General features: G+C 48.4%; 14 protein-coding genes, 1 long non-coding RNA gene, 2 other non-coding genes and 1 pseudogene across 32 annotated transcripts; 7 read left to right on the top strand and 11 right to left on the bottom strand.

Annotated features, from left to right (window-relative positions):
• Positions 1 to 27,845: 27,845 nt before the first annotated feature.
• CEBPA (CCAAT enhancer binding protein alpha) lies at positions 27,846 to 30,462 on the top strand. Its single transcript, XM_045989381.1, has one exon. It carries the CDS (start codon positions 27,987 to 27,989, stop codon positions 29,052 to 29,054), a length of 1,068 nt encoding a protein of 355 aa, XP_045845337.1. The 5' UTR covers positions 27,846 to 27,986; the 3' UTR covers positions 29,055 to 30,462.
• Positions 30,463 to 88,921: 58,459 nt separating this feature from the next.
• Positions 88,922 to 105,543, top strand: SLC7A10 (solute carrier family 7 member 10). Of its 2 annotated transcripts, none has more exons than XM_045989015.1 (11): positions 88,922 to 89,139; positions 98,602 to 98,806; positions 100,715 to 100,866; positions 101,067 to 101,192; positions 101,262 to 101,415; positions 102,118 to 102,241; positions 102,324 to 102,427; positions 102,765 to 102,861; positions 103,030 to 103,179; positions 103,815 to 103,992; positions 104,285 to 105,543. In XM_045989015.1, exons 1-11 carry the CDS (start codon positions 88,989 to 88,991, stop codon positions 104,929 to 104,931), a joined length of 2,088 nt encoding a protein of 695 aa, XP_045844971.1. In that variant the 5' UTR covers positions 88,922 to 88,988; the 3' UTR covers positions 104,932 to 105,543. The 2 variants fall into 2 exon arrangements, with proteins under 2 accessions (XP_045844971.1, XP_045844972.1); XM_045989016.1 differs by having other exon boundaries at positions 104,235 to 104,426.
• A 125-nt stretch (positions 105,544 to 105,668) lies between these two features.
• On the bottom strand, positions 105,669 to 117,259 carry LRP3 (LDL receptor related protein 3). The gene is made up of 7 exons (XM_045989014.1): positions 117,036 to 117,259; positions 115,039 to 115,086; positions 109,819 to 109,957; positions 108,296 to 108,510; positions 106,791 to 107,907; positions 106,532 to 106,664; positions 105,669 to 106,318 (listed from the first exon to the last, which is right to left on the bottom strand). Exons 1-7 carry the CDS (start codon positions 117,106 to 117,108, stop codon positions 105,734 to 105,736), a joined length of 2,310 nt encoding a protein of 769 aa, XP_045844970.1. The 5' UTR covers positions 117,109 to 117,259; the 3' UTR covers positions 105,669 to 105,733.
• An 18,011-nt stretch (positions 117,260 to 135,270) lies between these two features.
• TRNAT-AGU lies at positions 135,271 to 135,344 on the bottom strand. The gene has a single exon. It is a non-coding gene; the product is annotated as a tRNA-Thr (tRNA).
• Positions 135,345 to 137,202: 1,858 nt separating this feature from the next.
• On the top strand, positions 137,203 to 142,058 carry LOC123931609. Its single transcript, XR_006816282.1, has 2 exons — positions 137,203 to 137,330; positions 140,230 to 142,058. It is a non-coding gene; the product is annotated as an uncharacterized LOC123931609 (long non-coding RNA).
• WDR88 (WD repeat domain 88) lies at positions 137,296 to 180,655 on the bottom strand. 3 transcript variants are annotated; one of them, XM_045988985.1, is made up of 11 exons: positions 180,029 to 180,655; positions 167,930 to 168,040; positions 163,079 to 163,167; positions 161,463 to 161,526; positions 158,829 to 158,967; positions 157,633 to 157,762; positions 151,894 to 152,081; positions 149,986 to 150,068; positions 148,652 to 148,720; positions 139,585 to 139,677; positions 137,296 to 137,469 (listed from the first exon to the last, which is right to left on the bottom strand). In XM_045988985.1, the coding sequence occupies exons 1-11, from the start codon at positions 180,587 to 180,589 to the stop codon at positions 137,296 to 137,298; spliced, it is 1,701 nt and encodes a 566-aa protein (XP_045844941.1). In that variant the 5' UTR covers positions 180,590 to 180,655. The 3 variants fall into 3 exon arrangements, with proteins under 3 accessions (XP_045844941.1, XP_045844942.1, XP_045844943.1); XM_045988986.1 differs by having other exon boundaries at positions 139,594 to 139,677; XM_045988987.1 differs by having other exon boundaries at positions 163,079 to 163,125.
• Positions 180,656 to 181,562: 907 nt separating this feature from the next.
• On the bottom strand, positions 181,563 to 228,672 carry GPATCH1 (G-patch domain containing 1). 2 transcript variants are annotated; one of them, XM_045989276.1, is made up of 20 exons: positions 228,360 to 228,672; positions 222,645 to 222,779; positions 220,649 to 220,734; positions 218,371 to 218,531; positions 217,608 to 217,705; positions 215,045 to 215,103; positions 214,425 to 214,667; positions 213,259 to 213,406; positions 208,046 to 208,125; positions 204,801 to 205,005; positions 202,308 to 202,604; positions 200,698 to 200,876; positions 200,107 to 200,234; positions 198,991 to 199,127; positions 198,282 to 198,448; positions 191,106 to 191,322; positions 189,201 to 189,308; positions 186,539 to 186,636; positions 185,269 to 185,417; positions 181,563 to 181,851 (listed from the first exon to the last, which is right to left on the bottom strand). In XM_045989276.1, exons 1-20 carry the CDS (start codon positions 228,430 to 228,432, stop codon positions 181,821 to 181,823), a joined length of 2,799 nt encoding a protein of 932 aa, XP_045845232.1. In that variant the 5' UTR covers positions 228,433 to 228,672; the 3' UTR covers positions 181,563 to 181,820. The 2 variants fall into 2 exon arrangements, with proteins under 2 accessions (XP_045845232.1, XP_045845233.1); XM_045989277.1 differs by lacking the exon at positions 228,360 to 228,672 and adding an exon at positions 224,484 to 225,013.
• Positions 228,673 to 238,238: 9,566 nt separating this feature from the next.
• RHPN2 (rhophilin Rho GTPase binding protein 2) lies at positions 238,239 to 299,045 on the top strand. The gene is made up of 15 exons (XM_045988456.1): positions 238,239 to 238,366; positions 251,883 to 251,998; positions 267,914 to 268,042; positions 270,393 to 270,468; positions 279,703 to 279,780; positions 280,164 to 280,288; positions 282,276 to 282,442; positions 284,798 to 284,985; positions 285,389 to 285,545; positions 286,946 to 287,065; positions 288,644 to 288,838; positions 291,234 to 291,310; positions 292,565 to 292,711; positions 292,986 to 293,141; positions 297,688 to 299,045. Exons 1-15 carry the CDS (start codon positions 238,298 to 238,300, stop codon positions 297,946 to 297,948), a joined length of 2,061 nt encoding a protein of 686 aa, XP_045844412.1. The 5' UTR covers positions 238,239 to 238,297; the 3' UTR covers positions 297,949 to 299,045.
• A 1,549-nt stretch (positions 299,046 to 300,594) lies between these two features.
• FAAP24 (FA core complex associated protein 24) lies at positions 300,595 to 304,115 on the bottom strand. Of its 4 annotated transcripts, none has more exons than XM_045988480.1 (5): positions 304,044 to 304,115; positions 303,719 to 303,837; positions 303,466 to 303,605; positions 303,126 to 303,278; positions 300,595 to 301,209 (listed from the first exon to the last, which is right to left on the bottom strand). In XM_045988480.1, the coding sequence occupies exons 2-5, from the start codon at positions 303,822 to 303,824 to the stop codon at positions 300,961 to 300,963; spliced, it is 648 nt and encodes a 215-aa protein (XP_045844436.1). In that variant the 5' UTR covers positions 303,825 to 303,837; positions 304,044 to 304,115; the 3' UTR covers positions 300,595 to 300,960. The 4 variants fall into 4 exon arrangements, with proteins under 4 accessions (XP_045844436.1, XP_045844437.1, XP_045844435.1 ...); XM_045988481.1 differs by having other exon boundaries at positions 304,023 to 304,106; XM_045988479.1 differs by having other exon boundaries at positions 304,009 to 304,094.
• A 294-nt stretch (positions 304,116 to 304,409) lies between these two features.
• CEP89 (centrosomal protein 89) lies at positions 304,410 to 369,348 on the top strand. 3 transcript variants are annotated; one of them, XM_045989142.1, is made up of 19 exons: positions 304,410 to 304,534; positions 306,295 to 306,401; positions 312,037 to 312,195; positions 314,731 to 314,920; positions 323,661 to 323,763; positions 328,873 to 328,901; positions 330,729 to 330,768; positions 331,857 to 332,075; positions 334,096 to 334,238; positions 336,864 to 336,914; positions 337,079 to 337,162; positions 339,132 to 339,235; positions 342,466 to 342,581; positions 345,428 to 345,608; positions 353,278 to 353,445; positions 354,349 to 354,490; positions 358,407 to 358,496; positions 362,926 to 363,095; positions 369,050 to 369,348. In XM_045989142.1, exons 1-19 carry the CDS (start codon positions 304,496 to 304,498, stop codon positions 369,204 to 369,206), a joined length of 2,292 nt encoding a protein of 763 aa, XP_045845098.1. In that variant the 5' UTR covers positions 304,410 to 304,495; the 3' UTR covers positions 369,207 to 369,348. The 3 variants fall into 3 exon arrangements, with proteins under 3 accessions (XP_045845098.1, XP_045845097.1, XP_045845099.1); XM_045989141.1 differs by having other exon boundaries at positions 334,093 to 334,238; XM_045989143.1 differs by having other exon boundaries at positions 334,093 to 334,238; positions 362,926 to 363,119; positions 369,050 to 369,179.
• Positions 334,530 to 335,121, bottom strand: LOC123931692 (annotated as a pseudogene).
• Positions 369,349 to 377,104: 7,756 nt separating the features above from the next.
• On the top strand, positions 377,105 to 398,077 carry SLC7A9 (solute carrier family 7 member 9). 3 transcript variants are annotated; one of them, XR_006816224.1, is made up of 14 exons: positions 377,105 to 377,194; positions 377,823 to 377,944; positions 379,817 to 379,964; positions 380,251 to 380,493; positions 380,696 to 380,821; positions 381,075 to 381,174; positions 382,100 to 382,144; positions 382,569 to 382,692; positions 384,017 to 384,120; positions 390,736 to 390,832; positions 391,802 to 391,951; positions 394,422 to 394,596; positions 396,377 to 396,491; positions 397,103 to 398,077. XR_006816224.1 is itself a non-coding variant. In XM_045987903.1 (13 exons), the coding sequence occupies exons 2-13, from the start codon at positions 377,849 to 377,851 to the stop codon at positions 396,439 to 396,441; spliced, it is 1,473 nt and encodes a 490-aa protein (XP_045843859.1). In that variant the 5' UTR covers positions 377,105 to 377,194; positions 377,823 to 377,848; the 3' UTR covers positions 396,442 to 396,750. The 3 variants fall into 3 exon arrangements, 2 of the variants coding, with proteins under 2 accessions (XP_045843859.1, XP_045843860.1); XM_045987903.1 differs by lacking the exon at positions 397,103 to 398,077 and having other exon boundaries at positions 396,377 to 396,750; XM_045987904.1 differs by lacking the exons at positions 377,105 to 377,194; positions 397,103 to 398,077 and adding an exon at positions 377,224 to 377,352 and having other exon boundaries at positions 396,377 to 396,750.
• Positions 397,103 to 463,779, bottom strand: TDRD12 (tudor domain containing 12). Its single transcript, XM_045987902.1, has 32 exons — positions 463,620 to 463,779; positions 454,998 to 455,156; positions 451,068 to 451,204; positions 448,998 to 449,117; positions 445,847 to 445,902; positions 444,860 to 444,945; positions 441,170 to 441,359; positions 440,529 to 440,621; positions 434,130 to 434,224; positions 433,417 to 433,493; positions 430,509 to 430,589; positions 428,692 to 428,752; positions 428,213 to 428,320; positions 425,250 to 425,435; positions 423,565 to 423,721; positions 422,937 to 423,064; positions 421,139 to 421,330; positions 420,786 to 420,914; positions 419,606 to 419,723; positions 418,868 to 419,007; positions 418,512 to 418,732; positions 416,100 to 416,199; positions 409,732 to 409,919; positions 408,589 to 408,799; positions 407,127 to 407,219; positions 405,054 to 405,226; positions 401,712 to 401,821; positions 400,032 to 400,092; positions 399,830 to 399,943; positions 399,592 to 399,745; positions 399,442 to 399,508; positions 397,103 to 399,024 (listed from the first exon to the last, which is right to left on the bottom strand). Exons 1-32 carry the CDS (start codon positions 463,641 to 463,643, stop codon positions 398,933 to 398,935), a joined length of 3,921 nt encoding a protein of 1,306 aa, XP_045843858.1. The 5' UTR covers positions 463,644 to 463,779; the 3' UTR covers positions 397,103 to 398,932.
• Positions 463,780 to 472,154: 8,375 nt separating this feature from the next.
• Positions 472,155 to 472,261, bottom strand: LOC123931926. Its single transcript, XR_006816347.1, has one exon. It is a non-coding gene; the product is annotated as a U6 spliceosomal RNA (small nuclear RNA).
• Positions 472,262 to 477,369: 5,108 nt separating this feature from the next.
• On the bottom strand, positions 477,370 to 484,326 carry NUDT19 (nudix hydrolase 19). The gene is made up of 3 exons (XM_045989383.1): positions 483,439 to 484,326; positions 479,254 to 479,461; positions 477,370 to 478,329 (listed from the first exon to the last, which is right to left on the bottom strand). Exons 1-3 carry the CDS (start codon positions 484,138 to 484,140, stop codon positions 478,124 to 478,126), a joined length of 1,116 nt encoding a protein of 371 aa, XP_045845339.1. The 5' UTR covers positions 484,141 to 484,326; the 3' UTR covers positions 477,370 to 478,123.
• An 8,733-nt stretch (positions 484,327 to 493,059) lies between these two features.
• LOC123931628 (regulator of G protein signaling 9 binding protein) lies at positions 493,060 to 494,304 on the bottom strand. The gene has a single exon (XM_045989022.1). The coding sequence runs from the start codon at positions 493,911 to 493,913 to the stop codon at positions 493,200 to 493,202; it is 714 nt and encodes a 237-aa protein (XP_045844978.1). The 5' UTR covers positions 493,914 to 494,304; the 3' UTR covers positions 493,060 to 493,199.
• Positions 494,305 to 494,995: 691 nt separating this feature from the next.
• Positions 494,996 to 552,136, top strand: ANKRD27 (ankyrin repeat domain 27). 4 transcript variants are annotated; one of them, XM_045987710.1, is made up of 29 exons: positions 494,996 to 495,102; positions 503,362 to 503,493; positions 510,448 to 510,558; positions 512,716 to 512,872; positions 513,610 to 513,764; positions 514,195 to 514,254; positions 514,341 to 514,394; positions 514,524 to 514,589; positions 514,680 to 514,756; positions 515,782 to 515,903; positions 516,546 to 516,624; positions 517,327 to 517,459; positions 522,374 to 522,466; positions 523,458 to 523,585; positions 524,351 to 524,433; positions 524,899 to 525,014; positions 525,414 to 525,506; positions 526,959 to 527,156; positions 528,805 to 528,864; positions 528,964 to 529,083; positions 530,089 to 530,133; positions 532,650 to 532,772; positions 537,329 to 537,526; positions 539,343 to 539,462; positions 539,779 to 539,940; positions 540,948 to 541,059; positions 541,973 to 542,051; positions 542,230 to 542,302; positions 551,287 to 552,136. In XM_045987710.1, exons 2-29 carry the CDS (start codon positions 503,392 to 503,394, stop codon positions 551,302 to 551,304), a joined length of 2,937 nt encoding a protein of 978 aa, XP_045843666.1. In that variant the 5' UTR covers positions 494,996 to 495,102; positions 503,362 to 503,391; the 3' UTR covers positions 551,305 to 552,136. The 4 variants fall into 4 exon arrangements, with proteins under 4 accessions (XP_045843666.1, XP_045843662.1, XP_045843665.1 ...); XM_045987706.1 differs by lacking the exon at positions 551,287 to 552,136 and adding an exon at positions 543,295 to 544,641; XM_045987709.1 differs by lacking the exon at positions 551,287 to 552,136 and adding an exon at positions 542,917 to 543,432.
• PDCD5 (programmed cell death 5) lies at positions 547,129 to 553,187 on the bottom strand. Of its 2 annotated transcripts, XM_045987712.1 has the most exons (6): positions 553,040 to 553,187; positions 552,172 to 552,209; positions 549,437 to 549,498; positions 548,616 to 548,707; positions 547,620 to 547,691; positions 547,129 to 547,307 (listed from the first exon to the last, which is right to left on the bottom strand). In XM_045987712.1, exons 1-6 carry the CDS (start codon positions 553,103 to 553,105, stop codon positions 547,260 to 547,262), a joined length of 378 nt encoding a protein of 125 aa, XP_045843668.1. In that variant the 5' UTR covers positions 553,106 to 553,187; the 3' UTR covers positions 547,129 to 547,259. The 2 variants fall into 2 exon arrangements, with proteins under 2 accessions (XP_045843668.1, XP_045843667.1); XM_045987711.1 differs by lacking the exon at positions 547,129 to 547,307 and having other exon boundaries at positions 547,636 to 548,206.
• Between the last annotated feature and the right edge of the window lie 14,316 nt (positions 553,188 to 567,503).

Raw genomic sequence — 567,503 nt, 5'->3', positions numbered from 1 at the left:
ATTCTGGACCGATGCAGAAAAGCTTTCATGAGCACAATCCTAGGCTCAGGCTCCCGCGGATGCAGATGAATATCTTGGAGGCACTTACACTGGCATGAGGAAGCCAGAGGAGCACACAGATAATAAAGAAAAGTGCATTTTGTGAGGTGGGTATAGGAGCTATGTGTTAGCTACTCACAACACTCCAACTTTATTTTATTTTTTTAAAAGATTTTATTTCTTTATTTGACAGACAGAGATCACAAGTAGGCAGAGAGGCAGGCAGAGAGAGAGGAGGAAGCAGGCTCCCCGCTGAGCAGAGAGCCTGATGCGTGGCTTGATCCCGGGACTCTGGGATCATGATCTGAGTGGAGGCAGAGGCTTTAACCCACTGAGCCAGCCAGGCACCCCAGCCACCCAGGCGCCCCTCCAACTTTACTTTTATTCATTTTTATTTTTTGAGGGAGGGAGCACTTGCAAGCAGGAGAGGATCAAAGGGAGAGAGAGAATCCCAAGCAGACTCCTTGCTGAGCACAGAACCCAGTGCTGGCTCGATCTCAAGACCCTGAGATCATGACCTTAGCTGAAAAGAGTCGGACGCTTAACCGACTGAGCCACCCAGGCACCCCAATACTCCAACTTTAATAATAGAGGCTGTGCTACTTATGTTAAATGGATTGAAGGTGGCCCAGCCAGCAGGCTGGAGGGGCTATGCTCCTGAGGGTTAATGGAGTTACAGAAATGGCTTACGAGAGCATCTCTGGGCAGAGATGGCTCTGGAGTGGGGGAGGGGATGTGCTCTGAATGTACATATAAGGCATCCCCCAGTAAGCTGCTTGGTTGGGGAATGGCATCTCCAAGGACTTGCTCTGGCAAGAGTGGACGACAGATAACCTGCCATCTGAGGTGCATGGGACCTCTCACCCGTAGGGCTAGCAGAACCTAGTGTTAAGAATAGGCATTGTTATTGGAGAATGTGGATTTGGATCCTGACTCCACTCCTTGCTGCCTTTTTTAAAAATTTTTCAAAGAACTTTTTGATTGTGGTAAAATGCAAATACAGAATTTACCATGTTTTCCCTGTTAAAGTGTATAATTCAGTAGTGGAAAGTACACTCACATTGTTGAACAACAGATCTCCAAAGTCTTTTCATCTTGCAACACAGAAACTCTACACCCATTAAATAATCACTTTCTACCCCTGCCTCCCCATAGCCCCTGCCCACCACCCCTTCTACTTTCTGCCTCTCTAAATTTGACTACCTTAGGCTCCTCGTATAGGCGATACCATACATCGTTTGTCTTTTTGCGACTGGCTTATTTCACTTAGCATAATGGCCTCAAGGTTCATCCAGGTTATAACACGTGTCAGCATTTCCTTCTTTTTTAAGGCTGAGTAGTACTCCACTGTATGGAAAGAAACACATCCTCAATACCCATTTGTCCATCAATGGAGATGTGACTTGCTTCCACCTATTGGCTACCGTGAATCACGTTGCTATGAATATGGGTGTAGAAATATCTCTTTGAGGCTTTGAGGCCCTGCTTTCAATTCTTTCGAAGCTGTGCCCGGAAGTAGCATTGATGCATCATGTGACAATTCTATTTTTAATTTTTTGAGGAACCATCGCTCTGCTTTTCGCAGCAGCTGCACCATCTGACATTCCCACCGGCCATGTGTCAGGGCTCCAAGTTCACTACATCCTCGATGACGCATGCTGTCTTTCTCTTTAAAAATGGCCATGGCCACCCGAGTAGGCAAGCCTGGATGTTCTAACACTCACATCTGATTTAGGAAGGGTAAAATTATAACCTGTACGTCTTTTCAGAAGGTTCTGAAAGTAGCCATCGTGAGTGGTTGGGATCGGCAGAAGGTCACAGTGTCAGAGAACCCGAAAGAGACAGCCAGAGCCATGGCTGCCCAGATGAGGGAAGGCTAGCGGAGCCACACCCAAAAAACCGTGTTTAGCGAGGGCTGCTTTCTACCACAAGTATGTAGGGAAAAGGCTGACGGGGTGTAAAGAGGAACCAAAGTTATTAAAAGAATGGAGGAATTGGCCCATAGCAAAGACGAAAGCTCCAAGGGGGAGTTTGGGTCATTGGTGTCCCCTGTTTACAAACACACGATGGGCAAAACCAGCAGGGACTTCTTTCTTGAAGAAAAGAAAGGCGTTAAGGAGAGGGGGGAATATCCTCGTGTCAGATCACAAAGGCTTAAAAAGAAGAATCTGGGTTCCATATTAGACAAAAATACTAAGATTAAGCTGTCCCTGAAAGTGAGGAAGTGCTATTTTTGGAAATCCCTCTGCTGAAAGTAGTTTTGTCTTATTGGAGGGAAAGTCAGTCTCTCTACAGGTCACTCAAATCACTGAAGAATGTTCCATCTCCGGCTTCTTGAATCTATATTTTTTAAACTTTGTCATTCAAAGCAAACAGTTCCCTGTTGTGAATTAAGTTCAGAAAACCCTCAAATTCCAAACTCAGCATGTCTGAAATCAAACTCGTACATTTCCTCCCGTCCCACTCAACCTCTTTAAAAACTCCCACTGGCCACAAGGCTTTCCCTGCCCAGGTGAGGCACCACCACACCTCCTCCTCACCTACCCAGCTGGGTGGCTTCTTCCAATTGGCTTTCTGAACCTGCCTCCTGCCTTCCTTCTCCCCTGCCCCAGATCTGATCCTAGCCAAGCCTGATCTATATATAGAGTGGCAGTGACTTCCCCTCCTATGAGGATTGCCCTGAGCCTCCACCCTCACACCCCCCCACCTCCATGCCCACCTTCAGCACTCCCAAGCCCCAAACCCGACCACCACTCACGGCTTCCCAAAGAATAACTCGAAAACGTTAAGATGGGCTTCAAGGCGAATTAACCTTTACCCCGTAAGCCACCACCGCTTCCAGGACTCACCCCAGGTGTTTTTAAAAAGTTACGCTATTGGTAAAACGATATTCTAATAGCAACAAACTTTCAAGGCAAAGATCTCCCACAATGCCATCAACTCTCTAAACCACTATTTCTACACATTCTTGTCCATAGGCTCAGTCCATGTTAGCAGGTTCGTAGTCGTGTCCCTAGACTTTTCTATCTTCCTATTTTACTTCACATGACATTGGGAACAACTCTCCATTTTGTTACGACCTTTTTCTAATCTCCCCTTTGATTTCTGATATTGCAAACAGTTGCTAAAATACCACCACGAGGGTAAATATACTCCCAGGCTGGTCATTTTATACCTATAAGATAGGTATATCTTTTTTTTTTAATATTTTATTTATTTGACAGACAGAGATCACAAGTAGGCAGAGACGCAGACAGCGAGAGAGGGAAGCAGGCTCCTTGCTGAGCAGAGAGCCCGATGCGGGGCTCGATCCCAGGACCCTGGGACCATGACCTGAGCCGAAAGCAGAGGCTTTAACCCACTGAGCCACCCAGGTGCCCCTAAGATAGATTCTTAATAGTGTCGTTTCTGGGTCAAGAGGGACATGCATGTTAATTTACTTTTATTTTTTTAAACATTTTTAAAAAGATTTTACTTATTTATTTATTTGACAGAGAGAGAGATCACAAGTAGACAGAGAGGCAGGCAGAGAGAGAGGGAAGCAGGCTCCCTGACAAGCAGAGAGCCCAATGCGGTACTTGATCCCAGGACACTGAGATCATGACCGGAGCCGAAGGCAGCGGCTTAAACCCAGGCGCCCCATGCATGTTAATTTTAATAGACGTTGCCAGATTATTTCCCTGGAGCATTGCTGCAATTCATGATTCTATCAACGACGTGTGAGAGTATCTGGTTTCATACATTCTCGCCAGCCACTCTTTTATTTGTCCCAACTTCATGAGCTTAGAGAAAAGCAGGGTACCTCTGTTTCTGCACATGCTTATTGGCTCTCTGACTTTCTCTTCCTGTGGAAATCCTGTTAGATCCCTTGCTCATTTTTCTATTGGATTTTTTTGTGTTTTTCCTCCCAAGTTGAGGATCTTTGAACTTGGGGATCTTCACTTTTCATCCACCACGTGTATTCCAAGGACTTTTCTGGCATAGATCTCTGGGGTTCCTTTTAGTCCTAAGTCAAGAAACTAAATACGCCTCATCATGTCACGGGAGAATGCGTCCGATCTGCTGCTTCCTTGGGTACCTTGTTCCATTGTCCATCTCCTCCTCAACGGATTAATTTCCTGCAAAAAGGAGTGATGAGCAAGTCCTTGCTGGTGTGAAAGGCTGGAGGTAAAAAGTCTAGGGTCCCTGAATGAATGAAGGGGTGGGGGGAGGAGCTCTAGATTGACAGCATGTGTCATTAGAGGGATGGAGAGGAGCCGGACCAGGCAGGAACTTGTAGGATTTATTTTAAGAGTAAGGGGAAGCTATGAGCTGGATTGTGTTTGGGGGAGGATGTCTGTAGCTGCTGGATGGAAGATGCATCGTAAGGAAGCAGGACAGGAAGCAAGGAGCCCAGCTGGGGGGATGTTGTGGTCCGTGGGAGAGTCCGTGGTTTGGACGAAGGTAGTGGCCCTGAGCATAAGGAGAGCTTGATACATTAACGCTGAGTCATAATGATATGGTCCGTAGATGATGCTACGAGATCAGACATTGAGCAGGAAGAGATAAGGACGCGTAGGGATCGACTCTGGGATTTGGGCTTAAATAAGTGGAGAGAAGGAGCAGATTGGGAGGGGAGTGCTCAGAGGAAAACAAGGTCCAGTCTTAGACCCGACAATTCTGAGCTCCATGGACAGGCAAGATGATAGAAGATGGAACTCAGACTTGGCACCGGGCTGGAGGCTCAGATCTGCAATTAAACAGCAAACATGGTGTTGAACACCAGGGGAGAATCTGAGGTCGCCCAGGAAAAGAGCATAGAGCGGGAAGATGGGGTTGCTGCTGCCTGAAACTTAGAGATAAGGAGCCGGTCAAGGAGACAGGGAAGCAGCAGGTGGAAGCCAAAAGAAGAAAGTGCTCCCACACAAGAGGCCGGAGATGCTGTCGGGAAGGGAAAGCAGGTGAGGGCCGAGGGCGGACTGCAGAGCGCGGCTGGAAGGCACCTGCCCAGAGCCGTTTCAGGGACACACCTGCTCTGAGGGGAGTCCACGGGGCTGTGTGGGCAAGCTGATGACAGGCGAGGAAGGAGCATGGGGACATGGAGACACCTTTGTCAAGAAACCAGTTGTGAATAAAGAATTGAGAAATAGGGAGGTGGGTGGAGAGGGTGTGGAATCGAGGGAGAAGCGCTCGGTTTCCCTAAGTGGCAAAAAGAGCGCGTGGCTGGATGCTCATGGACGGGCCCCTGCGCGGGGAGCAGGGGGTCCAGAGTAGGCGAAAAGGCCTGGACCCGGGCAGGAGGAGGCCACCTGCCTGGTCACAATGGAGGGGAGGAGGGTGAGACAGGCAGGTGAGGGGGTCCTATCCAGTGAGACTAGAGTGGGGTGCTGGCAGAGCTAAGACACAGGAAGGGGAGCAAGAGGGGAATGGGGGGGGTTCGGAGAGAAGCATTTATAGAACAGACGAAAGGACATGGCCCTTAGGTTGCTAAGAAGAGTGAAGAAAGAGCCCATCTCATGAAATTCAGAATACCGAAAACAAAGATAAAATCCCCCAAAACGGGGACGAAGGAGAGGGATTACTGGAGTCCCCACACAGGAGTGACCATCGTATCAGCCTTGTGTCTCGCTGGCAACACTGGCCACTATGAGACAATGGAACACCACATAGATCGTTCTGGAAAAACTGGTTTTTAAACCTAGAACTCTATACCAAGTCTGAGTAGCACCCAAATGGAAGACATAAACTAAAGACATCTTCAAGTCATCCAAAGATTCATAAAGTCACCCCCAGACAGTTCTGAAAATTTGCTAGAAGATGAATTCCCGCAAGTCAGAAAATGAATCCACGAGAAAGATACATGATACTAAAACCAGTGATAAGCAAAGAATCAGGGGATAGAGGGTGAGCTTATAATTAAATACAAATAATTTTTAAAATTTAAAGATTTTATTTATTTATTTATTTATTTTAGAGAGATAGAGAACATGAGCGGGGGAAGGGATAGAGGGACAGGGAGAAGCAGACGCCCAGCTGAGCAGGGAGCCCGATACAAGACTCGATCCCAGGACTCTGGGATCATGACCAGAGCTAAAGGTAGATGCTTCACCAACTGAGCCACCCAGGTGCCCGTAATGAAATATAAATAATTGCTGGCTATTTTTTTTTTTTTTTAGGACAGCCTGAAACTCAAATTCAGATCAGTTAACATGAAAGATGGTGGGGAAGAGAGGGAGGAAGGAAGTGAAAGTTCACTAAGTTCTTCATCTTGTTTGGGGAGGATGTAGATAGTGATAGAAAATATGAGTTAGAAAATGTAATCGTAATCCTAGAAGAAAAGATGTATAAATTCTGTGTATTTCAAATTCCCAGAGGGAAAAGAATGAGACAAAGGAAATTCTATTAACTCAGAGCAACGAAAAGTTTTTCTTAATGGAAAAAAAAAGATAAAAATATATATACTTCTATTCAGAAATATAAAGATAAAACCCAAAAGAAAATGGTATAAACCATTCTAAACATATTTCATTGAGGAACATGGACGAGTGACTTACTACAAAAACATAAGACAGGGCACCTGGGTGGCTCAGTGGGTTAAAGCCTCTGCCTTCGACTCAGGTCATGGTCTCAGGGTCCTGGGATCGAGCCCCGCATCGGGCTCTCTGCTCAGCAGGGAGCCTGCTTCCTCCTCTCTCTCTGCCTGCCTCTCTGCCTACTTGTGATCTCTGTCTATCAAATAAGTAAATAAAATCTTTAAAAAACAAAAACACAAAAACATAAGACAGTTTCTGAGCCGGGTTGCCTTCTCTTTTCCATGCCAATTGGACGGTATCGAGGAACACTGCTAAGCCTATTTTTATTAATAAATAAACCAATGACCATGGCTGCATAATAAATTATCCCAAAACTCAGTGGCATGAAGCAACCCTTTATTTTGCTCATAGGCTGTGTGAAGCAGGCACTGGGGACAGGACACAGCGGAGACGGCCTGCCTTTGCTCCTAATGTTTGAGCCTCAGTTGGAAGACTCGAAAGCTGGGTTGGCAGTTGGTGCCGGCTGTGGCCTGGGAGCCCCCTTGCCCCTCGTGTGGGCCTCTCCGTGTGGGCTGAGGCTGGGCCTCTCCACGTGGCCTGGGCTTCCTCACATGAGGGCTGAGTTCCAAGGGAAGCATCCCAACAGGAAAAGAGCCAGCTGGAAGCGGGAAGGGACACAGCATCACTTCCGTCTGTTAGAGATGAGTCTCTGAGGCCAGCTCGTGTTCTAAGGTGGGGAAATTAGACTCCACCTCTCGTGACAGAAGGGTCAAAGAATGTGGGGATGTGTTTTTCACAGTGAAATTGTTTATGATGAAATTTTAAATGTTCTATATAAACAAACTTTGTTTTTTTGAAGATTTTACTTATTTATTTTTGCGAGACAGAGAGAATGTGCACAAGTGGGGGGTGTTGGGGAGAGGGGGGAGCAGACTCCCTGTTGAGCAGGGATTCCCAATAAGGGACTCGATCCCAGGACCCTGGGATCATGACATGAGCTACAGCGGACACTTAACCGACTGAGCCACCCAGGTGCCCTCTAGATAAACAAACTTTAATTTTGTAATGGGATACCTGGGTGGCTCAGTCGGTTAAGCCGCTGCCTTCAGCTCAGGACATGATCCCAGGATCCTGGTATCGAGTCCCCCATCGGGCTCCTTGTCCAGCAGGGATCCTGCTTCTCTCTCTGCCTCTGCCTGACACTCTGCCTTCTTGTGCTCTCTATCTGACAAATAGTTAAAATCTTAAAAAAAAACCAAAACTTTAATTTTGTAGCAAACAGAGACGACATACAGTTAGCTATACAGACAGACATTTCAACATTAAGTCTTAGTGATTTGTCATTAACAAACTCCCTGTGAAGTTTTGCAAGTCTCCTTTTCTCCAGCTCTCAGATCAGGCAAATCGATGTAATCTGCAACCAAGAAAATCTAACTCTTTGTTATTTACAAGAGATATGGACGAAACAAAATCCAAGGATAAATGAAAAGGATAAAAAATATTTTAAAGGGTTGTAAAAAAAATACCAGATCTCTTAAGAAAAATAACTCAGAGTGAAAAAACATTAGGGAATTCAAATTCATTAACCTTACAAGTAATCAGGAAAACAGAAGTTAAAGCAACAATGAGATATCAAACAAATATTTTTTTAAAAAAGCTCTTTTGTTTTTATTTATTTATTTGACAGAGAGAGATCACAAGCAGGCAGAGAGGCACCTCACTGAGCTACCGGGGCACCCCAAACAAATAAAATTTTAAAGTACTAACAATGTCCGTGGTTTGTGTGACTGCAGAGAAGGGAATATATATATTCACTACTGGTGGGCAGGTGAAAATTTTCAGCTTTTTTAGAGGACAAATGGCAGTATCTGCCAAATTTCAGACCCCATACCTTTCAACCCAACAATTCCCCTATTACGTGTTCAGCCTACCTACGTCTTTACTGATGCAATACTTTACAGGAGGAGCTACACATAATGACATGGAAGGATTTCCAAAACACAGTGTTAAATGAAAAAAAGCAAGCATCAGAACAATACATACAGCATGAATCCTCTTATTTTTAGATTCCAGAAGTAAATTATGCATCTACATCTTATTTATGTTCATGCATGTGCAAAGACAAAGAAACATGTGAACAAATATTTGCATTAAGCTGATAACAGTGGGGGCTTAGTGGGTGGGTGGCTCAGTGGGTTAAGCGTCTGCCTTTGGCTCAGGTCATGATCTCAGGGTCCTGGGATCAAGCCCCGCATCGGGCTCTCTGCTGGGCGGGGAGCCTGCTTCCCCCTCTCTCTTTCTCCCTGCCTGCCTCTGCCTACTTGTGATCTCTCTCTCTCTCTCTCTCTCTTTTTCTCTCTCTGTCAAATAAATAAACAAACAAACAAATAAATAAATAAAATCTTTAAAAAAAAAAAAGCTAATAACAGCGACTTCCTCTCAGGACTGCAATAGGACTAGAATTTGGGGTTCGATGGCAATTTGGTGTTTTGTCCCTTTACATTTGGAGTGTCGTAAGTGTGAAATATACATATATTAGCTGTATAATTTTAAAAATGGTAAAAAATTATTAAAAAAATAAAACGAACTTTTCCCTTGTTTTGCAATGTTATCCGTAACTGCTTTATTGAGATGTAATTCCCCTGGCATACAATTAAAGTGTGCAATTTGGTGATTCTTACATTCACAGAGTTGTGCCACCATCCTCACAATTATAGAACATTTTCTTAAGCCTCAAAAAAGGCCACATACCCTTTAGCTACCACCTCCAATCCCATCCTCCCATCTTCCCTGTCCTAGGTAACCACTAATCTATTTCGTGTCTCCATACATTTGCCTATTCTGCACACTTCATATAAATGGAATCCTATAATATGTGGTTTCTGGTAACTACCTTCTTTCCCTTAGCATAATGTTTTCTCCTTTTTAAGATTTTATTTATCTATTTGATAGAGAGAAAGATCACGAGCAGGGGGAGTTGTAGAGGGACAATCAAACTCCCCACTGAGCAAAGAGGCCTATGTGGGGCTCGATCCCAGGACCCTGAGATCAGGACCTGAGCTGAAGGCAGAGGCTTAACCCACTGAGCCACCCAGGCGACCCTAGTCTAATGTTGTCCAAGTTCATCTGTACTGTACCATGTAATAATACTTCATTCTTTTTGTGGCCAAATAATATTCCGTCCTGTGGACAGACCACATTTTGTTTATCCATTCAGCAGGTGAGCATTTTGGCTGATTCCACCTTTGGGCTATTATAAATAATGCCACTGTAAACATTCGTGGACAGGTTTTTGTGTGGGTGTATGTCTTTAATTCTCTTTTTTTTAATTATTGTTATTATTTTTTAAGATTTTATTTATTTATTTGACAGACAGAGATCACAAGTAGGCAGAGAGGAAGGCAGGGGGGCGGGGGAGCAGGCTCCCCGCCGAGCAGAGAGCCCGATGCGGGGCTCGATCCTGGGCTCGACCCTGAGATCATGACCTGAGCCGAAGGCAGTGGCTTAAACCACTGAGCCACCCAGGCGCTCCTGTTTTTTTGTTTGCTTGTTTTTTAAAGATTTATTTATTTATTTGACAGAGAGAGATCACAAGTAGGCAGAGAGGCAGGCAGAGAGAGAGAGAGAGGGAAGCAGGCTCCCTGACAAGCAGAGAGCCCAATGCGGGACTTGATCCCAGGACCCTGAGATCATGACCCGAGCCAAAGGCAGCGGCTTAACCCACTGAGCCACCCAGGTGCCCCAGGTGCTCCTGTTTTTAATTCTCTTAAGTATATACAAAGTTATGAATTTGCTGGTCAAGAGGTAGACCTATGTCTAACTTTATGAAAAACTGCCAAGCTTTTCTCATTGGCTGCATCATTTTACATTCCCCCTGAGCATTGTCTATGAGTGTTTCAACTTCTCAGTGTTCACACTAACAGGGGCGCCTGGGTGGCTCAGTCGGTTAAGCATCTGCCTTCAGCTCAGGTCATGGTCTTGGGGTCCTGGGACTGAGTCCCTCACAGGGCTCCCTGCTTGGCGGAGAGTCTGCTTCTCCCTCTTCCTCTGCCTCTCCCCCTGCTTATGCACTCTTTCTCTCAAATAAATAAATAAATAAAATCTCCCTTTTTTAAATTTAATTTTATTTTTTCAGTGTTCTAAGAAGAAATAAAATCTCTTTAAAAAAATTCTTGCCAACGCTTATTATCTGCCTTTTAGATTTTAGCCATCCTAATCTTCTTGTGATCTGGTTTCTCATTGAGGTTTTTATTTGTATCTCTCTAGTAATTAATAATATTGAACATCTTTTCATGTATAACTTCTTTAGAGAAATGTTTATTTAGATCATTAGCCCATTTCTAATGTATTAATTTCTAAGTTCTAAGAGTTTTTTATGTATTCTAGATACAAGTCCCTTATCAGACATACGATTTGCACATATTTTTTCCAACATGTATGTTTTCTTTTCACTTTCTCAATAGGGTCATCTAAAGCACAACTTTTAAAATTTTGATGAAGTGGCTCAGTCATTAAAACGTCTGTTTTCGTCTCAGGTCATGATCCCAGATCCTGGGTTCAAGCCTCACATTAGGATCCTTGCTCAGCAAGAAACCCTCCCTCTCCTGCTCCCCCTGCTTGTGTTCCCTCTCTCGCTGTGTCTCTCTCTGTCAAATAAATAAAATCTTTAAAAAATAAAAATGAAATAAATAAAATTTTGATGAAGTCAAATTTATCATTTTGTTTTGTTGTTGCTTGTGTTTTTAGTGTCATATCTGAGAAATCATTGCCTAATCCAAGGTCATGAAGATTCACCCTGCGTTTTGTTTTCCTTTTAGAGTTTTTGCTCTGTCATTTAGGTGTTTGATCTGTTCTGAGTTAATATTTGTATATGGTATGAGGTAGGAGTACAACTTCATTCTTTTGCGTGTAGATATCCAACTATCCTATCACCATTTGTTGAAGAGACTGTTCTTTCCCCCACTGGATAGTCTTGTCACACCCTTGTCAAAAAATCAGTTTACCATAGATACTTGGGCTTATTTCTGGGTTCTCAGTTTTATTTTATTGATCTATCAGTCCTCATGCCATGACCACACTGTCTCAATTACTTTTGCTTTATATTAAGTTTCAAAATCAGACAGTGTAACTCCTCCAAATATTATTTTTCTTTTCAAGATTGTTTTGGCTACTCTAGGTTCCTTGAGTTTCATATACCTCAAGGATCAGTGCATCAGCTTCTACAAAGAAGCCAGCCGAGATTCTGATAGGGGTTGTTTTGAATAAAACAAACTTCTAAATGCTGTATTAATTACTATGTTGTTATTATTATTTTATGGAAAATGGGAATAGGGTAGCATTCACCAAGTGGCTTCATAACACAATTTCAAGAGTTAATAGATGTCAGTGTGTGTCATCATCTGGATCCAGAATTGCTAAATTCTCACTACAGTGCTTCTGAAGGAACCTTTCAAAGCTACTTCCTTCTCATCTATCTTCTCCTCTCCCAGTTTAAGCCTCCAGCATTACTGAAGCATCTTCTAAGAGTCACTCTGCCCTTACTCTGGTCTCCTCTAACCCATCCTCCAACTTGAAGTCAGGATCTTAGAAATGATCCTCATGACCCTCCTTCCTCCTTCCCCCACCCCTGCCCTGGCTCTCTCCTTTTGAAAAACACCTCAATGACTATCTATGGCCATAAAGATAAAGCTCAAATTCCTTAACATACGTATAAGGCTCTTCTAAGCCTGGCTTCTACTCATCTGCTTATCTTCAATCCCTCCTCAGTAATTCCAACCCAACTCTATATTTCAGGCATGCCAAAAATCTACGGTTCCAGAATACACCAGGTGCTCTGATGCCTTCCTCACGGGCACACACACGACCTTTGTCTGGAATGCCTTTCCCTCTCATCTCTCTGGAAATCTATGATGATGGTGATGATGATGATGATAAAACAGGCATATATTTGGTATTAAAATTTAAACCACAAGAAGTATATGAAATTGAAAATAAAAGATCTCCTACTCTCAACCTTCAGTCACATCATTTTGTTCTAACAAGTTTTACTTTATGTATTTTGAAGCTCTATTTTCAGGTGCATACACATTGATGACAATCATATCTTCATAATATATTGACCTTTATATCATTATGGAAAGCCCCCCTTTCGGATAATACTCTCTGCCTTTAATACTATTTTATGGATGTTTTTATATTTCTACCTATAACTTTATCACTCTAATCTTCTTATGTTTAAGGTTTACATGATATATCTTTTCCCACCCATTGATTTTTCAACCTGAGTCTTTCTATTTAAAGTGCATTGCTTCTAGACAGCATATAATTGGGCCTTGCATTTTTATCCATTCTGACAGCCTCTGCCTTTTAATTAAAAGACTAATCCTTTTTATTTAATATAATGATTTATATAGTTAGATTTAAACCTATAATTTTACTATTTGTTTTCTGTTCACCCCTCCTGTTCTCTTTTTCTGTTTCTGTTCCTTCCTTTTGAGTAGCTGAGTATGTTTTAGAAATTCCATTTTAACTTGTTTCATAGCTATTTTTTTGAGGGTTTTTTTTTAGTTATTGCTCTAGGGTGAAAAGATACATCCTTAATTTTTCATTGTCTGCTAAGAGTTTATATTGCACCACTTCACATAAAATGTAGAAAGCTTGCAATCATATAGGTCCATTTATAGCCCCTAAACTTTATGCTATAATTGTTATAATTATTACATCCACATACATTATAAACCCCATAATACCATGTTATATTTTTTTTGCTTTAAACAATTATTTATATTTTAAAGAAATGGAGGATAAAACTATATTTTATAGTTCTCCACGTATTTATCATCTCCAGTGATGTTCATTTCATCTTACAGATCTGGGTTTCCGTCTGGTTTCACTTTCCTTCAGTGCGATAGACTTTCTTTGGCATTTCTTGTAGTACAGGTCTGTTGCTGAGAAATTCTCTTAGCTTTTCTTTAATCTAAAAATGTATTTCACCTTTATTATTGAAAGATATATTCACTAGATATAGGTTTCTGGGTTGACTTATTTTGCCTACCAGTATTTTAAAGATGTTCCGCTGCCTTCTAGCCTCCTTTGTTTCTGATAGAAGTCCAGGGTTGTTTGAATGTTTGTTCCCCTGTATGAAATGTGTCGTCTTATCTGTCTACTTTCAAGATTTTGTTTTCATCCAGTTTCGACCGCAATGTCCTAGGTATGTTGTTGTTTTCAAGATCCCGCTTTGGAGTTTTCTGAGCTTTTTGAATCTCCAAATGTATGCCTTTATCAAATCTAGCCATTTCTTTAAACTATTTCTTCAAACATTTTCTGTCCCATTTTTTTCTCTCTTCTCCATCTAGGACTCCAATTACATGTATGTTAAATCTTCTGGTATTTAACCACAGGTTAACCACAAGCACTGCTCATTTTTCCCCAGTCTTTTTAAAAATGTGATCTTCGGGATGGATAACTTTTATTGATTTTTTCTTCAATTTCACTGAGTCTTTCCTTTGTCATTTCTTTTCTTCTCTTAAAACTCTCAAGTGGAGGGGCGCCTGGGTGGCTCAGTGGGTTAAAGCCTCTGCCTTCAGCTCGGATCATGGTCCCGGGGTCCTGGAATCAAGCCCCACATGGGGCTCTCTGCTCAGCAGGGAACCTGCTTCCCCCTCTCTCTCTCTCTCTGCCTGCCTCTCTGCCTACTTGTGATCTCTAGCTGTCAAATAAATAAATAAAATCTTTAAAAAAAAAACCTCTCAAGTGGATTTAAAAATTTCTAATACTGAAATATTCCATTTCTAATATTGATTTTTTATTTCTAGAATTTCTATTTGATTCTTCTTTATAATTTATTTTCTGTTGAGATTTTCTGTTGAGATTTTCTATCATTCTATGTATGGACAAATATATTTCCTGTATATCCTTGGGCATAGTTACAATAGTCACATTAAAATCCTTGTCTGCAATTCTAGGAGTAACTAAATGGCTCAGTTGGGTAAATGTCCAACTCTTGATGTCAGCTCAGGTCTTGATCTCAGGGTAGTGAGTTCAAGCCCTTGCTGGGAATGGAGCCTACTTAGAAAAATAAATAAAAACAAGTAAATAAATAATTAATATAAAAATAAAATCCTTGTCTACTATTCCAGTATCCGAATCATACTGGGGTTAGTTTCAAATGGTTGTTGCTTTTGTTTTGTTTTGTTTTATTTTGAATGACTGCTGTTTTCCTGTTTCTTGGTATGTTAGAGAGTTTTGATTATATCCTAGACATTGTGAATGATACATTACAATTACAATCTCTGGATTCTGTTCTGTTATGTTCCCTTGGGGCAAAAAAGAATTGATTTAGGTTTTAGCTTTGTGGTAAATCTGACTAAATTCACACTGTGAATTTTGTCTCTTCTTTGGAGGGTGGCCTCAGCTGGCTGCTTGGTGTCTGTCCCACGCCTGTGCAGCTTTGGAGTCAACCAGAGAATTGGGTAGAGTTTATGCGCAGAATTTGGGTACCACCCATCCATTCTTGGATCCCTTTCCCTACTTTCCAGTGACTGTTGTTGTCATAAATTGTGTCCTCAGTTTCATCAAGCCAATAATATTACAGGCTTCCTATCAGAATTTTAGCTGCCTTGCATGCACAGACTGGGGCCTGCCTTTAGGCTAACTGCTTCTTTAAAAGAAAGAAACTCTTGGGGCACCTGGGTGGCTCAGTGGGTTAAAGCCTCTGCCTTTTGCTCAGGTCATGATCCCAGGGTCCTGGGATCGAGCCCCACATAGGGCTCTCTGCTTGGCAGGGAGCCTGCTTCCTCCTCTCTCTCTCTCTCTGCCTGCCTCTTTCCCTACTTGTGATCTCTCCCTGTCAAATAAATAAATAAAATCTTTTAAAAAAGAAAGAAAGAAAGAAACTCTCTCTAATGTTCTTCTCTTCTAAGTGTCAACCTTCCTCCAGCATCTGCCTGCTTTTTTTGTTCTCCAGTATCTCTAGTAATTGATTTCATATCTCCAGTAGTTGATTTTTAGATTTTTTTGTCCAGAGCTTGTAGTTGGATATATCATTTTATTTTTGTTGACTGATTGTAAAGAAGTCTATGGCCAGGAAAAAAAAAAAAAAAAAGAGTGTGAGGAATCCCTGATCTCATTGCAAAAGGGATTTTGATGTTTAGTACTTATAATAAGGAATTTTCTAACACCCCACATTAGTCTTATTTTGTACCTTTACTGGGAAAGTTGATCCTCAACATTTAAGTGCTCTTAATGACTTATTGTATTTAGTCCTCACAACTCCTCTGTTGGGCAAAGATGGCTTTATTACCCCATTTTAGAAATGATAAAACTGAGCAAGAAAGCTTAAGCTGCTTGTCGAAATCACTGTGCATGAATGGCATTCCAACCAGCAACTTATTCCATTGTTGTCCTTCTCCATCTGACTATGAGACATGGCTCGGAAAGAGGGCAAGGTACCAGGACCAAGCCATAGCTGGAGAGAGAAGGTGGAAAGAGCCATCTGCGACTTTGATGGTGGCCCAGTTCTCGTTAGTAATCCAAGGCAGAGACTTATCCCAGCTGGGTATAACCAACAGAATCCACGCCAACTAGCTAAAGAGAATGAAATTAAAGAAGAGTTCAAGAAGATATTAAGAAGTTGGCAATACCTCTAGAAGGACCAGAGAATCCAGAATAGAGACTGTGTGGCCAGCTTCCATGCCCATAGCCCCCTGGACACTCTTGGCCATTCTCCCAGAGTGAAGTCCAAAGGCACCTGTTCCTTCACACCTCTCAGTCCATGCCCATGACTCTCATCAGTGTGTACCTTGTCAACTCTTCTTCACGGGCCTCATCCCAGCTGTGAGAGGGCGGTTCTAGCTGCTGCGTGGGGAGGTGGGACATTCCCAGATGTTGGAAGGGTGTTCTAATGGTGCTGGGGAACCAAAGAATTCAATCAATGTGCACATTCCATGTCAGTGAGCCATTGGGCAGATCCCGTGTGACCTGCTTTTCTTATAATAATTTCTCCCAGTAAGAGGCCAGAACAACCCCTTTCTATGCCGCCTTACTTTGAGTTTCCCTCGTTTAGAGAAAAGCCAAACTCTGTAAGCAGACAGTTTTATAGGAGCATGACTCATGCTGGTTTTTGTTTAACTGTTATTGTACCTTAACTATGATAAAATGCCTGCATTTGGAATGTAAGCTGGATTTTCTAATCGATTGTAATAAAAATCAGATTCTAAAGATACACTTGTTGAAAGGCTCCTTTTGCTCAGGGTCACTTCCAATTATCGACCAAGTGGACGAGGCTTTGTAACAGCATTTCCCTGGTTCCCAAGACTCTGTGCTGGGATCTGGGCCATGGGGGGTTATCTAGCCAAAAGGGAGTGTCTGGACAGCTTAGTGGCTTATGTGCTTTCCAAGTGACCTTTGGAATTTTGACTGAAAATGGCAGAGACGGAACCAATTGGAGCGATGGGAAGGGATAACCCTGCCCCGCCCACAGGCCCTGAACTGCTTTAATCAATATGGACAGGAAGAGCTGCTCCATATTTGGGGTAAATGAGTTCATGTTGTATGAAAGAATTTTACTGTAACTGATTAGTTTATAGATTTTCTGGGGGACAGCAATGAAAATAAAGTACTGTTTGAGCTGTTGCGGTCATTTAGTTCTGTTCAGTTTTGTAAAAGCTAAATTAAACTCCCTTCTTATTATCCCAAAACTACTGTTTGGGGGGAGTATTCGGTAATCATGCTTTGCAATTTTTGGAGCAATCCCAATTCCTCATTATGTAATTGTTGTTTAATTTTTTTTAATATATCTTAACGTATAATAAAAATTCTCACCCACTTGCAAGTCCTTCTCTAGTCTCCCTGTTTACGTGTCCTTCCTGAGATGTTCTAGGCCGAGATGAGCCTGTACGGAGACTCTCCCCTTTCTTTTTACACGAATGGGGACATATTATACACATTCTCCGCACTGTATATGTAAATGTATATATTCATATCCATGTTATATGCATATTTTATATGGATCATTATGTATGCATGTATGTATGTTATGTGTATGTGCATATTACTATATGTATGTATAATTGAATGTATCCGCGCTTTCCCATATGTGTTCATACAGATTTTCATCCTTTTCAACGGAGACATAGAGGTTTTTCTTTTAAAAAAAAAAAAAGATTTTATTTACTTATTTGACAGACAAACATCACAAGTAGACAGAGAGGGAGGCAGAGAGAGAGGAACGGAAGCAGGCTCCCCTCTGAGCAGAGCGCCTGATGTGGGGCTCGATCCCAGGACCCTGGGAACATGACCTGAGCCAAAGGCAGAGGCTTTAAGCCACTGAGCCACCCAGGTGCCTCTGAGACATAGAGGTTAGTTAATGAGCTGTCTGTCGTCACTTAACCAGTCTCCTATTATTTTTTTTTTAGATTTATTTATTTATTTTAGAGAGAGAGAGAGAGCAGCACCAGCAGGGGGAGAGGCAGGGGGAGAGAAAGAGAAATCCTCAAGCAGACAACCCGCTGACAAGCCTCGCCCATAGTGGGGCTGGATCCAAGGACACTAAGATCATGATAGGCTGAAATCAAGAGTCAGACGCTTAATCGACTGAGCCACGCAGGCGCCCCAACCAGTCTCCTGTTAATGGACAGACATTCTGTCATTTCCAGCCTTTTGCAAGTGTTAAACAGTGTTTTGGTCAATATCCATGTATGTAACATATATGTATATATGAGAGTTTATGGGATTAAATTTCTATAAGTGGAATTGCTAAGTCAAAGGAAATGGCACTTTCAAATTAGACAGGCGTTTTAAAGTTGTCCTCCAAAGAGTTTGGATCAATATATAATCCTGTTTCCTCCATGTAGCTGAACAGCATACTATCCAATGTTTTTCTTTCTCATATTATCCAATATTTTCCTCAACTGACTGGTGTAGCTTTAATTTGTGTATCTTTTATTCAGAGAATTTGTATTTTTAAACACGTTTTAAGATGCATTTATTTGCATTTACTGGTTTCTTTTTTTTAACTGATAAACTCTCTGTATGTGCCCATTTTCTTTTGGACTGGGATTCTTTGTCACGTGGATTTATAGAAGTTTATATACAAATACGTGTGCTTTTCTCATTTAAGATCAGGCTGACTTGTGAAACACAGAACTAGACGTGATTCAGGGTCTACGACTAGGTATGGTTCTCCGTATGAGCAAATTCACAGATCACACCACAATTTACGCTTGGAGCACATGTCTGGATTTCTCAATTCGGAAAACAGGGCCATTAAAAAGCATTTTGAAGTTATTTACAAAACTCTGCAATCCATTATGGCATTATATGTTTGTAGAGTAAATTAAGGTGACTTTAAACCCTTTTATAGTTTATAAAACTATAAAAATTATAAAACTGTAAAATTAGGGCGACTTAAAATATTTTTATAGTTTATAAAACTATAAAAGTAATAAATACATACTCCTCTGTTTAAAAAGTCCCATATACACAAGTGTATAAACAAAAAGAACAAGTTCTCTCCCGTCCTACAAAGGAGGAACCACTGTTAACAACTCCGTGTGTACCTCTCCTGACTTCTTTCTGTACCCGGACTATACATAGGTATTTAAATAATTTTTTCCCCAGAGAAGTAGAGGCAGCATACTATTCCCAACCTTGCTTTTTTCTTTCCAGGTAAGGATTAATCCTGGGTGCCAAGAAGGGTAACCTCTGCAACTCCTTTTTTTAACTCTGGAAGCTGACAGGACCTTACCGCAGCCCAAGCCGGAGCTGATCTCCGCTTTCTTGGGGAATCATCTAGTGGGCTACGGCGGAGGGGGTCTTTGGAGAGCCTGGGTAGCCCCCCCATGTGCAACTCGCTTCTCCTGTTAATTCAGTGTCTGTTTTACCCACAGTGCAGAGAGGCTCAGACTTGGGGGGAAACAGAGTAATAACCACAAGGAAAGAGGACTAAAGTTGAAGCCTTCATGAGCCAGCCCCAAAATCTCTTTCTTTGATTTTTTCTTTTTTTTAAAGATTTAATTTATTTATTTGACAGACAAAGATCACAGAGTAGGCAGAGAGGCAGGCAGAGAGAGAGTGGGAAGCAGGCTCCCGCTGAGCAGAGAGCCCCATGTGGGGCTCGATCCCAGGACCCTGGGATCATGACCTGAGCTGAAGGCAGAGGCTTTAATCCACTGAACCACCCAGGCGCCCCTCTTTCTTTGATTTTCAAAAGATTTCATTTCTCACCTCCTTTAAGGGTTTGCCTGTTTGTTTGTGTTTAAAGATGCACCTAGGGGTGCCTGGGTGGCTCAGTGGTTAAAGCCTCTGCCTTCTGCTCAGGTCATGGTCCCATGGGATCGAGCCCCACATCGGGCTCTCTGCTCAGCAGGGAGCCTGCTTCCTCCTCTCTCTCTCTCTCTCTCTGCCTGCCTCTCTGCCTACTTGTGATCTCTCTCTGTCAAATAAATAAATTAAATCTTTAAAAAAAAAAAAGATGCACCTTGAGGCTGATTCTTGGAGTCAGCAGGCAGAAGAAATGGAGTCAAAGCGGTAGGTGCGTGGGAGAGCAGGGGGAAGGGTACCCCATCTCCTGGGCTGTGGGGTTCTGTCGGATCTACACGCTGAAGTCGCCGCTGCCTTCCATGTGAGCCCGCAGGGAGGCAGGTCTGATCTCCCAAGTGGATCTGATGTCCGCTCCTGCCCCAAGGATGATGCCTTGCTCTCCCGGGGTGTCCTCCCCACAGTGCCCTGCAGGCAGAGGGTGCTCAGGAGCCAAGGCGCAGGGGTGATGGAGGGCTGAGCATTTGCACTACACAAAGGAGCCCAGTCCAGGAGGTCTCCACGCACCAAGCCTTGTGTCCTGGCTGGGCTGCATCTCTCCAGAGAAAAGGGCCCTTTTCCCTCCTGGCAAAGGTACTTTCTGCTTGGCCAAGCTCCCGGGGGCCACATCTGCCTGAGGGGCTTCTTTCGAGTTAGCGCAGAGGCCCTGTACAGATTCTCCAGGCCCTGACAGTCTTGCCTGGCAGGCCTTCAAGATGCTCTAGATGGGTCTACCGTGGGGGGAGCCCTGACTTAGGGGGTCAGGTCTTCCCAAGCATCTTCAGGGACCCTGGCTGCCCTCCTAGTCTTGGGAAGGAACCGAGTTCTGGGAGGGTGGCCGGGTAGCAGTTTTCTTGAATAGAATCCATTCTGTGTTCATTGGACAAATATTTGAGGCTCTCCCATATGCCAAGGCCTGTTCTAGCTCTGGAAATAGGCAGAACAGGACAGACAAGGTCCTGTCTTTGTGGAGCAGGCATTCTAGTGAGGGGGGAGGGGAGCCAGACAGGGCACAAGTAAAATAAGTAAACAAGACCATTTTCCAGAGAGTGCCAGGAGGAAACGAGAACACACAGTGGCCTCAGGAGGGACGGGAGGGACGGGGACGGGTTGGCTCGGGTGCCACTCATACCTCGGAGGAATCTCTTGGGGAAGGTGAGCCACGGATGACGGATGGCTGGAAAGGAGTGGCTCCAACGTCAGGGAGCAAAGTGCAATGCCCAGCGGCTGGGAGATGCTCCGCTTGGCAAACAGGGTAGTGGGGAGCCAGGAGCATGAGGAGAGGAGGAGAGAGCCAATTTCTGCAGGAGCTCGGGGCTAGGTTGAGACATTCATTGCTGTCTTCTCCCACATGCGGTGGGAGGGCACAGGGGTTGGCCGAGGTGAGTGACACAAACCAAGTGCCTGTTTAATGGGGCATTTGGGCTGCTTTGGGAGAGGCGGGAGAGCTGGAGGTCAAGGAGGCAGGGAGGACAGCAGGGAGACCAGTTACGGGCTACCGCCATGGGACCAGTGTAGAGGTGGGAACCAGGATAATCGGAGGGAGGCAGAGACGACGAGGGTTAAAGCCTTGTGCTGGGAATCTACTCCGGCCCAACAAAGGACACTTCCAGTGGGGCATGGCACAAAGGGTGGGAAGAGAAGGGGATTGTTGGCTGTCCCAGCACCACCATGTCCCGGAGATTCAAATTCTAATTTTTTTTTTAAGATTTTATTTATTTATTTGACAGAGAGAGATCACATGTAGGCAGAGAGGCAGGCGGGGGGTGTGGAGCAGGCTCCCCACCGAGCAGAGAGCCCAATGTGGGACTTGATCCCAGGACCCTGAGATCATGACCCGAGCCGAAGGCAGAGGCTTAAACCACTGAGCCACCCAGGCGCTCCCATCGAAGATTCAAATTCTAAATGTAAACTCGGCCTTCTAGGACATGACAGAGATGTATTTGTCAAGGCAGAAAGGTAGAACATATTGGATCTAAGAGTCTCTTCATCTGACTGATAAGTTTTAGTGTTTAAACAGATGGTATGTGGGCTACCATTCGATTTCTTGTCCCGGATCCCACAAAAATGTGGAGTGGGCCTGCCCACCTCACCCACTGTTTGCTTTCTAGTGTTCTCTGAATGTGGGTGGGGAGTTCTGGGGTCCATCATCTACCAAGGGCGTTTTCTAACAAAAAAGAATACAAGACTTTCCCCCTAATTTGCTAAATAAACACCATTAAGGCAATGGATAGAATTCTCCGAATTTAAAAAAAAATTTTTAAAGATTTTACTTATTATTTGTCAGAGAGAGAGAGAGGGCACAAGCAGAGGGAGAGCACAAGCAAACTGCAGGCAGAGGGAGGAAGCAGGCTCCTGCTGAGCGAGGAGCCCGATGCGGGACTCGATCCCAGGACCCTGGGATCATGACCTGAGCCGAAGGCAGCCGCTTAACCAACTGAGCTGCCCAGGCATCCATGAATTTTAAATTTCAGCTCAGTTTTCTCTTTCCTAAAATTTTTGGTGCCTGCTACTGTTTATCTGCCAGCAGTTGCAAGCAAATGAGGTAAACAAACAAGGAGGGGGAAAAGCATTCACACATCACAGTCAAAGAAAATTAAGAGAAAACTGGAAACCAGCTGATTCTCATGAACCTGGCAGCATAGATCTCCTACAGATCAGAATCCTCCCGGTTACGATTTCCCACGGCATACGTATAATCTAGTTACATTTCCTAACAGCTCCGTAATTTCTAGTTCCTGCTGATGCCTCGTGTGACTTCTGTGTGCTTTGCCCTAGAACAAGCCGAGAAATGCCTGCGTGCACAGGGGTAAGACGAAGGCGCAGAGACATTCAACTTGCCCAAGGTCACCCAGCTAGGAAGTGGTGAGGGAGGGATTGTAACAGGTCTGAAGGATCCCCCATATCACCAGGCCTCCTGCTGGGACAGGGTGTATATAATCTGATAAGGAATAAAAATGGTTTCTCCAAGTGCCCAGAGACTGTTGGTAAGAAACACTAGACTCTTGCTTGACTATGCCTTGAGTTCCTACACTATACCTGCCAATATCTAAAACATAAAACGAATAAGTGTAAATCTCATTCACCAGCGCATTTGTCCATAAAGAGTAAATTGCGCTGTGTTTTCGTGTCTACGTTTTAGGAAGATCTTTGGGGGTATTTTACTGAATCGCTGTGTTAGACATATTGTATGAGGTACTCATGGCCCCTAGTCAGAGCACAAATTGTCCTGGAAAGTGTAGTTCTTGTCTTCTGTCTTATCTTCATTAGGCCTCATAATTATCTCAATTAGTCCCGCTTGGAGTGACCGATCTTATATCCATTAAGCTGTTGATAAAAGAATCAGAAGGGTTGGGTTCCAGTCTCGCTCTTCAGAATCTGATTAAGTTTCACACTTACATATGAATTCTTTTGTGTGCGTTACATTAGGAAGCTTGGCTCAGAGTCAACCCAAAACTTCCCAGGGCTCTGTTTGTCTTCTCGGAATGGTCAGCATTGTGAATGACCCTAGACTCGGGCTCCATCCCAGAGCACCCAACACTCAGCACCACAATACGTGGAGGGGAGGGCTGTCCTCACCCCACCGGACCTTGTCCCCCAGCTCTGCCGAGCCTCCCTCCTATTCTGCGCTCACTGGAGCACAGTTCACACTTATGAAATGCATTTTCACCTCTGTTGCTGATTTTCTCCCTTGTACAAAAGACAGCCAGGGACAGAGCCTCTTCTCTCCTCTGGCCCCTGCGGGGCTGGAAGTCAGGCCGGGTGAGCCTGCTGCGTGTCTGATTGGGGCTGGGTCCCTGTCCCCCAGGCCTCCCTGCTGAGCCTATCTAGGCCAAAGCACACTGGAGAATTCTCCTTCGGGTCTTTCCTCGGGAATTGCCCAGTGTCATCAATTAAGACAAAAAAGAATAGGGAGCACCTGGGTGGCTCAGCGGGTTAAGCCTTCAGGCAGGTTAAGCCTGCCTTCCGCCCAGGTCATGATCTCAGGTTCCTGGGGTCATGATCTCAGGTTCCTGGAATCGAGCCCGGCATTGGGCTCTCTGCTCAGCAGGGAAACTGCTTCCCCTCCTCTCTCTGCCTGCTGCTCTGCCTACTTGTGATTTCTCTCCTGCTGTCAAATAAATAAATAAAATCTTAAAAAAAAAAAAAAAGAGTAGTAAAGGTGGTCGGAAGATTTCCATGCAGCTCTTATTACTGCTTCTGTCTCGATTCATCACGAGCCACGCAGCCGTCTCCCTCCCGAGTGATTCCAGCCAAGCTCTGACTGCACGCACGTCCTATCAGGCCACAAACCCCCGCCCGCCGTGGGCACCTCCGGTGGAAAGCGACTCCACCCACCCCGGGGTCTCACCCAGGAGCTGTAGCCAGGTCTTGTCACGGCTGGGAGAGCTCCAAGACTCCTGCTCCAGGCTCCTGGACACTCCCACAGCTCAGCCCCACAGACCCACCCAGAGACCACGACTGGCTTCCTCCTGTCCCCACATGTTCTCTTGCAACAGGGAAAACTAGATTACGGCCCGGTAGATCTTGAAGGCCGTTCCTGGGCGACTGTTCTCTTCTCCAGAGCCACAAAGCAGACAGGTAGGTGTCCCTGAGGGGTTTTTGGAGCAGCCACTCTATTTTCCCTGCATTGCATATGTTGGGGGATGGTAGCCCCAGCCAGAAGCCAGGCTTTCAGCTCCTACCCAGACTCTAAGTCCTGACATTCAAATCCATCCTTTCCTCCACCCTCCCCCTGGGGCCTCAGGACCTCGGATCTCCATTGTTTTTCCTATGGTCCACCCTCCCGTCTCTAGCTCCTACCACAGTCTCCTTTCAGGAGTCCAAACTGGATCACAGTGCTCACCTGCTAAGAGCTGAACAGCAAAAGCTTTTGAGATAGGCTCTGTCCTTACCAGAAGCGGCCTTGGCCGTGAACCCAGTCCTGTCTGTGGATCCAGCCTTATCTAGGCCCCTCCCCAGCAATCCCTGCACTCCAGCCCGCCACACATCTTGTCCTTTGTCACCAGAGCATGCCATGCACTCGCAGCCTCTCCACCTTTGCACCTGCCACTCTGTCTGCCCATCCTTCCAGCAAATCCCTGCTCATCCTTCAAGGGTGCAGCTCAAAGGTCTACTTCTGCATGAAGCCCTAACCACCTGTCTTAGCTCGGGCTGCCATCCCCAATTACCACAGACAGGGGGGGTTTTAACAACAGACATTGCTTTTTCTCACAGTTCTGGAAGCTGGAAGTCTGAGATCAGGGTGCCGGCATGGTCAGGTTCTGGTGGGAGTTCTGTTCCTGGCTTGCACACTCTGCCTTCTCTCTGCCCTCACATGGCAGAGGGAGGAAGGGAGGCGGGGGCGGGGGGGGGGGGGGGGAGGACAAAGAGAGAGAAATGTCTCCTTTTCCTCTGCTTATAGGGCCATGACTCCTATCAGATTAGGACCCCAACCTTACGGCATCCTAAAAACCGCATCACAGAATACAGTCATATTGGGGGTTAGGGTTTTAACCTACGAATTTGTTGGGGGGCACAGGTTAGCCCGGGATTACTCCCCAGAGAGGTAGTTGCTGCCTACCCTCAGAGAACCATATTCACCAGGGGAGGGTGTCCCTTTATTAGAGCACCTCCACTGGAGGTGTCCCTTTATTAGAGCCCTCATCCCCATTTGTGTCTCCCAAACCAAAGGACCAAGTGCTCCTGCCCCATCCCATCCCCTGCTCTTTTGGGATCACCTTCTCTGTGGGAAGGCCACTGTCTCATAGCAGACTTTGTGTGCCGACCTGTCTCCCCAGCTGCCCCTAGAACTCTGAGAGGGCAGGGCCACCTCTCAGTCTTCTCTGGGCACTGAGCTGGCATGGGTAGAATTCTGGTTCCACTGTGGGGGGGCCGGGGGTGCTGGGAGTGGGCCCCACTTGGTACCTCTGCCCCCCCCCCACACACACCACACTCCCTTATTATAGAGCCCTTTTTCCTCCCCAGTGCAGAGAGCATCTGCAGTGTCCTCCTGTCCTAAAAGGGGACATTCCTGCTGCCTATCCTGGCAACAGCAACCCTAGGCGGCAGACCAGGTGTGCATTCGAGGTACAGGACACCTTCCGGAGCCTGTGCTTTCCTACTACCCTGCGACGGACGGTGTTTTTGAATCGCAGAAAAAAAAAAAAGAAAAAGAAAATTCCACTGAGTGTTTTCGGGTTTCTCTCCAGGTCCCCACAGGGGCATGGTGTAGAAGTGGGTCCTGCCTCTGGCCCAGAGAGCGGATCCGGGCGCACAAAGGTTATTTATTTAATATATTTACTTTTACTCCCAGGTCAAAAGCTTAAAATACACTGCGTATGCGCTCTGGACCAAAAAATAACAAAATAAAAAAATGAAGCAGTTGGGCCATTAATCATTGGGAATATGTTGAATAGGAACTTGATTAAAGCACAGTATGTGTTCCCCAGACGAAGCTACTTCTTTACAGTGACCACAGTGGAAGCCTGGCCTCCCGGGGCCGGCTGTGCTTTTGCCGGGCCCCTCCTCGAGGGCTCCTGGGCGGGCTCTGGAGTCTTGCCAGGCTTGGGAAGGCCGCCGGCAGGGAGGGGGTCTTGACCTGCGCAGCCCGGCTTTTCTCAAACAGGCACACCTCCAACCCGCACCCAGGCGGTGTCGGGCTCCAGCTCACAAAGTCTTAAGGGGCGGTGGGAGGGGTAGAGGCGGGGCGACCTGCCGGCCCCGGAGGCCCCACGGGAGCCCGGCGGCGCCCCCCGCCCCCGCCCGCGATCCCGGGATAGAACCGCGAGGCGCCACGTGGCTGGGGAGACGCTCTGCCTTAAACCCATTCCCCCAGCAGCAGTGAATGCGGAGGCGGCGGCCAAGGCGCACCCGGGCCTGGCCACCTCGTTCCTGAAGATCGCGGGAACCAAGCGCCCGGCGAAGCAACGGCAGGGTCTCCCAGTAGGTGCTCGGATTCTGGGAGGCCGAGATTCCCGAGGCGCGGGTTCCCTCCACACCCCGCTCCCACCAGAAGGGGGATAGACAGTGGATCCCGATCCCGTTGACCGCCAACCCACGCTTTGGGATCGCTGTCCCGAGTCAATTTCGCCCCCTCCCTCTATGCGCCCCACCTCACCCCGGTACTCCAGCCCTGGAATCCAGCTCGGCCCGTCCCGCCAGGAAGAAACTGGCGGCCCAGGGGCGGGTGGCAGCGCCAGCCCCGTGCGCCTAGCAACCCTAGCGCCCCGGCTAGGAGAAGTAATTAAAAAGAAAAAGTTTTCCAGCCCAAGCGGACGAACCGGCCGGGTCCTCCAGGCTCCCCGGCCGCAGCCGCCTCCCATTCCCTCCGCTCCCTGCGGGGTCCTAGCGCCTGACAGTGCAGAGCCCGTGGGACCCCAGAGGACTGGGAGAGGCGGAGCGGGAGAGAGGTACTTCTGCGAGGAATCCGTGGGGTCCCCTGGAGATCAGAGATAAAGAAGCAAAATCACCCGCGCTCCGGGACGCTTCCCTCGGCCTCCCCGTGCCGCTGTTTGCGCTGGGCCACACGTCCCAAACTGTTCCCTGCCTCCCAGCCCCGGCTCCGGCCCCTTCTCCACGCCGCCGCCTAGCAGAGACGCAGGTTCCGAACCGGACTAGTTCTAGCGCCTCCGTAGCTCTGAGACCAAGACTGGCCCTCCACCTACCCCCCCCTACGCCCCCCCAGCCCCGCCCCGCCCCGCGCAGCGTCTGGGTGCTCCCGGACTCCCCGACCGTTGGCTGGAAGTGGGTGCCTCGGGGAAGCTAGAGGAGGGGGCCCAATCACCGACCACGTGTGTGCGGGGGCGACAGCTCGGCCCAGGGTGGGGCATCGCACGCGCGTCAGGGTCCGGCTGGCTGGGCAGGGGGTTAGTGGGCGTTGCAGCGGGGCCTCTCTGGGCCGGCGCTGTGCTCCAGCCCCACTCACCACCCTCTCCGAGAGGCAGGCGCTAAGACCCAGGAGGCGCCGCGCCGCCGTCGGACTCCAAAGGGCGACGCCCCCGGTATAAATGCGGGGCCCGCGCGGGCCTGGCCATTCGCGACCGGGAGCTGCGCGGGCGCGAGGGAGTCGGGGCTCCGGGTGGGCGGTGGCAGCATTGGCGCCCCGCGCAGGCTGGAGGCCGCCGAGGCTCGCCATGCCGGGAGGACTGTAGCTCCCCCATGGAGTCGGCCGACTTCTACGAGGCGGAGCCGCGGCCCCCGATGAGCAGCCACCTCCAGAGTCCCCCGCACGCGCCCAGCAGCGCCGCCTTTGGCTTTACCCGGGGCGCGGGCTCCGCGCAACCCCCCGCCCCACCTGCCGCCCCGGAGCCGCTGGGCGGCATCTGCGAACACGAGACGTCCATCGACATCAGCGCCTACATCGACCCGGCCGCCTTCAACGACGAGTTCCTGGCCGACCTGTTCCAGCACAGCCGGCAGCAGGAGAAGGCCAAGGCGGCCGCGGCCCCCGCAGGAGCCGCCGGCGGCGACTTTGACTACACGGGCGCCCCCGGGGGCCCCGGCGGCTCCGTGATGCCCGGAGGGGCGCACGGCCCCCCTCCTGGCTACGGCTGCGCGGCGGCCGGCTACCTGGACGGCAGGCTGGAGCCCCTGTACGAGCGCGTCGGGGCGCCGGCGCTGCGGCCGCTGGTGATCAAGCAGGAGCCGCGCGAGGAGGACGAGGCGAAGCAGCTGGCGCTGGCCGGCCTCTTCCCCTACCAGCCGCCGCCGCCGCCGCCACCGCCTCACCCGCACCCGCCGCCCGCGCACCTGGCCGCCCCGCACCTGCAGTTCCAGATCGCGCACTGCGGCCAGACCACCATGCACCTGCAGCCCGGCCACCCCACGCCGCCGCCCACGCCCGTGCCCAGCCCTCACCCGGCGCCGGCTCTCGGCCCGGCTGGCTTGCCAGGCCCGGGCGGCGCGCTCAAGGGGCTGGCCGCGGCGCACCCCGACCTCCGTGCGGGCGGCGGCGGCAGCGCGGGCAAAGTCAAGAAATCGGTGGACAAGAACAGCAACGAATACCGGGTGCGGCGCGAGCGCAACAACATCGCCGTGCGCAAGAGCCGGGACAAGGCCAAGCAGCGCAACGTGGAGACACAGCAGAAGGTGCTGGAGCTGACCAGTGACAATGACCGCCTGCGCAAGCGGGTGGAACAACTGAGCCGCGAACTGGACACGCTGCGGGGTATCTTCCGCCAGCTGCCCGAGAGCTCCCTGGTCAAGGCCATGGGCAACTGCGCGTGAGGCGCGGGGCGGCGGGACCGCCCTGGGGCGGCCGCTGGCTGTGACCCAGGGAGTGGTTTCGGGTCTCCGGATCTCAAGACTGCCCCGCGGCGCAAGCCGGGACTAAGAGATTCCGGTGCCGCCAGAAAGCCTGGCCTGCAGCGCGCGCCCCTTGCCTTCCTCTGCGCCAGATTCGGTGCGTCTAAGACGAGGGGTCAGGCGGTGGTTTCTCCCTGCAGGAGGGGAGAAGTGCCATGGGGCTTAGCCCGAAGCCCTGGCAACTCTAGTATTAAGGAATAACCTTGTGCCTTGGAAACTCAAACTCAACGCTCCGATTCCTACCGAGTAGGGGGAGCAAATATGTGCCTTGTCATTTTATTTGGAGGGTTCCTGCCTCAATCGTGAGGCTGCAGGGCCCCAGGGGAGAAGGCAGTGTGCAGGCCCAGGGCAGAAGGGAAGGTCCAGGGAGCAGAGATCCTGACAAGCCGGCCCTAGCCGCTCCTCCAACGCCTGTCCTTGGAAGGGAGGAAATACAGGGACTTGGAAGGCTGTTCCCCTAGTTCTGCACGAAGGTGGAGGGTTCCTAGTTCCTTGCCTCTAATCTCCCAGCCTTCAACAGGCTGGGCTTCCCTGGGCAGAATTCACTTAGATGGGGGTCACCGGGTGACCCGTGGGAGCCCCCTGCCCCCAGTCAGACCAGAAAGCTAGGGCATGGGTTACCTCTCCGGACATGTGTTCATGGGAGTGGCGTCCTGGTGGCGCAGGGAAACCTAGAGCTATGGTCCGGGAGGGCGTGGGGGCTGGGGTGAAGGGACCCTGGGACGAGCTGCCTTGTCCTGTTTGTTGCCAGCATTGCCATACAAACACGGAGCACAATCTGTCCATCCCAGAGGGACCGAAGTTATGAGAAGCTTTCCAAATATTTTGCTTTATCAGCCGATATCAACACTTGTATCTGGCCTCTCTGGGTCCCAGCGGTGCCTTGTGCAATGTCAATGCGCACGTCTATGCTAAACCACCATTTTATTTGGTTTTTGTTTTGTTTTGGTTTTGCTCAGATACTTGCCAAAATGAGACTCTTTGTCAACAGCTGCTGCAAGGGGGGTCTGCAGCTCTCTTTCCTTTTGGTTTTTGGGGATTGCTTTTGCCCCCCGGGGGAACCAAAGAGGTGAGGTGGGCTTCCTCTTTCCCTGGGGGGAGGGGACCTGTGGGCCTCGGTGCCCTCTGGCCTGGGCCGCCCACAGGCCTGTCCCCCCAGAGGCCCTGGCTCCTGGTCTGGAAGGGAGGCGGCATCCAGCCAGATCGCTGGGGCCGGGAGCAGGGAAGGACAGCTTGGTTCTCTTCTTTGGGGGAGAACGTAGAGTTTCATGCTAGATGTTTTATGTATTATATCTATAATATAAACATATCAAAGTAAATTTTGGTGTCTTTTTAAAACCAGAAAAGCTACTTCCAAGGTTTTCTGTGGGCCAGGTCACATTTGTAAGTAATCACAGCATATCCCCTGGCTGAGCTCCTGACTTTCATCGGCTCTCCCATCCTGAGCCCCTCTGTACATTAAGGGGGTGACTTCTCCCAACCAAGGCAACTAAATGGCAGAAGGAGGGCAGGCTCCAAGCTGAGAAAGCCCAAAGCTGAAAGAGAGAGTCTCCCAGGGGGTGGGGGGGCACGTTTGAGGGCGGTTTACAGGACCTTGATGTGGCCTCCCGTGGGCCCCTGGGAGCAGCAGGGGGGCTCAGAGAAGGATCCTCCTGCCTGACATGGCCACGGGCTCCCTGGGACTTGAACAGGCCTGGTCCAGTGGCTCCAGGCTCCGGGAGCCCTTCAGCCACGTTTGCTTCTAGATCATTCACAGATCTAGCCTCTGTAGCAGCCTTGCTCATCCCTCTCCTGCCATCCCCACCGGCAGGACCCTGGGAGCGCAGGGAGAGGCCTCAAGCAGGTGCCCCTCCCGCCCCTCTCTACTTGCTCTGGGCTGTGTGGCTGTAGCCTTCCCCAGCAGGGCCCCAAAGGGCAGCCTGAAGGCCAAGGACCCCTCTGCCCCACTTTCCATTCCTTCTCCAGCCAACCCCAGGAAGTCCCTCACCCAGACCACCCGGCAAGGAGCCAGCGCCAGCACCCGCCCTCCCCACTGTGCCCACCCTGGACCAAGTCCCCAACTCAGACGACTGCCCTGTGAGGACAGGCGCCCCTGGTGCCCCCTTGGCAGCAGGGATAGCCAACCAGAGGGGCCCACGCTCACGCCTGATAGAACAAGGCCTGGCAGGAAGTAGCACAGGGGGCTGGCTGGCCTTTCAGAGTTTACTGTCACTGAGGGTAAAAGGCGGACACTCTTTACCTTCTATTTTCACCCCCAGAGGACTCACTGGAGCAGCTTACGGTGTATGCCACTGTGGGCTGGGACAGTTTCAAGAAATTACACACGCCTTTTCAATTCCGACGGCTTTAACTTTACCTGCCCAGTGTGGTTAACAGGGGTGCCTTGCCCCCTTCCCGCCCCGGCCCCCGCCCTCTCTGTCCTGTGTCTTGCCGCCTCCTCGCCTATGGCTGCCTTGGCAGAGGAACGGCCACGAGCCCAGTGTGGAGGCGGCTGCCTGCCCCACCGCCCTGGGAACCAAGGAGGCAGAGCCCCACCGCCTGCCTAAGGCCTAGGGCAGGCCCCAGCTTGCTAGGCCCCAGCAAACCCTCTCTGAGTTCAGTGCTAATTCCAGTTTTTCTTGTTTGAGGGGGCCAAACCTCAGCCTCCCCCTTTGCCCCCAGAACAGATCCCAGGATGAGCAGGGGAGGGCCACCCCTCTGGCCTGCCCTCCTCCCCCTCCCCTCCTACTGCCTCTTCTCCCTGGGTTTCCTCTTTCAAAGCTGTCAGCCTACTAAGAGGCACCCCTCCTGCTGTAGGCCCTGAGATCCAGGGCAAACTTTGTTGGGGGCAAGACCGATCCCACCAAAGCCAACCCCAGGGAAAGAATGAGGCCAGCGTGGGGGGGGGGGCAGGGACAGAGCAGCAGGCGGAGGGGAGGGGGCAGTGTGGGGTGAACATACCAGCCATGCACTCTGTGCCTGGCCAGAGGGGCCCCCCTGGGGAAGAGCTGCTCCTTGCCACCCACTGCTTCCTGTAGGGCCCCCATGGTTCCCCTCCCGATTGCAGCCTTTGTGAAGAAGCCCTCCAAGAGCCTGGCACTGAACACACCCCAAGCATTTATTAGATGCCTACTGTGTGCCAGGGCCATGCTAAAGATGGATCACTCAGCTGGAGACAAGCAGACTTGACTCCTCCTCCCCGGAGCTCACAGTCTTGTGCTCCCAAGATGTGTTTTAAGTGTGACAAGTACAGTAAAGGGAAGCTCGAAATGTGACTAGATGCCATCAGGGAAGGCTTCCTGGAGGCAGCAGTCTGATCCAAGACACGGTCACGGACCCAATCCGACATGTCTGGATGCCTCTGCCTCATACTCTCTCGGGAGTCGTAGCAGGGACTACCTCGGTGTCCCTCTAGGTGGGCCATCTGAGCCTGATGGCCCCTGAGAGCACTGTTCAGAGGAGCCAGGCTCCAGGGAAGAGCAAAGGTAAAAGGGAGAGAGGGAAGTGTTCCTTTGCTGCCAGATGCCTCCTGATGGTTTAGCACTGTCACGATGTCAGCCTTATCTCCTGGATCTCCTGGGAATTTGTGAACATGGGGTTTGGCCCTGACACCTGTGATGAGCCACTGGGACTGGTGAGGAGTGTCTGCCCCTCCCAGCTCTCCCGCCCCCTCCTTCCCAGGCAGGAACCTGCCGGGCCTCCTCCGGAAGCTGTTGATTTCATGGGAGGACAGGGGGCAGTGGGGAGAGAAAGGGAAGCCGGTGGAGGAAGAGCAGAAACCCTGACCTTGCCCATCCATGAGGCCTGTCCTCCCAGGCACCCACAGCCTTTCTGCAGACACGGGGTAGGGTCCTTGCCTGGATAGCGGCTCTGCCTCATCTGTTTAGTTCCTATACTGGCGGGTGGGGGAAGGCCTTTCTCTTCCTTAAATAGAACTAAACCACCAGCACCTTTGAAAGATCTTTCTTGTCTCCCTGCAAGATTATACAATCCCTCTTCTCTTGACGCCCACCCCCACATCTCCCCTCCCCCAGCCCCTCTCTGTGTGTGGAGCATTTGACGTAAGCAGGGACATAGGAAAGATACCAATTCACTATCAAAGCATCCTAGCCCCATCCCAGAGCAATTAAAAAGCCAGATGGAATCTCTGGGAAAACGGCATTAATAACGCGAACAATCTGTGCAGGCCGGCAGGGACCCAGGAGCTGCGGGCGGGGGCGGGGTGGGGGGGCTGGGATGCAGGAGCGTGAGTTCGCGGCAACGCGTCATCCACGTCGTGGCCGGCCGGCGATGGGGCCATCTCAGGGGTATGCCTAGATCTGGCTGCAGCTGGGCTCTCCCCTCCAGCCCCCTGCAAGGCCCGCTCTGCGTCCGGAATCCTGGTGGCTGCAGACAGAGCCAGACAAATGTGGAACCCATTACTCAGCCAGCCACAGCCTCCGCCAGCCCCATTCTGGCACCCAAGAGCTTTGCTTCCCTTCACTTTTGTTTTTATTTATTGTTTTTCTAGCCTTCTGGCCCCACCCACTGGGAACGGGACTCTCCACAGGATAGCTTCCAAAGATCCCCTTTCTCTTCATTCGCTGTGCCCAAGCCCACCCCATGCCTGACAACAACAGAAGGTGGTGGTGGGCACCCCATGGGGCCTGAACCCTAGAGGTTTCCCTTTGATCGCAGAGTGGGTGGGCACTTAGGGCAAGAAGCCCAGCTGCGTTCTCAGAAGGAGGCACGACTGCTAGGGGAGCAGGGCACCGGGGTTCACACTGCCTGACTGCCTTGGGGGCCCCAGGAACTGGACAAAGACCACAGAAAAAGGATCTTCTGCTGTTCAGAAGCCCTTTCTAGGCAGCGCCAAGAAGTAGGACCCTTTTTTTTTTCCTTTGGGGAATGGAAGTAGTCTTGTTTATTTTACTTAATTTAATTTAATTTATTATTTTATTTTGTTTAATTTTATTTTACTGAAGACCCTTCCTTATCCCCATACTCCAGACCATGGTTGGAGGCCCACCTGAGCCCAGCTAAAAGATACATAGTTTTCTTTTTTTTTTTTTTTCAAGATTTCATTTATTTGACAGACAGAGATCACAAGTAGGCAGAGAGGCAGGCAGAGAGAGAGGAAGAAGCAGGCTCCCCGCTGAGCAGAGAGCCGGATGCGGTGCTCCATCCCAGGACCCTGGGATCATGACCTGAGCCGAAGGCAGAGGCTTTAACCCACTGAGCCACCCAGGCGCCCCAAGATATATAGTTTTCTTATAGCAATCAAGTTGGGATAGAAAATGGTGGTTGTTTTTTAGTTTTTTAGTTTTTTTGTGTTTTTTTTAACATCCTTTGTGGTTTTTAAGTACCCAGAGAGCCACTTTCTGACCTTCATCGTCCCTGTCCCCACCCTCCACCTTCACCCTCACCCTCCCTGGAAACTTCTCCCCAAGGTCATCATGAATTCCTGCAGCCAAATGACATGAACTTGCCTGGGATCCTGCCTTTCTTGGCTTCCTGCTAAATTTGGCCTGCGTCTGGCCCACGGCAGGCCTTCAGCACATGTGTCTGAATGCATAGATCTCTCTGCAGCTCCTCTCTCTCTCCTTGCTTAAGAAACATCCTCATCCCCTCCTTTCCACTCGAGGGTCCAGGTCCACTGGGTTAGCCTGCGGTCTGCTCGAGGGGCTCAGGGGACCTGGGTTCACCATTATGGCAGCAAAGAAAGGTCTAAGAAAGGTAACCTGTCTGATTCTAGATAAGCCTCAAGATCTCTGTGTGATTAGCTTGGCACCAGAAGCAGCGGCTAGCGAGGCCCCAAGAGATGGTCAGCTCCATAGGGAGGGTGGACAGGAGGAGGCGGGCTTTCCAGAAGGGAGGAGAGGGCTGGGGACAGGCATTGCAGTATTCCCCAAGCTTGCAGAGCTCCTCAGACACACGGGCACCTGGGATCACGGCATTTCTTCTGTAAAACTCTGAAAGGTTTCTTTGTGTCCTTCCTCTTGTCCCCACTCCAGAATGACTGGCAAAGTCAATATTGAGGGACCACGGCCTGAGGACAGGATCACCAGTGGCCTAACATGGTGGCCTAGGGCCAGGGCATGTCACCCAGTGACCCAGACAGGGCCTCAAGGGAGCCATCACAGCCTGTCCCAGGCCTTCTAGATCTGATGATACTTCTGCTCCTTGGCAAGTAGCCACCAACCTCTCACCAGAAAGCCTCTCCTCCCGAGCAGCCTTTGTCCCTTGCCCTGCCCAGCCATGGAGGCCTCAGAGTCCCCCCTCTTCCTACCTCCCTCCCAAGCCAACCTGAGCACTCTCTCGTTGCCCCCGAGAAACCCTGGCCCGTGAGGAAACATGGCGGCCCTGCCCTCCAGTCCGTTGGGCAATGGTGTTGGCTGGACGTGGGGCATAACCCCTGCCCAGAGAGCAAGCTGGTGTCAGAGCTGTCTGCCTGCCCCCAGAGAGGCGCTGTGACCTTCCACGTCAGGTTCAGACCCGTCTGAAGTAGCCTCCTGGAGTGATTTACAATTTGCAAACACGTTTTATTTGATTCCTCCGTTTTGCTAGAGCAATTACAGTGACTAAGCATGACAAATCAGTCCCATCACGGTGTCTACTTGCTGTTAGGAAATGTGTTTGCTTCACAATTTTGCCTGGTGCGGCAACATTTTAAAAATAGACTCATTCACTGTACTTGAAGGCAATTTGTTCCAAATTTTCCCACTAATTTGATTTTAATCTGATATTTAAAATTCGTGTGACCACATTCCCACTGATTTATAGGGAATAAGCCTTACCTGGCAGCAGTTTAATTGGCCTTAACCCAGAAGTCCACAGGACAAAGGCTTTAGCCCCGAACAATTTGAAGACACCGGTGTCAGTGACCCTTAAATGTCTGTCTAATTCGGTATATGGCACGTGCCACTGGCCTGGGGCCACTAGCAGTGAGTGTGGGCCGAAGACCTCTGCCGCTCTCTTGCAGGACCCCGGCATGTAGTAGACCAACAGTCTTCTCCAGGGAGATGCGTGGAGCCCAGATGTCCTGGCATGGTTGGGGTCTGGGGGAAAGCCCTTGTTCCCAGGTGATAACTAGAAGTTTCCTCTTTCTCCCATCCCATGGTCAGGTTGGGTCCTGGGAGAAGGGCCATGCAGCTCCGGCAACAACTGTGTCCTGGCTTTGCCTGCTACTGACCGACCCTGTGGCCCTCACCACGTCTGTTGATTTCTCGAAGCTTCCGTCTCCTTTTAGGCAAAATGTATGCAAAACTAGCACCCCGTCAGTCATCCAATTGTTGTGAAAGGTAAACAGGCAAAACTTGTGAGACACTTGGCAGGAGGCAGGGTGGGTGGGGGAAGGCACACCTCGGTCCCTGAAAAGTCCCATGGAAGGAGAGAGTCGGAATAATTGGGACAAAATCCTTGTACCCGGAGTAACCAAGCTCCTGAAGTCATTTTAATGTTGCTTCGATTTGTTTTGGTTTTTGTGGGTTTTTTTTTTCCAGGCAGGGGTGCCTTTTATTTGCTTAGAAGCCACTTAATGTGATTCTCCCAGGTCCGGAGCCCTCCTGCCTGTGACCTTGAAGGCTGAGCACAGTGGTCAGATTCTCCTTCACTGAGAGCCCTGGGGCCAGCAAGGGTGTCCCAGGAGAAGGTTCTTGATCCAAGGGCAGACTCCTCGGTGATGACTTCTGGTCAATGAGAACATTCTCCCTGGGGTGTCAGCCTCCCCAAATCCTGAAAGACCACTGCCCCCCTCCCCCCGCCAACCCTGCAGACCTCCCGTTAACTCCTTTCTATTTGGAAAGCTGGGACCTCAGTGGGTGCAGTGGCCCTGACTCCCTCTCGCCGGTGGCAGGAGAGAAGGAGGACATGCCATGCGTCTTGGGGAGACACCTCCTGGCCCTTTGCCGCCCTCTGTTCCCCACCGGGTCCTCTCAGCTCTTAGCCAAACAGCTGGTTCCCGTTTGCCCGAGCCAGCTCGAGCCCAGGAAGTGAAGAGGGAGGCTGCCCTCTGCCCTGTGGGGAGAGGCCTGACTGGGATCCAGGAGGGGTGAGGAGGGGCCGCAGAAGCAGGTGGGAGGAGGCCTGAGCCAAGCTTCCTGGGAGCTGGGGCCACCGGCAGCACAGAGCTCTGGAAAGTGGCCTTGCTTTTCCCCTCGCTGCCAGGAATGCCAACATGAGAGTAGCTCAAGTTAAAGAGCAAACTCCTCAGGCAAGGAAGGCAGGTGGCTCTCAGGCCCCCGCCCCCCTCCCCCCTTCTCAGGCACAGACAGCAGCTGGATGGCACTTGCCGAACCAAGGGAGGGCAGCAGGTATGGAGAGAGGCCAGGAGCCCTGAAATCATCGGCCAGCCGAGCAGGGCAGCTGCTGGAGAGAAGGCAACCATGGGCTGCCGGCAACTCCCAGGGGAGAGGGGTACCGCCCGGGCACCGGTGCAGGTGTGTGTGGGGTACATTGGAGCCCGGAGCTGATCCCGAGCCTTGGGCTGCAGGAGCGTTCATGTCCAGGAGAGCAGAAGGATCCTCCCAAGAGCAAGGCCCAAGTTCACCAACGCTGGACCTCTATTTGCGGAGTGGTCTCACCTGGGAGAGGCGGAGGCCTGTGAGTCATGGGCCAGGCCCCTGAGCCCCAGGGAGGAGGGGACGATGGCTCCCAGCCCGAAATGTGTCAGGAGTGCGATGAGCATCTTGAGTGATACGCAGTTTATGTAATTAAGTGGGGCAGTGCTCTTCGGCGGGGCGTGTGAGAGACAAACGAGAAAGGAGAGCAGCATCATGCCCCGGTCTCCTACCTCCCGGGCGGCGCCCCAGGCTCAGAGAGAAGCCATCTCTCAGGACCGGCAACAAGACAGGGCAGGGTCCGAATCGGCACCTGGGCTCCTACACATGTGGACCGGTGGGAAGTTTGACCCTCTCCACCCACAAATCCACCCAGGGGAGGAAAACGCTCATGTTTTCCTAAGACTCTCTTCTTTGGCTTTAGTCCACGACAGCCTCCCCCTCCTCCGCCTTCACCCAGCATTCCTCGACTTAATTTACTTTAGTTTTTTTAATTTAAAAAAATTAAAATCAACTGCATATTATTTGGAACATCTTGGAGATGTTCAAAAATTGGAATGGCATGTCGGAGACATCGCAGAGCCGGATCGGGGTGGGGGGCACATGACCCCCCCCATCTTCCTGCATCATGGGCTGGGAGATGGCTGCAGTTGGTGGTCTCTGCTTTCCCCCATGAGACAAGCCTTTGTGGCTGGTACCACTAAAGCACAGCGGTTTGGAGGCACCTGCTGCCAGGGTGCGGGAATCTGGGACATCCCAGAGGGCCAGGGTGGGACCATGGCCTCAGCGAGCCTGCAGTATGGCTGCTCACAGAACTCAGGTCCCGATGCTAGTTACACAAGGGCTTGGCCTGCATTCCCGCCCACCGGGGGCGTGAGACCATGTGCGTCCTGTCCTCGCCACACACCTGCTGGGTGACCAGGCGCAGGTTTGGCAGCCTCTCTGTTTGAGCATGTCTCGGAGGAGTGCCGGGATTCCCAGAGGCAAGATGATGAATGGGTGTCCCTCCAGAGCAGATCAACCACAAGAACCTGATCCCGGGACGAGTCACACTGAGGAGGACTGGCACCAGACCTCCTGGAAGCCAAGAGGGGAGCATGAGTCAGAAACAAACTACCCGCCTGCCAGCCAGGTCACTCTTCTGCCCAAGAGAGTTCAGGGGTGGGAGCCAGAAGGCTGTAGGACCCAGGCTTGGGTGATTCCTCTCCAACCTCTGGAGCCCAGCTTCTAGATGCTTGCCATCCAGATCATAAGTGGTGCTGGTGGGCTGCACAATGAGGGACATTAGTGCTCCTTGGCCCATGTTAGAGGACCTTCAGGTGGAGCTGGCATCATCATCAAGCCGCCTTTAGCTATGGCAAGGAGACATTCTAGCATACTCCTCTTTAAATCCTCCTGCCCTGGCCAGGACCGGAGAGTAGCTGCCAGCCAGTCAGTAAGTCTCCCCCAAGTGCCCCTGAGAGCTCAGACTGGAGAGCAGGGAGACTGGGGTTAGAGAAGAGAAGACACACAGTATCTAGGAGGAGGATGTCTCCATTTGTACTGAATCGGGGAGGGACAGAGGCCTCCCTCATCCCACCCAGCCATGCCACTGCACCCCCCAATTGACTGTAGAGGGACCCTGGGGAATGGCATTCTGCTTTGTCCCAGTGACTGGGCAGTAAGGCCTGTGGGGGGAAGAAGGAAGAGGAAGATGCAGCTGAGGGTGAGCTGCAGAGGCAGAGACAGGCAAGAGCTGATTTCTCACCCATTCCTTGTGTCCTTGTGCCTTGTGTCTTGTGTCCAAGAACAGACTAGGTCCAGAATCTTCCACCAGCATCTTTTGAGCTCTGGGTTGTCTGAAACATGGAGTTCTACCACCAAACCATAACTGACCATTAAATGGCTCAATGTATCCCTTCAAGTATTCACTCATTGGTTCCAGAAAATTCTTGCCTATTAATGCTTAAAACACTGCCTCTACTCCATTTCCTCTCTCTCTCTTCTCCCTCGGGAATAACATTAAGCATACATTAGACCCTCTCTCTCTCCTTATCCCATGTCGTCTCTTCCTTACTCTCCTTTTGTCTCTACATTTTCGATCATTTCTTCTGACTCCTCTAATTCCCTTCTCAGCCATGCTAACTGTGCTATTAAATCCATCCATTGAGGTTTTCACTTTGGTCATTGTAGCTTTTATTTCTAAAAATTCAACATGAATCTTTTTTCAGATCTGCAATGTCACTTTTTATAGTTTCCCATCCTCTGCAGTTATTTTTCTTTTTTTTTTTAAGATTTTATTTATTTGATACAGAGAGAGATCACAAGTAGGCAGAGAAGCAGGCAGAGAGGGGGCGTGAATCAGGCTCCCTGCCGAACAGAGAGCCTGATGTGGTGCTTGATCCCAGGACCTTGAGATCATGACCCAAGCTGAAGGCAGAGGTTTAACCCACTGAGCCACCCAGAGGCCCCTCTGCAGTTATTTTTAAGCATGTCTTATTTCTTTAAACATTATTTGAATTGTTCTTTTACAGTCAATAATTTGAAGTCTTAAGGGTCTGTTTCTGTTTTCTGTTGATTCTTCTAGTTTCAATGCATACTGTCGTGTTTTTCTTGTGTGTCTGATCATCTTTGACCGTGCGCTGGTCATCGTTTAAGGGGAAAAAAAAAAAAGACGTTTGAAAGAAAAATTTGAGATTTAGGACAAAAGCACCTTCCACCAGAGAGCAATTTTTACTTGCTTCTGCCAAACATTGAGGAATACTGCTAGTCCAGGACCACCTTAATCAACCTTAAGGCTCGAGTTTCCCTGGCCCATCCAGATGAGAATTCAGATTGCAAGATCATATGAGGGCTGGTCTACTTCTGGTTCACCCTTATCCTGAGGGTGTAGCCCTTTGGAGTTCAACATCTATGTGGGATGGTATCTTATTATATGCCCCACCTGTGTGTGCCCTGGGGTTTGATATCTATCTTTTTTGTTCCATGAGGCTATCAAAATAGAACTCAGTTTCACTGAAATCAGAAAACACCTCAAGAAAAAAAGTGGCTTTTCTTCTTGCCTACCTGTCTGGATTCCTTTTTCCACTCTGTTTTGGCCCGGCGATTCCCTTTGACACGGCCAAGACTTCAGTACTTGGAATATATATATATATACACATACACACACATATATATATATTTTTTTTAATGTATGCATCATTTTTTATCTGATTTTAGTGCAAGGTAGGCCCAAGTAGTCTGGCCTGCCATCACTGGAAGCTGGAAGCTCTCCCTTCAGTCACTCAGTATTTTGGAGCGCCTACTATGTGCCAGGCACTGTGCTGAGGCAGAGAAGGAAATCAGACAGACAAAGCGGGCTCTTGGGGCACTCACCAACTCTCTAGGGAGACAGACAATAAACAGACAGTTACTCAATTGATTATTTCACTCCAGTTGTGACGCATACTGTGAAGTAAGGAAGTTCACGGGTAATGAGAAAGAGACTTCGCCTACTTTGTGGACTCAGGGAAGTTATTCTTGGGAATGTGACTTTTCAGCTGAGATCTGAAGGACCTGTAGGGATTTGAAAGTCACTGGGTGTTGAATCAAGAGAATCCAGGCAGAGGGAGCAGCAAACACGAATCTCAGAAGTGGGAAAGGACAGGACATTCTAGGTACATTCTAGGTACAGAAAGATGTCCAGTGTGGCCACAGTCCATGGAGCAGGGCAGGGGGTGGAGGCCCAGAGGTGAGGCTGGAGGTCAACTGCATCAGACTATCAGACTCTCACGAGCAGGGTTTCAGACTTCAGTCAACATCCCGAGTAGTCAGAGAGGGCACTGGGGTCGGGCTTGCTAATGAGGATCAATGTGCGAAAGGGTGGCGGGTAGACTCCAGTGGGCAGCAGGACATTTGTGAGGCCAGTGAGAGGGCTTAGTGGCACGGAGGGGAATGGATTCAAGAGATGTTTACAGGATAAAAAGATTCACCACCAAGCCTGACCACAGAATTATCCCAGAATGCCTCCCCCAACCATGCTGACTATTCTCCATTTGCCCCCTGGATTCACACCATAACTAGTCTCTGCCCTAGTCTGGGAGTCTGGCTCAGGTGGGCCACACCGAGGGCCTCCTGTGCCTCTAGGGCCCTGTTGGGTTAGGTCAATGGTAGGCACCAGCAGACCAGAGGGAGGAAAAGAGAGAGGTTGGGTGTTCCTTCTCTACTCTCTGCTTGCTTTAGCCCCCCAAATGCACACCCCCAAGGCTACAGTCTCCGTTGGGTAGCCTGGCCTCTGCCCTCTGTGGGCCCCATTCTCACGAGGCTCTGAGTGCCTTGCTTTGCCCCTTGAGCTTGATAGTGGTGACGGTCGCTCCTGTGGCTAGTCTCTGGGGAATTCAACATCCCTTCTTGATTCCCTCACCTCATCACACTCCCCACAAGCAGTTCCTTTGTTAACCTCCCTTCACTGGAACCATCAGGGGCGAGTTTGTTTTTCTGTCAGGGTCCTGAGTGATCACCAAACTCGGTGGGGGGGAGGGGTTATGGGAGTTTTTTGTTGGTTTTTTGTTTGTTTGTTTGTTTTCAAGAATCCAGGAGGCAAATCTGTCGGAGAACCCTGGAGGGGGGCCAGCCCCTCGTGGCAGCCAAGGGGGTGGCGTCAGAACCCACATGAAGGCCCGCTGCCGTCTGTGTTCCGTAAACAAACACCCGCGTGTGTGCACAGCGAGCCGGAGCCAAATGACAAACACGGCTGTGACGATTTTATAGAGCCCCAGTATCAGAGAGGACAGAGGTGATTAGGAAAATTACAAACATAGCCGGTGTCTTCTGTCTGGCCGCACAATCCGGGTGTGTGTCTGCTGGGGTGCTGCTCGGCATCCGCCTTCAGAGTCAGGGTCCAGGCATTCTGAGAAGAAGGGTCCGAGGGACTAAGGTCGAGGGGGTCTGGTTTCTGGGGTGACCGGTGCCGTGAGTGGTTCTGGGAAGGACCCCAGCTTGGCTTGGCTGCCAAGTTCCAGTCCCTCACTCCCCTCTGCCTTTCGCTTCCCGCCTCCTGAGAGGAAGTTCGCTTCCCTTCACTTTCACTTTGTAGATGGGAGCTGCGAACACAGGCATCTCCTCCGGGGTTGACAGATGCCAGAGATTCGTGTTCCCAAAGCCTGTGGGTTCATTCCCTCTCTCTCCCCACGCCTGCCTCCAGGCGGAGGCCTCAGGCACAGAGCCAAGCTGGGGGAGGAGAATGAAGCTTGACCCAATGGCTGAGGTTACCCGGGTGGTCAGGGAAGCCCCCCCCACCCCAAGGAAGCAGTGTTCAGTGGAGACCAGGGTGTCGAGAAAGATCCTGGCACTCCAAGAGCTTCTCCATGTAGGGAAACAGAGGAAAGTCCCAAGGGAAGGATGGAGGGGCTGGGGGAGTGGGAGGGGCAGAGACCAACTTCTGGTTTGCTTGAGGAGGTCCTGGTTTACTCCCACTGTTTTAGCATAACTGTTGATAGCATCCCTTCTAACCCTCAAAAAGGGTCCCTGATGGCTTAATAAATGACATTGTTACCCAACTTCAAGGGCCCAGGAAGACGTCCAGGTTTCATTTTAACTGCAATGGAAGCCATTGGAGGATTCCAACCCGGGGAGTGAGGATACCAGAATTTTCCTTCATTCAGCACATACCGACTGAGTGCTGGTGTCTCCTTCGCTCCGGGACACAGCGGTGAGCCACGCTCAGACAACCTCTGCTTACATTCGGGTGCTAGAAATGCCAACAAACACCCAACAACATTAACTGATTCTCCGCCGTTCTCAGTGGCCTCGGCAGGTCAGGGTGCCCGTGAGACAGAGAGAAAGATGAAGGTAAAAAAATGCCTTGCTGGTTCCTTTTCTAAATTTAATCGTCAGAACATCATAGACTATTTCCTGGGAAGTCTGCTCCCAAATTCACCCTCAAGGGTAGTGTCTGCAGGGAGCCACATACAGCGTGGGTCTCCCCTGACCCCCTCTCACCCACACATCCAGGCTTCGGTGGTTAGTGAGCCCAGCTGTGTGCTGGCTGCTTGGACGGGGTCCTCCTGCCAGGCTAGGCCTCAGCTCTAGGTAACCGGTCACCCACGCTTATAGAACCCCCAATCGAATGGCCTGAGCAGACAGGAGCCCCTGATGCTGGCACATCTCACCAGAACTCCTGCCTCTGTGCCCGGGACTCAGGCATAGAATGAGTGCAGTCGGGAAGGCAAACCATGAAAGGGTATGGCTTCAGGCATGGCTGGATCCATCAGCCAGACTATGTCATCAAAAGTCCTCTGTCACCCCTGCCATCCTTCGTGCCAACTCAGTCTCCTGCTGGAGGTTCCCAGTAACTCAAGGCCTCCAGATTGACACCCAGCAACCCAGAACAGAGCTCCAGTCTCCGAACAGTTCCATCTAAAGTCCTATAATTGAGTTCTGTTGGGACCATAGGCTCATCATGGAACCAGCCACTGTACCCCGGAGGATGAAGGAGGAACTGGCCAATCCTGAGTCACATCCTTACCACCCCCCACCCCCAGCAAATAATTTGGAAGATGGTCAGCCCCACCTACACTGCCTGGAATGAGAGCAGGGGAGGGGAATTTCTCCAAGGAAAATCTGGGTGCTGTGGCTAGAAAGGGAGAGGATGAGGCAGGAGAGCAGCTGGTGTCTGCTGTGGTGGCCAGTGGCCCTGGAAAGAAACGGAACTTGTGCAGAGTGAACCTTCTTTACCATTGCTTCCAAAGGAAAAAACCAAGTTCACAATCCTGGTGGAAGAAGGTGGTAGGTTTCTGCCATCGGCAAGTCCACGTGATTCAGATCCCACATTTGTTCCTGACTTGTGCCCTGCCTCAGGCTGCCGGCAGTCTCTGCCCGCGGGCAACACCAATCCCCTGGGCCCCAGGTTGTCCACGGGATCTGTAAGTCCAGCCCGAGGAGGCGGGGCTGCAGGGGACACGGTGCTGCAGGGGACACGGAAGAGACTTCAGAGGGGCTCTAGGCAGAAGCGCTCCTTGCTGTTCCCGCCCAACACCTGCCTGGAAGGAGATAAGGGGTGGAGAGCTATAAACTGAGGCCTCGGAAGCCCCTCGTGGGGGTCTGGAGCTCCATGGCCCTCTGAGTCCTCCAACCCTTGGGGTGGGGATTCTGCCTCCCCTGGGACCGGAGCTGGGGGGAGGATCCTGGGTGGGGGGACAGGGCTTGCTGGCCACAAGGGAGGTTAGGAGAGGACCCCTGCCCTTCTGGCCTCGGGGAAGGCTTCTTTTTTCTTCTTCTTCTTCTTTTTTTTTTTTTAAAGGATTTTATTCATTTATTTGACAGACAGAGATCACAAGTAGGCAGAGAGGCAGGCAGAGAGAGAGGAGGAAGCAGGCTCCCTGCTGAGCAGAGAGCCCGATGTGGGGCTTGATCCCAGGACCCCGGGATCATGACCTGAGCCGAAGGCAGAGGCCTAACCCACTTAGCCACCCAGGGGCCCTCGGGGAAGGCTTCTAAAGGAACAGGTTGCCCCTCATGCCCCTCATCACCTGTAGTCAAGGCTGCTGCTTGATGGTGCGGAAGGAAAGCCTCCCGCCGAGACCCAGTGGCATGCACACGCTCTCTTAAATCTCTCCTTGTACTCCATCAGCTGTTCCAGGGCTGTCTCACACCCGGCTGTCCTTTGGATGTGGGGTGGGAGGCTCCCTGAGCACCTCTGGACCTTTCCCAAATTCTCAGACAGTGAATGGCGGCTGGCAAGGGCAGGACCCACCATGAGGCCACCACCCTTCACAGCCACACTCCGGCCCCCCTGAAAGAATGGGCGGCGAGGTTAGTGGGGGGAAGGGAGAGGCCTAGGGGGTGAGCAGCAAGGCCTCCGAACCAGCCACAGCCCTCACCTCTTCTGGGAGGCTGACAGCCCCCAGCTCTGGGAAAGAAGGGAGCTGCGGCGGCCCAGGCTGGTGAGCAGGGAGCCCCGCCAGGGACCAGGAGGAGGGCTCTCTCAGTGTCTTCATGCCACAAGATGTAAAATAATCCCCTCAGCTCAGAAAAAAACAGAATTTTATGGCTGTCTGACTCATTTCCCACAACGCTAGGTTCAGTGCCCCCCCCAAACCCCACGTATAGAGCTTTTGTTTTGAAAAATAAAAAATATGTTGAAAATCTCAAGATGACTTTTAGCCATAAATAGTTCCCTTCCTCACCCTAGTCCCAGGCCCCCCTCACCTAATTTCCCAAACGCTGGCTGCCAGAGCCTTGAGGGGGACCCAGTCCAAGTGGGTGTGAGATGACTCTGGGCAACACAGCCCCTGGGACTGGGCCAGCAGATGTCCGCTGGGCACTGAGAGAGGCTGAGGGGCCCTGCAGGGAAGTGGGCCTCCCTGGCATCGGCTGCTATGCCCCTGATTCTCAGTTTTGGGTCCCAGGTGGGACCCAACAGCACCGCCACCCACTCCCAGCCTTGTCATCTCTCCAGGCCTGGGTGCCTTTCCATAGCTTCCAAGACGCAGGTAATGTCCGCTCATGGCTCTTCCTCCTGACCCCCTAGACTGGGGGGGAGTTCCACCGAGTGACCTCAGACCCCCAGCTGGGACATACCCTCAGCCCGCGCCGCTGCATTTTTCCTCCCCAGGTCGGTGAGGAGTAGCGTTGAGTCTCACTACCCCTGGAATCCTACAAGGGAAGCATAGGGGTCCTCCAGTCCCACAAATACATCGGGATTGTCGATTGCCTGCTCCATACTGGGGCTTGTCCTCCTAGCTGCCCCCAACTCTGCCATTCCTTTACTTTCCCAGCCATCCTGGACCGTGGGTATCGGCATCCCCATTTCTCAGGCAGGAAACAGCAGCAGACGGCACATGACCCGGGTCAGCTGAGGGAAGCCTCATGCTTTCTGCTGACTCCCCAGCCGCCCAGGAAGAGCACCCAGGTCGGAAGCGCGGGGCTCGGATGGAGGGCCTTCCCAGGAGGTCCCGGGCTTCTGGCGCACGGCATAGACACGCCCGGAGCACACAGCCCCCTCGGAGCCGGCCTCCCCTCCCCGCGACACAGCTGCTGCAGCCTGGTGCACTCGACGCCCTCCACGCTGCGCCCAGGTGGCCCCCACGCCTCACCCCCGCCCTTTCCCAGAGGACAGCCTCCAGAAGCCTCCGGAAGCTTCCTAAGAGTTACCAAGGGAGGGGAAACAGCCTGCAGCCAGGCAGGGACACTGACCAACACCAGCATCCATTGAACTGGGAACCCCAGCCAGGCAGGAACCCCAACCCATGGACTCAGGCTCCTCAGATCCAGGATGAGACAAAGTCCCCATCCCTGACCGTAGTGACCCCCACTTTGGCCCAAGACAATTGGTCTGTGGGCCCCCAGAGCAGGGTTTCCAGATGGCTGCCTAGGCCATAGGTCTGCCCATGGTCCACTCTGGGGTCTACCCCCGGGTTCCTTGTTCCCCAGGGCACCCGACCTCCACCTAGAAGCAGGAAGTGGCTGCAGGAAGCAGCAGGAGGGTGGGGGAAGGGGGCGTGGGCATCTTACTGTCAAGGGCTCTGCCAGTAGGACCCTGGGGGCAGCTGGGGACAGACATGGGGGGTGGTGTGGATCCGGATCCCCCAGGCTGGCTGGGCCACGGGCATCAGGGGAAGGGCCAGAGGTGATCTGGACTTCCTTAGCCACGAGAAAAATGACTCAGCTAAATTGAGGAAGATTTCCGTTTCGGCGGACTACTTTTTCCACTATGGTAAGAGCTTTTACCCACAAGCTCCAGAGGGGCTGGGTACCCCAGAGAAGGGTTTGGGGAGTTTCGATTTGAATAGTCAATGCTGATTCTTAATCATTATTTTGAAAAGACAGCTCTTGGTTTTCCAGCAGGTGGTTGGGTCCTGGGGAGCAAAGCCAGTGTGTGTGTGTGTGTGTGTGTGTATATGTGTGTGTGTGTGTTTGCAAGCAAGTGCATATTTGTGCCTTGAGGATGGGGGTGCCCAGGAAGAGGGAGACTTACCAAAGTCTTTCTCCTTGCCTGCTGGCAGGCCTGGCCCACGTCTGCAGAAATGACCTGGATTCTCCAGCCCTCCGAGCTGGTTGACTAGAAAAGGACTATGGACTACCCTGATTGAGGTCTAAGTGTGTGCCAGGCAGCAGGCTGGGCACTGACCCCCATTACCCCACACCTCTGGGAGGTGAGACCCTCTCCAAATATTAGGGGAGACTCCAAGAGGGAAAAGCCACCACAGACCCCCAGCCAGATGTGAACCCAGGCCACCTGACACTGCCCCCTCCCCCAGCCCGCCGCCCTTTCTTTAGTTCCTGGCATCTCCTGACACTGCCCAGAGTCACCTGCTGAAGCAGCTAGCAGCCCTGGATGCAGCGAGGGCCATAGGCTTCTGTCTAGGGGCCTGGCTCAAACCCCAGCCCACGGTGATCGGAAGCTGGGCCTGGCCCCTGTCAGGGCATCTCCACTGTGGCCCTGATTCCCACCATGCAACCCAGCCCCTCGGCCTGGGTGGCAGGTGTGGCCTTCCAAGAGTGGGGCCCAACTCTGTCCCCGCAACTTCCACCTTAGGGAGGATGAAGGCCAGCTGCTTTGGGCTCCCCTCACTTCTGGTCCAGCCCAGGAGAGCTTCCTGGAGGCAGGTGCCAGCAGGCTTTGGCCAGGATGACAGCAGTGAGCACGGTGAGGGCCCCCAGCACAGTGACCACTCAGGCTGGAAGGTGCTTCTCGCATCCCACCAGATGGAGGCCCTTGTGTCTGCTTCCACTCTGGCAAGATCCACGGCTCTGACAAGTTCCCTGTTTCGTGCTCCCCCTTACTGCGCAGGATCTTCCCAAGGGCCTCACTGAGGGGATGACGGGATGTAGGGTTCCTCTTCCCACAGCACTGCTGGCTGGACCTGGCTTCTCCTGGGGGCCCCTCCACCCCCTGCTTCCCCCTGACTCATGCTCTGAGCGGGGCTCAGTTTCCCAGCCTGAAAGGAGGTAGGAGTCCACGGCAGCCCAGGGCTGGGGGAGGAGCCTGGCCCTGGGCTCCAGGGATTTCAGGGAACAGAGCTGGTCCTGAGAGGTGTGGCTCTGCGGCCGGGGCAAGGGTTCTGCCTGGGGCCAGGACACGTGTCCTGGCTCCGTGGCCTCCCCGCGGCCCAGCCATCTGGCCAGCGTCCAGCCAAGCAGCCGGGGCTGCAGCAGCTGGGGGGCGGAGGCAAGGCCTGCAGCCCCCCTGGGTTGCTGACAGTTCCAGGGCAAAGGGCGAGAGGGCTGTGGCCAGACTGGGGAAGCAGGGCAGGGCGCAGCTTCAGGCAAGGGCCGGTGGATAACCGTGGGACTTGAGGTCTAGGCCTGGCCCCTCTCTAGGGTGCCCCTTCCCGGAGACGAAATGAAAGCATCGGAGAGAGGAGAGAGACCAGGAGGCGGAAACAGGGAAGGGGCTGTAACAGTCCACAGCCAAGGCAGGGAAAGGAAGAGGAACAGAGAAAGACACCAGCAGAAGAGCCACTTGGCAAAAACTCCTAACCAGCTGTGAAGAAGGCAGAGCCCCAGGGGTCAGTCAGGACCTTGAAGGTGGGCTTCCCTACGGGTTACCCCAGCTCCCCACCCACACAGAGGGCCCCTACCTTCTCCACCCCAGGGCTCACAGCTGATAGTGATCCGAGAGCATGTCACGCTGGTGCCATGTGTAAGCACCCCCGTGTGTGTCCTCATATAAGCATGGTACATGCCTGTGTCTGAAGCCCTCTGCCTCTGGGACTCACAACTGCCCAGGCATAAGAGGCAGCCTGGACCCCAGGACAAGGGCCTTCCCTGAGCCCGGCCTGCAAACCCCACAAGGCCAGCCCTCTTGGGCGCCATGGGGATCTTCAGTGGGGCTGAGTCTCGGCTCCTCCAGAGGCCCAGATGTCCTGTCTACCCTACGGTGGAGCCGAGAAGGTGACCCCTTCTCCTTGGGTCTTCTCTGCCTGGTGTGGTTCTTGGGCTCCCAGGAACCACGCACTCCCAGGTAGACAGAGGGCCCCACTGACCAGAGACTCCCGACTCACACGTTTGTAGAAGAAGCTCCAGGCCTCTGCAGGGGACAGAGAGTCCCAGGGCTCCCACAGTGGACCACAGAATGTTTCTTGCATGCAAAACTCAAGTGGGGGGGGGGCGCGTGCACACGTGTGTGTGTGTGCAAACACAAGCATGCACATTCACCCCCCTTGTTGTCAGCCTCTACCATTTACCACCATCTCCTCATCCAAAAACCCCTCAGTGGCTCCCAAGGGCCCAAGCTCTCTGCCTGACACTGACCCGACCTGGCCTGGCCCTTCCCCACACTCACTGACTTCCCCTTTGAGCCCCTCACTGCAGCTAGCTTTCCCTACCTGCCCTGTTCTTCATTCCTGTTTTCTGTGCCCACATGAGCAGTGTGTGTACCTGCCTTTACCGTGTTTGTGTGTGTGTGTGTGGCATCTTCTCCCTGCAGGCGGAGTATAGTGTGAGAAAGTGTGAATGAAGGAAAAAAACCTACCCAGTGCCCCTTGAGCAGGAAAGGCCCATGACAGCTCTTGTAATGGAAAAGCCGGGGGAGGGAGTGCGGGTTGGTACCAGCTTCAAGCACTTCTCCAGCCCAGTTGTGGAAATCCGTGCTCGTTATCAGCTCTGCTTTCCCTTCCATCCCTTTGGCTTTCCTACAGGCCCCCAACCAAGTAACCACAAGGCTCCCATTCCCCTGCTTTGCCACCTAGGAAAAAGAAACCCATTTCTGCAGGTAGTTCCAGCAAAAGTCTCGCGGCAGACATGCATTGGCCGTGCCCGGGGCACGTGACCCACTTCCGGAAGCCAGGGCTACAGCAGCCTTGTCTGTGCAAACCCGGTGACCTGAGAGAGGGAGAGGTCTGGTGCGCCAAAGGAGCACCAGGACGGCCCTAGAGGAAGGAAGTGGACGCTTGGCAGCCAGGGACGAGGGGTCCACAAGATGACTGTCCATGAGTCCTTGGGGTAGGGTGGGACGTGCGCCGTTCTCGTCCTCGGTCACCCCAAATGGGGTCCAGAATCCTGGAGCTGGCAAGCCCTGGATAACTGCCATTTTTTTATTGTACAGATGGGGAAACTGAGACCCAGAGAGTCAGGGCACTGGCCAAGGCTCACACAGCCAGTTAGAGGAGAGGTGGAGCTAGAACACGGACTGTTGACGGGTGATCCTGACTGTCGCTGGGGCCGCACACTGGAACCACTTACCTGGCCTGCCCCCGAGAGTCTGACCCATCACGTATATCCTGGACATCAGAGTCCACGAGAGTGACGGCGAGTCCCACTCCAGCCACAGGGGTTCAGCATCCAGGAGCTGTGCTGAGCCCCCAGATGACACACCCGTTGGTAAGCCCCCATCCCGAAGAGGCACTGGCCCCCAAGGCCGTGCAGAGACAACCGTGTCTCGGGTGGGAATAGGAGGGAGGCGGACCTGGCACAGGCCTCCGAGAGGCCAGAGCATCCAGACCACTGGTCACTGCCCCAGCGCCACCGCTGAAGAGGGGGAAGGAGGCCTGGACCACAAGGTCAGAAAAGGTCAAGGGGCAGAGAGGCCATGAGGGGCCCAGCAGGCTCCAAGAGGCTCAGGACGCTTGGCCAGAAAGGCCTGTTTACTCAGAGGCCCACGAGGTCAAGGCCCAGGCCCAGGGTTAATTATTAATGAACAGCCTCTGGACTCGTGGCTGCCCCATGTGGTGTGGCCAGAGCCCGGAGCCCCCGCAGCCCCCAACCCCGCCGGTCTCTGCCCTGGAACCCTCCCTGGGCCCCCGCTTCCCAAGGCACTCTCTGAAGCCCCCTGGGACACTTGTACCCTCCTCCCCAACTCAGAGCAAGCCTGGGCCCAAATCCTGGGGGCCCCTGAGGTGGGCAAAAGGGGACCCCCCGAGGTTCCTGTTACCTCCCACAGCCCAGCTCCTGGGCTACCAGGCACCACGAGGGTGGGAATGGGCAGAGGAAACCTCTTTCACAAGGAGGATCAAAATGGATGCGAGGGGTCGGGGAAGATTGTTTTTCTGGCAGGGGACAGACTTAGCGGCTGTACTGTTGGGGACAGACACCCTAGGCCTGAGCTCATGGGGCCAGGACTAGAGGTTCTTTGGGGAACCCCATGGGCACCCTGCTCAGGGACAGCTGAGATCCACGTCTTCGGCCTGGTTCGCACCACCTCCCAGGAGAGCAGGACCTCTGTCTCCCTGCGCCCTGGGGAGAGTTTCTTCCCCTGCTTGGGAGCTGGTGCTGACAGACGAGCCCAGCCCAGGCGCATTAGCGGCCTTTGGGCTGCAAATCCCCACTTTGTCCTGCAGATTAGGGCCTCACCGCAGGCGGGCTGGCTGCCCACCTTCTCCAGCCTCCTGAGCCCCACCCCGTCGGCCTCGGGGAGCAGGGGGAAGGCCACGCCCCCCCCTCCTGGCAGCCTTACCCTCAGCCTGACCCGAGATGGGGCGCCTGCAGGATGGGGGAAGGCTGGGATGTTGGGTTCAGCGGTTTCTCAAGGGGACAGTGTTGAGGGCCCGGGGCTGACCCCATGGGTTCACGTGGCCCAGGACTCTGCATTTCTCCAGAGCTCCTGCTGGAGCCAAGGCTCCAGGTCTTCCTGGAAGAGCCAGGGCTTCAGACAGCCTTTGCACGGAGCTCTCCTCGATCCTTCACTCCCTCTTAGACTGACAGCCTGGGAGATTGTCACCTTATCTGTTGAGGCCCTGGGGGGTAAAGGGCAGGAGGGACCAGATAACCTGGGCTGGCCCCGTGGGGGGATGAGGGACAGCCAGTGGGGAGGTTGGAGGACTGCCTTTGCTCATGCCTCGCTGTCTGTGGGGTGTGCTGGCCTCCTCTTCACACCTAGAAAGGGGGCTCCAGGCCAGGCCCCTCATCCCCGCCACCCCCAGCTACATGGCTGTGGTAGGGGGGCGTTAGGAAAGGACTTCAGGGCACGGCCTGTGGGATCGCTCATGGGGAAAGCCTTTCTGTATGGCCTCTGGAAGCCCAGCCTAGGCGGGCACATGGCCTGGTAGCCTTGGACAGCACAGGGCCCTGTACAACCCAGGCCCTTCAGCATCCACTTAGGACACAATTGTTCCCTTTCCAAGGCACTACTTCTCCCCAACCAGGAAATCCTGAAAGAAGGCTGCCCTTCCCTCCCTGAGTCAACACTTGCTGTGAAGGAGGGCGGAGGGGAGCAGGAAAACAGGCCCCGGGACTCTGCTCCAGGAGTGCGGGCCACACATACCCACACACACTCACCGGCACAGCTGTGCAACCAGGTATGCACACACGCACACACACAGACGTCCTCACGCACACGTGCTCACGGCCCCCCACGCCGCTCACAGTCACAGACGCACACACGTTCGGGCCCAGAGGTGCGCACGCCTACGTGCACACACACGAGCCCACACCTTGTCCCAGTGCTCATTCAGTCTCACACGTCCACTCGGACCCATGCACGCCCATCCCTTCCTGCCCCCAGAAGCCCGACACCTGGACTGGGTCCTCAAACCTCACCCAAGTTTCTGTCTTTGGGACCACGTGCTGCCCAGGATGTCCTGGGGCCCCTGGAAAACGGGGAGCTGGGAGGAGGAGAGGCAGCTGCTGGCATCCCTCAGGCTGGCCAAGCCTGGGCTGGGGCTGGAGGTGCCGGGGTGGGGGTGGGGGGGTGCTGGACCCGAGGCAGATGCTGTTCCCTATAGGTCTGAAAGGCTAGCTGGACCCCGGGGCTGGGCTGGCACACAGTAGGCCCTCAGCAGGGAGTGGGTGGATGACAGAACAACAGCCTGGTAAGGGTGAGAGGTGCTCTGTCTCCTAGGCCGACTAGGCCCAGCCAAGTCCCTGCCACCCGGCACCCGCCGCGCCTTCTCATTGCTGAGAGCCGGGCCCAGGTGAGCCAGCCTGCCTGTGGCTCCTATCTCCGGGTGGCGGGCAGGCAGCCCCGGGACGTGCCCACACATGGCTCCCCCGCGGCCACACGCCAAGCCAACGCCAGAGTCAGGCCAAGAGCAGCAGTCTCCGGGCCTGCCCACCGCCCACGGCCTGCCCAGCCTTCTGCGCCTGCTCCAGCAGGGAACCTGGCCCTCAACTCCCCGGCAGACTCCTGTCCATGCGCTGGCCTCCTGGTGCGTCTGGGGACGGGAGTCTTGCCCTGCAGTCCCGTCCTCGGGTCCTCACGCGGACAGTGGCAGCATCCAGGAGTCTGGGCAGACATCAGCGGGATCCCATTCCCAGGCTGGCTCTGCCCCTCCCCACCTCCACACTCATCACTCTGCCCCTCTCTCGGGCTGTCGCTCAGGCAGCTTGCTCCTGTCCCGGGGCTTGGCGCCGTGGTGCCCTGTGGATCTGTGTGGAGCTGGGGTCTGCCACTAGGGAGGCTCTCAGGAAGCAGCCCCAGTCACTGCCCAGGTACCTACACAGGTCCTCACGCTCTTCAAAATGGCCCCACTCTTGGCGGACCCATCGTTCTGCTTCCCTGTTAGTCCCAGGAGGCGGGAGCCATGTCTGTGTCGTCTACAACCTCCACGGGGCCTGAGGGGCAGGTCGCTGGGGGTCCACCAATGTTTGGTGGGTGAATGACTGACGGAGAGGGAAGGTCACCTTTTAGAGGTGGGAGCAGGTCTCTATGAGGCACGTTGGGGCCTTCTGGGGCCCATGGGTTCACTCCCGCCATCCAGGAGTGGGTTAGGGTTTAACCTTAACCTGAGTGGATTAGGGCTAGGGTTAGGACATGGACTCACCCTCTTTGCTCCCCGTGGGATTAGGCTTGACCCTGGCTTCTGTCAGCCGGGACGGAGAGCGGCCCCTTGTATCTAGTCTCCTGGGCTGTGGTCCCATACTCAGGCATCCTACCTCTCCACCTTTGTCTAGGACATTCTGATGCCTGGAATGTGTCCCCTGGCATCCCAGACAATCTTTCCACTGCTCTAAGGTACAGCCGGGTACCCCCTTCTCGGCCTCAAAGCCCTCACAGCACACACAAGCCTGAGGCGGCTCCCTGCTCTTCTCTCTGGCCGCACCCTTAGCCTGGCAGTGATGAGTGCCCGTGAGCACCTTCTAGGCACACCGTGGGTTTCTCTCGAAGTTCTCACCACCTTGGGCTGCTTGGGGGGGGGTGGGTGAGGGCCTGGCCAGAAGTCAGGAAGGCGACGGCTGGGCAAGAGGTCAATGAGACCGGTCAGAGGACGAGGAGTCCATCAGGGCTAAAGAAGCCCAGAGATGGGGCGCCTGGGTGGCTCAGTGGGTTAAAGTCTCTGCCTTCGGCTCAGGTCGTGATCCTGGGGTCCTGGGATGGAGCCCTGCATCAGGCTCTCTGCTCAGCAGGGAGCCTGCTTCCCTTCCTCTCTTTCTGCCTGCCTCTCTGCCTACTTGTGATCTCTGTCTGTCAAATAAATAAATAAAATCTTTAAAAAAAAAAAATTAAAAAGCCCAGAGATGGGAAGGGGTAACTCCAAACCCAAGAGCTAAAGGCTTGGTTAGCTGGTGACTTGGTTAGCTGGCAGGTTACTCAGCCCCGATGTGTGTTTGCGTCCTTCATCTGTTGACGCACAGCCCGTCTGAAGTGGGGGCCACAGGGAGGACTGACCAGGCCCAGCTCAGACAGGGTAGGGGAAGCATCCGGAGCAGGCTGGCCGCCGGGCTTGGCACAGCTGGGGCGATAACGTTGATTTTTACATTTTTTTTAACGGTGAGAACAAGTCAGAAGAAGAATCGTATTCCATGACCCATGAAAATGGTGTGAAATTTATAAATTAAGTTTTATTGGAATGCCGCCACACCTGGTTGTTTATGGACCGTCTGGATGCTTGTGCCCCAAGATGGCAGGTGACGGTCACAACAGTGCCTGAGTGACGGAGAGTGGGGTGAAGGGCCCTCGGAGAATGAGGGTGAGGATTCCGGGGGTTGCGGTCAGTCGCTGGGTGAGGCAGCTGTCCTCTTCTAGCTCACTCGTCCTTCACTCCACACTTTCTCTGTCCCAGGCAGGGGGTTGTCCTGATCCCCAGGACCTGCTCTCAAGGGCCACACACCCGGGGGGTCATGGGGACTATTTTGGGGTGAGAGGAGCAGAGTTCATAGAGCACAGAGGAAGGACAGGAAACCCGGCCTGGTGTGCATAGAAGCCTCTCCGGGAGGGGTGAAGCCCCAGCAACATCTTGACACTTCAGTAGAAATGTGCTAGGAAGAAAGGAGCAGGGAAAAGCATTGTGGGTGGAGGGAACAGCTTTCGCAGAGATGAGAACGACAGGCCTAGACCCGGTGAGCGTAGAGGGGAGCCAGATAATGGGGGCTTTTGGACGATCAGAGGTCACCCCTCATCACCAGCCCCACCTCACCCCAACCTGGGTTTGGCTCCAGGCTGGCAGTTGTGCCTGCCAAGGGAAGGATGCCAGGATCTGGCAGGTGAGGTGGAGCACTGAGGGCAGAGGAGAGGACATCCTTAGGACCTCACTCCTGGCGTCCTGCCCACTGCCAGGGTATGTGTGTGGGGGTGGGGGGGTACCACTGCAATGAGAGGAGACAGCTGGTGGGTGAGGTCTGGGGGCTCAGCCCAGGAGCGCGGGGGGGGGGGGGGGAGCGGGGGGGGGGCTGCCGGGACAGGGGCCACCTGGTCCTGCCCCCAGCCCAGGGGAGTCCAGGAACCAGGCAGGCTGCCACAGGAGGGGAGCCGGCAACAAAGGTCTATTCTTCAGAGTTTAAAAAAGTCTTAAGACCCGTCCAACTTTCTTTTGTTAGATGCTCCAGGACGATTCCGCTTTGGAGGCTGCTAGAGATACCCTCGCTGATAAGGGGCTGATTTGTGAAGACTTAATTATGGCCCCGAGCCCTCGAGCCCTCGCTGTAAACAATCGGTGAGTGTTTATTCGACTGCCTCCCCTCCCTGCTAACAGGGAGCACACACCAGGTGCCGAGTAGTGGGACTTGGTGACCCCAGATTCTGGGGTTCCCTGAGCTGTCTCCCCTGTGGGAGGAAGGCAGCTGAGCCCAGAGTCTGGCTGCCCAGCTTGGGATCCAGGCACCGCAGACCCCTGACAACTTGCTGCCCACCTGTAAGGGACAAGGATGGTCATCGGACATTAAAGGAGGAGACGTCAGGCCCACAGCAAGTGCTCAGGAAATGCCGGATAGCAGCGCTGGGGAGGTGGTACTGTCCCGACCTTGACCACGGCCACAGCCCCTGGGAAGAAACATCTGGATCCTTGGGTCCATCCTGGGCCGGCTGGGTGAGTGGTGAGGTGGCGTGAGTTGAGGTTCTCAGCAGCCCTGCCCACGTTTGCCCCCATGCCCCATCCCCAGACCACCCAGGGGTGTCTAGGAGGGGCCCAGGCCTGCATGTAGCAGCCCTTTTTACTGGCCTTATGTACCCCGGGGATCACGGTGGTTCCAAGGCGGCACGTTGGAGGACTGCCCTGTGTACCCTCCCTGGCACACGCCAGCATATCCTGCCTCCACGCCCTGGGCCCTGTGCAAGGCTGGGCCCCATACCCACCTGAGGCACCCCTCCCTCAAGGGCGGGCTCAGGGGCTCTTCGAGACACAGCTTACCTTCATTTAAGGGACAAACTCTGCGCAGCGTACTGGTTAGGAGGAGAGAGGCGGTGCCCTCTAGGCACGCAGGAAGGCACGCTCACCCAGGGAGACCTGCACACCCGCACACACGTGCACGTTCCACAGGATCCCACACGCTCACTGGGGCATGCACGCACCCAGGCACTCCCCCCACCAGGCCGCCCTGTAGCTCTGCTCCCCGTGGGGCCATGCTGCGTCCACACCCTGGGCCAATGCCTTGCTGCCCACGAGCAACTCTGTCAAGTTCTAGTCAAGTTCTAGTACGCCTGGGAGGAAGCAAGAAGACGGGGAGAGCGAGAGATCCTCCTGGCCCTCCATCTGAGGCAGGAAGGGGTCACGGGGGCTGCTCAAGGTCAGTCCAGCAGGACCCAGCCCACCTTGGTCCTGAGCAGCACTCACCCCCGAAGCTGCATCCAACTAACCAGCGAAGTTTGTTCAGGGAGACCTGCGGGAGGGGCCAGCTCACCCCTCCGTGGGCCCACCACATCCGGGGGTACAGAGCCCCTCTCCCCCTCCCTCTCCAGCTGGTTCTTGGGCCGGGGTGACCAGCCCCCCACTGGGCCTCCAACTGAGACCAGCAAGCCATTTTGAACCATGATGAGAAGAGGAAGTTCCTGTGGCCCCAAAACAGAAACAGGAAGCTGGGAGGGGGGTATATGGATAGGGAACGGGAAGGGGGACACGAGCACCCAGCAGATGTACCCAGAGCACCCTAGCCTGCCTGGGTCCGGCCTGTCCAGCCGTGTCTGGGCATCTCTGCCTGACCCCCGCACGGTCATCTTCGTCCATGCGCAGTTCCATCCCCCTGAAGGGCGGACTCATGGAGGCTTTCTCAGACACTGGCTAATTGTCCACCTCCCTGTGTTCGACGGTCCACGTGCATCTGGTTCTGCTGCGGGGGCTCCGTGCCCCCGCTGGAAACTTCCCGTCCACCCAAGCGTGTGTCTCTGGCCCCACACCTTTCCCTGGCCCCTGAGTGTTGCCCAGAGGACTCTCTGCAGGGCCAGCCCGACTCTCCTCCACCCACCACGTCCGTGTGACCACCGGACCACTCCCCTGACTGAGCACGCGACTGTCTCCCTGGCCGTGAGCCGGGTGACTCCAAGCCCAGGCTCTGTTTTCCCAGCAGCCCCGTCCCCAGCTCCGCCCTCGCTAGGTAACAGCACACAGGACTGTCCCAGGGCCCTCAGCAGAGGCAGGAAGCTGGGGCTCTGTCCCATACACGCCACTGCCTCGCTCTGCCCCCTGGAGCGGGAATGTCCCCTCTCTGCTATGTGGGGTGGGAAACGGAGGGTTTGAGGAACATACAGGACCCCCGCCCACCATACCCCTGAACAGAGAGATGGTGGGTGAGGAACTCATACCCATATCCATACCCATGGGGGTATGGAAGGCAAGAAAGCAGGGCTCACCCCGGGAGGACATAGCATGCGGTTCCTCCCAGGTCTGGAGGCTCCTGCAGGATGACTCTGGGTGAGTGGGCGGGGGCCGGAGCCAAGGGGCCAAAGAGACAGATGTCACCAATTTCAGTTCTGCCCCAGCTGGCCTGAGGGCGCTTGGGACTTCCCAGGGTGGAAGGACAAGCTGGGGGGCCAGGCCACGCGGAGGCAGGGCTGGGCTTGGAGGACCCCTTCCCCAGCCCAGCTGGGTGCTATCTGCGGGAGAGGCATCGGAAGTTCTAGGGATCCGTGGTGGGTGGGTATGTCCCCCTCGGGTCCCTCCTCTCTCCCTGAACCCCCATAGTAAGTCCCTCTAAGTACCGCTGCTAGTCAGCTCCAGCCCAAGAGTATGGCAACAGAAGACGTTCTTGGCCTTTTTGTCCCCACAAAGGAAGGCTTTAAGGGGACAGCTGCCCCAGGGGCATCTGAGAAACATTTCCAGAACGGGAGCGAGAGGGGCCAAGTGGATACCTCATCGGATGCCACAGCCTGAGGCAGAAACCCCAAATCCCCCCAAAATGTCTCATCTTCAAGCTCCTTGAGCTCATCCCCCAGAGAAGGAAAGTGGGGAGCAGGTGGGGTGGGCGGGTGAAGGCCCTCGCCTCCGCCTCGGCCCTCCCCTCTGGACCCGGCCAGGCGGGCGGTCAGCACCGGAGCCAGCGGGGAACCGGGCCCCCGGGCGGGGAGCGCATCTGACTGGACCATGTTCTTGGGAGATCAGTTGTGAAACTTGTTTCAAACCCCCAAACCACAAAAACGGCCGATTTTCCCAGCCCTGTTCTCACGTTTCTCAGATCAGCGGAGGAGTCTTCAGCATTTCCATCCAAGAGACGGCCGGCCAGCCACTAGGCCCTGTGGGGGGGCGGTGAGAAAATGGTGTGAGGAGACTTGAGCCCCGTGGAAACCCCTCCCGCATTCACGGGAAGCCCACGGTGCTCACCAATGCGTCTGTAAACGTGGGGTCCGAGAAAAAGGCGAGGCCTGGGCCTGATCATGAAAGCTAGAACTCAAGACTGAGGGACCCTAGAAGATGCTAGGACTGCCTTAGAAGGAATATTTGAGAGCACCTTCCGCAGGGGAAGACGGTACAGGGCTGGTGGACGGTCAGAAGCCAGAAAACTGGGCAGATGCCTTTCCATTTCCAGAAGGGTCACAGAGCCATCCCCCGTACCTGGTAGACAGCAGGCACACTGGGCCCCAGTTCTCTTCGTTCAGGGGCCGGTGAGAGCAGATAAGCAGCCTCTCACCAAGCAAGCATGAATCAGGGGACCCCCAGAAATGAACAGAAACCCGAGGAGGGACTCACCACTTTTCTCAGCTGGGGGGTAATGACGGTAAAAACCATCTTAGCAAAAGCTGTTGGTAGGTTCTGTGGATGAAAAGCTGTCTTGAAACTTCCAAGCCCCATTCCCGCTGCCAGAAGTGCAGGCCACCTCGTCTGGCTTTTCCGACCAGACGCCCATCCACCTGCCCCCAGATGGAGCCAAGGGAGGCTCCTCCATGTTCCACCTGGGGGCCCTGCCCCACCGCCCTCCTGCCTCTCGTTCTCACCAGCCACTCTGCCTGAGGGTCTGTCCTCTGCAGAGACCGCCGTCCCTCTCCCAGGCCTGGCTCTTCACCCTCATCGGCTGCCTGTGTCCAGCTGGTACAGAAACCCTGACTCACGTTCACTTCGGCGCTGAGGCCGCTGGGGAAAACGGCCAGCATCGGCACTGTGCCTGCTCCCCTGAACCTTCCCCTGAGCTGTCGCGTTTCTTTCAGATGCTATCCAAGAGGTGCTTGATGCCGCTGTACTTGGCGGACCTGGGACCTGGGACTAGTTCTCCGAGGCCAAGGCCACGGCAGCCGAGTCCAGGAGGCTGGCATTGACAGCGATCCTACCTGAGGGGCAGGGCTGGGGGCCCACCAACTGGTGAGGTGCGTGGAGCACCCGGAAGACAGCAGGCGTGCGTGCGTGCGTGCATGTGTGTGTGTGCGTGTGCATGTGTGTGTGTCTTCCTGTCTGTGCGTCCTCCTGAGCTTCTACGTGGAGTTTCTGTGCATGGTCTGTGGATGGATTAGTGTGTCTCTGTGTGCACACCTGGGTGTCCATGTCTCTGGGTGTGTTTGTACGTCTGTCCACACCCCTGTCTGGCGTGGCCAGGTCCAGCCCAGATACTGGACAGGCGGGGGAGGCCGTGATCTTGGCCTCATTGTCCACGGTCTGGAGGGTAGTAGCAAGTAAGGACTCCCTCCCAGAAAAGTGTAGTCTCTGCGGGGACAGGAAACCTCGCGCCGTGAGGGCAGAGTGTGGGGGCCAGGGCCCGGAGACAAGGGACCTGATGGGGCCCCTCAATGCTCTGATGGGGTGACATGAAAGCTGGGTGAGCAGAGGTGTGTGCGTGTCAGCCAGGTGGGAGGCAGAAGAAAGGTTTCCAGGCAGAGGGAAGAGCATGTGTTGAAGCTGGAGCACTAAGGGGTAGTAAGGAGATTTCGGCTGGGGGACAATGACAGCTGAGGAGCACAGGGGCGGTGGCAGGGGTGGGACAGAGTGGGGGCCGGAGCTAACACACAGGCCTGGAGGCCACAGTGACAATGGTGGGCTGATCCTGAGGCCCTCCGGACAGCTTGGATAAGCAAGTGGCCAGTCCCGTGGCTGTTTAACGGGGCCCCTTGGTCTGCTCAGAGAGCAGGGCTGCAGGGTGCCCGGGACGAGGCCTGAGCAGAGCAGCCACCCAGGGAGGAGTGACGGCAACCAGGGCCCAGGGATGGGCTTGCAAAGGCAAGACAAGGATGAGGTGTGAGGCTTGATGATGGGTGAGATATGTGAGCGTCCCAGAGGCTCTCCTGTGTGAGCATGCCTGTAAGCGTATGTGCACAAGTGTGAGTGTGCACACGCCTGCAGAGGGCTGAGGGCCAGGCCCTCTCCAGCCTCATGCCCGTGTCCCCACAGCCTTACAGCGGACATGACAGTGACGGTAAGAAGGACCCGGTGTTGCAACTGCATTTCCTCTCGAACCCAGGGCCGCCCGAGATTAGCTGAGAGCCCCGTGTGCACCGGGCGATAACACCCCCACTCCCCCGTTTCCTAATCTCTGATTCATTTCCAACTGATAACAGGATGAGGGCCCGTGGGCAGCTAAGAAATGCGCCAGCGACGTCCCGCCAAGCGTGGAGCCAAGCTGCCCAGGGGGGTGTGGGGGGCTCTGGACAACAGAGACAAGAAGATCAGGGACAGGGTGAGCATGGGGGGGAGACAGGACAGGGGGACAGGGAGACAGACACAGACGCAGAAGAGCCGGGGTCAGGGTAGGGTGATGAGGAAGAGAGATAAGGAGGGAGAGAAACATGGACAGCAACAGCCAGCCAGACAGATGTATAAATATAGACAGAAAGGAGATGGGGGTCCCGGGGTTGGAGGAACTTAGTGAAGAGAAAGAAAAGCAGAGAGACAGAGAAAGAGAGAAGAGATGACCCAAGTCCAAGAGAGATGGGGAGAGTAAAAGGAGGGGGCAGAGATAGAATGTGGGGGCAGGGATGTGGGGAGCTGGGCTGACCTGGCCCTCCCTGAGCACAGCCCAGGTCTGAGCACAGCGGGGAGGGCAGGGTGCTGGTCCTGCTGGCTTGAACCTGCCAGGCACAGGCCCGCAGTGGGTCCTGGGAGGCAGGAGCAGCAGCTCCATCCCCTACACCCCACTCCACACCCACCATCACGTTCCAGGGAGCCCAGTCCCCTGAGATCCTCAGGAAGAGAGGAGAGGCATCCTGGGGACTTGATAGAGCCAGGCTCCCATCCACAGGGTTCAACCAGAGCAAAAGGGACAGCGTAGCCCCCACACCCAGGGTTTCTTTGTATCCCAATGGGGTCTGGTGGGGCCAGAGTGAGTCTACAAAGTCAAGGTGGGGTGGACGGAACTCAACCCAGAGGAAGACGGCAGGGACTCGCAAGCAGGGGGCCAGCAGCCCTCCTGGCTGAGCCTGGTGGGGAGCCAGTTGCCCCTCTGTTACCCTCCTGGACCAGGCACTCCTCTGGGCTCAGCACCTGGGCTCATGCTCTGCGGTGCTCAGAGGAAGGAAGGTGGGCTGCGGGGACTGTGGAGTCCCGGCCACCTCCCTCGCAACTCAGGCTCTGCTCTAGTCCTCTCCCTAACAGGGGACTGAAGGTACACACAGCTGCCCGCTCTCAGGGGCACGAGGGGCACAGAGCAGGCTACGGGGCTCAGGCCTTCCTTCTGGGAAGGATGGGGTCCCCCAGAGCAGCCAGACCAGGGGCAGAAGCCTCCCCAGAGCAGAAGGGGCCGTGGGCCCACCCTCGGCGTCTGGGGGAAGGCAGAAAGAGGTGTGTGAACAGGACAGGCAGCGTCTAGAGATCACGAGAGGCAGGGAGCAAATACTCAAGCTCTGGTGGGCAGAAAGGAACTCCAGGAGCCTCCCCAACAGGGGCACCCGTGGTCCCATGCGGTTTCAGGGAGTCCCTCAATCCCCAGGGCCTCCAGCCCAGGCTGGTGAAGGACAGCAGGAGAAGTGCCCCACCCGGGTCCTCCTGGCCAAGGGCCTACGGACCAGGGAGGGCTCGCCTCGCCTCCTCCCTGGGGTAGGCCAGCCACCCCTCTGATTTGCCGTGCCCGCCCTGATGCCCTGACTGCCAGCGACCACAGGAAGCGCTGCCCTAACGCAGCACTTCCCTTTTCTGAAATCTGTCCCCAGCAGCCTGGTGGCCAGGGAAGGCAGACTTCCCGCTGCCCCCACCCCTGGGCTCTTCCCACCAGTCACAAGTGGTTTGTTCCTGAGTTTCCCTGGGCAGAGGTGACCTTCTTGCCTCAACCACAGATCAGTTATTTATCAGAACAGGAAAGATGGCACCAGAGATATATCGTCCCCCAACCCAGGAGGGCCTGGCCTGCTCCAACGACCGCATGCCCGCTCCCCACATCACACGGGGCCTGCTCCCCACATCACACGAGGAAGTGTGCCCAGCGCGTGCAGGCCGCCCCGGGGAGGGAGTGGAGCAGGAGGGCTCCTGGGCAGGTGGGGCAGAGTGTGTGACCGACCCTAGCCCCAGGCCCCGAGGAGGCTCTGCAGTGAGCTGGGAGCAGTGTGGGCCTCTGGTATTCTTCCAGGTCCCATAAAACTCACCCCTCCACAGACGTGCTCTCGGCCTGCGGCAGGTCCTAGGGCTCCTCTGTCCTCCCCCAACAGGGAACACCCTGGGGCCCGGGTGTCAGGCTACTCTCCTGCCCATAGCAAACATAGGGCTCATCCCCTGAGGATTCAGGACCCACTTGTGAGAAAGGGCAGAAGAAGCTTTTGAGTCTCAGCAGCGTTCCTACTGACGTTCTAGGTTGGGTAACGCTGCGGTATGGTTAGGGCTGTTCTCGGCTTTAGAGAATCTTTAGCAGCGACCCTGGGCTCTGTTCACTAAATGGCAGGAACATTCCCCTCCACCACCACCATCACCAGTCACAACGACCAAAACTGTCTTCAGACATTGCCAAATATTCCCTGGGAGGACAGCGTTGTCCCACGTCAAGAACCACTGATCTAGGTACAACGGAAGGCCCCGGCTGCCGAGGCTAGAAAGTGTCAGGGCTCAACTGGCCTCTTAGAGTTTTGTGCTCGAAGGTCATGGTCTGAAGGGATGGTAACTGGTCAGAGTCTGGGGATCTTGGAAGCAGGAGGGTGTGTCTGAGGAATCTGTGTTTTGGGGCTCCCTCTGGGGTTCTGGGCATAACTGTGTCACAGAAAGGGGGGCCGGAGAGGGGAGCCCCTGGGACTGGAAGGGAGATGGTGAAGCTGGGAGGTTTCCTTGGAGGGGAGGTAAGATGTGCTACTGGAGGGTATAAACTGAGTCGCCTTAGGCCCAGGGAGGCAATCATTTTTGATATAGGACAGAAAGAGTGGGAAAGACTTTAGAATCAGGGTAGGTGTCCTGGATTCCCCGAGGTGGCAAGCTGGAGCTGACCCCCTTCCAGAAAGCCCAGGGCTGAAAAGACTGTCCCATGCAAAGGGGACTTGCAAAGCTGACAAGAAAGTGCAATGAAGCCTTCCATCTGAAAGTCATCACCTTTGAGAAATCAAAACCCTAGCCAGAGCCATGAAGAAATGTGGGATTCAAATGATGCAATCCAAGCCTTCTAGGACCCCAAATCTAGAAAATAACATAAAAACAGATATAAGACCATGAAAGAAACTCACTTCCACTGACTTTGTATGGGCACTTACACAGCCCAGGATAATGACCACGGGGGGGGAAAAATCCCAATAAAGATGAGCTCACAATAAAAAGAAGTCACGAATCACCCCAAAAAGCAAATCACTATGTCAGCAGGAGATCTTAGATCTAAAGATATTAGTGCAATTTGAAAAAGACGACATAATACATAAATTTTAAATTGTCCAGGAGATAGAAGAGGGAGTAGGAAACATAATGAAAATATTATCTAAAAATAAAAGGCAGTTAGATTACTAAGGAAATGAAATAGTCATGAAAGCGTAAAGTAAAAATTCAGGGGACAGATTCATCACAAATTAATGGTGGGCAAAGGGACTGGAAAACTGGACAACACGTTTGAGGAAATTTTGTGAAATGCAGCACAGAGACATAAAAACAAAGGAAAGTGAGACTGTAAGGATCTTTGAGGAAAAAGTCAAGTGGTTCAAAGAAGTTCAATGCATATAATAAGAATTCCAGAGGTGAAAACAGGAAAAATTCAAGATGTGATGACTGAGAAATTTCCAGAACTAAGGAATGAGATATATTGCAGTATATTGCAATAAAGCAAGTCAAATGACATTTTTTGGTTTCCCAATGCATATAAAAATATGCTTACACTATGCTGCAGCCTGTTAAGCGTGCAATAGTATTATGCCTTTAAAAATGCACATATCTTATTTTTTTAATTTTATTTATTTACTTGACACAGAGAGAGAGACATCAAGAGAGGCCACAATCAGGGGGAGTGGGAGAGGGAGAACAAGGCCTCCCATGGAGCAGGGATCCTGATGCAGGGTTCCATCCCAGGACCCTGGGATCGTGATCTGAGCTGAAGGCAGATGCTTAACGACTGAACCCTGCAGGCGCCCCCAAAATGCATATATCTTAATTAAGAAAATACTTTATTGCTAAAAAATGTGTACTATCCCCTGAGCTTTCAGCAAATCGTAATCATGGATCACTGTAACAAACATAATAGAAATGAAAAAGTTTGGAACATTGCAAAAATCACCCAAGTGTGACCCAAAGATACAAAGTGAGCAAATGCTGTTGGAAAAATGACACGGACAGGCTTGCTCAACACAGGGTTGCCACAAACCTTCAATCTATTTAAAAAAAAAAATGGTATCTCCACCATGCAGGAAAGTGAAGCATAATAAAATGAGGTATGCTTGTGAATGAGGAAGAAATGAGGGCTTGTGCCAAAGGAAGGACATTTAGACTGACAACAGACTTCTCATCCACAGCAATGGAATGCCAGCAAAATAGAGAACGACATCTTCCAGGTGGTCAGGGAAGTAACTTTCCACCAAGAACCCTCTACTCCACTAAACTAAAATGGCATAAATAATCGGGTACAAAGAAATGGGCTTGAGGCAAGATCTGGGGTGAGAAGTTTCTGTTCATTAGGTCGGGAGTAGGATGGATGGTCTTCAAACCAGGTTGTGGGTGGCAGTGCAGAGTGGGAAAGGTGGGCTAATCTGGTTTTTTGGAGGGTGGCTTCACTTTCCCTAGGTCAGAGACTGAGATCTAGTCCGGAGAAGAACAACATCAAGTGGCGAGAGAAGCCCAGGATCTGGCAAGATCAGGAGGGTAGGGTCAAAACTACAAGTGACCCTTTTCACCCCAGAGCTATGCTGGCTTCCAGGGAGACCCACACCTTCCCTCTTCTCCATGTGACCCATTCCTTAGACTCCACTTAGATGTTACCTTCTTTGGCGTTTTCCCCAACCCCTCACCAGACACACCTTCTCTCCCTGTGAACTCCCCTATGAACTGTCTTAGATAATAATATCTGGACTTCTATGTTCTCTTTCCCTATGAGACACCCACCCGGGATCTGTGGAAACTCACCTGTGCTCCCCACACAAGCTTCTCTGGCTCCCTTCCCTGGTGGGCAAGCCGGAAGTGTGCACACTTCGGCCACACTCCAGCTGCCTTTGGTCCGAGAAAGGCTTCCGTGGAGCCAGAGAACCAGAATGCCCACTACTGCCCAAGGAGCGCTCTGAGAAGCTCCCATCTCGGTGCCTGAGACACGGGGTCAAAGGATCCTCTGGGTTGCCCTGCAGAATGGAGAGTAAAGGGTCAGCAGCCTATTATGGCCTAGGCCAGCTGTCATCACTTCCTATTGTCCCCAGCCTGTCCTCGGGGAAGATGTGGGGAGGAAGTCCCAGTCCTACAACATACCAATCCTTGGATGCAGAAACTGTCCATTCACTCACTGCAAGGTCCAGCATACCTTTTCTGACTGCAGCTGAAAGTGGCAACATGGGCCTATGGACTGACACCCAGTCCACTTAGATCTGGGGACTCAGATAACTCAGATCATCTAGTTGGTGTGGCCTATATCTTGGAATCACTGTTACCTGGCTCCCGTCTGTTCTTGAGACACTCCAAATCTATCCCTGCCACAGGGCTTTTGCACTGGCTATTCCCTCTCCTGGTACACAATTCCCCCTTATATGGACTTGGTCGGCTCCTTCCAAGATTCGAGTCTTGGCTCAAGTTATCACCTCTCAGGGCTGGGCCTCACCCTCCTTATAATTGGTTCCTTGGCTGAAATAGTCCTAAGTTCAAGTCCTTAAACTGCCAGTGATTGGCTGTGGGACCTTGAGCAGATCTCTGGGCCTTGGCTTCCTCATCTGTAACCTAGGCCTCCCTGGCAGGGATCCTAGGGAGATTAATTGGAACAAAGAGCAGATGCCTTCGGCAGAATTAAGTTCCTAAGGGTGCCCCATAAGAGGTGTGGATCAGGAGGCGGCTGCAGACTGACAGGGCCCCCAGGCTGGAGTGGGCTTTGGCGGGGTTGGGGGTGGGGGTTAGTCCAGCTAGGAAAGCAGGGTTCCCAGCAGCCGTTGGCGGGTGACTCAGGCCCTCCAGGAGCGGCCACCCCCAACCCGGGAAGAAGGGCAGGCAGCACCCGCCTGGCACGGGAGACCACTTCCTGTTTTCATCCCATCCCGGCTGTGCGGACAGACTGGCCTCCACAAGGGCCAGAGCTCAGGGTCTGCAGCTGACCAGAAGGGGGACCGGGGGCCTATCAGATCCAGGCATGGGGGCTTCCTAAGAGAAGGGACCCCTCGCCTTCAGCACCCCATGGGGCTCTGTCCCCTCCTGGATCCTGTACCTGGCAGGGGGCTCCCCTCGGGAACCCTGAAGACCTTTCTATCTTGCTGTGTCCAGCTCCTTACTCGAAAGACCCAGCAGCTGCTACCACTGCCATCATTGGCCCCCTGCTCTGCCAGGAGGGCAGGGAGGGCACCCCGAGAAACACCGCATCAGCTGAAGCCCAGCATCTGCTCCTCCTTTTGCAAGTCTGGGCCCCAGGCAAGGAGGGGATAGCAGGCTTGATGCTGCAGAATCCCACTGCCCACCATGCCTGGCCTCTGGGAAGACCCCCACAGACTGATGAAACCCAGCTCCTCCTGGGACCCCGCCCACACCAGACCCCACCTGCCTTCAGTACCCCCGACCCTTCACCTCATTCACGTATGGCCCTGGAGGCATTCGCGTTGTAAAGGAGCCTTGGGTAATTTGCAACAGAAGAATCTGGCTCCGGTGGTGGTGGTGGAATGTCCAGCAGAGGGAGTGGGTCAGAGGTCTCTGGGGCCCTGCTCTCCAAGAGGGACCTCTGTCTCTACCAGCTCAGGCTGGCCTAGCCATGGGGTCTGGGAAGGGGCCTCTTCATGTCCTGGAGCAGAAGGTGGGTCTTTGCCCAGGACCCCTGTTCTGGGCGCAAGATGTGGGGACTCCTCCCCCTGGACTCCTGTGTTCCAAGCCGAGTCATCACCTGGGTAGCTCAGTGGGTTAAGCCTCTGCCTTTGGCTCAGGGTCCTGGGATAGAGCCCCACATCAGGCTCTCTCTGCTCAGCAGGGAGCCTGCTTCCCTTCCTCTCTCTCTGCCTGCCTCTCTGCCTCCCTGTGATCTCTGTCTGTCAAATAAATAAATTAATTAATTATTAATAATAATAAATTATAAATTAAATGAATTTAAAATATTATTAATAAATTAATAATAAATTATAATAAATAAATTAAATAAATAAATAAATAAAATCTCTAAATCTCTAAAAAAACCTCTAAAAAACAAAACAAACAAACCAAGCCAGGTCAGCGGGGCAGTGGCTTGGGAGACCACCTCAGATCAGCCATGACAAAGTACATGGGGAGTCAAAGACAGGGACTTTTTTGTGCCCACCTGCCCCCCAGCGGGGTGGAGAGAGGTATTTCGCCCTGGAGGAGGCAAGAGGTCCCTCAAGGCAGTCCCAAGGAGGTGACAGCCCCCACCCTGAAGGTTGCAGGGAATCCTTCACCCCTTGCCCCAGGCCTCAGCACCCAGCTGCCCACCCCCAAAGTATGCCCTAAGCCCGCAACCACCCCATCCCCACCAGACATCCTTCCTGGAAGCACCCACTTCCCCTCGAATTTCTCCCGTTAGGCATTAGGCTGGGGACACCCTGTCCTCCCTGAGCTCCAGGTTCTGCCAAGTGGAGGCTGAGGAACCTCTGAGATGGTGGAAGGCTTGTGGTGTCCCAGGGTCCCCGCAGGGGGACTGGGCCTCTCTGAGTCTGCGTGATGGACGTGGGCTGGCAGAGCTCCGACCGTGTGCGTCTGGGGGCCGGTGTTTGGTGTGTGTGTCAGTGTGTGGTGTGTGTGTGTGTGCGTGTGTACCATCTGTGTGCATAGGGCAGATCGTAGGGTTGACCCCCTGGGCTGGGTGTCTGGTGCCAACACTGGGACTCTGCAGGGAGCACCAGGGGCCCCGGGGTGCTCGTTAGAAGGAGGAAGAGCTGAGGTTCCCCCGTGCGGCTGCAGAGCGCCGTACCCCCCCACCCCGGCCTCACGTCCTCACGGGGGTGCAGGGCATGACGGGCACACCTCAGGGGCCGGGGCTCTGGCACTGTTCGTACCCCACTCTTCTGTCCACATGTCCAAAACCCCAGGGGCCCGGCGAGCCACACGTGTCACCTCTGCAGCCCAGGCAGGGTCCTGGGCGACGTGCAGGGAGAAGAGCGTGGCTCACGCCCACGCCCCATCCCCTGACCCTCCGCCCTCGTGGCTCAGTCTGCTCTTCCGCTGGGATTTCCTACGCAGGGGCTGGTGACTCCCAGCCTCCCAGATCCTCGGAGCAGTGCTCCGTCTCCGGGGAATCTGTCATCCTTCCTCTGAGGCTGCGTTCGCTGGGCCTGGGTGGGGGCACCAGGCTTAGCCCAGGGCGGGCAAGGAGGCCTGGCTCAGCACAGGGAACTCGACTGTTGTTCTTCCTGACCTGAGTCCCGCACCCAGGCTGTTCCCGCCTGCCTGGCCCAGGTCCCAAGTACAGAAGAAACTAGGCCCCCAGACAGCCCAGAAAACTGCCTGGGGTGGGACGGGGGTGACAGCAGGATGGCTAAAGGCCTCAGAAGGCTGTGCTGGGGGGTACCTGGGTGGCTCAGTGGATTAAGCCGCTGCCTTCAGCTCGGGTCATGGTCTCAGGGTCCTGGGATGGAGCCCCACATCGGGCTCTCTGCTCAGCAGGGGGCCTCCTTCCCCCCCTCTCCCTCTGCCTGCTTCTCTGCCTACTTGTGATCTCTCTCCTTCTCCCTCTCCCTCTCCCTGTCTCTCTCTCTCTCTGTGTCAAATAAATAAATAATCTTTAAAAAAAAAAAAAAAGAAAAGAAAAAGAAGAAGAAGAAGACTGTGCTGGGACCTTCTGGATGCCCCAACCCCACCCACTGACATCAGGATCTGCTGCCCACACACGTACCCAGCCTGTGCCAACATGACCAATCTTCTGCCTCAGGCCTGGTTGTCCCTCCTGGCTCCTGAGCAAGGCCCAGGGTCCCTGCAGGGGGTCAGAATCCCTCCCCTGCCCCCCCCCCCCCCGGCACCTCCTGGAGGTCTAAGGGGAGGCAGGAAGAGTCGGGGGAGAAGAAAAGACTCCACGACCCTGGGGTCAGGCACACCTGAGCCCACTTCCTGGTACTCTCCCACGTGCCTCTCTGTCCCTCCTGCAGATGCAGAGAGACCCAGAGGGCTGCTGGGCCCCATGGCTCTCAGAACACCCGAGTGGGGGATGGGGTCTCCTCTTAGAAGCAGGAGCCCTTAGAAGCAGGGAGACACTCCAGGTACCAAGAAAGGCCCCCAGGTAAGGATGACATGTTGTGTGACTGGCCCGTCCTATTGTCCCGGCCAGACTGTCTAGGATCAGAGTCTTAGGACACGTAGGAGCCCAGGACCCCCCACACTGCCTTCCAGGGTGGTTTGGGGGATTTCAGTGGGATGACGGCTTGCAGCAGGCTGGAAGGACAGGCCGGGGAGCCCAGAGCAGTGAACTTCCAGCTGAGCTAAAGGGGTGCAGCTACTTTGGGGGCCTCTGCGCAGCCCCTTCCTCTTTCCCGGCTCAGGGCCGCTGAGACCATGACTGGTTAGGGGGACTGGCTGTAGGGAGGGAGCCCGTGGGATAGGAGGACGGGGTCCCTCCCACCCCCCAAAGGCTTATGGGCTTGTGCCCTGGCTATGGGACCATGCCTGGGTACATACTCCCTAGCCTGGGGGTTCATCTCAGCCAGGACCATGCTAAGGAGGGACTTCGGAGCCTCAGGCCTGTGGCCTGGGGCAGAGTAGTTTGTGGGGGGTAAGGAGGGACACCTTTGTCAGCCTCAGATAGGCGAAAGGACCCCCAGAGTCCCTTCTCTGTCCTCCCAAGGCCCCCGGGGCCCCAGAAAGGACCCAGAAGGGACCCAAAACCCTTCACGCACAGCCTTCGGCTGTTTGGCACATTCACTCCAGGGTCCAGCCCGTTCCCCTGCCAGGGAGGCCCCAGGGGCAGCCGCTGACTCCGGCCCTGAGTGTGGCGTGAAGAGAAGAGGCTGGGCCTTGGAGGCTGACCGCCACACTCCCTTCCCCTCACGGCCTGTGCTGCCGCCCGGGGTCACCTCACCTCAGCCACCCCAGAGACCGGGGCAAGGATTGGTGGAAAGACAGATGGGTTCAGGGGTCACAGTGTGTGGCCGGGTCAGAGGTCAAAGATTTGCTGACAGCAGGCTCAGAGGTATTGATTCTATGGGGGAGGTGACTGAGTTCTACCGAGGGCTGTGGGCACGGGCTGGTGTCAGCGAGCTGGACACAGCAGAGCCCAGAGCAGGCCCCTGGGGATGAGGGCCCGAGGGCTACAGAGCACCCCTGTCATGGCTCTAGGTCCCACGACACACAGGGGCTCAGGGGTCACACCCCTGGGGATGTCAGTTATTGCTCTTGGGCTGATGGCCCAGCATGCCTGGGCCCGTGTGGCCAGGGGACAAAAGGGACCAGGAGGTCTTGTGCCCCAGCCCCCAAAGCCCTCAGAGGTTTGAGGTGACTGTCACTAAGGCAGCTTCCCCTTGGACAGGACAGCAGGATGAGGGCTGGACTGACTTCCTGGGGGGAGGCGGTGACAGCTCTAGGGACCCTCAGCGCCTCCTGCGTCTTCCCTGCCCCAGGGAAAGGGCCTGGATGCTTCCAACACGACAGCACCTCCAGCGTCAGGCAACCCCCCCCCCCCCCCGCCTCAAGCCCCACGCCCCGCTCACTTCCACGGGAGGCAGGCGCAATCCCAGAACCCTTCCACTCCAGAGAGATGTCCCCGAGGTGGCCAGATGCTCAGCGGCCCCTTCCTCCTCCCACGAACATCCAGCCACAGGCCAGGCTGGGACAAGACTGGCCTCGAGGGGAGGAGCTGCTGTGACTTGGAGGGAGAAAGGGCACCTCCCCCAATGGAACTCACCCCAAAGGTGTGCTCCTCCGTCCCCGCCTGGGGAAGGGGTGGGGAGTGGGTGGCCGGGCGCTAGTGCGTGTGGCGTGTGTGTTCTGCATGTGTGTGTGTTTGTAGGTACCAAGGACACATGTGAACATGCGGTTGTGTGCACGTGTGAGCTGTGTGATTCTGCGCACACACGTGCACATTCCGTGTGTGTGTGTGCGCGAGTGTGAGTGCACTCACATGTGCTTGGCCCGAGCCGGAGGCTGGGCTGGCCCCCTTCCAGGCGCTGACTGGAGAGACACTCCAGCTGTCCCTTGGAATGGCTGGATCTGGGCTTCGCCAGAAACCCTTACCCGTCCCTGTGGCCCCAGCCCTGGCAGCTGTCCGAGAACTGAGGGCTCCCGACCAGCCCTCGCCAAGCAGGCTGCACGGCCAGAGGGCAGCTCTGTCCACTGGGGAGGCATGTGGTGGCCCCTGGCACAGGGGACCTGGGCGAGAGGTCACTGGCACCGAGGCAGAGGTACATGCCCCTCCAGCGGGGGGTTCTGGAGCTATCCTTGACGCCTCCAGGCCTGGCTGAGACCCACCTCCCAGCACTGACCCTTCCTGGGAACATCAGGTAGTGCAGACGGGCTTTACAAGCCACCAGGAGAAAGGGCACCCTTCACTGCAGGGCTGTCCCCCACTCTGCAATGAGCAGAAGGCTGAGGTCTATGGTTCCAAACCATGCTCCCCGGAACCCCTGGGGGGGGAGTCCCTTCAGGTCCCTCCAAGAGACTCCCAGAAGTTGATGCTGCCTCATCTTCCTCCTCGAAAGAGCACTGTTTTTTAAATATTGGGCTTTTGAAGATATTTTTCCCAAAATATTTTTAAATTCCCAGGCCAGGTTTTGCCCTTTTATCTCTAGGAGTCCATTTATGAGGGTACAGGAGCCAGATCATCTTCTTTTAAACAATTCACTGAGTTTTTACCCCATCACCTCCTGCTAGGTGTTCAATACTACGTTGAGGTGGTGGGGGGCGTTCCGATTTAAATACCTCTTGGAAACCAGCCATCAAATGCGATTTGCGGTTCACAGGAGCGTAAAGCCAGGACAGATCCTCTGTGGTCGGTGGGTCGGCCACCTTGGTCCCAATCTGACCCGCCACTTCCAGCTGAGGTTGGTCCTAGGAAGCTCCTTAGGGAATGGGGGGCCACCACGCCCTCTCCTATAATTCCCTCCAAGGAAGGTGGCAGGACCCACAGCAGACCTGGCAGAGCGTGACAAAGCCCGGGGACCGCCGGGGCCCTGCTCGAGGAGGGTGGATATCCCGTGATGGCCAGATGGGGTCAGGAGGGATGGAGACAGGTTCGTCCCCACTCACATCCATGAATTCTTTCATTCAATCATGCCTCGAGGGTTTGTCGCTATGTGCCCGGGGTTGTCACTCCAGGGGACAAAATGGATCATTTTGGTCAGGGAGAAAAGCAGGACTTCGAAGGGAGGCGATGTGATTTGCAAAGGAAGGGACAGAAAGTACTTCCTGAGAAGAGGCGATTCGAGCAGCTCTGAGGGAACTGAGGAAATGAGCCAAAGATACCTAGAAAGAACATTCTAAACAGAGGGCACCCTGAGTGGAGGGGCCCCGAGGCAGGCGTGTGCCTGCTTAAGGAACAGTGTGTCTGGAGCCAAGCAGGTGGCAAAGAGAACGGCGTACAGGGTGAGCGAGGTTAGGGGGCTGCATATAAGGTCATTGCCATGGTAAGGTCTTTGATTTACTCTGAAGAGTGCAGAGACACTGCAGGGTGGTAAGCAGTCAGAAGACTTAGGACAGGAACCCTGTCACCTTTCCTTCGGCCCTACCTATGCATCCCTTTGCTCCCAGCCAAAAAGACCATCCAGGAGCCTGGGAACTGAGATAGACCAGCCCTGCCCCTGTCTGCTCTGGGGAGAGCTCGACCCGTGGGGAAAGGTTCTCCAGGGGTTTTAGCTGCTCCTCAGCCCACTGGGATAGGAGGGCTGGGTCCTATTAGATTCCCCCCCTGGGCTGTGGTGCCTGTACTTTACCAGCCACGAGCAGGTCCGGATGAGAGAGGCCCTTCAGCCACATCCCAGCAGGAAGATGCAGAGGGGGTGGCCTCTGGGCATCTCACCCCCCACCGAGTGTCCTTGGGGAGAAGAAGGCATTGTGGCCAGGAGCCCTTTCTGGTCTCTTTCCTCCCACCCTCCAACCTCTGTCCCTGCACCCTGTCCACACAGGCCTCCGTGTTTCACTAATAACAGGTTTGGCTTCTTCATGCCTCAGGGCCTTTGCACATACCGTTCCAGCTACCCTGAATGTTCTTCCATCTGGTGTTCACACACGTAACATGTGAACATGAGCCTCCTCTTTGCCTGCTCATAACCACCCCCCAAAGTCGCCATCCCCACAGCCCTCCCCGTTACTTCATCATCTACGTCCTCTGTGACTGGGTCTCCATCACAAATTCTCTGGTTAGTTTATTTGGTGACTTCAACATTCCGTAGCTCCCAAGCTCCCTGGGGTGGAGTCCAGTTGTCTTGTCTGTGGCTGGATTCCCAATGCACGGCACACAGTAGGTCCTTGCTGAGTGCGACGCGAATGCGCGGGTGAATGGGCAAATGCATCCGCGAATGCATGGCGGGAGGGCGGGGCCTGGGTTTGAGCGGGCTCAGGGAAGGCTGAAGAAAGCTGAGTGGGGCTTGGGGAATCTAACTGCCACGCCAGCAGAAAGCAGGCCCTCTGCAGCAGGGCCGGGTGAGGGCGAGGGAGGTACCCAACCCTCCCCCCCACCACCCCGCCCAGCTATGCCCTCAGCCTGCGTCTGTGTGGGCAGGAGTCACAGGCAGGGCAGCCTCCACGGAAAATGTCTCTTCCTGGCTGGGGCTTTGCCATCCCCCAGCTCGACACTTCTAGTGGATGATCGGACAGACCCAGGAGTGCTCCCACTCTTTGGAGTGGACATACCTGGGAGGACACAGGGCTCGGGCCACTCACTTGGAGCCCTTCTTCTGTCCTGTGAGCTGGTGTCCTGGTGACACCTAGTGGCCGGTGTTCCCGATGCACTGTTTCCCTGATCCCCAAACTCCTTCCCCGGATCTGTCCCCCACAAGAGCAAGGACACTCCTGCCCCGAGTCTCCACCTACTCACGTTCTCGCAGTCCCCACCCCCCGAGCGGGCTCTCCGGGGCTCCCACCCACACATTCACTCTCACACCCTCTCTCAAGGCTCATCCCTCCCACACACCGTGACAAAGCCACATGGGGCCGGCCCCTTGCGGGGACCCTGAGTACCTCTGGGCCGAGGGTCTTTTTCCAGCGCCTGCAAGGACCAGCTCCTGCCCTCCGTCCGCACCCTATCCCCAGGTACATCGTGACCAGCTAGACCACCCTCGGGAGGGAGGCCCGGAGGGCAGACCTGACTCTGCCCCTCTCCTCCCTCTGGGCCTCACAGACAATAAAAACAAACGTGGGGCAGAGGCACAAGACTAAGGTCGAGAACCAGAGAGAACCCAGGAGGCTGGCGCCCTGACTAGAAGCCTAGGGAGAACCAACCCCTAGGCAAAGCCCACATGAACAAGGGAGGGGACCCTTGAGGACAGCAGGCAGGGCAAAGGGATCTGGGAACCAGACCTGGCCCCGGAACCGGCATGTCCACATTGGCCAAGAACAACTTCAGCCAAAGCCAGGGCTGGGCTGTCTGCGTCATCAAGAGGAGCCTGAGGAACTGAGGGAAAGGCGTGGTAGGCGGGGTGCCTGGAGCCAACCGAGGCAGGGGGCACGCATGACAGAGCAATGCCTGGAGCCTGAGACCCCAGACTCCACGGGCCTGAGAAGACCCAAGGCAGGTACACCCCCAGCCTTCTCCATGCCACCGGGAGAGGAAGACCAAGGTCACTTTCCCCGTTTCCCAGTTGGAGGCCCTGGGCCTGGCAACAGAGACAGGACTCACTTCCCAGGCAGCTAGGCCCCAGGGTCTCTACCATCTACATCCTCCCAGGACCAGGCATCCCTCACCACTGTGCACCCAGCCCTGCCAGCTTAGAAATGGCCTTGGCCACAAGGGCACCCATCCCTGACCCTCCCCCCACAACCGGCCTCCAGTCCCTGCACCGCACTGAGAAGCTGGTCCAGCCAGCAGATAACCACAGGAGAGGACGGAGTCTCTGCCCAGTGCTGAGGAGAGTCGTGAACCCGGGTCGGGGATGCGCAGGCTGGTGGGCGGATGACGAAGACGGTGAAAGCCAGCCCAGGGGCCTTGAGTCACTGCCTGTGCCCAGTGCTCTGTGCCCCAGGGACACCTTAGTTGCTGGGAGTTCAGGCTCCACAAAGGGTAGGCACCAGGGGCTGGAATGGAGGCCAGCCTCCTAAGGCTCCTAAAGGAGCCTCCTAAGCCTCCTTTCCCCTGGGTAAGAATCGGAGTGCCCCTCTGCCTCCCTAGTGTTTTCCCTCAGCCACACTTGGATTGGAGCCAGTCTTCCCCAGTGGGCACTTCTGGCTGGAGAAATCCCAGTGTCCCTCTAAAGCTGCTCCCCCCCATCTCTATAGGAGAAGGGGGCCAAACGCTGGGCAGGGAGACAAGATTCCAGGCCCCCACCCCGGGCTGCTGTAACCCATCGCTCTCCTAGATCTGCCCCTTAGCTTGAAGCCCCTTCCAATTTGGTGGGGGGACACAGGAGTCCTCAGTGAATGAAAATAGAATGGAACAGAACCACAGCCTCAATCATGCCCCCTTCTTGGAGCCAGACTCTGATGATGGCGGTGGGGATGGGGCAAGGGACGGAGGCGAAAGTGATTTGGGTGGATGTCACCATGGGGACTGGGACACCAGGAAGGAAAACCTGCCCAGCTCATTGCAGGGAAGGGGGCGGCTCAGGGAGGGTTCCCCGGAGAAGGACGCCTCCTTCTGGAAGAGAAAATTCCAGACTCAGACGGAGTTGCCAGGTAACCCAAAGCAAAAGATGCTGAAGAAAAGACGAATCCCATCCCAAGCCGCTAGAAGGGGGGAGGCAGGACTTAGGGAGCAGCTGGAGGGGCAAGGTGGGCGAGGACAAGGCGGGAGCATGGAGACAGCGGGGGCTGTGGCAGCCATGGACCGGTTGTCCCTGCAGGAGCGAGTGAGGAGGCGGCGACAGGCCCCGCGGGAGAAATCAGGACAGCAGGTCTTACGGAGTGTGCAGGGAAGGGGCTTCTGGGCATCGCCGCCCGGACCCCTGGATTGGAGAACCGGGGAGGTGAGAAGCCTGCCACAGAGACTTGCTGCTCCCCCCGGGGAATTTCAGAAATGGTGGGAAACGTCGCCATGGAAACGGGGTGCTATAAGCATTTGCTGGTTGTGGGGGGAGGGCCTGGGAAGTGAGCGGCATCCTGCCCAGCAAGGGTGATTTCGCCAGCTGGGGGTCTGGAGATGGCGGGGAAGCCGCCAGAATCCTGGTAGCAACAATCAGAGTCTGGAAGCTTCCTCCACTTTCCAACACAGAATTTCCTAGGGATACAACACACCTGAACGTCTAGTGGAGATGCAACCTCGTTTCCTTTGGAAATGTACCAAGAGCTGTTTGCTGGTTGGAAAAATCAGGTCCCTGAGACAGCACAGTGGCCTCAGCGGGCATGCGAGCCTGTCTTTGCAGAGGCTACAGCCCGGCAGCTTCTGTGTGCCCCGCATCGGGTCCTCTGGAGGTCAGACCCAAGTGGTCTTCAAAAGCAAACACACTTTAGGAACTTACACGTTACTTTCCTTTTATTTCTCCCTCGTTTTAAAGTTAGGACATTATATTGATTTTTTTTTTTTAAATTATGAAGGCAAGTTATACTGGCTACAAATTTTATTTTGGCAAGAAGATGTTTTAAGATTCTTTACAGAAGGGGCAACGAGTCTGATTGGATGGACCAGATTTAGGTGCTCCTGGGAGGTGAGGGATAGGGAGATGAGGAGAAGGAACACCCCAGGGTTCTTGCCTGAGCAGTGGAGTGAGGAGGTCTCTGGATAAAGGTAAGAAGGGAGGCCTAAGCCAAATCTATGCTTGGAAGTTGCCCAGGGCACTCTCGGCCCCGCCCCATCTCCTCCAGACAATGCCCGGTTCCCGTCCCCTGACCTGTCCCTGGGGACCCCACCTAGGGGCAGTCTGGAGCTCCCTGAGGCCCTGAGGACCCTTGATTCTCATTCCTCTCTCTCTGTGAGAGGAATCCCAGGAAAACACCCCGTCTCCATTTGGGAAAGGTTTCCAACAGACTGAAGGGCCCTGGGTGATGATGCTGGATGGACCGGAGGCTCCCAGCCCCACCAGTGACGCATGTCAGGACAGGGGCAGAAGGAGAGATTCACAGCCTCCTCTGTTAGAGATCTCAGCCCAGCCCACCCGGAGTGGCCGGTGCCTGTGTTCAGAGAGGTGGTCCCAGGAGGGCGGCCAGGGGACAACAGTAGGATGACCCTTCTGACGCTGAAACTGTTCCTCTTCAGACCATTCTGGGGGACACCCAGGACCCTGCAGGCCCTATCCAAATAGGATCCCTGAAGAAGTGGGACCCCGTTTCTCCAGAGTGACTCAACCCCACAACCCAAGGCAGCCAGAACCCCTTGCCCTCCCCGCCAGCCCTGACACTGGTCAGCACAGCCAACATCCCCACAGGAGGGGGACCTCGGAGTGGGTGGCTGGTGGGGGCAGCCCAGGGGCCGTCCTGTCCAGCGCATCATGCTCAGACCTTCCATGTGGTCCCCGGGTGATGTTCCACACACAGTCCCCAAGTCCCCCGCAGAACTAAGGACAGTCCCCACCTGTGGAATGACACATCCCGCAGCATCCGGGGACCCGATGCATTCTCAAATCCGAACAGGACCTGGGGATGTGCAGTCTCGTTTTTACGTGTAAAGTGCTAGTTTGTTCGAACTACGCGCTAGAGGCCCTCGGTTTTTTGCAACTGGTGTTTGACCTTTCTTGGTGTTTTGAGACACCAGAGCTCCTCGGAGGGGCCTGCTGGGCACCCGCTCCCCTCCAGTGGTACATATTCCACCGCCCGCGCCTTTCCCAGGCCCACGGCCTCCCTGCCTCTTGGGCAGGTGGGGAGGCTGGGGGCCCTCGGGCCTGCAGAGCCCCTGCCCACCGGGCCATGGTCGGCCTGTCAGGGCGGCTCCACTGAGCTGTGAGAAAGGCCGGGGCCCATCAGATAAGGCTCTGGGCCCTCCCCACACCACCTCCTCCACGGCAGGCTGCTCTCTTGCCTTCCAGTCCCTCCCCAGCCCTGGCCCAGGCAGGTGCGCTGCACGGAATGAATTTCACTACGAGACGTCTCTGGTTTCACTATGAGTTTCCTGACCCAGGCCAGGGCCCACAGCCCCGGGGGGCCTCCCCTGTGTCTCTTGGGCCCAGGAGGCAAGCGGCAGGAGGGAGCCCTTGGGAAGGACTTCCCTGCCTCCAAGATGACTCCAGTGGTCCCAGGAGAAGCTGGGTCCTGGTCCCAGGAAGCCTGTCCTGCCCTGCCCAACCCCTTAGGACAAGGCCCAGCAAAGGCTTGGATTGATTATTTGACATCAGAGAAAGGCAGGCCACCACTGGGATTCATCCCAGGGAGAGGGAGGCTGCCCTCTGGTGGCACCCTTTTGGAATGGCAAGTGTCCTTGAGAGAAGGCCTCCTGGCTGGCCAGCGGGACACTTCTGGGAGGACCAAGGGAGAGAAGAGAGCCCAGTTCCACAGCAAAGACCCAAAGCCCCAACTTCTCATGTTTCCAGCTGGTCCCTGTTCCCACACCTGTCACCGACAGGAGCTGCACAGGGCCAAGCTTGTAGGGACCTCAAGGGAGAACAAGGGTGATATAGGAAGACACAAGAGTCCCAGACCCCCCCAAAGGTCACCCGTCCCCTCCATTTCCCTCTTCTGGCCAGCGGGCCCAGGAACCCCTGGTTCTGGACAAGTTGTCTCCCCACCCCCACACCCAGGACAGCTCTGGGCCCTGCAGATTCCTGTACCTCTCCCACTTAACCTCACAGATGCTAAATGACTCCTTCGGTTTAGAAGTCAGGGCCGCAGCGGGACCAGGTCAGACGCTGGGCATCATCGTGAAAGACCTACTGTGTGCTGGGAGTAAGGCCAGGCCTCTGCCTTCGAGGAGGATCTGGCCCAGTGGGGGAGAGAAGCGGCACACAGAGCTGGCCACCTGGGCACAGAATAGGGCCGCCATCCAGCCTGAGGACCAGGGGGCTTCCTGAAGAAGGCGACAACCAGGCTGACTCACAAGAGACAAATAAGCATACAGGTGGGACGGGGGAGGGGAGTAGGGCCAGCAGGGGACCCACACCTGCACGGGCCCAGCTGGGGTCAAGGGCCTTAAAGGCACCGACCCCACACTCCAGCTTGCTCAGCCTCCCTGGTTTACACCTGTGATCCTGGTGTACACGCACAGAACCCCCTTTCATTTTCGAAAGTGTCCCAGGGCCGTCTCCCTGCTGAGGTAACAGCGTGAAGGACTGGCCCGCACCCCAGCTGGCTGCACTGAACCAGGCCGGCTGAGTACGGTGAGGGGGGGTGGGCCTCGATTTGCCCTCTGGAGATGTCCTGGGCTGGCAAAGAAGCTGCCGTCAGCACAGAGGAAAGGGTGGGTGGCAGAGAGTGTCAGGTGCCTGGGTTGCGTGGTACGGAGTGGTAAGACCCAAGGTAGGGGCAGCCCGAGTTCGGGAAGTAGAGACAGCAAGGAGTGGGCGAGGACCCTATGGGGCAACACAACCTTCCTTGGTTCATTCTAGAAGCCCCACATGCGTAAATTGACCCCTTAGTCCTGGCCGAGGGGGTCCCTCACCATAGAGCCCCCCGACACACACACACACACACTGGCCACAATGTCACCAGCATCAAATATGAAGATTTTTGTTGTAAATTCAGTGTCATAGGACATTTGAAAGTGTGGTGACTCTAACTGAACAAAGGTCAGTTGTGGGAGAGGAACAGGTAATACAAGCACCGCCCCCCGCCCCGGCTGGAAGATGCTGGGCTAAGAGCAGTGAGTGTGTGTGTGTGTGTGTGTGTGTGTGTGTGTGTAGGAGGTGGGCATAGCCTCCGCCTGGGAAACCAGAAAAAGCAATGGTACTTTCATAAAGCTAGCTTCCCCCAAATTACCAGGAAGAGCGATCAGGCGGGCACATTCCCCGTAACTGTGCTTCCTCCACTCTCTGCCCCTTGGTGATGTCTGAGAAGGAATTAGAAACATCTGGAAATCCCAGGTGGAGAAACGAGGTGGGGGGGAAAGGGCACCCAGGCCAGCCCCCATCCCAGGTATGTGCTCATGCCCAGTAGCCTCGGTCACTGCCCCACCTCCCACCCTTCCCCTCCCTCAGTTGACAGTGGCCTTCAGGACTGGCCTGGGGTGTGAATGAGGGCTGGACCCATGGCAGAGTTTCATTTATAACTTCTAAATAGGTAGCCCTGTGAAGGGGCGACTGGGTGGCTCAGTCAGTTGGTTTCGCCTCAGGTCTCATGGGTCATGGGACCGAGCCCTCCCCTGCTCCTGACTTCCTCCCTCTCCCTCTCCCTCTGCCCCTCCTGCTCATACTTTGTCTCTCTCTCTCTCTTTCTAAAATAAATAAATCTTAATATACATATCATTTGTACTTCTGCCCAGGGCCTGCCATTGTTAGACATGAGTTGGGGTTGTCCAGGGAAGGGGCAGAGGAAGGAGAGAGAAGGCAAGAAGGGACAGTCACAATGTCTGGGGCTGGGAACCCCATGAGACAGAGGCAGAGAGAGGTCCCCAAGAAGCATCATCGAAAAGATGCTTGAGACTGGGACAGGGAGGAGGGAGATCAGGGCGATCAGGGAGAAGCTGAGGTTGTGCGAGAGGATACTGGGCTGGAACACGGAAGCAGGGAGGGGTTGAGGCCAGGACGGCTGTGGGAGCCCTGAGAGGGCTTCAGTGCCCATGAGGAGCAGACAGAGAAAGAACAGGCTCAGAGACACCCCCAATACACACACGCACCAAGCAGATCCTGTCCCACCTGGGGACTCTGCCTAGGACACGTTGAATGTCCTATTCTTGTAAAATGAGTGGAACCTACCTACAAAAATATTGCACAAATCCTTAATGTCCTGCTCGACGAGTTTTCACTCACTGAGCATATTTTTATAATCAGCACCCAGAAAAAGACCTGGACTGTGACCGGCACCCCAGAACCCCCCTTCTTGCCCCTCCCTCAAGCCCTTACCTCCACGGGTGACCTCCACCTTAACTTTTAACAACATGCATTGATTTTGCCTGTTTTAGAACTTCAGGTAAATGGCATTACCTCAGAAAATAATATCACATTCAGCTTCTTTTGCTCAACATTATGTGTCTGAGATTTATGGACGTTGTGACCTGGTAGCCATTTGTCTCTCTGTCCATCTGCTCGATGCCCATTTCCTGTGTTCATCTCTTCTGCAACCTGAATGTACTCGGAAGTATTTATCCATTGTATGGATAATGGTTCAACAGGTTTCCAGTCTGGGGCTGCTAGGAAGAACACAGCCATAAATACTATTGTAGACGTCTTTTAGTGCACTTATACATTATTTCTTTTGGGTATATCCCTGGGAGTGACTCTTAGCCTGGAGCCTCCAGAAACAGTCTCAGGCAAAAGTTTAGGTGGTGTTTTTTGTTTTTTTTTTTTAAGATTTTATTTATTTATTTGACAGAGAGAGATCACAAGTACGCAGAGAGGCAGGCAGAGAGAGAGAGAGAGAGAGAGAGAGAGAGGAGGAAGCAGGCTCCCCGCCGAGCAGAGAGACTGATACGGGACTCGATCCCAGGACCCTGAGATCATGACCTGAGCTGAAGGCAGAGGCTTAACCCACTGAGCCACCCAGGCGCCCTAGGTGGTGTTTTTTAATTAAGGGATGCAATCACAGGGAATCAAGAGGAAGAGGGAAAAGGAGTGAGGAAGGCAAGAGAGCCGATATGGAGATGAGTTTCAGAGCTGGCCATCACGGGGCCCCAAAAGCATCCCCCTCTGGGCCCCAAAAGCATCCCCTTCTGGGCCGGCAAGACCCTCTCACAAGACACTTTCTTTTTTTTTTTTTTTTAAGATTTTATTTATTTATTTGACAGACAGAGATCACAAGTAGGTAGAAAGGCAGGCAGAGAGAGAGGAAGAAGCAGGCTCCCCACTGAGCAGAGAGGCCGATGCAGGGCTCGATCCCAGGAGCCTAGGATCCTGACCTGAGCTGAAGGCAGAGGTTTTAACCCACTGAGCCACCCAGGCGCCCCCACAAGAGACTTTCTAATGAATGTGATTTGTGACAGTCCATCTGAGACGAGGACTGGGAAGCATTTATCCGCGGGCTCCCATCCGTCATCACCAAAGATTAAGCCCAAGTGTGTTAACTCCCCTGCACTTTGGTTACAAGTTTGTGGGCGCTGGGGGAGATCCTTCATTATCTCACACCTCAGGTCTTGCAGAGAAGCCCCAGGGCATGATGGGAGGAGGCAGGAGGTTGTGCTGGAAATGGGAAACAAAGTAGCAAGGTGAGGAGAGAGGATCAGAGGTGGCACCCACAAGCAGCTGATGCAGAGGAGAGATGCTGGGCCATGGGCACTTGGAGATACAGCAGATGGTGCTGGGCATGAGGGCGCCAATGGACACCCTCCCCAGCACCGTATGGGAGTCCTGCATTTCTCCACACCCTTGCCAACCCAGGGGCTGAATTTTTTTTTTTTTTTTGAAGATTTTATTTATTTACTTGACACAGAGAGAGAGATCACAAGTAGGCAGAGAGGCTGGCAGAGAGAGAGGGGGAAGCAGGCTCCCTGCTGAGCAGAGAGGCCGACGAGGAGCTCGATCCCAGGACCCTGAGATCATGACCTGAGCCGAAGGCAGAGGCTTAACCCACTGAGCCACCCAGGCGCCCCCAGGGCTGAATTTTAAACCCTCTGGGGAATGTGCAGTGGTAGGTCTTTCTGGTTTTAAGTGGCATTTCCCTGATGACTAATAAGGTTGAGCACCTGTTCAGGCCCCTCGGGAATCCTTTTTTTTTTTTAACGAAACACCTACTTAAAGTCCTCTTCCTACTGATTTGTAGTGACTTTCATATTTTTTAGATACAAGCTCTTTATCAGATCTACGAATTGAAATGACTTCTCTCACATGGGATTTACTTTTCCCTCTCTTAATCACGCCTTTTGATTAACAGAAGTTTCTAACACTAATGGAGTCCAATTCTTTTTTTTTTTTTTTTTTTGCCAGTAGTGCTTTTTGTGCCTGTTTAAGAAAGTGAATCTATTCTCTCCCCTGTGTCTTCCTCGAGCTGCTTTGTTGTTTTTACCTCTCAGGCGCACACACTCCACTTGCACAGCCAAGGACTTTGTGTTAGGATGTGGTATAACATAGAGATAAAGGGTATTTTTTTTTCCAATATGGATACTTTCTCCATTGTTCCTCAATGTCAGCTCATGGATGGGTTTATTTCAACAACGTCTGCTTGGTGCCACTGGTGGGTTTGTTTGTCCTTGTACCGTTAACGCAGTTGCTAGCGGTAGTAAGTCCTCCAGCTTTGTTCTTCTTCATATGTGTTTTAGAATCCGCCTGTCAAATTTCACCACCCACCCCCCCTGCCCCAAATCCAAGCAAATAACAGCGAAACCCTTTGGGACCAATGTGAGTGCTTTGGGTCTCTAGATCAATTCTATAGATCAGCTTGAAGAAAACCAACATCTTACATTCTAATCCACGAACAGAGTATAGTTCTCAATTAATTTATATGTTTTACAGTTTCTCTTGGTGATGTTTTATAGTTTTCTGTGTAGAAATCGTACACATGGGGCGCCTGGGTGGCTCATTGGGTTAAAGCCTCTGCCTTCGGCTCAGGTCATGATCCCAAGGTCCTGGGATCGAGCCCCACATTGGGCTCTCCGCTCATCAGGGAGCCTGCTTCCTCCTCTCTCTCTGCCTGCCTCTCTGCCTACCTGTGATCTCTGTCAAAAAAATAAATAAAAATCTCAATTAAAAAAAAAGAAATCGTACACATAATTCACTACATTTATTTTTAGGTATTTTATTTTTGTGCTGTTACAAATTGTATTTTCTAATTATTGTTGGTACAAACAGATACAATTAGTGGTGTGCCTCGGTGGCTCGGTAGGTTGAGCATCTGACTTTTGGTTTCGCCTCAGGTCATGTTCTCATGGGTCATGGGAGTGAGCCCCACATGGAGCCCTTCATTGGGCTCAGACAAGGAGTCTGTTTGGGATTCTCTCTCTCCCTCTGCTGCTCCCCCTCTCGTGCTCTCTGTCTCGCTCTCTCATGCTGTCTCTCTGTCCCTCAATAAATAAATAAAATATTTTTAAAAGAAATATGTTTTTACCCATTGAACTAGTATCCAGTGACTTTGCTAAATTAACTAATTAACCTTAAATTTACTTGTTTTTTTATTTTTTTACCCAATATTGTCATATGTAAGAGATCGTTTTATGTCTTTTTTTAAAAAGATTTATTTACTTTGAGAGAGAAAGAGAGTGGGGGGCAGGCAGAGGGAGAGAGAAAGAAAATCTAAAAGCAGACCCCCTGCTGAGTGTGGAGCCCAAAGCAAGGCTCGATCTCACAACCCTGAGCCGAAATCAAAAGTTGGACACTTTGCCAACTGTGCCACAAAACAGTTTTATGTCTTCCTTTCCTATTTTCATGTCTTCCTGTTTCTTTTCAGATTAGCTTCTTTCCGTTAAAAACATGAGTTTATGTTTCCTCTATGTCTTTTCATAGTTTAACAACTCATTTCTTCTTGAGCACTGAATATCACTCAACTGTGTGAACAGACCACAGTTTATCCATTCACCTAGTGAAGGGCATCTTGGTTGCTTCCAAGTTTGGGCATTTTTGAATATAGCTATTATAAACATCCATGTACAGGTTTTTGTTTTCAGTTCCTTTGGGTAAATACCCAGGAGCAGGACTGTCAGATTGTATGCTAAGAACATGGTTTGTAAAAAACTGTCAAACTGTCTTCCAAAGTGGCCATACCATTTTCCGATACCCCCACAAGCAATGAATAAGCATTCCTTTGCTCCACGTACTCACGAGCATTGAGTGTGGTCATTGTTCTAAATTCTGGCAACTGAACGGTGAACCCTTTTACTTCTTTTTCTTGCCTTATTGCACTGGCTAGGACCTCCAGTGCAATGAATGAGTTAACACTCTGAAAGCTAACGTTCTTTCCCGTGTCCAGTCTCAGTGGAAAAGTATTTAACATTTCAGCATCAAACCTGATGTTACCTGTAAGGTTTGGGGGGTTTCGTTTGTTTCCTGCAGGGCTTGGGGTTTGGGTAGAAACCTTTATCAGTCTGAGGAAATTCTCTGCTGTTTCTAATTTGCTAAGAGTTTTTTGTTTAAATCGTGGATGACTGTTTTCTAAATCTATTCAGAAGTCCTTATGGTTTTCCTTGCTTTATTCTGTTAATGTGGGGATTACTGATTGAGTACTGGGGAGTACTGATTTAGAGGCAAACCAATCTTGCCAACTTTTTATTCCAATTGGGATTTGCAGATTGTAGTTCAATTCCACTAAAATGTCCTCTTGAACGGTGGGTCTGGACAATTCCATCCTACCGGTGCCCTAGAGTCACTCCTTCTCTTCAAACACATATTCCACATTTCAGGAGCCAGACTCAAAACCCACAGGCTCCTGGCCGATGCGTGGGGTTCGCGCCAACCCCTGAACGCACTAGCCCTGCGGGCTGGACCCTCTCCCGACAGATCCTAGCGTTGCAAAGGCAACTGGGTGGGGAGAGTGGAACCAGCAGGTAGACACCCCAACCCCCCACCCCACCCAGGGACACCAGGGCTCTCAGGAGCCGTTCCGCCGCCCCCACCCCGTCCCTGAGCGAAGCTCCTTTAAGAAAGCCGGCGGCTGAACGCGTCTCTGGGGCGGGAGGTAGAGGGCGCCAAGAATGCCGGACTCCGACGGGAGCGCGAAGGCTGAAGCTTCGCCGGTGGCCTCCCCCGCCGCGTCCCCCCAGTCTTTCCACCCGGGGTCGTCCTGCTCCTTATCCCCAGATCCCCGCCCCCAACTTCGAAGGTCCCTCGCCCGCAGCCAAACTCCCTGCACCGCCCCGCTCGCACCTGGATGCTCCGCCGGCAGCCCGGGACCGGACCCCACCACCACCCCCCACCCCAGCCTGGGGGCTGCCCGGAGGCCGTCGGACCCAAGCGGGGCCTTCCGCCAGCCCCGAGGCCGCGGGCAGGGGCGGGGTGGGGGGAGATGGGGGCGCCCGGAGCAGCCTCATCCACATGCAGGGGACGGCGCGGCGCGGCGGCCGCCAGGAAAGGACAAAGGCTGTTCCGCCGCCGGCCGCACCGTGCCAGGCTCGCCCCGCCCGCCGCCCCGGTGGCCCCCGACGCCGCCCCCCTTGTGTCCGCTTCGCGGGCCGGTACTGCACAGGCCGGACGGCTTCCGGGAGGAGGCGGCCTCCTTGTGACCCTGCACGCCCGACATCGTCCGCGACCTCAGGAGCCACAGCCCCCTTCTCCATGTCTCCTGGTCAGTTGAGGTGGCCCCGTCTCCTTGAGCCGGGCTGGACTGGTCTCTGGTGAAGGGCCCAAGTTCTAGTCCACCGAGCCCCCACTCTCACCTGTGACCCGGCATCTGCAGATGGGACCTGCCGGATGCAGCCCAGAGAGTAGCCGGACCGGGCGGGGAGATAGGTGGGGGAAGGGTTGGTCAGAACTTCTTCCAGGTCTCCCTAAAGGGCTCTGGATGAGGGTTAGAGGTCAGACTTCGGATGGTGGGTGCTTAGGGTCTCCTGACCCCTCCCAGAGCTTCCTGGACGCGCCCCTCCTAGAGCGATATCTCACCCCCCCCCACCCCCCCATCACCGTCTGGAAGCCAAGGAGGCATCAGAAAGGGTTTGGTTCTGGGCCTTGCCACTTGCTTTCTGATTCTCCTTAAGTTATCTCTGGGCCTCAACTTCCACCTGTAGAATGGCCGCAACCTCCACCCTTCCGTCAGCCCCCGCGCTCGCCGGGGCCGGCGCCAGGATTTAAGAAGTTTGGAAGCGCCGGCACGCAGAGGGTCCCAGTACACCGACAGCTACTCTTCTGGCCAGCTTCCTCAGTCTCCTTGAGGGCAGGGACAGTCTTGCCGTTGAGCTCTGTTCCCCCACCCCCACCCCCACCCCACCCCACCCCCACCCCACCCCCACCCCACGACTAGACGTAACTCAGGCAGCGGGAGGGCCTCTTCCTTAGTTCAGCTAGAAAGTTCTTCCTAGGTCTGCCCCAAGTCCTCTCCTTCCTCCCCAGGCAGAGGGGTGGGGGCAGTTCCCTTTAAGGGAGATGGGGGAGGGGGGCTGCCAGCCGGTCCTCCTTCCGCCCCTCCCAGGCCCCGCAGCCTGGGGGCCAGGGTCCGGGCCCAGCGCCAGCGCATGCGCCCGCCTGTGGGCGCTGTCCCGGCTGCGAAGGCGGCGAGCGCAGACAGACAGACGGACCGACGGACCCGCTGCCAGTCGGACAGACTGGGCAGCACAGGGAGCGGGTTCGCGGCGGTTGAGCGACATGGCCGGCCACACGCAGCAGCCGAGCGGGCGCGGGAACCCTGGCCCTGCACCCTCGCCTTCCCCCGGCCCGGGCCCCGGCCCCGGCCCCTCGGAGCGGGTGGCGCTCAAGAAGGAGATCGGGCTGGTGAGCGCCTGCACCATCATCATCGGTGAGAGAGGCCGCGGCGGGCGGGTGCCTGGGATGGCCGGTCTGAAGGCTCGGGGTGCACTGCTGCCCAAAACAAGGGCACCCCCGCTCCGGGCGCTCCTACCGATCCGCGACTGTGGGACACGTGAGGGGATGGCCAGAGCACCTGCGAGTGTCTCCCCTCACACAGCGGCAGGAGAACTTCTTTTTCCCTCCTCTCCAGGCCCCCCAAGGTTCTGCACCTGAGGGAAGTGAGGGCCCCATCCACCGCTAGAATTCCCCTGCTGCCTTTATTTTGCTGTGGGTTTCAGCAAGGCAGAATGCTCTCGGTTTTCTCATCTATGAAAGGGAGGTGAGGATAATCGTGCCTTGAGTGCCAGGAGCCCCGTAAGTGTGAGGACTGGATAGGCTGACCCAGGTTAAGACTCCGGGTTCTGGGCTGTGGCTCTAGTCTCCAGGTGCCATGCAACGAGTGATTTATTCTAAAGCAGGAGACCCCCAGTCCACTGTACACTGGACAGGTAGAGCCAGCCCCAAGGGGGAAGAGGTTCAGAGTATATGATTACTGCAAATTTTGGTGGCAGGACCCTGGGGAGAGGGTGGAGCCATTAGTGACTGGGGAAGCCAGCCACCGGGTGGGCACAGCAAGCCTGCAGAAAAAGCCAACCTTCTTCCTGGGCTGGGATCCCAATAGGCACTCACATCTTCTGGCCTCCTCTTCCCCACCAGAGTATGGGTCCCCCATATGGGGACTTCTGAGTAGCCACAGGACTCAGGGAACGAGCAAGTCATGGATGCTGACTCCTCAGGAACTAGGTAACCCAGATCTGTGTCCACACCGAGGGCCTCAGAGACCCTCCTGGGAGTGGTCGGGTCCATCCCGTGTCCCAGGAGACACAGACTGGGTGGATGGATCCCAGGCATCCGGACTGCTTTATTCTGTTGCCGGCCGGGTCTTCCCCTCCCCAGCCAGTGGGATCTCCTTGCTCACGCACCCACCGCCCACCTATCCTCACACCCCTGGAGATGGAGAAGGTTGGAGACTCAGGTAGGTGGACAGGGGTCTTCACCTCCTCCTCTTCTGCCCCCGCACGGGGAGCTCCTGCACTGGGGCTGGGATCTGGCTCTGAGCCACCCCCACACTCCCACTGGAAGTTGCCCTAGAACACAGCCCCTGTGCTGGTAGCATCCCTGCTTCACCCACTTGCCCCTGGAATGGAGTCTTCCATTAGCGGCTCCTGCGACATTCTTGTTATAGGACATCCCTCTCCATGATCTGCTGGGAGGAAGGACCGGGTCCAGGGGTTTAGCCAGGATACTGGCTAGAGTCTTGCCCTGGCCCACACCCTCTCCAGGATCTGTACTCCCAGGAACAGGAGGCACATGATGGAAGGACCATGGAGTCAAGAGGCTGGCCATGTCTCAGTCAGCTGCCGTGCCAGCAAGGTGCAGGGAGAGACACAGTTCTTCCGGGGCTGCCTCGGCAAAGCGGCCATCCTTGAGCTATATTTCTGCTCTGCTTCCTCCCACATCCTATCAGCTTCAGGTCAGATGGAGGCTGCTGGCTCCTCTCTTCTGGAAGGAGAGCCCCGGTGGTGGCCGTGGGAAAGGAGGAGTCTAGCTCCACCATCCCCTGGAGCCTGCGGGACAGACCTGCGCGTCCCAGCTCGGCCCTTGCCGCTCCCCCATTCTTCAGTCCATCCCTGCTGTTCCAGGTCCACTTCTCCCTCGGCCTCCAGACCCTGAAGTCTGAGCAGGGGTAAGAGGTGGCTTGGCCGAGGGTCGCAGACTTAAGAAGGGAACCCAGAAGACCCGACCCCAGCACGGGACACTCAGGGGTGGTCCGATGACCCTGCTGAGGGAGCTTCGAAGAATTCCAGCTGGCAAGAGATGGACAAGGGGAGAATGGATGTGGACCAGAGGGGACAGGACATGAGGGAGGAAGCCTCTGTGGGCTGAGTAAGGTCTGCCCAGCCCTTCCCACCTTATGCCCAGGAGGCCCCGCCCCCCCACAGTTCCTTTGTTACCAGCTCCTACAATTGCTCTCTCCAAAACTTCAAATAGCCCCTCCCAGAAGGTCCTATAATTCTCTCTCCTTGTACCCTCTGCCCCAGCGTAGGCCGAGGAGTGGGGCTTTCTGGAATGGGATGATTTGGAAGGGCTTTGGGCTGGAGGAAGACTCCACCTGAAGTGTGTTTGGGGCAGCACCTGCTGGCCCCAGCCAGCACACCTGCAGGGAGATGGGCCGGCCTTGGGGGGAGGGGAGCCAGCTGGGCGGGGCTCCATAAGACACAGCTGCATCTAATACCTCTTCTGAAAAACACCTCTTATTACATTATGAAATCGTGTTCTCCCTTTATCCCATTTGATTTTCATGCCCGCCTTGCAAGGTGGGAGTGTTTACACCCATTCTACAGACATAGAAACTGAGGTTGGAAGTGAAATGGCACTTCTGCAAGCAGTAGACTTGGGATTTGGAACCAGATTTGGACCCAGTCTTCCAGTTCTTCCAGTTCGGTGCCCTTCCCCGTACTGTTCTGGTGCTGGCCAAAATTGGGGCCAGATTCAAAGCCCTCAGTGGGGGAGGGTTGGGATTGACCCAGCTCCCCACTTCCCATGGATGGATGAACAAGCAAAGGGGCAAAGGAATCTCCCCAACCTCCCACCCCCGCCTGGGGCTGTGTGTACAGAATCTCTCGTCCTGACTCAGGGCCCCCAGACAGTGCCCTCTCCCAATCCACACCCAAGGAATGGGTGTGCCCAGGTCCAGCAGAGTGGGAATCACCCTGGATCTGCTGACCAGGCTGCCCCATCCTCCACTCTCTCCCTTCATCTCGGGGATCCCACCTATGCTGGTCTTTGTGTGTCAGGCTCAGGTACGTTCAGGGACTCAGAGGTCTGCTTCATGAACCCCATCTCCTTAGGTGACAATCCCTGCTCCTCCAAGGATGGGCAGGCCCCTCTCTGTTGTCTCCAGGCCTGGAGGCGGCTGGGCTGCTCAAAGGATGGCTCTGTCCACAAGCTCGGCCCCTCCTCATAGGGACTCTGAGAAAGACCCTGTCTGTGTCTCCCAACCCTGATCTACAGACGAGGAAACAGCCTGAGGCTGCAGCCAGCCCAGAGGCAGAGGCCCTCGGTGTTGGGGGCCGAGGCCGCTCTGGCCGCAAGGTGGGGGCCTGACAGCACTGGACACACTCATTCATCGATTCAACAATTAGGGGTAGAACAGGGCCAGGCACTGTTCTAAGTGCTAGAGACACAGCAGGGAAGAAGACAGACAAACGCCCTGTCCTCTTGGAGCTGAGGTTCCAGCGTGGAAGTCAAAGAGTAAATGACGAGCAGCCAAATGTTTAGCCAATGGGTGATGATAAGTGCTAAGGTGAAAAAAAAATAAGGTGGGGGTGGGAAGGGTGGTGGGGAGGAAATGAGTCAGGAGTGGGATGGGGCCCAGTTGGTGTGGGCTTTGCCGATTGCAGTGAGAAATGTGTCTCTTTGCAAGGTGGGAGAGGGCTTTGAGCAAAAGAGGGTGGGATTGGACAGGATCAGACAGGATGGCGTGAGGCGACATGGGATAGGGTAGATGGGATGGGATGGGAGAGAATGAGATGGGATGGCATGGGGTGGGAAGGGATAGGATGTAATAGGGCATAGGATGGGACGGGATGGGATGGATAGGATATGGGGTGGGATGGGATGGATGAGATGGAATTAGATAAATGGAATGGGGTGGGATAGGCTATAGAATGGAATGGAAGGATGGGCTGGGATGAGATGGATGGGATGGGATATTTGGGATTGGATATAGGATGGCACGGGATAGACTACGGGATGGGATGGAAGGATGGGATATTTGGGATTGTATATAGGATGGCATGAGATAGACTATGGGATGGAAGGATGGGATATTTGGGATTAGATATGGGATGGCATGGAAGGATGGGATATTTGGGATTGGATATAGGATGGCATGGGATAGACTATGGGATGGGATGGAAGGATGGGATATTTGGGATTGGATATAGGATGGCATGGGATAGGCTATAGAATGGGATGGAAGGATGGGCTGGGATGAGATGGACGGAATGGGATATTTGGATTGGATATAGGATGGCATGGGATAGGCTATGGGATGGCATGGAAGGATGGGATAATTGGGATTGGATATAGGATGGCATGGGATAGGCTATGGGATGGCATGGAAGGATGGGATATTTGGGATTGGATATAGGATGGCATGGGATAGGCTATGGGATGGGATGGGATAGGATGGGATGGCGCCCACCATAGAGAAGCAGCTGTGGGCACCAATGGTAGAAGCAGGAAGCCTGGTCAAGAGTGTACCTGAGTCCCTCATGTAAGAGATGATGATGTTTGAGAGCAGGGTGGTCACGATGAGGTGCCGAGGGGAGGTTCAGTTCTGGGTGTGTTTGGAAGATGAAGCCAAAGGATTTGTGACAAACTGGGGGTGAGGTGTGGGAGAAAGAGAAGAATCAGGGGCAACCCCAGGTTTGGGCCTGAGCCTCTGGAAGCCCGGTTTGCTGTTTATCGGTCCAGGAAGAAGGAGAGAAGTAGGTCTTGGGGGCAAGGTGTTGAAAGTCGGGGATCTCATTGCGAACATGTGAAACTTGCAATGCTGTTTGCTGAGTAATTAGGTGGATACCCAGGGTTAGTTCAGGGAAGAGGTCCATGCTAGGCATATAAATTTGGGAGTTGCCAACAGAAGCTGGGGGGACGGGTGGAGGCCTCGAAGGAAGGGTGTGTAGAAGGAAAGGGGCAGAGGCCCCAGGACTGCACCACGGGCACTCAACGTCTGGAAGTCAGGAAAGAGAAGGACCAGCAGAAGCATCCAGAAGGAGCAGCCCACAAGGTGGGAGGATGGGCAGGAGGCTGAGTGTGGAGGAAAGGCTTCACCTGCCAAATGCCACTGATGAGGCAGGCAAGATGTGGTCTGGGGATGGACAGTTGGGTCCAGCGGAGTGAAGCTCATCGATGACCTTGACCCAGCCTGGAGACTGGGCACAGGCGAAATTCGCTTGGCGGGCCGGGCCAGGCAGAGTGAGCTCCACACTTCTGCTCATCCCTCTCTTGAAAGGAAAGTGGGTTAGGCCGGAGGTGCCCGCGGGCCAATTGGCAATTCCAGACGTGTCCTGGAGGCATCCCCACTCACCTCCCTGGAGTTCTGCCAACACCCTCCAAGGGCACTTCTCTCTCCTCGGAGAGATGCCCAACACATGCTCATTAAGGACACACGTGTGTTTGGGGGACAGCAGGGCCCCCAAAGCGGAGCTCTGGCTGTTGACCCCAGCATGTTTGAGGTCCCTTGGGGAGTCCGGTTTCCAAAGACCAGGTTGGGTGGCCTGGGGTTTCTCCAAGCTGGAAGACATAGTGAGAATAATAAGCACTTCCTGGGGCCTCTGATGAGCAAGGCAAGGTGGGAGCGCACCCCCTCACTGCCTCCTCTCCCCGCTTCACAGATAAGAAGACTCCGAGAGGCCAAGTATCTTGCCCACAGCATTCCACCCCTGCCCCCACCACGAGGTATCTGGGATTCGAACCCAGATCTAGGGATCCTCAGCTAGCACCACGATCTGTGGCCTCGGGGACCTACTGATGGGAATGTGGAGCTCTTTCCCAGAGGCCTCATGGGTCATCCCCTAATGAGAAGGTGCTGGGATTCATTGCCCAGAGCAGAGGAAGGAGGCCTGGCCAGTGGCCAGCCCCTGATCAGACCCGAGAGCCCTAGAGCTATTCTGTCTTGGGCCAACAGGCCAATGTGACAGGAAGAATCCCCATTGTGGGCCTGCTAGCTCAAAGAGGCACAGCTAGGCAAGGCGTATGTAGATGACTTAGGCCTTTTGGGTTCTCTGTCCTCCGGGGGGTTCCGGCTCCTCATTGCAGCAGGCCGGGGCACCCATGCAAGGTGGCCAATGAAGAATCACTTCCTCACCATCCTCTCGGTACCATGGCAGTGGGCCAAGGTGGGAGGTCAGTGAGGGCTTCCTGGAGGTGGCGCAGCTTCTGGGAATCCAGTGAGCTGAGGAGAGTTCTGCCTCCATGGGGGACAGGGGCCTGTAAGCAGACTGTGTTTCCTTAGGCCTTCTGCATATGTGCAGAAAGTGTCTGCCCGGCCCAGCGGGGCCTCCACCAAAGTCAGGTTTGAACCAGCCCTCTGCTGCCCCCTAGCTCAGTGGCCCTACCTCGCAAACGGGGAAACTGAGGCCCAGAAGGGCAACGCTGGCCTGAGATCACATAGCTGACTCCCCAAAGTGTTTCTAGCGATGAGGGGTTGTGCCAGCAGCCTGGCCTGCCAGGACCTCCCGGCCCACCCCCAGATCAGACTGCACTTTGCCCCCATCCACACCCAGGGCAGCTGGCTCTTTCCACCACCATGACCTCCACCGTCTACCCTGTGACCTCCACGGTCAGCCCCTGCGTCCCAGAAATAGGTCAGCACACACCGCAACAGCCAGAAGAACAATGGCCCTTTCTTCGTTCCTCTGTGGAGCCGACTAAGCCCCATCAGGCCAAACATCTTAAAGTGATGAAAACCACCCAGTGTGGACTGCGGGGAGAGGGATGGGAGGGGACTGGGGGGGGGCTTCCTGGTGGCGGCTCACCTCCTCACCCACCTCTGTGGGAACACTGGCCCTGCCGCCGAGGACCTGCAGGGACCACAGAGCAGCCACGCCACTGGGTGAATGGAACCGCAGAGGCCTTGGAACCTGCATTTCTCCAGCCCGCTGACCTCAGACACCTGACTGGGCGCTCAGTAGAATCTTGCAGCCCATCCCGTGTTCCCGGGTTCCTGCCCCTCCTCCTCTTCTCCCAGAGCAGGTTCCCCCAAGGGCTGGGCTTGTCCACTGCTGTGTCCAAGGGCTGATTCCGCTGGACTTGAGCATGAGGGCTAAGAAGGGAGGCCTGAGCCCACCACCACTGGGAGGGCTGGGCAGACCCCCCGCCATAACCCTTACAGCTCCGTGGTCCCTCCTCCAGGTCTTCTGTAATCATTCAGATGCTGAAGGTCCCCGCCCCTGTCCCCAGTGTCCTCCTCCTGCCCTCTGCCACTCACCCAAGCTCATGGCCCCTGTGGCTCCTTGCAGAGCCCCACTCAGCCCACGTGGTCCCCAGAGCGGCCAGTGGACCTCAGTGGGGTCTTCTGCCACCTTCCGGCACAAACCTGGGGCGGATGCCAGAAGCTGTGCAGGCCCAGAAGGAGAGGCCCCCAAGGACCTCAGAGACAGCAACTGGCACCCATGTTCCTTTCAGCCACGTGGGCCTGCACTATAGGCCAAGGCCATGTGTCCACGCAATCACGATTCCCCGGCCCATCCCCCAAGTGCCAGCATTGGAGTCTTCAGCTCCTGGGCACAGGCTAGTGACACGTCCCTTTCAGACCCCAACCTGGGAGGACAGAATGCTAGGTGTGGCTTTCCCAAGGGCTAAGCCCATGAGGCCCCGCCATGCTGAACTCTAGAGAGTGCCGGGGTCCCCATGGGCTGGGTTGCTCGGGTCCCTGGATGCCCCCAGCCTGAATGCACCCAACTCCTTCCAAGGCCACCCAGCCCCCGCTGGCTTCCAACCTCACAGGCATTTGGCAAATCCCACTCCACCAAGCCCTGAGAACAGAGGCTGTGCTGCTGGATAGAGCGAACTCAAAGACCCTTTAGAAAGAGGAGCCAGGCCCCAGCCCCTCAGGGTAGGTAAGGCAGGTGGCCCCTCTCCCGCTGGAAGCAGGCTGACGGCTCAGCTTACCTCTGGGGGCTGGGGGACAGGAATTCTTTGGTCCTTATCTGGATGTATTTAGGGCTCCTGGGATGTGACTAGAAAACCAAGTGGGGCACCGTGGCCGTCCAGACTGGAAATCTGTGTCGGCTGGGGGTGGGGTGGGGGGGGTAGCACCGTGGACAAGGAATGCATGCAGATTGGCAGCCGCGGCCGTGTCCTTGGCCAGGCCCGCCTGTGGGCCTGGCAGGTGGAACAGGCAGGCTCTGCCTCCATGGGTGTACATTCTCCCGCCGGACCTGGCAGGTGGGGTCATCCTGTTGAGGGACAGAGCGTCAGCTCCTAGCAGCGTTGCTTTTTTATTCATGGGGCCTGGGCATTCTGGGATCATTTCCTCTTGGGCAGGTCCTCGTGCAAGCCACCAACGATGAGACCTCATTTGTGTGCACAGAGGGTGAGACCCAGGTCCACGAGAGCATTGCCATTTTTACCCTAACTGTCAGGGAGCTCACAGCTCAGTGGGCACTCAGTCTTGCTCACCCTGAGAACCTGCTCTGCAGACCATGGCTTGGCCCTCTGAGCATTCAGACTGAACATCCCCAGACGCTGCGGGTCAGTGGAGTACCCCCAACACGTGCCACAGTCTGCAAGACTCCGAGTCAGCCCAAGGACAGGGCAGGCCTCTGGTGACCCTGGCAGACTCCCTTCACGTCTGAGCCTCAGAGGCTGTGACCACCCCCCTCCTCCTCTTTGCAGTGCTTCTCTAGGAGAGCGGAGCAGAGATGGCTGCCCCCACTTCACAGATGGGAAAATCAGTCTTTCAGGTTAGGACATCGGTGCCGCTTTGGACATCGGGCCATCCGTGCACCCATTCAGTTTACTCGACAGATGTGTAGTGAGCACCTACTATGTGCTGGGGGCTGGAAGTGAGTGAGAGCCGGTGCAGCAGCAGACGCACCCACAATCACGCAAGGATGCCGAGTACGTCTGGGTCCAGCTGTGAATGAGCGGAGGGCTTCCTATATGGTATCTTGCCGAAGCCTCACAGAAACCTCTCGTACAGGTAGATCTTGAAAGGTGACCTGAGCCCCAGCTGAGGTTTCCCACTGTGGTGCTGGGATTAGAGCATTGACTCCTCTCTGCATCCAGCGGGCCGTCTCGAGGAGAGAGGCTGTCTTATACAGACCCCGGGCTGGCCGCGTCTCTGTCAGCCTGCAATTGCCATCCTTCCGTGATGGCTGTGGACCTTCCCCAGCTGTATAAATGCACTCGTTCCTCTCCCTCTCCCTCGCCCCACCAGCCCTTGCCCAGGACTGGAAATATTTCACCGGTGCCAGGAAACAAGGTCCCTTCAGCGTCTATGTCTGCAATCTGGGTCCTAGGTCAGGGAGGAGTCCAGCAAGCAGGTCCCTGAGCTGCTGAGCCCCCTCCCTCGTGTTTGCCCACCTGCTGGGAGGAAGCAGGGGGTGGGGGCGGGACAGAGGAACAAGAAGAACAGGACTCATGTCCTGAACTGGGTGGACGAGGTGCCTCTTCCCATGCCAGGGCCTGGGGTAGGGGAGATAATGAGCCCAGATGGGATTTGCAGGGTCTGAGGCCCCTAGTGGCGTCCACAGGCCTATAGGCCCACCTTCCCTCTCCTCCTCCTCCTCCAGGGAGCAGCCTGGGTTTCCTTTCCCATTGTGGCATCTGGGAGCCTGAGAAGGCTGGGCTGTCTAAGGGGATCCCAGACCTGATGCCTCCCCATCTCTCCCCACCCCAGGAAACATCATTGGCTCGGGCATCTTCATCTCCCCCAAGGGGGTCCTGGAGCACTCGGGCTCTGTGGGTCTGGCCCTCTTCGTCTGGGTCCTAGGTGGAGGCGTCACTGCCCTGGGCTCCCTCTGCTACGCGGAGCTGGGAGTCGCCATCCCCAAGTCTGGTGGGGACTATGCCTATGTCACTGAGATCTTCGGGGGCCTGGCTGGGTGAGTGTGGGGCACCAGCGGGGTCGGTGGGGGAGGGGATGAGAATCTGGAATGGAGGGTCACTTGGGCCCTGGACTTCAGGTTCTTCTTTTTCTCACATCTCAGGGAGGTCATGGGATGGATAGAGGAAAAGAGGGTGGGGATGTTGTGCAGTCTTCCAATGCCAGAATGGGCTGGACACTCCGGCTGGCCCCTTGACCTCTCTGTGCTTCCTTCTAAATGTTTCTTGAAGCCTACTCCCCACCTGGGTGATGCTCGCAACAAAGGAAGGGCAGCCTTGATTTTAGTCAACCCACATGTGTGGGGGGTGCATATAATTCCTACCAGCGCCCTGCAAGAGGGCCCCTTTAAATAGCCCCCACCCCCCACATTCTTTTATTCACCGATCAACATTAGCTGAGCACCTACTGTATGCTGAGGACTAGAGATAAAAGGATCTATCCCTGTTTTCAAATTGTTCACAGGGAAGAAGGGAGAAAGTCCCTCTGTACTTGGGGAAGACCTAGAGAATCCTTGCTTTGTGGTGTGCGTGAGGGGCAGTGGCCCAGCGGCCAAAAGAATGGGGTACCATCACCTAGTGAAGGCTTCTGGGAAAAACAAGATTCGCACCAGGGCTTAGAGGGCGAGCCTGATGCCTCTGGTATGGCCAGGGGCAGATCAGATCCATGGCAAGTGCCAGGGTTTGGAGGCCCTCGGGCTGCCTAGGGGCACAATGGGGGATTAGAGCGATTGCAATTATCCCGCTGAGCCATGCTGAGGGCGTGAATAAAGGTATAGGAAGATTCCAGAATCATCCAGAAGACAGGGTGGCCTGAGGGAGGGGTGGGGGCAGAGGAGGTGACAGCCACCTTCCCACTGGAGGGACTCCATGGGAGGGAAAGTTTTGGGGTCAGGTTCCCATGCTGGTGGGGTCTGTGGCATATCTGGGGAGATGGTCTAGTCTGGTCTGGGCAGGAGGGTGTCTGGAGTTCAGAGGAAAAGTCTAGGCTAGAGTATCCAAAATTTGGTTCTGGGAAATGTGGTGCGGGGCCTTAAAGGGGTAGCGGTAGATGGGGTTTCAGGGTGTGTCCATGGGTGCTCTGCTCTGGGGAGAGGGTCCTCAAAGGGGACTGGGACCTGAGAAAGCAGAAAAATTGGGCTGTGTGGTTAAGAGAATACTCGAGAAGTAGGATCGGGGGAGGGCCCAAGGCCCAACCCCAGGAGGGCCTGTCTTTTAAGGCTGGCAGAGGGGAGTAAGGGTTAGGCCACCGAGTAAAGGAGAGGACTAAGAGGAATCTACCAAGCCCGGTGGTCCAGGGATCACTGTGTCCCTGGATGCGGCAGTCTCCATCCTCAAGGTCTAGGAGACCAGACAGGGCCTCCTGAGGTTGCAGGCAGAGCCCCTGGGAAGAAGTTGGGCCTCACAACATTGAGCAGAGCCCGGGCTCGCACGTGGGTACTTCACAGTGACAATATTTGGCCAAAAGGGACATAAATCGCTCCCTAACCCCGGCCAGGGCTCCTCGCAAGGTCTGATCCCCCAGGGGCCATGGTTCAGAGCCAGCTACCTGCAGCCATGGGCTCTGCTGAGAGACCCCGCCGAAACCATAACCCAAGGTCCCGGGACAGCCCACCCCAGCTCAGGAAACAGCCCGTGGCCAGAGCTCATCGGCTATTAGAAAGGTGGCTGCTTCCCCAGTCCTTTTCAACACCTGCCCAAGGGCAGCCTGGAGCTCTCTAACCATGCTGAATGCCATCTCTGTTGCAAAAGTCCATTATTAGAACAGAACAGAAGCGGCCCTGCCTTCCTGGCGCATCGCACACCCTCGCCAGCCCCGGGTGCCGTGGCCTGAGGGGCAGCCCCCACCTGGGCTGGCTTGGCTGGGAGGACTCTGCTGCCTCTGCCAGTGGGGCCCTCCCTCGTTCCAGATTCCTGCTGCTCTGGAGTGCAGTCCTCATCATGTACCCAACCAGCCTGGCTGTCATCTCCATGACCTTCTCCAACTACGTGCTGCAGCCCGTGTTCCCCAACTGCATCCCCCCAGCCACCGCCTCCCGCGCACTCTCCATGGCCTGCCTGAGTGAGTGCCCACTCTGGGCCCGCGGCCTGCTCGCTGGTGTGGGAGGGCTGTGCATGTGCGGGAGGGGGCGTCCCTCCACCTGCCGGCCCCCTGGGAGCTCAGCCTCAGGAGGTGGGCTGCTGGGGGGGGTGCTGCCGCTCTCCTGCAGCCTGAGCCGAACTTGGCCATGGCCCACCCGCCCTCTCTCCCTTCCTCCCCAGTGCTCCTGACCTGGGTGAACAGCTCCAGCGTGCGCTGGGCCACACGCATCCAGGACATCTTCACCGGTGGGAAGCTGCTGGCCCTGTCCCTCATCATTGGCGTGGGCTTTGTCCAGATCTTCCAAGGTAGGGCCGGGGTGGGGCCATGCACAGGGTTGCGGCGACAACACTGACCCCTGACCTCTGGACCCCCAGGACACTTCGAGGAGCTGAGGCCCAGCAATGCCTTTGACTTCTGGATGACGCCCTCTGTGGGTCACCTGGCCCTGGCCTTCCTCCAGGGCTCCTTTGCCTTCAGCGGCTGGAACTTCCTCAACTACGTCACTGAGGAGCTGGTCGACCCTCGAAAGTGAGTGGGATGCCTGGCCAGGCCCCGGGAAGGGGAGGGGTGCAGCGGTGGGAGAGGCAGCCTCCCTGCACAGGCCCGCTGCCTCCTGGGGCCCCGTCTGGTCATCCGCCTGACTGTGCTGCTGCTGGGACACCAGTGCTCCCTGCGCGGCCGTGGGTGGGCCATGGCCCCTTGCCGTCAATGCATCCAGCCATCAGCATTTGGCCAAAATTTATGCGTGTGCGCACGATATGCCCTATGGATGAAGCCGATGGCTCCCTCTGCTGCTCAGCCAGGGATCCCAACAGTGAACCCCTGGGACCTGGGGCTGGGGCTGATAGGGCGTTCCAGGGGGGCCCAGGTCTGTGCACTGGACTCTAGGAGCACTTTGCAAGGATTTTTGAGGATTTTCAAGGCTGAGTTGGGCTGTATGCACTTTTCTCTTTGTGTACCAACAGTAGAGGTGCCCCTCGGGGTTTGATCTAGCCCTGCCCCCATCGGTCCCTCCTCCCACCTGCCAGTGCCCAGGCTCCAGCTGGGGGGCAGCAGGGGGACAGTAGTGCTGCCCCTTCCCTGTCCCAGGGCCCCCAACAGACCCGGACCCTGGAGATAGAGACTCCAACTGCTCCCTTGCTGGGTCCTCTGGGCTCCGCCTCCCAGCCCCGCCCCCCAGCCCCGCCCCCCATCGGGACTGATGCTGACACACCGCACCGCTGCCCCCAGGAACCTACCTCGTGCCATTGTCATCTCCATCCCGCTGGTGACCTTTGTGTACACCTTCACCAACATTGCCTACTTCACTGCCATGTCCCCCCAGGAGCTGCTGGTCTCTAACGCGGTGGCCGTGGTGAGTGGGGTCCCACTTGTGCCTGGCTCCCCGCCCACCCCGCTCTGCCTCATGCCTCCCCTCTTCTTCTGTGCCCACTCAGACCTTCGGGGAGAAGCTGCTGGGCTACTTTTCTTGGGTCATGCCCGTCTCCGTGGCACTTTCCACTTTTGGAGGGATCAATGGCTACCTGTTCACCTCCTCCAGGTGACTGGATTGGGGAGGGGCTCGGTCAAGGTGAGGCAAGGCAGGTGCGTGTGATCCGTGCCCAGGGGCCAGAGGGAGTCAAATCCTGCCTGGTGGGTCTCACGTGAAGCTGGGACGATGAACTCCCCAGTTACAGGAGTCAGACCCCATCTCTGAGGTCCAGAAAGCAAAAGGGAGGTGGGGCAAGACAGGGAAGAACTGCCCCGGGGGGCTGCCGGGGCCCAGAGCCAGGGTCAGAGGTGACGGCTCAAGAGGGAGATCACGGAGCGGAGGTCCAGGATCTGGTTGGTAGGAGGCCGGTGGCCGGACTCATGGCTGCCACCCATCTCTGTCCCAGACTGTGCTTCTCGGGGGCCCGAGAGGGGCACCTGCCCAGCCTGCTGGCCATGATCCATGTCCGACACTGCACGCCCATCCCTGCCCTCCTCGTCTGTGTAAGTTGTGGGGTCACGGCTGGCCGGGAGGGGAGCCGGGGCCACCCAGCAACGTGGGGAATGGCGAGGATTTGTCTCGGCTGTAGGGGGCAGCCCACAGAGGCAGTGGGGAGAGCCGGGGCTGATGGAGGCAGGTGGGAGGTCACGCTCAGCCTGGTCCTCTCCCAGTGCGGGGCCACAGCGGTCATCATGCTTGTGGGAGACACGTACACGCTCATCAACTACGTGTCCTTCATCAACTACCTCTGCTACGGCGTCACCATCCTGGGCCTTCTCGTGCTGCGCTGGAGGCGGCCGGCGTTGCACAGGCCCATCAAGGTGAGGCCTGGGAGTGGGACAGGACTGGCACATGGTCATTTGTGCACGGGGAGGGGGGGAGGGGAGCAGCTGAGGACAACGACTAGGATTCGAGTTTTAACCACGTGCCGGGCCCTGCTCAGGCTGTGTGTGCACTGATGTATTCAGCATCCCCTTCCACGAGGGGTTGCTGGGTGCACTCTCAGCTTCCAAACAGGAAAGTCAGGCTCGGGTGCTTGCTCCCGGTCACATGGAATCCCAGGAGCACGCACAGGACAGGAGACAGGAGACCCTAACCCAAGCTGAGTGCACATACTCTGTGTGCGTATAAGTCCTGGAGCCGGACAATGGCTCAGTTCCTAAAAAAAGTGACACACCGAAAAAAAAAAAAAAAGTGACACACCGAAAAAGACAGAGACGTCCAGCCAAATGTAAATGGCCAGGGACACATCGTTGCTGTGTGCAGCTCAGGGCCACGGAAACTTCAATAAATCCTCAACCATTTGGGACCCTGGCCATCCCCTGAGTTGGCTTCTAGCTTGTTGGGCTAGAGGGGGAGCCCTCACGTCCCAGCTCCCAGGAGCGGGTGGGAAGCACGTGGGACCCCCCCCCCCGGGGTGGGGGTGCCATGGGCAGTCCGGCTGGCTCTCCCCCAGGTGAACCTCCTGGTCCCCGTGGCGTACTTGGTTTTCTGGGCATTCCTGCTGGTCTTCAGCTTCATCTCGGAGCCCATGGTGTGTGGGGTCGGCATGATCATCATCCTCACAGGGGTGCCTGTTTTCTTCCTGGGGGTGTTCTGGAGAAGCAAACCAAAGTGTGTGCACAGACTCACAGGTGAGCTGGGCAGCCTCCCCATGGCGGTGGGACCCAGGGATGCGACCCTCTTAGGGGCTGGCCCTGGAGCAGACCCCCTCCCCACCCCGGCAGCTGCAGTGGCAACAGGATCTAGCTGTCACCAGAAGTCTCCTCAAGAGGTGACCCAGAGTCCAGGATCTGCCTGAAGGGAGCAGCTCCCTAAAGACCCCTGCCCCACAGAGTCAGACCCAGGGTCTATCTGTTTGTCCATCTGTCCTCAGAGTCCATGACACGCTGGGGCCAGGAGCTGTGTTTCGTGGTCTACCCCCAGGGTGTCCCCGAGGAGGAGGAAAATGGCCCCTGCCAGCCGCCCCCACTGCCCGCCACGGACAAGCCTTTGAAGACACAGTGAGACATTCGCGGAGCCCGAAGCAGCTGTTTCTGTTTACATGTTGTTTATTGAGGAAGTGTTTTTGCAAAATAATTTTTTTTTTTTGGATTTTTGTTTTGTTCTGTTTTGTTTTGTCCTGGAAAAAGAGAGAGAGAGAGAGAGAGAGAGTGAGATCCGACACTTGGAGGCCTAGGCTGAGGGAGCCCTGCAGATGTGGACTGGGCTCCCGATCGGCACTGCCCCACTGGCTTCTCCTGCAAAGGTCTATGAATAAAACAGGGCTGGTGGGTGGTGTGCTTGTCTCGGGTGAGTCCCCGGTGGCATCACTCGGTGGGGCTCGCGTGGTGCTGGCTGCGGGCGGGGCCCCAGCAGGCTCTGGAGGAGGCCTTTGGTGTTTGGGGGCTCCGCCTCCTGAGCTGGACACTTCTTCTCTCCCTTGTGGGGTCCGGAGCCAGCCCTGCCCCAAAGGAACGCCGGGATCGGGAGACACCTCCCCGGGACCCACAGGGCCAGCCCAAGGGTCAGCCACTCAGGAGGGTCTGGGCTTTTCTGTGGGAACTGCCTTTTGTTTTTGTTTTTTTCCATAAATCTCCGTGGAGTATCAGGACTTGGGAGCCCGTGGTCTCGCTCTGGTTTACAGGGAGAAATTGAGAGTCTGAGACAAGATGGGATGGATGTGGCCACAGTCAGCTGGTGCTCAGCCGCTGTCCTGGAAGAAAGAATCCAGCAGCCTTTCCCGGGTTGGGGTGGGGGGGTCCGGGGCCTGCAAGAGACCGTGGGCTTCCTCTACCCTGTGCCCACATTCCCAGCCATGCCCTCCTGCCCTCGAGATTAAACCCTCAGCCACAGGGCAGAGGGCAAAGGGATCCTGCCTGGCCAGGCCTGCACTGACACCACAGGCATGAGGACAGGGACAGAAGCCTCTTTGCCTCTCCTTTGGGCTGGCTGGGGGGATGGGAGGAGGGCTGAGCACCGGCCGAGGACCCTCCCCAGACTAGTCTGTTACACCCACAGTCCTCGTTTGGTCTGGCACTGCTCTGGTGCCCCGGAGGGTGAATGAAGTGAGAAGCCACAGAAAACTCTCCAGAGAGCCCTGCCCTAGCCCTCCTGCTCCCCGGGAATAGATTCCCAGAATGGAGGAGAAGGAGGGAGAGGGAGACCCCAGGAGGCCTGTCCCAGGGCTCCTGACCCTACCTGCCTCCTTGCTCCAGCCCCGTGAGCCCCCGCCCACCATGCCCACCAGGGCTGGGGCTGCCCATGCAGCGAGCCAGCGGCTGGGCTTCCGGGCAGCCTCTCTGCAGGAAAGAAGGACGCGGAGGCAGGGTAGAAATGACTGTGTATTCCCTGGTTACAAAGCGGGGCTGTGGCGGTCACCAGCAAGTCCAGCGGTCAGCAGACCAGCAGGGCCTCATCGTCACTGGCCTCCAACATTGGGGAGCAGGGCGGTGGGGGACTCCTGCAGACACCCAGTGGCTCTGGTGGGTGGGGGCCTAGGGCGCTGCTGGCAGTGGGAGCCGGGGGGTGAGGGTCCTGGGCCGAGCAGGGGTCCCGAGGCATGTCCCCAGGGGCCGGGCTGTCCACCGGAGGGTCCCTGCCGGCTTTTCTGTCCTTGTCCACCAGCCTGCACTCCGGGTCCCGCAGGCCCGAGGAGGGTGGCACAGCGGATCCCACTTCTGGCCCATGGCCTGGGGCACCGGGGGACCCATCCCCAGCCACCACGGGGCTGCCTGTGTCCGTGAGGGGTGCTGGGGGGTCCGGGGTGGTCCCTGATGCAGGCTGGAGGAGCCCATCACCCAGCACCGTCTGTGAGGTGCGTGCGGCCGTCAGCAGTGGGATCTGTCCCCGTGGCGCCCGAGGCCGGTGAAAGAGCCTGTTCCAGAGGCGGCCAAGGCGGCGGCGGGAGGGCCCTCGGCGGGAGGCATGCCGGCGCATCTGTCTCCGCATGGCTGTGCGAAGGTTCTGTAGCACCGAGGCCTGGAGGGCAGGGTGGATGGCGGACAGGGCAGAGGTCAGTGCCACCCCAGGAGACCAACTTGTTTCCCCCAACCTGGCCGTGGCACCCTCTCCCGCCTCCCTTGAGCCTGGGCCATACGGTGTCCGACCTGGCCCTGCGGTCTCCCCTTCTGGCCGTTCTCAGGGGTCCGCGTGGGAGCCTGGGTCTCAGGGCTCTCACCCTCAGGCACTCACCTGGGATGCACTGTAGACCGGGAAGTCCTCCACGGGCGGAATGAGGCCCTGGGCAATGAGCTGCCCGTAGGACGGGGGAGCCTCCCGGCGCACAAACTCAGCCTCCAGGCGCGTCATCTGGGTCTCAAAGGCCCTGACGGCAGCAGAGGTCGGGAGGGCAGCATGGTGGGGCTGGCCAGCACCGCACCCCACCCTCCAGCACCCCCGCAATGCCCCGGAGAAGCCCCAACCGCGGACGGGACCGCCGACACCCGCCCACCTGTACTCCTGCGTGCGCAGCGAGTAGAGCTTGAAGGCGCAGCCCAGCGCGATGACCAGCAGCAGGCCGCACACCAGGCTGCCGATGAGCGCCGCCGTGATGACCTTGCGGGGCACGGCCGCCAGGCAGCCGTGCTCGTCGCTGCCATCCTGGCAGTCCTCCTGGCCATCGCAGCGCCACGTCTCGAAAATGCACAGGTTGGTGCCGCAGTGGAAGGTGCCGGGCTGGCAGGAGAAGCAGTTCTTCTCGTCGGCGCCGTCCGGGCAGCTCTTCTGGTTGTTGCAGCGGTCGGCGGGCGTGTAGCACAGGCCGCTGCCGCCCTCGCAGGGGTACTGGTCCGGCGGGCAGGCGGGGCAGCCCTGCTCGTCGCGGCCGCTGGCGCAGTGCCACCAGCCGTCGCAGCGCTGAGGCTCGGAGAAGCAGCCCTGCTCACCCGCATTGCCCGCGGCGCCCTGGCTGCCGCCCCCGCACGGCTGCTCCCATGGGAGGCAGTAGCCCTTCACCTGGTAGGTGGCGTTGAAGCCGTGGCCGGCGCTGCGGGCGCGCGCGTGGTAGGCCACCGTGAGGCGGCCCTGCGCGGCCTCAAGGCTTACCGGCCGGTGGTTGCTGCGGTAGGACAGCGTCTGCAGCAGGCGGTCGCCGCGCTCGCCCAGCCCCTCGTACACCTGCACGTAGTCGTCGTAGCCCAGCCGCAGCTCCAGCTGCAGCAGCACGCGCCGCGGGTCCTGCGTGTCCACCAGCCACGTGCAGTGCAGGTCCGACGGCCCGCGTGCCGCGCCGAACAGGTCCGGGGAGGCGAAGGAGCCGTAGAAGCTGCCCAGGCGCCGGCCGCATGCCAGGTCGGGGCAGCCGGCCTCGTCCGAGCCGTCGCCGCAGTCCTGCGTGCCGTCGCAGCGCCGCTCGGCTGGCAGGCAGCGCGTGGAGCGCGCCCCGCTGCAGGGGAAGGTGCCCCCGGGGCACAGGCTGCCCGGCGGCTCAGAGGCTGGCGCCGAGCAGTTGCCCTCGTCTGAGCCATCGCCACACTCATCCACCGTGTTGCACTGCCACGGGCCCGGCAGGCACTTGCCGTTGTCACAGCGGAACTCGTCGGCCTGGCAGGACGCCTGGCCCAGCTTCCCTGTGGGGTGAAGAGCGCGGGGTGGACGGTCAGGGGAGAGCAGAGCCTCCCTCCCTGGGGACTCGGGCCAGGAGCAGGCAGGTGGCTTCTCTGTCCCAGCCGGTCCTCTGCAGGGCCTCTCCATGCCCACCCGAGGGGCAGAGACCCCTCAAACGCCAGGATGGCTCCCCCCTGACTTGAGCCAAGGGTGAGGGGTGAGCCGCCCACTCTAGCCAAGTCTGTGAAGTGGGGTCCATGAGCTCCAGGGGCTTCAAGGCACCCTGAGGCCCAGTCCCCCAATGGACAGGGCTTCTGGGGGAGACCCAGTAGGAAGTGGGCCAGGAGAGGGTGCTGTGGGGACTTGGGGAGTCCATGCACCCATGGTGCCCTGCCCTGCCGCCAGCATCACCTCGGATGTACGACAGACGGAAGCCCTGGGCCTGGCCAGAGCTGGAGGCATCAGAGTGGAAGAAGATCCAGACGTGGTCCCGGGCCGAGATGAAGGCAGGTGGGATGGCGGAGCCGCAGAGTCGGAAGGCTTCCTGGCGGGGTGGGGCCGCTGGACCCAGCATGAGCCAGTCCAGGGAGCACTGGTGGGACTCCTCCACGTCAAAGTTGCGGAAGCTGCAGGGCCAAGGAGAAGGAGGACCGCCGGGGTGGGCAGGCAGGCAAGGAGCCTGCAGACCTGAGCTCACGGCAAGGGTGGCCCGCACTCTGGGCCTCTCAGTGGGACCCCTGCTGCCCCCCAGGGGCCTGAGGGTGTCTCCAAGAAGCACCAGCACAGCTGTGGACAGCCCCACTACAGCTCTGTGAAGGCCTCGCCTCTGCCCTCCATCAGCACACTCAGAGCCCACTCTGAAGCCAAAGTGGAGTGGGGGTCAGAAGCCCCATCAGGGGCAATGCCTTCCCCAGACATGCTCCCTCCAAGGATCCAGATCCCTCCCATGCTAGCTCTGCTGGGCTAGACCCAGCACACACTCACAGGTCTATGCAATGAAGGACCAGGGAGAACTCGACAAGTGGCCAGTAAAGGTGGAATCTTTGAAGGGAGAGTGCTTGGGAGCCATGGCCCTGGGGCCACAGGGAAACAAGCACAGAGACCAAGACAGCCCCTGTTGGTGCCCATCATGCCCCTGTTCTTTGGAGCCAGGGAGAACCCGGGCCTTCTGGGCTTCGGCACCCTGACAAGATACCCCACAGCTGTCCCAGGCCAGGGTTCCAGACTCTGCAACCTGGATCTTCCCCGCTGATCCCAAGCCCCCTCTGCCCGTCCCTGCAGCTGGAGCTCCTTGGGCCCTTGCCTGGCTCCCTCTGCTGCCCAGACTGCCCCGAGGCTCCTGGGGAAACTCTGCTCTGGGCTCCATGCCAGCCTGGCCTCAAGCACCCTGCAGGATGAAGAAAACACTTCTACCACCTCAGAGCCGGCTGGGCCACACCCCAGTCCCCACGGCTCGTCTCCCTGGCCAGGCTGAGGGGATCCATGGCCCCACGGCCCCTCAGAGAGACTCACACAACAGAGGTCCAGCAGGAGAGGTGGCCCACTACAGGGGCTCACAGACACCTGGGGAGTTGGGCACGCTCACATGCTCACACATGTGCACACGCAGATGTGAACATCACCTGTACATACACACACACCTGCCCTGGGCACCTGTCCGTACACGTGCTCATGCACACAGACGTTCACACACACCTGCCCTCTGCACCTGTCCGTACATGTGCTCATGCAAGCACTCACACACACCTGCCCTCTGCACCTGTCCGTACACGTGCTCATGCACACAGACGTTCACACACACCTGCCCTCTGTGCCTGCTCATACACGTGCTCACGCATAGGCGCCCTTACACACGTGCGCACGCTGTCGCACCCACACTTCCTCAGCATGTGCTGGCCCACGGAGCTCCCTCCTGACGCCCTGGGCCCCCTCACCTGATGGTGATCATGTCCCCGCGGTCACCCTGGATGTACCAGCTGCAGTTGGTGCCCGGGGGGTAGTTGAGGGGCCAGGCTGGGCTGTAGATGACGCCGCGCCGCTCCGTGTGCTGCTCCAGCTTCCCACTGCAGGCGGCTGTGGGGACAAGAGGCTGGGAAGTGCTGGCCTCCCCTCTGGGTAGGAAGTGAGGTGGAGATGCCCTCTAGCCCTGCAGTGGCTTGAGCGCAGCTCTTCCCCGGAGTGGGATCAAGACAAGGACCACACAAGGGTGGCCATGGCCAGGGTGAGACCGAACATAAGACTTCACGGAAGTGTGTATGGGGGGCTGAGGACCCACAAGGGCTCAAGGCAGCCTTGGGCCCAAGCCCCACCCTGTGCACCAGAGGGTAGGTCCTATCCCCCAGCCCCCTTGGCCCCTCCAAGAAGCAGCCTCCTGGCCTCAGCTCGGTGGAGAACTCTGCACCCCTGGCCTGTCGGGCCTGCATGAGCAGTCCGCTGTGGTTCCTTGCCTGCCCCCACTGGGACAAATCCAGATCTCAGCCCCGGGAGGGGAGGGGCTTTGCTCCCCCAGCACGAATTGACCGAGTACCTACTAAGCGGCAGAACAAGTACAAGGCATGCTGAATAAGAGACTCAAAAGCCCCACTCCGTGGAGGCTGCAGAGAAAGCAGACGTGCTGATCTCCAGGGGGAGTGAAGATCATACGACAGGCCTGCACGGAGCCGATGTCCAGGTGGGGCCGGAAGCGCAGGCTGGGTCTGATCACACCTGTGTGGCACTGGGGTGTCATCCTGAGCATCCGTGGGAAGCCACTGGACGTCGATGTCATAACCAGACAAGGAAACAGGCTCAGCGAGGGTAAGAGCCTGCCCACGGCCACACAGCAGTAAGTGACAGAGTTAGGAGCACCCGTGGTCCCCTGGTGGGATCAGCCTCTCCCTGCTGGCCTTGAACCAGTGCATTTATGAAGTGTGGACCACCTGCTGCATCAGCGACCGGCGCGGGCTAGCATCCCAGCCAGCATGATCGAGAAATGCCACCAAGCCCAGCCCTGTGGGTCTCACTTTACCCACTTCATTACTCATGCCTCTGCTTCCTGGGGAGCCGGCCCAGCCAGAGGACTCCAGAGCCTACACTGGTGTGCCCAGTCCTTGCCTGGACAAGGCAAGGCCTCTGCACTTGACCATACCGGCCCCTTCCAGCCCCTGCAGCCCTTCACCACACCGCCTCATCTATGGTACAAAAGCCTGTGGTAAAGGCAGGGTCCATTATACAGATGGAGAAACTGAGGCCAGTGACACCACATCTTCACTCTCCCACTGCCTGGCCCCTTCCACTGTTGCCCTGCAAGCTGGAGTCTCTCTGCTGGCTCTCAACAAGACTCTTTGGGACCCGAGCCGGCACGGCTGCAGGAAGGAGACTGGGAGTAGAAATCCTCAGCTGCCTCCCGTCCTCTTAGGACTGTGACGATGGAGGCCCAGGTGATCCAACACGGTGACTAACAGGGAAGCAGAAGCCCCCGCCAACAGCTCATGAAAGCATCGAAGGACTAGGCGAGAAAACACCCACACTTGACCCTAAAACAAGGCTGGCCACCTGTGGGTTGCCATCAGAGCTCCGAGAGTCCCTGGTCAGCAAGGCACCAGCCAGACTTCCTGCCTGGCACTCACCCGTGGCCTGGAGGGCCGGCCTCCCTGATCCGCAGATTTCTCCCCTGTCAAACAGGAGCAGTAAGAGCACGCAGGAGGGGAAGGACTAGAGCCCCTTCCCTCTGACACGTGAGGCCATGGGCTTTGTGGACCTCACAGAGACCCTGGGTGCTGCCTAGGGACCTGGGAGGTGTGAGGTTACAACAGCCAGAAGAGGCTTCTCCTCCTAGACAGTGCTGGGCAAGAGGTTCATGGGCCAGGGAGCCTGGCACAGCCAGGGTGCCTCTTCCCCCCACGTCAAATCCACACAGTAAACCCGAAGTCAGGAGACTCGATCAGCCAAGGGAGGAAGCACCCTTTGTTGCCCTGTCCTCTCAGCCCCTAGGACAGGGCTGGGGGCAAAGCAGGGCCTTGTCACCTACCCTGGCTGGGAAGCCTTCCTCAGGCACAAAGAGAAAGGCCAGTTTCCTCACTCGTGAAGACTACAGGCATCACCTGCCCCAACGAGAACAGGCTTCTACCTATGTCTGGTCCTACTTTCCAGGTCTCTTGGACCAGCAGTCAAGTCAGGAGTAGACGACTAGAAGCTGCCAGCCCAGCTCTGCCTCTCAGCAAAGCTCCTGACAACATGTCCCTCCAAACAGCCTCCTCCTGAGTCTCCCCCAGGGCTGGCCCAGAAATTCGCACATAGGAGACAGCGAGAGATCATGATTTCTGCAGTCATCCACCTGGACCACGTGGAGTGCACATGCAGCAGGAGAAAGGACAATCCATGTGGGGCGCTAGGAGCTCTGGTCAGGGCCTCCTGACTGGACACCTGCTTGGCCTTGAGCCTGGAGGCGGTCCCCAGCTCACCCTCCGTGATGGCAGCCTCACTCCCAGTCCAGAATCCAGGCACAGGTGAGGGAAAGGCGTCACGAGTGCACCCTCAGGGCCCACACAGCCAGGCACGCTGTTCCACCCCAGGCCTCAGCTTGTCCCAGCAGTAAAACGGAGTCTGTGGGTGCTGCTTTTCTGGGAGGGTGGTTGGGAAATTCGAGAAAAGGGGCAGTCTCCAGGCAGACACTCATGTGCTGGGGGCAGTGGGGGTCCGGCATGCAGAGGTGTGGCTCTGACGGGGTGTGTGATGCCGGGTGGGCAGTGAAGGATGCTAGGAGGACTGTGTGTTTGCAGGACAGGATTTGGGGGTGTTTGGGGGCTTTAACTGCCAGTGACCTGTGTTTGCTCCAGCAGAAGACTCGGCCCTTGGGTCAAGGTGGGCTGCTCAAGGGGGAAGGGATGACCAAGCACTTTCAGACCAGCAAGTGCCCTTCTTTCGTGGTCCCAAGAGTCAGGAAATACTCCCGAGGCAGCATGAGCAAGGCCTGATGGAGCACAACTTGCAGATCCGCTTTCCAGAGGCAATGCGTACTCTGGACAACCTGCCTGCTGTAACTACACGGCCGGGAGCTGGGAGCCCCCAACCCGGCGCACCTGGGGCAGGACCGGCGCTGGGAGGCAGGCCCCGTGAGGTCTCCAGGCCGTCTACCCAGGCCCTCGAGAGTGTCTGAGCGGGCAGCTCAGGCAGTCAGCAGCTGGCGTCCAATGCTCTGAGCAATGCTAGAGGTACGGAGCCAAACTCCGGGAGACCTAGGGCCCCGACCACTGTCCGTGGCCATGCAGGCCGTGCATACAGCTGAGGCCTCGGGGATGCCACGTGTGGGCACGCCGGCATGAATGGCGGCCCCAGAGGTTGGGCAACATGGCCCTGCTAAGAACGACACCAATGCTGGCTAAGACCTACCGAACGTGCAGACCTGCATGCTGTCTTTCTCTCCCTGACTCTGAGCAAAACTTGTCCCTAGAACATCACTTTCTAAACCCGGGGCACAGGCACGTGGCAGACATCTTGAGGCCACGTGGCCACCCCCCACACCAGTAGGAGGGCTTTCCTGGGGCTCACATCTGTAAGACCTGACTCCCCTCCCAACCCCACCAGGTCCCTACCCTCCCACTCTCTACCAAGGCCACAGACCCCCGACCCCAGTCCCTCTCCTCCTGGAAATTGGGACGGGGCGACTGGGCAGTTCACTGCAGGGGCCAGGACACCAGGTGGCGCTGAGGCTGGCTTGGCGCTGAGCAAGTCAGGGCCCTGGGCCAGCTGCGTCAGCAGAGGAGGCCAAACTGCTGGGAGCAGGAGCCAAGGCGCAGGGGAAATCAGGAGGGAGCCCGAGGAGCCGAAAGTGAGAGATGGGCCTGCAAAAGCAGCTTCTGTGGGCCCCGGGCCTACCCATCCCAGAGACCACGGCCCGCAGAGATCCCTCTCCCTGAGCCAGCCGCAGTAGCTTTTGGCTACAAGGTCCTGAGTGGAATGAGAAAGCCCGGGTGCCTCCAGCCCACCAGGCAGCACCAGCAAACAAGTCACAAGCCTCCCACACCAGAGACCGCACATTCTCCCCAGCTCCCTAAGGCCCTTCTCATACATCTCCTGGTGGCCCCAAGGGCCACGAGGCCAGGGCTTCCCCATGGCAGTCCCCTCGGCAAAGAGCAAACCCCCTTGGATGGGCTCAGTCGCCCCTCCCATTCCTGACAGTCTTCGAGGTGCCTGGCACAAGGCCCAAGTGCAAAGATGGTCTATGGATGGTTGGACCCGCTGTGACAGACGGGGGAACGGGTGGAGTTTGGCCCGTGTTTCTTAGATCCTATAGGCCACCACTAATCCCAGGGCCCAAACACCAGCCAAAGTGTGAATCTCTGTCCAGCACACCAGCTTGCCTGGGGAGTGGTCTTGCTCAGACAGACCAGCTGAACCCAGGCTGAGCCACCTTCTTTCCTAATTTGCATACCAAGCTGGTATTTCCCTTGCCCTAGGTGATCCCAGGGCCAGGTACCAGGCAACCAGAGACCATCCCTATAGCCTCAAGCCAGCCAGAATTCTTCAGACTAGCCAGTCCTGAGCTGTTTTCCCAGCCCTGCCTTGCCTTTCCCACGGAAACTCCAAGAAAGGCTCTGGCCTGGGCCTTCCCCCGACTCCTGCATCTGCCTGACCTGGCGTTCTCCCTGTGGGGTGTGTCCCTTCCTCTCAAGACACATAAAAATCAAATTCTTCTGTCAATGGCATTGGCTTCTCTGTGTCATCACTCGGCCATACCTTGACAGGCTGAGTTCCAGGTATAACTTTAAAACAGGCTGGCATCTCACGGTGCCTCGTGGCCTCAGGGCACCCCACAGCCTACAGGAAGCACAATGTGTCAATTACGCTAGACCCGTGACAGTTTGCTAGTGCCATTAAGCCACCATGTGTCGTGGCCATGCTGAACACCTTGCTTTGTGTGCCCATTTGACCCTAATAACCGGGCTTTGAGGTAGGTCCCATTATTGCACCCATTCTACAGAAGAGGAGACTGAGACTCAGGGAGGTGTAAACTTCCCCAAGGCCAGATGACTCTTTCGTGATGCAGGAAAAATGCACAAGTGCTGAGGTTGGAAGGGGCCAGCTGACTGCAGGGGTGGAAGGGCCCTGAAGGCCCATCCTCAGAGGTCACTAAAACCAGAAGGGCAGGGAGGAAGGAGAAGCATCTGACTCACCTAAGGCAGGAACTGCGCTGCTGAACCGCCCGGTGAGAACGATGTTTACTGTGGGAGACACAAGGAGGTGTCAGTGGTGGGGGACAGTGGCGCTTGGGGCCCAGACACCTGCCGTGGGCCAACAGCAGCCCTAGATGGGCACAGCCAAACTCTGGGCCGCTCTTCATCTCACAGGGCCAGGCCCAGAGTGTTGCCAGAGACTTCCACTCCCACCTGGTCCTGCCGAGATGGGCAGAGGGGAGGACCCTCGAGGGTCTCGGGACCCCACCCTCTTCCAAAGAGAGCCAAGGCACACGCCTGGCTCCAGCAGACCACTCCTGCTGCCCTCCGTGGCTGCCAATTCTGACTTGTGTGGGAAGGGGTGTGTTTCTATCTCCCCTCTCCAGCTTGAAAACTCATGTGTGGGCCACCCTGGTTCGGCCTGGGCAAGGGCTCTGCCTTCAAGGCGGCCCTGACCTCTTGGAGGAATCCCTCTGAGGGGCCTTGCCAGCCTACCTGGTCTACCGGCAAGCCAGGGAGGGAGGAAGCAGTTCTGATTACCCCATTTTATAGGGATGCACAGATAGTAGGATTCAAGGTCCCCCTCACTATGCCATGCTGACCTTGAGAAGAGGGGCAAAGAACTTCCCTGCCACCCACCCCCTCAAGTATCCACCTCCATGAGCTTTGTCCTTTGCTTTCATCTGCGGCTTTCCTGCAGCGGTTTACAGGACCAGGACGAGGATACAGGCAAACTCAACTTCCCAGGGTTCAGGGTGCCCCCTTCCCCCAACATCAAGGATGCCAAGGGAGGCAGAGAGCATCTCTGCAGGGTCAGCCCCCACCTGGTGAAGCTGCAGGGGCAGATGCCCTCTCTGAAAACCCCAGGCTCTTCTAGGCAGAGCCCGGAGCCACATCTGGGAAGCCAATGGGCCTGTCCTGCCCTGCTCACCTGGGAAGCCCAGCACCCAGCAGCTCAGAGACCAGAGCACATGACCACTAACAGACTGGGCAGTGGGCACTTCACTGGGGGGGTGGGGGGGGTGGTCCCATCCATCACTAGACTTTCCCACGCCTGAACCAAGGGGCCTTCCACAGGACTCAGAGCTCCCTGATTCTGCACCCAAGAAGAGGTTGTAGCTAAAAACGGACAGGTTTCTTTTTCACTGTGTCCTTTCAGTTGCTTCAAGCAAACCTATTGGGCTTACAGAATCTTCACTAGTGTCACAGTAGGGTGTCCCCTAATGACCCCAGGCTTGGCTAATGGCCTCCCTCCTTCATCATGGTAAATAAAGGAGCCATGTGGGTTGAGGATTTAACTCCTTTCTTCCCCTCTCCCCCAAACAGGGCCGTGGAAAGGTGGACAGAAAAACTCCTGGACAGGGCAGGCATCCCTCCCACCCAGATGTCAGGCCTGGACAGGTCCCAGCGCTCTCCCCAAACACACCCCACTGGGCTGAACAGGCCTGCCCCGCTGGGTCTAAGAGACACAAAGGGAAGACAGAAGTCACTCTCGCAACAGCCTCCGGCCCCGGCATCCTGACCGCGGCTCCCGCTGACACCCGCCCCCACCCCCACCCCCACCCTAAGTCCCGGCAGGAAACAGTTCCTTCTTCAGGGGACAGCCGGCCGCAGACCCGCCCGCCTCGCCTTTGTCCGCAGCTCCGGAGGCCCCAACCCCGCCAGGCCCGGCGGAAAGCCACCGCCTGCCCACCCCGGCCCCCCGCACGGCCCCGCCGCCCGCACCGCCCGGCCGTCCCGCGCCCCGCGTCCCCCTGCCCCGGGCTCCACGCACTGTTCCGAGCCGGGCAGGAGACGGGGCTAGGCTGCCAGAGTCGCCTCCCAGGCCGGAGAGCGCGGCAGGCCGGGGGGCGCGGGGGGCCGCCCTCTCGCGAAGGGCCCGCTCCGGGAAGCCCCGGCCCGAGCCCGGGGGAGCAGAGCGGGGCAGGGCGGTCCCGGGCGCGACGCGGAGCTCGGAGGCGGGGGCCGGACCAGCCCGGCCTGCGCGGCCCACTCACCCAGGCAGACGACGGCGAGCTGAGCCCGGGCGCCCGGCGCCCCCTCCGGCCCCGCGGCCGCCCGCTTCTCCATGCCGGGGCCGGCCGCCCACGGGCGCCGCCTCCTGCCTCCCCGGCTGCGGCAGCGGCTGCGGCTCGGGCTCGGGCTTGGGCTCCGGCTCGGGCTCCCGCGGCAGCCGCCGGCCGGGTGCGGGCGGCGGCTCCGGCGGCGTCTTTGTGAGGCGGCGGTGCAGGCCCGCAGCGCGCGCGGGGCCACATCGGCCGCGGCGTCACGGGCCCCGCGGGGGCTCAGCGGCGGCCGCCAGGGAGGACCTCCGCCCGCCGCTGCCCCCGCGCCCCGGGCGCCTCGCCGCCGCCGGCCTGTGCCCGGGGGCCCCCGGCGCGCCCATGCCCCGTGGCGCGCAGCGCCCGCCCGGCCCCGGCGCCCCCCGGCCCACGCGGCGGGGTGCCGTCGCTGGTGCGTCCGTGGGTCTATGGGTCCTCGCGCCCGCCAGGAGCCAGGAGGCCGCGCCGCGCCAGCCACGTGACGCGCCCGCCGAGCCGCAGTGGCGCTGGCCGGGCGGGGGAGGCGGCGGGGCGGTCCGGGGGCGCGCGCCCCGCCTGGGTGCTGGACAGCTCCGCGCGGCCGCCCCGGCCGGTCGGCGCCTCCAGTCGTCCTCCGCCCTGCAGCCAGGGCCCCGTCAGCTCCCGCCGGGTCTACTCCGGGTCCCAGGAATACCCCCTCCCGGAGCCCGCGGGGCCGCCGTGGCCCGGAGGGGAAGAGAGTGGAGGGGAGGGAGGACTGGTTAGAAGGCGGCTGCTTAGGGAACCCCAGGGCAGGACCGCGCGAGGTGGCGCAGCGCTCAGGGCTGTCTGCCCGGTGAGATGTCCCTGTTCCAGCCCAGGGGCCCCTGGCATATCCCTGAAATGCATCCTTCTGTGCAGAGCAAAGCTTGTGAAGAGATCCGGGGGAACACGTTAGGCCTATGGAAATTCACCCCTTCCGGGACCCTGAGCCCACCTAATCACTCCATCAGGCCCCCGGGGAATGGAAAGGAGGCTCGCTTTTCTGGCTTGGGGCTGCCACCTGGGAGTGGTGTCAACCAAAGGGCTGGTCGGGAAGAGGCAGAAACCTAGGACAGAGACAGGAGCCAAACAGGGTCAGCCCTCCTTTCTTGAGACTAATGTGCGATCAGAGGTCCTGGCCTGGAGGCTTGGTATGAGCCCCCATGCCTGCCCCGAGCTGAGACAAGACCCCCTCTTCAGTTACCACCACTCCCTTCCCTAGTCTCTTCTTCCGAGAGAAGGTAAAGAGGAACTGATACTGTATTAGTGAAAGTTGTAGACCGTGTAACTGGCTAACTCATTTTTACTGTGCAGGCCAACTGGATTTTAATTTCAAAAAAAAAGGGGGGGGGAATACCTTTTCATTTTTCTGGGTGGGTGGTGTGTGTTCTCTCTCTTCTAATTTCTTTGGTGATTTTTCAAAAGCCGACTTCTTGAGACATGTAGCAAATGATTGAAGAATCAAATCACAAGATAAATGACTCATTTATGGCAAAGAGCGCGAGTCTACCATAATCTGGTTTCAGAATTTCCCGAGACTGCTGACTGCTCAAGTAATGGGCATTTATGCGTGGCAAAAATGTTCAACAGAATTGCAGAGCTGGCAGGGAGGGTCTGAAATTTTGTTTCTATTTGAGGATGCTTTCTAGATGCATGCTTTCCAAGCTAGGAGAGGGATCTATGTTGAACAGAGGCCACGGGGAGTCCTGCTGGAGCCTGAGGCAAAAAAAGAAAAATGTAAACCCCTGTATACGTTTATCAGAATAACCTCTCATATTCTGAACTGAGTGGAAAGATCAATAAAACCTCTACAATCACAAAGTTGCCCCATTTGTCCACACCCCATTGTCAACCCTCCTAAGCCCACGTGGCAGGGGACAGCCCAGCTAGCTACTGGGAACTTTGGGCTGGTTAGAAGCAAGTGTCCGTGGCACAACAGTGCAAGACCATAAAACAACCAAGCACCACTTACCTGACCTTAAACTTTTGATATTTTGCTCACTGTGGATTTTTTGCATATTTTTAAAAAATAACTTCTAAAAAAACATGGTTTGTCTTGATTCATGAGTTTTTTTGGCAGAAAGCTACTCCTTGCTCATATGGAGATCTGAACCAACTGACACCCCATTTCCAGTTTAGCGCCCTCTAGAGGCTGCCAACCCAGGCAGAGGCCTCACTCAGGTTCCCCAATGTAGCCCTGTTCTAGTCCTCACTCCCAACGGAAACTGCCACCTCTGGAATGGTTCCCGGCCGCCCAGTCTCTGCTGCAGGACTGGACACCCCCCACTCAGTGACCCTGCAACTTTTTAACCAACATGCACCCTCCGCTCCAGCATCAGTTGTAACCACGAGTTTTCAGTCTATCACAACCCAGGCTCTTCCAACTAGCTGAGAATTCAGTGCTAGAAAGAGGGTGATGTCAGTAATAGCCCCAAGAATTTGCACACCGCTGGGGCAGAGAGGGAGGCACAGGATGGAAGGGTCGAGGCAGGGGCTCAGGGTCCTCCTGGCGGGAAGCTGGTCTTCGGAGATAGGAGGAAGCAAACCTGCGGACACTCACGTGTATTTCATGAGACGCAGACTGTGGGCCACTGAGGCCTTCAGCTGATCTGCTCCAGGAATGAGGAGAGGGAAGGGGCACAGAGTTGTCCCACATAAACCTCCATCCAGAACAACGGGGTCATTGCCAATACTCATGTGCCTCAAGACCCCTGCAGGACAGGGAGGCAGCCAGGAAGGAGCTGGAGAGCTCCCCGTGTCTTCCTCCACCATTTGCCTGCAGGAAGACTCAAGTTCAAGCCCGCTCTTATCCAACTGGTTGCCAAGATGAATGGTCATTGTCTTTCTTGATTTCAAATAGTTAGAATTTACTTGGGGACAAAGGCTAAACGTGACTTCAGCAAGTAAAGCCAAAGCAGGTGTCTTCCAGAAGGGCAAACCCTTTCTTGTCCAAACTTCACTGTAGACTAAATACTTCTCACTCTGCAGCCTACACCTCCCCCTTGGGCCCCACTCCGTTCATGGTCACATCATTTACTGAGTCGATAATCCCTACTCCAATATCCCAACACCAATCCATCACTAAGTCAGGATGGCTAGTCCCTACCATGTATCTCAAATCTGCCCCTTCTCTCCATCACCGCGGCACCTTCCTGGCCCCAGCCATCATCTATTTCCTCTCTCGTCGATCTCTGCAGAAGCCTCCTACAAGCTCCCCTGCATCCTAATCAACACCTCACATTTTCAACGTGCAAAATGGATCATGTTCCCTGAGGAAAATACTCCAGAACGGACCTCAAGGTTCTTTTTTTTTTTTTAAGATTTTATTTATTTATTTGACAGACAGAGATCACAAGTAGGCAGAGAGGCAGGCAGAGAGAGAGGCGGAAGCAGGCTCTCTGCAGAGCAGAGAGCCCGATGCGGGGCCGATCCCAGGACCCCGGGACCATGACCCGAGCCGAAGGCAGAGGCCTCAACCCACTAAGCCACCCAGGCGCCCCGGACCTCAAGGTTCTTAACCTGAGCTTCATATCCTGTGGGACTAGCTCTGTCCATCATCCTCTCCAAGCAACCCCACCTGCCTCCAGCTCATCCTGGCCTTAGAACATCTCCACTATCCCCAGAGTGAATTTCTACTCTTCCCTCGTTCTGCCGGGAGGACAGCCAGGAGGCAGAGCGGCGAGCATTTGGAGAGCTGCGCTCAGCTCTGTGAGCAGCCCCTCCAGCATGTGGACATACTGACTGACCCCCCCAGGCTTCAGGCCCCCCTTGGGGAGAAGCACTCAAACCTCCAGGCCAGCTACTCACTTAAGTGATGAGAAGACAGTTGGGTCTACATTTTGAGCCAAACTCTCCTTAAACAGAACCTGTCCTTGGGCCCTTTCCAAGACCCGTTTCTGGGACCCCAGGGGAACCTCACAGGTCAGTGTCTCCTAAATGACAATTTCGCTCCCATATACATTAGAATCCATGTTTCTCAAATGGCATTTTGAGAACTCAGCCATTTCGGTAGAAAGTGGCGTGAAAACCCATGTCTGAGGGATTTCTGAATGGTACGACTTTTGGAACAGGATGACAGGAGGACAGGAAAAGAGGTAAGAGCAAAAAAATAGCTTTAAAGAACGGGAGTTAAATGGTTTATTTGAATTTAAAATACTAAAAATATCAGGAGCACCTGGGGGGCTCAGTCCGTTAAGGATCTGACTCTTGATCTCGGCTCAGCTCTTGATCTCCAGGTTTTGAGTTCGGGCCCTGCGTTGGGCTCCATGCTGGGTATGGAGTCTACTTAAAAAAGAAAACACTAAAATTATCAAAAGCACAGTAAAATACCATACATTAAAATGACTATAGTTCAAAAAGGGAATGGGGCACCTGGGTGGCTCAGTTGGTTAAGTATCTGCCTATAGCTCAGGTCATGATCCTGCAGTCCCGGTGATCGGGATCGAGTCCAGCACTGGGCTCCCTGTTCAGCAGGGAGTCTGCTTCTCCCTCTCTCTCTCTGGCCCTTCCCCTGCTCACGCGCTCGCTCTCTCTCTCTCACTCTCGCTTGCTCACGTGCTCTCTCTAGTAAATACATTTTTTTAAAGGGAGAAAACAAGAACATAACAAGAATAGGCGAGAATGTGGAAAAGTTAGAACCCTTGCACATCACTGATGGGGACGTACGATGGTGCAGCTCCTTGGAAAACAGGTGGGCCGTTTCCCAAAAGCTTCAACATAGAGCAGTCACGGGACCCAGCAATCTATCCCCCAAAGAATGGAAAGCAGGAGCCTCAGGGGGTCCTTGTACATGTTTATAGCAGTGATAACACACGATAACCACAGGGCTGGAAGCCACGCGGTCGTGAACTGGATAAACAAGACATGGAGAATCCTCAATGGAATATTCTTCTGCCCTAAAAAGGAAGGACATTCTCTTCTTTCTTTTTTTTTTTTTTAAGATTTTATTTATTTATTTGACAGACAGAGATCACTAGCAGGCAGAGAAGCAGGCAGAGGGAGAGGGGGAAGCAGGCTCCCCACTGAGCAGAGAGCCCGACAAGGGACTCGATCCCAGGACCCTGAGATCATGACCTGAGCCAAAGGCAGATGCTTTTAACCCACTGAGCCACTCAGACGCCCCAAGGAAGGCCATTCTGACACATGCTACAGCACGACTGAATCGTGCCAGACGCAAAAGGACCAATAGACAGCATAATTCCACCAATAGGAGGGACGTGGAGGAGTCAAATTCATAGAGACAGCAAGTCGAATGGTGGTTGCCAGGGGCTGGGGGAGGGGGGAAGAATGGGAAGTTGGTGTTGAGGGGGTACAAGTGTCTCAGCTTCAGGGGAAGGTAGAACAACCACGTGCATGTACCGATGTCACTGACCCGCACAATGCGAGTGGTTAAAATGGTAAATTTTGTGTTCTATATATTTTACCGTAGCAAAAAAAAAAATCACTAAAAATAAACTGGCAGAAGAGAAGTCAGGTTTGTGACCACTTTTCCAACCTGCGCTTCATGGGGTGTGGCGGCTAGTCTGGGTCCCGTTTTGGATCAAGTGTGGCTTCCTGGTGCCAGGTGCCCCCCTAGAGCCTTCGTCAGCCAGGGGATGCTGAGGGAAGAGCAAGGCTAGGGTCTGAGGGCCCACCCCACCCTGCCTGCTGACCCGGCCCCCACCACACCTGCAGACGTGTCCCTGGGGATGGGCTGGGCATGGCCACAGACACTCACCAAGGCAGTGCTGATTCTTATGACTTTAATAGACCAGCGGCAGTAAAACCATTTTGCCTTCGGCATTGAGCAGTAATTTAAAAATTATAGGCCTGGAACAGTGATGGTAAGTATGTCGTAAATGCACCACTCCAAAAAAAAAAAAAAAAAAAGAGGAAGACTTTTATTGCAATAAAAATGTTATCACCAGGTCACCCCTCGGTTTACATAACCCTCTCCACAGTAATTTTGGATGATGAGTGCAGTTCCAATTTTCAATCAAAGAGCTTCTCTCAGCCTTGCTGAGCACTCAGAAGTGCCCTGAAACAATAATCATTTGTGTATTGATTTGGGGGAGAATCAATCCAATTCAGTCCACCTCACTGAATTATTAATGGAGCAAAGCACATCAGAGCCCGGAGGGGGGTAACGGATGAGGTCCGTTCTTTAACCCTGTGGCTGCCAGAGGATACACGTGACAGGTTGCAAGAGTCTGAGTCCAGAGGGAACCCCAAGGCTGCCGGGATGGATTAGGAAAACCAACGGGACAAGCCCTCACACCCCCAGGCGTGGGTCCAAGTTGGGTAGGGAGGAGGCCAAGCTCACTTCCAGCCTCCAGGTGAGGGCCCTCATCCCTGTTAGAGCTCCTAGGACCCCCCCCCCCACCTCGGGGGACACAAGACAAATAGTGCAGTGCTCCCCACTCACTAGGGCTCAGAAATGCCCTCCTCCACATGGTGGGCAGCAAACCTTTATAATGGACTTAACGGTTGCATTTCAATCAGCTCATTTTACCCTATGTAAGCCTTTCTACCTCAAAAGGAAATTCTATGTCATCACCTTGAAAGCAGATCCAGACTCTTGCTGTAAATAGAGACCCAGAAATAGAAGCGGGACCCTAACAAAACATTGCACACTGTCTTGCCTGCACCCCTGTCTGTCTGTCTATTTCTATCTGTCCGTCTGTCTGTCTCTGTGTATGTGTGTTAATCTCCACCAAGGAGATGTAAGAAGTAGTCGGGAGCATTCAAGGCACAGCCAGCATTAAAACTGAGAATTTCTCCTCTGTCAAATGAGAAAAACTAGAGGAGAATTGAAGATCAAATAGTGTCCTTGTATTGCGGTTTAGAGGTATTTTCTGCAAGATGTGACAGTTGCGACCCAGACCATTCGGGTCCCACTGAAAGTCACCTCAACCATCCCACAAGTGGGAAAAGAGGCCTGATTAGGCACAGACACTGGAACTGACAGAGGCAGAGGATTCGATCTGGCTTCCCAGCTCACTCTCCATGCCACAGGCTTCTGAATTTTTATGAGCCTTGGCTTCCTTACCTTTTAATAGGGGCACGACAGGACCTACCTCCCCAGGTCATGGTAAGAACTGAAAGTGTTAATACCGCAAGGCACTTAGAACGGCATCTGGCTCAGAAGTAAACATGAGCCATTATCTGAATGCCCCCCTCTGGGAAAACTCCTATTCAGTCTTCAGAACCCAAGCCAGTCATCTCTCTGCCTTCCCCATCTCACCGCTCCTTCTCTACTTTGAACAGGCTTCTAGGGCCGCATACATCATCCTCTTGTAATTTACAGGCTCATGTTCATGGCCTTCCGTGTCCTTCAGCCATAAACTCCTTCCTAGAGGTGTTAGCATGCCTTCCACATCCCCATCATCCAAGGCAGCTCTGCTCACACCTAGTGGGAGAGAGTCAGCAAGTGTTGACCTGCATCAGTTGAAGCAGACTGTCGCGTGATTCTGGCTGTGTCCAGAAATACCTTCTTTCATCCTGCCTCTCGTGGGAAAGAAGTCCCACCAGCGTCCCTGAGAATCAGGCGACCCTGTCAGTGAATCCCGTCCCATCCCATTCTCCCTCCCTGACTCAACCAGAGCTCAGTTCGCATACTTCTTCTTCTTCACTGTTATACTTTTACTACATACATGTACCCATGGCCAACGGATCACAAGGCTTCGTGTGCTTTAAACTTGGATGTGAGGTACGACATACATTCATCTAGGAACCGTGAAAGTGCATGACTCCCAGTCACACTCCCGTGCGACTCCCAGCACGCTGCTGAGCATGGCAGGGCTTCAAATGTCAGCCCACTGCTGCGAGACTTGGGACCCAGCTAATGGCTGGCTGACAGCTCAGCCGAACCTTTCTTGAAATGTGCCGCGGTGGGAACCTCTTCCTACCTGCTCCTCCTCTCGGGCTGGGGTCACGTCCCCATCAGACCGGGCAGCTATCCCTCCTTTACTGTTCAGGAGTTTTTCCCCAGGACACATCTTACAGATCTAATCCCATTTGAGTGTCTGCTTCTCAAAGAATCCAAACACACGATTCCTTTTAACGTTTTCATTATTACTCGACTACACAGAATGCCGCCACCTGTGTATGCAATATATCCTGAGGACACTCACACAGTTTCAGTGTTTTCCTATTGCCAGGAATGCTGGTACCATGGGATGGTGTCTGAGCCGTGGAGATGCACAAGTGGGCTTTTCCTCTTAGGCTGCCGTCAGCGTATTTGTGGTCCACAGTGGCCTTCACGGATCCCAGACTCCTGGGAGTCATGCTGTTGTGGCCACCTCTCCCCTTGAGCATGGGCTGTGTCTAGAGATTCTTGTCTATGAGTAGCAAAAGTGATGGATGTCACTTTCAAGATTAGGTTCCAGAAAATCATGGGCTCCATCTTGGGCTTCTCTCTCCCACCACCTCTCACCAAGGCACTTGCTCACTCTGCAGGAAGCCATCCTGTGAGCTGTCCTGTGGACTGGTGGCAAGGAAGAGGGAGGTCCCCAGCCAAAGCCACTGAAAACTGAATCCCACCAACAGCCAGTGCGTGAGCTGGGAAGACGACCATCCCCCAGTGGAGCCTTTGGATGAAACTGCAGCCCCTTGACTGCAACCTCCGGAGAGATTTTGAATCAGAGGCACCCAGAAAAGCAGCTTCTTGACCCACAGAAACTCTGAAACCTAAAAACATATCAGTTTTTAAGCCACTAAGCTTTGTAATAATTTGTCATGCAGCAGTATATAACTAATACCAAATCTAAATGTATTCATAAGCATCTGCCCAACACTCCAGAGCTAGTAATTGCTTCTAGGCTCTTGCCTGTGATGAGGTATGGCCACTATCCTCTTATAATTAAAGTTTCATTTCATCCTCACCCAGCCTCAGACGTTTCTGAGGACAGTACCATCACCATGCTGGACGTACCTGCCAAGATCTTAACTCCATTGGTGCTTCCCTCCCTCCCTCTCTCTTTTCTTCCTTCCTCCCTTTCCTTCCTTCCTTCCTTCCTTCCTTCCTTCCTCCCTTTTCTTTCTTTCTTCCCTCCTCCATTGATTTTCTCTTTCTTTCTTTCTTTTTCTTTCATTCTTTCCTTCTTTCTTTCCTTTATTCTCCAAATATCTTTGAACCTTCCTCATGCACCAGGCAATGTTTTAGGCAGTTCCTCTCTTCCACAGCAGTGGAGGAGAGATCCAGAACCCTGCTTGAGGACTGCTGTGGGATGAATGGTGTCCTCCCCAAATATGTATGTTGAAACCCTAAACCCCAAACTCACAATGTGACTATATTTGGACATAGGGTCTTCAAAGAGGTTTAAATTAAGTTCCACCAAAACCATTGTGATGGGCTCTAATCCAATGTGATTTGTGCCCCTCTAAGAAGAAATCTGGACAGAGATGTGTGAGCCCATAGACAAAAGGACCGCTTGAAGACACAGTGAGAAGATGGTCTCATGCCTCGGTTTTCTTTTGAGGCTGCTATGCCCCTTGCCATTGCAAGAAGTCCAGAGGGCTATTGATCAACATGTTCAATCCTGCTCCCTGCAAGCATTAACATGCAGGTCACCCTCTCTCAGGTGCTGACTCCAGAGCAGAGAGAGCAGGGGCCGGAAGTGGGGACAAGCAGGGGAACAGCTCGTCCTTGGGACCACGCATTGGTTCTGCCAGTACCACGCTGGTGGTGCCAAGTCGGTTGCTGGGAGTTCTATGAACTGCCCCCCAAATGTCCTCCTCTCCCAGCAAATTTCCCCAGTGGCTAGGACACGGAGTGGTGCCCATGTGGGTAAAGGCTGTCTCCAGAGGCTGAGACTGAAGTTCTCCTGGGCCATGTGTCGGGACCCATGCCCAAGTCTGTCCCCTCAGCCACTCTCATGTAGAATTCTGGGGAGGGCGTGGAATGGTAGGGGGGAGCAAGAATTAGATATTTGCATTGCAGGGTGAGTTTGACAAAGAGAAACACCTGAGGGAAGGTGTGGAGGCAGGATCCAAGACAACATCGAAAAATATATAAACAAAAAATACAGCCATTCGATGAATTCACAGCTCACGGGGTGGCCAGGAGAGGCTCACAGAACATAGAAGTAATAGAGGCTTGTTGTAAAGAAAACAAACAAAAATTAACCACACAGACAATAACACTGTTATTTTGGCAAATATCCTTTCACCTACCTACAAAAAATCTCAGGGTGGCTCAGTTGGTTAAGCGACCAAATTCTGATTTCAGCTCAGGCCATAATGTCAGGATCCTGGGATTGAGCCCCGCATTGGGCTCTCTGCTCAGCGGGGAGTCCACTTCTCTCCTCCTCCCTCTTCCTCTTCCCCTCCCCCACTCACACACGTGCGCTCTGTCTCTCTAAAATAAATAAAATTTTTAAAGAGATTTTATTTATTTATTTGCCAGAGAGAGATAGCGTGCACACAAGCAAGCAGAGGCAGAGAGAGAAGCAGGGTCGCCGCTGAGCGAGGAGCGGGAGGTGGGACTCGATCCCAGGACCCTGATCATGACCTGAGTCAAAGGCAGCGGCTTAACCCACTGAGCCACCCAGGCATCCCAATAAAACTTTTTAAAAAAGATCTTATTTATTTATTTGACAGAGATCACAAGTAGGCAGAGAGGCAGGCAGAGAGAGAGGAGGAAGCAGGCTCCCTGCCGAGCAGAGAGCCCGACTCAGGACCCCAGGATCATAACCCCAGCTGCAGGCAGAGGCTTTAACCCACTGAGCCACCCAGGCGCCCCCCAATAAAATTTTTTAACTGTGGTAAAATCTACATAATATAAGATTTACCATTTTAGCCATCTGTAAGCGTCAGAGGCATTAGGTACCTTCACATCGTTGTGCAGCCATGACCTCCAGTCACCTCCAGTACTTTTTTTCTTCTTTGTCCCAACCTGAAACCTTGCATCCATGAAATGAAAACCCTGCTTCCCACTTCCCCCCAGCCCCTGGAAACCACCTTTCTGTCTCTATGAATTTGACTCCTCCAGATGCCTCGTGTAAGTGGAATTTGTCATTCCGTGCCTGGCCAGGCTACTTTTCTAAACGCACATACAGATTGCTTGACGGAAGCGGAGCCACAGAGAAGCACACTTTCGCAACTGTTTTTGCTTGGCAGTACAAGGACGGCTGTCGCCACGTTGGCATACAGAGCTCTGCCCCTCATTCTTGGTGCCTGCCCCGCACTCCGCAGAGAGCCCTCCGTGTCATTTGTCCAAGCCCTCCCTGCTGATGGACATTAGGTTGTTTCTAGTCTCTTTCCTGAGCCTTCTCAGTAAAAGACCTCAGTCTTCACCCCTACAAGGGGATCCGTCAGGTCTTTAAAATGAATGCCCACAGCGATAATTTCTGAGCCAAAGGGAGCAGTTGAAACACGGATGCCCATTGCCAGTGTACCTAGAAAGCAGAATATAAAAATGCTCATTTTCTCAGCATCTCTGGGAGTTACCATCAGCCTTTATATAACATTTTCTCCTATGGCTGGAGGAAAAAAAAAATCTCACTGCTTCAATTTTCTTCTATTCCACTGAACATCTATTCATATGTTTTCTTGGCCATTTGCCTTTCTTCCTCTGTGAATTGCCTATTTCTACTTTTTACAACTTTTTCAAGGAGAAAAAAATATTCAGAAATAGAGAGGTATGTGTGCTACCCTCAGGACCAAGACCAAATAAAACTGTGCCTCCTAAAGCCTCTCACGAGGGCACATTTGTCAACAGAATGAACGTGCCTTGAAATTCCTCCTTTAGCTGGTTTCCGGGGCATTTTATTTGTTCAATATGTGAATCATTAGCATCACAGCAGCTGAAATCATCAGAGCCAAGAAGCTTAAAGGTTTCCTTCCAGCTCCTAAATCTCAGATAACAAAGAAAAAAAGGCAAGTTATCTAGCACTGGAAACACAAATTTACATTTTCTCAGGTAGCTGAGGCCAAGTGCAACTTCACATCATGTGGGCACCTCGTGAGCTGTGTGCAGAGAGGAAGTCACTGAGATCCTTGGGTGCGCTTTCTTCCACTTGAATCCCTCTACTGTCAACAAAGGAAATTGTGTAAAACACAAGGGAGGCATGTGGGTGTTGTGTTTCTTGTTTTTTTCTCAGAGAACGAGCATCAGAAATGCCCACTGCAAAAGTTCATTCAAATATTTATTTAGATAACATTCTATGTCAATTAGAAAATGAAAAGATAATGTTTTTTACATTTTCCTTTGTTTTTTTTTTTTTTAATTTTTATAAAGAGGAGAAAACAAGCCCAATTTTGCCAATTTTGTTGGCAAGAGCCAAAGTCTCACTGGATTCCATCTAAAGTGTGGCCACAGGTAGCCGTGTTTGAAGTAGTCAAGTGTAGGAGGCAGAGAGAACACGGACACACTCAGAAGCACCACCGTGAAGTCAGTGTTCTGTCAAATCTAACTGCAGCAATCACAACAATGACAATAACAGTAATACTGTTCTCAAGGGAGTTGTCATGCCTTCAAGGCAACAGGTGCATTTTCTGCTCCAAGGTAGGCAAAAATCCCAAGTCATTATCCCCATTGTCATTGTCACTCTTTGATATGTCTCAGCCCCAAATTCAGATCCTCTCAAGGCAAGTCTTGGTGTCCTTCCTTACAAGAGCCTTGACCTGGTTGGCCTTGGAGCACCTTCTCTGTGCAAGATCCCTGTAAGCAGGAAGTCAGAAAGGCTTTCTTCACTTTCTGAAAGATAAAAGTGAGGAGCACTGGGGTGTGGCTTGGTCACAGCTGCCCAGCACTTAGACTAAAAAGGAAGGAAAGTAGCAGGTGATATGGAAAAACTCCCCTCTCTAGAAGAAAACAGGACGGTTTCTATGGACAGACATTTGAGCATTAGCATACTTTCAGCAGCAAGTCACAGAAACCTAACTCAACTCTTCCTCAGGGACTCTGGCCTGGGGTGTGTCCCAAAGCCTAACATGGGAATGTATGAGAAATCTGGCAGTAAACTCTGGGCTTTGGGTCTCTCATCCCAGCCCCTCTCCCTGAGCTCACAGCACCCGGGTCTGCACGTTACAGACACTCAAGTTCCACATTCTATGGAAGGGCTCTGATTGACCCAGCCTGGCTAGCTGCCCTCCTATATAGGTCATCCTGGGCCAGGTTCCAGCTGTGGGCAAGGGCTAGCACTGTCTGGTCTTGAAGTCCTGGGAATTGGCAACAAGCAGGAGCCATTCCTTGATATCCCTGCAGTGTGTCCTACAACTTGCCATGAACCTCTGAAACCAAAGTTTTTGGTTTGAACCCAGATTTTCAATTCACCTGCATAAGACTGGAAGGCTGTTTGGTAAATGTATGTTTAACTTTGAAAGAAGCTACCAGAGCTCACTGAAGAAGAAATGGATAAAGCAAATAATGTTGTATCTATCCACGACACTGATTTTTAATGGAAACTTTCCAACAAAGAAAGCTTCATGCCCAGATGGTTTTGTTGGTGAATTCTACTAAACAACGAAAGAAAAAGTCTTATCAATCCTACACAACCTTTTCAAGAGCATAAAATAGGAAGGAAACTTCCCAGTTCACTGTATGAGACCAGATTTATCCTGATACGAAAACCAGAGAAAGACTTGACAAGAAAAGAAATATGCCATTCATAGATGCAATATTCCTCAGCAAAACTGTCCAGAAATATATTAAAGCGATACTATGTCACAACTAAATGGAGTTTATCTCAGGATTGCAAGGCAGGTTCAACACTGGAAAATCAGTCTGCGTGATTTGTCCAAAATCCATAGATCTTTATACCACAAAGAGTAAATTTTACCGTGCGCAAATTTTTAGAAATCTCCCATAATGTCAGGGGAGTCCGAGATGAGATGCACACAGTGGCAAATGAACCTGTTCACAAACGGATGGCTTGAGCATACTCAACCTGGTGAGAAAGGGAGGAAGTAAGATGGTGTTTTGACCAGATTCTCTAAGGAGAAAGAAAAAAAGAACTAAACACAAACTTGTGTTGCAGTTGGTAATTTGTTTCTCAAACAGAAACAGGCTATGAATTCCAAAGCTATTTTACAGGTACAGTAGAGTTGAACAAATAAGTAGATATTTGGAGATGATATTGGAGATCATAAGAGGTTTTTAATTGACTGAGAAAGAAGTTACCAAGAAAAATCAATGGGGGGGGGATGCCAGAATGAACACCATGGTCCTAGACTAGAGTCAGAAATATCAATATGAACTCACTTGTTGAAGTACGCACACAGACAGAAATAGAGATACGTGTATTTGCGTGTTTAGAATACATACCTAGAAGTTTCTAACTCAGGGAGCCTGGGTGGCTCGGTTGGTTATGCGTCTGCCTTTGGCTCAGGTCGTGATCCCAGGGTCCTGGGATGGAGCCCCACGCTGGGCTCCCTACTCAGCAGAGAGCCTGCTCCTCCCTCTCCCTCTGCTGCTCCCTCTGCTTGTGCTAGCTCTCTCTCTCTTTTCCTCCACCCCCAACAAATAAATAAATAAATAAATAGAATCTCTAAAAAACACAAATAGAAACCAGTACACACTTATTAGAACGGCTACAATAAAAACACTGACGATACCAAATGCTGGTGAAGTTGCAGGGCAACTTAAATTCTCAAAACTGATGTGGCATTATGGAAAACAGTGTGCGGTTTCTCATAAAGGTAAACATACCCTTACCCTATGATTCAGCCATCCCACTTGTAGGTATTTACCTTGGAGAAATGAAAACTTAGATACACACATATCTGTATGTGAATATACATAGCATTTTATTCATAATGACCCCGGACTGGAAATAACCCAAACCTTCTTCAATAAAATCAACTGTGGTACAAAACAAAATGGAATATTACCCAGCAGAAAACAAGGAACAAACTACTGATACATAATAACAACATGGGTGAATCTCAATCTGGAGGAAAGAAACCAGACTCAAAAGGGTACGTACTGTATGAGTCCATTTATACGATGCTCTCTGACAGAAAAAACTGTGATGGACAGTAGATCAATGGTTTCCAGAAGCTGGGATTTGTGGAGGGGTTAACTCCTAAGGGGTTCACCACAAGGGATTTTGGGGGCTGATGAAACTGTTCTTTATCATGATGGAGGTGGTTATATGACTTTGTGCATTTGTCAAAACTCAAAACTACACACACACAAAAGGTGAATTTTATTAATGTAAACTTTTTTTTTTAAGATTTTATTTATTTATTTATTTGACAGACAGAGATCACAAGCAGGCAGAGAGAGAGGAGAAAGCAGGCTTCCCGCGGAGCAGAGAGCCCGAAGTGGGGCTTGATCCCAGGACCCTGGGATCATGACCTGAGCGGAAGGCAGAGACTTTAACCCACTGAGCCACCCAGGTGCCCCTGTAAACTATTTTTAATTAAATTTTAAAATTTGTCCAGTATATATGAAGCCAAAGCCCTCTCGACACCTCATCCCAGCTCTTCCCTACCTTTCCGGAAGTAACCACTAAAATGAAATTAACATAGGTTGTTGTTGTTCTTTTACATACTTACATGTATACACATTGATAATATACTATTTGTGGTTTTTTTAAGCATAATGAACACGATCACATTGCATATATCCTTCTTCCTCTAGTTTCTTCCCTCAGTAGTCAAGGGGATTTTCAAGGGTTCCTTCGGAGCTCTCTGAAGTCAATGGGGAGCAGATGCTGAGGAGGACACTGTGAGCTCCATCCACCCTCCCTCCTTCCTCTGGGCCCTCAATACCCCCCGGGGGCTCAGCCCGGGGTGGGGGGGAGCTGGCCAGCCACATCTCAGGGACCTGCCTGTGTGGCCTGTGCCGATCACCGCACATTTCTCATTCCTTCCCCTGGTCTCCAAGAACACATTCAAGGAAGACCTGAGGCCCCACCCTGCTCTCAAGACTCAGCCCAAGATTTCAGAGCCATGGAAAACTCTCCACCCTGAGTTATCGGGGGCAGTGGGCTGTCAGTCTGGAGCCACCAGCAGCCAGTTGCCCCCTGACATGGAGCCAACCGCAATGGAAGCAACCCTCAAGGGTTGGAGAATGAGCTCATCGGTCCTGAAAACATTGCTGGAGACCATGAAGCCACCAGCAGGAAGCCACTACCCCCTTTGAACTTCCCAGTGTCAGGAGCCAGTGAAGGGCTCGTTTTCTTCAGCTGGAGGAATCCTGAGGAACATGCATCCCACGCACCAACCACAGAGCCCGAAACCAAGCTTTGGCTCCTGGTCACCTGTCCCCCACCCCTACCCCTCCCACCCTGCCCAAGAAGACGCTGGCTTTAAGCCCTTCTCCCAGAGCCTGTCCTCATGCCCTCCACATGCCTTGACACCCTCCCCTCGGATTGGACCCGCCTCTCAAAGGTACTGATGGCAATGCAGTGATGTTAAAAGTCGGTTATTCCCTCAAGCAAAAATGGTGCTTTATGAAAACTGTGGCCGTGTCTGCTAACAACTCAGTCACAAGTACTGCTTCTCGAAACAACTCCTGTACCTCAGGACTCCCACAGACGTGCTTTCTGCCTACGTCCCATTTCCTCACACAGAGGATTAAAAAGTTGAGTGCTCGAGTATCTAGACTTAACAAAACTAATAATGTTTACTGCTTCACAAAAGACATTCTTAAGGGAAACTGACTTTTTCTTTTTCCCACAAAAGTGGTGGTGAAGAAGAAACACAGTGACAGCTGGGGTCCTCTGGTGCCCCTGCCCTGATTCCTGCTAAGGTGCCAGCAATTTTCCTCACCATTGCTTTCGCACACCACGGCGAATGTCAACATAGTAAAAAAGGCAACAAACATCTGTGCATCATTATGAAAATCGATTTGACCACCTGAAAGGGTCTTAGGTGCTCTTAGGGACATTTTGAGAAGAGCTGCCTTACACTATTTGAAAAGATGGACTAGTCCAAAAACCTCAGATTATGTAATCCAATCAAGATAATAGGATCCATTTTTTTAAAGTCATGTGTCGAAATGCCTACCATGTTTCAAACACCATTCTGTGCTTGGGGTATGGAGGTCAATATAGGCATACGTGGCTCCCTACGCCTTAGGGCTAAATTTTCTTTGAGGAGACAGACAATAGACAAAAAAGACAAGTTTAGATTATGAAAAGGCTATTAAAGGACAGAGTCAGTACAATGTGCTAGAGGCTGGCCTGGGGGAGTCCTTGTCTCCCCCAGGAGAAAGGCCAGGGGAGGTTTCCCAAGGCATACCCTTAAGGAAGGCTAGAAAATGAGAAAGCCCATTCCTGCAAAGGGCCCAGGAAACAGCATTCCAAGTACAACACACAGAAAACACAAAGGCCCTGGGACAGAAATAGCGTGGCATTTTTAAAGAACAGGAGGGGTAGAGTTAACCCAGGCCCTATTTCTCTTTCCAGCCTTTGCTCACTGCCTAAGGGTGCTCACCCAATCCGATGGGTTCAAGGTCATCCTCTGCATGCGTGGCTGAGGCCACAAATGCTTTTCTTGCTCTGACCCTCCCCGACAGCCAGACTTACGTACCCAACCAACATCTCCCCTTGGCCACCAAACAGGCCAGTGCTCAAAACTGACAGGGCATACCTCAGGCTAGCAGTAAAGATGCGCCAAGGAAAACCACAACCCCACAACGACTCAAGCCCTATTACCACTAAACTCACCTCTGATTGGATTGGGGAGGAGGCGCCTATCAGAACTGCAACTGACCCCCCCAAAACAAGAAAAGAAACAGACAATAACCCCAGACGCATGGGAGAGGTAGAAAGAGAGATGCTGCTTCTGGAGGAGATGAATTTGGCTCTTAGGAACACCGGCTGATCCCGGAACTGCCATCCCTACAGCTCCTTGGGACTGTCCTGTTGCTTCTGACATGAATTTTGAAGAGTCTGACTTGCGTGTTCCTGGGTAACTGTTCAAAATTCCAATGCCTCGCTGCACCCCCAGGGACTCCAGTACAATTGATCAGGGTCAGGCCCTGCGGCCCCTTATTTGTGCGGCAGCCAGAGCGCCGGGCCTCGGGGGTGTGCTTCCCACCTGGCGCCCTGGGGATACCGACTCTGATCGCCCTGCTCAGCCCAGCAGCGGGGGACGCGGACGCCACCGCCCGCGGAGACCTGAGGAAAAGACTCTGCGCTGGCAGGGGGCGGGCGAAACTGGCTTCTCAGGTTCACCTTTACACACACAAAGTGAGAGGGGCGCTAAACAGTCGAGCAAAAATGTGCACTGGTAAAAAGAGAGCCGGGACGCTCGGTTGAGGCACCGCTGGGATTCGAACCCAGGATCTCCTGTTTACTAGACAGGCGCTTTAACCAACTAAGCCACGGCGCCGCCCGCACGAACACCGCGAGAATCTGCTCCCCATCACCATTTATTCCATCCGCTGTGTGCGTGCGCATGCGTTCTGCCTGCAGCCGGCGCATGCGTGGTGTCCGGTTCGGGTCACACCCGGGGCTGGAGCGAAGGGGTCGGACGCGGAAACCCGGGAGCAAGTGGCGCGAGAGACGCCGGCGGGTGGGTCTTCCCGGTCTCTGTCGCGTCTGCCCCCAGGCGCGGAGCTCCGTGGCCAGGTGTTTGGGGGACGTCCGCGCAAAGTCGGGCCTTCTGCCCTCCAGACCAGGGGCGGGAAGCCCCCCAGCCCGTCCTGCGAGGTTGAGCCCCGGGGGTCGGGTCGGGGCTCACACCTCGCGGTGGCTCCGCGGTGAATAAGCCGCGCAGTGATCGCTCCGGCGCCCTGTGTCGGGAGGCGGCGGCGCTCCGGGGCCGCGCTCGCAGTCGGCGGCCCTTCCCGCCCTGCAGGCGCCTCCACCCGCCTGGCGAGACCGGCCCTTCCGTCGTGCCGCTTCTCCCAGGACATCGCGGGCGCCCGACTGGCCCTGCGGGACCGGGAGCTTCGAGGGGGCCCCCGACGCCGCCCGTGGGGAGGTTTGTGCTGCGGGAGCAAGCGGGGCCCTCCCCGCCCAGGCCTCCCGCCTGCTGCTTCTGGGTCTCCTCTCCCGGGCGCGGCAGGCACCTCGCCCCAACACTCGTTAGAGGGCCTGCGAGCAACTGCAAAACCAAACGCGGCGGCCCCCTTCACCCAACGGCGCCTCCGGCCAGAGAGCCTCAAACACGGAAATGTAAGTTTCTGCAAGTACGGACGCACGGGACGGGTCACTGGGGTATCACCTGCAAAGGCAAAACCCAAGAAGCCACGTGTGTGCCCATCAGTGGGGCACTGTTGGCACCTGCAGCCTGGCCGCGCCCCACAGCGGAGAGGGGGACGCATCTGTTCAGGGCGAGAGAGACTGCTTAGCAATGGGACTTCCCTTCCAAAGACAGCCCGGTTGCTGGGAGGGCGCAGAGTGGAGCTCTGACATGTTCATCCATCATGGACGTGAATAAATGGAGACATCCTGAACAGCCAGCCCCAGTCTGATCAGTCACCAGGGTGACGACTGAGGAGGGCAGCACCCAGCCCAGGACCTGCCCAAATAGTGACCAGCTTCTGGTGCCCCCCCGGCAGAGTTATGGGATGCCAGTCAGTTGACACGAAATAAACCAGGCCTGCAGTTAAGTTTTTAAGACAAACCAAGGGGCATTCTCCTGATTGACGGAAATCACGTGAGCCATACCAGATGGGAAAGGAAGCCCTTCCCGTTAACTGAAACCTTTGTGCCTTCCGAAGACATTGATTTGTGGAGTGTGGGGTGCACTGTGGAAGCAGGGGGAAGACTGTATACCCGCCTGGGCATTCTGGAAATGGAAAAGTCTGGGGTGGAGAGCATGAAACATTCCGTGATGGCAGTGCCCTCCACCCACCTGCCTCTGACCTTCCTGTGCCCTGAGTCGATGGCCATCTGGGAGCACTAGCCAGTGAGATACCCACAGTGCCTTGCCTCCTCCGCAGAGGGGTCCCACATATCTTCCTATTCATTTGACCAAGCTATCCTCAGGAGCTGTGTGTGCTGGCCTGGCTGCCTCACAGCACAACATCAGAGTCCAGAATGTGTTTGTAAAAGGAGACAGAATGAACACCAAGACATGAAAGCTTAGGAGTAGCAAAAGTGCTTCTAGAATTCACATGCACACTTGTTTTCTAAAGGAATCGAGATTTATTCTGCATGAAATCTAAAAACAGTATTTGATCCCCAAGGGGGCTGTGGAGCTGAGGCCGTGCCCCTGCCCCAGTCTGACACGCTCACCCAGGCTGCGTCCAGCCGTAGAGAAAGGTTCCTTCAGAGCCCCAAAACCTGCTCCACAGGGGACCCGTGCTCAAGTCAGTCAGCAATCCCAGTGAGCATCAGTCATTGGCGGTCGGGCTGCACTCCTGTGATGGTGAGTCTTGCCCTCCTAATGATGATGAGGCCTCTGTTAACGAGCCTTTTGCATCCATCCGGCAGAACACACATTTGGTGACCGTTTCAGAAAAGATGTCACTTTCGTAGTTGGAGAAAGGCCTGTCGCATACTTCACACTGATATGAAATGAGTAAAAGCAAGTGCTGGTCACAGGGAACCAAGGCATCCAGGTAGGATTCTCCCACCGGAGCCAACCCCCCCCTGGCCAGGCCAAGGCAAGAGCTGCCTCTCCGCTCTGTGGTCTCTGCCCCCACAAGCGTGGACGTTGCAGGCCACTGAGAGAGAATGCACACGGGCTTCTCCCTCTCTCCGCCCCACAGAAACTGTGCAGGTACAACCAGCCCATCCCCTGCTATGGGACTCCTGGGGGCAGGAGTGGCAAGCCGCTGGACAGTGGAGAGGACAGGGGTAGGAATCTAACCCCATCCTCTAACCTTCACAGAGCACAACTCTGGGGCCGAGGGGCTATCCTAACCCGACATCCCGGGGACCTAACTTACGGAAACATGAGAAGCAAGTAGGCAAGATTTCTGAGCAAAGCAGTACTTTCTGCTAGATGACGAAGGTGCTGAGCCTCCGCCTCCATCTCAGCCTGTTTCGGGCCACGGCGCACAGAGAATAGTGCCTACAGTAGCACAGCTCACCCGCCGTGCCTGCTTCCCACACACAAGTGAGCAACACCACAGGCCAGGCTATCAGGCCACGGGCAGGGGTCTCAGGGATGCCTCCCACAGCAGCATCCCCCTGCAAGATGACATGCCTCTGCGCCAGGCCTCTGTGCTCTGCTACCTTTGTCTACTCAGGGCACTAAGGCCTTTGGGAGAGGCAGCCACATCCCACCCAGGGCAGGCCCTCTGGGAAATCTGGCTTCTGAGGTTTCTTATATTGATTTTGAGCAAGACAAACGCAGAGGGCTCATCTCTGGAAGAGCTTCAAGTATGTCTCTTTCTTTTCTTTGTTTTGTAAGAAAGAGATTTGTTCCTTTACCTACCTTATTCTGCAGCATAATTTCCCATGGCCCAACCCCAAAATGGCAGGGCTCAGAACAGGCAGCCCCTGAGGGCCCATCCCAGGGGACAGGTGGAAGACAGAGGCAAGCACTGCTCTGTAGCCAGTCAACTTCTAGGGTCCAAGGGCCAACATGGCCACACAAGCCATGAGGACCAGCTGGCCACAAAGACAAGGTCCGTGTTGGTCCCACCCTTCATCTCCCTGCCCTACAGATTAGCCACTTCTAGCAGCAGCTCCTGGCTGGGCCTTCTAAGAGAAGACAAGCCTAGGTGGCTTCTCCTGCAGGGAAGAAGGACTGAGAGGACCCACCAGGGACTCCTCAAGCCTCTCAGGGTGCAGCCAACTGTCTATACTGCAAGGCCCTCATAGGGACTAGCCTCCAGCACCCAGGGATAGACTGTGGCCATCCCTGGCCAACACCTGGTGAAGCAGATGTGTCCATCCACCCTACTACCACCGTCCTCCACTAGAGAAAAACAAGCAGCTGAGCCCCTTCCCTGGGAAGGCACTGGGCATTGGGGGCCTGACCAAGGGGTCTGCTGCTAAAGCATGGGAGGCTAATGCCGTGTCCACCTGTGTGTCCAGCCACGCCCCTCTGACTCATTTCACTCCTCAGATACCCCAGGCTCACTCCTGCCTCAGTCTCCACACTGGCTCTTCCCATAAACATCTGCACAGCTCACTCCCTCACCGCCTTAGGTCTTCAACAAATGTTAACCTTCTCAGTGAGGCCTATTCTGGCCATCCTTTCAAGTGTGACCAGCAGGAGCACCTGAGTGGCTCAGTGGGTTGAGCAGATGACTTGATTTCAGCTCAGGTCATGATCACAGCGTCCTGGGATCAAGCCCGCATTCAGCTCCCTTCCCTCTCAGCAGGGAATCTGCTTGAGGATTCTCTCTCCTTCTGCCCCTCCCCCACCTGGTATGTGCTCTTTCTCTCTCAAATAAATAAAGTGTCACCAGCATTCCCATCCATTCCCCTTTCCCTACGTTATTTTTCTCCAAATTATTTATTGCTATGGGATGTGCGACATGTTTTTCTTGCTGCTTTTTTCATGGCCTCCTCTTTTAGAACATAAGTTCCCTCAGGGCAAGAATTTCAGTCCGTTTGTTCATGGTTTTATCCTCAGTTGCCCAATAAATGTTGGTTCAAAGGATAAATTCATTTGTGGAGGAAACTAATGAAAGCCTTCGTTGAGCTTAATATTACCCAGCACCAACCTGTTTCACCTTTAAGCCCAGGGCCTTTTTGTACTTGATTACCAAAGGAATTTCGTCAATTTCTTCAATATTCCATAGTCTCATGGTTTTGTCCTAAAACAAGTTAAACAGCAAACCAGCAGTCACAAGATGGGCCCCTTCAGCTGGGAGGCCCCAGGAAGGCGCACTGCATCCACGTTACAATGTGAAGAACCCCATCATGCAGAGGAGCAGAATTAGGGTGACCTGCTTCCTCCAGGACCATCCCGCCTTCTGCACCATCAAGTCCTACATCCCAGCAAACCCATTCCAGGGTGCAGAAGGTCCCACTTTTCAACAATGGATGTGGAAGTTTGAGGGAAAGGACAAAATCCCCACAGTGGCCCCAAAATAGGAACTGAAGGCAAAACTATTTTTAATGACTAATGCATATGCATAGGTACATGATCCACTTTCCATAGTTGCTGTCAGTTTTCCATGGCTTGCAGTTCACCCTAAGTTCCTGCTAATGGGCCATCCATGAATTCACACAGCGAAACTGCATTGTAATCGCAAGTGTTAATGGACTGCCTTTGATTTTACCTATGCAACTGGTATGCTGTGTTTCAAGATCTTGCTAGCAAAATTTTTAACACTGTGAATATTATGATCATGTTTTCTAATTAGGAGTTCCAATCGTGAAGATGAGAATAATTACAAGACCAATGCCACCATGACACAGACATCACCAGAAGCAGAGGCTGAACAGCTGTGTTTAATGACAGATGGCCAGACAAATAAAACTAGATTGGGAGCAGGGGCAAGGTGATAATTAACCAGCACAAGTCACACTGCAGGATATGAGGAAAAGAATTTGGAATTTAGTGTGGTGGAGAAGAGAATGTGAAAGTACAGATGGACACTGAATGTCACAAGCCTGGTATGAGACAGGCAAGTTCTAAATCAGTTTTTCCATATTCCAAAAAGACACAATGTGAAAGAAAATGAAATGTAAGCCATCCGGATTGGAAAAAAAGTAAAACTATCTCTATTTGAACATTACGTAACCTTGCATATATAAAATCTTAAAGAATCAACTAAAAAACTATTGGAACTAATAAATGAGTTCAGTAAGGTTTCAGGATACAAAATCAATACACAGAAATCTATTGTATTTTTATACAATACAATTGCAGTGAACAATCTAAAAGTCCAATCAGATACACAATTCCATTTAGAATAGCATCAAAAAGAAGAAAATGTTTAATAATAATTTTAACAAAGGAAGTGCAAAACTTACAGACCAAAACTAAAAAAAAAAAAAATATATTGTTGAAAGAAACTAAAGATGTAAATGAACAGAAAGATATCTCATTTTCAATAGATCAGAAAACTTAATATTGCTAAAATAAGAATAATCCACAAAATGTAATACAGATTCAACACAATCTTTATGAAAACCCCAGATGACTTCTTTGCAGAAATAAACACACTGATCTTAACATTCATATGGGGAGCACCTGTGTGGCTCAGTCATTAAGCATCTGCCTTCAGCTCAGATCATAATCTCAGGGACCTGAGATGGAGTCCCACATTGGGCTCCCTAATCAGAAGGGAGTTTGCTTCTCTCTCTCACTCTGCCCCTGCCCACCACTCGTGCACAAGCTCGCTCTCTCTCTCAAATAAATGAAATCTTAAAAAAAAAAAAAAGAAAAGAAACAAATACTGATTAGTGTTCCTAGCTAACATAAGACCAAAAAAGGAAAGAAAAGGTATACATATTGGGAAAGAAGAAATAAAACTCTTTGCTCACAGATGATATGATGGTCTATGTATGAAATCTAAAAGAATCAACAAAAATTATCTTGGAATTAATAAGTGATCACACTGGGTTGCAGGATACTATGTTAACACACAAAAATAAATTACTTTCCTATATGCCATCAATGAACAGCTGGAACTTTAAATTAAAAACACTACCATTTACACACACCCCCAAATAAAGTACTTAGGTATATATATAGCAAAATATGTACAAGATCTATATAGGGAAAACTACAAAACTCTTCATTAATACGAAGATTGAATATTGTCAAGATGTCAGTTCTTCCCAACTTGACCTATGGATTCAATGCAATCCCAACCAAAATTCCAGAAAGTTATTTTGCGGATATTAACAAACTGATTCTGAAGTTTTTAGAAGAGGCAAAAGATCCAGAATAGCTAGTATAATGACGAAGAGAGGAACAAAGTTGGATGACTGACACTACCCAACTTCAAGATTTACTGTAAAGCTACAGTTATCAAGACACTGGTATTGGTGAAAGAACAGACATATCATTGGAACAGAATGGAAAGCCCAGAAATAGGCCCATATAAACATAACCCACTTAACAAATGAACAAAGGAAATACAGGGGAAGAATTATAGTCTTTTCAACAATCGGTGTCAGAACAACTGAACATCCACATGCAAAAAAAAAAAAAAAATCTAGGCACAGACCTTACATCCTCCACGAAAATGAACACAAAATGGATCACAGACCAAAATGCAAACTTATAAAACTCCTAGAGAATAACATAGTAAAAAATCTAGATGACCTTGGGTTTGATGATGACTTTTAGATATAACATCAAAGACACGGTCCACGAAAGAATTAATAAACTAAACTTCATTAAAATTTTCTGCTCTGCAAAAGACACTGAGAGATAATATCTGTAAAAAACCTATCTGATAAAGGACTATTATCAAAAATCTATAAGGAATTCTTCAAACAATAAGAAAACAAAAAACCCAGTTAAAAAATGGACCAAAGATCTTAACAGCCTCCTCACCAAAAAAGGCATACAGATGGCAAATACACCTGTGAAAGATGTTCCACGTGATATGCAAATTTAATTTGCAAATCAAAGTAACAAGATACCACTAGCACTTATTAAAATGCCCAAAATTTGGAACATAAACAACAATAATGCTAATGAGGATGGGGAACAACAGGAGCTCTCACTCGCTGCTGACGGGAATGCAAAAAGGTACAGCCACCTGGTGGCTTTCCTGCAAAGCTAAACATCCTCTTACCATGAAATGTATCAATCAAACTCCTTGATATTTATCTAACGGAATTTAAAACTTATGTCCACAAAAAAAGCCCTCCACACGGATGTTTATAGCAGCTTTATTCATAATTGCCAAAAGATGCAAGCAACCAAGGTGTCTTTCAGTAGATGAATGGATAAACTGTGGTACAACCAGACAATGGGCTATTTGTACAAAAAAGAAATGAGGTATTAAGCCATGAAAAGACATAGAAGAAGAAGACATTAAGTCATGAAAAGACATCAAATGCATATTACTAAGTGAAAGAATCAGTCTGAGAAAAGCCATATACTATACACATCGAACTATACAACATTCTGGAAAAGGTAAAACTACGGAGACAGTAAAAAGATCAATGCTTTTTTTTTTAAGATTTTATTTATTTATTTGACAGACAGAGATCACAAGCAGGCAGAGAGGCAGGCAGAGAGAGGGGGAAGCAGGCTCTCTGCTCAGCAGGGAGTCTGATGTGGGGCTGATCCTAGGACCCTGAGATCATGACCTGAGCCGAAGGCAGAGGCTTTAACCCACTGAGCCACCCAGGCGCCCAAGATCAATGCTTTCCAGGGGTTTGGGAAGGGAGGGATTATAGTCTGTCAGTGTAGTTTCATCAGTTCTTCTAAATGTCTCACCTGGAGGGTGACACTGATAATGGGGGAGGGCCACGGATTTGTGGGAGCAGGGAGTATATGAGAAACCTCTGTACCTCCTCTCAATTTTGCTTTGGACCTAAAACTGCTCTAAAAACACGGAAGAGGGGTGCCTGGATGGCTCAATCAGTTAAGTGTCCAACTCACGATTTTGGGTCAGGTCATGATCTCAGGGTCATGCATCAATATTGGTTCTTTACGTGTATCAAATATACCACACTTAATGCAAGACATTACTACTAATAGTGGCAACTGGGGAGAGGAAGGGACTATATGGGAACTCTCTGTACTATTAGCCCAACTTTCTGTATATCTAAAACTGCTCTAAACAACAAAATCTATTTTTAAAAAAAGACACCAATACTCCTGAGACAATGGTAACTGATGAATTAGTTTGGGAATACTGCTCAAATGATCATCCATTGTCGTATCATTCCTTTGCTTGTTTTTATGGAATGGAATGTAGTCAGAAGAACAATGCCCATCCCCCAGAAGTCCTCACCATAATTCCCAGAAATTGTGAATATGTTAGGTGACATAACAAAGGGGAATTAAGGTTGCAGATGGAATTAAGTTCGCTGATCAGCTGATCTTACAATAGGGACATTGTTCTGGGTTATCCAGACAGGATAGACATAGAGATGAATGTCCTTAAAAGTGGACAACACAGGGATGCCTGGGTGGCTCAGTTGTTAAGCGTCTGCCTTCAGTTCAGGTTGTAATCCCAGGACCTTGGGCCATCCCAGGACCATATTGGGCTCCCTGCTCTGTGGGTAGCCTGCTTCTCCCTCTCCCATCTTGTGTTCCCTCTCTCATTGTGTCTTTCTCTGTCAAATAAATAAAATCTTTAAAAAAAGAAAAAGTGGACAACACAGTGAGAGAATATGTTCTATAGAAAAAAGGCACAGAGAAATACAATGTCGTTGGCTTTGAAGATACAGGAAGATGAACAAGCCGAAGAATGTGGTGGCTTCTAGAAAGGGTAAGGATATGGATTATCCCCTAGAGCCTACAGAAAGGAATACAGTCCTGTGGATGCCTTGATTTTAGCCCAGCAAGACCTTGTCATACTTCTGTCTCACTGAACTGGAACATACTCAGCCTTTGCTGTGTAAGGGATAAAGTTTATGGTGATTTATTATCGCAGCAATAAGAAACTAAAAAACTGAGTAATGTTCCATTTCCTAAATCGGCATGCGCAACTAAATGCAACTAAATGCCATGTGGGAGAAGAAAAGGAGGCAGTGATCCATCGGTGTTGACCCCTTGCTGTGTGGAGCTGTCAGAGGCCACCAACAATCCCTTTCAAGGTGATTTGCCAAATCCCCACAACCTAGCCCTTGAATACTCCCAGAAGCTGGGAGTTTCAGATCATCTTCTTGATTTCTATGAAGATTTTAGTGAAAATGCAGAAAACATAAAAGCGTGTTGACATCTTATCCGAATACAAACTAGACATTGCTCATCTATCCACATATTCAGCAGACAACGCCGATGTAAATTCTGGAAAATTCCATTCAGCCTATTAACTTCTTTCCAAAGCAAATGAAAAGAGCTCACCCGCTAAATGGACTGCACGTCATGCATACCACACTGCACAAAACTGTGGGATTTGCTCACCTGTGATGTTGGGTCTTTTTTTCTTTCTTTTTTTTGGGGGTGGGGGGAGAGAAAAAGAAAGCAGGGGGGGTGGGCAGAGAGAGAGGGAGAGAGGGAATCTTTTTTTTAAATATATATATATATATATTTAAAGATTTTATTTATTTATTAGAGAGAGAAAGAGAGAGTGAGGGAGCACAGGCAGACAGAGTTGCAGGTAGAGGCAGAGGGCGAAGCAGGCTCCCTGCCAAGCAAGGAGCCCGATGTGGGACTCGATCCCAGGATGCTGAGGATCATGACCTGAGCCAAAGGCAGCTGCTTAACCAACTGAGCCACCCAGGCGTCCCTAAAATATTTTTATTTATTTATTTGACAGATCACAAGTAGGCAGAAAGGCAGGCAGAGAGAGATGGGAGGGAAGCAGGCTCCCCACTGAGCAGAGAGCCCAGTGCAGGGCTCCATCCCAGGACCCTGAGATCATGACCTGAGCCGAAGGCAGAGGCTTAACCCACTGAGCCACCCAGGCCCCCGAGAGAGGGAATCTTAAGCAGACTCCCCACTGAGCATGGAGCCCGACTCAGCTCGATCCCATGACCCCAAAATCAGGACCAGAGCCAAAACCAAGAGTCAGACATTTGCTCTACCGAGCCACCCAGGAGGCACCCCCGAGGTCTTTCTTAATAGTTTTTAGTCGCCTTTCCCATTCCTCAAAAACTAGAGAAGCGCTTTAGAAAAATGTTGACTTTGTAGAAATGGAAGAAGGTGTGTTGCTTAAACATTTACCTCCAAGATGGCTGTTCTCACTGTCAGCTCTAAAGAAGATATTTAAAATGTGGGCCTGCCATAAAATTGTATGTTTAACGTGTGGCGTAAGAAGAATGTCCTCTGGGGGCGCCTGGGTGGCTCAGTGGGTTAAGCCGCTGCCTTCAGCTCAGGTCATGATCTCAGGATCCTGGGATCGAGTCCCACATCGGGCTCTCTGCTCAGCGGAGAGCCTGCTTCCCTTCCTCTCTCTCTGCCTGCCTCTCTTGTGATTTCTCTCTGTCAAATAAATAAAATCTTAAAAAAAAAAAGAAGAAGAAGAAGAATGTCCTCTGGTTTTGAAATGCATTGAGGATGAGAGTGGAAGAAAGGGGTTACAATAGAATTACAAGAAAAGGTATGGGGCACCTGGGTGGTTCAGGTCACGATCCCAGGGTCCCAGGATGGAGCCCCACATCAGGCTCCCTGTTCAGTGGGAAGCCTGCTTCTCCCTCTCCCACTCCCCCTGCTTGTGCTGCTCTTGATGCTGCTCTGTCAAATAAATAAATAAAATCTTTAAAAAAAGGTATACCGTTTCTCCAACATTGTTTCAGGATCTTCGAAGAGACCACAGTGAGCCTAGAGAAGGATGAAGTGACTGCCCCTTGGTTGTAGGTTGTGACAAAAATTCATACAGTGAAAATAGGGGTCACCTTTTTTTTTTTTTTTGGAAATAAGACAGCTTCAGTGCTTAAAAAAAGAAAAAATTCACCAGAAAATGGCAGTCATGCCAAATAAGACATTCATTCTCAGTCTCTATATCTGGGATCCAACGTTATTATCCCAAGTTCAAATGACCTCTGTGTTTTAAGGCCATTTCCCTGAGAAAGAGAGGCTAGAGTCACAATGGTGTGCACTGTACTTCAGAGCCTTTTACGGTAATGGCCACTTTAGTCACGGCCAGCCTACACCATCCACTCTTGTGGCAAAGGACCCGGCTGACTGACAAAATGCCTTGCCCACTAAAAGGTTTGCAGACTGAGTACCTTCGAACAGCTTTGGAGAGCCGGAAGTGAATTCCTGCAAATCTAAAAACCTGTGAGCTCTAGAGGGACCCTGAGGACTCCATGACCCGCGGCTATTGCTGAGAGGATGTTTTCGCCTGGTGGCCTCCCCAGGGCTGACACAGGAATCGTTGAGAAGTGGGCTTGGTAAGAGCAGAGCTGCAGGCCCAAGTGGGGTTCACAGTTGTCAGTGTGTGGTTTTGTTGCTACCTCAGCAAAAAGAAGGGCGCCCGGAGGCCAGGGCAGTCCAGGGCAGACTGTGCACCCCCTAAACTTAGGCCATGTTACATGTCATTTATAGCTTAATAAAGCTGGGGAAATAAATACATGAATAAATAGAAATATGTTTATTGAATCAATTATTGTGCTTGTATTCTTTTCTTTAAGTCTTACGTTTATGTATCTTCAGCACACATGATAATAAAGCCTACAACATTGGAATATCCAATGAAGACTTTTTTAAAAGTCCAAATAAATAGCCATAAGAAAGAAATATTATAAAATATATTATCAAATACATAAAAACATTATAAAATATAAGATATTTAAAAGAAACACAGGGTGCCTGGGTGGCTCAGTGGGTTAAAGCATCTGCCTTTGGCTCAGGTCATGATCCCAGGGTCCTGGGATCGAGCCCTGCATCAGGCTCCCTGCTCAGTGGGAAGCCAGCTTCCCCCTCTCCCACTCCCCCAGCTTGTGTTCCCTCTCTCACTGTCTCTCTCTCTCTCTCTGTCAAATAAATAAGTAAATAAAATCTTTAAAAAGAAACAAAATGTTTTATATAAAAATAAAAGCATTACAAAATATAAAACATTATAAAATATAAAAGTAAAACTAGTTCTATTATGAATTACTACTAATTGCTGCCGTTAAGTAGTCTAATTATTACTGTTTCAATACTTACATTGATGTAACAGAGAAGTAAAAAACACTGAATGAAATGACATGCATTTCAAATAAACATTCATTTTTCTTATTTTGGTTTGCACTTTCAGTTTTCTCCAGCTTTACTGAGAAAGAGTTGTCATAATCATCTTTCATATTTTTATATTAAAACAATAACACAGGCACCTGGGTGGCTCAGTGGGTTAAAGCCTCTGCCTTCGGCCCAGATTGTAATCCCGGGGTCCTGGGATCAAGCCCCGCATTGGGCTCTTTGCTCGGCAGGGAGCCTGCTTCCCTTCCTCTCTCTCTACCTGCCTGTCTGTCTACTTGTGATCTCTGTCTGTCAAATAAATAAATAAAATCTTAAAAAAAAAAAAACAATAACACATCGGCATAGAACTTCTATTAGGCGTTCTGTTATTATGGTATTGGGGTCGGGTGTGGCAGTGTCTGGGTTGGCTCTCTAACACGTTGGTCATGGCGGGCTGAGTCTTACCCATGGTCCCATGCACCCAGAAACCCCCAGACCACAGAATGGCATGGTTCTAATAAAGGTCAGCAGGAGGCAAGGTGGGACCCCCCCCCCCCACTACTCTTGGGCTCACCACACCTGAAAGACAGCTCTTGGGATACCCTTGGGCTTGCTCTTCTGGGCCATCAGCATGGGAATTCCAGAATATCGTGGTGCAGAGAAGGAAGGCCCACCTGGGAGCTCAGGGTGGTCTCTGCTGCTTCCCAAAGAGCTTGATGCCTTCCCCCCAAAAGCCCCCCGTTGGCTCCATCACTCACTGGTCTGGGCAGGCCCTTGCTCCAACAAAGCTCAAATGTCAATGGTCGCAGACGCAGAAATCCCTGGCAACTCCCCACCTAAGCAGACATAAGGACCTGCTTCCCACGGTCCCAGCCAGCTCCCTGCATTGAAGATGGCCTGGCGTGGTTGGGGGTGGGGGAGGGGGTGGTGGCGGGGCTGAGACTGAGCCAGCCCAGGAATTTAGCTTGACAGTAACACTTCCGTGAACACCATTTCTGAACGTGAGAGAGACTGCAAGTCACTCAGAGGTTGGCCACTTTTACCTTTGAAGCAGACAGGACCCATTTCTTGTTGTTGCTAATGGCAACGTCTGTCACCCAGTCACTATGGCCCTGAAGAAAAATAGAATTTCAACAAGCGCCTAGAAGAAAAACCTTGGTAAGCACAACAAAGACAAAAAGGCAAAGGCAGGACCCCAGGGATGCCTGCGTTTAAGAGCAACTAATTGTGCTTCCCGGACGTCACCCGTGACGTGTAACACGATGTAAAGGGTGTCAACGCACGTGTGCGTGATGGCACTGTGCTCTTTAAAACAGAACTCCAGCGTTGAGCAGGATGGAAGAAGAGTGACTGTATTCCCAGCTGGCCCCACAGCACCTCTTGCAGGCTCTCATTTGCCTTCTCTGTTCTAGGAAATAACCACTCGGAGGTCTTCCTGGAGAGGGGGCTTTTGCTTTGAGTCGCCGCAAACCTATCCCCTGTGGCCTGAGCAAATGGGGGGTTATTTTCCTCAGGTAAAAAGGAGCTCAGAGGAGAGAGATGCTTAATGATGTCAGGGCTCTGCGTCAGCATCTGGACCATTCTTTAACCTTAGGGAAAGAGATGGATGGCGAGCCAGTGTGGTATGGTAGGAGGAAGGAGAGCAGGAGAGGAGTGAAATTGCCATGTGTAACAAAGGAGGGGAGCTTGGGGGACCAAGATGTATGGGTGCAAGCCAAGCTTTCACAGTCAAACTGTGAGATCACAAGACCAGGGAGGCTTCGGGAATCTTGGGGTAGGGGGTACTTGGCACAGAGGTGCTGCTGTAGCCAGTCCTGGGACTGCCTAACCTCTCTGGGTTCCTGCCAGGTTGGGAAAATCCATCCCCTCATCATAGAGACACTTTGAGTCGAGTCTCCTCTAACTTGTAGGCAAAAGCACTCAGAGACCCACCATTCTGGAGCCCAGAGCTATCTGTGCATGCCTCGTTATGGCATTCATTTTTCTGCAGAGTAATTTCCACTGTTCTTAGACACTTTTCCACCTCTGAGATTTTGCATTTGTTGTTCCCTCTGCCTAGAATGCCCTTCCTGCATTCCTCATTCACCCAGTCTTTCCTTGCCTTCAAGTTCTCAGCTTAAATGCCACCTTCTCCAAGAAGCCCTCCCTGCCGACCCATTGTGGATTAGTCCTTGGGGTCTATCTCTTTCACATCACCCTGTCGTGACTTCTCTGTTCTACTCATCATGGTTAATGATCTGCTTGTTGGTTTCTTGTCTGTTCTTCCCCACAGAGGTGTCAGCTCCAGTGGGGACACCTAGATCTGTCTCACCCACTACTGTATCCCCAGCACCCAGCACCCAGCATGGGACCCTCTATCTGATGCTGACATCGGTACCTTCAAGGAGAGCTTCCGGTAGCCTTCTCCTACATCCCAGATAGCCACAGTCCTGTCGAACCCTCCAGACACGAGAACAGAGGCTACAACACAAAATGATAACATTTCAGAGAAGGGTGGGGGGTCATCTTCCCCTTCCCAAGTGCTCCCCCTTTCAGCAGGGTCAAAGCGGGCTGAGGTTGCATTGGTGTGATGACACCATGGTTCAGTCCAAGGACACTCCAATCCCTTCCTGGGGTGGTTCGATGATCCCCAGCCAGTTACAGTCCATTCTCATTATTCACGGCAGTGACATTCCGTAAAGCCACACAGATGCTGAAGTAGACAATGGTGAACAATTTCTCCTAGGGGACCTATAGGGTGAGGTTCCTAGGAGCCTCTCTGGTCCCAACTTTTCATTAACTGATCAATACATGACCTCGTTTTAGATCTCCTTTTGTTGAAACATACTGTAGTTGACACACAGTGTTTATTCATTAACATTAAATTCACGGCCATCAGTGCGGGAGCTCACGCCTGAACCCGGCTTATCCAACACCTGTGCTTTCCCTGTAAGCCGCGTCACCGCCTTCTCGCGCTGAGGAGCACCGGACAGCAAGCACTCCGGCCCTGGGCTTGGGGGCTCTTTAAAGAACAGAGTCACCAACCAAGTCCACCAAATGCAAAATAACTGGGCGCAAAATGGACACTTGCCAGAAAGGGAGTTGAAACAAGAAGGCAAAATAACTGGGCGCGCAAAATGGACACTTGCCAGAAAGGGAGTTGAAACAAGAAGGCAAAATAACTGGGCGCGCAAAATGGACACTTGCCAGAAAGGGAGTTGAAACAAGAAGGCAGAGGGCCGCCTTGTTCAACCGCAGCTGGGAGTGCGTGGGTAGGCCAACTCACACTCTTCGCTGCCCTGCGCGTCCACAGCCCCTGCCACATCACAAAAGTGCCACAAATGCTGATTTCAGGGTTACGAATAAATTTTATCCAGTATGGTAATTCACAAATGTGGAAGGCGTGAATAGGGATAATGGACGATATGCAACTCTGAACCCCAAAAATACAAGGGCAGAAACTGGTGGGATGCCCCCTAATGGGGTCTCACAGAGACTGCTTGTGAAGAGGTAAAGTTGTTCAAAAACACCCTAGCATTTTGCAAGGCAGCCTCTGATTGCTTCTGTACTGGCTGGGGGCCCCTGATACACACAGAGCAAGCCCCACTTCCCAAGAGAATGGAGGAGGAAAGCCATTGGCTCCTGAGTGTCGGGGACCGTCACTTCCCTCACTGAGGCTAGTGGCATGAGGGCCGCCTCCTGTCATCACCTCTGCTGGCATCTGTGCCTCTTCATTTGTCAACAATGCCCTCATTTCCGACGAGAAAACACCCCACACAATCCTCTCATTCCCTCTGGTTGGAGGGTACTGACTCCGACCTCTAGTTCAGGGGGGTGGGCGAGTCACTCAAACCTAGCCAATCAGAGCCTTTCATCTCCCGGTAAAGTGATTGGTTCCGAGGTAGGTATGTGTCCCAAGCTGAGCCAATGAAGCACTGTCCTGGGACTTGCACTAGTACCAAGGAAAAGAAGGGTCTCTCTTTCGCCAGGACTGGCTCCCTAACAGCACTGTCTTGAGTGTCTGGACCCAGCCACATCTGAAGAGAGATCTGCTCTTGGACTTCCCCATTCCAGGGGCTAGTAAATATCTTTGGCTGCGAAGCCACGTTAAGCTGAGTCTCCGCTACTTACAAACTTCTGCCTATGATGTCCCTCCTGGCTTGTGTGTTCTCATTGAAAACAAATCCACCCTCACCACTGGTGAGGAATTGCCTCTCTTTATGATGGCAAGTCCAGGGGAATGAAACACAAGATCTGCCCCAGCACTCCCATAGGTGTGAAATCTTTCCATGTGTTCATTACTCACTGTCTCTGGAAAAGTGGCAGGAGCTCACAGAACCTTCATGGCCCTTCATCAGAGTCACACAGGCTCCAGAGTTCCGAAACTCCCCCGTATGAACATTCCATATTTTTAAGGTTTTATCCCAGGAGCTTGTACACAGGAAATGGCCACTGAAGGTAAAGCAGCAGTTTGAGATTGCACTGGAATGTGCCCTGAAACACAGATGGAAGGGTGCATACATCAGCACCTCATGCCTGGAGAATCTGGGGACAGGGTTGAAGTGAGAGGCACTTCACTGTGACGTAATGGACATCATCCCTTTGATCACTGCCTACCATAGTCCAAATCTTTTTTTCCCCATTTTATAAAAATTTAAATTCTAGTTAGTTAACATGTAGTGTAATATTAGTTTCAGAAGCAGAATCTGGTGGTTCATCACTTACATACACCACCCAGTGCTCAACACAGCAAGGGTCCTCCTTTATGCCCATCACCCATTTGGCCCACCCCCCACCCACCTCCCTTTATCAACCTTCACTTTGTTAAGAGTCTCTTATGGTTTACTTCCCTCTTTCCTCTCTCTTTTCCCCTCTTCCCTTTTGCTCATCTGTTTTTTTTTTTTTTTTTTTTTTTTTTTTTAAAGATTTTATTTATTTATTTGACACAGAGAGATCACAATAGGCAGAGAGGCAGGCAGAGAGAGTGAGAGGGAAGCAGGCTCCCCGCCAAGCGGAGAGCCCCATGCGGGACTCGATCCCAGGACCCCGAGATCATGACCTGAGCCGAAGGCAGCGGCTTAAACCACTGAGCCACCCAGGCGCCCCTGCTCATCTGTTTTGATTCCTAAATTCCACATATGAGTGAAATCGTGAGGTATTTGTCTTTCTCAGACTGACTTATCTCACTTAGCATAATACACTCTGGCTCCATCTCTGTCATCACAAATGGCAAGATTTCATTCTTTTTGACGGCTGAGTAAGATTCCATTGTATATATATTACCAAGGTCCAGATCTTAATTGCTCTGACTATGCAATATTCTAGGATTTCTCAATCATGGCAACACTGACATTTGTGCTGCCCACAATTCTTTGTGGTACGGGGTTGTCCCATACACTGTAGGATGTTGAGCAGCGACTACTAGATGCCAGCAGCACCTACACTCAGCTATGACAACTAAAAATATCTCCAGACATTGGCAAATTATTCACTGGGGGACAAAACTGCCCCTGGTTAAGAACCACTGCACTACTTAGAGCTACCTGAGACTTGAGGGGAAAGAACATCAGAAAATCTGTTAGCAGTGGTCAACAGAAGAACAGCCCTTAGGGTCTTGTCCTGGGTCACACTTTCAAAATGGGTTTCTCCTGCTCACACTCCACCTCCTTTCTCTCCAAGACCTGGAGGCTCCTCCTTCCCCCACCCCTCTCTCACCACCTTCTCCCAGTGCCCTTCTGTTTTCTCTCCCACTCCCTTCATCTGTCTTCAGTCATTAAAGCATATTTGAATGCTATACATTGAGTTAAGTTTTTAGTTATTCATTCTCAATTTTTTTAAAAGACTTTATTTATTTGACAGACCAAGATCACAAGGAGGCAGAGAGGCAGGCAGAGAGAGAGGGAAGCAGGCTCCCCGCGGAGCAGAGAGCCTGATGTGGGGCTCGATCCCAGGACCCTGAGATCATGACCTGAGCTGAAGGCAGAGGCTTTAACCCACTGAGCCACCCAGGTGCCCTCCATTCTCAATTTTTTATGTCTTTTTTTTTAATCTGTCAGAATTTGGCTGTTTTTGTTTCCTTTGTGATCCTCCAAGTATTTCCCCCATGAATTTCATCTTCCATTATAAACAGTTTTCAAGAAAACCTATGAACATAGATGAGCATCTCCGAGTGGCCTGGATCACAAAATCAGTCATTTTACTTGAAGGAAAGCTTGAACAAAACTGTTTTTTCTATGAAGGGTTGGGGGTGGGAGGTTGGGGGAACAGGTGGTGGGTAATAGGGAGGGCACGTATTGCATGGAGCACTGGGTGTTGTGCAAAAACAATGAATACTGTTACGCTGAAAGAAATAAATAAATTAAAAAAAAAACAAAACTGTTTTTTCTAGAGCTCAGGCCGAGTTTTCAACTCTGCTTTAGTTCTTTGTAGTGCACAGACTAAAGGCAAAGGAGAAGAAATGTCAACTTCCCAAGGTTAGGAAAGTCAAACTTCCTAAATCCCTATGGCTATTAGGCTAAGAGCCACCCCAGCATATACTAGAGATGGATAAAAAGCCTTCGCCAGAATCCAAACACAGTGCTTGGGATTTAAACCAGGGCTATCTCTATTTTCCAGGAAAAGAGAAATTCCATTTCTCATAAAAGACTGTGGTACTTAACAACAGTTTGGGGAAAGTGCTTATGTTGCACTTACATCTGGGCAGGATGGAATTCATGCACTTTTCCCTATTCCTCCTGCTAAGTACCGCTAACAATCCTGGGCATTTATAAAGCAGAGAGGAGACGAGGAATGATGGAGATAAGAATGCAGACCAGCATGACATCTTGGGACCCAAGAAGGCATGCTGGGTGTTCCTAGCCTTTTATTTTCTTCACCTATCCTGTACTGAATACCAGAAAAGCCTGTAACCCAAGAAACAATGGGGACCATAAAAAGGCCCTCAAGAAAAGCCTGCTCTTCCTAGCCAGTTAGATAGCTGAGCAAGAGAAAAAATGTGTAGTCACGACCCATCTTATTCCAGCCAAACATCTCAGGAAAAATTGCATCCCATCCCCACCCCTGCCAGCAAGGTCCAAGAAGGAAGCCTTGACTGCCATCCTTGCCAGACTCTACTGAGATGGCCTGCTAGAACAAGATTCTAGGACTGAGAGTTTTCTAATATAATTAATACACACAACATCCACAACACAACAGGAAATCACTCATCGTACTAAAAGCCAGGAATATGTCATTGTGAATGAGAAGATAATCAACAGATGCCCAACAGGGAGATGACACAGACATTAGAATTATCTGACAAGGATTTTTAAGTGGCCACCATAAAAATGCTTCTATGGACAATTATAATCATGCTTGAAGCAAATGAAAAGATAGAAAGCCTCTGCAAGGAAATCGAAGATGTGACAAAGAGCCACATGGAAACTTTAGAACTGAAAAATAGGAAATGAAAAATTAAAAATTCAATGAAAAGGACAGAGAAAAAGAATCAGTGAATATGGAGACAGACAATATAAATTAAACAGTCCAAAAAATAAACTGGAAGGGAAAAAAAAAAAAAACCAGCTTGAGAGACTTGGGGGACTATAACAAAAGATTGCAAGTTTGTGTCTTCAGAGTTCCAGAGGGAAAAGGGGGTAAGCGCTGAAAAAGTAATCAAAGAGATTATATCTGAAATTTTACCAAATTTCGCAAAAGAAATAAACCCACAGATTGAACAAGCTAAATGAGTAGGACAAACCCAAAGAAATCTATCCCCTGACACAACGTAACTAAACTTCAAATGGAATACTTGATCTCTAGGTCATGAGTTCAAGCCCCATGCTGGAAGTAGAAATTACTTTTTTTTTTTTAAGATTTTATTTATTTATTTGACAGAGGTCACAAGTAGATAGAAGGCAGGCAGAGAGAGAGAGAGGGAAGCAGGCTCCTTGCTGAGCAGAGAGCCCGATGCAGGACTCGATCCTAGGACCCTGAGATCATGACCTGAGCCGAAGGCAGCGGCTTAACCCACTGAGCCACCCAGGCGCCCTAGAAATTACTTTTAAAAAAATGAAATTAAATAAATACTTAGTTAAACTTCTGAAAACTTAAGACAAAGAAAAAAAATCTTGAAAGCGGCAAAGGGAAATATAATTTGAATGGCAGGAGATTCTTCATCAGAAACCGTGAAGGGGTGCCTGGGTGGCTCAGGGGGTTAAGCCTCTGCCTTCAGCTCAGCTCATGATCCCAAGGTCCTGGGATCGAGCCCCACAACAGGCTCTCTGCTCAGTGGGGAGACTGCTTCCCCTCTCTCTGCCTGCCTCTCTGCCTACTTGTGATCTCTGTCTGTCAAATAAATTTAAAAAAAAAAAGAAAAAGAAAAAAAAAAGAAAAGAAACCGTGAAGATGAGAAGAAAGTGACAGGAAAGATTTAAATGATGAAAGAAAAAGAAGAAAGAAAAAAAACCTGTCAACGCTGATTTTTATATCTGGCAAAAATACCCTTTAGGAATGAATGGGAGGGGTGCCTGGGTGGCCCAGTCCATTAAGTGCCAGACTCTTGATTTCAGCTGAGATGATGATGTCAGTGTTGCAAGATCGAGCCCTGCCTGGGGCTTGCACTGGTCATGGAGCCTACTTGAGATTCTCTCATGTCCCCCCTCCCCCACTCCTTGTGCCCCTCCCTGCTCCTCTCCCTCCCTCTCCCTCTGCTCCTCCCTGCCTCATCTCTCTAAAATAAATAAATCTTTTTAAAAAATGGATAAAATGAAATTTTTATGTTATATATAGTTTTACCACAATTTTAAAAATGTGATATTCTCCCAAACCACTGAACTATACACTTGAAATGGGTGCATTTTTGACTGTGAATTATATCTCAATAAAGCTGTCAAGAGAGAATGAAAGACAGGCAGGAAGGAGGGAAGGGGAAAGTGAATGACCAAGAGGCAGGTAAGAGCGATTTTCCACTAGAGATCCTTTTTTTCCCTTTTAATTTTGTACTGTGTTGCACATTTTATATTTTCAAAAAGTAATTTACATACTTTGGAAATAAAAACATGCAAGGCCCCTTGTTCATAAACTAAGAATTTAAGGACGTTGACAGCAGCGCGTGACATCAAGTGTGGGTTACTCTGTATGGGGGGCCCTTAATCTCTTCCTTTATCTTTTCTTGCTAAAATCTACATTCTCCCCTCCCAAAATCATACAATTGGGTTGATCAAAAATACCAATAAACATTTTGCTCATTTCCCTTTCCACCCCCATGGGGAAAACAGAATGCAGTGGGCTGTGATGCCCACAGCAGGAACCTCGGCCACCTCCGCTCCCCACAAGCCTAACCGCCCCAGGGAAGTGGCCCACGGCACCCCCGACCCGAGTGTCCCTGAGAGTCCCTGTCAGTAACAGAGCATGTGCTGAGCACGCACTGTGGGGCCCGTGCTGAGGACCTGCATGTGCCGTCCTGCTCAGACCTCACCTCTGCTCAGTTTGCAGGTGAGGAATCTAAGGTCCAAAGTCACAGAGGGTACAAACCTGCACACTCTTAACCCCTGGCCAGATCCCCAAGGGACAGCCTGTCCCAGGCCAGCAGCACTCATCACTGAGTGCAGCTGGCAGGATGATGGGGGCATGTACGCATTCTGGGACGCTGCCTCCAGGGTCTGCTGGAGAGGACTGGGCCCCCACCCGGTGGGGGCCACCTGCCAGGGAACTCTCACGTGCCCGGAATGATCAGATTTTCCTTTTGCAGGAGATGCTGGAAATTCACATTTGGGAGGGAGGTGGGGGAGCTCTGCACCATGTTTTCCAGAGTTGGCTCACGTGGAAACAAATGCACCTGAGCCCTGTCCCCACTCACAAGCCACAGCTAGTGATGCCCACCACCCCCACCGCCTGCCTCCCTTCTTCCCTTTCTCCATCTCCAGCCTCCTCCAAGCACCCTTGGCCAAGCTGGGGATGCCCCACGTGGACACCCGATCACAGACCTAAGGTGTGCATGCAGGCCAAATCCAGGAGGGCATGAATGGGGACTCGGGCCCAGCTGCAGGGTGGGGCCCCTCCTCACTTGGTGATGGTAAGCAGCGTGGCCTTCGATGTAACATCCCAGATCTTGATGCTTTTGTCCAGTGAGACAGAAGCCACCTTCTGGCTGTCGGGGTCAAAGCAGCATGCTGTGAGAGACCGGCTGTGATGATCTGAGGCACAGGGAAAGCAACTCATTACCTAGCATTCCATGGGCCTCCCCCAGGGCAGCGACCATATCACAGAAACACAATTCCTGTTTCACAAGGCACTCTACACTCACACAAACATTTCCCGGGTGTCGACCGCGTGCCGGGCTAAGGCTGGCCCGGCCCTGAAAGGTCGAGGAGGGGCCTTAAAAGTTAACGGGGGAACCAGAATGGGAAGAGGACCCCCAGACGAAGGAACGGCAGATGCAAAGGCCCAAAAGTGGGACAGAGCATGGAGAAACGAGGTGTGCAGCTGGAAGCTGGAGGCTGAGGACAGGAAGAGGATGAAGTGAACACGGGAAGGAGAGAGGAATAGCCAGGGGACAGCACCCGCGTGCCAGGTCCGCGCTCAGCCAACAGAAACACAAGGTACACATGGGAAGTCGGCGTGGGGTGTGCGAACACTCCTGCGAGGTCAGGAAGGCCACCCAGCAATGTGTCGTTAATACAGACACCCCAGCGAAGGAGACAGGACGCAGAGAGCAGCCTTTCACTTCTTAACTTTATATGCTTATTGCATTTATTACGATGATTGTGTATTTTTTTATTATTTTACTTGGAGATAACCGTCAATATGCATGCGGTTGTCAGAAATAAGAAAGGGAGATCCTGTGGGCCCGTCACCCAGTTTCCCCCAATAGAAACAGCTTGTTTAAGTGCCGTACCGTATCACAACCAGAAAATTGGCATCTGATGCTTATCATCTTTATAACTGAAAAATACAGATAAAAATGTTATGAAGCTGAGCCTCCACTCAAGGAAAGGTTGGACTTTTAACTGTCCACGTGGCACTGGGCCAGAACACTGTTTCATCTACGACAAGCATGGGGCTAATCCTGTCATTAGCCTGAACCGGTGAGACTCGGGCCAGGTCTTAGCCACTGGTGTTTTGTCAGTGAGGGTCCCGTCTCTCATGAGGCGGCTCATTGCAGCCTCAACAAACAGGGCCACTGAAAGTCACTGTTAGTCAGGAGACAAGTGGCTGGTACCGCAGCAGACAGAACAGAGCAGGGCGCCCCTGCAAACTCACTTTTGATGTATGACACGGTGGTGGTGTTTTCTGCATCCATTATACAGATGGCCCGGTCCACATCCAAGGCTAAGACCACATATTTGCCATCAGGAGAAACTTTGCAGGAGGCTATGAAGGTTTCGTGATTGATCTTCCACTGAATAGGGCAACAATCAAAAGGTGATTTTCTCTCTAGCCCCTCAGTCCAGTAGAACTTTCTTGGATGACAGAAATGTTCCATCGATGCACCATCCAATACATTAACTAGTCTCTGGTCACACGGGGCCATGGGGTACTTGCAATGGGCTGGTGCAAATAAGGAACTGAATTTTATTTTATTTATTTTTTTTAAAGATTTATTTACCTGACAGAGAGAGAGATCACAAGTAGGCAGAGACGCAGGCAGAGAGAGAGAGAGGAGGAAGCAGGCTCCCTGCAGAGCAGAGAGCCCGATGCGGGGCTCGATCCCAGGACCCTGAGATCATGACCCGAGCCGAAGGCAGCGGCTTAATCCACTGAGCCACCCAGGCACCCCAAGGAACTGAATTTTAAATTTGGGTTGGTTTTAATTAATTAAATTAATCAATGTTATTAATGACTCTGTGTCCAGGACAGATGGACAAGGATAGGTACAGCATCTAGTGGAACTGGCCACAAGGTTTTCCTAATGGCCAACTTTTGTCCTACTCAGTAGCGTAGGCAAGTGTTTATTAAGTGCCCTGTGCCTCACACCATTGACAAGACACCACAGCCCAGCCCCTCAGGCCTCTCACATTCCCCCAGGAGAGGCTGGCAACAAACCTCAGGAAGGGGACAATGAGCCACTCAACATTCTAGGAAAGGAGGGCCTCTCTGTATGTTACAAATGATGGTATTGCCATCATGACAGTTATAAAATACACCCACAAATTCTCTGACAATCTTCCTTCCAAAAGGTAGAGCCTAATTCCCCACCCCCTGAGCATGGGCTGGACTCATGTCCAACAAATAGAATATGGCAGAAGTGACAGTGTGGGACCAGGTCATAAAGGAAATCGTGCCTTCCCCCTTGCTCTGTCTTGGATCACTCACTCTGGGGGAGTGAACTGTCATGTCCTGAGGACGCTCAAGCAGCCCTATGGGGGAGAGTGACTGAGGGCTCCTGACCAAAACCATGTGAGGGTGCCATCTTGGAAGGAGAGCCTTCGGCCCCAGTTGAGCCTTCAGATGACTGTAACCCCTGCTGACCTCTAAACTGTGACCTCATAAGAAACCTGAACCAGAACCACCCAGCTAAGCTGCTCCTAGATTTCTGTCAGAAAGTGGGAGATAATAAGCATTTGTTGTTTCAGGCTGTTGAGTTTCAGGCTAATTTGTCAAACAGGGGTGGATAGCTAATTCAGTTAGTTGGCAAGTGGCACGGATCGCTGGTGCACCAAAAATAAATCAAAGCACTAACAAGATGTTTAAAGAAGCAAAAGAAAAGCATCTCAAACAGCAAAACTGGCTGGAGACAAGAGCAGGAAGTGTACAAGAGAAGAAACAAACATTTGGAATAAACGCTCCAAGTCGGGAGTGATCAACGCTAGTCTCATTTTTCCACCAACCCAAGTGGCTAAAACGTTTTAAAAACCATGCTGTCTGGCTGGTAAGATAGTGAGTTCCCCTCCAGTGCAGTGGAGAGGAGCTGGCACAGATGTTCAGAGGATAATTTTTTAAAGGCCATGTTTCTATGCCAAATTAGCAGTAAAATCCAGCTCTATTTCCTTAAAAATATTGCATCATGTGTATAAAATATTACATGCCAAGTTTCCCCATCGTAGTGTTGCTTATGATAGAGAAACATAAAAACAGCCTTAATGTCCTATACCACGGAATAGTGCAACACAGCCTGACTTACCCATGCCATGGAATCCACACGTCCATGAGAAAGGATGACGTCAGTGTGTCCTTACCCACCATTTATTTTTGAGGGGAAAAAAAAAAGTCAAGATCCAGAAGGTATGCACAGAGTGATGATACTTTGCTAACAGAACATACTCACCTGTTTCATCTGGAAATGTGTGCAGACATAGGAGAAGAGATGTCAAGATATTAACTATAATGTCTGGGGTGTTTATGGTGAATCTAAATGGATCTTTGCATGGAGAAGAAAAGAAGGGCAAAGGGAAGGTGACGAGCTCCCTGGGGAGCACCTTCGGCAGGGCTGGGGCTGCGGGAGCACTGGACAGAGAGGGAGGGACTCTCAGGCTGGTTCGGATGGATGGATGGCGGCCCATCCAAGCTCCCCAGAACACTCGTGTTTTCACCACGTGGCCTTTGTCCCACGGTCTCCGCTCTACTTCCGGCCCCATCAAATCCCAACACCCCCATGGGGGAGAGAGACTTTTCCTGCCCAGTCCCCTCAGCCTGGAATGCCATGCCCCATTCTCCCCGACTCCCCCTCCTTGTATATCCAAACCCTTCCCATCCTTCCAGCAAAAGCCCTCCTCTGCCTGCCCCAAGAAGCTTTCCTTCCCCGATGTTCCCCGCCCCAATCACCTGGTGTCCCTGAGAAAATTCTCCTTTTCTGAAAGACTGGTTTCCTGTCCCACCCCAGCCTCCACCCCCAAAAGACCCCCTCCCGGGCCCAGTCAAGAGCCTGCACTGCCACGATGGGCAGACCACACTCACCAGCAGCTTGCCTGTCTCAACGTCCCAAGCCTTCACCGCTTTGTCATAGGACGCTGTGATAATTCTGCCAAGAAAATGACCCAGACAGTTACGGCTATGGGCTCTATGAAAAAAAAAATACATAGAAAATTCTTCATAGAGGAGCGCCTGGGTGGCTCAGTGGGTTAAGCCTCTGCCTTCGGCTCAGGTCATGGTCTCAGGGTCCTGGGATCGAGCCCCGCATCGGGCTCTCTGCTCGGCGGGGAGCCTGCTTCCTCCTCTCTCTCTGCCTGCCTCTCTGCCTACTTGTGATCTCTGTCTGTCAAATAAATAAATAAAATCTTTTTAAAAAATTTTTTAAAAAAAGAAAATTCTTCACAGAAAATGTAACGTCGGACCAAGATTGCAAGTAATGCCTGAATCTTTCTCAAGATGTTCCCTGAGCCCCTTCCATGACCTTCCTGGAAACAGATGGAACCCCACGCCAGGCACCACTGCTCCCTCTTCCTGAGTCCCTCAGCCACCCACATATGTTCCTCCATCTTCAGGGCATTAAAGGCACTGTGTCTTCTCTCCTGCGGATGACGGTCTTCTTCTGAGGGGACACCTACCACGGACCACCCCTTTCCTTCTCTGCTCACAGGGCTGTCTTTTTACAGAAACACTTTGACGGCTCACTTCATTCTAAAATGTTCTCTTGTACATTTAGTAATAACATAAATGTACCTTTGTCCATACTAATATACATGTACCTCTCTCCCGTTGCATGTTTCTGTGACAATCTGTGTGCCCCATGGAAGATGGATTCCCACGTGAGTTTTTACTGGCTTTGTAGCTGCTGCTCGGGGTACAAGCAAATCTATTTTAAAGCAAAGCCCCTTGGGACACTGGGTGGCTCAGTCAGTTAAGCATCTGCCTTTGGCTCAGGTCATGATCCCAGAGTCCTGGGATTGAATCCCTCATCGGGCTTCCTGCTCAGCAGGGAATCTGCTTCTCCCTCTGCCTGCCCTTTCTCACTCTCTGTCTCTGTCAAACATATGAATAAAATCTTTTTTTAAAAAGCACCTTGTGTTTTATTTATTTTTTTAAATGATTGTATTTATTTATTTGTCAGAGAAAGAGAGGGCATGAGTGAACACAAGCGGGGGGGGGGCGGGCAGAGAGAGAAGCAGGCTCCCCGTCGAGCAAGGAGCCTGACGCGGTAATCGATCCCAGGACCCTGGGATCACGACCTGACGCTTAACCGACTGAGCCACCCAGGCAGCCCAGCCCCTTGTGTTTTAAAGGCCATCTCATGTCCTGGCCTCTGTTTCCCCTGTGAGATGCCACCTAGGACTCAGTCCTCGTGGTCCCCCGCAGCTTCAGCTTCAGGCCATGGGTGAGACCATGAAAAAGCACCTCTGTGAGAGAAAGGCAGACTGGCTTTGTCTGAGCCACCACACACACTGTCTTTTCAGTACTTTTTCCAAGAGTGGCCATATCCCCTGGACCCTCACAACAGAACATGGGAACTGTAGGGACAGAGGTGGGAGAGGGGGAACGTAGCTGCCAAGAGGACAGAGCAGCGTCCCTGGCATGCTGCACACGGGCTTGCGCCCTCACTCCACCTGTCGAGTGCCAGACGAGGGAAAGGTCACCTTCTGCTGTCAGCTGTCACACTGCACTCCAAGACGGGAGCTTTGGGCTTGTGATCAAAATCCCGAATAATGAAGCCATCCACAGCATCCTCAAACCAACAGGAGAGAGGGAGAGAGAGAGAGAGGTCGCTGAGCTGCTGGTGGACATCGTGCACTGAGCTTGTGGGAGAGCCCCTGGTCCCATGCCCTGCGCCCTGCTCCAAAGGGCAAAAGAACTTTCTAGTTCTCCCCAGAGCAGCAAGGGCACCCTGCCCATCCCCCCCCGAACGCCCCCTCCCCTGCATAGGCACAAGACCCAAACAGCCCCTCTGGGGGGCAGGGCCAGAGACGATTTCCTCCATCTCTACTGGCCCAAGGGGCTTGGCAGAATCTCGCAAGACATTTCAAGAACTTGTTAAAAGTTCACACCCTTTGGCCCAGCAGGGCTACTCTGCATGGTCTCTCCTAATAGGCAGAACTATGGTCAAAGATGGGTGGGAAAAGTTCACCGGGCATTAGAGGGGATGCCCGGGCACAGCAGCCCGGGCCACCTCAAGGGAGCAGTTAAATGAGTTTCAGCATGCAACAGTGGGCGCCAGCCATGGTTAGCAAGCTGGCAGTTGGTGACTGGAGAATACGATGAGATCGAAGCCAGGCAATAACTTGAGAACAGGGAGAGAAGAAAACAGGGCGCCGAAGTGAAAAGCGCCCCTTGTGGCAGAGTTGAAATAGTTTCAGTTAGAAACGCGCCAGGAAAAAAAAAAAAGAAAGAAACCCGCCAGGAGCTTTTCAGGATAAGCTGCGGGGGAAAGTCCCCATGAAAAACAGGTTAATGGTAAAGCAATGAATTCCTAGAAAGGTGGTAGGTTGCTGGGTGACAATATGGAGCTTGGGAGCTTCTGGGCTGATGGGGGCAGGCCTGGGACAGTACTTCCTGACGGGCAGAGCCCACTGTGCGTTGAGAGCCCAAGTCGAGGGGCGCCTGGGGGGCTTAGTTGGTTCAGCATCTGTCTTCAACTCAGGTCATGATCCCAGGGTTCTGGGATTGAGTCCTACATGGGCTCCCTCCCTCTGCCTGCTGCTCCCCCTGCTTGTGCTGGCTCGCTCTCTGACAAAGAAATAACTAAAATCTTAAGAAGAAAAAAAAAAAAGCCCAAGTCGTGCTGGAGGGCAAAGAACCCTAAGTCAGGGGGTCCCCAAGACCACCCCCAGGCTCAGTGATTCTCCAGGACCCCCACCGGACCCTGCAGATAGTCAGACTCACAGCTAAGATTTACTACAGCAAAGGACACAAAGCAAAATCAGCAAAGGAGAAGGAGCCTGGGGTGGAGACCAGGGCAAGCCTCCAAGAGTCTCTCCCACTGGGTCACACAGGACACGGCTAATTCCTCCACCAACCCCATTGTGGTAACACATGTGATGTGTCATCTATCTAGGAGACATGCCTGAGCCTTGGGGCCCAGGGTTTTGGGGGGATTCTCCAGCATACACCAAAATCCAGACTCCCAGAAGGAAAGCAGGTGCTCGGCACGAACCACAGCTTATGCCAAAAGTCTGGGTAGCCTGAGCTTCTTTACCATTTAGCGGATTGCAGGACACCATGGGCCAGTCCGGCTCCCAGATACCGGCCAAGGCAGCCTCGCAGGCAGTCTCACACCTGCTATGTGAACCCCATTCTGCACAGACCCAGGCCCTCAACTCCCTCTCCGTTAAGACCTGAAACAGTGGGGGGTCGTGTTTGCGGAACCCAGCAGGCCCTAATCAGAGGCAGAGGGAGAGAGCAGGAATCCAAAGAGGCCTTTGCCAGGACAGGACACATCCAAGCCATAAGCCTGGGCTCACAAGTCTACTAGCTCGGGAGGAGAAAACGGGTCTGGGCAACCTGCGTGTCATCCAGCCTCCCTGGCTGGTGCGTGGCTCTAGCACAAACATGGAACCAAGAAAACGATCACTGTGGGGCCTGGGACTGCGGTCTTCGCAGATTCCCCGGGCAGGCTAAAGGCAGCCCTGGAATGGACCAGCGTCCCGCAGGGTCCAGGTGCAGCTTCAGCATTTGATAGTGACCCCTGCTGGCCAGGATAAGGAACGGCACCCGTAGACGGAGAACCCTTTTAGAACAGGTGCACTGCTGTGAAGAGAATCATTCCGTGAGAGGCAGATGGCAAACAAGCCAGATTTTGTTAGGGAAATCCAAAGCAGTGGAAATGTTTCTGTTTCGTACTGAATGTTTCTTTAAATAAATAAGTGCCCGCTTCACCTGGCATTGGGAGGCAAGAACCCTTCTGCGGACTCAGATAATTGACTCAGATAATTCAAGGCGGGGGGGGGGGGGGGGGGTGGCGGGGAAGAGGAACTGGTCAGAGTTTAAATGAAGGGGAAAGAGGAGCTTTTTTCCCCCCAATAAATAGTTGGAAAATAGGGAAATGTGACAATACCCACAGCTCAAGTTTAAAACGGTTATATAAACAGTGTTTCTTAATGGTCTCAATTTCGTAAACACGGGTATACATGTGGAAACAAGAAAAAAATAAACTTATATTCCAACATTCTCGTAGCACTTAACTCCAGGGTTGTGAAATGACGGCTCTTTTCCTCTGAGTTGCGAGAAAAACCACCAAAGTTGCTATTTCTTAATGACTGGTAAGAGGCATGCTGATACTTAGAGGGATACTGGATTAACAATGATTTTTCCCAGGGCACCTGTGTGGCTCAGTCGGTTAAGCATCTGACCCTTGGTTTCTGCTCAGGTCATGATCTCACAATTGTGAGATTGAGCCTCTCTTCAGGCTCCACACTCAGCACGGAATCTGCCTGAGATTCTCTCTCTCCCTCTCCCTCTGCCCCTCTGTCCCCCCCCCCCCACTCTCTCTTTCTCTTTCTCTCAAAAAGAAATGATTTTTCCCCCCAGCTTCTTCATACATGTGTGGACTTTGCAAACTATTCACAATGGTCCACAGTGAGGATGAAGGGAGCTTCCAAAAGATTAAATCAGATGCTTGGGTTCTGGGTGCGGCCCAAGAGGAGGGACAGGAGATGGGAGGTGACAGGAGTGGGGAGAGGAGGGAGAAGCAGGGGGACATTCTGGCAACAGGAGAAGGCAGTGTACTCGGCAATGGCAGGGAGGGCTCAGGAATGGCAGCGGCACTGGGGCAGGGAGAGCCATGGGAGGAGCCATCCAAAGGGCAAAGGTGAGGAAAAGAGAACCAGGAAGACAAAGGAGGACTTCTTGGAGGAGGTGTCAGTGGGGCTAGCCAAGGCAGACAACTGGCGACTCTGGTGGGGGCTGGGGTTCGGGGCATGATGGGAGGCACAGGGAGGGGCCTGGGGAAATTGGCAGAAGCAGGCAAGGCCATGAGCAAGGCTGGTATTGGGACACTGGGACAGGCTGAAGCGACTGTATCTTGGATACACTGGTGTGGGCTAGGCACCTGGCCACTATGTGGAACCAGGGACATCTCAGTGGATGGTCTCTAATCTTGGAACAACTAGAGAAAAACAAGAGGATGTCCCCTTTTAGACACAAGAGCCTTTTGGCCCCAAAACAGGCAGATCTCCCGTTTTAGAGACTTTTGGCCCAAAAGGGAGTCCTTCCACTGGTTCAAAAGGTGAGAAGAATGTGGAGGGGAGCTGAGCTGGCCAAGCATGATGCACACTTGTAAGCTGCTCTCCCCCTCCCCTGGGTGATGACAACCCACAGAGCCCCCTCACCCCTGGCTTCTCAGCCTCCCCAGAGAGTTGGGAAAGGCTTTAAGACTCTCAGAGGAACCGAAAGTGTTCCCAGAAGGAGCTCGTGGGCCGCAGCCAAGGTGAAGAGTGGATGCCTGTTGGGGCCGGGCATGGGCCAGGCTGGCCCTGGGGTAGCCCCAGCATGAGCTGGACCTGGAGAGTTTCAGGGAGGGCCAGGGGGTCACGTGATCAGCCAGAGTCACACAGCTGAATAACTTGGACCATCACCAAACCCTCCTGCTTCATCTGCCTGGCCCTGGTACTACCCACTGATGATACAGAAGATGACCACTGTGGTCATCTGGAAGGTGAGGAGCTATCCTTCACCTGATTACCCAAACCAGAACCCAGGAACCAGCCCAGATTCTTTTCTATCCCCTCTCGCCCCGGAAGCCAGTGGAGATGGCAAAACTCAGAATGGACTGTCAACCCCCCGGGGCCCAGACCCAGCCACACAGTCTTCTGTGGCCTGGCCCCTGAGGGCCATTGCCATCCCCTATCCCCGCTCCCTCATCCTCCTCACTGACTGGCAATACCCCCAGAGAGGCCTTCCAACACCTGCTGGTTATGCCCAGAGGCTTTGAAAAAGTTCTCGGTGGCCACATCTCTGCAACCTCATCTGACCATCTCACATCCCTCTTCCTTGTCCCCATTTCCGGAACGTTGGGGCACTGAGCCATACTCAAGCTTGCCCCTCCCAACCAGCCCTCATGGACAGGTCCCCGGCCTGGCCATTTTTCTGTCTTCTATGACCACCTAGGCCTGGCCATACCATCTCTGTGAACAGAAGTGGATTTTCCAAATGAGAAGGAGACCCAAAGAGAGGCCACAGTGCAGAGATCCCAGGCACAGTGGGAACTGTCCAACAGTAGGTGGGGCAGGGGGCCGAGTCCCGCCAGGGGTCCGCATCCCCCGCTCCTACTGTTTCCAAATCAACAGGCTGCCAGCAACCACATTAAATTCATCTCTCTCCAAAGGCTTGACACTAGGGTTGAACCCTCACTTCTCTTCTCCTTCTGCATTTTGCTCAGAAAGTTCTCTCCAAGTCTTTGGGATCCTTGAGCATCTGGGAACTCTCCATAAGATGGGGCCCAGCTTCTCTCCCCTCCTGGGATGTTCTCATCCCACCCACACCAGGCCACCTACCCACAGCTTCAGGGTACCGTCATGGGAACAGCTGAGGAACTTTGTGTCATCCGCACAGAAGCTACAGGAGCTCACAAGGTCCTTATGCCCCCTCAGAATTTTAAATGGGATCTGAAAAAAGAGAGAGACTGAATGAGTGCAGCAGGTTACAAAATACAAACTAATAGCGAAAAATCAATCATTTTTCTATACAACTGGAAAAAAAGAACTAAAAAAAATTCCATTAAAGGCATCAGAATAGGAATACATTTAATTAAAAAATATAAGTGTAAAACTGATACTCTGAAAATCACAGAACATTGTTGGAAGAAATTTTAGAAGACCCAGAGACATGAGAAAGCAGCCCATATTCACGGATTAGCTATTAGTTCACTATTGTCAAGATGAGAATACCTTCCAAGATGATCGACAGAGTCAGCAGTGTCCCCTCAAGATCCCAGCTGACCTCCTTTCCAAAACTGACAAGCTGATCCGAAAACTTATATGCATGCTCAAGGACAGCAAAATAGCCAAAACATTCCTGGAAAAGAACGAAGGTGGAGTACTCACACTTCCCAATTTCAAACCTTATCACCTAAAAAAAAGTGACCATAATCAAGACACAGTAGTTAGTTGCCTAAGAACAGACATAGGGATGGGTGGAACAGAGTTGGGAATCCAGAAATAAGCCCTCGTGTTTTAGGTCACTTGCTTCCTTAACAAGGGGGGCAAGCGATTGAAAATGGACAGATTTGTCTTTTCAACAGATTGTGCTGAGACAAATAAAATCCACCTGCAAAAGAATGAAGTTGAACCATTGCCTCACACCATCTACAAAGATTAACTCAAGATGGATCAAAGATCTCAACGTTAGAACTAAAACCTCAAGACTCTTAGACACACACATAGTTGTAAATCTCCGGGAACTCCCGTTAGACAGTGTTTCCTTAGCTCCCACGCCACATCCACAGGCAGCGGCAGCAGCAACAATGTGAAACTGGGCATTATCAAAATTAAAAACCTATCCTTCAGAGGGCACTATCAGGAAGGTGAAAAAACAGCCCACACAATGGAAGAAAACTTTTGGAAATCATATACCAGATGAGAGACTTGTATCTAAAATACAGAAAGAACGCTCAAAACGCAACAATAAAAAAAAAAAAAGAAACAACCCAATTTTAAAATAGGCAAAACATCGGAATAGGCATTTCTCCAAAGAAGGTATGTCAATAAGCTCTAAGCACGTGGAAATGTGGTCAACATCCTTAGCTATTAGGAAAATATAAATCAAATATAAGTTGAGGGGTGCCTGGGTGGCTCAGTCTGTTAAGTATCTGATTTTGGCTCAGGTCATGATATTGGGGTCCTGGGATCCAGCCCCAGTTTGGGCTCCCTGCTTGGCAGGGAGTCTGCTTCTCCCTCTCCCTCTGCCCGTCCCTCCACCCAAGCCCGCGTTTCTCTCTCTTTCTCAAATAAGTAAAATCTTAAAGGGAAAAAAAAAGACCATATTGAGATATACTTCATATCCACCATATACACTAGGATGTTACAATAAAAAAGTCAGATAATAACAAGTGTTGGCAAGAATGTGGAGGACTCGAACTCTCACACATGGCTGGTGGGAATGCAAAATGGTGCCATTCCTTTGGAACACAGTTCAGTAATTCCTCAAAAAGTTAAAACATGGGGCGCCTGGCTGGCTCAGTGGGTTGAGCCTCTGCCTTCGGCTCCGGTCATGATCCCAGGGTCCTGGGATCGAGCCTCACATCAGGCTCTCTGCTTAGCGGGGAGCCTGCTTCCCCCTCTCTCTCTGTCTGCCTACCTCTCTGCCTACTTGTGATCTCTCTCTGTCAAAAAAAAAAAAAAAAGTTAAAACATATGTGTTCATATATGATCCAGCAGCTTCACTTCTAAGTGTACACCTAACAGAAATGAAAACATGTCCACACAAAAATTTGAAAATAGATACTCATAGCAGTATTATTTGGAATAATAAAATAAATGGAAACCATTAGAATATCCATCCCCTGATGAACATAAAATGAGACATATTCCCACAATGAAATATGACTAAGCAGTATGACAGGAGTGAAGGACTTCTGATTTCTGGGCTGCCGTGCAAGAAGTTTGGAAACCACTGCTCCATTTGCACAACAAATTAAAAGCCGAGCAAACTGAGAAATCAACAACTCTTCCTAGATTTGAGTGCTGTCCTCAAAATTGGAGTAATGGGCAAATACAAAGAATCCCATATTATAGGTCAGAAATCCAAGAGCAGCAACCTCCACGGGAATCAGGCCCAGGATTGGGAAACCTGACCTGTAACAGACAAGTTGCTGGGAGTGCAGCATGGATAACGTTGAGAGTTAAAAACTCCAGGGGGACCCAGCCATGAGGGGCCCTCACTCACATTCATATTAGCGTTATCTCCAGTAGCAAACCTGGTCCTCACAGTGGCTGGAAGAGGGGGTAAAGAATTGCTTTGAAATATTCCATGCAGCATTATCAAAGCCTAACTGACCTGGGGGAAGGGAAATATTCAACCCTTGCCAGCGCTAGCCATACACATAGAAGGAAGGAAATACCCAGCTCCCAGCCGCTCTAGCCATCCAATCCCCCCAAACCTTAGGGTGGGGGGGAGGAAGTGCAGACTGAAAAGCACCCATGACATTCACAATCCTGAGGCAGAGCCCCACTGAAAGACTGAGACGTAGTCATAGGACTGTAGACTTCTTCTCTGCCCGCTACATATTACTAAAGGCTTATTTACAGCTGTTCCTTTTACCCAGTACATTATGTCTGGCTATCAGGGGGAAAAAAATGCAATCCGAAGAGGCAGAAAACATAGCTTGAAGAGAAAGCACAAACCTAAAAACAAAACCAGACCCAGATGTGCCAAGGATGTTGGAATTATCAGACCAGGAACTTAAACATCTGTGGTTAATATGCTAAGGGCTCTAAGAAATGTAGGAAACAGCACGGAATGTAAGCAGAGGTGGAAATTCAAAGACAGAACCAAACAGAAATGCTAGAGATCAAAAACACCGTAACAGATCAAGAGTATCTTTGATGTGTTCATTATTAGACTAGACATGGCTGAGGAGAGACTCTCTGAGCTTGAGGATATATCAATAGAAACCCTCAAAACTGAAAAGCAAACAGGAAAAAAAAAACACTTAAAGAAATGAGACAGAATTTGCCAGATCCAGGGGAGAACTACAACAGTGTAATATATGCACAATGAAAATACCAGAAGGAGATGAGAAAATGGAAGAGAAAGATTTGAAACAATAATATTTGAGAATTCCCCCCAAATTAATTTCAAATGCCAAACCACAGATCTAGGAAGCCCAGAGAACACCCAACAGGATAAATGCAACAAACAAACAAACAAACAAACAAACCCCACTATACCTAGGCATATCATTTTAAAGATCCAGAAAACTTAAGATAAAAGGACATTGCTGAAAGCAGCTAGAGGAATATCATGCCTTGCCTATAAAGGAGCAAAGATAAGAATCACATCCACCCTCTCAGAAACCATGCAACCAAGAAGAGACTATAGTGAAATATTTAAAGTATTGGGGGGGAAAATTCCACCAACCTAGAAATTTGTATCCTGTGAAATTATCCTTCAAAAGTGAAGGATAAATACTTTCTCAGACAAAGAAAAATTGGGGAAACTTTGTTACCAATAGTCTGTCTTGTAAGAAATGTTAAAATTTCTTTAGAGAGGAGGAAAATGATATAGATGAGAAACTCAGATCTACACAAAGCAAGGAGAGCACCAAGGAAGGAATATGTGAAGGTAAAATAAAAACTTTGTTCTTATTCTTAATTGATCTAAGTTTGTTCAAAATAATAATAGCAATAATGTTAAAAAATCAACAATGTATTATATATAATTGATATGATACATATTATTATAACAATATATTATATATTATATAATTAACATATGATTATATATATTATATATTTCATATATATATAATGAATGACAGCAATGATACAGTGGACATGAGGGAGAACTTAGAAATATTTTGTTATTTTAAATTACTGACACTACCCAGGAGTGGTATAGTTTTGTTTGAAAGTGGACTTGGGGGGCGCCTAGGTGGCTCAGTGGGTTAAAGCCTCTGCCTTCAGCTCGGGTCATGATCCCAGAGTCCTGGGATCAAGCCCCACATCAAGCTCTCTGCTCTGCAGGGAGCCTCCTTCCTCCTCTCTCTCTCTGCCTGCCTCTCTACTTACTTGTGATCTCTGCCTGTCAAATAAATAAATAAAATCTTAAAAAAAAAAAAGAAAGTGGACTTGGATTAACAGCAAATGTATATTGCAAATTCTTGGGCAACCACTGAGAAAAGAAAAAAAAGTGTATCTGATATGCTAAGAAAGGAGAGAAAATGGAATCACATTGAATGTTCAGTTAAAGCCTCAAAAGCTAGAAGAGTGGAAGACAAAAATAGGAACAAGAAACAAAAGCAACAAAGAGAAAACTGTAACAAATATGGCGGATATTCATCCAATTAGATCAATAATCACTTCGAATGGTCTGAATGCACCAGTTAAAAGAAAGATTGAATGGTCTGAATGTACCAATTAAAAGAGAGATTGTCAGAGTGGATGGAAAAATGGGACCCAATGATATGTTGTCTACAAGAAACTCACTTTAGATACAAAGACACATTCAGATTAAAAGCAGGAGTGTCTGGGTGGCTCAGCTGGTTAAGCATCTGACTCCCAGGGTCCTGGGATTGAGCCCCGCATTGGGCTCTCTGCTCAGCAGGGGGCCTGCTTCACCCTCTCTCTGTCTCTGCCTGCCACTCTGCCTACTTGTGATCTCTCTCTGTCAAATAAATAAATAAAACCTTGGGGCACCTGGGTGGCTCAGTGGGTTAAGCCGCTGCCTTCGGCTCAGGTCATGATCTCGGGGTCCTGGGATCGAGTCCCGCATTGGGCTCTCTGCTCAGCAGGGGGCCTGCTTCCCTCTCTCTCTCTCTCTGCCTGCCTCTCTGCCTACTTGTGATCTCTCTCTGTCAAATAAATAAAATCTTTAAAAAAAAAAAATAAATAAATAAATAAATAAAACCTTAAAAAAAAAAGAAATGCAAGATAGATTCTATTGACATTAAAAAGATAGTTAAGAGATATTATGAATAACTCTATTTCCACAAATTTAATCACCTGAAATGAAATAGACTAATTTCAAATTTGAAATGAAATGGACTAATTCCTGAAAAGGCACAATTAGGCAAAAGTCACACAAGAAAAATTAGACAATCTGAGTAGGTGTTTATGTAATAAAGAAATTGAAATAGTAACTAAGGTAATTAGTTCCAGGCCCAGATGGGTTTACTGGTGAATTCTACCAAACCTTTAAGGAAAAAATTACACCAATTCTCTACAATCTCTTTTAGAGGATAGAAGCAGAGGGAATACTTCTTAACTCATTCAGTGAGGCTAGCATTACCCTAATACCAAAACCAGATAATGACACTTAGAAGAAAAGAAAACTACAGACCACTATCTCTCATGACCATAGACATAAAAATCCTCAACAAATATCAGCAAATTAAATCTGACAATGTATAGAAAGAATTATACATCATCACCAAGTTGGATTTATCCCAGGTGTGCAAGTCTACTTCATTATTCAAAAATCAATTAATGTAATTTATCACATCAGTAAGCTAAAAAAGAAAAATCATATGACTGTATCAATAGGGGCAAAAAAAAGCATTTGACCAAAATCAATAGCCATTTATGGTAAAAAAACTCTCAGCAAATTAGAAATAGAGGGGAACTTCTCAGCTTGCCAAAGACTATCTACAAAAACCCTACAGTTAACATCATACTTAATGATGAGAAGTCCTGTCTTTCCACTAAGATCAGGTACAAGGCAAAGGCTTTCCCTCTCACCACTCCTTTTCAACATTGTCCTGGGACTTCCAGCTCATGCAATAAGACAATTAAAATGAAATAAGAGGTATAAGATTGGGAAGGAAGAAACAAACCTGTCTTAACGAACAGATGACATTAGCACCTATGTAGAAAATCCAAAAGAATCAACAAAAACTCCTGGAACTAATAGCAGTTTTGGCAAGACTACAGAATATGAGGTTAATATAAAATAGAAAAATCAATCACTTTTTGCTATGCCAGCAATGAACAAATGGAATTTTTTAAAGATTTTTTTAATGTTTAAAAGACTTTATTGGGACGCCTGAGTGGCTCAGTTGGTTAAGCCACTGCCTTCGACTCAGGTCATGGTCCTGGGGTCCTGGGATCGAGTCCCGCATTGGGCTCCTTGCTCGGCAGGGAGCCTGCTTCTTCCTCTCTCTGCCTGCCTCTCTGCCTGCTTGTGTGTACTCTCTTGGCAAATAAATAAAAAATCTTTAAAAAATAAAAAAAAAAAAGACTTTATTTATTTGAGAGAGAGAGACACAATGAGAGAGGGAACACAAGCAGGGGGAGAGGGAGAAGCAGGCTTCCCACAAAGCAGGGAACCCGATGTGGGGCTTGATCCCAGAACCTCGGGATCACGACCTGAGCCGAAGGCAGACACTTAATGACAGGTGCCCCAAGATTTTATTTTTTTTTTTTGAGAGAGAGAGAGAGAAAGAAAGGAAGCACAAGCAGGGGGAGGGGCAGAGGGAGAGGCAAACTCCCTGCTGAGCAGGGATTTCCCCATGCAAGGCTCGATCCCAGGACCCTGGGATCACGACTTGAGCTGAAGGCACACGCTTGACCAACTGAGCCACCCAGGCACCCCAAACAAGTGGAATTTTAAATTCCACCCTACAAAATTAAATATTTAGGCGTATATCAAACAAAATATGTGTAAGAGATATAGGAGAAAAACTATAAAACTTTGAGGAACAAAATCAAAGAATTAAATCAATGGAGATCTATTCCATGTTCATGGATAAAAAGACTCAATATTGTCAAGATGTCAGTTCTTCCCAACTTGATCTATGAATTCAAGGCAATCCCAATCAGAATCCCAGGAAGTTGTTTTGTGGGTGTTGACAAAGTGATGATAAAGTTTATGAGGACAGGCAAACGATCCAGGAGAAGAAGCACTGACACTACACCGCTTCAAGACTTACTCTAAAGATACAGGGATCAAGACAGTGTAGTACGTGCAAGGACAGAGAAACAGATCAATGGAACAGAATAGAAAGCCCAGAAACTAAAATAAAACCAACTGCTCTTTGATAAAGGGTCAAAGTCAACACAATGGAGAAATGACAGTCTTATTGCTGGAACAACTGGATATCCATATGTAGAAAACTAAATCGAAACATCCACCTTACATCCTTTACAAAAACACAAAATGGATCACAGACCTAAATGCAAAATGCAAATTTAAAAAAAAACTCCTAGATAATAATATAGAAGATCTAGGTGATCTCGGGTATGGCAATGACTCTTTAGATACAATGCCAAAGGCACGGTCTATGAAAATAACAACTGATGAGCTGGACATAAAAACTGAAAGCTTCTGCTCTGTGAAAGACAGTGTCGAGAGAATGAGAGACAAACCACAGCCTGGGAGAAAACATTTGCAAGAGACACATATGATTAAGGATTATTATCCAAAATTGTCAAAGTTTAGTAAGAAAAACCACCCAATTAAAAAAAATGAGCCAAGACCTTAACAGACACCTCACCAAAAAAGATATATGTGAATTACATGTTATTTTACAAATAAGCATGTGAAAAGATGTTCCACATCATTTGTCATCAGGAGTTTGCAAATTAAAACAACACTAAGATTCCACTACACACAGGGCTGCCTGGGTGGCTCAGCAGGTTAAGCCTCTGCCTTTGGCTCAGGTCATGATCTCAGGGTCCTGGGATCAAGCCCCGCATCCAGCTCTCTACTCAGCAGGGAGCCTGCTTCCCCCTCTCTCTGTCTGCTTGCCCCTCTGCCTGATTGTGATCTCTGTCAAATAAATAAATAAAATCTTAGAAAAAAAAGATACCACTACACACATACTTAACGACCAAAATCTGGAACACTATCAATACTAAATGTTGGCAAACATGTGGAGAAACAGGAACTCTGACTCATTGCTGGTGGGGATGCAAAATGGTACAGCCGCCTTTGAAGACAGTTTGACAGTGTCTTATAAAACTAAACATACTCTTCACATACAATGCAGCCATCATACTCCTTGGAATTTATCCAAAGGAGTTTAAAACTCTGTCTACACCAAATCCTGCACATGGATGTTTTTCCAGCTTTATCCATAATTGCCAGAACTTGGTAGTAACCTTGAAAAACCTGAAGATGTACTTTGGCAGGTGAATGGATAAATAAACTATGGTGCATCCAAATAATGGGATATTTTTCAGCGCTAAAAATAAAGAAGTCACCAAGCCATGAAAAGATACATGAGTCATAAAAAAAAAAAAAAAAAAACATTCAGGAAACCTAAATGCACATTACTAATGAAAGATTCAGTACATTCATTCATAGACTCAGGACACTCATTAGCAGACTTCAAATTACTAATGAAATTACTAGTGAAAGAAGCCAGTCTGAAAAGCCCACATAATGTATGCATCCAGATACAGGACATTCTGGAAACTATAGAGACAGTACAGAGATCAGTGGTTACCAGGAGCTGGGAGCTTTGGAGAGAAAACAGGCAGAGCCCAGAGGATTTTTAGGACAACGCAATTACTCTCTATGATAACATGACTGTACGCGTTGGCATATATTTTCCAAACCCACACAAAGTACAACACCCAGAGTGAAGCTGTCACGAAAACTGCAGACTTCAGGTACCATTGTAGGATCATCAGTTTTCCATGTATTTCACTTAGGGGAGAGCGTTCATGAGTTCATGCATGTGTGGAGGCAGGGGATGCCAGAAATATCTCCATCTTCTGCTCACCTTTGCTCTGAACCAAAAACTGCTCTAAAGAACAAAATCTATTTATGATACATAGAACATGTGTATTTATTATACACATATGGACTTTTTTTAAAAAAAGATTTATTTATTTGACAGAGAGAAAGATCATAAGCAAGCAGAGAGGCAGGCAGAGAGAGGGGGAAGCAGGCTCGCTGCCAAGCAGAGAGCCCAATCCCAGGACAGGGGCTCAAGCCCAGGACCCTGAAATCATGACCGGAGCCGAAGGCAGAGGCTTTAACCCACTGAGCCACCCAGGCGCCCCTATTATATGCATATATATGGACTTTTTTTTTAAAGTACTTTTTAAAAATATTTTATTTATTTGACAGAGAGAAATCACAACTAGGCAGAGAGGCAGGCAGAGAGAGAGGAGGAAGCAGGCTCCCTGCGGAGCAGAGAGCCCCATGCGGGGCTCGAACCCAGGACCCTGGGATCATGACCTGAGCCGAAGGCAGAGGATTTAACCCACTGAGCCACCCAGGCACCCCATATATGGACTTTTAAATAAAGGAAGTATGAGTACCTCCTGCAGCATGGATGAACCTCGAAAACATATAGAAGGAAAGGGAGCCAGTTACAAAAGACCACATGCTGTTTGATTCTCTTTCTAGGAAAGTTCTAGAAGAAGCAACTTCATAGAGACAGAGAGGGAATCAGTGGTTGGCTCAAGCTGGGAGGAAGGCCTGATGAGAAATAGGATGGGGCTTCTTTCCAGATGACGAAGTGTTCTACAGTGATGTGGTGCGGTTGCAAGACTCTAGGAATATGCCGAAACCCCACACTTTATATGGGTGAACTGCGCACTGTGTGAGCTACATCTCAATAAAGAGGTATTTTTAGAAGGGAGGAGGGATAGAAGAAGCAAACCTGAAATGGTCCACTGCCCACCCCCCATGGTGTGTAGGGGATGTGTGTCCCCCAGACGCGACCCCTTCTGTCATGGGTACCCGGATCCCTGGTTATTGGGCGGCCGCCTCCAGCTCCATGTTCTGCAGCTGCCTCGGTCTCCAGGCCCAACTCCTGGTTTTCAATCTCTCGTGGCAAAAACAGAGCTTAATTATGGGCATAAAAACCAGCAGGGGGGCACCTGGGTGGCTCAATGGGTTAAGCCTCTGCCTTCGGCTCAGGTCATGATCTCAGGGTCCTGGGACCGAGCCCCGCATCGGGCTCTCTGCTCAGCAAGGAGCCTGCTTCCCCCTCTCTCTGCCTGCCTCTCTGCCTACTTGTGATTTCTCTCTGTCAAACAAATAAATAAATAAAATCTTGGGCACCTGGGTGGCTCAGTGGTTTAAGCCGCTGCCTTCGGCTCAGGTCATGATCTCAGGGTCCTGGGATCGAGTCCCGCATCGGGCTCTCTGCTCCACGGGGAGCCTGCTTCCCTCTCATTCTCTCTCTGCCTGCCTCTCTGCCTACTTGTGATCTCTCTCTGTCAAATAAATAAATAAAATCTTTAAAAAATAAAAAATTTTTAAAAAAAATTTAAAAAAAAATAAATAAAATCTTTAAAACAAAACCACAAAACCCAGCAGGAACGGGGTGGGGGGCATCCATCAACCCCATTATCCTTTCTGGGGACGCCCATTCCGTGTTTTTTATCTGGGCATAGTACTTTCGGGGTTCACCAGGGAAAGAGCCCCTGAGGCGCTGTGGAGAGACGTTCCAAATACACAGAGACATATTCGGAGGCACTAACAAAAATGGCATATAGAAGACAGTCCAATTTTTGTAAAAACCACAAAAAATATCATTTTTTTTAATATATGTAGCATTGCTTCACTTGATCAATAAAGATGTCATAGCCTCATCGGGCCTTGATCTAGGCGCTGCAGGGCCGGTGGGAACCAAGGGGAAAGACCCCAGGTCAGGAGCGAGAGTCCAGGGCTCATGGGCATGGCAGACTCCTCCTGCTCCCTAGGGGAGTGGCATGGCAGTCCCACAGCCAGCACGCAGGGCCAGCTCAGGGCCCATAGGAACCATACAGGCCTTGACATCCACAGGTCACATGGCAGGCGGACAACAGGGAGATGAGCCATTTACAAAACAGAGCGTGGGGGGGCGGTGCAAAGGGAGATTTTTTTCTTTTTGCTGGAGGGCTCCCCCGAGTAATGTTGTCCTCAGAGAAGCATCATTTCTTGAGTCTTTGAAGGTCTGAAGAAAATATCCTTCTGTTGCCTTCACTGGGGATCAGCAGTTGGGTCAGGTAGAGAATGCTTAGGTCAGAAACTTTCCTCTGGGAGAAGTTACAGACCTTCTCAACTTCTGTCTTCTTCATGGGTCACAAAAGTCTTAGGTCAAAAAAATCATAAGCCACCTGCATGTGCATCCACGGGAGACTGGTTAAAGTCATTAGAAGACGGCCAGCTGGTGGGATACTACCAGGGAAAAGGAACAAGGAAGTTGCTTCTTTATGATATGGAAAGATCTCTAATACATGCTAAGTCAAAAATTTTAAAACTATGTGCATAAGGGGTCTAAAGTAAGGGGGCGGAGATATACACGTATGTACTCAGAAATGCATAAATAATCTCGGATACAGAAGAACCTAGAAACATTTCTTGCCTCTGCAGAGAGAAATGGGGCAGTGAGGGCAAGGCTGCTATGTTAGGGAGACCTCTTAAAAAAAAAAAAAGGCAAAAAAAAAAAAAAAGGCAGAACATTTTAAATCTATTGAATTTGAATATTGGGGGTGTTCTAGTGAGAACTTCTGTGCATCCTTTAATTTTACTCAAAAATCAGAATAAATATCGTGACTAAAAACGCTGACACACACTTTGCTGGGAAAGATCACACAGCCAGTCAACAATCCTCATTGTGGGCTCTGCTCCCACGTGTCCTGAGGGCCAGCCACGAAGCCCAGCATCTCAAGCTGATCCGTTGCTTCTGGGCTAACTGCTTCATGGGTAGGGAGGGCTCCTTCACTGTCCCTGGGGTATGCACTTGGCAATGTCACCACGGACACATTTGGAAGGCTCAGCCAGAAACCACAGTCTGGGTGGGGTCAGGATCCCCCGCTTTGGAACACTATCTTCCCCCAGGACAGCCTTGTTTTCGCAGAGACAGCAGCCCAGGGGCTTCACTGGGGGTCCCTGGCAAAACCAAGTGGCTCCCCACAGCTCCCCTTAGCCAGCTCACTGCGACCTCTCACGTATCGGTTCAAGTCTGCGTTCCTCACCCCCACCCGTGTTCTGACCTTGGAGAGGGTCTCCTGGTCGCCCCAGAACTTCTTCTCAGACTTCGGGTGCTCCTCGGGTGGTGGAGAGTCCTTGCTGACCTCTAGGGGGTCAAGAGGAGCCAGCAGCCGGTTCTGGTGCGCCTCCAAAGTCAACAGCTTGAAGCGGCCATAGGCCCTGATCACAGCCGGCAGTTTGTGGAAGAGGTGCTCAAGGTCGCTGGAGGGCATCAAGGGCAGCTTCACTCTACGCAGCTCGGACCGTGTCTTCAGGTCATCATCCAGGGATTCCGAGCACAAGGGGGGGGACGGCGGTTGGGAGGCCATAGCAGAGCCCAGCCTGTTGGTGGCCGGCACCCAGCACCCAGCAACTAGCCTGGCCAGAACGGCGGCGCCGTGCGCCTGCGCCCTGTGCCCTCCGCCGGTCTCCGCAGAATCACGTGCCCTCCCCAGGCCCTGCGACCGCCCTTCGTCCTCTCCACACCGAGCGCGCTTACTCCCAGAAAAACGGAGTTTGAGCCCAGGCGCAAAAGGGTTGAGGCCAAGCGTGTGAAACCAGCACCGCATCCCCATGGCCTCCATTTGGCTCTTCCTGGCTCCGTCTCGCAGGATGATTTCTGGGTAGCTCTCTGCCTGTGTGGGGGCTCCTGGCCAACCCACTTGGTGTCAACAACAGAGAAATGGACACTAAGTTACGGAATGGGCCCTGGATGAATTCAGATGCAGCTGTCCAGGGTGGGGACACACAATATATAAGAGCATGAAGGAAATATCTGTCACGCTGTCAGTGACAGGGAACAAATGTCACCCCTAGTCGGGTAGCAGCGCCACCAACAAGAAAAAGACTGGTTGGGGACACCTGGGTGGCTCAGTTAAGTGTCTGCCTTCTGCTGAGGTCATGATCCCAGAGTGCTGGGATGGAGCCCCACATGGGGCTCCTTGCTCAGCGGGGAGCCTGCTTCTCCCTCTCTCTGTAGCTCTCCCTGCTCGTGCTCTAATAAATAAATAAAATCTTTAAAAAGAAAAAATATGGGGTGGATATTTCCAAATACTAAGGGTTATCATCTCTGGGTAGTAGAAGCAGTTTTCTCCTTTCTACTTTGGAAATTGTTCTGCTCTTTCTATAATGTCACTTTGAACCCCTGCACTTTTCTCAAAGGTCTCATCAGTGCCGATGAGGCAGCACCCAAGCGGGGACCCAGGGCTGCAGAGCAAGGACCTGGAGACGGTAGGACCCAGGGTGTGGGCACGCACTCCCTGGCTCTAGCTCTTGGAAACTGGGACACTTTGGTGACATCTACCCTGAAAGGCTGAGGCCACCCGCTAGGATTGATGCTGGTGCTGGGCCACCCACTGGGCTCTTGGCCACCACCACCCACCATGAGAGGCAGGAGCCCCGTGCCTGAGAAGCAGGGAAACAACCACCTCCTTCTCTCCCACAAGCCCTTAATTAAGTCCAACTGTCCTTATCTGGACTCGGCTTTCTTCATGAACAAAATCAGAGAGAACCTTTCATTTTTCATTTCTTTTTAAAAGTTTCTGGAAATAAAAAAAATCAAGAAGAAAATAGAAAAATCCCATTTTAATTAAACTGTACAGTCTGAATTATTTCCTTTGACACTAACTGAAGTTAAAAATAGAAATCAATTTCTGCAACCTTTCAAGGCAGCCTTTGAAATGTCAAGGTCTTAAAAATTATTTTACAGCATGAATTTACATATAAATACAATCTGTACAATGTATTAAGCAAGCAATCAATGGGTTCCCATCACGGAGGAGATCTGGTACTGGGACAGGCCACGGCAGAATCCAGTTACTGCTTCCTTAGTGGAAGACTTTTCAGCCTGGAAAAAGAAATAAAGGAGAAAGGACAATTAGGGAAGAACTGAAAGCCAGACAGCTCGGTGGGGGCCAGGCATGCCGGACCTCCCCGAGTCCTGGTGGCACACGGGTACCCACTGAATACAGAGGAGGGCCACAGGCCATGGAAGCATCATTTAATCTGCCTTCTTCAAATGCTTCTCTGTTGCCCCCAGAACACACGGGGAGACTCACACCCCACACCTTGTATGAGGACCTGTTTATAAAAGCAAATTCTGATCCTGCTTTTACCTATCTCATGTAGGAGCTCTGGGAAGGAACTGGGGGAAAAAGAAAAGAAAAGAAAAAACATGTCTGTTTCCTGAGCTGACAGTCTTCAATCTTAGCTTTGGACACATGATGGCATTCATTGAGTAGAGCTGGGCCACACTGGCTCTAGATGCTTCCTCCACAGCCCGAGTAAAAAACCAGATGTCCCCAACAATAGAAGAGATGAATACTCTGTGGTCCCATAAAGGCATACCCCGCAGCAACGAGGATGAGCCAGCTGCCGCTGCTGGAATCACGTGGGGGACTCCCACAAGCCCATGCAAGAGTCCGACTCCACGGTTCCTTTAGCTTAAGTCCAAGCGTTAGGGTAATCAGTGGCAGCAGAGGCCAGTGGAGGGGCTAGCTGTGGGAATGGGGTAGGCAGGCTGAGTGGGAGGAGACACAAGTGGCCGTGGGCTGCTGGGGTATCCCTTGACTGGGTGAGGAGAACACATGCAGCTGAAGCGTGTGGCCTGTGCGCATATATGCATGTGTGTTTACAGCATTTCCTGAACCGTAGGATTCTAGGTCTATGAAGTTCTAGACTGGGCAAGACAAACTGACAGAGACAGCAAATAAGCCGGTGTCTTGGGGGAAAGGGGTGGAGACAGCAGACTGCGACTCCACTCCGAACAAAGCTTCACGATCCCAGAAGAAAAGCACCAGGGCCCTTCCCAAGAGTGACGCTCCATGCCAGGTGCTAGGAATGAAGATGAGACCCCTGTGGTTGTGAGCCTCCTGCCACACTTTCTAGAAGATGGGTGCAGACAGGCAACACACAGAGGGGAGCGACACACAAAGGACAGTGGGGGGGCCTTCCAGGCTCCCGGGGGAGAACCTAGGAGGCTCAGGGTTGAGGAGCGGTGGGGACCACCCCTGTAGCAACAAGGTTCAGATAAGGGCACACCACACTTCTGACCCTCCCTCCCTTGGAGAGAGGTGCTCTCAGGGGTGTATGAACCCTCCAGCCCTCTTCCTGTGCAAGGACATACATATATGTGCATGCAGGGAAAGCTGAAGGCCTGAGGACATTTGACCATCAACAGCACCGCCTGTATACGCTGTTCCACAGCTCTGGATCAGTTTTCCACTGCCGCACAGTGCCCACAGCATGCCCCTGCTCCGGCCCTCCCATCACGCCCTCCAGACGGACACTGATGGGCTTCCCCTGCAGGAACGACTCATCAGATGGCCCCAGATGCTTAAGGGTGAGACCCTCCAGTGTTGGTGAGGTTCCATGGGCCTGACCATGTGACCCAGCCTCCCTGGGCCTGGCTGTCCCACCTACGAGACAAGGGGCCCCAGGTGTCTGCCTCACAGGGGTGCATACAGATGAAATGAGCCATGCCCAGGGTGTGCTCCTCCCCTGTATCCCCCCCCCCCCGAAATGCTGGTGTGCAGGACGACAGGGAGACATGCTTACAAGGTCAGAGTAATTAAAACAGGGTCGACAGAACAGTATGGAAAGGCTAAGAAACCAGAGAACAGCGGCCCTCAGGTGGCTCAGCTGGTTAAGCATCTGCCTTCACCTCAGGTCATGATCCCAGAGTCCTTGGATCCAGCCCTGTGTTGGGCTCCTTGCACAGCAGGAAGTCTGCTTCTCCCTCTCCCTCTGCTCCTCCCCCTGTTCATGCTCTCTCTCCTTCTCTCTCTCAAATAAGTAAATAAAGTCTAAAAAAGAAAAAAAGAAACCAGAGTAGGGAACGGAGCAGGCCTGCACAGGGACTGAGTACCTGACCAAGATGTTCTTCCTTTAAAGAGCTGGTTCAGCGTGTAGCGCTGACATGGCCAGGGCTCACCCGTGCCTCTCCCCATTCACCCTGAGCCCGAAGCTGGACTTCCCCTGCCCAGCCCCATGGTGGCCAGGCCATGGAGCAGTGAAGGCTGCGACATCCAGGCAGAACCACAACCACCCCCAGCGCCACCCTCCACCCATTCCCTCCTAGGAGGGCTGTGCACTGAAGCAGAACAAGCTGGGGTCCTGAGTACCTTTCTTGGTTTTCTTTTATTAATTATTAATCTCTTTTCTTTAATTAATTAATTTTTATTTTAAGTACTCTCTACACTCACAGTTCCCAGTGAGCTCAAACTCACAACCCTGAGATCAAGAGTCACGCACTCTACCGACTGAGCCAGCTGGGCGCCCCCCTGGTTTTCTTTACCCTCCACTGTGCCACTGGGATGCGGGAATTCTTCCTCATTGGAGCTAGTTCACTCTCCTAATACAACTAGCTATCCATGTGGAGAAAGGGAACCTAGATGCCTACTTTACTCCGGTCACACACACACACACACACACACAAAATCCACACAGGTTAAACAAAAACAAAACTATAAAAGCGGGAGACTAGCTTACACACATATATAACATCTTGGGTTAGGGGAGGCCTTTAGGAGACAAAAATATGAAACATACCCCCCCATCCACAAACATCGGTAAAACTGAGGGCACCAAAAATTAGAGCTTTTGTACAACAAAGACAGTTAAAATCCACATGATAGGTAACACATTAGAACACAGGCGGTTCATATCTGGAATAATTCCTAAAAATCAGTAAAATAGTACCTTACTTGACTGACACAAGTAAAACAAACAATGTAACGGAAAACAACACTGTGCGAAGAACCTGAGCAAGTTACTCACAAGACAGCGTATGGGCAAAGGCTGTCCTCCAGCCACTCAACCCCAGTACGAGCCCCAGAAGCGCAAATTAGAAGTCAGACGCCATTCTCCGCTCATCGTGCTGGCAAACATTTCTGAACTGTTTGTAACTGATGTAATAACAAGGTGAAGTGGATCCAGCCACTTCCGGAAGTAATCTGGCAGTATTTCTTCGTTCCGCATGTTCATACTCGGTTGACTTACGCTAGATAAAATCATATTACTTATTTTTTAAATGCGCAGCAACAAAATGTGTGTGTACGTATGGTGTGTGTGTATGTGTGTGAAACACCGAACAAAAAAGTCTTCAAATACACAGGAAGCTGATGGTAGAGGCTTCTGGAGAGAGAGGTTTGAGAAACTGCTCAAGAACCACTTGAAGCTTTATCTGTAAGGTCTGAATTTTCACAGTTGCTTTCACAGAAAGCCTCCAGAAGGTTTCTGATGACCACTGTCCCGCACTGCCTACCTTCTCAGCAGCTCCTGCGGTGACAGGTCTGTAGGCCCCTCCTCATCGCTCTGGCTGTCGCTGCTGTCCGTACTCTCAGAACTACTACTCTTCTCTGACTTTTTATTCTTTTGCTTGCCTTTGTGTTTGTGCTTCCGGTGCTTCTTTTTCTGAAAAAGAACAGTGAGGAGGGGGTAGGGGTGGGGAGGACAGACAGGTGTTTCCCACCTGGCTTCCCACGGGCAGGCTAAGGAGGCATTTGGTTTCTGGAGTCATTCAAGAGCAAAGACAAAACACCTCATTGGGAGTGAGCCTCCTATGGGACAGCTTGGGACACAAGGCTGTGCGCACTCTCCAGGGATCACACACACTCAGAACTGGTCCTCCAGTGCAGACACAGCAGAACCAGGCAGATGCGGGCAGCACGCCATCTTGCCACTTAGCCGCCATCTTATCCCAGGTGACCCTGCCACCTTCCCATGACCTCACTGGTCCATGTCTTTAGGCATCTGTGATCAACTACATATCGGAACAACAAGCACGGTGGAAAAGCACAAAGAAGAAACCAGTATAAGGTCAGAGAAGTGCAGATACACTGGTAAGAAACAAATGACTTTGGTTTTCAACCCGACAGCACCAGTTGTTTTTTTTTCCTGTCACTACAAAGATCTTCCATCATCTTCCATGCTCAGGAATGCTTTCTGTCAGGTAGCCAATCGTGGAGCTGTTTGCCCCCCATTCCAACACTGCCCAGAGCACTCTGGGACCCAACACTCACATTAGCCGAATTAAAAGCCTGTGGCATCACTGAAACACATGGACCACAGGGGCAGAGGTGTCAGGGGAAAGCACACACACCTCCTTCAAGTTTCCCTTACCTCAAATAGCAAGCTATGAACCCAAATCTGTAATGATGACCAAGTCGTGGAGAAAAAATGTTCAAAATAATATCCTCATTTAATATTGAATGAATGACTAATTAATGTTATTCTATTAATAGTCAACCCTTACTCTAAGTATTCAACTGTCTTTTTCACAATGTTCACAATAAAAACTGTTCTGCGCGCAACTGAATCATTAGAATATTCTGTCTGAAAGAAAAACAAAGTTCTTGAAAATCGAAGCCTTACATGAATGTCAACATTTCTGCCAAGGTGTGCAGAGGCCTGCCTGCCCCCATCTGGCCAGGAGATGTGCAGGCCAGATGGGGGCGGGGCGGGGCTCGTGTGCAGGACAGAAGCAGGCACATCAGAGCCTACATCCCGTCCCGGGACCCCCAGAACGTACTCACCTTCTCTTTCCTCCGTCTGTGCTCTTTCTTGGTCTTGTGTTTTTCTTTGTTCTTTTTATGTTTCTCTTTCTGAGGTGCCTCAAGCGTCTGACGGACATCTGAAACGCAAATGTAACACACCCGTGAGCCGCTGGGGGAAATGAAGACTGACTGACTGAACTGGGAAGGGGATGCAGGTGAATGTTTAACATGGAGGTGGAACTCCTGCCCCACCTCACTGATAAACAAACAGATTAGCATGTCTACCTGGTGGCTCTATATTTAGAAACCGCCAGAAACCTCAGTACTCCACCGGTGTCCAACCAGTACCTGGACACAGCCTTATCTGCTGGATGAGTCAGATCGACCAGACTGCACAAGCCTTTCCTATTTAACATCCTCAGGCAAGCTCAGAGACACACCAGAGTCTGAACCTCAGCTCGAGGTTGCCAGCGGCGGTTCTGTGACCTTCCCTTCATTGCTCAACTTCTCCAAGCCTCAGTCTCCCTACCTATGAATAGAGACAGTAAGAATCCCCGCTCTCTCAACAGAGGGTTGGACCGAACCGGGCCCATGAAACCCAGAGCCTAGAATTTGGCACATAAATGTCAGCTCCTCTCACATCATCTACCCTTTATGAAAGCACATTATATATGAATTTGTCTCATAAGCTCCAGCACTAGAAAACAAGCATCAAAAGAACACAATGTATGTAGTCATCAAAAATGACCAATCGGGGCGCCTGGGTGGCTCAGCGGGTTAAGCCTCTGCCTTCGGCTCAGGTCATGATCTCAGGGTCCTAGGATCGAGTCCCACGTCGGGCGCTCTGCTCAGCGGGGAGCCTGCTTCCCCCCCCCATGACCACTTCTCTGCCTGCTTCTCTGCCTACTTGTGATTTCTGTCTGTCAAATAAATAAATAAAATCTGACCAAATCAGCAGAAATTAACAACAGTAGAAACAGTGTAGATCATTAAATCAGCTTTTTCCACCTAAAGGAAAGGTGTTTCAGAAGCATGGATATTTTCCAAACCCAGGTAACAGGTGCCTATAACTCTCCAGTCCCATCATTTGGTCAGATACTTTAAAATCTGACCTCCCGGGCGCCTGGGTGGCTCAGTGGGTTAAAGCCTCTGCCTTCGGCTCAGGTCATGATCCCAGAGTCCTGGGATCGAGACCCGCGCATCAGGCTCTCTGCTCAGCGGGGAGCCTGCTTCCCTTCCTCTCTCTCTCTGCCTGCCTCTCTGCCTACTTGTGATCTTTGTCTGTCGAATAAATAAATAAAATCTTTTAAATAATTAAAAAAAAATCTGACCTCCCAATCTTTTTTTTTAATGCTCATTTTTTTTTAAAGATTTTATTTATTTGACAGACAGAGATCACAAGTAGGCAAAGAGGCAGGCAGAGAGAGAGAGGAGGAAGCAGGCTCCCCGCTTGAGCAGAGAGCCTGACGCAGGGCTCGATCCCAGAACCCTGAGACCATGACCTGAGCCGAAGGCAGAGGCTTTAACCCACTGAGCCACCCAGGCGACCCTAATGCTCATTTTTTAAAAACCATCTCCCCTTGACAACCCATAGACAAAATCAAGTTATTAACTGTTACAAGGCTCTCAAGGATGGTCCGGAAATGGGCATAAGTAACAGCGTTAGATGTTGACACACTTATTTTAAGCTGAAGATCTGAACAACTAAAGCATATCAGAAATACATTCATCACAGCTCTTCAAAACCTCACACTTTTTTTTTTTAATCACCTCTTTGAAGACTGGCTTCATTAATCAGTATTTATATGTGGGTGCTATAGGAAACTATAAAGTAAATAACAGAAATATATCATCTATATTCCTGGGCTGGGTTATCAGATGTTTGCTAAGCTGGCCTTCAAGGAGAGGATAAGCCAGTCTAAATATTTTAACGAGATGTCGATTCAAGAGGTTGCTGACTGATCCTGGGGGAGGAGGATGGGTGGGGTTTACTTCTGACAGAATTACTTTTACTGTATTTGCTACATTAGCCAAACTGTAAAAAAAAAAAAAAAAAAGCCTCCGAAAACCCTTCTCCCTGCAATTCCTCACCTATCTTTGTGTCCTAGATTTTTACTGCTTTTATTTCTCAAAGTGACATCTGAGACGCTCAGGACGCTACTGTACTAAGTGTTAGGAAGAAAAAAACCTGAAAGGTTTCCGAGGCTATAAAGCAAAAGCTATCATTTAGGCACCCGGGGGAAGCGATGAGATTCAAAATGTGGCTGAGAACAAAGAAACCAGAAACAGATGTGTGGATTGTTTTCGATAAGCCCAGTAGTATACAGGTATTTTCTCTCCTTATGATTTTCTTAACATTTGCTTTTCTCTAGCTTACTTTACTGTAAGAATATAGTATAAAATATATATGAAATACATAAGAAGCGTTAACCAATTGTATATGTGATTGGTAAGGCTTCCGGTCCACAGTAGGCTATCAGTAGTTAAGTTTTAGGGGGAGTCAAAAGTTATATGGCAGATTGCCGACTGTGCATGGTGTTGGCGCCCCTAAATCCCGCCTTGCTCAAGGGTCAACTGTAGGTACATGGTTGGCCTTCTGCTGGATTACACGGGTAGAGGTGATAACACGGTTAGAGTTGTCGCAGCTCAGGGGAGATACAGGTGCTTACTCAACGGGTGAACCAAGGAGTTCTCAACTCACTGGGGCAGAAGACAGGAGGCAGCCGCGGGCCGAAGGCTTCTCTTTCGTCTATCTGCAGCTTTTGTATCGGGAAGGAAGGTGTAGGCTGCTGGGGAGCCGGCTCGCTAGCTGGAAAACACCAGGGTATTAATTTTGTCTATTTATATTAACAGTAAATACTATTATACTAATACTACTGTGTTTGGTTCTTCAATTAATACCTGTTGCCACCATATAACGTGTGCTTTTTTTCACCACTTTGCTTAACTAGCTCACGCCAGGCGCTGAGGATACAGCTGTGAGCATGAGAACCTGACCTCCCACCTTGTGGACATCTGAGCTGGGAAGTCAGTCACACAGAGCCCTGCAACCAAGTGCACCAGCGGCTGCAACACAGGGGTCTGCACAGCACATGCTCAGACCACCTCACTGACACCTGAAGGGTTAAAAGATGGCCTCAAGGAAAGATGTTATCTGAGGATAACAAAAACCTACAAACAGGGATCTAAGACTATGTCCCAGCACAGAAATTTTAACTTTACTCGAAATAAATTATCAAAGAGGGGAAAAGCTGAATACAAATAAATTACCATATTCACAGTAATAATCTCTTTTTTTTTTGAGGACTATGTTTTCAGATAGTAGAAAGAAAAACACAAAAAGTACCAAAAAACACACATCAAAGTATTAACGATGTTTACCTCGGGGAAGTGGGATTCCAAGGGACTTAAGCTTTCTCCGTTTATATATTTTTAAGCTTTTACAATTTAAGCGTAAATCATTTTGAAATAAAAACTAAGTTGGGTGGCTTTTCCCCCCACAGTAATGTGAAATAGTCATTTGCAAATCACATAAGAATAAACAGTATTTTATACCTATCCGTAACTTTTTGGTTAAAGGCACTAAAAAAATTACACCCAAGTCCACCACAGACTGACAGAGGCAAGCAGACCACCCAAAGGCTGAGACGGAAAATTTTGTTCACCCACCCAAGCATCTGGAAAGTCTCTCACACTTGCAAGTACCAAATGGTCTCCTTTTCTGTGCCAAAACTCCCAGCACGGGGAAGAGCCCCTGTATATCTCAGACCCAAATGTTGCCCATCATCCTAGTACCTCATCATCAAACAGGTAAAAAAAAAAAAAGAATCTATTTCTTAAACAAAAATTTTACTAGTTTTAAATTCTTCTCAACTAGGGTAAGTAGGAAAATCAATATTATCAAACACAGCTACCCTAAAAATACACCAGAAATTTATATCTGATGCCACCATAAAAATGTGAAAGACTGGGGCGCCTGGGTGGCTCAATGGGTTAAAGCCTCTTCCTTCGGCTCAGGTCATGGTCCCAGGGTCCTGGGATTGAGCCCCGCATCAGGCTCTCCACTCAGCAGGGAGCCTGCTTCCCCCCTGTCTCTGCCTGCCTCTCTGCCCACTTGTGATCTCTGTCTGTCAAATAAATAAAATTTTTAAAAAAATTTGAAAGATTTGGGGCACCTGGTTCACTCAGTGGGTTAAGCCTCTGCCTTCGGCTCAGGTCATGGTCTCAGGGTCCTGGGATCAAGCCCCACATTGGGCTCTCTGCTCAGCAGGGAGCCTGCTACCCCCTCCCCCTCTGCCTACTTGTGATCTCTCTCTGTCAAATAAATAAAATCTTTTTTAAAAAATGTGAAAGATTAAAACACCATTGTTTGCTAATTATCCTGGGTTAGAACTGCACACTAATGTTATGTGATGAGCACTGGGTGTTTTACCCAACTGATAAATTGTTGAACGCTACCTCTGAGACTAATGATGTACTACTATATGTTGGCTAATTGAATTTAAATTAACAACAAAAAAAGAACTCTACACCAAACAAAGAAGCAGCTTCTCTAGAGACATCCTCATATGTGATTTCGATCCCCAAAGCTGAAGTATCCACACACCGTGTGCCGCAGATGAGGTTTCCGCCAAGTCAGTTTCGTGGGAGCTTTTGAAGTCGTCGTCCCCAGGACCTGCCTGATCATCCTCGCTGTTGCCCTGCTCATCCTCAGAGGATGAGGACTTCTCATCAGAAGAGCTGGCAAAGATGGCCTTAAATAAGTCCATGGATGGGCGGCTCCCTTCTCCTTCAGTCTGTGAATCCACACCTTTGCTGATATTCTGTATTAACAATGAAATAAGAGTCAGGAATGAAGTAAAGGTGAGGGGAGCCAGACCTTCTGGACGGACAGACACACAGTCAGATAGACACACACACGTTTATGCTCAGGTACCTGGGTTCTACACCCATGCTCTGCCCAACTAAACGATGACTGCTAATGTGACTTATTTTTGTGATGTTTCTGATGCAGCTACTACAGAACGAGCCTACCGGTAGGAGCAGTCGAAGACTTTCCTTGACATCAGTCATGCATCAGAGGCAAAGGACCCACAAAAATGCAGGGCGGACTAGCACAGTGCCTCTGGCCTGCTTTCAAGAGTCAATCAAGCCTTCAGAGGCCCAAGATGAGAGGTTTATGAAGGTCGTATACTCAGATGAAATGCTGGTGAGAAAACCGGGAGGGCGCTGGGAGCACGTGGCTACCATGGACATGGAATTTCCCTCTATGATCACATGTGGCCATTCCTACAAGAAGCCCAACTGTGGACAATCAGTTTCGCCAGAGAGACATGCGGTGACTTGGGATAAACTCAATTAAATCAACAAGGAGCAAAGGCATGAAGAAGACACAACCCCTCCCCGCCAAGAGCTTCTCCCCAGATGGGCGTGGGGTAATCCAATGTGCTAAGTGCCAACAGCAGCGACCAGAGAGCCCCGGGTCTCAGAATCCACTCCAGTCCTTCCACTATGCCCCTCAAGAATCCAGGCCAGACAAGGGTTGACACAAGGACACATTCATAGTGCAAACGTGTACCGGGGGGGTTGGTCTGGACTCTCCCACCTGGTTCTCTTCACTCTCAGCGGGGTCACTCCCCGTACCTTGTCACCTCCAGTTTCTGGAGCAGAGTTATGAATACCCACAGGAGGAAAACTGGTACAAGACAGTGATGTTTGGAGTCTTAGAGTAAACTCTCATCCCAGAAAAAAAATTAAAGAAGAGAAGCATACCCTTCCCCACTAAAAATAACCAGGAGAAAGGACTGATTCCAGAGCTGGAATTGAGAAACAACACAAAGATGAGCCCAGACATCACTGTGCCCAAACAGCAAAGACAAACTCACGGAGTAAGAGGGACATCCCGAAAACACAAAGGAGTCAACCTGAAGGAGCTCCAGTCGGCCACACTAAGACCATCTGAGCACTGAAATAAGTAAGGAGAGTACTGAGTTAGCCCTTAAATAAAACAGGAAACCATGGGTCCACAGTTTGTTGAGGAACAGGATATGTATATATTTCAATGCTCCTTGATGGTCATTAAAATAAGTTAGTAAAAATTAGGAATGAATGAATGAATAAAAGTACGTCCTAAGTACAGAGGGGGGAAATTAATTAACTTTACCATGGAGAAGACTGGCAGACACCACCTTACTCAAGTGACCAAAGCGAGCACCAGCAACGGGACAAGTCGACACCACACACCACCTGACAGGAGGCAGTGCGAGCCCAGCCTTGGCCCCTCTGAGGTAGTCCCCCCGAAAGGGCAGAACCTGAATCTAATCCCTAGGAAACATCAGAGAAGCCCAAACTGAGGACACTCTACAGAATACGGGCCTGTAATCTTTTAAGCCTCAAGATCCTGCAAGACTAAGGAACTGTACCAGGCAGAACGAAACTAAAGGAGCATGACACTAAATGCTACAAGTGACCCCGAGCTGCACTTTCTGCCATAAAGGACATTATTAGGACAAGTGGTGGAACATGAATAGGTCCGAGGATTAGACACAGCAGGAATGCATGGGCACCGATTTCCAGACCCGGATGGACGAGGTACTGAGGTTCTATAGGGAACGCCCTGCCTTGAAGGAAACACAGCAGAGCCCGGCACCTGGTTGGCAACCTACGCTCATGGTTTGGGGACGAAAGTACCTAAATTATGTTTAAACTTCTGAGACTGCTTTAAAATTGTTCAAAATTAGGGCGCCTGGGTGGCTCAGTGGGTTAAGCCGCTGCCTTCGGCTCAGGTCATGATCTCAGGGTCCTGGGATCGAGTCCCGCATCGGGCTCTCTGCTCGGCAGGGAGCCTGCTTCCCTCTCTCTCTCTCTGCCTGCCTCTCTGCCTACTTGTGATCTCTCTCTGTCAAATAAATAAATAAAATCTAAAAAAAAAAAAAAAATTGTTCAAAATTATATAAGAAGTCAGGAGAGAGAGGCTGACAGGGAAGCCCAGAGACTCACAGCAACAATTCCCCAGGAAAGCCAGGAATCTGCCGTCTTTCTGGCAGATATGAGCATCACGTGCGCAGGCTGTAAATGAATGCCAGCTGGCATATACCCGTGTTCACAGACAGTTCTGGCCCTTTATGCTACACCAACTCAGAAAGAGTTTTCGAAGAAAGAAATTAAATAACCCAGAGAATGGAAGCCAGATTCCTAAGGTCATCTGGCTAATAAGTGAAAAAGCAAGAACCAAGACTTTTTTCAGGCAAACTTATCTAAAGACTATCTCAACACGATTTCTTGGAAAATCTAGAAGGCTTTCTCACACAACCACCACAGCACAGGGCCAGAATCCCTGAGTAAGGTTTTACGCCATTTAAAAAATAACAGGTGATACTCCATGGAGAGGATTCAAATCCTTGGTGGCGGCTCCTGCCAGGCTCTGACGGACAGGAACCCTCTTCTCTGACCAGAGAAGCTGTGGCCTCAACAATCTGGAGCAAATCCCACTCCTTTTTCCCCCTTCTTTCCCTCTTGCCGCTTGACTCCAGTCACAGATAAAGTCACAGGAAGTGTAACCCAGAGCAGGGAAACCAAGTTCCAGCCTTCTGATTGGAGGGTGTGAGGGGGAGCCTGAAAATCAGACACGGTCAAGAAGATCATGATGAGGAGCTCAAGAGAGTGATCCTAGAGAGTGTTTGTGAGCTTCTGGCTCTCCTCTGAGCTATACAAGTGTAAATCTGACTCTAAAACAGCAAACCAAAGATTTTGGTAACAGACCTAGGGAATTAACTACCAACCAGGTCCCAGACCAGCCACTGGGAAGTACATGTGCAGGAAAGATCTGAAGATAAAGAGTCTGAAAACTGGAATGACATTCGAACCCAGATGGGTTGGAACGTGTAGCCTGACCCTAATTAAGTCAACTGTCTGCTAAAACAAAACTTCACTATTCTCCCTAGAATTTAAACAAGACCTAAAGTCTCATAATACAATGTCCAAAATGTCAAATGTCTAGGATGTAATCCAAAATTACTTGATATACAACCACCAGGAAAACCTCAACTTGCAAAAGACAATCAACAGACAAAAGTGTTAGAATTATGTGGCAGACTTTAAAAGCAGCTATTACAACCGGGCTTCAAGGCTAAGGTTAAACAGATGGAAAAATAAAAAGATCTCAGCAAAGAAATAAAAGATATAAGGATAAACCAAATGAGAATTTTACAAATGAAAAACACATAACCAAAATAAGAAATTTACTGGATAGGCTTGATAGCAGAATGGAGACAACAGAAGAAAGAGTCACTGAATTTGATAACAGATCAATAGAAATTATCTGATTTGAACAGAGAGAGAAAACGGATTGAAAACAGAACTGCGGGACAATATTGAAAGGTCTAACATTTATGTCACCAGAGTCCCAGGAGAGGCGTGAGAGTGTGGAGCAGAAAATATATTTAAAAAAACAATGGCTGAAAAGGTCCCAGATTTGGTGAAAGACAAGATTCAGGAAGCTCAGCAAACCCCAAACAAAAGAATCTCAAAGAAATCCGTGCTCAGATGCATCATAATCAAACAGTAGAAAACCAAAGATGAACTGAAAATCTTGAGATCAGCCAGAGAAAAAGTCACATCATCCTAAGGAGAGGAAAGACAAGCTGAACAACTAGATTTGTTATCAACAATCAGGAAGGCCAGAGGGAAGTGGCACAACATTCTTAAAAGGGCTAAAAGGAAAGACCTGTAGACCCAGAACCCTATATCCAGCAAAACACCCTTCAGAAATGAATACAAAACACAGACATTCTCAGATGAAGAAAAAATTAAAAGGATCAGTTACTGGAACTGCTCTAAAATCTAATCAGGGTGCCCGGGTGGTTCAGTGGGTTGAGCCTCTGCCTTCGGCTAGGGTCCTGATCTCGGCGTCCTTGGATAGAGCCCCACGGTCCGGCTTTCTGCTCAGCAGGGAGCCTGCTTCCTCCTCACTCTCTCTGCCTGCCTCTCTGCCTACTTGTGATCTCTGTCAAGTGAATGAATAGAATCTTTAAAAAAATTAAATTTAATTTAAAAAATAAAAGCTAAATACATGGGAGTTCCTCAGACCGAGGAAATGGTAGGAGAGTAAGCTGGCTCTTCAGGAAGGAAGAGCAACAGCCATCCTAAATATCCAAGTAAATAACACTGATTATCAGGGGTGCCTGGATGGCTCAGTTGTTAAGCAGCTGTCTTTGGGTCAGCAAGGTCCTGGGATCTAGCCCCATATTGGGCTTTGCTCAGCGTGAAGCCTGCTTCTCCCTCTCCCACTCCTCCTGCTTGTGTTTCCGCTCTCCCTTTCTCTCTCTCCCTCTGTCAAATAAATAAAATCTTTTAAAAAAATAAATAAGTAAGTAAAAAGGATTATCAGCTCATCAGTTCTTTAAACATGTATAACAACTAAAAGCAAAAATCAGAAAACTCTCCTAAGGTTTTCAGTGTGTTTGCATGTAATACATAAGGCAACATCATAAAAAGCTAGGAGAGTAAAAGGACCTAGATGTAAAGATTCCACACTCCTCTTAGGATGGTACAATATCAACTCTAAGTAAACTGTGAAAAAGCAAGCATGTATATTGTAGAATAATCGTTTAAAAATAGATCTAGGGCGCCTGGGTGGCTCAGTGGGTTAAGCCTCTGCCTTCGGCTCAGGTCATGATCTCAGGGTCCTGGGATCGAGCCCCGCATCGGGCTCTCTGCTCAGCGGGGAGCCTGCTCCCCCCTCCACCTCTCCCTGCCTCTCTGCCTACTTGTGATCTCTGTCAAATAAATAAATAAAAAATTTTTTTAAATGTAATAAATGAATTAAAACAGTAGCCTAATAATTATTCAAGTAATATAAAAGAAGGTAAGAAAGGAGAAAGAGAGCAACAAAAAAGAGTAGGAACAGACAGTAAAGAAAACTGTAGACCCAAAACCAAATATATCAACAAATTACATTGAATGCTAATGGCTAAACCATACAAAGTAAAACATACAGATTATCTAAATGTATTATTAAAAAAGGACACACGGACAATGACATACTCTTTACCAAAAATCCACTTTAAACACAATGAAATACATAGGCTAAAAGTAAAAAGATAAAAAAATACATATTGTACAAATTGCCAAAAATAAAGAGTAATATTACATAATGATAAAAGACTTAATTCAGCAAAAAGATAAAATAATACTAAATGTGTATGCACCTAACAGGAGAGTTTCAAATACAAGAAGCAAGAACTTTGGTATAAAGTTTGGCAGTTTCTTTCTTTCTTTTTTCTTTTTTTTTTTGGGCAGTTTCTTATAAAGTGAAATCTATATGTGTACATTACCCAACAATCCCACTATTGGGTATTTAACCTAGAGAAATGGAAACTTATATTCACATAAAACTCTGCACACGAATGTCGAAAGCAACTTTACTTATGAGAGCCAAAAGCTGGAAACAACCATATGTCCTTAAAGGGTGAACGACCAAAAAACTGTGGCTCACCCACACAACAGAATAGCAATAAAAAGGAATGAACTATTGATATTACACTACTGATGAATCTCAAAGATACTGATATTGAGTGGAAGAACCCAGTCTCAAAAGGTTATATATGTATATTGTCTGATTCCATTTAAATAATATTTTGGAAAGAACAAAACTAGACAGACAGAGAAGAGATTGGTGATTGGTAGGCGTTTGCAGAGAGGGGAGGGTATGAAAGGAGGGAGTTTTTTGGGGTGATAGTACCACTTTGCTTCCTGATTGTGGTGACGGTTCCAGAGTTTTTTTTTTAAGATTATTTATTTGGGGGTGCCTGGGTGGCTCAGTAGGTTAAGTCTCTACCTTCAGCTCAGGTCCTGATCTCAGGGTCCTGGGATCAAGCCCCACATTAGGCTCTCTGCTCAGTGGGAAGCCTGCTTCCCTCTCTCTGCCTGCCTCTCTGCCTACTTGTGATCTCTCTGTCAAATAAATAAATAAAATCTTAAAAAAAAAAAGATTACTCATTTGACAGAGAGAGAAAGAGAAAGAGAAAGAACACACAAGCAGTGAAACAGTAAGCAGAGAGAGAGAAAAGCAGGCTCCCTGCAGGGAGTCCAATGTGGGACTCGGTCTCAGGCCCCAGGATCATGACCTGAGCCAAAGGCGGACATTGGCCAAATGAGCCACCCAGGCGCCCCTCTACAAATCTATATGTGTATAAAATCTCACTGAACAATACTTTTTAATGCATGTTCATTTAAAAAATAAAATAATAATTTTAAATGAGGCTAATAGAAATAAAACTTTTTATTAAATTCAACTTGTAACTATTAAAACAGTAATTTTTTAAAAACCCAATAGATATTTCCTTTATATTCTCCACAAAAGAAAACATATTGAATTTTATTTCAGTGGTTGATGCTGAGTGAAAGCCATTCCTGGCAGAGAAGTTTATAATCTTTCCTCATGATCAAAGATATGATTGAAACTACTGTAATGTAGATCAGGTGCCGGCAATTACAGCCTATGGGTCAAATCCAACCCACTGTCAGCTTTGTAAATAAAGTTTTATTGGAACATAGACGAACCCAATCTTTTTCACATTTCCTATGATTTCTTTCACATTCAACAGCAGAGTGGAGTGATTGTGATAGACACAATATGGCCCACAAAGCCTAAAATATTTAATATCTGGTCCTTCACGGAAAGTTTGCAAACCCCTCCTATCCAAGGATGACAAAGCACCATCACAGAGAAGGACAAATAGCACAATCAGCCTGGAAAGAGAACCTGGGACCCCCGCAATACCTTATCTGAGAGTGATTCCGTCACACGCTCTTCCTCTTTGATTACTAATGGACTGGACTCTTGTTTGGGCGGACCAACTTTTGATCTAGCCAAACTTAAAAATTCACTGATGGAATCTTCTTTCTTTTCTTGTTTAGATGTATCCCATCTGGATGGTTTTCTTGATTCTGAAAGGCAGGACACAGTTGTAATATCAGAATTAGCAAGCAAAAGGTGCCTGCATGGCTCAGTGGGTTAAAGCCTCTTTGGTTTGGGTCATGATCCCAGGGTCCTGGGATCAAGCCCTACATCGGGCTCTCCGCTTGGCAGGGAGCCTGCTTCCTCCTCTGTCTGTCTGCCTCTCTGCCTACTTGTGATCTCTGTCAGGTGAATAAATGAAATCTTAAAAAAAAAAAAAAAATTAGCAAGCAAAAGGAAAGCTCTCTATGATGGCTCTTTAATTCATCCCAGAACATCAGCAAACCTGTAGGTGCTGGGAAGGTGGCAGATGCTGAGGCATCATATAATTATTATATATATATTATATTCCCGACTTCAAACAGCAGACATCTGAACTCCTACAACCTGAGCTAATGTATTCACGTGAACAAGTCTCTTAACGGAGAGAGAGCTTGCACTATGTGTACCCTTAAGGCTTTACTTCTGTTTTCCCCATGGGACAGGGGTTGAGAACATGGTCAGCACATGGACCCAAGGAAGCCCCACTCACTATCGGGACCTTGGTGTTTTGGTACTTTTTCACTCGATGCTTGAGTTGTAGGCGAGGATGTTGTCTCTGGGAGCGTCAGAAAGTTGAAAACTGAGTATTTGTCACGTTTTACTCTTGGTAAGCCAACCAAAGTTGAACTGCGGGTTGAAAAGAAAACATACATATATAAATTTAATGACAACTCAGGTTATGAAATAACATCTCACATTTTTCACCACTAGCTCTTCTACCTGCTAAGAGGTCCCTGAAGGTTATTTTGCTTCTCAAAGCAGAATAAGAATTTGGTGGACTGACGTTAGGGCCAATGAGGTTTTCCCTAGTAAGAGCTCTAAGTTTTTTTCTAGTAAGACCTAGAATTTAACTTGGAAAATGTATTTCCAGAGTGCCTGGGTGGCTCAGTTAGGCATCTCACTCTTGATCTCAGCTCAGTTCTTGATCTTAGGGTTGTGAGTTCAAGTCCCGCACTTAAAAAAAAAAAAAAAGGAAAAGCTGCGCTGCTAAAAATATACCTAAATGTTCTGACAAAACCTCTGATACAATTTTATATGCTTTTTGGTAGTGTTTATAATCAAATAAGTATCAAACTTCTATAAAGAATTAACATAAGTAACCTTTTAAATGTAAACTCTAGGGGCGCCTGGGTAGCTCAGTGGGTTAAAACCTGTCTTCAGCTCAGGTCATGATCTCAGGGTCCTGGGACCGAGCCCTGCATCCTGCATCGGGCTCTCTGCTCAGCAGGGAACCTGCTTCCTCCTCTCTCTCTGCCTGCCTCTCTGCCTACTTGTGATCTCTGTCTGTCAAATAAAAAAATAAAATCTTTAAAAAAAAAAGAATTTAAAATAAAATAAATGTAAACTCTATGTGCATCATTAAAAAGGCAGCAAATTAGACATACCTGAGTTTTGTGTCTTCAATATGGAATAAAGTTTGCTTCCTCGATGTTTGCTTAATTTTTAGTAGCAAACCAACGATAGTTAAATCTACAAAATTTGCAACTCTAAGCATTTACAAGTAAAGTCCTCCAGAAAGGGGGAATTTATCTGAGTCGGTGAGAGGGAAAGAGAGCTTTAATATGGGAGAGTGAATACTGATGTAAGGGCAGATTTCCTCACTTACTCTGGATAAGGGTCAGGGACGTTAAACCTCTTACACAGAAGCTTGTCAGGGTGCCACTCAAATGTATCTCGGGTAAGCTTCCCGAACATCTTCATTTTCACAGCCGACTGCTTGTCGTTCACATCATTCTGAGAAAAGACATTTATTCTCTTTCATCAAGTGGTCACGCCATTAACCTGACTGCTCTTCCACTGAAAGTTTTCAAGCAATCTTTCAAAATTACAAAACAGCTCTTATGCCACAACGTTTTTTTGCTAAACTATATTGAAAGGTAAAAGCAGAAAATCAGTTCTTGTTCTATAATGCTGTGTATGTTGTGATCATTCCACTGAGGGACCTGAAATACTTCTTTTAATTTTAAAATTCAAGGGCGCCTGGGCGGCTGAGGTAGTTAAGCATCTGCCTTCAGCTCAGGTCATGATCCCTGGGTCCTGGGATCGAGGCCTGTATCTGGCTCCCTGCTTCTCCCTCTCCCACTATCCCTGCTTATGGTCCCCCTCTCATTGTATCTCTGTCAAATAAATAAATAAAATCTTAAAAAGTAATAAAATACAATAAAAATCATCAGGTAGGGACGTGATGGTGACAGACCTCTTGGTCTCGAGGGACTTCCACCTGATCTGAATCCTCCTCCTCCTTGGCATGCGTGAACCTGGAGGATAAGGTCGAATGGGAAGACACGTAGAGTAGAGCTGCCCGAGCAAACTCATCCCGCTCGCGGCCTCGCTCCCACTCTGTCATGCTGGGGTCCAGACAACGTTCCAGGGCATCTATGGAACAAGAAACAAGAAATTGCTTCACTCTTTGGGTGCCTGGGTGGCTCAGTGGGTTAAGCCTCTGCCTTCGGCTCAGGTCATGATCCCAGTGTCCTGGGATCGAGCCCTGCGTTGGGCTCTCTGCTCAGCAGAGAGACTGCTTCCTCCTTTCTCTCTGCCTGCCTCTCTGACTACTTGTGATCTCTGTCTGTCAAATAAATAAAATCTTAAAAAAAAAAATTAAAAAAAAAAAAAAGAAAGAAATTGCTTCACTCTTTGGAAGACCATAGGGCTCAAAGGAGAATGTCCAGTGGGTCCCACTGTATCCCTATAGATTTTACCAGAAGGGACACTAATCCTTACCCGGATTTCTGAGAGCATGGTAGGGAGTACTTGTCAGGTAATAGTGCTCTCCCCCTCAGCATGATTCTTGTGTTAATCTGTCTACCTCACAGAACAGAGAAAAACATGAGGGGCCTAATGCTTGTTAAATCTTCGAAGCCAGGAACTTGGTACCACTCCCAGACAGTGATAAGTTCATCCCAAGTATATTCCTAAGTTCTGGCAAAAAAACACTCCTTTTTCTAACTTTTTTTTTTTTTTTTTATTTAACAATTAACATCAGTGGGTGGGTTCTTAGCATGCAGTGAAGACACAACAGACCGTTATCTGCTTTTGAAAACTGATGTCTCAGGGACACCTGGGTGGCTCAGTCAGTTAAGTGTCTGCCTTTGGCTCAGGTCATGATGTCAGGGTCCTGGGATCTAGCCCCATGGTGGGCTTCCTGCTCAGCAGGGAGTCTATTCCTCTGTCTCCCTCTGCCCCTCCCCACAGCTTGTTCTCTCTTTCTTTCTCTCTCAAATAAAATCTTTAAAAAAAAAAAAAAAAGTAAGAAAGAAAAAAACCCAATGCCTCAGATCTGCTGATGACTCTCACAACCACTACTGTGAATGACAGCAATCCCTCTCCTCATTCTGCCCAAATTTACCCCATAGACTGGAGAGTGATTTTTTTCCCCCCTCGTAAGAGTCCAACAGTCAGCTACCTTTTTAAATCAAATTTTAGACCGTGATTTAGGGCTGGCTGATTAGGATTTTAAGATAAAGTAGGAGATGACCTTGTCTCTTGGTGTGAAACGCAACACTTATAGAAGGCAAGAATTTGCAAACAGTACACGGTCTGTGGTTCAGCATTAGCCATGGCCAAGGCGTGTTCTCTACTTAAGACAGCTATCTTTAGGACCCGAGATATGGAGAAACACAAACTACTTGTTCTTACTTTCTAAGATCAAGAGCCAGGGACTACAATCTTTGCACTGTTTGCAGCCGGACAAAGCCAAACACTGGCAGAGTGGGGGATGCTGCAACTTCAAATCCAGGACTTGGGCCAGAAGAGCAAGAGTGCTTCCCCCGGCAGAGAGGTGGGAGACCCCGACCTGGCACCTACCTTTCTGACCCCGTTTCATATTTGCTAAAAACTCTTCATATCGTTTTTGCTTTTCTGGATCTTTTGCGAAAGGTTTGAAGTTGCTGGCTCTCGTGGAGGCCGTCCCACCACTCAGGGCCAACTGCCACGAGCAGTGTCCGACGTCTGGAGAGGAGGGCTGGGGTCTGCTGCGTGAGGCATTCTGGGCCAGACTCCTGGCTTTGAGTTGAGCTGCTTTCAGGTCAGTTGCCTGCTTCATTTCCTTGATCCTCTCTTTGTCTTTTTGGGACAGAAACTCCAACACTGAAGTACTCGAACCTAACAAAAATAGTAACAGGAAGAGAAGCGAAGTATCCTAAGACAGCTACATTGACATGTCATGGTACAGACGTGTTCAATACCACAAAGGTATGTCGCTGGCGTCTTTCACACTTTCTCATCTGTATTCCTATCATCCCTGTGAACTAGACAGTGATGAAGTAACAAAACTCGTGTTTCACTGCGAACAAAAGTGCAGGCCAATGTGCAGATTACGGTCCTAGATGGTCCTAGCATGAAGGAGCTGACATCCCGGGCTTCAGATGCCAGCTCGAGCGGCCACCACCTGACAGTCCCACCTGGCACAAGCCCCGGTTCAGAGCCAGCTGTCCCTGCAGTGTTCACTCCTGTCACAGCACCCCCAGAGCACTGGCCTGGGCTGCGAGGACACCACGGACAGGGCCCTGCTGTCACTAGCTGGCGGCATGGACCTCAGAGAAGCCCAAAGTCAACCCCAGAGGATGGCTACGAGAGGAGGACCATAAAGGAAACAGGGTGACACCACCAAAGGAACTTAGAGACGAGGGCTGGGACTGGAGTGTGGGGAATCACTAGCACGTGTGGGGTCAGGGAAAGCCTGGAAGTTCCCTTCAAAGAGATCATAGTTGTGGTGAGTTAAGTAAAAGAAAGAGCTGAAGTTGGAGGGAAGAGCAGAGGCAGAAGAGACAGTGAATGTCAAAGCCCCAGTGGCTGGCACGTCACGGTAGGTGAGGTCAGAAGAGAGAAAGCAGGGTCACAAGACTGCACCTCAGGGGGTTATGGGAGAGAGGGACAAGACATGGCCTGAAAAGGAGGCAGGGCTGGATCACACAGCTTTGAGCAGGGATGGGGAAAGGGGGACAGTGTCTGGATTTGTCTTCAGTGTGAGAAGGACTGGAATGTTTTAAGAGGGGTAGTGATAACGATTCAGTCCATCCCGCTGCCGGTCAGGGGAACAGACTGCAGAGAGGAAGGCGGGGAAGTAAGGAGACCAATAATGAGGCCCCACAATGGTCCAGGTAAGGGAGGATGGGTGCTCGCTCCTGGCTGGAAGCAGCGGAAATGCAGACACGGTGAGGTCCCCCGCATGTTCGGGGAAGCGCTGAGAGGACCTGCTGGTAGACTTGGGGCAGGGGCAGGAATTAGGATTCCAACATTCTGGTCTAAGCAGTGGGTCACTATGGGAAGATCGGGGGGAAGAGCAAGTCTGGAATAGGAAGTGGGGAACCACAACTTCTGCTCTGGTCTATTATATTTGAGATACCTATTAGGCTCCCAATTGCCAAGTCCAAGTTCACCTCTCAGGTGGGTCTTTCTGTGCCAACCTGCAAGAGATTCTCCACGCTTGTCCACACTTTCAGATTCACTTGTTCCTTTTTTAGGCATTCAGGAAAGAGCTACAGTACCTTTTCTCCTGAGGAAAAAAATCACACGTTCCCAGGCTCTGTAGGGACAGGGAAGGCACCCGTGTCCTGGTCTATACCACTTCCCTGGCAATTATTCCCAGTCTGAAAACTGCTGAGCTTAAGACCAGGATTGAGATCTCAAAGGCACACCCCAACTTATGTTAGAGGACAACAAGTCTCAAGAAATATGGGATACAGGGGCACTGGGGTGGCTCAGTCGGTTAAGCATCTACCCTCAGCTCAGGTCATGATCTCAGGGTCCTGGAATTGAGCCCCATGTCCGGCTTCCTGCTTGGTGGGGAGTCTGCTTCTCCCTCTCCCTCTGCCTGCCGCTCCCCCTGCTTATGCTTGCACGCACGCTCTCTCTCTCTCTCTCTCTCAAATAAATAAATAAATAAATTCTTTTAAAAAGTAAGGGATATGTACACTGCTATCTGTGCCATTCACAATACACAGTTTTGTTCTCTCCGTGTGGTAATACTAAACCACCTAAAACTACCTAAAAGGTTGGTCATTCAGAAAACAACTGTCCAGGGGCGCCTGGGTGGCTCAGTGGGTTAAGCCGCTGCCTTCGGCTCGGGTCATGATCTCGGGGTCCTGGGGTCGAGTCCCGCATTGGGCTCTCTGCTCAGCGGCGAGCCTGCTTCCTCTCTCTCTCTCTGCCTGCCTCTCTGTCTACTTGTGATCTCTCTCTGTCAAATAAATAAATAAAAATCTTTAAAAAAAAAAAAAGAAAACAACTGTCCATTTTGATTTTGGTAACTCCAGTCCCTATAAATGTAATGCTCTTCACCTTCTTCATGGCACCTACCTTGAATGGGTGTTTCTCCCAGCAACTCCCCTCTCTTGGAGGCATTCAGTTGGTGCCTACTGCAGGTCCCCGGATCAGGCACTGGCTTTCCAGCTGACTCGGACGATACCTGGAGTAAGTGGGAGTTCTCTGAGGTTGCAGCTACCACAGGTCTGAAGTAATGTACTGGTCGATAGTCTCTTGGCAATTCAGGTGGTGGGTAAGTCTTTAAAACAAAACAAAACAAGAAACAAACCTCAGAAAAGACAGGCTGTGAGATGACCGTGTTTGACTTAACCAAGAAAACTCGTAACCTGTGAGTGTTGTTAAGCCTGCCTTCACTGGCCTCTGGTCCGGAGGCCACACTGGGCACAGCCCCTCCAGGTGTCCAGCCAACATCCATTCTGGATCTGGAGGGCCACTGGGAAATGCATCTTTGTAATGGCCACACATTTCTTTTTTTTTTTATTATTTTTATTTTTTTTAAGATTTTTTATTTATTTATTTGACAGAGAGATCACAAGTAGACAGAGAGGCAGGCAGAGAGAGAGGAGGTAAGCAGGCTCCCCGCTGAGCAGAGAGCCCAATGCGGAACTCGATCCCAGGACCCCGAGATCACGACCCGAGCCGAAGGCAGCGGCCCAACCCACCGAGCCACCCAGGCGCCCCTGGCCACACATTTCTAATGCTACCCCTGCCCACTTCTACAGAGAGATGCGAATATGTTCGTTCTGTGTGATAAGAAAGATGACAAGAGTTAACACAACATACTGGCTCACACGCAGAACTGGTCGACTGTAAATCAGAATGTAATTGAGAAAAGCATGATTTGAGACTTAGGGGAAAAATAATAACTTTAAATAAGTTGCTTTTCAATTCAGAATTATTTTTCTAATTATGTTTCAGTTCCAAATTAGAGCTTGGGGACTTATTTTTGGATCTGAGGTAGTTTTAATTCAAAAGCTGGAATTGCGATGTATTTGAGGAATTCGGGCACTAATGATGCCAGAACGGATACAGTACAAGAAAAGTATCGGGCACTTTTAAATCACTGTGCTAAACGGTCTTCCCTGCCCCGAGTCTAACAAATGTTATTTACAGACAGTCTTACACAAGCCATTTTCTAGAGTTTCCAGCTACCCGAAACCCTGACCTCTGTATCCAGGGCCGAACCAAATGCTCTCTGGCTGTGGTTCTGGGGCCCGGCGGCACACAGGGCTCCCCTGAGGGTTTACTGACACTGACGCCGCGTCCCACCTCACAGAGCTGGTGCCCAGCGGGGTCCCCAGGTGGCTGAAAGACGCAGTTGGGGTAAGCACCTGGCACCGCGACAGCCCACAGAAGAGGGCGGGCATCTCTGCCAGGAGATCTCATTTCTTTATGGTCTCAGCTTGGCCACTTTCTCGGAACGCGTGGACTCCCATAGCAGCTGGCGAACCCTCCATTACGGCCGTGACACAAAAATCCAGAGGAGCTGGGCAGCAAGTGTGCAGCCCGGCTCTTCTTAATGACCTCCGGGGGATTCAAAGCATTCCCCTCCCTCTGCTCAGTCTCTGCTGTTTGGCTTCTGGATGCAGAGGCTGGGCTTCTGGCCACGGTGTAGAAAACTGGCATGTCTGTGAAAGGCGAGGTGAACACAGCCCTTCTCTGAGTCGCTCCTGCCCAAAGCACTACTCCAGCAAGCAGTACTTCAGGGACTGCCAATGCCTGTCACCCCCGTCATGAACCTGGGTCACGCTAGAGTGAACTTGTGCTTGGCGCCCTCCCTGAGGGAAGGCTGCACTTGGGGGCCAGGAGTTGGTCCTACTGAGCCCCGGGTCAAGCGAGTACTTCTCAGCCTTTTTCCTGCTCTCCTTTTAGACACTTAAAAAAACAAACAAACCGTTCTCCTTTAATGTTACTTGACATTTCTGGCAAGAACGGCGGCTTACGATGGGCCCAACGCTGTTCTGATTATGTTCTGCTCATTGTTACAACACACCATCACAGCTAAACAAATCAAAGCCGCTGTAACCCAGAATGTGGTTCTTGAGGCTGCGCTGCCCCTGGCCTCCCCTGTTCTGAAGAACCACCGGCCAAGTTACAGGGGTACTTAACAAATGTTTGCTGAATGCAGAAACAAAGAGCAAATTAAAGTATGGAACCATCAGGGCACCTGGGTGGCTCAGTGGGTTAAGCCGCTGCCTTCAGCTCAGGTCATGATCTCAGGGTCCTGGGATCGAGTTCCGCATGGGGCTCTCTGCTCAGCAGGGAGCCTTCTTCCCTCTCTCTCTCTCTCTCTCTGCCTGCCTCTCTGCCTCCTTGTGATCTCTCTCTGTCAAATAAATAAATAAAATTTAAAAAAAATAAATAAAGTATGGAACCATCTAAAACGGGCTACCAGGGGCGCCTGGGTGGCTCAGTCATTAAGCGTCTGCCTTCGGCTCTGTGATAATCCTGGGGTACTGGGATGGAGCCTTGGGCTCCCTGCTCGGTGGAAGCCTGCTTCTCCCTCTCCCACTCTCCCTGTCTCTCTCTGTCAAATAAATAACATCTTTTTAAAAAATTAAAAATTAAAAAATGAAATGGGAGGCCAAAAAGGCAAATGGCCAGGAGCCCCACCTGAGCCACCAGCACCTGTCACCCCATGATGCCTCCCCATGAGCACATGGCTCTTGTGGGCAGAGAGAGTACCACTTGGCCTAAGCTGCACAACGATCTCACAAAACAAGACTCTCTGGAAACGTATGCAGAGCTCTCCATGGGGCTTGACCTGCAGGTATGTGGCCTCTCTCCCTTCTGTTTGCCTAGACAAGGAGTCCAGGGAACTCTGTCCACACTAGCCAACACTCTTCATGGCGTTCAGAAGGAGGCAGGATGGGGGCGTTTGATGACTTCTTGAAATTGTTTACATTTCCTTAAGTTACACTGCCTTTGGAATTATATCAATTCCATTTTCCCCTCCCCCCAGTTTGTAATGTAATTTTTTTTCAATGGAAATATAACCACTTACTTGGAGCTTGGATTCAAAAAACTAGCAACTTAAAAAAATAAGTAAAATATCAGCAATTAGATAATTTGGATGCAATGTGATTACTAACTGACATTTCTTATGCAGAATATGTTTACCTAGATACCTGGACAATCACTAGTAATTATATTATTGCTTTTTAAAAACAGAATTTATTTCTTCTTCAATCGTTAATACAACAGCTCAGATTACATAGCAGCAAATGTTTTAAGAACTAAACCAGTAAAATAAAGAAATAAATAAATGTTTTCCTTACTTTCTTTGAAGATAAAGGTTTAGAAGCCAAGGAAAATCCATCCAAAATTTTGCCAATGTATCGAAGATCTTTCTCTGATTCTACAAAATGATGTCATTGATTAATTTCAGAAACAGAGAAGATTACAGTAAGACAAAAGACGTCAGTTTCTTATCTCCAGGAACACAAATACTACAAATCACACATGATTAACTCGCAGAGATAGCAGTCAAGAGGAAAGAAGAATGATACGTCAAGCCATCACACCTCTGTTGACTCAGTGACTGGCAGTCTGGCCACAGCACCCTCGGCTGATTAGGTGGCCCCGGATGTGAGGCCACGACTCTCCCAGACAAGTATCTCAACACTGTTTCTAGAAAAAGTACCTTAGGTCCTAAGCTATGCCTAGGGGCACCAAAGAATAGACTCTGGAGTAAAAAATCTCAAGAAAGGGGCGCGTGGGTGGCTCCGTGGGTTAAGCCTCTGCCTCTCTGTCTACTTGTGATCTCTGTCTGTCAAAGAAATAAATAAAATCTTTTAAAAAAAATCTCAAGAAAAACAATCAAGAGGACAAGTGTGTTAAAAATAAAATCAGGGACGGGGCGCCTGGGTGGCTCAGTGGGTTAAGCCTCTGCCTTCGGCTCAGGTCATGGTCTCAGGGTCCTGGGATCGAGCCCCACATCGGGCTCTCTGCTAAGCGGGGAGCCTGCTTCCCCTCTCTCTCTCTGCCTGCCTCTCTGCCTACTTGTGATCTCTGTCTGTCAAATAAATAAATAAAATCTTTAAAAATAAATAAATAAATAAATAAAATAAAATAAAATCAGGGATGCCTGGGTGGCTCAGTTGGTTGAGTGGCTGCCTTCGGCTCAGGTCATGATCCCAGCGTCCTGGGATCGAGTCCCACATCGGGCTCCTTGCTCGGCAGGGAGCCTGCTTCTCCCTCTGCCACTCTGTCTACCTGTGCTCGCTCATTCTCTCTCTCTCTCCCCTTCTCTGACAAATAAATAAATAAAATCTTTAAAAAAAAATAAATAAAATCATAACCATGAAAGAGCCATTTCTAAAACCAGGTGAAGAACCAGGGGGAGACTATCCCCCCAATTTCCTTAGCAACTCTCCAAATAAAGCCACAGTAAGACAATACAACCAGGTTAGCCAGTAATCTAATCCCAGCTCATTAAAATGTGCTTTTGTTTTTTTGCCAGACGAAATTCTAACAAGAGATAAAGATCACCAAAGATCACTCAGGAAACAGAATGACCAATCCCCTCTTGACCTGGAGCCGGGTCGGCCATTGGTTATGGAGACAATCTCATGAATGGGGCTCTTTGATTCTCAAAGATTTCCTGAGCACAGTGGTTATGTCAAAAACCCGTATGCAGGGGAGCCTGTGTGGGCTCAGTCAGTTAAACATCTGGCTGTGGCTCAGGTCATGATCCCAGGATCGTGGGATTGAGTCTCACACAGGACTCCCTGCTCAGTAAGGAGCCTGCTTCTCCCTCTCCCTCTGCCCGCCTACCCCCTCCCTGGCTTGTGCTCTCTGTCAAATAAATAAATAAAATCTTTTTTAAAAAAAATCCATATGCACAAACTGCATTTTCTGCAGTCATAATTTCCTTCTGCATGACAACCATGAGCACGTACACAAGCTGGCTATCTGGTCCTGAAGCAGACATGGCCACCCACAGCACAGGTGGGACTGAAGTCTGCAGCCACTTATAATGCAACCCAGCCCTGTGACTATCCTTTCCCTACAAAAGCATCTTTTGTACTTCAACTCATGTTGAACTTCTGTACCACTTCTGAAGTTCCTAAAATTCTGTGGGGTGATTTGGGATTAATTTTCACACTCTTGGCACCCCTATGTTTATCTTATTAAAAAAAAAAAGAAAGAAGGGACGCCTGGGTGGCTCAGTTGGTTGGGTGGCTGCCTTCGGCTCAGGTCGTGATCCCAGCGTCCTGGGATCAAGTCCCACATCGGGCTCCTTGCTCAGCTGGGAGCCTGCATATCCCTCTGCCTCTGCCTGCTAGTCTGTCTGCCTGTGCTCACTCGTTTTCTCTCTCTCTCTGACAAATAAATAAATAAAATACTTTTTAAAAAAAGAAAGAACGAACGAAACAGGTGATGGGGATGAAGGAGTGCACCTGCTGTGATGAGCACCTGTTGATGTATGGAATTGCTGAATCTTTTCTTTTTAAAGATTTTATTTATTTGACAGACAGATCACAAGTAGGCAGAGAGGCAGGCATAGAGTGTGGGGGAAGCAGGCTCCCCACTGAGCAGAGCCCGATACAGGGCTTGATCCCAGGATAAAGGAACCATGACCTGGGCCAAAGGCAGGGGCTTTAACCCACTGAGCCACCCAGACACCCCGCTGAATTCTGTATGTTGTACACCTGAAACTAATATTATACTGTATGTTAACGAAACTGGAATTAAAATCAAATTAAATTAAAATTTAAAAGGGTTTCATACTCTTAGAATTTTGTATTCATTTAAAGCCCAGCAACTTTACGTTTATGAATTTGTTCTGAAGAAATAAAAAACAAGAGGCACCTGAGTGGCTCAGTGGGTTAAAGCCTCTGCCTTCAGCTCAGGTCATGATCCCAGGGTCCTGGGACTGAGCCCCACATCAGGCTCTCTGCTCAGCATGGTGCCTGCTTCCCTCTCTCTCTGCCTCTCTGCCTACTTGTGCTCTCTGTCCGTCAAATAAATAAATAAAATCTTAAAAAAAAAAGAAAGAAAGAAAAAACAAATGTGCATAAAGACAGAGCTACAGAATATTCAGAATATTTATTATAGCCATAGGGACCGTGAAAAAAAAAATGAGTCGTTTAAAAATCGAACATGAAGGTACCTGGGTGGCTCAGTGGGTTAAAGCCTCTGCCTTCAGCTCAGGTCATGATCCCAGGGTTGTGGGATCGAGGCCCACATCGGGCTCTCTGTTCAGCAGGGAGCCTGCTTCCCCTCTTTCTCTGCCTGCCTCTCTGCCTATTTATGATCTCTCTCTCTCTGTCAAATAAATACATAAAATCTTTTTTAAAAATTTAAAAATTAAAAAAAAAAATCAACCATGAAGATTGGCTAAATTTAGATTTACTCAACTTTAACCTTAAGGTTAAAACTATAGTTGTGCCTGGGGTGGGAGAGGAGAAGGGCCCATAGCAGAGGGGATAAGAGGAGCCTGGGGAGGTTGGGGAAAGTCACCAGTTCAGGCTTGATGAGGGGAAGGGTGGAATTCAGTCAGTAGGCACAAGGTGTTATATAAAGGAAAAACCAAGGATTTACCCCAGGAGGCAGATTTCAATATGTTGAAATCTATTACATAGTAATTCATATAATTACAAATCTATTATAGATTCGTAATTATTATGTAATCAATATACGATACTTGTATTATATAATACATATTAATATGATATAGTATTGTGTTACTGTATTAACAATACAGTAACATATTATATAATATATATATTATAATTACAATATACATAATTATAATATACATAATATAAATATAATACATAATTATAATATACATAATTATAATTACAATATAAATAATTAACATATTAGTATAATCTATAATACTAATATATTAATTTTTTCTTTTCCTTTTTCTCTTTTTTTTTTTTTTAAGAGAGGGGCTGGGGAAGGGCACAGGGAGAGGGAGAGAGGGAGACTTAAGCCGGCTCCATGCCTAGCACAGGGCCTGATGCAGGGCTCCATCCTACAACCCTGAGATCATGACCTGAGCTGAAATCAAGAGTCAGACGCATAACAAACTGAGCCACCCAGGTGCCTCACACATTTTCTTCCAAGTTATAAAAATACGTAGTCTTAGTAGCAAATTTTGAAAATAGAGGTAATGAAAAGGAAGTGGTAACACCAACTAACATTTGGGTGCACACTCTCCCAGCATCTTTGTAAAACCCTAGATTCTTTTTTGGTGATGAGGACAGAGGCCACTGACACTTACAGAGGCGCCCGGTGGGTCTTAAGCCTTTTCTGTCCGTTACCAGCCCCGTGGGTGTGCCCTGGTCATGCCCACTGTCCAAGCAAGGACATTGAGGCACAGGGAGATGAAGCAGCCTGCCCGAGACCACGGCTGAGAACTGGGCAGAGCCTGGGCTGGAGCGGAGGTGGTCTGTCTTCAGAACGTGTGTTTACAGCCATTAAGCAAACTACCTCTAAAAACTGTTTTGAGCCTTTTTGTCTTCCAGACATGCAAAATGGGTATCCTTTTGGGAAGTTACGCTTGGCTTACTTAGATTATTCCAACATGTATGTTTCAGATGTATTTTACAGGAGTTCAATCAGATTGGATGTGAGGACAGCTAGAAATGTCTCCATAGATGGTTTATCTCAGCAATCGCCTCCTTACTTCACTTAGGTGCTTCTTACTATTCTAACAAAGGACAGTCGGTGCTCTTTATTCAGTCTTTGGCCAGGTACTGTGCCCAGCATGGAGTTATGCCACTGAACCCTCACAATGACCCTCAGAGTGGATTTGATCGTCACTTTACACATGATGCCCAGAGAGATTATGAGCCTCACCCGAGGTCCCACCACCATCCAAATCCAGTCACGTGACACCAATTCACACGCTCCTCACACTGGCCCCACGCTATCTCCTCCCTACACCTTTTCTGGAAAGAAACACTGAACTACTACTTAGAACCATATGAACCAAATCCCTACAGACTCTGACTTGAAATCTAAGTTGTGTTGAGAGGTGTCTGTTTCCTAGCCCAACAAGAGCCTCCTAGGAGCCAGGGACTCAAGTGAGAAGACAGGCTGGGTGCCATGCTCCCCTTGCTGTAGGCCCCCACGCCCAGCCTCTGACCTGCTGCTTGAGCTGGCCTACCTTGGCCTGCTGCCCAGGTCCTCCAGCTTCCCTCTGACCCCATGCTACCTCTACCCCACAGCACAAGCACCTGCCCTCATACTTGCTCCCTGATTCCAGACATCTTCCCCCTCCCCACCTCAGCCTCATCTCAACAGCTGGCTCTGGCTTCCCCCCACCCCACCCCTAGTCCACATCTAACTTCTGCCTTACCCCCTGCACTGGGCCTCTCTTCTCTCCATTTTTTAATGGGGAGAATCCCTGCATCTTTTAACCACAACTCCCAATTCCACAGAGGCTGACACTCCAGCATCAATGCTGCAACCCCTTCTTCCTATAATACCCTGACATGTGGTCCTACCATCAGTTGTGGGTCTGTGGAATTACCTTTCTGACTTTTATATTGCCTGGGTGCTGTCCAGCCATACAGTCCATCTCCAGGCTCCTCATCCTTCAAAATGGTGTCATATTTGGATAAAGTTTCCGTGGCATAGATGTCATCATCTTCCTCTTCCAGGGCACCAACACCAAAAGCCTTCAAAAACAAGGTTCTGAACTGAGCAATTACAGGTTTTATGGTGTGTCTCCGTGGAAGGATAAAGCTACTTTAAGGATGTGACCAAACAGAACACATTAGCACCGCAAGATCACCAACAGACAAGGGAAGTGGGAGACTAGATCAACACACAGAATCAAGTCATAGTGGAAACAATGGCCAGAAGTGAATGCCAGGCCTCCAGGGGTGGGGCTGTCCTCTGGGCCCAGCGACAGCTACGGTCTGGGTCCTAACACAGGAAGGTGTGGAGAACACATTCAAGCAGCAATGCAGGAGGAGAAGAGGGTCTCCAAAAGAAGAAAGGCAGAATATTCCTCTACTGTTCAGTGTATCCAGGGCTGGTGAGCAAGATCTGAAGGCTACCACTACTGAAACAGCTATTGTAAGAACTCCTAGTCATTGTGGGACACGGCCTTCAACAAGTATCACTTTTTGTTTTAAAAAAACTGGGAGAAAACATGTATAGGGAAGAAAAGGTAATGACAAAATCTGCTAAATGTAATTTAAGAAAAAGCCTCTAAGTCAACTTGAGAGCACAGGCCATCAGGGAAAGCTCTCCATTTCCTCAAAGGTAAAAAGCAAGTCTCCCAAGTGAAATGTACACTCATGTTCCCAGTGTGGGGCTGGCAGCACTAGGAAACAGTCTGAGAGGTGGTAAAACTTGGACTTGAACTTGGAGAGACAGATTGCAATTGGACTATCAATTAAATCAAAGGGGGAAGCGTGCTTTTTCTGCTCAGCCCCACACGGGTGTGGGAAAGCAGTCCTCAGTCCTGGGAACACACAACTTCATCAAGAACATTAGGTCACAGGATGTCAGCAGTAAAATCAGGAAGGTGTGCTTTACATGTCTTCAGAAAAGACTGTACAGAAAACAGAACCACTTCTAAGTCTTCCTGTTAGTCAATGAATAATGAGTGACGACCGTATATATAATATGATATGGAAAGCATTCTCACTGTCGACGCTTCCATGTTTATGAAACAGAAACTTCTACCTGGCCTGAGATTCCCAGTTTTCTTCCTTTATTCACTCCAATCTCTCCAAGAAGATTGCTGGTCCCCTGAGGTCCCCCACCGAAAAGATTAAAATGTTCTCCTGAAGTTCCAAATAATGCTTGGTGGGGATCCAGGCCCTTATAAGCCAGTCCATGCACATTATCTTTAGGTGTGAAATCCACAGGTGTGACATCTTTGGGGGCAAAAGTCACATTTTCAGGCACGTAGTCATCATCTTCCTCCTGCTCACAATGACGAAAAAGTGCAATGAAGGTGACTCACTGACTGGTGCAAAGTCCTGTAAAATACTATTTTCAAATGATTAATCCCAAACAGAACATTGACCGAACTTTCTTTTCCTCTATCACAAATCACTAAATCAAGTTCTTGATCCTAACACAAACAGTGCCATTTTAACAATATGAACAGACTTGGATATGTATAGTGCTGGCATGTTGCTGAATGCATTCTCTGACATGAAGGTAGTTTTAGGGTGGGAGTATTTCACTGTAGTGGGATCCAACTGATTTCTAAAATTATTTCCCACCCTAAAATTTCATGTTCATAAGGAAACAGATGTTTCTATACCAAATTCAAGGTCAGTCATCCCATACAATACCTCAGATCCCTCAGAGCCTCCAGGGGGTAAGGCACAGCCATAGATTTTTACTCCAGGATCTACAAAAGAGATTTCAGATACATTGGTGGTAAGTGACTGAAAATAAAGAAACCGGAATTGCTGATGCTATTTAGAGGTTCACGGAAGCCCTTACGAAAGCTGCTCTGGCTCTAGGGTCAGAGACGAATCACTCAGGAATTGTGTGCCACCCACACTCCAGCAATAACGTGCTCCATGACTAACCACTACTGCCCCAGCACCACAGCGAACCCGAAGGAAGCTATTTCTGTCATCTGGCTGGGGAGACCAAGGGCAAGTAATCAACAGAAAATCACCCTGTCAAACTGTGACACAATTTTGACAGGAGTAGGAAATGGTTTCACGTGGTGCTAGCAGGAATACAAACTGGTACAATGCTTCTAGAAGGCTGTTATGCGTGACACACAGAAAGCCTTAAAATATAGTTGACCTTTTGGGAACGTAAACTGGTAGAGCCACTGTGGAAAACAGTATGGAGGTTCTTTGAAAAATTAAAAACAGAAACACCGGGGTGCCTGGGTGGCTCAGTGGGTTAATCCTCTACCTTCAGCTCAGGTCATGATCTCAGGGTTCTGGGATCGAGCCTCGAATTGGGCTCTCTGCTTGGCAGGGAGCCTGCTTCCCACTCTCTCTCTCTGCCTGCCTCTCTGCCTACTTGTGATCTCTCTCTCTCTCTCTCTCTGTCAAATAAATAAATAAAATCTTTAAAAATAAATAAAAAATAAATAAAAATTAAACAGAGAGACCACATGATCCAATAATTCCGCTACTAGGTATTTATCCAAAGAACACAAAAACACTACTTTGAAAAGATACAGGCACCCCTATATTTATTGCAGCATTATTTACAACAGCCAAGATACAGAAGCAGCCTAAGCATCCGTCAACAAACAAATGGATAAGAAAGATGGGGTACATCTAAGTATGCAATGGGATGCTCCACAGCCATAAAAAAGTGTGAGATCGTGCCATCTGTGACATGGACAGACCTAGAGGGTATTATGCTAAGTGAGATAAGTCAGACTGAGAAAGATAAATATCATATGACTTCACTCATATGTGGGATCTTAAAAAAACAAACAAATAGCAGAATCAGGTTTACAAATACAGAGAACAAACTGATGATTGCTAGAGGGAAGGAATCAAAACCGGTGAAGGCAAGTGGGCAATACAGGCCTCCAGTTATGGAATGAGTAAGTCATGGGACTAAAAGGCCCAGCACAAGGAACAGAGTAATGACATTACAACAGCATTGTGTAGTGACATATGGTAGCTACACTGGTGGGGAGCACAGCATAACGTTTAGACTTGTCAGATCACTAGGATGTACACCTGAAACCAATGTAACACTATGTGTCAACTGTACTCAAATTTGAAAAAAAATTTTTAAATACAGTTGACATTTGAACAACATAGGTTTGAACTGCATGGGTCCATTTATACACAGACTTTTTACAGTACAGTTAATGTAACTATATTTTTCTCTTCCTTCCTTCCTTTCTCTCCCTCCTTAACAATTTTTTTTCTATAGCTTACTTTATTCTAAGAATAAAGTATAGAATACATATAACATACAAAATATGTGTTAATTGACTATGTTATCAGTAAGGCTCCTGGTCAACAGTAGGCTATTAGCAGTTAAGTTTTCGGGGAGTGAAAAGAAATGTGGAAATATAACACTGTGTGTTAATTATACTTGAAAAGAAACAAATGAACAAACAAACAAATAAACATTATATGTGCATTTCCGACCGCCCACAGGGTTAGTGCCTCTACTCCATTGTTCAACAGTCAACAGTACAGGCATAAAACTTGACCCAGCAATTTTATTTCTAGAAACATGGAGCCATTAAAAAGTATGCTACAGGGGGGGCGCCTGGGTGGCTCAGTGGGTTAAGCCGCTGCCTTCAGCTCAGGTCATGATCTCGGGGTCCTGGGATCGAGTCCCACATCGGGCTCTCTGCTCAGCGGAGAGCCTGCTTCCCTTCCTCTCTCTCTGCCTGCCTCTCTTGTGATTTCTCTCTGTCAAATAAATAAATCTTTAAAAAAAAAAAAAAAGTATGCTACAGGGGCGTCTAGGTGGCTCAGTGGGTTAAAGCCTCTGCCTTCGGCTCAGGTCATGATCCCAGGGTCCTGGGATCAAGTCCCGCATCGGGCTCTCTGCTCAGTAGGGAGCCTGCTTCCCCCTCTCTCTCTCTGCCTGCTTCTCTGCCTACTTGTGATCTCTGTCTGTCAAATAAATAAATAAAATCTTTTTTTAAAAAAAGTATACTACGGCGCACCTGATGGCTTAGTCAGTTAAGTGGCTGACTCTGGCCCAGGCCATGACTTCAGGGTTCGCAGATCTAGACCTGCATCAGATGCCGGGCTCAGCAGGGAGTCTGCTTCTCCCTCTGCCTCTGCCACTCCTCACCCCCCTACCCCCCCACATCCGCTCATGTTCCTTCTCTCACTCTCACTCTCTCAAAAAAACAACAACAACAAGAAACTATGCTACAGAATGAATGGAAATCAATACACATACCAGGTTTCTGTCGGCGTGGTTTTCTCTTTACTCGAGGTCCGACTCCTTGTCCTTCCTTCCAACCCATTTTTCTCAGCAATTCAAAACCAATAGATAATCTAGGATATCAAGGTACTGAATGTGAACTTCCTTTTATGATACTAGAGGACAGTAGGAAATAAGCAGTCTTTAGGTCCCTGTCTAGCTCACACCCTTGTCGTGTCTGAGCCCTTAAACACAGCCCAGCCCCCCTCCACATGAGCCCCACAAGGCCCTGCCGTGCCAGCCACAGCTGACCAGATTTGGGTGCACGCCCAACCTGGGGAAGTTGATCGGAAGCCCCCTCTGCTGGGCCTTTGGAATGGACACCTGGGGACTCTATATGGTCCTTGTCAAGTCTGTGGCCTGGGAAACCATGCGTCTGAGGCAGACACATCAGGCCACACACCCAAGAGCAGAATAAGGAGATACATAGAAAGAGCGGGTAGGATGAGGCAGACAGGAGAGAGCCCTTAAGGCTTCTGAGAGAGAGGGAGGGAAGGCACCCCGGTTCCTAACAGCCTACCAGCCTACCAGCCTCCGTAAACCCCAACAGCAGAGCTACTCACTGGAGCTCTAGAACACACCATATGCAATAAAAATGTAAAGATCCTCTTGGCAAAACCCCCTTGTGCACTCAAGCTAGGCTTCTCCCACTTGTAACCAAACTACTCATAATTTATCATTATACATATGAGAAGCAGTGATGCCAAGATCAGAAAAGTCAGAATTAAATTCTTCTCACTTTGCTGGTGTTATGAGGTCATCAAGCAGAGTAGCTCCAGGAATGGGGGCAGTAGCAGCTGCTAACTGCCTGGCCTTTTCTCGTATTCTATCTTTGGTTTTGGAAGCAAAATCATCCGTGGTAACAATCGCTTTAGGTGCTATCCCAAATTCACTAAGATCCTTAAAAAAAAAAAAAAAATTTCAGACAGAATTACTTACATCATTTGGTAAGTGATTAACTGTAATACATCAGATGCCTTTATTTCTTAAAAGAAAAAAATATTAAAACTACACAACTGATGGGTCTGGCTGGCTCAGTCAGAAAAGCATAGGACTCTCGATCTCAGGGTTGTGAGTTCGAGCCCCAAGTTGGGTATAGAGATTACATAAATGAGTAAATAAAAACTTCAACAAACAAACAAACACACAAACAGAAACTACACAGTTGAATTGGCGATCAGTGGAGCAGCTGACTTTACATCTGACTTTGGCACCCTCGCCTAAGCTAAGGACAGTGGCAGAGGACAGGGCATGACAAAGGCCACTCAGTGAGCCCACAAGAGGCACAGCCAAGCTAGGAAGACAGGAAGTAATTAAAATACACTAATTACTTTTACAGTAAGTAAGTGTGTTCCTCTTGGACAATATTTCAAAGGTCAGAGTGCAGGGGGCAAATAGAGTCACAGCCAGCAAGCATTCCTCAGCGCACCTACACGCTACTTTGAAGTGTTATTGCATTTCCTGTTGGCTGCCTTTCCAGCAGTCTGTGCCTCTCCCTCGTTCCTCACAGAGCTCTGAAGTGTGCAGGTGCCTGCCTACCTCTCTGCCACCATGCACTCCCCGAGTGGCGTGCCGGTGCGTGTGCTGGGACCAGAGGAAGGCTAGCAAATGGGGGGGGTTCGTGTCTTTTCTAAGCCAGTCTTTGGAGTCCATTTTCTTTGCCAAGGACTGCCTTAAGAATGAGCAGGTAAAACAACCTGCCCAGGGCACCTAGGGGGGCTCAGTCGGTGTCTGACTCTTGGTTTGGGCTCAGGTCATGATCTCAGGGTTGGGAGATGGAGCCCCACGTTGGGCTCCCACTCACTGGGGAGTCTGCTCGAGATTTTCTCTCCTCCTCTCTCCCCTCCTTGACCCTGTGCGCTCTCTCGTCTTCTCTAAAAATAAATAAATAAATCTTAAAACAAAACAGAACCACAATCTGCCCAAGCAGATATGAGGGAAAATCCACAGCAGGACTCCTGTGAATGGTTTCCTTGCTCTCAAGGAAAGATAACCAAGGAAAAAAGTCCTCCTTCCAGTGGATATTGGCATCCTGAATGTGCCATCTGGAACTCCTGCTGCCATGGTGGCACCACGGGGAGAGCTAGTATGAGGACAAGCTGACTTGCAGAATATGGCTGAGAAGAGAGGACCTGGGACCTCGCTGACATCTAGACGTCTTGTTGCATGAGTCATGCTTCCTTATAGATTATGCTAGTCAAATAGGAAGGGGACCTCAGCTTGCCTCTTACCTGCAGCCTAAAGCATGTTAATAGTGTTTGATTTAATCTTTATCACAAATGAATCCACAACTAGGTTTTAAGGCAACAGAGGTTTAATTTTAAAACAAACTGGAGCCCATCCCGTAGGCCGGTAAGGCACCTCCCCCCCCACCAGTCCCAATTTACCCCTAAAACGGTGGCAGTCATCAATTGCTTTAATGATGGACCCAGATGCCTGCATATGGCTCCCTTTCGCTCTTTGCTGACCTAGTGGCTCCCGGTTCCTTCAACTGCAGCATGCCCGGCAGTTACTGCGGAAGATCCGTGGGCGCTGCACTAAGGGGGCTCCTGGGGCCTTGTCAAGGCAGTCTGCCTATAAACGACTTTCCGCTCTACTCTTTTTTTTTAAACAGATTTATTTATTTGACAGACAGAGATCATAAGTAGGCAGAGAGGCAGGCAGAGAGAGAGAGGGGAAGCAGGCTCCCTGCTGAGCAGAGATTCCAGACGTGGTGCTCAATCCCAGGACCCCGAGATCATGACCTGAGCCGAAGGCAGAGACTCAACCCACTGAGCCACCCAGGCGCCCCTCCTCTCCACTCTTAACTTTAGAAACTGGCCCCAGCGTAAGATGTTATCCCAGTGAACATGAATCCATTGATGTACAGAGCACACTAGTCCAAATACGTAACAAATAAAGCCTCGCAAACAAAGAAGGCATTGTCCACTGAACGTTCTGGGGAGGGCAAAGGTGCTACAATAGCTGAGTGTACACATCCCACTGGCTAAGTGGCCAGGAAAGTTCTGCATACCCACCTCTTCATCCATAAAATCTTCCGGACCAAGAACAGCTTTGTCTGCCCTGTTCTGTCGTGAAGACACGAAAGAAGAGGGTGTCCATCCTTGGAAGAAAAGCATTTAGAATATTACAATTTTGGTTTATAACTAAATTATTCAATAACACTGAAGTTATGGGCTGGAGACCCCCTGATACCTATAAACTCTTAGCTCCTTCCCATCTCCCGGCTCCTACGGACATAATTACATAACAATCAAATTATTACAGTGAACATGGCAATCTTTTCACAAGTAGATGTGAGTAAAAAGGTGCAAGGTCACCTTAAAAGGCAGGACTACTCTGAGACCAGCACGATAGCAACACATACCAACTTATTTAGCATATCGCCGGAATACTATGTCAGGGTACCTGAGTCAGCAGTGAAAGGGTGGCTAGAACCAGAGTCAGAGAAGCAACACAGGGAACACGCAGGGGCCCCTGGCCCGAGGACTCAACCTGGCTAATCTAAGGGCAGCTGCGCCTACCCAAGGCCCCCAGTTCCATCCCAGTCCCGAGTCCTGTAATACCACTCCTGCTCCCTGTCCACAGTCACCAAGCATGTGCCATGCTTACACCGTGAGAACGCTCTGGAGGTCAAAGGTGTCTGTATTCTAAGTGTATTCTAAGATACACTTTTTTAGTTTTCTCTACGACTGATACACCTCCTCTCTCATTTTCTACGAGAGTCTTATGGACCTAAGGAGTATAGGGAGATCCCCTGTTGGTCAGTGGGCAGAGCAGGTTTCTGGGCAGGCATAGGAGACACCCCCAGCTACCCAGGAATGGGGATCAGCTTTCCCAGGCTACTGCCTTCCTCCACTTTGGAGTTCTGTAGTCTCTGTCCTCCTCAGGGTAGAGATACTGCAGAGTATTAACCTATCACAGTCTCCCCGACAATCACTTGAGCTGGTCTTACTGCAGCGGACAGCGTGGCTATAACTGCAGCAGTCAGCAGTGTATCTGTGTCCTTCTTCCTTCACGAACCCTACCACCATTTTTTACATTTTAATGTTAAAAATAAGTACACTAATTTAATAGTGCCTTAGTCACTTCCCTTGGCCTTTCCTAATAGTAAGGCTGAGTATTCCGTAGCTTTTCTAGCATTTCTGGAGTAGACTGGTCAAATACCTTGATCATTTGCTCACTGAACTGCTCTTTCTGGATCCTGAACTTGAAACCACCTTATCGACCCCAACTATTTTTCTCATGTGGCTTGTTCTTGCTTTCCTGCACTGCTTTTTTCGTCTTTATTGTACTGTGGTTCTATACAAGTTATTGTATATATCTATAAAAGAACTGCTCCATCTTGTTCTTAACAGCTGCTACAGGAATTACTCAGTTCATCCTACCCTCGTCTCGGACATAAAAAAGCCATTTTCTTTCAGTTCCTATGTGAGAACGTTTTTAAAAACACGCATTACTTTAAAGAAAGCAGAGCTTATTAACTACTGCGTAATGTGAAAATTGTAACGACTTTTTCTTCAGGTCAACAGAGGCACTGACAAGTGCTGCTGTGGTCCTCAGTGTTAGGAGGGAGCATCTCTGACCCTCAGTGGCCTCATCCACACAGCAGCTCTGACACCTGTCCTCCTCAGTCACTGAGTCATGTGAGATGAAGGTTACCTGAGTGAATGTATGTGAAAGCAACTCTGTGTGTTGCTGGCAAGATGGGATAGACAATGGAAGTCATGATCATCATTTAAACATCTGGTTAGAATGCATCTTCTTTTTTTCTTTAAGTGAAGGAAAACTTTCCCTCTCGGATTGTAATGAACGACACACCAGTGGACTCTTGCAAACATGCCAAAGGCTGAAAGAACACAAAAGTCTATGGTGTGTGTATATTAAAGTGCTTAAAGAAGGTTTTTGTTTGTTTGTTTTGTTTTTAAAGGGAGAGGGGAAGAGGGGGAGAAACTTATGCTATTTCAGTCATTTGCTTCAGCAATTTTAGAGCTCCACGCAGGAAAATCATACCTTCCTTTGAGCCAACAGTGTTGAAGTACCCAGCAGAGAAACCTCCGCTAAACGCTCCATGAAATCGTTTGTATCTTCCTTTTTCATCTCTGACAGTCTGATCCTGAAGAGGAATTGGTTTCTTTGGTCTTTCACCTGAAAAAAATATTTCGGGTGAGAGAGAAGGGAATGGCGGATTAGAAAAACTTTAGACAAAATGTCATTTCTTAAACATAATGAACTGTTCACTTCTTGTAATTTCAAATAAGACAATTTTTTAAAAAGAGTTATTTATTTATTTGAGAGAGAGTGGTGGGGAGGGACAGTAGGAGAGGGAGAGAGAATCTGAAGCTGACCCCACGCTGAGCACAGAGCCCAATGCAGGGCTGGATCCCACCACCCTGAGATCACAACCTGAGCTGAAAGTAAGAGTGCTCAAGCGACTGAGCCACCCGGGCGCCCCCAGAAGTATAACAATTTTAACTACATTTTTTATTCCTAGGCTTTACCTGCTTATATAGTTTAGAAAGAAACATGGTATCAAGCTTCTTTAGAGTTCTAAGGCAAATATAGATATTTCTTATCTGCATCAGATAAACATTTTAGCAAGAATGGCCTGATTCCCACAAAATTCCAACATGTAAACTGAATTACATGCTGGTTGGTGGGGAGCTTCCAACAGATGGAGGTAAACTCTACCGGCAGCGCTAGAGACAAGTCGCTGGGCTGACACCTGACACGCAGAGCTTTGGGACAGAAGGAACACTTCTGTATCTCTTCTGGAACTTCACAGCACCCCAAGTCCAGACTTTTTCCTTTGATATTGCCTGTTTTCCCCAAATCTTAAGAGTTTCCTTATTTCTGGCAATCTCCTGATTCCGTAGTTACTACTCTTTAGACTTAATCCTTTTCCTGCTCTCCTGAACAGGGATGGGTTGCTACCACACACAAGCAAAAAGGAACTCAGTAAAGTCTAAAAGTTCCTTAAGTTTAAACTTCCAGGCCCTATGACATACATTACGGCCTCATTTTACCAACTGCAATTTGGAATTCTGAATCTATTTAAAATAAAAAGTAACCATCAAGTTATTTTCAAACATTCAGCACAGAAAGCAAGTAATAGAGCAGTTAATGGCGGGGAGTTGAGAGTCACAGCGCTCTCACCCGACCTTCCCAGCACCAGGACTTCCATCATCTTGACTTCTCTTTGCCCCCTGACACGAACAGTAATAGCTATTTCATAGAGTTGTTATGCAAACGGAGTAGGGTAATCCCTATAAAATGAACGAAGAGAGATACACAATAAACACTTTTAAAATACTAGCTGCCATTATTATTATTATTACTATTACTATTATTATGATATACAGTAGGAAAGCCCAGGTGTACCTGTTATTTCAATAATTAAGCCAGTTACTCCTTCTGAAGATGGAACAAAAAGTAGAGGAACTTACAGCTTTAGAGTCCTAAATTCTTCCTAGTAACTTTTGAGGTCTTTAAGTCATTTCTGGAGTATAACCCATAGCAGGGCAGTCAAAAGCTCAGGTTCTGAAGACCAGGAGATCTGGGTTCAAATCCCCCTCTCTTATTACTGCTAGCTTGGTGAACTTGGGCAAGTTACTCGAGCTCTCTAAGCCTCACCCTCTACAACTGTATAAGTAGGGAAGGGGGCGGTGGGGGGATGAGGTAGCTGAGTGATGGGTACTGAGGAGGGCATGTGCTGTGATGAGCACTGGGAGTTACACGCAACTAATGAATCACTGAACACTTCAACAAAAACTAATGATGTACTCTACAGTGGTTAACTGAACATAATAAAAATAAATAAGAAATAAAAGTAGGGTAAGGAACAGAACCTACCTGGTAGGCTGGCACACATGCAGAGGTCTGAGCACAGTGTCTAGTCATAGCGAAGCTCGGTCAATATCAGCTACAATTTCATTTCACTCTAAAGAGCTGAATCACAACTTGGGCCCCCTAATCCAAGATTGTCACTGTTGCTTAGAAATGCGTTTCCCGCGATCCACTATCACGCGGGCCCCTGGCATGATTCCTGGCTAAGGCAAGGTTTCTCAACTTCAGTGCTATCGGCAGTCAGCACTGGCTGATTCTTTGTGGTAGGACGGTCCCGTGCACCGTGGGACGGTCAGCAGCATCCCTGACTTGGAACGCCAGACCCCAGCCAGGAAGCATGGCGCCCCCCGCCTGGCTTGACAACCAAAAATGTCTCCAGACTTTGCCAAATGTCCACCGAGAGGCAAAATCAGTCCTGACTGAGAACCACTGGTTAGGGCCTGCCAATGGGAGGTGCTATTCTTACTCCGTTCTCAAGGTGCTCTTCATCAGGAGCAGGGATAAGATCTGCAGACAACTAGGTGGAACCTGTGGCGGCGGATCCTGAGGGCCGACCAGCACAGCCGGCAGGAGCCACAGAGGGAGACGCCACCTCTAATCACATCAGGAAAGAACTCTGGGGAGGAGGTGACATTTTAGCCAGGCCCTCTTATAATTACTGCTACTAATAACAACTAATCCCTTCTTTTCACACATATTATCTCACTCCTCCTACCTGATAAGGACGCTCTGATTCAGTAACTGCCCCCAATGTCCACAGCTAATAAGCACAAAGTTGCAATCAGATCTCAATTCTGCTTCCAAGCCAGGGACATCACCCAGACTGTCTTTCACCATGTAAGCAGTCCTGTACTGGGCTCTGGGTGTGGAAAAGCAACCACAACTCTGTCCCTGTTTCCAGGGCCCTCAGAGCCCAGCGGAGGAGACCTGAATATACAGGAACTCTTCCAATGATATACAAGAACCACTTCATAGTCTCCCTCATGAACAGGATCTGCTAGCTACTGATAGAGACACAATTCCCAAACAGAAGCATTAACTCCATTAGTAAACAGGAAGTCTACAAAGATAACATCGGATGTTTTGAAAAAGTAGTCTAGTCTGACTGGAAGGCAGGCCAGGAGCAGAAGCTGGAACTAGAAGGGCAGATAATGCAGAAGGCCTTGAACTCAGTGCTTCAGGGTTTGTGGTATGTCCTGGCAGTGGGGAGAAGCCACAGATAGTCTTAAGTGGGAGAGTCATAACGTCAAAGAGGAAAATTGTCCTTAAGTTAATCTGAGTACAAGATGAACCAGAGATGATGAGAACTCCAGAGGCAACTAAAGGATCTAATGAAAGAGGTAAGTACTGGTGCCCCCTTCCCTCCAGGCCAGAGAGCCGCTGTCTCTTAACCAGTAAACCTTCCTCTCAGTAGCAGCAACTTTAATTAAGAAGTAGAGTCCCTCCTCTACCAATGTTTATCTAACCTGTCACTAAAACTTCAAAGCAGAAGGAAAAGTGATTATTGGTCTAGTATGTTATACCGTAAAATGCACTCAGAGTACATTTACACTTCAAAGTGCATAGGAAACAATGACTAATCTTCAAAAGCTACCAATGCTGAGAAGTTAAAGAATGATCTTAGGCTGGGGGCATAAAGGGTCTACAAATCCAATGCCCCTTCCTTCCATTTCAAAAGTGTGGTTAGGTCATTAGACTTCATTTCAGATTCTGTGCATCATCAAAGAGGAAGAATTAGAAGAATGTAGGTCAAATAGTTGATGGCTTACAATATGTCACTCACAAGGAAACAAGTGTGAACCAGAAATATAGAAATGTATTAACAGCTGCCCAACCTGGCTGTAATAACCTTCACCCATGCATGTTTACCCCCTCCCCTCTTTCTGAACAGTGAGATCTACCAGTTTTCAAGGAATCCCATCCTGCTGTCCCAGGGTTCTCTGCCAGTTTGTGTAGGCTACTTCCTGTCTATATCATATAAGGTAGCACTTAAAAAACTCCTACTTTTGTTTCAACTAGATTCAAAACTCTTCCAATACAGGATCTTTGTCAACAAATTCTTTGAGATCATGAAGTCATGTGTTTGCCAGTAAAGCTAATGTGATCTTAGCTTGTGCTAAAGAACTACAGTCTAGGGCACCTGTGTGGCTCAGTCAGGTAAGTACCTGGTTTCAGCTTGGGTCATGATCGCAGGGTCCTGGGATCAAGCCCCGCATTGGGCTCCCTGCTCAATGGGGAGCCTGCATCTCCCTCTCCATCTGTGTGCTGCTCCCCTTGCTTGTGCTCTCTCTTTCTCTGTGTCTGTCAAATAAAATCTTTAAAAAATAATAAAAGTAAAAAATAAAGAAGTACAGTCTAGAATGAAGGACATACCAATGGTAGCCCTGCTCCACCAACTCTGGTCCCACACTTAGAGAAAGGCTCTGACAAATTGGGGTTTCAAGGACTTTAAACTGAATATATTGGGGTGCCTGGGTGGCTCAGTCATTAAGCGTCTGCCTTCGGCTCAGGTCATGATCCCAGGGTCCTGGGATTGAGCCCCACATCAGGCTCCCTGCTCAGTGGGAAGCCTGATTCTCCCTCTACTTCCCCTGCTTCTGTTCCCTCTCTCGCTGTGTCTCTGTCAAAAAAAAATTAAAATCCTAAAAAAAATAATAAACTGAATATATTAAAGGGTGTTGAGTGCAGTACAAAGATGTCTTAGAGGAAATGCAAGAGCTATCTTCAAACACCTAAGAAGCTTTCTTTCAGAAGACTAGTGTCCCTCTGTCTTTTGTAAGCAGAGAGTAGAAGTAGGACCAGCATCCAGTAAAACTTTCTAATGATTGGAACTGCTTGTAGGAAACAAAAGGGTAATCAGTGGAAAGTACAGAAGTACAACTAACCTGGTAAAATGTGGTCAGGGTGGAAAATAAGATCCCACCAACGGAAGGCTTGCAAGTAACTCCTAGCCACCATGCTTCCTTGGTCCTTCCCACAGGACTAGAACTGCCATCAGTCCTTACTGGGCACTCAATACATTGCTGAACAAATCAAGTCATTAATGGATGAGCCCAGAAACATGGGAGAGAACCTTACCTCACCTTACCCTCACCTCTATATTTCAGCAGCAAATCTGGTCTGCTCTGCCTTCAACCTACACCTCTACCCAGACCATTACTCATCCACTCCACTGCTAACACCCCAGTCCAAGCCTTCATCATCTCAAGACCTCTTTTTCTTTCTGCTAATCTCCCTCAATCAGTTTTGTTCACCACTCCCCAGCCCGCCTATTCTCAAAATCAAGGGCTAAATAATCTTTAAAATATACATCTCTCCCTTGTGTAAAACCCCGCAATGACTCTTCAACACTTAGTATAAAATCCAAACATCCTTACATTCTAAGTGGATGCAGCCCCTGCCTCCCCCTCTGACATCATCTCTACCAGTCTCCCACTGGTGTCGTCGGCTCCACCCACACCAGTCCTGCCTGTCCCTCAATTTGTCAAACTGGCTCTGACTTCAGAAATTTTGCACCCGCTGCTCCCTCTGATTGAAATGTTCTCCTACCCAAATCTTCATATGGTAGGTTCCTTCCTCTGTTTCAAATCTGAGCTCAAACGTCCTCTCCTAGGGAAGACAATACCCGACCACCCACCCCGGTTCTCACACGAGCCTGTTTCATCATCTTTCTGTTTCCCACCCCTCAGGGTCTCTTATCCATCCCTCCAGAACATGAGCACCCCAAAGCACACCGCATGTCTCTATCGTCTCTGTTCCCGACACCAGTAGCGAGAGAGCCTTGCCGACGGGGCCACCCGAGGCCCGGCACAGGGTTGAGCGGTTTTGCCCGGAATCCTGAACCTGTTTCTCACAGACCCCAGCGACCAATCTGGCCCGCACCTTCTTCCAGCGGCTCCAGGCCTGTCCCATAGCTGACTAAGTCCTCATCGCTGTCACTGTCCAGCGCCGCCATGCTGCTCCCTTCCGGGCTCCGCCCTCTCGCTACGGATGCCTCGAAGGGCCTAAAGTCTTCAGCCCTTTCTCCGCGAACCTAAACGAAACTGTGAGCGCAGGTGCAGGAACGTGCCGGCGGGCTGCCTCTCGCCTCGCGCTTGGTAGTTCTCCACCCAGTTTTAACCAGAGCCGGACGCCGCAGGAGTTGTCTCGGGGGCCCCGGCAGCCACGCCATCCCATCCTAGCTCCGCAGAGAGCCGGTCAGGAGGAGGCGCTTGGGAGAAGCTGGAAGCCACCCAGAAGTCCCGCCGTGGGGCTGGTGCCCGGTGTTGTATGCCCGCCCCCACCCGTTGGCCCCCGACTCCCACCCCCCAACCTCCCAGCCCGCAACCTCCGGTCCCACCTTCACTCCCACCCCCACCCCGCCACCTGCTGGGAAAGTGCCTGTCCTTCCTGATACGCACACGCGCTTTGCATATATCACTCTTAGGTTTGTATAGGTGGAGTCCACTTCCAAACCTCCGGAAGGATTCCCAAACTCTGGAACTCCGATGTCCATGGTTAAGGGAACTCGGAAGAGAGAGTGTGTGTGAGAGAAGAAGGAGGGAAGGAAGGAAGGAAGGAAAAGGGGAGAAGAAAAAGGGGAAAAGTATTAAAAAGAAAAAGACGAGAAAAGGGAAACAAAAAGCCAACAGACCTGTAAAAGGCTGCTGTGAGGGGCAGTGGGGACCCTCAGGACGTCCCTATGGAACCTAAAGAAAGAGCCATCTCTCAAATGGGGTGCTGTCATCCCAACCCCCAAACTCCTTTTTACAGAGGGGAAAGATGAAACTCAACTAGTAAGGGGTGAGGTTGAGATGAAAACCAGATCTGGAAGCCCAGGTTTTCAAAATGAGGGTCAGAAGCTGGCATGAGTCAGAATCACCAGGGTGTTGTTAAAATTCCCTTTATCCATCCCCCAGGGCTTCCAAAGCAGAATCTCTGGGAGTGGGGCTGTTGCTTGAGCTCTCACTCTGAGCACCCTCTGATCTCAAAGCCTTTGCGTTCACTCTTCTCTTGGCTTGGAATGTCCTTCTCCCAGATGCCACATGACTCATTCCCTCACCTTCTTCAGTTGTCTGCTCAAAGGTTACTCTCAGTGAGGTCTTCTCTGACCCTATTTTAAAAACAACCCCTATTTTCTCTGTGCTCAGTGGGGAGTCTGCTTCTTCCTTTCCTTCAGCCCCTCCCCCACCCCTAGTGCAGGAGAACGTGAGCCTGCTCACGTTCTCATTCTCCCCCCCCTCAAATAAACAAAATCTTTTAGAAATAAATAAAAACAACTCCCATTTTGCTACACTATCCCACCTTACCCCACTTTACATTTTTCCACAGCACTTCTCACCTTTAATACTCTATAATTTGATATACTTATTATGTCTATTGTCTTTCTGTCTCCATCCAAACTATAAGCTCCACAAGAACATTGATTTGGATCGGTTTTTCTTATTTTCTTTGCTGTATCCTCAGAACTTAGAACGTGCTTGGCACTGAATAAATAATTTTGAAAAAGAAAAGGGATGAATAACTAGCCATGTACCATAAATCATGGTTATGGTACATGACTTTAAAAAACAAAAGATGTTTTAAAACGAGTTCCAAAAATAGCCACAGAATTGTTTGACCCCTCCCACTGAGAATAGAGTCTATGTCCCCTTTCCTTGAATTTAGGCTCCATAACTGCTTGACCGAAAGATTGCAGTGAAAGTCGTAACAGTACCTCTCCTATACCCAAGCTTTAAGAAATTTGCAGATTCAGTTTGGGATGCTGGCCCTGGGAACCCAGTCTCCCTGCTGTGAGGAAGTTCAGGCCACAAGGAGGGGCTTTGTGTAAGTCTGTGACCTAGCCTGGCCCCAGTTAACCATCAGCATCTATGGCCAGATGTTTGCTGAGGGAGATTCGAAATGACTCCCGGTTCCAGCAGGAACTGCATGCATGTCTACAGCTGCATGCAAGACCTTGTGGCTGAGTTCAGTCACCTCTGGGAACCCTGAGAGATAACAGTAAGCTAACTGTTCATATTTTAAGCAATTATAATTTGAAGTAATTTGCTAACTAGGTAACTAGTTATAGGTATAGGTATACTAGAATAGGTAACTAGAATCACCCATGTGTTGGAATGGTCTAAGTCATTAAAAAAAAATGCTGGTGAGGCATGATCTCCAACATTTGTTGTTAAATGAGCAAAACAAGGGCTGAGACAGAGTACACAGGGTGCTGCCAGTAATAGTGAAAGAAAACACAAATAGCCAAATTTATTGTGGCTACTATATCCACAGTGTGGGTACATCCACATACGTGCTACGTTATGCATAGCATATCTCCAGTAAACTCCCTGAAGAAACCAGCAACAATGGTGGCCACAGATCAAAGGAAACCAAGGGTATGGGGCACCTGTGGCTCAGTGGGTTAAGCCTCTGCCTTCGGGTGGGTCATGATCTCAGAGTCCTGGGATGGAGCCCCACTCCCTCCGAGCTCTCTGCTCAGCAGGGAGCCTGCTTCCTCTCTCTCTCTCTGCCTGCCTCTCTGCCTACTTGTGGTCTCTCTCTGTCAGATAAATAAATAAAATTAAAAATTTTAAAAAAGGAAACCAAGGGTAGAAGGGATGCAGGTATACAACATTGTGCCATTCGAGTTTTTGCTTTTAGCTACATCTCTGAGTTGTTGGGGTTTTTTTCCAAAACATTTTTATGTCAGTGGCTCAGTTTTGATTTTAATGTATGTATTAGTGTGTACCAATGTACTTTTTGTTTCTTATAGCCCTGAAGGGCCCCGGGGTCATTATGAGTCTAAATGTAGATATTGACATAAAGAAGACTGGCGACCAATCCATACACCCAGACAAATCATGAAGGTCCATGATTTTATTTCTCAATTACCCAAACCTATTGTCTTACAGTTTATAGCTTTTAATGAGGCAAGAAAAAAACCAATAAAGTCATTATTGAGAGTTTTACTCAATTGCATCCCTGACAATCATTAGCATTTGGTAAAATGGTAAGAACCACTCTCTGATTCCTTCCTGATCGCTAAGGTTCAGGGCAACAAGGGCCCTTCAAAGTCCCTGTAGCTTCCTGGCTCAGTGGGTTGAGCCGCTGCCTTCCGTTCAGGTCATGATCTCAGGGTCCTGAGATCGAGTCCCACGCCGGGCTCTTTGCTCAGCGGGAGCCTGCTTCCTTCTCTCTCTCTCTGCCTGCCTCTCTATTTGTGATCTTGCTCTGTCAAATAAATAAGTAAAATCTTTAAAAAAAAAAAAAAAGAGTGGCTCTCAGTTGTCTCCTGGGTATTTTTAGGATGACTGGATGCTCCGTCTGTGACCCTCGTCCCTTACAACCTCATATTCCTGATTCTCAGCAGGAGGAACCTGAAGGCAACATGTGTTTTATACAAGCTGTAGCAGCCCAAATGCCCCAGACCCTTCCTTTCTTACTTAGACATGCAAAAAGGGACAAATCTCAGGATCTTATCAGAAAACTGCAGATAGGAAGATGTGCTGAATCACCTAGGTATGGAGTAATTTCTTCCTCGTGGTCCCATACATCAGTGCTGGTGGTGGGATGGTCATTTGTGACAAAGAGGAAACCTGCTTTACATACTTTGGAATCAGTGTCATTCGTTTTCCTGCATTGAGTTTTCTTTTCTTTTCTTTTAAGATTTTATTTATTTACTTGACAGAGAAAGGGAGAGGACAAGCAGAGGAACTGTAGGCAGAGGGAGAAGGAGAAGCAGGCTCCGTCACTGAGCATGGAGCCCTACAAGGGGCTCCATCCCAGGACCCTGGGATCATGACCTGACCCAAAGGCAGACACTTAACGACTGAGTCACCCAAGTGCCCTGGCATTGGATTTTCTTAGTGAACTATCACATATAGGGCCGCCTGGGTGGCTCAGTCGGTTAAGTGTTGGATTCTTGGTTTCGGCTTAGGTTATGATCGCATGGGCTGTGGGATGGAGCCCCATGCTGGGCTCCATGCTCAGCAGGGAGTCTGCTTGAAGCTTCTCTCCCTCTGCCCCTCCCCCCATTCGTGCACACTCATGCATGTGCACGTGTGTGCGTGCTCTCTCTCAAATCACTAAAAAAAGAAGTATCATATATATACAGAAAAGTGTACAAATCATAAGCACACGGTTCTACTCATTTTCATAAAGTAAACATATTCATGTAACAATAGGCAGACCAAGAAATGCAAATTTTCCGGAGTCCCAGAAGCAGAAAGTCCCAGAATGGACTTTTTTTTTTTTTTTTTTTGCCTGCTTTATACATTATATAAAATGGAATCATACAGTATTTTCTGGCTTCTTTTGCTCAATGATATCTCTGTGGGCAAAATATGTTGTTCACAACATATTCATTGCATTCATTTTCATTGTGTAAAATTTTTCATTATGTGAGTATGCCACAATTACTCATTTTACCATTGGGTTGATGGGCATGTAAGTATTTTCTAGGTAAGGGCTATTTTGAAAAAGACAGGGTGCCTGGGTAGCACAGTCGGTTGAGCACCTGCTTTCGGCTCAGGTCGTGATCCCGGGGTCCTGGGATCGAGTCCCACATTGGGCTCCCTTTGCCTCTCTCTCTGTCTCTCACGAATAAATAAACAAAAGTTAAAAGAAAGCGGGCACCTGGGTGGCTCAGTGGGTTAAAGCCTCTGTCTTCGGCTCAGGTCATGATCCCGGCATCCTGGGATCAAGCCCCGTATCGGGCTCTCTGCTTGGCGGTGAGCCTGCTTCCCAATCTGCCTGCCTCTCTGCCTGCTTGTGATCTCTGTCTGTCAAAAAAATAAATAAAATCTTTAAAAAAAAAGTTAAAAGAGGGCGCCTGGGTGGCTCAGTGGCTTAAGCCGCTGCTTTCGGCTCAGGTCATGATCCCAGGGTCCTGGGATCGAGTCCCGCATCGGGCTCTCTGCTCAGCAGGGAGCCTGCTTCTACCCTGCTCCCTCTCTCTCTCTCTGCCTGCCTCTCTGCCTACTTGTGATCTCTGTCTGTCAAATAAATAAATAAAATCTTTAAAAAAAAAAAAAAAGTTAAAAGAAAGAAAAGTGCAGCTGTGAACATTCTTGGACATGTTTTATCGTGAACACAACCCAAGCAGGCATTTCTGTGAGTTATCTACCTAGAGTTGGAAATGCTGGATCACAAGTTAGGCATATATTTACTTTAGATATATTTAGAAAATGCCAGTTTTCCAAAGTGATCCTAAGGATTTATACTCCCACGATGTATGAGATTCTGGTTGCTCCACATTGTCACCAATACTTGGCATTTTTTGCCACCTGCCACTCATTTATTTTACTCCTTAATCACTTCTTCTCAGTATGCCAAAGTAGCCTTCCTTTTAAATCACAGGAACAGTGTAATGTAGCATTATGTATGATATAGCACCAGACAGTCTAGCTTATCAGGCTGGTGACCTCTGAGCCTCAGCTTCTTCCTCTGTGAAATGGGCATGCTAAGTACACATTTCTAGGGTTGTGGGAGAACCAACTGAGATAATGCACACAAAGGGCATAGCACAGTGCCTGACATAGAGTGAGGATGCAGTAAACAGCTGCCTGTAAGACCATAGTTTATAGGGATGCCTGGGTGGCTCAGATGGTTAAGCATCTGCCTTCAGCTCAGGTCATGATCCTGGGGTCCCAGAATCCAGTCCAGCATTGGGTTCCCTGTGGAGCCTGCTTCTCCCTCTGCCTCTCTCTCTGTCTCTCATGAATAAACAAATAAATAAAATCTTTTTAAAAAGGGGTGGGTGGCGCCTGGGTGGCTCAGTTGGTTAAAGGACTGCCTTCAGCTCAGGTCATGATCACAGAGTCCTGGGATCAAGACCCCAAATAGGGCTCCCTGCTCAGCGGGGAGTCTGCTTCTCCCTCTGACCCTCTCCCCTCTCACGTTCTCTCTCTCTCTCAGATAAATAAATAAAATCTTTAAAAATAAATAAAAATAAATATATAAAATAAAGACCATAGTTTATAGCTAGGGAAACTGAAGCCACAGGGTGTTAAAGGATCTGGCCAAGGTGACTCAGTGGCAGAGCTTGCCAAGCCTGAGGTGGCCTCTGTCATTGGCATACTTCCATGGCACCATACGGCTTCAGTTCCTAAGAATTTTTTTTAAAGACTTTATTTATTTATTTGACAGAGAGAGAGAGAAATCAGAAGTAGGCAGAGAGGCAGGCAGAGAGGTGGAGAGGGGGGAGAAGCAGACTCCCCACTGAGCAGAGAGCTGGATGCGGGGCTTGATCCCAGGACCCTGAGACCATGACCTGAGCCAAAGGCAGAGTCTTAACCCACTGAGCCACCCAGGTGTCCCAGTTCCTAAGAATTTTTAAATAAGATTTGCAAAATCTGGTCTATAATTTACAATGAATTTTAGTCATGTAAGGATTACCTTGTAATTTCTGCTTTTAATTTGGCAAATTTCATACGCTTCTCCCAAAAGAGACGTACATCAGAGAAGCCAATGTTCCTTTTGTCAAAGAGCAGGTATTAGGTGGTGGGATTTGCATTTCCCTTGGAGGAACTGGGTCCCTGGACAGTCAAGCACTAGCCTCAGTCAGAGGGTAAGATGAGGACTTGACAAAAACTGTTGTTTGCAGTTCAGATTTTAACCTTATGCTACCTCAGAAATTCTCACTCCAGCTTTTTTGTTACGAACACAGGGGCTCCTTGGTGGGTCTTATGACACATACCACCAGCGGGGGTGACAAATTGAAGGCTAGATGTTACTCTCCTGCTGGGTCAGCAACAACAGTTCTCATTTCCTGATCATAGAGGGATCAGGGATATGGGGTTTCAGGCCATGGGACACCCCCCCCCCACATGAGCCATGAGAATACTAGAGATATCTGATCACACATAGCCCCAAGGGGTGACTCTTAGGTGGCTAGTGTGGCCTGCTGGGACTCACAGAAAAGTGCTCCTTTTCCTCTGAGGATGCCCAGGAGACAGCGTGAGGGTGGGCTGGTGTGTTTTTAACATTTTGCCTCTTTCTCTTGTTCTTCCTTTTTAATCAAAAAAAGCAGCTCAGGAAGGCAATGGTGTCAGGCTATATTAAATAACAGATTTTGGGTTTTGCTGTATTCTTTTTTTTTTTTTTTAAATAGAGAGAGTACCTGCCGGAGAGGGGAGAGGGGAAGGGCAGAGGGAGAGAGAGAATCCCAAGGAGGCTCCTCCTCAGCGAGGAGTCCCACTTAGGGCTCATTCCCATGACCTAGCGATCATGACCTGAGTGGGGGGATCATGACCTGAGCGGAAACCAAGAGTTCAATGCTTAACTGATTGAGCCACCCACACATCTCTGTATTCATTTTTTAAAAAAGATCTTATTTATTTATTTGACAGAGAGAGCACGTGAGCAGGGGAAAGGGAAGGTGCAGAGGGAGAAGCAGACTCCCTGCTGAGCACCGAGGCCCACATGGGGCTCCATCCCAGGGCCCTGAGATCATGAACCTGAGCGGAAGTCAGACACTCCACAACTGAGCCACCCAGTCGCCCCCCTCCCCATTCACTTTTTCCCCCCCATTCACTTTTATGTGTTATCCCCCCATAGGGCAAGATACCCCTGGTTTCCCACTTATGGTTATGACATAGTTGTGTTTTCAAATAAAGTCTGTTTAAATAAAGTGAGTAAATTTTAAGGAGACTATTAAGTCAGTAATAGTGCGAGTGACACATATATGTGACATATTGTAAAGGCAATTGGGGCTTCAAGGTGGTAGGAGATGACAAAAATCTGCAGGTGATAGGGAGTGACTGAAGTCGTTGAACCAAAACCGATCTTGCCCACTAACAGGGAGTGTGCCCTTTTGCCCACTTCACTCTGCTGAGTCTAGGCTTCTCCTGGGTCAAATGAAGATTATTTAATACTTTTATTCCCAAAGGGTCATGAGAATGAAACATAATCTCTCTGAACTTTCAGTGACTAGAGCGGAGGTTCTGTTATTAACTTTATTATTGGTAGTAGTAATAGTACAGATGAAAGAGGGAGTGACCTGCTTCCCTAGGATCCTTGAAACAGAAGAGACTGTTTTTTGTTTCTAAGATTTTATTTATTTATTTGGCAGACAGAGATCACAAGTAGGCAGAGAGGCAGACAGAGAGGAGGAAGCAGGCTCCCTGCTCAGCAGAGAGCCCAATGCGGGGCTCAATCCCAGGACCCTGGGACCATGACCTCAGCGGAAGACAGAGGTTTTAACCCACTGAGCCACCCTGTTTTTAAACTCGCAGCAGCACGTGATGCGTTTCCAAGGCAATGGATTTATCACAGGATGACCGACATATGCTGACATTAGTTTAATATTCATTTCTGACCTTAAGAGAGACGGGGAGTTTTTGCATCAATCAGAGTTTCCTGAACACCTGTCCTAGCCCTGAGCTGGTTAAGACTCTTTAGGTTCTTAGAATTAAAACGGTCCTTTCTAGAAACGCCTTTTCTTGGCTGCGACTCAGAGTTCTGCAGGCAGTGGTGAGGAGGGTTTTTTTTTGTTTTGTTTTAGGGGTTCTTTTGTTTTTTGTTTAACATTTACTCGATCGTTTATCCTTGGTTGTTGCCACTATTTACTTTAAAACTCTTGAACAACCCCTGATGCACACATTTCGCCCCTCTTCCCCTCCGCCGCTCACCTCCTCCCCCCGGTTTTTTGAAGAGAAGGAAATGGTTGGCTTGTTTTGAAAGCAGATTGTGTTCTGTTCTACCTGCGGCATCCACGGCGACCGCCAAACACAGCAGCATCTGTGCAAGTGTCCCTCGGTTGGGGGAGGGGGCTTAGGGATTGCAAGACCGCGGTGCGGGGGGGCGTGGCCCCGCGAGCTTTGGGGGCGCTTCCGGCTCCCGGCCGCAGGGTCTGGGCCCTCTGTTCGCCAGGCATCTGCTCCCCGAGTCCATGGGTCAAGCGGGGTGGGTGGGTGAGAGGGTAGTGTGAACCCAGGGGTCCCCCTTTCACTCCTAAACTAGGCGCGTCCTACACCCCAGCCTAAGGGGTGCACTTTGGTCTCAGCACTTTCGGCCAGTTCGAGAGAGAGAGCACGATCTGACCCCATTTTGCAGCTGAGAAAACTGAAGCTTGAAGTGGTAGTTAAAGGCACTCAAGGACATCCGCCCAGTCTCTGCATCACAAGATACTTTCTGCCCCCCCCCCCCCAGCGCGGTCCGCGACCCCCAGTAGGTCTGCCTGGTCTCTGCAGCGAGGGTGGGGGAAGAGTAGGGTTGACCGCCACGCCAAAAGGTCTGTCACCCAGTAAGGCCCGCAGGGGCGCAGCCAACTTTCCCTTAGGGTCTCCGACTCGGGCCCGGGTCCCCCCGAGCCGGAAGCTGTTTCTGGCCGCTCGGCCTAGGGTCCAGCACTCCCGCCGCGCCTCCTACGTGGCGTCGGGTTTGATCACAGACCCCGCGACGTTCGTGCTCCTCAGGGCGGGGCCAAGCCTTCATCCTGGAGCAGCGCGCTCACCCCCGGGGCTCCAGACAAGGGGCCGGGTCCCTAGCTCCGGCCTTGCTGCGGCCTCGGAGACCCCGGGCCCGCCTCTGCGCCACAGGGCTGACACAGTATCGAAGCCCAGATTAGGGCCGCGAGGCTCGGAGAAATCGAGCGAGTTGTCCAAGGGCTCCAGCTCTCTCCACCGCGAGCCGCGGACCTGGGGCGCGGCTCCGCCCCGCCAATCCGGAGCCGGGCCGGAGCCGGGGGCGTGGTCTCGGCGGACCCCGTTCTGGCTCTAGCGCTGCTAGCCTGCCCTGGGGCGGGGCTGAAGGGGTGGCCGCGCGGGCGGGGCGGGACCGGGCGGATCCCAGCGCCCTCCTGTGCCGACGCGCGGCGAAGCCTTGCTCAGTCCGCCCTCCGCGCCCGTACTGCAAGCATGACCGACGCTCTGCTGCCCGCGGCCCCCCAGGCGCTGGAAAAGGAGAGCGACAGCTACTTTCGGAAGGTGGGCGGCTGCGGGTGGGCGGGGAGCCTACCGAGAGCTCCATATCTGCTGCAGCCAGGCTGCGGAGGGGGGCTGCGGGAGTGCGCGGCCGGGGTCGACCAGGCCGGGAGGGGGAGGGGGCGCACTGGCCTGGGGAGGGCGGGGCAGAGGCTCCTGGTGTGGGCTCCGGCGGCGGTGTACCCGGCGGCACAGTGCAGGTGGCTTCCGGGGCTGGGGGCGGGGAGCTGTGCCTGGGGGCAGCCCCACGCAGGTGGCGGCGGAGGCTGGGGGCCAGGAGGGGTGCTTGTGGCCGCCCCGGCGGGCAGTCCCACGCGACCGGGGAAGGGATCAATGCCTAGTTTGGGGGACGCCCGTGGCATTGTGGCACGTTGGAACCGGAGCCCACCTTTAATCCAAGCTTTTGGTGGGGCGCGGGTGGAGATAGAGGGATCCTCCCCTCCCCCCCAAGTGGCTTGGCGTTCTCCTTTTGCCTCCAGAACGCTTTCAGTGTACGTTTCTTCGACTTTTAGAAGGCAGGGGAGATTTGTCGGTGGGTGGTGACCTCCGGAGTTGCCCCCTTTTCTTCCCGGAATCGCCTGGGAGGGAGTGCGCGCAGCAGAAGTGAGGGCGCGGCCTCGCCCCTGCTCATTTTATACCTGAGCAGATTTATCTGATTGTTGGAGAGACCCTCCGTGAGTGCAGGCTGCGCGGGAGCCCCAGCAGGCTGCTGGGGGCGGCGAGCCACCGGCCCTGGGATAACAGCCCGACCGCCCAGTCCCTCAAAAACGACCCAACCTTCAGGATGGGGGCGCCGAGATGCCCGCAGGTGGCCAGGCCTGCTGTACAAAAGATGCTTTCGAACCCGGAGGCACGGTGACACTTTCCACCCTGCCTCCTTGGAGGTTCTAGCGATTCTAAAAATAGCTTTTGGAGGTTGGCCAGCTTTGACTGGGTAGGGTGAAAGATTGTTGTGTGTGTGTTTTTAATATATAACTCAGGACAGAAGACGGAGTTCGTAATTATAAATAGGGAAGTGAAACTGCTTCCCACAGGACAATCAATTCTTAATTGTTAATAAAAGGCTAATGATCCAGTCGGTAAATGAACTTGGAATCTTTCCTTCTTCCACGTGACACAGCCTTTGGGCTTTGGCTCTTTGGTGAGGAGCAGTAGCCCCAGGGGATGGGCAGGACGGGAGGGGAACTAGAAACAGGTGAGGTTAGAGTGGGGGAAAATTCTTTTTGGTTCACTTGCTTTTAGCATTTTTAAAAAAAAATAGTTTTAAGGTATATTTAAGTTCAAAGATGTCATCATGGAATTACAGGATTATAACTTCTAATTATGGGTGGCATTTGGGACAGAGGATCACAGGCCATGGAATTGCAGAAGGAGGTGGGGCCTGGGAATCCCTAGATCTTGGTCCTAAGGCCCCAGAACCTTTCTGCCACCCTGACAAAATTCCTGTGTCGCTTCCAGCAAGTTGCTGTCTCTTCCCGGGACTTCATTGCCTCCCCGAATCGTTTGTTCTGTCAACAGGTGGAAGTCTGGAGCCACAGGAGCATTTGGGGGAAATGACAGAGGGAGGGGATCGATGGTGAGGGTTCTATCCCCACATCTTCTGGAACAGGTTTTCCAGGAGACGATATGCACGGGAAAGAGAGAGGATGGCCCTGCAGACAGGGGAGCTGGGACAGGTTACAAGGTTGGGTGTTTCTAGGTGCACTTTCTCTGGTGGTCAGTGGGAGAGAATCGTGGGTGCCAAATACAATGAAACACTGGCTGACGATTAGAAACATCTCTTTTGAAAAGGAGATCATGTAAGGATCGTTGTGCTGCATCCTACCAGCCCAAAGAGGGTTCTTTGTACCAGAATATTAAAAGGTGTTGACGTTGCACCGTTTCTCAATTGGTGATCTGAGCCAGTTTGACCTGAATGAAAGGTAGATGTGATAACAGGTGAAAGGGGGAGGAAGAGCACCTCAGGTAGAGGGAACAGCATGGGTTAAAGGCATGAATCATGAGCACTTGCGAGGGAATCCTCTAGGATGTGGAGGCTCAAGTGGGAACGAGGCTGTTCCGGGCCATGTGTCCTGCTCAGGAAAACAGGGAACCTCAGGGATCCATTCAGGTGTTTCAAGAAGGACCAGATGTGAAAGATTCATGTCCCGGAAAGCTGAGTGATCTGTGAGTGGGGGGGGTGGGGGAGAGGCCCCGGGAGGAGTTGGGGATTGAGCTCCCGGAAATTTTCGTCATCTCTGCCTTGCCTACTTGATACCATTGATGACTTCTCAGTCAGTTATAAAGTGCTGGGTAAATACAGCCTCACCGCCCATCCTAACCGCCAGCCTGCACCCCTGACTCAAACCAGGGGTCTAGACCCGAGGCAGGGATCCCAGTGAGGAGGTCAGAATGCTGAGCGACAGCAGTGGCTGTGGGGGATGGGAAGAGCTAAGGGATGGGGTATGGGGGGTGGGGTGGGGAGGGAGGTATCTGGGTGAAAGGGCAGCACCTCCCTGAGTTGGGGGAGCCTGGAGACTGGTGTAGGGCAGGTGGATTTGGGGCCTCCCATGACATATCCACGTGGTGGTCTCAGGGGGGTGTCTATTCTACAGACTTGACAAGCATGAGAGCACCCTGGCTGGAGATGCAGCTTTGTGGGGGGGGGGGGGAGGATGCCTCCCATACACCAGTATGGGAGGCAGTTGGGATGCTGTGAGAGGGCCCAAGACAGAAGGGACAAGCAGAGGGATGGGAGGCAAGCCAGAAAGGCTGCAGTGTCAAGGAAGCCAAGAGGAGTCTTTTTTGTGGAGAGGTAGGGTTGACAAGTCAGAGGTACACTGGAAGATACTGGATTTAGTTCTTTAGGGGCTTGTTAGCTAATGAGTGGGTAGAGTCGGGGCAAAAGCCAGTATGGTGGGGGGCAGAGGGGAGAAGGTCAGAGAAGGTGATAGTCAGGGCGGGGGATTAGAGGAGAGAGAAGGAGAGAGGCTCATTTCAGAGTGAGGATGTCTAGACCCTTTTTAAAGCATGTGGGTATAGAAGTTGGGGGCTGAGGGCAGGTTGAAGATTTGGGGGAACAAGCGATGGAGGGGTCCCAGGAGGTGAGGGGCAGCGCGGGGCAGCTGGGAAACAGCTGCTTTGCATCCTGGGTGGACGAGGACCCCTGAGACTGTCCTTGGGCTTGGGAGATTTGGGGCACATTCAGAGGATCCAGTTAATTGCTACTGAAATCAGGCTTCTCTTTTATCCTATTCTTTATCCTGTCTTTTTTCTCCTCCCTTTTTTCTCAAAAATGCCATTCTGCTCCATTCATTCAGAAAGCATTTCTGGAGTGACAGCTCTGAGCCTGACCCCTGTCAGACGCTGGGGCCGACTCTACTCGCTCAGTCTGGCTTCTGTGGCCGTTCGCAATGGACCTCTTTTCCTGGGGTGCAGGCAGTGCCGGGAGTCAGTGCATTGCCCAGATAACTCCAGCCATGCCTGAATAGGAATCAGCTTCCTTTCTTTAGAACAGAGAGCAAAAAGTGTGTTTGGTGGTGGGGGTGGGGTAGGGTGGGGTGGGGTCCGTGTCCATATTCAGAGCTTCAACTCTGTCTTGTGTGACTTGCATACAAAATGCAAACAAATTGCCCAAAAGTTCACTCTGCCAGCTGGGCCCAGACCCCCGAATGTACAAGGCGATCACTGGCAGAGAAGGTCCCTAGTAAATCAAGGTCTTCTTGGGGTTGTGTAGCACTTGGCTGTACAGAGCCCGAGGACATGGACACAGCTTGGCCCCAGGCCACCAGTATAGACTCTGGCCTCCTGGGGCTGGCAGCTGTGGTGGGCGGGAAGGGGGTGTTTCTGACTTAAAAACAACCAAACCCCACAGAAAACTTTCTGGTCTATGGCAGTGTGTTTCTCTCCTGTCTGGCTTCTCACTGGTTTTTCTTTTTTTCCTTTACATCAATATGTTTACATAGATGTGCAAGCTCTATTTACTATACATTACTTTCTTTTTTTTTTTTTAATAATATTTATTTATTTGACAGAGATCACAAGTAGGCAGAGAGGCAAGCAGAGAGGGGGAAGTAGGCTCCCCTCTGAGCAGAGAGCCCGATGCAGGGCTCAATCCCAGGACCCTGAGATCATGACCTGAGCCGAAGGCAGAGGCTTAACCCCCTGAGCCACCCAGGCGCCCCTATACTTTACTTTCTTAAAAGAAACACCAGTGGAATTGGAGCTTCCTTTTCCTCAACAGATTTTCATGCTCATCTTAATGAAAGTGTGTGGGAGAATAGAAGAAGGCTTGTTCTGGCTTCTAGTTAATGCAGAGGAATCTGAGTTTCCAGGGTTCCGCATCCTGACAGCAGGTCGTCCTATAACCCGCAGGAAATCCTGTCCGTGGCCAAGAGAAAACCAGCTGGAGAAAACCTTGAGAAAGCCCTTCTCCAGGGCTGTGGAAAGGCCCTAGATGAAAGGTCTTAGCAGCTTGTGGAAGGAGAGAATCAGGACAAAGTGCAGTATTGTCTGTCCTTATCTCTGTCTCTTCATCCTTTGGGAGCACTAATGACCCAAAATGAATTTAGCCCCATTGTTTTCACCCTGGAGCTGGAGGAGAAGTTGTTTCTTGTCCACAGAAACCTCCAGGCTGGATGGGGCCCCAAGGTTCACCATGTCCTGGTTTATGGTCTCTGTTTTCTCTGGGCTTCCTCAAGGCTCCAGCAGAGAAAGAATTCTTTTTTTCTTTTTTTCACTTTTACCCAGAAACTCCTAGTTCCTGCTCTGCACCATTCATCTTAGTGAAGTGTAATTCCGTGTTAGACACATGTGCACATTGTATAATTATGAGCACACTTGTGTGTGGGGAAGCTTTCTGGGTCCGCAGAGCACAGCGTGGGTCATGGGGACTCTTCAGCTCCACTTTTATTGGGTTGTGAGAACGTTCCTCCAGGTGTCTGGACCCATCCCCTTGGAGGTTGAATCCTTTTCCAGATGGGGAGGCAGGAGGGGTCTGAAAGTTGGTGGTGCTGCCCCCTCCCTCACCCCATACACCCCCGTGACTGAACCAGGTCCTCAAGGCCAGGCTGGCTCCAGGTGAGCATCTTGGTGAGCCTTGGTGAGCGTCTGCCTAGCTGCACGGGTGCACACCGGCAATGCAGACGCTGCGTATGACAAACACCTCTTCACACTGCGGGATCCTGGCCAGGAGGGGTCGCCTGGCAGAAGCAGAATTTCCAGGGTGACTCAGAGGAGAGTCAGCGTGATGGGCTAGCTGTGACACTGTAAATGTCCCTTGTTTCCTGGGGCTATTTGGATGAATCCCAAGACACCACCTGTTGATACTAGGCATTGGCCTTAGCCTTGTCACCACTTCCTTCTCTGGCTCACGTGTGCCAGAATCTCGTGACAGAAAGGCTGCATTGGAGGTGGCCGCAGGGGACAGTGGGACGGCAGGTGCAGCCCGGCCATAGGATGGGGTGTCTGGCAGAGTGGGTAGCAAGGGGTGCCGGCCGGGAGTGAGATCTGCCTGCAGCACCAGGGACAGGGGGAGAGATGGTGAGTCCTTCTGGTCTTTCCAGTCAGACCCACGTACTTCACTGTGGCCATGTGCCCTTAGCAAGTCCCAGGGTTTTTTTGTTTTGTTTTGTTTTGTTTAAGATTTTATTTATTTATTTGACAGGCAGAGATCGCAAGTAGACAGGGAGAGAGAGGGGAGGAAGCAGGCTCCCCGCTGAGCAGAGAGCCCAATGCAGGGCTCATTCCCAGGACCCCGGGGTCATGACCTGAGCCAAAGGCAGAGGCTTTAATCCACTGAGCCACCCAGGCGCCCCCAAGTCCCAGGTTTTGATTGGGTCATAAGAAGAGGAAAGGGCAGGTGATCAAGAACTGCCGAAGAAATTTCTTTGTCTCCGATATTATTTGTGTTATAAAAGTAACATGAATTATTATAATTACAGAAAAAAGTGATTATACAGGCACCTGCCTGGCTCAGTTGGAGGAACGAATGATTCTTGATCTTGGGGGTCGTGAGTTTGAGCCCCTGTTGGGTGTAGCAGTTACTTAAAATAAGTAGACTTTTTTTTTTTTTTAAAGGCAATTACAGAACTCTATTAATTCACAGACATATACCAGCCCTTACTCCATGCAGACGCACTCCGTAGATAAGAACTGTTAACTGTTTCTGAGTGCATCCTACCGGCTGAAATAAGCAGGTCATTGGTTAGTTGGGACTGAAAATATATTTGATTTGTGGAAATTCTGGTGTTTGTAAAAGCTTTGTTATTCATTGGACTTGTTGAAAAACAACTGTGAGTGGTACATAGGAGGTGTTAGTAAAGATTCATCCCAGCCTGTGGGAATGGTTGGGGATTTTTCAGAAAAGCAGGTGCTCCTCGACGTGCAGCCCTGACACCCAGCAGAGATCCTGGAAGGGCAGGAAGGCTTTTGAAAAATGCCAGACTTAGGTTTTAATTTTTATGGATATGAAAAACTTGGATTCTGTTCCTCCAGCCTGCCCTGAATCTCTAGCATGGTGAAAAGTTAAATTAGACGTGTGTGTGCGTGTGTGTGTGTGTGTCCTGCTCTTTCGGTGCTTTCTGGTTGGCAACTTCTGGCTAACTCACAAACAATTCTGTTTTACAGAGCTGGGTGGTTGAGTGGGGGATTGCGTAACTGGGAAGGAGTGAGAAAAGCAGAGAAAATATCTTTGTGCTGTAGGAGCAGCAAAAAGCACCCTCTTCTAGCTAGGAGACCCTGCCCCCAGCCTTATGCCTGACCTGGAGATCCCAGGTTTCACACTGCGCCTTCAGTGTGCTGCAGAAACATCCCCACGTGTAAGCTTTCTCTTTGGCTGGGTGGAGGAAGAGCCTGTGCTGGTTTTCTGGGGTGAGGGAAGCCAGGCGCCAGGCACTGACCTGAGTCTGGGTGCAGGGGTGCTTGTGGGGCAAGAAAGACTGCTCCATTCCCTCTGCATCTGCCATCTGGGTGGCTTGGCTTTTTTTTCTGCCTTCCTCGGGCCCATCTCTGCAGGTGTAGGCTGAGTAGCTTTTCCTTCCTGGCAAATTAAGTGCCTCCAGTTTGCACCTGGGTATCGCTTTGATTTATTGATTTTTAAAAAAGATTTTATTTATTTTTTGGCAGACAGAGATTACAAGTAGGCAGAGAGAGAAGGGGAAGCAGGCTCCCCGCTGAGCAGAAAGCCCGATGCAGGGTTCGATTCCAGGACCCCAAGATCGAGAGCCAAAGGCAGAGGCCTTAACCCACTGAGCCACCCAGGCGCCCTTGGGTATTGCTTTTAAATACTTGTTTCCCCGCTGAGCGATGGGACTAGGCGCAAAGGGCATGTTAGGGGGATGTTGACAAAGGGAGTTGTCACTTGAGGTGGATGTATTCTAATTAGGACTCATGAAAGAATTAGTTGCAGATGCCAGAAAAATCCAGTCCAAAATCACACATAAACACACTGTGGTGCATCCCTACAATGGAATTCTAGCAATGAGAAGGAGCAGGCCGCTGATGAGTGCAGCCATATGGGTGGATCCAAAGCATGATATTCAGCACTAAGCCGGACACGGAGGAGTCTTTACTATGTGATTCCATTTATCTGAAGTTCTAGAACAAGCAGAAGACTGTGGTGAGGGAAACCACGGTATTGGTGGCCCTGGGGGTGATAAAAATGTTCTTTTTGTTTGGAGTAGTAGTTACAGAGCTTATATGTTTGTCCACACTCATTGAACTGTGTATTTAGAATCTATGTGTTTTACTATGTGTAATTTATACCTCAATTTAAAAAGTAGCTAGGGCACGAAAGGGAATGCATTGGCTCCTATAACTGAGCAATCCAGAGAGAGGAATGTTTCAGGTCTGGATCGATCTAGGGCTCAAATGTTGCTACTAGACACTCCCCATTGGTGGAAAAGTCCAATGGGGAAAAATGGAGACATCTTCCTGATGGGTCCTGATTACCCTTTGTTAGGTGCCCACTGAGTCAATCGCAGAGACCAGGGACCTTCAGTTTCCAACTGACTAGGCATGAGGTCTGTGTTCTTCCTCTTGGAAATGAGATGGAGGAGCACTGAATTACCACCCTTGACTGTCAAAGGCTGTGTTGTGGGAGAGTGGGGGTGGGGGGTGGGACCAGGTCACTGTTCCCAAAGGATGCTAAGTGATGCTGGGAATCACTCAGCAGGGAAGCACGGGAACGGTGTCAGCGATTGGGGGCGTTGCAGCCAAGCTGTCCTGGCACCCCCCCACCCCGAATTCCTGCTGCTGGGTGCTTCCTGGCCCATCTTAGAGTGGCAGCAAGCAGGGACATGGGCTTCAGTCCTGCCCCCGCCCTTCTTTCCCCTTAGGATCTTGAGTAGCTCACTTAACCTACAAGCCTCAGAACTGTGGGGTCTCGGCTGCTGTCCCAGTGTCCACACCGGTGATCTGACTCCTGGGACGCGCCATATGATGAAGCTGAGGCTTCACTTAGCACACTTGTTTTTCTGGTTGTTGGCTGTGGGACCATCCTTCCAGCATCTTAACACTGGTGCAGAAGCCCACACCTTAGTCTGGGAAGGGAACCGGCAGACTCTGTGTGGCGGAAAGACTCACTTCCCTGTAGGACCGTGACCCCCTCGAGGCCAGGATAGCGCAGCCTCTGCACCTGCCGTTCTCAGTTCCCACGCTAAGCAGGTGTGACAGGTGCTGCCTGGAACTCTGGCACAACCCCCCCAGTTTGCAGTTGCTCAACGTGCTGTTACAAACCCACCGAGGAGGGAGGTAGGGGTGAGGACTATGGGTCCCCACCAGCAGAGAACCGCTGGCGGGGGCCACTGGATAGCTAGCAGCCTCTAGAGATGCCAGAGGTTCTTTATGGCAGTCTTGCCCAGATTTGCCTCCTGGGGCTCCCTGAAGCTTCCACGTAGTCTTGTGGGTTCCTAGTGTTTCCAGCTGGCCCAACATTCCTACCTGTCAGTAAGAGGTAATGTCGTTTTGGTTCCAATTACTCAGTCATATCTAATCCTAAGCATTCCTCTGTCTTATCTAGAAACTTGACTCCGCATCTGTGGGCCAGCCAGAAATTGGGTAAAGGATAGTGAGCTGGAATGGCCACTTATCTTAGCTCTGGGAATGTACATAAAGGAATTCGTTATTAAAGCGTCTCTGTAAAATGGAACACAGCTTGGGTGGAGTGTGTGGTTTTGAGTCAGATCAGACCATCCCTTCACAGTAATTTTGGAAAGCGTAGAGGAAAGAGGGGGGCCGTTATTTTAGAACTTTAATATTCGATTGGCTTCACGTTAAAAGACATGTCATCTTCTGCCTGCAAAAAGATAGTTTCCTGGTTTTTATTTTAAATCAGAGATCATTGAATGGTTTGAGAGATGTTAGCTGTAAGACCAGTCTAACTCAGATTCTGAATATATGTGTAATTTGAACTTGGGGGTGCTGCCTGGGGGCAGGTGGGTGGTGACCTGCTGACAAGTAAGAATGAGGAATCTTTCTGGAAGGAGGAACATGACTCCTTTCTGATCCTCTGGTCCAAAGGCCACTGATACGGGGACTCCCTGAGAAGATTAGGGCTCTGAATAATTTCTCCCTCCTTGGGGTGGAGGCCACGGGCATGGCTTGGGCAGAGCTGGGGCAGAGTTGAATGGCAGCCGCAGAGAAAGGGCATCTCTAAACGGAGTGCTGCCTGGCAGTTACCCCGGGGGGTAACCGCAGCCCCCCTCCGTGGACAGAACCTAGAGATAAGCTTCACAAAGGAATGGAGCCCTCACTCAGATCCTAGGGCTTTTTACCTCCCAGAGTGGGAAGCACACTGGTATGTTAAAGTGAAACTTTCATTCTGATCTTAAACTTTTCGGAGTGGAACATTGCAGTCCATATATTCTAGGAAATAATGAACAGATGACACAAGACAGTTCACTGAAGAGGCAATTCACGTGATCAATAATATATGAAAAAAAAGTTTACCAATAATAAATGCATATTGGGAGAACAGGATGCCTGTTGTTGTGTATCAACTTGGCAAAGATTAAAAATAATACTTTTCAGCAGTGGGTTAAATGCTGACTCTTGGTTTCAGCTCAGGTGGTGACCTCAGGGTCGTGAGATCGAGCCCCACATGGAGCTACATGCTCAGCACAGAGTCGGCTTGGGTTTCTCTGTCTGCTTCTCACCCCTGCTCTCTTTCTCTAAAGTAAATGAAAAGAATACTTTTCAGTTCAAAAATAGACACCTCGTTTGAAATGAGCCAATATCCGAATCTGTATTTCTCCAAGGAAGAATCACAAGTGGCCGATAAGCACGTGAAGAGCCGTTAAACATCATGAACCATCCAGGAAATGCAAATCCAAACCATATAGAGATCTCACACACACTAGGTTGTCTATTAAAAAAAAATAATAATTGGTAGTATTGAGGATATGGATAAATTGGAACCCTCACATACTGTTGGTGGGAATGTAAAATCATATAGCCACTTCGGAAAATAGTTTGACATTTCCTCAAATGGTTAGACCCAGGATTAACCATATGGCATAACAGTTCCACTCCTCGATGGATAGCCAAGAGCAAGGAAAAAAAAATACCCACATAAAAATGTGTACACAGATAAGCAGCCCTATTCATATAGCCAAAAAGTGAAAATATTCCCAAATGTCTATCAGCTGATGAATGGATAAATTAATGTGGAACATTCTTGTATTGGGGTATTAGTCAGGGACAAATAGGATTAGGGTACTGATACACGGATAAACCTTAAAAAATCATGCTACAGGGCGCCTGGGTGGTTCAGTGGGTTGAGCCGCTGCCTTCGGCTCAGGTCATGATCTCAGGGTCCTGGGATCGAGTCCCACATCAGACTCTCTGCTCAGCAGGGAGCCTGCTTCCCCCTCCTCTCTGCCTGCCTCTCTGCCTACTTGTGATCTCTCTCTCTCTCTGTCAAAAAATAAATAAAATCTTAAAAAAAAAATTATTAAAAAAATCCTGCTACATGAAGGAAGCCCATCTCAAAAGACCATGTTTTGTATAATTCCATTTGTATGAAAATGTCCAGAATAAGTAAATCTATAAAGACAGAAAGTAGAGGGGCACCTGGGTGGCTCAGTGGGTTAAGCCTCTGCCTTCGGCTCAGGTCATGATCTCAGGGTCCTGGGATGGAGCCCTGCATTGGGCTCTGTTCAGCAGGGGGCCTGCTTCCCCTGGTCTCTCTGCCTGCTATTCTGTCTACTTGTGATCTCTCTCTTTCTGTCAGATAAATAAATAAAATCTTTAAAAAAAAACACCAAAAAACAGAAAGTAGATTTGTGGTTGCCTAAGGCTAAGGGGGAAAGGGAGTGCCTTTCTTTCTTGGAGGGTAATTAGGCTGGTGCACCTGAGGTCTTAAAGAAGTTTTGTGCCTCTAGGTCTGTACCTCTGCCCTGGAAATATACCTTAAAAAATAAAGTAGAGGGGCGTCCGGGTGGCTCAGTGGGTTAAAGCCTCTGCCTTCGGCTCAGGTCATGATCCCAGGGTCCTGGGATCAAGCCCCGCATCGGACTCTCTGCTTGGCAGGAGGCCTGCTTCCTCTTCTCTCTCTCTCTGCCTGCCTCTCTGCCTAATTGTGATCTCTGTCTGTCAAATAAATAAATAAAATCTTAAAAAAAAAGTAAAAAAAAAATAGAGGTTTATAAAGATTCATCCTTACATATATGTATCAAATAATTATATATAATAGCAAATACATCGGGGCTCCTGGGTGGCTCAGTCAGTTAAGCAGCTGTCTTCAGCTCAGGTAAAGATCTTGGGGTCCTGGGATCGAGCCCCACATCTAGCTCCCTGCTCAGCGGGGAGCCTGCTTCTCCCTTTGCCACTCCCCCCGCTTGTCTTCTCTCTCAAATAAATAAATAAAATATTTTTTAAAAAAGCAGATACCTGGGGCGCCTGGGTGGCTCAGTGGGTTAAGCCGCTGCCTTCGGCTCAGGTCATGATCCCAGGGTCCTGGGATCGAGTCCCGTATCGGGCTCTCTGCTCAGCAGGGGGCCTGCTTCCCCTCTCTCTCTGCCTGCCTCTCTGCCTACTTGTGATCTCTTTCTGTCAAGTAAATAAATAAAATCTTTTAAAAAAAAAAGCAGATACCTGGAAGCAATCCGAATGTCCAACTCCAAGGAAATGGTCAGTCTTTTTTTTTTTTTTTCCAAAGGGGCATATTATGCAATCATCAAAGTCTTGGTTTTGAGAAACATTTCATAATAAAGGAAAGTTTCATGCTAGAGTAGTATGTGAGAAATTTAGATAAACGGTACGTGCCACTGTCAGAAAAGGGTTAATATAGTAGGCTTGAGGCTGTTGTTCTTGGAAGGCCTGCCTGGGAAGGTTGGCCCCTCCCTGGCATCTGGGAACCTGGCTCTCCCAGTGTTCCCTCCATCCCCTAACTGATAAGGTTTGGCTCACCTCCCCTAGGCCAATGGCACAGACCACGTGGGTTAGGAGGAATACCTGCTTTCCTCCTGGGAGTCTAGAATTTGGGTACATTCTAGGCAAGGGGTGCCTTTGTGATCAGGCCCCTGTAAAACCACTGGGTGTTGATTTTCTTTCTTTCTTTCTTTTTTTTTTTCAGTAAGTCCATACTTTATTCACATTTCCTCCGGTTTACCTAGTACCCTCCCACCCAGAGCACCACATCTTTTTTTTTTTTTTTTTTTTTTTGGAGAAATGTCCTATTCTTTTCTTTTTCTTTTTTTTTCTTTTTATTATTTTTTAAATTAATTTATTTTTTTTTTCAGCATTAACAGTATTCATTGTTTTTCACAACACCCAGTGCTCCATGCAATACGTGCCCTCCCTATTACCCACCACCTGTTCCCCCAACCTCCCACCCCCGACCCTTCAAAACCCTCAGGTTGTTTTTCAGAGTCCATAGTCTCTTATGGTTCGCCTCCCCTTCCAATTTTTTTTTTTTTTATAAACATATAATGTATTTTTATCCCCAGGGGTACAGGTCTGTGAATCGCCAGGTTTACACACTTCACAGGGGTGTTGATTTTCTAATGGGCCAACCTGGGTGGTGACGTCGGACACACGATGCATTTTTGTTGCTGGGGGAAGGAGGTTATGCTCTGTGTGACCCCCTCATGGGTGGGAGAAAGCATAAGGGAGCCTCCCTGTGGATTGCTCTAGAATCTACCCTTGTCCTCCCCCCTTGTGAACCAACTCTGTATCCTTATGAAGTTGCTGTCATACAGCTGTGAGCGCAATTACCTGCTGAGTCCTCTGAGTCTTGGTGAATTTGAACGTGGGCTGATCTTGGGCACTCCCAACACCTCACTAATATGAAAAATAACAATATGTGTCTAAAAATACACAGGCAGGGAACCAACATACAGTGGCTGTTTTGGAGTTGTGTTGTTATGAGTGACTTTTATTTTCTTTTGATACTTTTCAATATTTTGTGTATTTCCTGTTTTGATGTTACTCTTATTTTCAGAACAGGTTCATTTTTAAAACATTTCTGTTACATTCAGTGTTGTCATTGTCATGTTTAGAGTGGCTGACGTCTGAAGGGTCATCTCTCATTTTCCCTTAGGGTTGCAATCCCCTTGCACAAACTGGCCGGAGCCGACTGCAGAATCAGAGGGCTGCCTTGAACCAGCAGATCCTGAAAGCCGTGCGGATGAGAACAGGAGCAGAAAACCTCCTGAAGTGAGTGACCACTGGCTTCACTGCCTTGTCAGGGAGCCAGCCTCTCCTGGGGCCTATCCTTCCTGAAACTCTCAGGCCTGCCCAGTTTCCTCTCTAACTCTTGTGGGTTTTTTTTTGTTTTGTTTTGTTTTGTTTTTTTAAACTTTGGGGTCCCCTCCTTGTTGCTGATGCCTGGAGCAGACCCCTTCCTTGCCTAGAGCCTGATTTTATTCAAGACAAGTATTTTACCCAGCCTGTTTGTGTGATTGGCCATGGGGGAAGCCAGTGATCACATTCTTTTGTTTTCCCTGCTTTGTATGGGATGTGTCTGTCTGTTTTCTCTATTGCCTAGTGGAGAAACGATGCCTGGCTAGAATCACTGCTTGGTAACTATCTGCTGGATGTATAAAGGAGAGGAAGGCAGGAGGGAGGGAATGGAACATTTCTGTTGCCAGTGTCCATCCCTCTAAGGAGAGGCCCCAGTGCAGCCCCCATGGCCTTGGGGCTCTGAAGGGAAAATAATTACTTATCAAGCTTCGAACTCAGTGAAAATTCACCTGTGTCCTAGGTAGCTATAAGCTCCCCCCACATCCTTCAATGCCAGGCCAGACAGTGTGCCAGCTTCCTCTTGTTTCAAAAGAGTGCAGCCTTTCTTCTTCCTCCAGAGTTCTGGGGGTAGCTCTTGTCAGCCCCATGCCACCTTCTGCACTGGGTGGCCCCCACCGTGCCTGCTGCCTGGCCAAGTGAGACAGATGCCTCCTATAGCCTCAGAAAGAGATTGGGGGCGGGGGGGGGGGGCTCTTTCAGGGACCTGGAACCTATAAACCCAGAGGGAACCCGGAAACCTGGCAGGATATGAATCCTGGGTGTTCCCAGTGGGTCAGCTGTGTCGTTGGAAGCCGGTGAGCGCCCAGAGGTGCTCAGAGACTGTTGGGAAAAACAAATACACCAAACCAGGCTTCCCCTGCTTGTGCCATCTCTCTCTCTTTCTTTTTGGCAAATAAGTAAATAAAATCTTTTAAAAAATAAAATAAACAGGGTAAATTCATTTCTGTATCTCTTCCCTAGGAAAGATGTCTGAGATACTAAGTGGGGGGACAGGAAGGTGCAGGACAGTTTGCCTTGCTTATGTGTTTACAGGATTGGTATGTATGTTTGTTGGTTTTTGAAGATTTATTTATTTATTTGACAGAGAGAGACACAGCGAGAGAGGGAACATAAGCAGGGGGAGTGGGAGAGGGAGAAGCAGGCTTCCCGCTGAGCAGGGAGCCTGATGTGGGGCTCAATCCCAGGACCCCAGGATCACGACCTGAGCCGAAGGCCGATGCTTAACCGACTGAGCCACCCAGGCACCCAGAATTGGTATGTTTGCTTTTGTGCACACAGAGACTTCTTCCAGAAAAGATGAAGAAAGAAGCTCTTAGAGTCAGCTCTTGGGAGCAAGACCAGGAATGGGCATGGAGGTGACTCTTGTCATGTCCCTGCCTCCAGTGTTTGGATGTTCTTTTACAAAGTGCAGGAATTACTTCTCATTTTTATAGTGAGATCCTGCCAGTGCCTGGAGGATAACATCACCAACCACCTAAACCTACCACCAGCTCCTGAACAACCGTGCTGTGCGTAGGCATCAGTACATGTAGGCTAGCATAGAGTACGCAAGTCCTAGCGTGGTCAGGGTTCTGAAAATCTCTTCTCCAGCTACTTCTGTAACAGGGTGGAAGCTAGGCTGTGACTGGAGGAGACTGCGAAACTATTAGGATATTAGGACATTTCACCTTTTTTTTTTTTTTTTAAAGTTTATTTACTTACTTATTTTTAAGTAATTTCTACACCCAGCATGGGGCTCAGACTCGCAACCCTGAGATCAAGAATCACACGCTCCACCACCTGAGCCAGCCAGGCACCCCACTACATTTCACCTTTTAAAGTGTCTGGTAGGGCACCTGAGTGGCTCAGTTGGTTGAGCAACTGCCTTCGGCTCAGGTCATGATCCCAGAGTCTCAGGATCGAGTCCCGCATCAGGCTCCCAGCTCCACGGGGAGTCTGGTTCTCCCTCTGACCTTCTCCCCTCTCATACTCTTATTCACTCTCACTCTCTCAAATGGATAAATAAAATCTTTAAATAAAAATGTCTGGCAGCGGGGCACCTGGGTGGCTCAGTGGGTTAAGGCCTCTGCCTTCAGCTCAGGTCATGATCCCAGGGTCCTGGGATCAGGCCCCACATGGGGCTCTCTGCTCAGCAGGGAGCCTGCTTCCTCCTCTCTCTCCCTGCCTGCCTCTCTGACTAGTTGCAATCTCTGTCTATCAAATATATAAATAAAATCTTAAAAAAAAAAAAATGTCTGGCAGCGTCCTTGTCCCCAGAGAAGCCTGGAGCTGGGGATGGTCTGGTAGCTTGGGAGAGGCCCCCAGTTTCAGGAGAGGTGTCCCTGGGCTCGCTGTGCTGGGAAGGGAAGGCTGCGGATGCGTTCCCCTCCCCCGCCCCCCACTCCATCCTCCCTGGTGTGATTTGTGGTGGCTGGTTTTGGTTGAGACTTTGATGTGGCTAAGGAGGCAGGCGGGCAGCTCAGTGGCTCCCCCAGAGTGGATTGCCGTGGGTTGCACGGTTCGTTCAGCCCCTAAACGAATTTGCTGAGCACCTAGGAAGTGGCAGGCCTTGTTTGTGGTGCAAGAGGAGAAGGCTACGGGCCGTGCTTTCACGAGGCCTGATTTCCTGTGGGGGGACCTAATCCACAGCAGACAAGTCCAGTCATGTCAGAGGTGATGTTTTCTAGGGCGTCGATAAAAGGGAGATGTGACCGCGTGGCGCAGCCTTAGAAACTGGGCCAGTTGGCGGGGGGGCGGAGGCTCCTGTCTGACCAGGGGCCTTGGCATTTCTAAGGCAGGAACCAGGGTGGTTTTGTCTGTCTTCCTCTTTTAATGACAGCAGCAAGTACCCTCAGAGCCCCGGTGTTCAAGCTCTTTGTCAGGTTGGCCGTTGTCGTTAAGCTGGGAGCGTGGGGGCGGGGTGGGGTTGTTAATGATTTTCACAGTGGCCTCAAAGTTCAAAGTGGTCCTTTCTAGAGAATGTTGGGAGAGAGAACCCTAAAGGTATTTATTAATCTCATTCCGGCCGCACCAACGGTTTCCCGAAAACAAATAAAGTGTTCGGCCAAGTCCGGCTCTGGGCCTGTGGTTGTTGCTGGGCGGCTGATTGGGTGGCTGTCCCTGCTGCCAGGAGGTAGTTTCTCTCATAAATTGGGTGCCGCTGTCCTGTGTGTGCACCTGTCGGCCTTCAGGTTCTTAGGTGTCCCTCCACAGCCCTCTGATAAAGATAGGGAGTTTTGGGAGGGGGCACCTGTGTGACTCGGTTGGTTCAGTGTCTGACTCTTGGTTTCAGTTCAGGTCATGGTCCCACAGTCATGGAATTGAGCCCCATTTCGGGCTCTTGTGTTCAGCTTGGAATCTGCTTCAGATTCTCTCTCCCTCTCCCTCTGCCACTCCTTATACTCTCTCTTTCTTTCTCACATAAATGAAAATTTTTTTTTAAAAAAAGAGCATTTTGGAAGAAGTCCCCCAGATGCAGGAGGGTGGGAGTCCCAGTGCTTACCTGCATTGGTAGGGGGCTCAGCAGGCACTGAGAGGAGCCAGGCTTTTTACCCCTTCAAGGTCTTCTCCTCCTCTGACCTGGATCTGCCAAGAGTCCATGAGCTTCCTGGAGTTTGACGGGGAAGAGATCCGATATTTTTTAAATGTACTTTTCTAGGCTGAGCAAGGACAATATTCTCTCTCTTTCCCTAGCACCCTGTCCTCCCTTGAGTAAAGCTGGGGTGGAAATGTGATGCTGTTTCTCTGAAACAGAGATGGTCTTTGTGAGATTTAAGCACGTTGCCACGACATTCCGTTTTTAAATAACTGGCCCTTTGCATAAGGGCCGGCCATTCAACGTCTGTGGGCTCAGGTTCCCCTCTTGTACTGGTACCTTCTGGGCTAGAGCAGGGCTGGCCCACCGTGAGGTTTACAGGGGCTGAGTGGGCTTGGGAAAGACCGGAGGAGCTGGGCCTGGTGCTGTGAGGCAGTAGAGAGTGGTGGGGACAGTGGCCAAGTGCAGAGCATATGCTCTCTCTGGAGGGGCCGCCTGCCGTGTGCCTCAAGTGGAGGGGAGGACTGAGGTTCATAGGTCTGCAGGTTTTTATTTTTGTTTTTGTTTTTGCAGAAGATAGAGATCTGACCTTTTTCTCTCCTTTTTTCCTTTTTTTGAATCTTCTGGTGCATAGTTCAGTGGGGGGGGGGGGGGGGCGGTGTTGGGAATAACGCCCTGAGGACCAAGTGCACAAGCTTTCCCTTGACCTCGAGTTTGTAACCCCTGGGCCGGAGGGTCATGAAGCTCTGGGCCAGGGGTGACAGGGGTAGCATCAGCTGTAATAAGAGTGACTTGAGGTTAGTGGCTGCTCACATGGTCAGTTCTTACAGAGGCTGGTGTGTGTCTGTGCTGTGAGGTGTGGGAGCCCCCTTGGCCTTTGGGGCCCACAGCAACCTTGAGGCCTGCCTTCCTACCCTGGCTACACTGGGATCAGATGTCCTGCCAGATCCGCTGATCTGCTGCCCTCCCTGGTGGCCACAGGAGGCCACCAGGTGGTACTTGCAGGATTTGGGGTCAGATGGATTAAGGTCCAAACTGTTCCAGTAAGGTCTCCGAAGCTGGTACAAGTCTTTGATGCTTGTCAGTGTGGCTGTTCAAGGTGGGGGCAAGGGGGGAGGGACAAATATTTTACTAGAAGGCTTGGGAAAAAAAGTTACATTAAAGCAAATGGAGTTATATGGGTCAGCATTCAAAATTCACCTGCATCTTTAAGAGAAAACACCGACGTTAAAGAAATTTTGGACTTGAAGCAAAGAAGCAAGCCATAGTCACGTAGGAGCTAATTCTTATTTTTTTTTTATAAAGGTTTTGTTTATTTTTTGACAGAAAGAGAGAGATCACAAGTAGGCAGAGAGGCAGGCAGAGATAGAGAGGAAGGGAAGCAAGGAAGGGAAGCAGGCTCCCCAGTGAGCAGAGAGCCTGATGCGGGGCTCGATCCCAGTACCCTGGGATCATGACCTGAGCTGAAGGCAGAGGCTCTAACCCACCACCCAGGCGCCCACGCAGGAGCTAATTCTTAAGGTGGAAAAGGTCTCAACAGCTCCAAATTCAGGGAAAGAAGGTGTGGGTGTGGTCAGTACCCTCGGGAAATAATTGAATGTCGCTTTCTGTCCCCATTCACGCTTGTTGGGCCGATCACTCATAGAGTCAGTGGGAGGCCTTCTCATTCTTGACTTTCTGCAAGTGTGTGCGTGCTCTTTATGAAAAACCCAAGGGAAGAGGCCTTTCCTTGGAGGTCCAGGCCAGAGGGAGGCCATGGAGAACGTAAATTGGAGACTTGGCTGAAACACCGTCTGCCCCTTCCTGCTTGACCTTAAGGGCTGTTTTGGCTCTAACCTCAGTTATTGGGCCATAAGGTTCTCAGAGGAGGTTTGCAGTCAAGGGGAAGGTGAGAAGAAAGCCATGTTCTTCCAAGGAGGCCCAAAGAAGTGATTTGTTGCCATCTGGAAAGACCACCCAGATGCAGAGCATCAGTATTGAGGAGACCGAGGCTCTGGTTTTAATTCATAATTTGGGCCAGCTGATTCTATTTTCATAATGTTACCCTGGCTCTCCCCTCCGCCTGGACACATACGTCATACTCAATTGATTGACCTTATTTGAGAAGTCCCCTTTCGGGACGCCTGGGTGGCTCAGTGGATTAAGCCGCTGCCTTCGGCTCAGGTCATGATCTCAGGGTCCTGGGATCGAGCCCCGCATCGGGTTCTCTGCTCCGCAGGGAGCCTGCTTCCTCCTGCCTCTCTGCCTACTTGTGATCTCTCTCTGTCAAATAAATAAATAAAATCTTTAAAAAAAAAAAAAAAAAAAGAGAAGTCCCCTTTCACCAGCGAATCTTTGAAAAATCATTCTCTGTGCTAGAAGCAGCTTATACTCCGGGGTTGGTTTCCCATTTCCATTAGTCCTCATACCCAAAGGTTAGCATTGTGGAGACTGACCCTTAAGCCCACTCCGCGCCCCTTCCCTGGCCACAACTTTTCCAGAGTGACCCACCCAGAGGTCCATGTCCAAAGAGCAGCTCACTGATTTGTTGCAAATCCTAAATCTCAAATTGCCAAGTCAAGAGGGAAGAGAAGTGGTAAATCGGTATATAGAAGTGGAAAAAGTCCAATTGGCCTATTTAGAGGCTCTGCAGATATTTGGGTAAGGGTCTTAGGGTGCAGATTGTTATATTTAAGTTGGATCTACTCTATTGCTGAGAACCAGTCCCCCCACCCCCGCCATTGCTTCTAGAGAAGTGGTCTTTACTCTATTGTTTTTCATCAACTGAAATCTGTTGAGCCCCCACCATGTGGAAAAGACAATGCCAGTTCCCGGGAGAAAGAGAAAGAAATAGAAGGCAAAGTTCTTGTTCTCCATCCTAACTTCTGTATCCTTTGTTGGTCACGGGCCGCAGTTTGCCTCGGAGCTTCCTGGCAGGCCCTATGAAGAAGGGGCTGTGACTCACAACATATCAGACCCATTGGTTCCGCCAAAGGCAGACCAGTTGCAAAGAAGCAGCTCTTCCCAGTTTCTTTCCTTGTGTCCTTGTGGACATGACCGCCTAGTCAGTCAGTCACATTCTCAGAAACACCTGAGAATTTTACAGATTTGTGCAGATTTTACAAATGGCAGATTGTGACTTTAGTGTTTAACGAAATCAATTCAGGGGGTTGCTGTGGTGTTATAAAAAATAAATATCTGGGGGGTGCCTGGCTGGCTCAGTCGGTAGAATGTGGGACTCGATCTCGGGATTGTGAGTTCGAGCCCCATGTTGGGCATATTCTAATTCAAAATAAATGAATACTCTGCCTGGTTCCTCGCACAGAGCTCTTAGAACCCTTGGAACCTCGTATCTTCTGTGTGCAAATGGGGGAACAGGACCTTCAAAATGGTACTTTTATTTTTATTTATTTAATTTTTTAAAAAGATTTTATTTGTTTATTTGACAGACAGAGATCACAAGTAGGCAGAGAGGCAGGCAAAGAGAGAGAGGGGGAAGCAGGCTCCCTGCTGAGCAGAGAGCCCGATGTGGGGCTCGATCCCAGGACCCCGGGATCATGACCCGAGCCAAAGGCAGAGGCTTTAACCCACTGAGCCACCCAGGCGCCCCCAAAATGGGTCTTTTAACCAGGAAGACCAAACCTGGTAAGAGGATTGTAATTTATAGCACCACCCCTAGACTTCCAGGGAGGGGGAGGGGGCTAAAGATGGAGTTCAGTTGCCAATGGCCAATGACTTCATTGATTGTGCCCACATAATGAAACAGGGCAGCCTCCCTGCAGCCCCTCACAATGAGCTTTGGGAGCTTCCATGTTGGTGAAGACATCGAGGTGCTGGGGGCGTGGCGTGCCTGGAGAGAACATGGAAGCCGCTCCCCCTCCTCGGCCTGTGGGTCTGTTCCAGCTGACTGCTCTGAAGTTGTGTCCTTTAAAATAAACCACAGTAAATATAAGCAAAGTGATCTCCTGAGTGTTCTGAGTCATTCTGGCAAATTGCCATAGAAGGGTGTTGGGAGAACCTTGGTTTGTAGCTGGTTGGTCGCAAGTAGAGGTGCTTCCCCCCCAACCTTGTGACTGGCAACTGACATGGGGGCAGTCTTGGGGATACTGAGCCTTTAACCTGTGGGAATTCAGTTGAATTGAATTGAATTGCTGGGCACGCAGTTGGTGTCAGAGAATCAGAACAGGAGAGTTACTTTTAAAAAAAGTAAAAAAAGGGGCTCTTGGGTGGCTCAGTGGGTTAAAGTGACCTCTGCCTTTGGCTCAGGTCATGATCCCGGGGTCCTGGGATAGGCCCCGCATCGGGCTCTCTGCTCGGCAGGGAGCCTGCTCCCCTTCCTCTCTCTGCCTGCCTCTCTGCCTACTTATGGTCTCTGTCAAATAAATAAATAAAATCTTAAAAAAAAAAAAAAGTGAAAAAAGTAAGCTATTTTTTAAAAAAAATGGATGCCTGGGTGGCTCAGTTGGTTGAACGTCTGCCTTCGGCTCAGGTCATGATCCTGGGGTCCTGGGATCAAGTCCCACTTCGGGCTCCTTGCTCAGCAGAGAGCCTGCTCCTCCCTCTCCCTCTGCCTGCCACACCCCCTGCTTGTGCTCATGTTCTCTCTCTGACAAATAAAGAGAATCTTTAAAAAAAATAAAAAATAAGCTATTAGAAAGGGATCAAATATGTTGGGATATAGTGTATGCACGGCCAAGTTTGGTTTGTGCGACTTTTGTTTTAGGGGTATGTATGTGTATGTGTATATGTGTTGTAATATAAAATGTATTTGTTACGGGTAATCATGCTTCCCCCGCCCCCCACCAAAATCCCCAAACTAATGATATTTGCCAGACTGAGCTTCCAGTATCTCATTTTTCTGCTGGGAAGCCCAGACGTTGAGAGGATGGACCGAGTAGTAAAAGGGCAAGTGTCATCCTATTTGCAGCCAGGGTCAAGCATGGCTTTTTCTGAGGAGGCGTGGCCTAAATTTGTAGGTCAAGGAGAAGGAGTTCAGTGATGGGAAGGGGAGAGAGAAGAGAGGGAGTATACCTATAAACACATTGATGAGCTCAAATATGTGGCAAGGCCAGGAGAGCCCCGGCGCAGAGGGCAGACTGTAGGGGAAGTGTTTTAGTATTTTGCTTTCTGGGGGAAAGGTGAACAGGCAGTGAGCAAAGTGAGCCCATGACAGGTGACAGGATTTTCATCAGCTGGCGTGGAGAATGTGATCAGGTACTGTTTCTCTGGCTGGCTGGGCTCTAGGCTGATGACCCTCAGATGTCCTCATCCATGAAAGGAGGAAGTTCTAGTAGCTGGTCTGAGGAATGACTGAGGACCTGACGGGATGGTTCATGGGCATGTGCCCTCAAGGCCTGGCTCGGGACTTGGTTATTCTTTTTTCTGTTCCTTTTTTTTAGATTTTATTTATTTGAGAGAGAGAGAGAGTATGAGAAGGGGGAGGGTCAGAGGGAGAAGCAGATTCCCTGCCGAGCAGGGATCCTGATGCAGGACTCGATCCCGGGACTCTAGGATCATGACCTGAGCCTAAGGCAGTTACTTAACCAACTGAGTTACCCAGGCGCCCCATGGCCTTGGTTATTCTTTCCAGTGTTAACTTTTGCGTTGATTCCTAATCCGCAAAGTGAAGAGGCACCTGGAAAGTCTTCCAGCAGGTGTCCGAACTTCCGCTTTGAGGATTTGGGTGAAGTTCATACCTTCATATTGCTTACACCATTTAATTCTAGAGATCTCATTTTACTAATCCAATTTGCCAGTTAATGGATAGCTGGATTTTTCCCACTTTTTGTGTCTTTTACAAGTCATGCTTCTGTAAACATCACCCACACATCTTTGTTGGGATGTAAGTTTTCATTCCTCTCACATAGATTCCTAGGAGTAGATGACTCAGTTGTACGATAATATGTGTAACATTTTTATTAATTTTTTTTCAAAAAAGATTTATTTATTTGAGAGAGAGAGAGTGAGCGAGTGGTAGGAGGAGCGGAGGGAGAGGGAGAATCTCAAGCAGACTCCCCACTGAGTACAGAGTCCAACGCAGGGCTCAATCTCATGACCCTGAGGTCATGACCTTAGCTGAAATCAAGAGTTGGACACGAGCCGAAATCAAGAGTTGGACATTTAACCAACAGAGCCATCCAGGTGCCCCAGATATTTAACATTTTTAGAAACTACCCAGCTGTTTTCCAAAGTGCTGTGTCATTTACATTCAGCAGCGTGTGAGTTCCAGTTTCTCTACATCCTCCTCAATCCTTGTTATTGTTTCTTTTTTATTACTAGTATATGATATTAGTATTACTAGTATTACTAGCATTACTATTACTCGTCTAATCTCATTTTGGTTTTAATTTGTATCTCCCTATATTGACTCAAGACATGCAGCACCTTTTTGTGTGCATATTAAACATTCATATATGTTCTTTTTTTTTTTTTTTAAAGATTTTATTTATTTATTTGTCAGAGAGAGAGACAGAGAGAGAAAGATCACAAGTAGGCAGAGAGGCAGGCAGAGGCAGAGGCAGAGGGAGAAGCAGGCTCCCTGCCAAGCAAGGAGCCCGATATGGGACTTGATCCCAGGACGCTAGGACCATGACCTGAGCTGAAGGCAGCCGCTTAACCAACTGAGCCACCCAGGCGTCCCTCATATATGTTCTTTAGTAAAATGTCTATTGAAGTCTTTTGTCCATTTCATGAATTCAGAAAGTTGCAGGATACACAATCAATATACAGGAATCTGTCATATATCTATACACCAATAACAAATCACCAGAAAGAGAAATTAAGAATATAATTCCATTTATAATTGCATCAAAAATAATAGGGGTGCCTGAGTGGCTCAGTCGGTTAACATCTGTGATCAGCTCAGGTCATGATCCCAGGGTCCTAAGATCGAGCCCCATTCGTTTGGCTCCCTGCTCTGCAGGGCATCTGCTTCTCCCTCTCCCTCTGCCCCTCTCCCTGCTTGTGCTTGTTCTCTCTCTCTCTCTCTCTCTGTGTCAAATAAATAAATAAATACAATCTTTAAAAGAAAAAGCCATCAAATTTAAAAAATAAATAAGTAAAATAAAATACCTAAGAATAAATTTAACAGAAGAGATGAAAGACCTGTACACTGGAAACTATGACACGGATGAAAGACACTGAAGACACAAGTAAATGGAAAGATATACCATGCTCATGGATTGGAAGAATTAATATTGTTCAGATATCCATACAGCCAAAACAGTCTACAAATTCAGTGTAATCCCTATCAAGATTCCAATGGCACTTTTCAAAGATAGATAAAACAATTCTAAAATTTCCATGGAACCACAAAAGAGTCTGAAGCAGTTTTGAGAAAGAAGAACAAACCTAGAGGTAGCGTGCTTCTTGATTTCAAACTATGTTACACAGCTATAGTAATCAAAACAGTATGGTATTGGCATAAAAACAAACACACCGATGAGTGAAACAAAATACAGAGAGTGCAGAAATAAACCCGTGCATGTATGGTCAGTTAACTTAATACAAAAGAACCAAGAATGTACAGTGAAGACAGGATGATCTCTTAGTGATGGGGAAACTGGACCACTGTTTTACATGATACACAAAAATTAACTCAAAATGGATTAAAGACTTGAATATAAGGCCTGAAATCATAAAAGTCCCAGAAGGAAACATAGAGGGTAGGCCCCTGGACATTGATCATGGTGATGATATTTTGGATTTGACACCAAAAGCAGAAACAACAAAAGTAAAAAAAATAAACACGTGGACTACATCAAATTCCAAAACTGCACAGCAAGGACCATCAACAGAATGAAAAGGCAACCTACTGAATGGGAGAAAATATTTGGTAATCATCTACCTGATAAGGTGTTAAGATCCAAAATATATAAAGAACTTGCACAGTTCAATAACACAGAAACAATCTGATTAAAAAATGGGCATAGGATCTGAATAGACATTTTTCCAAAGAAGGCATAAGATGGCCAGTAGACACATGAAAAGATGCTCAACATCACTCATCAGCAGGGAAATACAAATCAAAACTGCAAAACCTCACAGCTGTCAGAATGGCTGTTATCAAAAAGAGAAGAAATAACAAGTGTTGGAGAGGATGTGGAGAAAAGGGAACCCTCATGCACGGTTGGTGGGAATGTAAATTGTTGCAGCCACTATGGAAAACATTATGGAGGGGCGCCTGGGTGGCTCAGTGGGTTAAAGCCTCTGCCTTCGGCTCAGGTCGTGATCCCAGAGTCCTGGGATCGAGCCCCACATCGGGCTCTCTGCCCTGCAGGGAGCCTGCTTCCTCCTCTCTCTCTGCCTAGTTGTGATTTCTGTCTGTTAAATAAATAAAATATTTAAAAAAAAAAAAAAAAGAAAACATTATGGAGTTCCCTTAAAAAGCTAAAAATGGAACTACCATGTGATCCAGCAATTCCACTTCTGGGTATATATCTGAGGATAACAAAAATGCTAACCTAAAAAGTTATATTCACCCCCATGTTCATTGAAGTATTATTTACAATATCCAAGATACAGAAAACAACCTATGTGGTGTATATACAGTGTAATGTTATTTGGCCATAAAGAAGCATGAAATCTTGCCATTTGTGACACCGTGGATGGACCTCAAGGGCATTGTGTTACATGATGTAGTCAGAAAGAGAAGTACCGTATGATCCCATTTACATGTGGAATCGTTATTTTTATTTTTATTTTTTTATTTTTTAAGAGATCTGTTTGTTTATTTGACAGAGAGAGACAGCGAGAGAGGGAACACAAGCTGTGGGAGCAGGAGAGGGAGAAGCAGGCTTCCCACAGAGTAGGGAGCCTGATGCAGGGCTCGATCCCAGGACCCTGGGATCACGACCTGAGCTGAAAGCAGACGTTTAATGACTGAGTGACTGAGCCATCCAGGAGCCCCATGGAATCTTTATTTAAAAAAAAGGTCATAGATACAGAAAACGGATGGATGCTTGCCAGAGTTGGGGGTTGGGAGATGGGTTAAGCAGGTAAAAGGGGTCAAGAGGCACAAACTTTCAGTTATAAAATAAACAAGTCTTGGGGATTTAGCATACAGTGTGGTGGCTATAGTTAATAATACTGTATGGCATATTTTAAAGTTGCTAAGAGCGTAAACTTAAAAGGTCTTATAAGAAAAAAATTCTGTAACTGTTGTGGTGATTGTTAACTAGATTTATAGTGATCATTTTGCAATATATATAAATATGGAATCATGTTTTATACCTGAAACTATATAATGTATGTCAATTGTATCTCAATTTTAAAAAGTCTTACCCGCTAACAAAAATTGTATGTCTTTTTATTATTTAATTAACAGAACTCTTTATATATTCTAGATACAAATTCTCTATCAGATATATAATTTGCAAAGATTTTTTCTCCCAGGCTTGGCTTGTGTTTTCTTTTTCTTTCTTTCTTTCTTTCTTTTTTTTAAGATTTTATTTTTTTATTATTTTTTTAGGTTTTATTTATTTATTTGACAGATAGAGATCACAAGTAGGCAGAGAGGCAGGCAGAGAGAGAGAGAGAAGGAAGCAGACTCCCCGCTGAGCAGAGCGCCCGATGCAGGGCTCCATCCCAGGACGCTGGGAACATGACCTCAGCTGAAGGCAGAGGCTTTAACCCACCCAGGTGCCCCAAGATTTTATTTATTTATTAGAGAGAGAGAGTACAAGGAGGAGGAATAGTGGTGGGAAAGGGAGAAGCAGGCTCTCTGCTGAGCAGGAAGCCCAATGTGGGGCTCGATCCCAGGATCCTGGCATCATGATCTGAGCCAAAGGCAGACACTTAACCAACTGAGCCATCCAGGTGCCCCTGAATGAGATTTAGAATGAGGTTTATTTTTTTGCTGATTATGCAGAAAAGAGTTATCAGAGCAGACCTGAGACAGCTATCCTTAGAAAGCCCACTTGCAAGGTTGGCCCCTGGCTGGTATCTGGAAACTTAATTTCAGGATAGTTTCCACCATTTCCAGAACTGATAAGAGGGGTTCACTGTGCCTGAACTGTTTGCACAAGCAGTGTGGTTTATGTTGAGCACCTGCTTTCCTTCTAGGGATCTGGAATTTTGGAACACACTAGACACAAGTGCCTACCTGACCAGTCCCCTGTAAAAACGTAGGGCACCATGGCTCAAATGAGCTTCCGGAGTAGATAGTGTTTCACACGTGTTGTCAAAACACTGCTGGAGGAGATCAGCACGTCCTGTGTGACTCTCCTGGGAGAGAGGACTCTTTGTAGTTTGTGCCTGGTTTCTTCTAGACCTCACTCCATGTACCTGTCCCTTTTGCTGTAATAAATCAGGGCCATGAGTACAACTATTTTATGAGTCCTGTGAGTCCTCCTAGTGGATCACTGAATGTGGGGGTGATCTTGCGGACACTGTTGAAGACTATCTTTCCTTCCTTGACCTTCCTTGTGACCTTTAACCAAATCAATTGAACGTAAATGTAAAGATTGATTTTTGGTGTTTATTCTGTTCCCTTGCCTGTCCTTACGTCAATACTACATTGTCTTGATTTCTGTGGATTTATAACAAGCTTTAAAGTCCAACACCCTAAATCCTCCAACTTTGTTCTTTTTCAGAATTTTTTGGCTTCTTGGTCCTTTACATTTCTATATATATTTTAGGATCAATTTGTCAATTTCCACTAAAAAGCTCACTGGGATTTTGACTGGAACTGCAGTGAACTGATAGATCAATTAGGGAATATGAACACCTTGACAATAGTGAATCTTCCAGGGGCACCTGGGTGGCTCAGTGAGTTAAAGCCTCTGCCTTCGGCTCAGGTCATGATCTCAGGGTCCTGGGATTGAGTCCCGCATCGGGCTCTCTGCTCAGCAGGGAGCCTGCTTCCCCCTCTCTCTGCCTGCCTCTCTGCCTACGTGTGATCTCTTTCTTTCTGTCAAATAAATAAATAAATGGAGTACTCATTGCTGGTAATGGAGGTAAAATTGATTTTTGTGTATTGTATCCTATGACCTTGCTGAACGTATTAGTTCTAGTATGGGTTTTGTGAATGCCTTGGGATTTTCTCCATACAACATCATGTCATCTATGAATCACATTCATCTATGAATATGAATAAGGACAGTTTTACTTCTTCCTTTCTAATCCAGATGCCTTTAATTTCTTTATTTACGTATTGCCACTGGTTTGAAGTTCTAGTACAGTAGTGATTGGAAGTGGCAGAAGTGGGTATTATTGCCTCGTTCCTGATCATAATGGGGAAGCATGACTTTCACCACTAGTACGTTTTCACTACTAGTACGTCAGCTTTGGGTTTTCATAGATGCCTTTTATTGAGTTCTGTAAAATTCTCTTTTATTCCTAGTTTGTTGAGAATTTTTTTTTGTAATTTCATTTATTTATTTGACAGATCACAAGTAGGCAGAGAGGCAGGCAGGGAGGGGAGGGAAGTAGGCTCCCTGCCAGCAGAGAGCCTGATAAGGGGCTCGATCCCAGGACCCTGAGATCATGACCTGAGCTGAAGGCAGAGGTTTAACCTACTGAGCCACCCAGGTGCCCCTTGTTGAGAATTTTTATCATGAATCTGTGTTGGACTTTATCACACGTTTCTTTTGTATCTGTTGAGAGGACTATGTGTTTTTTTGTTGTTGTTGTTGTTTTTTTTTCTTTTTTTTTCTTTTTTTTTTCCATTTTATTTATTTTTTCAGCGTAACAGTATTCATTCTTTTTGCACAGACTATGTGTTTTTTTAATCCTGTATCCTATAAATATAGTATATTCCAGTAATTGATTTTCGGATATTAAACCAACCTTGCAGTCCTGGGATAAGTCCCACTTGGTTGTGGTATGTAATCCGAGTTATGTTAAATGTTGCTGGTTTCCGCTTGCTAATATTTTGTTGAGGATTTTTGCATATATATTCATGAAGGATGTCAGTTTATTGTTTTGGTTGTCCTCCTCTCGTCTGAGTCAGGGTAAGACTAGACCTCATAGAATGAGCTGGGAGCGTTATCTCCTCCTCTGTTTTCTTACCCATTTCCTTTCAAGGGGATAATTGATGGTCTTTTGGGGGTGGCTGGGAGCAGTTCCCTCTTCTCTTCTCAAAGCTAATTCTTTGTAGGGGTGTCTTAAGATTCATGTCTAGCAGCTCATTGTATCAGCGACATCTCAGGTCCATTTACTGGCAGGCGTGGCTCAAGATGGGCTGGTTGCTGAGCATTTTGGAGACATCTGATCACCTCTGGTCCTCATACCTGCAAGGGAACCCTCAGGACTTCTTACAGGGCCTGGGAGGTCTGCTCCCCCGGCAGCTGGGCAACTTGGCTGAAGGCACTTTTCTCCCCCTTCTCTTCTAACAGAGTAGCTACGAACCAGAAGGTTCGAGAGCAGGTGCGCCTGGAGCTGAGCTTCGTGAACTCAGACCTGCAGATGCTCAAGGAAGAGCTGGAGGGGCTCAACATCTCAGTGGGAGTCTACCAGAACACAGAGTAAGTGGGGGCAGTGCTTTGGGACGAGAGGGATGGACCAGTTTGAGGACTGAGCGTGGCGTAAGAGTCAAGGGGCGAACAGATGGAGTTTGTTGGCAATACCTGGGGAGTTGGATGATAAGGCATCCAATTGTCCTTGGACCCACCTTGTGACATAGTTTTTGGGAAAAGCTGTGTGACTGGGTCAGGATGTAGCTCCGCCATGAAGATGCCCTTGTGGTTGGATCTGAGAGTCAGCCTGCTTGGGGGGGCGATGGGACGCACTGCCCTCCCTTCTTCCCCATCAACCTCATCACTGTGCATGGGGCCTTCCTGGGTCATTCTGTGGATAGGACACAAAAGCACACCAACTGCTTGACAGGGATCCTTGACATCAAAGATTAAGGGGACCCAGGTGAGTTCCCTGAGGAGACACTTCAGAAATGGGCCCTAGTACATCTTTGAGAAACAAATACAGTAATTCAGAAGCCTCCCCTGGGGAGTGTTTGTGGGAGAGCGGTATTGAGGCGGGGCCTTCAGAAAAGCTCAGAAAGTCTTCCCAAGGGTAGCTACCTCTGAAAGGGAGGTGAAATCACTTCGAGAGGCTCTGTGTGGGGAAGTGAGAGTTCTCAAAAGATAGGTGAGCACCAGGGGAAACTCAGTCAGTAAACAGTCCTGTGGATTCACAGAAGGATGACATTTGGGAACCCGGAGTCCCCTTTGGAATGTGCTTTTCCTGATTGTCCCCAAGCCTCTGCATGGCGCGTGGGGTGTTTTTTAGGGCTGGAGGGAAAGCGTCAGTGTGTGAAACCTCAGCTCTTCCTTCTGTGACGTCCAGGTGTCCTGCCTCGCTCACCCATGGGCTCCCAGTGTGGTTTTGAACACCAAATCAGAACACCTAGTAAAAGGCTTCTCCCAGCCTCCGCTGTGGTATTAAATGCCAGTGTTCTGCCCCGAGGTCGAAGTTCCTTGAGTAAGCGAGGCAGGGCCTAACTTTGCTGGTAAATGTAGGACGTTTCATATTCCCACTTGCTGCCCTAGAGTGCAGGGAGCCCCACCTGCAGAGACAGGCACGAAGGGCCCTGCGTGATTTAAGCGTGGTCCTCGCTGCCCGGGCGGTCCCCTGTGCCATCGGGAAGAGGGAAGAGAAAGATGTGCAGGTTCGTACTGACAACTTGGGTTCGCCTCTGCCCTCTTCCTATTTTCAGAGCAGATGGTTTCTTTCTAAGCACGGTAGATCTTTAAACATTTCTGTGGGGCAGGCCTGGAAGAAGAGGTCGGGCTGGGCAGATGAGAAAACACGAGGCTGGAGGTCATGGAGTTCTGTTAGCGCGGGGTTGGGGCTGGAGTGCCCTGGGTGCTCTGCCCAATTACAGGGAGAACAGGCCTTGTCTCCAGCCCCAGTGGGGTGAGGGCAGGAGGGTGCTGGGGCCCAGAGGAGAGAGGCACGGTCCCTCCTCTCTTCTTCGAGTAGGGTCCAGCTTTCCCTGCAGGCTTTGGGGAAGCCACGCACACCCAGGGTTGGATTGCGCCTGCTTTTATAGCAGCCCGTGGTTTCCCTGGGCCTCAGAGACAGTTTCAGCTTACAGCTGCATTGTCCACTCACCCTGCCCAGCATTCCTGGCCTTCTCCCTGGCTGGGCTGAGCGGCCCCAGGAGGTCTCCTATTACAGGTCAGGGAGCTAAATCTCTTTGCAAAACACACAGCCTGAGCCCCCTTTACTTCCTGTTAGCTCTGCCCCTGCCCCTAAGAATGTAGACTCAGGGTGACCTGTGGGGGAACTGGGTGGTCATTTGGGGCAGGAGCTGTGTGAGGGGCAAGTAGCTGGCCGGGGTGTGACAACAGGGCTGAAACTAGGGGCATTTAAGTGTCAAAAGGGGCCCCGGCCCTCAAGCCCTTCCCCGTGCAGGTGCTGGGACACCAAAGGGGATAACACCCCATCAAAGGGGGCCCTGCGAGGGCTCAGATTGGAGGGCGCAGGAGCAGTGGGGCCTGCCCTGGTGGGGAATGGGGGATGGGAGGTGATGAAGGAGGTCCCTTGGCAGGTGGTACGCCCAGGTCGGGGAGCGGTGCACACCCCAGACCCAGACCCTGCCACATGGGAGGTCCTCAGTGCAGTCAAAGAATGGTGGAAATCGAGACCTGGGTCAAGGTGGTAGGCCTCCTGTGTTAGGCTGTGTAGTCCAGAAGTCACAGGGCCCTGGGATTGGGCTTAGAACAGAGACAGGCACGTGACCAGAGGCATCTTTAGGGAACCTGAAGTGGTGTGTGCAGGATTGGTGTCTGGAGGTGGGGGGTGCTCTGAGCTAGGCTGCTGGGCGCAGAGCAGCTGGTACCCCAATGTTCACATACCTTGCTGTGTTCCTTACAGGGAGGCATTTACGGTCCCGCTGATTCCTCTTGGTCTGAAGGAGACCAAGGATGTTGACTTCTCTGTCGTTCTCAAGGTAAATCTCAAAGCACTGGACACTAGACTCACTGTTTAAAAAGACAAACTAGGAATTGTGTATCTCTTGCCAGTGGCCTTAGGCTCAGTGGGGCGAGTGTCATTTGAGTTCCGTAGGGCGCCCCTGGGCCCCTCAGCAAGACAGTGTTGTCTGTCTTCCTGTGACCTCACGCCGTCTTTGGTCGCTCCAAGGCGCAGGCCCCTAGAAGGCAAGTTAGAAACCTGGGTCCTCCCTCCCCAGGAGGCCAAGCCAGAGATGGTGCATGGAGGACATGCTTTGGAATTTAAAAATTTTACTCTATTTTAATTTTTTCTTAAATTTGGTAACCAGTGTAGGCCATGTTTATGGTAGAATTGCTAATTCTTTCCCCTAACATTTTATTATGAAAATTTCTAAACTTCAAGAAAAACTGAGAGGATTTTGTGGTGAATCCCTATATATTCAGTACCTAGATTCTGCTGCGAACATTTTGTTAGAGTTATCTTTTTATCTGTCTGTGCATTCCTGTATTGATAGACCAATCCATCCTGCTTTTTGATGTATTTCCCAATAAATCAAACATGTTGGTTAACTATCTTTAAATACTTGAATAGCTGGAAATTATGAGTAGTTTTTTTTTTTTTTCCCTCCATGAATTCCTGGAGATCCAGCCTCTTCTTTTCTCTCTCCCGTCCTCCTCCTTTTCCTTCTCTTTCTGTTTTTTTTTCCTCTTCTTTTTAAAAAATTCAGCTTTTTTTTTAAAAGATATTATTCATTTATATGAGAGAGAAGAGAGTGCGAGTGAGAGCATGAGCAGGGGGGAAGGTCAGAGGGAGAAGCAGGCTCCCTGCTGGGTGGGAAGTCCCATGTGGGGGCTCGATCCCAGGACCCTGGGATCATGACCTGAGCTGGAGGCAGATGCTTAACCATCTGAGCCACCCAGGTGCCCCATCATTCTGAGTTTTTGTGAATCACCTCCAGCGTCCATTTAGGAGGAGAAAGGGGACATGGGGTGGGAGGTAGCCCCTGCTGGAGCCTCCCAGCACGGGCACGGTGGATGACAGTTAACCCCAGTGTCGTGAAAAATGCTTCCAAGTACTATGTTTCTTTTCATAGCAGTCCTGTTAGTTGACTCATCTTGGACTTCTTCTAGTTTAGAGAAGAAAAAAAATTATATGCCCATTGGGTGCTATAAAATCTGTCCTTTTAAAAGCAGTCGGTTCGTGCTTTGAAAGCTTGCTGCCCTTGACCTCCATTCTGGAGCTGAGACTGTGAGTGTTGGCAGAAGCTCTTTCACTCGGGGACTGCTGCCTTGTTTACATCTAGGTCCCGGTCCCTGTCAATTTGGGGTTTATTTTGGAGTTTGAGAAGGGACATTGGTAGTCTCCCAGGACTCGGGATCACACGAGATTTGATTTTCTGGGTAGAAAACAACCCAGGAGCTGCAGCTTTGTGCCAACTGTTTCCAGGCTGCCTGAACTTACCAATGTCTCTGAGACTCAAGACAGTCCTTGGGATTTGTCTTGGGACATCTTGGGAGATGTCTTTAGGTGCTTTTGTGGAATGGTTTCTTTCTTTCTTTCTTTCTTTCTTTCTTTCTTAAAGATTTTATTTGTCAGAGAGAGAGAGGGAGCATGAGCAGGGGAACAGCAGGCAGAGGGAGAGGGAGAAGCAGACACCCCGCTGAGCAGGGAGCCCAATGTGGGACTCGATCCTGCGACTCCAGGATCATGACCTGAGCCGAAGGCAGACGCTGAACCAACTGAGTCCCCCAGGTGTCCCTGTTGAGTGGTTTCTTTACGATTCCATTTGTTGCTTGGCACCAAGGCTGCAAGAGTGCAGGCGTGTTAGAGGGAGACTTGGAGCAACTTGGAGCTTTCTGGGCATCTGCAAGGATCCGAACGAGTCACGTGCTGGATTCCACATTAAACTCAGTGGAAAAAAAAAAAAAAATCACATGTTGCGGGCACGGCCAAGTGCTCTTTAGCTGAGGCTTCCAACCATGTCATTTTAGCCTAAAAGGGACTCTTCAAATGTCAGTCATAGGAAAATGAGCACATCTGGGGACATTCTGTTTTCCCCACCCTCGTGTGTGCTGGAGAGTTCCAGGCAGGTGCTGCCGGAGTAGCTCGGCTGGCTTAATGAGCACAGCTCCAAGTGCGGCTTGTCTTGCTCATCTCCGTGTGTATCCGTGTGACACTTCGTGGTCAGCAAAGCTTCCCGCTGTGATTTGGTTCTATTTTTAAATAAATGAGCTTTCCAATGACCTCATGAAAAGGCACCGTCAAGGGGCGCCTGGGTGGCTCAGTTGGTTAAGCCGCTTGCCTTTGGCTCAGGTCATGATCTCCGGGCTTGGGATCCAGCCCCAGGACCCCACTCTGCTGCCTGCTCAGCGGGGAGCCTGTTTCTCCTTCCCTCCTACCTTGCCCCCAATACAGCTTTATTTATTTATTTAGAACAGGATTGAAAAACATTTGGAAAAATGCCAAGACAGGGAAAGCTTCCTCCCAACCCCACCTGCCTCCCCCTGAGCTCAGTGACCTGCTCAGTGCTTAATCTTTGGACGCTGGGGCTCCTTCTCGATGAGAGGCCTGACTTATGAGGCTCTGGTTCTTCCCTTCCTCCCCTCCATTAGGGCTTCGCGTGGTGTCTGCTTGCGGTAGGTGCTGAGCCTGGTGGCTGTCAATCTCATTCTTTTTTTTTTTTTTTTTTTTAAGAGTTATTTATTTATTTGACAGAGAGATCACAAGTAGGCAGAGCAGCAGGCAGAGAGAGAGAGAGAGGGGAAAACAGGCTCCCCGCTGAGCAGAGAGCCTGATGCAGGGCTCAATCCCAAGACCCTGCAATCATGACCTGAGCTGAAGGCAGAGGCTTAACCCACTGAGCCACCCGGCCCATCTCAGTCTTTCAGCAGCTTCCAGATGCTTGCTGTTGTCCTCAGCCTACCAGTGAGCATCTGCACACTCCGCCCAGCATTCTCTTTGGATCAGTTTCTAGATGTGGATTTGGTCGGTGGAAGATATAAACAACCTACTTACCCACCAGAAGGGGTCCCGCCTTCTTTCCTAGCCACTGTGTGTGACCGCTTACCTTCCCGCACCTTGTGTTACCTGGCTTTCATTCCCCATTTGGATTTTTTATGGGATCTTTCTGATTTTTGTGAAATCAGGCAAGATAATAGCCTACTATGGTTTGCGTTTCTCTGATCAGTACTAGAGTTGGATACATTCTTGTGTATGTTTCTTTGCCCTCTACCACTTTTGCTTGACTTCAAAATGACTTTCTGCCCTCTGTCTGCTTTTCCAGAGTTTTGCTCTTACTTCTTACAGTATTTCTTTTACATATGAAGGATAATAACTCTTGGTTCCTTGGTTATATATATTGCAAATATTTCTCTCAGTACATTCTTTCTCTAACTTAACTTGTTACACAGCAGTAACCGGTTTAAAAGTTATCATATATATATTTTTGCCACTAAGATTTTCTGTTGTTGAATCTACTGGTTCCTCCCTTTATAGTTCTGCCTCGAGGACATGTTCAGAAAGGCATGAATGCACACCAAGATGGCATAAATATTTTGCTATTGTTTCTCCCAGTTGTCTTGTTTTATGTGTTTTTGTCTCAGATCTTTAATCTATCTGGAATTACTTTTGGGGGTAAAAAATGAGGTAAGACTATCACTTTTTATTTTCACCGAATGAGTAGCCAGTTTCCCCCCAAGCTCCGTGTAAAGAAGCCATTCGTGGTGCTGGCTGGTGTCCACTTCCCTCTGTGACCCTTGTGCCCCTCCCCCCAACCCCCTTCCTCCATCCTGGTCTGTGCCATGGAGCCCGCCACAGGCTGGAGGGGCTAGGAGGACAGGAGGTTGGGACATTACTCTCCAGGCTGCTCAGCTGGCTTCCCTTTGCATTCCTGGAGGGCCTGGTGGCTTCAGTGCCCACCTCAGGTAGCCCTCTCTCTGGATTTTCAAAGCTCCATTTCCTTCTTCTTTTTTTTTTTTTTAAAGATTTTACTTATTTATTTGACACAGAGAGAGAGAGTCACAAGTAGGCAGAGAGAGAGGGGGAAGTAGGCTCAGAGAGCCTGATGTGGGTCCGATCCCAGGATCTTGAGATCATGACCTGAGCAGAAGGCAGAGGTTTAACCCACTAAGCCACCCAGGCACCCCTCCATTTCCTTCTTGACCTGGGATTCTAATGGCCCTGGAGGTTCCGCGCCATCCCTGTGGTTTCCCTAAACCCTGCCCGTACCGCTGTGTTAGCCCTTTCCTTAAATTCACATTGGGCACGCCGTCTGTGGGTGCCACCTTCCTCCTGTCCGGACCTGCTGGGTGCTCCAGGCTTTCCCATTTCTGTGGAATACTGGCTTTTGTTGTACACCTGATTCTCGAGTCTGCTGCCTTCTGTTTCGGATCTGTGGCTTGTTTCATTGTCTATCTATTGCTCACTGTTTAATCCCTATGTGTTGTGTGGTTTGTTTTTTTTTTTAAGATTTTATTTATTTATTTGACAGACAGAGATCACAAGCAGGCAGAGAGGCAGGCAGAGAGAGAAGGAAGCAGGCTCCCTGCTGAGCAGAGAGCCGGATGCAGGGCTCGATCCCAGGACCCTGGGATCATGACCTGAGCGGAAGGCAGAGGCTTTAACCCACTGAGCCACATAGGCACACCATAATCCCTATGTGTTTTATGACCATGCGTTTCCAAATATTCTGACTTTCCCCCCACATTTTTACTTCCATATTTTGTCAGGTTTCCCCAAAGTAGTACTTTTGGGTTTTGATTGAGATTTCATTAGATTCCTATGTAGGACAAGATTGTATCTTTGCCATATTGCACGTTTTCATCTATGAACATAGTATTTCTAATTGTTGATACATCAACAAATAGCAGATTTTATGCGGGGTAGGGACCGTGTCTGTCTTATTAAAAAAAATGATCTAATGCTTCCTATTTGTAACACATAGGGATGGATCTGGAGAGTATAATGCTAAGTGAAATAAGTCGGTCAGAGAAACATAAATACCATACGATTTCACTCCTATGCGGAATTTAAGAAACAAGACAAATGAAAGAAAGAAAAAAGAGACAAGCCAAAAAACCAGACTCTTAACTATAGAGAATAAACTGCGGGTTCCTGGGGGTGGGGTGGGGTGGGGTGGAGTTGGGGGTTGGATGAAACAGGTGAAGGGGATTAAGAGCACACTTATGAGCACTGAGTAACGTATAAAGTTGTTGAATCACTATATTGTACACCTGAAGCTAATAAAACACTGTATGTTGACTATACTTGAAATTATAAAAAATGCCTTAGTGAATACATGAAAGAATGAAATAACTTAAGTCTTTCAGTAAAGTTCAGTACTTAACTGCTTAGTGAATTCAATTAATTTTATTCCTGGGAATATTGTACTTCTGTTGAGGGAGTACAATTGAGAAATTATTGTTTCCCTGTTATATTTTTCTAACTGGTTATGGCTTATATAGGAAGGGAAGACTGTTGGGGCGCCTGGGTGGCTCAGTCGTTAAGCCTCTGCCTTCAGCTCGGATCATGATCCCAGGGTCCCGGGATCGAGCCCCACATTGGGCTCCCTGCTCTGTGGGAGGCCTGCTTCTCCCTCTCTTGTTTCCCCTGCTTGAGTTCCCTCTCTTCGCTGTTTCTCTGTCAAATAAATAAAATCTTAAAAAAAAAAAAAAGGAATTAAAAAGAAGCAAATACTGTTGATTTATATCTATTAACTTTGTGGCCATTTCACTGAATTTCTATTATTTTAGTAGTTTTTCAGTTGACGCTCTGGGTTTTGTATATACACCATTATTTTGTAATATATGTATATGCATATTAAAAGTGTGTATATATAGATATATACACATATATATTATTTTTGCTTCTTCCTTTCTAATATTTGTCTCAATTTATTGGCTAGAGAACTTCAGAAATATGTCATATAATAGAATTATGTTATGTAGTCCTTGTCTTAATCCTTGATGTTTACAGTAGGTTTCAGCTAGATTTTTTTTTTAAGATTTATTTATTTATATTTATCTATATTTATTTGACAGACAGAGTTCACAAGTAGGCAGAGAGGCAGGCAGAGAGAGAAGGGGAAGCAGGCTCCCCGCTGAGGAGAGAGCCCAATGCGGGGCTCGATCCCGGGACCCTGGGATCATGACCTGAGCTGGAAGCAGAGGCTTTAACCCACTGAGCCACCCAGGCATCCTCAGCTAGATATTATTTATTGTACTACTTAGTAGGATAACATACTTAATATTTAAACATATTTATGTTTAATCTAGCCTAGGAATGTATTTAGAATATATGAAAATTCTCTTTGACTTTTATGAGGTTAACATAAAGTTTTTTTTTTAAACTTACTTGGAGTGTAATTTGTCTCCTGATTTTAAGAAAATTTTGGCCCGTGTCCAAAGCAGAAGTTGACAGAACAACGTGCTGTCCTGGAAGGGAGGCAGTTTCTCTCATCCCTGAGCATCTCCTGAGTGGTGACCCCTAACAGTGCTTTCGGGGATGTCATCATAGACACCCTAGATGAACTTTGCCCTCCAGATCATTTTCACTGGGATTTAACATCACTAATATAATTGTAGTGGAAGACCGTTTCAGATTTTACAGATGGTCCTTGCATTTGTAGAGGCGCTGATTCCAAACATTAGCACTTTAACGTCGTAAAGAAAACCTGTGATAGCATCATAAAATGAAAGGAAAAAATTGGGTAAAAATGACCAAATTGAAAAACAGGAGGAAGTCTGCATATCCTGGGGCCCCACGAGGCATCTCAAAATGTGTGCTGAGGAGGTAAACAGAGGTGTCCGTGCGGGGGACTGTCGTCGTGCTATCTTTGATCCCAGATACATACCAGTGACTTCAGTGTCTAGCAAGAAGAGGTTAAGAATATCATGGTACATATTAGCTGGCACAAAGTGGGTGCTCGATTTATTTGTTCAGTAAATGAGTTGTACACGCATTACTTTGGAGGGTTACATAATCATTAAAAGTCATGTTACAGAGCAGGGGTTGGGGGGCTCAGTTGGTTAAGCGTCTGACTCTTGAATTTGGCTCAGGTGGTGGGACTGAGCCCCACGTCGGGCTCTGCACTCATTGGGGAGTCTGCTGGAGAGTCTCCCTCTCGCTCGCGCCTTCCCCTCCCTGCTTGTGCATGTGCACTCTCTCTTTTTCTCTAAAATACATCTTTTTAAACATTTTTCTTAAAGTCTTGTTTTATTTTGTGGCATAGGAAAATGTTTGCTACATTGTAAATTCGAAAAGAAAAACACAGCAAGGGGCGCCTCGGTGGCTCAGTCGGTTAAGCGTCTGCCTTCAGCTCAGGTCATAGTCCCAGGGTCCTGGGATCAAGCCCTACATCAGGCTCCCTACTTGGCAGGAAGCCTGCTTCTCTCCCACTCCCCCTGCTTGTGTTTCCTCTCTCGCTGTGTCTCTCTGTCAAATAAATAAAATCTTAAAAAAAAAAAAAAAGCGCAGCAAATGTGTATATTTGTTCAACAGAACCCTGTTTTTATAAGACGAGGGTACGTGAGTGTGTGTGTATGTGTGTGTGTGTGTGTGTATGCACTGAACATACAAAAAGCAGGAGGGGCTTTAGTGTAGAAAACATGTAATGAGAGTCTTCTAACAGACCTCTGAGAAAACATAGTTCAGCACATTTGTCCTCCACTTTCTGGTAGCCAGGGAGAGCCAGCATGTAGCCTACCCAGCATGTAGGGCAGATGCTAGCCAAGAAGCCACTCAATGCCCCTTATACGATTTTTATTTTTGTTTTTTCCCCCATCATACTTGCCATTTTCTGGTATATGATGTAATTTTCTTACTTATTTTTTTTTAAATACTTTTTAAAAGTTTTATTTATTTTTTTATTTGAGAGAGACAGAGCAGGAGCAGTGGGAGAAGCAGGCCTCCCCACCGAGCAGGGAGCCCAACGTAGGGCTCGATCCCAGGACCCTGAGATCATGACCTAAGCCGAAGGCAGGTGCTTAATGGCTGAGCCACCCAAGCGCCCCTCATTTACTTATTTGTTGTGCCTATCACTTGATTTTCTGTGCCGCCTTGTGAGAATAGAAGCTCCATGGGGGAAAAATCTTTGTTCTGTTCACTGATGGAGCCCAGGCTCTACGAACAGTGCCTGGACGTGGCAAGTGTGTGCCGTATGCCTGAATGAGCTTACAGAGTCGTCCTCAAACGCTGGACTGGGGACCCAGTTAGGGGGCCTCATTCAGGTGCTTCCTTTGTGGAAATGCCCAAAGCTGCTCTCACAAAGGTTCTCATAGCAGACCCTGAGGGAAGTAGCCTCACAACAGTCTCCAGACATGGGTTTCCTTTTCTGGGAAGGCCCTGTGCCCAGGTACTGAAGGCAGCCCACAGGATGAACGTCGGCGCCCCTGAGTGTCTGGGATGTTTGCCAGAATTGTTCAACGTATTGTCACTTACACAGTCACTTGAGTGTGACGTAAAGACATTGTATTTTATTTATTTATTTAAGAAATTTTATTTATATGAGAGATAGAGAGAGCATAAGTACAGGCAGAGGGAGAGGCAGGCTTCCTGCCAAGCAGGGTGCCCAATGCAGGGCTCGATCCCAGGACCCTGAGATCATGACCTGAACCAAAGGTAGATGCTTAAATCGACTGAGCCGCCCACACACTCCTATTTTACTTATTTATTTTTAAGTAGGCTCCATGCCCAAGATGGGGCTTGAACTCATGATCCCGAGATCAAGGTCAAGTGCTCTACCAACTGAGCCAGCCAGGCACCACCACAAACGTGTTTTAAAAATAAGGAAAAACCAACTTCCACTTTCCTTTTAACTGAAGCAACAAAAGGAACATTTTTTTAAATTTTTTAAAAAGATTTTATTTATTTATTTGACAGATCACAAGTAGGCAGAGAGGCAGGCAGAGAGAGAGAGAGAAGGAAGCAGACTCCCTGCTGAGCAGAGAGCCCGATGTGGGGCTCGAACCCTGGGATCCCGACCCGAGCCGAAGGCAGAGGCTTTAACTAAACCACGGAGCCACCCAGGCGCCCCCAAAAGGAACATTTTTAAATATACATGCGGTTCGGAAAATAAATCCCACCATCCAGAAAGTCACTGTAGCATGTAATCTCCTGGTTGTATGAATTCTCCATGTATTTTTAAACCGGGGAGGGGGGCACATTCGACATTCCTGTTTGACCTCTTTCTGGTTTGCACTGATGCCTTACAGATCTCATCTCCTTTTGCTTGCAGGATTTTATCCTGGAGCATTACAGTGAGGACAGCTACCTGTATGAAGACGAAATAGCAGATTTGATGGATCTGAGACAGGTAAGGTGGTGTGTGCTGCGGGGAAGGGAGGGGAGGGGAAAGGAGGGGAGAGTGGCTGCCAGAGTTTGCTGTGACTTCAGAACATCCAATACAGAATCACAGGTGGCGGGAGGTGATAGGGAGGCACTTTTAAAACCATCCTTAAAACCTGGCCACCTCGGGGTGGGGGTGGTGGTGGGGGGACAGACACACCCTCGGCACATCTGGGGCTGGATTCTGGGACTCCTGAGCCTGCCCCAGCCCCTTCCCCCACACTTCGTGCTCAGGGTAGCAGCAGCAGGGGCCCAGGCTCTGCAGGCATAGTGCGTGTGACACCTGGGGAGGCCGGGCGCTGGGTCCTCATCTGCCACCCCCACCCCCTGCCCGGTTCCCTTTCCCTCCAGGCTTGCCGGACGCCCAGCCGGGATGAGGCTGGGGTCGAACTGCTTATGAGCTATTTCATCCAGCTGGGGTTTGTGGAGAGCCGGTTCTTCCCGCCCACCCGACAGATGGGGATCTTATTTACATGGTAGGTGACCCAGGCCCCCCGCTGCTGCCCTCCTCTGCATCCCCTGCCCTCTCTTTCAAGCAGTCCCGTTTCTCCAGGAGAGCCTAGATCTACGCGTGTTTATGTATGACGGGGATCCAAGGGGGAGAAGTCTCCAATAGACTGTGGCTTCTGGCTTCTCGGATCAAGGGAGCCGAGGAGAAGAGGCAGTTTTTTGTGTGTGCTCACTTTATTGTTGGGGAAACACGGGGGCTCTGAGGTGGAATTAACAAGAACAAAGATTCTTGTTCCAGATGGGACGGTGGGGGGGGGGGGGGAGTTGGGTTTTGTCCCAGTGACAAAGGCAGCAAACAGCAATAGATCTCCGGAGTTGGTATTTTCGAAGGTTAATGCTCTTTAAATGCTTTGGAGATGCCATCCCTCTTCCCTGAGGGTCCTTAGCATGGGAGAAAGGAGAGTCAATTCCAAGAGCCTGCATTACATCCCTGCTGGTGGCTATGAATGCTGTCCTTTTGAAAGGACACGCGCATGACTTTTGCTATAGATGCCTTAGCTGCCTACTCAGAGCGAAAGGGGAAAAGGTGGTTTCTCCTTATTGTCGAATTAGGATGACTCTCCACGTCTGCCTCCTGGTTGATGGGTGAACTTTAAAACAGATCCTGAGACTTTTAGACTTAAGGAAGAACAATGAGGGGTTCATAATTGCTGTGTTTCATTTAGGAGAGGACACACACACACACACACACACACACACACACACGTGTTTTGGAGTGGGAGAGTGGGGTGGAAGACAGAGGGAGAAAGGAAATCTTTTTTTTTTTTTTTTAAGATTTTATTTATTTATATGACAGGCAGAGATCACAAGTAAGCAGAGAGGCAGACAGAGAGAAAGGAGGAAGCAGGCTCCCTGCAGAGCAGAGACCCTGGGACCACGACCTGAGCCGAAGGCAGAGGCTTTAACCCACTGAGCCACCCAGGCGTCCCGAGAAATGGAATCTTAAGCAGGTTCCACGCCTAGCAGAGAGCCTGACTTGGGGCTTGATCTCACAACCCCAAGATCATGACCCAAGTTGAAATCAAGAGTCAGACACTTAATCAACTGAGCCATCCAGATTCCCTAAGAGAAGGCATTTTTTTTAATAAGATTTTATTTATTTGTCAGAGAGAGAGAGCGAGCGAGCACAAGCAAAGAAAACAGCAAGCAGAGGGAGAAGCAGGCTCCCCACCAAGCATGGAGCCCAATGCAGGGCCCGATCCCAGGTCTCTAGGATCATGACCTGAGCTGAAGGCAGACGTTCAACTGACTGAACCACCCAGGACCCAAGAAGACATATTTCTAATACACCTTATTTTTTTAGAACAGTTTTAGGTTCACAGCAAAATTAAGAGATTTCCCATGTATATTCCCACATTATCACCCGAAGTCCATAGTTGACATTGGGGCTCACTCCTGGTGGTAGGCACTTCCTGGGTTTTGACCATGTGTAAGGACACATTGCCATGTTATAGGGTCACACGGGGGAGTCTCACTGCCCTACAGTCCTCCACTCCACCTCTTCATCCCTCCCCCACCCCTCAACCCTGGCATCTACTGATTCTTTGTGTCTCCATTGTTTTGCCTTTTCCAGAATGCCAGATAGTTGGAATCATAAAGTATGTAGACTTTTTTAGATTGGCTTCCTTCACTGAGATATCCCATGCATTTAAGTTTCCTGCATGTCTTCTCACAGCTCGATAACTCATTTATTTTTTTGCTACATGATATTTCACTGTCTGTTTTTGCTGCAGTTTGTTTGTCTATTCACTTTTGGAAGGACATGTTGGTTGAGAAGCCTTCCTTTACTGTGAGGTTGTGATAAGCCCATTGGCTTGCTTGGAAATGAAAGCTTCATTGCATGTGCACCCTTGCCTTTTATCATTCAGGAAATGAATTTTGTCTGCTTTCCCCCCAAAGTGGCCTTCACCAACCAAATAATTCATGTTCTCAAAACCTATTTCCTTTAAATAGGTACGACTCGCTCACCGGGGTTCCGGTTAGCCAGCAGAACCTGCTGCTGGAGAAGGCCAGCATTCTGTTTAACATCGGAGCCCTCTACACTCAGATCGGGACCCGGTGCAACCGGCGGACCCAGGCTGGGCTGGAGGGTGCAGTGGACGCATTTCAGAGAGCCGCAGGTGTGTCTCCAGGAAGGCTGCGGGGATAGCGTCCTGGCCTCACCGGGGGGCTCTGGGTACTGCAGCGGAAGAGGGTCTGTGGGCCTTCAAGGCCCCGGCTTCCCCAAGACCCAAGTGGGTTTCAAGTGCTGGTGTATCTTCCCACCGAGAGAATTGCTTAACGGCTCAAGCCCTGATGCTTTGGTCTGGGTATGGCTGAGGGACCCTGCATGTTGCTGTCTGTGTGTTTATGTTGTGCTCATTGTGCAAACTTGCCTGCCTGAGGCTCTCCGCCCTGCCTTCTGTCAGGTGACACTTAGCATCAACCTATAAGAGGACTGGAGGCCCCCCTGGGCTTGGTGTAGTGGTGGGTGTGGCTCTGGGGTATCTGAGGGTCCTGCATTGCTCTCCCATAGCAGGGCCTGTGGCTGGCAACTGTCAGAGTTGCTGTGAGGAGTGGTGGGGGAAAGCAGGCACATGGCACAGACCACAGGACAGTGCCCCTAGTGGACTTCACACCAAGTTCCCTTCTGTGCCGGTCCTCATCCCTCTGCTCTGCAAGGCCATGAGGAACCCTAGCTGTGTCATTTTGACTGATTGTGAAATCGCTTGTGTTAAAATGACTGATCCTTGGGGGATTGCACCTGGGTGGCTCAGTCTGGTAAGCCTCTGCCTTCCGCTCAGGTCACGATCCCAGGGTTCTGGGATCGAGTCCCGCATCGGGCTCCCTGCTCAGCAGAGCCTGCTTCTCCCTCTGCCTTCCACTCCCCCCCCTCTCTCTCTCTCTGACAAATAGAGAAATAAAATCTTAAAAAAAAAAAAAAAGATCCCTCTGGATAAAACAACATGCTAAGATCCCATGTGGAGTGGATTTCTTTCACTGTACATCCTTTCCTGGGCTCATTTTCTTCCCGAGGAACCTAAAGCAAGTATGCTTGGAGACCCATCTCTAAGACGACAGCAGCACAGACAACATGAAGCTTCAGAGCAGGGGGTGAGCAAACCCCAGAGGGGAGCAAATAGCCCGAAGCCGCTGCCATCTGTCCACGGGGCATCTGGGGCTTCGCAACAAAACCAGAGGAACCAGTCAGATGGGATTCATGTTAGAGATTTTATTTCAGCCTCTGGTTGATTGTCAGCCCTGTGACAGTTACTTTCCTAACATATAAAGAAGTCAGCTAAGGGGCACAGCAGGAAAATTTCCACTGGAGTAGCTGGGTTGGTCTTCCCTGAGGGTCTGGGGGAAAGCCCTGAATTCCATTCTGACCCAGGTGTTAGGTGGGAACGTGTCCCGCGGAGAGCCCTTCCCTCACCCTGCCTGCTTCCTGCTCTCCCCTCCATTAAATGCCTGGTCATGTACGGAAGGCCTCACAGGGGCCCAGGTGAGATGGCAGTAAATAGGGAGCAGACTGGTTTCCTCGCTTGATACGGAGGTAAATATTTTAGAAAAGAATCTTTTTAAAAAAAATTTTGTTAAAATGCATGAAAGAAAATGACCATCTGTAACCGATTTTAAGTGTTCAGTTCACTGGGATTAAGAGCATTCACATTGTTGGGCAATTCTCTGTCGCCAGAACTTTGTCATCTGCCCGGACTGAGACTCTTGGGGGTACCTAGGGGGCACCGTGAGTTGAGCATCCAACTGTTCATTATCAGCTCAGGTCCTGATCTCAGGGTCATGGGATCGAGCCCCGTGTTGGGCTCTGTGCTCAGTGTGGAGTCTGAGACTCTCTACTTCTGCCCCTCGACCTTCTACGCACTCACTCACGCGCTCTCTCTTTCTTGCTCCCTGTCTCAAATAAATAACTAAATACAATCTTCAGACTGAAATTCTGTACCCATGAAACACTCCCTATTCCTTTCTTCTCTCTGTCCCTGGCAACCACCATGCTCCTTTTTCATCTCCTTGAATTTGACTCTTCTGGATACCTCGTCTCCCAGAATCACACAACATTTGCCCACGTGACTGGTGTATTTCACTTTGCGCAACGTCCACGTCCATGTTTTAGCATGTGTCAGAATCTCCTTCCTTCTTAAGCCTGAAAAATATTCTGTTGTATGTATGCAACACATTTTGTTTAACCGTACGTTGATGGACATTTGGGTTGGTTTCTACCTTTTGGCTGTTATGACTCATGCTGTCGTGAATGTGGGTGTACGAGTATCGGTTTCCATCGTTTCCATCTGCTTTCAGTTCTTGGGGGAGTATACCCAAGAAGGGAATTGTTGGATCTTACGGTAACTGAGAATCAGATTTTTCACAACGTTCCAGAACACGTTCTTTATTTTTCCATCTCTCCTTCTCCTTGCTTTTGAGCAGCATGGTGAAATTGATACGACCCCCATCTAATGTGCAAAAAAAATTTCCGATTGTAGGGGTTTTAAATCACCTGAAAGAGACATTCACTCATACTCCGAGTTATGACATGAGTCCTGCCATGCTCAGTGTGCTGGTCAAAATGATGCTTGCACAAGCCCAAGAAAATGTGTTTGAGAAAATCTGCCTTCCTGGAATCCGGAACGAGTTCTTCGTGCTGGTGAAGGTGGCTCAGGAGGCTGCCAAGGTGAGCCCTCTGAGGTCCTGTGACTTCCAGGCGGTGGGCAGGACGTGTCGATGTGGGCCCCTGGAAGCAGTGGGGGCTTCTCATGGCAGCTTGCCCGTGACCTGGGCAGCGTGCCTGCCCTGGACCGAGCACGAGCCTGCATTTTCTTGGCAAGCTGTGGCGTTTCTGATACGGATCACTGATTCCATCTGCAGCTTAGCCGAAAACCCAGTATCATGACAGTTGCCTGAGCTCCCTGTGAACTCTGACGCTGGAGGAACTAGGAAGCTTTGGAGCTGCTCCCAGATTCTGGAGCAGGCGCCTGAAGGGCCCCTCCATAGAAGAAAGGGCTCTTTTTCTGCAGACTGGGTGCATGAGCACCCCTGGGGCAGGCTCCCCCTTCCCAGCATTCCTTCCGTTGCAGGTGGGGGAGGTCTATCGGCAGCTGCACACCGCCATGAGCCAGGTACCGGTGAAGGAGAACATCCCCTATTCCTGGGCCAGCTTGGCCTGCGTGAAGGCACACCACTACGGAGCCCTGGCCCACTACTTTGCAGCCACCCTTCTCATCGACCACCAGTGTAAGGCTTGTGGGCTTGGAGGCACTGGGGCTTTGGTCAGGTCGTGCTTCTAGAACATTCTATGCTGTGAGTGCTATCTGTCTTGCTCTGCAGATGCTCACATGATTTAGGGGTTCTCCATTCCTGCTGTGAAGGAAGAGGGGGGAGTGTAATTCTGCCCAGGTTGGAGCAAACAGCTCCAAGGCAGTGACCTCTCCCCTGGTGTTAAGACGAGGGCTTGGACCAGGATCAGAAGTCATGAGGTGCTCACCTAGGCACTGAATCTTAAGGGGATGCCCCCAAACTCAGCATTCAAGATAACATTTGGATATTATATTTAAAATGAATCAAAACTAAACAAACAAAAAAAATCCATGGTGCTCCAAATTTTGAATGAAGAATACAGCTGTCTCCTGACTGCTGAGTGTTTGGTGCTCTCTTAAATTTTTAGCCCAAGGGTGAGGAGAGGGTCTTGTTCTCCTCACCCTAGTCTTAGTTCTGATCTGAGGTCAGGTGGGACTCTTGTTGTCATGAACTCTAATCAAGGTCGTCCCATAGTAATGAAATGGGCAAGTTCCGGAGCCACACTGCCCAGGTTCATAATACAGCTCTGCCATTTATTGGCTGTGTGATCTTGGGCAAGTTACCTAATTTTCTGGGCCTTGGTTTTCTCATCTGTCAAATGGGAGCATGGAGAGAACCCATCTCATAGGGCTCTTGAAAATTACATGTCTGTATGCAAAACTAAATAGCGCCTCGTATCTTGTGGGCTCCCGGAAAGTGGTGCCTACAGCTAGTATTACTGCATAGTCTGATAGATGGGACAAGTCACATAAACCATTTGGCAATTACGGTAGCAACACACATGGGGCAGCAGTTGGACTCCTTTGGTGTAGTCACGGAAAGCTTCTCAGATGCGGTGACATTTGAGTTGGACCTTGAAGTCTGAGGAGCACTTTTGCAGCTGAACAAGGAGGAAAAGGACAGCCAGAGCAAGCACACTAGCCGAGCTCTGGAATGGAGGCCGGCATTGTTGAGCTTCCGGTGAGAGGTCTGGTGAGGCTAGAGAGGGGACGTGTGCCAGGGAGGATGGGTGCAGGCATGGAGGCCACCAGAGGCTTGAGGCTAGGCTGTGCTAGGAGTTTCCGTGAGGTGGGTAAGTTGGAAGAGGTAGAATGGGGGCTTAGAGCCAAAGCAGGAGCCTCTAGGGTGTGCCTGTCCCTGAGTGCCAAAAGACTTATGAGCGAGATGGCCAGGGGTGTGTCCAGGGGCTAAGAGGAGGCCTAGTATCCCAAGTGCCTTATAAAACTGGAGAAGCAATTAAAGGAGGTTGAAAGAGACTTCTCTGAGGGTCTGCAGCACCATCTCGAGTCTGTGGTCACATCCACAAGAAGGGATTTACCATGTGGCTCTCACTGCAGTGAAGCCGGGAGCTGACGAGGACCATCAGGAGAAGTGCCTGTCCCAGCTCTACGACCACATGCCGGAGGGACTGACACCCTTGGCTACGCTGAAGAACATACACCAGCGCCGACAGCTGGGTACGCCTGGGCTGCACCGTTCCCTCCCTCTGTGGGCCCCATTCCATGCCCAGCTGGTCCTGCTCACAGACCGCCCTAGACAGGTCCCCAGGGCAGGGCCCGGAGAGCAGGGCATCCTGGGTCATCCTGTCCATTCTGGATCTGAAACCGTGGGGTGTGGTCTGCAGTCTCAGCAGGCCCCTGGGTCTGTGTTCTCACAGGTTCTCTGAGGGCCCGGGCCTCCCAGAGTGGAGCCAGAGCTATGGCAGTCTTCCCATGCCCTCGTGGTCCAGGGAATGGCCCTTAGTCATCCAAACGTGGAAGGGAACGTTCGTTAATTTTCTTCTGTCACACCTAAGAACTGATGATGAGTAGTTTGGTCTCTGTCAGTGTCCGAGAGAGTATCTCTTCCCATGTGTGAGCCTAAATTCCTCTACTAACCAGGCCTGCTCCCTAACCCCCACGCACTTCCCCTTCTCACTGATGGCAACTCCAGCCTAGGGGTGTACAGGCCAGGAACCCAGGAGTCACCTGCCTTCAGCCTTTCTCACCCCACATGTGATGGGCAAATCCCATTGACTCTACCTAGACAACACGTCCCATATCCGACTAGTACTTACCTACCACCTGGTCTAAGCCACATGCACACAGTGCTTACCTAACACACGTTGACTGCCTTCATTCTCACACAACCCTATGAGATATGCATAATATGATCCCCATTTTCCAGTTAAGGAAACAGGTCCAGAGTGGTCACGTGGCTCGTAACTCAGAGAGGTCACGGTGGCTCATAACTGGTCCCCCTGCTTTCCTCTTTATTCCTTCATACTCAGTTCCCATGGGTCATGTCACATCAGTCTTCTGCTCACATCCTAATGGGCTTCCATCTCACCCAGAGTAGGGACAGAAGCTGTCACCCTGAATTTGTAAGGCGGGTGACATGTCTGGCTCCTGCTCCTCTCTGGCCTCATTCCCTGCCTTTCACTCCAGGCCTCACTCCCTCTGGCCCCAGCCCCAAGCTCCTGGTAACCCTGGAATGTACAAGCAAACTCCTGCCCCAGGGCCTTTGCACTCGCTGTTCCATCTTTCAGGAGTGCCCTTCTGTCATATCCATGTGGCTGCTCCCTCGCCTCCTTCAGGGCTCTGCTCAAAAGTTACCTTCAAGAAGTCCTTCCTGGATCACCCATCCTAAAAGAGCAACTTTCTGTTCCCAGTCTTCTTTTGCAAGATCTGCTACCTGCCCTGCTTTATTTCTCTCCCTAATCTTACACCCGTGATCCATGACCGATTTCTTTGCTTGTTAATGATCTGTCTTCGACCACCAGCACATAAACTCCATGGCGACAGAGGCTAGTTTCTGTTCATTGCTTCACCTCTAGTGCCCAGAACACTGGGTAACTATTTGCTGAATGTATGCTTTATACACCCGTGAGCCTATTGCACATGGATTTAGGAAGGACTTGGGCTGTTAAGGCAGATCCTTCGAGGAGAGGGTCCACCCCTCCGGGCTGGTCCTTGGGCGCCTGGGCTCACCCCAAGGGACTCGCGCTGTCCAAGGTGGGGGCACCTTGTCATGTGGGGTCGGCTTTCTGGGGGCAGGCAAGTCGCACGTGCGCCGAGCCGTGGCACTTCACGAGGAGTCTGTGAGGGAGGCCAGCCTGTGCAAGAAGCTTCGTGACATCGAGGTGCTGCAGGAGGTGCTGTCCGCTGCGCACCGGCGCTCCCAGCTCAAGGACGCGCAGCTCCGGGAGGACAACGACCTGCTGGACTTGATCGAAGCTCCCGACATCGTCTGTGAGTGGCCTGGGAGCCTGTGGCGGGTGTAGAGGGTGCCCCCGTGACTCCGGGGGCATAGCCTTGGTCCGCTCCTCTGAGAAGGCTTGGCCAGACCCTGAGTTACCTCTCTGCTCACTCGGTGCAGGGACTTCTTTATGGTCTTTGTCCTCAGTGACCTCCTGGTAGCCTGTGACCCCCCCGCCCCCGCTCGGTGTCGGGGTGCTCTGCCACCTTGCTTCTGTCCCTGCCTCCCTCAGCACCCCCTTTGCTGACAGTTCTTGCTCCTGGCGTTGTCGGAGGTCTACTTTTGCTCGTTTGCCTCCTCCTAGATGCCCTTTCTTAAAGTCTCATAACCTCCCTGGGGCTCTGGCCGTCACCTCTAGTCAGGGGACCTCAGAAGCTACCTTGGCCTTGATGCTTCTGCTACGCTCCACCCCCGGATTGTGTCTGCCTCTGGGAATGCGGTTTGCTGTGTCAGCCATCCCCCGTCCACTCCCCCCCCTTCCACCTCCCCCCGCTCCACCCTCTCACCTACACCCCCCCGCCGTGGTTTTAGGGCCAAACGCTTCCTTATTCCTTCCCCTATGTCGGCCCTTTTCCTGTTCTCTCCTTCCTTCAGCACCAGCGTTTCCCTTCTTTCTTTTTTTAGGACAAACCTTATTTTATTATGAAATGAAAAGTCAATTTTCCACTGAGAGAGTGGAGCTGGGGGATGTGGGTAAATCTTTACCTTGGCAGTGAGAATCCTTCAAACCCGTGTTTATCATGTGTGCGTGTGTGTGGTGAGAACACTCGAGATCTGTCCTTGGTAGGTTCAAGTAGACAATATAGTATTGTTAACTGTAGTCACCGTGCTGTGTGTTGGAGCTCTAGAACTCATGCATCTTGCACAACTGAACCTTTGTACCTTTGACCAGCATCGCCTCATCCCTGCCCCCACTGTCACTGCACCATTCTGCGGTCTGCGTCTGTGAGCTTGACTGTCCTGCATTCCACGTATAAGTGACGTCATGCACCACCAGCTCTTTCTAGGCATTTCCAAGACGTTAATTACGTCCTGGCTTTGGGAAGATGGAGGTGAACAGGATTGGGGAAGGGGCTGTGGGTTCTGTCCCAGGAGGCAGGAGTTGAGGGGCCTCTCTGAGAGGTGACTTCACAGTTAAGGAATGACTAGGGAAGGGGAGGGGGGGTGGCCCAATCAAGGGAACCCCTTTTGTCCATAGCTCCTTCGACCCCTCTTCCTACACCTCTGTCTCTGAAGTTCCACCTCAGTTTCCAGGAACTAGAGACAGAGCCCTGCTCAAGATGGCGCCCTGGGCTTGTCTGTGGTAATGCTGGCTGATACCTACTGAGCATTTGAGGTCTGCCAGGCACAACAGTAAGCACCCTATGTATACAGAATCTCATTCAACTCTCCCTCCAGTTCTGTAGGGGTCTAGGATTGCCCTCATCTTAAATATGACACAGTAAAGATTTAGGGAAACCATATTCTTTGCCCCGGGTGACCAAGCTAGTAGGTGAAGGCAGGAATGGCACTCCATGATTCCCCTTCATGGATACTGGCCCTCTCCTTGGCCCCTTTGCCCATACAGTATGCTCTGTGGCCATGACATAGAGACAGAACCTCCATTGAGGAGGGGAATGTGGCTCCTGACGAGGCTGTCCAGGCCACTCTGGTAATGGATGGGCACCCTGTTTGTTCCTAACACTGTGTCAGGCAGCTTGTAAGAAGCCACAGGCCATCCTGTGAGTAGAGAGCTGTGTTCTACCTTGGCAGAACCAGGCTTCTTCCTCAGATTTTCTTTTTATACTTCTCTTCTTGTATACTTAGCTTGCTTGGGGATCCTATGTTAGGAGCTGACTAGCCTCGTGGTAAGGTTGGGCTTGAGCCTCCCATGAATAGGATGGTCGAGATTTAAGCTCTCAGTGGATACAACTTGGCAAAATGACATCCTGCTACAATCCTCATCTCACACGTGAATGATGAGATGGGGAAGCTCCTCTTACCCAGGGCAGTGTGCTGAGAGACACAGTACTTCCTCCTGTGATAGCCACACTTGAGATGTAGGTGACTTCTTAGTTGGGTTTCATGAGTGCCAAAGAAAGTCCGCTAGAATATACCTACTCTCCTTGAAGGCGGGGGCTGTGTCTGATTGTCACTACTCTGTCCCAGCTCCAGAGCAAGGTACGGCTCATGGTAGGTGCCCAGATGGAACGTACGGGTGACACTGGGCCAGGGGGTTGACCAGCAGTCCATCTTCTGTACTACTTGTCTAGACCAAGAGGAAGGCCAAGAGACCAGGAGAAGGGTCGCCTTCTCTTCCCTTCAGCAAGAAACCCTAGACCTGAGTTTTCAAGGATCACTTGCAGTTACAGAAACATTTACCCTTTCCCTTTTAATATTTTTTTCCAGCTAAAACTGAGCAAGAGGTTGAAATCATCTTGCCACAGTTCTCCAAGGTGACAGTGACAGACTTCTTCCAGAAGCTGGTATGTTGAGTGCTTATTTCCTAGTGACCCAAGGGGACAGCTCATATAAGTTGCAAGTATAGAAAAGGCTATTTTTAGATTTTTTTAAAAAATTTTAGTATTTATTTGACAGAGAGAGAGATCGCAAGTAGGCACAGAGGCAGGCAGAGAGAGAGAGAGAGAGAGAGAGAAGAGGAAGCAGGCTCCCCACTGAGCAGAGAGCCCGATATGGAACTTGATCCCAGGACCTTGAGATCATGACCTGAGCCGAAGGCAGAGGCCATTTTAGATTTTTTTTTTTTTTTAAAGTAGGCTCCAGGCCCATTGTGGAGCCCAACACATGACTTTGAGATCAAGACCTGAGCCGAGAGATGAAGAGTCAGACTCTTAACCAACTGAGTCACCCAGGTGCCCCGATAACATTAGACTTTTTAAATTAGAGACTTTATACAATTTTCATTGAGATGTTTTTTCAAAGGATTTTATTTATTTATTTATTTACTTATTTATTTATTTGAGAGAGCAAGAGAGCACAAGCAGGGGGGAGCCCCAGAGGGAGAAGGAGAAGCAGGCTCCCTGCCAAGCAGGGAGCTCGATGTGGGGCTTGATCCCAAGATGCTGAGATCATGACCTGGGCCTCTGAGCCACCCAGGCGCCCCAAGATTTTATTCATTTGAGAGAGAAGAGAGAGTGTGTGCACAGGAGGAGGGGGAGAAACAGAGAAAGAGGGATAAACAGACCCATGGTGAGTACAGAGCCTGACACGGGACTCAATCCCAGGACCGTGAGCTCATGACCTGAGCTGAAATCAAGAGTTGAACACTCAACCAACTGAGCCACCCAGACGCCCCTAAGATGATTTTTTAAAGAACATTTTCTTGGGGCGCCCGGGTGGCTCAGTGGGTTAAGTGTCTGCCTTCAGCTCAGGTCATGATCCCGGCGTCCTGGGATTGAGCCCGGAGTTGGGCTCTCCACCCAATGGAGAGCCTGCTTCTCCATCTCCCACTCTCTCTGCTTTTGCTCTCTCTCTCTCTCATCAAATAAATAAAACTATTTTTTTAAAAACAAACATTTTTTAGAAAATATATTGACTATTTTAGAGAAAATGGCAGTTAATGTCCTTGGATGACTGTTGTAGCACGTATTATCCCTGATGGTGTCATTGGTCTCTGAACAAGGCCGAGTGACATCTGGGAGGATGACAGCGTGACATTTCCTATAGCTTTCAAGTGCCCGATTCAGCCTTCACTTACCTAATGATGCTCTGTTCCAAAGGGCCCCCTGTCAGTGTTTTCGGCTAACAAGAGATGGACACCTCCTCGAAGCATTCACTTCACTGCAGAAGAAGGGGACTTGGGGTTCACCTTGAGAGGAAACTCCCCCGTTCAAGTCCACTTCCTGGATCCTCACTGCTCAGCTGCGGTAAGCATGCGCCTCTCTAGATAGGGAGCAGAGCTCATAGATCAGACCAGTCACATGCCAAGAGTGCTGGCCAACCCAATCTAGCTGGGTGTGTGACTGAATTTAGGATTCCTTTGTGTGAAGGGTCTGACTATGTGAAAAGCCTCTCGTGTGTGCTACCTGTTTAGAGAGCAAAGGATTCACGCATGCTGTGGATTTTGTTCATGTACTTGGGAATTGATCCAGGATGAGAATGAACGGAACACTGACCTTCCTGTAAATCCTCCGTTTGTAGCTGGCAGGGGCCAAGGAAGGGGATTATATCATTTCCATTCGAGATGTGGATTGCAAGTGGCTGACAGTGAGTGAGGTCATGAGGCTGCTGAAGGCCTGTGGCGGGGACGGCGTGGACATGAGGGTCGTGAGCCTGCTGGACTTCACCTCGTCTATGGTAAGCGCGGACAGCCTGGTGGGAAACAGCCATGTAGAGGGAGGCCGGCCTGAGCCCAGCCCCAGGGGTGTGCTTGGCCCTACGCCTCCTGCCTGTGTTGGTGATCTGACCACTGGACTCCTGAGCGTGTCCTTGCTGGAACGTGCTCATGTTAGCCCAGAAATCATGGAAAAACTTTGTAAAATATGCTGTAAGTGAAGGAACTAGCTGATTTATTTTTCTGATTAAGTTTTTTAAAAAATATTTTATTTATCTATTAAAAAAGACTTTATTTGAGAAAGAGAGAGAGAGAGAGTGCACGCACACAAGCATGTGCATGGGGGAGGGGCAGAGGGAGAAGCAGACTGTTTGCTGAGCAGGGAGCCCGATGCAGGGCTCGAACCCAGGACCCCAGGATCATGACCTGAACTGAAGGTAGACACTTAACCCACTGAGCCACCCAGGCACCCCTAAAGCTTTATTTATTTGAGAGAGGGAGAGCGTATGTGAGGGAGAGGTAGAGAATCTCCAGCAGACTCCCCACTGAGCACAAGCCAGATGCAGAGCTCGATCTCGTGACCCTGGGATCATGACCTGAGCCAAAACCAAGAGTCGGATGCTCAACCGACTGAGATACCCAGGCACTGCCTGATTAAGTTCTTTTTTTATGACAAAAGTCATGTGTACTCACAGTCCAAAAAAAAAAATTAAAAATACTGAAGTGGTAGAGAAGGGCTTGAGATGACGTGCGGAAGCCCCGTCCACACAGCAGAGACAGTGTTAGCTGTTCCCTGGGAGATCTCGGGAAGTGCCTGGTGCCTGTGCAAGTTCATGTGCACAGTTATAACCTTTTTTCTCCCCAGGCGGGACGACCGTTGTGCATATTCCCTTCCACACTTGGTCGCAGTTCCTTATGGACCTTAGGCACGTCCCTTCATGACAGTAGTCATTCTGCAGATAGTGACAGAGCATCCCGTGTGTATCAGGCCCTCCCTTGGGGTCAGCGCTATGGCCGAGCTGGTCAGATGCCGTCCCTGCTGGCACTAAATATGCAGATACGCGGTTGTGATTCTGAAAATACAGCGTGCCACGTGACAGAACGTCCAGAGGTGGGAAAGGGTCCTCTAGAGAGGGCTTGCGCAGAGACACAAGTGACAGGGACGATCCCGCCATCTAAGGAGGCACTTTGGGGAGCATTCTGGAAGGGGGCACCGACAGGTGCAGAGAGTCCCTGAGCAGGAAGAAGCTTCTGCAGGAGGATCTGAAAGAGTCCTTTGAACTGGAACAGGGCGACAGGGAGGGAGCGGCAGGAAATGCAGTGGGAGGGAGGCAGAGCCTCGTTGGCAGCTGTGGGAGCTCGAAAGCCGTGGAGCCTCTCGAGAAGGGGATGTTTGGTTCAGAACGATGTCTCACGTGTTGCCTAGGGGAGGCTGGCTGGCTGGTGGCAGCGGGAGCTGGCTAGAGCAGGTGTCCCGGCCAGCGAGCTTAGCAGCTTCCATTAGGGTGGGTGACGGCCAAGGTAGAGAGAGGTATACAGGGATTTCTAGATGATTTGTGTAAAAAACACGGTGGAGAGAAAAATGACTCCCTAAACTTGGGTTTGAACCAAGGCACCATTTTTCATAATGATGGGGAAGAGGCCAGGGGCGAGGGAGGGAGAGGAGAGAGGAAACAGTTGTACCATGAATATCTTAGGTGATGCTAGAGACATCCAGATGTAGTGTGCAGTAGGCAGCTGGATGTCCACATCTTCAGTTCAAGGGAGAAGTCAGAGCTAGAAATAAACATCAGAGACTCACCAGCACAGAGGTGCTGTTTAAAGCTGTGAAGAGAGTGAATGATGTTGCCCACGAGGGGCTGAGGGTCAAGGACTCAACCTTGAGACACCGCAAGCATCTGGAGGTAAGTTGGAGGAGAAGTAGGCACAAAGGAAGTTGCAGAGTGGCATTCAGAGAGAGGGGATAGAAAGAAGCTTCTGGAATTGAGAGAAGAAAATCCTGCCAAGGGAAAACGGTTGGTTGTGTAGAGTACAGTTAAGAGGTTGAGTTGTGTTCGTTATATTTGGCAGCAGGACAAAAGGACACTTCTCATGGAGAGATGGAAACAGAACTCTGATGAGAGAGGGCTGGAGAGGGAATGGATCATGTGAGTGCTTTGATAAGAAATGTCCAGAATAGGCTAATCCACAGAAGCACAACGTAGAGTGGTGGTTGCCAGGGACTGGGGGGTCAGGGAATTGGGGGTCACTGCTGATGAGTTCAGGGTTTCTTTTTGGAGGGGGAGGAACTGTTTTGAAATTAGGTGGCAGTGGTGTTCGTGCAACTTGGAATAGACTCAAAACCACGGAGTGGTATTAAGGTGGTGAATTTTAAGGTATGTGAATTGTAGCTCCATTGAAAAGCTAAAGAAGATGAAGTTGGACTCCCAGAGCATCTAGGGGGGAAGGGATCATTGAGAAATGGAATTCTTAGGGGCAGAATGTATGGAATTGGTGGGCAAGGGATCAGGGTCCCAACCAAAAACAAAAGAAGTTTGTCCAAAGGCAGGATAAGTAAAAGAGCTGGGCTCAGCACTAGAGGGCTGGGGGGGTGGTGGTGGTGGTGGTGGGTGGGGGGGTGGGTGGGTGTGTGGGTGTGTGTGTGTGTGTGTGTGTTGTCCAGCACAAGATGTGGCTTTATAAGGAGAAAGGCTTATCTTTCCATCTTGTAATAACTGTGAGCCAGGCCCATGAAGGAGCTGAGGTAGGAGTAGAAAGCAAGACTTTCTAGACTCAGACTGCCTGGAAAGGAATCCTGGCTTTACTATCCGTGGTGACCTTGGGTGTCAGGGACTGGCTCTGAGCCGCAGGAAGATGGGAAGGGGGTGTCTACCATGGGATATGTGTCCTTCAGGAGGGGTGTAACAATAACCCTGATAAGGTTATTGTTTTCACCCAGTGAGGTCTTAGACTGTGGCAACTGAGTATTGTTTTTAACTGCTGGTCCTTTGCTCCAAACGAAACCAGATAATGAGAATAAAGCCCAGGGTCCTGGCTGAATGGCTTATCTACTCCCCCATGCTTTGGATTGTGGTGGGCACCCATCGCACTCCTCCATGGAGCACATTTGGATGTAACCGAGAGACCCCAGGCCTGGAATTGGGCCCTGCCTTTTGGGAACCAAGCTGTGTGTCCTTCAGCAAGTTAATACCCTCCCTAGTAGAATTGTTTCCTAATTTGTACAAAATGGGAAGAGAGCCGGGCTCCCTATCGCAGTGAGTCAGAGGAGCGCCTCAGGAATATTTGGAGAATGGGTAGTGGGGAGCATGGTGCTTGAAGACAAGAAAAAGCGATGGCAGGAAGGGGGCAGACACGGGAGTGTGAGCTGGGAGGGGGATATAGGGAAAGTATAGCACAGTGATATCAGGAGGACATGTGTGGGGCTTTGAGAGACATCTAGGAGAGAAGGAATGGATTTACTAGGATAATGTTAGGAGTGCCAGGTAAAGAGGTGCCTGGTAGAGGTTTGGGGTTGGGTGAGAGTTCCGAGCGAGGCCGGTCGGCTTGGTGAATATCTCCCAGTAACGGACAGCCTGGGGGGTAACGCTCTTGCCTGGGGGGTCCTGGGGGGAGGCAGAGGTTGGAGTTTAACTAGACTTGGCATTGGCTGGTTGAAATATGGGAGAGGATCGAGGGTATTTGTAAGGGAGTGCTCATAAAGGTGCATAATGGACTTTGAGCAGGTGAAGGTTGAAAGATGTTTGCAGGCATGAAATCTACACCCAGGACTGTTTATTATTGTTTTTAATGGGAGTGCGCATGCCTGTCCTGTAGAGTATAGTGGGAATAAATGGCAGTTTTATAGAAAAGGGGCATCTTCATTCAAAGGAGCCAGCCTCCAAAGGGACAATTTAGAGTGAATACACCGTCTTTATTGTCCCACCTCTCGAATTCCTTGATTTCTATTACAAATACCATCCCCTGCCACTTTAGATACGTGGTACGTATATTTAAAGGCCTGGTTTCAGTGCCTGGAACATAGTAGATGTTCGGTAAACATTTGGTGAACAAAGCAACTCCAATGTTAGGCAAACATTGGAAGCTGGGGATAACCCACATGGAAGGTTCCAGAAAATAAGTATCTGCAGGTTTCCTATTTGAACCCCCCACAATATTTTAAAACTTAATAATAGTGCTTACTGGACACAGAGTTTCAGCTGGGGAAGATGAGAAAGTTCTGAACAGAAATCATGGTTACTTCAGGGGAAAGGCCTGGAAGTCAAGGTACAAGGGACACCTACTGTTCAGTGTATGTATTTTCATATTGTTGAGCATGAATATTACTTTTACAAGTAGAATTATTATCTTAAAAAGTGAGTAGTGATCCCTAGCCTAAACTGAGTCTATTCCTTAAAACCTTTCTTTTTAAGAACCTAATTCTATGTAAGCGTTAGTCACCCGAGTTCCAGAATTTTATCAACTTTATTTTTAAAAGGATGCTGTAAGTGAAGAATGTGAGCCTCAGACTTTGCAGTCACTTATCACTAATCTTGAGGACTTCTAACACCATTTCTTCTCTCCCATGTGCAGCATAGTAAGTGTGCAACATACTCTGTGGGAATGCAGAAAACCTACTCCATGATCTGCTTGGCCATAGATGATGATGATAAAACTGATAAAACCAAGAAAATCTCGAAGAAGCTTTCTTTTTTGAGTTGGGGCACCAACAAGAACAGACAGAAGTCAGCCAGCACCTTGTGCCTCCCGTCAGTTGGGGTTGTGAGGCCTCAAGTCAAGAAGAAGCTCCCCTCTCCCTTTAGCCTTCTCAACTCTGACAGTTCTTTGTACTAATGTGAGGAAACAAAAAACGTCCAGGCTCCAGATATCTCCGGTGCTGACCAGGCCTTCCTATTTGTGCCACAATGGGAAATTTCTCAACATTGGCAAATCCCATTTTCTCACTGGATAAACTCACGATTGGTAGGTCTTCGTGAACGAAAGTAACAAGAAACCTCGAGAAATCTGGGGAGTGTCACCATGTTGCTGCAAGTTATTTATTATATAAAGTATTGTAAATAGAACGGTGTTGAAAATAGGGCTTTGTTTAACCGCTACAGTAACAATTTGTAGTTACTCTCAGAATTAAATAGGGTTACCTCTCTTGGTCCTACTTGTAATCATTTCTAGCCTTGAGTAATAGATCATTCCTTAATTCAGAATTCATGACCTCCAATTAAGGCAGCTCAAGGGACTGTAACGATTTAGTTATATTACTAAGTTAGTATTACTAACAAATGTTCCGAAGAGCTACTTCCTAAGGGGAATTCATGAACCTAAATGTTAAGATTTTATGATTATTTCTACATAATATGAATGCTATTTCCAGATGAAGTCTAGTGCCAAATTTGTCGTAACTTACCAGATAAAAACAAAACAAAACAAAAAAACCACACACAATTTAGGAGCCGTGTTGCTTCTAGTCTGATGTCATTTACAAGTTGCTAACACAGTGGCAGTGTTAGATGGGGACGCTATCTACAAGGTAGACGATATGCTGTTTGATACTCAAAACGTTTTTGTTTCAAGTAGAAAATACATAATTATATATCTTAAGAGTCTTTAAGATGAGTTAGAAACATTTTATAAGGTAAGATATAAATGATTCTAGTTTAAAGCTCTATTTGACTTTTTAAAGTGACGTTCTTACCTGTCAATTTCTCTTGCCATAAGTTGGATGATGCTGTGATTCTAGTAAGATTCACGGTTGACATAGTACAGGTTACATAGCTAAAAAAAAAATAGCGTTGTACTCTATTTTTGAGAATTAAGAACATAAATATTTTCTAGTGTGCAATATCAAAAGGGAAGCAACCACATTTGGGGAAGTGTATTCACTGCTGTTAGGGACATTTTTGTATAAATATTTAAATAAACATTCATTTGCCTGAGTTGATGCTCTGTTTTTGTTTTACTTTTTTGCACTTATTTCACTCCTCTTTCAAATTGTTTCTACCCTAATGCACAAAATGTTCTTATGCTTTGGTTTTTTATAATGACTAACATTTCACAAAACAGGATTTACAGAAGTTTTAAGTTATCTTAGTATCTTTGAAAACATGGCATCTTTAAGTGCATTTATGTTTTTAATTTAAATTCAGTTAATTAACATGTAATGTATTAGTTTCAGAGGTAAAGGTCAGGGATTCATCAGTCTTATATGATACCCAGTGCTCATTACGTCACATGTCCTCAGTGTCTATCACCCAGTTACCCCATCCCTCCACTCCCTCTCCTCCAGCAACCTTGTTTCCTATGATTGAGTCTCTTATGGTTTGTCTCCGTCTGATTTTTTTCCCTCTTCCCCTGTGATCCTGTTTTGTTGCTTAAATTCTGCACACTAGTGAGATCATATAATTCTTTCTCTGATTGACTTATTTCACTTAGCATAATACTCTAGTTCTATCCATGTCGTTGTAAATGGCAAGATTTCATTTTTTTAATGGCTGAGTAGTATTCCATTATGTATATATACCACCTCTTCTTTACCCATTCATGTGTTGATAGACATCTGGGGTTTTTCCATAGTTTGGCTATTGTGGACATTGCTGCTATAAACATTGGGGTACAGGTGCCCCTTCAGATCACTACATTTGTACCCGTGGGATAAATGGCCAGTAGTGCGGTTGCTGGGTTGCTCTATTTTCAACTTGTTGAGGAACCTCCACTCTGCTTCTCAGAGTGGCTAAGTGCATGTCTTTTTTGAGCAGCTGATTGTACCCTTTCATCCCCACCCCGGGCTCTCCTCTGTGGATGCGTCTGCCCTGCCATTTTCCTACAGATCTGCCTCCTGTCAGGCTATACGCTGCCAAACACATTCTTTTCCTCCTGCATATACGCTGGCTTTTTACCTTTAAAAGGGAACTCCAAACTCCAGGCTGTGTTCAGAGGGCATGCTCAGTGACTAAGAACAAACTGTGCAGCTACCAGGAAGGGAGGGAGGGAGGAGGAAGGAAGAAGAAAAGGCAGTACAATTGTTTATTTACACTGGCAACACCCTTAAAACAGCAAGGGATACTAAGACCACGTTGGAAGAAGGCTGGCTCTGCCACCAGGAACAAGGGGTTTACGGTACACAGCACAGCGCTTCATTGTAGGTCTGTTTCCTTTAGAAGGTCACGTCTACCTCCTGATCTGATTAGACCTTTCCATGATAGACACTGGTCAATCTGCCCAGGCCAGCTTTTTGCTGAATTTGAGAGTCCATTAGTAAACTCAGGAAGATCCCCATGGGCTCGTTCTCTCTCTCTTTTAAAGACTTTGTTTTTGTTTTTAGATTTATCTATTTTGAGAGAAAGGGAAAGGGAGAATCCCAAGCAGACTCCATGCTGAACACAGAGCCCACTGAGGGGCTTGAGCTCACAACTGTGAGATCATGAGCTGAGTCGAAACCAAGAATTGGACACTCAACCAATTGCACCACCCTGGGGTCCCTGTTTGTGTGTGTGTGTCTGTCTGTCTGTTTTGTTTGTTTTTTTTAAAGATTTTTTTTAAGTAATTGGTACCCCCAAGATGGGGCTCATTCACAACCCTGAGATCAAGAGTCACATGTTCTACTGACCGAGCCGACCAGGCGTGCCCTCCACGCCGTCTCTTCCACTAGCAGCTCAAGGGCCGTGCTATCTGGAGCCCACTAACTAAAACGCCCATACCCAGAGAGCAAGACAGGGTAACTAGCAGCTTCCGTGCACGCCTCACCCCAGTCACTCATTACGTGCTGTGAAAAGAAGGTCTTTGTTTTCCATTTTTAAATATGAAAACTGAACACGATCCAGTAACTTGCGGTCCAAGCTGTGAGAAGAGTCGTCAGCTGGGCTGTGTGAAGAAGGTTTGAATGTGCTGTGCTGCTGCTTGTCCCACGACTGGCTCCAGTTCTCGGACGGAAGCATTACTTAGCTGTTGGATACTTGGGAACTTCTGAAGCAGAAGGGGGGCTTTAACTTTTCCAACTCCTGGGATCTGTTGCACAGTTCGAAGGAGGGATAGCTCAGGGATCTGACCCCGTTTCTTACTGAGGAAAGGGTTCTTACTGGGCTCTTTGGTTTGTTCTTGAACCTAAACCAATGGTAAAGGGAAAGCACGTGAGCGCCCTCTAGAGGACTGGCAGTTCTCTTAAAAATTTACAGAAATTTAGTTTTGCTTTTTCCATTTGGTCCAGCTTGACTTACCCACTACAAATGTTTTCATATACCATGAATATAATTTTAAAAATTTTTTTAAAGATTTATTTATTTATTTATTTGATAGAGAGAGAGAGAGAGATCACAAGTAGGCAGAGAGACAGGCAGAGAGAGAGGGGGAAGCAGGCTCCCCGCTGAGCACAGAGCCCGATGTGGGGCTCGATCCCAGGACCCTGAGATCATGACCTGAGCCAAAGGCAGAGGCTTAACCCACTGAGCCACCCAGGCGCCCCCCATGAATGTAATTTTTCACGCAAAAGCAAAATTATTGAAAGAGGAACCAAATGAGTACACAAAGGACTAAGAGAAAATCTGATTAAAACTTGGATTTTCAGAATGCTTAGGATAAAGCAATGCAAACATACTCTGAGGAATTCAAACATGTTCCTGTGGCCCACTAAAAGATGATTCAGTTGTATGGGATTTTTTTTTTTTTTAAAGATTTTATTTATTTATTTATTTATTTATTTTTTGAGAGTGACCAAGCACTTGTGCACAAGTAGCAGGGAGGGGCAGAGGGAAAAGCAGACTCCCCGCTGAGCAGGGAGCCCGATGCAGGACTTGATCCCTCATGACCTGAGTGGAAGGCGGACTTAGCCACCCAGACACCCAGTATGGGATTAAATTAAAACTAAACTGGACCTGCTTGGTACAGGACCTGAGAGAGTTTGCCTGTAAAAGGAGAAACCCAGTTTTCAGTTAGTGGTGGATATAGGAAGGTAGTCGATAGCATTACATCAGGAGAAGTTAGGACCAGACAAGCAAGGCATAAGGTGAGAAGGGAAAGAGTGACCTATGAACGACATGGGGTGGTTCTCAATCCTAGCTATACATCAAAAAGGATATTTAAAATCCACAGCACAACACAAATTGATGCTTAAGGCCCGACCCTGACATTCTGATTTTTATTTATTTATTTTTAATATTTTATTTATTTGACAGAGAGAAATCACAACTAGGAGAGAGGCAGGTAGAGAGAGGGGGAAGCAGGCTCCCTGCAGAGCAGAGAGCCGGATGCGGGGCTGGATCCCAGGACCCCGGGATCATGACCTGAGCGGAAGGCAGAGGCTTTAACCCACTGAGCCACCCAGGCGCCCCAGTGACATTCTGATTTTTTAATTGGCCTGAGGTAAGGCTCATGTATCTTTGTTCTTAAAAGTTCCTTAGGAAATTCTCAAGCACAATCAAGATGAATAATAAGGAGCGCCTGAGTGGTTCAGTGGGTTGAGCCTCTGCCTTCGGCTCAGGTCATGATCCCAGGGTCCTGGGATCGAGCCCCGCATCGGGCTCTCTGCTCCGCGGGGAGCCTGCTTCCTCCTCTCTCTCTCTGCCTGTGATCTCTGTCTGTCAAATAAATAAATAAAATCTTTAAAAAAAAAAAAGATGAATAATAAGTGAAGACTGATTGGAGAATCAGGTTTTTTGTTTTCTAAAAAAGGATCATCTGTGGGGCACCTGGGTGGCTCAGCTGGTTGTCTGCCTTCAGCTCAGGTCATGATCTCAGGGTCCTGGGATAGAGCCCCACATCGGGCTCTCTGCTCAGCCTTGAGTCTGTTTTTCTCTCTCCCTCTGCCCGCTTGTGCACTCTCTCATACTAAGTATAAGTATATAACTAAATAAAGGATCATCTGCTTTGGACCACAGCTGACCACAGGTAAGTGAGGACTACTGTAGATAGGACTGATGGATTGCAACCACAGCAAGGGCAGCAGCTGGAATGATAGATCCGGGAAGCTCGGGTGCGAGTCTGTAAGGCAGGGCTCCTGCAGAGGAGTAGGAATCAGTACTTACCAACTGGGTGATAAGGCAGGACGCTTCCACTGGGCTGGCCACTGGAAGCAACACCATCCCAAGGTCCAGCACGGTAAACTTCTGTATGGCCGAGAAGTATTGTTCACTCATCTGCGTTTTCTCAACTATTACAATCCCTTGAAGATTACTGGACTTTAAGAGGAAGGAAAAAACCGAAACAGTAAACCATTTTGTAACAAAACTATCTCCAGTTTAAGAAAGCTCTCAGTCCAAGAGTGCTTCGAATGGCCAATGGTTGTATATAAATTATTCCAAAGGATGGAGGAGGGGGTGGATGGAAGTCAATTTTACGTTTCGGTGTCTTCAATTCAGTACTTACATTTCTAACCCGAACAAGCCTCTTCCTGTAGCCATTTCCTGCCACCAAGTCAGCTTCGGTGACATAGAGAATGCAAGATCTGCTTGACAAGTAAAAATCTACCGGTGCCAGGCCATCCTCAAACACGATTTTAATTTTCCCTTAGAACATAGACAAGAAAAAGGAGTTCCGTGAGGGCTGGGTGACAGGCGACGGCAGGTAGCACGTTTTGAAAAAGCTTAGAAAAGGGTTTATGCACAGTCAGCCCACCGACCTTGCATCCCCTGCGCGAGCTGCGACCCGCGCCACTTCTCGTTGGCCACAACATGCCCAAAAGGCACGTGCATGGGGCCTGTGCCCTCAGGAGGGTTCCTGGCCATCGGCGGCCTCGATCTAACAGGGAAAACAGAAGACAGCCTTTGAGCAGGCTCTCCCGCACACGACCCCACGTCCCCCTCGCAGCCGGGGCCTCTCCGGCAGGAGCCCGCTTCCAAGGTCTTTAAAAGACCAAATTATTTGCCAAAGTCTAAGACCCAGGAGATTCCCGTCCTCGTAGCCGCGTGCCTCATTTTTGTCACCTGCTGGCTCCCGGCACCCACCCCTCTCGGTCTGCGCAACGGCTGCCGGAGCCCTCAGCCTGGATACCCTCAGCTTTCACCCGAGGCGCGCCACTTCCGGTTTCCCTGCAGTGCGCTCGCCAATTTTTCATCCTGCCCGCCCTCCACCTTCCACGGCGCCGGATAGGCTATGGTGTTAGAGATTGACACCTGGGCTGATCAATAAGAGGACGAAACACGTACTGTTTCCGCCCCGGAGAATTTGAATGCGGACTGCTGGTTGCCAAGAGCTACGGGGCGGAGTAACCTTGACTCTGACTGGCCGAGGAGAAAGGAAAGCCAATGGAAGATGAGGTTGTTGCGAAGTGCATTGCGTAGAAAAAGCGTCTCGGGTTTAGCCAGCGGGAGGAGCTCAGGTTCCACGGCGCGGTCCTCGCCTGTTAAGGTTTCTGCGCGTCCGTCCAGCCCTGGTCCGGCCACTCCCCGCACCAAGGATGCTCCAGGGGTTTCGCAGGGGCCGCAAGAGCCAGTTTGTAAGTAGATCCCGGAGGCCAGGAGTTAAAACGGGACTGCGTTGGGATTTGGCCTGCGGTTGAGGCCAGGTAGCAGCGCAAAATGACGTTGTTTCCCACTCGGGAGGCCCTTTTTGTGTGTGTTCTACAGCATCCTCTATCCCAGGGTGGGCCTCGGTCAGAAAGAAGGCGCCCTGTCTCCCCTGCACCGTTTCCTCAGGTGTCGGGGAGCACTCCTGCCGGCACAATCCTACTCCATCGCTAAATATGCCCCAATGGGAAGTCGTTCTGGAGTCCTCCCTTCGCTACCCACGGCGTAACCCCATCAGCCAAGTTCCATAGATTCTTCCCTCCAGCTATAACCTGCAGCTGTTCCCGCCTCCACCCTGGCTTCCAGCATCTTCCTGGCTGCTGCTGCAGCTCCTCACTGTTTCTCTCCTTCCAGTCTTGCCCTAGGCCCGTCTTCCACGTGGAAGCCGGGGGGATTCTAATAAAATGGACATCTGTCCGTGCTGTTGCTCTGCTTAAAACCCAGTGCATCCAACACACACTCTCTCTCTCTCTCTCTCTCTCTCTCTCTCTCTCTCTAGTCATTTCTTCTATTCGTTCAGGCCTTTGCTGTTCCTTCTGCCTGGAATGCTGCTCTCCAAACCTTATCATGGCCACTGTGTCACTGTAGGCGCCTGCTCCCAATTTCATGCCTATCACTGCCTGAGGAGCCTTTCCAGGGGTCAATTTCGGTGGGTGTTCCTCACTGAGACACAGGTTCTCCTTAGTCACGTGTAAAAACTCTTAAATGGGAACAATCACCACTCTTACCTCCAGCGCATTCTTCTAGGCTTTCCTCAGAGGAATACTTGTTATTTCTAGAACATTGCCGCCAGTGTCTTGCTTCTTTCGTTGTTCATGCTGTTCCTCCTTCCTAGAATGCTTTTCCATCTCATTTCCCACATATGAGAGCAGGGGCCATCTTTGATGACCCAGTCTAAATGCCTCTCTGATTTTTCTCCTGCGGGATATTAGAGGTCCCCTTGCTGGCCCCCAGACCCAGAGGAGCCCTTCCTTCACTGTGCCATCCCAGCACCAAATTTGTCTTTACCTTTCCCTTGGCACTTTCTATAATTCTGTGTTACATGATAAGTACTTGGGTGTTTTTCCCTCCGTACTCTTATTACCTTGTCGATGAAGACAAGTTTTCTTCATTGCAATCCAGGTGTTTTTCCCTTAGTAGGTGTGAATAATGACTAGTACTTAGAGAGTGAAGGTTGGGCTATACTCAGAAACTTCTGAACGACTATCAGGTGCCTAAAGCCAGATTCTCTTGATTTTCATTGTGTGTCGGAGCTAGTTTTTGCTATTTGTCTAAAATCTTTATTAAGCTTCCATATGGTGTAGACTAATGGGGGGAAGTGCTTGAGTTCCAGGGTTGATAAAGACAAGAACATTGCCTGCTCTCCAGAAGCTTCCATTCTGCAGGTGGGGCAGCAAGTGAGAGAGTAGGGTCATTGGAGGTCATGCTGTGAGGCTGGAGGTCCTAGAGGGTGACTCTGGGGGATGGTCAGGCCCTCTGAGGAGGAAGGAAGAGAGGTTCCCCACAATGGCCAGCTGCAGTGGTGTTCCCTGGGTGAGCATCCTTGCCTGGCCATATGGGAATTGGGGATGGCAGGGGGAGGACTGGGTTCCTGGTGGAGTTAGATCCCTGGGTGGCCAGTGCAGGTGTCCCCTTTCAGGCCCCAGGTGATCCCATACACCAGTGACACTGCTGGGTTTCATTTGTGCAGAAACACATCATCCATGGCTTTCTACCTGCAGCCAGCATCGCACCAAAGCCAGCTGTGCCACGCACACCTCCTCCCCGCAGCCCCAACCCTTCTCCAGAGAGACCAAGGTGAGTCTCAGATGGACAGCCATTAGATCCACATCCTTCGAAATGTTTATCTTGGTTCCATAATGAAGCACTTCATATGGTTTCTCTGTGGGATAATGATCTGTCCCTTTCATAATTGAAGTAGTTTTCCAGATTAAAGCATTAAAGCCCAAGTATATAGGTTCATAGTATGTTGAAAGGAATTTGAATTATGCACAGAATTTTCTTTTGAAATACAAGTCTGCCTTTTTAAAGAGCTGATTTCGGGACACCTGGGTGGCTCAGTGGGTTGAGCCTCTGTCTTCGGCTCCGGTCATGATCTCAGGGTCCTGGGATCGAGCCCTACATCGGGCTCTCTGCTCCGCAGGGAGCCTGCTGCTCTGCCTACTTGTGATCTCTCTCTCTCTCTCTCTCTCTCTCTCTCTCTCTGTGAGCCAAATAAATAAATAAGATCTTTTTAAAAAAATTAAAAAATAGCTGATTTGGGGGAAAGAAGGAAAAGGATGTTCACTCCCCAGGGCCTGGGATTCCCCCATCTTTCGGTGCTCCCAGCATCAGAGAACTGACTTTCTTTTATACCTAACACCCCTGCCTGTGCCTTCTAAGGCTTTGACACAGGAGAATTTTAGACTATTTTTTATCCATAAAAAAACATGGATACATGGCTTGACACTTACCATTGAATTAACAGAACTAATTTCGTGCAAGGGTGGTACCTTTGTTTTAGTGTTCTTTGAAATTAGAATATGGTATGCCTCCTGACGAAGAAACACTTGGAAATATTTTTAGTGTTTGTTTTTTCTTTAAGTACCATGTTGCTAACAAGAAGAGCCGTTTATTAGTGTTTACCCCGAGCCGAGGACTGTTATAAGTCCTTCAGAAGCATTATTTCATTCCATGCTCTCAAGGACCCTCTGAGAGAGGTCTTGTTGGGCTCTCTAGCTCGGGTTCAAGTGCCTGCACTGTGCAAAGTGTCACAGCTGGCAAGTGATGGCCCCAGTACACCTGTGGGTCTGTCTCCCTAGCTCTTCAGTGTCTGTGTGACCAACCCTGACGCTGTGTTGTTAGGGCTTCCGTGTTTCTGTGGAAGCAGTGATGGCGAGAGACGGTTAGCTTTACCTTCCATCCTCAAGCAGAAAAACCAACACATTTATCTCATGGCAAGCATGTTGTAGGTCGATTAGAAAACGTTTGTCGTCTCCTCCACTGTACAAAAATATCTTCCCGGATTCTAATGTTTATAAACCAAAAATAATCCACAAGGCTTTGGCAAATGTGGCCTATTTCCACATTTTTTTTAAATTTATAGGAACTAGCATTCAAATTACACAGATGTTACCACACTTCATGTGAAGTGTAATAGTGTAAGAATCCTACAGCCATTGACTTCCGTCTCCTCCTTCCCATCCTTCATGTTACTCTTGCCCCTTCTAATTCCATACGTTATAAATCCCACAGTGTATTATTATTTTTGCCTTAAGCAGTCTTTTTATGTTTGTTAAACCAATTTTATTGAGGTATAATGGACTTAAATTACATATTTGAAACGCATCATGTTATGACATATATTTATACCCATTAAACCATCACTGTAACCAAGATAGTAAACATGTCCATTATCCCCCAGGTTTCCTTGTGGCCCCCTTTGTAATTCCTACCTCCTGTCCTTCTCTCCCCCTTCCCATTCCTCTGCCCAGTCCACCCTCGCCCCCATCTCCCCACTACCACTGAGCTGCTTTCTGTCACATTAGATTAGTCTGCATTTCCTAGAATTCTATACAAGTGGGACTACACAAAATAATTATGCTGGCTTCTCTGATTCAGCGTAATTATTTTAAGATGCGTCCATAATGCAGTGAAAATCGGTAATTCATCCTTTTTACTGCTGAGTAGTGTTCCATCATATGAATAATGAATATGTCACAGTTTGTTTCTCCATTTACCTGTGGATGGATATTCGAGTTGTTTTCAGGTTTTATTATTTTAAAACTAAAGCTGCCATGAACATTTGTGTACAAATCTTTGTTTCCTACGCATGCTTTCGTTTTTCTTTGATAAATACCTAGGAGTAGAATAGGTGGGTCATAGACTCGGTGTATATTTATTAAGTAACTGTCAGACTGTTTTCTGTTTTAATTTTATGTTTTAATTTATGTTCTGACCAGCAGTGTGTGAGTTCCAGTTACATTCTCACCAATACTTGATTTGTTTAGTACTCTGTGTGTGTGTGTATGTGTGTGGCTTTATAATTTAGTTGACATTAGTTCTAACTCACATTGCCTGTTGAAAGGATTTTGGAAGTGGTGAGGGTGCCTAGGTAACAATGTATAGAGCTTGTTTGGTGAATCTCCATCTTCCTTATGCTTTCTGGGCGACCGTATACTGATTTGGTGTGGCCCATTCCTTATTCCTTTGGCCCAGGCAGCTCTGTTGTGCCTGGAGTCCATGCACACATCTGAAATTCCCAACACTTTCCTTGCAGATTTCTGGATGTCTCTACCCAAGGGTGCTTACTTCTTGAAGCTCACTCCAGAGATATGCTTATGAATGTAAATTTTGGACATTCTAAGTGGTATACTTAGTAGTATAATGTAGTACAGTATATATTGTATACCAAGTAGTATACTAGTAGTGTAGTAGTATTTCATTGTGGTTTTATTTTGCATTTCTTTGATATCTAAGGTTGTTGAGCATCTTTTGTGTTTATTTGCCATTTGTCTATCTTCTTTGGTGAAGTGTCTATTCAAATCTTGTGCCCACTTTTGAAAACTGGGTTGTTTGTGTTCCTATTACTGTATTTTGAGAAGAGTTCTTTATCTATTCTGGATACAAGTCCTTTATCAAATCTGAGACTTGCTAATATTTTCTCCCCGTATGTGGCTTTTCTTTTTATTCTCTTAACAGTGTCTTTCAAAGAGCAGAAGTTTTTAATTTTTATGAAGTTTATCATAAGTTTTTTCTTTTACAGATTATGATTTCAATATCATATATAAGAAATCTTTGACCCAAGGCCGCAAAGATTTTCTCCTATATTTTCTCCTAGAAATTTTATAGTTTTGGGCTTTATATTGTGGTCTATGATGCAATTAGAGTTTAATTTTGAATATGATGGAAGAGACACAGATTCAAGCTCATTTTTTTGAAGGTGGATATCTGGTTGTTCAGGACCATTTGATGAAGAGGCTATTGTATTAGCTCCCTACTGTTGTGTAACAAATTACACCAAAACTTAGTGGCTTAAAGCATAAAACAGTCACATTTTTTTTTATCCCATTCCCATGATGCTCCTTTTTTAAAAAAATTATTTCCTCTTTGGGGCACCTGGGTAGCTCAGTGGGTTAAAGCCTCTGCCTTCAGCTCAGGTCATGATCCCAGGGGGCCTGCTTCCTCCTCTCTCTCTGCCTGCCTCTCTGCCTACTTATGATCTCTGTCTGTCAAATAAATAAATAAAATTTTTTTAAAAAAATTATTTCATCTTTGTGTTTCATTTTGGTTGTTTTTTCTTGTTTTGCCTTTAATTTCACTAGTCTTTTCTTCTGCAGTGGTGATCTCCTGTCTCTCCCACAGAGTGTAATTTTCAGATCTCAGAGCTCAAGTCTTTTTTAATACTCTCCCATGTTTTTACTTAGCTTTTTGAACCTATGGAATACAGTTATAACTGCCTTTTTTTTTTTTTTTAAGATTTCATTTATTTACCTGACACAGAGAGAGAACAGGAATACAAGCAGGGGGGTGGGAGAGGGAGAAGCAGGCTCCCTGCCAAGCAGGGAGCCTGACGTGGGGCTCAGTCACAACCCGAGCAGAAGGCAGATGCCCAATGACTGAGCCATGCAGGCATCCCAAAAACTGTCTTAATGTCCTTCTGTGCTAATTCTAACACACGCTTTTGGTTTCAAGTGGGTTTCTGTTGATTCTCTCATCATCTTGGGTGGTGTTTTTCTGTCTCTTTGCAGCCTCGTTATCTTGGATTGCATACTAGATGCTATTGTGTCACCTTGCTGTAGGCTAGATATTTTTGTATTCCTACTAATCCTCTAGAATTTTGTTCTGGGAAGAAGTTAAGTTTCTTAGAACCAATTTGATCTTTTAGGTCTTGTATTTATGATTTGTTAGGTACATCTGAAGTAGTGCTCAATCCTGGGCTAATTACTCCCCACTACTGAAGCAAGACCTTTCCAAGGACTGTACTCAATGTCCTGTAGATTACAATTTTTTCCCATCTGTCTGGTGGGAACAGGCATTGTCCCCAACCGTGTGTAAGCACCTGGCACCGATCCTCGAATCGTTGTTGGTAGTTCTTCCCCCAGCCTTGGATAGTTTCCTCACATTCGTGCACTGAGGAATGTTTTGCCGAACACTCGGGGCTATCTACAGATTTCCGGAGCTCTCTGTTCAGCTCTCTCCTTTCGGGTCCTCTGTCCTGCAAATTCTGTCTACTGTGCTGTTCCTGGACACTCAGCTCTGTCTCCACAGCTCAGGAGGTCCTCCTGACTCCACTGTGCCATGACCTGGAAATTCTCTGAGGCAGTAAGCTGACACAGTTGTAAATCTGTTGCTTTGTTTTACTTTTTCAAGTGGGAATGTAAATTCATTACTCTATCTTTCCAGTATTAGAGTTTTGAATAATTTGCAAGTGTTTTTAAAAATGCCTTTTAAAATCTTCTATATCTTTTTTTGGAGGCACCAGGGTGGCATAGTCAGTTAAGTATCCAGCACTTGGTTTCAGCTCAGGTCCTGATCTCAGGGTCGTGAGAGCCTGGCTTGGGCCTCACACTCAGCATGGAGTCTGCTCAAGATTCTCTCTCCCTCTGCCCCCCCAACTTGTGCGTGCACACATTCTCTCTCTCTTGCTAAAATAAATAAATATATCTTTTTTTTTTTTAAAGATTTTATTTATTTATTTGACAGACAGAGATCACAAGTAGGCAGAGAGGCTGGCAGAGAGAGAAGGAAGCAGGCTCCCCGCGGAGCAGAAAACCTGATGCGGGGCTCGATCTCAGGACCCTGGGATCACGATATGAGCTGAAGGCAGAGGCTTTAACCCACTGAGCCACCCAGGTGCCCCAATAAATACGTATCTTTAAAAAAAATTTAAAAATACATTTTTTAATCTTTTTTATATCTCCCATTTTTGCCCCCCATTCTGATCTTTTATTTTAAAAGGAAACTACTTGAGGGCATCTGGGTGGCTCAGTGGGTTAAGCCACTGCCTTCGCCTCTGGTGGTGATCTCAGGGTCCTGGGATCGAGCCCCACATCGGGCTCTCTGCTCAGCAGGGAGCCTGCTTCCCTCTCTCTCTCTCTGTCTGCCTCTCTGCCTACTTGTGATCTCTCTCTGTCAAATAAATAAATAAAAAATAAAAGGAAACTACTTGAATAGAGACTGCTTAGATTAGAGACCTGGACCCATCTCCTTAATAGGAAACCTTGGACAAGTCATTTATATATTAGGAAAAAAATGGAGATGACAGTAAAACACATCCATTCAGTTGGTGTGACAATGAAATGAGGCACATAACAGCCGGCTGGCACGTAGTCAGTAGGTACACACTGCACATGGAGCAGAAGGTCACCCTTCAGTAATTTTCGTGACCTGTCGTTCAGCCTTCAGCTTGCTGGTTTGTGTCTCACCTTCTCCCTGGCATGTGTTTGTCTAGATCTGCTCTGGCTGCAGTCATCCTAGCAACAACGCTGACCGGCCGGACTGTCGCCATTCCTCAGCCTCGCCAGAGATCCCTGTCCGAGAGTGACACGACCTACGTCGAAAAGGACAGTTTCATCGAGCCCTATGCCACCACCTCCGAGCTGAGGCTTCGGTGAGGACCCTGTCGCTGGCTCTGTTGCGTCTCTGACGGATGTGCCCCAGCTCACGTGTGCGTGCTTGTGCGTGCCTGTGACTGGAGTTAGTACTCAGGTTTTCATCACCAGGGTCAAAGGGATGCTGTCCTGGGACATTGATTGCTTTTGACTCCTGTCAGAATTCTCTCTTGAGTGGCTCTTGTGAGATTATGGCTCGTGAAAGCCCTGGGTATTTCCCTGGCTGCACAGAGCCAGCGAGTTCAGGGCAGCCTTCAGCCCCTCACGGGACTGTCCCGTGCCACCACCTCGATGCGAGAGTTGTCACCCACCACCTCTTGTGTGGCCTTCTCTGAACATTGCTGCGATTTTACCTTCTTTGGCACCTATATTACAACCTTTTCTCTTCTTTCACATCATGTGTTCTGTTGCTTGAGCTGGGCGACCGCCGACGTCGGGCTGGGCGGTCAGCAAGGTTTCCTCGTCGGGAAGAGAGCACTGGCAGCAGAGCTGAGGAAGGTATAGGGAGTGCCTGGGAACGGCTCAGGGGCTTGGGGGAAATGGTCAGTGTGGGGCTCGGATGAGCTTTCAGGACAGAAGAGGGAGCATGACACAAGGACAGATGTGGGCAGCTGAAGGAAGATGTTTGTGGCGGGGGCTGGGGCACTTGGGTGAGGTGGGCAGTCATTCAAGATGGCCTGGAGGAGTGGGCCGGGGCCAGCCTGGTGATGCCTTTGGTGGCCTGTTCTGAGATTTGGTCCTCCCCACCCCCTCCCGCTAGTAGCACCAGGAAGACACTGAGGCTTTAAGGGCTTATGGGGTAGGGTTGGGGGAATACATGACCAGATTTGCCTTTTATCTGTCATGTTTGTTCAGTTTTGTTTTTTGAGGGTTTTTTTGTGGTTTTTTTTGCATACCTTTTTATGCAGTAAGATCTGTCAGTCTTTGTAGTTTCTGACTATAGAAACTACTACTATTATCGTGAAATCTAGAAAGGCCTTCACTCTTCTTTTTTTTTTTAACATATAATGTATTATTAGCCCCAGAGGTATAGGTCTGTGGATCACCAGGTTGGCCTTCCCTATTCTGTGAATGCTCACTTATTTCCTTCTAAGAAATTCCCTTCTAGGAAATGTTAATATTTTTGATTTTCACATTTTAATCTTGACTTCATTCTGAGATGTTTGAATATAGCCTGTTTTCCTCATAAGAATTTCACTTTAGCTGGATTAGAATTTAAAGATGAGGAAATGATCTTAAACTTCACTAGAAAGAATGAGCAGATAAGACCAGCACAGGAAATCCAGAAAGAATTTTGACTTGGGGGAGGGCTGGATTATCCACGTCATACTTAAAACACGTAGTTGAAGTAGTGCAAACAGTAGGACTGGTTATATAGAGAAGTGCGTGTGGATGCCGTAAGGGAAACTGGGGTTTTCATGCCAGGTGATGGTTTCATAAAGACCAGGTCACAGAGCAAAGGGGAAGGAAGGGATTCGACAGTATAGTGATCAGCAGTAGTAGGAAAAAAATCTGCTTCCAGCCTTGCCTAGTTCAATTACCAGACAAATTCCTATTAAATGAAATTTATGTGTATGTTTAATATTTATGTGTATGAAAATACACATAAATAAGACCAGGAATTCCTATAGTCAGTGTTACCAAACCCCTGAGGCAGATGCCTGCAGTGCCCTTCTAAGCTAAGAATTTAGAAGGTAAAAAAGTGTTTTTTTAATTATCTGTATGTTAAAAAAAATTTACATAGCCACAATTGAATTAATAGGATAGGAAAAATACTTACAGTAAATACAAAGTTTTGAGTTTTGTAGATAAATATAGAATAATTGTAGGTTAATTTCAAATTGAAATAGACCTATTAGAAGCAAAGTAGATCAGTAGACAAAGGGCATGAACAGACAGTTCACCACAGGACTTGCACACAAATAAATGGAAATATATTGTTTTGGTAAGAAATGCAAGATTTATACATGAGATTTAAGTTCTTTTGCCAAGTTTTAGAAAATTGTTACTAATGGAGTCACTAATGTAGTGATTGGTGAAATGATTTTGTGTGGTATGCCTGTAGACCCCCAAAAGAGTCATACCATTTAACTCAGCAGTTTCCTGTACAGGTATCTGGTTCATAAGACGGATCCTAAATACGGAAGAGATTATTTGCATGTAGATGTTCATTACAGAGCTATTTGTAACAATGATAATGGGGGGGGTACTTAAGTACAGGAAGTAGCTGACTAAACTGGTATATCTGTTTGGGTCTTACCTTTAACATTTTGATTTTAAAAATGTGTTATCAATGAGTCAAACTGTATGTAGGCAGTGATAAGAACTAGAAAAGCCTATGTAAGAGGCTAGACAGAAATGCTGAGTATACAAGGAGACGGGATTGTGGGTGACTTAATCCTTTAGCTTCTGTATGTTTTGTAAGGTGCTTGTAATCATTTTATGGTGGGGGCTTGGAGGTGGGTCCATATACCGATGTGAAGTGTTCAGGGATTTGCTTGTTTGTTTATTTTGCTCCCGACCTTTTAATGCAGACCAAATTGGCAGAATGAGACAGGAAGAAGATCTTCTTTGCCATCCTTTGAAACGCTGGGCTCCAGGGAGGAGGAGGAGGACACGGACGCACAGCTGTCGTCCGGCTGCGACGAGTCGGAGGATGTCAGCGCTCCCAAAGCAGAGGGAAGTCTCAGGGCTGCTGTGTATGCCGTGCCCCACAGAAATCAGGTGTGGCTCACATTCCAGAATGTCTTCTGCACCCTGTTAGCTTACTGTAAAATTGTGTAGAGTGTACCAGTAAGGATTTTCTTTTCTCTCTTCTGCCTTTAATGGCTTTTGTCTGGAGGCTGATTTTCTGAACACAGTCTCACTTTTTTGTATCTGGTCAGGCAACAGATTTCAGACTCTTTCCTTTATTGTTCAAAGACAGGGCCTTCAGAGACAAAGGTAAACATCCTCACATTCTCAATGTAGATTTCCAGCCGGTGCTAAGTAAACCCACTCTTTCCTCTGGCCCCCAAGGCTACTCTTTCCTGTCACTTTTCCAGTATCCACATGCATGTTGCAACGGTTCTTCAAATGCATGCCTGACAAGAGGAATGTTGTCATTCACCTCGGTAGTAGCTGACACTCTGAGCGCTTACCATACGGGAATCTCTGTTGCAAGCTCTAACGCGCAGTTAGCCCCCACTGCCTCGATGAGGTAGGTTACATTTATGGCCCTGTCACAAGGGAGGAGCCGTGGTCCAGAGAGGCTGATGGAGCCCATTCCTCCACCGCTGCCTAAGCTGCTCTGGTTTCAACTCCATGCTCCCAGGGTTTGGGAAACTAGATAATGCTGTTTCTTTAATGGCAAAAGACAGCACCCTAATTTCTTTTTCTTTTCTCTCTCTCAGTGTCACTATAACATGTGTTACAGTGACTATATATACAGACTTGCAGCATCAAATGATACTCAGATTGTATTTATTGAGTCCCCCCTACTGTATGGAATTAAACATTCAGTGGTCCTAGGGAGCTTAGTTTGAGGAGTCCTTCTATGAGTGTTTCATGAACTAACCATCCATCACTTCGTAACACGTGCAGACTGTAGCAAGCAGAGTGAGGTTTCTCCACAGCAGGGAGGCTGGAGCAGGTAGATGGTGGCCGAGCCTGGAGCAGGTTCTGCTGCGGGCCCAGGGGAAGTCCCTCTGCCCCTCAGTCTACATACTTTCTGGCCAGTATTTTACACCGAGGTTACAGACAGGGCTGTTTATCACTCAACTATTTTGGAAGTAAAGCTTGCTACCCCATTTCCCATAGAAGAAAGAAAGTCTAGTGACAGAAACAACCTCCTTTGTCATTAGCAGAATACATATTTTGTTTTGTAGACATGTCTGTCGTGGTGGCTTCAGGACCCATGTGCAGTTGGGAAATTTTGTTTTAGTTTAAAATGTGAAAAGTAGAGCAAGACAACTAACAATATCGAGGGATGATGAGGTTCTGGAGGGACCATCTAATGCTGGTGTTGGCCCGTGCAGGGGTCGGGGGGTGAGCTGGTACTACCACTTTGGAAAACTGTCTGACATTTCAGTTTCTATTAAAGTTGAACATCTATATTTTCTATAACCCAGCAAGAAAACACATGGAAAAGTAGAAAGTAATATAACACATTGGTATTCTCATTCTCCAGAATGAGTGAGTATTAACAGCTTATCTTTTCTTGTTTCAGATTCTTTAAAAAGAAATTATAGTTAGGGTTGAAATCTTTGTCTCCCTCCCTGGAAGACCATCTGTTCTTGGATTTGGAATACATTTTAGAAGTCTGTGTTTTTATTCTTCTACTACAAATAAGTGTCAGCAAACAGAGTACAGTTTTGTTTTGTTTTTTTAATTGTAAATAGGTCATCATAGTGAACCAGTCATTCTACCTCTTGGCTTTTTTCACTTAGCAGGCAGTTTTGAGATGAATTAGCATTAACTTTTTTATCTGCACCTCTACCGACGCACATTTGGGTTATTTCCTCGCACATTTGGTCCACGCACTTGTGTGTGCTGGGTCATGCCAGATGTTGCCAGATTGTTCTCCAAAACGGCTTTTGTCCTTTTGCCTTCCCACCAGCAGCATATGCATGCCAGTCACCCCATTTCTATTCATCCCAGCCAAAAGGAACGCCATCCCTATGCAACTCAGGACCCAGAGGTGGACTTCTAGGAACTGATTGCATTTGGAAGGGCTTATCGAGTCTGTACCTTGTTCTGGCCACTGCAGGTGGCATGAATGAAAGGGCGCTTTAAGCTGGAAAGGGATTTCAATTTTCTACAGCCTTACCATCAGGTTTTTGGGGGTAGGGGTGGTGAAAAGGTTACGGAGTGACGCAAGAGGTGGAGGAAGACACATCGACATTTTCTGAGCCTTTAATATAGGCTAAGCAGCTTATATGTACCATCTCATTTACTGCACACCGTTGGGCTTAAGTTTGTGAAGAAACAGGGTAAGTGACTTGGCCAGGATTGTTAACCAACCAACCATCAGGGGCAGAGGCAGGATTCAGACCAGGGCAGCCAAGTTTCTCTGTTTAGAATTAAAATTTGCATTCATCGTTTTTTTTTTACCTGTTGAGACTATTTCTTAGACATAAAGCTTTCTTTGAAACTGGCCAAATATTCTCAAATTTATAAGATTAAAGTATATACCTTTGGGGAAAATGGGTGTGTGGAGCCAGTGAAAATGCTATTTAATCGCTCAGTGGCACCAGCTCTGAAGGAGATAGTGCCTGAGGGGTACGTTTAAGGTCAAAAAGTAAACTTGCCTTCTCTGTATTTACTATAGACATAGAGGTAAATAATTTATAATTTTTTCCTTTCTTATGAGTCATTCCTACTTCCTTTAAAGAAAACAATTTTCAAAACTAGAAAGATAAGGAAACAGAGCGACCCAAATCAGGCGATTTGGATTTAAATCTATACCTCATGCCTCTCTCTGTGTTTCAGGGTAGTTGGGCAAACATCTTCATGTGAAGTGTGCACCCGCTCAGAAATGGCCTAACATGGAAAGGAAGTCTTGTTTTCAGCAGTTTTCTTATTGGTGCCACCCCAAAAGTAAGGCTGGAGGGGAAGTGGTGGGCATGAATTTGTGGCCAGTTCCCACGAAGCGAGCGTCCGGTGGACAGAACAGTGCCATGGGCATTCAGAGACCTGGGTTTAAGTCCCTTCTTGACTTCCCAGCAGTATGGCTTGGGTAAGTCAGATAAACTCTCTGCACCCATCAAGGACACTCTGGGTAGGTCAGTAATTCAACATACGGTGACTGAGCATTCAGCGAGCACCAGGCAGGGTGTTGGGTGCTGGAGAAACAGCATAAGACAGAATCTGCAGTGACACAGTCACCAGTTAGCCAATCACAATTAAAATAAAATGTTACGAAGGAAGGTTATAGGGTGACATGAGTCCATGTTGGCAGCGGGGGACGTAACTTTTCTGAAGGGACTGTGAAGAGAGACAGAAAAGGGACTGTGGAGAGAGACAGAAAAGGGACGGGAAGAAGCTCCAGCCCCCTTGCATTTCCCTTTGAGGTCACTTGATTCTTCTGCATGACACCTTGGTAGGGTCGTTCATTATCCTTTGCAGTTCAGTAACTTCACCAGAGTTCACTGTGGTGTGTGTTGTTATCTGTCCTTCCTGAAATTTAGTTTGATATTTAATTCTGCAGACACAGATTTTCATCTCCCTTTTTTGTTTTCAGGGCACATTTCCTTCCCTATTTTGTTTTATCATTGACTAAGCTTATCTATTTATTCTCCTTTGGGAACACTTACGCATTTGTCGGCTGTCCTTTGTCTTCCATGTCTGTTCTATTTTCTATAATCACTTGTCCCTCTTTTTTCTTTGCAGTGTCACTTTCTGGGATTTGCTCTGTATACCCTCCTCTCTTTGTCACTGTGTTATTGCTTCTGGTATAGCTTTTATCTTCTCTGTATTGATTTCACTTTTCCTTTTGGTTTTTAGTTTTACCAATTTACTTTCCACATCTTTTGTTGCCTTGTTGATTTTCTTGGTCTTCTGTATCTCTTCTTTGGGTTCTGGATATCAGTCTGTGCCATCCTTCATTTCATGGAGGGAATAGAAGCTGGATTCCTGACAATAAAGGTGGGCTCTCTACTGGTGTCTCCTTTAGCTTCTCCTCCCCTCGCTTCTGCTGTGTGGGAATGACTCTGCTTTTCCTGGGTCCCTCTTCACCCTAACTCTCATTGCCCCCATCAGAACATCACTGTGGACCTTTATAACTGTGACACTGTGGTTTTTCGAGCATCGGCATGCCTGAAGTCTGAAGAGGTTTGGCAGCTTTTGGCTTCTCTCTCCATTCCAAATTTCATCACTTTGCTAGCTGTTTTCTGCCATTGACTAAGCTTTCTCCCCCTCTCCCCATTCTTTTGATTGCTTTCAGTAGATTTTAAGGGAAGAGAGTGTAGTATAAATGCTTTATTACTATATTTGAACAGAATTCATGGATGTTACCAAAGCTCTCCTGTCCTCATTCTTGCTATTGTTCTGTTTGTGGATTTGCAGAAACGTCTTGTTACAAAGTGCCTGCATTTGCCTACTTGTCCATGTATTCATCCAGCCAACAGACTGGTATTTGAGGGTCTGCCATGTGCTTGGATGGAGACCCAGAGAGGAACCATTCATGCTGGGGTAAACTAGTGCTCTCTAGAATTTTCTGGAGGCCAAGAAATAGCAGACATTCTTCTGCTGCTGCTCTTGAGGATTAGGAATGTCCCCTTTCTGTCTCCATAGTTTTCAATTTATTTAAATTTTTCTTTCTGTTACACAGGTAATGCACGAATATTTCTTATAAAAGCTTTGGATAGTGCATGTAAAGTGCAAGCTTGTCCCGAAACCTGCTGTTCCTTCCAGTCCGCCTCTTCTCTCCAGGAGAAGCCTCTGTGGTCGCTTTGACATCTGTGTTGGGCTTTTTGTTTGTTTTTTTTTTTGTTTTTTTCGCTGCAAAAATGAAATAAACATAAGGTTTAAATAATAGCCCTCTAAATCTCTGACCTAAAAAAGTCAAAAGGCAGGAGACTCTAATATTGTTTCAGCTGCTATCAAAGGCTGGTGCCTGAGATCCACTTTGCTCCCCCCTCCTCATGGTCACCACTGGGTGCAGCTAGTCCTGATCCCAGAGCAGAAAGGAAGAAGTGGGGCAGGGGCCTTCTCATTATGCTGCTCTGTATTTATTAGGGAGAACATTTTTTTTCCAGAAGCTTCCCAGCATTGGTCACCTGGCCACCCCTTGACTAGTCACTGGCCAAGGATTCCCATGGTTCATTGCCTGGGGCTGAGTCCATTTGCATCAAACAAAATCAGGGATCTCTTAGCAAGGGAGAAAGGAGGGCACGGATTACTGGGCAGGCAGTGTAGGGGGCCTTCTGCGGCGTGATTCCTGCGGTCTCTGCATTTGCATGTTCATGTCCAGGTACGGATAGAAATACCCCCTCCAGTCTCTGTGCACAGAGGTTATTGACTCTGCTCCACCAGTACTGGCTCCTCTGCAGGAGGCTCACCCCCTTCAGAAGCAGTAGGAAGCCAGGATAGCAACAGGGGCACCAAGTTGTCATTCCAGCCAACGTGCAGAAGCCACCGAGTGAGTGAGCTCTGCCATCTTCCAGTAGGAAACACGGATCCCCAAACCCTTAGTCACGCATGGTGTTGGACGTCTGGAGGTCCTTCTACCTTGCACGGCAGAACTGCCCCTTCCAGAGTTAGTTCTTGGGAGCACTTGACTGGCTCAGTCAGTTGAGCATATGACTCTTGATCTCTGGGTCATGAGTTTGAGCCCCACGTTGGGCATAGAGCCTACTTTAAAAAAACAAAACAAAACAAAACCAGAAAACCAGACTTAGTTCTTGGTTCACTGCAAATTCTTACCACATGCTTGCCTTGACTTTGCCTCCAGGTGGAGTTAGCTGGACCTTTCTGTCGTTCACCTGTAACGACCGTAGAATGCATCTGGGGTGGGGTTCCTACCTTAGTATCAATGATGGGAGGAGAGGCTTCCGAGAAAGTAGCTACAGCCCATGACCTCTGTCATTCCGGTTAATCTCTGCTGGAGGCCAGGGAATAGTGGGGACTCCACCCAGATAATTCCTTTCCCAGCAGCCTCACTCTGGAAGCCGCAAGAATCCACACTTCCAGCTTCCTTGCTGTGTTGGCAGGTTTTCTCTTCCAATGAATGTCAGAAGACTTCTGACATCGCTGATCACTGGTGTGTGTTTTTGAACTTCATATGCCTGAAATCCCAGAACAGGTGTTTCTTTGCATCCAACCACATTGTTAGGTGTGTACAGGTTTACAACTGTATCTTCCTGGTAAATTGGATATTTTGTCACTATAAAGTGAACCTTTTAACCTTTATTTTGTATGACATTTTCCATGTTTCTTCTGTTTGATATTTGTACAGTCTGTTTTTTTCCCATCCTTTAATTTCGACTTTTCTCTATCCTCCAGCTTATCTGTGTCTTGTAAAGAGCATATTGTTTTTTAAAACAAGTTCATGGAGATACAATTCACACACCATGCTACTTCTCCATTTATCACTGCAGCAGGTAGTTTTTTTAGTGAACTGGGTTTGACAGACTTTTCCTTTGTCTTTTTATTGAAGCATTTAGTCTTTTTATATCTAAGGTATACGTGGATATATTTGAATTTAACCTTGCCATCTTCAGTTTTTCTATTTCTCCCCTTATTCTTTTTTTTTCTTCAGTCTTTCTTTGATTTTTTCCGTTTGTTTTCTTTCCCTCTACTAGGTTGCAAATTATACCTTTCTCCCCCCTCAAATTACCCTAGTAATTATAGCATGTATATTCTCCTCTCAAAAATCTGGGGTGCTAGACCCCCAGGAAGAGCGTGAAGGAGCCTGGCACAGGTGCCGCAGGCGCGTGAACACAGGCCATTCCCAGCATCTCTGATGTCCGTGCTGCAGCGGGTTTGGCCTACTTCTTCCTTCCATTACTTCAATACCCAGATAGGTTTTGTTTGAATTACCAAGGTAATTTTTATAATCAGAAGTATCTGGCAGTTTAAAAAATGTTTTAAATTCAAACTTGTTCTTTTTTAAAAACTTTTTTTTCTTTTTTCAAGATTTTATTTGTTTGAAAGAGACAGAAGTAGCGAGAGAGAGTGCATGAGCAGGGAGGAGAGGGAGAAGCAGGCTCCCCATGAGCAGCAGCCCAATGCAGGGCTTGATCCCAGGACCCTGGGTTCATGACCCAAGCTGTAAGCAGACGCTCAACTGACTGAGCCACCCGGGCACCCTGAATTCAAACTTTTAAATAGAAGGGTTTTTAGGTTTTATGGTCACAAATTCTTTAGGCTTATTAATCAGTGTATTAACTATACACAGAGGTACAGAGACCATAAATATACAGCTCAATGAAATTTTATAAAGCAGCGCCCCCCTACCAATTAAAAAGAAAAATGGCATTACTAGTACCCCAGAAGGTTTCCTTTGTGACAGAGAAGAGGTCACTGCTTCCCCAGAGTTCACCATCACCCTGACGCCCAGAGCTGATCAGCTCATGGAAGATCACCTTAGTTTTGCCTACTCTGCAAACTATAGTTGTAGTCAGGACATCCTGTACGGTTTGGAGCGTTTGAGGGTCTTCAGTTGTGTGTCGCGGTGCTTGGTTTACTCTCCGTGCTGACGGTAGCCCGCTGTGCAGCCTGGCTGTTCAGGGACTAACTCATTTTGCTGATGCTGGACATTGGCTTGTCTTGGCCGGCGCTCTTCAGAACACCACCGCTGTAGACAGCTGTGCACACACACGTGTTCCGGTGGGCCGGTACAGCATCTAGACACTGCTGTGTGGCACAGCTACCGTCCGGGGCCGTCTGGCTTCAGCCTCCGCTCTCGGAGACTAGCAGAGAGCAATAGTGGAGGCCCCATGGCACTTTCCCATTTCCTTGAGGTAGTCACTTAACTGATCTTTGACACGGTGAACCAGGCAGTTGGTTCCCAGGAGATAAAAGCTAAGAAGTCATTTCCTGTTTCTTCCTTCAGAAGCTCAGTAGAGTGGGAGACCTGTGTGCCCTCCTGAGTGGGGTTACCCCTGGAGCCCTGTTCTCAGAGCCCGGTAGGCCTAACAGCCCTAGCTCTCGGCTCCGAAACGTCCCTTTTGGTGGACATCTTGGCCGGTCAGTGCTGGCACTTCTCTGTCAGCTTTGGGAACAGTCCTCCCCTTGCCCACAGCCCAGCAAAGCTGGGCTGGTCACATAAGCAAGACTTCACTGAGTCAGGAGAGCAGAAAGGACAGCAGCGCAGAGCATGCCAGTCACGGCTTATTGTACCGGGCCTGGTTCGCTGCTCTTCCCCTCCGCCAGCCTCTGCTGCCAGTGGACTGTCTCGGGCTCCTCCTGCGGAGGTCTGTAAGGGACAGCTCTGCAGCCCTGCCACCATTCAGGATACCTACGTAGGACACCCTCACAGACAGTGGCAGGGAGGGTTCTGCTCTCTCAGGAAGCTACATTTACAGAGAACCCACACAGGCAGCAAACTTAGCAGACCCCACGACAGACGTCGAGCCCACACAGTAACCTGGATGAGGCTTCTCCCAGGGCAGCTTGCCAGTTCTCTGCCCCGGTAGTGATAAGTAACATGGTGTCAGTACCCGGTTAGAGTCATCCTAGGTGCTATGCCGAGTGGGTGAGACACAGCCCCCTTTCCTGGCTGCTCCCTGGAGGGAGTGAGGGAGGCAGGCAGCCTGCCCGGGTGGTGTGGGCAGGATGCAGAGTTCTCCGTGGCCTAAGCGTAGCTTGGAGAGCATTGCCTGAGGGACCTGAGGTTTCATCCAGCCCTGCTGGGTGTGGTCCTTTTGTGTCTCAGTGGCAGGTGGTGGTGGAGGAGGTACGGAAAAGACATTTGAGTTTGAAGGGAGGAAATTTGATACAGATAGCACTTACCGCATGGTCTTTTGTCTTTTGTAACAAAAAGGTTGCATTGTCACGTGGAGTGGACAGTGAAGATGATGAAAATATTTCTAAGCAGGATGGGTTTCCAGGCTTGCTTCTGACAACACAACGTACACAAGAAAAAGGTAAAAAAAAAATTTTTTTTTTTAATACAGAAGGATTTTGTGGCGATAAACATTGGTTAATTTTTTGGACATACGGCCATTGTACCTCTGCCCCATGGTTCTGTGATTGTAAGTGGGAATATTCCTGAGTTCTGTTCTCATTGGAGACAAGTTAGTCGATGGCCACTTGCCTGGATTGTTAGGCTGTCTTTAACGTATCAGGTGCTTCCTTTGGAGTCTATTCTGTCCGTTCTGTCAGCTGTGAGAGGACACATGGTGGGGAGGGTTAAGGCTCAGGCTCCACGTTCTATGCACTCCTTTCCCACGGCTCCAGAACAGCTTTCCGTTTCCTAAGGGGGGCTTCCATGTACAGGTGAGAAGAAACCCGTCACACCATAGGCACTGACAGCTGCTTTGTCGGGACCCTCAGAGTTCCTCAGGATCACGGGGACCGATTGGAAAACAATATCAGCCCCCTAATACCTGGACCAGAAAACAGTGGCTGGTTAGGTGGCATGTTTTATCCCTGTGGGAAAATCTTTATGAATATTAAATTCATGTTAAAAAATGTATCTGGGGCGCCTGGGTGGCTCAGTGGATTAAGCCGCTGCCTTCGGCTCAGGTCATGATCTCAGGGTCCTGGGATCGAGCCCCGGCTCAGGTCATGATCTCAGGGTCCTGGGATCGAGCCCCGCGTCGGGCTCTCTGCTCCGCAGGGAGCCTGCTTCCTCCTCTCTCTCTGCCTACCTCTCTGCCTACTTGTGCTCTCTCTCTCTGTCAAAAAAAAAAAAAAAATAAAAATAAAAAAATAAAAAATGTATCTCTTCTTTAATTATAGAGGTAATACTTTCTCACTATAAAAAAACCCTGAAATGTAGAAATACATAAATGCACATAATTGTACTGCCGTAGATAATCTTGACAATTTAGAATGTACGCAGGCGTAATGTACACATCATTTTGTTATCTGCCTCTTCTCTTACACACACCCTGAATATCTCCCTGTGTTTATTCATGTCCATCCGTTTTTAACGTCTGTGCTGCCTCTGGCCTGGTATGTTATTGTGAGACAGAATCCAGTCCGGAGACAGAAAGCACATGGTGATCTGAACAGGGAAAGTTTAAAGAATCATCAGCTATCACAGGGTTGCCTGCAAAGGACAAGACAGCGGTAGCAGAGAGAGGGAAGAGCTACTTCCTTACAGTTAATGCACATGTAGGGCACCCAAGGGGAGAAGCACATTTGGAGAGTCACTCAAGGCCCAGATGGAAACCTAGGGATGCTGTCGCTGTGGCCCACTGGCTAGTGAGAAAGTTAGCTGTGTCACGCTAACAGAACTTGCTGGAAAGCCGCCCTCTCCAGAGGAGTGCCAGAAGAAGCCACCCAGGGCAAGTGCTAACTGGCCACTTTTAAGGGAAGGAGGGAGGGAGCAGAAAGGACTGAGAGAGGGATGGAGACAGCCCTGGAATGAGGCACCCAGGCCCCTTCCTCCTCTGTGTGTCTCTGGCCCCCTCTGCTGACGAAGCTCATCGTTGCGTCCCTGGCAAGGTGCAAGGGGTGCAGGTCCGCAGGTGGGCAGAGGGGGTGGAGTGCAGCTGAGAGGCACAGGGTTGGGGAGGGTCTCCTGCAGTGGTTTTTGCTTTGTGGTAGTCATTAAAAGCCTCTGGGCACCTGTGAAAAAGGCCCCACGCCAGCCGCAAATTCTAATGCAGTGGCTCTAGGCTGGGGCCCAAGGTCTGTGTTCTTGTCAAGCACTTCAGAAAGTGCCCGCACCACAGAGTCTGCAGCTTTGAGTGGTTTGGCTCTTGGCTCTGTCATTTCCAGGTAACGAGAGGCGTGGCTACCTTACCTAACCCGACTTGTGCTCAGTCTGACTGCACCTCTCATCGGATTCTAAACAGGGATTAAACTCCATCACAGTGGGAAGTACAGCACCGTCCAGAAATGCGGACTGATAATTCTTGTCTAGAGGCCAGAGCTAGGAAGCTCTGTGAGCCACGTTCCCCTCCCATAAGTAAGCTCCCAAGACACCAGGCGCCCAAGTGCCTTCCTTTGATCCCACTCGTGCCCCTCCACACACTGTGCTTTGTCTATCTTTTCCATAGCCCAGTTTGTCAAAAGACAGCTCTTTACATACCTCCTCCCTTCCCTCATTTGACAGCATCTTTCCTCAACACGCTGCACTTTGGTTGGCTCTGTCTCCATGACTCCCCCAAGCTGCTGACCCATGTGCTGACAGACACAGAGGGTGGTGTTCTGGCTTCATGGAATGTGGCTTCTCAGGAGCCGTGCACGCAGAGGATTGCTCCTGGTGTCTTAAAATCCATCTCTCCCCTGGCTTCATGACATCTCATGCTCCTTGTCTCCTCTTGCCTCTTGGGGTAACCCTTCTTCATCTCCTTTGCAGGCTCATCTTCCTCTCCCTGCCCAGTCTATGTTGGGGTCTCCAAGGCCAGTCTAGGCCTTTTGCTCTTCTAAGCAGTCACGCTGATCCCTGCTTCCAGTACCCTTTGTTGTGTGTTATGCAGTATGGGTACATACAGAATGCCCACTGTCTCTTGCTGTGGTAGCAGCCAGAGCAGTCTTGTCAAAAAACGAAGTAGCATCTAGTAGTGTCCCTGTTGGCTCCCCACCATGGGCCCCCACGCCCTTTTTACTTCGATTCCTTCACTGGTTTCCCATAGCCTAAAAGACCTACTGGGCCTGCCTCTGCTGGCCATTCTGCAGCCACACCAGGGTTCTCTTCTTCAACTGCATGATGTTCCCTTCTGCCACAGGGCCTTTGCACATGCTACTCTCTCTCCCTATCAGCTAATATCTATTACACATGAAGGAGGTGGAAGGAGGGGTTGTGTGTTTGATTTTTTTTATGTTTTATATGTTCATATATCTCAAAGGAAACACCCAGTTGGTAACCATGGTTACTCTTGGGAGGGGAAAGGTTCAGAGGATTATGATCATGGGGAAGTTTTGATTTATCTGTATTATTAGCACTTTTGACAACAGGACTGTGCTCACATGGTGTGGCGTTTCTTTGAGGATAGGAGCAGTGCCTAACATGGCATATGGTACACAGGAAGCCCAGGGTAGGAGACTTTCGCTGTAATTTGAATAGTTTACACCACTTGCCTGGCAGACTGTAAAATGAGAAGGATAAGGAGTCTAAATGTTTTTGAGAAATGATCAGTGAGAAAACAGGAAATAAAATATATACACAGAGCCCAATGTACTGTACATACATTAAGTACCAAAGTGAACTTGGGTGATGCCAATTCTGGCTGTTTTTTCTGAAAAGTTGGTGATTAAGATACAATAGAGATGATGATTTTTCTTTAGGAAAATAGGTGAATTGTCCTTTTTTTAAAAAAATATTTTATTAATTTGACAGAGAGAAATCACAACTAGGCAGAGAGGCAGACAGAGAGAGAGGAGGAAGCAGGCTCCCTGCGGAGCAGAGAGCCCGATGTGGGGCTCGATCCCAGGACCCTGGGATCATGACCTGAGCCGAAGGCAGAGGCTTTAACCCACTGAGCCACCCAGGCGCCCCTGAATTGTCCTTTTTAAAACGTTTTATCATGACACCTTTCAAACGTACGAAAGTAGAGAAAATGGTCAGCGAAACTCCCACGTAGCTGCCACCCACCGTCTACAGCTGGTAGCATTGGCTGTTCTTCTTCATGCATCCTCTACCCTTCCCTAGTTTTGTCTGGTGAAGAATTTAAGGGGGCAGTCATCCAAGAGTTCATTAAATATGAAGACGGTAGGTCTGATCCAGCATTGGAAGTTACCAAAGCAGGACTGTTGCAACAGTTATTAAAAATGCAAAATCTGGGGCACCTGGGTGGCTCAGTGGGTTAAATCCTCTGCCTTTGACTCAGGTCATGATCCCAGGGTCCTGGGATCGAGCCCCACGTCGGGCTCTCTGCTCCACAGGGAGCCTGCTTCCTCCTCTCTCTCTGCCTGCCTCTCTGCCTAGTTGTGATTTCTCTCTGTCAAATAAAATATTTAAAAAAAAAATGCAAAATCTTTTTGTAACAGTTTAAACATTTGTTCATCAGAGGCTCACCTACTATGTGCCAGAGATGACAGAGCCACGGGCCCCTCCACTCACATTCCTCTTGCAGGGGAGGACATGCAGATGGGGGACTGTGGTCTGGGGTGCCGAGGTGGATGGCAGAAGCAGCACAAAGACCAGGAGAGCAGTCAACATTGCCAGCCAGAGAAGGCGGCAGGTAGAGGAGGCTTTGTTAGGCTGGATTCAGAGTGACAAGGCGGAATTTCATTGGGTACACCAGTCTAGATTGCCCCAGGACATTTGATCAGACATTTAGTTACAGATAGTGGGGACAAGATGACATTTTGGTCAAAAATAATTTCTTCAGTGATTATCATTCAAGGGTTGGTAATTGTAATGAACCAGGAAGTAGATTTACAATCTTTTATGTATCTTTAGGCATTTTTGTCTGTGTTTCTGAATTCTCTTGGTTTTTACATATTTGTTTCTAATTTATTTTCATCCAGTTAGTTCTGCTCTGTTAATTGACTAGAAACTAACAACCACCAACATTTCACTATGACAGAGGGCACAAGGCACTCTAGGACATAAGATTACCCTCCTTAGGGAGTGCCTTCTTCCCGAAAGTGTATTTGTAAATGGAGGGTAACTGAGCGAGATTTATTTGCTTTTGTATCACCAACGTGGTTTGCTTCAAGGAACAACTGTCTGTCTGACCAGGTCAGATGCTACTTCCAGGCAGAGAGGAGTGGGACCTCAGCACATTTGGGGAATAGCGGGTCATACATTTGGGGCACATTTGGGCAGTACAGGATAGAGCCATGTTGGAAAGGCAGGGAGGGCTCAGAGTTATTTCCAAGGATTTGGCCCTGGTTCTGTAATCATGGGAGCCACTGGAGGTGCTCCCAGATTAGCAGAAGAGAGATGAGCATTTCAGTCTGGCCCCCTGCCTTGTCCGGACCAGCTTGCTGTGTAACCTTGCAAAGGCTGTCCCTACCCTGGGGCTTGTTCAGCTCATCGGTAGGAGGCAAGTTCCTATGATCGTGCTCTTCTGAGTTGTCAGATGTTTTTATCTGCTTTAAAAAAGTTTTCCTCTCTCTCTTTTTTTAATCAGATGATAAATATTCTGTTCTGAATTTAAAGGTAAGATTCATTTTTTAAAAACCAATTTTCTCAACAAATAACATTTCTGCCATAATTTAAAAATTTTTGGGTGATTTGTTGGGTGGAGGGGACATCTAGCTGTAAGAGTCCTTTCCCATTAAATGTTTTTTTAAAATACTTTTGAGGGGCAGCTGGGTGGCTCAGTCGATTAAGCATCCGACTCTTATTTTGGCTCAGGTCATGATCTCAGGGTTGTGAGATTGAACCCTGCATTGGGCTCTGCGCTAAGCATGGAGTCTGCTTAAAATTCTCTCCCTCTCCCTCTGCTCTTACCCCCCCACCCCAGTTGCTTGTGTGTGTACATGTATGTTCATGCTTTCTCTCTCGCTTGCTCTAAAAAAAAATAAAATACTTCTGAAACATGAAGAAACTCAGATTTTCTGTAGTTTAAAAATGACTGTAAAAAAATAACTAATGCACTAAGTGGTTAGAAATCACATATATATATTTTGCAGAATGAATAGACTGTGACAAATTTGCAAACGTGGAAATAGTTTTTTTCCTCCTTTTTTGCAAACATGGAAATAGTTTTTTTTTTTTTAAAGGAAAAGACAAATATTTAATGTATTAATAAAAATGTATGATGCCAAGTAAGGATTTAAATCATGGGGGCCTGGCAGTCTAATTAACTACCAATGTTTTGTTCCTGCCTAAATAAGTTGTGTGATTTGAACATGGAAATAGTTTTAACTTAAGTTTTAATGCTGCGATGCCATAGGAATTTCAAAATTAAAGATTTATCAGCAGAGTTCATTTGTAGCCTTACCTACTTTTTCAGCAAAAATTAGAAACTTAATATCAGATTGATGTGTAATGGCAAAATGAACAATGTGTAATGGAAGAATGAACAAAAATTCAAAGCCTTCCCTTTAACTTTTGGGTTGAAAAGAAAGATCATATTCTTTTCTCAGCACTTGGAAATGTGTTTCTCTATGGTGGAGGGTGTTTTTTTTGTTTTGTTTTGGTTTGGTTTTTTTTGCCTATCCCAAGGAAGAAAAGCCCAGTTAGTCTGTCCCGTGCATCTCTGCTCAGCACCTGCAGTCCTGTCTCGTGCTTCCGAAACAGCCTGCCCCTCTTGAAACCTATGTGTGAAAACATAGTGGCTGAACTCACGGGCAAAAAAGTCAGGAAGATAGGGTGCCTGGGTGGCTCAGTTGTCTCTGCCTTCTGCTCAGGTCATGATCCTGGGGTTCTGGGATCGAGCCCTGCATCAGGCTCCCTGTTCAGTGGGGAGCCTGCTTCTCCCTCTCCCACTCCGCCTGCTTGTGTTCCCTCTCTCGCTGTGTCTCTCTCTGTCAAATAATAAATAAATAAAACCTTAAAAAAAAAAAAAAGAAGAAAGCTTGACCAGATTTCTTTTAGTGCCTCAGAGAAGCCACCAGAGGGCAATTTTCAATTAAAAGAAGCAATGGAGGGGTGGCTGGGTGGCTCAGTGGGTTAAAGCCTCTGCTTTCGGCTCAGGTCATGATCCCAGGGTCCTGGGATCTAGCCCCGCATCGGGCTCTTTGCCCAGCAGGGAGCCTGCTTCCCTTCCTCTCTCTGCCTACCTCTCTGTCTACTTGCAATCTCTGTTTGTCAAATAAATAAATAAAATCTTTAAAAATAAAAATAAAAATAAATAAATAAAAAGAAGCAATGGATATTAGAGTTTCTAAAGCTAAAGCAGACTAAGACGTACAAGAGCCAAAGTGCGGAGAAAAAAGTGTAATTAAATATTTGATATACGCTGACCCAGCTGCTCATGCCAGTTTCCTTTCAGAAGATGCTAACACTTGTAAATCATTACTCTTGATTTTTCTTCCCCAGGATGAAAAAACATTATGTGAGAAGCCTCCACCCTCCCCAGGTATTTACCTTTTGAATTTAATTGTGATGAAAAGCTTATAATTCTGGAGAATACCCAGAATCATCACGACTAAAATAAAGGTCACTTTTTCCCCCTATAAAGGCTGTTGCTTCTGTCCCGTTACTGAAATTGGGAAGAGGGGGCACCTGCGGGACTTCCACATTTGCTCTAAAAGAGAGGGTCTAAACGTTCAGACAGTGAACGTGGACGGATGTCCCCATGGGATGTGCTCAGACATTGGGAGTCCAGTGTCTGCAAAAGCGGGCTACTCTGTGTTCCCGGCACCTGCCAGGGCCAGGCCAGGCCCAGGCAAGCTCATGCCGGGGAGCATGCCCACCTTTTCTAACTCACCCCTCCTGGCATATTTTAAGCCATAGCTTCCATCTCCAATCCTATCTCAAATGTTTTCTTTGTGGGATGCCTCTGAGTTCCGCTCTTGTTTTCAGTGGAGCTGTGGAGGTACTCATTCCTTCGACTACCATTTCATGTCCTAGGGATTGGATATAATGTAGCAGGGGCCGGGGAGGCTATCTGGAGCCACCGGTCCTTCTGCTAGACCTTGCCTGCCCCCTCCCCCCGGGTTTGGGCCAGTCCCCTGTCCGGAGCCACCAGCCCTCCTGCCCTGAGGTTGAGCCTGTGAGTCCTTCTCTTCATCTGTCCCTTCCTCTCTGCCCCCACTCTTGGGGTCCTCCAGACTGGCTTCTCTGCCTCTGGGCTGGGCCTCATTTCCGTTCACTTTCTTCACTGCTAGCTTCAAGGGCTCATCTGAGAGGAGAGACTCTTCCTTTTCACAGCTCTGCTTGAAAGCCTTTTCTGGTTCCTGGTGGCTTGCATGACAAAACCTCTGTGTTCCATATTGTAGTATGCAAGGACCTCCCTGGGCTCCTGCCTCTCCCTCATCCACCTCTTTCCCTGTGGCCTCCGGTAGCCTCAGCAGACCAGCTACCCTCTCCCAGGGACTGAAGGACCTAGCACAAGGCCTGAGCTGAAGGTGACTTGTGTGGTGTTTTTTTAAATACAGTCTCTCATAATTTTGAGGTAAAATTGTAAAAATCAACATTTAAAAACTCTTCTCTGTACCTTTCCAGATGTAACTGGTAGAACACGGCAAAGATGTATGGAAATAACCAAAGAAAAGTTCGAGGTATTGAAAGAGGAAAATGTGCTTCTAAGCGGTGCAAACCAAACCCTTACTCTTGAACTTAACCTAATAAAACAAGCGATGAAAGATCTACAGTTAAAACTGAAAAGAACGGAAAAAGAAAACCGAAAGTTGAAAGAGGCTAAGAAAACATCTCCTCAGGAAGGTGGGGCAACAGTTCTTTTATTAAAGGAACAAGCAAGAATTCACCAATTTTTGTATTTTGACAAATTTCATATCATGACAGCTAGTATTTTAGGTTGTAATGATTGCTTATGTTAATGTGGATACTATATTATAATATTTAAGGTTCTTTCATTAATATCCTTGTTAAAATTTTATTTTGTCTGCTATATCATTATTATGCTAAAGAAATTCCAGTACTTCTTTTGGTTCTTTATGCTTAGCTTAGTATCTTACATACATTTTCTATCAGTTTTTTATCTGCATGAACAACATATAAGAGTGCCTCTTCGGGGCGCCTGGGTGACTCAGTGGGTTAAAGCCTCTGCCTTTGGCCCAGGTCATGGTCCCAGGGTCCTAGGATCGAGCCCCACATCGGGCTCTCTGCTCAGCTGGGAGCCTGCTTCCCCTCCTCTCTCTCTGGCTGCCTCTCTGCCTACCTGTGATCTCTGTCTGTCAAATAAATAAATAAAATCTTTAAAAAAAAAAAAAAAGAGTGCCTCTTCGTGAACTCGAGCCCCACATTGAGCTCTGCACTCTGTGTGGAGTCTGCTTGAGATTCTCTCTCTCTCTGCCCCATCCCCCTCCCCACACACACATACTCTTTCTCTAAAGTATATGAATACATCTTTTGAAAAGTGCCTCTTTCTCCACATACTTAGCAGAGATGAGGATTACATTTTTCCTACTAATTTGACAAGCAAAAAGGTCAGAGAGGAAGTCCTGTTTTAATTTTATTTGTATTTTACTATTGATGAGCTTGAGTATTTTTTTTCATATCTTTGCAGGTCATTTTCTTTCTCTTTCATAAATTTTCCCATTTTATTTTATTATTATTATTTTTTAAGATTTTATTTATTTATTTAACAGATCACAAGTAGGCAGAGAGGCAGGCAGAGAGAGAGGACAGAGGAGGAAGCAGGCTCCTTGCTGAGCAGAGAGCCCATTGCGGGGTTCGATTCCAGGACTCTGGGATCATGACCTGAGCCAAAGGCAGAGGCCTTAACCCACTGAGCCACCCAGGTGCCCCAAATTTTCCCATTTTAAATTGAGATACTGGGATGCCTGGGTGGTTCAGTCGGTTAAGCATCTGCCTTCAGCTCAGGTCATGATCCCAGGGTCCTGGGATTGAGTCCTGAGTCAGGTTCCCTGCTCAGTGGAAGTCTGCTTCTCATTCTGCCTGCTGCTTTCCATGCTTGTGCTCTCTCTTTTTCTCTGACAAATAAATAAAATCTTTTTTTTTTTTTAAAGGATGTTTTAAAAAAAGTAAAAGGAATCCTTCTGAACAAAATAAATAAATTGAGACCCCTTGATTTTTTTTTCTTAGTGATTTGTAGGTGCTCTTTACTTGTTAGGAATTTGGGCTCTTTTTCTCAGTGGTTTCTCAGTTTGTTAATAATTTAGCTAAATATAGGATATTTTTCTTTTATGACTTAAACGCCCTTGGTTAAGTCCTTTTTAACTATAAGGTTATATAGATGTTCACTAATGTTTTCTCTATACATTGATCTGTTTATATTAGTATAATATTATGGCCTTAAGAGAAGTGTCTTCATACAGACTCTGTGTATTTCTTGTCTTAGCCAAATCTATTCCTGCAACCTTATATTGTTTGTGCTATTGCTTTTTGGAATCTATTTTCTGTTATGTTTTCTAATAGGACATTACTATTCTATGGGAAGGCTCTTAGTTTTAATAAATTTTCCATTTATTTTATATGGCTTTCAAGGCACATACTGTATATCATCTGAAACAATGGCTTTTTATTTGCAATCTAAAATTTTCATTTTACTTTAATTGTCCATGCACAGACTTCCAAAACACTGTTGACTGTTATATTCTAAAACTACTAAGTTACTAAACTTTTATTTATTAATATCTATACATCTGTCCTCCACTGGCTCTATGAGCCCAAAAGGGAAAAAAGATCAGATTGGCAATTTTTATAAAATCTTGATCAATTTGGTGTAAGTTCTTCTAATATTACTTTTTTTTTTCAGTAGCTGCTGCCCCTGAACTACTTTATCTGAGAAAACAAGCTCAAGAACTGGTGGATGAAAATGACAGTTTAAAAATGACTGTCCATCGTTTGAATGTAGAATTGAGTAGATATCAGACAAAATTCAGACATTTGTCCAAGGAAGAGGTAATGTTTTCAGTTTTAAAATACCAGTTTTCTGATTTTTTAGGCTTTACTGTTGAATTGCTTTCTCTGTGTCCGCCTTTAGTCCCTTCCTTCCCTTCCCCCTTTCTTAAAACAAAAGCAATAAAGTCTTTTTTTTTTTTTTTTAAGAAAGCCTGAGGATAGTACAGAACTATAAAAGTATATAAGTTAAGGAATAAAAGTCCATGTCAGCGGCTCCATTCTTAGTCCTGTTTCTCTTTTTTTTTTTTCGTACATTACAATTTTATTTTTGTGTACACATTTGTTTAACAGTCACTGCATTTCTAGTCCAGGTTCAGGTAACTGAAGGGGCTTTATAATTAGTTTATATTGTCTAGATCCAAGGTATAGTTGCAAACATAGTCTGGGACAGAATGGGAAATAACATCTTTCTAGAGACAGGCTTAGAAACTCTAGTCCAGTAAGTGAAGATGTTTCCTACTCTGGTAGCAGGGCTGACTCATGCCTGGCTACTATGCCACCATTCACAGGTACAGCCAAGGTAACAGGGTACAGATCACCAAAAACAAGACCAACCAGTCCATCCCGTGTTGTGATAGAGGTTTCACAATTCAAATCACCTGTATTCAGAGGTAAACTACAAAACCTTTGTAAGATATGTGTGCAGTCAAAAATGGGCTCACTGCCATCGGTAGGCCCCAGCTCTACGAGCCTGTGTCACATTTAAGATGCGTCGAAAAACACTATTTGCCCTTAGACCACAGAGACCAGCATTAAGTCAGACATATGTTGATTCATGTTCAAACAGATGCCTTTCTGCTTCTGAGAGTTGGTTAATATTTCTGGTTATGATATTGAAAATGAAGTCTTCCTTGACAATGTCATCTGGTTCATGATTTTCCATCTCGAACCTTATGCTAACAGCATTCGGTGCCTCCACCGGTCCTCCACGGCCACACTGGGGCTCCCTCCAACTTTGGTCACCTCCCCTGAGCGCAGCCATCTTTGGCTGACCAGTCCTGCTCCTCAGGGTATCGCTGTTATTTGTTGGTGTACCAACTTCGGAAAGAAAGCAGACTAGTTTTCACAGCCCCCCACCCCCAAAATCACCCAGCTCTCGTAGCCCATGGGACTTGAGTTCCTGATTCCCGCAGGACCAGCAAACAAAGAATCAGTTTTGAAACAGGCATGGGAGCACCCCTCTGCGGCTCCACACTGTGTTCAGCAGGGGAGAAGCAGGCAAAAACAGCCACATCTTACTTTTTCCCTGGAAGGGGTTTGACTGTATACTTTCTCAGCTGCTGCCTAAGGTCTGGTTTCTAATCATCCTGCTTCTAGGTGCTGAAGACAGTCTTCCCTTTCAGGAAATTAATGAATCTCTGTACACCCTCAGCTACTGGGAGCCGCTAAGAAGGAAGACAGTGGCTTAGACAAATTCACAGATGTTTGAGAGGGAACCAGATGCTCGGGCTGGACTGGTAGATGAGTCTCATCTCATAAGAGACCAGTCTGTCAAAACTGGGAGATGTAGGCTGTGAAGAACACCGAGAGGAGCCAGAAGGTCAGGTCCTTGCCCTTAGAGTAGTGCACGTGAGGGACAGGGTTGCAGGGTAGAGTAGGATATGTCAGGATATGCAGCAGACTGGCCCCTGCTGGGATCAAAGTGGGAAGACAAGACCACATCTGTTCCCACGTGGTTCCTCGGAATCCAGGGAAGTTTCACAAGCTTCTGATTTTGCAGTAGGACTTAAGTTTTTAAATTTTTAAATAACAGCATTGAGATATAATTCACATATTCACTTCACCCACTTAACGTGCACAGTTCATTGATTTTCACTGTCCTCACAGAATCCTGCAGCCATCACCATGGTCACTTGTAGAACAAGTTCATCACGACAGGAAGTTTCCTGCCTGCTAGCAGTCATTCCCCATTTTACCCCCACCACCTACCCTGGCTCCCATAAACCCTAAGCTACTTTCAGTCTCTGTGGATTTGCCCGTTCCAAACATTTCACGTCAACAAGATCATACAACATGTGGTCTTTTGTGACTGACTTCTTTCATATAGCATGATGTTTTTTTAACTATAGCAAAAAAAATTAAGGTTCTAAGACAAGCTTCTTAGGCCAGGGCCTTTTGCAATGCTGCGGGTGAGCCAGTTCCCTTTAAAAGGTACAGACAAGCAGGCCCAGTGACAGGCCACTGCTCTCCCACACTGTCCTGCCCTGTGCAAATGCCCCATTCTCCATGACAGCCTTCCCTGATCACTCCCGTCATAGAATCTCTCTTTCTCAAATCATCTCAGACTTTTGTTTTGTACCACTCTTAAGGCAGCTAGAATTTTCTGCCCTTTTTGTGTGTAGTGTATTGTGTTCATTTGTGTGAGAAGACTTCTGTTAGATCATAAAATCCTGGAAAACTGTTACGTTGTCATGTCTATAATGAGTTAGAGAGTTCTCACTGTTTGCTGAATGAATGAGTGAGGAGTGTTGAGTCACAATATTGTACACCTGAAACTAATATAATACTGTATTATTAACAACACTGGAATTAAAATTTAAAACCTAATGAGAAAAAAAAGAATAAGGCCTGAACTTTCAGAGCAAGCATTGTTTAATTTGCCTTCACTGTGTGTTTTTTTCTTAGACTTTAAATATTGATGGCCTCCCATCAAAGGGCCCAGCCCCACCCTGGTTGGTAAGTAAAAGTTACTTAATTTCAGGCCCGTATTTTCTGGGCTATAATTGAGTACCTATGAAAAACCATTCCAAATGAATTAAATTTTCTTAGCTTCTGAAAAATGTGCTGATTGTTTTCAGATGTAAGACCAAAGTTAATCTTCTTTATTCCATTATGTTCAGTTAGATATAAAGTACCTGTCACCCTTGTTACTGGCCTATGAGGACCGAATGAAAGAGAAGGATGAGCTCAATGCCACCCTTCAGGTAGGCTGGCAGACGTCTCAGGACAAGGTTTATAAAACATAAGACTGTTTAAAACTTTAAAGAAACATTTTAAAGATAGGTATGCCCCAATATCTACTATGTACTCAGATATTGGAGGGAGGGAAGGAAGGAAGAATGGAAGGGAAGTGGGAAGGGAGGAAGGAAGGGAGGAGTGAAGGGAGGGAGGAAGAAAAGAGAGGAGGAAAGAAAGAGCATAGTGGTACCAACGGGTGGAAGAGAAAGAAAGAAGGAAGGAGGCAGGGAGGGAGGGATCAGTAGAGCAGGAGTGGTGCCCAGGGGTGGGTGGGAGAGGTACGGAGGGATGGGATGGTGCTGCGTCAGAAGCCCAGATTTCCCAGGCAGGCAGCCCCATGTGGGCTGGGCTCTTGGGATACAGACAGGACAGCAGTGGGGGACGCTCCTTTCCTCGTGCTCTTCAGCTGCAAACTCTACCGTAGAAGGGACAATCAGGCAGATACAGGAAGGTAGCCAGCCAGTGATGTTTTAGGCAGACTTAAATGCTTCCTTATTCTCTCAAGAGCTGACCCCAGGGAAGTCCAGCTCTGTTGATAGCGGTGAGGGTACCAGTTGATTCTGCCTGTTCGCGTCTGTTTCATGGGAATGGCCTCTGGCAGCAGGTGGGCAGGGCCAAGTGTAAGTGGCCAGAGATCTCTGGAATTGGAAGGATCCAGAGAGAACAGTTTGGATTCCCTGAGCTCTGGCTGGTAGGGTCTGTTAAGTCCCGTACCCTGCCCTTGTTACACACTACCCGACATACGTGGTCCACGTGATGCGCTGTTGAGCCTTTTCTTCTAGATTGTCTGTTGGACACTTAACTTTGTAAAAGAGTGAATTAATCTTACACTAATTAATTAGCTATCAAGCCAAATAATTAACAAAATTAGTTTGCTGCCTCTTCTAAATCTGGGTTTAGGGGACATTTTTTGTAAATGGCATTTAGTAAATATTTTAGGCTTTGCAGGCCGCGGGGCCTCTGCAACTCCTCAGCTCCGCAGTAGTAGCAGGAAGGCAGCTATAGACAAAGGGCAAATGAATGGGCGTGGCTGTGTGCCCATAAAACTTTACTTACAAAACACACCCTGGCCCTTGGTCTTTAGTTTGCCCGAGCCCTGTTCTGTAGAAGGGCAGTCAGCCACTGGGGAGTGTGTCTGGGCAGAAAGGTAAAGGAGAAACTCCTTGGCATTGTTGAGCTAAACCGGTATAAGCATAAAGGTCTGAGAGCTGGGAGAAGAATATTTAGAAGCATCCGAGACTAAACATTGGCACCCAAGGCTCTCCCTGAAGGCCAGCGCAAGACAGGAAAGCCCACTGAGGGCTGGCTAAGAGAAGCGGGAGGGAAGAGGCCCCACAGGAATGCCAGAACACAGTGTTTAGGAGGGGAAAACAGACCCCAGGGCAGTTCTCAGTCCTGCTGATGACGGAGGAGCTGTCCTGACCGGTGGCTCCCCGCAGGAGAGGCTTTCTTGTGGACACCACAGGCAAAATCAGGAGACTCCAAGCTGTACCCACGCTGACCCCTTCCCTTCCCAAGTGGGCTTTAATTAGGAGGAAGAGTTCTTGCTTTTATCTAAAAAGCTCCAATTTATCCTCCAAAGTCTTTAAACAAAGGAAAAATTGCTGTGTTCCTAGGCATCTCTGCTCATTTTTGACCTGCCTTTATCTTTTCAAGTATTTGGCAATTCCAGAAAAATGTTATCAAATCAGGAATTGAGCATTTCAAACCCCGAGGCTATCTGTCCCTTGCGCTCAGCATCAAGGTTGTCTCCTGGTTCCCCAGTAGCCCCCAGGAGCTCCTGAAGGGCTGGCACCTGGCACTGGTACCTGCTGTTCAGGGAGACTTTGCTAGAAAGCTGCTGACCTCTGACCTGAGGCGCAGCGGTGGCACGAGAGCTGAGGATGGGGCCGCGTGTGTTTGTGCGTGTTACAGTTCACTTCCGCTGTGTTGCAGGAGGAAATGAGGATGTTTCGGGTACGAGTCCAGGAAGTGGTGAAAGAAAATGAAGAATTGCACCGAGAGTTAACCAAGAGTAGTGCCGTGACCAGTGAGGAATGGCAAGTGGTGCTGGGTTTCTGGTGTTTTGGTAACTCAAAAGAAAACAGAATAATAGGAATAAACTTTATGACCTCATCAAATACATTTTCTTTTTTTGAACTGAAATATTTTCAGGGAGAGTTTCTAAGAAATTAATAAGGAACAATGACAATATAGTAAACGATTCTAAACTTGAATTTTAAGGATTACATTTAAAATTCTAAGTAGGTTTTTAAACCTGAAATCCACCTACACTCCCCCTTTTTATTTGCTGAGGTGGTATTTCTCTCGGGCAGTCTTCTCATTGAAGACCTCTTGAGCCACATCCTTTTTGTCCCCCTGTGACTGTTCCCAGGGCTCTAGAACAGGAAGCTCAGGATGGGGCCCTGTACAACTAGCTCCCGTCTGCCCTGTCCTTTCAAGATTCTCCAACAGCTGAGTGTGGCCTCCCTCCAGCTCTCTGCTGGTGCTGCTGCTTCACCCCAGAACGCCTCTTCTGCACTCTTACTTATCTGTCAGGCCCTGCTCACAAGGCCCTGATCGAATGGTGCTGGTCAGTAGCTCTCCCTGAAGGCAGAGTTCATGGCTCCCTTGCCTCAGCTTCTGACACAGCCCGAGACCCATGCCACATCCTGGTACCTGCCATGCTGTGCCTGCCTGGGTGTGTCCATGTCTGTCTTCCCTGTCCTCCTCTGTGAGCTCCTCCAGGGCAAGGCCAGGTCCTGTTCATCAGCACAGCGGCAATACTGGCTAGTCAATGCATAGGAAAAAGTAAATGTCTTAGAAAGTCTAAAGGCACTACCCAACCACAGACTCTTCAGGTCAGTCTTTTTCTCCTTGGATAGCTGTATTTAGTAACTCTTAACATGTCTGAACATCACTGAATAAAAATTGAAGTGTTTTCTATGTGTGATGTCCAGGAATTTAGAATAGGAGTCAACAACACTCCTGCCATTAGGTGGGTTCTCACTGGTGTGATGGTTGGGATTGGCCTGGGCAGCTACTGGACCTTAGTGCACTGTGCCTTCCCCTGTTGAACTTGGATTTTCTTCTGTCAGGGCTCCTAACGTGCTTGCACTGGAACCCTGGAAAGCAGGTCAGTTAGACTGCTTCCGAGAACCCTCCAGAAAACTGAGATCACAGATCCTTCCTCTAACCTTGTATATAAATGCCAGTCAAACCCATTTACTTCTCTATAAAATCAAAATAAATAAAAGAAAGACCTCAACATGTGCAGTGTTCCCCTGTCCTGTTTCTTTGGGTATGCACTTGGCACCTGCTTTAGTGTGGTGGCCCGGGCAGTGCGTGGGGAGCCATTAGGCCTTGTGGTGCCTCTTGAGCCCCTCTAGCCGGCCTCCCCCTTCCTCTGAACTCCCTGCCCTCCAGCTGGTGGGGGGGGGGGGTTCAAGGAGGCAGATCTCCGGCCACCCTGGAAGCTCCTGGCCCTTGTGCCCTCCCTCAGCCTCCATGGCTGCTGCCCCTGTCCCTGTGCACGCAGGTGGGGGTGCCTAGATACCCCGGCATACCAGCTTCCGACTTCAGTCGAACTTTCACATAATTTCTCAGTTTCACATAATTTCTCCTTGAACTTCTGGGCTGCAACTAAACTCTGCATTTCTTTTCTGACTTTTCTGACCAGCTGGGATACCTCATGCTTTGCAGGCCTCAGTTTCTCCACCCATAAAATGGGAGGGAGTATTAATATTAAACTAAATGTAAGGCTTTAACTCTTTTTTCTCTTTTTAAGAAATAGGAGAGTCCCTTTCATTTAAAAAAGAAAGAAAAGGTGGAGGGAGTGATGAGAAGGGAAGAAAGGAAGGAGGGAAGGAGTTAGGGAAAGAAGAGGAAAGGAAGGAAGGAGGAAGCAAGGGAAGAAGGGAAGTCCTAACAGAGTCCAAAGTGTAGGGGCACTTGGGTGGCTCAGTCAGTTAAGGGTCTGCCTTTAGCTCAGGTTATGATCTCAGAGTCATGGGATCCAGCCAGCGCTTCAGGCTCCCTGCTCGGCAGGGGGCCTGCTTCTCTCCCTATCCCCCTCCCCCCATGCTGGTGTGTACGCACGCTCTCTCTCTCTAATAAATCTTAAAAAGAAAGAAAGTTCAAAATGTAAACAGGAGGAAGTGGAGCTAGTCCTCCTGAGGTGAGAATAAGGAGGCCAGGCCAGGGGAGCCCTGGTGGGCTCCTGTTCCTGGGCTCCCATTTTGCAGAGCGGGGTAGCTAGCTCCCTCCCCATCCTAGGTGCTGTGTGGGCAGCCCCTGTTAGAGGGAAGTCATTGCTACAGCTCGACTCCTTTCATCTTTTTTCTCTCCTTCCTCCACCTCACTCACAGTGAAAAGTTGTGATGATTTACTGGTTTACTATTTGCTTTGAATGATTAGCATTTAACCAGGTTTCTAAAGGACCCTTTGCTCATTCTTTTTTTTTTTTTTTTTAAGATTTTATTTATTTATTTGTCAGAGAGAGAGTGCGCGAGAGAGAGCAGGCACAGGCAGACAGAGTGGCAGGCAGAGGCAGAGGGAGAAGCAGGCTCCCTGCTAAGGAAGGAGCCTGATGTGGGACTCGATCCCAGGACGCTGGGATCATGACCTGAGCCGAAGGCAGCCACTTAACCGACTGAGCCACCCAGGCATCCCCCCTTTGCTCATTCTAATTGGAATTTTTGGTCATGAAGGTTCAGCTGAGCCGGGATTGGCTTTGCACCCTCTGTAAGAAAAGGGCAGTTTTAGTATTGTATAGTTTAAGAAATCAGCCAGAGGCTTTTCACAGTCATTGTTTGGGGGCAGATATGCTATTGATTATAAGGGAGTACTTCTCTGTCAAAATGGGAACTTTCTGAATTCCTTCTAAGTTCTTTTAATTTCCTACTGGCTTCAGAATAATCCAGTGGGTGTCAGAATTGGAGGTTTATACATGAAACAAGATTGGCCATTTGGCAACTGTTCGAGCTGGGTGTTGTGTTGTGTATGTTAGAGTCTGTTCTCCAATTCTTTTCTGCTTTTGTGTACGTTTGAAATGTTGCATTTTAGAAAGTTATTGAAGCAGTTCATAATGTAGACTTTATCACTGTCCTCCTCCCCCATCCCATTCAATGCGAATGGTAGGATGAACTGTGTGAATGACATGTTTAGCATTAAAATTTGTCCAGATGTTCATGACCGGCAACACATCAATGGCTCTCTTTTAGATGCCGGAGTGTCTCTGTAATCATTCAGTACGTGAGTGGCAGAATTTAACTTTGTAAATCAATTGTAGGTGTCAGCTTCAGACTCAGGCGGAACTGGTCTTAGAGGAGAACAAGTTGTTGATAGAGCAGCTGGAGATTCAGCAGAGAAAAGTCAAGGACACCCACCAGGAGCGTCTCCAGGAAGGTGAGCTAACTTTCCAGCATCATTGAACACCGGCGCCTCCGCCCCCCACCCTGCTCCTGGTAGGACCCCCTTCAAATTACAAATGGAGGAAATCACATTTCTAGAATGTGTTTCTCTTCACTGAAAGGCAGCTGTTTACATTACAACATACCCAATGTTACCCATAATGCATTGATCACTTTCTCTTAGATTCCACTGCGTCTTTCCAGTTATTCTATGTACCTTAGAAAGTGGACGTAGATGACCCCTTTAGAGTCAGCAGAACTGGCTTTGTGGGGATTAGTGCCATGTAAGTGGAAAAGATCATGTGAGGTGACCCTCTGAAACAGCGCCAGCAAGGGAACCTGAATATTTGTTATGTGATTGAATGAGTAGAATGAATTCCCTCTCCGAACAGTTTCTTTGTGCTCCTGCCCTTCCTGGTTCAGCGCTGTGGGTGCTGTGACAGGCTGAGTCTCCCTCCCGTGCCTTTCGTGTGTACCTCCCTGCCCCTGGGAGCCTCAGAGCTTGTGGCCATGGACTTTGAAGTGGGCCAGATTGAGTCGTTGCTTCCACTTTGGTTGAAGCCCAGAGCACAGAAGGTGGTAGCGTTTTCTTGTGCTTTACTGACTTTCCTGCTGAAGAGTAACACCATACAGGAGGGCAGAATGTGTCTTAAGTGAGCCAGCGTAACCTCCCCTTTCTCTCTTCCCCTCTGCTCCTGATTGTGTAACGATGCCCTTAACGCCCTGGGTACTGAAGCCCCCGCTGCTGCTGAAGTTACTCTATCTGTTTCCACGAGCCAGCTCCTGTGTAAAAGTGAGAGTGTCTGGGGGTACCTGGGGGGGCTCAGGCAGTTGAGCATCCGACTCTTGGTACCAACTCAGGTCATGATCTCCCAGTTGTGGGATCGAGCTCTGACCATAGCCTGCTTCAGATTCTCTCCCTTTCCTCCCTCCCAATTCTCTCTCTCTCTCAAATAAATAAAATCTTTAAAAAGTTTAATATAAAAATATAAAACCTCAGAGCATCCAATAGGAGCTTAGTTCACAGGACTTACCCTTAGACTCTACGTGGCACAGACGTATTTGCATTTACTCTGGCATTATTTGGAGTGGAAGAGAGAGAAAGTTGTCATCCCCCTGTCTTTGTTTTCAAGACCAGAGATGGCAGAGAAAATTAATTTTGTATTTCCCAAGCTTAATTTCTTCAAATGTCACAGATGTGAGCAGGTATGTTGCTGGTTCCAGTTGTGTAGATTGGGCCAACCTTTAGGCCTCTGTAATTTGATCCAGTCAGCTGCTTGTCCTATTTTCCTGTTTCCTAGAAGGAGCTATTCATTTTGACCTTTTCATAGAGTAGAAGAATTTTTTAAAATTTTATTTTATTTTTTCAGTGTTCCAAGATTCATTGTTTAGGCACCACACCCAGTGCTCCATGCAATACATGCCCTCCTTAATACCCACCACCAGGCTCACCCATTCCCCTACTCCCCTCCCCTCCAAAACCCTCAGTTTGTTTCTCAGAGTCTGCAGTCTCTCATGGTTCGTCTCCCCCTCCGATTTACCCCAACACTTTTCCTTTCCTTCTCCTAATGTCCTCCATGTTATTCCTTATGCTTCACAAGTAAGTGAAACCATATTATAATTGACTTTCTCTGTTTGACTTATTTCACTCAGCATAATTTCCTCCAGTCCTGTCCATGTTGATACAAAAGTTGGATATTCATCCTTCCTGATGGAGGCATAATATTCCCTTGTATATGTGGACCATATCTTCTTTATCCATTTGTCTGTTGAAGGGCCTCTTCGCTCTTTCCACAGTTTGGCAACTCTGGCTGTTGCTGCTTTGAACATTGGGGTTCAAATGGCCCTTCTTTTCACTATATCTGTATCTTTGGGGTAAATACCCAGTAGTGCAATTGCAAGGTCATAGGGTAGCTCTATTTTTAATTTTTTGAGGAATCTCCACACTGTTTTCCAAAGTGGCTGCACCGACTTGCATTCCCACCAATGGTGAAAGAGGGTTCCCCTTTCTCCACATCCTCTCCAACACATGTTGTTTCCTCTCCTGATAATTTTGGCTATTCTAACTGGTGTAAGGTGGTATCTCAGTGTGGTTTTGATTTGAATTTCCCTGATGGTTAATGATGATGAACATTTTTTCATGTGTCTGTTAGCCATTGGTATGTCTTCTTTGGAGAAGTGTCTGTTCATGTCTTCTGCCCATTTTTTGATATGATTATATGTTTTTTTGGGTGTTGAATTTGAGGAGTTCTTTATAAAGCTTGGATATCGGCTGCTTGTCTGTAGTTAAAGCATAAAACTTTAAATCCTTCTACTCTGTAGGAGTACTTACTTCTAAGTGCTGCTTTCAACAGATATCTGGGAAGTGTCTTATCATTACATATACGGTGTTGCCCAGGACAAAAATATTTATGATTTACTTTAAAATAAAGAGAAGAAAAGTCATAAATTCAGTCTGTAGTTGGCTCCTATTTGATGTCCTTAAAGACTTGAAAACCTTGCAGTTTTAGGAACAACATCATGATGATGAACGTCCATGTGTGACTGAAGGCTTTGGTCTTCAGAAAGTCCATTCCTTGAAGGCCTAAAATCCTGTCTCGTTTAATTAGCCTCATGTATTAGCAATGATATCAACATACTGAGCCCCAGTACTAAAGTCGATATTTAGTGAATGTTTAATATGGGGAGAGTAATTTCTAAGTATAAGGTTTTTGGTATTAATTTATAAATCTCCAAAAGGTTTTTTTAAATTATTATTTATAAGCTGGCTTTCCTTGGTATTACCTAGTAATCAATAATCACATTTTCTTAAGTATTCCGTACACCTCATTTGTTTTTCAGTTTCTAAACTGACTAAACAGCTAATGCTTCTGGAGACTAAAACACAGAACCAAGAAAAAGAACTAACTGAAAACAAGGAGGAGTTGGAAATTTTAAGGACTGAATGCCAGGACTTAAAAACACAGTTGGATGGCAAAATTGCTATCAACGTTCATGCTTCAATTGTAAATGAATTAAAAAGGTAAGACTACAATGTCTGGTAAAGTTTGAGTGCGTCATCATGCGTGTGGTTTTAGGTGGAGTATAGAGAGGTTTGCCCGTCTTCTGAGTTGTGTAGCTGTACCAGCACAGGTATCCAGGACAGAGAATTGTGAATCTATTATTACTAAAGGACACTATGCCTGTCCTCGAGGGCTATGGTCTGCACTTTGTGTATGATTTCTTCTCCTCCTACTCTTCCAGCCTTTATTGGCTTTACACTCAAAGGTAATTTTAAAGTGGTAGAACTGGAAACCTGGATATCCAGTAACGGAATGGATTAAATGAAAGGATACACCCATAAAATGAATTGCAATGCAGCCATTAAACAGGATGTCACAAAAGAATCTTTGGGAAGTTTGGGAAATTATTTTTAAGTGAAGAAATTAGATTACAAAATAGTATGTATAGAATGATCACAATTTTGGGTGCCTGGGTGCCTCTGCCTTCAGCTCAGGTCATGGTCCCGGGGTCCTGGGATTGGGTCCCACATCGGTCTCTGCTCAGCAGGGAGCTTGCTTCCCCCTCTCTCTCTGCCTGCCTCTCTGCCTGCTTGTGGTCTCTCTCTGTCAAATAAGTAAATAAAATCTTCTAAAAAATTTTTTTTAAATGATCACAATTTTGTTTAAAAAGAAGATTGTATGTATATATGTGTATTAAGGTAACCAACCATCCCAGTTTGCCTGGGACTGAGGTTTTCCCAGGATGTGGAAATCCCAGCGCTAAAACTGGGAAAATCCAAGGCAAACTGGAGATGAGGTGATCATTCGTGTGTGTGTGTGTGCCTTTATATGTATAATTACATGTGTGTATAATTACATATATGTATAAATACATATACACACTTATGTGCATGGTCACACACACATATACCATAAGTACATAGAAAAAAGACTGGAAGAAGGAGAAAATGCTAACAAGAATTCTTTGGCAGGTGAAATTTTGTGTCTATCAGTAGTCAGCATTCTCTAGAAAAACAACTGACATATGTAGGGTACATATATAGATATTTCTAGAGAGAGAGTTTAAGGAATTGGCGCACACAGTTATAGGGGCTGGCAAATCCAAAGTCCATAGGACAGCCAGCTGGCTAGAAACTCAGGCAGGATTTCTATGTTAGTCTTGAGGCAGAATTCCTTCTTTAGACAACCTCAATTTTGGCCCACGGAGCCTTCAACTGACTAGATGGGGCCCACCCACAGTATCAAGGGTATGTTTTACTCAAAGTCAGTTGCTTATAGATGTTAATTACATCTACAAAATACCTTCACAGCAGCATCTATCCAGTATTTTTCCAGACAAACTGAGCACCATAGCCTAGCCAGGTTGCCATGTAAAATTAACCATCAAAATGAGTAATTTAAATTTTCTTTGTGTTTATCGTAAATATTTTAGATGTGTTCTATTATGAATATGCATTGCTTTTGTAATGGGGAGGAAGTAATTTTTTTAATGGTGAAACTTTCAGCTAAGATGGTTGACGTGGGGTAGTAATTGAGTGCATGTGAAATGCTTAGTTTGGTACTTTAGTAAATGCTTGGGGGTCCAACTACTGGACCAACTACTGGATAGTGTTTTGACTGTACTATTACATGCCGTCTGGGCCAGACCCATCTTTACTTTTCTATTCCAGGAGAGGAAGGAATTTTTTTTTTAAGTTCTGTTCGTCTTTATGATTTTATTTCCCTCAAACACCCACTCCTATGGCTGATGTTTTTTTGTGGCTATCAAAATCACATTTTCTTTTTTTTATCTTTTTAAGATTTTATGTATTTAGAGAGAGAGCGAGTGAGTAAGCAGGAGAGAGCGGCAGCAGGGGAGGGAGAGGAAGAGGGAAAGAATGGCAGGAATCAACACGGGGCTCCAGCTCACGAACCTGAGATGGTGACCTGAGCCGAAACCAAGAGTCAGGTGCTCACCTGACTGAGCCACCCAGGTGCCCCCATAACCATGTATTCGAATGGCCCCCTAAATGTCAGTATCGAAGGTATAAAAACCTTCAAAAGGAAGCTACTAATGGGAAGGCAGTGGAAGACATGGTTGTTGAAAAGACAAACGTGTCACCCAATCTCTTGTAAGTAGAGATCAGTTGAGGAGTGTTGCGGTAGAGAATGAACTAGAGCAGGGACAGAAAGCCTTCATGCCAGCCTTTGCCGGGAGGCTTTGGGCTCAGAGTTGATGGGTGAGGTGGAGGACAGAGGAGTAAGAGTGGACATGGAGTATGGTGCCCCTGATGGTTCATTCTCTAGTGGAAGGCGCAGTGATTGGTCAGAGCATCAGTAATGTGGGAAGAGGGGTAGGAGTCCATCAGGGATGGGATGTGTGAATTCAGGGAAGTCTGTAGAGGCTGCACCAAGACCCGCTAGAAAAACAAAGTAAGGAGACTGTTACAGATGACGCCAGCCAAGGGCACCTTGGAGTTGGGCTGAAGAGAGCTGAAGGACTGCAAGGCTTCAGTGCACCTGCCATCTCGTTGCCTCTGTTAGGGGTGCTCCTTTCCCACAATACACTGATAGTAAGAGATGCACCGTGTGTCCGAGAGTAGTCGTTCATTAGCCGCAAAGCAGCTGTGGAACTGGCTCCCACAGTCGGGGTGAGTCTGTGGAGGACTTGGGGAAGAGTGGTGTCGCAGGCAAAGATAAACATTTTTGTTTATATAGAAAAGGGCTAAATTGAACCTGTGTTCCATGAGCCTCTAGGTTTGGTGCATGTGGGTTGTTTCTCTTTTCCTGTGCGGGGCGGTGCAGATTGTAAATATGGACTGGCTTCTCCACTGTCAGGCACACTTGCCTGGGAGGAACTGTGGCCCCAGAAATGGCAGGAGGGTATCTTCCTAGTGCGCTGTCTGGTTGACTTACTGTTGTGCTGGTGATTACACCTGGAAGCTTCGGTTATTCTTGGCTTTTCCTGCTGCTTACAAAGGTTGAGCCTACCCAGGATGGGTGGTGTGAGAAAAACAAGGAGTCACCCGACTTCTAAAGAAAGTTAGCAGACTTGTTTAGGGAGAGCTAAGGGTTTGGGGTGACTAGTGATATCTATACAAGGAAAGCCTTCCTTATTCTGGCTTTTGGAGCAGGGGAGGGACTATTCTAAAGTGCAGCCGACTATCCACATAACTCCTCTGTGTAGACAGAGCCCTGCTCAGCAATCAGTGATATGTCTGCTCAGGAAGATGCCAGGGCAGAAAAGCAGTCTCCTTACATAATACACACCAAATGCCAAGTCCTTCATCCTAAAATAAGAACAAACTCCTAGGTGTGAACAAACGACAAGCATCATTGGGTATAATGGGGGGAAATGCAGTAAAATAGGGAGACCTACATAAGCACAGAAACTCACTTCCAAGAAAACAGATACTGTGGAGAACTGAGAATATAGAGAATAAAATACCACAAAAAAGTACAGTCAAGAGCAAGCTTAGAAGTGATGACCAGAAGCTAGAGAAGATTGAGCAGAAAGGCTACAAGACAAATGGGTCAATTCTGCTAGAGCATAAGGAAACAGACAATTGGGAATGGAGAGAAGGTAATGGATGGGAGACCTGTCCAGGAAGTCCAGCCTCACATCGTCAGGAGTCTCAGAAAGAAAGCTTAAAGAAAATGGGAAGGAAGACGCGACCGGTTGGAGGGCATTTCCAGATCTCCGAAGACCTTGACCGCTAGGACCTGCAGACTGCCTGGTGTAGTGAATGAGAAAGACCCACACCCAGATACACCCACATGAAGTATCAGTGGACCACCAGTGATGAGACAAGCCCATGACCTGCACATAAGTCGTGAGCTGAGCCTCCGGAGGGCTTTATCCTCAGCATAGGGTGGACTCGAAACCAACCAGCCCTCAATCCTCTCTGGAGGGGGGGCTCTTTACTCCTAAACATTTTTCAAGGATAGTGTCCAGGACACAAAGAAAAGCAGACAGACCAGTGCCTGGGAACCAGCAGAAGTAGCAAATAGTACTAGAGATCCCAGATACGAGAGTTATCAGTCAAGGCCTATAAAACAACGGGTGGCTCTTAGGCTTAAAGAGATAAAAGGCTCCAACATGTCTTCAGGGAACTAATAGAGCAGCCTGAAAAAATACAGCAGCCTGAATTCAGAGTTCCCTGGATGGGCTTAACTAAACATTGGACGTAGCAGGGTGGCGAGCTGGTGAACTGAAAAATAGGTCGGAAGCAAGGGTCCATAGGATGGCGTGGAACGTTCCACGGTTGCAGGATCAGTAACTCAGAGACAGGAAGTGACAGAGGGATGTATTTCATCAGGAGTAGTTACGGCGGTGGGGAGCCCTCCCCACGTGAAGACAGTCAGAGGTACGTGAGTTGGGCTAGCCCTGTGAGCACCCCATGAGCTAGAATTTCCTTCTGGACAAAATTTCGGGAATGAGGTCAAAATCAGCATATTTTCAAGCCCAAACTGAGTGTCACCACCAGCAAAAAAAGACAGGACAAGTGGTAAAATAAAAAATGCAAAATGGAAAGATTTCAAGGCAAATAATAATCAGGAGTAAGTAACACTGCAGAGGCTAGATGTTGAACTAGCGTACGTGGAGAAGAACCCCAGTAAGGCCATGTGGGAAAGTGAGTTAGAGAAGTCGGTAACCCACAGGCACCTGGAGGGGCCACATGGCGGTGTCAGGGCAGAGTGTCCGGGGCACACGAGGGTCAAGGGAGCCAGGTTTTAACAAGCTTCAGGGGCTCTTACCCCTGGGGCACCTTGGAGGTGGGGAAGAATGCTCATCGTATGGAGGAGTCCTACCAGGAATTTATGTTTACCCGTGACCTTCTGGGTTGTGACTGCATTGCTGTGTGCCAGGGAGGCTCGAGTCAGCTCAAGGCCTCATGCAGGTCGCACCCGGTAGGTTCTGAGGCAGAGTACAGTGGAGTGTGTAGCTCAGCTCTCCACGCATGGCAAGTCTGTGTTGCCTTTCAGCTGTGCATCTCCATCAGAAAGACACAGGCAGGTCCAAGGTGAAAGGGCGGAATGAGCCATTCTACGCAAGTACAAACCAAAAGAGAGGTGGTAACGTTCCATCAGTATCTGGCAAGACAGATGACAAAAAAAGGCTCAATCTACCAAGTAGATGTTTAAATGTGTGTGCACCGGAAATAAGTTCCTGTCGATACATTTGAAAATTCAGGTGAAGTAGTGACATTCCTGGGAAAACATAACTTCCCAAAACTGACTCAAAAAGAATACCCGAATGTTCCTTTTTTTTTTTTTTTAAGATTTATTTATTTGAGAGAGATAATGAGAGAAAGAGAGCCTGAGAGGGAAGAGGGTCAGAGGGAGAAGCAGACAACCCAGTGAGTGGGGAGCCCGATGTGGATCTTGATCCTGGGACTCCAGGATCATGACCTGAGCTGAAGGCAGTTGCTTAACTAACTGAGCCACCCAGACATCCCTGAATATTCCTTTAATCATCAAAGAAATAGAATCCAAAGACCATTCCTTGAAGAAAACTATAAGCCTAGAGACCTTCACCAGAGTGTTCTAAAAATACTCAAGGAGGAAATCACTCCAGTCTTACATAAACCCTTCGAAAGAACAGAAGAGGAGTTAGTGCCACCTAACTCATTTTATGAGATCGATGTCACCTTGATATCAAAGCCCAACAATTATAAGAAAGGAAAATTACTTTTTATTTTCACCCATGAATTAGATGTAAAAACTTTTTTTTAAAGATTCTTATTTATTTGAGAAAACAGAGCAGAAGCCAGGGAGAGAGGCAGAGGGAGAGGGAGAAGCAGACTCCCTGCTGAGTAGGGAGCCCACCAGGGGGCTCGATCTGAAGACCCCAAGATCATGACCTGAGCCGAAGGCAGATGCTTAACTGACCGAGCCACCCTGGGGCCCCTAGATGTAAAAACTCTTATTAATAAGTATTTACCCCAAAAAGTTCTGTTTTTTCACCTATACGGTAATTATATGAGGGTTTGTTATAATTATGTATTAAAATATGCATCTGTCTTATATACTTCTTTATATGTGTATTTCACAATTTAAAACACTTTGAATCCTGGCTTTTTACCAGGAGAATTAAAATCAAAAGTTACCAGTACAGGTTTCCTCTGGGGAACCCAGGGGAAAACATTTTATATAAAAAAAATTTTTTTTAAGTAACTGTTTTGGGGCTTCAGACTGGCTCAGTCAGTGAAGCATGTGACTCTGGATCTCAGGGTTGTGTGTTTGAGCCCCATGTTGGGCGTAGAGATGAGTTGAAAATAAATATCTTTAATAAAAATAACTAAGCAAGCAACTATTTCTCCCACCAGTTTTTTTTTTTTTTAACAAATTGCTTTTACCTCTTTGTTTTGCTTAAGAAATATATTGTTAGAAATACACCTGAAGTCCTTTGTAACCACTCTCCTTAGTCCAGTATTTATCCCTGGCTTTCTAAAAGGAATCACTACCATAAACTTGGAATTACATTTCCAGTCTGTTTTTTATTCTTGCATATGTTTTCCTAAATGACCCATGGCATTTTTTTGGTGTGTCTTAAGTTTATATGAATGAATTCATGCTTTTAGTATATTGCCCTTTACACTCAATTTTTCAAATATCTCTCCATGTTGAAATAGCTATTAGAGTTGATTCTTTTACCTTCAGTTAGTTAGTGCCCGCAAATTGCCTGGTGGTATTCCGTCGTATGAAATACTACATTTTACTTATTTTAGTGGAAGTTTAAATTGTTAATAAGTTTGCCCTGTTCAGTAGTGCCACAGTGAGATTTCAAGTACGTGTCGTCAGAGTTTCTCTACGTATGTATTTAGAGGTGGACTGTTGGGTCACAGGGGAAGTGCGTTTTCTAGAACTTGATGTATTGCTCTCTGAGGTGACTGGCCCACCAATACTTTCCCAACATTCTCTATAGCTCCTAGTTGCTTTTCATTGTGGATTTTTCTTTAGGGATTGATTTGAGTACATTACTTTGGCTTTAAAGAAAATTCCAAAACCAAAACAGAAGACAGTGAAGAAAAAAGATAAAAACCTCAGTTTCATGGTTTTTATCTGGGTATGTCCTCCACTCTTTGACTAATTCAAACTAAGTAAATAGAAAGTAATGGAAAACTATCTGGAAAACCCCTGCCTGGGTGTTCAGGAAACCCGCCCAGGCTGAAGTCACTGAGCTGAACAGGTCAGTCCTGATGATTACATGAGAGCTGACCGAGAGAACCAACGAAGAACTAACTCTTTTCTCCAGCCTCATTTTGCCAGAAGTGTATGTTGAAATTGTATGCCTTCCTTGTTCTTTTGTTGCTTTTATCATGAAAACATAGAATTACTTTAGTATGACCTAAAATTTGTTTTAGCATCAGGATTTGGGGGAGGCAGTTATACCTATGTAAAAAATGAAGCAGTCTTAAATTCTTTCTGGAAGGAGTATAGGGTACACATAAGTGTATCTATACAAAGGCATAAGCAATAGTTATTGGCAGGAAAAGCATTAGATCATCACCATCAAAAAACCTTGTGGCTGGCCCCTAGCAGTTCCATCCCAGGCCCTCCGGGAGGGGATGGACAGCGTTTGCACAGGGGCCTTCCCCGGACCCCGACGGGCTGGCGGGCTGGGCTGCCCCTCACTTGCCCGGCAGCGGCTGCCTCCTATGAGCATCAGTGTGCCAGATCCACGCCTGTGATGTTTTTGTCCCCCAGCCAGCTGCAGAAGGAAGAGGAGAAAGAAAGTGCCGAAATGGATGAGTTGATGGGAAAGTTGGCAGAGCTGCAGGCACAGAAACAGAGCCTGTGCTTAGAGAAGAACAGTCTGGCCGCGAGAAACCAGGCGCTGGGAGATGAACTCGACAGGGCACAAAAAATAAATAGGTTTCTATCTATTTTTTCTTAAGCGGGTTTGTTTTGTTGTGTGTATTTGTTTTTTAGTATTAAAAAGAGAAAATTAAATATTCTCTTTTATTTTCTTTGTCTTTTTCTAATACTGACTATAAAGTGGAAAAGGATCATTGAGATTACTGGGTATTAAAAGAAAACTGTAGTAAAAGCTGTTCTGTTGGCCAGCCTTAGCCAGCATCTCTCAGGTCTATAGATCGATTATAGTTGGTGGTCGTAATGATGACCCTAAGACTCTGAAAGTCCTCGAAGTTCTTTCCTACACATTTCTCAAAAGTCAGCTTTGGGCAACTGGATTCCTTTTTCAAAAGCATCTTTTAGGGGCGCCTGGGTGGCTCAGTGGGTTAAAGCCTCTGCCTTTGACTCAGGTCATGATCCCAGGGTCCTGGGAACGAGCCCCACATCGGGCTCTCTACTCAGCAGGGAGCCTGCTTCCTCCTCTCTCTCTGCCTGCCTTTCTGCCTAGTTGTGATTTCTCTCTGTCACATAAAATATTTAAAAAAAAATTTTTTTAAATAAATAAATAAATAAAACAAAAGCATCTTTTAGAACATGATCCAAAAAAATGAATGGAATAATACATACAAACTAGTCTATTGACGGTGTTAAGTGTTTTGTGATACCTATTGACTTGATTTGGAGTCAGTAATTATGTGCTCGCTTCGGCAGCACATATACTAAAATTGGAGTCAGTAATTATGCTTCACTTAAAATTAAACTCCCTTACCTCTTTTCACCCTGAAACTTAATAGAATTAGGTTGCTGAAGAATACATTTAAATGCTAACATACTTGCTGTTTTTACAATGCAGATATTCACTATGTCCTAGCCATTCAGGCTAATGAGTTTTTTCTTCCACCATTTGGGGGAACTCTCTAGGAGGTCTCAAAAGAAAATTGATGTCCTCAAAAAGCAGGTGGAAAAAGCCCTGGAGAACGAAATGTCTGCTCACCAGTACCTGGCAAATCTTGTCGGCCTGGCAGAGAATGTAACCCAGGAACGCGACAATCTTATGTATTTGGTAAGCTCCCTCACTTCCTTCAAGTACACTGAAAGTCAATATGCAAATGTGATTTTTTTTTTTTAAGATTTTATTTATTTATTTGACACAGATCACAAGTAGGCAGAGAGGCAGACAAGAGTGGGGGTGGGGAAGCAGACTCCCTGCCAAGCAGAGAGCCCAATTCAGGACTCGATCCCAGAACCCTGAGATCACGACCTGAGCCGAAGGCAGCGGCTTAACCCACTGAGCCACCGAGGCGCCCACAAATGTGATTTTAAGAGCGTTTTCTTAGGGCACCTGGGTGGTTCAGTCAGTTGAACGCCTGACTGGATTTCGGCTCAGGTCGTGCTCTCAGGGTCCTGGGATCGAGCCCCATGTCACGCTCCACACGCAGTAGGGAGTCTGCCTGAGATGCACCCTCTCCTTCTCCCTTCGCCCCTCCACCCACTCTCTCTCCCCCTCTCTCTCAAATATTTTTTTAAAAAGCATTTTCAATACAAGATTATCCATAAAAGGCTTCTTCGTCTTTTTAAATTTTAACTGCACATTTTCAGATTCTCCGAAATTTTAACTTTCAACCATGGGGGAAAAACATTTTCAAAAGGCAAATAACCAGACGTTTAAATAATGGTAAACAGTATTTTCAGAGGTGAACTAACGGCCTTAGTCCATTTAACCAACTAGAGCAGGAGCCACAGGTGTTCATTACACACACGTCTTTGTGTTCTCTCCCCAAAGCTGACTTAATGCGTTCCCTGGGTGAAGGGGAAACAGAACCATAGGCAGGTTAAGTAGAGTTCATCCCCAAGTAGCTTCTGGCTGCTCTGGTCCCAAGGACGGAACTGAGGGGATGATTGCTGGTCCTAGATGACGGAGCTCTGCCCAGCCAGCAGGAGCGATGCCACCACCATGATGCTTGGCATTTCCACAGATTTTATTTTTTTAAACAGTTTAATTCTCAAAATTTCTCTTTTTTTATGATTTCATTTATTAGAGAGAGAGAGAGCACGAGCAGGGGAGGGGCAAAGGGAGAAGCAGATTCCCCACTGAGCAGAGAGCTGGACATGCAGCTGGATCCCAGGATCCTGAGATCATGACCTGAGCCGAAGACAAATGCTTAAGCGACTGAGCCATCTAGTCACCCCTTCCACACTGATTTTAAAAGGTGTCAGCCATTGGGGCACCTGGGTGGCTCAGTGGGTTAAAGCCTCTGCCTTCGGCTCAGGTCATGATCTCAGGGTCCTGGGATCAAGCCCCGCTTCGGGCTCTCTGCTCAGCGGGGAGCCTGCTTCCTCCTCTCTCTGCCTGCCTGCCTCTCTGCCTACTTGTGATTTCTGTCTGTCAAACAAATAAAATCTTTAAAAAAAAAAAAAAAGGTGTCAGCCATAGGGCCATGCAGTGAAAGAAGACAGACACTGCCAAGCTGGACACAGTGAAAAAGCCCGATAGAATTTACCACAGAATAGGACTTACCTAACGGTATCTCCAAGTGGTAAAATTACAGGCAACGAAAAAGAAATCTTCTTGCGTACTTGCACTTGATGATTTTTCAACTTTGAGCGCATGTTGCTTACATACATTTAAACGTTTGTTTAAGCAATGTTGCAGATCTCTGGTAACCTAGCATTAGAAGCAGTAGTTGAGTGGGTGTCATGACAGAGGAGACCAGAGGACTTCCTGAGGCAGTTGGAAATTGGCAAACTTGGAATCACTCAGCCCCTCCCGCAGGTGAATGGTGTGGGGAGTCTGGTAGGGCATGGCACGGGCTTATTCACGTCTGCTAGGAAGACATCAGGTCCTCCATAGGGAAGTGGATGCAGGCTTTTAGCTATTGTTTGCATAAGAGGAAATATAAATAGCACACAGCTCTTGGGGGAAAATGTGATCCTCACTTGTAATAAAAGATGCTAATTAAGCCACTTACCATTCTGTACTTGCAAGGTCACCAAAAAAAAAAAAAAGGTTTTGTTTTTTTTTAATTATAATAGTTGTTGGTAGGAGTGTGGTTACATGTTAGTGGTGATCTCTGAGTCCTTTCTGGGTCTTTTATTTATTTATTTGAAAAGATTTCATTTATTTATTTATTTGATACAGAGAGAGAGAGATCACAAGCAGTCAGAGAGGCAGGCAGAGAGAGAAGGGGAAGCAGGCTCCCCGCTGAGCAGAGAGCCTGATGTGGGACTCGATCCCAGGACCCTGAGATCATGACCTGAGCCGAAGGCAGTGGCTTAACCCACTGAGCCACCCAGGCGCCCCCCTTTCTGGGTCTTTTAGAAGCAGTGTAAGTCAGACACGGCATGGTAGGAGCCAAAGCACGCACTCCCCCTACGGTAGCAGCCCCCCTCCTGAAATATCACCACCCTGACCCGTGCTGGACTCGGGCATTTTCTGTAGCAGTGCTGAGCGCCCTTTTCCTTTTCTGCTGTGCCTCCTGGGCTTATCTCCCTGGAATGGCAAGAGTGCAAAAAAGAAGCACGCTGGAGAATTGACCTCCCATGTGGGGCAGTGATCTCCCAAGTTTCCGTGATGAAGTTGAGATCATCCCCAGCCCTCAGACGGTCTCTCTTAGGCCCACCCCTCATATCTGTGCGCCCAGGATGGGAATATAACGGGAGACATATACTATTTGTGCGAATACTTAGAAATTAAGCCAACAATCTGTTAATGAACTGTGTTCTCTCTTCCTGCCTGACCTTTGTTATTATAGCCTGAAAGCAAGGCTCAGGTTTAGAACCCTTAGGCCCCTCGGATGTGGGGGAGTTGCTTTCATCCCACCCTACCTCCACCCACTACAAGGGACTTCTGTGTATTTACAGACACTGCTGTCCCCTTGCCCCTGCAAACTCCTTGCACCCGGGAACCCCAAGGTCAGCCCCTCTACTTGGGGTCCTGTGGGTGGTACTGGCTGCCTCTACCCTGCCTGGGACTGTGGGCCAAGCATCCCAACATTACTTATCCTGTCCTGGTCTCCTAGACCTCAATTTATTGAAAGTGGCATCTTGATTTCTTCTTTCTTTTTCTCTGTCTTTTTTTTTTCTTTCTAAGATTTTATGTATTTATTTGTCAGAGAGAGAGAGAGAGCACAAGCTGGGGGAGCTGCAGGCAGAGGGAGAAGCAGGCTCCCAGCTGAGCAAGGAGCCCGATGCAGGACTCGATCCCAGGACTGTGGGATTATGACCTGAGCCGAAGGCAGATGCTTAACTGACTGAGCCATCCAGGCATCCCGAAAGTGCCATCTTAATTTCTAATCCCACCTTTAGGATGGGTTTTTCATGTGACTTATGGCAAGTTATTTAACTTTCTGTGTCTTATTTTTTCCTTTCTGAAGGAAATCAAATGAAATCAAATTGTCATCCCGGCCTGCCTTAGAAGGAATGCTCACCCCTGTTTTTTTAATTTTAGCATTTGAAATAATTTACAGTGTGTAGCAATTCATGTCCTATCTGATATTAATCTAAGTCATTCAGCTTCAAGGGACATGCCTCTTGGCTGTGGTGCCATCACATTTGGCTTGGTGAATGGCATTGTGTATTCACGTTATCCTTAATTTTGTAATCAGGTAGTCAAGCTAAAAGTTTATTTGCTTGTTGGCACTTACAACTTGGATACGGTTGAAGGAATGCTATATTCCACAAGCACAAGAAGTGTGCTGGAAGCCCTTACAGCACATCCCCCTTGTTCTGGGGGCTCAGTCTTCTCTTGGTGCCCAGGCGGGGCCCCGCCTGCTCCTCTGGTTCTTGCTCCACCTCAGCTATTGGCCCAAGTTCTGTCCACGTCTCTCACACACGGAGTGGGGGCCAGGCGGGGTGGTGGGCCGGGACGTGTGGCAGAACAGATTACTTGTGAGGAAAAATGATTTTTACAGAAGAAGTATTGTTTTAACTTCTCTATTAAACTAAGAGCCCACTCTTTTTCTTTTCATTTTTCTCCATAGGCTAAATGTTTACAAAGTGAGAAGCATGGCGTTCTCAACAAAATCATAGAAGGCAATATTCGCTTGGGAAGGTTAGAAGAAAAAGTCAAGGTAAGTGGCCATTAGCCTCAGAGGTGCCATTTTCGAACAGAAACAGCAGCTCCCTGGGGCAGACTCACATGTTTAAAAAAATGAGTCATGTCACATATATGTATCACGCTAATCATCCACAGGGTAAAACAGTATTGCATATAGACCAATCCACTCATTAAATAAACTGGCTTATCTGCATAATAAGATACCATGCCACTGTTTAAAAGAAGAAAAATGCTATGGAAAAATCTCCAGGCTTTATCCTGAAGTTAATGTGCAGGCTTTACACTCAAGGCCAGGATTTGTCGGTTCTTTTGGGAACAAGGTTGACCCTCTTCTCTCTAGCTAAACCCTAACTGCACCCTTCAGTTTCTCTGCCCAAGAAAACTATCGTCGGGGTACTAGCTCTCCTCCCCTAGGCCGCATCCCTCAACCTGAGCTCTTATGTCCCCGCCAGCTGTGTTCTGAGTGCCGGCCTCCGGCTCTGCCTCCACTGCCTTCCCAGCCAGACTGACTTCTCTGGAGCAAGAGCAGGGGTGCGGGCAGGCTAGAGGCCTGGGTGGGAAGAGGAAGGTCTGTGAGGGCATTTAGCTCTAGCGCAGGGAATGAGATCTAGGACCTCTGTCGGATAATGATGAAAAAGGCCTGACACACGGAGAAATAGATTGATGACATTTACTATGTTGGGAAATTAACAAACTAAGACAAAACATTGGCTGGCTCTGTGTACAGCCAGGTGTATATACATATGTGTGTAAATATGTTATGACTTTGTTTTGTTCTAGGGAACGTAAGTCCTAAATTATTTATTTTTTAAAAGTTATTAACTTCTGATTGCTCGGCCTTAATGCAAAGAATAGACTTTTTTTCCTGGTGTTTAATGAATATTGCCTAAATAACACAAACATCAAGGTTCTGGAAGCCACACAGCCTGTTCTTCATGATTTTCAAGTGGTACAGAGTTGCTCCCTGAGGGCTTTTCGGGTTTCCAGTAGGATCTGCCACATACAACATCCCTTAGATACCCTTACCCTGTTCTGGATCCTGCCTGGGTCTGGGCCATCCCCAAGGAAGATCACCTCCATCTAACAAAATTCAGAGAAGACTAACCTACCTTCCAGCACATCACTGTTCTCATTGATAATGGGCAGTGGCCTTTGAGGTGAGGAGTGTACCCACCACACATCAGGGAACTCATTCCTTCTGTGGGCCAGAGAAGCTCTACTCCTGTTCCCACATGTGGGCTTTTAGTCATGATGCTATTTGAAGAAAGAGTTGCTTTGCTAAAAGGAAAGTTGAAAATGCTACATTCGTCCTCTACCCAGAACTCAGGGCAACTGATCCTGTGGCATCGGGTGGTAGGAATGACTTAATTTAACCAGATAGCTTTGGGAGTTGTGTTGACTTCTAAAATGTCATCTGAGATTCCTAGCAGAAATCATAGTTTTCTGGGAATTTTATTTCTGACGCAGGTTTGAAGTCAGTGAGGATATGGTAAGTTTAATCTTCAAGTATGCTTAGTTGTTACAGTCTAACTAGGTAGGATAAAGAAAAAGAAATCCATATTTAGACAGGGGTGCCCGGGTGGCTTGGTCATTGTAAGCGTCCAGCTCTTGGTTTCAGCTCAGGTTGTGATCCTGGCATCGTGGGGTCAAGTCCTGCATCAGGCTTCTCGCTCAGTGCAGAGTTGCTTGTCCCTCCTCCTCTGCTCCCCCAGCCTTCTCTCTCTCTCTTTCTCAAATAAATAAGTAAAATCTTTAAAAAAAAAAAAAAGAAAAAGAAAACCTTGGACACCCAGGCAGAAGGCCAAGACATAAGAAAAAGAAAACCATGTTGGCCTCCCACTTCTCCACAGCAATAGTGAATACCAGAGAGCAGTGCAATGCCTTCTATAAATATTCGAGGAGACAGAGTGTGAGCCAAGTATGTTTCCATCCGGCCAAGCTACTCTTCAGGCCGTTTTGACCATGTAAGAACTCCAGGCAAAGTTTTCTGTAAATCTCACCTGAAGATTAATCAACTTGAGTTCAGCCAATCAAGAAACAATTGGGCAAATTCCAGAAGAGTAGTGAGCAAAGGACAAATTTAACTGGGAGCTAAGACTTCAGTGAAGCAGGGATAAGGCTGATGGAGTAAAATGTAAATGTTTTCTGACAATGTGGAATTAATACAACCAAGGGAAAGCTGATAGGGCAAGGAGGTAGCAAAGTAGAAAGTAGACGGGCTGATTGCATCATAGTCGTAACTCAGAGTTCAAAGGATATCATTTCAAGCTGAAAAATCAGTAGGAGGAGCTTAAACATATTTAAGTAGGGCAAGAAAATGCTGTTGTGAGCTAACACTATGTTACTTTTGCTAAATGAAAAGACTAAGGACATGTAATGTAAAGGCATGAGAATAAAAGTCACCACAAGAATCGAGAGAGATCCATTCCTAAATAGAATCACAACAGTGAAAAGAACAGAGAAAATGGACTATATTCAAGTATTTAAAAATGTATGTAGATAAAAATTACAAATTTGAGACCAAACAAATATAAAGAAATATGAGCTAATTCACCCATGAAAAGAAAACAGATTGATAATGAAGCAAATGATATTCCATGATGGAGCCAAGGGACAGTCTGAAACCAAGTGCATCCGAAAGCTGAAGAGTAAAAGGATGAGTAAAGATAATCCAGACGTACGCAAACAGAAAGAAAGAAAGCAAAGTTGCAATCTTTACATGTGCTGAGATAGACTTCAGGCCAAAAGGCCTAAATGAAACAAACAAAAGAAATGCTAAAGACTGCAATTAATGGTGTATAGTAGCTGTGAATATTGGTGCACTAAATAAAGAGAAAATCTGTGTAACAGCAAAATAGGGAAATAGAAACATAGTAATAATAGGAGCTTTAGGGGTGCCTGGGTGGCTCAGTGGGTTAAAGCCTCTGCCTTCAGCTTGGGCCATGATTCCAGGGTCTTGGGATGGAGCCCCACATCCCCACATCCGGCTCACTGCTCAGCAGGGAGCCTGCTTCCTCCTCTCTCTCTCTCTCTCTCTGCCTGCCTCTCTGCCTAATTGTGATCTCTATCTGTCAAATAAATAAAATCTTTAAAAAAAATTTTTTTTAAATAATAGGAGCTTTAATCTTCTCTTGGTCCAAGACAGATCAAGAGATGAAACAAAAGTAACTAAGGATATAGAAGGTTTAACAAAATCTGTAAGGTTTATTGGTGTGTGTGTATTTGTGTATAACAACTGACTGATTGTAGATTGGCTCAAAAAGGAACCCCTAGAGTAGAAATAAGGCACATTTGTTGATCAAAAAGCTAAAAACCAGAAATTGATAAACAATCAGAAAGCAAAAAAATACTCTTTTAGCTGGAAATGTAAAAACCATGAAGTAAACCAGTTGGTGGATCAGAGGGAAAGTATAAACTGTCAGTTTCTAAATAGAATTGATATACTAGTTAGAATCGCAAAAATTAAGACAAGAGACAACAAATATTGGCGAGGATATGGAGAAAGGAGAACCCTCTTACACTGTTGGTGGGAATGCAAGCTGGTACAGCCACTCTGGAAAATAGTATGGAGGTTCCTCAAGACATTAAAAACAGAGCTACCCTATGACCTGCAGTTGCACTGCTGTGTATTTACCCCAAAGATACAGATGGAGTGAAAAGAAGGGCCATTTGAACCCCAATGTTCATAGCAGGAATGTCCACAATAGCCAAACTGTGGAAGGGGCCGAGATGCCCTTCAACAGATGAATGGATAAAGAAGATGTGGTCCATATATGCAATGGACTATTACTCAGCCATCAGAAAGGATGAATACCCAACTTTTGCATCAACATGGCTGGGACTGGAGGGGCTTACACTAAGTGAAATAAGTCAGCCAGAGAAAGACAATTATCATATGGTCTCACTCATACGTAGAAAATAAGGAATAGTTTGGAGGACCTAGGGGAAGAGAGGAAAAACTGAATGGGAAGACAAACCATGAGAGACTGGACTTCTAAATGGAATTGAATCTGTGTCAAGTACAAATCAGAACCTCTGTAACCCCAGTTTTAGAAATGCTCAGAAGGAAGTCATACTTTAAATACTACCCAGAAAAAAATGGAGAAGGAAAATAAATGAATCAGGCTTCTGTCTCTGTCATCTGTTTACCAGTAGAGTGTGACAGACTCCGCCAGGTTGGTCTGTTTTTAGTTGTAGCATATAAAATAAAACTGGGTCTGATAAAAATGAGAAATTTGGTTTCCTTGTACTTGGTATTCTGTTTTTTACTCTCTGACTTTTATGAGCCAGACTTGCCCTCCCAGATCAGATTTATGCAAGGTTTACTCATCATCTCAGTGGGCTCTGATAGCCCGGAAGGGGAGGGTGCGCGTCCCGGGAAGCCACCCCCTGGGCGGCAGGCAGCATCCCCTCACCCACATGGGGCCTCCTCCCCCTCCCAGGGGTACAAGAAGCAGGCGGCACTGAAAGTGGATGACATCAGTCACCGCCTGACGGAGCAGCAGGAAGACTTCGCCAGCAGGACCGCTCAGTACCAGCAAGAGATGAGGCACCTGCATCAGATGCTGCAGGACAAGCAGGATATCCTGGACCAGGCCCTGCAGCAGAAACGGTAGGGCCGCCCCAGCCCCACAGAATAGGTCTAGTTGCGGATGTTGGCCAGAATGTTCTAGTAAAACGCCCCGGACCCGTTTTGTTTATCTTTTACATTTAAGTTTTATCTGAGTGTAATATTGGTCTTGATTCTTACTTGCTCATTTTCTTTTTAAATGTTTTCCCCCAGCAATTGACATACAGGATTGTGTAAGTTTAAGGTGTATAATGTGATGGTTTGATTCATGTGCATCCTGTGAAGTGACTGCCACCACGAGGCTAGTCAACACCTCCCTTGTCTCACCTAATTCGCATTTTGTTATGGTGCCGGCAGCGGTGGTGGCTGTTAGGGCAGGAACCTCGAAGAACCGGCTCCCAGCAGCTTTCAGGTATACAACACGGTGTTGTTGCCCCGGTCACCGTGCTGTGCTTCTCATTTTCCTTAATCCCCCCTGGAGAGCTCCCCATTGTTTGAATATTACTTCTTAAATCAGTCCGGGGGGCCTCTAGTTGTCCTTCCCTCTTTTCTCCTCTCTTCGATGCTTTTGTTTTTCTTGGGATTTTAAAAATTTTTTATCAAGTGTCTTATTTCTGATTTTTCTTTTTTTTTTTTTTCATTTCTGAGGATTTTAAAATCTCTGATCATTCCCTTCTTTTAAGATCATGATCATGAGATGATGGCCACATGATGTTTTCTCTGCATGTAAGGTACTAAATTGGTTTCCTTTACCCTTTAAACATGGGCTAGAGGAAGTGTTGCCAGTGTATGAAAAACAGTGGGGAATGTCGCATGCTCCATGAAGGTGAACTTGGTGGTCCTTCGTACTTAACTCTGCCTTTTCATGCTGGCCGTGCTGTCTTTGCCAGACTGGAACATAAACTGGTGGGTGCAGAAGAATCATAATGCACGCGCGGGATTTCTTCGGGTTGTAGGACGATCCGGGTGTTTGATGTCATGCAGAATGCAGATAGCTGTTTTCCACCAGCCCGATGCTTCATAAATGCAAGGCAGGATGAGCTCTTACCTGCCGTGCTTGTCATGGATTCTGGAGTCACAGAAGTTCTTACCGCCATACACAGCTACTTGTAAAAATACTGAGCTAATACCAGATTTCTTGCTAGATAGTTGGTTTAGAATCACAGTAATAAAATGACATTTTGTTTTTCACTTTTTCCCCTTATTCCACTGTCTGTCCTTAGATTGTTGAAAGTTATGCATTCTGTTTCTGTACTTTCAGTGGTTACCCTTAAAATTTTACCATGGAGGGGCGCCTGGGTGGCTCAGTGGGTTAGAGCCACTGCCTTCAGCTCAGGTCATGATCCCAGGGCCCTGGGATCAAGCCCCGCGTCGGGCTCTCTGCTCATTGGAGAGCCTGCTTCCTCCTCTCTCTCTGCCTGCCTCTCTGCCTACTTGTAATCTCTGTCTGTCAAATAAATAAATAAAATCTTTTAAAAAAAAAAATTTTTACCATGGATATTTAACATTAAAAATCTTAATTTAGGGGTGGCTGGGTGGCTCAGTTGGTTAAGCAACCAAGTCTTGATTTCAGCTCAGGTTTCGATCTCAGGGTTGTGAGTTCAAGCTCTGCGTTGGGTTAAAAAAAAAAAAATCTTACTTAAATTTAGACAGGTCTACATTTCTTCCTCCCAGTGCAAGATCTAATGCTCTTATCCAATTCTTTCCCCGCTCAGTTTATATGATGTCATCTAGTGTCATTCGGTAGATAAAAGTGAAGACCAAAGATCTATTTGATATCATCTTTAGCCCCCCCCAATTAAATGTTTCTGGTTTCTATATAATTCTTTATTCTGATTTACCCACAGGTACCAATTTCTTTACTTACTGATTATTATAAACAAGACAACAGGCCCAAAATGAGTCTCACATACGCTGGCCCCACACATCACCAAACCAAGACTTGACTTAATTACAGTTTGGCTCTTCCAGAAAGGGAATCTTTTTTTTTTTTTTTTTTTTTTTTTTTTTGACAGAAATCACAACTAGGCAGAGAGGCAGGCAGAGAGAGAGGAGGAAGCAGGTTCCCCGCGGAGCAGAGAGCCCGATGTGGGGCTCGATCCCAGGACCCTGGGATCATGACCTGAGCCGAAGGCAGAGGCTTTAACCCACTGAGCCACCCAGGCGCCCCCAGAAAGGGAATCTTAAACTGGTTAGTCAAGAATTGTGTAGTCAGTGCTACTTAGGTCATATGCCTGGGAGACCCTTGCTGTCCCCTAAAGGAAAGTAACTTTGCAATAACCAACCCACTTTTACTGAATATAACTTCCTTATTCCTGCTTCCTTCTGCCTAAAAAAGTCTTTCATTTTGTACAGTTCCTCAGAGCTCCTTTCTCTTTGCTAGGTGGGATGCTGCCCAATTCGAGTTGAGTTTTGCTCAAATAAACTCTTAAAATTTCCGTATTTCCTCAGTTTATCTTTTAATATATCCCCTCTAACATGTCAGACCTTATTTCTCGGATTAGTTTCCTTCTTCCTAAAATACCTTGTTTAGAAGTTTCTTTAGTAAGAGTCTGTTGGGAGTGAGCTTTCTTAGTTTCTGTTTACCTGGAAATGTCTGCATTTTTCCTTCATCCTCGTAAGATAATTCTTGCCACCTGCAGAATTTTACGTTGACAGTCTTCTGTCAGCATATTCTACTATCTTCTCTGCTTGAGAAGTCTCTTTTGACAAGCCAAAAGACAAGTCTCCGACAAGCCTTTTGTCATTTTTTAAAATAATTGACATGGGGCACCTGGGTGGCTCAGTCGGTTGTGTCCAACTCTTGATCTCAGCTCAGGGCATGATCTAAGGGTTGTGAGTCTGAGCCCTGTACCAGGCTCTGTGTGCTCAGAGCAGAGTCTGCTTGAGATTCTCTGTCCCTCTCTCTCTGTCCTTCCCCACCACTTGTGTGCTCTCTCTTTAAAATAAATAAGTAAGGGGGTGCCTAGTTGGCTCAGTTCATTAAGTGTCTGCCTTCAGCTCAGGTCATGACACCAGGATCCTGGGATCAAGCCCCACATGGGGCTCCCTGCTTAGCTGGAAGCCTGCTTTCCCTCTCCCACTCCCCCTGCTCGTGTTCCTATTCTTTCTGTCTCTCTCTCTCTCACTGTCAAATAAATAAAACTTTTAAAAAATAAAAATAAAATAATAAATAAGTAAAATCTTAAAAAAATAAAGGTTTCCTCTGTCTCTTGTATTCTGCAATTTCATTGGTATGTAATTAACTGTAAGCGTCTTACATATCTACTTGGTGTAAGTTACTCTCTATATCTGTGATTACGATTTTTCATTAGTCTAGAAAATTCTCATCTCTTAAAATAAGACATTATCTCTTAAAATAAATTATTTCCCCTTATTCTTTCTAAATGTCCTTCTGGAGCTCAGATTAAATGTATGTTAGACCTTCCATATGCCTTATCTTTTAAATTTTCCATCTTTTTGTTTGGTAATTTCTTCTGCTCTGTATTCCTGTTTACTGATTCTCCCTTCAGCTGTGTTCAGTGTACCATTTAACCTAGCCACTGAGTTGTTTTTTGTTTTGTTTTGTTTTTAGTCAGCAACATTGTATTTCATTTTCAGTTCTATTTGGTTCTTTTGAAAATCTGGCTAGTTGTTTTTTTGGTTGTTTTTTTTTTTAAGATTTTACTTCTTTATTTGACAGAGAGAACACAAGTAGGTAGAGAGGGAGGCAGAGAGAGAGAAGGAAACAGGCTCCCCGCTGAGCAGAGACCCCGATGCGGGGCCTGATGCTAGAACCCCGGGATCATGACCTGAGCTGAAAGCAGAGGCTTTAACCCACTGAGCCACCCAGGCGCCCTGGCTAGTCGTTTTTAAAATAAAGTCTTGGTCTTTCTTTTTTTAAATACATCTTTTGTTTCTTTTAACATTTCATTTGTAGTTATTTTTTCAATATTGGAAATTTAGGAGAGCTTAAATTTGTTTTTTTTTTTTTGACTCTTGCTTTATGTGGCTTGTTTCTTTCTATGTACAACAAATTTTTAACTATGAATGCATATGTGGTTGAATTAATCTGTGGAGTCCTGAGGTTCTGGATTAAGAACGTTTTTCTCTACAGGAGATTTGCATTTGCTTCTCTTTGGTGCAAGAGAATATTTCCAACCTGGAGTAACTTAAATTTCTTTACTAATTATAAAAAAAATAGGCTATAGTAATATTTTTCAAAATATTTTTTTTCAAAAAACATACAAAAACTTTCAAAAGTCTTTTTAAAATGCTATTATTGCATTTATAATGTATAACTCCTTAATACCTGGTATTTTTCTACTGCATTTGGAGTGATTTCCTCTGCTCTATATTAGTTTGCTAATTCTCTTTTTAGTTGTGTCCAGTGTACTATTTAACCCATCCATTGAGCCCTTCCCCTAATTGTGTCTAAAATGGCTCTTCACTCCACACAGGTCCTGGGGGTGCCCAATCATGGGGAACAATGTAGATTCAAACTCCAGATCCATTTGAGAACGAGCTGGTGGCTACAGACCCCAGGGAGACACTTAGCCTCTCAGAGCAGGTTTCTGTTGAAGATGGGCAGTTTTTCCACCCAGCCCTGCTTTCTTTGAGGGCCCTTCACAGGTCTCCACTTACTTGCCCAATTGTGGAACACATAGTTCAGAGTGTTTCTAGGAAGACGGGGAATAACATGGATATGAGCGAGCCCTGGGGTTTTCTGTCCTACCCAGTTTGCATGGACCCAACAGCTAGTCTCCATTCTACAAAAATATGAGTTCCTGGCACGAACTTTTGTCCTCAGAGCAATAAGCAATACCAACATTCTGTTCCCTCCCTCTGTGCTTTCAGTTTAGTCTTCATTTCTTTCTGCCCTTAGAGACTTCCTGTTCTTATTTTGAGTTCGGCCATACATGATTGCTGTCATCTATGATTGTGTCATGATTGCTGTAATTTATCAAACGTCTAGGTGTTCTGTGCCAGAAAAGAGAAATTTGGAGATTTTTAAAACACAGTTTAATCAAATAGCACCCAACATTCAGTGGGCACGGGGGGGCTTGGAAAGAAGGAACAGTTCACAAGAGAAGTGACTTTGGACAAGTGGGCATGTCGCTGGCCTCCCTGAATCTCATTGTCTTCCTCCTTAAATAGCACTGCTCATCCCATTCGGTAATGCAGTTTCTAGCATCTTCCATAACCATCCGGCCACATCTGTAAAGGAGCTGGCCTCCCCACCGTGCCCTCCTGCACGAGGCCTGCTCTTCCCCCCAGGCTGAGGCTGGTCTTTCTGTCCCCCTCACTCTTCAATGGGGTCCACCATCCTGTGAGGTGGCAGCTGGTGCCCTGGTCTGTTCCCCCAGAAGACCACAGCCCTGTGAGGACACGGATACCTTGTCAGCCCGGCTTCCTCAGCCCTCCACATGCTACCCGTCACAGAATCCTTGTACCCTTTCCTTAACTGGTTCCCTCTGAATGCTCGCTCCTGGCACGTGATCTGTCTAGGCCAATCTTTTCTGTGTCCTCGATTATGAGCGTCACTCCGCACAGTCCCCTCCTCACCCCCACACTCACTGTTTATGTCCAGGACCCTCCTTGGCTCTGTGGATGGGTGTTTGGAGAGGAGCCTGATGTTGGCCGGGTCACAGCGGGGACAGGTAGAGGGGACACAGGAGAGGCTCACAGGGTTCATGCTGTGTGGGCGCCCACAGCTAGCCATTGTGCTGTAGGTCAGCCACTGCGGGTACTGTTTTAGTCTTATACATGTTAATTCTATAGAGAACAAGGGTCCAAAATAAAGGAAAAGGCAAAACTCAGTCTTTTTTCTATTTCCAGGGCACCTCAGCGTTTCATTCAGCCCTGACAGTCTCTGCCTCAGAACCCAAACACCATGGGATCTCTTCTCTGACATCAAGCATTCTTTGAGTTCTGGCTACTTTAAGAATTGCAAGGGTTCTATAAATATTTTTCTCATAGTGCTGTTTTAACCTTCTCTCTTTTTGTGTATTTCTCAGAGAAATGGAAGGCGAGCTTGAGGTTGTTTGGCAGTCTACCTCCAAGGAAAACCGAAGAATCCGAGAGCTGCTGCAGGCGGTGCTGGAGAGGCCGGGTGTGTGGGACGGCACTGGGGAGGCACGCTGGGAAGCCGTGGCTCCAGCTACGGTGACATGAAGCCACTGCCTGCCACAGCCCACGCCGTGCCTGGGGCCTTGGCCCGGAGCTCTGCCTTACCCCAGCACTAGGAGGCACAGGGGAAGGGCCACAGTGTTCCTCCTCGCCAGGGCAAGGTAGAAATAAACGGTCTCAGAAATTTCATCCCCCCCCTTTTTTTTACATTTTGCTTCATTTGACTAATACAATGCTGACCTATATTTTTGCCTTGCCTTAAAGCTCTATCTCACCTTGTCTTCTGCCTCGCCACGGAGCCAGGCTCTGTGAGCCCCGTTGCTCAGGGTGCCAGGGGCCCCAAGGAGCTGGCCTGGCTCTGGGCGCCTAGACCCGCAGCCGGGCGAGTGAGGGAGCGACCGGGTGGTGGGCCGAGCACCCACACGCGGGCTGTGCGCGAGGCCACTGAACGCATCCAGTGCTGGTACTGTCGTTGGCTCCAGCTGCTGTCCTGGCACGTGGTAAAAGACAAGTGCTAGCTCACACCCCAGTAAGTTACACAGTAGCTGTTCTGCCCCGTCTCCCTGCCCTTCTTTATCCTCCTGGAAGGGCAACTTTTCCGGGGCCACACAGCACCAAGGTGGGGATCTCTGCCCCAGCGCCACCGCCGAGAAGGATGCCAGAGGCCAGGGTTCTGCCGCTCTCTGCCACCTCCTCAGGCGGTTGACCCTAGCTTCTCAGGACCAGCCCTGGCACTTCCTGGTGGCGGTGCCAGCCCCCGAGGCCTGCTTGTCCCTGGCATGCTGGAAGAACGCGGGACATCAGGCTGCACGAGCCCCTGAGAGCAGTGTGGAGGGCAGAATCCTGGAACAGAGCCTTTTACGGGCGCCTCCCTGCAGAGACCTGCCTCGGAGCGGCGTGTGCACAGGCCAGCCCTGGGTCGGGATCGGGGCAGAAGTTACACGCCCGAACTCTGATTGCTAGCTGGGAGATGAGGTAGAAGATCAGTTTTATGTTTTATTCAACTGGTTCAACGGTTCAAGGATTCTAACTTATTTTCATTTTACCAGAGGTAGGGCGACTCAACTGGGATTTCAAACTCTCCCCATCCTTGGGAGTGTGACCTCGGAGGTGACCTAGCAAACAGCTTCAGTATTATTTCCAGGGAACCCAGCAGCTCTCCGGCAGCACTTCAACAGGCTGCAAGGCCCCAGTGCCCCCCTGAGTCTCTCACCTTCCAGATCTGTGCTTGGAGGGTGGCTTGTGTGGGCATCCTGCTGTTGTCACTTACGTAAAGAGCCACTTTTGTCATTCCTGGCTTTGTTTCGCCTTCTGTAAGAACATTTTGTTGCCTGGAGAAGTGAATGTTTGTACATTTCTGCCTTAAGTTTATTACACGTTACAAGCATACTTGGCAAGTTCGGGGACCCCTGGACCTTGTCACGGCCAGGCAGGGTTGGGCCCCGCAGCTCCTGTGTTTGACCAGACTCGTCGGATGCTGTAGGCATGTGGCAGGTGGGCTCAGAGTCCAGGGTGCGAAGGAGGGTCCAGGCAGGCAAAGCAGCGAGAAACAAGGTACTAAGGGACCCAGGGCCTGAGCTTCGATGCATTGTGAGGGATCTGGATTGCTCTGGGCCTTGCCAATGGGCAGGGTTTCAAGGGCTGGAGAATGACAGGGCTGTGTGCACCGGGACAAGAACTCGGGAGCCGCGGGAGGGGTGTTCGGGCTGGAGGTTGGGGTGAGAAGGGAGGCCAGACTGGCCCCGGGAAAGCCCGGACCGCTGCCAGGGGCCCGTCTGCTTGACCCTGCAGGTGCCAGTCGGACCAGGAGCCGTGGCCTTTCCTGCTTGGTCGTTGGGAGGCGAACAGTTATGAAATGGGCCCCAGGGACTCAAAGGGGTCCTGCTGCCTTTGGTGTTAGCAAAAAGCCGTCCGGGGGAATTGCAGACCAAGTGCAGAGAGGCCGGGGCCCAGCAGGCATGTGGGTGTGAGTTTGAGGTGACGGTAGGCAAGGAGCTGCCTTCAGTTTCCCGGGACATCTGCACGGAGGGCTGGAGGGGTCGGAAGTGGCTCCTGCCCCTCAGGCTCCAAGAAGAATGGACGAGGCCATCCTTTCCCAGGAGCTTCATGTTGTGGAGATCAGGGTGTCCTCCAACTCTGAGGAGAGGAGAAAATCCCAAATTGGATCTCTTTCAGTGCAGTGTATTTATTCAGCAAATAACCCTTGGAGTGCTTCTCTCTCTGCACGGTGTCGAGAACAATAGCGGTGACAAAGGCAGACGTAATTACAGAGCATTCTAGGTGCTGGGAAGAAAACAGGACAGAAACAATGGCCCCGTCACCTTCATGGCTGCTGTGGCAGCTACAGGGTGAACTCCGTGCAGAACATTCAAAAACAAAAATCTCAGGGGCGCCTGGGTGGCTCAGTGGGTTGAAGCCTCTGCCTTGGCTCAGGTCATGATCCCAGAGTCCTGGGATCGAGCCCCGCATCAGGCTCTCTGCTCGGCAGGGAGCCTGCTTCCTCCTCTCTCTCTTCCTGCCTCTCTGCCTACTTGTGATCTCTGTCAAATAAATAAAATCTTAAAAAAACAAAAATCTCATTGCGTGGACGCACGGTCATGATCTTACCCTCCAAAACAAAAAATAGTTACTTCCTCCCATCTCCCAATGCCCTGCCCCGCTATCTTGCAGGAAAGCTCGCCTGGTCAGTCGCCGTGTGCTCTGCTACTTCCTTTGTGTCCGAATTCCCAAGTGATGGTTTGTGCTGGGCTGTGCGATCCGAAGCTGCTTCACAGGAAGTTGTGCCCAGACTCTGTGAAGGGCTGATCTCTGCTCGCAGGCCAGGGACTCGGAGCCACGGAAAAGATGTCATTTCTCTGGGAAACATGAAAGGGAGTCGGGGGAGGGAAGTTCACGGAAGACTGTGGGTAGGAGGTAGCATTTCAGCGGGCGTTAAATGTGGAGTTGGATCTCCCCAGAAGAAGATTCTGAAAAGAAAGACGAGGACTCAGTAGGTGAAGATGAGGTCAGACCGGAGCATGGTTGGTCCTTTGTGCCAGACGACTGGCGCCCTGGAAGGAAGACAGCCGTGTGAGGACCGAGACACCCAGGAAGGACGCCATGCGACAACAGTCAGGGTTGGAGAGACCAAGGACGACACCTGGGAGTTCCGGCTACGCCAGAAGCTAGGAAGAGGCCGTGAAGGACCCCCTCCCGGGTTTCAGAGGGAGCACGGCCCATGCCCACACCTGGAGTCGGACTTCTCGCCTCCAGAACAGAGGCAATAGATCTGTCGGTTTTAGAGCCAGAAGAGGAGCTAAACAGGCCAGGCCCCCAGAGCCGGGGTTTCCCAGAGCAAGCAGGGTCCTCTTGCAGTGACAGGGCAACTTTGTGTGTGCAGGGGCACAAGGGGGTGAGAACGGGCCTTTTCAACTGAGTACATTTTCAAAGGTCATCGAACTACGGATCACGGACTTTTTTTTTTTTTTTTTAAAGATTTTATTTATTTATTTGACAGAGATCGTAAGTAGGCAGAGAGGCAGACAGAGAGTGAGAGGGAAGCAGGCTCCCTGCTGAGCAGAGAGCCCGATGTGGGACTCGATCCCGGGACCCTGAGATCATGACCTGAGCCGAAGGCAGAGGCTTAACCCACTGAGCCACCCAGGCGCCCCCGGATCGCGGACTTCTGACGAGAATCTTGTGCTGTATTGCGATGTGCTGGAAACATAAAACGTACCCCAGATTCTGAAGACTTAGAAGAAGAGTGTGACCTATCTCACCAATAATTTTTATACCGGTTATGTGTTGAGATAACATTTTGGATATTGCACCTGTTTTTGCTTCTACCTTTTGAAAAACGTGGCCACTGGAAAAAATTCAAACTACGTATGTGACTCTCAGTATACTTCTCTTGCAGAGTTTGTGTGTGGACCTAAATGTGAAAGGCAAAACAGATAAATCATGACTTTGGGGAGGGATTGCTTTCTTTTTCTCAAGATTTTATTTATTTATTTATTTATTTATTTATTTATTTATTTATTATTAAAAAATGTGGAAGAGGAGCCGAGGGCTTCTGGGGCTTCCATGGAGCTTTGGGGGCACTGGGAAGAAAGAGACCAGGCTGGTTGCCTGCTTTGGCAGGATGTTTCTCATTGTGCATGGGACCGTCGCCTGGTGCGGTTCCCAGAGGCGCAGGTCTCCTCTGGTGGAAGGGGATGACAGGGTGTACTTGGGACAAGCAGCTGCGGAGTGGGGGATTTCCTGTGTGGGAAGGGCCGGGCACCACAGAAGGTGCTTCCGTGAAGAAGGGCTCTTCCTATTCCAGCAAGAACGTTTTTAGGTGAAGGAGTCAGAGGAGACAGGGAAGGGCTCTCTGGCTTATGACTCTCTCCTTATGACTGCTCACCCTGGCCCTGCGGTGTCCGGGATGCACACGGGGCTTGCACAGTGGAGTCCGCAGGAGCCAGCAGTAGGGCGGGAGCTGAAGCAGGAAGAGAGGTGCATGGAGTCCTGAGATTGGAGCCTGGAACCTGGGGTGAGCCAGAGCCTGCAAGCCTCCTCAGGCAGTGAGTGAGTTGGAGGGATTGGCGGGGAGGTGTGCAGGGAGGGAGCAGCTCCCAGCAGCCCGAGCTTGTGAACTGCCTGGTGAACTGCCTGGCGTGGATCCACTTCCCTCAAGCCGCTGGGCTCAGTTGGGGGGTAGGGGGTGGGGTTACCTCCCTCCCAGAGGACACTCACACACGCCTAGATTTTCTGAGATGTAAGGTCTGGGTCGCTCTGGGTAACCTCTCTCCTACACAGGGTTCCATTAGCAGCAAAGACACCTCAAGTGTCCCACATCTAAAGGACAAGCCAGTCCTGGACCCTATGCTCTCGCTATCTCCTCTCCACAGAGAGTCTGAGCCCCCGGGCACTGCTTTACCCCAGCCTGGCTGCCGCACCTTTGCGTGTTCGAGCGCTTTCTGGGAAAACACCTAGGGCCGGATTTGCTGCATCCTGGGAGCACAGGTGTGTTTAACTGTGTAACATGTCTCCAGCACATGAGGACGAATCCTGCGTGTCTCCACTGACATGATGTCCTCAGCCAAATTCAGACAGAGGGGCGCCTGGGTGGCTCAGTGGGTTAAATCTTCTGCCTTCGGCTCAGGTCATGATCCCAGGGTCCTGGGATCAAGCCCGCCATTGGGCTCTCTGCTCAGTGGGGAGCCTGCTTCCTCCTCTCTCTGCCTGCCTCTCTGCCTACTTGAGATCTCTGTCTGTCAAATAAATAAATAAAATCTTTAAAAAAAAATTCAGACACAAAGTAGGATCTGGGGCAAAGGGGCAAACAGGGAGTTAGTGTTTAAAGGAGTGAGTGAATTCCTGTGTTAATTGTTTTATGGTGAAACTGTAAATCCTTGACATTGAAAAACTGCCCATTCTGCTGACTCTTTACAAGTTCTCCTGCCCCAAATCCAGGTAATAGGTGAGCACCGGCCTATATGGTCTTTGTGGTCCCCCAAAGGCTCTAAACTGTTACTGGCTGCAGCAGGAAGGAATATGAGAACACGTGAACTTGGGAACCGAAGGAAGTTCGGCAACTTGAAGGCACGTCTGGAACACGTTTGAATGGTACAGGCAGGTCCGGCATCTCTGTGAGGGTTTGACCCTTCGCCTGAGGAGGAAAGTGAACCAGAGGACAGGTTAGCAAGAGGCTGGGGAGAAACAGATTCACTCAGTCCGGCCCAGCACCTCTGTAGAAACCATCACAGGAGAAGGGACCCAAATGTGTACCAGATAGAGACCCTGAGTGCAGGTCGTGTTCATACAAAGTTGCAAGCACCTTTGCAATGGGAAAAAGCACAGTTTGAAAGTGAGGGTCAAGGGGCGCCTGGGTGGCTCAATGGGTTAAAGCCTCTGCCTTCGGCTCAGGTCATGATCCCAGGGCCCTTGGATTGAGCCCCACATCAGGCTCTCTGCCTGGTGGGGAGCCTGCTTCCTCCTCACTCTCTGCCTGCCTCTCTGCCTACTTGTGATCTCTGTCTGTCAAATAAATAAATAAATAAAATCTTAAAAAAAAAAAAAGTGAGGGTCAAGAGCTTTAGCTGAAACTTACGAACTAAGGGAGTGGTTTGAAAAAAATCTCCATCTTCCCAAGAAGTGTGGTCCGAGAGGGAACAGGCTTCCGTGAGGCAAAACTTCAGACCTGTGGTGGACGGGCTGGAGGCCTAAGGAGCCAAAGTTCTACCCACAGTGCGGGTGAGGGGTGGGGCTGTGAAAGCCAGATTATCCCCCCACCCCCCCCACTCCACATCCCCCCCACCCCGCCCCCAGGGCGGAATTATGCGAAGTGGCTGAACACTTATTTGCCAGGGAAAAACAGCTTCATGAAAGGAAGTGCTCACCAGGGACCCCAAATTCACAGAAGTGTATTTCTGACCCTCAACAAAGGAGCCGCAGCCCCAGATGTTCCAAGCTCAGCTCTTGGCACAGGCCCCAGGAGACCAGGGAATTCACAGAAGCGAAGCATAAGGCTAACTTTCTGAGAACCCTATTGTTGCAGGAGGCGGGTGCGCAGGTGCTAGGCTCACGTACACTTACAGATTTGGATCTGGATGCCTGGGGACAGACGAGTCACGGGCAGTCACAGGGCTGGTGACGCCCTCCCACCCACCTCCCAACTCCGCTCCTCACGTGATTTCTTTTAGACCAACAGCCCTTGGGAGGCAACTTTGACCCAGGGAGGATTCTGCAGTGTTTTGCAAACACAGAGGCACTGGCAATTACAGTTTGAGTGCTGCTGTATTAGCGAAGACGCAATGACACAAACAAACCTGTCTGGACTGCCAGCCGCCCGGAGGCTCCTGCTGGCGGAGGGGGGAATGAGCCCACAGGGAAGCACTGTGCCCGGAGCACTGGGCAGGGGAGCAATGACTCTGAGACAGGGTCCTCACGTCCTCCAGATGGCTTTAAGAGACAGCCCTGAGAAATCCACCTGCCCTGAAGTGACCTCAGTGCCACCACCCGTGGGTTGGCGGGCTCTTTCCTGCGACCTTTGATCTCTTTGGGATCTATGAGATGCTATCAGACTGATCTCAATGGGAAACACCAGAGGCTGATTTTGATAACAGTACAATGCTCCTGGCCGGGGGTTCTCCAGCCGGAAAAAGAACTTATCTGAGACAGGGCTTAGAGCTGCCACCTGAGTCAGCCTTCCTGTGGAGGGGGTGTCTGTCCCCAGAATCCCCCACCCCCACCCCGCCCCCACGCACTTCTGAAGCTCTGGGTTGGGGAGCTGGAGCTCTGTGGCCTTTTATCACTGGGGCCTCAGTTTCCCCATCAGGAAAGGGAGAGTATGCAACCCGTTTTCTGCTCCACAGTCAGGTGAGTACAGACTGGGCTCTGGGAACAGCACCACCACCAAATGACTGTCCCCGGCTGGGAGCTGCATGAGGCCTCAGACCAGGGACTGCGAGTTGCCAAACCCTTCTGCCTGTGCAATGGTGCTGGAACCCAGTCACTGCTCAAGGGGAGCAGGAAAGACTTGCCCACCCGCCTGCAGGTTTGACCAGAGCCAGGAGGGATGAAGACACCGCCCTGACTACTAGCCAGTTCCCCGAACAGCAGTTGCTCTTACACAGCGTGCCTGGGGCTGTAAATCTAGCCTATGAAGGCAATAAAGGAGCTGGTTCCAAAGTTTATCCCCTCTGATGCCAGTTTTTAGAAGGAGTTCCCCTCCCAAGATGTAGCCGATGTGGGGGTATCTGGTTAAGAGAAAAACAATGATGAACAACACACAAACATTTGTACATAGAAATGAGCTTGCCTGGCCCTCCCCTTTGTGTGCGTAGGATCCAAGCTTCATTGCTAAAAAAAAAGAGAGAGAGAGAGAGAGAAGAAAAGAAAAGAAAAAAAAAAAGTGTTTAATAATTACCTTTGTTGACCTCTGTACCGTCTGGCTTCCTCCACTGCCGGGCACAAGACATGGCCATTCCTGGGTGCAGCCGTGCAGACGTGCAGACGCAGGCAGCAGCTACGCTGGGCAGCTCCCCGGACTCTGTCAGAGCAAGAGGCAGGTAAGGCCGAAGGGCGATGGGAAGGCTCTGCACCCTCCTGGCGAGGGCCTGAGAAGGACCTTCTTTAGAGAAAGGGTCCAGGAAAGGAGCAGCAACCAGCTCAGCCTGGAGCCGAGTCTCCCCAGCATCTTCCAGCTGCAGAAGCGTCCCTGCTATGGGTCTGTCCCGTGCCAGGCACCTTCATCTGGGGAGGTGGTCATGGGGAAAGCATTCCTTCCTTGGACTTGATTCTACTAAGGATATTCCAGGATGTTTAAAAATACTTCTTTCTACTTTTGGGGAGGGGGAGTTGGAGGTAGAATGACTTTGGGGCGTGTCATTGCTGGTGAGCAGGAGCTGACAGTGGGTCCCCCGAGGGGTTGGCGGGCCTCCGGGAAAATGCAGAGGGGCCCCCTTTCCCATGTGGCAGAATATGCGGGGGTCAAGCAGGTTCTTAGCCCCAGGACTGAACAGATCATCCCTACAGGGTTGACAAGGGCACGTTGCGGAAACAACAGCTAAGAAGCTGCTTTTGGAGTAGAGCCCCACGGGCCAGGAGGGTCAGCCAGGAGAGGCCTGGTTGAGACCACATCTGCGCTCGTCCTCCCGTAGCGGGTGCTGAGTCAAGGCCCCCCGGCTCTCCTTGCAGCCCCCTAGAACTGGCGGGAGGGGGAAATGGACGAGACAAGCCTGAGAAACAGGAGAGAGGATGAGAGGTCCGTCAAGAGTATCCAGAGTCAGGAACAGAAGACCACAAGTCTCCAGAAGGAGGTAAGGCTGTCTCTCAGCACTGGCCCTTCCCAGGTCAATGCGGTAAGCAGCAGTCCTAGTCAAGACCCCGCGGATCTCTGATCTGGAAAGCGCATCTCAAAGCAAACAATTCCTGGGACTCCCCTCTTTCCTTCCTGCCAGTGAATTCAGGTTAACATGTGTTAACGCATGTGTGCTTCTGCGCGCGGGGCGAGTGCCCGGAGGGGCTGGTGTTGGCTCAGACCCATGGCCTGGTCAGGGCCGGCCAAAGAGGACCTCCTGATGTTGGAGTCGCCTTTGTAGTGTCTTCACCAAGTGTCTGCCCCTCTATGTGCCTTGTATTCCTTCAGTGACGGGAGACTTGTTCCTCTTTAGGGAGTCTGGCAGGGGCGGTGAGTGTGACGCGGGTGTGACGTGGGTGATCCCTCTGAGATCGAGTGTAGTAGCGGCTGGACTTGGAGGTGCCCATACCCCAGAGGTGGCCCGTGTCCCTCAGGGCTAGCACTGGGGCTGTAGGGGAGCTTTGGAGGCCAGGGGATGTAGACGGAATGGAGCTCCATGCAGGCGGACGGGCGTGGAGAGACAGACTCGAGCTCTCAGGATGAGAAGGGAGAGTCCGAACAGCATCAGGATGGCTTTGAGGGCCCGGCTGAGCTCTGGGCAGAGCCTCCAAGAGCTCCCATGCCTGGCTGCAGAGGGGATGGAGGAGGGACTTGTGGGATGGTGCGGCTTGACGGTGGGTTGGCCTGGGGTCTGGGCTCCCTAGGAGTTGGCTAATGAGTGTGGCTGCCCCCTGACAAGCAAAGAGCTGACCCCAAGGTGTGTCCTCAACTCATCTCTAAACCCGGGCAGCTTCTGGGTGACTGTGGAGTTCAGTGGGAGAGAGGTTTCTTAGAGGGCTCCCAGGCTGGCCAGCCAAATGGGCTATTAGAGGAGAAAAGCCGAGACTGTCCCAGAATGGGTCCTGAAGTCAGAATGGGACCTGACCCTGTTCCCAGGGCCTTCCCCAGTGGTGTGTGAACCCTGGTCAGCAAGCCACAGCTGAGGTTTTCCTTCTTCACTAGGCTCTAACCCTGAGCGCAGCCTCTGTCCAGACAGGTGAGCACGTATGTTCACCTCAGAATCCAGAATTGGGGCCTGGTGGCTGCTGAGGGCTGACACAGGAAATAGGGGTCCGAGTCACACATCTCCCTTTAAAAAGGTTTTTTCCCCTTAACTCATGTATAATTCATGTACAGATCTTCAGTGTTCAGTCTGACGAATTTTGACAAATAGATCGCCTGAGAAAATTCCCTCTTGCTGCTTCCCAGTCAGGCCCCCCTGGCCCTCAGTTTCCTTTCCTGTGAGTTAGTTTCATCTGTTCCTAAGTGTGCTAGGAATGGAGCTGTATGGTCTGGTTTCTGAGCCGGGGCTTATTGGTAGGAAGCTCACACCCTGCAAAATGTCATCAGAGAAAGTTCATGGCCCCGGAGTGTTCCCGTCCCGGGAGGCCTTGGTTTCTCCTCCTGCCCCCACCTCTGCTCTCCGGGAGGCCCCTGGCTCAGACCAGAGCCTTGACATCATTGTTTGCCTTTGAAACCTCCTGGGTTGCTTTGTCAAGAGTAGTCAGGGTAGAGGTGGGGAGCATGGAACTTGAGCTGGGTGTGCCTGCATGTGACCTTTCTGTGCCTCCGTGTTCTCCTCTGTCAAATGGGGGTGACAAGGACATACCCAGCTCACGAGGCTGTGGGAGGATGAATGGACTGGAGGTGGCCGGGTGTTAACTACTACAGCAGCACTGGCCGGAGGTGCCTGGGCTACGGGGTTTCCCCGGGCCCACACGGGTCGCACCCAGGGAGGGAACTGGGGAGAGGGCTGTGCAGGTGAACGTCTTTCCCCTCCCCTACACCCCAGGTGGGCCTGCTCAGTGGCATCTGCATCATCGTGGGCACCATCATCGGCTCTGGGATCTTCATCTCCCCCAAGTCTGTGCTCAGCAACACGGATGCCGTGGGGCCCTGTCTCATCATCTGGGCAGCCTGTGGGGTCCTTGCAACACTGGGTAATGAGGAACACCCCTTCCTGGCGAGCTCTCCCGGTGGTAGGTAGGGACAGGCTGTGTGGGCCACTCTGTGCCCTGGCCTGGTCATTGCTGGGGTCCCATTCAACACCAGTGGGCCACTAGTGTAGACTGGGCTGTGCGGACATGGGCCCCGGCCAGAACTTAGGGCGGTCTGGTGAGAGAGCCATGGGGGCCCTGTGGGCACGGCCCCAGAGGGGAGGGGGCTCCCTTGGACCAGGGCAGCGCTTTATCGGGGGCCGTGGGGGGCCCTTCCTCTGTGTTCCAGGGGCCCTGTGCTTTGCAGAGCTTGGTACAATGATCACCAAGTCCGGGGGCGAGTACCCTTACCTGATGGAGGCCTTCGGGCCCATCCCCGCCTACCTCTTTTCCTGGACCAGCCTGTTCGTCATCAAGCCCACGTCCTTCGCCATCATCTGCCTCAGCTTCTCCGAGTATGTCTGTGCGCCCTTCTACTCGGGCTGCAAGCCCCCCAAGGTTGTTGTGAAATGCCTGGCTGCCGCTGCCATCTGTAAGTCCCTGCGTGTGACACTCTGGGCGGTGGGCACGAAAGACCGGAGGGGGTGACGTGGGGAGAGGGGCCTGGCCACTTCCGCAGCACGGGCGTGCTCGAGGCATGAGGCGGTGGAGAGGGCAGGCTCGGGCTCCTGGGGAAGGAGGGGCTGCTGGGCCCAGGGGCGCACCACGTGCCCCCCCGCTCTGGCTCGTTCCAGTGCTCATCACCACAGTGAACTCGCTGAGCGTACGGCTGGGGAGCTACATCCAGAACGTGTTCACGGCAGCTAAGCTGGTGATTGTGGCCATCATCATCATCAGCGGCCTGGTCCTCCTGGCCCAAGGTGACCGCGGCCGGAGGTGGGAGTGGGGGCGGGTGCCGCCGGCACAGCCTTGTCCTCCCAAGGCCATGCTCCCAGGCCTGTCTCACTGGAAGCCCGGCAGGAGTTCAGCAGAAAGCAGCTGTGGTTTCCCTGCTTTCCAGAGCTTGTGTGAGAACCTGAAGTCACGGGCCGTGCCCTTCTGTGGCAGGGAGATGAGACAGGGCCCCAGTCTGGTCCTCTGACACCCACGACTCACTGTTTGGCTTAATTACAGGAAATACAAGGAACTTTGAGAATTCTTTTGAGGGCGCAAAACTGTCCGTGGGAGCCATCAGTCTGGCATTTTATAATGGACTCTGGGCGTACGATGGATGGTAAGGCCCTCGGAGATGTCACACATCTGGTCGGGGTGCCCCAGGCTACTAGACTGAAACCAAGGAGAGCGAGGATCCTTCCCTCTGGGATGTGGGGGACCCTAACGTTCACTTTGTCTTTTGTTTAGCGCCCGCACCCCCCCTTCTGTTCTCCTTGGGCCCCACAGACACCAAAACCCCTGCCCCTTCCCCAGCCCCACAGAGTGGCCCGAGGGCAGGCGGTGGTGAGCCTGGGCCAGAAGTGTCGTCAGACACAGACAGGCTCTGCGGAACGGGAGGCCGGCAGGGCCGCCCGGGCACTTGACACGGCAAGAGGGTTCTGCAGCCCTTGCATTTCAGCCTTGGAAATACAAGGCAGAAATGACCCTCTGTGACACCGGTCTTCCCCGCATGAGAAACAGCTTTCATTCTCCTTTCAGACAGCGAACATTCCAGTTTTTCAAAGCAGCCTGGAGACTCGTTACTCCCAATAATTCTGGCAAATTCCCACGGTTCCCACAGAGGGCAAGGACTTATTATTATTATTTATTTATTTATTTATTTTGACAGAGAGAGAGATCACAAGTAGGCAGAGAGGCAGGCAGAGAGAGAGGGGGAAGCAGGCTCCCTGTGGAGCAGAGAGCCCGATGCAGGGCTCGATCCCAGGACCCTGAGATCATGACCTGAGCCAAAGGCAGCGGCTTAATCCACTGAGCTACCCAGGCGCCCCAAAGGGCAAGGACTTCTCACTGACAGACTCACAGACCTTTGGGATCCCCACCATCGCTAGGGCTTTCTCTGCAAGCAGTTACCCGGAATTCCTGCCGGAGAATTTTCTCTGTGGTGGAGAGTCTGAAATGAGGCCAGCCTTTAATGGTGTGTTTCACGATCTAAGCAAAGAAAGTCCAAGTTAGGTCACTGACTCATGTTACTTTTCTTTGCCTAGGAATCAACTCAATTACATCACAGAAGAACTAAAAAACCCTTTCAGGTAAGAAAGCCGAGTTACGTGGGAGGCAGTGGGGCTGGCAAGCACGTTTCTCTTCCCCATGCAAAAAGCAGACCCCCGTCCAGACTGTGCATGGTTTCCGCACACTCATTAGAGTTTGCTTTTGCTTTGGGCAGTGGAAAAGTCACTGGGAGGTTGGATGGACCCCAGCTTTATCTCGGGTTGATTTTTGCTTTATGAACCTTCCGGCCTCACTGCCCTGGAGTCTGAGAGCTGGAGGGTTCTTTCTCGTCAGACAATGTCGCATCCCACCGACCCTGCTGTGATAGCTGGGACCCCCAGCCCACCACAGGGAGAGGTGGAGGGCCGGCCGGGTGAGCGGGCAGAAAGGACAGGACAGAAACAACAGGCTTGCGAGGCTCTCCTGGGGTGCTCCGGTCTGACCCTGAGTCCCTGCCCCTCCCAGAAACCTGCCCTTGGCCATCATCATCGGGATCCCGCTGGTGACAGGCTGCTACATTCTCATGAATGTTTCCTACTTCACCGTGATGACGCCCACCGAGCTCCTGCAGTCCCAGGCGGTGGCCGTGGTGAGTCCCCGGAGTCTGGGCAGGAGGCTGCTGGGGTCTGTGGGAATTCACAAATACCCAAGCTGAGGTGCCCTCAGGGGATGAGGGAAATAATTGTCTAGGACTCCCACAGAGTGAGCAGTTTGGGTTCCACGGGCAAAGACCCACCTGAGGAGAAAAGCCACCAGCAGGTGGCCTACCGGGTTCAGTGTGTGGCCTGGTGCTGGCACGGAATGCAGGTGGAGCAGGGCGGGATTGCACGGGGTGGGGTTTTGACAGACGCAGAGGCGGATGAGAAGGGGCAGGGGAGGGGTCAAAGGGGGGAATTGTAATAACTGGAGAAATTAAGCTGGGCAAGGAGGGTCTCCGTGACAGGGGGATGGGGATGAGGGTCAGCAGGAAAGGCAGGAGGTCCACGTGCTGGGGGCCTTGTGGAGCCAGGGTGGGACAGGACATGAACTGCAGACAGGCGACAGGGATGGGGAGCAGAGAGAGATGTCTTGGTCACAACGAGGTCACTGACCACGAGGACAGGCGGTTAAGGTGCAGGGGGAACAACGTCTGTTGTAAGTAAGGGGGTCAAGGAAGCAAGAGGCTGGGGTGTTGGAAGGACATTGAAATGATGAAAAATTAGGACAAGGAGGGGTGGAGAGGAGATTTCCGTGACTCTGTGTTAGAAGGTCGGGGAGGGACAGTAAAGCATCCCTCAAACTGAGAAGGCACTTGGAGACAAAAATGAAGCACTGACTCCTATAGTTCATATGTGGTTCTGTTCAGGGTAACCTCTGGATGGGGGATCAGGTGCAGGTCGATCTAGGCTCAGTGCAGTTATCCTCCCCCAAGTCTGGACCTTAGTCCCGAGATGTCATGGAATGAGGGGGTACGCAGGAGGACACGGTGATGCCAGCAAAGGGCTGGCAGGCACCCCACCAGCCAACCTTCAGTTAGATCTTGCGGCGCCACCTGTGCACCAGGAAGGGTAAGACTTTGTTCTAACAGAATCCCGGGGGCCAAAACAAGCCTCCCTGCATCCCGACCTTGGCAGGCATTTCTGCAGTATGGATATTCATCCCCAAGGCCGTAAGAGAGGCCATCCAGCAAACATGAGCGAGATGGACGGCCGAGGCTGGAGTCAGTATGGTCAGCTGTCCTGCACCACGGGAGAAAGGCTAGGTTGTTTTCCTCCTGAGGGGTTGTCCACTTCCTTCTTTCCGGGAGGGGAGTCAGAGGCCGTGCCCCCCAGGGGTGGGGGCGTAGCCCCCAGGCAGGGCCAGCAGCTTCCTTGGGACCCACGGCTCCTGCAGGCCTTGCAAAACCCTCAGGCCTTCTCTGCTTCTCTCTGCAGACATTTGGCGACCGTGTTCTCTATCCGGCCTCTTGGGTGGTGCCACTCTTCGTGGCCTTTTCCACCATCGGTGCCGCCAATGGGACCTGCTTCACGGCGGGCAGGTAGGGGACCCCCGCACTCACCCCGGGGCGGGGGGCGGGCAGAGGGCAGCAGAGCCCGTCCCACACTTGAGGAAGAACAAGACTTAGGGCGAAAGTCCTTCGGGTACTGCCAGGCTAACATGTCACGGCATAAAGAAAACCTAAAGTCTAACTGGAATTTGACTAAAAACTTTAAAAAAAAAAAAAAGGGAAAGAAAGAAAGAAAACCCAGAGTCCTGGAAAGGGAGCAAAAAGCGTGGCCGAGCCTGCACACTGGCGCCGGGCATGGTGGCCCCACGGAAGTGAGCCTCTACATTCCGCAGGAGGGAGCAGCGCCACCAACTTTAGCACAAGGTCGAGCTTGGGGACACAAGGTGACAGGCACACCGGTGGTACTTTTCACCTTGTCCTGTTTGTCCCATATGGATAGTTCTTGAACATCTTCTCCTGTGAATACATTATCGAGATCAGAGAGAAACACTTCATGCTTTCAGGCCATGGAAGTCTGTCACACCCAGCTGTCCCTGTGGCACGACAGCACACAGCTGTCGTTCTGGTCCTCTCAGACGTTACTCACACAAACAGGTGTAGCTCGCCAGCCCCGCCAGCTCTCGGACCATCCTGCCCTAGGCACCGTCAGCGGCTGTGTTGGATTCCATTTGACAATGTAGCGCAATTTCACATAACCTCAGCTCGTGGGCTGAGTGCGGCTTGTTTTTATCAACACTGCCACAGCGAACATTCTGGAACATGTCTTTGCCCAGTTGTCCGGGGTTCCAAATGGATCAATTTCTGAGAGTGGAACTGCTAAGGATTTCACACTGGCATGCCATAGACCGCAAACTCATTCTTCTGACGCTGTGTCAAAGCAAAGACTGCTTGTCCAGCAACTCCCCTTCAGAAGCGTTCGGCTCTTCTGGGTCCTTTGCCTTTCTAGATGAATTTTAGAATCTGCTTGTCAGTTACTACAACGAGGCCTTCGGAGATGCTGATCAGGGCTGTGTTGAACCTGCAGGTCAGTCTGGACAGGGCTGCCATTTCAGTTGTATTGAGTATTCTAATATAAGGGCAAGGACCCTTTCCCTTTATTTAGGTCTTAATTTTTTTCAAAAATATTTTGAGTAGTTTCAGTATATGGCTCTTGCATCTATTTTGTCAGATGCATCCCAAAATATCTCATATTTTTGCGGCACCTGGTTGGCTCAACTGGTTGAGCGTCTGCCTTCAGCTCAGGTCTTGGTCTTGATGTCCTGGGATCGAGCCCTGAGTCAGCTCCCTGCTCAGCGGGGAGTCTGCTTCTCTCTCTCCCTCCCCCTGGCTCATGCTCTCTCTTGCACTCACTCTCAAATAAAAAAATTTTTTTTCATATTTTTTGCACTATTATAAATGGTATTTAAATTTCAGTTTCTGGTAAAACACAATTTCAGTCGCTCTACTGAGGTTTAAATACCATAAAACTCACTTTGCAATTATACAGTTCGATGATTTAAGTAAACTTATAAAGCTGTGCAAATGTCCTCACAGTCCAATTGTATAGAGAACGTTTCCATCATCCCGGAAAGTTCCCTGCCACCCAACTGCGGTTCACCCCTGCTCCAGCCCTAGACTACCACTGACCTCCTCCTGTGCCTGTAACTTTGCTTTCTCTGGACATTGGATTTAAATGGAATGATGCTCTATGTCATTTGCATCTGGCCTCTTTCACGTAGCTTATTATTTGTGAGGTTCGTCCATGTCGTAGCACGTGCCTGCTCATTCCTTGTAACTGCTGAATTGTCTTCCCTTACATGGATATACCATGTTCTGTTTCTCCTTTCACCAGCTGAGGGAGGCTCGCATTGTTCCTGGGCTATTATGAACAATGCTGCTATGAACGTTGACACACATGCTTGTGTGCACATACGTGTTTGCTTCTCTTAGCTTCCTAGAAGTGGGCCTTGGTTGCTGGCTCGTATAGTAAATTTGTGATTAACATTTACAGAAACTGCTGAACTCTTTTCTAAGTGATTGTTCCATTTTAATCTCCATAAGCCATTCATGAGCTGTCCAGTTTCTCCACATCCTAACACTTGGCATTGTCTTTCTCTTGGCTGTTAGTCGTGTCATTGTGGTTTTTAACTGCATTTCCCTCGTGGCTAGTGATACTGAGCATCTTTTCATGTGCTGATTAGCCATTCATACATCTTCTGATGAAATATCTATTCAAATCTTTTGTTCACTTTATAAATTGAGCTGTTTGTCATCTTATTGACTTGTAAGCATTCTTTATATATTATGGATACAAGTCCTTTGTCAGGTATCTGACTTGCACAAATTTTCTCTCAGTCTGTGGCTTGTCTTCTCATCTCTTACTGGTGTTTTTGAAACATGGTGCATGTTTTTAACTTTGACAAAGCTCAGTTTATATTTTCTTCATATGTAATGCTTTTGTTGTCATATCTATGAGCCTTTGTGCAACCCAAGGTCACAAAGTTCTGTTTTACCCTAGAGGTTTTTTTTTAATTTTTAAAAAATTTTTTTAAAAGATTTTATTTATTTATTTGACAGAGAGAGATCACAAGTAGGCAGAGAAGCAGGCAGAGAGAGGAGGGAAGCAGCCTCCCCACTGAGCAGAGAGCCCGATGTGTGGCTCGATCCCAGGACCCTGGGATCATGACCTGAGCCAAAAGCAGAGGCTTTAACCCACTGAGCCACCCAGGCGCCCCTATTTTTTTTTTTAATAGGTGTAGCTCTCACACTTAGGTTTATGATCCATTTGAATTAATTCTGTATAGTTCTGTACCTGTGCAGCTTGGGGTTGGCCAGAATTATGACTTTATGTTAGATAGAATTTTTGTGGGGTCACATCCAAGATTTTTGCTTCCTGCTGCGTTTTCTTTGTCACAGAGACAAAGTATTTCAAGAATACTCACCTGTATTTTCTTCTGGCGTTTTACTTTAGCTCTTTGACCAGTCTGGAATACATTTTGGTATGAGGCATAAATCTCACTCTTCCCCCTCAAACCGTTGTCCAGATTTTATTGATAGTCTGTCCTTTCTCCTCCTGGTTTGAATGCAACCATTACGCCCAGTGCGCTGACTTCACTCTGCTTCCCAATGGGCCCCGTGCTTTCACTATCACCAGCGTAGGGACGCTTCCCAAAGCCCTTCAGGTTGGATAGGTGGAAGAATCACTGCTCCACTCCTCTGTGCCGGCTCAGCCCGCTAGCCACATTCGGGATGACTGTGTCCACTTCCAAAAGTCCTGCTTGCTTTCTGAGCCCATGGAATTTCCATACATTTGATTTGCGAGTGCAGAGGGGTTTAAAGCATGAGGTCGCAGCACCACCTGGAGTCTCTCCATCTGGTGATTCCTTTCCAACTAGTTTCACTGGCTTGTTCTGGGAACTAACTTGTTGCCATGTTTATGTCTTTTTTTTTTTTTTTTTAGATTTTATTTATTTATTTGACAGAGAGAGAGATCACAAGTAGGCAGAGAAGCAGGCAGAGTGAGAGGGGGAAGCAAGCTCCTCGTTGAGCAGAGAGCCCGATGTGGGACTCGATCCCAGGACCCTGAGATCATGACCTGAGCCGAAGGCAGAGGCTTAACCCACTGAGCCACCCAGGCATCCCACCATGTTTATGTCTTTTTCAAAGTTCGAATTTTATATATTTTTTTAAAGATTTTATTCATTTGAGAAAGAGACAGAACACAAGCAGAGAGAGAGGCAGAGGGAGAGGGAGAAGCAGACTCCCCACTAACCTGGGAGCCCGACATGGGGCTCCATTCCAGGACCCAGAGATCATGACCTAAGCCAAAGGCAGATGCTTAACTCTCTGAGCCACCCAGGCGCCCCTCAAATATGTAGTTTTAAATAGACGAGCCCTTTTGGCTTTTGTCTTCCCCACGTCTGATTTTATCGTATTGTAGTCCGAGTATGATCTTTATGATCTCACTTCTTTAGAAGCGTCACACCTTCTCTCTTGTGGCTTTACTGCAGTTTTTATAAACGGGTCTCGAAAATAAGGTGTATTATGTTCACATTTTTTTTTAAAGATTTAATTTATTTATTTGACAGAGAGAGAGCACAAGTAGGCAGAGAGGCAGGCAGAGAGAGAGGAGGAAGCAGGCTCCCTGCTGAGCAGAGAGCCCGATGCGGGGCTGGATCCCAGGACCCTGAGATCATGACCTGAGCCGAAGGCAGAGACTTAACCCACTGAGCCACCCAGGCGCCCCACATTCTTGATTTTTTTTTTTTAAAGATTTTATTTATTTATTTGACAGAGAGAGATCACAAGTAGATAGAGAGGCAAGCAGAGAGAGAGAGAGAAGCAGACTCGCCGCTGAGCAGAGAGCCTGATGCGGGACTCGATCCCAGGACCCTGAGATCATGACCTGAGCCAAAGGCAGAGACTTAACCCACTGAGCCACCCAGGCGCCCCACATTCTTGATTTTTATATCAATCATCAAGCTTGTGCCTTGACTGTTCAAATCTTCTGCTCTCAGTGGATTTGTCAAGTTTGGCTTTTTGTGTTTCAAGGGCTCTTGTTCTTGGTAGATGGCTTCTGTTTTCAGTGGAAACTTCTTTTGCCTTAAATTCTGTTTTGTCCCATATTGGTCTTGAGGACTCCGCAGGCTCTAGGCTGCTGCTACAGGTAACCCATCGCACCCCTTGTGTCTTCCACCCTCGGCATCACGGGGCTTTGGCTTATGTCTCTTTCGGCAACCCCCAGGTTGTCTCCGGCCCAGGGGAGTGGCAGCTGATCACAGTTGATGTGATTGCCTTTACCGTGGGATTTATTTCCAACATAGTATGATTTCTTGGCTTTTGAAGAATCTTATCCTGATTTGTTATCCATCAAATGTCCTTTCTTTTTTCTGCTGATGTGGCTTTTAGCAATTACCCTTCAAATGTAACTCAAATACCTAACAGAGTCTATCAGCATCTCCATTCTCCTCCCTCTCCTGCAAGGGCTCCCCCTTTTGCATGGTCCAAAAGATCAGCTACCCCTGGTCTATAAACCCACCCCTCCAAGAAAAAGTTCATTGTGACAAGAATTAAAAATGTATGTACTTATATCCATACCAGCATGTTTTACTGCTGTTCCCTTAACACTGCTTCTTCAATCAACTCCTTCTGTGTTTAACTTCTTTCTTTCTGTCAGAGTAGAAGTAATAGTTTCCAGTGAGGATTGGAGAACAGAAAATGTTACAGTTAATGTTCACCTACAAATGTACTTATTTTGCCAGGAGTCCTGAATGACAGTTGAGCTATGGAGCACTGGAATCTGAAAACCGGTGTTCCTCATCGCTTTGAAAATAGTCTCATGCCATGTCTGCTATGGTTCTGGTTGTCCAAATTTTGTAGTTAAACTTTTAAATTGGAAACTTAAATTTTTTCCCCTTCACTCTAACGTTTGTATGTTTTTATCTCAAGCTGGGTTTAATGTGAAAGCTGTTTTTCCAGTTCCTGAAAACTCTCTACTCTTCAAGTTTGCCTTACCCCATTCAACATATTCAGGCTTCTTCCTGGTTTTTCTCTCAGTTTCCTGTCTACACTTTCCATTTCTCTACCCTTCAAAACTCAGATCTAGTTGGGTTTCGTTTTTTTTTTTGTGATTTTATTAATTTATTAGAGACAGAGTGCGAGTGGGGAGAGGAGCAGAGGGAGAGGGAGAGAGAAACCCAAGCAAACTCCATGCTGAGCACAGAGCCTGACATGGGACTTGATCTCATGACCCTGAGATCATGACCTGAGCTGAAATTATGAGCCAGACACCCAACTGATTGAGCCACCCGGGTGCCCCTCTTGGATCTAGTTTCTATGTATTTTTTCATTTTGAACCTAGTTTAACAGTTGGTTACATTCTTAAAATAATGGTAATTTAAAAAAAATTGTTCCCCCCCTTTTTCCTCTCTTCAACATTTTAAACACAGTCTTTCAGATTACTGAATCACCAGGAGTTCTTGGGAGTGGGGGTGGGGACACTAAGCCATTTGTTTGCATCCGCTGACCCCACCTAATTCATCTTGTGGGGTTTTTTTTTTTAAAGATTTTATTTATTTATTTGACAGAGAGAGAGATCACAAGTAGGCAGAGAGGCAGGCAGAGAGAGAGGAGGAAGCAGGCTCTCTGCAGAGCAGAGAGTCCGACACGGGGCTCGATCCCAGGACCCTGAGATCATGACCCGAGCCGAAGGCAGCGGCTTAATCCACTGAGCCACCCAGGCGCCCCTTGTGGGTTTTTTTTTAATATGGAAATTCTGTGCAGCTTTGACTTAGGAAGGTGCCAGGTGCCTCTGTGTTTGCCTCTCTCAGCGGCTCCAAGCACAGAGGTCCGCTGGCCCTGGACTGGTTGTTCCCTTATGTGAAAGCATAACTTCGAGGACACAGAGTAGGCGTCTCCTCCTGAAAGTCCCCCCGCTAACCCCAAGCCAGCCCCTGCTCTCGCCTGTGTAGGTGACCCACGGCACCAGGATGCACTGCTCTCGGGGGTGTTTAACCACCTCATTCGCGTCCCCAGAATTCACTCCCCTCCCACTGAAGACGCCAGGTTCTAATTCAGTTCGTCTCTCCGCGGCTTTGGTAGTGACGCCCAGTGATGGTACAACAGCCTGCACGCCCATCCACCGGGGCTCCATTACTGCTTTTTCAGACTTGTGTACGTGGCGGGCCGGGAAGGCCATATGCTCAAATTGCTCTCCTATATCAGCGTCAAGCGCCTGACTCCAGCTCCTGCCATCATCTTTTATGTAAGTATGAATCCTGCCAGCAGACACCCCCTTAAAGGCAGAGGGGCCCCAAAGGAACCCGGTATCGCTAAGCCCGCTGGTCTTCACGTGGCCCGTCTCCCCCACTCCTTGACGCGAAATAGGTAGGTCAAAAACCTATAACAAGTCAGACGTCGCCCAACACGTCTGCTCCTTGCTCTGAATTTGTCCATGGAAATCACTGTTTGACTCCAACTTTCTGACTTCTACACTTGTGCACGTGCATCGATCTGTATGTCCGCATCCCTGGCAGCAAATGTACAGACACCAGCAGCTTACACGGAGAGAGAATAAGGCATTTATGAGGCGGCTGCTGGTAGGTGCTTCTCCTTATGACCCCGTAATTGAGACGTCATGGTGTCCTTGCGCAGTAAAGTTCCTCTGACGCCCTCCAGCTGGAGTTTCTCAGTGGGGGCAGTCCTTGGTTGTGTGCAACTGTGTCTGGCACCTATGGACCATCCAAGCCCAGCCTTGGGGCCAGACTCCTTCCACCCCCAAAGGAGAAGCACTACCCTCCATCAGCCTACTCCCTTCAAAGACGAGGAGAGGCCTCCTGAGACAAGGCCCAGGCCACACAGCTAAGGCAGGTCCAGACCAGGCTGAGCCCGGCTAGCTGTGGCAGCATAGCCCAGGCCCCTTCCCCTGACGACGACTCTGGCAGAAAGACCGTCAGAAAGTGGGCACAATATACATGCATATTTTGTTTTCTCCCCCGCTTGAAATGGCAACTTCCAAGGGTCACAGATTTTCCAAATCCTTCCATCAGGCTTCAGGGAGAACATGCACCATAGCCAAAGCCTGATTTAACCCCAACTGTACCCGGATGCAGAGGTTTCTTTCATGCTGACATGTTCATCCACAGGAAACACTGCTGCTTTAGTCTCCTGTGAGGGGACAGGAATCCTGTTTTTATGTACTAGTGACCTAAAAATTCACTCTTCCTTCCACTAGGGTATCATAGCGACGATTTATATCATCCCTGGTGACATAAACTCACTGGTCAATTACTTCAGTTTTGCCGCGTGGCTGTTTTACGGCCTGACAATTCTGGGATTGGTGGTGATGAGGTTTACAAAGAAAGACCTGGAAAGGCCTATCAAGGTAGGTTTTGTGCCCCAAATGTCACAAGTGGCTTTGATTTCTTGAAATGGATTAAAAGTAACTACCTGAACATCTAGGGGCATGCTTTCTATTTCCAACCTGACTACTCTTCACTTGAACATCACAGTTTAGAGGGGAGCTTGCTCCTGAATTCTGGCCCCAGACCCATTCCTGTGCAGGCGACCACTAATAATTTGTATCTGCAAACTGGGGTTCCCTGCCACCTCCCTGCACAGCTGGACTGGGTCTATATGCCAATATAAGGATTCATTTTGTTCGGCTTGTGTTAAGAGGCTTTTGCTTTATTTTGTTAACAACTGTACTACTGAATTCTTACAACAAATGAAGATAAAAGAACAAGGTAGGAAGGCTGAGGGCTTAAATAAATAGACCAGAACAGGACAATGCTTTTAGCTTTAGGATTTCATTTCAGAAATGTGCCTAGTGGCCTTTCTGGCACTGTAGCTTGACTGTCACCAAGTCCCCGGAGTCAGCTGAGACATGGAGTTTGGCAGTTCCACTTCAAACAGGTCATCGGGCAGCCAAAATCATGCTAGTAGAACACATTTTTCATCTGCACAAAACCTCTCAAGCAAAACGGATTTGAGAGAAAATAACGAAGATAGGGAAGGTTCTAACACATGTACAATTGGAGGTTCTGAAGAAGAAAACAGAAGCAACAGAATTTTTTTTTAAGATTTGGGGAGTGGGCTGCGGTGTAGAGAATGAGAATGAGCGGGGGGGGGCGGTGGGGAGAGGGAGAGAGAACCCTCAAACTCCCCAGTGAGTGAGGAGCCCAATATGGGGCTCAATCCCAGAACCCCGAGATCATTACCTGAGGTGAAATCGAGTTGACCACTCAACCGAGCCCCCCCAGGCCTCTCAAGACAATGGAATTCTTCAGAACTGTAATTGAAGAAATATTTCCAAGGCAGGTGAGAGAGTGGGAGGGGACCATGAGGGACCAGAACCACATACCAGAAGGTATATGGCATCCTTGAAGAATCTGAACTAGAAGGGCGACAGGGAAATATATTCTGATTAAATTATAGAGTTGTACAAGACCAGGCTTTGGGTATCCTCTCCTCCTTCTGTGCCCTCCGCCAACCCCAATTCTCTCATAAAGGAAAGAAATGAACATAGGGATTGGGATTCTCACCAGCAACACTTCATACCCTGAGAGAGGGGAGCATGTATCTGTGGTATTTAGAGACAGAAAATTTAAGCCAAATTGGCCTCAAAAAATAAAATGACCAAGGGGCGCTTGGGGGACTCAGTCAGTTGAGTGGCCGACTCTTGGTTTCAGCTCATGTCATGGTCTCAGGGTTGTGAGATCAAATCCTGTGTCAGGCTCTGTGCTCAGCGGGCCGTCTGCTGGAGATTCTCTCTCTCCCTCTCCCCATGCCTCATGTGCGTGTGCTCTCCCTCTCTCCCCGCCCTTAACAAATAAATCTTAAAAACAAAGAATAAAGTTATCGGTATGAAACACCTCAAGGCATGGATGGTTACAGGAGAACTTCAGGAGGAATCACCTAGAGATCAAGCTTTGGAAACCAAAGTCGGCATTGCACACGGTGAATACACTTAACCACAGACCCGGACTAGATGATGGGAGGTAAAGGGGACACCACACGGGTGCAGACATCAAGCACTGACAGGATCATACGACAGCAATGGAAGAGAAAGCGTATGAAAGCGTGCCGGTTAAGGAAAGTAGGCCAAGGAAACTGCCCGAGGCTAAAATCAGACGCAAGGAGGAAAGAGAAGAATCCCTAGCTAATTCTAGTACTAGGATGTAAAAAAGAGGAGAGTAAGGTGTGATATTTACTATTTATAATGGCAACTCTCAGAACAAAAATAGCATTTATAGATCCCAAAAGATATATCCAAAATAAGTGTATACACACACACACACACACACGTATGCAAGAGACCATCTCATAGAAGACCTGCTATATAAAGACTCCAACAGGGAAACAAATCAGAATATCTTCCTGGTTAACATTTTCTTGGTAGAATGCATATTAGAGTTTTTTGTTTCTGCTTATTAGTTTTTAACACCCTAAGCTTTCTAGACTCTGTAAATCTATAAATCTCTTAATACTCCTATTTCTAGCTACTGTTTATATGGGAAAATAATTAAGTCTTGATTTAATAATTATTAACTTTATTTTGTAACTTATTACTTACTAAACTATTGGTTTAATTTTTTTAAAGATTTATTTGACAGAGATCACGAGTAGGCAGAGACAGGATGTCTGACATTTTCTTTATATTCCAGGGCAAAGAAAAAAAAAGGTAGACTGGTGATGAAACAAACTGGCAAAATTACTTTAAACCTCTTGGAACTGGACAGGCACATGGAGCTCCCGACATACGTTCTGTAGCGGGGTTCTGTTTGGGGTGAACATTTTCAGGGAGACAGTGGATGCGCGTGGCCAGGTCAGGACACCGTGTTGTTCTTCTGCAGGTGCCCATTGTCATCCCCATCCTGGTGACCATCGTATCCATGTTTCTGGTTGTGGCCCCGATCATCAGCGAGCCCGCACTGGAGTATCTCTACTGTGTATTATTTATACTGAGCGGCCTGATATTTTACTTCCTTTTTGTCCACTATAAGTTTGGATGGGCTCAGAAAATCTCGAGTAAGTACCAGCAGAGGGACTGTTCTCTTAGCACAGCACAGACAGGCACCGCAACCCGCAACCGCACCTGTCGTCCCCTGCTGCGGGAGCTCACGCAGCTGGCAGATCTCACCTTCTCCGTGGGGCACCTCTGGGATCCAGCTGGGGTCTCTGCCTTTGTTCCCATCAATTATTGTAAACAAGTAGGAAGGGAAATCACCATCTGCTTTTCTTTTTTATCACTGTATGATACACATAACGTGAAATTGACCATCCTAATGACTTTAAAGTGTGTGATTCAGTACTGATGAGTAGGTTCACATGGCTGTGCGTCCAACCTAGAGCACTACCCTCTCCTGCCTGATATGCAGACTCCTCAGAGGCCCAGCAGCATCCCAGAGACACCCAACCCAGGACAGGGCTGGGGTGAGGGCCCCAGCCTTCCCACGCCAAAGCCCTAGCTCACCACTCAGCAATCCTGGCTGCTCGCCTACTACAGGCCAATTATGGGTTAGAAGTTCAACTACATTAGCCACTTTCAATCAAGGGGTCTCAGCACAGCGCAGGGATGTTCAAGGTGCTGTACCCCGCACTACAGATTCAACCACAGTGCGGCACCAGCACCCCGTAGCCTTGGGGACCAAGGCCATCAGTGATCCAACACCTGAAGACCCGTTTCTCAGTCTCCTTCTCCCCATCCTGTTTCTATAAGGCAGGAACTGGGCTGCACACGTTCCCTCCAGATCTACACAGCAGCCACCCAGCGTTCATGGAGTAAATGTAATCCAACATCCGCTCCTTCTCCTTCAGCTTGTCTGAATGGAGAGCAGGGAAGTATACCCATCCCTTCAGCACTCCTCTGGGGTTCATACGCACACATGCACACACACGCAACTCAGCGAGACATACAGGGTACAAAAGAGCAACACCCAACTGGAAGGTGGTGAGCTTGACACTGAGACTTTGTTTAGACTGAGCCAGCAGGGACCGGGAAGGCCTTTCTCCAGCCTGGCCCGTTCTGATCGCAAAGTGGCCTGCATTCCTCACCTGTGAAACCCGACAACAGCGTTACAATAAGCAAGAGAGAGCCTGTTTCATGCTGGTTAGCCAAGTGAAACACACCCAAGATAGAGCTTTCTTATTTCCACCGGGGACTTCTTTCCTGCAAGAGCTCTCCCTACCGCCCAACCGCCTCATACTCTGATGGAAGGCCTAGGCGGAGAGAGGAGAGCGGGCACACTACTGTAGAAAGCAAAGTACATTTAGTGCTGGGAGAACAGCCACTTCCCCCTGCCTCTGACCATAAGCTTAGATCTGATCATATTGACAATCTGGCCAGAATGACTTACAACCTCAGGGTACAAAGTAGGTCTTAATTTCTCAGCTTTAGAATACTTAGCCAAGCTGCTCCCTATGAGAACTGGCTGGAAGCTGGAATTAAGGAGGTAAAAAGAATAAACAGTCTAACTTTTAAGCAAGATGCGGGCTCAGTGCTTTCCAACTAAATATTCGACTCTTGGCTACGTAAGGACACAGCAATGAGTCGTGCATGTCTTCCCCTGAATACATTGCTTGGTGGCAGTGCAGTTAGCAGGCTCCTCATGCTTTCCTGGGAAAGAACTTCACTCCGGAGAGCCTCTGGGGCTCCCAGCATGGCTCTGCCTTCAGCCCGAGCGGGGCTCTGACAGAGGACACAGCCCCACAGGGTGGGAGCAATACCGCTGCTCCCCGAGACGCCAGGCAGTGCCAAGCTCTTCAGTCCGGCTCTCTAACTGCACTTCCCGGTCGGCTTTTCCCGCAGAGCCGGTCACCATGCAGCTCCAGATGCTGATGGAAGTTGTGCCGCCGGAGGAAGCTCCAGAGTAACAAGCTCCGCCTCCCGCAGCCAAGGCCAAGCCTCCGTGGAATTTATTTTTGTAAGCAGTATTTGTTGCTGTTTCTTCCTGATGTTTTTCCTTAAGAAAACAATGTATTCAGATGTTCCTAATACTGTTATGTGTAGACATCCTCAGTTCCCTGGGTGGGGCTTCTAGAGAAGTGACAGGTGTCTGCTACAGCGGGCAGATGGAGATGTGTCGGCCGGGCTGGGTGGACTGTTGCCCGTGCTGGGACTCCTTATCAGGGGCAGGCCCATTGCGCCTACTTAAATAAAGGGCATTCTTTAAACTCAGTGACCAATAAGGTATATAAATATTTTATATAAAATAGGTAAAACTTTTGCTTTAGTTGAAGTGCATTTTTAACATACTGAAGTGCCAGTGTTTTATGGCCTACTGCCCCTGCAAAACACTGAGCCCCCCGTATTTTACCCGGGATGTATGAGGCAGGTCTGCCCCAGGCTGCATGCCAAGACCCCCACTGCACAGCTGACCATCCAGAACCATCCGCAGCCTGGTCCCCGCGACAGGAGCCACAGTCAGTGGTTGGCCTCACAGCCCCCGCGCTCCCTCCCCCGCCTTCACTGGCACTCCGGTCAAACCAGAAAGGGTGGTAAGGAATACAATTCTGTTTGACGTTCGGCACGCAGGGAAAACGGTCTAAAAAAAAGTGACATGGCATTTCTGTGAAAACACTGGAATTTTATTGATATACTACAAAAGACCTTCATCCCATGCCTGCCTACGGGAGCAATTCCAGAAGCAGAGGGACAACGGTACTTCCACGTTGCATTTCAGGAGTTTTCCCCAAACATGAAGTCAGTATGTATGAACAGAACAAAAAAATTGGTAACTGTTTACATTTCACAAGTCACTATGTCCTACAAAATGTTATGCAGAACTTCAAATGGTAAATTTAAATGTCTGAAACAAAGAAATCAAGATTTAAACATCTTGCCCAGCTCCCCCCGCCCCATTCCCCTCTGGCTGTTTCAAAAAGCAGAGCCCCCGCCCCGATTTAGGCAGCTCTACTGTTTGCCCTATTATTTGCTGTTTTACAAAAGACGGAACATAAGCGAGCATTCCCTGGCAGGTGGCCAGCCATCACGAGGCAAGCCTGGGCCACTCGGGCCTGGCCACCCGTCCAGAGGCCTCCCCCAGAGGGAGCAAAATCTCTACCTACAGAAAGCGACACCTGCTGAGGACAAGAGCTCCATGGAGTCAAACCTTTGCCAGCAAAGACCGGGGGGGACTTCCGACCTCTGAAGAGCCTGCTCAGTTTAGCCCAGAAAAAGGACAATCACCTCGGTACTTCGTGTGCCAATCTGACACCTGCCAAGCAGCCCCTGGGAGTCCTGGTGGCAGCCGCCAGTGGCCTAAGGCTGGCCTCCCTCGAGGTGCTGCTACCCGGCAGCACCCAGGGGCAGCCCCTAGAGCAGGGCAAGGCCACGCAGCGAGCAGAAAGACTTATTTTACAGATGAGGAAACTGAGAGTCAGAGTGTGATCCCAACCTGCTCACGGGACATCCTGGTGACAGTATACCTTTTGTTCAAGTGGTGGCTTATCTACTGGGACATCTGTGTTTTCTGATGTATGATAATAAAGTCTTGGGGGGCAGCCGCAATGGTCTCATCGGGTCACTGTTCGTGCCCGCCTCTCGGCAAAGCTGCTGACTCCTACTGCAGACAGACGCAGGCTGACATTTCACTCCCTCCTGCAACGCTTCCAGTCCACACGGCAAGTCCAGCTCACGGCGCTCCCGAGTTAGGGGCTGGTGACCCGACAGCACTGTGAGCGGGGCAAGGGCTCCCCACATCCAGCTGTTCTGAGGGTCGCCTCCAGGCACCCCACGTGTCCTCCTCCATTTCCACCAAAGAGAAACCTTCTTCCTGTGCGCCCAGGACTGTGCAGGGCCGGGCGGGTCTCCAGGAGCTGCAGCTTTACCTTCACCCCTGGTCTACCCGTGGGTCGCTACCAGGCTCCTCAGATGACATCAAGTACAGGTCCATAGATCATTCTGGGGAACCCAACCAGCTTCGGGTGGAAAGCATGAGACTGTAGGCCGGAGACCTCAATTTATATGCACAACACGAGGGTTTGGGCAAGGTACCAACCGGGTCTCCGTGAAGAAGTGAACAGACTAGCTTTGGAAAGACAGTTCATCCCCCAAATGGCAGGCCATGCTCCCCTGTCACTCAGGATCAGGGTGTTGGAACAGGCGCCACGTGAGAGGCTGTGCGGGCCTGAGGGTGCAGGTGGACGGTGGGCCCGGGTCAGACCAGCGCCCAACCCCCCAGAGTCCCCCACAGCCCATCTCTCACCAGTACCAATCCCAGTGCCACAGGCTGACACCTGGTCAGAATTTATCCTTGAGTCAAAGGCAGGTCTGGTTGTAACTACTGTTTCCTGAGCCTCCAGCCACACGGCATGTCCGTCTGTCCACGTGCGGCTCGGGCCACCCTTTGGATCTGGCTCATGCTCATTCGCTCTCACTTCCGTCCTCCTCCGACGGCTGCCCGCTGCTCTCCGCCACCTCTGCCACCGTGCACGGCAGGCGTTTAGAATTCACAACTATAGGAGTTTGATATTATTGAAGTATCTGTTCACTGCAGACTAATTAGCACATATCCCCCACCCCTGAACCCTGCCATTATTTTGGCCAATGCGGAAAAATTCCCATGGCTTCTAGAGCTCTATTTTGCGACTTTCTATTTTTGTTACTTTAGGCAAGAAATGAGCAGATAAAATGCCTGCTTAGAAATAAATTACCTCCCGGGAAGAAAATCTGTAAAGGTGTTGTAAGAAGGTTGCTTATAATTAAAAGTTGATGCCTCCTTGAGCCAGAACATTTAGCATCAAGATGGACCACAAGGAGAAAACCAATTCCTAAGGGCTTCATGGTAACGACCCGTTGCCACGAGGGCCGCAGTCCTCAAACATGGCCTTCAGCCCCTGCGACTCCCCAGGAGTGGGCGCATCCCATCTTACCCTGGGGGAGCTGGCTGTCCTCCTCACATTCTTCCCAGTGATCGAAATCAAAAGCCACATTAGGATTCTGTTCAAAAGAACAGGTGACATTTAATACAGAGTAAGTCATGCTCAGGCCACTGAGACCAGTCACGGTCCATTTCCACTCACTTTCTGTTTGAGTAAGCCACACCAAGATCCTCTGGTCTCTTTCGCTAGAGTGATCACAGGTTCCTCATTCACGATCGTGCATTTGCAGGCATCTTTTACTATGTTGGCCTGCAGCTCCATATCGGCCAAGTAAAACTTCTCTCCTGTCCAGCCACTAGGTGTACAGAGAGAAAGGCCAGTCTTTTAACATGTTCAAAGTGATTTCCGATTTCACACTGGAAGACATACACGAACCTACCTGAAAACAACTCTATCTTGGAAATATTTACATTTGTAATCTTTTACATTCCTTATCCTTATCTTCAGTATGACCACATCATCTTTCTGGAACCACTTTATCTGTGGGTGGAAGCTAGGAGAGAAGACAGTGGCTTACATGGGCACACGATTCACTCACTGGGCGTGGAGGGAAGCCGACCTCAGCCATGGGGGGGATGTACCTTTTCAGAGGCTCTGTGGTTCTGTGAAGGGAAGAATCGCTCGTGTTTTCAGGTAAAGTTTCTGGGCAGAGAGTCAAACGTGCCAGTAAGTTATTTATATGTGACCATATACTCCACGTACCTATCTGTACTTCTCGCACTTGACGCAACTTTTAGCCAAGGAACAACTTACAAAGAATGTCAATTTCCACATATCCGCTTGCAAAGAATAATTAGAAAAGATTAAAATGCACCACATTTAGTAGAATTATAAAAAACAGGCTCTGACAAATACTATAATTAACCCATCAGGTAATTAAAGTTTCTCTGAAATGGAGTGGCATCACGGTCGGCGGCCACATTAACCCACGAGGCCCGGAGATGGGCCACTAGAGGGGAAGGCATCTGGTCACCAGTCTACACAAGGAACCAGTACTGATCACGATGCTTCCCCCCACAAAAAAAACCGCCATTTGAACGGCTCGGTCTAAAACCCCCGAATCTTCCCTCTGAAGATGGACCAAGAATGTTCATGGCAGCTTTAATCACAGTCAAACACTGCAAACAGCCTCAGTGTCTACCAACAGGTGAACAGACAGATAACCTGTGGTGGGTTATCACAGAACAGCGCTCAAGGGGGAGAAGGTACAGAAGGAACCACCACTCCTTGGAATCCTGCATGAATCTCACAGACAACGCCGAGGGGGAGAGGCCTCCAGAGCGTACACCCCGGGCTTCTAACTCAGCAGAACTCATCCGAGCTGATGGCGGTGGATGTCACGACTGGTTCTGGGGAAGGTTTCAGGAGGGGAAGATGCGGACGGGAGAGTCCTGGGCTGTGGGAATGTTCAGCCGCCTCAGCTGGGTGCAGTCAGTGGCCATGGTACCCGTGTCAGTAATTGTGACGGGCTGTGTGTGCTTCCCTGCATGAACATCACGCCTCAATTAACTAAACAGGGAAAGCGATTAAAAAAACACTGGAAGCAGAATTGTCAAAAAGAGATACGAGTTTATGTCCCTTTCTATAGAATTCATCTAAAAGTAGAAAGCCTTGGGGCACCTGGGTGGCTCAGTGGGTTAAGCCTCTGCCTTCAGCTCAGGTCATGATCTCAGGGTCCTGGGATCGAGCCCCACATGGGGTTCTCTGCTCAGCGGGGAGCCTGCTTCCTCCTCCTCTCTCTGCCTGCCTCTCTGCTTACCTGTGATCTCTGTCAAATAAATAAAATCTTAAAAAAAATAATAAAAGTAGAAAGCTTCAACACTGGAAAACTTCCAAGCTTTCATGATTTTAAGTGAGCCACTTTTAAAAAAAGATTTTATTTATTTATTTGTCAGAGAGAAAGAGAGCAAGCACAAGCAGGGGGAACAGCAGGGGGAGAGAGAGAAACAGGCTCTCCACTGAGCAGGGAGCATGATGCGGGGCTCGATCCCAGGACTCTGGGATCATGACCTGAGCTGAAGGCAGACGCTTAACCCACTGAGCCACCCAGGCGTCCCAAGCCATTTTTTTAGAAAGATTTTTTAAAAAATTCATTTGAGAGACAGAAAGAGAGAAAGCATGAGCAGGGGGGAGGGGCAAAGGAAGAGGGAGAAGCAGACTCCCTGCTTACCAGGGAGCCCTGACAAGGGGCTCGACCCCAGAACCCTGGGATCATGACCTAAGCTGAAGGCCCTAAGTGAGCCGTGTAGTCAATCACCAACCATGCTTTTGGTTTTCTGGCTTCGTCTGGGAGTCAGCCCCTCTTTCTGAGCCGCTGTCCTCTCGCTGTGGGCTCTGTAGACGAGCAGCATCTTCTGCTGGAGAAGGAGCGCTGGACAGGAAGAGGTGAAGGTTAACTCAGAGTCCAGGGAAAGCAAACTCGGACTCTCTAGGGGCCCGCCCACCCAGAGGAGGAGGACAGGCAGCAACTGTCAAACCGTCCGGGTCACCGACTGCTCCCGGAGGCCAGGCCGAGCCACCGACTCTGCTCACTGGGGCGCCCCTCGTGGCGAGCCCAGAGCAGATCATCGATACAGACAGGCTGGTAAGTACAGTGACTCGTTTACCAGAAAAGTTCCCTTTCAAATCCTTTAACTTCGAGAATACCCAGTCCTGTGACCCACTTTGAAATGGATAAAAGGGGAGAAGTAAAGGCATCTCTGTGCCCCTGCCCGAGTTCCTCAGTTCCTCCCCCCCGAAACACCCCCTTATTCGAGAAACATTCTTTGCACAAAGAAGCACACAATGCCATCTATGTCGAAAACACACGCAGGCGCCATTTAAACACCCGGGAACCTACTCCATTCACTTCTCTGCTCCCTCGATTACACTTAACAACTAGAGACAGATCACTCCGTATCAGTACTTAGAGTGTTGCTGCACTCTTTAAAAATTAAAAAAAATTTTTTGAGCAGATAACCACTTTCATGTGGTTCAATGTTTTGAAATAAATGAAAAGGTCTTTAAACAAAAACAAATGACAAAGTCTTACACAGTGAAAAATCTCCCTCTAGTTCCTGTTCCCCTGCCACCCCACTGCCTTCCTCACAGGCAACAACGTAATTCATTTTGTGTGCATCCTTTCGGAGAGGACTCAAGCCTTAAGAGCAAGGCCATACAAACACGTGCACGTGTGCAGGCGTACACACACACACACACCCATACCTATGGCATGGGGGTGTGCATGGGTGTCTCCAAGGGGACTTCTGCTCAACACACATAAAGCCTCTGAGCGGCACCCCACAAACGGTGAAAACCGCGTCTTGTGTTCCAACCACCCAGGCAGGGACATGTCCCCAGGCCCCGTCCTCCCCACGGTGCAGCCCCAGACCCTCCAACCCCTTCTCTCTTCCCCCATGGCTCTCTCTCCCCCACCACACCCTCATCCACTGGGGTTCCGTCCCTCCTCGTCACGCACTTCCCAAACGATGACTCTCCTCCACTCCCAGCAAATGAGTCTTGCCCGACTGCTTTTCCTGAGCTCCAGGCTTATGCTTTCCATAATCTTTCAATGTGACGTGTCCCAAACCAATTTACGGTCTCCTCCTCCCATACCAGCACTGTGACACTGTCCACCATGCCAATACCCTTCCGCCCAGGGCTCTGCAATCCCAGCCCGCCGTCTGTCAGTCACCAAGCCCTGTGGCTTCCAGAGCTTTCCCGTCCCCAGGATCTGTCCTCTTCCCCAGCGTGCTGGAAGAACGGCGCCTTTCTCCTCGTTCTGATCCCAACCACCACCGCGGCTTCCCAATCCCACTCCTGAACCGGAGTCTCTGCTGGGCAGGCTCCATCTGTAGCACCTCGTGCGCAGTCCTGTGCTCGCCCACCTCATGTGTGTGCCCACCGGGGACAGGCTGTTGCACACCCGCAAAACCGAGTGTGCGGAGGGCCGGGTGCAGAACAGAGCCGGGGCTCAGGTACAGCTGCCTTGTTTCACAGAACTGACCGAGCCTCATGGTCATCGAAGCTACTAAACTCTAACGACATCTCTGTTTTTAAAAGAGTATCTTATAAACAAGCGTGGAGCAATGTTTGCTTCCTGAAAGTGTGTAGAAATGGACATGTCCCCTAATCCCACAGGCATCCGAATTCATTAAGATAAAAATTAACAACTTCAGACAGAAGTATTTTAACCTTTGCCATGTTCTTTGAAACTCTGCTGTGCTCATCAGTCCCCAGAGGCCCCAGGCTGACCCCATGCCCGGCTCGCCGTGCTCACTCGTCGGGCCTCCTGTGGCGTCTGGCAGGCACCTGGCCCCCTGCTCTGAGCGAGCCCCTCACCTGCCGCCTGAGTGTCTGCCCTCCTCGGCCTCGTCTTCCGCCGCCGCTGCCCCTCCTTTCCAGGCTCCCTTCGGGGCTCCCCACACTCGTCCCTGGGGCTCAGCCCTCAGACTCTGACACCCACTCCTTCGGGCTCTCATCCAGGTCCGGGCTGTCAGGACCCAGAGCTGCCAGCGGGCCGCCCTGAGACCACACCCCCCCAGAAATGCATTCGGAAAGCAGCTACTTCTCGCAACCTCCACAAAGCTGCCCTGGCCCGAGCCACCGGCACCACGTCCTGAACTCTCGGCACAGCCTTTGTCCCCCATCCCAGCCTCTTCTCAACACGGCAGCCAAGGATCTTCTGACTAAATCATTCCTCTGCTCAACACCTCCTCACAGCCCAAGCCCAATCAATGCCTGCAGATGGCCACGGGGTCCCACAGGCTCCCACCCGGGACAGCTCTGACCCCCGCACCCGCGGTTCTCCCCGCCTTTCTGCTCTCGTCCCAGCACCTCGCTTGCCGCTCCTGTCAGCAAGGGGTAACTGAGTCTGCTCTGTGACCACTTTGCGGGCTGCTTTTTCAGTGACTCTCCGGCTCTCCCCTGTCGGCTTGTGGAGGCGTCCACGGGGACAGCCGACCGGGAACGCTGCCAGGCGTCAGTCTGATGAGGGCTGTGCGAGGCGGGATCGCTCGGGACGCACCGTGTCGCCAGTGCCGCCCGGAGTGGCCCAGAGCTGTGGCACATTCACACAGTGGGATCTCACGTGGCAGGTACGACCCACAGCCACACGTGCGGCCTGGGACAGCCTCACCAACGGCGCCGAACTCAAGAAGCCGGAGAGAAGGGCAGCCGCCTCACTACCTCAGACAGAGCCCAAGCCGGGAAGAGGAGCGCGCTCCCTCGGGGAGGGAGCGGCCGGCGGTGGGGCCGAGCACGCATCCTTCCCACCCAGGGCCAGCCTCTGTGCTCAGAACACGCACCAGACCACACTTACTACACAACGCTTTTCTGTGTGTCAGTCGACAGCTAACAGAGACTCACTCGGTAAGAGATACGGGTGCACCACCACACTCGGGGCTGGTTTTGTAATATTCCATCCGAACCAGAACTGCGCATGGGAGGCTGGATAAAAATCAGATTCCCCAAATCTGAGAAATGACTGAAGCTCAGTGACCGAAACATGGAAACCCAGGGACCTACTCAACTTCCGGAAACAACAACAACAAAAAAGGTCTCTAAACTCCTGAGCTCTAGTCCACAAAACGGCACTTCCAAAAGGGAGACAAAAACTCACTCACAGGGCCTGGCTCGGGCCTTCTTCACCGGGCGGCATCTTAGCTCCCTCACGGAACGTCTTCAGCTGCTCTACGTGCTCGGAGTTGTCGATGCCCATTCCCATCGACAGAATTTCAGAACGAACGTTATAATCAATAACAGAGGTCTTCAAATTGGAAAGTTTCGTAATGTGCACCTTGAATCAAAGAGAAGGTCCATTTGCAGCAATCAGACTTTGAACTTTCAAATCAATGGAAAATGTACTCATGTGACCTTGTGATCTCCCGGTGTCACACTGCGTGCATGTGGGATCCCCCTGCGGCTTCCCGCTGATTTCCTGAGGTGACATGTGAGATTCCTCCGGAGCCCACTCCCACACTGCAGAGGTCTGATGCGGGCTGGTACTGGGGGCCCCCAAAGAATTCCTAGACCTCTCTTAACAAGGAGGCCCTAAGGCTCAGAGACGTCAATGGCCAGGAGGGGCCTATACCACAGCCCTAAATCCCGAGTTCTCTGCGGTTTCCTCCACTGGTTCTTCTGCAACCAAAATATTCTCATCCTTCTTAATTTACACAAAATAGGAGGTTCTACAACACTGTGATTCCCGCTGGTGGGAGGTGCAGACCCAGGACTGGGCATCCCTTTAATTCCAGCAGGAGGGGAGCCAGCTGAGACCAGCCGGAGCACCTTCCTAAGTGAACCCCGGGAATGTGTGCCCGTCTGGGAATGGCAGAAGAGCCTTTCTCCTCTCAAACTGAGGGCCGAGCCTCCCCCGCACTGTGCCATCGACACCACTACTCTAAATGAAATGCCAAGTGAATTTCTTTTTATGCTTCTTTATTTCCTTAGCTATTTTTTAAAAAATCTCTTAATAAAGCTTCCATTTTTGGTGCACCTGGGGGGCTCAGCTGGCTAAGCAACTTCCCTCGGCTCAGTTTCCACTTTTTTTCCTCTAGTAGAGAACAAGAATATTGGCTTTTATATAAATCAAGACCCCAAATCTTCATTTGACCTGTATTGGCAATCTTTATCTTCTCCATTAAAAATCGTTCTCTCTTCTAAACTCTTAAGTCTTATACCCAAACTCCTCTTTGTAAGTGTTAAGGCTTTTCCAATTTCATAAAAATAACTCTCAGCAAAACAACTTTATGAACTGAACGCTTTTAAATGTTATAAACACCGATTAAGATTTAAGTCCAATGGAGCAGAACTTTGGCTGGAAAAGTGGAGTTCTTGGGGTGCGAGCAGCCAGAGAGGGTGATGCCGGCATCAGAGGGGATGCACGGAGGCACCACGGAGAGGTCCCGGTCTGGCACTCAGCCCTGCCCGGCCCTACACCAGCTCCACGGGATTGGAGTTTCTGTTCACGGAGAGAATCCGAGTCCCACACAGGACCTCGCACACAATAGGTGCTCAATAAATACTTGGTGCAGGAACGAGGCGGACACCGTAAACTAACAAAACTGAGCTCTGAAAGCCCAAGGACTGGCGTCCTCGATGTGACTGATCCCACGCAGGGACCCCCGTTCTGAAATTGGCCTTCCCCAGCAGTGTGGACAGAGGACGGTGACACTGTTTTAGCGGTGGACAACCAACGCTTGAGAGAACGTGGAATAGAACCGTGTGCATCAGAGACTATCCATGTAACAAGGGGAGTTTCACGGAGCTTGTCTCCCTGGTGTGTGTGTGTTGGCTTACAAAGAAAGGACTCCCTTAAACAACAACAAAAAAACCCTGCAACCAAGTTCATGACCCAAATAACATGGAAAAAAGCAACTCTCCCTAACACACAGCACCCCCCCAAAGCCTCCTTTATTTGAGGCAAACTATTATTCAAGATTAGAATAATTTTAGGGGTCCATCCAAAACCAGATTTCTTTCAAGACAACTGCATACTCAGGGTGCCTGGGTGGCTCTGGTGGTTAAGCATCTGACTTCGGCTCAGGTCATAATCTCAGGCTCCTGAGGTTGGGCCCCACTTTGGGCTCCCTGCTCAGCGGGAAGCCAGCTGCTCCCTCTGCCCCTCCCCCATTCGTGTGCCCCCCCCAAGTGAATAAAATCCCTTGTTAAGAAACGAAAAAGAACTGCACACTCACCATTGGGTCAATCCACACTGTATTCCCTAAAGCCAGTATCACTTTGGCATCATGCAATTTTCCAATTATTTTATGATGAATGTACCTAGTAACCTAGGAGAAAACCACTCAGATAATTTCTCTGAAGCTTGAGGAGAATATCTCATTCTGGTTATGCTGCAGAGTTTCGCAAAAATCGTTTCCATGCATTTTGCTTGAGCCTCACCCCCACCCTGGGAGGCAGGTCACAGAGGCCATCGTGCCGCTGCGTGGACAAGGGCCATGAACAGGGGAGCTGAGTAAGGACAGAGGCAGACGGCATCTCTGGACCCCCCAAACTGGATGTTCCCTGCTGCGGCCCTGTGAACGGTCCACAAGTCCATCTTTGGAAGCTCAGTGAGCCTGAAGAGACCCTGGGGCCGAGGGGCTCCGGCTTCCGTGTCCCCATCCCGAGGCCCGTGGCCACTCTCCTCTCCCGCAGGCCCCTGGCAGACACCATGTGTCTGAGTACTCCTGCAGGCCCATCTGCGCTTCCATAAAGGGGACGGGACGGAGCTGGCTCCTCCATCCCTTGCACAGTCATTCCAAAGAACAGGCATGGGGAAAACCTGCCCCATTTCCAGAGGCCCCTCTTCCAGAAATACTTGTGACTATCTTGACAGACCAAAGGTTTCCTGGAGACAAGAACCACGACCTTCCTGCTTATGGGCACACCCCCAGAGCCCAGTGGTACCAGCCCACAGCGGACACTCCGAAAATACTTCGCAGCGGGAGAAAGCACACTCAGTAAGGAGTGTGTTCACGGACCCGCTAGCAGTGCCGGGAGTTCATCCCACACTGCACAAACACTTATCTGTTCACTCCCTGCACCATGTCTGACCTTGTTTATTACCTTTCCTTTGCCAACCGCAATGGCTCACTTCACGTCCTCCCGACCAGATGATCTGAAACGTAACCCTCCTTTGAAGAGTCAAGCACGTCACCGGGAAGACGACTCATGGATCTGCTGACCAGCGGGACCAGCTGTGAGGTCCGGGTCTCTGGCTGGCTGGTGAGCCGCGTGAGCCCCCCCAGGACGGCTCTTCCTCGTACCATGAGTTCTCTACCCCTGCGGTGCCTCATCCGGTCTTCCGGGGGGGGACGTTCTAGCCACACATCCTGAAGGGCCCAGAGGACATGCCCTTTCTGTGTTCTCTTCCCTTGCCCGCCTTCCCAACCTGAGGGAAACAACCTGGCCTCTGCTCCCCTCTGGTGGGGCATCCACTTGGGGCTTACGCTGTTTCCTCTCAAGCGGACAGCCAACCCATTTCACCGCGACGCATATCTTAGGCCGATTCGAGGAGTGTGTGCACTACCGATGACGACGGCCACCGTACAAGGCTGGGAACACGAGGCGACTTACCCAAACCCAACACTCTAAATGAACCTCAATTCCGTGCATATTCTCAAAGTCAACAAAAGGCAAAAAGCCAAAATAACTTACCTTTGGATTCCACTCAACTTCATTGTCCGCAGGTTTCACTCTGCAAACAATGAACTCCACCGCCTGGGGGGGCAGAGTGTGGAAATTTTCCGGGAGATGCAGCAGTTGGCCTCTCGTGACGAGTCCAGTCCGGCCTTCATCTATGAACTTCACCAGGACACTGTCCGCACCCCAGGTGTCTTCTTTCCGGCTCATCTCCAGCACCTCCACCCTGGAGGACACCCGTGCCTCAGTGTCACAGAGACCCCAGAGGAAAATCACCCTTGCCTCCGCCTACTCATTAGAGAAGACTCTAAACTGCAAGGTTCTTTCCCTTGGGGAATAAAAATAAAAATGAGCCCGAGCCCTCAAGGACACTCAGAAGGGCCTACTTAAATCAAGTACAGAGAAGTATAAAAAATGTATAGTGCTTTTGACTAGAGAAGATCCCTTTATCAGACAACACAATGAAAATCAACTCAGTCAAGTGCAGTCTCCACCCTTCTCCATTGAGGCTCCCGGGAGCGCAGCGGGGAGCGGCAGGGGAGGGGGTGAGCGTGCCGAGGCAGGCTGCCCGGTGGAGCCCACGCCGCACAGCCCACGTCACCACACGGCGGCTCAGCCTGCTCTGCTGTAAGAGGGACCCGTTTCACGGGAATCCCGGGAGCACGAGGGGAGGTGGAGGCGTGCATGGAGGCGGCAGAGGGACAGCTCCAGAACCACCCCGCCTCCCGCGCTCTGTGCTCAGGAGCCCAGGGTCAGACAAGTCTCAGCAAAACCGTGCCAGGAAGCTGGGGGGCGGGGGGGGGGGGGATGCGCCACTGCCACCACCCCCTGGGGGTGTCTGTGCACACCAGGGCAGACGGACACGGATGCAAACAGGGATTTGATACCACTTAAAGTTGCCCACACTTGGGGCACCTGAGTGGCTCAGTGGGTTAGGCCTCTGCCTTCGGCTCAGGTCATGATCTCAGGGTCCTGGGATCAAACCCAACATCGGGCTCTCTGCTTAGCAGGGAGCATGCTTCCCCCTCTCTCTCTGCCTGCCTCTCTGCCTACTTGTGATCTCTCTCTCTCTCTGCCAAATAAATAAATAATCTTAAAAAAAAAAAAAAGTTGCCCACACTTCACAGCTCTTAGAGATGAAATACATAGACCTTTTACCTGTGAAAAAGTGTTTTTTCTGCTAATCCATATAATCCAAGTTTCTCCACCTTTTCAACAGTCATTTTGTTGCTGTTACCCTTAAAATACTCGTTCATTTCAGCGTTAAGACTTGCATAAAGATCCACCTGTTTGTCAACTATACGACCAAAGTAATGTGTTGCATTCGAAATATAAAAGGGTATTATCTGAAAAATAATCAGCAAACATACTCAGAAAATAAACTCAATCTAAGCTGAAAAGCTATCTGCAGAAATCAGCCCCTGGCCTGAGAGCCCAAAGCACGCCGCCAGGGATGGAAACATGAACCAGGAAGCTGGCCGACGCACACGACCACCTTCCTGTACCCACAGAGGATGTGGTTTCCCTTTTAAATCTAAGGCAAGACTTTTTATTAATCTTATTATTTTAAAACTTCTTTATAAATTATGTTTCTTTGTTTAATCCCTAACTGCACTTAATAAAAATCGTTCATAAATAGCATCCCTGTCTCTTGAGCTCTTTTTGATCTTTGTTCCCGTAACACACAGTATTTCGTGCAGGAGGCTCTAGGGATACGAGGTAAGCCACGTCCTACGCACAGATGGGCCGCAGCTAGCGTGTGGTCAAAGAAGACAACTCTTCACAGTCAAGTGTGCGCAGGGTGACTGGTGTTTGAGGGGCAATGTCGGCGTGCTCGTGTGTTAACAAGAGCGTAGAGTAGGCATTTCTGTGTAAGGCGGGGGGAGTGGTGAGCTGCCCCAGCAGAGGCGAGGACAGAGCAGTGACCTGCTGGGAGGGCGGAGGGGGCAGTACTGACTGGGAGGCAAGCAGGCCAGGAGGCAACCGTGAGGTCACCATTCGTGATCAATCTCGCAGGCTGACAGCCCTTAGCCCTCCTCTGTGGCACCCCCAAGCCCCCCTACTTGCCGTTCCCCCACTCTCACTGACAACGAGCCCTGTCCTGTGCCACAACACGCCATGTTAACGCCTACATCGGGGACTCACTGCTTCCTCTCCCTGCAACAGAAGACCCAGGTCTTCCATGGCTGGATCCTTATCCTCTGGCCCTCAGGGCAGCTGACACCTCAGAGATGCCTCCCTGCCCACAATCCCTAAAGGCCCCCTGGTATTTTGCTGCATTCACCTTCTCTAGAGCACTTGTTATCATCTTTTCCACTCATTATCCCAGAAAAAAAAAAAAACCAAAATGTGCCTAGAAAATCCCCTGTCCTGGACACACGGGACAGTCCCTTTCCAGCCATGACTGCCCCCCGCCCCCTACCTGTTTTGACTCCACTCTCACAAGCCATCCTGTACATAACTAATTCACTCTGTTACAGTCACAGGATACAAGACAAGGACACAAAAATCAACTGCATTTTTAAACAATCAGAAAATGAAGTTCAAAGAAAAGTAACATTAGCATCTAAAAAGATGAAATGCTAGGAATAAACTTAACATGGTAAGGACAAGATCTGTCTACTGAAAAGTGGGACACATTGCTTAGAAAAATTAAAGGTGACCTAGATACAAAATGACAGGTATACCATGTTAATGGACAAGACTCAATGCAATTCCACTCAAAATCCCATCAGGCTTCTAAGTACAAACTAGCAAGCTGATTCTAAAATTTTCTATGGCTATGCAAAGGAGTAGTCAGTGAGAAGGATACTGAAGAGGATGGGCCAATTGGAAGACGTCCCTACCAGTCTCCAGGATTACTTATAAAGCTACAGCACTCAAGCCAATGTGTACCCCATAAGGGTAGACAAAGAGACCAAGAACTAGAATGAAGAATTCAGAATTTACAAATATGGTGTCTTAATTTATGTCAAGGTGCCAAGGTAATTAAGGGGAAAATAAAGGTCTTTACAACAGATGGTACTAGAGCAACCAAGTATCCATAAGGAAAAAACTTTTCCTTATACACACACACAAATTAATTTGAGATAGATCATAGACCTAAATGCAAAACCATAGAACTTTGAGAATAAAAAATAGGGAAGAATCTTTGCAATCTTAGGGTAGGCAAAGATTTCTTATGGCATGAAAAGCACAAAACGAAGAAGACGATGACTTCATCAAAATTAAAAACTTTTGCTTTTCAACTGAGGGAAAATATTGCAATAGATCTGACAAAGCATATCCATAATCTACAAAGAACTCTTAAAACTCAACAAGACAACCCAAATTAAAAACTGGGCAGGAACTATAAAATGGAGTTAATAATGCAGATACAAAGGGCTAAATAAGCCGTGAGAAGAGGCCCAAGATTCCTTATCTTCAGAGAAATGCAAATAAATATCCCTGCAAATGCTACAGGGTGGCAAAAAGTAAAGACTGAGAATATTACATGTTGAGAATGTGGACCTCCGGAACTCTCATATGCAGCACTGGGGAGAATGTAAAATGGCACAAACTGTTGGGCAGATTCTTAGAGACACACATATACACACACACACTCTCTCTCTCTGTCTCTCTCTCTTTCCCTCTCTGACACAGCATTCCAACTACATCTCACCCAAGAGAAATGAAGCCATAGGTCGAAAAAGACTTGTAACACAAGACGCTCAGAGCAGCCAGAAACTGCAAACAACCCAAATGTCCATCCACTTGAGAACAGACAGCCAAACCACGGCACATGCTTGTAATGGGATCCTGCTCAACACGAGAAAGACAACACAGGTGAATAACAGAAATCAGACTTAAACGATGACATACTGTATGATTCCATTAATATGAAAATCTAGTAGACAAAGCTCCAGTGGCAGAAAGCAGGTCCAGTGGCTGCCAGGAGTGGGGGCTGGGATGAGGACTGACCGCAAGGGATAAGGAGACACCTTTCTGGGATCATGAAAATGTTCATATCCTCATTGTGGTGGTTACATGATTTTATGTACTTACCAAAACTCAACAAATTATACACTTCTAAATAGTGATTTTTATTGTATGCAAACTGTACCTCAATACAGCCAATCAGAAGTGGGGGTCTGATTCTACAGGGTCTGGGACGGTGGCCGCGGTGAAGTGTCACATGTTTTGACTCTCTCTGAATCTCCAAAGACAAAGCAATGAGACAGTAAAACCAAACACCAGGGATATACTCTGCAATGGAACTGACAAAATTACCCACAGATCCCCAAATAAAAGCAGATGAAGAAACCCAAAGAGAAAATCTAGGTGACCTTGGGTTTTGTGATGACCCTGTGGGCAGGCCAAAAGCATGATCTGCGAAAGAAACAACTGGAAAGCTGGATGTCATTAAAATTAAAAACTTCTGCTCCACAGAAGAATATAATGAGAACAAAAAGACAAGCCACAGACTGAGAGACAATTTTTGCACAACATATTTCTGATAAAGGACTAGTGTCCAAAATCTACAAAGAACCCTTCAAACTCAACAATAAGAAAACAGACAACCCAATTAAAACATGGGCAAAAAAACCCTGAACAGACCACTCACCAAAGAAGACAAAAGGGTGACAAGAGCATGAAAAGATGCCTAGCATCAGCAGAGAATTTAAAACAATGAGACACCCCTACACACCTGCGAGAACAGCTAGAATCCAAAACACTGGCCACATCAAATACTGGAGAGGGCTGGGGTGACAGGATCCCTCGCTCTCTGCTGGCTGGAACGCAAACGGTGCCGCCAAAACAGGCTTCCATGAGTCAACAATCATACTTCCTGGTATCACCCAAGAGAGTTGAAAACTCATGTGTCCACAGAAACCTCCACAGGAATATTTCTCCTAGCCTTATTCATAACTGCCAAAACTCATAAGCAACCAAGACGTCCTTCAATAGGTGAATGGATCAACTGGTCTACTCAGTCTATTCAGCAATAAAAAATCACCCACAAAGACACAAGACGACGTGGAGGAACCTTAAATGCATATTGCTAAGTGAGAGAAGCCAGTCTGAAAAACCACATATTGTATAGTTCCAAATACATGACATTCTGGAAAAGGCTTTACAGTGGTAAGTGTCGGTGATGACCAGTTCTGGGGAAGAGGGGCATGGGGGACTTTCGAGCAGTGTTAAGAATTATGTGACACCATCATGGTGGACAGGTGTCACTACCATTTGGCAAAATCCCCAGAATGTGCACTACAGGGAGTGAATCTCAATGTAAACTATAGACTTTAGTTAAAAATAACATATCAAGAGGCGCCTGGGAGGCTCAGTGGGTTAAAGCCTCTACCTTCGGCTCCAGTCATGATCTCAGGGTCCTGGGATCGAGCCCCGCATCAGGCTCTCTGCTCAGCAGGGAGCCTGCTTCCTCTTCTCTCTCTGCCTGCCTCCCTGCCTACTTGTGATCTCTGTCAAATAAATAAATAAAATCTTAAAAAAAAAAAAAGAAAAGAAAAAGAAAATGGATGCAGGAAAATTTTATAAATAAATAAATAAATATCAGTTAATTTAAACAACAACAATAACAAAATAGCAGATGAACAAAACCCAACCAGATCACAAAGACTGCATGGTGTCACTGTCTGATGGACCCAAACACAGAAGTCCATGAGCAGCAACAAGTACTCACTAGAAATATGGGGCTGGGGTTGGGGGGGGGGCAGTGGGACAAGAGCAGCTGAGCCTGGAGGCTTTCATCCACTGCAGCAGCGGCCGAAGCCTGGAGTCTTGTGCAGTCTCAGAACCATCCACCCAAAGACACCAGAGATGAGGGAAGAGAAGTGTCAGACACGAGTAGGGGAGGGAAACAGGGCCAGAAGATCTTAACAATCTCAAAAACTAGGTCTCCTACTTTTTAAATAAGAAACAACAGGAATGAGAATTCTGAAATTAATTAAAAGTCACCCTGACCCACATCTCCTTCTAAAAGTTAAGGAAAATATATTTTATCTAAGAAGAGCCATAATAGGATGCCTGGGTGGCTCAGTCAGTTGAGCCACCGCCTTTGGCTCAGGTCATGATCCCAGAGTCCTGGGATCAAGTGCCACATGGGGCTCCTTACCTGGCGGGAGCCTGCTTCTCCCTCTGCCTGCTCTGCCTGCCACTCCCCCTGCTTGTGCACACTCTCTCTCGCTGACAATAAATAAATAAATAAAATCTTTAAAAAGAGCCATAGCGAACTATCAAAGTCAAATCCCATATTAAATCATACCAAAAAAGAGAATAAGGAGAGTAACAATCCTACAGATAAGAGCCACTAGAAAAGATGTAACCACAAGACAGACTAAAACTGTACCCTTCCATTTCAAAACAAGCTACCTTTCTTCTCGTTAATTAAGAAAATAATGGGACACACGGTTGGCTCAGTCAATGGAGCATAGGACTCTTGACCTCAGGGTTGTGAGTTCAAGCCTCATGTTGGGTGTAGAGATTACTTAAAAAAAAAAAAAATCTTAAAAAATAAAATGTAGGGATGCCTGGGTGGCTCAGTGGGTTGAGTCACTGCCTTTGGCTCAGGTCATGATCCCAGAGTCCTGGGATCGAGTCCCACATGGACTCCTTGCTCGGCGGGGAGCCTGCTTCTCTCTCTGCCTCTGCCTGCCTCCCTTCCTGCTTGTGTGCTCTCTCTCTCTCCTCTCTGACAAGTAAATAAATAAAATATTTTAAAAAATTTTTTAAAAATGTAAGATACATATATGATAAATGGTATGTACAAAACAACAATATAAATTTTAAAAAACGGAAATGAGGTGACAGAACGAGGGAGAGAGAACGGTGCAAATGAGCAGAACAGATCTGCCTTAGGGAAAAGAGAAGGCAGAAAGGAGAGCAATCTTGGACTCAAGAAGAAAGGAAGTAGTATCAAAAAGGATTCAAAGGAAAGTGACACTCTTAACTTAGCAATTTTATCTGCATTTCAGAAATTTCCTCAAAGGAATAATCACGGATGTTGTGAAAAGATGTGTGTGCTATCACTGCAGTATTTTTAGTGGTCCCCACCCCCAGATGAAAACAACTTTCTGAAACTATAACTACAAAACCCTTTAACTGTTGAAGTATTTATCTATTTTCCCAATTTGACCTTGGTTTTCTCTTAAAATAAGGCACCTTATAAGGATCCACGGCCTACTGTCAGATTAATGGTGGTTCATTAAGAGCGTCATTATGGTTCTGCTGCTTAAGAATGAAGCATGTTCAGGGGCGCCTCCATGCTCAGTCAGTTGAGCGTCTGACTCTTGGTTTCAGATCAGGTCATGATCTCAGGGTTCTGGGACTGATCCCTGTGTCGGGCTCCACACTCATTGTGGGGAATCGTTTGAGGATTCTCTCTCCCTCTCCCTCTGCCTCACACCCCACACTCACGTGCTCGCACCCTTGCTCTATCAGATAAATAGAGCAATCTAAAAGAAAAAGAATGAAATACATTCATTAAAATGACCACTTATCATTGAACAGAGTGCAGCAGAACTTACTTTGATATATCCAAATGTTGGTAGGGCTTGGTTGGATAACTTCCTTGGCATGTCTATTTCTGGATTAACGTGGTGTCTATCAGGACAGATCCTTTTGTCTCTGAAAAAAAAGTAACTGGATTTTAAAAACAAAAATAAGACAATAATTTTTTTTAAAGATTTTATTTATTTATTTGACAGAGATCACAAGTAGGCAGAGAGGCAGGCAGAAAGAGAAGAGGAAGGAGGCTCCCCGCTGAGCAGAGAGCCCAACACGGGGCTCAATCCCAGGACCCTGAGACCACGACCCGAGCCGAAGGTAGAGGCTTAACCCACTGAGCCACGCAGGTGCCCCGACAATAATTTTTAACATGAATTTTAAACTATTCTTCAGGAAAATGAATCTATAATTGAAATCAGAGGATCTTCATTCTAAATAATTTAAAATAACCATATTAAATAAATAATTCAGATGACACAACATGCACATTAGTGAAAAGAGGTCCTAAATTTAATTAACACGAAATAAACTTAAAGAGTTACTCCATTATTTCTCTAGACATTCTGTAAATGAACAAAATGTACTTGAAAACAAAGACTCCGAATCAGAAATTTATCACAACTACCCAAAACAAAGGCTAATAATTAACATCTAAATCAGAAGTCATTCTGTAACCCAAACTGAGAAATAAAGCTTTGGTTTCAAAAGTCAACAGCATAATCAAAATCGCCACTAATAACGTCTTTAATGTCATAGTTCAAAAAGGTCATGTCAATAGTTATCTTAAGAGGGAACTCAATCTCCTCCACACACATCAGACATCTCCTACCCAGTCCCTGTGATCGCTGATCAAGTATTGGCATCATGTCTGCATCAGTGAGAAGGCCCCCATGACTGCTGATATCCACACTCTCCAAACTGGTTTACAGCATCAACACACGTGCTCTCAAAAGCCACGTATTGTTTCTGAGGAAACTGACAGGCCTATTCCAAAATATATGTGGAGATGCGGCTGACTTAAATTACTTAAAACACTTAAAATTACTTAAAAACAACCTTGATGAAGAGCAAAGTTGAAGAACTCACATAGCAGCTTCCAGGACTCACTGGAATACAAACTACAGTGAGAAAACGCAGTACCAGCGTAGGACAAAGAGACCAATGGAACACAGAGAGTCCAAAAGTGGACCACACGCTATCATCTGGTTTATGTCAAAGGCACCAATTCAGGGAGAACACAGCGACGTTTTAAATAAAGGATACCGGAACAAGTGACTATCCACACAGGAAAAAGTAATACTGGCCCCGTATCTCACACTCTACACAAACACTAACTCACCCTAGATTACACACTTCAGTGTGAGAACAGTCTATAAAACTTCCAGAAGAAAATACAGAAGACTGTCTTCATGACCTAGAGATCAGCAAGTATTTCTCCCCTAAGGACACAAAATAACAGCAACCAGAATATACTTATCAAAATTAAAAGGTCTATTCATCAAAAGACTCCTAAGAGTGAAAAGGCAAGCCATGGACTGGGAAGAGATCTTCTCAAGGCACACCTCTGACAAAGCAGGATGAAATCTAGAATGAATAAAGTACGCCAACAAACCAGGAAGAAAGAGGGTAACACCCAATAATTTCAAAAATGAGCAAAAGACCTGAACAAGCACTTTAAAGAGGATGGTCAAATGTCCCATAGGCATGTGAAAAAACACTCATTATTATATTACTCGGAAAACAAAGATGGAAACCACAGTGTGCTGCTACGCCCCCGGGACCACTCTGTCGGGGAGGGTGTGGGGCCATGCGGCTCTGTTACCCGCTGCTGATGGGACTGTGAAACAGTCACACACCTCTGAAAGCTTACATGTGTGCTCACCCTGTGGCCCAGCAACCCCACACCAAAATCTATACCCCAAGGAAACAGGTGTACATTTCTGCAAAAAGACACAGCAGCTTCATCCGTAATAGCCAAAAGCTGGAAACAATTCACAGGCCCATCACCGGAGACCAGAAACATACACTGTGTTCTATGTATTCAACACAATCCCGCACCACTAAGTAGACAGGTAAATTAATCCATCCGAAGCACGTAGGAACATAGAGGAATGTCGCAGACAGTAAGCTGAACGAACAATTCCATTTACATAATGTTGGGAAACAGGCAAAGTTCATCAGCATGGATAGATAGTGGGAGGGCGGTTACTTCTGGGGGGGGCAGGTTGGGAAGGAGTCCCCCAGAGGTGGGCGGCAGCGTACATCCTGTGTACACATGGAAAGGTCATCCAGCAATAAACATATCACTACGCACTCTACTGTACATTCCAATTTTTTAAATTAACATATAATGTATTATTTGCCCCAGGGGTTCAGGTCTGTGAATCATCAGGCTTGTTACCTTCCAGTTTTTAAAAAAATGACTGGCTTACTTGCAAAAACCAAACGCCTTAAGATATGGACAGAGAGGCCTTCTGGCTTTTTTATCTTCCTTGGCTTCCAGAACCCCCGCAGTAAACTCATACAGCTCCGACGGAATCTTGGCATCTGCCCGCTCCAGGTAACGCAGGACGCCGACCACGTGGCACGCGTTCCTCTCCGTCAGCAGCAAGACAGATTTGGTCTTCTTATCCGCCTGTTCTGCAGGAGAACCCTTAAAATCGGGGGGGTGAATAAAGGCAACAGGTCATCCACCCCAGTCTAAATGTCAAAACTTTGTGGATTCTGAATTTGTCATGGTGCAGAAAATACCAGCAGAATACTTAAAGATCATGAAAGTTCATCAAACCTGCTCGATGGAACTCTGAAAATGATCCGACATGCAGTACAGGCGTCCACCAAAAATTTTGGGGGAGGAAGGAAAGCTGAAGTGAATCACACACGTGGCGTCAGTGATGGCCAGGAGCGGTATGCAGTCATCCGTCAAGGCTGGACAGAAGGGTCCGAGAGTCACCAAGGAGGCTGCGGTCTTCCCGCACTTACTACAGAGCAATTCCAGGAACTGGACTTCAACACAGTTCTCTACTGCATCTCACTTTTTAGATGCCAACAAACTTTTTCATTTTTTTTCCCCAAAACACCACAGCCCAGTGATGAGGTTCCAGAGAAAAGTGGCCTCCCTAATTTTAGCTTGGAAATTGCTTCTTTCTATGACAAATCCAGGCTGTCCATCCACCTTTCACTTCTTTTATACTTTCTGACTTTTCGATCTCTAACACTGCACTTTACAACCGTCGGTGACAGATGTCATCACAGGCACACACACGTTCACGTTCCGGCCGGAACCCCAGGGCGAAGGCCTACCCTCACGGCTACTACACTCAGAGGTCCGCAGGCCCCTGCCTTTGCCTCAACACCAAAATCTTGGCAGAGCTTAACCTTCACTTTGAAATTAACATTACTAATAAATTATCAGTAAATCTGGGAAATGATGAGATATTTGGACATGAGCTATACAAACAAACGGAAGACATGATACCTATTAGCTCAACCTTCTCTAAATTGAAGTAGAAATTAAAACACTTACCTAAGACAATGTGAGAGCCAGAACTTAACTTCTTCTTCCACTGTTCTAAAACACTTTTTAAATTAAAAACCACTTCTTTATGCATTTTCAAGCAAAATATTGAACTGCTTTCTATAACCTAAAGACAAAACCAAATAGGCCCGTTCACAGTCAGGAACATAAACTTGAAATTAATTACTCCATCAACAATTATCAGTATAAGACATTTAAAATTATCTGCGATGGTATTACCTCATTGATCTACAACTTTTAAGAACACGATGACTGTAAACGGAAACAAACATATTTCTAAAATTCTATAGTTTGTTTCTAAACACTTGCTCAGGTGAAACCAATTTTGGACAACCATTTTCCTTCCTTTTCAAATAACGCGTGCACCCACACGTGTGTGTATGCATACGCACGTACACACACACCCAACTTATGTGCCAGCACGCCCCAGGCAGTTCCAACACCTCCGCTTCATCATCGCTGAAAGGTGGCTGCACTACTGATTTATATATTTTAAATTTTTTTTATAGAATCTTGTTTTCAAAAGATTTGAGAGAGAGAGAGAGCGCGCACATGTTGGCGGTGATGGGGAGAGGGGGGACAAAGGGCAGAGGGACAGGGAGACTCTCACGCAGACTTCCCCAGGAGCGTGGAGGCTGACACAGGGCTCGATCTCAGGACCCTGAGGTCAAGACCTGAGCCAAAACCAAGAGCTGGAAGCCTAACTAACTGCACCACCCAGGAGGCCCTGATTCTTACATTTTAATTTGTATTTGGCTTCATTTCTACATTTTACTATCCATGCAGATTTAGATTATTTAAACAAATCTGTCACCAGCTTAGTGGCTTTTCTGGCCACACGATCTATCTCTTGGTGTTACTGTCTCTATGTTTTTAAACAGAGGATAGAGAAGTCGCTGGCATTTCTTTATGAACGGAATCAATTCAGTGACAAAACACAAGGTACTGGCCTCCTTGGGGAAGACCTGCTTGGCTCCCTGCTCAAGGACAGGCCTCCCGCTGTCCTGTTTCATTGCTATGCAAACTCCACAGCCCAGGCCTCTTCTGACTGACTGACTAACTGCTAATGTCTTACCCCCTGTCAAATACTTAACTACCGGTAATTCTCGGATGATTTCGAGATTCCATCATGGTTTAAACAAATAGTAAGGACACTGTATGGGCTCACCTTACACACGGTTTCTGTTTCAGCTACAGAACCAGTGAAGATCAAGGTCTTTTCTGCTTGACTTGGAATGAAATCTAGAGTCTGGAGTAAAGTAGAGGTTTTTTCACATTCTAGGCAAAGGTGCACTACCTGGTGATGAAATATGGCAACAACGTGGTTTTAAAGACACATTCCAGGTGCACCAGTTTCACTTTTCATCGGTAACAGATCTTAACAGAAAAGTGTACAGAAAATCAATATGAGGTTATTGTGCATGAGATTAAAGCTGTACTGTTTCAGGAGGTGGCCACGAAACCAAGGCTCCTGGCCTGTGTCCATCAGCCCCCACCTCCCATTCGCCCACGAGCCTGTACCTGCTGGACGCTGCCATAGAGAGCAGCCTCTTCCATGGCCGTGACCACGATGTAGGGGTCGTTCATGAACTCCTTGACCAACTGCTCTATGTGTCCGCTCCAGTGAACGCCCACGGCAACAATCTGATGTGGTGCAGATTCCCTTTCTTCAATGTCAATATTTTTTTTTAAATTATCTAATATAGCAAACATCTAAAAAAAAATAGAATTAATTCCACTAACATTTCAGAAGGGGATAATAAATGGTTGAGAGAACATAATCGGTAAAGAATTGTACACTTTCTGTTCTCAGAGTGGGGGAAGGCCTTTCCAAACAAAAGAGAAAAACTAAAAGGAGAGAATGTTAAATACAAACACAATCAAACACGAACAATATCTGGGTGAATGTGTAACACATATAACAAAGCATTAACATCCTTATATTAAAAAGGTCTACAAACAGGTTACAAAAAGATAATCCTGCCAACAGAAAATAAGCAAAGAAAATGAACATGTATGCCCAGAGAAGAACTGTACAAGTGGCCAGTACGAACGCTCCGCTTGACAAGTAATCAAGGAAATACATGAAGCTCACGCAAGATGTCACATTTAACAGGCCAACTGAAAATGAGAGCTGGCCTAATGCTTTCCCCTGCCCGGGGCATGGGGCATGAGGCGTGGCAGCAAGCTGTCCATGGGGGTCTCCGCTTTCAGGAAGGCAACTACACAGTGCAGTATACTGGATATTAGCTTTGCAAATCAGAACTGAGGCTTTAGAGACATTCACAAACCCTGCAGAGGTCCACACGGTCAGTAAGCAACAAAGCCTGGACTTGAACCTGGGGATATCACTGCTGCCAAATGAAATGCTTGTGATCATCCTGTTACACTGCACCCAAGAAACACCTTCCTGTAAGAGTTCATAGTCTGTGATCCATTAATCCCCTCTTAGAAATACACCCTAAGGGAAATGTGCAAAAAAGACCTATGTTCTTTAGAGACACACACACAAATGATGCTAAATGTCCAAAAATCGGAGCATTTTAAAAAGTTATGTTATGCCCACAGGATTCCACACTGGCCTGTGGCCAGCAAAGAATCACACTGCAGGACACCACTTACTGAAAAATACAAGTTATAAGCTAGCCATAAAATAAGGCCTGATGCTGTTAGTTCTGCGGATCAACTGGAATTATAAAGGGGATTTATAATTATAAATTATAACAGGAATTACAAACAGGGATTATTCCAAAACAGGAACAGTGATTACCTCCAAGAGTAACACAATGGATACTGGGGCTTTTCAAGTATTTTTCTCTATGCCCTAAATTTTCTAGAATAAAACTTACTGCTTCCATAATCATAAAAATATCAGTACTTTAGAAAACCTCGCCAGAAAAGTTTTGCTCTTCAAAGAGAACTTTAAAATTTGGGAAGGAGGAGGGATGCTGGGTGGCTCAGTCATTAAGCATCTGCCTTCGGCTCAGGTCATGATCCCGGGGTTGTGGGATCGAGCCCGTCAGGTGCCCTGGTCAGTGAGAAGACTGCTGCTCCCTCTCCTTCCCACTCACTCATGCTCTCATTATCTCTGTCACTCACTCTCTCTCAAATAAATAAAATCTTAAAAAAAATTGGGGAAGGAAATTTCAGACAAACTCTCTTCAAAATTATAAAAGTTAAATGGAAAATCTTCCAAGATTAACTGGCATCCCGCCCCCCCAATAAACACGTCCTCTCCTGATTCCTAAAGGCAGGTAAGCCCTCAGTCACATACACGCTTATTTGAGTGATGGCGACTTCGGATGGATGCCGCGCTTACCTCCTCACTAGCTTCAGAGAACAGCACCTCTACCTCATCCAGGATGAGATGACAGAGTCTAAGAAACAACAAGCTCTGGTATCTGAGAAGTCTCAGGAGGCTGTGGGGGGTCGTAACGATGACCTCACCTACGTGTGGAAAGAGAAGATGATAAACATTCAGGTTTTCCACAGGTTTTCCCTCACACTTCCTTTGCTAAGATGCCACATACTTCTGGACCTGCGGTCTAATGGCACACAAAGTGGTTTTTCTTGCTGGGGGGGGGGGGGGGTGCGGCCTGCTGGTCCAGGCCAACACCTGTCCTTATCTAACACCTGGGTTCCCACCAGTGTTTGTGCTCCAGAAAGGCAGGGGCGGGGGCTCCGTCGACATCTAATGAACAGGAGGTATTCGATAAACAGCCAGTGGGTAAAGGAGATCATGGCGTTTTTTCATCAGTGAAACGGCTTTGAGCCAAGGTCCAACCTTCATCCTTCTGTGCCCGCCCATAAGGGACAGTGAGGTCCCACCTGTAGCGGGATAGGTGACACCATCGCACAAGCCCTCGCCCCATCAGCAGCGGCGCCTGACTGGCAGGCCTCCACTGCCCTCTGCAGGGAAAACCAAACAGCTTGGAAAGGATGCTTACACCCCCTTGGAAGCTTCATGTTTTTGGCTTCATCTTTGTGGAGTCCAATTGTTAACAACATGGGATGAAGAGGCCTGGAGGACGTGCTATAGTCTTCCAGTAATTCAAAAATGAACTGAGCCTTTTTCCACCCAGGGCACACGATGACTGCCAGAGGCTGCAAAGACAAATTCACATAATTTGGGGCAAAAGTTAGGAACTGAACCTAGTGTATGCTGAAGCATGCAGACCATGTCCTGGCACAGGGGAAGCACTACCTAACTCGCTTGCTATCGTCACTGTCCTGGAGGTCAGAAAAGATATAATTTCATTAGAATGGATTTAGACACACGGACTCAGATTCTTCTAGAGCTCACACCAAGCATTTTACAAATATTAATTCATTGTGTCTTTAAAAGACTCTCCCAGGGTAGGACCTATAATCACCTCACGTCACAGATGCGGGGTGTGAGGCACAGAGAGGTAAAGTTAGTTGCCCAAGGCCGCACAGCTAATAGCTGGGAGCAACAGGATCTGAACCAGGTGGTCTAGCTCCAGGGCTCCTGCTCCCAGGGACCAGGCGAACTAACTGCCTCCTGAAAGGGGCTTTAGAAAAGGGCATCACTTCCTTAGGGGGTATCTGAGGGCAGACCGCACACTGTTATCTCCCGAGGGCGCACAGCCTGCCAAACAGCCTCCCGGACACATGCCCTCGATGGGCTGCAGACCAGAACAAGTCTCCCCTCTCCTGCATGCAGCTCTAAGTGGGCGCCGGCTTCTGGGCACCGGGCCTACCAGCAGGCGGACCACAGGGATGTGGAGAAAGCAGAGGACACAAGAGGTAAGTCCCGGACATCATTTCTGGCCCAGCCCCGGTTCTATCCCAACACAAGCAGCAGCTGGTCCACAAGGGGTCAGCTGCTCACTGATGAATGGAGATGGGTGATCAGTACACAATGACCCGGCCGACCCAGATTTCCAAAGGGCAAGCATTAAAACCACGTGGCAGGAGGAGGAAAAGGAGCATCTCTCCTACACGCAACGCTGTCTTTTCTTCCTACGGTCTGTCACCTGATGAAGATGGAGCTGTCTGCACTGTGTCCTCTGACACACGTCTGAATCAGAACTCTTCTGCACGTGGTTCGCCTGACAGCTCGGACCCCGCAGAGCAGGGCTCGCTACCCCACCATCGCCTGACCCCACATCCCACAGCTCTCCTTTCCAGCACCCTTCCCGATTCCCTGCAGACTCCTGCACACAGAAACAATAAGGTAGGGTTCAACAACAGTGTGGGCTGCTGTGAAATAATTAAAAGAATGGGGGACACGAGGACAGAAAAATCTAAATTCTAATCCCACCTCGTCTCGACTGTCAGATGAAGCTAATTTTCTCATCTATGAAACAATGAAAATCGTACACAGCCTGACCATCTCCCAGGGTGACTGTCACAGAGGATTTGTATCAGTAGAAGTTTATAAGCTACATATTCATCCCAAATGCCAGAAACCTCTGGGCTCAGCCAATGGCCACAAAGGGGGCTCAGGGGGAGAATCGGTGTCAGAGACTCAATGAGTCTGGTAAGTTCTTGTCTTGTCATGGAAACCGAATGAGTAATGGAACCCAAACTTCACCAAAGGTTCAGCGTAAAATTTAAAGATAAGTATGTAGGCCACACTGTTGTGGAAACAAGACAGTCTTCGACTTACTCCGTTTCTGCTTGGTAAAGACTTGTAGCAGCCCCCCATCTGCAGAATTGTAAGCACTGGTGGGAGGTAGAGCAGGGGATTGTTTCCACAGTGAGAGATGACCACCACGTCACAGCCCCGGGCTATGGGTGGCCAAGAGTAGGATTCCGCATGGCTGGGGCCCGGGAACCTGTTTCTCTGAAGAGCCTACAAAAGAGCCCCCCCAAAAAACACGAATGAAGCAGAGAAATGAACACAAGCTCCATTTCTTTGTTCACCTCCCCTCCCACCCCACAGCCACTACACACAGCTTATTCTGGTATTTTCTAAGACCTCACTTGACAAGTCCCTGCGTTTTTTCTCAGCATCAAACTCCTGCCCTAAGACGCTTGCTTTTCGAGGCTCCAAATTAAAACCAGGTGCCTAGAGCTCACCAGAGAAAGGACGTGGCTCCTCCCAATAATCTGTGATACATCAGGCTTTACTTACAAAGCTGGGTTTTTTAAAACATGCCTTTGTTGGGGCGCTTGGCTGGCTCAGAGGAGCGTTCAACTCTTCATATCGGGGTTGTAAGTTGGAGCCCCACACTGGGTGTAGAGATTGCTTAAATAAACTTTTTAAAAAAAGTGCCTTTATTTTTCTATGTAATGGTCACTAAAACTCCCAAGTGTGGCAACAGAAAGAGTTCTCCAGCCACACCTGACCCTACGTTCCAAGAGGCTGAACTCATGAGCACAATTTGTGCATGGCGTCCTTGTCCCCAGCCCTGAGCCCCAGGAGTGGCACAGATCACCGACTGGTTGTCCCTCATGCAGCTGTCACCCTGTGGCCTCCTGGCACTGTCCCTGCTGTCTGCAAGACCGGTCCTCCTTCCTGGCTGACAGTCTTGCTCTGGTGTGGAACATACTTCCGGAGCGTCCTTGAGAGGCTCTTGCGTGTCTGAAAACGTTTTCATTGCTAGTTTCCAGTGGACATCAAGATTGTAAAGAACTTTTCACCAGAAAGTTGGAATCAGCGCTCCTCTGGGGTTACTGAAGGCAAGCCTGAAGCCATTCACACCCTGGAAAGCGCCCCCTGTCGGATGCTTCACAGCTGAGCACCTGCGATCCTGCCGATCCTGCTGAGCTGAGCTCCTGGGAGGGGAACTCTCCTAATTTGGTCAGTCCTTCCGTGAGGACTGGAAATCACTTGCGTGTTGCTCTTGCAATTTTCTGCCCACTTCCTCTGCTCTTCTTAAAAAATCCCCACTTCAGGGACTGGACCTTGAAATGACCCTCAAATTGTTTCCCCCTATTTCCATCTCGTCTTTTTGCTCTACTTTTGATAGTTTCCATTTTCTCCCTTCAATCTGCTGGTTGGTTTCTAGCTCGACAGCATTCTGAATTTCCAAGAACCATTTTTATCCTCTGGGCCTTTTTTATAAAACCCAGTTACTATTTATAAGTGCTGTTAATACTTATCTCTGAAGATATTTATTTTGTAGCATTATCTTTTTTTTAAGATTTTACTTGTCAGAGAGAGTGCACAGGCAAGGGGGCGGCAGACAGAACAGGCAGAGAGAGAAACAGGCTCCCCGCTGAGCAAGGACACTCCCCACCATGCAGGATTTGATCCCAGGACTGGGGGATCATGACCTGAGCAGAAGGCAGTGGCTTAATCAACTGAGCCACCCAGGTGTCCTGCGTTATCTTCTTTCTACTGCTTACACTGTTTCCTTCAGGGTTTTATTTTGGTCTTTTTTTTTTTTTTTTAATGCTTTTATTTTCTTTTTAGGTGGGAGCTTTCATCAAATGTCTAAGGATCCCTGACATCTGTTTGCAGGGAAGAGGCCCACTAAAAGCGGGCTGGAGGAAGCATGGCCAGTGCAGAGCTCGGCACTGTGAGTGCCGCACCCCTAGAGGAAGCCAGGGCAGCGAGCAGGTGTCTTCACTGGGAGAATTCATCCGAAGGGCATTTCTAGGGTCATTCGGTTCCTTCAGAAAGATCTTCCTTCCTGAGAGGCTGACTGTGAATGCTCGGGAAGAGGAAGAGGGAAGTTCAGAGCCCCCTACTTCTCCTTCCTCTACTAGTCAGCCACACTCTGCTGCCTGTTTTCCATCTTCCAAAAGCCTGCAGAAATTTCTAGGCCATTAAAGACTTTGCTCTCATTCAATTCATCCTCGTGGATTTAGCTTCTTTCTGTCCTTTTTTTTTTTTTTCTGAATCAAGAAGGAAATAGATAAGCATGCATCATCAATTTACTAACTGAAATGGCAGATCTCAAAAGCAGTTTTTTTTTTTTAAAGATTTTATTTATTTGACAGAGATCACAAGTAGGCAGAGAAGCAGGCAGAGAGAGAGGAGGAAGCAGGCTCCCTGCTGAGCAGAGAGCCCGACTTGGGGCTCAATCCCAGGACTCTGGGATCATGACGTGAGCCAAAGGCAGAGGCTTTAACCCACTGAGCGACCCAGGCGCCCCTCAAAAGCAGTTTTGAGAAGAACACTTGGAAATACAGCATAACTGCCCTGGCAAGTTGTTGCTCCTTACAAGCCTCTTTCCAGAGACGCATCTGAAAACTTATCTCAGAAAAGCATGGAAGGGAGTGCCTGGGTGGCTCAGTGGGTTAAGCCTCTGCCTTCAGCTCAGGTCATGATCTCAGAGTCCTGGGATCGAACCCCATATTGGGCTCTCTGCTCAGCAGGGAGCATGCTTTGCGCCCCCCCCCACACTGTCTGCCTCTCTGCCTACTAGTGATCTCTGTCAAATAAATAAATAAAATCTTAAAAAGAAAAGCATGAAGTTATACAGTGGTTTCGCCAAAGAAACATTATTCACTTATGGGAAGTTAACCTGAAGAACACATGAGAACTTAATAACAAAAGCTTAACAGAGGATTTCAAAAGCCAAGAAATGACTCAAGTGCAGCCTTGGGTTTCCTAAAAATCCTCCTGTGTTACAACAGGTGAGCATTCCTCCAGGAGCCCGCCTTCAGGAGCACTTTTACCTTTCTCAGGTCTGCTGAAAGCGGTGCCGTGTCCACGGTCAAGCAAGGTTCAATCTTGTTCCGGAGCACAGCCAAGGGCTGCTGGGAGCCGGACCGCAGCCTCTGCAGCTGAGACAGCATGCCTGCCTGTTAGACGCCCACTGGCAGATGCCCTGTCCCTGTCACACACCACCACCCTGCCAGTGCAGGAAGTCAACCACTTTGGGCAAAGGAAGGACAGCCGAGGTATATATGGTCATCAAAACCCACCCAACTACCAAAATGAAAGGAACGGCACCTACTAACCCCCACCCCCAAATAATAACAATGTCTCTAAAACAATAATTCACTGGAGAATCTCTAAAAGGGTGTCTTCTTCAGGGAGAGACCCCACCTAAGAGGGTTTCTCTTTTAATCTCAAATCCAGACGAGGACGGAGAGGGATTGAAAGAGTAAAGAGTTGTCGTGGATTTTAAATTTTTTCTGTAGGATTGTTATACCTGTTGCAGATCGGAGATCCCATCAGCTCTCAAAGGATCAGGATTTAAAAACTGCAACAATCTACGAAATAGTGAAAAGGGCAATGTGAAGGAAAAAGGAGTGTTAGTATTTCTTCAACTGAGTTATAATCTTAATTCCTCCTTGACAGAGATAAAATGAAACATATAGTTGGGCCTTACGCTGCGCACACCCACTTATGCGCAGATTACAGTACAGTACTAAAAACGTACTTTCTCGTATGATTTTCTTGGTAACATTTTCTTTTCTCCAGCGTACTTCATTTTAAGACAATACGTAATATGCAAAACATACAAACACATGTGACTACATGCTGACACATTGGTAAAGCTTCTGGTCAACAGTAGGCTATTAGTGTAGCTAAGTTTGGGGGGGGGTCACAAGTTATACGCAGACTTTTAACTGTATGGGAGGTCAAGCACTCCAAATGTCCATGTTGTTCAAGGGTCAACCATATATCCCAACGCATAGCTATGAAATTACTGCTCGTCCCCTTCTGTCCTGTTTTTTGTGCTGCAAAGGCCACAGAGGTCAGGTCAGTACGGTGCTTGCCCCTGAACCTTGGCCCCTGGGCCGTGGACACAGCACTGCCAATCCCAGGAACACCTGTTCTGAACATGAAGAAAGACTGCATGATCACCAGGTGATCTCATGTTGCTGAGAAAGCCACTGCTTTCTCCCTTCTGTGCCATCATCTTGAACCACAGGCAGAGTAACTGCCGTCGTTGAATCAATGGGTCCTAAGTAAAGGGCATTTCACCCAAGAGGAGAGAAAATATCACCTTTTAATATAAAAGTAAAAGGCAAGAGAGTATCTCAGGGTTACTTTTCAAGTTATAATTTAATGTAATGAAAATAAGAAATGAGCTGCATGGGGTAACGCAAGGTCTCTGGTTCCAGGGAAAACCACCACATGCAGCCCCACGGCCTCCGGGGAGTAGGGTGGACTCCTCCCTGCAGGGTGGAGGAGAGGGTCAACACAGCTGCCCTGCTAGCCACCCCCAGATCTGTGGGCTCCAGGGCCACCTCCCCAGCCCCTGGTCTGGGCTCCAGGAAGCAGGCAGCCCAAATGGCGCTGCAGTCAACGCCCTCCCTGCAGTCATCCCAGGCTGATCAGTGGATACAGTGCGACCGACACAGCTCTCAACTGTCGCAGATTCCGGGCCACTGTGGTGACTTCAGAGCAGCCAGTTACTTGGGATATAGTGTTTTTAGGCTGGTATGGTAAGAAATCACAAAAATGAGTATGAGAATGTTTCAGGGCTTAAACAAGTATGAATAAAGTTACTACTCTACTGGTAACAACTCATCAGTGAATATTTCTTTGTGAATCTGATGAGATGAAACAAAACAACACAACCCCCCCCCCCGCCAAAAAAAACCCAAAAAACCACCACCCAGTTCCATACTGCAAGTAACTGCGTAGTTTCTCCAGCAGGTGGAAGACCCCATTAGCATCAGAGAACCAGGAAGGCAGCAGACGCAAACCCACAGAAGATCAACAGCCCCAGAGACACACCGTATCTAAATGGCTTTGTAAAACTTAACCAAGAGAATCAGAACCAGAACGGAAAGGCAGAAAATGACTATGTACAGTGGAATGAAGATTTTACAAGAAAAATCTACCCTAGTGAACAGGAAAAATAATTTCAAAGCATACAGCAGACCCTACAGGTGTATTTTCACATGGGAATGCAAGTTTGAAATAAATAATAAAATCATACGTAAATTCCTCCTGATTATAATTTTATTACAACTATTTCAATAAAACATTTAGAACAAGGAAAAAAATTCATACTTCACACAGCCATTCTTCTCATTGTGTTCTTTCTTCTCGGCCAACCTAAGTGGTTTCTCATTTGGCTTCTGACATAAAGTGCTAGGAACCAAAAAAACATTCATTAGAATCTCTGAGCCCTTGGGGCGTCTGGGTGGCTCAGTGGGTTAAGCCTCTGTCTTCAGCTCAGGTCATAGTCTCAGGGTCCTGGGAGTGAGCCCCACATCGGGCTCTCTGCTCAGCGGGGAGCCTGCTTCCCCACCCCCACCTCACTCTCTGCCTTTCTCTCTGCCTGCTTGTTATCTCTCTGTCAAATAAATAAATAGTCTTTAAAAAAAATTTCTGAGCCCATTTGCCTAAATCCTGAAAATGCCTTCATTTTCTGGGAGAAAACTCACAGTAAGTAGCACAAATGAGTGAGTCCCTCTACATAAGTAGATCTATTTCTATGAGAACGGACACTGCCCTAAGGATAAAAACCACAATGAGGGCACCGGTGATCACCAAGACAGCATAAGGCCTCCACAGCCTGTGTCTCCTCAGCTGGAAACTCCGCGTAAAGTACAGAACCAAAGGGGGGAGAAACCACCAGCATCGTCGAGAATTCCCTGGGATTTTATACTCCTTTGTCTCCTGGTGTTGGCCTGAGGCCGGCCCCGGACACAGAACCACACAGCGGCTGCCGACACGAAGCACTGAGAGAAACCCTCTATTTCAAGCCAGAGAAGCAGGAAGGGGAGCCACAGGTCAGACAGCTACACAGGCTGACTTCTCTTTTCCCTTTTCCTCTCCTGGCCCTGCCCCGAGGGCAGCTCAGTCACGCTGCTGTAGTGGTGACAGGGGGCTGTCACCTCAAACTCCCTCTCTCTAAAGGATCTGGGAAATGTGCCCCAGGGTCCATAGACATGGGGGAACCTCCATCTCTTTCCTTTCTCATTTACAATGCTGTTTTGCTCCACAAGCGGCCCCAAGCACACAGAACTGTACAGCCATTTCTCCATGAAAAGCCACCACCTACCTGGACAGAGGGAACATCTAGAAAATGGTCAATGTGAAGAATATCCCAGAAAAAAAAAGAGTGTGCTGGAGAGAGGGGGGCCCCCCACCCCTGTCTATGAAGTTCCAGGCTTGCCTCATGTCTGAGCACATTCAGAGCAGACCCCGAGCAAAGCTGTGGTCACCACCCAAACGGAGCCAGAACCTGGCACCTAAATGGGGTCCCTGACTTACCACTAAAATAAACAGAAACACCTCGGCCAGCATTGTCCAGAGGATTTGAATAGAAACCAGGGTCTCATACCATAATATTCAAAACATCCAGAACACAACACACAAAGAGCCAGGGAAACCAGATCAACTCTCAAGGGAGAAGACGACCAGTAGGTGGGAACTCCAGGATGGCAGACAAGTGGGAATTGTCAAATACTTAAAAGCAGCGGTTACAACCTTGGTCCCAAAGAGAGGGAGGGGCGAGCACTCTTGAGTGCAACAACTACAGTTCTCAGCAAAGAAATACAAACTATAAAAAATATCAGACAAATTTTAGAATGGAAAAATATGATATATTAAATTTTAAAATTCAGCAGATGTGATAAATAGCAGGATGGAGATGACAGAAGTTTCAATTAAGTTAAAGATACCTTAGCAGAATTACTGCTCTGGAGAATAGTAAGGAAAAAGGGTGAAAGAAAAAAAAATGAGCCAAGTCTCAGGGACCTTTCAGACAGTATCAAAAGGTGTGATTCTTGTCTCATCAGAGTCTCAAAAGGATGGGAGAAAGAGACGCATGCAGACAACACCTGTACAGTAGCAGCTCAATGCTCTCTAAATCTGATGCAAGACAGAAACCTACACATGAAGCTTAATGAGCACCAAGCACAAGAACCAGACAGGAGAGAAACTACACCAAGGCATATATAGTTAAACTGCTCAAACCAGAAACAAACAGAAGAATCTCAAATACAGTCAAAGGAGAAAGACATGCTGCAAACATGGGAACAAAGAAAAAGATGAGAGTGGCTTTTGCATTGGGAATCATGCAGCAAGCAGACAGTACGCCAGTATCTTTAAAATCAGGGAAAAAAGAATGGTCAACCTAGAATTCTATACCCAGCAAAAATATCCTTTTTTCAAAAATGAAGCTGAAATAATTTTTCCAGACATATAAATGTCAAAAGAATCCATCACCAGCAGATCTGCAAAACAATCAACAGTAAAGGTAGTTCTTCAGGGACAAGCTCGATACCTGATGGGAGATCTGGATGCACACATACAGTGAAAAGCACTTGATGGTAACCACACAGGTAAAGACCGAAGGTATTTTCCTTTCTCTTTATTTAAATCTCTCGAAAGACCACTGACTATTTCGATACAAATGATACTAGAGCCTAGGCTGTATAAAGAACATGTAAATGAAATGTAGGATGACATAAGCATACAGCCCAGGAGGGGAGGAACGGAGTACACAATGTTAAGATCTTACACCATTTGTGACACGGTGCAATAGTACGACTTCTCCGTGATTTCACAAACATCATCAGCCTGCCACTTGATGTGGACAGGGTTACGGTCAAAGCCTCAGACACTCCTCATCAGTAGCCAGTCTCTGCCCTCCACCACCGTGTACTACCACCCGGCCTGCACATACCAGCCTTTACAGCAGGACAATTCCACTGCACCAGTCTCACAGAAACAACTTTGCCCAACAAGGTAACACAGAGACCCTACGGCCACTACCAATTTTTGGTTAGCTGTGCTACAACCAGTTGTTCTATGCTTTTCTTTTAAATTAATATAGGTTGAATCAAAATTTCCAGGGCCACACTTCACTGAAAATGAATCCGTTCCTATCATCAATCATACAGAACACCATGTAAGACAATATTGCCCTCATGTATCTATTCAATTGCACTGAATTTTCAAATCATACCTCGTGGCAGGTACGTCTGGCTCAGCATATATGGTTATTCCCCTCTTTGTTGGCCAGTACACGGAGGAATTAACACACTGTAAAAAAATTTTTTTAGAAAGAATATGTATGCTAGCAAGATACGTATTCTTATGGAGCTAAAATTCCATGGGACTCATTCTCATAAACAACCATCCCAGATCATTTTTAAGCAACACAGACATGGACAAAGAACTGGATAATGTGATTATGCCACTGCTCCAACCACTACATTAAGAATCCAAGTAGCAAGCAGTCGGCACTTCAGATACTCAGCATGTCCTGATACGTAATACGGATAAATAATTGTAAATACCAGTATAAATACTGATAAATAACTACAGATACAGCATGTCCTATAATTATTTCACCTGTCTTGTCCAAGGACTGGAAAAACAGGTTAGACTTGAACTATTAGATTGACCCATAATCTCGGGTTTTCATACCCTTGTTAAATGAGCATAAATACCCAATCTTGAAGAGAAGCTCCTAGGCCAGGAACAAGAGGGAATCTGGAGTTCTCTTGTTCTTTTGAATTAGAGCAAACACACAAACTATATTTCTTCCTGAAAGACACTACCATAGCCAAGGAATTCTTAATAGAAAACATATTTTGGTTCCTAGATTTCAAACAAGAATATTCTAGAATTAACATTGTATGAACTTTATACCTAGTGAACATTTTAAAATACAACCTTATTTACATCTTTCAAGGAGATTTGCTGTTGTTTCTTTTCAGACTTTTTTTTAGGTGAACCTCTCAATGAATCCCTACATTTTATAGTTCTATCTGCAAAACAAAAAGTGAAAAAGACCTATCTTAAAAAGTGCTATTAATAGAAAACGATTATAAACTTAAAAGTACAATCATAAAAATCTTAATACATGAAATTTTTATGGAATAGGGTTTTGAATTAAACTTTACTTGAGGAGATTAAATTTAAAAATTTTGTTTCAACCCGTCACATTAAGACATGTTTAAATAATTCCTTTACTGGTTTACAAGCAATTAAACTGGATTTACTTTCCCAATTTGGCAGACTATATTTTTCAAAGAGGGCCACAACATGTCTTCCAACATACATGCTCTTTTTACAATTTGACACTGACATGTGTCTCGCTGAGAAATGGGCTCTGTATTGCCATCCCATGGGCGGGGGGGGGGGGCAGTTGTAAACAACATGGAAGTGGGGTCATGTGACTTCAAAGCTAGCCAGCCAAAATGCCAGGTACTTATGACCTGTCCTCTTGAATGCTGTCGAAACCCAGCCAGCATACTGGGAAGAAGCTGAAGCAGCCCCATGGAAAGGTCACTATAGGTATTTCAGATTAGTGCCCCAATCATGGTCCCAGCTAAAGGCTGGAATCAGCTGCCAGAGATGTCACTGCGTAAGTTTCAAATGAATCCATCTGCTTCATCACCGCCAGCCCTCAGGTCTCCCCAGCTGAGGCCCCGGACACTGGGGAACTGAGACAAACCCTTTGTGTTGTGCCCACTCTGAATTCCTGACCACAGAATCCATACATGATATAAAATGGTTTACACCACTAAACATTATCAAATGTTTGTCACAAAGCGATCAGAACCGGAGCATCAACTGTAACTGTTTAAGCAATGACTCGGGATGACACCTGTGCATCTCCCTTCTTAACCGCACAGCAGGCACAGAAGGCATTAGAAAACAGGCTGAATCTGAGTAGCCAGCGGGCAGCAAAATTCTAAAGCAGACTCTTTCAAATACCTTTATTCTTTAGGCCTAGATCTGATCTGGAAAAGTGGCAACACTGTTCCGTGAATCTGAATAATCAAACAAGGTAATTACGCTTGGGTAAAAACTGAGGCCTGATGCAAAGAAAAAGAAAATCCAGCAATCATTTTTTAGGATACTACACAAGCAATCCTGGTAAGTGTTCACACTAAGCATCAATAAGAGAAACACAACTGAAATGACAAGGTACACCTTTTATCTATTAAATAACATAAGTCACTAAAACAAAGAGTAAACACTGGAAATGTGAGATGATGTTGTAAACTGGTCTAATCTTTCTTTAAAGTAATTTAGTGCCCAAGCCTGCTTGTCATGGGATCTTGGGGTCTGAAAATACATTCTCTCTTCAGGGTGTTTCATTACAGCCAAAAATAAAAACTCTGCTCTGGATCCAGGAGTGAAGGTGATGGATGAAATTTGCTCAGAGAATAAATGTCCATGCAACACAAGCTTTCAAACAAAGCCACAAAGTCTACAAATCAATGTCATTATAAATGTTAAAAAAAAAACCCACAAAGGTTTTGTCAGGCAGTACAGATTCACACCTGAGGAAACGGAGATAAAAGAGCACCTAAAAAGGACTCTAAAATAAATATACTTAAGATACCCAAGAGATAAAAAGGACTGAGGTTCATAAAACAAACCGAGTGGATATAAAAAGATATACAGACATGAAAAAGAACCTATCAGAACTCCAGCAGCAAGAAACAGTCATCAGATTGAAAATTCAAAAGGTGAAGTTAATATTAAGCTGAAAGCTTAGAGAAAAGTGGTAATTTAAAGAATTAAGAAAAACTTTCAAAACTGAGTCCAGAGAAATAAAAAGTAAATGCAAAGAAAGCTATGAAAAACAGATAAATGAAGAAACACTAATCTACATCCGAGTAAAGAGGATAACATTTTTAAAAACGTTAACATCTAATGCTTTTCCGAAATTCAAGTTAGACATGAATTCTGCGATTAAAAAAGTCCATGTGTTAACAAATAAATCCAAACCACCCACTCTTAGACACACTGTAAAGAAACTGCAAAGTTATCAAGGATAAAGAGAAAAATCTAAAAAAAAAAAATCAATAGAACATAGTAATTACTTACAAAAGAAAAACCAACAGACTGACGGATGAGGAGAAAATGAACCACTATCTCCACTGTTGGAGGAAAATAAAGAACAACCCTGGAATATCATATCTGGTTTAACTATTAGCAGATGTTAACATCTATTACCCACAATCCCCTTCTGAAAGTACTAAAATATGTACCTAAGAAGAAAAATAAACCAGTTGTGGAAATAATAATCCTAATAACATTAATATCCTAATTTAAGATGGGAGTAGGGAAGCCAGAAGGGGGAGCTCTCAGGCTGTAGCAGCCCTCACAGCCCCTTGTGGACCCAACAGGAAGAGATGCACCTTGCATTTCCCAACAGGAAGAAACCCAGAATTTCTCCTTGCCCAGCAACAGCCCAGCCAATGAGAGACTGTCACACTCAGTCAATGAAAAGCCGCTACACTTTGGACTCCCACTTTATTCAAATGGACTTTTTGTTTATAACAGCCCCTTCCAAGTCCCCCCTTTTCCTCTGTAAGAGCCACCTTCTCCTTTGTACTCTGGATCACCACATCGTTTTGCTGTAGTTGCCTGTCCCAAAATGTAATTCTCTACTATTCCCAAATAAACCCATTTGTTGGTAAAATAACTGCCAGTTTTATTTTCAAGGTCGACTATATATATATGCCCATGTGTGCTGATGGATAAGTCAAATGAATGACAACAATGCAAAGTGCAAAGGACAAGAGGCAGGGATTAGGAATATTTTGTTATCATACTTGAACTGCAAAGTGGTACAGTGTTATCTAAAAGTGGACTCGGTGGGGCGCCTGGGTGGCTCAGTGGGTTAAAGCCTCTGCCTTCAGCTCAGGTTATGATCTCAGGGTCCTGGGATGGAGCCCCGCATCGGGCTCTCTGCTCAGCGGGGAGCCTGCTTCTCCCTCTCTCTCCACCTGCCTCTCTGCCTACTTGTGATCTCTCTGTCTGTCAAATAAATAAATAAAATCTTAAAAAAATAAAAAATAAAAAAAAATAAAAGTGGACTCGACTGGTTGTAAAAGCAAATTGTAAACCCTAACGCAACCACTAAAATAAGTGAAAAAGAAGTATAACCGATATGTTAAGAAAGGAAAGAAAACAGAATCATATAAAATGCTTAATTACAACTACAGATGGCACAGAAAGAGTAGAAGACAAAAACAGGAGCAAAACACAAGGGAATGAACAGAAAATCGTTATATAAAAAAAAAAGGTAAATATTAATCCAACTCTACCAATAATCCCTTTAAATGGCAAAAGTCTAAATACACCAAAGAGGTTGTCATAGTGAACAAAAACAAGACCCAACCAACTACATGCTGTCCACACTTCAAATATAAAGCCAGAAATAAAGAGAAAAAGATACACCATGCTAACACTAACCAAAGAAAGCTGAAGTAGCTACATTAATTTTAGACAAAGTGGAGTTCAGAACAAGAAAAATTATGAAGGACAGAGGCATTAATCACATAGTGATAAAGGAGTCAATTCTCCCAGAGGACCGAGCAGTCCTTAAGGCAGATGTGCCTAACAAGAGAGCGTCACAGTATGGCCATAAAAAGACGTGAAAAATTTAAAAGAATACAAACTACAAAATGTATGCTCTCAGTTTAGTTTGATGGAATCAAACTAATTCAGAAACAAAAAGCTAGCTGGGGGCGCCTGGGTGGCTCAGTGGGTTAAAGCCTCTGCCTTCGGCTCAGGTCATGGTCCCAGAGTCCTGGGATCGAGTCCCGCATCGGGCTCTCTGCTCAGTGGGGAGCCTGCTTCCTCCTCTCTCTCTGTCAAATAAATAAATAAAATCTTAAAAAAAAAAAAAAAGATAGCTGGGAAAATCCCCAAACACTTATAGATTAAACAACACACATCTAAATTACACTTGGATCAAGAAGAAATCTCAAGAAATTTAAAAATAGCTTAAACTAAATGAAAGTTATGATACAGCTTATCAAAATTTGTGGGATGTAGTGAAAACAGTACTTGGAAGGCAACTTATAGCATTAAATGTGTATATAAGAAAAGAAGACAGATCTCAAGTCTGAGCTAGAAGCTATCCTCCTAGCTTGGAAATGGCTGCCCTCTTGTGTGTCCTCACATGGAGGAGAGGAAGCCCTCTGGTGTCTCCTCCTCTTCTTAACAAGGGCACCAGCCCTATTGGACTAGGGCTCCACTCCCAGGACTGACCACCTCTTAAAGACTCTATCCCTAAATACAGTCACACCAGGGGTGGTTAGGGCTTCAAACATATGAATACATAAAATATTTTTTTTAAAAAGACAGAGTCTAGAACTGATAAGCCTAGAAATGGTAAATTATAACTGAAAATTAATTAATTGTAAAGGTTTCAAAATCTAGAGACAACCATCCAAATAAAAATGGAAAGGGAACGATAAAGGTTTACCTCTTGGGAACAGCCTGAGGTGAGAAGAGGCCAGAAAGAGAAAATTACTTCTCACCACTTTTCATTAGTTCCGCGCTATTTGATTATTTAACCAAGTATTAACAAAGTATTATACTTTGATTTTAAAAACATAAGACAATTTCAAAGAGAAGTACCAAAAAATACAGTTCCAATACCTTCTCACCATGATTACAAGGAAAAAGAAATCTGTGCTTGGGTAAGGAGCACCTAGTAATCTTGCTTTCACATGACCATCAGTTACATCTCCCATCAGCTTCCCTTTCCTTTACCATCAACCTTTTCCTTTTCAAAGACACACACAATGGATCTTGACACTGACCATGGTAAGGAAAAGTGGGAAACGGTTACTGTCCAGCAACCTGGGGCTACTTAAACAAATAAACAAACAAACAAACAAAAAAAAACAAGACAAAAAAACCCCATGACATATTCACAAGATGGAAGGCTGGGCAGTGTCCCCACACTACATAAAATGCCTGGTGTTTCTCCTACTCCAGTAGGAGCGGGCATGTATTTTTATTTCCATTTGTATTTCTTCCTTCAGTAACAGGGGCACGTTTCAGGAGAAACACTCAGCTGGGACCCCTACAGGAGGCACATCAGAATAATGGGGGGGGGCAATGTGCCACGTGGGTCACAGGCCAGGTGGGGGGCCATGTCAGCTGGGTTTGTGGATCCCCCGTTTAATCAAGTCACTGTGATGGGAACAGCATCTCCCCCCCAATCACCCAGCAGGAGGGACACCAACATCCCATCCGTCTCACAGCAGAGCTCATGTCCTTAAACTCACGTGATCCTGGATACGTGTGACCTAGAAGTTCATCCATGTGTTAAATGAAAAACACTCCACAGAGGTATGTATGAAATCCAATTTCTGTGAGGTAAAAGTGTCACCCACAACCCTCAGGAGTGGAGAACTCTGGAAAGCAAGACCCTAACATTTCAGTAAGTAGCTATTAAAAAGGACAGGTTTTTAAACCTTTGATTATCTGTATTTTTCTACAATAAACAACATTACCAAAGTAATTAAACACAACACTAACTGTAGGGAGAAATTTTGAAGGCAAAAGCTTTAACTTAGTTGAGGTTTACAATGCTCCGTGTGTGAAACACTCGGTGTACCCATGCCCAGCGGAAGAGGCGAGTGGTGCAGGAACTACCAGAGGGCGCCCGAGAATCAAAGGGGCTGGCAGAGCCCACTCTGGTCCAATAATTGCAATCCGTTACGTATCCTGGAGATATGGAGTTAAAGACTAGGTCTTCCTACCCTCCTAAATGCCTCTTGCTTTTTTATGTGCCCTACTGCTTAAAATAAAAATCACTCACAAATCCATACATACACTCTGAGAACACGTAATCATCACTTGCGTATGGCTTGGCTGGAATAAATCAGCTCTGCACATAAACATAGACCTGTTATGTGTGTTCTTTACAGTAAAATCCTCTAAGTAAGGGGCCGCCAGGGTGGCTTAAGTCGAGTAAGTGTGCAACTCATTTCAGCTCAGGTCATGATTTCATGGGTCTGTGGGGAGTCTGCTTAGGATTCTCTCCCTCTGTCCCCCACCCTGGCCGGCTCTGCTCACACATGCACACACTCTAATACATAAATAAATCCTTTTAAAAAATCCTCTAAGTAAGGACCACAAGGCCAGTTTATTTCTGTCAGCATCTGCATCATCAATTGGTTCCATGAGATAGAGAGAGAGAGAATCAGCACAGCCCTTCTACACAGCCCTTCTAATCTTTACAGAGTTGAGAGTGTTCTTTTATGCCAGCTATATATAAGTAAGGCAAGTAAGGCAAGCAAGTAAACTTACCCAGGACCAGAGCAGTCGGCCCAAGGTCACCAACAACACCCTTGGGCCACGGATGCTGGAGGGACTGAGCCAGAAAAGTTAAACCATGCGCATCTGACAGAAAGAACACAATTCAGGATTAAAGCATGAAATAAAACCCAAATGACAAATGCAAAACTCAGTGGCATACTCTTTCAGCTCCTGCTTTTGCTGGACGGTCATGAGAGACCTAACTTGGGGCAGGAAAGCAACGTGAACGAGTGAAGGACAACGGAACTCAGAAAGAAACACCTCTGATTGTTTCCACCGTCCATGGCGGTCTCTTCCCGCATTTCCCTCCTAAATAACAGATTTTCTGAAAAGGGTCTAAAATAGTAAACATTTGACTTTGTTTGGGTAACACCTTTCAATTACAAACTTCTGGACTTCTGAAAATTTAACTCCACGTTAAGAAGAAATTGAGGACAGTTTTTCCCCGTTCTCGTAAAAGCAAACGAACAGGTCAGGACTTCAAAGCCTGTCACACACCCACCAGGGTTAAATCGATAGCCCAAGTCCCTGCCTGCATGTGGGGAAAGGTTTGTATGACTCACATCAGTATGACAAGAGTCATATAAATAAGACAGTTTAAAAGAAACACGTATTGGTGAGAATCCACTCACTTTCCATTCCTTCATGATATTTTCCTTGTAAGAGCATTGGCCAGAGAGTGAGTGCTGGATTGAGTCTCCTGGAGAAGGATGCTGACTTCATACTCAATCTTGATTTCTCTACAGAATCAATGTTTTTATTCTCCTTGGGTGATATGTAACGAGCAAAGTTCTTCGCAACCAGATCGTCATTAACACAGACCTGCACAATTTGCAACATTTCGTGAACAAGACAAATAGTCAACTGACTATTCAGAAAATATCCCAAACTTAACCCCCAATTTCAATCTTCAGAAAAAATTATTTTATAGAACATAATCTGATAGAAACTGATCTCTTGACTCCTGCTCTGGTAATGGTGGACTAGATACTTCTGGCTAACGCTCCTGGTAAGAAAAACAGTAGAATCTGTATAAAATGTAAGAAATATATTCTTGAACAAAGCATCAGGGAGCTAACATGACTTTGCCAGGCAAAGATCTAGGGGGATGACAAAGACAAAGCACCAATCATAAAAGGAAACCTGATAAAAATTCAAAATTTAAATTTTAGACTATATCAAAATTTAAAAATTTCTACTCTTCAGAAGACACTATTAAGAGATGAAGGGCAATCCACAGACAGGGAGAAATATTTTTTAAATCTGGATGGAAATGTATCCAGAATATATAAAGAGCTCTCGAAATGCAATAAAAAGATGACAAACAAACCAACTAAAAAATGCGTAAAATACAATGGAATATTATTCAGTCCTAAAAAGATGAGATTCTTTATTTGCAACATGAATGGACCTAGACGACAGTATGCTAAGTGAAATAAGACAGAGACAAATGCCGTATGATTTTACTTATATGTGGAATGTAAAAAAACAAACGAATAACAAGCAAATAGCACCAACAGACCCATAAATACAAAGTACTGATGGAGGCCAGAGGGGCGGAGGGGGTGTGCAAAAGGGTGAAGGGGAGAGGGAGATAAGGTCTCCGAAGTGGAAGGGGTAAGTCAGGGGGAATAAAAGGTTCAGTGGGAAAAGAGTCAATGGTATTGTAATGGTGTGTGGTGAGCATAGCATAAGGCACAAACTCATCCAACCACTCTGTTGTACACCCGAAACATCCTGTATCAACTTTACTTCCATTTAAAAAGTTATCCGGGGGCGCCTGGGTGGATCAGTGGGTTAAGCCTCTGCCTTTGGCTCAGGTCATGATCCCGGGGTCCTGATCAAGTCACATCGGGCTCTCTGCTCTCTCTCTGCCTACTTGTGATCTCAGTCAAATAAATAAATAAAATCTTTTTTAAAAATAAAATAAATGAAAAGTTATCGGGAGCACCTGGGTGGCTCAGTGGGTTAAGCCTCTGCCAGTCCCTGGTTCATAAAAGAGAAGTCTTCTTCAAGGCAACTGGGTGGCTCAGTCAGTTAAGCATCTACCTTCGGCTCACGTCATAATCCCAGGGTCCTGGGATCGAGCCCCACATCAGGCTCCCTGCTCAGAGGGGAGCCTGCTTCTCTCTCCCTCTCTGCCTTCTTGTGATCTGTGTCAAATAAATAAATAAAATTTCAAAAAAAAAAGTTATCCAAAAAATGGGGTAAAGATCTGAATGCATACTTCATCAAAGAAGATACACGGATTGCAAATAGTATGAATAGTACAAAATAGTATCATTGTCGTAAGTCATTAGGGAAATGCAAAGTTAAGCCACAATGATACCCCAGTACAGGCCCATCAAAGTAGCCATCCAAGCCCTGAAGAGGACGTGAAGGAACCGGGGCTCTCATCCACTGCTGACCGGACTGTCCAACAGTTCACCGCTTTGGAAAACCCATCTGGCAGCCTCTTACTACCTACAATTCCATCCAGAAATTTGACTTCTAGGCACTCGCCCAAGAAAAACGAATGCAAGGGTTCACAGGAAGAACTGTACATGAATATTCATACCAACTTCATTTATAACAGCCCCAAACTGACCACAACTCAAATGTCCAAAAGACATGAACAGGTAAATCCACTGTAATACATCCAGACAAGAGAAGAGTATTCGACAATACAAGGGACAATGTGGATATATGCGAAAAATAACTTCCCTGCATGAAAGAAGCAGGCCAAGAGGAGAAAAACCCTGGGAAATCCTTGTGCTTCCTTGGGGAGCTGGAAAAGGATGCCAGGCACCGTTTTTCTGGCAGTGATGACCTCACACATCTGCCGTATGTTTGCTCTGCTAACAAGCCTACCCTCTGCACCCCCCCCCACCCCGAAGTACAGCAACAGAGGGAAAGGGACCTACTCGAAAAGCAAGAAGAGAGAATGAGGTCAACCGAGAAGTTTAAAGATGTTTCACCAGATTGGCCCAATTGCCAGCATTTTGTTATTTTTACCAAACTGCAAAATAAGCAAGGAAAAGCCACAGGTGAAACAGACAAGGCCGTGGGGGATCCCAAAATGCCCCACAAAGAATAACAAACGACCCTTGCTGCAAATGAGTAACATCGTCACAGTGAAGGAGGGAGGGGAAGCAAAGAACTAACCGAAGTAACTTCAGGATACTGTTTTGGCTGCATGCTTTTGCCTTTAGACAAACTTCTTTTTCACAGGAACTGTGAGTTAGCAATTCTGGAATTATTTTATGTGAATATCAGGATTAATCAAATTAAGCATTAAATTAAGCATCTCTAACAGGAGCAGGTTTCTCACTGCTAGAAACATGTGTCGAGATAAGTAATGGGGAATGAGAGGTACAAGAGGTCCTTTTTTTTGAGAGAGAGAACGAGTGCACACATGCATGAGCCGGGGAGGAGAGAATCTTAGGCAGGCTACTCGCCCAATATGCAGCCCGACAAGGGGCCTGGTCTCACAACCTTGAGCCAAAATCAAGAGTCAGACGCTGAGCCACCCAGACGCCCTGATACCAGAACTCTTAATACATGTACAGACAGATACATGTACAGACAGACAGATCCAGGCATCAATCTGTGTGGCCACGGGCGAGTCCACATACATGGACTTCCCATCTGCAGAGAGGGCCTACAACCGCTGACACCCCACAGCAGGAAGCACATGTCATGCCCCAGTTTTGCTATCTGGACGCCACTCTTCTCGGAGAAGTGGTTGATTCTAGGGCTGGGCTGGAGAACAACAAAATTAGCCTACAGCATCTGTGGCACCAAAAACAGCAAGTTCCCAGCGATGATGGGGCACAGTGAAAGGACATGCAAGCCACTTTGAAGAAGCTGCTAATGGCCAAATCTGGGACAATCTGAACAAGAAAATAATGGCAGTGATGGAGTCTATTCCCTAAAGTAAAACCAACAGCCAAGAGTCCGCACTAAGGTATATTACTGAACCAATTAGTAAACGGGGGCGACGGGCCAGTTCTTCTTTACAGAGTTCCAACTGAAAATGGAGAAGGCCTGGGGTGCGCCTGGGTGGTGTGCGCCTGGGTGGCACAGTCCATTAAGCGTCTGACTCTTGGTTTCATGTCACGATCCCGGGGTCGTGAGATCAGCCCTGCGCTGCTCTCTGCACTCAACATGGAGCCTGCCCAGATTCTCTCCCCCGCCCTCCCCTTGTTCCAAAAGAAAACAAAAAACAAAAACCTTCCACGCTGTGTGAACGGCATTCTTTTCCTTGGTGTTTACTTTGTTTTGTTAAAATAAAAAAATTAAATAAGGATAAAACATTTATGAAATACAATTCTTTCACTCACTTTTTCATTTTTTATAGTTGCATAAAGGTAGACCTCAAAAGCATCTTCTTCCACGGCACATAATTTGGCTTCCACCTGGGTGGTTGCTAAATAACATAAGTGGAAAAAAATAAATCAGCTGATACTGAAACAATTATAGTCCACCTAATCACCTGTGCTGACCACTGGGGTCACGCAGGGTCACCAGAGCTAACGGCTGGAGCAGCAGCTGTCTGCAGGTGGGTGAGCAGAGGCAAAGGCTCTCCCGCATGAAGTCAGCACTGAAGTCAGCACGTACCCTCCACCCCCACTCCACAGCTGCTGCCTCCCCCCCCCCCCACACCTCCGACAGCTGTTCTTGGCCCTCTTCCCTTCCAGCAACTCCCAAATCCACTTCCCGCTTAGTCTTTCACCAGAGTCCGTGGCTCCCTGCAAACACACCATCAGAGTGCTCAGCGACTTGGAACCCAGCACCCACACAGCAGCTCTGGGCACGGGGACCCTGCAGGCCCTGGGCTCAGTCCTTCACTTCACAGCTGTCCCTCTCCCGTCTCAGCCAGGAGGCTGGACTCAGAGAAGGCTGCAGGGAAGGCGCAGGGCAGGATGCTGTCCCAGGCGCTCTGCTCCCTCCAGCACACCCCGCCCCTCCAGGGCTCACAAGGTCGGGAGACTCCAAAGCCAGAGGCCCTCCCAACATTTGGCAGGGCAGGGCTCCCATGCAAACGAAGGGCCCCTCAGGCAAACAGCCCATTTTTCCTTTCAACTCTCAATACTGACGTCCACATCCACCCCCAAACTTTCACGGGTGCAGAGTCGCCGTGACACAGGGCGGGAGGAGTTCCAGGTAACAGATGAACCCCCACGAGGAGGGGCCAGCAGCTGAACGCACCCATCTCAGACCCCCTCGCCGACGGAAAGACCCATCTCAGACCCCCCTCGCTGACGGAAAGACAAATCGGCTTGGGCATCAGTTCAAAGCAGGCTGCCACGACAATGCACCTGCCTCACCTTTTAGGATGTTCTGGAAGTACTGAGTAGCTGCGCTGTCCCACTTCTTGGTAGGTCTGGAACAGTAAACAGATGCAACCTTACCAAATAAAAATCAGAGGCTAGGACACCAACACCACCTTGTAAGCCATGCACTGGACGTTCCTGCCATTACATGCTGAACATATGATGCCTGGCTCTGCTTTGAGGGTGACAATCCCACCCGCACCCCACAACGGGCTCCCCTCACCACTGCCGCCTGCACCCAGTGCAGAGACTAAGAACAGGTCCATCCTAGGGCTTCCTGAGCAGCCTGTGTCTGTCACCAGGGCATCACCTGTCCCAGCACCGGTGTCCCCAGTGACCCGGGACCTGTCTCTCTCCCCAGCCAAACACAAGCCCCCAGGGGCAGGGACGCTGTGCACACAGGCTGGCACAGAGCAAGGGCTCCGTCTGTGCTAGGGAGACCAACAGGGAAAGAGAGGCTGTGGGAGAGCCACCAGCCAGTGTCTAACGGTATGCCTGCCGACACCTGTCCTCTGTCTCCCACATTCTATCATCTTGCCCTTCCCTGTGCTCTGGGAAGGAAATCGTAAGAAGAGCTGTAGGCAGTGGAAGACGAAGAGAAACCAGTATTCTGAAGCAAGGAGCAATAATAACATAATAAATGGAAGAGTGCTAGGTTTTTACATTTCTCTGCTGGTTTGATTTCCCAAATCAATGATGGTTTGATGCCACCATCATCCTCTAAGGGCTCCTTTAAGGATTAAATGAGGTAATACATAAAGCCCCTAGCCCCACCCCTAGGCGAAGGTATTTTATTAAAAAAAGATATTAAGCACATTACTTCAAGAAAATCACAAAGGATTCCTAAAAGTTAAAAAAATTATGTCAGCAGTTCTAAACCCTCGGAACACACAAAGAAATTACCTAGTTTAAAAAAAAAAAAAAGAAAAGAAAGAAATGAAGTAAATTTTTTTTTAATACGAGTTGTTGTTTTTGTTTGTTTTTTTAAGATTTTATTTATTTATTTGACGGACAGAGATCACAAGTAGGCAGAGAGGCAGGCAGAGAGGAGGAAGCAGGCTCCCTGCCGAGCAGAGAACCCAATGTAGGGCTCGATCCCAGGACCCTGGGATCATGACCTGAACTGAAGGCAGAGGCTTTAACCCACTGAGCCACCCAGGTGCCCCATGAAGTAAATTTCTAATAAGAAAATGGACCAAGAGAAAAATCAATCTAGGCATCCACAGGTAAATCATTCATTCAGTCAAGGTGTCTGTCTGTCTCTGTGTCTGTCTCTCTCCCTCTCTAACACACACACGCGCGCGCGCGCACACACACATTCATAACCCCATGAAGAGATACCTAACTTTACAAGTTGGAAAAATACAAATTAAAACAAAATACCATTTCATACAGCAAAAAAGCCAAAGTGGAAAAGCTCGATGACAGGCAATGCTGTGTGGAAAAGCAGCGCTCTCTGTACCCCAGTGATGGGAACATACACCGCTAGTCCTTCGGGAGGGCCGCTGGACAGAATCTATGACCCCCAGGGCACCTGGGTGGCTCAGTGGGTTAAAGCCTCTGCCTTCTGCTCAGGTCATGATCCCAAGGTTCTGGGATTGAGCCCCACATCGGGCTCTCTGCTCCACAGGGAGCCTGCTTCCCCCTCTCTCTCTGCCTGCTTCTCTGCCTACTCGTGATCTCTGTCTCTCTGCCAAGTAAATGAATAAAATCCGTAATACACATATTGAGACAGATATTCTAGATCAACTGCCCACACGAAGGGACATGTGTCTGCACGGAGGGTGTGTCCATGGCTGGAGAATGTGGTCACGCACGCAGATGGAACGAGAACAAGGGGGGCCGCTGAGGGAGAGCTGGGCGTGGACAGACTGGCAGCAGAGCCAGCCCTGGGCGGTGAGCAGCTGGCTGTTCTGGAAGAGGGACAGGTGGGAGGCAGGGGTTGCTGCTGTGTGGGGGACCCACTTTCCTGGAGTCTCTGAGGGCGGAGAGGGTGTGGGGGTGGCCGCAGGGAGCCTGGCGGGGCACGCTGGCATCAGCCAGAACAAGCAGGCTCAGCATCTATTACTGCAGCTTCTGAGGCCCGCCACAGGGCCATGTGCTTACCATCTCAAGGGAACGACAGGAGCTGGGGGGTGCAGGGAGGGGGAATGGAGGGTCTCCGTAGATCCCGCAAAAGCATGCATAAGAGGGCTGCCTTCCAAGTTCAGAGAACAAAATGCAACACCACCAGGACATGCAAGTTAAGGTGGAACTGTGCTGTGCCCAGTGTTTCTTCCCTTAACACCAGAGTCCCGGGGGAGAGGAGGGCTCCCCAGGACCTCAGGTAGCAGTGAGTCCAGACAGCCATACCCCTGACACAGCAGTGCCCAGTGCGGGGACCCTGGTGAGTCCTGTACAAACACTGGCAAAGTGGCCCAAGACTAGGAAAACGGGGCAAAGACGGGGGCTGGTTGGATATGTGCATTCGGGCACGCATGTCCACATCTCCACACCATGTTTCATTTGGACTGATGCATCTTCTTAGAGGAATGTGCAGCGCACAGTGGTCTGCAAACACTGCAGCTGGCTCTCAAGAGAGGAACAGCTGCATACAGCAATAGCTAGTTATGTTCACCCCCAAAGCATGACAGTAGAAGGCAGTAAGTACGTGTACTACCGAAGAGCTTCAGCACTCTCTTGGGTTAAATCTGCAAATGACGCTGTAGGTTCTAATTTTCATGAAGGCGCCACACAAATGAATCCATATAAAGCACCGAATGAGGTCTGCAAGTTCTGAGCTGAACGGGTCTCAGAGGCGGGGGGAGGGGCTGGAGAAAAATGCAATGGACTTTTTTTTTTTTAATGCTCCATGATCCTGTGTTCCAGCCTTTCTCTTTACAGTTAATTACTTTTTGCAAACTAAAAGTGGCAGAGCACAGCCCTCAGCCCCCCTCTAAGACCCCTCGCCTACAATCTGGAAGGGGAGGTGCCCTGGGAGCTCCGCTCAGAGCCAGGGGCGACACACCAACTCCGAGGTCTCCTGAAGAACAAAGACGCCTGTAATCACTTAGTGCTTCTCAAGGGGAACGGATTCCACATAAACCTTGACACTCAATTTCAGACTTTGACTCCTGCTTCAGCATCCCCAACCAGTGGGACTTACACGATCTCAGCGCTGTCTTCACAGAAGTCAATGTGCAACGTGACAGGCTTCGTGCAGTACAGCCTGAATTTCTTGGCTCGGTAGGGAAGCTGCATAAAGGTTTCGACTGCGACTCTGATGCTTCGAAATGAGACAGAAACATTTCCATTACAAAGCGGACTTCTATGGGGCAGATTTCTTTAAACGACACTCCCCTGGTAACTGACATACCTAAAACACACCCAAACCAGTTCTTTCTGTTTCTAATACAGCCACGAGCAGCAGGGAGAGTGGGCAGACCTGTGCCCCAGTCTTACTCTTCTCATGTATAAAAGTGTAAGATGGGGGCACCTGGGTGGCTCAGTGGGTTAAAGCCTCTGCCTTCAGCTCAGATCATGATCCCAGGGTCCTGGGATGGAGCCCCACATCGGGCTCTCTGCTCTGCTGGAAGCGTGCTTCCTCCTCTCTCTCTCTCTGCCTGCCTCTCTGCCTGCTTGTGATCTTGTCAAATAAATAAATAAAATCTTTTATAAAAAAATAAAAATAAAACCTTAAAGAAAAGAGTACATGCATGGATATTCAGAGTATCTTTGGCGTTAAAACTCCATGGTATGGGGGCTGAAGTATTAGAAAAATCATGTCTAACAAGGCTCCTCAGACTAAGAAACACTAGGAAATAATGAACAAAGCCTGTGAAGCCAATTCTACTTAAGATTTTAAAATTACAAATGTTAATACACAACACCAATGAGTTTCTATAAATGAGCAGATATGTGTTGTGTTTTTTGAGATGTTTTTATAGTTAGTATTTATCAATTCTGCACCAAAAGAGGGGCTGAGATTTGGTAAGGCTGTTGCTCAGCACTTTTATTTCCATTCTTCAGGCCAATGACAGCCTGCCTGTGCGTACCATTTCGACAGAAGCAGATCTGGAAGCCCTGAATGGGCAGCCTCGCCTCCTTGTCTCCACAGTTCAGAAAAAGGTGCCGGTCCTGACTGCCCCTCAAGCCTCCCTGCACACTACCTAATCACGGGCTTCTCTTGCCCAAAACTCCGAATACTAAAAATCTTCCCAAACAATTAAACACAACATTTACTTTGACAACAAGGCCGGTTATAAAGGTGCAGAATCACAAGCTAGAAAGGCATCTACTTTTTTTCTTAAGTATCTGCGAATTCCCAATGTTTGAGAAGTCTTTCTGCCACGAAATGCTTTACTCTTACTACAAAAATACTCTTTTGGAAGAAAGGTCCTCATGTTAATTATTAAACGGATATCCTGGGGCACCTGGGTGGCTCAGTTGTTAAGCATCTGCCTTTGTCTCAGGTCATGATCCCAGGGTCCTGGGATTGAGCCCTACATTGGGCTCTCTGCTCAGCGGGGAGCCTGCTTCTCCCTCTCCCACTCCCCCTGCTGTGTTCCCTCTCACACTGTGTCTCTCTCTGTCAAATAAATAAATAAAGTCTTTTAAAAAAATAAAAATAAAAAAAATAAACTGATATCCTCTTACTCCGAAAAAGGAAACTATGGAAAATTATCACGAACACAAAGGCTGGCATGCTGCTGGTGTTTTCTAATCAACTGTTAATGGGTGGTCCTGAAGCCAACGAAGGCCGCTTCGGAACCATTTCCCCACCTTTTGTGGCTGTGGGTCATGCCCTCACTCTGCTAAGAAAGAAGACTAGGACTATTTGCACAGGCGCTCTGCTCCCCCTACTTGAGGCTGCACCAGTACCCACCTGTCTGTGGGGACCAGATGACCTTCTGCCTCTAGGTAGGGTGTTTCCTGCAGCACAGCCACCAGGAGGACACACTCCATCACAGGACACGCTGGGAGGGGAGGCCGGGTGAGTACCTGCTCTGCCCAGGAAGGACAGTGGAAGGAGAGCCCAGCTGCCTGGGACCTCACTGCGACCGCCAGCCCCTACACTGAGTGTGTATAAAACTAGAAATGTGCAACTGTCCCCGTGGGAAGCTAAGAACATTCTAGATCTCTGACCTCTAGCCTCTCACTGTGAAAACGGACCTTCTCCTTCAAAACGGATATTCATTTCCCTAAAAAGCGTAAGGAGAAATAAATACGTACGTACTTTTTAGATTTCACAGGGATATACTTGGCAAAATCCACAAGGAAACATTCTGCCAGGTAATGGTCGGCCGAAGAAATGATGGACTTAATAACAGCCCTGCACCAACACCTCAGTTCCTGACAATACACCACACAGATCTACAGAACAGAAACCTTGGCGTTAAAACCCCCCGTCGAGGGAGAGAACAAAAAGACACCCCCAAACCATCTCTGCCCACATTCTACCTTCCAGAAGAGGAAAGACGGGGGAGGCGGCTGGCGCTGCAGGCGCTGACCCATGCCGGGCAGTAACCAGAGCACAGGGCAGCCAGGTCCTGTTTCAGGCCTTCCTCCCCCAGTCATGCTGACTCCTTAAATAAGGACAGGCTTTTGAACGTAAAATAAGGAAAATTGTGGGAGGCCGTGATAAGGCTTGAGACGAGGACCAAACCAGGCCCTGACTTGTGTCTCCTTTAAAGTCTGAATAGCCTAACAAAAGGCTGAGGACGGAAAAGTTGAGTTGCACTGAGAAAGGGTCTGTGCTCTGTGTTGTGCGCTCGCCAACGTGACTTCCCACACGTTTACTAGTTAGATGAGAGCAATTTGGGTGGGGTCATAAATTCTTAACTGGTCCTTGCTGTTCCAGTACAGCTCAAAAAACACTCTCAGGTTTGTTGTTACTTCTTTGTAATTATTATCTGAAGACAAAGACCACTGGCCTTGGAAGATCTGCATTTAGACCTTGAGACATAGTTAATGGGGAAGCCTTGAGGATTTTATGCATATGTAACAAATTCTTTCGTAATTAGCTAATGATGGATACTTCTTTGTAATTACTTCTGTTAGCTATATAACGCCTCACTGCCCTGAATAAACTCAGCACTGTTGGACATCCTCCTCAGTGCTCCTCCTGCCCCCATCTCTTTGTCTCTTTAACTTCTTTTCACCATCCTCTTACCCTCACGTCCTGGTCGTGTTGTCACGCCGGTAGCGACAGAAAATGCATTGCTTTGCCTTCTTAAGTCAGAAAACAAAGCTTACGAATGGGTGTCGAGCACGTTGCCAGACCCCTGTGAAATCCCCACCCAGGCTCACTTTGGCTCCAGGACAGGCTGTCTTTTGCACCGGCATGTGCCCAGCATCTACAACTGCATTTGCTGTGCACGGAGCCTCCGACAACTACTTGCTGAATGACTCCAGAAATCAGTGCATGCCTGCAGCCCCATTCTAGGGAAACTGCCCTGCAGCAGTGACAGCCACCTGACCAACCCACCATCCCACGAGGCTGCTAGGCCAGGGCAGACTTGACCGTGACCCAGACCGGCAAACCAGACACCGACCACAGGCTCAGAAAGGGCCCCGTGGGAAGAAAGCTGTGTCCGACCGGGAAGAAGCCAGCAGAGAGGAGACTGCCATGCTCGGGAACTGAACCTGGATGCCACGGAGCAGCCACTTTGCAAGGGGTGGACTCTTGCGAGCCTCCCATAATTCCAAAGTCAAATAACCACAGAGAAATCTTGCCAAAGGGTGGAGGGTATTTCTGTTTAAACAGATAACAGTTCAGCTGGCTTTGAACTGGTGGCGTATAGGGCTTCCACCAACCCAAGGGGGGGGCAATTAAAGCATCAAGAACAATGAGGACAGCTGATAGAATATATTAAAAGCCGTGAGTTCAATAGAGTATTTCAAAAAATGAAAAGGAGATAAAAACCACACAGACCTCTGGACGCAGAAGGCATGTGAAAGTGACCGTTTGGGAAGGTTAAACAGAAGGGCTGTTCAGGCGGTGCTGGTCACGGGATGGTGCCTCATCTGCAGGAAAAGCAGACGGGCACCCCCTGGAGGCAGGACTCCGACATCGCCCTCCGAATCTGCTGGGCTGTGCCAACAGTGGAATCACCTCCCAGTGCCACGCAAGGTGAAGCTCAACAGCCAGTCACTAGGAGGGGTAGAAACCTGACCTTAACACTATCCAAAGCTTTATCCACAAAAAAATAGAGGAGGTGGAAAGTTCAGCACCATCACAGGGGGGTACTCAGGCTCTCCAAAATGTGGAGTTTTTTTTGTTTTAATAAACATATAACGTATTTTTATCCCCAGGGGCACATGTCTGTGAATCGCCAGGTTTACACACTTCACAGCACTCACCATAGCACAGACCCTCCCCAATGTCCATAACCCCACCCCCCTCTCCCAAACCCCCTCCCCCCTCAACAACCCTCAGTTTGTTTTGTGAGATTAAGAGTCACTTATGGTTTGTCTCCCTCCCAATCCTATCTTGTTTCATTTATTCTTCTCCTACCCCCCTAACCCCCCATGTTGCATCTCCACGTCCTCATATCAGGGAGATCTTATGATAGTTGTCTTTCTCTGATTGGCTTATTTCACTAAGCATGATACCCTCTAGTTCCATCCACGAAGTCACAAATGGCAAGATTTCATTTCTTTTGATGGCTACATAGTATTCTATTGTGTATATATACCACATCTTCTTTATCCATTCATCTGTTGATGGACATCTAGGTTCTTTCCATAGTTGGGCTATTGTAGACATTGCTGCTATAAACATTCGGGTGCATGTGCCCCTTCGGATCACTACATTTGTATCTTTAGGGTAAATACCCAGTAGTGCAATTGCTGGGTCATAGGGTAGTTCTATTTTCAACATTTTGAGGAATCTCCATTTGCATCCAGAGTGGTTGCACCAGCTTGCATTCCCACCAATAGTGGAGGAGGGTTCCCCTTTCTCCGCATCCTCGCCAGCATCTGTCATTTCCTGACTTGTTAATTTTAGCCATTCTGACTGGTGTGAGGTGATATCTCATTGTGGTTTTGATTTGTATTTCCCTGATGCCGAGTGACGTGGAGCACTTTTTCATGTGTCTGTTGGCCATCTGGATGTCTTCTTTGCAGAAATGTCTGTTCATGTCCTCTGCCCATTTCTTGATTGGATTGTTTGTTCTTTGGGTGTTGAGTTTGCTAAGTTCCTTATAGATTTTGGACACTAGCCCTTTATCTGATATATCGTTTGCAAATATCTTCTCCCATTCTATCAGTTGTCTTTTGGTTTTGTTAACTGTTTCCTTTGCTGTGCAAAAGCTTTTGATCTTGATGAAATCCCAATAGTTCATTTTTGCCCTTGCTTCCCTTGCCTTTGCCGATGTTCCTAGGAAGATGTTGCTGCGGCTGAGGTCGAAGAGGTTGCTGCCTGCGTTCTCCTCAAGGATTTTGATGGATTCCTTTCTCACATTGAGGTCCTTCATCCATTTTGAGTCTATTTTCGTGTGTGGTGTAAGGAAAATGTGGAGTATTTTAAAAGGACAACTGACTGGACTTCCTCACTTCAACAAGTCAATGGTATGGAAAAAATAATGTTATTAATGAAGATTTTGTTTGAAAGGGGAGGGGTGTTCCAATATTTCTAATGTTTTTCATAGTTTATAAAACCTTTCCTGGTAGAAAAATTCAAACTCTTCTGAAAAGTGACTGACTTGCAGAGAGAATCAGACAACAGGCCCAGGAGCCAAGGCGGCAAGGAAGGAAGAAGGGGCCGTAACGTGAGGCAAGGAAAATGAACAAGCGTGACTTGGCCATCGTCACGAGCCGCAAAAGGGAGGCATGGGCCCTGGACTGAAAACCTCCACGCCCCCTCAGCTGAGGCCACCATACCCGTGGCAGATCTAGACTAGATCTAGAAGAGCCTCTGGTTCCCAGCCCTGGGAGGATGGCCCGATGCCTGAATTTGGATGACATTCCATCTCCCGTTGCCCCACTAGAATCTTCTACAACCTCTGCTTTCCAAAACCAGCCCAAATCTCGTGCAGCCAAAAGAACCTAACACAAGACAGTGATTATGAGCAATTAAAACACCCTAAAAGCTTTTGTCATCAAAATGTGTAAATTCTAAGTAGCATTTCAAGACACAGTGCTTAAAACACATGTAGATACATACCTGCCCTTCTTCCAACATTAACGGTTTTATTTCTATATCTTGACACATGTTATTATAGAAGTCATTCATGGCACTATTTAGTTTTTGATAATCAACTTCATGATCTAAAAAGGGACTACATCCTTTTATAATAACCCAGAAGCATCCTGGATCTTCAATCTGTAAAAATTTTAAAAGACAAACAAAACAATGCCTGGTTTAAAAAACAGACCCATAAAATAATAAACCTCAGAGGCATGATAACTGTTATTAATTTAAGTGGTCTAACAAATTCTAGATGAGAACCTGTCTTTTATAGTCAGACCAAAGGTAAAAGATAAAAAAAAAAATGTCAATATAGGTCAAATCATCACACTGTATACCTTAAACTCATACAATTTTATTTATTATATTTATGTTGTTATATATTATATTTTAACTCAGCTGGATAACAGGTAAAAGATACAAAGATAAAATTCGAAAACATGTAAAAAGTTAAAAAAACACATAACCAATTACCATCAGTAATTTTTTAAACTATGTGCTGTGTCTCAATAAAGCAGAGATCGGGGCGCCTGGGTGGCTCAGTGGGTTAAGCCTCTGCCTTCGGCTCAGGTCATGATCTCAAGGTCCTGGGATCAAGCCCCGCATCGGGCTCTCTGCTCAGCAGGGAGCCTGCTTCCCCCTCTCTCTCTGTACCTGCCTCTCTGCCTACTTGTGATCTCTGTCTGTCAAATCAATAAATAAAATCTTTAAAAAAAAAAAATAAAAAAAAATAAAGCAGAGATCAATGTCCTGCATCTCCTGTGGTTTATTTTATTTTATTTTTATTTATTTATTTATTTATTTTTTTCCTCGGGGCTCGATCCCAGGACCCTGAGATCATGACCTGAGCCGAAGGCAGCGGCCTAATCCACTGAGCCACCCAGGCGCCCCTTATTTTATTTTTTTAAAGACTTTATTTGAGAGGGAGAGCTCACAAGGGCAGAAGGAGAGGGAGAAGCAGACTCCCTGCTGAGCAGGGAGCCTGGTAGGGGACTTGATCCCAGGACCCTGAGATCATGACACGAGCCAAAGGCAGATGCTTAACCAACTCTACCCCTAGGCGCCCCATCTCCTATATTTTTTAAAATATTCATGATAAAATACAAAAGCAAGGTTTCATGTTTGCAATATGCTGTGTCTTTGGAGAAGGAAATATGAATACATGCATATTCTATTCATAAAATGAAAAAAGAAATGACGGCAGAAAAACCAAAACAAATACAAGTTATGACCTACAGGAAGCCAAGAATAGAAGAGATGGGGATGAAAGTCAGACTTCTCTGAATGTATCTCGATATAGATCAATGTCACTAGAAACCAAGATTTTCATCGTTAGAAGATATAGATATAAAATAAAAAGTTAAATTTGACTTGAAGATATCAATAAGAACTCATGACTTTCCAAGGGTATTTATTTCCTAACTCTGCTTACTGAAAGGGCCTAAAAGCCATGACATCTTAACATTTCCGGTTCTGGGCATCTGGGTGGCTCAGTGGGTTAAAGCCTCTGCCTTCTGCTCGGGTCATGATCTCAGGATCCTGGGATCGAGTTCCGCACCGGGCTCTCTGTTCAGTGGGGAGCCTGCTTCCCCCTCTCTCTGCCTGCTTCTCTCTCTCTGTCAAATAAATAAATAAAATCTTTAAAAAAAAAAAAGAACAAAACAATTCAAGAAAACTTGTCTTTAAAAAAAAAAAAAAAAAAAAAAGACTTCCAGTCCTAGGTACCAAGTGGCAGGGGAACAGATGTTCACGTTAATATTCTATTTTTCTAAATATCTGAATATTTTTATAATAAAGAGTTGGGGGAAAAAAGAACAGTGAGCCACTCTCACTCCAGGTCATAGCAGAGTAGTTTACATGAACTAACCCATTTGCAAGTAACAATGATCAGCCCAGGAAAAATACAGAACAAACACAAAGGCACTGAAGAGAACAGAAACCACAGGGACTGGATGCTTTGCCAAGAGGATCGGCCTTGGGTGAGACCCACATTTCCTTACAGCTTTTCCAGTCCAGGAGGAAGGGCTGCAACTCAGGCAGAAAGCCACCGTGTATGCGGCTTGAGGAACCAGAGAAGGGGGTTTGGGGGCTACAAGAGCAGCTGCAGGTTGAGGGGAGAAATTCTGAAAGAGTCCCAATGGGGAGAGCCAAGTCCTCGGCGAGCCTGCATGGCACAGTGAGCCCCGCAGTCCAGGGGAAAGCGACCCTGACAAGGTGGACAGAAACACCACACAGTTTTGGCTGCTGCCCCTGAGAATGGCAAACTCGTAGCATGTCACCTCCCCAAACCTCTGCACACAGAGGCCCTTCCCGGGGATGACACTCACCCCCCCCTAAAATGCCTGCATGGGGAAGCTCAAGGTCACCAGGAGAAGCCACCATCTGTTCTAGGCGGCTTCGGACAGAGACCCTTGACCTTCCTGTGAGCATTTCCTCAGAAGGGCTGACAGGTGCCAGCCCTCCCCATCCCTTTGAGATGTGTCTGTATCTCCTGCTACTCAGGAGAACCTGTGGAGGGCCGGAAGGCTGTGGCGGCCACCTGGGACCTCCTTCCTTGGAGGGCAAGCACTGACCGGCCCTTGATCCCAAGTATCCCTGGAGCCCCTCCCCTCAAAATGCTCGGCCCCCTCTCGCCTTCCCCAGCTCCTGCCAACACTGCCGGCAGCTAATGCTCTGACCAATGTCTGCCTTTGTCTGTCTTTGGCAGCCATCACTGGGAAACCGCCTGCAGCGGGAGTCTGGCCAGATTCAAGAGGCTCAGTAGGCACCGCAGCCTCTCCCAGGAAACCGTGGACGGCCATGCCTGTGAACTCCAGACCGCACTCCTGGACAAACACAGTGTGCTCCGACAAAAGCAGACAGGGCCTGAGGAGTATAACCCAAGCCTCCCGGACGGTACTGCGAGCGACCGAAGTGCAGGTCAGCCGGCACTCTTCACCGTAACTGCAGTACCCCACGTGCAGATACTGGCCACGTAAGGAGATGGAAACGTGACGCGTGGCCAAGGACAAAGGCAGTCTGCAGACGTGGACCCGAGACTGCCCAGAAGTTGACATGAACAGGCAAGGCCGTCAAAGCAGCTGCTAGAAATAGGCTGAATAACTTAAGGACAAGATGGTTGTAGTAAGTTTCTGTGTTTCCTAAAGAGGAGAATCTCTCTTGTGCTCGCTTCGGCAGCACATATACTAAAGAGGAGAATCTCATGGAAAAAAATGGAAATTATATTAAAAAAAAACAAAAAGGGGCACCTGGGTGGCTCAGTGGGTTAAGCCGCTGCCTTCGGCTCAGGTCATGACCTCAGGGTCCTGGGATGGAGTCCCGCATCGGGCTCTCTGCTCAGCGGGGAGCCTGCTTCCCTCTCTCTCTCTCTGCCTGCCTCTCTGCCTACTTGTGATCTCTCTCTGTCAAATAAATAAATAAAATCTTTAAAAAAAAACAAAAAACAAAAAACCTAGGGAAAAGGTAATTCTAAAAAAGTAAAACATACAAAAAAAAAAGTTAGTAGTGGTGTGCTCACTACTCCTATTTGACATCACAGTGGAGGCCCTACTTGGTATAATGAAGGAAGAAAAAGGTTGTCAGCAAGCCTGGAAACGAAGAAAGAAAATGGTCTCTATTCGCAAACAACACAGAAAATCCTAAGGAATCTACACAAAAGGGTAGAAGGTCATATAATACATTCAACTGTACATCTATAGTCCAACAATGAAAACTGGAAATTTAAATTAAAAAACAGCACCATTTTCAACAGCACCAAAAAACAGGATTACTCAGGAATGAGCCCAACAAAATATGTGTGTTGAAAGGTACACAAACTAATCAAACATACCAAGGAAGGCCTCTTTAATGCCAGTATACTGTGTTCATGGACTAATGTTGATTTTTCCTACAAGGATCCATAAATACAACTCAGTTCCAACAGGAATTGAGAAATCAACAAACTCACTAGGAAATTCTTACTGGAAAGACAAAGTAACTAGAATGGCCCAAATACTTCTGAAAAAGAACCAACACACACCACCTGATTTCAAGATTTATTAAAAAGTTGCGGTAATCATGGGGCACCTGGGTGGCTCAGTGGGTTAAAGCCTCTGCCTTCAGCTCAGGTCATGGTCTCAGGGTCCTGGGATCGAGTCCCACGTCAGACTCTCTGCTTGGCCGGGAGCCTGCTTCCTCCTCTCTCTCTCTGCCTGCCTCTCTGCCTACTTGTGATCGCTGTCAAATAAATAAATAAAATCTTTTTAAAAAATAAAAAATAGTTTATGGGTTTAAAAAAAGAGGCATGCCTGGGTGGCTTAGTCAGTTAAGCGTCTGACTCCTGGTTTTGGCTCAGGTCATGATCTCAAACTGAGATGGAACCCCACCTCCAAGGGCTCTGAGCTCAGCAGGGAGCCTGATGGAGCTTCTCAACCTCTGCCCCTTTCCCCACTTGCATTCATACACACACTCCCTCAAGTAAGTAAAATCTTTAAAAAAAAAAAAAATACATGCAGCAAACACGGCAAAATGTTAAAATATTTGACAAAGCTACTTACCGTGGTGGATTTCCAGGTGCTTATATTTTTTATACTTTTTTGTATGTCCAGCATATTTTCTAACAGAAAGTTAGACTTTTAACTATGTTTAATCACAGGAATGATTTTAAAAGCTTCTTGTCCTCTGATGTGATATTGCCCATGCAGTATTTTTACTAAAAATGCCTAACCTAAACATAATTATGAAGAAACAAACAAATCTGAACCGAGTGATATTTTGCAAAGCAACTGCCCTTGTTCTTCATAAATTTCAATGACACCAAAGACACAAAAAAGCCAGGGAACTGACCTAAATTAAAGGAGACTAAGAGGCCATGACAACTAAATGCAATGTACAATTTTTGATTGGATCCTGGGGCACAGAAAACAAGTTTGAGAAGACATTATTGAGACAAATGGAGAAATCTGAACACAGACTATGTATTATGGTACTGGATCAATGTTAAATTTCTCAAGTGGGATAATTACATTATGATGATGTAAGAGAAAGTCTTGGTTCTTAGGAAATACATGTGTAAGGATTTAGAGTTCTCAACTCCTTCTCAAATGGGTCAGCAAAAAAGCAAGTAATTTCCTATACACCTATTTATAAAGAAATAGGCAAATCAACAAAATGTTAATAATTAGGGTATAGAGCATATGGTTATTCTCAATATGGTTTTTGTGACTTGTTTTTATATCTGAAAATCTTCAAAATATAAAGTTGGAAAGATACTTAAAAAAATTTTTAAGGCAGCATAGATCCTTTGAAGTTACCAGAATATATACATATTTTAAAAATTTGCCTCTAAAACCTCAAAACTGTAGGCCAGGTTCGGTTTTACCAGCTAGGAGAATACGAGCTTTACTGGGAGGGGATGGATGACCTAGGATGGGGAGCCCCCGACCTCTGACACTGGCTGCTTCCAGCCAAGCCTATAAACCAATACCGGCCACAATGTAATCACCCTTACACATTTTCCCCCCTGCATGTCTGTTGTATTTCCATTAGAAAAATATCATCTCTATAAAATTTTGGTCCACTTTCTTCTCCTTTACCCCTACCATTCAAACTTGAATACTTAAATTTTATTCAAATAAATGCAGAATCATTTATCTGGCAAGAGAACTAAATATTTCATGTCATTACTAGGATTTAATCGAATTAGGTGTACTCTTTATTATTTCTCAGGCATGATTAACCCATCTTTTGTTATTTTGTTGTTTGTTATTTCCCTTTATGTCTTTACTTCCGTGAGTAATAAGGTCATGAGTGTCATGTCCCACATTCGGTAGTATGTATGTGTCCAAGGGTAATTTATAACATCATCTAATCTTTAATTTCTGTTCAAGTTCCCTTAGTGTGTGGTATTTCCGTAATAACTCCAGATATCTTAGTCAAACTTAACCTCTTCAACATCGATTGTAAAAATGAAGATGTTAATTATAAAACGCTGTGACAGGGGCACTTGGGTGGCTCAGTCACTTAAGTGTCTGCATTCGGCTCAGGTCATGATCCAGGGGTCCCAGGGTGGAGCCCCGCATCAGCTCCCTGCTCAGTGGGGAGCCTGCTTCTCCCTCTCTTTGTGCCTGCCACTCCCCCTGCTTGTGTGCTCTCTGTCAAATAAAATCTTAAAATAAATAGCTGTGACAATTCCAAACGAAACAGGAAGACCTGACCCATTGACAGTCATGCTGATGGGAGAGGTCCTTGGACTCTTCATCTCAACACGGCCTCCTCTGGGCAGGAAAACCACTCTTGAAATACTGTTTGTGGATCCCATGGACAGCACTGAAATCGTTCATGTGAACCAGCAAACAGCTGCTTTACTCCATGAGGGACGTCACAGACTGCAGCTTTCAGAATATCATCCGTGTCACCCATTGTCTGCTTAGCCCCTACCACTCCTCCCTGGCACAGGCTGTCCATTTGAAGGGTCCATGCCCCACTGCCCAGAAATGTCAACAGTCCTTCTGGAACACAGCTTGACTCTATGACCAATGGCCCTGGGGCTTTTCTGGTGCCAGTCACCTCAACAAAGATGCCATGGCTAATCCTTCTCTCCTGTAGCCCTTTTGCGGGAACAAGCCCATCTACGCGACTCCCACTAGGTCTCACCATACTCCGCCTGACTCATTCCGACATAATGGCATGTTGCCTGGGCTGCTTTCTTAAGACATTATTTTCAATCAACACCTTTTTCTTCATTAGACTCATCTTAACAGGCTTGTGATGCTACTTCTGTTATTTCTAAAATCTGTTACAAAAAATATTAACTGGACATTTAAACAACAATTTTTAATAATAATTTTGTGGTAAAATACCCATAAAATTTACCATCTTCACCATATTCAGTGGCATTAACCACATCACCACCATCCACTTCCAGAACTTTCAGCTTGCAAAACTGAAACCCTACACCCTTTATGTAATAATCCCCCACCCCTCTCTCCCCTCCAGCCCCTGAGCAACCCCCCTTCTACTTTCTGTCTCTCTGAATCTAAGCACTCCAGGAACCTCACAGAAGTACAATCATACAGTATTTGTCCTTTTGTATCTGGTTTATTTCACTTAACAAGTGGTGGTTCATCCATAATACAACATGTATCAGAATTTTCTTTGTTATTAAGGCTGAGTAGTATTCCATTTTACGTACAGACCACACTTTGCTTCTCCATTCATCTACTGATGGGCACTTGAGGGAAAAATTTTCATCCATTTAAAAGCCAAATTAACCTGGAGAACTACAACTGCACCCTAAGGGAACTACTCCTGTATGTTTAGAAAATTTGCTGAGGGTCAGTAGATTAAGAGCCAGAAGTGTGGACAGAGCAGAGCTGACAGGGTAAAGAAAAGGATCCAAGACAGGGGTTGTTTCCCAAGTTTGAGACAGTGAGAATCCAACAACTCCTGCCCAAAATTCTGCCCCGGTGCAACCCTAGTAGAGCCCTGTCTTCCTGCAGGCAAAATGGGAGATGCCTGTTTAGAACTGGTGATGGAGAGGGGCTTGCCAGTTGGATATGAAAAGTCTAAAAGTCTTGGAGCAAATCCTCTGTAACAATCAGATGCTTCAAACGTCGGTGAATTCTCTGCTCATATAAAATTATCTAAGACTTAAAAAAGGAGCGGGAAAATTGATGGTTTTTAAAAATCCATCATATGCTATGTTCCCCTCCTACGCCCACAGAAGCAAGATTAAAAAAAAAAAGGGGGGGGGAGGGCACCTGGGTGGCTCAGTGAGTTAAAGCCTCTGCTTTCGGCTCAGGTCATGATCCCAGTCCTGGGATCTAGCCCCACATCGGGCTCTCTGCTCAGCAGGGAGCCTGCTTCCCTCTCTCTCTGCCTGCCTCTCTGCCTACTTGTGATCTCTCTCTGTCAAATAAATAAAATCTTTAAAAAAATTTTTTTCTTTTGTATTTCCTTTTCCCAGAGACCAAAACCTACCCGTTTGCTCTGGTTTGTAAACTCCTCCACACAACTAACCTTGAGAACACGCCCTGCCTTCGGCCTCGTGACTCTACCCGCGACTCGGAGCTGCAGCTGCCGGCACGCCCCGCCTCCTTCACGCCGCTCGGAGGACTGCGGATCAGAGCCCCAGGGTGCACGCGTGGGGAGGGGCCGCCAGAGTCCCGGGGCGCGAGCGAGCAGTTTCCCGCGTGAACCTGCGACGGGCGTGTGTGGAGGGGTGGTTGCCACAAGGGGCCCTGAAATGGGGACACCCCCCCCAGAGGGGACCCCTGTCGGGCGAGGGGACCCGCTGAGGGTCCCCGTGCCCAAGGGGCTCTCCTCCAGCGCCTCCCCGGACGGGTGAGCGTGGAAGAAGGCGTTACGGTCCGTCCTCCCCCGCTAAGGTTGCAGAGTCAGTAAATCCATGAGTTTCCGACGAACAACGAGTAACTTTTTACTGAGTCCCAAACAACACCTGGGCACACCTGAACTGAAATCTCGTGCTTTGGATCTGCAGTCGGGGGGTCCAGAACCCCATCCGGCAAGCCCACCCGCAGGTCCGAAGCCCGGCGTGACCAGCCGGGGCGGCCCCTGCGCGGGGAGAGGGCGGCCGGCCGGGGTTGGGCGCTCGCTCACCTTCAGCACCAGCACCTCGAGCATCTCCGCGCGTCGCTCGCCGCCGGACGCCCGGCGTGGAGAGACAAGCACTGTCGCGGCCGCGTCCCTTCCCAGGTCTTTCCGTCGTCCCTCACTCGCAAGGCGCTTCGCGGCAAAACCCGCGGCACGGCCGGCCTCCGCCCTCCGTGGGGGCCCCCGGCGCGCCCAGCTCCGGCCTCCGGGCCCCGCAGGCAGCTGCGCACCACCCGCGACGCTCCGCGCCCTCCCAAAAGGACGCCGCCGGGGTCGCGCTCGCGGCTTGGGCACTGCGCCCCCCACGTCCGACCCTGGCCCCGCAAGCCTCGAGGCTTCTAGAAGGCTCGCGAGGCGCAAACGGCCGGGACAACTGCCGGCCGCCCTGCGCACAGCACGGGGTGCGGCGGGGCGGGGCAGGGGCGCGGGGAGGAGACACGCCCCGGGGGGGGGGGCGCGCGGCGGATGGCGCCGGGCGTCACGTGGCTCGCCCCCCACCAGCCAGCGTCTCAAGCGCCAGGAGTCAGCTCGCGGGGCCCGCCTCCACCTGGTGGCCCTAGGGTTGAGGAAGAGGCTCAGCCGGTCACTAACGTGAGGGTGGGGAGTGGGGGTTGGGGGAAGGGGGCTCCTGGCAACATCCCCAACCCCCACCTCCCACCTCAGCCTCCCGCTTTGGGTCCCAGCTTTCCTCCCACCTGACCCTTAGCTGGCAGGGCTCCCCCAGATTCTGTCCCTCACTGGCCATTCTGGTCACCAAAGTGCAGCCTCCAACGCCTGGCTCTTCCCGGCACGTGTATTTGTTGCTGAGGCACCGAAAAATTTTGAACACCTGGACGCCTTGGTTTTTCTCACTTAAAAAAATGAGACTCATGCTGTGAAGTGTGTAGACCTGGTGATTTACAGACCTGTACCCCTGGGGCTAATAATACACTAAATGTTAATAAAAAATGACTTTTTAAAAAAATGAGACTCACAATTAGATGGGGGTCACACCGTTAAATAAAGAGCACCCAAGAAGCACTCAGGGACAGTTAGCTTTTATTAGTATCTCAGGAATCTCCCTCCAGCATTTGAATAAGCCAAAAAACAAGAAAAATGAATATTCCTTAAAAATCAAAGGAACCACAGCACAAATAATATAAAAATTTCGGGCCTATGTGGTTTTACAGGTGAATCAATATCTTGATCGTGAAAAAAAAATTTTTTAAGCCCACATGAAGAGGTATTAACTTTCTAATAAGGGAACCAATAAGATGGCCAAAAAAAAAAAAATTGCACCAATTTCTTGAGCATGGCGGTTGTGGGGTTATGTTTTCAGGAAATAGAATGCTCACAAAAGCATCCAGTTTTAAAAGCCTGTTAGATTTCACAAGGTCAAGCAGCAGAACTGCTTAAAATCTCAGGCAGGAGAGTTGGAGAAGGGAGGTGTGTGGACTTCAGTAAAGAGGAAAACACAGCTGCTGAGTACATGAGGTTCACCTGTTGATGAACTGGACCAACCAGGCTTCACCTCCAGTGGAGGCATCTGGAAGGACCAACAAACCTGAAAGTTCCAGACTTTGTCAGAAAGGTGTGAAAGGACCAGAACTTATTTAAACAGGAGGTTCCAGGAACTGTTCCCAAGCCCCAAAGAAAATGCAGAATACAGTTTTCTCCCAGTTCTTGGTTTGTGGTCAACATTTCTTTTTCTTCTGACTAGAACCCGTGCTACATATGATGTTTCAACACAGCGCACAGAAAATGGAAGTATTTCTCCATCCTGCTTCCTAGTTCCCTTGAGACTGAAGGGGATCAGTTCGGTTCCTGTAACCTGTCACCCGCCTCACACACACACACAGACCACTAGCTAGTGGGAAGCCTTGTTTTAGAGATTACTCCACAATGAGTAATTCATGGGTATGTGATGTACAGCATGGTAATTTTAGTTAATACTGTACTGCATATTTGAAAGTTGATAAGAGGGTAGATCTTAGAAGTTCTTATCACCAGAAACCAATTTTTTTGTAACTATGTTTGGGGACAACTAGACGTATTGGGGTGATCATTTCAAAAGATATATAAATATCAAATCATTGTGTTGTGCACCTGAAAGTAATGTAGTATGTTGATTATACAGGGGTGCCTGGCTGGCTCAGTCAGTGAAGCATGTGCCTCGATCTTGGGGTTGTGTGTTCGAGTCCCACATTGGGTGTACAAATTGCTTAAAAATAAAATCTTTAAAAAAATTACTCCACAACATAATAATATGAAAAGACTTCTAGTGCATTTTCATAAGGCAATTAAGTCCTGATATTAAAACCAGACAAAGACAATACAAAGAACTATAGACTAATAGATTAATTCCATTTATCACCATGGGAGCTGAAATCTCAAATAAAATGCTACCAAGTAAAACCCACAACAACAACAGCAAAAAAATTAAGCCACGGCCAAGTAGTGTGAAAGGCTTATTCCAGTGGTGCAAGAATGTTAAATATTGGTCAGGAACAAATTTGACCAGTTCGTGGTGCAGCAAACAATCAAAAGCTGTCACAAGCAGACTGGCTCTGCGGGCCCCATGAAGTGATGTTAAGTGTTAGAAAATTAAAGTTTTTCCCTTGATGGGAATGATATTCTGGTTCTGCAAATGGCCCAAGTGGAGAGTAATCTATTATTGTTTTGCTTCCCATCCCAAAGCTTCTTTCAAGCTCCCAAGGGAAGGGAGAAAGGGAGAGAAAACAAAGCATTAGGAATGGCAGGAGGGGAAGTCTGAGATAGCAGGACCTCCAATCCAGCAGGACTGCCAGAACATTCTCTCCTCACTATGCTCATGGTTGGGGTGGGAGAGAGAGGAACCGAACCAAGTTTTCCAGCACTGGCATAATTCTTTTTTTTATTATTTTATTTTACTTATTTATTTGAGAGAGAGAGGTAGAGTCTGCATCTCCCCACAGAGCAGGACCCAGATGTAGGACTCAATCCCAGGATCCTGTAATCATGTCCTGAGCCAAAGGCAGATGCTTAACCAGTTGAGCCACTCAGGTGCCCCTGGAACTGGCATAATTCTTAAAAATGGGCCCAGGAAGGGCGCCTGGGTGGCTCAGTGGTTTAAGCCACTGCCTTCGGCTCAGGTCATGATCTCAGGGGCCTGGGATCGAGTCCCGCGTCGGGCTCTCTGCTCCGCAGGGAGCCTGCTTCCCTCTCACTCTCTCTCTGCCTGCCTCTCTGCCTACCTCTCTGCCTACTTGTGATCTCTCTCTGTCGAATACATAAATTAAAAAAAAATCTTAAAAAAAAAAAAATGGTCCCAGGAAGGGCCCGTTCTCTCTTCCCTCCCTCCCAGATCTCTTCTCTCCCAAATGTAGTTCAAATAATCTTACCTTGGAGACATCAATTCTAAGACAGTCTGCACTTCCCTAGTTTTAAAATATTCTCATTTTGACAAAAAGGAATGAAAAAAGAAGTTTGGTCCCAAAGCTGGCTTAATCATTTGTCAGTTGATTTTTTTAAGAAAAGAACTTTTTTTTGCTTTTATTTCTGAGACATTTTGCATCGAGAGAAAGTGGACATTACAGTTATGGGATCATAGCCCAAAGATACAAGCCTGGTTCTTGCCCAGTGTTTCCCCCAGACACCTCAGTTGTCTTTCATGAAGTTGATCTGTCCATCAGAAAATGCCATGTTCATGGTTCCCACTAATAATAAACATCTACCAGATTATCCCTGTTTCTCGTGTATTTTTTTTTTAAATGAGAGGATCAGCAATTTTTTTTTTAATTTGTTTATTTGACAGACAGAGATCAAAGATAGGCAGAGAGGCAGCCAGAGAGAGAGGAAGGGAAGCAGGCTCCCTGCTGAGCAGAGAGCCTGATGCGGGGCTCGATCCCAAGACCTTGGGATCATGACCTGAGCCGAAGGCAGAGGCTTTAACCCACTGAGCCACCCAGGCGCCCCTCTTGTGTATTTTTAACAGCTCGATGTTGTTATTCACTGCAAGAAGTTTCCTGTATCTCCATTTTGAGCTATACATTATCAAACTAAAATTAACCTTGTCCCATTTACTGCTTTGTACACTGATACTTCATCTAATTAATAATCTCTAAGCTTTTCATGTTTTTTCTCTTTACTTTTAGCTTTCTTGCAGAATTGTTTTAATTGACTTATAATTAAGTTTCGTTTTTTTTCCCAGCTCGAGATATAGTTGATGCATGACATTGTAGACGTCTAAAGCATTTAACATAGTGATTTGATGTATGTATATATTATGAAATAATCACAATAAGTTTAGTTAACACCCGTCACCTCACAGAGTTAGTTTTTTTCCTTGTGATGAGAACTTTAAGATCTACTCTCTTAGCAATTTTCAAATACGCAACCTAATATTATTAACATAGTCATCACATTGTATATTACATCCTTAGAACTTACTTATCTTTTTAAAAAACATTTTATTTATTTGTCAGAAAGAGAAAGAGCATAGGCAGGCAGAGTGGCAGGCAGAGGCAGAGGGAGAAGCAGGCTCCCTGCCAAGCAAGGAGCCTGATGTGGGACTGGATCACAGGACGCTGGGATCATGACCTAAACCGAAGGCAGCCACTCAATAGACCCAGACACCCAAGCGTCCCTAGAACTTACTTATAACTGAAAGTTTGTACCTTTTGATCACCTTCATTAATTCCTGCACCATGTACCACCCACCTCTGACAACCAAAAATCTGATCTCTGTTTCTATGGGTGTAGTGTTTCGTTTTTGTTTTTTTTTTTTAGATTCTACGTATAAGTGAGATTATGCAGTATTTGTCTTCCTCTGTCTGATTTATTTCATTTAGCATATTGCCTTCAAGGTCCATCCATGTTTCACAAATGGCAGGACTTCCTTGTTTATGGCTGAATGGTGTTCCATTATATGTAATTAATTAATGAACATTACATATATCATATATATTAGAACACATATATTTACATATGGATAGGATATAAGAATATTATAATGTTCCGCCTTTTCCCTAACCGTTCATCCATCTATGGACTGGTTGTCTCTGTGTCCTAGCTATTAGGAATAATGCTGTAATAAACATAGGGGTGCAGATATCTCTTCAGGATAGATTTCATTTCCTTTGGATATACCCCCAAGAGTGGGATTGCTGCATCATGTGGTTCCACTTCTAATTTTTCAGAAATCTCCATGCTGTTTTCCTTAGTGGCTGTGTCAGTTTACATTCCCGCCAACAGGGCACAGGGCTTCCCTTTTCTCCACCTCTTCACCAACACTTGTTATTTGCTTTTCTAATGAGAACCATTCCAACAAGTGTGAGGGGATACCTCATTGTGGTTTTGATTTCCTATTAATTAAACTTTCCTATTAATTACTGATGCTGAACATTTTTTTCATGTACCTGCTGCCTATCTGAATATCTTCTTTGGAAAAATGTCTTTTCAGATCCTTTGTCCATTTTGGATTTTCTGGCTAAGTGAGTTTCTTATGTATTTTGGATATTAATATTATCAGATATGTGGCTTGCCTTTTCATTCTGCTGACTGGTTCTTTTGCTGTGCAGATTTTCAGTTTGTTGCCAACATCCATGTCAATAAGCCTTTTCTCTATGTCTTCTTTTAGGAGTTTTATGGTTTCAGGTCTCACATTTAGTAAAGCTTTTTATATGTTCCTAGTTCATTTTTATGAGTGATATAACACAGGGGTCTAGTTTCATCCTTTGGCATGTGAGTGTCTGATTTTCCTGACACCATTTATTGAAGACACTAGGTTTTCTCCACTTAGTATTCTTGGCGCTTTTATCAAATATTAGTTGACTGTATATGCATAGGTTTATTTCTGAACTCTTGATTCTATTCCATTGGGCTGTGTGTTTGCTAATATGCCAGTACCATACCTTTCCAATTCTACTGTGATAGCTTTGCAATATAGTTTGAAGTAGGAAGTGTAATGCCTCCAGCTTTGCTTTCCTTTCTCAGGACTGCTTTTGCTATTTGGGGTCAGCCTTTTATGGTTCCTCATGAATTTTAACATTGTTTTTTCTTTCTATTTCTGCAAACAAAAAAAAAGTCCTTGAAATTTTCATAGGGGTTGATTGAATGGAAACATGATATGGGATTGTATGGACATTTTAATAATATTAATTCTTCCAATCCATGGACAGAGGTTGTCTTTTCCATTTGTATCTTCTTCAGTTTTCTTCATCAATGTCTTTCAGTTTTGGTGTAGGGATCTTTCATCTCCATGGTTAAACTTATTCCTAAGTATTTCATTATTTTTGATGCTCTTATAAATGAGATTGTTTTCTTTTTTGATAGTTCATTTTAGTGTATGGAAATGCTACTGACTTTTGTAAGTTTGATTTTGTATCCTACAGCTTTACTGAATTTATTGATTAGATCTAAGTTTCTCGGTGGGATATTTAGGATTTTTTACATATATTTTTCTATGTATATAAAATCGTGTCACCTGCAAATAGAGACAATTTTACTTTGTCCTTTCCAATTGTAATGTCTTTTACTTCTTTTTCTTGCCTGATTGCTCTCTAGGATTTCTAGTACTATGTTGAATAGGAGTTGTGGGACTGACCACCCTTGTCTTGTTCCTGATTTAAGAGAAAAATATTTCAACCTTTCACCACCGAGTATGATGTTCGCTGTAAGCTTGTCATCTATGGTTTTTGTCATGTTAAGGTACATTCCTTCTATACCTAATTTATTGAGTTTTTATCATGAATAGATGTCGAATTTTATCAAATGTTTTCCTGTATCTATTGAGATAATCAGGTGATTTTTGTCTTATATTCTTATTCTCAATAAGAATAAATATTCTTTATTCTCTTGGGGCGCATGGGTGGCTCAGTGGGTTAAAGCCTCTGCCTTCAGCTCAGGTCATGATCGCAGGGTCCTGGGATCGAGCCCCGCATCAGGCACTCTGCTTGGCAGGGAGTCTGCTTTCCCCTCTCTCTCTCTGCTTGCCTCTCTTCCTACTTGTGATCTCTCTCTCTCTGTCAAATAAATAAATAAAATATTTTTTAAAAAAGAATAAATATTCTTTATTCTCAATAAGTGTAATATGATATATTGCAAAAAGTGTAATAAGTGTAATATGATATATTACACTTATTGGTTCGCATATGTTTTTTTAATATTTTATTTATATTTGACAGAGAGAGATCACAAGTAGAGAGGCAGGCAGAGAGAGAGAGAGAGGGAAGCAGGCTCCCTGCTGAGCAGAGAGCCCGATGCGGGACTTGATCCCAGGACCCCGAGATCATGACCTGAGCCGAAGGCAGCAGCTTAACCCACTGAGCCACCCAGGCGCCCTTGGTTCGCATATGTTGAACCATCCTTGCATCCCAGGGATGAATCCCTCTTGATCATGGTGTATGATCCTTTTAATGTGCTGAATTCAGTTTGCTAGTATTTTGTTTAGAATTTTTGCATCTATATTCATCAGAGATACTGTCCTGTAGTCTTTTCTTGTAGTGTCCTTGTATTGTCCTTGGCAATCTGGGTACTCTTGGCCTTATAAGCTTATGAATATTCCTCTTCTTCATTTTTTGGAATTGTTTGAGAAAGATTGGTGTTAAGTCATCTTTAAGTGTTTTGTAAAATTCATTAGTAAATTTATCTAGTCCTGAGTTTTTCCATTTTGGGGAGCTTTTTGATTACTGATTCAATCTTATTCCTTATTGGTCTGTTCAGATTTTTTTATTTCTTCCTGATTCAGTTTTGGTAGGTTTTATGTTTCTAGAAATTTATCCTTTTCTTTAAATTACCCCGTTTGTTGGCATATAGTTGTTCATAGTAGTTTCTTATGATCCATTCTATTTTTTTGATGTCTTTTGTAATGTCTCCCCTTTCATTTATAAATTTATTGATTTGGGTCCTCTTTTCTTGTTTAGTCCAGCTAAAGTCTTGTTAATTTTGTTTTATCTCTTCAAGAGCAAACCCTTAGTTTTCTTAACCTTTTCTATTATTTTCCTGTCTCTTCATTGATTTTTGCTGTAATCACTCTTTCCCTTGATCTACTAATTTTGAGCTTAGCTTGTTCTTTTTCTAATTAGTCTTTAATACACTTAATCTGAGAGTTTTCATATATGAATAAATTTAACCCATTTTTGTATATTGTCCTGGTTGACATTGTTCCTACTTGAATCATTTCACTATAAGCCTTTGGCTTTTGTTTCATTGCCACTTAACCTATTTTCTTCTTCTTTTTTCTTTTTAATGATTTTATTTATTTTACAGAGAGAGTGTGAGCGAGTGAGTGAGAGAGAGAGAGAAGCAGACTCCCTGCTGTGCAGGGAGCCTGACAAGGGGCTCAATCCCAGGACCCCTGAGATCATGACCTGAGCTGAAGGCACTTAATCTGAGCCACAGGTACCCCTTAAACTGTTTTTTATCTTTTGCATTAGGGGTTATGTTTTGGTTTTGAATGATTTGAAAAGTGACCTTCCTATTTTTAATTCTACTAGCTATTTTTGCTTTGAAAAACACGCATTTTTTAAAGTTTTTATTTTAATCACCTCGTGCTCTTCACAACAAGTGAGCTCCCTAATCCCCCCAAATATGGAATGCTCTATGACTCTATGTGTCATCTTCACCCAGGGGCCATGCTAATCTTCTCTGTGTTGTTCCAATTTTAGCATATATGCTGACAAAGTGAGTACTTAACAGGTATTTGTTATCACAAAACCATATATACCACCATATAATATATAATATATATACCACCTCTTCTTTATCCATTCATCAGTTGATGGACATTTGAGCTCTTTGCATAGTTTGGCTATTGTAGATAATGTAGCTATAAAAATTGGGGTGCATGTGCCCCTTCAAATCAGTATTTTTGTTACTTTTGAGTAAATACCTCATAGTGCAGTTGCTGGATTATAGGGTAATTCTATTTTCAACTTTTTGAGGACCCTCCATACTGTTTTCCAGAGTGGCTGCACCAGTTTGCATTCCCACCAACTGGGTCAGAGGGTTCCCCTTTCTCCACATCCTTGCAAACATCTGTTGTTTCCTGTGTTGTTAATTTTAACCATTTTGACTGGTGTTAAGGTGGTATCCCATCATGGTTTTGATTTGTATTTCCCCGATGATGAGTGATATTGAGCATCTTTTCATGTGTCTGTCAGCCATGTGGATGTCTTCTTTGGAAAAATGTCTGTTCATGTCTTCTGCCCATTTCTTATCTGGATTATTTGTTTTTTTGGGTGTTGAGTTTGATGAGTTCTTTATGGATTTTGGATACTCTCTCTCTCTTTTTTTTCAAGATTTTATTTGACAGAGAGAGGGAGAGCATAGCAGGGGGAGCAGCAGGCAGAGGGAGACGGAGAATCAGGCTTCCTGCCAAGCAAGGAGCCCAATGCAGGGCTCGATCCCAGGACTCTGGTATCATGACCTGAGCTGAAGGCAGATGCTTAATGACTGAGCCACCCAGGCGCCCTGGATACTCTTTTATCAGATATGTCATTTGCAAATATCTTCTCCCATTCCGTAGTCTGCCTTTTAGTTTTGATTGTTTTCTTCACTGTGTGGAAAACTTTTATCTTGATGAAGTCTGAACAGTTCATTTTTGCTTTTGTTTCCCTTGTCTTTGGAATGGGTCTAGCAAGAAATTGCTATGGCTGAGGTCAAAGGGATTGTTGCCTATGTTCTCCTCTAGGACTTTGATGGTTTCCTTTCTCACATCTAAGTCTTTCATCCATTTTAAATTTACACAGTATGTCTTTCAAAACATTTACAGTGCTTTATAGTTATTTTATTCATATTTACTTCCTATATTTAATTGATTTCCACATTCACCGTTAGGACTTCTACCACCTACTTCTACTTTAAATGTTTCTGATTAATCTGTTATCCACAATATTTCTATCAAGTGAATTTTTTCAGAACAGGTGGAATTTTCAGAGCCCATATGTAAATGAAAATTGTATGTGACTTTCACACAATAGAACTATTGACTACATACATCCTTTCCCCCTGCTCAGTATATCCTGTTATTCTGTGACACACTCACAGGCCTGATTTTCTACCTTCGTGAGCGATCTTCTCTTTTTCCTTCCTGAAAATCTGCATTCTTTATCATTGAAATTCAAAATATCATCCAAATATTGGGCAATTTTTGTTAGTTTTCCTTTGACAGCAACAGGATCTTTTTACCTGAAGATCAACATTTTTCTTCAACTCAAGCAAATTTTATTCTCTTCTCTAAATAATGCTTTGCTCCCCTTTGTCCTGGAATCTTCTTTTATACATGCCAACAATTCTCATGTCCTCATCTGTTTTCCTGATGCAGTGGTAACAGTGACTCAAGAACAAAAATACGACCAGAGATCCGGTTTGCTTCAAGGCAAACAGTATGTGCAAAGATCCTGAGGTGGGAAGGAACTTTGAGTAATCAGGGAACAGAAAGAAGACCCTTCTGATGGGAGTGTAGAAGGAGAAGGAGGTATGAAATTAGAGAGAAAGGTAGGGCATTGCAGGCCACAGTAAATTCAGCTTTTAAATGTGAAGAAAAGCCACTGAAGGGTTTTAATGAAGGCAGTGATGGGACATGGCTTACATTTGGATATCGAGAACACTTTTCCAGTTCAATAGGAGAGAATGTGTCATGAGGTTAAGAATGAAGATGGAGGGGCACCTGGGTGGCTAAGTGGATTAAGCCGCTGCCTTCGGCTCGGGTCATGATCTCAGGGTCCTGGGATCGAGCCCCGCATTGGGCTCTCTGCTCCGCGGGAAGCCTGCTTCCTCCTCTCTCTCTGCCTGCCTCTCTGCCTACTTGTGATCTCTCTCTCTCTCTCTGTCAAATAAATAAATAAAATCTTAAAAAAAAAAAAAGAATGAAGATGGAGAGACTAGCTCTTACATTTGTTACAGGGCTGATAGCATCCAGGTAAAATATAACTGGGGCTCAACTAAGGTGATGGCAGTGGAAAGATGGGAAATTCAGGGCGCCTGGGTGGCTCAGTGGGTTAAGCCTCTGCCTTCGGTGCAGGTCATGATCCCAGAGTCCTGGGATTAAGCCCCACATCTGGCTCTCTCCTCAGCAGGGAGTCTGCTTCCCCCACCCCCAACCTCTTCTGCCTGCCTCTTTGTCTTCTTGTGATCTCTGTCAAATAAATAAATAAAATTAAAAAAAAAAAGATGGAAAATTCAAGGTAATTGTAGGCATCAGAATCAACAGGACTCACTAGTCCCCTAGATATCAAGCAAAATGAGGAATCAAGAATGACTAATATTTTTAGCTTAAATTACTGGCAGATTTCTGATATATGGAAGACTGTGCTGAGGGAACCTGCTTAAAAGGGAAAATTGTAGATTAGGGAACAAGCTTAGCTGTTTTAACAAAGAGACCCCAAAATATAGTGGCTTCTTTTTCTTTCACGTAGCAAGCAAGAGGTGAGCAGTCCAAGTCTGGCAGACAGTTATGTCCTAACACCTGGCTTCTATGTCTGGGTCCCAGGAAGCTGCTTCAGTTGTCACAATTTTTAGTCACTTAGAAGGGAAAAAGAGAAACTAGAGGGCAAGCAGTTTTCTTTTTTTTTTTTTTAAAGATTTTATTTATTTGACAGAGAGAGATCATAAGTAAGCAGAGAGGCAGGCAGAGAGAGTGAGAGGGAAGCAGGCTCCCTGCCGAGCAGAGAGCCCAATGTGGGACTCGATCCCAGGATCCCGAGATCATGACCTGAGCCGAAGGCAGCGGCTTAAACCACTGAGCCACCCAGGCGCCCCTCTTTTTTTTCTTTTTTTTAAAGATTTTATTTATTTATTTGACAGACAGAGATCACAAGTAGGCAGAGAGGCAGGCAGGGAGGGGGGGAGCAGATTCCCTGCTGCGCAGAGAGCCTGATGTGAGGCTCTATCCCAGGACCCTGGGATTATGACCTGAGCCGAAGGCAGAGGCTTTAGCCCACTGAGCCACCCAGGCGCCCCAGCAGTTTTCTTTTTAAAGGATATAACCTGGAAGTTGCTTACCTCACCCAAGGACCCAATAAGGTATGCGAACAGGTAATGAGGGCTCTAAGAGCTAAAGGTCAGTTAGAGGAGAAGTTACAGAGAAAGAGGACAAGTAGTTGAGAAGTTGCAGAAGTTAAAAACAAAACAGAGGTTTGAGAAGAGTCAGTAAATAACTACATATGCCCAAATGTGAGGGTACCCCTTTCAAAATCCCTCAGAAGAGAAGTCCCCTCATACCCGAGCCCTTTGTGTCTCCCACAGGATAGAGCATGCTTATTTTTATTAACAAGGGAACTGTGAGGACGAGACATGTTAACTTAAAATGCTGATGCCCGTGTAGTTTTGGATTCTCGTGGAAGTCATTCAAAGGAATCAACAAAAGAAGGTAGGGAATGGAAACGAACACTGACTTCGTATTTATTCCTGAATTTTAACTTCGGTTTCGAGAGACTGCATAGTATTAGAGAAAGTGAGTTTTCCCGGCTGCGTCCTGGTGGAGACAGCATGGAGTAGGGATGCCAGCATGGGCAGGAAGGGGTCTAGAAGGAGGAGGAGTAGGGACACGTGATCTGCCCTATTATTTTGTGTTGGGGCCCTAGGGTATCACAACAGGTAGAAGTCAAGTGAGTCTTCCAAAAGGAGTTCTTGGAAGACAAGGTTTCATTTAGATGAAAAAGACAAAAATACATTGTTATGAAGAAACCTGTGTCAAATTACTTTGTCACTTCTCCTAAAATCATCCACTGAACCACATAACTCCAGCAAAAAGGGTGCAGGGCTAAGAGGGTTGGGAAAGGCAGTGCTATGCAGTTTTCCCACTCTCTCCCAGCTAGGGAAGTGAGCCTGGAACATTCCACTACCAACAGAGTCTTCACAGCCTGTGCTGGCCTCATCGCCTTCTGTGGGAGATCTTTCTCTGTTTCAGACTCAATGTCGTCCTCCTTTGCTCTGCGTAAGCGCGTGCATCCCAGGACACCTGGCCAATCCTGTATCTGTCCACTGCAGGAGGAGCACCTGGTGGCCGTGGGGGCCTGACCTGAACTACTGAAACCGATTTTGCTCTGCCTCTTCTCCGTGTGAATACAACGTTATTCTACCCAGTGCTTGGCTGTGCTGTGGATTCTTTGGTGACTATGATACCAAGACGCAGTGGGCCGAATTGTTACCATTTCTGCTTTTGGTGGTAGGTGACAAATGTCACTTGCTTGTCAAAGCACCAGGTTCCACTCTTAGCTATGGCACTGATGAGCTGTGTGAAACTCTCTGTTTTCTAATTGGCAAAATAATGGTGTTCAGTGAGTTCTCTTCCAGCTATAACATTCTGTTTTCTGTGAGAATGAAATAGTATTATGCCCAAAGCCAAATCAGTAAGGAGAGCTTCTGTAGGTCCAGAAGCCAGAGGGAATGCTAACAGTGTATGGTTCTCAAAATGTACACATTGGGACCATTCATTGAAGAAAACCAATTTTACTTCAGATCAGAGTTTCTGAACCTTGACAAGGTAATTGTTGTGGACAGCTGTCCTATTTACTGTAGGATATTTAACCACATCCCTGGGCTCTCCCCACTAAGTGGTAGAAGCAGCTCACGCTCACAACCAAAAATGTTTTCAGACACTGCCAAATGTCCCCTGAGCAGAAGTGCTCTGGGTGGAGAACCACTAATCTAGATGTATTCCTCCAGCCAAGATTAAGTAATACACATATACCTTATTCATCAATACCTTGATTTTATAGGTAGGAAAATTAAGACATTTCATGAAAAATAAAATCCACTGTAGGATGGATGATACAGTCAAGCATCTGAAACAGAATTGATGTCTTAGCCATTTCCCATCTTTAATCAAAATAGTATTTCTCTTAAAATAACATGAAAAAATAACCCATATTAAAAATATTGAAAATAATCATCATTAATAAAACACCAATGAATGATGACTAGTTCTACGTCTCTCTAATCTCATTGTATTCATTAGCTACTGGCTCCAGAGTAAAAATAATTATGGCTTTTGTTATGGCTTCATAGCCTTTAAAACAGGTTTCCCATCTGGTAAACCTAACAACTAAGGCCTTTTAGTATTAAACAGAATTGAAGGTTAATCATCAAGCTAAAGACATAACAAGAAAATAATGACCCTGTCACCTGAAGGTCGTCTCAGTTTACTGTTCCCTGTGTAATCAGACACCCTTAAACTAATTCCAGCAGCACGTCTAAGGGAGTCACAGTTCCAGCTCCCAAGCGCATCAAGGAAAGTGCTAGTACACCCAACAATGGCAGGAGAGTGTCTTAAACTTTTGTTAATAAAATAATACAAAAATAATACAGAACTGGAAACCCTTGTGAGAGGTTTTTTTCCTCAATCTGGGAACAAGATCATTATACTTGTGTGAGACTGTAAGTTTTGAAGAATGAAATAAGCAAGGAAGTGCTGTAATACAGTTGAAATGTGAAAGACTGTACTGTAACTTCGAGGCAGGTCCTTGTGCTCCAAGCAGGTCTAGTCAACCCTCCCTATTCCATAGGACAACTTCAAGCAGTCAACCAAGCAAGTACAAATATGCAGTGCCCTACAAATGGCTCCTACTTATTATATAGGTCTTAGGATAAACATGTTTATACTTTGACTGGATAGTCACGTGGAGATTATACACATGGCGGCTGTGTAAAACAAGTCGGTGAAATATCTTGCCTTCCTTCATGATTTCTTCAGTCTTTTTTCCAGTGGACATAACATTTTCTAAAAATTCTGAATCTTCTAAGTACAGCTCGTCTCCTGAAAAATAGTATTTTGATTCCGCAGTGTTATGTTATAAAACATTCCAATACATTAGTGACATACATACACACTGGTATTTATTTTCATCTCTGTCGTGTCTAGAACTGAGACAGGTGTTAAATAACTCTAATTTTATGAGCTTACCTAAATTTCTTTCCTTCCCCACAGTTCCATTCCCCAGCCAAGAATTTTCTTTGGGCACAAAAGTATTTATGACTGGTATTTTTTCATCACAAACTGTCAGTTTTAGACTGGCCCATGACTTGCTTTATCCTAGTCAATATCAATATTGGCCTTGATATCCATATATTGTTGGGTTTCAATGTGGGCTGTTCTAATAATTTTAAGGTTAAATAATCGAAATTGTCTTTACATATCAAAACCACTGAACTATTCCACTGTAGGATGAGGAACAAATATTATCACTATTCTGAGAACTGAGCCAAGTAGCTGGGAGACCGGTCACAAAACCCCACTCTAAACTGCCATAAAACCTCTACCTGGCACTTGTCCAACAAATGACCACCAACAAACCCCCTAATTCAAATAAATTGACAACTGCTCATAATTCAAGTTCTTAATAGAATGTACTTGAAAACAGAAGTTTTCAACTTCATACTTTGTTCTCATAATTCAAAATTAAAATGTAAAAAAAATGAGAATATATAAGAAAGAACTTTGTCAAGATCTAGTAAACATTTAAATAAATGTATATGTGTGTGTACAAAGTGAAATATTCAGAACTTTTGGTTAAAATAAACACTATGGATGTTTTATAGAATTAGACCTTACTTAATAAACTGCTGTATTGTGTAAAACGATAGTAATTCATGTCTCCGTGCTGGGCAATACTGCCATACAGCCCCGTGCATTAAATGTGAATACTAAATGTGAAAAAGCACTGGTACTTCACTGACTTACCTGGTAAAAGCTCGAGCATTCCATCAGCAGTTAAAAATGTGATCGGCAGCCATCTTTCCATTTCTTCTGATGCGCCATCCAAACAAAACTTGTGCAAGTCAGAGACAGAGGCAAAATTTCCCAGTCTTCTTATTTCATAGAATTGTGGAGGTGCAAACCAAATTTCCTTTGATATGAAACTCTCAGTTGCCTCTGATGGAGATGACCACTGTGGAAGACAAAGGTTGGGGCTCCTAAGGTTTATTCCAGAGGCAATCAAAGATTTGAAATCATTAGGTTAGTACCCAAATCTAATTGAAGTTGTAAAATTAATTCATTAATGTGACTTGCTAGATTCCTCTGAGACAACATGAAAAGATTTGGTAACAACATCTGGGTTGACCCCCTGCCTCCAAGAGGTTGGTTAATGAAAAGTTTCTGAAATGAAAAATACACAGGATAGAGGGGCACCTGGGTGGATCAGTGGGTTAAAGCCTCTGCCTTCGGCTCGGGTCATGATCTCAGGGTCCTGGGATCGAGCCCCATATCGGGCTCTCTGCTCAGTGGGGAATCTGCTTCCTCCTCTCTCTCTGCCTGCCTCTCTGCCTACTTGCCATCTCTCTCTGTCAAATAAATAAATTAAATCTTTTAAAAAATACACAGGATAGGGGCGCCTGGGTGGCTCAGTGGGTTAAAGCCTCTGCCTTCGGCTCGGGTCATGGTCCCAGGGTCCTGGGATCGAGCCCCGCATCAGGCTCTCTGCTCAACAGGGACCCTGCTTCCCTTCCTCTCTCTCTGCCTATCTCTCTGACTACCTGTGATCTCTGTCTGTCAAATAAATAAATAAAATCTTTAAAAATAAATACACAGTATAGTATTTACAGCCGGCTAGATGCTACATATGAGAGAGAGAGAACTTGAAAATATAGCACTAGAATCTATTCAAAATAAAGCACAGAGAGAAAATATCTGAAAAAAATGTATAAGGTATCAGTGACATTATTAAGTAATCCAACATAAATGTGTAACCGGAGTCCCAGAAACTAGGGAAAAGTGAAAAATATCTGAAGAAATAAATAACAAAAAGAAAACCATGCACATCATAATCAAATTGATAAACACCAAGGATTAAGAGGAAATATTTAGAGTAGCCATACACACCAAAAAAACCAAACCAAAACAAAATACATTACATACAGAGGAACAAAGAGTTAAAAGCATACTTATCTTAAATTACACAACACAAACTAGAATATACCAAAGCAACATCTTTAAGTACTGACAGAAAAAAAATCTGTTAACCTGCAATTCTATACCCAGCCAAAATATCTTTCAAGAAAAATGATGGCAAAAAAAGAAAAAAAAAAAAAAAGAAAAATGATGGCAAAATGAAGGATTTTTCAGACAAACAAAATTTATAAGATTTCTTGTCAGAAGATCTGAAATACAAGCCCTATAAGAGGAAGTCCTTCAGGGCGCCTGGGTGGCTCAGTGGTTTAAGCCGCTGCCTTCGGCTCAGGTCATGATCTCAGGGTCCTGGGATCGAGTCCCGCATCGGGCTCTCTGCTTGGCAGGGAGCCTGCTTCCCTCTCACTCTCTGCCTACTTGTGATCTCTCTCTGTCAAATAAATAAATAAAATCTTTAAAAAAAAAAATAAAAAGAGAAAGTCCTTCAGGCGAAAAGAAACCAGTTGTAGCTTTTAATTTACACAAAGAAATGAAGATGGTAAATATGCAGGTAAATATAAAATACATTTTTTGCTCATTTTCACAGTCTTTTAAAGATTGACTGTTTAAGGCAAAATAATCAGTGTGCTGTAGAGTTCATAATAACAATAAAAGTAAAATGTATGACAACAATTGTTAATGGACATGGGGGGAGAAATTTAAGTATATTTTAAGATTCTAACATGATACATGAAACGAAACCTATATATTGCAAACCCTACCATAACCACAAAGAGGTATAGTTAATAAGTCAATAATGGTAGTAAAACAGAGTTCTTTAAAAATTTTTAAATTATCCAAAAGGAGTCAGGAAAAGAAATAGTGCAAAGAGTACATGGGGCAGGGGCGCCTGGGTGGCTCAGTGGGTTAAAGCCTCTGCCTTCAGCTCTGGTCATGATCCCAGGGTCCCAGGGTCTGCTCAGCGGGGAGCCTGCTTCCTCCCCTCTCTCTGCCTGCCTCTCTACCTGCTTGTGATCTGTCAGATAAATAAATAAAGTCAAAAAAAAAAATACATGGGGCATGTAAAGAACTAAAAGCAAAATGATAGATTTGAACTAAATATAAATACTTAAATATATAAATATATATAAATGATCTAAACACTCCAACTAAAAGGTCGAACTTGTGCTATTGATTAAAAAAAAAAGGCAAGAGCACATGTTGTCTATAAGAAACATACGTTAAATATAAAGACAGAGAGGGGTGCCTGGGTGGTACAGTTGGTGAAGCCCTCCCACTCATGGTCTTTCTCTCTGAAATGAATAAATAAATCTTCTAAAAAGTAAAACAAATGTAAAGATACAGACAGGTTAAAATTAAAGGCTGGGACAAGATCCTATGCTCTTGCTAATCAAATAAAAGGGAGAGTGGCTATATTAGCATTAGACAGAGGAAATTTCAGATCTCAGGATAAGGAATATTGCCAGGGATAAAGAAGCTCATTTCACAATAATTAAAGGGTTAATCCATCAAGCTTTAACAGTCCTAAATGTCTAGTCCTAAATGTCTATGCAGCATCTTACAAGGGAGCTTCAAAATACATGAAGAAAAACCTGACAGAACTAAAAGAGGAAAAGACTAGGGGCGTCTGGGTGGCTCAGTGGGTTAAAGCCGCTGCCTTCAGCTCAGGTCATGATCCCAGTATCCTGGGATCGAGCCCCGCATCTGGCTCTCTGATCAGAGGCGAGACTGCTTCACCTTCTCTCTCTGCCTGCCTCTCTGCCTATTTGTGATCTCTCTCTGTCAAATAAATAAATAAATAAATCTTTTAAAAATGAATAAACAAATAATAAATAAAAGAGGAAAAGACTAATCCATAACTACTCACTAAAAATTTCACCATTCCTAGGACACTTGGCTCGCTCAGGCAGTAGAGCATGCAGCTCTTGATCTCGGGGCTCTGAATATGAGCCCCATATTGGCTGTAGAGACTATTTAAAAAAAAAATCTTAAAAAATTTTTTTTCAGCCTTCCTGTCAATATCTGATAGAACAAGGAAATGGCACAGAAGAACTGAAAGTCACTACCAACAAATTTAACCTAATTGACATTTTTACAAACACTACATCAAACATAGCATTCTTCTTTTTAGGTGTAAAGGGAACATTCACCAAGACAGACCCATTTTGGTGGCCACAAAACAAGTCTCCATGAATTTAAGACTGAAACCACATAAAGTATGTTCATAATTAATTGTTGTGGGCATGAAATGAATTCATGCAGGTAAAGTGCTCAAAAAGGAGCCTGGCATGTGAGCAGCACTGTACATTCCTGGGATCTTCCTCAGGTCTCCTGGGGGAACCATGGAAGAGGCAGAGTAAGGCCTGGACTGTGAAGCTGGGGAAAGCAGAGAGCTCTTCACCAAGGTCCTGGCTTTGGCCTGTAGGGCTAACGGCTGGACTTCCTGGGTGCCATGCCCTCTCTGTGGGCTCTATGGCTCGGAGGAAGCTACATCGACAGGACTTTGGTTCAATTTACAATTTAGCAAACTTAGGATGCTGCAAAAGCCGTATGCGTTCAGTAGACGTTACTTTTGAATTTTGATCTTTCCCCCCAGCTAGCTACTTACTACTGGTAACCCTGAGCAGGAGCAATGAGCAAGCTCCCAGTCAGGCATGAGATCATGAAGGTAAACCAAAGACATGCTTACACGCATACTGTTGCTCACTTCTAGTATTCAATAAATTACATGAGTTAAGTCAATCCTTCGTTATAAAACAGCCTTCGTGTTAGGGGATTTTGCCCAGCAGAAGGCTAATATAAGGGCTCTGAGCACGTTTAAGGTAGGCCAGGCTAAGCCATGTTGTTAGGTAGATACGGTCCACCACCTGGAGCCCCATCATAGTTGGAAGAGCACCTGTCATTAGCCTCTCTATCCTGGGCTGGCTTATCGGGAGGTTCCAGATGGGCCTTCGCTGCCGGCCGGGACCCTCATTCTCAAGTTTGGGTGGGTCCCCACTCCGGCCCAGCACGCCCTACCTGGCAGCTCACCACCTCGGTCAAGTCTGGGTAGACCGGCGGCGGCTCGCTCAGACAGCATAAGAAGAACGCCGTGTTGTAGCGGCGGCCGCCGGGGCGCGTGAACGGCGTGAGCCAGCCGCCCCAGTCGTGCAGCGCCCAGATGTCAGGCGTGCAGTCGAGGTGCGCACACAGGCTCAGGAAGTGGCGCGGGTCGCGGCGGACACGGTCCCGCCAAGCGTCCAGGCCCGGTGGCGGTGCCAGCGCCCGGCCCAGCTCGGGAACGGCGGGCAGGGCGGCCCGGGGCCGCAGCAGCAACACGCCCGCCTCCTCGAAGGTCTCGCGGATGGCGCAGATGCGGGAAGCGACGTCATCCGGCAGCGCCGCGGCGTCTCGGTCGGCGGCGGCGGGGGCGTCGGGCAGCCCCGGGAAGGAAGCTGGCCGCGACCGTGCGGGCCCCAGGCCGAAGCGCGGCGGCCGGTGATGCGGCGCGAACAGGCGCAGCCAGTCTGCCGAGCTGTCTGCGGTGCTCTCCAGGCCTCCCGGGAAGACGTGGGCCTTGGGCAGGAAGCCTTGATTCCCGGAGCGCTGCAGGAGCAGCAGCCGGAAGCCCTCGGGGGGCAGCGACGGGGCTGCAGGGCTTGGGCGCGCCCAGCCGGCCGCCAGCACGACGGTGGCTGCCTGCCGCCAGCTGCTGGCGCGCGGCCGCAGGGAGCCGTTCATGGCGGGCGGTGGCGGGCGGCTTCCAAGCTCCGGGCTGCGTTACGGCGGGAGCTGTCGCGCACCGACCTTACCGTCCCCAGCGGTTGTCCTGGGCTTGGGGACCCACGCCGGTGTCTTATAGGACGAGCTTGAGGCGTGGCTTGCGCACTGGGCGCCGGTTGAATTCGGGCTGTTTGGCCTCCATCCGCGCCTGCCTCGGAGGGGGTGGGGGGCGTGGCGCCAAGGGGAACCGGCGCCGCCTCTATTGCCTTAGTTCCCAGTCTGGCACTGGTAGGACTAAGGCTATCACTGCCCCCAGCGAGGAATTGTCTTGTCGTTCACAGCCACCTGAAAGGAGGACCTCCTTGTCCCCACCCAGGACAGGTGAACTCAGACTTTAGAAGCAATAAGGGAAAAAAGATATTTCAGCTGGACATTCTGTCCATATTTATAACTTCGTTATGACAAAGAAGAGCCTAAGAAAGTCTAGGACATAATTAACTGGGAATATAATCAGTAACGCCTGTCACAAAGGATCAAGCCTCCAACTGTGTGGGAAAATGGGCAAGAAAAGAGGTCAGAGTGATTTTTTAAAAGTCACAGCCAGCAAGTGTTGGAAACAGTCTCCAAACCTATTGGCATAGTCTTAGAGTTCCCTGCCCAGGCCTGTCCTGCGAGGGGCACAGTGCCAGGTGCTCCAGGTCACGCAGTAAGCGTGCACAGCGACCCCCTAGTAGCTCTAGGGGTTACATGTGCTGCTTTGGCATGAGAGAGTGAGTCACTTTGACACAGCTGCTTACTTCATAGGTAAGGGCAGTTGACTCTTCATTCTTAAAGATTTTTTTTTTTTTTTTTAATTTAACAGAGAGAGAGATCGCAAGTAGGCAGAGAGGCAGGCTCCCGGCTGAGCAGAGAGCCCCATTAGGGGCTCCATCCCAGGACCCTGAGATCATGACCTGAGCAGAAGGCAGAGGCTTAACCCTAAGCCACCCACGCGCCCCAATTGAGTCTTCATTCTTATGTTCTACCAGTCCTGCCCAGCTTTACTTAAAATTGAGAAAGTCCTTATTTGATTAGAACATGGTAGGACTGGGGGGGGGGGGATCTTGCCCCATGTTTCTTGTTGCTTCTCACCTATAGCTGTGTGCAGTCTTTTAGTTCAGTCGCGAGTTCAGCAAGCCCAAATTCATTTCTGTTATCCATTATTTATCAAGCTTTTCAGTTTAAAACGGAAAGAAAGGGGTTCCTTGGTGGCTCAGTGGATTGGGCATCTGCCTTTAGCTCAGGTCATGATCCGGCCCTGGGATGGAGCCCTGCATCAGGCTCCCTCCTCAGTAGGGAGCCTGCTTCTCCCTCTTCCTCTGACTGCCTCTCCCCCGCTCATACTCTCTCTCTGCGTCAAATAAATAAAATCTTAAAAAAAAAACAAAAACAAAAAACAGCGGAACGAAAGAGAATGTGATCTATGGGGCTAGCCACAAAGAGAAAACTTGAACTTGGTCACTCCACGGTAGCAGGAAAACCTGTTCAGCCTTCCTAGAAGCCAAGGCATGTCACCTGGGTTAAACAAAATACACCTGAGACTGACTAATAACATCCTGTGCCTCCTGAATCACCATAGAAAAATTATGTCTCAAAATGTTTTTTGAAAAGAGTTTTAAAAAGTTTCACAGCATTGTTTTCTCAAATATGTATGGATTCCATTTATGAGACATTTTGGAAATGGCAAAACTGTAGGGACAGAAATGAGGTCAGTGGTTGCCAGAGCCTGGGACAGAAAGAAAGGATTGACTAGGAAAGCACATGGCCAGAGGTTGGGGGTGGGGGGCGGTTGAAAATGTCTTGTTTGCAGTGTGGTTACATGATTATATCCCTTTGTCAAAACTCAAAACCACTCACCTGAGAAAGGCAAAAATTACTGTATTGAACTTAAACCTGAACGGATTTGACCTTAAAAATGCATAGATTGATGAGGTGCCTGGGTGGCTCAGTGGGTTAAAGCCTCTGCCTTCCGCTTGGGTCATGATCCTAGGGTCCTGGGATCAAGCCCTGCATCGGGCTCTCTGTTCCGCGGGGAGTCCTGCTTCCTCCTCTCTCTCTCCCTGCCTCTCTACCTAGTTGTGATTTCTCTCTGTCAAATAAATAAAACATTTTTTAAAAAATGCATAGATTGCAACTTCCAGATAAGCCATCTGTACTTGATCCTTTATATCATAAGGGCCTATTTAGCCAGAGCGATTCATCCAGTTAAACAGTGATTTTGTTGTTTATGCAGTAAAACTTAAACTGTCCCTGCTTCTCCCTCCCCCTCCCAGGGAACTTACTTAAAAGCATGACCGGGAAACCAGTCTCAGGTAAGAAAGCTGGTCCGGCCAGGTGGAGACATCCAGTCAGTGGGGTGCACATACTGTCTCGCTAGCTACCAAGGAATGTGGGTCCCGCCTTTTGGGAGCCAATTCTGATCAAGGTGATAGGCTAGTTCAAACAGCTACTATGGGGTGAATTGTAATTCAATTGGCCACCCATGTGTGACCTAGCATGACTGTGCAGCTTTCTCTGTGTGTTACAATCTCATTGGTCACCTGTGTGTGGCCAGGCCCAACCACATGGCCTTTGCTCTGTAAAAGTTATTCTGTAAGGCAGGGAGGGGTCGCCTCTTTGTAAGAGACCACCCAGGCCAGTCAGTTTGATTCTCGATGCTTGGCGTGAAATAAAGCTTTGCTTGGCCTTCCCTTTGTATCAGTCTCGCTCCTTTAATCACGGACCCATTATTGGGGGACCTAACAGTATTACCTTCTGTCATTTTGACAAGTGTATCTAATTTTGACCTTCAAATTGGTTTTTGGCAGATTTTACCTAAGTTAATGGGGTAAATGGTTTCATATGGTTTCTTTTCCCCAATTATCCGATGTTGGGACTTCTAAAGTAGCTTGATAAATAACAACTGTGGCAGCCAACAGTTATTGAGCCCTGTGCCTGGAAAAAGTCTCATTTCGATATCCTTATGAAGTATACCTTCACACCATTGCATAGATAAAGACATTGAGGTCAGAAACATTGAAGGTCTTCAGTGAGATCGGATCTGAACTCCCGTGTACCTTATTCCATACTTAGTGATCTTAACCTCAAGGCTACAGTGTCTTGATACTAAATTTCAAAACTTCTGATTCTCTGGGGTAGGATTATTCCAAAACTGTTTTGCTTTGCTTTTAGGGGAGAAGGTTCTGAAATTGTTTCTCATTATGCTTTGGGACCCTAACTGTTCAAATTTATATTTTAATAACACTAATATTTTCTGGATGATAAAAGCATTTAGAATTTTGTTATATTGTAAAAACAATATAACATTGAATATTGAAAAAAATCCATAATTCTCCCACCTTCACAAATATTTTCATTTCTGTATATTTCCTTGTAGATCTCTATATGCCTAACAATCCATACAGGCAGGGGACATTCAACTTTGCTTTCTGGCAACAGCATATTAAAAGGACTCTTCAAAATCATTTTGCCAATGGGAGCTGTCATTTGGCTTGTTTACCTTTGTCATAGTAGCCTAAGGTTATAAACACCAACAGACAAGGGTGCCCAAGATCTCATAGTACTGCAATGAAAACACCCAGACTCCTCCGTAAGAATGTGATGAAAATAAGTAAATGAAAGGAATGCTAGGGGCGCCTGGGTGGCTCAGTGGGTTGAAGCCTCTGCCTTCGGCTCAGGTCATGATCCCAGAGTCCTGGGATCGAGCCCCGCGTCGGGCTCTCTGCTCTGCGGGGAGCCTGCTTCCTCCTCTCTCTCTGCCTGCCTCTCTGCCTAGTTGTGATTTCTCTTTGTCAAATAAATAAAATATTAAAAAAAAAAAAAAAGAAAGGAATGCTTTTTGAGAACTCCATCTTGTCCCTGGGGACACAGGGCTGCAGCATGTGGTCAGTTTCTGCACCTTCAGTCAGTTTTTAAGAACCAAAGGAATACTATTTGAATGTGACTTTGATCTGTGTTGACCACAGCCAGAGATCACTCATGTGGAGACCTACTGTCCTTCCCAATTCCATCCTGCATTACATGACAAGTATAATCATACTGTACAGAAGCACTTGGGGATTTATAATCCTGGAGAATTTCTGAATATCTCTTTATGTAATGAAATCTATGAAGGGTAACAATGTTGATCAGGACCTTTACTTCACTTCAAATGGGCATAAAGAAGATTAAGAATATATATATTTTTAAATCACAAGAGTCAATGGCTGAATTATTTGAGGATGTCTTTTCCAACTAAGTTATAAGTGCTGCATGTTACTTTTGATTTTTTTATTTAATAAACAATTTCAGGTAGATGAACAGTTGACATGAAACCTTTAATTCCACTTTGGATCCGATGCTACGTATGAAACCACCCACGCTGTGTTCATGATTCCTGATAGCAGGCAGCCAATGTGGTCATGGTTCTGAGGGCTCCAGGTTACTCACAGAATAGAATTTTCCCAGCCTTCACGATAAATGAGAGTTTCACATCTATAATTTCCCAGAATTAGTTTAGGTAGCCTGATTGCCGGGTAAAACCAACTGTTTAATCAATAGTAGGCTTCTTGGACTCAGACTTATAGTCTGAATTTAAATTCCTAATCTAATTTAAGTACTATAAATAAGTAGCATTTATACAAATTGCTTTTAAGTCCATCCACTAATTCTGATATGGACTAATGTCACAGTAAGCTCAGTTCATTCTGATTTTTTAAATTTATATGGAATCTTAGATAATAACCATCAAACTGTAACATTTCATTTTGATATGTATCCAAACCAACAATAGCCACCAAAAAACCCCATAGAAACAGAATAATCCTTTCTTGTTTAACTGCATTCTACTAAATGTTTTAAACTCTGGGGCGCCTGGGTGGCTCAGTGGGCTAAAGCCTCTCAGGTCATGGTCCCAGGGTCCTGGGATCGAGCCCCACATCGGGCTCTCTGCTCGGCAGGGAACCTGCTTCCTCCTCTCTCTCTTCCTGCTTCTCTGCCTACTTGTGATCTCTGTCTGTCAAATAAATAAAAAAAGTCTTTTAAAAAAATAAAATAAATGTTTTAAACTCTGGAAGGGATCTTTGAGTCCATTGGTCAGGGCTCTCTCCGTATTTCACCACGGAGGGAACCCAGGCACAGGAAGGTCAACAACTTCTCTGAGGTACTTGGAGAGAGAGGCAGAGCCCCTGTCCATCACAGCTGATCTGGCCTTGAGGGAGGAGGCACTCCCCAAAGGAAGACAGAGGCGAGTCTTACATTCTTTACTTCTCAGGCTAACACACAGGCTCTCAACGCAGGGCTCACACCCTTAACAAGCAAGCATTCATTACAGAAGGTAGAGCTATCTCTGAAATGCAACTGAGTGGCTAAAATTTTACCAGTGTGAAGGTATAAACAGACCATGCAGCATCACCAGGATCCTCACGCAAACCAAAACACTCTTTAACCAAAACTACTTGTCATTTGACATCACACATCTCTTATGTAGCTTACTGTAAACCTTAAGTAAACTGTGCAGGTTATGCTCTAATTTTCCGTATCAAAAATCTTTCTCTTGCAGCTTTTAAAAGCATTAAGTTCTTCGAGCACACAAAAAATGAATTTGCAGGCATTTTTTTTCTCTCCTACAAGCATTAGTGTTTCATTTTTTTTTTCCATTACTAGCAATAGTTCAAAGTTTCTGTAAGTCCCTTGACGTTCCAATTGCTTGTCTTCTCCAAATCAGATAAAATAGTATTGTTTTCCCAAAAGGGAAGTTAGGGATATTTTCTCTTTACAGGTATTTATCATAGCATTTAATTTCAGATATAAAGATCTAACATTTAACTTGTATCTTTAATATGGGAAACTAGATTTTTTGGGGGGGGCATAGACTCTAACTCTGACCTCATCATATATATCCAATGTTAGGTATCTTGAAAAATTTCCTTGTACTTGTATCATGGTATAAAATCATACCGAATGTTTTTAGAAAATTAATGACTTTGATATCAAACACCTAAATGGAATCAGGCTTCTACCAGAAAGCAATGTCTTGAATTATATACAGAGGAATGAGAGCAGACAGATACAGTGACAACAGCCTATTGCTCAAGCAGAAGCTGATTTTTCTTGCATCACATAGCGAAAGTTCTAGTAGGCAATGTTAGAACTCCGAATAATACCACATAGTCCTAATGCTTAAAACTTTCAAACACAGAGTTGTTTAGGTTAACAGGTCCACAGGATAAATATGTTCATTATAATCAGCTTTTTTTGTGTGTGGGTGCAACATTTAAAAAAATATATTTTATTTATTTATTTGACTGAGAGAGAGAGATCACAAGTAGGCAGAGCAGCAGGCAGAGAGAGAGAGAGAGAGAGAGAGAGAGAGAGGGGAAAGCAGGCTCCCCCTTGAGCCTCCCCGATGTGGGGCTCAAGCCCAGGACTCCAGGATCACGACCTGAGCTGAAGGCAGACGTTTAACCCACTGAGCCACCCAGGTGCCCCTGTGTGCACGTGCAACATTTTACCCTTAATTTCAGTGACCAGAGGACTCGGAATTAGGTACACATCTGATTGCACATACAATTAAACACCCAAGGGTCTGCCAAGTGGGTGGAAAGGGTGACAACAAAGACATTTGTCCCAACTGCTCTCTGTGGATTATACAACATCTCATGGGCTTTTTTCAGTAGATTCTGCTGAACGATTTTTTGTTGTCGTTATGAACCAAAACAACTTGATAAGAACGGAAGAGTCACTGTATTAGAAACAAGAGAATATAATTAGGGCGTGGTGTTAAAGGATAGTTTCCAACATTGGGTCACAAAATGCTCAGCCTCCTCTCTTCTGGGGGAACTGAGATTTGGGGAAGGCAATGGAGATTCTGTGTTGCTTTGTGTATGGGAGGGGAATGAGGGGATGAGGGGAGTTAGAAAAATTTTGTGTCATCTCTGAAGTTACCCTGAGCAGGCAGGTGCAAAAGAATTTGAAGTGGTCCCTATTCAGATGAGGCAGAAGGTGTTTCTTTTATTAGTTAAGGTCATAAAACTTTTAATCAGCTTAAGCCCTTGTGGGTGTTTTAAAACCATTATCACAGACACACACGGAGATCCCATATTTTCATCCTGAGGTACTGTAATCTGTGTGCTGAGGAGGGGAAGTGAGCTGGGCTAGAAGGGTAGACCTCAGGACTGGGCACCATGGCTGTACCCCTCCTATTTGCCCTCCAAGCTCCCTTTGTGAAACTGTCATTTCCTTCCTTCTGGTCCTCTTTCCTACTTTTAGGGTAAAAATGAAAAAAAAAAAAAAACAAAAACCAAAACAACAACAACAAAAAAACCCCAAAACCTTGTCGTTTTCAGCCAATGTCTCTGGGTTTTATTCCAAATTACCCCCCCTTTTTTTTTTTGAGATTTTATTTATTCATGAGAGAGAGAGGGGGGGAGAAGCAGGCTCCCTACTGAGCAGGGAGCTGGCCCGATGGGGGACTTGATCCCAGGAACCTGGGATCATAACCTGAGCCGAAGGCAGGCACCCAACCATCTGAGCCACCTAGGCACCCCCAAATTACCTTTTTGACAGGTAAATGTGTTTTCTCAGCATTAGTTCCTCAGCTATGTTCTTTTTGCAAAACAGGTGGCCGGTGGTGGCACTGCTCAGCCTGGGACCCAGGGGTTTCCACCTTCTTTACTCACTGAGCAACAGAAGTAGGAGTCACCCAACCTCTGTCATGTACACCGTGGTTCCACTAGTTTATGCTGTGACCTCCTGCCTTCAAGAAGGTCTATTTTCATAATAGATGTGTATTTACTAACTTAAGGGTGTAAGTAAAGACCACTGTGTTTGACTCATTGGCACGTATGACTTCGTGGCCAAACCGGCTTTGATAGGGCAACATATGGTTATATGGTTTTTCTTCCTCTTGTTTCTAAAACGCCGCTGAAATTTTCAAGTGGAAGCTGTTGCCTTCTAACCCAGTTCCAGGGCTAATCCGGTCCCATGGCATGCAGCAGTGAGGTTTACCCTCTCAGGGGTCAGTGTGAGGGTCAGGGAGCTGTGTGGCTTCCTCCAAAGCCAGCTCTCCTACTGGCCAGCAGGCAAATTCCAAGGGATAGACAGGATTAACAGCTCCAAAGAGGATTCTGCAGCCCTCCCCCAAGGAGGATCTAAAACTCTGGTCTAGTTCTGGAACAAACATAAGCCCCTGCAAAGGAGAAAGTGCCTGTTTGAATACCATATGTCCTTCCCAAAGCTTGTGTGCCTTCTAGGCTGACCCGAAGAGCCCCTTGCAATAGGCAAGTGGGGGCGGTTTCCACGTTTGGTTTTCTAAATAGGGTCAGCACTTGTGGGGAAGATCACCAAACCCCAAATCCAAACGTCTTCTAGCTGCTTTTGGTAGCTGATGAACTCTGCCAAGAAGCTCAACGGTGTGCCATAGAGAAAGCACTTTGCATGGACTTCGCTTTGCATGCTATCCTAAGCTTAGGCCCCAAAGGATTAAGGTAATATAACCTGCTTACATCTTCCTAGTTTTGTCCAGGAAACCAAATCACCACCCACACAGCAAAACAACTCCCCCCGCCCGACGTCATTTCACCTCACCCCCCTTTCAAACTGCCCCACGCAGAGAGTGGGAATCGCTGGTAGGGGTGGGAGCACCAAACTCAGACTCCATGTAAACACGCCCCAGCAGCACACGTGGTCACCCATTAACTCGGAGGAATCTGGGGTCACCGTGGGACGGTTTTCTATTAATAGGGGATAAAGCTGCTGCATACATTAGCAGTAATGCCCTGGATGCCCGCGCAAAATTAACTCCTCCCGGGCCAGCAAGAGGAAACCATGTTCTGCCTAAGCAGATGTGTGCTTGAAACGTGCATGTGCGCGCGCGCGCGCGCGCACACACACACACACACACACACACACACACACACACACACACACACGGGGTTTTCGAACCCCTTCCCTTAAACGTGCCAAATCCCACTCCCATCCCCAGTCCAGGCGATCGCTGTCGTTCCCGAGGGATGTGTCCCGGGAGGGAGCGGTAGTGGCAGTAAAAAGTCGTATGTCGGTCAGCTCAGCTTCGCCACGCAGACTGCCAGGGCCACAGCCGCCAGCAGCACGGCGCTGAAAACGGTGGCGGCCAGTGCCTTGTTCGGGTCGCAGGGCCCCGTGCGCTCCTGGACGGACACGGCGCCCACCGAGGAGACGCGTACGCTGGCGCTGGACAGGAGCTCGGCGCCCGCCATTTGCCGGGCCTGCACCGTCCAGCGGGGCACGTTGACCTTCATCTCCATTTCTTGGATCATCTCGCTCACCTGAAGGATCTCGCGCTCCAGCTCGCGCAGGTCGTCCACGTCGAAGTTTCCCTCCGCCTCGTGCCGCAAGCTGCGGACGCTCAGGGCGCGCGCTGCTACGCCCGCGGAGTTGCCCGCCACGCCTGTGCGCACCAGCGGCCGCCGCGGCGCGTGCAGCGGAAACGCGGTGCCCAGGGCCAGTGCGCGCCGCATGTCGGCTTCCAGCAGGTCCAGGCAGCCGGAGAAGGCCACCCAGAGGCGCTCGAACTCGGCGCGCTCCTCGGCGCCCAGGCCCCGGTCGCGCAGCGCGGCCGTCAGCTGGGCGCGGGTGGCCACCGCCAGCTCCTGTGCCTTCTGGCGCGTCTTCTGTAGCTCCTCCCGCAGGTTCTGCGAGTCCGCCGAGCCGCCGACGGTCAGCACCAGGTGGTGGTAGCATGCGGTTGCCTTGTTGAGAGCGTCCAGCAGTGCCTTGCACTCCTCCCTCGCCATGGCTGTGCGCTCTGGCGCAGCCCGGCCGCCCGCGCCCCTCTCCGTTCCACGCCCTCAGCGCAGCGGGACGCTGCCAGCCCCGACGGCGGCTCCCGGCCGAGCGGCCCGCGCGCTCCTCATGGCCCGAGACTGGCTGGGCGTTGCCGATGTTGTTGACGAAGCCTCTGGAGACCCGCGACGTGCGCCTCTGCGGACCGGACGCAGAGAGACAGCCCAGTTAGCTATCTCGCATCCCCTCATCCATCCTCCCCCGATTTGCTCGGAGTCACACGCCTAGTCTCTGCACCACCCTCGCCTCCAAGGAGGCTCTCTGCGAAGCCCGGATTGCGGTCCCCATCCTTCTCCGGTGCCGTCGTCAGGGCTAGCCGGCCGCCGAGCGGTGCGCTCCGCCTTAGCCTCTGCCAAGGGCTGCGGGGTCGGGATTCTTAGGATCCGCCCACCCCCTCCCGTCCTCCGAGGGCGCTTCCATCCCTTAGACCGTGGATGGGCGGGGCCCCGCGCGGGTAGGTCACGTGTAGGTTCCCCCATCTCCCCCTCCTCCTCTCCCCGTTACAGTTAAGGAATACTAGGGCTCGGCAGTTCCAACACTCCGATATCGTAAAGACTGGGCAATTGAGGCCCAGGTTAAAAATAAAAGGGGGGGGACCTAGGTCAGGCGACGTCCATGCAAGTGAGGGAATTCGAACTCAGGGACCCTAACTCCCAGACCCTGCCAGTGACGGAGTGGTGTGCCTCGTAGGACTGGGCACCTCCGTCCTCCAAAGCTAGCAGTAAAGGGCAGTTCGCAGGGCGGGACGACTCCCGGATCTCGCCATCGGGATCCAACCTACTTTCCGGGGACCAAGCTTGGACCCCACCTCTAGTGTCAGATCACCTTCGGCCCCGCCCCCTCCCGTTCCGGGCACGCGCAGTCGGCGACTCAGGGCTGAGTAGGAAGCGCTGTGCGCCGCCTGAACCCCACCCCGGCTGGGCGGACTCAATGATTGCTCTGCACACACGTCACTCTGGATAAGGATGGCCGCTCATTGGGCTGACCGGGTGCGGCTCCGCCCAACGGCGGAGTAAAGAGGTGGGCGGTGGAGCAGAACCGCTGTGCTGGGGTGGTGGGCACCGAGGTCCGAGTCCGGGGCACGGGAGACGTCGCCGCGGCTCCGAAGAGGACAGGGAGTGAAATTATGTAGCCTTTTAAGTAAGTGTCCTTCCTCCTGTCTCATCCCGCGCCTCCCTTGTCTCGGGACGGCTGCGCCTCGGGGCCTAGAGGCCGGGCGGGGCCCGGGAGCTGGAAGGGGGAGGGGCTCTTTCCTCTCCACGGTCAGCGCCCCGCGGCGCCCCCAGGCTGCGCTGGCTGCCCCTGGGCGGCACCCTTAGACCCTAGCTCCTCGCTGGCTGGATCACCCCGCCCGCGCTTTGCGGGTCCCTTCGGCCTCCGGGCTCTCTCTGCCCCTGGAGTGCGGGGTGGCAAAGAATGTGCCCTCTGACCCTTGAGACTACAGGACGGGCCAGCGGATGCGGGGTCTTGGGAGCTCGGACTTGGGGGCAGCGGGCGGGGCAGTCGTTCAAGAGCTGAGTGGCCTCGGTGGTTTGCGGACAGCCTGGCGGGCCGCTGGAGGGGGAGGATGAGGGTGGGGGTCCGGAACCTCAGTCCATGTGGTCCCTGGGGGTGGTGAAGGCGCAGGGGAGGGAGGAGGGAATCCCTGCCTGCCAGCCTCTTGAGGGGCCGGTCTCTTCATCCTACTGGGTAAAAATTACTCCAGGAAAACTTAAGCACCAAGAGATATTTCAGACTCTGGGTCTGTTCAGTTCTTTTCGTTGAACATAGACTGCCCAAGGCGGGCGAGCTAGGCATGGACCCTGGAGATGTTAGGGACTGGGCACTAGCAGCCGGTGCTGGGCCACGGAGCAAATGACGCGTCTTCACTGAGGATTTAGGACATTCAGGGAAGGAGGGGCTGGTGAGATTGGAGGGTCTACTAGTTTGCATGCGAGCTGGGGGTTTCCAGGTTTATGGGGTTCATGGGCAGAGGCTCTTATTTTTATTAGCTCACTCTCCCTCCAGCCCCAGAGAAGAGCAGGGGGTCTTAGTGGGATATTAGGGTTTGAGTTCACCTTCCCCGGCATGGTATTGAGGTGGTTCAGAAGATCCAGAGCTCTGGGCCCCAGGGCTGCATCTCACTTTGTGCTCTGTCCTTTAATCTATAGATTTGGGGCCATTCTCCGTGGAGGAGGGTCTTTGCCACCCACTGACCAGATGGGGGCCTTAACAGGGAAAGAGTAGTTTTCAAGACAAAATGGATAGGAGGGAGAACCCATTGCTTTGGGGAGCTTTAAGGACAGCGGAGGGATATGAAGCTACACAGATGAGTGTAAGGTCAGAGTGAGAGTCCCTTAATGCCAGGATGAGAAACTGAGAATTCATCTAGTAGGAGTGGAGGGGAAGTCCTGGAAGAATATAGTAACCCACCCTTTAGTCCATGGGGAATGTGTTCCAAGACCCCCAGGGGATGCTGGAGTCCTCAGGTAGTACCAAACCCTATACTCCGTTTTTTTACCCCCTATAGCTGCGTACCTGTGATGTTTAATATCTGAAGTAGGTGGAATAAGAGATGAACAAAAATAACAAAATAGAACCATTATTAACAATACAGTGTGATAAAAGTTAAATAAATGTGGTCTCTCTCTCTCAAAATATCTTACTGTGCTGTACTCACCTTTCTTGTGATGATGTGAGATGATTCAGTGCCTCGGTGATGAGATGAAGGGAGGACCGATATAGGTATTGTCATATAATGTTAGCTGCTATTGACTTCCAGACTCTGTGTCAGAAGGAGGACCATCTGTTCCGGACCCCAGTTGACCATAGAGAAATGAAACTGTAAAGCAAAACTGAGCATAAGGGGGACTGCTGCCCCACAGTAGACCTTAGTGTTGGAAAGATCACTTTGTCGTCTTTCCTATGGACCAGTCCCTGTAAGATCAGGAGGACAGGGGCCTCTGAAGGAGAAGCGCAGGATGGGAGCAGGGACAGATACTTGTGTCTAGCCTCCGTGGCAGGAGAGCAGCTGAGCTTCTGATGTTGAGCAGATCCCGTGGGTGAGCTCTCTTCTGGCTTGCCACCAGGAATCACCCTGCTAGGCAGCTTCACTGGGAGAGCCAGCGTGCTGTCTGCATAGGGCCTGGGGTCAAGGTCTTGGTTGTGTCTCCTTGTGGCTCTTGGACTGTGTTGGTCTCATGAGGGCAACTGCTGGGTCTTTGTTATTCACACGTCTATGCACTGTTAGTGTTTCTGTGGGGCCCTCCCTTTGTTTATGAATTGCCAGGATTAGGTTGGTGTCCGGTTGGGTAACATGATTCTTTCCTAGAGGAGCAGAGGAATGTGACCACGTGAAGATAGAGCTAGAAAGGATTCAGACCCAAATCCAGGGGTGGTTGTGCTCCTCCAAACTCTTCCTGCTCCCTTAGTGGTCACACCCCTCTTCCAGCTCTGAGGCCTTCCCTCCCTGTGTGACTCTCCACATTCCAGCTGTCACTGTGTTTAGCCAGCTCTGAGTATCATTTGTTTCTGGCTTTTTGCCCGTGCCAGCATGGCTGCTTAGGGCCGGCCCTTCACCCTCCCCTGGATTTCCAGCTTCTCTGAGAGATGACGCCTCTCTGGGAGCTTGAGCTTCCTGACACCCCACTATCATGTTGTTCAGTGGACGAACAGTTAAACAGCATGCCTACAGTGAGCCACGTGGCCAGGCACAGACTGGACGCTTTGAAGAAAAGCTTTTGAGAAAAATATGGATAGGATCCATAGACAGTACAGGCCAGAAGAACATAAATGACTATAATATCATATATTACATCATCCAGTTGCTTCCATTTGCTATGAAACATAGATAATGCCTTTTCCTTTTGCATCACAAATTAAACTCTTTGGAGAATAATGCTCATCTTTCGGATGCAGTTTGCATCTTTTTGGATGCAACAGTAGGTCTCGTGTGGGTCTTTGGTGAGCGCCCTCACCAAAGGGTGGAAGCAGCCACAGCAGTGAGATTTCAGCTGGGAGTTTATCTCTAGAAGGCACAGACGTTCCTGTGCTGGATGCTGCTGAGCCAGGCTGCACGCTGTCACCAGATGGGGACACCTGACCACCCAGCCTCATCTGGGCTGGTGGGACGGTTGTAGACCACAAAACCACAAATGTGCACACCACCCTCTTGAAATGTCCGGTACTAGTTTGAGACCTTGCCTGGCTCTCCTGTTCGTAGGAGTTAAGCTCAGATAACTCATGTTCGGGGTATTTGGTATCTCAGATTAATATTGCTGGATTTGCTGTAAATCATCCTATCATTTGAGCTTAGGCAGGGGTGGAATTTTTTTTTTAAGGATTTTTATAAGAGGATTCACCCCTCTTTCCCGTTTAATAAGGAACAGTCAGTTTACTCTGCATGTTATTTTAAAATATAAAACGAATTCTTACAAGTAAAACTTGTGAGGGCGTTAACCTGTGTTAAGTATTTACCCCCATATAAGAATTTCATTCTGGCACTGAGCACCCGATTGTATTGGATTCTTATATGTTTTAACCACTGGAACAAAAAGATTAAGAAGAGCATTGGACAGCGCTCTTTGAATCCTTACTCCTGGATGGAGGGTTCAGTCATTGGCAACCGGGAGGAATGAAGTCCAAGAGAAACCAGATGACTTGGGGCTGAAACCCAGCGGGCTCTATCCCATTCACAAGCAATGCTTGCTTCAAGTCTTGTGTGTTTCATGCATTTGAACTTAATGTTTTGATGTGGCATTCAGGGGCCTCCCCTCACCCTGCTGTCCCTCTCTGACCAGACTATTTGCATTCCTGTTACTCCCCTGGATTCATCTCATCAATTTAAAATTTTTTTTTTATTCTTGGGTTTTTTGTTCCTGCCTTCTCTGCTCCCCATCTTACCTTCCTTCCCTGCTGCTCCCTTCCCCAGTCCTCACCTGTGCCAGCACTGCTCTGGGTTGGTTTTACTCTATGGATGCACATTCCTTGCCTCCCAGCTAGGTTGTTACTTCCTGTATCAGAACCTGTCCTTGTCACCTCCGTCTTGGGGTTAGAGTTGTTGGAGCTCTGCTGGCATCTTGTCTGAGGAGCAGAAGGAGGGTCCCTTCCCAGCTTCATTCTGACTGTATGGCCTCCTGTCTCTCCTGTGATCTCTGTCCAAGGTGTCTTTAGTTTTGCAGTCTGTCATATAGAACCAATTGTGTCAGAAATCAGAAACAATTTTGTTTTCTTGGGACTATGTCCCAGCAAAATCACATTATCCACTTGTTCTGGTTAGGGCCTCATAGAAGGATTATTTGGGCTCTAGTAATAATTGAATTCAACAAGTCAAATACCTGAGTTGTTGCAGAGCTGTCTCTGGGGTCCAGGGAGAGACTATATGTAGCCTTTTTGATGCTAGGCTCTTCCCCTAAGAGGATTTTCAGGGAGCTCAGGGGCCTCCTTCAGGCAAGTCCCCAGGAGGGCCTGCGGCAGAGACAGTTCTGCCTGGACCAGACCCAGGGAATTCAATGTAGGGCCCATGGGGCTATCTGTCATGGTGACTTTTCCTTTGGGGGAAATGAAATATGGAATCTGGGCATCTGTGGCTTATGAAATAACCCTTAATCCAGGCATAGTTATTTTACACAGCAGGTGTAGTGGTTAGAGAGGCAGATGTTAGAATAAATTCTCACATCTGTGTAACAACTTCAAGTGGGCCAGCTGAGCCTCAGTTTCTTCATCTGCAAAATATGAGGCTCATGATATCTCTAGTGACCGTGAGCACTGGTTGTAGTTGGTTGCCTGCAGTTATCATGAACATTAAGGTGGGATGAGGGTGAATAGAAGTTATCACGGTACCCGAACCAAAGATGCTCTCGAATAGTGGCTGTTTTTATCATTAGCCATAACAGAATTCATAATGTACTTATATGTGTTGTCCTGGCATTTTCCCAAGAAGGCATGTTGGAATATTGTTACATAATAAGAAAGTAATTCAGTTTTTTATTCAAATTTCATTTATCTGATTGTATCAATGATAAGTTTACTTGATGCTCTTTAGTAGTAGCTAATTTTCTCTTTGAAAAATTTTTATTTATTTATTTGAGAGAGAGAGAGAGCATGAGCATGTGCACGCAAGCCAGCACGCAGGAGTGGGAGGAAGGAGCAGGGGAAGAGGAAGAAAGAAACTCAAACAGACTGCAGATCTCACGACACTGAGATCATGACCTGAGCCTGAGGTCAGGACCTGAGCTGAAGCCAAGAGGCGGACGCTTAACTGACTGTAGCACTGAGGTGCCCCATCGAATTTTCTCTTTTATAAGAAGAGGTCTCAGGCTCAATCTCAGAACGTTTGGCTGTCAGTAGTATCTAGCAGAGTTTTACATAATGTCAGTTGTTTCTGTAATTTTTTAAAAAGATTTTATTTATTTATTTGACAGAGATCACAGGTAGGCAGAGAGGCAGGCGGAGAGAGAGGGGGAAGCAGGCTCCCTGCTGAGCAGAGAGCCCGATGCGGGGCTCAATCCCAGGACCCTGAGATCATGACCTGAGCTGAAGGCAGCGGCTTAACCCACTGAGCCACCCAGGTGCCCCTGTTTCTGTAATTTTTAAAAAAAGATTTTGTTTTTATTTATTTGAGAGAGTGAGAGAAAGAGCACAAGTGGAGGATGAGGCGGGAGAAGCAGACTCCCCTCTGAGCAGGGAGTCTGACACAGGGCTTGCTCACACAGCCCCAAGATGATGACCTGAGCCCAAATCAAGAGTCTGACGCTCAACCATCTGAGCCATCCAGGCACCCTGGAGTATACTGTTTTCATATTTAAAGTTGTAATAAGGGTTCTTCTAAAAATAAATTTTAAAAGAGTAGGTGTTTAAAGGACTATGTCAAACACTTAACAGTAGAGCCATTGTGTGCAGTTATTGGAGGTTATAGCATAGGTGCTGTGCCCAGGAGAGAGAGATACTGGCAAACTGGGGCTGATAGCCTGTGAGCTACAGGCTACTTACCAAGCCGTGTGCCCTGACACAGGGCTGTTGTACCCACTGGGAAGACGGGTGCCTTTTTCTAATTCTCTTCAAGACCCCATGTGGGCCAGCAGTAAGTGGTGGTCTGTCGGTATGCAGTATGGCAAAAATACTGAAGGCAGCATGTAAATGGGAGTCCTGCAAGACAGGTGTTTGTATACTGCATTTCACCCCTTGAGATGGAGGCTCAGATGCTTTTTCTGGGCCCATTTTTCATATTTGTCTCTGATAGCTCTGATAGCTTGGTGAAACTACACTACTCATGGTTGGTAAATGGAGCAGACTGGGGCAGTGAAAGCCCCATTCACAACAGGAGAGAATCTATACAGAATACACAAATAATGTTTAATAAAAGTTATGTATAATCTGTTTGATTTAACTAGAGGACGTTGAAGAAGACATATGTGGAAAGTCATACCATGTCCATGGATGATGAGATTCATTATTATAGATGTTGACTCTCGAGTCCATAAATTTAGTGCATTTTTAAAAAAGACTTTATTTATTTATTTGACAGAGAGAGAGAGACCGTGAGAGAGGGAATAGAAGCAGGGGCAGAGGGAGAAGGAGAAGCAGACTCCCCGCTGAGCCGGGAGCCTGAGGTGGGACTTGATCCCAGGATCCTGGGATCATGACCTGAGCTGAAGGTAGACGCTTAATGACTGAGCCTCCTACATGCCCCAATTTAGTGCATTTCTAAATAAAAATCCCAACAGGATTTTTCATGGAATTGAGGAACTGACTTTAATTTATGTGATATTGCAAAAAATTAGGAATAACCAGACAATTTTGAAGAACAAGGAGGGATGCCTTTCTCTATGAGATACCAAAGCTTGTTTTGAAGCTGTAGTCATGTAAACTAATGTGGTCTAGCTCTGCTCTGTCCAGTATAATAGCCACTAGCCATATGTGGCTTGTAAGCCCTTGAGTGTGGCTAGTATGAATTGGAAAATGAATGTAAAGTACACACCAAATTTTGAAGATTTAGTAGGAGTAAAAAAGAATGTAAAATATGGGGGCACCTGGGTGGCTTAGTGTGTTAAACCTCTACCTTCGGCTGAGGTCGTGATCTCAGGGTCCTGGGATTGAGCCCCACATCAGGATCTCTGCTCAGGGGAGCCTGCCTCCCCCCCCTCCCCCCGCCTGCCTCTCTGCCTACTTGTGATCTCTCTCTCTGTCAAATAAATAAATAAAATCTTAAAAAACAAAGAATGTAAAATATGTCATTAATAATTTTAAAATATAGATCACATGTTAACAATATAATATTTTGGATATATTAGGATAAATATCCTGTTAAAATTAATTTCGCCTGTTTGCTTTTTCATGTGGCTACTAGAAAATTTTAAATTACATATGTGATTATGCATGGTATATATGAAATTACATTTCTCATATATTCGTTGGATGGCACAAGACTAGACTATTGAAATAGAGGAGAGTTCAGAAACAGGCCACACATATATGGAAACTTGGGAGTATAGCAAAGAGCATTATTGGCCAGTGCAAAAGGGATAGACTATTCAGAAAATGGGACAGTGGGAAAATTAGCTTATGCCATGGACTGAATTTTCGTGCCTCCTCATTCATATGTTGAATTCCAAATCCTTAATGTGATGGTATTTACCAGATCAGAGAGGGTACAGGAGGATTCTAGTCTATTTTTTTTTTTTAAGATTTTATTTATTTATTTTAGAGAGAGCATGAGCAGGGGAGGAGCTGGGAGAAAGGGAGGCAATCTCCAACAGACTCCACACCAATCGCAGAGCTTGATCCCATGACCCTGAGATCATGACCTGAGATGAAACCAACTGTCAGACACTTAACCAACTGAGCCACCCATGCCCCTCCAGTCTGTTCCAATATACTTTATTTATTAAAAGAAAATCTGAGGCAAACGTGGCAAAATGCTGAGATTGGGTAGTTCTGGGTGGTGGGTTTGCATTATTCCTCTGTATTTCTGTGTATGCTTGACATATTTCGTTAAAATATATGCATATCTTTAAAATATAATTTTGGTCTAAAAATAGCCATTTTTACTTTTTGCAATGATTTTGAGTTTAACAAGTTTTTTTTTGTTTGTTTTTGTTTTTTTTTTTAGATTTTACTTATTGGAGAGAGAGTATGCGCGTCAGTGTGGGGAAGGGCAGATGGAGAGGGAGAAGCAGGCTCCCCGCTGAGCAAGGAGCCCCATGCAGGGGTCATGACGTTCCTGAACAAGCTTTCTGAACATGATTTTTGCAGTTGACCAGTAAAAAAGTCATCTTGGAATTGGTGGATTATCTTTGATATTTTCTGTAGAGCAGAATAGTACATGTCAGAGGAGCTTTTTAGAAACGGTCAGATTAGGACTTTTTTGTGTTATATTAATCTGAAAGTGGTTATTTACTGCTTTTTCTCCCCTTGTCCCAGGAGACTGTCTTTGCCCCATCTGAAGTCCATATGGCTCTGTATGATGAAGATCTCCTGAAAAATCCTTTCTATTTGGCTCTTCAAAAGTGGCGTCCTGACTTATGCAACAAGGTGGCCCAAACCCATGGCATTGTAAGTGCATCCATCCTGAGGGTCGTCCTTCTCCAACAGGTGTGGACCAGGCAGTGTTGATAAGGCCAGAAATGCTGTAGACTTTGTTTAAGCTTACAGGGAGTCAGTTACAAACCTGCTGAGTGTAACAAGCGCCAGACCATGCTCAGTACGAGAACGGGCAGAGAGGGACCACCATGAGCTGCCTCCTCCAGGAAGCCTCTTGGCTCTGTACCAGCCTCGGGTATAATCCTCTCTCTGTTGACACCATTGACAGCCCCCGTGGACACTGATCTTGGGGTATTCGTCTGTTTCTCTCTTTCTACGTTGACCTTGAGAGCTTCTTGGGGACAGAAAGTGTATTTCCCTCAGGGCATCACGGGTCCTTGTCTGTGAGGTGTGTGCTCACTTGCATAGAACCAGGGAACATGTGAACACATTTGTGTGTAGCTTTGAAAGGCATCTCCCAAAGGGGAAGAACCGGTGATCTAATCGAGACATCCAGATGGCAGGCTGAGGGGCGCACGTGAGGAACCACAGTATGTCTGTGGGGCCATCTGCTGCCTGCAGGGTGGCGGACTCTTTACTCGTGGCGTTGGTGGCCGTCTGGTGCACACAGCCCCACGCCACACAGAGCACTTGCTGCCTTTGTGCTGCTGCTTTTCTGTTTTGGGGGGGTTTTCTTGCCTTTGTGTTTCTTTTTTATGTGTTGTCCTCTTCTCGTACTGTGTTTCTGCTTCGTGGCCAAGGATTTGAACTAGAGGAGAAGTCAGCATAGCTCAGGTTCACTTTGGGTTATCAGGTGCCTTGTCTGGGGACCGGGAGCCGACTTTCACTTTGCCCACTCTGTCCCACTCCCACCACAAGCCTGCTTTTCCAGGTTCCTTCCAGTTTTTAGGATTGGTTTTGTGATTCATATGTTTTTCCCCGAATTACTTTACTTTGGTTTTTAGAGGTCATAAAGTTCACTCTGTGTGTGTGTGTGTGTGTGTGTGTGTGTGTGTGTATACATACATACACATACATATATATACGTATGTGTGTATATGTATGTATGTGTGTATATATGTATGTATACACACACACACAGTGAACTTTATGACCTCTAAAAACCAAAGTTTTTATATATATATGTGTGTATATATATATGTGTATATATATATGTGTACATATATATATATATACACACACACACGTGTGTGTGTGTGTGTGTGTGTGTGTGTGTGTATAAAAAAACAGTTGGAGGGGTGCCTGGGTGGCTCAGTGGGTTAAAGCCTCTGCCTTCAGCTCAGGTCATGATCTCAGGGTCCTGGGATCGAGCCCCACGTCAGGTTCTCTGCTCCACAGGGAGCCTGCTTCCTCCTCTCTCTCTGCCTGCCTCTCTGCCTGCTTGTGATTTCTCTCTGTCAAATAAATAAAATATTAAAAAAAAACAGTTGGAGAGTATAGCTGTCTCCAACAAGAAAATAAAAATCATACAAAGTTCACCAGAGACATTATCATCTGTTCATTTCACAGTAGTCACCATCTTTACCTTTATAGAGCTGAAATGCTATTAGGAGAGATGGTCACGCTCCGAGCAAATACCTACTAATTACAGTGGTGATACGTGTCCCAGAGAAGAAATACAGGGTACAAAGCAGTCATGTTAATGTGGGGGGGAGGGGGGAGCTGAACAAATTTGGGAAATACTCCCTCCCCATCTTTGTTCTATAACATTTTCAAAAATGCTGTCTGAAAAAGAGCAGACTACATGTAACTTTCTCTTGCTCTTTAAGGATGCCACGCTGTGGGGGCGCTTAGGTGATTCAGTCAGTGAAGCGTCCGACTCTTGATTTTTAGCTTAGGTCATGATCTAAGGGTCATGAGATCGAGCCCCAGGTGAGGCTCCATCCTGGGGGTGGAGCCTGCCCAGGATTCTTTCTCGCCCTCTCTACCTACCCCCTAGCTCATGCGCACTCGCTCTCTCTTTCTCTGTCTAAAAAAAAAACAAAAAGGAAAATGCCATACTGTGAATACTGTGAGGGACCTGTCTGTCTTGCTCAGCACTGTGTTTCCAGGAAGTAATAGAATCCCGCTCAAGCTCACCACAACAAAAGGGCAATTTTGAATAAGAACTTTGGCCTCTTGGTTACCTTCCTTTTGGCCACACTGAGGAACAGGAGAGTCTTCTTAAACTGTGCCATCCGAGTTCCCAGTTGTGTCCTAGGTCTTTCTCTGGCCCCTCCTGGGATCTGGAGGGTCCATGGGAAGCTGCCGGGGGCCCACACTTGGCAACACTGATGTCAGTAGGTGGGAGAATCCGTGAGGCCGACGTCTCAGCAGAAGTCTCCGTGGTGGGGAGCTGGCTACTGCTGCCCGACTCAGCCCAGTCAGACGTTGATGGCTAGCTCCTGGCCCTCCTGGCTGCATGATGGGGACTCCTGTTCCTCCTGGTCTAATCCATAGTAGTGCCCCATCCACGTCTGTTGGTGGAATGAAAAAGAATATTCCAGTCACCTCTGGAAGAGTACACATCATTTCTGCCACCCCGAGGGGATCCCTATCTCCTCAGCAGGGGAATGCTGAATTTTTTTCCTTGGGTCCTGGCCATCGGGCCGAGTTGGGCTGCCTTTGAATCAGCCCTGGGAACCAGAGTCATTTAGTGGGCTCTGAAAAACCGAGAAATCATCAGTTTTTTTTTTTTTAAGATTTTATTTATTTATTTGACAGACAGAGATCACAAGTAGGCAGAAAGGCAGGCAGAGAGAGAGGAGGAAGCAGGCTCCCCACTGAGCAGAGAGCCTGATGCGGGGCTCGATCCCAGGACCCCGGGATCATGACCTGAGCCGAAGGCAGAGGCTTTAACCCACTGAGCCACCCAGGCGCCCCGAAATCATCAGTTTTAAACATGTGTCCCTCCCCTCCAGGGTCAGCTGCCCTTCACACGTCTTCCTAAAGCCCAGCTCACTGGCCCCCTATCCTCACAGACAGTGTGAGTGGCAGCCGAGGGTGCAGCTTGATTGCTCCCTCCACCTGGCCCATCGCTTCTCCAGGTTGACTTCCTTCCAGAACTTTCCTTTGGTTGGGATACCTGTGCATTCAGGCAGGCACCTCCTGCCATCACCTGCTCTCTGACTGGACAGGGTAAGCTCCTTCTCCCCGTGTTCCCCAGATTCCAGCCACAGAGGCCTGTAACACCCCCACACTGCTTCTACTAGTCACCCTTGTTCTATTTAATTAGCACCCAGCTAATTATATACTGTGGTTTCTTCAGTGTGGGCTGGACAAGCCTGCTGCCTCCCTGGGGCTCTTGTCTATGAGGTGGCAGGGGGAGGGTCCTCCAGGATTCCCAGGTGGATTAGGGGTGGGTCCATTTGCTTACAGGAGAAACAAAAATTACAAAGGGAGTTTAAATTTTTTCCTCTTAATTTAGATTTTTGGGGAAGATTTATTTATTTTATTTGAGAGAGAGAGAGTGCACGCATGGTGGGGAGAGGCAGAGGGAGAGAGACTCTCAGGCAGACTCCCCACTGAGTACGGAGCCCAACACAGGGCTTGACCCTGAGATCATGACCCCAGCTGAAATCAAGAGTCTGAGGCTCAACCGACTGCCCCACCCAGATGTCCCTGTTGTGATCTTTTAATTGTGGGGTATGTAGGCTTTTGAGGGCTATCCTGGGAGCCTGTCAGCATGTCTTCCAAGTTCCAAAGAGCTTCCAAGTACAATACCTAGACGGGCCAGTTAAGGGCACTGAGGTCCATATTCTAGTTCTTAGGATTCGTTTGGCATAGATCCAGCCAACAAACAAACAGCCAGGCACTGTGCCAGGTTTCCAGGATTGCACAGATGAGTGGAGAACGCTGCGTGACTTCAGGGAATTGCAGAAGCTGGCTGTTGGTCACTCAGAAGAACAGTGGGTGTCAGGACAGAAATCACCCGAATGCTACGGAGTTAGAAGGGGACCCTGGAGTAGTGTCATGAATGCTGGTTATTGCTTCTGTTCTACTGTCTTTCCTTTATTGTTACTGAACAATTCTTTATAAGGGACTAGAATGAAAAGTTTTATTGTTAAGCTTTAAAATAAGCAGGTCCCCCACTTACGGTCTACTCAGAGGCTTTAAATTTTGTGTCCTCCACATAGGCCGTAGTGCCCCTGACATCTCCAGAAGTCTGAAGCACCGTCTTGGGAGAGCCCCGAAGGCACTTGCACTTGACCCCACCTCCTATGGGCAGCTTCCTAGCTGCTCCAGTCCCCAGCTCCAGTCCAGTCCCCAGGGGCTGGCATCCTCACCCTCCCTCTCAGCCAGAGCGCCCAGCCGCTGGCCTCTGCTTGCAAAGAACTGCTCTGGGCGGTATTGTCTGCCTGAAAACTGGCAGTGGGGGGTGGGGGTCCTTGATATTGGAGGATCCCTAGTCACTCAACAAACATTGATTGGGCACCTACTGAATGTCAAACAGTGGGATTGGTAACAGGGATACAGTGTAGCAGGAGCCAGTCTTACTTTTTAGTTAGGGAAGCAGACAAGGAGGCAGACAGGGAGGCAGACAGCTAAACAACTGGGGTGAGGTTCTCCAAAGCACCTCAGAAGTCCCTGATCTCTCACTGGAGTCTGTTATGACTTCTTCATCCACAAAGCAGGCGTGGGACCTTCTCTGGGCCTTCCTGAGTTTGGGTGTTAAACACCCCCAAGTTCTGGTTCATGGAGTTCCTATGACCAGCCCCCTGTCCCCAGGCTCTTCTTCCTGTACTCCCTGGGCCATGAGGAGGTTGCTTCCCAATTCAGGCTTATATTAAGGCCCACCTTTTCTTTCTTTATTTTATTTTTATCTTTCCCCCCTTTTTAAGTTTCACTTTTAGTAAAATTTAAATTATTTTAATATGATTTTTAAATTTTTTAAAATTTTAGTTCTTTTATTTGACAGAGAGAGAGCACAAGTAGGTAAAGCGGCAGGCAGAGGGAGCGGGGAAGCAGGCTCTCCACTGAGCAGGAAGTCCAATGTGGGGCTCGATCCCAGGACCTTGGGACCACAACCCCAGCTGAAGGCAGCCACTCAACCAACTGAGCCACCCAGGCACCCCAGAATGATTTTTTTTAAAAGAAGTCATCTCTAGATTACTTGGGGGCCAAACTATGATCCCAAGATAGAGAGTGGTGTGCTCTAGTGACTGAGCTCAATTGCAAACATATACTCCAAGTAGAAAGGGTAACATAATGAGCCCCGTGCTCACCTGTCACCCAGCTTCAGCTGTGATCCATTCGCTGGCCCATCCTAGGTCGTTTCTGCCCTCTCCTGTCCTCCACCCTCGGACACTGGATTATTTTGAAGCAAATCCCAGAAAATTATGTCGGGTTGTCATACAGTTTCGTCTGTAGATACTTAGGAATGTGTCTTTAAATGATAGGGACTCTTAAAAAAAGTAACCACAATGTCACGAAGAATGTTGACAAAATGAGAGCTAAAACTTTCCCCAATCATTCTTCAGTATTGTCCGCCATCTAGTTCCTGTTTAGATTCCCCAAATCATCTCACAATTGTCCATTTCATGGGGGGTTTGTTCAGAGCAGGACCCAGAAGAGATCCACATGTCACCCTGGACGGATGACGTCCGTCTTTCCTCCTCGCCGCTGAGCTAAAGTGAAGTGCACAGGGGCGCGCGGCCCCGGGTGTGAGGCCCTGGGTGTGAGGCGTGGTCAGCGTTGACATACTGGTGGCCTTGGGAAACCATCTCCACAGTTTTCCACTGCTTTTTTTTTTCAACTTCCGCTTTCCTTGTTTTCTTTCTTTGCGTCTTTGTAGTTTGTTCATTGGGATCCGTCTTCCTGGAGAGTTTCCCTGGGTTCTAGCTCTTGCTGATTGCAGTCCTGGGGGTGGTGCTGATGGTGGTCCCCTGTTCACGATACTTCCTGAAACTGATAGATCGAGATGTTGATTCTTTGAGGAGGGGCCAGGCCGTTTTGTCAACAATCTTCCAGCCTCAAGTCCCTCCTTCCACTCTGAGACACTGGCCTGTCCGTCTGTGTGGGGAGAGGCCAAGCCGCCCTTTCCGCACAGCCTGAGGAAGCCCCGGGTGACAGTGGCTCTCAAGGCTGCTGGGATTCACTGGGTCTTTGGTCGGGGCTCAGCCTCTAGCATTGGCTCCAGGAGGTGGCAGGAGTTTGCGTCAGGGGCGCGAGACCCCGACAGGTTGCTTAGCTCCCTTGAGTCTCAGTTTCCTTATCTGTAGAATGGGGCTGTTGTGGAAGCTGTTTGCCTCTCAGATGGAGTCCGCCCCAAGGATGGAGTCTAGCACCCCCAGACATCTCGGTAGAGGTGGGGATCTGTCCTAGGAAACCCTGTTTCTGTGGCTCCTATTAAAAACTATGATTAAAATTGGGCTTAGAAAAAATAGCCGAGAAAAAAGGGAAGGAAACTGTCTTCAAGGGGCAGTGTTTCTCCTCATTCAGGTAGCAGGATTATGTGTGACTTTTTTTTTTTAATAAAGATTTTATTTATTTATTTGACAGAGACACAATGAGAGAGGGAACACAGCAGGGGGAGTGGGAGAGGGAGAAGCAGGCTTCCCGCTGAGCAGGGAGCCCAATGCGGGGCTCGATCCCAGGACCCTGGGATCATGATCTGAGCCAAAGGCAGGTGCTTAACAACTGAGTTACCCAGGCGCCTACATGTGACTTCTTAGTTTGACTTTTCTCTTCTTTCCAAACTGCCCTGTCTTCCTTTGGAGTTGTCCTCGAGTCTGTTGAGCATAGACTGGGGCACCTGGCTGTGGGGGCGGGGGGGGGGGGCCCAGTGGGTGTGGGAACAAACCTGGAAGGGGCCGCACCTGGCCTCTGCCCAGGTTGGGGAGTCACGGCTTTGCCACCAGGACGTCTGTCACCCCAGTCGCTGGGTTCCGTCTGCCAGTAGGTCCCCACGGCATTCCGGGCGGGGGGTGTCCAGCTGGAGCTGTGAGTGGCCGCTTCCACACTCTTCACTCTGCCTACTGTTTGCAGGTCCTGGTGCCCTGCAAGGGAAGCTTGTCGAGCAGCATTCAGTCCACTTGTCAGTTTGAGTCCTACGTTTTGATCCCCGTGGAAGAACATTTCCAGACCTTAAATGGAAAGGTATTCACTTCTTTGTGGGTCAGCCAGGGTCCCTCACTCAGTGTTTGGGAGTCGGTGGGGAGGGCAGGGGGTCCCGCATCTCTTTCTGTCCCTCCTGTGGTAAATGATGGCTCTGATGTGCGGGGGGGTGGGGGGGGTGGAGGGATTGAAGGACCGCCTGCCTTTGAGGAAAGAGGAGGTAATAGCAGAGCAGGGCCTGGTTGGGCCTCTGCTTGGGAGGAGGGGTGAGGAGGGCGAGTCATCTCCTCCTCAGTTCAAGGGCCTCCTGCTGGTAAGTCAGGGAGTCTCTGGAACATCTCATCGGGTCCTGTCGCTAGCCTGTTTTATCCCTGTGCTCTTGAGAGCTCATCAGTTTCTTGGCCACAGACAGGACATCCAGGGTGAATTTTAACTTTTTTTAAAAAACATTATTAAAAAAATATGTTATTAAAACTTAAATTAGCCAAAACAAAAAAACAGATGTGTTATTAAAACTTAAATAAGCCGAAGGATGAATACCCAGCTTTTGTATCAACATGGACGGGGCTGGAGGAGATTATGCAGAGTGAAATAAGTCAAGCAGAGAGAGTCAAGTATCATATGGTCTCACTTACTTGTGGAGCATAAGGAATAACATGGAGGACATGGGGAGATGGAGAGGAGAAGGGAGTTGGGGGAAATTAGAGGGGGAGATGAACCATGAGAGACTGTGGACTCTGAGGAACTAACTGAGGGTTTTGAAGGGGCGGGGGGGTGGGAAGTTGGGTGAGCCTGGTGGTGGGTATTGTGGAGGGTACGTATTGCATGGAGCACGGGTGTGGTGCATAAACAATGAATTCTGGAACACTGAAAAGAAATTTAAAAAAAAATTAAAAGAAAAATAAGCCGAAAACAACAACAACAACATTCTTTTGAAATCATCTAGAGAAAGCCCCAAGAACTCTCTTCTGCTCTTCCCCTGGTTGGTCAGCTGTAAGCCGTTTGGCCGCATTTGTTTTTATCAGTCCCTCTTCCCCCTTTTCCCCCCACGGTATTACTGTTTTTTTTTAAACTTTTTCGAAAAAGAGTGCGTTGTAGACACTATGTCCCTTTATTCTAAAACATGCATTCCCTGCGTAACTACACAGAGTGAGTGCACTCAGGAAAGTGAACTGTTCAACATGCTGTCCTCATGCAAATCATGCTAATTATACAAATAATATCCTTTTGTAGATTTTTTTGGTCTGTTTAGATCCAGGGTCCTGCAGTACCTTCAGTTGCTGGTGTTTTTAGTTTCCTGTGACTTGGCGCAGTCCTCGGGCTGTCTTTGTCTTCCACGACATGGACGGCTTTGCTTTGTACACTCTCCCTCAGCTTGGGGTTCTTGGAGGTTCCCTCGCGGCCGGGAGGGCGTTTTATCACTCTGTGTGTGTCGTGACCGGAGGCACATGATGTCAGTCTGTCTCATTGTTGATGTTACCTTTGGGGTCCGCATTTTCTTATTTTTTAAGGGGAGATAGAGAGATTCTGGGAGGGGGATGTTCTGTTCCTCGCCGGGACTAGCATGGGGCCAGGTACATTTGGTGAGTGCCTCGGACCTGACAGTCAGGGCTTGTGTGGGCCTGTGGGGGGAGAGGAGGGATAGGACGGGACATGGAGTTACCTGGACACCAGCCTGGCGGTTGGGGCGGGGGAGTCAGCAGCCCTGTTCGCCCCGCCAGTCACTGTTAGTTTGTTCTCTTCGGGGAAGCCAAATCTACAAGGAGAACAGAGGAGTCAGGCTTATCACATCTCATCTGCCTGGGCACCCCAGGTGTGGCCAGAGTGCTGAACGTGGCCAGGACAGCAGCGTCCCTTCCCCGTCCCGTCCCCTTGCAGCGCCAGGCCATTCCAGGAGGGCCTTCTTCTTCCTTTCCCAGAGGGTACAGGTTTTCTTAAGGCTCTAAGGACCAGCTTAATGTGTCTCTGTCGCAATATTTAAAAAGGATCAGCTGTAGCTATAGTGTGAACAAAGAGGAAAGAAAACATTTTAGTATCAAAAAGTGAAATGGAAGAGTGTTCATGCCCCCCCCCCCCCCGCCGTAAAGCCCCACTGAAGCAAAGGAGGGCAGGTCAGAAGCAGTGCCCTATTGGGGGTCAGCTGGGGGGCATCGTTGGTCACCGCTGGCTGCTGCTGCAGTGACTGTTCTCTTGTTCCAGGATGTCTTTATACAAGGAAACAGGATTAAATTAGGAGCTGGTTTCGCCTGTCTTCTCTCAGTGCCCATTCTCTTTGAAGAAACTTTCTACAATGAAAAAGAAGAAAGTTTCAGCATACTGTGTATAGCCCACCCTTTGGAAAAGAGAGAGAGCTCAGGTATTCTGGGAGAAAACCCTTTCCCCCTGATTTGGAGAACTGTGTTCAACTTCCTCCTGACATAGCTGTTATAAACATTCCATAAAATATTCAAGAGCCCGCTAGAAGCCTGCCTGACTGTAGAATAATTCCCCAGAGCTTAATCAAAAAGTCATCTTGAGCTAAGACAGTGGGACTGGGGGCTGCTGTGTATGGTTGCACAGGTTGGGCATTACACAATTCCGGGAGGTGATACTCATACAGACCTTTGTGGGAATGTTGCCCACTGGAGTTTGTGCAGGGTGGCAGCCCTGGCTTTGACACTGGGCCTCAATGTTAGAGCCAGCTCTTAACGTCAATATTGCCCACCCAGCCCCACTGTTGTGTCTCTTTGAGAACTCATTATTTTTAATAAATAATAATTCTTCAGTTGTTCCAGGAAATTGAGATAACAGTGTGCTGATTGTACCTGAGTCCTGTATTGCCAGGAATCCGGGTTTCTTCACCAGAGCCTCTTAGGTCATCCCTATGGTCTCAAATTGTTTTGTCCACGGAAAGGGCTTTAAGAGGGCCAGGCTCTCTGGACCCTGAGCTGTCCTGTAATGAGGCTGCTTTGGGGCAGTATCTTGAAATAATTCCTGTCCTTTGTTGGAAGATGGGGCTCCAGACCCTGGGGGAGCAGGGCAGAGGATGTGGTACTTCCGCCATTAGGAAACTGGGAAGGCTTCGGCCAGCTTGACCCACTGTCTCTTTTTCAGAAGAGCCTTCGACATCTTCAGATCCGTTTACCCTGAAAACCATCGAAGATGTGAGAGAGTTTTTGGGAAGACATGCAGAGAGATTTGACAGGAGCATTGCTTCTTTCCAACGAACATTCAGAGAATGTGAAAGAAAGAGCCTCCGTCAACACATAGTCAGTAGCTTTGCTTTGCCAGGGTGCCCTGGCTCAAGCCGGTTCAAGAACACAGGGGCTCCCTCCCAGTGTACCCTGAAACTTTGCTGCCTCCCCTGTTGGGAGCCTTGTTTAAATGTTTCCTTCTAACAATAAAACTAGTAGGAGCCACTGGAGAAAACTTGAACATGACAGAGTATAAAAATGAATATTGTTATCACCTGCGTGACTCCCAAGGGAAATTCTCTCTTACCCTTCATGCATCTACGCTTAAAAAAGTTGAAAAAAAAATCACGTAACTTATTTGATAAGCCTGTATCAGGACTTAAACCTTGTCCCCCGGGAAGTATATCTGGCAACGTGTTCTTGCTCCGGGACATGTGGCACGTTTTGTTTTGTGTTGGGGGCCTTGGGTCCTGAGTGACCCGTCTCTCTGCTCTGGGTTACACAGGACTCGGTGAATGCTCTCTACACCAAATGCCTCCAGCAGCTTCTGAGGGACTCTCACCTGGTAAGCTTCAGGACTTCCAAAAGAGAGAACTGCAGTTTGCTCACATGCCAGTCCGAGGTCTTTAACGTTACCTTCTCGTCCTGCAGAAAATGCTTGCCAAGCAGGAGGCCCAGATGAACCTGCTAAAGCAGGCAGTGGAGGTAAGAAGCCAGGCCAGGGCAGGGAGAGGAGGCAGAGGAGCAGGGGGTGGGTGGGGAGGGGCGGGGCTGTCCCCTGTCCTCTCTGCACCCTCGGAATGGCCGTCTGTGGTCTATTCGTTGATTCCACAGATGTACGTCCAGCACGATATTTATGATCTGATCTTTAAATATGTGGGGACCATGGAGGCAAGCGAGGTACGTCCTAAATCCCCATCGTCCCGGTTGGAAGCCTTTTATTCTTAGCTGTGTAAGAAATCTGAAGCTTCGTTAAAAATCTGCCGTTAGGACGCTGCCTTTAACAAAATCACAAGAAGCCTTCAGGATCTTCAGCAGAAGGACATCGGCGTGAAACCCGAGTGCAGGTAAGAGCATGTGCCGCTGGAGCTTGGCCCCCTTGGGGGCTGGGGTCTCTGCTTCTGGAAACAGGGCTCTCAGCCATAGGGACGGCACCCTTGTTTGACTCGGTTCCTTCCGAGGAGAAGTGCAGTTCCTTGTGACCCAAAATAAAGGACTGGGGTTGGCATGGGTCCCCCTCCTGCCCTTGCGGCCAGCTGGAGCTCAAGGGGCGGGGCTTTCACACAGCTGGTCTCTGACAGGCACACTGCTCGTCCAGGTGGGTCCCACATACAGACACGCACCTCACCTGCCAGACGGGTGCCTGCTTTTAAATTATGTTTCTTTGGGGTACAAAAATGTCTTATGAAGTGTTTACGTTGAGACTGTCTTAACCCCTTTGAGCTGTCTCACTCTGGGGCTGAGGATTTTTTTTTTAAAGATTTTATTTTATTTGATTTTTTTAAAAATATTTTTTTAATTTATTTGACAGCGAGAGACCACAAGCAGGCAGAGAGGCAGGCAGAGAGAAGGAAGCAGGCTCCCCACCAAGCAGAGAGCCCGATGCGGGACTTGATCCCAGGACCCTGAGATCATGACCTGAGCCGAAGGCAGAGGCTTAACCCACTGAGCTACCCAGGCGCCCGTAAAGATTTTATTATTTGACAGAGATCACAAGTAGGCAGAGAGGCAGGCAGAGAGAGGGGGAATCAGGCTCCCCATTGAGCAGAGAGCCCGATGCGGGACTCGATCCCAGGACCCTGAGGTCATGACCTGAGCCATAGGCGGAGGCCTAACCCACTGAGCCACCCAGGCACCCGCTAAGGATTTTTTTTTTAATTGTATTTTTCCCTAATGTTCTACTGTTCTGCCTCTTGGATGGGACTTCCAGAGGTGTTGAGTCTTGCCTCTGATTGGAACCGAGTTTTTCTTTTCGTTTGTCGTTACCTACAGCTTGTCGTAAGCAGAGTAAATCTGAGGTGTGCTGTTAGATCAGGGAAGAAGGGCCCTCCCAGTGTGGTCTTAAGTTGTCACTTTCCGAATTATTTTGCAGCTTCAACATACCTCGTGCAAAGAGAGAGCTGGCCCAGCTGAACAAATGTACCTCTCCACAGCAGAAGCTGATTTGTTTGCGAAAGGTGGTGCAGCTCATAACCCAGTCTCCCAGCCAGAGAGGTTTGTGCTCAGGGGAGGGGCCCGATGGTGGCACAGACACTTAGGTCCAGGTGCAGAAGTCTGTTAAGGAGCAGTGTCGTCCTGAAGGGTCACACAGATGGGCTGATGTGCCACAGAGCACCCCTGCGTCAGCACCCTGGAGTCTGTTCCGATGCGTGGGTGCCTAGCGACAGGGGACCAGGGGTAGGATAGGCAAGATAAGGGCAAGAGAATAATGGCGCAGAAGTAGCAACCTCAAACCATCCAGGCTTCCCCGTACCTGCCCGGGGATCATGCAGCTGGTGTATAGATCAGTGAGCATTAGACTTGGCAGTGTATAAAATGGAAATGATCTCGGGAGGAAAGAGGTGGGCGCACCTTCACCTGTGTCTGCCCTCACAGACTCGTACCTCCTGGGAGTTGGCAAGGGGGCGTCTGCTTGGAATTTCCTTCTTTTACACATGTTCTGAGAATGCTGGGCTTTTGCTTTCCCCTCCAATGTGACATCAGCTCAGGACACTGTCAAGGAGATTGTACAATGGAACTTCTCCCTGATATGTGGTCTTACTGGATTGTGGCTTTGTGGGTTGGATGATGGTGGGGTGTTGATGTACTTATTGGTCTCATGATGGCTTTGAACATGTGTTCCCCCTCTCACTGCAGTTAACTTGGAGACCATGTGTGCTGATGATCTGCTCTCGGTCCTGTTGTATTTGCTTGTGAAAACAGAGATCCCCAATTGGTAATATTTTCTGTTAAAATACTTTTGCAAAATGGCAGCATTGTGCCGGGGTGGTTTTAGCATAAGTCCAGGAAATCGCGTGCCCCTTATGAGTCCATGGCTGTGTCTGCGCTGCCTTTGTTCTGCAGACGGTGGCCGTCATCCCATTTACAGATGGGGAAACTGAGGCCCGGAGAGCTTATGTTGCTTGTTCTGGAACACGCAGCTAGTCAGTGACTGAGTGGGACGTTGACTCCACTTGTGTTTGGCTCCAAAGCCCGTCCTCTTCTTTTTTTTTTAGATTTTTTTTATTTATTTGACAGAGAGAGACCACAAATAGGCAGAGAGGCAGGCAGAGAGAGAGAGAGAGAGGGAAGCGGGCTTCCCGCCAAGCAGAGAGCCCAATGCGGGACTCGATCCCAGCACCCTGAGATCATGACCTGAGCCGAAGGCAGCAGCTTAACCCACTGAGCCACCCAGGTGCCCCCAGCCCGTCCTCTTCTGACAGGAGCCCCCAGTTCACTTTACAATAGTCGGTTTTTTCGAAACTGGCATACTCCAGGCAAGGACCAGGAAGTTTTACTTACGTGCTCCAGAACTTAAGTGGGCAGTGTCAGAGCTCCTGGAGCTAACCGACTTCAGTCACTCACGCCCATAGTGCTGTTCCTGGAGATGTGCCCATTGGGTCCACAGCAGTGAAAATATTTTTCTTCCTTTTGTTAGGATGGCAAATTTGAGTTACATCAAAAACTTCAGATTCAGCAGCTCAGCAAAAGATGAATTGGGGTACTGCCTGACTTCGATTGAGGCTGCGATCGAATATATTCGTCAAGGAAGCCTCTCCGTTAAGCCGCCCGTAAGATCCCTCCTGCCCTGGCCTGCCTTTGTGGGTGTCCGGGCACCTTTGGTAGGGTTCTGAGGTTGGCGGGTGGAGAGGGGTGGCTCTTCTTTTTTTTCTTTGAAGATTTATTTATTTGCGATTGAGAGAGAGGGAGAGAGCGAGCGAGCGCACGTGCAGGGGAAGCAGCAGAGGGAGAGGGAGTCCGACGCGGGGCTTGATCCTAGGATCCTGAGATCATGACCTCAGCCCAAGGCAGACACTTAACTGACTGAGCCACCCAGGCGCCCTGGGGGAGGAGGATTCTTAAATGGTCTCCCAAGAATGGGGTCTCTGCTGTCTAAGGACTGTGGGGCTTGATAGCCAACCAGCAGCCTGAAACGCCAAGCACCCAGTTGGGTGTGCAAGTTGGCAGAATATGGCCAGGATTCACAGTCAGAAGCCTGCTTTGTCATCCTCACCATCCTCAAAAAAGCACATAGGCAGAAGGGGGAAGCTAGAAACCATGAGTTTGGATATCTAGGCAAGAGCTGGGATTATTGACATAATGCAGTTTTAGGACTCACCAGCCTTACTATGATTTTCTTGGTGAGCGTTCCTTAGGGGAGGCACTTTTATTTCTTTGTGATGTGTGAGATCTTACACCAAGATCGCGTTGCTAGCTGTTGCACCGGCTGGCAAAATGTGACAGTATGCACAGAATTTCAGCAGTGTTGAAAGTAATAAGGTCTGAAGAGATTCCTGTATTGCGCACCAAGAGTCCTGAGGACTGAGCATTCCCTGGATCTTAGAATCTCCCCAAGTAATGATAAGTTAAAACAGCTGGAAAAAACCAGAGGCCTGCTCAGATAGGTACACTTGGGTGAGATTATTATTAAAATCTTTATGTGTTTTCCCATCTTTCTCCGATTCATGTGCTCTTCACGTGATTTAAATTCTATTGTATATAGTATTTTACAGTCTTTTTCCCGAAAAGATAGTTTTTTGTTTTTTGTTTTTCTGTTTAGGAGACTAATCCTTGCTTATAAGCAATATTTACAATATACAGTTGACCCTTGAACAACGCAGGGGTTAAAATTGCTGACCTTCCATGTGGTTGAAAATCTGTGTGTAACTCATGATCCCCCAAGAACTTAACTACCAGTAGCCTGCTGTTGGCCAGAGGCCTGATGATATAGATAGTCGAGGAACACATACTGTATTTATTATATGTATCCTATACTGTGTTCATACAATAAAGTCAGCTGGGGGAAAATGTTATTAAGGAAATCATAAGAAAGAAAACATTGCATTTAGAGGAATGTACTGTGTCTGTCCTCATCCAAGTGGACCTGTGCAGTTCAGACGTCTGTTGTTCAAGGGACAGCTGTATACACTTGCAGTGAAGACAAAAAATACCTCTCAAATTCACCAGCCGGGGACGACTTATTAACGTTTTGGTGCCTAGACAACATTTAAAAAATCTATTTATTTATTTATTTATTATTTATTTTTTAATTAAAAAAAATTTTTTTTTTTTAATTTATTTGACAGACAGAGATCACAAGTAGGCAGAGAGGCAGGCAGAGAGGGAGAGGGGGAAGCAGGCTCCCTACTGAGCAGAGAGTCCGATGCGGGGCTCGATCCTAGGACCCTGGGATCATGACCTGAGCCAAAGGCATGGGCTTTAACCCACTGAGCCACCCAGGCACCCCAGCCCTCCTTATTTTAGATAGAGTGTGTGCATGAGCAGGGGGAGGAGCAGAGAGACAGGAAGAGGTAAAGAGTCGAGCAGACCCCACGGTGAGTGAGGAGCCTGACACAGGGCTCGATCCTGAGATGATGACTGGAGCCAAAACCAGGAATCAGACGCCTGGCCAACTGAGCCACCCAGGCGCCCCTCTCTAATTGTATTTTTAACTGAAATTTGAGATTATGCTCCTCTTATTGGCACGTAGGCTGGTGGTAGGAATTGCCTGATGCCTCTCGATGGGTTCAAGAGCGTCCCTTGTCTCCTGGAGGGAGGGGTTGCCATTCCCTTGCTGGCCATCCTGCTTGCTTGCTTTCTATGGCCTGTAGGCAGCTAACACTTGGAGCCTTTGACCAGAGCGGAAGGAGGTGGCTGACCACACAGCACTGGTCAGCTTCCCACACCCACTTTGACTTCAGACAACATCTGGAGTGGGCTTGGAGGAGTTGTTTTGGTTTTTCTTTTTCATTATTTATTTATTTGTTTAAGATTTTTATTTTTAAGTAACCTCGACGTCCACCATGGGACCTGAACTCACGATCCTGATGTTGAGACTCACGTGCTTCAGCGACTGAGCTAGCCAGGCGCCCCTGGGTTGGGGAGGTTTTGAGGGGTGGCCCCTCTTGTGTTGGTGCTGGTTCGAGCCCCGCACTTGTATTTGCCCTTGGGCAAGTCCATATCTCTTCAGTTTCTGTCCATGTCTTGTCTACACTGAAGGTGATGCTGTATGTTTCACCTCTTGCTAGGAGTTTCCAAGAACTAGGGGGGTTGGAAGTGCCTTTGTGAAGCATGAGCTGATGCTCCTGCCCTCAGCTTGCTTTTCCAACACCCCTGCATCTGGGTGTCTCTATTTCCTGGTTCTCTGGGGCGTCCTGCGTGGATGACTTCTGTAGGCAATGTGGGGACACCGCCCATTGTGACCCTCTTGTCTGAGGTGTCTGCCCCTGGTCCTGCCTTCCTGGATGGGGGTGGTTGGTCCCATTAGGTGTCAGGACAAGGTGTGCCTTATCCTTACAGCTGGCCGTGGAGCCAGCCCCTTGGGCCTTGAGTGGGACAGGCCTTCGAGATGCTCTTACCTGTGTTGACAGAACAGGTGTCATGGCTTCCTTATCTTTTGTGATGCCAGCCTTGAGGTTCTGCCTTGGCCTTGGTCAGCCTTAGCTGCTGCCTGGCTTCCTGTCTCAGTGCAGTTCTGTCTTGGAAGGTGTGAGGCCAGTGTGATGTGTCCACATCCCTTCCTGGGGAAGGAGCTCAGGTGGCTCTCCACACAGCAGGTGACGTTTCTGGAGAGCAGTCAGGAATCAATATCAGTAAATCAAATTTTGTCTTCCTATTGTCTCTTTATATACTATGATGTAGCTTCACAGAAATTTCCCCCCTTAATATCTAATTGTACCTGAGGTGACCATATGTGCATTCTTTAAGCATAAAGACTTAAACGTCTTGTAAATAAAGACTAGCTTATTGAAAATGAGCATTAGTGGGATGACGCTAGTTTAACCTTTGTAGACTAAAAACCAGGGAAAACCTTGAAAGAATCGGTTCCCTTCTCTGTTCCAGTTTTGTGGGCTTCTGGTCTTTCTCACTGTACTGGGTTTCTCATAAATAATATATTCCCCCTTCCCAGATAGATCTGAGCTGATACGCTGTCTCTTCTAGTAGGTCATTTCTCCTTGAAGGTTCAGGCCCCAAGGACTTGCCTTTCTTCATCATTGCTCTTCATATAGTTACCCAGAGTGGAAGAAGGAAACCCCGCATTTACCGACATGACAGTGTCTTTCACGTTTCTCTGACCCTAATCTGCTTGGCTACAAATCACTGAGTAAAACAGGTTGTTGGAGCTTCATATAGCAACTGGCAGCTGGCAGCAAACGGGCTCTCATTCTGAGGGGTTGGTGTGTGTTTAACGCTTTAGGGCTGCCGGTGTGAGGGACTGTGCCTGACAGAGGACCCCAGAAAGGGGCTGTCCCTTGAGGTGCCACCCAGGCCCTGTCTTTAGCTGGATCTCTGCGTCAGAACTTAGCCGTGATGGGCCTTATCCCATACCTTTGTCAGGGTTCAGTGAGTTCTTCTGGCAGCAGCTGGCTGGGGGCAGAAACCCCCCTTACCTCCCACGGAGACTTTTTTTGAGGAGGTTCATTTGTCATCCGTCAAGTTGCAGGTGGTTGGGCGAGTGTTGAACTGTCTCGCTAGGAATTATTTCATAGAGAAGGATGCGTTTTTAGATGTGTGTATCTAAGTAAACATTACCTGTAACACGAAGACCTGGGTTTCTTATTTAGGGGAGACCCCAGTGTATTATGGGTTTCGGGAAGGGTGGCCCTGTTCATCTGCTATTTTATTTTATTTTTTTATTATATTTTTAAAGATTTTTATTTATTTATTTGACAGGCAGAGATCACAAGTAGGCAGAGAGAGAGAGGGGGAAGCAGGCTCCCTGCCGAGCGAAGAGCCCGATGCAGGGCTCGATCCCAGGACCCAGAGGCCACGACCTGAGCCGAAGGCAGAGGCTTCAGCCCACTGAGCCACCCAGGCGCCCCAAAGATTTTATTTATTTTTTTTGACAGAGAGAGATCACAAGTAGGCAGAGAGGCAGGCAGAGAGAGAGAGAGAGAGAGAAGCAGGCTTCCCACTGAGCAAAGAACCCGATGTGGGGCTCGATCCCAGGACCCTGAGATCATGACCTGAGCTGAAGGCAGCGGCTTCATCTGCTATTTTAGTAAGGATGTTCAGAAAGCAAGACTTCTCTCCCTTCTGCTAGGTGACACTGGGAAATCTGGAACAGTCTGTCAGATGGTTGTCCTCTCTGTATGCCCAGATAAAGGGGCAGGGGCTAGGGCTCTGCAGGCTGTAGGACAGTGGTTTGAGAGGAGGAGGCCAGGGCAAACCAGGCTTCTGCCTGGAGGAGGGTGGTGTGAACGTGCTACATTCCACACTTAGTGATGACACATTCCACACGCGTGTGCAGAGGCAGCATGTTCCCAGCCCCCGCCTCCTGCCAAGCATCTGCTTCCTGGGGGGACAGACGGGATGCGCTCTGCCCAGTCCAGTGAGGATCTGCTCTCTGGCCCAGGGAGAGAGGCTCTGCTGACCCTGTTCTGTGAGGAAGTAGTCAGGACTGCTCCCAGGTTCTCCGTGTGGAAGGGTCTGCATGGACATGTTGTGACAAGTTGATAAAACAGATTATTGGACTTTTCCTGCAGGAGTCTGAGGGATTTGGTGACCGACTGTTCCTGAAGCAGAGAATGAGCCTATTGTCTCAGATGACTTCAACTCCCATTGATTGTCTGTTTAAGGTAAGACACCAGCACGTCCCTTGAGAGCACAGGCGCGTGAGGGACGTTTCATTTTTCCACATCTCTAAGCTCTTTCCAGCATCCGTCAGGGGGATGTGCTTGGTTCAACACCGAAGTTCACGTCGGTGGTCAGAGAGGGTGGTTGGGGTGCTGGGGTTTGACGTCTGTGCATCTCCCCCAAGGTGTGCTGTGCCGTGCTCGAGACGGACAGCATGCCTGGAGCCCTGTGCCCGGGCTGGCCTCTCTCCACCTGTTCGTGAGGGTCTGCTCCAAGGTGCCCCCCTGGGTGGTCTCAGCAGAGCTGATGCCTCTCCTGGGCTCCGGGGACCTGTGTTGCCAGCGTTCATGGGAGCACGTGCCAGGGCGAGAGCTCAGCGCGCAGCGGCTCCCTGCTCAGATGTGACCGATCCCTGGGAGGCTAGCGAGGTGCCGTCCCGGGTGGTCGGCGAGGGCTGGGTGAGGGCCGGGGCAGCGTGTTCCCCAGAGCATCTCCCTCCCCAAGAGGAACACATCCAGGAGTCACAGGGCTGAGCCCTGCACCGCAGCCTTGTTTGTTGATGGGCTCTCTTGCTAATGCAGCCATTTCCATTCCCCCCAAATCAAGGCTCTGTTAGGACCCAAGAGGACGGGACGGAGGCGTGTTCTAGGGGGAAGCCTGCATCCACCCTGTGGTTTCAGGAGGCATGATCCTCCCCCACCATTGCTTTGGGAATTTTGTCCTGTTGTCGTTTTAAGCTACGGATGATTTATAACATTTGCAGAAGTAGAGAATATAAATGCACAGCCACGTGGCCATCTCTGTCCTGTTTCATCTCCATCCCCGACCTGCTTTCCGTGTCTGCCCAGATTATTTCAGAACACATCCCAGACAGTCAGTCATGTTACCCAGGCTCCCCCAGATACGTGTTTCTGTAAGGAGGCTCCAAACATTCACTCCTGAAGAAGAGAAGAATTCCTTCACTTTGATGGTATTTTTGACATCCCTTTGTAGCACATAGCGGCGGGTAACCAGAAAGAAGTGGAGAGACTTCTGAGCCAAGATGACCAAGATAAAGATGCCGTCCAAAGGATGTGTCATCCCCTGTGCTTCTGTGATGACTGTGAGAAACTTGTCTCCGGGTAAGAGGGTCCCCACGGAGGCTCAGGGCGTGGCACGCGGGAGGTACAGGACCGGGGAGACATCTCCACTAGTTTGTTGTGGTTTCCCTTCCCCTTGTCGGACTGTTCTGCTGGGTGTCAGAGCCTACAGGGATGGGTAGGGGAGGGATGCTGGAACCAGATGCCTCACCCCGTAGGAGACCGAGCGGGGGCTGGATGAGCTTTGGGACACTGTTGAAGAGATCCAGCTTGGCTAACATCCTGAGATGGGTCTGCTGGCCCCAGGACTCTGGCATGTCCAGCCTGGTAGGGAGAGGTTTTTCCCTGCCATTCTTAGGGTGTATTTTTCTATATCTTCCATCTCTCTCTTTTTTTTTTTTTAGAAAGAGAGTCTGAGAGTAGGGGTGGGGAGGGACAGAAGGAGAGGGAGAATCTTTTTTTTTAAAGATTTTTATTTATTTATTTGACAGACAGAGAACACAAGCAGGCAGAGAGTCAGGCAGAGAGAGAAGGAGAGGAAGCAGGCTCTCTACTGAGCAGAGAGCCCAATGCGGGTCTCGATCCCAGGACTCTGGGATCATGACCTGAGCCAAAGGCAGAGGCTTTAACCCCCTGAGCCACCCAGGTGCCCCAGAGAGGGAGAATCTTAAGCAGCCTCCGTGCCCAGCATGAGTCAAATGCTGGGCTTGCTCTCACAACCCTGAGATCATGACCTGAGCCAAAATCCGGAGTTCATGCGCAGCCAACTGAGCCATCCAGGTGTCCCCCCTCTTCTTCCTCTTTTAGGAGGCTGAATGATCCCTCCATTGTCACTCCATTTTCCAGAGATGACAGGGGTCACACACCGCTCCATGTGGCCGCCCTCTGTGGTATGTGGTCTTGGGTGGCTTATTGTTGGGCTACTTTGCCGTAAAGGGATGGAGCCAGGGGTGGCCCAGCAGAGGCCTGACTGACAGGGAGCGGCGGAGTCAGGGGTGTGCCCAGGGCCTTTGCTGTTTTTTTAATGGTTGCAGAGTATTCCATCCTGTGAACTGATGAACTGTGGACTCTTCTGTGGATATATAAGACTGTCTTCCCCTACCTTCTGTTCCTGAAAGGTGGACCAGAGCCGAGCCCCCTCCAGAGGGCCAGTGGCGGGGATGGGGGGTCCACCCCAGAGTGTCCTGAATCTAGAGTCTGACTTGATGTTAGCTCGGGTTCCTCTCAAGGGGAAAAACACTTCCTGGAGTGTCCCCTGCCAGAGAATAAGAGGGCACAATAATGGGACTCCAGGTTTAGGGTTCGGAGAGCCCCTGCTCTTTCCTTCTCCGTGGCAAAACCCCTCTGTTCTGCAGGGCAGGCATCCCTCATTGACCTCCTGGTTTCCAGAGGCGCGGTGGTGAACGCCACGGACTATCACGGCTCTGCCCCCCTGCATCTCGCCTGCCAGAAGGGCTATCAGAGTGTCACGGTGAGCGGGGTGCCATCCCCGTGCCCGTGCTCCCAGGAGCCCGGCTCCACGCAGCTGCATCACGGTCACGCTCTTACATTGCAGCCTGGCCCTGCTGCAGCCTCCCAGGGTGGGCCACGTGTCTTAGGCCACGGCACCTCCCTGTGGGCCCACTGGACAGAGCCCTTCAGTGTTGATGTGAAATGTCGTGGTGGCTTTGGGAGAGGAGGGTGGGGCTGTGGGCCTTGTTCTTTAATCTCTCCACGTTTTAAAGGGAAGGATGAGCATGAGGGTGGACTTTTAATTGTAGCGTAGGTCACTGAGGTTGCAGATGGCAAGGTGCGGCCTCCCCCGTGAGCCTCTAGGCCACGCTGCCCGAGGAGGCATGGGCCTCACCTGCACACTCTCTTCTCTCGGCAGCTGCTGCTCCTGCACTATAAAGCCAGCCCCGAGGTGCAGGACAACAACGGCAACACGCCTCTCCACCTGGCGTGCACCTACGGCCACGAAGACGTAAGTGGTGCCTCTATGCCCGGGATGGCTGGGTTCCCCACTTCCTCGCTTGCCAGGAGATGCAAATGTCTGCTTGGTTGAATGTCATGCTTCATGTTGATCGTTACTGGAACATTTGGCATGTAATTTCTTTTTAATTAAAAAAGCCTTAAATTTACTACAGCTGCTCCGCTGAAATAACAGAAATCCAAACATGAATTGCCCGTTAGCGTACCCTGAAATTAAAATCATTTTCATTCATTCCCTGCTGCCATCTGGTTCTTACCTTTGTTCACCTTCAGTTTTTACTTTTTATATTTTTACAGTAATAGTGATGATTGCATCATTTCTGTTTCCCCTCAACAGCCAAGTGTGTGTGTGTGTGTGTGTGTGTGTGTGATTTTGTCCTGACTGCTCCCTCTCCCATTTTCTCTGAAGTGTGTGTGTGTGTGTGTGTGTGTGTGTGTGTGTGTGTGTGATTTTGTCCTGACTGCTCCCTCTCCCATTTTCTCTGTGTGGTAACACTGGGATGGGTTTACATGTACCCAAGCTTGAGGCTGGGTTAGGGGTGGATGTGGAAAAATGAAATCGTACCCTCCCCATCTTTATAAAGCCACTTTCTTCCTTGATGGTACATCGTGGAAATCCTGGAGGTCAGTAAACGTAGCCCCAGCCCATCCTTTCGTCACTACACAGTGATCTGTTGTGTGTGTTGCGTCTGTGTCCCTAAAACCACCCTTTGATTCAGTGCTTTGTGGGGGACGACTGATAGGACTCAGCATATAGTCCCACGGCTCTGATGGACAATAGCCAAAGGACCCAGAGCACAGTCACCAAAGGGAACAGGTGCACAGAGGAAGTACAGAGGAAGCCAGATGCAAGCTTCCAAGTGTCCACTCCCCAGGGAGACGTACAGGACATCCTCAGTTCATCCAGCAGTGAGTTATAACAGCAAATATGATGGGTTGGCGACCAGGAAAGCTCTGTAGGGACTCAGGGCCCAGGATTTTTACTGGAAGCTGGACACATAGATAACGCTGGGCCTACCACACACCAAACTTCCAGACTCCTAGAAGGAAAGCAGGTATTCAGCCTAACCCATGTGGTTGCACGATGTAGACACACCGAGCCATTCTGCAAATCCAAGCTCCTGACAAACATTGCAAGTCAGGGCCAGCCTTGCAAGCAGGCCTTGCAGGGGACAGCGGTCTCCGCTGACATGCTGTGGTCATTCCCTTCTGCACTTGGATATATCACAATTTATTCAGCCTTTTTTTTACTGATTGACAGTTTGCAAAAAAATGATGTGTCCTGAGGAGGTACCCTTGAGGTCTGTCTCTCTCGTTTCTGCACGTTCGCTTGCTGAGAGGAGCCTGGATGGAAGTGGGATGCAGACCGAGGCTGTGGGGTCCATAGACACTGCCTGCGGTACGGCATGCGATTTATGGGTGGTATTTCCCATTTTCTTTGCAGTGTGTGAAGGCCTTGGTCTACTATGACGTGCAGGCATGCAGACTGGACATCGGTAACGAGAAAGGGGACACCCCACTACACATAGCTGCACGGTGGGGCTACCAAGGCATCATAGAGACACTGTTACAAAACGGAGCATCCACGGAGATCCAGAACAGGCTGAAAGAAACACCGCTCAAGTGTGCACTAAACTCAAAGGTAGCTTTGTTTTCATCTCAGAGCATCAGTATCACGTAAAAAAAAAAAAAAAAATCAATGTCCAAAGACTGGGTCTTGGCCGTGCTGGACAAGCGGCGCATTAGTGCCTGAGGCCCGAACTTGGCCTGCGCCCTTCCTGCTGCAGTTGGGACCTGGTCGTCTGTGGGTTTTTATTTATTTATATTATCTCCAGCTTTACCAGCAGTTTTTCTCAGTCTTGTTTCAAGAGCTGCTCCCAGCCGGGTTGGCCCTGGCCCTGAAGTACAGTTGGTTTCAGAGCAGGTGGCGTGGCGGGGGAGGGGACATGGGGCAGAGGCTCTGGTGGAGAGAAGCGGGGACAGGGCCTGCGGCGTGGAAGCAGCAGTCTGTCTTCCTGTTACTTCCGTCCTCATCTCCGAAGTGCCGCCTTCTCTTCTGGCCAGTTCTGATCACCGTTGGGTACGGCTTCTCATGATGAATCAGTCCTTTCCTGTTGGTGATTTCTGGAGCCACGTCAGGGTCTGGCAGCGTGTCGTGACAGTGCTCCTCTCACTAGTGGGTGGGGGGCGGGGCGGGGGGATTGCGTGCGGAGGCTGGTTCTCTGTGCCTCCTGCAGCCACTCCGGCCCAGGAGACGTCCCCGGAGAAGCGTGGCCAGCCCTAGGCCATTGGACTGTGTCCCGCGTGTGGTGGTTGTGCGTCCCACGCGAACGATGCCATCTTGATGCTGGCCTCCGGCCCTTTCCCTTCCCGCAGGCTCTGCCGTCCGCCTCGTGACGTTTGACTGGCCGCTCTTAGAGCTCCCAGCTCTGTTCCACGGGCTTCTCTCTGGGTGTTCACATCTCTTTCGAGGAGCGCAGTTTTTGTCTCTTAACCCGTTTATTGAGATACGATGGATGCACAAAAAGTCGAACTTATTTAATGTGTGCGACTCAGGGAGCTTGGGGATGAGTACACGCCTGTGACACCCGCTCTGTGACCTATGCCACGGATGCGTCCATCACGTCCAGGTGTTTCCTCCCACCCTCTTTCTGTCATGAGCAGCAGTATTATGTTGTGTGTGTCCTCCAAACGCAGCACGAGGTCCACAGTGGCCGTCAGTCAAGGTGCGAAGCCCTGCTGCTCTCCCCGGGTGGGCCCCCGCCCTGTTCCCCAGGCCCTTGCGGGGTCTTGGCTTCGGAGCAGCTGGAGCTGACGGGCTGGGGTGGTATCACGCTTGGCCTGAGGTGTCCGTGAGGAGCAGAGGCACCTCTGCCGTGGTGGCTTCTCCGAGAGGCTCCTTCCAAAGGGATTCAGGCAGAGCAAAGAGCAGACTGCCTTCTTGGCCCAGCTCTGAGCTGTTCCTGCTCAAGACCCTGGGCTGCCAGTGGGAAGGTCACATTGTCTGGGGACCCCTTCTGTGCCCGGGCTTCCCTCATCCTCTGAGCCCATCACGGGAAGCCCCAGCTCCTGTTGGACAGCAGGGCCTGTGGAGTGGCTGCAGGAAGCTCCCACCTGCTCCGTGTGGTCCTGTAGGAGCTCCTGCCCATTCAGGAGTTGGTTTTTCTCTCTCTGCAGGGTTGTGGTGGGGCTGCGTGACCTTCGGAAGAGATGGGCAGGCAGCTAGACGAATGGGTGACACTACTCTGGCAACCTTCCTCAGTATTTTTCATGTCCCCTTCTCCTCCTAGATTCTGTCCATAATGGAAGCCCATCATCTGCCTGTGGAAATAAGGAGGAAGTCTTCAGAGGTGAGTGAACGGGGCTGGGCTTGGGGGCCCCCTCGGAGACCACGGCCTGCTCTCTGGTCCTCACGAGGCCCTTCTCCTGCTGCGGCCTTGTGGCCGCAGGTCCCCGTGCAGCCCCCTCCGCACCGTGTGGACTCCATCAGCCAGGCCTCCTCCACCTCCAGCTTCTCCTCTGCGTTGGTGAGCTCCAGACAGGAGGAGCCCAAGAAAGACTACAGAGAGGTGAGGATCCCAGACGGGAGGGTGGATGCGAGGGCAGCCCTGTGTTGAGGCGACTGGTTAAAGAGCCACACACGATGAGGGCTGCCCAGTGGGCCTCCGCTGCCATTACTGGGCCGGCGTGTGTGGCACGACCCGGAGGGGAGCCCAGCCAGGAGTTCTCACCCTGCTCCTTGCATGTGCGGCTCCTGAAGCAGCTCTTTGCTTTGGGGGTGGTGTGTGTCTGTGAGACAGAGGGAGACAGGGGGTGTCTTCTAGAAGAAGTCTAAGGAAAGTCACCTGTGGATCCACAGACCTACGATCATTTTACAGACTCAGTTCTCCGCCCTTATGTCCCACTGCGTAAGCATCCCTGTCAGCCTGAATGATGGTCATCCTGACATCTTGCCAACATGTTGTGTTCTGTGAAAAGCAGTTTATAGCCTGTTTTTTTTTTCTTCTTCTCCATTTAACCTGTCCATGAGCTCGTCCAGCGTCAGTCCACAGAGCAGACCACCCTGTGAATAGGCCACACTCCTCTGCTGTTCCCCTGTGCACGGGGAACCTCCCTGCCTCTGTGCAGGGCATTTGTCCCCTGCCACCCCCGAGCTGTGATCTGCACTTGGAGGGCCCAAAGAGCTTAGCTTGATGCGACGGCACAGGAGAGAAAGCCAGGAGACGCGTTCCAGGGTCTAAGAGAGCCCTGGCACTGTTCCTGGTGTGCTCTGAGCTGTCAGATGATGAGGGTTGAGCACGCGTGACGCTGTAGGCTTGTGCTTCATTCGCAGTGCCCAGCGTCTTCCTTGGCCACGTCACCAGATCACTCCCCAGGCGTCAGGGGGAGCTGGGTTCGGTACACGCTGGCGCCCTGCTGGACGGCCCAGCCGGACAGTCTCAGGGGTGTGCTTGCAGGATGCTGAATGAGGTGTTAAAACTCCACAGACCAAGACACAAATGAGAGCTTCTGGGTTTTCTATGACTACTTTATTATTGAAATCATTTCCTAACATTCTTTTTCCTTGACTTAAGGTAGAAAAACTCTTAAGAGCGGTGGCTGACGGAGATCTAGAAATGGTGAGTTTTTAGCAGCATGGCTAAAATTAAAGCTTGCTGTCGTGAGAAGAGCTGAGCCTGTTTCTGGTCTGGTTCAGTCAGGAGCTACGTCCTGTTCCCTTTCACACGACAGGGCTGCATTTAGTGACTATGGGGTCACGTAGGTGTTCGTGTTTTCCTGTCATGTAAGGAAGCAGGTGGTCATAAAGTGGCACGGACAGCCTTTCAGATGTCCGGGTTCCGGGAGGCTGCTGAGGTGTTGGCCAGCCCACCGTGTGTGGGAGCACAGAGTGTGGGCTCCAGTCCCGGCCCACTAGCTGGGAGCAGGGTGCTGAGGCAGGGTGGGTAGAGAGGAGGGGTGGTGGATGGAGTGGGTAGTGCCAGAGCCCAGAGTCCCCGCTGTGGCCCCATGGAAATGGTGGGACCTGGGCAGGAGGCTGAGGTCTGAGGCATGGGAGTCCAAGGTGTCCCAGGTGTCCCAGGCAGGGTGTCCCGATGAGGTGGTGCTGCCTGTTGGCTTGGGGAGGAGAAGGCCTGGCTGGGGGGGGTGGGGTGGGTGTGTCTGCCCCAACCCTCCCTGCAGATGCAGGGGAGAAGGCCTGGCTGGGGGGGGGGGGGCGGTGTGTCTGCCCCAACCCTCCCTGCAGATGCAGGGGAGTGTCTGGTCAGGTCATGGAGAGCAGAGGCAGCCTGCCTTAGATTCCATGGATGGTTTCCCTGGCTTGCCTTTGGCTTCCTGAAAGGAAGTGTTTTCCACTTTAAAAGGAGCAGTAACATAGGTTACTATGAGGAGCTCAGAATAAGTCATCTAACAAGGGAGCTTGATGCTGCTGTGTGCTTCAGGAGGGCCTTTTGTGGATGATCCGGCTTGAGGTGGAGCACAGAAGTTACTAGAGTCTGATTATGACCAACTTGGGGTTGTTCGGATCTGACTGTAGTTTCCAGTGTATTCGCTTTTATCAGTGCACCAGGCTGACACATGGTCTCTCTGGGGAGCGGGACAAGGATGTCTATACTGTATGTGTCTTCTCATGAGATGGGTCCCAGGAGAACTCAGCATGGTTTGAAGGAAGCAGAGTAGGACTTCCTCAGGCGCCTTGGAGCCCTGGCGTGAACCAGTGCCGCAGTCTGTGAGGAGAAGCGATTATGACTGTCCCTGCATCACGAATACCCACTCCTCCTCCTTCTGTGGGTGGGTGAGGGGGCTCAGGCCATTAATGAAGGGGGCGAGCAGAGGCAGACCGCCTGGTGCCCAGGGGTCCCCATCCAAACTGATCTACCCATGTGACAGCCTCCAACCCCTGTCCGAGGCACCTGCCCCTGCTCTCCCCATTCTTGTTCCCTCCCCTTGTCTGTCCCAGCTAGCCAGTTAGCTGAGGCTCTTGGGTCAAGGCCTTTGGGATTTCCATGCTCAGGGGTGTTTGCTGTCAGGATGTGGAAGGGATCTGGAGGAGAAACTTTTAGGGTTGAAGGTAGCCTTCTTGAACCCCTTGTCACTCCCCACATACACGTGCTAACTTCCTCAGTGCTCAGAACCAGGCCTAGAAATGTATTCATATTGTTTTCCAGTTTTCAAATTTAATATTCTAGAGATTAGTTTCTACTGCAACATAAATTTGACCTTTTTCTGGTGGTCTTCAGCGTGTTTGTGTGTGGCTAGCGCGTGGCTAGTGCGTGGAGGGGATGCTGGAGTGGCGTCAGGGAGCCTGAGTGTACATTCTGACCACCACTTCCTAGTTGTGTGGCTTTGGAGATTCCCTCTCAGAGTGAGTTTTCTCCCAGGTTAGAAGGGACGAGTGGTTTTTTTTTAAAGACTTTATTTATTTGACAGAGATCACAAGTAGGCAGAGAGGCAGGCGGGGAGGGGGGAGGGGGAAGCAGGCTCCCTGCCGAGCAGAGAGCCCGATGCGGGACTCGATCCTAGGACCCTGAGATCATGACCTGAGCTGAAGGCAGAGGCTTAACCCATTGAGCCACCTAGGCGCCCCCGGACGAGTGGTTGTTGAAAGAGACAATTAGATAATACAAACCAGGGTGCTTGTGAAATGCTCCAGGACCGGGGAGTGAAAGCAACACCATGCTGTTCTCTTTTAAGATAAAGGAATCTCTGGGGTGCCTGGGTGGCACAGTTGGTTAAGCGTCTGACTTTTGATTTCAGCTCAGGTTGTGATCTCAGGGTCCTGGGATCGAGCCCCGTGTCAGGCTCTGTGCTCAGCTCGGAGTCTTTCGGATTCTTTCTCCCTCTCCCACTGTCCCGCCCATTTGTGCTCGCTCGCTCTCTAAAATAAATAACTTTAAAAGAAAAAAAAAGATGAAGGAGTCTGTACTACAAGCTGTAGAAATGGCAGCTAAAGTTGTCTGCATCACCAGTAAAAGGACTAAAATCACTGTGGTTGAGGAAGTGTAGGCCCTGGTCTGGGAGCGGGGGTGTGTGTGTTGTGTGTGTAGGGGAGGGAGGGAGGGAGAGATACTGTAGCTTGTAAAGGAGCTAAGGATGAGTTTTAAGCTCCCGTTTCTCCTTCCCTGCCCAACACCAGGTGCGTTACCTTCTGGAGTGGACCGAGGAGGACCTGGATGAGCTGGAGGGTGCCATCAGCGTAGACAGTATTGAATTTTGTCACCCCCTGTGCCAGTGCCCAAAATGTGCTCCAGCTCAAAAGGTTTGGCTTTGCTTCCATTGGTGCAGCTGAGGGTGGGGATGGGGAGGCAAATTCTTCTTCCCTGAGGGAAGTTGTCTGCTTCTCAGCCAGCTAGTTACTGAGTGGCTGTTAGCTGGAATCCCCTGAGATGTGGGGAGGTTTAGTTGTTCAGCTCAGGGAGGAGGGAGGCTAACACGAGTGTGGATCTGGCTTGGGCGCCTTGCTTTCTGAATGGGCAGGTCAGGGAGCAGAGACATGCACACGTGCTCAGTGTTTCAGCTGCTCTGCGGGCCCCTGAGTCACAAGGCAAGAGTCCATGGCTGAGGGTGTCTGTCCACATGGCTACCAGTCGCCTGAGGAAGCTGTATTCGAGATCCATTGCCCACAGTCTTTGCTTAAGTTGGTGCACCTTCTGTAGGAGGGCGCTCCCTCCAAATATAGAGGATCCCCTGTGTCCTTTACCCGGTCTTCCCCAGTGGTAACAGCTTGCAAAGTCATAGGACCGTTTCTTATCCAGGATATTGACACAGGAACAGTCCACACATCTTATCCACAGTTCTTTGATTTTACCTGTGCCCAATATGCATGCATGTGTATGCATGTGTGTTCACTTTTATCACACACATAGCTTTGTACATGTAGCACCACATTGAAGGTACCAACAAGCTCCCTCATCACGGGGAGAAGTACTCACGTTGCCTCTTCCCACACCCTCTGCCCCCCTGCTGCCCCCTAAATCCTGAGTTAATTTTTGTAGAAGGTGTGAGATTGAGGTTGAGGTTCATTTTTTGGCCTATGGATGTCCTCCTGTTTTCATCACTTGTTGAAAATACCATCCTTCCTCCGTTGACTTGCTGTCCCACCTTCGTTGATAATATACAGTGTGGGTCTCTCTGCAGGGTCTGTGTTCCATTCCATGATCTGTGTTTCTGTCCTTCCACCAGTTCCACACTGTCTTGATTACTGGAGCTAGAGGAAACTTTCGTTATCGGGTAGAGTCATTCTTTGTAACTTGCTCTTCTTTGCCAGGATCATTATAGCTACTCTAAAGCCTGTGGGTTTGTTTATATCTACCAAAAATCTTACTAGGATTTTGGTAGGAATTGCATTAAAAACTGTAGATTAGGGACGCCTGTGTGGCTCAGTTAGTTAAGCGGCTGCTTTCAGCTCAGGTCATGATCCCGGGGTCTTGGGATTGAGTCCTACTTCGGGCTCCTTGCTCAGCAGGGAGCCTGCTTCTGTCTCTGCCTCTGCCTGCCACTCTGTCTACTTCTGCTCTCTCTCTCTGACAAAAAAATAAAGTCTTAAGACAAAAAACAAAACCTGTAGATTAAGTTGGGAAGAAATGACATCTTTACTGCGCTGACTTCATGAACATGGTATATCTCCAGATATTCTGGCCGCCTTTGATTTCTTCATCCTTCTGTGATTTTTGGCATACAGATCCTGCCCATGTTCTCTTAAGCGTATACTTTATTTCATTTTCTTTTGAGAAATTGTAGATGGTATTGTGTATAGAGCATGTGCTTGTGTGCTAGCTGTTGAACTCAATATGTGTGTCCCATACTGAGAAAATTAGACTCTGCAAAACAGATAGAGTAGTGTTGTCCTTTGTATTACAAGATAATCTGGACTTATTTTAAAAAGCTTCACCATGGGTCATTCTAACCCAATAATACTGAAATGAGTGAAACTTCCATTCACATGTAGCTTTTTACCTCGCTCCAGGGTCATTTGTACATTAAGGATGTACAGCTTGTGTTCTGTCCCAATGCTGCTGGATGGGGACAGCCCAAAGGATGATTTCCCTGTGTAGACTGCTATAAAAAGCATAGGGATTAAAAAGACAGATGATGTTCGGAAGGATACAATGTGCGGTGACTGTACTTCAGGCCCGGTCTGTGACTCTATGTGGCCAGAGGCAGTTACTGTGTCTCTCTGTCACTGTTCGTCTTACCTTTGTCCGAGACTCTGTTGTTCCCCACCTCATAGTTCATTAGTTGTAACAAGAAACTGGATTACACATTAAAATAACTGCTAGATTTGTTGAATAAAATCTTACATCCTTTGCTTTTTTTTTTTTTTTTAAGATTTTATTTATTTATTTGAGAGAGACACAGTAGGAGAGGGAACACAAGCAGGGGGAGTGGGAAAGGGAGAAGCAGGCTTCCCGCTGAGCAGAGAGCCCAATGTGGGACTTGATCCCGGGATTCTGGGATCATAACGCAAGCTGAAGGCAGACGCTTTACGACTGAGCCACCCAGGCGCCCCATTCTTTTTTTTTTAAAACCTCTTTATCTCATTTTGAAATTTCTCCAAAAGACACAAAAAGACATAAAAAAGACATTTCTATGGAATTGCTTCATGTCTGTGACTTAGCTAACCACCCCTGGCCCCACTCTCTTTTAGCCCACTGGTGTGTTTAGAGTATTTGCTTAATTTTTGAAGTACAGTTTACACCCGATAAAGTCCTGTGTGCCATGTACAGTGCGTTGAGTTTCCGCAGACACGTAAAAGCATGAAGCTGTGATCGCAGTCCAGATCCAGAACTCTCCATCACTCCTGAGGGTTTTCTTGGGCTTCCCCCCTTCCGCCCCGGGTCTGCTGTCTGTCATCACAGACCCGTTGGCATTTTCTAGAATTTTACATGAGTGGAAACCAGACAGGACACGCTCTTTTGAATCTGGCTTCCTTCTGTCAGCGGAATGTGTTGAGATCCACATGGGGTCAGTGGATTTCTTTCTCTTTATCGCTGGGTAGTATTTTGTTGACTATGTGCAATCTGTCAAATCACCTGTTGATGAGCATTTGAGTAGTTTCCTGTTTGGGGCTTTGTGAAGAAAGCTATCATGTGAACATTTGTGAGCATTTCTGTGTATAAATGTATGTTTCCTTGGGTAAACAGCCCAGGCTGTAATTGCTGGATTATGTAGTAAGTGTGTGTGTAACTTGATAAGAAACCGCCAGATTTCCAGAGTGATTTTCCATCTTCCGTTCCTGCCACCAGTGTGTGAGAGTTCTAGTTGCCCCACATCCTTGTGACTGTTCAACTCCAGCCATTCCTGTAAGTGTGCAGTATTTCATTGTATTTTTTTTCTCCCTACTTCTTCATCTGTTTGTTTTTTATTTTTTGAGGTTCAGTTTACATGCAGCAAAATTCACCCTTTTAACTCAGCATGCCGTTTTTCTGAGAGGGAACCTTTTTAATCATCAAAAAGTGAACTAGGGACGCCCGAGTGGCTCAGTGGGTTGGGCCGCTGCCTTTGGCTCAGGTGGTGATCCTACGGTGCTAGGATTGAGCCCCGCTTCGGACTCCCTGCTCAGGCGGGAAGCCTGCTTCTCTCTCTGCCTCTGCCTACCACTCTGCCTGCTTGTGCACACTCTTGCTCTCTGACAAATAAATAAATAAATAAATAAAACATTTTAAAAAAAAGTGAACTAGATAACCAAAGTTTTCATCCTTGGGCAGTCACCTAGAATACTGACATAGCAATTTTATTATCAAAATGTAGGATTCAGTGTCATAATTCAGTGTTTGTTTTCAGTTGCATGGCTTATAAATGTTTTCTTTGTCCTTTTAATTCCTGATAGATTGTTCTCCTATTGGCCTGATGGATTTCAAAACCACTGTGAATCAATACAGACCGTCTCCATGATAGAAACATGTGTCTTTTGTTTTTCCAAATCTTGTGCCCATCTTTTTTTTCTTTTAAAGTTGGCTTGTCAGTGCAGTTGTAAGAATCTGCTGCTGTTTTCAAATTCTGGTTGGTACCCGTGCTTTGTTAGGTCCACGTAGTACAAACATTCTCTCCCGCTCCGTTACATGCCTTTTCATTTTCTTGATCTTGTCTTTCGGAGAATAACCGTTTAAAATTTGCTTTCAGTCCAGTTCATCAAACTGTTCCTTTATACTTTTTTTTTTTTTAAAGATTTTATTTATTTATTTGACAGACACAGATCACAAGTAGGCAGAGAGGCAGGCAGAGGGAAGCAGGCTCCCTGCTGAGCAGAGAGCCCGATGCGGGGCTCAATCCCAGAACCCTGGGATCATGACCGGAGCCAAAGGCAGAGGCTTTAACCCACTAAGCCACCCAGGGACCCCTCCTTTTGTATCTTATCTAAGAAATCTTTGCTTATCGCAGTGTTGCTGGGATGTCTTGTATACTCGCTTCAGGAAGTTTATAGTCGTAGCTCTTACGTTTAGGTTTATGGTGCATTTTCAGTTTTGTCTGTGGTGAGCTAAGGATTGATGTGCAGTTTTTCCCTGTGTGGATAGCCCGTTGTTGAGACACCATTTGTGGAACAGACTTCCTGTTTCTCACTGAATCACCTTGGCATAAAGAGGGTCTCATTTTGGGGGACCTGCTCTCTTGGATATGGAAATAATCCTTTGGTACGGCTTATCTTTCTAAAGTTGTAGGAATTCACCTGTGCGTAGCCTGATTCTGGATCCTGCTGTGATCCCAAATTGTGCACAGGGGCTCTTGGGGGAGGGGTGGGCGTGGATGGCTTTGATACCTTCAGCCCAGTTTCTTAAATACTAATGACGTTTTTCTCTCTCCATCTGCATTTGCTAGAAGCTGGCAAAGATCCCTGCCAGTGGACTTGGTGTGAATGTGACCAATCAGGACGGCTCCTCCCCACTGCATGTTGCAGCTCTGCACGGGCGGGCGGAGCTCGTCCCCCTCCTGTTGAAACATGGTGCCAGTGTGGGGGCCAGAAATGCGAACCAAGCTGTCCCGCTCCACCTGGCCTGCCAGAAGGGCCACTTTCAGGTACAGGGTCTTTCTCCTGGGCAGAGGGCATGGGTGCTTGCTCTTGGTTGGAGCTGTCCATGCTGGGAATGCTGCAGAGAGGCAAGTTTGGGGGCGGGCCCAGAGCACAGACACATGTCCTTCCTCCCAGTCCCAAGATTCTTCGCTGCCCAGAACAGGACTGCTCAGCAAGAGAATGCAGAACTCTGGTGGTTCTGGGGGTGGGCCTTCTCCCTTCTCCTTCCCCTCCCTGCTCATCCTCACCCCCCACTCCACTGCCAAGCACCTCTCAGTGGCACAGAGGCCCTATCCTGATTCTCACCCCAGCAGGAGCGGTCTTTGGTGCTTGGGTGTTGGTCATTGAGGGCTCTGCCTGCAGCTTGGCATCTTTCATCCCCACAGCTCTTGGTCTTTGTCAGACAGTTTAGGACTTTAATATATTTTTTTAAAGATTATATTTATTTGAGAGAGAGAGAGAAAGAAAGCACAAGCAGGGGGAGGGGCAGAGGGAGAAGCAGACTCCTCGCTGACCAGGAAGCCAACACGGGGCTCTATCCCAGGACCCTGGGATCATGACCGACCTGATCTGAAGCAGATGCTTAGCTGACTGTGCAACCCAGGCGCCCCAGTTTAGTACTTTGTAGTGAACGACCCTAAGGCAGAGAGGTACAGGAGAGTGTGGGGTCCATTATCAAAGGAACAATACTGAGACAAAGTGAAAGTTATGCAAAGGCTTATTCTATGCCAAGCATTAGAAGTCAGACTGACCGACCAGGGCCACCTCCGAAGAGAGCGACCCCCTCCTGATCTCACAGGCTGGTTTTATAGGGCATAACCGCAGACCCAAGGTACGTGGCTTCTATTGTTAAGGCGTTTACTCCCAGAATCGATAAGCGGAACCATACCAGGAACTACTGGGGCGTTTATTCCCGGAATGAAGTCCGTGCATGTAAACAACAATATGGCTCCCTGGGCAATATGGAGTCGCTCTGGCTAAGCAGGCCCTAATAGTTAAACCGGTTCTAACATTAAATTGGCCCTAACAGGAGAACTGTGAAATGATTGACTTTTTCAAAGTCCTATATTTCTTTCTGAAAATTGCCTCTTAAAGGCAATTGCCTCTTTAAAACGATTTTTCCCTTATAGCTCTGCTGTAAGCTTTTAAAGGCAGGAACCAGGGGTGCCTGGCTGGCTTAGTTGGTAGAGTGTGTGACTCCTGATCTCAAGGTCATGAGTTCAAACTCCACGTGGGGTGTGGAGTTTACTTAAAAAAAAAACAAAAACAAAAAATAAAAGACAGGCACCAAATCAGGTCTTCCATCTCTCTTGTGACACCTAACATTGCACTTCAATTGCCAGTGTCCCAATCTGTAGAACTGGAGTGATAATTCCAGTCCTCCATAGGGCAGGTCTAAGGACGAAATGAAAAAAAAAAAAAAAAAAAAAATAGCGCCTCCCGCATTGCCTGGTAGAGGAGAACGTCAGCAAATGTCTGTTGCACCCCGCTTCAGTTGGTCGGCTTTCTCCCGAGAGTCAGACATGCGTCCAAAGAGCCTTCCAAATGAACTTAGAGAAAGTCAAAAGGATATCCTGTTAGAGGTTTTTTTTCCACAGATTTAATTTTTTAAAAAAGGTTTTTATTTATTTATTTGAGAGAGAGACAGAGAAAGCGTGAGAGGGGAGAAGCAGACTCCCCGTGGAGCCAGGATCCCGATGCGGGCCTCGATCTGGGACTCTGGGATCATGACCCTAGTTGAAGGCAGTTGCTTAACCAACTGAGCCACCCAGGTGCCCCACAGATTTAATTAAGGCTGGAATTTTGTCTTCTCTGGGATAGGTGGTGAGGTATCTATTGGATTGTAACGCAAAACCCAATAAAAAGGATATAAGTGGAAACACACCCCTCATTTACGCTTGTTCCAATGGCCACCACGAAGTCGCAGCACTGCTGTTACAGGTAAGGGCCTCCCAGCCCTGGAGCTGCCGGTACTCGTCGGTTGTGGGTGCTTCATTTCCTGGCATTCCCTTTTTTTTTTTTTTTTAAAGAGAGAGAAAGAGAAGCAGCGCATGGGAGCTGGGGGTGGGGGGAGGGGCAGAAGGAGAAAGAGAGAATCTCAAGCAGACTCCATACCCAGCGTGGAGCCTGACATGGGGCTCGATCTCATGACCCTGAGACCATGACCTGAGCCGAAATCAAGAGTTGGATGCTTAACTGACTGAGCCACCCAGGACCCCTCTGGCATTCCTTTTGATTGCACTGTTCCTCCTTCTAGCACGGGGCCTCCATTAACGTCTCTAACAATAAGGGTAACACCGCCCTGCACGAGGCCGTGATAGAGAAGCACGTCTTCGTGGTGGAGCTGCTTCTGCTTCACGGGGCATCAGTGCAGGTCTTGAACAAGAGGCAGTGCACCGCCATGGACTGTGCTGAGCAGGTGAGTGGGAGCGCCCGTGCGGCTCACTCGGGCTTCCCTGTTCCCTGTGGTTAAACCACATCTGAAACAGCAGCAGCCGGCCTTTGAATCGGGATGCTGGGCTAAGTCCGTGTGCAGTGGGTTGAATATCTAGTCCTTGGTCCCCGGGTCAGAGGTGGCCTGCTCAGGGAGCCAGGACTCAGTCTTTCAGGGCTCGCTTTCGAAGGGCCGAGTGGAGGTGCTGCCCCGGCCACTGCAGGTGTCAGCGCCCTGCTCCGGTCCCGGGGCACCGGATGGCTGGTCCGGGGCTCACGCTCCCTGGGCTGGGACTGCACCTGGGGTCTTAGCACAATAGAGAATGTTCATTCAGTTGTGGTTCTAAGTCTCCCAGAGTTACTCTCTCTGCAAGGGGAATTGTGATGAGCAGGTCAGCCCTCCTTCCCGTGCTGTGGGTGTTTGCGCAGGGTCCTGGTGAGGAGAAGGCCTCCTCTCCTGGGAGAAGCAAGCCCTCTACTGTCACCGTTTTCACGGAGAGTCTTTCTGTTTTCGACTCCAGGTAGACAGCTGGTAGGCTGTTAAATGACAGGTGTCATGTGAAAGTCACCATAAACCCAGCGTACTCATAGGCTTATCATGTTAATTTTCAGTGACATTTCCTAACAGAATCAAAGTATTTTAAACCTTCCGTGAGCACTTTCTCAAATGATGGTAAGGATGAGTGTTTTTTATCGAATACTTACCATGTGCTGGGCTGGCGAAAACCCCGGGATAACTCTGGAGTGAGAGATGCTGTTCTCAGCCCCATCGCACAGGGCAGCTAAGTACCCGGCCCGGGTTCCCTAGTAGAGGCAGAGCCAGGCTCCAAGGGCAGGGCTGCTCTCACCATGAGGCTCTCTGGCGTCAGCTTTGCCTGTACCTGTCTGCTTAGCTTCTCCGCCCAGCTGCACCAGTATTGACAGATTAAAAGCAGGCTGTGACCTGCTAAGAATTAAAGATCAACTGTTAACCTTTTCCCTTTCCAATTGTAGAATTCAAAAATAATGGAATTACTTCAGGTAGTACCGAACTGCGTGGCCTCAGTAGATGATGTTGGCGAAGCAGACCACAAGGAGTGCGTGACTGTTAAGATCAGGAAGAAATGTAAGAATTTACATTCTCTCTGTGATTTTCAACGTGGGCATGTTTGGAAATTCATGAGTAGTCGCTGGTGCTTATTTAATTGTGAGTGTGGAATGTCATTATACTCACGACGGGGGGTGGCATAGGGCACCAAAGAAACCTACGTTACAGCCTCGCTCATCAGCTTGTTTTGCTACTGGTTTTCTGGTTGACTGGGATGATGCTTCCTAAGGGAATAAGGTGGCCATTCCAAGCCTCACCTTTGATGGCTCAGGCCTTCCCTGCCAGCTGGAGAGGAGCCGCCGCCTCTGGGAGATTCTTGTGTGCCACATGGCCCAGACCCAGGCCTTTTTTTAAGCATTTCCTGGACATCTGGGGCTCAGCGTTTCCTGCTACCTTTCAAGGTTTAATTTATTTACTTACTTTATTTGCAGGTATACAGAGATTTTTGGTAATTAGAACAGTAGTTGCCAAACATGGATAGGGCTGAAGTATTTTCTTTTCTTTCTTTTTTTTTTTTTAAGTTGTTATAGTCTAGATAGGGCCCATGCTCTTTTTTTTTTTTAAGATTTTTTTTTAATCTTACTTTATTTATTTTTTTTAAAGATTTTATTTATTTATTTGACAGAGATCACAAGCAGGCAGAGAGGCAGGCAGAGAGAGAGGAGGAAGCAGGCTCCCCGCAAAGCAGAGAGCCCGATGTGGGACTCGATCCCAGGACTCTGGGATCATGACCTGAGCCGAAGGCAGAGGCTTTAACCCACTGAGCCACCCAGGCACCCCTACTGATACGTTTCTTTAAGCAAATAGCAGTGCTTAATTTTTCTAAATTTTGTTAAGCTAAGACAATTGAAAGGTTGCATCTGTGCTAGACCTCTAATTCTTACCCTGCTTTGGAGGTTTTCAGACACTTATCCTTCTTTTTCTTCTACAGGGAACTCAAAAATGTACGACCTACCCGATGAACCTTTTACAAGACAGTTTTACTTTGTCCGCTCAGGTGGTCAGTTTAAGTGAGTATAAACTTTGAGTTGATTTCTCTGCCTGTGCCGTCGCTTACAACTCAAGCCGGTCTGTGCCCCTTCAGTGGGTTAGAGAAAATCTGCACTCACCAAATGCTGCCACCTCGTGGCCAACCAGAGCGTTTCACGCCACTTTCAGACACTGATTTCACTTTGTTTCGGGTTTCAGGGGAAAGACTTCAAGGGAGATTATGGCAAGAGATAGGAGTGTCCCTAGTTTTACTGAAGACTCTCTGCATGAGGTGAGTTATTCAATGCTGGCTTATCATATTTCGTAAAGCCTGGCTTTTCCTAAACGAATCCACGGTAAACACATTTCTTATTTCATGATTTCCTTTGCAAGATTTTCTAACACTTAAGAGGAGTTTGTTAGTGGGATAGCCAAGAGTACAGACTTCGTTTATTTGAGAAAGGTGAGGGGAGAATGGGAAATGGAGGTACGCGTGGAGAGAGGCTATAGGGCTCGTGATGCGTGTACTTGATGAAATGTTCAGCTTCCGCTAGTGACACTCACAGATGTCAGGAGGAAACCATGTTTACATATAGAAGGGTAACAAACTTTTCTCCAGATGTGGTCTAGAGCTGCTCATATGGACAACTCTGCATGTGGCCCTCTTCCTACGGCATCACTTACTCAGTTACAGAGACGCTTGCTTGACGTTCTGTCATAACATTAGGTGACTCTTCTCAGAAACGTGACTTTTCTCTTGTTCCTTCCAATATATGACTTGATGAGAAGCAGACTTTACAGCAAAGATACAGAAATTCTGAATCTTTGTTATAGAGAATTAAAGCGATGTTTGTTAACCTGACTCATTTCGATCTCTTCTGTAACCTTTCGTGACTTTGCTAACAGATGTGCTGCTGCATGGGAAACCCGCAAACTCTGAAATCTGCTTGGGTTCCGTCAAGCGCTTTTCCCTTGTGAGCTGTGGGACTTCATGCAGCTTGCTTCCATTTGCTGATCCTGCGTCCTCAGCTGTAAATGGGGACAGCAATTAGTACACCCCTGTTAGTTATAGAGTCATTGTGCAAACAGGTAAAGCGCTGATGTTGTGTCTGACACACGGAGTACACACGTCATCCTGTCCCCACGGGGATGTCAGAGCCGAAATGATGCCCAGAAAGTACCAAGCACGTTGGGTGACAAGCAGCACCCAAGAGCGCTGTTCTTGTGTGGTTCTTGTTTAAAGTGCAGTGCAAATGAACTGCTTGAATTGTACCGTTTCTTCAGCCAGGGAGGCAAAGAGTCACAGGGAGACAGGACAACCTGCCAGACCACAGCAGATCTGAGAGTGCTGACAGAGGGCACGGCAATCAGCCCGAGGGGCTTGGACCGAGACAACGTGTTCCTTCAAACAGGCGGATGCTGCGCAGACACACAGTCGAGGATGCAGTCGTACCTAAGAGCCCAGGGACTGCTTGCAACCCAGCCACTTCTAAGGTCACGTCCCAGTCTTAGCGGTGATAAGCGGTTACTATGTTGCTGCCAAGAGAGTCCTCGGCAAGGAGGCGCCAAGCAGGAACACAGCTGAGAACTGAAATGTACTTTCTGTTGGATTTGCAAGAAAAGCAGAAAGTTCTGTGAAAGCTAGCTGTTTTGTGGCTGAGGGAAGGAATGTGACCAAGAAAACGATCCTCTCTTTTCTCACCAAAGCTAGCGCGTACGCTGGAAAAGGAGTGCGCACCGATTCCGGCCGTGTCCAGATCCGGAAGAGCAGGCGTAGGTTTCTTCTGAAGTAGCGGGAGCTCCCTGACTACCGTGCGAAGTTTCATGACCAGATCGCGACCTCCTCCTGACGAAAGGTGCTAACTTCTGTGATGTGGACAAATGAGCAAACCACAGGCTGAAAGAATTCCTTCATTTGGGATCCGCTGAAGAGAAGCAGTTAGGTTTCATGATACCGTGGAGGCAGGCAGAAGCGCCACAGGGGAACGAGGGAAAGAGGACTGGGAAATGTTCCTTTGCAAAGCAGCACTTGAACCCAAAGATGCCTACATGCTGTTGTGATGTTCATTTTCATGGAAAGGACATTTAGGATCTCTTCTACACTATGTATGTGGGAAAAGTTGGGTATAATTCTTCTTCCAACAAAGTACAGATACTTGATCACTGCACATACGCACCTGTATCAGTGTCTCTCCAGACACAGCCCCTGCCGTTAAAAACCTCCCTTTGTTGTCACACCTGACGGATGGTTACTGAACAAGAGAGATTTGGCACATCTTTTCTTAGTCTTTTGATTCTGATTCAAAACTTACAGCACAAACCAGGTCAGAGTTACTTTCAGTTAGAATTTATTGCCATTTATTCCTTTTTATAAATTTCTATAGATTTTACTCTTATTTTTTTATGTTACTAATTGTTCTACAGCTGCAAACATGGGTTTGTCCTGAGTACACTTTCAAATAACTTTGTAATACGGAAATGGTTTTGTGCACGTTCTTGGAAATACTTGCTTATGTATAGAAGGGAGGGGCTGATTATTTTTCTACAAAGTAATTTATGATTTCTAATTTTCTAATGTGCCTTGGATATGTGCCAAATGATGGGAAAGAAGCAGTAAACTTTATGATTCTTGAGCGTGTCATGGTACACTTTTTTAGTTAATGTCTTGCTCTGGAGAGAGAGGTATTTCTCAGCCTGCTATAAACATGTGCTCTTTGTATGGGAAGATCTTCTCCCATTGGATGGATTACACATTTTCCAGTTACTGAGGTCACTGAGATATGTAAACTGGATCATTCTGAGCAGACCATTATCCATTCACCCATTTAGGCCTGTGTTAATCTAGTAGGTGCAATAACTCGGGCCTATAAAAATGTCTTAAAAAAATCAGATAAAAAATGAATGTAATACAGCTTCCTAGCCCAAACAGAAAGCAAGCACTGTTGCTTTGCAAATTTCTTTGTTCTGATTTAGTTTTCCTCCTTCCTCCTGGTTTTAAAACAAAACCACCTTACTGGCAAGTTGTTTTGGTTCACTGCCACCCTAATTAAGAAACGTATCAGCATAGCCAGGTTGCAAATACGCACATTGGTGTCACCTGATTTTTGGGGTGGTACAATATAATTTTGAAAACTTTCATGTGTATCCCCTATTTAATTCTAACAATCACCCTGATTGGTAGAATTGTCAAATGAAGAAACAGGTTCAGAGAAAAAAGGGGGTTGATTTGCTTGCATCATCAGAGCTGCAGTCATGCCTGCTTGGCAGGGTCATGTGAATTGGCAGTTACCAATATGGTTTGTCCTTCCTCTGGAGATACAAATACCTTGAATGAGACAGTTTTAGGGGAGAAGCTGCTTACACTACTCTGGTAATCAGCAGGGTAAGCCACCTGAAGCGACCACCTCAATTATTTTTTTTTTTTAGTATATGTGCTGCCGAAGCGAGCACCCACCTCAATTATTTTTAAGAACACTTGCTTTTCTCTACTTGCTTTCCCACTTGAAACTAAACTTGATTTGGTAACTCAGAAATTGGTAATGGCCAAATTTCTACTCTGTGTAAGAATGGTTTGAATTCAAAGTACTGTCAATTAAAGTAGAACGAACCACCACTCTCCATTTCCTAGGCCAAAATGTACTCCACCCCCTTTCTGTCTTCCAGAACTTTTATCTGTGTGTAGAGAACCACTTTCCATTCTTGAGGGTCTCTGGAGGACAGGACAAGGGTTTGACAGTTTAAACACATTCCCATAGGTATTTGCTGTCCAGACAGTGGTTATTGTGTAGGAGGAAGCATGTGACAAAACTTGCTGAGAATCCTCTAGTCTCCCTCCAGCATTTTTATGTAAACGAGACCTAAAGCAAAGTTCACCTCTATAGGGATTTTTTTTTTAAATCCCTGAAGGAAACTTAGGTTTCCCTAAATGTTTACTTATAAAGAAACTTTACTGTTCCTTAAAAAAAAAAAAAAAGGATGGTAACAGTTCTACTCATTCATTCATTTGGGAATGCTAGATGCTCCAACACTGACTTTTTTTCTGGGCCGCAGTTCCAAATTTCAAGTCTCAAAAACAGTTAACCTCTCAAATAAACAATTTAAACATAGATCAGCGGTATGCTAGCTAAAGCAGAGACTGGGATTGTAAACCACTTTTCCTGTTATTCTCCTGCTACTAGTCCTATTCACTTCATAAAATGTTACGAAATTCCTCCTGGGGCTGGAACCTCTAAGTAGTTACACCAAACAGCCCAACTGACAGGTCAATTTATGCATGGAAGTTTCAAAACCTAGTGGGAGGAAAGCACAATGTAAGAGATGCCATTTAAGTTACCTGCAACTTTATCAGTGAAGAACTCAGAATATTTCTAGCAAAATGTTTTTTTTTTTTAAATTATTTATTTATTTGACAGACAGAGATCATAAGTAGGCAGAGAGGCAGAGAGAGAGAGAGGAGGAAGCAGGCTCCCCGCTGAGCAGAGAGCCCAATGTGGGGCTCGATCCCAGAACCCTGGGATCATGACCTGAGCCACCCAGGTGCCCCTCTACCAAAATGTTTAACTGCTATGCTAACTGTCTCAGCTGGATTTTAATTAGGAGTCACTTCTCTTACCAACATGCTTGTTACTGTTGAAGTACTACCACCAGTATCTCCCAGTTACTGTGGTAATTTTCTGCAATGCAAGTATCACTCCAGTTCAGACTGTCTTTGGTAGGGATGATACTTGTCAGATCATTTGATCTCAATGCCTTTAGAAAGATTATAAATGAAACCAAAGCAAGGCATTTTCTTACATTAAATGCGAGTACTACCTTCAGGAAGAAGTTTACCTGGTTTCAGAACTTAGGTCTTGGAAATATTAGACGTTAAGTATTAAAGTTGATTCCTCTTAATCTGTGCATTTTAACTACCATGATGTTACTGGATGCTATTTTCTTTTTACTGAAGAGTAGGCTGGCTTCCATTTGTGCAAAGGCCACTTTCCTACCTAATGCTAATGTCACAGTTACAAAGGATATATTCATGCTGCTACACGTTTCGAAACTTTAGGTAGGAAAGAAAATTCAAAATGCAGATCTGTTCATTCAGCTATGGTATAAAAATAACTGCCCAAATTGTTCTATTTTGCATAACAAGTTTATTTTTTTAAAAGGCATATAGACAATAAACAAAGTAAACAATCAGATCACTTCTACCCAGTATGATCTGTCCTAGAACAATAAGTTCCAATCTCTAAACATCTTAAATTTCAATAATCGTCCTCTTCATCAGAGTCCATGACTTTTCTTCTGTTGAACTAGGGGGGAGGGGGAAATTAAATGAGGGTCATGTTTAATAAAGCATGACTCAGACTTTCTGAGAAGAACAAGGTCTACCTACTACAGCAAGACACTACATCTTTAAAACAGCTTAGTGTTTTAGGTGTTGGAGGGGAGGGGAACACCAGACGCCTCAGCACATGCAACCTTTCTCCCCAAACTTTCACCTCTTACGAAATGGAAGTGTTTATGGGCTCAAACACGTTTTTGCTACAACAAATGTATATTTAACACTTATCACTTAAAACAGCAATCTTTTTCTTTTGCCATGAGCATGTGGGGACACTTACTTTAACTGTGGTTTTCTTTTCTGTTTGTTGGCTTACTTTTTCAAGGATTTCTATTAAACCTTGTTCTGATACCTAGGATAACCAGAAAGAAAAACAGTACTTTTTTTAAACAAAGTGTTTACATTAGTACACTGAATGGTTTTAATTTTCCTGGGATGTGGGGGCAGAGGTCAAAAGGGAAGGGAAGGCAAGATGGGAGGTTCTATTAGTTTAAGTTGCAAAAGAATTTTGCTCTGCTAGCTTCATTTGGAGGGGGGGTAGCCATCAAAATTAGCTTTCACAGAAAAATCTGAAGTTAACGTTGTTTAAGAACACCTTTATCACCACTAGCTGACAATGACAACCATCTATACCACTGTGTTAAGTGTCAGGGACAGAGACACGTTGCCTCTGCGGTTGAGAAGTTTAAATGCAGGAGGGAAGTCACTCAGAAAAGATGAACCAGTCGTTGTCTCTTCCATGCATGCTCTTAGAGTAAAGGGTTCAGGACAGGACTGATTCCCACAGGCTGCGGTGGCAACAGGTGGTTTCAAGTGCAGGTGGGGCTCATCTGGATCTTGAAGGAAGGTCAGGCTCTCCAGTATACACTCATAATGGCATGACAGCAGCACACGTAAGAACCAAAAATTTCAGCACCTCCTCATTTGCAAAGCAAGCTTAACTTCTACCTACATCGGTAGTATTTAATGGGTATTGACAAACCTATTTCCAGTGTAGAAGCAATTAGATGCTGACCCTAAGCGTCACTGGGTCACAAACACATCAAGGTTCCATAGCAATGTCAGTAAAGGAAAGCAGCAGAGGATTTTAGGAAAGGCAATTAGTTATTTAGGATTTATGGCAGATGCTACAATTCTCTTCTCTGTAAACTGCCTCACTGAAACAGTTAACAAGAATTTCTTTAACCTTTCTGAAAAATGACCTTTTGAAGGTTTTTTTTTTGATAAAAGTTAGGTAAAGAATAGGTAAAATTGCCTCAAGGCAGTCCAAGCTTACCTTCCCACTTAGTTGTCCATATCTTGCCATCTGTATGAGGTAATTCTCTACTGCTTTAGTTTTTTCGGGCTTTACAAGTGCTAAGTTACTTACTGAAAAGAAAAAGGAGGAGTCAAAACTAAATGCATTTATAGAACTTAAAATTATGCGTGGACATTTCTAAAGCACTTCATAGACATGTTTTGAGACCAGTAAGGTAGGTGAGACAGATGGTACTACTACCCCGCTTAAAAAGGGGAAACAAGTTCAGCCATGCCAACCTCAGTCAAAGCCACAGAGAGGTAGCGGGAGAGCCAAGATTAAACTTGGGCCCTGGGATTCAAAGCCTGATGTCTACACATACATAATTGTGATGATCCATCTAAGGCTGCTTCTAAGCTGGGCTTCAAGTTACAATACGAAAGATACCAGTTCATTCTAATTGGCTTATTTTATTTTTCTACACTGTTTTGGTAATACGAAGAATTATGAACATACACTGAAACAGAGACAATAACCCCCGCCCAAGTCCCCATCACCCACATCAACTACCAGCCACATTTTGCAACTGACTCGATTTACAAGTTATTTCCTGTAAATCTTACCTAATGTGCACTTGGGAGATCATCTCCTTCATAAGAGAACTGAGCTGGTATTTTTAATAATAATTTAAATGCATTTCCTTAGGTTTATAAATTTCACATTTCTTACAATATTATCTGTATTGTATTTTAGGTTAAATACTTAATCCAGAATTAGCAATGATTTCATGTACCTTTCCCTACTCAACTAACTCAAGTAAGGGTTATGGAAGGAACTTAAAGGAAACTGGAGATGCTTACAACGGGCCCGGGCCGACTGATCCAGGACTTGGGCTAAGATACTGTTTCTCATTTCTGCTTCCCTACAACAAAAACAGGTCAGCAAAATTAGAACTATGCTGTCAGCATTCCTACTGAACATACAAAAATGGAACTCCCTCAGTAGGTTTCCCAAGATGGAGGCCTGGCACGCACGCAGACTGCACTATAGCCAGTGCTGTGCGGTGGCAGCACCCACAGTCAGGTAGAAGAGGCCACCTCTGCCCTCAGAAGCTGGCTGTATTTTATGAGTGTAAACCTACCAGACTGAAAGGTACCACCATTACCAGCATTTATTAAGTACACAGCGTGAGAGATTCTAGGAATTTGTAGTGAGAATCCAAGCAATCCAAGGACCAAAGATTAATCTGTCTGGTATGTACGTATGCATGCAAGCATGTATGTATGTATTAAAGATTTTGTGTATTTGACAGAGATAAGTAGGCAGAGAGGGAGGCAAAAGGGGGGTGGGGTGGGAAGCAGGCTCCCTGGTAAGCAGAGAGCCCAACGCAGGGCCCAATCCCAGGACCCCGAGATCACGACCTGAGCCAAAGGCAGAGGCTTAATCCACTGAGCCACCAAGATGCCCCTCTGTCTGGTATTTTTAGAGATGAAGCTGAGACCCAGGGAGGCCATCTTATGGGGACACAGGTAATCATGGCTAAGATAAAACAAGGCCCCATGTTTCTTTTTTTTTTTTTCTCTTAAAGATCTGAGAGAGAATGTGCACACATGAGCTTGTGCGCCCAACTGGGAGCAGGGGCAGAAGACGAGGGAGAAAATCTTCAGACTCCCGCTGAGTGTGGAGCCCAATGTGGAACTTGATCTCACTATCTGTGAGATCATGACCTGAGCCAAAACCAAAAGCTGGACACTTAACCAACAGAGCCACCCAGGCTCCCCTGAGCCCCATGTTTCAAGACTCTCAGGTCCACTTTTTGAGTCAGCAGAGGGAGTGAAATTATAACACTACAACTATCCTTATAACTAGTTCGGGTTCATAGGACAGTGGTTTCAAACTTAAGTAGCAAAAAAAGTTTTCCCTCAAATGAAGTCCTTTAAGGAACTTAATACACAACCAGACAAAAGCAGATTCTTTGGCTGGATTAGAAGGGGAGCTGGGGCTGGCTGTACCTACTAACCACCCCACCTGAGGAGCTTAGAGCCCACTTCCACAGGCCATTTCCTTGTTGCTTCTGAGTACTTCAACCCTGCTGTGAACTACTGCTACTATATTTCACTGAATCCGAGATGCCATCAGTTCTAAGATGCACCACAGTTTTATATGCTTTTAAGAACAACAGCAAAGAACACCTACATAAGTCTAACAGGAGACCCCTACCCAAAGCTGGGGCATCAAAGAGTAACATCCACAGTACAAGGTAAACAAAAAATAAACCGGCAACACAGAAAGGGACAGCAAAGAAGGATGCATGTATCAGCCTTGGCTCTGAGTGGAAGAAGAAAAACGTTCCTTTGAGAGTTTGAACTTCAAGCTTTAGTCTTGCAGGCTTGCTATCCGAATTTACACTGCCTGGGGCGGGGTTGGGGGGGGGGATGGAATCTCAGGCACAGAATTTAATTTTAAAACATTTCAGGTTCAAAATGTACCCAGGTGATGGCAGAAGCAAAAATAAATCTTTGGAAGAATCCAGAACGAGAGTGATCATTTATGAGACCCATCCTAATCTATGTTAATATGGGAAAAAATGTACATCTTAGCATCAATGAAATTCATGTAGTAGTTTTATTTTCTTCTTAGCACCATCTATCTTCTACCACTAAGAAGTCACGTAAGGACAGAACCTTCTCTGCTTTGCCTATTTCTCTAGATCCCGCACAGTGCCTGAGCCAGACCTGGTGCTCAATGAATATTTGCTGAATGGTAGCGCTTGGTGGCTCAGTTGGCTGAGCATCCAACTCTTTGATTTTGGCTCAGGTCATAATCTCGGAGTCATGGTATCTGGATCCCACGCGGGGCTTCAAGTTTACTGTGGAGTCTACCTGAGATTCTCTCCCTCTGCCCTTCCCTTCACTCACATGTGCACTCTCTCTCTCAAATAAATACTTCTTAAAAATATGTATGTATTTGTTGAATGAATGAATTAAATGGCAGCATCATGTGGAGAGAGGGAAATGTATTGTTCAGTAAGTATAGAGTTTCAGTTTTGCAAGAGGGAAGAATTCCAAAGACTGGTTACATAACAATGGGAATATAGTTAACAAATGAACCTCACACTTAAATTATGTAAGTTTTATATGTTTTTAAAAATCACAATTAGAAGAAAAGGTAGCATGATGAGATAAGTAAGGTCTTCATTCAATAAACCTGCTGTGTATGAGGTACCCTACCATGTCCTGGGAGTAAAATATCAGTACGAACTGCGTAACAGTTGATGTGTATAGAGCATTTACTAAATGTGAGGCACTGTCCCCGTGTAATACTCACAACATCCCTATGAGGTGGTCCTATTATGAGGCTCATTTTAAGGTAATCACAGTTTAGCAGAAAAGCAAACAAGGTCCGTATGTGCAGTTCCACACGTTTCTTTAATTAACAAATTAATAGTAAAACTATCCTGATTACTTACAGAAAAATCTCTATGCCAGGAAAAACCTTAAATTCACACGCCTATTAAAATAACTTAAACAACAAAAAAAAACCAAAACAGTTTGGTGACACCACCCTTCAGAAAGTTCAGAGCTCCAGCCCATACCTGTGCTTTGCTTCCTGTTGTGCTGCATCGCCAGGATCCTGGGAGGGGAGGAAAAAACCCGTATCTTTTAGTCGAGTAATTTCACTTAAGAAAAAAGTAGGGACCACTCTGATACTTCAGGCTCCTGCCGTGGTGGAGATCAAATTATTACAAATCATTAAAAGCTGTGCCTCACAGAAATCAATGGGATAGTTTTAACTTACTACAAGGTTTTGATAAGCTTCTAAAATCACAATCTAGTAGAATGTTTACATGAGGGAGGGGAGTCCCTATACTACGAAACCGTAGCGTTAAGAAGAATAATTTCTGGATAATAAAATTATTTCGGCATTTGGGGACGCTGATTCACTTGGCGCTTCCCGGGAGACGGTCCCCCCTCCCCGCACAGTAAAGTCATTAACTTGGGCACTTTATCTACGGGATTCGTGTTTAGAGTGTGGCTCCTCCCCGGGGACCATCAACTCCGTCAGGGAGGATGTTCCCCTACGTACCCGCAGCACTTGGCACACCGCAGACCCTCGAACAACGTCGACTACTTGGGTCAGAACACCCGAAAGCAGTCGGAGCCGGCTAGACCCGAAGCTAAGGGGACCAAGAGAGCAGAGGGGCTGAGCAGTCCGTTCCGGAGCGACGCCGGTCCACGGAGGCCCAGCGCCCGAACGCCCGGGGCCGCATGCGGTCAGCCTCGCTGTCCAGCGACCACGCGCCCCGAGGGGCCGAAGTCCCCCTCGGGGGCCGCGGCGGGGTCCTGGGCCCGCAGGGCGAGCTCCAGCCGCGGCGTCCCGAGCCTCCGCCTGGGGCCGCGCCCTCCACCCGGGCGAGGGCGGCGTCCGGTGGGGACTTGCCCGGCGGGGGCAGGCGTACTCACCCCATGCTTCGCCTGCAGTTCGGCCAGCCTCTGCTTCCTCAGCGCCTCCAGCTCCTCCTCCGCCATGGTGCGGCAGTCCGGGGTCCAGCAGCCGCGACCACGCACCGAAGGCTCTCCCACAGCGCCCCAGCGCGCGCCCGACCCTCCTCACTGCGCAGGTGCGCGCAGCGCCCAGGCATCACCAATCCAGCCCGGAGCCGCGCCTCCCGCCGCAGCCAGGGCGCCGGGAGAGGCCCGATTGCACGATCGCAGGCGGTGGGGAGCCGCGGGGCCTCTGGGCACAACCCGGCAGAGCCTTCGCGACTCGAGCCTCACCTCCTCGCTCCCGCTGGCGCGGCGGGCTAGGGCAGCACTGCGAGAGGGGAAGGATAAATGTAAAAACAGGCCGTCATCAACGACTATAATGATAGATAAAATCTGCTGGTGGCCGACCCGTGCTAGCCTCGTGTTATCTCCACTTACAGATGAGGACGCGGGGACTCAGGCAGAGTGGGCTGAGGGAAATGTTCAAAATTGCGGTGATAGATGCACAACTCTTGCATTTGCTGAAAAGACACTAAATTGTACACTTAAAATGGGATGGGGGGTGGGGATCGGGAAGAAGACAGTCGCTCTCACCCGGCTATTATGAAGCCAAATTAAAGCCGACTTGGACGCCGAGACTGGGCCCAGATGGGCTTTTCCTCAGAGGTTGGGCTGGAATGTGGCGTGTGGTGTAAACTTTATAAACAACCTCGCCCCCCCCCTCACCCCACACAGACACCCCCACCCCACAGACACCCCTACACTAGCCCAGAAGACATCCCCATTCTACTGACCCCAACCCACACAGACACCCCCACACAGATAACCACCCCAGGCAGACACTTCTACCCCACCTCTCACTCCCACTCCAACCCACACAGACACCCCCATGGCACCCTCACCCGATGGGCACACAAGGACCTGTGGGAGAACCTTGCGGGGGCAGCTGTGCTATGTGAACTCCGGGGGGGCGGGGACGCCTTTAGAATGGGGGCATTGTTGTGTGTGGAGGGACACAGGCCCCTAACCCCTTGACTCATGCAGGTCATCCACCTGCCGTTTTTTTCAGTTGAGCCAAAATATAAAATTTACCATTTTAACCATTTTTAATGGTTAGTTTGGTTCAGTAGTGTTAAATACACCCAACATCGTTGTGCAACCAATGTCTAGAACTCTTCATCTAGAAAAACTGAAAACATACCCATTCAATAACTAGTCCTCAAGTTCTACTTTCTGTCTCTTACGATTTTGACTACTCAACTTCATGTAAGTAGAATCATGCAGTATTTTGTTTCACTTAGCATACTGTGTTCCAAGTTCATCCATTTGTAACAGGTGTTAGACTTTTCTTACTTTTTAGGGCTGAAGAAAATTCCATTTTATGTATATACCACATTTTGTTTATCCACTAATCTGTCAGTGGACACTTGTGTTTTTTCCACTTTTGGGATATTGTGAATAATGCTGCTGTGAACAACATTAGCATATAAGTATTTCAATTCTTGAGTATAGAGAACCCATGTCTTTTGAATTAGACATTCACTAGACATTTTGAATTTAAACATTAATGATACCATTGCTCTAATATGTAAACAGGCAAGATTTAAGGGGGAGAGTCTACGTCTCTTGACCTCGGGGCTGTGAGTTCCAGCCCCAGGTTAGGTGGGTGTAGAGATTACTTAAAAATAAAAATCTTGGGGCGCCTGGGTAGCTCAGTGGTTTGAGCCTCTGCCTTCGGCTCAGGTCATGATCTCACGGTCCTGGGATCGAGCCCCGCGTCGGGCTCTCTGCTCAGTGGGGAGCCTGTTTCTCCCTCTCTCTCTCTGCCTGCCTCTCTGCCTACTTGTGACCTCTCTCTGTCAAATAAATAAATAAATCTTTAAAAAAATAATAAAAATAAAAATCTTTAGGGCTGCCTGGGTGGTGCAGTCTGTTAAGTGCCAGCCTCTTAGTTTCAGCTCAGGTCTTGATCTCGATGTCCTGAGATTAAGCTCTGGCCTCTGCGCTAAGTGCTGAGTTGGCTTGGGAGTCTCTCTCCCTCTCCCTATCTCCACTCCCCACTTGTGCTGTCTCTCTCTCTCTCTCTCTCTAAAATAAGCAAGTCTTTAAAATAAAAATCTTCAAAAATAGTTAAGGGAGAGGATTATAAAACTGGCAGTCTGGAGTTTTAAGGGCATCAACAGTGGAGACTCTTTGTGGACCATTTGTGAGATGAGTGGTATAATGGCTCACATGATTTCTACTCACTTCTCAGGGCTCACAGGGAGGCACCCCTAGCTGAGATGGTGCCCAGGTGACACTCACTTGTGAGGGAGTGAGGAAACCACAGTCAGCAGGCAGGGTTTCTCACCTCCTTCCTTAAATCTAAATGCATTCTCAATGGATCAGATATAGAAATTTTGAAAAAGTAAAAGTAAATCAGAGTTATGATAACTTCTTTACGTAGTTATGTGACTCTTGTGGGGAAATGAGAGGACTCTCCATAAAACCATCTGAGTTGGATACCCTTTTTAAATATATTATTTTGGGACGCCTGGGTGGCTCAGTCGTCTAAGCGTCTGCCTCCAGCTCAGGTCGTGATCCCGTGTCCCTGGGATCGAGTCCCTCAGCGGGGAGCCTGCTTCTTCCTCTGCCTGTCTCTCCCCCTGCTTGTGTTCTCTCTCTCTCTGACAAATAAATAAATAAAATCTTTAAAAAATAAATACATTGTTTTCACAGGTTTTCATTTTTCTCTGGGGTCATCAGCCTGTTCAGGTTTTCTGTTTCTTCTCAAGATAATTTTAATTTCTAGAGTACCATTCATTCGGCATATTCTAGGCTTTCACACTTTAAAAATGTATGGCTGTCCCATCTGTATCTGTGGTTCCATCCATTTTAGGGATTGTTGATTTGTTTATTTGCATTATTATTTTTCCTGATTATGCTTTCTAGCCATTTTAATATTTTGGTGTTTTTCCACCAAAGAACTCAATTTATTAGTATTCTTTAAAAAAAAAAAAGAAAGATTTTATTTATTTATTTGACAGAGAGTGAGCATGCGCATGCACAAGCAGGGGGAGTGGCAGAGGGAGAGGGAGAAGCAGGCTGTCCTCTGAGCAGGGAACCTGATGTGGGACTTGATCCTAGGATCCTGGGATCATGACTTGAGCAGAGGGAGACGCTTAACCGACTGAGCCACCCTGGTGCCCCTAAAATAAAATCTTAAAAAAAAGATAAAAATAGAATGTAATCATTTATGAAAGAAAACTGATGCGGTGCCTGGGTGGCCCATTCAGTTTAGTCTGGCTTTGTCAGCTTAGGTCATGATCTCAGGGTCCTGGGATTGAGCCCCGAGTCCAGCTCCCTGCTCATCAGGGAGTCTGCTTCTCCCTCTTCCTCTGCCCCTGCCTCTGCTTGTGCATGCATGTGCTCTCTCTCTCTCTCTCAAATAACATCATTTTTTATAAAAGGCTATTTAAATAATATATCTATATTACTATTTCTTAATTTATATAGTTCAGACATTTTCAAATTATCTCATCCCATGGTGGGTATGGTTTTAACACACTTCCAGAACCCCTCTGTTCCTTCCCTCTTAGTTTCTTAATTCACATCTTACTTGTTTTAGTTCTAACGTTGGTTATTGTTGTATCTTTAAGCAATATACTTACACTTTTTGTTTCTTATTCCATCAAGGACAGATGGTGTCTTTTCACTCTCAGCTTGAGGATGAAGATATTAACATCTCTATCCTCCTGTAAGTTCACATCTTTTTTTGGTAAATTCTCAGCTTCTATTATCTGTGCTTGTATTTCTACATCTTATTGATATTCTGATCTGCAATCCTAATGAAGTCTTTTTTTGTTTTGTCTATAGGTTGATTCTTAAAGTTAAAAATAGCTTTTCCAGTTCTTTTGCTCTTTTTAAAAAAATCATGGTAAGAGATACATAACATAAAAGTCAACCATATTAACCATTTTTAAGCATACAATTCAGTGGCATTAAATACATTCACATTGTTGTGGAACCATCCCCCCCCCCATTTACCTTAACAATAAAAGGGTTATTTAGGGTTTTTTTTTGAGATTTTATTTATTTACTTGACAGAGAGAGAGATCACAAGTAGAGAGGCAGGCAGAGAGAAACAGGCGGAAAGAGAGAAACAGGCTCCCTGCTGAGCAGAGAGCCCGATGTGGGGCTTGATCCCAGGACCCTGAGACCATGACCTGAGCCGAAGGCAGAGGCTTAACCCACTGAGCCACCCAGGCGCCCCCAAAGGGTTGGTTCTTTATCAGCAAAAATGGGTTTATTTAGGAATAGCAGAGAATCTCAAATTGGGACAAATAAACTATGGCAAAATGATAGGCAATTCCAAGAAACAAAGGAGAGGAATCTTGTTTTATGGAGAAGAATGAGGAAGATGGGAGGGGCTGTTTTGAACAAAATTGTGTGGCAGAAAAGCATGAATCCAGGGTGATGGTCGTTTCTCATTTGTTCAGTTGCATGGGTGCTTGGTTTCTTATAGGAGATGCAATGGACATCTCTTTGTGATGGGGCCTGTAGTTGATGATTCTTTCCTGTTGAGGATTCTTTTGTTGGGATCCATAATTGACAGTTCTTCCGATAATTGATATTGAATGATAAGGCTCCTCATTGTCACCTCCCTTTCTAGTTTCCCTGCTCCATTTTAGTGAGATTTCCCTTTACTATTTTTCACACTACTATCTCCAGAACACCTTCATCTTTCTTGACTGAAACTCTGTACCCATTAAACACTAACTCTTCATTCCCTCCTCCACTCGCCGCTGAACCACCATCCTACTTTCTGTCTCTATGACTTTGACTACTCCAGATGCTTCGTGTAAGTGGAATCATGAAATAGTTGTCTCTTCTGTGACTGGCTTATTTCACTTAGCATGATATCCTCAAGGTTCTTCCATATTGTAGCACACGCCAAAATTTCCCTCCCTTTTAAGGCAGAATAATATTCCATTCTACATACATATCGTATTTTAGTTCTCCAATGGACAATGGTATTCTTTCCACGTTTTGGCTGTTGTGATTAATGCTGCTGATATGATGTACAATTATCTGTTAGTCCCTGCTTTCACTTCTTCTGGGGATATATCCAGAAAAGGAATTGATGGATCATATGGTGATTTTATGTTTGGTTTTCTCTGAGGAATCACTGTACACTTTTCCATAGTGGCTATACTATTTCACGTTCCTACCAGCAGTGCACAAGCATTCCAATTCATCCACATTCTTGCCAACACTTGTTATTTTCTGTTTTTGGATAATAGCCATCCACTGGACATGACGTATCTCATTATGGTTTTGATATGCATTTAAATTAATGATGTTGAGCATATTTTCATGTGCTTATTGGCCATTTGTGTATATTTAGAAATGTTTATTTGGTCTTTTTTCCATCTTATATACTGGGTTATTTCTGCTTTTTTTGTTGAGTTGTAGGAATTCTTTTTTTTTTTTTTAAAGATTTATTTATTTATTTGAGAGAGAGAGCACACATGCATGCATGCACTGGAGCAGAGGGAGGAGCAAAAGGAGAGGGAAAGAATCCTCAGGCAGACTCCCTGCTGAGCATGGAGTCCAATGCAGGGCTCTATCCTAGGACCCTGAGATCATGACCTGAGTTGAAATCAAGAGTCAGACACTTAGGGGCATCTGGGTGACTCAGTTGGTTAAGTTTTTGTCTTTGGCTCAGGTCATGATCTCAGGGTCCTGGGATTGAGCCCATTTCTTTCTCTCCTCTTCACTTGTGCTCTTTCTCTTTCACTAGTTCTCTCTCAAGTAAAATAAATAAAATCTTAAAAAAAAAAGAGAGTCAGACACTTAACCAGTTGAGCCATCCAGGTGCCTGAAATTGTAGGAGCTTTAAAAATATATTTATATATAAACATATGATTTGAAAATATTTTCTCCCATTTTCTGGGTTGCCTTTTCCCTCTGTTGATAGTGTCCTTTGATGAAAAAATTTTCAATTTTGATGAAATCCAGCTTATCTACTTTTTCTTTTTGTTGCCTGTGCTTTTGGTGTCATATCTAAGAAGTCGTTGCCAATGCAATGTCATGAAGTTTACACCCTTTGTTTTCTTCTGGAAGTTCTATAGCTTTAGTTTTTATGTTTAGGTGTTTGACCTATTTTGATTTGTTTTGTGTGTGTGGTGTAAGGTAAGGGTCCAACTTCTCCTATTTGTCTTCCTCCTCCTTACATGTGGGTATCCAGTTTTCCCATCCCCATTTGTTGAAAAGACTGTCCTTTCCCCATTAGATTGTCTTGGCACCCTTGTCAAAAGTTATTTGCCCATGTAAGTAAGAGATTATTTCCGTGCTCTCTGTTACAGTTCACTGCTCTGTTTGTCTGTGTTTGTGTCAGTACTACACTATTTTGAATGCTGTCACTGTAGGTAAATTTTGTAATCAGGAAGTGTGAGACCTCCAACTTCATTCTGTTTCATGATTGTTTTGGCTATCCAGGATCCTCTGAGATTCCATATGACTTTTAGAATAAATTTTTCTATTTTTGAAAAAAAAAATCATTGGGGTTTTGATAGAGATTACCTTGAATCTGTAGGTCACTTTGGGGAACTATTGACATCATAACTATATTAAGTCTTCCAATCCATGAACATCGGATGTCTTTCCATTTATTTGTGTTTCCTTTAGTTTCTTTAAGCAACATTTTGAAGTTTAATGTACAAGTCTTTTGCTACCTTGGTTTAGTTTATTTTGAAGTATTTTGCTCTTTTTTTAATGCTAATAGAAATGGAATTATATTTCTTAATTTACTTTTCTGATGGTTCACTGTTAATGTCTAGAAATGCAACTGATTTTTGTGTTGATTTTGTATCCTGCATCTTTGTTGAATTTATTAGTCCTACCAGTTTTTAAAAAATGGAATCTTAAGGTTATTCTACATATAAGAGCATGTTTTTTGAGGGCACCTGGGTGGCTCAGTGGTTTAAAGCCTCTGCCTTTGGCTCAGGTCATGATCCCAAGGTCCTGGAATCGAGCCCTGCATCGGGCTCTCAGCTCAGCACGGAGCCCGCTTCCCTTCCTCTCTCTCTGCCTGCTTCTCCGCCTACTTGTGATCTCCATCTGTCAAATAAATAAATAAAATCTTTAAAAAAAAAAGATCATGTTTTTTGTAGAACAGAGATCACTTTACTTCTTCCTTTCAAATGTGGATGTCTTTTATTTCTTTTTCTTGCCCAGTGGCTTTGACTAGCACTTCTAGTACTATGTGAAATAGATATGGAAAAGCAACCATTCTTGTCTTGTTCCTGATCTTAGAGGAAAATCTTTCACAATTTCACCATCGAGTATTTTAGCTGTGGGTTTTTCGTATATGGCCTTCATTATGTGGAGGTAATTTCCTTCTGTTCCTAGTTTGTCTAGTGTTTTTTTAAATCATGAAATGATATTGAATTTTTTCAAATGCTTTTTATGCATCAATTGAGACAATTATGTGTTTTTTCCATCCTTCATTCTGTTGTCATGGTATATTATTTTGATTTTTATATGCTGAAATATCCTTGTATTCCAGGAATAAATCCCAATTGGTTATAGTGTATAATCCTTTTAATATGCTTTTGAATTATATTTGCTGCTATTTTATTGGTGATTTTTGCATCAGTGTCCATAAGGGATATTTGTAGTTTTCTTTTGATTTGTTTGTTTGTTTTTGCAAAAACATGTAGTGTCTCTGTCTGACTTTGGTTTCAGGGTAATGTTGGCCTCATAGAATGAGTTAGGAAGTGTTCCCTCCTCTTTTATATTTTTGGGAGAGTTTGAGAAGCATTTGTGTTAGTTCTTCTTTAAGTGATTGGTAGAATTCACCAAGTGTTCCTAGACTTTTCTTTGTTGGGAGGTTTTTGATTACTGGTTCAATCTTCCTACTGGTTATCGGTCTATTCAGATTTTCTCATTCTTCAAGATTCAGCCTTCAGTAGGTTGTGTGTTTCTAGGAATTTTAACATTTCATCTAGATTCTCCAATTTGTTGGTATACAGATGTTCCTTTTTATATCCTTTTTATTTCTAAAAAATTGGTAGTAATGTCCCCTCTTCTATTTCTGATTTAGTTCTTTGAGTCTTCTTTTTTTAGTTAGTCTAGCTAAAGGTTTTTTAATTTTGATCTTTTCAAAGACCAACTGTTGGCTTTGTTAATTTTCTCTATTTTTTCCCCGTTCTCTATTTTATTTATGTTTGCTGTAATCTCTATTTATAATTGCCTTCCTTTTGCTAGCTTTGGGATTAGTTTGTTCTTTTTCTAATTCATTCAGGTGTTGATTTGAGTGAGATGTTTTGTATTTTAAAATATGTTTATAGCTATAAATTTCTACCCTAGCACGTTTTTTGTTACATCCCATAAGTTTTGCTATGATGTCTTTTCATTTTTATTTGTCTAAAGATATTTTCTAATTTCCTTTGTGATTTCTTCTTTGTCCTATTCGTTGCTAAAGAACGTGTTGTTTAGTTTCGACATATCTGTGGTCTTTCCAGTTTTCCTCCTGCTATTGATTTCTAGTTTCATTCCATTGTAATCAGAAGAGATATCTCATATGATTTCAGTCTTTTTCTAGTTTCATTCCATTGTAATCAGAAGAGATATCTCATATGATTTCAGTCTTTTAAATGTATTAAGACTTGTTTTGTTGCCTAACATATAGTCTATCCTGAAACCAGCCAATGTGCACTTGAGAAGAATGTGTGCTGTGCTGTTGTTGGGTAGAGTGCTCTGTATCTATCAGTTAGGTCCACTGGTCTATAGTATTGTTCAGGTCCTCTATCTTCTTATTGATCTTCTGTCTGATTGTTCCTTCCATTATTCAGAGTGGGATATTGAAATCTCCTACTATTCTTAGCTATCTCCCTTCAATTCTGTCAATGTTTGCTTCAAATATTTAGGACCTCTGATGTTTGACACATGTATTTTTATAATTGTTATTTCTTCTTGGTGAAATAACCATTTCATCATTATGTTATGCTCTTCTTTGTCTCTTGTAACAGTTTTAGACTTTACGTCTATTTTGTCCGATAGCCACTCCTGTTCCTTTTGGTTACTATTTGTATGGAATATATTTTCCCATCATTTCACTTTCAACCAATTTATGTCCTAAGATCTAAAGTGAGCCTCTTGTAGACAGCCTATAGTTGAATCCTGTTTTTTATTTAGCACTTACTTTTGCATTTTGTTATTTGTTTTATGTATGTCTTTCAACATTTTTGTTTCTTATTTTCTCCATGACTACCTTCTTTTGTGTTTAGTTGATTTTTTTTGTAGTGACACATTTTGTTTCCCTAAGTTATGACATTAAAATATTGTTCAACAAAGAGCCAAGTAGTGTACTGTGATATTTCTTTTCTTGTTCAAGTTTTTGCTTTTGCTGGAGTTTTTAATTGTGTCTATTTTTCTTTTCTTTTTCTAAAGCTTTGCCTATTATCTTTTAAAGTATTTTCACCAGCTTTATTGAAATATAATTGATGTATAACGCTATGTAAGTTTAAGATTTACAACATGTTTTGCTACAGGTATATATTGTGAGATGATAGTAAGATCAGTTAACATACCCATCAGACCTCACATAACTACCTGTGTCTGTGTGTGATGAAAATATTTAAGATCTACTTTCTTAGCAACTTTCAAATATATAATACAGTATTATTAACTATTGTCATCATGCTGTACATTTTGAACCCTAGAACTTACTAATATTTTAAAAGATTTATTTATTTATTTTATGGGGCACCAGTGTGGCTCAGTTGGTTAAGCCTCGGCCTTTACCTCAGATCATGATCTTAGGGTCCTGGGAGCGAGCCCAACATCAGGTTCTCTGCTCAGCGGGGAGCCTGCTTTCCCCTCAATCTGCCTGCCTCTCTGTCTGCTTGTGATCTCTGTCTGTCAAATAAATAAATAAATAAAACCTTAAAAAAAGAGATTTATTTATTTATTTTAAAGAGATAGAATGGGGGTGCATAGGGAGAGGGAGAGAGAGTGTTAAGCAGACTCTTCAATGAACATGGAGCCCGATTCGGTGCTTGATGTCACAACTTCCACATTACAACCTGAGCCAAAACCAAGAGTCAGACATTCAACTGACTGCACCACCTAGGCGCCCCAGACCTTAATAATGTTATAACTGCAAGTCTGTGCCTTTTCGCCAGATCTTCCCATTTCCCTCACCCCTCAGCCCCTGGCAACTACCAATCTGCTCTGTTTCAATGAATTTGGTTTTTTTAGATTCTGTGTACAAGTGAGGTCATGAAGTATTTATCTGTTTTGTCTTACTTACTTCATGTAACATAATGTCCTCAGAATTCATCCATATTGTTGCAAAAGGCAGACTTTCCTTCTTTTTTTATGGTTAAATAATAGTCCTGTGTGTGTGTACGCACACCACATTTTCTTTATCAGTGGATACTTGGATTGTTTCCATTTCTTAGCTATTGTGAATAATGATGTAATGATCTTAGGGGTGCCTTTTGTTTTTCTTCATCAAAGATAATTGGACATTTCTTTTTTTTTAATATTTTATTTATTTGACAGACAGAAATCACAAGCAGGCAGAGAGGCAGGCAGAGAGAGAGGAGGAAGCAGGCTCCCTGCGGAGCAGAGAGCCCGATGCGGGGCTCGATCCCAGGACCCTGAGATCATGACCTGAGCCGAAGGCAGAGGCTTTAACCCACTGAGCCACCCAGGCGCCCCGGACATTTCTTTTCTAACTCTTTGTCATATATTCTTACAGGCTCCACATTATCAGAGACCTGTCTTATAAAGGCTTTCCTCTTCCCTCTTTAATCTGGACGTGTTTTTCTCTAGGCCCAGAGCACAACTGTCATTCTGGATTTCCCTTTGGTACTGTCTTGGGTTGTATCTTCTGTTTCTTAGATTCCTTGTTTTCTTTCCTGGTTCAACCCTTCATTTTGTTGAAGCACATATTCAAGTAATTCTTTATGAAAAAAGAGTATGGCTAAGTTTTCTATGTTTTTGTATGTCTGCATATTAAAACAACTCCTACATTTGACATTTTGACCAGTTATAGATGTCTAAATAAATAATTTTATTTTTTATTATTTTATTATAATTTATTATTCTAGATATTTTTCCATTCAAATTATTTCAAATTAATAATTTTAAAAAGTTATTTGATATTTTTTCCAGCTTTGTTATGTCTTGGCAGTAATCTATATTTGCAAGATATATGTCATAATCTTAATCTATAAGATTAAGATTTTGCCATATTTGTTTTATCTCTGTCTACACATGTTTTTCTGAGCCATTTGAAAGTACCTTGTGGATATCATGTCACTTTATTCCTATGTGTATATATCCTAAGAACAAAGGCATCTCATACATAACTAAAATACAATTATTGCACCTAATAAATTAATATAGATAAAATAATATCATCTACTTCATGTAGAGCCCGCATCATATCTCTCCAGTTGTTCAAAGAACATTCATAATAGGAGTTTTCTTGTCAGTTCAGGACTCGGTAGCATTTAGCAGTCATTCCCCTGAAGTCTGAAGGTAGACCTCTGTTTTCTAACATTTAGTTATATAAACAATCTGATACATATTTCTTCATAAATATTTTTTTCTTGAGCTTTAGGATCTTTTCTTTTTTTCCAATGTTCTAAAATTTTGCAAAGTTATGGACTTTTGCAAAGGACTATTAAAAGTCCTTATGCTGTTTGCTTTGTAAGTCTTTTAAACATGGACACTTGTCCCTTTCACCTTTGGCGGATTTTGTTTTATTGTTCATCTGATAATTTTCTTCTCTCTGATTTCTCTTTTTCTGGATCACTTCTCAAACTGTATCTCCTGGATAGACTTTCTGTGTCTCTTTTATTTGTGTCTTCCATCTCTTGGTCTCTAATGTTCTGGACAATTTCTTCTGGATAATTTATTTCAGTATTATATTTTACTTTACAGGAAACGTTCTCTGTGCTATTTACATAGTGTCTTGTTCTTGATTTTGAATGCATTAAAGAATGTTGAATATGGTAATAACTTAAAAATATCTATATTTTATTTTTATTTCTTATTTTATCTATTATTATTCTTTTTTTAAAGATTTTATTTATTTATTCGACAGATGGAGATCACAAGTAGGCAGAGAGGCAGGCAGAGAGAGGGGGGGAAGCAGGCTCCCCACTGAGCAGAGAGCCCGATGTGGGGCTCGATCCCATGACCCTGAGATCATGACCTGAGCTGAAGGCCAAGGCTTTAACCCACTGAGCCACCCAGGCACGCCTTATCTATTATTATTCTTTTATCAAATCAGTTCTCTTTCCTTTCAGTTTTTTTCCTTTTAGTGGACCTTTTTTATGGCAGCCCTTACAAAGCTAATGCATATCTGTCTCCTTTTCTGTCTTTTCCTTCTTCCTTCACCCCTCTTTCTCCTGTTCTTCCTTTTCTTCTCCTTTTTTTCTGGAGTTATTACATTTCTGCATGGAGGTACTCTCTGATGTTTCATTTGTGGAGTTGGTGTTCTATGGCCCCGCATTCTGAACAAGGGGAGGAGATAGGACTGGACTGTCTAAAGGCAGTTTTTCAAGTAACCCTCTCATTTTTTTTTTAAGATTTTATTTATTTATTTTACAGAGAGGCAGAGAGCACAAGTAGGCAGAGTGGCAGGCAGAGGGAGAGGGAGAAGCAGGCTCTCCGCCTAGCAGGAAGCCCCATATGGGACTCCATTCCAGGACCCCAGGATCATGACCTGAGCTGAAGGCAGCCGCTTAACTGACTGAGCCACCCAGGTGCCCAGCCCTCTGATTTAAAAATTCTTTTTTAATATTTTATTTATTTGACAGAGAGAAATCACAACTAGGCAGAGAGGCAGGCAGAGAGAGAGGAGGAAGCAGGCTCCCTGCGGAGCAGAGAGCCCGATGTAGGGCTCGATCCCAGGACCCTGAGACCATGACCTAAGCCGAAGGCAGAGGCTTTAACCCACTGAGCCACCCACGCGCCCCCCAGCCCTCTGATTTTTGACCCAGTCTCTTGTATCCTCTATCCTGCACATCTTTGGAATTCTGCAGGGAAGATCAGCAAACTCCTCTGTGATGTGTCATCTGTTATTCCTTCTCTGTCAGTTTGATAGAGTCGCAGAAACTTTTTTTCAAAAGCTTCCAAGGGCACTTGGGTGGCTCAGCCATAAAGTGTCTGACTTTGGTTCAGGTCATGATCCCAGGGTCCTGGGATCGAGTCCCGCTTTGGACTCCCTGCTCAGCAGGAAGCTGCTTCTCCCTCCCCCACTCCCCCTGCTTGTGTTCCCTCTCTTGCTGTGTCTCTCTCTGTCAAATAAACAAAGTCTTAAAAAAAAAAAAAAAAAGCTTTCTTCCCCAGATGGACAACTTCGTGTTCTCTTTGTCGTATGTGTTCCTAGTTTAGTTCCTTACTACCATGTGTGTAGGGTCTCTGAAGGGAGAAGAACAAAGTGGTCAGTCTATCATTTTATGTGATTGGAAAAGAGGTATTCTTTATTGGTTATGGACAAGTTTCATACAAAATAGGAAGCTATTTATATCTCCTATATACCTGTTAATTTTTTTATTTATAGATCTATCAAAGACTAAAGAAGTATTGAAAGTTCTTGCCATAGTATTGTGCTTCTATAGATTTCTCCTTGTTTTTATAATTGTGTTGCATTCTTATTTACTCTGTAAATATATCTAGTAGATGTACCTAGTAGCTGTACATTCTCTATCTTGTTTAAATAACCTTCTTTGTCCGAATTAATGGGACTTTTAAATTTCTGTTCCATTGACCATGTGTCTTCTTTACTCTCTTAGGATTTCCAACTGCTTATTAATTATTTTTCTGGATTCTGCACTAGCTAATTTTCAGAGCAATGGATGAACTGTTCATGCTCCTACTTAGACCAGCCCCCACATTTGAACATGTTAAAGATTTTATTTATTTTAGAGAGAGAGAAAGAGAAAGAGGAGGCAAGTATGAGTGGGGGCAGGGGCAGAGGGGGAGAGAGAGGGACAAGCACACACTGTATTGAGTGTGGAGCACAATGAGGGGCTTGATCACGACCCAGAGATCATAACCTGAGCCAAAATCAAAAGTGGGAGACTTAACCAACAGGGCAACCCAGGTACCCCTGAACATGTTAAAATAAAAATAATTATGACACTTTAAAAATGGTAAGAAGGAATTTATTTGAGATCATGGCATGAGCTCAACCCTTAATACAACAAAGACTAGTGAGGATTTATGGGCAAGGAGCAGTGTGAGGAGGTCAGTGGATGGGAAATTTTTTTTTCCCATTTTATTTTTTCAGCGTAACAGTATTCATTCTTTTTGCACAACACCCAGTGCTCCATGCAAAACGTGCCCTCCCCATTACCCACCACCTGTTCCCCCAACCTCCCACCCCTGACCCTTCAAAACCCTCAGGTTGTTTTTCAGAGTCCATAGTCTCTTA

Source organism: Meles meles, chromosome 19 (genome assembly GCF_922984935.1).
Source record: "Meles meles chromosome 19, mMelMel3.1 paternal haplotype, whole genome shotgun sequence".
NCBI classification, from domain to species: domain Eukaryota; kingdom Metazoa; phylum Chordata; class Mammalia; order Carnivora; family Mustelidae; genus Meles; species Meles meles.
Note: the sequence above shows the minus strand (reverse complement) of the source record. Positions and strands in the feature narration are given on the sequence as shown.

Excerpts from the sequence above, each read along its gene's own strand:
- WDR88 (XM_045988985.1), bottom strand. The coding sequence starts at position 180,589 with ATGGAGGCCATGGGGATGCGGTGCTGGTTTCACACGCTTGGCCTCAAC. Across the intron at positions 158,968-161,462 it reads TTGAGACAGGCAAGCTGCTG|TGGAAGATCAATCACGAAAC; the intron begins GTGAGTGTGGTC and ends TGCCCTATTCAG. Across the intron at positions 137,470-139,584 it reads TGGGCTTAAAGGTGAAACAG|TGTGAAGTATGCGACAGGCC; the intron begins GTTGGTGCTGGG and ends ATTTCATATCAG.
- PDCD5 (XM_045987711.1), bottom strand. The coding sequence starts at position 553,105 with ATGGCGGAGGAGGAGCTGGAGGCGCTGAGGAAGCAGAGGCTGGCCGAA. Across the intron at positions 548,708-549,436 it reads TCAGTCGGCCCGGGCCCGTT|TAAGTAACTTAGCACTTGTA; the intron begins GTAAGCATCTCC and ends TTTTCTTTTCAG. Across the intron at positions 548,207-548,615 it reads ATGGACAACTAAGTGGGAAG|TGTATACTGGAGAGCCTGAC; the intron begins GTAAGCTTGGAC and ends TGCCATTATGAG.
- RHPN2 (XM_045988456.1), top strand. The coding sequence starts at position 238,298 with ATGACCGACGCTCTGCTGCCCGCGGCCCCCCAGGCGCTGGAAAAGGAG. Across the intron at positions 284,986-285,388 it reads TGGCTCAGGAGGCTGCCAAG|GTGGGGGAGGTCTATCGGCA; the intron begins GTGAGCCCTCTG and ends CTTCCGTTGCAG. Across the intron at positions 288,839-291,233 it reads CGAAGCTCCCGACATCGTCT|CTAAAACTGAGCAAGAGGTT; the intron begins GTGAGTGGCCTG and ends ATTTTTTTCCAG.
- FAAP24 (XM_045988479.1), bottom strand. Across the intron at positions 303,279-303,465 it reads GGCTTGTTCGGGTTAGAAAT|TCCAGTAATCTTCAAGGGAT; the intron begins GTAAGTACTGAA and ends TTCCTCTTAAAG. Across the intron at positions 301,210-303,125 it reads CCTGCCTTATCACCCAGTTG|GTTCAAGAACAAACCAAAGA; the intron begins GTAAGTACTGAT and ends CCATTGGTTTAG.
- SLC7A9 (XM_045987903.1), top strand. The coding sequence starts at position 377,849 with ATGGACGAGACAAGCCTGAGAAACAGGAGAGAGGATGAGAGGTCCGTC. Across the intron at positions 381,175-382,099 it reads CTCTGGGCGTACGATGGATG|GAATCAACTCAATTACATCA; the intron begins GTAAGGCCCTCG and ends TTCTTTGCCTAG. Across the intron at positions 390,833-391,801 it reads CTCCTGCCATCATCTTTTAT|GGTATCATAGCGACGATTTA; the intron begins GTAAGTATGAAT and ends TCCTTCCACTAG.
- LOC123931628 (XM_045989022.1), bottom strand. The coding sequence starts at position 493,913 with ATGGCGAGGGAGGAGTGCAAGGCACTGCTGGACGCTCTCAACAAGGCA.
- SLC7A10 (XM_045989015.1), top strand. The coding sequence starts at position 88,989 with ATGGCCGGCCACACGCAGCAGCCGAGCGGGCGCGGGAACCCTGGCCCT. Across the intron at positions 101,416-102,117 it reads GAGCTGGTCGACCCTCGAAA|GAACCTACCTCGTGCCATTG; the intron begins GTGAGTGGGATG and ends CGCTGCCCCCAG. Across the intron at positions 103,180-103,814 it reads CGTTGCACAGGCCCATCAAG|GTGAACCTCCTGGTCCCCGT; the intron begins GTGAGGCCTGGG and ends GCTCTCCCCCAG.
- TDRD12 (XM_045987902.1), bottom strand. The coding sequence starts at position 463,643 with ATGCTCGAGGTGCTGGTGCTGAAG. Across the intron at positions 423,065-423,564 it reads CATGAAGCTTCCAAGGGGGT|GTGAGGTCATCGTTACGACC; the intron begins GTAAGCATCCTT and ends TTCCACACGTAG. Across the intron at positions 408,800-409,731 it reads GAAAAAACACTTTTTCACAG|GGTGGAGGTGCTGGAGATGA; the intron begins GTAAAAGGTCTA and ends GGTGTCCTCCAG.
- ANKRD27 (XM_045987706.1), top strand. The coding sequence starts at position 503,392 with ATGGCTCTGTATGATGAAGATCTCCTGAAAAATCCTTTCTATTTGGCT. Across the intron at positions 524,434-524,898 it reads CCATGTGGCCGCCCTCTGTG|GGCAGGCATCCCTCATTGAC; the intron begins GTATGTGGTCTT and ends TCTGTTCTGCAG. Across the intron at positions 525,015-525,413 it reads AGGGCTATCAGAGTGTCACG|CTGCTGCTCCTGCACTATAA; the intron begins GTGAGCGGGGTG and ends TTCTCTCGGCAG.
- CEBPA (XM_045989381.1), top strand. The coding sequence starts at position 27,987 with ATGGAGTCGGCCGACTTCTACGAGGCGGAGCCGCGGCCCCCGATGAGC.
- NUDT19 (XM_045989383.1), bottom strand. The coding sequence starts at position 484,140 with ATGAACGGCTCCCTGCGGCCGCGCGCCAGCAGCTGGCGGCAGGCAGCC. Across the intron at positions 479,462-483,438 it reads CCGAGGTGGTGAGCTGCCAG|TGGTCATCTCCATCAGAGGC; the intron begins GTAGGGCGTGCT and ends TGTCTTCCACAG. Across the intron at positions 478,330-479,253 it reads AATGCTCGAGCTTTTACCAG|GAGACGAGCTGTACTTAGAA; the intron begins GTAAGTCAGTGA and ends ACTATTTTTCAG.
- LRP3 (XM_045989014.1), bottom strand. The coding sequence starts at position 117,108 with ATGGAGAAGCGGGCGGCCGCGGGGCCGGAGGGGGCGCCGGGCGCCCGG. Across the intron at positions 108,511-109,818 it reads GGGGACATGATCACCATCAG|CTTCCGCAACTTTGACGTGG; the intron begins GTGAGGGGGCCC and ends TTGGCCCTGCAG. Across the intron at positions 106,665-106,790 it reads CTGCGCACGCAGGAGTACAG|GGCCTTTGAGACCCAGATGA; the intron begins GTGGGCGGGTGT and ends TGCTGCCGTCAG.
- GPATCH1 (XM_045989276.1), bottom strand. The coding sequence starts at position 228,432 with ATGGCGGCGCTGGACAGTGACAGCGATGAGGACTTAGTCAGCTATGGG. Across the intron at positions 218,532-220,648 it reads AAGATTTTATGGATGAAGAG|GATCTTAGTGAATTTGGGAT; the intron begins GTGGGTATGCAG and ends TTTTTTTTTAAG. Across the intron at positions 189,309-191,105 it reads AACCTCATCTGCGGCACACG|CTAGCGAGCCGGCTCCCCAG; the intron begins GTGTGTGGATAC and ends GGTGTTTTCCAG.
- CEP89 (XM_045989141.1), top strand. The coding sequence starts at position 304,496 with ATGCTCCAGGGGTTTCGCAGGGGCCGCAAGAGCCAGTTT. Across the intron at positions 339,236-342,465 it reads GCCGTGACCAGTGAGGAATG|GTGTCAGCTTCAGACTCAGG; the intron begins GCAAGTGGTGCT and ends AATCAATTGTAG. Across the intron at positions 353,446-354,348 it reads AGGGCACAAAAAATAAATAG|GAGGTCTCAAAAGAAAATTG; the intron begins GTTTCTATCTAT and ends GGAACTCTCTAG.